The sequence below is a fragment of the Molossus molossus genome, unplaced genomic scaffold (genome assembly GCF_014108415.1).
Source record: "Molossus molossus isolate mMolMol1 unplaced genomic scaffold, mMolMol1.p scaffold_m16_p_1, whole genome shotgun sequence".
NCBI lineage: Eukaryota > Metazoa > Chordata > Mammalia > Chiroptera > Molossidae > Molossus > Molossus molossus.
The window spans coordinates 216,883,793-217,460,508 of record NW_023425344.1 but is presented as its reverse complement, the minus strand read 5'-3'; the positions used below and the strand labels follow the sequence as shown (position 1 = coordinate 217,460,508).

The window sequence follows — 576,716 nt, the reverse complement described above, 5'->3', positions numbered from 1 at the left end:
GTGGGGCCTATAGCTCACCTGTCTTACAATTATGTGTGGCCGAGGGTCTAACTTCTCTCCAAAGGAAAGAACAGAACTGTGAACAAACTGATACCCGGTGCTGGTGGACGTGGCCCACGCACCCCTCCTCGCCTCCCTCCTCGCCTTCCCTCCTCATGTTCTTCCATCTTCCTGTCTAGATTCGGAGAGCGACAAAGTCCTAGGCGACAGCAGAGTCACAAGAAGGAAAAAGCCAATCCATGAATGACCGCATGGAACGAACCATCTCACAGTGTGAACACTTGCTCAGGTCTGGCACTAGAGCAGGAAATAGAATTATTCATCTATTTATTTATTTATCCTCACCCGAGGACATTTTTGCATTTATCTTTAGATGGAGCGGGAGGGAGAGAGGGAGGAAGAGAGAGAGAGAGAGACATCGATGTGAGAGACACATCGACTGGTTGCCACCCAACGACTCCAACTGGGGCGGCGACAAACTGCAACCGAGGTACGTGCCCTTAGCGAGAACTGAACCCGGGTCTCTCTGATCTGTGGGCCGTCGCTCTAACTGCTGAGCCAAACCGGCCAGGGCAGGAAATAGAATTTTAACAGTTTAAATCACTACATTTTTGCATCTGTTTATTACAGCATCCGATCCTATCTGATATACTGCCATCATTTAAAAAACCTAAAACAAGTGTTGGCTTAGCCAGTAAGGGGTAGGTGGTAAAAAAACAGAACAGGCTGGAAAGATGGAGATCTCTATTACACTGTGGCAAGATGTTTCGCTAAACTGCTGTCTGTGAAACCTGGGAGGTAAACCTGTTCCTAAAGAGTCTATAGCACTCAAAAAGAAGAAAAGAGCTGGATTTGTCGTTTTTAAAGCAGATTGATAGAACACATATTAATGATCTTATAAAGTTGGAAAATTGATTATTTTTAAAGATATTTATTTATTGATTTCAGAGAGAATGAGAGGGAAAAGAGCGAGAGAGACAGAGAAAGAGAAACATCGATCTGCTGTTGCACCCACTCATGCACTCGTTGGTTGACCCTTGTGTGTGTCCTGCCCAGGGACCAAACCCACATCCTTGGCATTGGGATGACGCTCCAACCAACTGAACTACCTGGCCAGGGCAAATTGATTATTTTTGGATTCCACACATACGAGATACGATTAAAAAAGGAGTTGAGCAAGAATGTTCCTTTCTCCCTTTTAACAAGAAAACCATCTCTCTGTCAAGCAAGCATTGCCCGTCTGTCTGCGCCCACTGCTTCATGTAGCCTGCAGGCAGCCCTCGTTAACCTGAGAGCAAAAGGCGCTGGCTACGGAAGCAGACAAACACAGCATGTTTAAGAACTAAGTCTAGGAAAGACGAACGTCAGTCTTGGATATGGTTTCGGACACACAGGACTTACCAGAAGCCCGGTAAGTTTTGGAGAGAGTTGTACTTCCAAAGAAACTTCAATCTTGGACTAAATATGCTATGACTTTTAAAAAACCACTTGAACCCCCAAACGGCAAAAGTAAGAAACAGGCTCTGAGGTTGTGCAGCCCCCAAGGAAGACATACCTTCTAAGGTCCAATTCAGATGTGTGTCCTTAGAGGACAGTGGATGAGGAAGGAAACCCCCCGAGAGCCTACCAGGGAAAGTCAAGAATAATGGATAAAGGAATTCCTCTCAGAGAACAGCATTAGGATCTGCTCAAAAACCTTCCCGACTGCCAGGGCAGGGGTCTTCCTAGTGTCTGCCTCCAGGAGTTTGTTACTGCGATGTGTCTCCTACCCGTCCCTTTTCTGAAAGGGGGTTATCCCATCCCCATTCTATCATTGTCCACGGGGTGACTGTGTACATAGGACAGATAATTAGTCTTCTACTGGACCATGAGGAGCCACATCTCCATCAGATGGAAAGGACAATGTGCTCGCCACCTGCCGATGCTGGACTTGGACCTGCTTTGGTGACAGAATGGGACCTGGGCAGTTCCTCTTGGGAAACGGGTGAGTTTGCTGTACATGTTGGGAGGGTGTGCAAGGATATTTGGTGGCTGGAGAGTCTGATGCAGGTGGAGATGACCAGTTTCCATCAAAATCCTCTCTTCCCTCTTTGACAGTGTAGGTGGGCTTTATTTCCCAGCCTTACTTAGAGTGCGATGTGGCCTTGTCACTAAGTGATTCCCTGTGGAATGTGACTAGAAATGACATCTGTCACTTTCTAGACCTGGTCCATAAAACTTACCATTCAAGTGTCTCTATGTTCTCATTAGTCTGGTTGGATGCAGACAGCTGTGAGATCCTAGGGAATGGCAAGGGTCACACACTGGAAGGAGCCCAAGTCCCTAAATGACCACATGGAGGAAAGTATCCCCACTAACTTGAACACCTGCCCAGGGCAAGGAACACTTTGCCATGGTGTTAATCCCTTACATGTTTGGGTCAATTTGTTATAGCAGGTTAGTGTTCCTTAGCTAACACTGGCTTTAAAAAAATGTTTTTATTTTTTATTTTTAGAGAGAGAGGAATGGAGAGAGAGAAAAACATCGATCAGTTGCCTCCTGCACGCCCCCTACTGGGGATCAAGCTTGCAACCCGGGCATGTGCTCTGACCTGAATGGAACCAGGACCTCTCAGTCCATGGGACGACTCTCAATCCACTGAGCCACACCGGCCGGGGAACACTGGCTTTTTGATGAATGTTATTAGCTTAAACTGATACTCTGCTTAATTGTTTGTTTGCTATTTCATGGCCTTCACTTCTTCCATTACAAGTTATCTAACCTAGGGCAAATTGGTAAATGTCTTTGTGCCTTGATTTCCTCATTAGTAAAATTGGGAATATAATAGCACCTCATAGGATCATTGTGAGGAGGCAGTGAATTGATGTATGAAAATACAAGTTTGACTGAAGGACCATGGAGGTGTTCAGCTGCTGCTGTTGTTGTTAGTCCACACTCTTGTGGCATTTGGGCTGCGTCACTCATGCTACCACATACTGAGACTGGGAATGAAGAGCACTCTGAATAAAAGTTGTGCTGTGGCCCTGGCCAGTTTGGCTCAGCGGTTAGAGCGTCGGCCTGCGGTCCGGAGAGACCCGGGTTCGGTTCCCGCTAAGGTCACGTACTTCGGTTGCAGTTTGTCCCCGGCCCTGGTTGGTCGTGCGGGTGGCAGCCACTCGATGTGTCCCTTCACGTCGATGTTTCTCTTTCTCTCTCCCTTCCTCTCTCTCCCTCCCATTCTATCTGTACAAAAAATGGAAAAATATCCTCGCGTGAGGATAAAAAAAACAACAAACAAACAAACAAAAAAAAGCTGTGCTGTGAACCAGGACAAAATGCTGAGTGAGTACCCACACATCAGCTGTTTTTGCTTTGTGAAAATTGGGCACATTCAAAAGTTCAGAGTATTCAGGAACGATGCCAGGCTCACTATGACTCATAGATGATCCCTCTCGAGCTTGTGATGGGATTCACCCTGACCTCACTACACCCGGAAAATGAACTGTTTGGACTCTGCTAACCAACCCAAGGGGTGCGTGGACTTTTGTTTGTGCGAAAGTAAATTTTCTGCCTTATCGGAAGCTGTGTCCTCACACAGAGGGCGGGGCCTCCACAGACCTGTGATCGTGCGCTCACGACGGAGGAGGGAGACCCTTTCTGTGGCCTTGTCCTCCCCCTCCTTTCCCAAGAGGCCTCTGTGTGTTGCCGCCTTCACAGTGCCTGTGTAGAACAGGCCAGCTACGTCCCCAAACACAGACATCCAATGCACGGAGCCTTCTCGGAGGCCCCAAATTCGCTGTTTGACTCCCAAGAAGAGAGAGAGATGGCAGATTTTGGTCAAGTTATACCAGAAATAAAACACTGTTCACCTGAAGCCCAACCTCAGCGGGCATTTAAGTAGCAAAGCTGATGAAGCGTTTCCTAGCTGCACAGTCAAGGGAGCCGGGCCTTGGGCAACGGGAGCCCGTTTGCCGCAGCCTGACCTGGTCGCGGCCCTTGGTTTGTGACAGTGAACCTGGGACGTGGGAGGGTTCTGGAGGTGCAGTTTCTGAAGCTGGGAGCCTGGCTTTTCTTGGGTCACTCTGGTCACAGGGACTTAATTTTCTTTTTTCCTCTTTTTTATTTCTAAGAGAAGCAGTTCACAACTCACCACCTCTGCAGTATACTTTCGTTTTCTGAGCATAATTTCTGCCCTGGGCCTCTGACCGTGATGCTCTCATAAGCATCACAGTGTGGACTGTGGAGGGAACTATCCAGACCACTTGGTCACTGCACCCGAGGTGCGGCCTCTGAGAGCCCAGTGAAGGCACCAGACACGCCTCGCATGGCCGCAGAGAAGAGCTGCGGGGGGTTGGATACCGATGGGTCTGGGTTTTGAGCACTGGGGCATTTAGAAGGAACAGCGTGAATGATTCCACTGGCCCACTCTTGTCTCCTCTTTCCCTAGTATCTTTTATATTTTTGTCTAAAGTTAGAAACCTGGTGATTTATTTCATAGTCCCCTGAGAGTTGTTTTAGGTTCCCTTTTGGCTTACAAAACATGAATCTCGTTCGTTCTCCAGAGACTCTCAGATGTTTTCAGAAAGAACAAAAGAGAATGTACTGAGTAGGTATTTCCGAACGGGCAGAACTGTGTCACAGCCCTCTCTCGGCCTGGGGCTTTGTTTCTATTCTTTTCTGTCCTTTTCCCCTGCAGATTGGACTCCTCCTCTGCTCTGGCCATTAAGGTTGTGACTCAGTCTACCGTGGACCAATCACCATTTAATTAGGTGGGAAAAGTTAGAATTTCAGCTCTGGGTGAAAATATCCTTTTACACTCACTCAGTTGATAGGGCAGCTCGATTTCCCCCCCTTTTCCACAAATTGTGCTAATTTCCTGCATAGGCAGCCTGGGTTTGCAAATTGTGGCTTAAAATGAGTTTCCAAACACAAGTGGTTTTTGACAAACTCTAGGAGGCATGGGTGATAGAAGAAAAAGCCACAGACAAAATCAACTCTGATTCTGAGAATGATGGAATTGGTGCATGAGGTTCATCATGCCCAGATTTCAGCCGAATGGGCTTATTTCACACACATGCACACGCATAAACATACAAACCACGGACACAGTCTAACTCAACGAGCAGTGTGGCTACACTCGAAATGGAAGTGCTGTCCTTTTGTCAGGTCGTGGGAGATTGAGAGTACTTTCTCAGTGCGGGGTAGCAGACCTCAAAGCTACAGCCGGGTAAGGACAGGAGGGGAGAAGAAATGTGGTTGTCCCATGGTAGCCCGTGACAGCTCCAAGGGTTGTTAGGACATCCTGAATCATCTTGGAGGGAGGTGGAGAGAGACTTTTCTTAGGTACACCTGTAAGAAAGCATGAGTGACTCCCTTCCTATCATCATCCTACTGTCCCCCACTTTTAGTCTTAGCCTTTAGTTGAACTTGGGCTACTCTGGAGGATGCTCTTATGTAAGAACTTAAGTGTTTGTGTGTGCCATCCAAAGTTTAGGGAGGCTTTGGGCATATGGAGGAATTCGAGTACATCCCATTTGTTACCAAGTGAAATTTACACATTTAGAGTTACCTGCTGGATGGATTTGATATCGGCCACTGACATCAAGGAAATTCAGTGATGTATTATAATTCCAGCAGAGATAAAATACTTATTTAGTATGTGAACAAAATAGTTCAAAAATACAATAATGTATTAAATATATATAATAAATTTTATTATTATTATTTTTTTCCTTTATTGATTTCTAGAGAGAGTGGAAGAGAGAGGGAGAGAGAGATAGAAACATTGATGAGAGACAACATTGATTGGCCACCTCCTGCATGCCCCCTACTGGGGATCGGTCCTGCGACCTCTTGGTGCATGGGTCAATGAGCAACCACTGAGCCACACCAGCCGGGCTGTATTAAATATTTTTATATGTTCATTCCTAAAGAGATATCTATTAGACCAGCAGTTTGTTCATTTATTCATCAAAGCTTTAACGAGTCAGGAATTATCTCAGCATGGGAGGGCTGGACGATGAAGACATACTCATTCACTTATGTTTTTTTTTTTTATTATTCAGACAGAGCAGGAGGGAGAGAGAAACATCGATGTGAAAGGACACATCGAGTGGCTGCCACCCGCACGACCCAACCAGGGCCGGGGACAAACTGCAACCGAGGTACATGCCCTTAGCGGGAACCGAACCCGGGTCTCTCAGGACCGCAGGCCGATGCTCTAACCGCTGAGCCAAACCGGCCAGGGCTCATTCACTTATTTAATGACTGTCTATTGAGAGTCTATGTTGGGCTCTGTTTTAGAAGCTGGGGACAGAACAGTGAACAAGAAAAAGTCCTTGCCCTTATGGAGTTTACATTTCAGTGGGGGATAAAAACGTAAGCAAATAAATATAAATATGATGCCAGGTAGTGTGAAACGTAATGAAGAAAGATAGAGCAGCATGGGGGGTGAAAGGGCGACTCTGCCATGTGTGTGGATGTGTTGAAGAGCATGGTCCATTGAAGCTGAGGGGACCTGGAGAAATAGTGTCAGGCTGGAGGAACAGCAGATACGAAGTCTCCAGGGAGGAAGGAGTTGAGTGTGTCTGAAGACTAGACAGATGGCTGGTGTGGCCAGGCGGACACACTGGAGAGTGGAGTGAGGAGAGGAGGTTGGAGAGGCAACAGGGAGGAAGTCGTGGAGTGCCCTGCAGACCATGCTAAACCACGGGGTCTGAGTGTGATGGGATTGGAGGATGCGGGGCTGTGGATGGCCCCCCTGCCAGCTCTGTGCAGAACTGACCATTGGGGGCAAGATTAGAAGCAGGAAACCTGGAGGCCTTTATAGTAGTTTGGATGAGAAAGGATGGTGGCTTGGACAAGAGAGAAGGCAATGGAGGAGGGGAGAAGTAGTCAGGTTTGAGATGTACTTTTTTTTTTTTAATTCTCACCTGAGGATATTTTTCCATTTATTTTGAGGCAGAGTGGGAGGAAGAGGCAGAGAGAGAGAGAGAGAGAGAGAGAGAAGGAAAGGGAGGGAGGGGAGGGGAGGGAAGGGAAGGGAAGGGAAGGGAAGGGAAGGGAAGGGAAGGGAAGGGAAGAGAAGAGAAGAGAAGAGAAGAGAAGAGAAGAGAAGAGAAGAGAAGAGAAGAGAAGAGAAGAGAAGAGAAGAGAAGAGAAGAGACATCGACGTGAGAGAGACACATCGACTGGTTGCCTTCCACATGACGGACCAGGGCTGGGACCAAGTTGAAACTGAGGTACGTGCCCCTGACCGGAATCAAACCTGCGACTCTTTGGTCTATGGGCCGATGCTCCAACCACTGAGCCAAACAGGCCAGGGCTGAGATGGACTTTGAATGTTGAGCTGATTTGGCAGTAGGTTTAGATGCAAAGGAAGAAAGAAGTTAAGGAGAATACCAATTTTGTTTGTTCTCAGCAACTGGGTTTGTGTACGTTTGTGGGGAAGATCAGGGGAGGAATAGATTGGGGGAATTAAACATTTCTGCTTTGGTCAGGTTAAGTTTGAGATGCCTACTAGATATCCACATGAACCATTGGATATATGAGTCTGGGTCTCAGAGGTTATGAGGAGCAAAGGTATAACTTTGCGTATGTAAAGCCATGAGACAAGATACAATCAACCAGGGCATGAGTGTAATTAGAGAGGAGGGCCGGGGCTGAGCCAGTGAGGGGAACAATAACCAGGAGAATGTGATGTCTCTGAAACCAAGGAAAGAAAATGTCTCAACGAGAATAATAAACTATAAGAAAAGCCTTCAAGAGACCAAATAAGATGAGGACCGAGAATTGAACACTGGATTTGGCAAGATATGACCCTTTTCCTCAGAAGCTCATAGCACAGTGAGAGTGGAAAATTAAAGAAACAGATAAACTGCTATCCAATGGTGGAAGTTGTGTTCTAGAAATGTTAACAGGTCTCTGGAGATGGGTTGAAGATGGAGCAAGAAGCTTCCCTTGGAGAATCAGGGACAACTACATGGAGGAAATGTATTCTCAGATGCTGGTAGGTGGGGAAAAGGGAAAATTATCAAGATTCATAAAACTTAAAAAAATTTTTTTTAGTGGTTGTTGATTTTTCTATAATCACTCATGCAAAGCTAGTATTTCCTCTCCCGAGTGAATATCCCATTACTATCACTCCATGTGGACATATTTATCAATCATCAACACACATGATAACTATGAGGACAGTATACATACTCCATCACACCCTACACCATTTGGAGGCCACCCTTGGAATTACATTTTTCCTTGTTATAGTCTGTATCTTTTAATTATATTTAATTTCCCTTTATAGCTGTGTGTAAGTATAAAGACCCTATTCTTAATAATAATAGCTACAATGTACCTAACACCTATCATTATAAGGCACTGTTCTAAGAACTACATTAATTTATTTTGTCCTCACAAATAGTCCTGACACCTCCCTTTTATTCCATTTGTGACAATCGAGGCACAGTGAGGTTAAGTAACTTGCTCAGGGCCACACAGTGTTGGCTTCAGAGCTTACCATTTTGAGCGGTATGCTATATTTCTGTCCTTACTATTATATCTCTACCTTCCTGGGGTGGGCATCCATTAGGGAAACATCTTCAAGGGATAGGCTCTCTCTGACCTGAACTATAATTTTCTAAAGATTCAGTAAACTAGTTACATGCAGATTGTCATTTCAGAGTAGTCTGGTAGGACTCAGGGACTGGGGACTGGTTACTTCTCCACATGGAGAAGAGAGCATTCTTTTTCTTTACAATTGCTTGTAGATTCTCATGTGACTGTGTAAGAATGTAGCTTATATATTTAGAGGATGTGGTAAAAGACGCTGGAGTCTTTGTGATGGAGGAGATCCCTCTACTGATGGAAACGCTCACTTCATTACCATCCTCGATGTGTGTGGCTCATGTCTTCTTTTCCTTTATAACCTAATCATCAAGTAGCCAAAATCTTTTTTTAAAAAAAATATTTTTTCTTTATTGATTTTAGAGAGAGAGGAAGGGAGAGGGAGAAAGAGATAGGAACACTGATGAGAGAGAACATCGATTAGCCACCTCCCGCTGGGCATCAGGCCCACAACCTGGGCACGTGCCCTGACCGGGAATCAAACTGGCGACCTCTTGGTGCATGGGTCAATGCTCAACCACTGAGCCACACCGGCCGGGCAAACCAAACTCTTTAAGATGCTCAAATAACAATTAGTGGTGGTTTCGCCTTTGAGCTCTAATTTTTTTTATTGGCTGACCTCATCTGTAAAGATGGTTTTATTCTCTTTCTTTTTGGATACTATCCTGCAATGGGCTCACCCAACAGATGGGGATACAATACCTAATTTTCGAAGGCATTCAAACCTCTTCCTGGAGTAGATTTTGGTTTCCACCTTTGATCTAACACAGGTGTTAGAAATGTTTTTGAAATTAGGTACCAGCCAGTTTTCCTTCCCTGGCTGAATCTAAAACGTTTACAGGTCACCTATCCTAATAACTTTAAGTTGCAGATCCCATAGTTTCATAAGTCATTGTCCCCCCCCCCCCCCCATGGGAAAAGCCTATCTGTTCTTCTCTTTATTATGTTCTCATTAAAACATTCTTCCCGCCCTGGCCGGTTTGGCTCAGCGGTTAGAGCGTCGGCCTGCGGTCCGGAGAGACCCGGGTTCGGTTCCCGCTAAGGGCACGTACCTCGGTTGCAAGTTTGTCCCCGGCCCTGGTTGGTCGTGCGGGTGGCAGCCACTCGATGTGTCTCTTTCACGTTGATGTTTCTCTCTCTCTCTCTCTTCCTCTCTCTCCCTCCCACTCTATCTGTGCAAAAAAATGGAAAAATGTCCTCGGGCGAGGATAAAAAAAAAAATTCTTCCCTAGGCACAGTCATTATATTTTCAGAAAAGCTGAGGGGAGCTAGCTTTTAATTTCTACAAATATAGGGCTGCCGGGAAATGGGCTCCGCGGTGCTCCCCCTGTGTGCTCTGGAACATTGTCATAAACCCTGTAAATGGAGGAGGCGGGGGCCGAGGTGATTGTTTAGCTCTGGAAAAGAAGCTACTTCCTGCAGAAAGAGGATTTCAAATGGCCACATCACAAAGCCAACACTCACACAGGTTTCCTGTGGGCCATTTCCCCTCTGCTGAATCTGACCCAACGCCAAGGCGAAGGAAACTTTCCTCTTATAAAATCCCAAACTCTGATAACTCATCAAGCTGATCCCCGTGTTACAAAAGTTATACAATCAATGCGATTGTGAACTTCTGAAGAATTTCATGAACTTGGTTTTAGGAAATTGAATAAGATTTGTTTTGGAAATGAAGAGAAAAAGTAAGAGTCACATGGAAACATTTAGAAACGGTATCACGCTGATAAGCTACCACACTACACGTGTTAGAACACTTAAAAATATATATACCTGAAAGGATTAAGTTGTGACAACAATATGTTAACTGTCATGCTTTAAAATATTTTATCCCCAGTTTTGTCCTTTTGGGACATACTTTAAAATGTTTCAAATTTTATTTTTACTTTTTAAAACCTATCCAATAAAAATGTTTCTTTTCCTTCAAGATACAGATCTCCTAATAGACATTTAAACCCTTTTAATACTTCCCCTCAACCCACAACCCCAGGAAAATCAGAGTACAGTAGTAGCACCAATTGTTACAGAAAAACGGAAATTCCAATGTTGTTAATCTCAGCATTTGCATTTATGAATGGCATGAGGTGAATATAGAAAAAGTGGCAAGAACACTTTTTTCACCAATTGTGTGGTGAGTGGAGATTTTACTTTTGTAAAAAAAAAAAAGAGCGGTGAGGCAATCCCACTACATTTAAAAATGTTCACAATAAAAAGTTAATGCATCTCAGGCGCCTGTTGAGTAAAATCCCTGGCCCCCAAACCTACAGGACATTTCAGGGAATCTCCCCAGTATCATTCAATCGATTTAAGGGGGGAGGGAGTGTCACAATACAAATGGATGTACACATGTCCTCCTAATAATTCCAGCCAAGTCCTTGGTCGTATGTCACGCTAATCTCCCTGGGTACGGCCATGCCCACACCCCACACCGGCAGTGGAACTCAGCCAGGCCCCTGTGAAGTTGAGGTGTCTCCTCCCGCGTCACTCACCCCGTCGGCAGGACAGACGTCCCCCTTTCTCTTACCTGCGTAGTGGTCAAACACCGTGGGCACGTATTCCTCCGGGAAGGCGTCGTTGGCGTAGCTCATCAGCAGGCAGGTTTTCCCCACGGCCCCGTCCCCCACCACCACGCACTTCAGCATCGTCTTCTCGCTGCCGCCGCAGCCGCAGCGGCTGTCATCTCCCTGCCTGCAGTTCATTCTGGCCGCTCGGGCTGCTGTGCCCGCGGCTGGGACCGGGCTGCCGCCCTGGCTCCCCCCCGAGCCCATGAAGCGGCAGGAAGCCAGCGCGGGCTCCGATCACTCTGCCTGACTTCGGGCGCCCGGGACCGCCCGGACTGGCCCGCGGCAGCTGGCGGACGCCCCCTGGCACACCATGCCGGCGGAGAAGGCAGCGCACCCTCGAGAATGCCTACAAGGGTCTGTCTCCTTCCAGCGTGAGTCCAGAAACCCTCATCGCCACTGAGTTCTGGGGGCTCCCTGGCAGCCTGGGAAGTTCGGCAGCCGGAGGGGTTCACGCTGCTCCCCGCCTCCCCAGCCTGGCCGAAGACACGGGCTGTGGCTGGAGCGTCCCCGCTTTGCACTTCGCAGCGAACATGGAGGAAAGCGGGGCTCCCTCGCGGAGCTCCCCTGCCTGCTCCGGCTCGCCGGGCGTCAGGAAGTCATGGGTTTCCTGCCGCATTCCATATTAGGGCCAGCGGGCCGGGGAGGCTGCAACAATGGGAGCTCTGTGTGCGTGTGTGTACTTCTGGGGAGCGCTGCCAGGACTCGGCGGGAAAACACTGGGGGTCCCACTGCAGACTCAAGCTGTCAGACTTCCTGTTTTGTCCACCGCTGGGGGCTGCTTGCCTGCGCCTGGCTGGGAAGAGGCTGATGAAAGGATGGAAACTGGGGAGGACTGTCTGCCACAGAAACGGGGGACGGTTTCAGCGAGCGGGAGAACCACACCAGCCGTTGTAGGATAACATATGACATCATCCCTCCCTGAGTCACCAGTTAAAAGCTCTGTAAATTAAAAATGGACAGTTCTTCATGTACTTAAAGGAGAAATATTAAGCAATTCCTCCCTGCAATAAAGAAAAAAAAAACAACCTTCCAGAGTTAGTTACACTGTTTCAAAGGGAAATGTAGATCATGAGTGGAGTAAGTGAGATCAGGTTTATAAGTTGCCACAGTTGAGTACAATACTCAAACAAATGTGTATTCCAGACACAAACATTTTTTGGTCGTAGCACATAAGAAACAATCAGATGTGAGACATTTGCATCTTCTTATTAGTGAATAAACACACATGTGCTTGGCTCACCCTTACCCTTGGAAATGAGTGTGTGGGACGGCTTTATTGGTTTGTTTTAGGCCCCCAAACAATGCTTTTACTTGGACGGTTCCCTTTTAGATTTAGCCCCATCCCCTTGGGTCAGCCTGGCTGCCTTCAATTACAAAGGAGCCATTGGCAGCCAATTTATTTGTCTGTTGGATCACTCAAAATGAAGCCCCTTTGAAGCTCTGTGGTTGATTAATATACTTGGTATTAGAAAAGAAGTGGAACTCTGAAAATGATTTTGACAAATGGGCCAAGTCCTTTTTTGAAGGGAAAACTGTTTTTTTTTTTTTTTTTTTTTTTTTGATATTTTTGAACACTATTCAGATTATCCAATTGATTCGAGGAGGTCTTTCTTTCTTTCTTTCTTTCTTTCTTTCTGTGTGGAGAGGGTGGGAGAGAAGTCTTTCTCTCTATATATCCACATATATACACTATTGTGTAATAGATACAGTCCTGGATTTCTTCTGTTTTGGATTATAGTTATATTTGCCATAGAACTTAATGTCCCAGTATCATTACTATAAAGGGTTGGTGTTTCAGTCAGGTTATGGTGTATCTACTAGGATATGTTGCTGTAACCAACAGCTCCCAATGCTCGGTGATATAGAATAACATGTGTATTTCTTGCTTACACATCTGAATTGTATATTTTTGTCACCTTCTGGGATCTAGGCTGGTAGAGAAGCCCCATTGAGAACATAGATGATCATCACTGTGGCAGAGGAAGAAGTTAATGTGGTGAGGTGGCATCAGCTCTTAAAGCTTCCTTCTGGAGGTGACACTCTGTTGTCCACTTGTCAAGCACTGTGCGTACAGGTTTACCTCTGTGTAGACAGATGCCTTTTCCTAAGTTAGTGTCGTAAAGTGTTATACGGGCTAATAGCCCAACCTGACCCCATCTCCGGCCCTCAAACTGGGACTACGGCTCTCTCAGTTCCTGGGCTAGCAGCACCCATGTTCCAGGATGTCTCCCTCCTGACTGCAAACCAGAGAGTTTGTAGGACTCTATCCAGGGGTCAGAGGGCGTTAGAAAACCAGAGATCATTTAGTTGAGGTTGAATTAGTGGTGCAAAAGTTGAATTGTTTATTCTTAGTGGATATAAAGCATTTGAAAGCCCTCTTTACTGCATGTGAAATATATATATATTTGTATTTCCATCTCATCTACCTGAAACATCTGGAATATGTGGTAATAAAATTGCAATTTGAAAACTTATGCTTTTCTTCTAGAAAATAGGCTCACCCTTGCTGGTTTGGCTCAGCGGTTAGAGCATTGGCCCATGGACCAATGAGTCGCTGGTTTGATTCTGGTCAAGGGCACGTATCTTGGTTGTAGTTCATCCGGGCCCTGGTAGGGTCATGCGGGAGGCAACCAGTCGATGTGGCTCTATCACATCAATGTTTCTCTCTGTCTTTGTCTCTCTCTCTCCCCCTCCCTCTTACTCTGTCTGATGATAAATGAAAAAATATCCTCAGGTGAGGAATAAAAAAAAAAAAAAAAGGCTTGAGTGTGAACATGGCTGCCAAATACATCTGTGCAGGTGAAGGAGTGACTGACAGTGTTGAGAGCTCCATCCGGAAGTGAACAAGATCACTTTGAGGGAGTTCTGCCTTTGACCTTGTCCCTGAGATCAGACAATAAATGTGGCTTGGGGGTAGAATGTATTTACACCATCCAAATGCGAGTTCTCAGACATGCTGCCTAGCCTGTATTTCTACATTACAAATATGCCCCCACCCACTGAACAGTTGGTGTAGGAAAAAATTGAGAAGTTGGATTGGGTAAAATTTTGCTATGACTATGTATAACCTTAATCTTGTGTCATCACCACAGGTATTTAAGTTCATGCCCTTTGTTATGTGGACTGCAATTTAAGAGACATTTAGGAGACTTGATGCAACCAGGTTTGGGTCTTTTACCTCTGACTCAAAGGATTGGTACATCTGCCAGGTTGGATTGTATGCAAAGGTGGTCAAGGCTGTAGAGAACATTGGCTATATCTCTCAAACTTGTTTCATCATTTTTACTGTCCCTCCTGCCCACTGAATATTTATAGGGAAAAATGTTTGAGACAAGCTAGTAAAAATGGCAAAAAAGTTAAAATTTTAATAGCCTGTTCATTACATGGATCATGTTGTCCATGTGAGGATACATCTTTTTAAACATTAAAAGATAGACCTGAAGCAGAGTAATAGAATCTTAAAAAAAGACCAAAAAAAGGGGACAATTCAGCATTGTCTTTATAGGTTCATGAGTTTAAAGAAATGTGATTACTTGTCCTAGTAGAATGATCAAAATATACTTTAATTTTAAAGGTTTTTAGGTATGAATTTAGAAGTGGTATGAAGACCGTTTGCTTAAATATTCTTTTCCAGATGTCATGTGAAATGACTGAGTGGTGGTTTCATAGCCATTAATTATTTGGTTTACCTCAAGCCCCAAGTTTACACAAACTTACCGGCATGGTGAAGTGTAGTTAGGAGGCATTTCCTGCTTTTTCTAAGAGATCTTAATTCCTTGGCTCCCCCTGTCCTCTGAGCTTTTGGCTTCACATGAGTTTTGCCAAATACATTTTTGCATACGATCTGACTCCTCTGAAGGCTTCCGGTTTTAGTGTGACTTAAAAAAAAAGAGCCCAGACATTCCTCCTCTATTTTTCTTTCTTTTGTATTTGAAACTTGAAGCTACACAGGGAAAGAATGCAACTGGATCAGATACTCCAATTCTGAATCAGCCTCTGCCTGGAAGACTGCTTTAACTCTGACTTTGAGAATGTGCTGTGGGGGCTAGGATTCTGGATGTCCAGCTCCGTGATTGAGAGTCACCCCCATTCCAGAGTCAGACCTCGAGTGTGTGTGGGAGGAGGGGTTATGGTGTGAGGCAGGAGGGGCTGGGAGTTGTAGGAGCTCTGATCTCAATCTCCCGCTGGGACTAAACATCAGCATCAGTTGGAACACTGCTGAAACTTAACATACTGTCCTAGGACTAGCCTGGACCGGAACCACCCATCCCCAGGGGCAGTGAGTCACTGCTATCAGGGACACTCATTCCTTAAGCTCTTCCTTAGCCTCAGAAATAATTCTATAATTGATGCTGGTGTAATATAGCTCTTCTCACAGTTATGCTAGAAAAATCAAATGAGCATTTGAGAAGCTGAGGTTCTTCTGTGAGGCAGCTGGGTAAGCCGTGGAATCCAGGCTGGTGGATTCTGTTCAGATGCCACCACTCTCCCCGCCATTGCCAGGGTAGGCGTCATCACGGCGCACATTCCGGCCGAATCTGCACATGGCCCGAAACCTTCTCAGACCTGAGCTCCAGGGGTCTGTCACAGACTGATTGGCATGGAAAGTAAAGTGCTTTCTAACACTGCTCAACCTTCACCAGCTGCGGAAAGTAGCTCTTCCTACGTAATCAAGGAGGAAGGAGAAAAGGGAGCTGGATCGTGTAACATTTAACAAACAACTATGGTTATGTTAGGCACTGTGCTAGGAAATTTTGCACACTTACCACATTCAATCCTTTCGATAACCAGAGTGGTAGGTGTCATGCTTTCCGTTGTTCTTAAATGAAAACAGTCTCAGGCCCAAAGTCCCAGAGGTGGTTGGTTAAGTGACGGGGCAGGACTTCAAGTCCAAGTCGGAATCCGAAGGCCATATCACACTTGTTCTTCAAGCCTTTTTATTTATTTTTTATTTTATTATTATTACTTTTTTATCCTCACCCGAGGACATTTTTCCATTTTTTGTACAGATAGAGTGGGAGGGAGAGAGAGGAAGAGAGAGAGAAACATCGACGTGAAAGGGACACATCGAAGTGGCTGCCACCCGCACGACCAACCAGGGCGGGGGACAAACTGCAACCGAAGTACGTGCCCTTAGCAGGAACCGAACCTGGGTCTCTCCGGACCGCAGGCCGATGCTCTAACTGCTGAGCCAAACCGACCAGGGCCTTCAAGCCTTTTTAGCATCATTGCTAATAACCAATTGTTTATATGATTTTGAATGTACAGTATAGATTTGGGGAAGTGGCTGGAAATACAGTTTACCATGGATTTATTAATTTCTGCAACAGATGTTCATTGAGCACTTACCAGGTACTAGGGATATTGTAGTGAACAGATCAGATTAAAAATAAGTTTCCTTGTGGAACTTATAGTCTAGTGGGAGGAGGTAAATAATAAACAATGAACAGAGTAGATATATAAATTATCTTCATAGGTGAGAAGTCATATGGGAAATTAAGAAGACGGTAGCAGGATAAGGATACTGACCAGAGAAGAGGGGAGGGTTCTGAAGGACTGAATGTATAATAGAGGATATCTGAAATGTGGGGGACGAATGTTTTAGACACAGGAACTCGCTAGTCTGAAGGCCCCAGTGTGAGGGTATCTCGAAAATGTTTGGGCTCCAGTGTGCCTGGAACAGAGCGCGCGAGGGACAAGGCGATGGAGGGAGCAGAGCGTCAGGCCGAGGAGACTCAGATGATGATACGGACTATGGCCAAGTGTGATGGGAGGCAGAGGGTTGGAGCAGAGGAGTGATGTGATCGGGTGTATTCTAAAAGGACCACCCTGGCTTCTGTGAAGATCGTGAACTGGGAGTGAGGGGAGGGTGAAGCCAAGGAGCTCAGTTGTCATAATCCAAGTGAAATATGGTGGTGGCGTGGACCAGAGGGGAAGTGGAGAGAAGAGGTCATGTTCTGGGTATACCTAAAGATTGGATGATGCAAGTTATGAGAGAATAAGAGGAGTCATGGATGAATCCTAAAGTTTTTTTTCCTGAGCAACTGGAAAGACAAAACTTCCATTAACCTAGACTGTGAGTGGAATTTGGGGAGAGGGAAGAGCAAGATTGCAGTTTTGGAGAGAGTGGGTCTATTAGGCAAACAGGGACATAAATAGTCCTGAATTTCAGGACAGAGCTGGGTTGGAGATGTAAATCTGCTTCCCTGGAGAAAGGAGAACCCCTTCAGGAAAGAGGAGCAAAGGAAATTGAGGAGGAGCAAGGACAGTGCCTCAAGGAGGAACCTAAGAGTGTGGTGTCCAGGAGGCCGAGTAAAGAAGATGTTTCCCAGGAGACGTAGTGACCAGCTGTGCCAGTTGCTGCTGATGTTCAAGTAAGAGGAGGACTGGCAGCCGACTGTGGGGTTTTGCAACTTGAAGGTCGTGGGTGATCTTGACAAGAGTGGTTTGGGTGGAATTCCTGGGAACCAAAACCTGACGGAGAGGTTTAAGGGTGGAATCAGGAAAATTGGAGATATATTTCTTTTAAAGGCCAGAATGACAGAAAAGCACTCTGAAAAATATCCAGTCCATACCTGTGCATGAATACTTAAAACTGTTTAATAATAGCCCTAATGATCTGTTCTTAGTTTGCTAAGACATAAACATCATTTTTTAGGTTATAGCCTTACCAACATGATTAATCAAGATGGTATTAAAAATAATAACTTCCCTTCTATTTTAAGTATTAATAACCTCATGTTTTAAAGGAGTTACATTTAAGCATTTTTAAATTTATTAAATTTAAAGAAGAGTTATAAGAATAGTATAAAGAGCTCCTATAAACTCTTCATCCAGATTCACCAATTATTTATTTATTTATTTGTTTATTTATTTATTTATTTAATCCTCACCCGAGGACATTTTTCCATTTTTTGTTCAGATAGAGTGGGAGGGAGAGAGAGGAAGAGAGAGAGAGAGAAACATTGATGTGAAAGGGACACATCGAATGGCCACCATCTGCACGACCCAATCAGGGACGGGGACAAACTGCAACCAAAGTACATGCCTTTAGCGGGAACCAAACTCACAGGCCGATGCTCTAACCGCTGAGCCAAACCAGCCGGGGCCAGATTCACCAATGATTAACATTTTGTCACATTTGCTTTATTATGCCTTTTCCCTTTACATACACGTAGTATTTACTGAACCTATGTTGCAGACACTATATTCTATTACTTTTAAATACTTTAGCATGTAGTTCCTAAGAATGAGCTCAGTTATCAAATTCAGGAAATATAACATCTTGATAATTTGCAGTCCATATTCAAATTTCTAAATAGCTGAAATTGAAAAATAAAAAATGACTTAAAAAACCTCCCTCGAACCCCAAATTTCTTCATAACAATTTCCCCCGCAATAGAGGATCCAAGCTAAGAACATGCTTTCATTTTGTTATCATGTCTTTTTATTTTATTGATTTCAGAGAGAGAGGAAGGGAAAGGGAGAGAGAGATAAAAACATCAATGAGAGAGAACATTGGTTGGCCACCTCCTGCATGCCCCCCACTGGAGATCGGGCCCATAGTCTGGGCATGTACCCTGACCAGGAATCGAACCAGCGACATCTAGGTGCATGGGTCGATGCTCAACCACTGAGCCGCACCGGCTGGGCTTGTTATCATGTCTTTTTAAATTTCTTTTCATTTAGACAGTTTCTCAGCCTTTATTTGTCTTTCAAGATGTACATTTTGAATAATATAGACATGTTTTGTGAAATGCTCCTTGCTTTAGATTTCTGTGATGTTCCCTCAGGATCGGATCAGGTGATGCACCTGATTGAACTCTCTCAATCACACCACGGGGCTAAATTGGAAGGGCGGTGGTATGAGATTATTTTCACCACGTGGCTCCAGCCCATTCTTAGGCAAGAAGACAACACCTGGTCTTTGTACCGCCTGCTTTCCCTCACAGCCCAGTTCTAAAGAGAGCTTGCTTGTTTTTTATTCAGTATGCATTCAGTTATTTTACATATATTTCCATTGCCTCATTTCCCCCTTTACATGGATTCTAATATTCTTAACATCCTGAAATTGGGTGCTGGCTTTTCCCCTTGTCTCTTATTCCCTACATTTGTCAATCTTAGAATGCCAAAACAGACCTTAAAATATCAAGAATCTTCCATATAAATATGAAGAAATATGCAACCAAGCTTATTTTCATTTTGTTCTTGAATTAGATGGTTATTCTCTCAGGCCTGCTATCATCAGTTTTAACACAAATTCTCTAACAACTATTGAAAACATGAAAAGACAACATACTTGTGTAAGGCTTTATGCATATTTCATCCGTTTTTATTTTATAAACTTCTAATGAGTCATCCAGTATGAATTTTGGCAGACTCGTGTAAAATGGTACAGCTCTGTGATTTTCCAGACCTTGATAACATTGGGACACATTTTGCCTTGTTTCACATCTGTTCAAAGCTTGCAACAAGTTCACCAAAATTCTTACTGTATAAGGACAGCTCTAAATGAGATTTCAAAGGGAATTCCTTTCAAGCATAAATATTTAAATAAAGCATCTATGCTTAATTCTCTTTCATAAAAATTGGCTTTCTAGTTCTGTTTCCAGTTACTTTACCCTCAAACAAACTCCATTGGGATAAAAACAATAAGGGAAAATTTATTCCATTTAATCATATTGTCTTCATGACTGACCCCCAAGGTAATGGAATGAACTACAAAATAGAAAGTATGTCTTATGCTATTAAGTAGTGTATCAAATTTGGTAGAAATCAATTGCCTTAGTTACTATTAATAAATTAAAAACTAGTGAATATCCCAGTTGAAACAGGAACCTCACCTCATTTGGTCAAGAATTGAAATTGGATACTTAAAAAATATACATTGCTAACATGAGCAACTGATTGTAGTAGGTTAGATGCTTGGAGTGCTCTAAGAACCCTTTCTTTTTTCCCATTGCTCTTTAGATAGAGTGGAAGGGAGGGAGGGAGAGAGGGAGAGAGAAACATTGATGTGAGAGAGACACATCGATTGGTTGCCTCCCTCATGACCCCTACCAGGGCTGGGAATTGAACCTGCAACCCTTCGGTCTATGGGCTGATATTCTAACTGCTGAGCCCAACTGGCCAGGGCTAGAATCCTTTTCAAATACAGTCACAACTGCATAAAATATTTTTCTCATAGCCTTGAATACGTTGTGCCTTATAATGTGTCTTATAATAAAGTATAAGAAATTTTCTCACACAACATTATTTTAGACTATCTTACAGTGTTAAACTTCAGCAAGACACTTTTTCTGTAGGGAAATAGTGAAGGACCCTAATAATTTTACAATGTTCCTATCATTTGCCCTTTATGAAAAGAATATCAACTAATTTGCCCAGCTGGTGTGGCTCAGTGGATTGAGCGTCATCCCATGGACCGAGAGGTCCCGGTTTGATTCCCAGTCAGGGCACATGCCTGGGTTGCAGGCTCCATCCCCAGCAGGGAGCATGCAGGGGGCAGCTGATAGATGTTTCTCTCTCACATCGATGTTTCTATCCCACTCTCCCTTCCTCTCTCTCTAGAAAAATCAATAAAATACATTAAAAAAATTTCAACTAATTCTAAACTGACCTCAAGTATTATTTAAAACTAAGGCACTGAGTGTGTATTCGTTAGATTAAAACTAAGATATCATAACAGAAACTGAGTAACACTGACTTTGAGAGCACACGCTGTGGTCTAAGAAACCTGGGCTGGGGGGCAGTTTGGCTCCATGTACTTATTCAGGACACCATGCTCCTTTTATCTTGTTTCTCCACTGTTTTCTAGGGTATTGCTTATCTTTGCTTGGTTGAAGGTAGGTTTGGGGCATATCCACGTTCCAGTCCTTCAGAAAGGACAGAGAGCATAAAGAAGTGCATATCTGATGTCTTTCAGGTTCAGACCAAGGAATGGCACCCATTTGTCCTGTTCACATTCCTTAGTCACAGGGTCACCAAATGTAAGGGAGGCTGGGAAATGTCGTAGCCGGACAGTCGTGTTCCCAGTAAAAATTGTATTACTATGGAAGAAGGGGTGGATGTCGAGCTCCACAGAGAGGCTGGATAACTTGCCTAAGGTCACACAGCTAGTAAGTGGAAGAGTAAGTGGGATTCAAACCCAGGCAGTCTTGCTCTTTAAAATACTGGCCTTAAATATTGTTTCAGTGTGCAGTGCTGTATAACAATGATCCTAAAATGTTGTTATTTTTATGATCCTGTGGGTTGGCTGGGTGGTTCTTCTGTTCCGTGGAGTCATGTGGCCGTATTCAGCTGGCGGGTTGGTTTGAGACTGGCTTCCACTGGAACTGCAGGCGGGGCACACGATTTTCTTCTTGTGGCTTCTCAGCTAGCTTGGGCTTCCTTATAGCCCTGTATCCTCAAGGAAGCATTCCAGCAAGGAATGTCTAGGAGCCTGGAAATAGAAGTGGCAAGTTCTTGGAAAGCCTGGCATTGGAGCCATGTGTCTTCATTTCTACCGCCTCCTTTTAAGAGAATGGAGCATCTGTGGTCTTCCCTCTTCATTCTGCCCTAAGGGAATATCATGACAGAAAGCAGGCAGGATTAGATTAAGTGGCTAAAAACGAATGTCTGGTTTTGAATGGGTGATACACACCATTGGCTTCCTATGGCACAATGTGTTACATTTTGGGGTGTGTTCAAGGAACGAGGAGGATTAATGAGTGGACATGTGTTAGTTTTGTTTTTAGAGGGCACTGAGGTTGGGAATAACTTCATCTGGGGTACAACCAGGAGATGTTCTCTGAATAAAAGGACCTAGGTTGCCTCTGAATTCAGAGGGAGAATGTGTGAGGAGCCAAGAACCCCTCTAGAGCAAAGTAGAGGGGCCAGAGTTGTTTCAAGTAGGAGTCAGGGATCTGGAAGGCAGTCAACAGTAAGAAGTAACGTTTATTGGGGATGATGGGCAAGGGGATCATTTGGGATTGGAAACATGGAAGAGGAGGAGACTGAGAAGGGCTGAACCTTCAGATGGAAACCTGAGATTAGTCACTCCTGAAATCTTCAAGGGTAGTGAGTGCCTCCCGTTTACCCTCACATCCTTAGAGGCAGATTAGTTTTAGGCATGTGGTAGATACTCACAGATGTTCAAGTAAAGTAATTTTATACTGAAGAAGTGAGAAAATTCCCAACTAATAAAGTCTAGTAGCACTGAGTACTAAAACAAAATGCCAGGAGGCTAATTAGTAGTGAATGCTCAGAATTTGTGATTTTGAAAATTGAGGGGGGAGGGGAGATTTGTTTCTGCCTGTTTTGCGGGAAGGGGTGCTTAAAAGAGCCCTGGTACCTCCTGGGTGTGGTCTCTGATCTGATGGAGAACAGTCTTTATGTGCCCATTCACGGGCTCCTGTAGGACATAATTTGACTCTCAGTAAAAACCAAATTTATGACATAGTGGGGCATTTTAAAGAGGTTTAACTAAATTGTTAGCTAAAACCCCAAGTCTTGAAGGTGAACAATCCCAGTTGTATTGAATTATGCTTTTCAACAACTAGTTCCACGTTTTTAAGTCTCTTTCAATATGGTGATATTGTTCTTAGCATCAAGTCTGTAGTTCTTTTTTGTCCTTAGTTTTGGACGTGCTATCAAATCTAACTTTTAAATTTCCTCCCTTTGCCCAGCTGGTATGGCTCAGTGGTTGAGGGTCGACCCAATTACCAAGAGGTCACCCATTTAATTCCGTCAGGGCACATGCCCAGGTTGTGGGCCTGATCCCCAGTGGGGAGCATGCAGGAGGCGACCAATCGATATTCTCTCTCATTGATGTTTCTATCTCTCTCTCCCTCTCCCTTCCTCTCTCTCTAAAATCAATAAAGAAAAAAAATTAAAAATAAATAAATAAATAAATTTCCTCCTGTTTTTTTTTTTTTTTTTTTTTTGTCACTGAGGTTTATAATTTTAGGCAGAGCAAAGTTCCCTGTAGGTTTTAGTGAGCAGTACGGCTAGCAGCTGTTAGTTGGCTCCGCGTATACTGTCTAGTGTTTAAGATTTGTTGATTGTATCAAAAGTTCTGTCTGGTTGAACAAAATTTGGACACATATACCCAAGAACAATGATGCAGCCCCTGAGTTTTTGTATAAATTGCCTTTGGAGTTCCTATATGCTATGTTGCAAGGGTATATATCAAAATCAGGGTAGAAAAACTTCTCCTTCTGGTTATGAAATAGAAGAATAGGAAAGATATTTGCTCCTATGGTAACAACAACTAAAAACCCAGATAAAATTGAAATTATTCTTGTATATGGGGTAAAGGAAGAGAAGCAAACAAGGGAGCTTTAGAAACTTTCTGGGAAACAGTAAAAACAAAACAAAAATATTACATTCAGTCATCATTGTTTTTTATTCCCAATGTCTGGAATATAATAAAAAATTGAGATATGAAAGAAAGCAGAAATATTTACCCATAATTAAGAAAAAACAGAGCCAGTCTAATATTTGACTTAGTTACTGAAACTAGCAGGCAAAAACATCAAACATCTATTATAAATATGTTAAAATAATTTACAGGAAAGGATGGCTATAATGTGTGAAGAGATGATATTTTAGGAGAGAAACAGAAATTCTAAACAAAACCAAATAAAAACGATCAAATTTAAAAATAAAGTTTCTGTCTGGATCGGGAGGAGAGTGTCAATGGGGGAAAAAGGAGAAACATCTGTAACAAAAATCAATTAATAAAAAATAAAAAAATAAAAATAATGATAAAGTTTATGAAAAACAAAGAAATCAACCAGTATGAGGTTAAATTAGATTGGGCATGCAGAAGAAAAGATCAGTGAATTTAAAATCATATCAATAAAAATTACCCAAATAAAGCAGAGAGATTAAAAAAAGTTTCAGAAGAGTGACTTGTAAGATAATATTAAGCAGTCCACGACAGTGGTGTAATTGGAGTATAAGAGGACTGAAGAGAGAAAATGGGGCCAAGAATTTTCCACATATCATGAGAGTCATCAACTCATGACTCCATAAGGCTTGACAACCCTCAGACAAAACCACACTGACATGATCTGAGTCAAACTGCTGAAAACCAAAGATAAAGAGAAAACCTCAAAGGAACTAGAAAAAACAGCCAATAATAGAGAAAAGTCGAATATTTGAGAGGATAAATAAGATTGGTGAACTCCTAGTAGTGTTGATGAAGAAAAAAATCCTCCATAAATTATTAATAGTGAGTGAAAGACCGGACATAACAGAAGTTAGACATTAGAAGTATAGAAGACCATTACAAACAACTTGCAATGTGATTGAAGTTGTTTTTACAGTGTGATTGAAAAGGACAAATTCCTTGAAAGACATAAGTCATAAAACTTACACAAGAAATAAAAACTATAAATGGCTCTTAAAAAATAAAGAACAAGCCCTGACCTGTTTGGCTCAGCGGTTAGACCGTTGGCCTGCGGGCCAGAGAGACTGGGGTTCGGTTCCCGCTAAGCGTGCGTACCTTGGTTGCAGTTTATCCCAGGCCCTGGTTGGTCGTGTGGGGGGCAGCCACTCAATGATTCCCTTTCACGTCAATGTTTCTCTCTCTCTCTCTCTCTCTCTCCCCCTCTCTCTTCTACCTACTCTATCTGAACAAAAAATGCAAAAATGTCCTTGGGTGGGGATAAATAAATAAATAAATAAATAAATAAATAAAGAACAAAATTGCAACAATTACATGACCTGATTTCAAGGTTAACTATAAAGATACAGTCATCAAAACAGCATGGTATTAAATTAAGGATAGACAAACAGCTCTATGATAAGATCTGTAAAGTCATCATAAGAAAATGAGCAAAGGATGTGAAGAGTCATTTTACTAAGAAGATGTAAAATGTGAATAGCACGTAAAGGTGTTCGCATCCTTCATCATCAGGAGAATGCAATTTAAGTCCACAGTGAGACACCATGTCGCACCTACCGAAATGGCTACATTGAAAAAGGCTGAAACATCAGATGTTGGTGAGGATGTGGAACAACTGTAACTTTCATACTTTGCTCCTGGGAATGTAAAACAGCGCAACTATTTTGGAAAAACAGTTTGACAGGTTTTTAAAAAATAAAGTTAAATGTATAACTATTTTATGATCTAGCAATTCTCCTCCTTGGTATTTAGCCTAGAGATGTGAAAATGTATGTTCACAAAAAGGCTTGTATAAAAATGTTTATACCAGCTGTATTTATAGTAGCCTCAGACTGGGAATAAACCACATGTCCATATATGGGAGAACAGAAAAATATTCATACAATGGAATACTGCATAGCAGTGAGAATGAATGAGCTATTACTAGTTGCACCTGGCTGGTGTGATTCACTGAGCATCCACCCATGCACCAAGAGGTCACCAGTTTGATTCCCGGTTAGGGCATGTGTCCAGGTTGTGGGACCCATCCCTACTGGGGGGCATGCAGAAGGTGGCCAATTGATGTTCTTTTTTATTGATGTTTCTACCTCTTTCTCCCTCTCCCTTCCTCTCTCTCTAAAATCGATAGAGAAAAAATATATTAAAAAACAAAACAAAACTATTACTAGTTGCACCATGGGCAAATCTTAGTAATATATTGTTGGGTGAAAGCAACCAGCCAAAAAAGAGCACAGTGCTGTATTATTTCTTTTATATGAAGTTCAAGAACAGGGAGAACTAATCCACAGTGATAGAAATCAGAATAATTATTACCAAGAGGAGCTGACTAAAAGGGGCAAAGTAAACTTTCTAGGGCGATTGAAATGCTGTATATTTTGATTGGGGTTAATTGTGCTTCTATAATTGTCAAAATTCATCAGAACGTACACTTACTCTCTCTGCATTCACTACGTGTAATGATAATTCAATTAAAAAACAGAATAACAGTAAGGAATTGAATGGCACAAAGAAAAATAAGAAAACTCTTGTAGCCCATGTTCTATAATACAATAGGTAAAATTTCTTCAAATTTAACTTGGACTGATAATTTATTTTATTTAACAAAAATGTATTGACTATGTCCTGTGTATGAAGCATGTTCCAGGAATTGGCAAACAGGGCAAAAAGTAGCCTGGCTCTTGTATGCTTTACATTTTAGCAGAGGTAAAGAATGTGTAGCAAGCCTGGCCGGTGTTGCTCAGTGGTTGAGTGTTGACCCATGCACCAAGAGGTTGCTGGTTCGATTCTCAGTTGGGTCACATGCCCAGGTTGTGGGCCAAACCTCCAGTGGGGAGCATGCAGGAGGCAACCAATCGATGTTCTCTCTCATCGATGTTTCTATCTCTCTCTTCCTCTTCCTTCCTCTCTCTCTCAAATCAATAAGGAAAAAAAAAAGAATATGTAGTGGTGGGATGGAGAGAGAATCAAATTATTTTTATTTATTTATTTATTTTAATCCTCTCCTGAGGACATTTTTCCATTTTTTGTTCAGATAGAGTGGGAGGGAGAGAGAGGAAGAGAAAGAGAGAGAGAGAGAAACATCGATGTGAAAGGGACACATCGAGTGGCTGCCACCCGCACGACCAACCAGGGCCGGGGACAAACTGCAACCGAGGTACGTGCCCTTAGCGGGAATCGAACCCGGGTCTCTCGGGACCGCAGGCCGACACTCTAACCGCTGAGTCACACCGGCCAGGGCGAGAGAATCAAATTATAAACAAACAAAGAAACAAATAACTTCAGATATGTGCCGTGAAGAAAACTGGCTGGTAGAAGGGGCGGGGGGAGGAATATTTTACATCAAGTGGAGAAGGAAGACCTTTTTGAGTAGGTGACGTCTGAGCTGAGTCTGAAATGATAAGGAGGAGCCTCTGTGTGCAGATCTGCAGGAAGAGTATTCCAGGCAAAGGGAGCAGCCAGTGTCCAGGCCCTGAGGGGACAGTAAATGTGGCATGTTAAAGAACTGCAGTACACCCGTGTGACAAGAGTGCAGCGGGAAAGGGAGCAGGCAAGGGTGATCTTCTGTCTGCTCTCAATGCTATGTGGATGTTCATTGGTTGTTTGAAATATAAATATTCCTGGCTAGTGTCCAGATCATTTCATACATACAGAATTTGCATGAGAATTTGCTTTGCAAACTGAAAATAACTAAACACTGGTTATGTTTGCTATTATTTTTAATTATTAAATATCTGTCTTCATCAGTAAACCCTACTTGTAAAACCTCTGTGTTTTTTTTTTTATTGCTTAGTAATCTGTGTTATAGTGGAACAATTAGAAAGCCACAGATAAAGCCAAAAGAATAATAAAAATAAAGCCTTGTGGATATCTTGTTAATAATTCTGGACATAGAAATGTGTATTAACCAACCATGTTGCAGTGTTCTGAAATTGAAACCACTGTTTCCACCTCAATTAGTACTGTATATACCACGGTGGTGTACATTACTTTAAAGGCTAAATAGTGAAGTACTACACAAACATAATAATTCAATCCTGAACCTTGAATATTGAGGTTGTTTTCTACTCTTCATTATAAACAGATGCACATCTTTGTGCTCATCCTACTTATTTTCAGGATAGATTTTGGAGCTCAAGTTTTTTTCGATATGCACTAATTGATTTTCCCAGTGTCTGTACCAAAATAATGAGCTGCTTTAGTGTAACTTTTTCCTTTATGAAAGTTACCTGGAAAAAATGATGGTCTTTCTATTGTTTTGTAGGCACATTCTAAACCGGGAAATGTGTTGTTTTGGATTTTAGAAAATCAAACCCAAGACAAAAGCATTGTTTGTGAAAAAGAAGAAAGGTTATGCTCCAGTGGAAAAGTCACGCTGGGGTTGACCATCATGCTTCCTTCTTCCTGTCTGACCGATGTGATACTGGAATCGTTTCTTGGTTGTATTATGAGGGGAAAGAGTGAGAAGCAGATAGTGGGTAATAGGATGAAAGGAACAGATGGAGACAGAGTCTGGGAACAGGGCAAGGAAAATTGAATGAGTCTGCTGTCTTAGGAAGGAATACTGGCCCCAAAGACATCCACATCCTTGTCTCCTGAATCTGTCAAAATGTTAGTACATATGGCAAAGGGACTTGGCAGATGTGATTAAATTGTGGACCTTGAAATAGGGAAATTATCCTGGATTATCTGGGTGGAGTCAGTGAAATCACAAAGGTCCTTATAAGTGGAAGAAGACAGGAGAGTGGGATTCGGAGAAGGAGACTTGACAAAGAAGTAGAGACCAGAGCCATGCTGGTGCTGGCTGGAAGGGGCAGCCTCTAGAGACTGGGAAGGCAAGGAAACCCAGTCTCCCAAGAGCCTCCAACAGGAACGCAGACCTGCCAACTTCTTGGTTTTAGCCAGGAGATCTATTTTGGGCTTCTTATCTCCAGAACTTTAAGACAGTAAATTTGTTTTGCTTTAAGCCACTAAGATTGTGATAATTAATTATAGCGTCAGAAGGAAAGGAGCACAGATGCCAAAGGTAATGGGGGGGCATTAGGAAGTCATGTGATTTGGAAGGACATAGATGTTAGCACAATGACTCTGACGTCTGAGTGGAGAGACAGTGATGCAGAAGGTAGAGTATGTGCGAAATTACAGGGCGGGGGCAGAGCAAAATAAGGTTGACTCCGTGGGGAGGTCACGACCCCCTGTTCTTCTCAGCTCTACGTGATTTTCCTTCATAGCACTGCTTGAAGTTAAATATATATATTCATGTATTATTTAATTTCTGTGTCTAGATTGCAAACTCTGTGAGAGTTTGAAAGGTGTTTCTGGGATCCTCAGGGACTGTCGCCCCCCTTCCTCGCTTAAGTATCGATGTCTCTCCCTCACTCTTTATCTTCATCTTCACAGACAGAAAAGTCCCTGTTCTCCAAAAGGATTGTTCCCTTCGCCTCCCCTGTGAACGGAAGCTCATTTCCCTTCAGGTCTGGCCTGAGGATTCTTTCCTAAACCATGACATGGTCCAGAAGGCCGGTCTCCACGCGGCCAGGCCTGGCTTCCAGGGGCTGCGGAGGGCCTGGGGCCAGTGCGGACCTCTCACTACACGGAGAGGGAGGCCGTGCAGGGGTGAAGTCAGATGTCGGGGCAGCTTCTGCCAGAGGAAGGGAGATGCAGCCCCGCGGCCGGGAAGCAAGCCAAGCAGCCAGCCACGTCCACGGCCGCTGAATCTCCGAGGGGAACGGAGCTATGGAGCCAGATGTTGCTTCTAGAAAAAACGGCTGTGTGAAACTTGGCCTCTGAATGGTGCATCTGTCCAACTTATCATCTACTTGGTCATAGATAATGCAAACTCTGCGAGGAAGGCCTGGAAGAAACAGAGCGGGGACATCGCTTGGCCATGAAACGAAGTCACGGTATATACGTTTTTGCCAGAGCATTTATTTTGGAGTTTCTCAGGTTTCTCAGTTTTGGTTCCTATTGAAATATCCTTTCTGGGAGGAAGAATGTCTGCTGACAGCTGCGAACCCACACTGCTTGATTCTACTTTTTACGTCCCATAGGGTAGGAGGAGGAGGCTTGGTCACGCCTTCGGGGAGAGAAGAAAATCCCTTGCCTTGCCCCAGATTCTACACTTTTCCAGAATAAACTTTCTGTTACGGTTATGTCGCTGTACCTCCCAGGTCTGCTGGGTGTCATTTGAACGGGTGGTTTACTGCCCAAGGGTGGCCGAGAGATGAATAAGGAGGAGGCTAGCATCTTGCCTGTGTTCCCCATGCTAGGCTGTGCCCCGCACAAGTCTGCCTTCAGCTGGGACGGGTACCCTTTCATAGAGCAAAGGTGCCGTCCGCCTGCCAAGCGCTGTGCCCACAGGGTACCTCTGTGCAGACGGATGCTTTTCCTAAGTGAGTTATACAGTGTTATATGGTCTGATAGTCCAGCATGACCCCACCTCAGGCCTCCAGACAGGTACATACCTGGCCCTCCTCTGAGAAGTAGCACTTAGCTCTGGGAGGGGCTAACTTTATATGAGCAAATAACTGCTTACATGTTATAATGAATACTCCTTCCTAAAAATCTCTCTACCACGCGCGTACTGTCTGAATTTCTTACCAAAGGCTTTGCTCCCTCCAGGAGTCCTCTGAGAGGGTAAGGGACAGTGACCAGTGAGTCACAAATACCTGTGGCCATTAATTAGTAATGTCATTGTCTTTCCCAACTATAGGAACCCAGGGTAGCAGGCTGGCATGAGAGCTCGGGGACGGGGGCAGACAGAAGAGACCGACACAGGGAACAAGTAGAGGTAAGTGCGGAGGACAGCTTTTCCCATCGTCCTGCCTTCACCATGGCCCAGTCCTGGGCTAGCAGTTCACATAACTTCAGGCTTTTGTGGTTTGGCACGTCATGGGCGTTGAGAGAATACTGGAGAAAAGCATTGTCCTTTGGAGTCATTGGAGAGAGAAGCAGAACCAGGATTTGGGTATTATTTGGAAGTGGGCAGGAAAGCTGAGGAAGGAGCCGCAGCTGCACCAGTTCGATACATTGTAAAGCAAACATGGCTACATTGTAATGCAACCATGGCTAGTGTTCGGAATACACTGGAGGCAGGAATGAGGATCGGGAAAGGCTGCAGGGTCACAGGCAGCTCCGTGGGCACATCGTTCGCGTGTCACTCACATTAAACTTGGAGTGTAGTGTTCACACTCAGACTTTCACATAACCGCTCTCTCCAGGCCAGGCTGGAGCACCCCACTTCCTCCACGTTCACAGGCTGATGGGAAGAGCCTCATGTCTGACTGATAGGTTGCTAAGAAGGAGTTGAAAACCTTCAGGTGATTTTCCTGGGAGCTGGTGATCCAGAGAGGCTGGAGCATGGCTTTGGTGTCAGCCAGGACTGGGTTCTTTCTAGTTCTGGCCCAGCCACTTACTAGTTGTATGTGCTTGAGCACTTGACCCAAGCCTCGCTATGCTCATCTGTGAACTGGGCACTACGTCAGAGGTATTGTGAGGATTGCATGGAATCAGGATATCACATGATGTGATACTTCAGTGCTCCACGTAGAATGTCCAGAGGGGTTTATGAATGGTGCCTCTGCTTTGGAAGAATTCCCTATTTTCCCACAAAACAACCTGGTATTCCTGTCAGCAGTTTCTTGGATGTCCAAGGAGGTCAGAACACTTTTATTTTTGAATCTTCTGGCATATAAAGACACAAAATACAAAAGTAGATATATACTTTGCATGATTACATTTAACAAATCAACGATTTTAATTTATTTTTAGAATATATTTTTGATTTTTGTTTTGTTTTTAATTTTTATTTATTTATTTATTTTTTTAAACTTATCTTTATTGTTGAATGTTTTAGAGATGTTCCTCATTGTTCCCCTATTGACCCCCTCCTCCCCACTCTCGCCTTTCCCCACACTGTTGTCTGTGTCCATTGGTTATGCAAATATACATATAAGTTCTTTGGTTTATTTCTTTCTACCCCCCAAACCCTCTTCCCTTTGAGGTTTGTCAGTCTAACAACCAATTTGTACTTGTTTTTTTTTTTTTAAATTTATTTTCGTTACAGATGTTTCTCCTTTTTCCCCCACTGATTCCCCCATCCCCCTCCCTCCCTGCCCTGTCCCCAGCTTTGCTGTCCATGTCCATTGTTCATGCACACATGCATATAAGTTCTGTGGTTTATCTCTCCCCCACCCCCTCCTCTGGGGATTGTCAGTCTGTATTCCACTTCCACGTCTCTGGAACTACACCATTCCTCAGACTGTTATGTTCATTATATTCCACAAATAAGCGAGATCATATGATACTTGTCTTTATTTGGCTTGTTTTGCTTAGGATGACACTTTCCAGGTTCCTCCATGTCGTCTCAAAGGATAAGAGATCTTTCTTTCTTACAGCTGCATAGTACTCCATTGTGTATATGTACCACTGCTTTTTTATCCATTCGTCTACTGATGGACATTTGGGTTGTCTCCAGATTTTAGCTATTGTAAATAGTGCTGCTATGAACATGGGGGTACATATATTCTTTCTGATTGGTGTTTCAGGCTTCTTCGGGTATATTCCTAGAAGTGGGATCGCTGGGTCAAATGGAAGTTCAATTTTTAAATTTTTGAGGTAACACCATATTGTTCTCCATAGTGTCTGCACCAGCAGTGCACTAGAGTCCCCTTTTCTCCACACCCTTGCCAACACTTGTTGTTTGAGGATTTGTTGATGGCGGCCATTCTGACAGGTATGAAGTGATACCTCATTGTTGTTTTAATTTGCATCTCTCTGATGATTAGTAATGATGAGCATTTCTTCATATGTCTCGTAGCCCTTTGTATGTCCTGTTTGGAGAAGTGTCTATTTAGTTCCTCTGCCCATTTTTAAATTGGGTTCTTTGTCTTCCTTTTGTTGAGTTGTATGAGCACTCTCTATATATTGGAAATTAACCCCTTATCTGATATATCATTGGCAATTATGTTCTCCCATACAGTGGGTAGCCTTTCCGTTTTGATGATTGTATCTTTTGCTGTGCAGAAGCTTTTGAGTTTGATGTAGTCCCATGTGTTCATTTTCTCCTTTGTTTCTGTTGCCTTAGGTGATGTGTCAGTGAAAATTCTGCTGCGTATGATGTCTGAAATTTTGTTGCCTACAGATTCTTCTAGGATTTTTATGGATTCATGAGTCACATTTAAGTCTTTTATCCATTTTGAGTTTATTTTTGTATAGGGTATAAGTTGATGGTTCAGTTTCATTTTTCTGCATGTAGCTGTCCAATTTTCCCAACACCATTTATTAAAGAGGCTGTCCTTTCTCCACTGTATGCTCTTGCCACCTTTGACAAATATTAATTGAGTATATTGCCTTGGGTCCATTTCTGGGATCTCTGTTCTGTTCCACTGGTCTATATGCCTGTTCTTGTGCCAGTACCAGGCTGTTTTATTACAGTGTCTTTGTAGTATAACCTGAAATGTGGTAATGTGATCCCTCCAACTTTGTTCTTCTTTTTCAAGATTGCTGTGGCTATTCGGGTCTTTTTTTGGTTTCATATGAACTTTTGGAGTGTTTGTTCTAGTTCTGTGAAGTATGTCGTTGGTATTTTGATGGGGATTGCATTGAATCTATAGATTGCTTTGGGTAGTATGGACATTTTAATGATGTTAATTCTTCCAATCCATGAACAGGGTATGTGCTTCCACTTTTTTATATCTTCCTCTATTTCTTTTTTCAATGTCCCGTAGTTTTCGGCAAATAGGTCCTTTATTTCTTTGGCTAAGTTTATTCCTAGGTATCGTAATTTTTTTGCTGCAATGGTAAATGGGATTGTTTTCTTAGTTTCTTTTTCTGTGAGTTCATCATTGGTGTATAAGAATGCTGTCGATTTCTTGACGTTAATTTTGTATCCTGCTACTTTGCCAAATTCATTTCTTAAGTCTAGTAAATTTTTGATGGAGTCTTTGGGGTTTTCTATGTATAGTATCATGTCATCTGCAAATAATGACAGTTTCACTTCCTCCTTTCCTATTTGGATCCCTTTTATTTTTTCCTCATGTCTGATTGCTGTGGCTAAGACTTCCAGTACTATGTTAAATAAGAGTGGCAAAAGTGGACATCCCTGTCTTGTTCCTCTTCTTAAGGGAAATGTTTTTAGTTTTTGCCCATTGAGTATGATGTTGGCTGTAGGTCTTTCATATATGGCCTTTATTATGTTGAGATATGATCTTTTTATACCCACATTGCTGACTGTTTACATAAAAAATGGATGCTGGATTTTGTCGAAGGCTTTTTCGGCATCTATTGATATGATCATGTGGTTTTTATTCTTCATTTTATTCATGTGGTGTATCACATTTATTGATTAGCTAATATTGTACCAGCCTTGCATCCCTGGGATGAATCCCACTTGGTCATGGTGAATAATTTTTTTGATGTATTGCTGGATCTGATTTGCTAGTATTTTGTTCAGGATTTTGGCGTCTATGTTCATCAGGGATATTGGCCTATAGTTTTCTTTCTTTGTAATGTCTTTTTCTGGTTTTGGAATTAGAATTATGCTGGCTTCATAAAACGAGTTTGGGAGTCTTCCTTCTTCTTGAATTTTTTGAAATAGTTTGAGGAGAATGGGTGTTAGTTCTTCTTTGAATGTTCGGTAAAACTCACCCATGAAGCCATATGGGCCTGGGCTTTTGTTTGCTGGGAGAGTCTTGATTACCTCTTTAATTTCTTCTGTTGTTATTGGTTTGTTCAAGTTTTCTATCTCTTCTCAGACCAGTTTTGGGAGACTACGTGTTTGTAGAAATTTGTCCATTTTGCTCAGATTGTTGAATTTGTTGCCATATAATTGTTCATAGTAGTTGTTAACAATCTTTTGTATTTCTGTGGTGTCAGTTGTTACTTCTCCTCTTTTATTTCTGATTTTGCGTATATGGGTTCTCTCTCTTTGTTACTTGGTGAGTCTAGCTAAGGGTCCATCAATCTTGTTTATCTTTTCGAAAAACCAGCTCTTTGTTTCATTGATCCTTTGAATTGTTTTTTTGGTCTCTATGTCATTTATTTCTGCTCTTATTTTTACTATTTCCTTCCTTCTACTTGCTCTGGGGTTTTCTTTATGTTTTCTCTCTAGTTCTTTAAGTTGTGAAGTTAGATAGTCTATTAGAGATTTTTCTTGTTTCTTGAGGTAGGCCTGTAGTCCTATGAACTTCCCTCTCAGAACTGCTTTTGCTGCATCCCATAGATTTTGTGTTGTTGTGTGTTCATTTTCATTGGTATCTAGCAAGTTTTTAATTTCTTCCTTGATCTTCCTGGTAACTCATTCGTTGTTTAATAACATACTATTTAGCTTCCATGTGTTCAAATGTCTTTGCATGTTCTTGTTGCAATTGATTTTTAGTTTCATGCCATTGTGATCTGAGAAGATGCTTGATATGATTTCAATCTTCTTGAACTTGTAGAGACTTAGTTTATGTCCTAACATGTGGTCTATCTTTGAGAATGTCCCATGTGCACTTGAGAAGAATGTGAATTCTGTAGTTTTGAGGTGTAATTCTCTGTAGATATCTATTAAATCCATATGGTCTAGTGCTTCATTTAGAGTCTCTGTTTCCTTGCTGATTTTTTTTTTTCTAGAGGATCTATCCAGTGATGTCAGCGGGGTGTTGAAGTCCCCTGCTATAATTGTATTGCTGTCGATTTCTCCTTGGAAGTCCTCCAGAAGATTTTTAATATATTTAGGTGCTCCCATATTGGCTGCATATATGTTTATCAAGGTTATATCTTCCTGTTAGATAGATCCTTTCAATATTATGTAGTGGCAGTCTTTGTCTCTAGTTATGGCCTTCATTTTGAAATCTATTTTATCAGATATGAGTATTGTTACCCCAGCTTTTTTTCCCTTTCCGTTTGCTTGGAAGATTTTTTTCCATTCCTTCACTTTCAACCTATCTGAATCTTTTGTTGTGAGGTGGGTCTCTTGTAAACAACATATAGATGAGTCATGCTTTCTTATCCAATCAGCTACTCTGTGTCTTTTTATGGGAGCATTCCATAGATTTATATTTAAGGTGATTATTGATATGTACTTATTTATTGCCATTTTTGTTTAGTGTGGTTATATTTTTCTTCCTATTTCTCCTGCTAATTATAGAAGTCCTTTTAACATTTCTTGCAGTGCTGGTTTGGTGCTAATGTATTCCCTTAGCCTGTTTTTGTCTGGGAAGCTCTTTATTTGTCCTTCTATTTTGAATGATAGCCTTGCTGGGTAGAGTAGTCTTGGATTCAAATCCTTGTTTTTCATGACCTTGATTACCTCATGCCATTCCCTTCTGGCCTGTAGTGTTTCTGTTGAGAAGTCAGCTGAGAGCCCTATGGGGTTTCCTTTGTAGGTAACCTGTTGCTTATCTCTTGCTGCTTTTAGGATTCTCTCTTTGTCTTTAATTTTGGCATTTTGATTACTATGTGTCTTGGTGTGGGCCTGTTTGGGTTCTTCTTACTTAGGGCTCTCTGTGCCTCTTGAACTTGAATGCCTTTTTCCTTCACCAACTTAAGGAAGTTTTCTGTCATTATTTCTTCAAATATCTTCTCTACCCCTTGCTCATTTTCTTCTTCTTTGGGGACTCCTATGATGCGAATATTATTACATTTCCAGTTGTCCCACAGTTCTCTTAAGCTGTTAGCAGAACTAGAATTCAGAGCCATGATCTTGAGGAAGCTCAACAGCATGTGTAAGGACATGAGCACCATGAGTAAAGACATAAAAATGTTTAAAATCTACCAGTTGGAAATTAAAAACCACCAAGAAGAAATGAAGAATGACATATCAGAAATAAAGAACACATTGGAAAGTCTAAATAGCAGAGTAGAGGAAGCTGAGGACCAGATCAGTAAATTAGAAGATAGAGTAGAAAAAATCAGAAAACCAAAAGGAAAAAATAATTAAAAAACAGGATATGTCATTCTTCATTTCTTCTTAGTGGTTTTTAATTTCCAACTGGTAGATTTTAAACATTTTTGTCTTTACTCATGGTGCTCATGTCCTTACACATGTGTTGAGCTTCCTCAAGATCATGGCTCTGAATTCTAGTTCTGTTAACTTGCTTAACTGCACCTCATTTATCTCATCTTTGGTCGAGGGCTCTTGTTCTTTCATTTGGGTTTGTTTCTGTGTTTCACCATTTTGGCTATCACAGTGGGCTTTGGAGCCTGCCAAATTTTCCTTGTGGGTGTTGGTATTCTGCTGTTTGTGGCTCCCTCTCCTGGGTTTGGATAAGCGAGGGAGGACCCATGTTAAACACCACTGAGAAGTCTTACTTTCCTGGTTAGAGTTGCTAGCCCAGGGATGGTACAGTTATCCTCTAGCTTTTTGCCTGGAGGCTATCAGTTGTGGTTACCTGAAGAGCTGTGGCTTCTCAGTTTAATGAAAAACTCCCTCAGGTGCTCAGCATAAGGGGATTTCCTGAGGGTGGGGCAGATGCTGGTTGTTAATGGGCCTCAATTTGCATTTCAATGGCCACTGGGTGGGGTTGAATCTCTGAGGGAGGGGCTGCTGCCTCACCCCAGAGCCCTGGGAAAAAGTAAGATAACCACCGTCCTGAGTGGCCGCAACTCAGCAAAAGCTCTAAGCACCCTCCAAATCCCGAGTGTCCCCACACAGCTCCAGTCCAGTCTGCCCTCCCTCTGCCAGAGCCCAAGGTAAGTGGCTGTGGCTAATTTAGCCTCTGTCCGGGCTCTGCGCTGTGGAGCCACTTGGGAGTGTAACCCGAGGGCGCTGCTCACAGCCAAAGCCGCTGCTCCCAACTAAGTCCGCTGCTTACCGTGGGATCCCTGCCCCCTCTCACATCTCTGCAAGCCTACCGGGGTTGTGTCAGTGTCCCTGGTTATGTGGTCCTCCAGGCTGCTTTTCTATTGCTTTTTCCTGACGATTTGTCTTTATTTTCATTATAATTCCAGTTTGGTCCTGGGAGATGGTCTGCGTAGCTTCCATTCACTCCGCTGCCATTTTGGAATCTTTTTGTGTTTTTTTTTTAGAGAGAGAGAAGGAAAGATAGATGTGAGAGAAACATTGATCAGCTGCCTCCTGCACGCCCCCTACTGGGGATGGAGCCTGAAACCTGGGCATGTACCCTGACCAGGGATTGAACTGGGACATCTCAGTTCATGGGACAAGGCTCAATCTACTGAGCCACACTGGCCAGGCAACAAATTAATGCTTTTAATACACACACACACACACACACACACACACACACACACACACACATCATCCAACATGATTGTGTTATTCATACAATCCTGGTGCCTTACAGGGTGGTCTGGAAAGGACCCAAGTTTAAAGTTGGGTAGAGAATGTCTTTCAGTTCTGTTTGTATCTTTCTATAACTGAATCTTTACCCTTATTTGAAAATAAGGTGAGAAGTATAAATTTGAGGCTTGGGCTAATGGCCCTCCTAGTCCCTTGTGTAAACCCCAACTGTCAGAGAAATCTGGGCTGCATAGACCACTATTCTGTTTCTGCTGGTAGAAACCAGAGTGCCTGCTGTTTTCCTATCAGTGTAACAGACACACGGGGTTCAGGCTGAGCTGGCCTTTGTTTCAGGAAGGCGGTGGCGTGGGACAAGCCCTGGACCAGGAGTGAGGAGCACTACCTGAGGTTTGAACCCATGGAACAGTGTTAGGAGATGTGGGGAGGGGCTTCTCTCCTGCCGGCTTCGGTGCACTGTCATTCACGTGAAAAAGCTAGGATTAAGTCTTCCTAAGGTCTCCACTCTTAAGTTACTGTGACCTTGTGTGCATGGAGTGTGCGTGGAGTTTGCACATGTGCACAGGGCACACTTCAAGGTGGACATGATCTAGCAGAGTAAAAGATCTGATCTCACGATTTTCAGAACTAAGTTAATTATAAAAGGTAATACGTTGGTAGTTAATCACTAAGTTCATTATAACATTTCCTTGAAATAATCAGTTAATGGTTATCTTTAGATCTATTAGTATGTTCACAAGATCTAAAACATTAGGGAAAGTAGTGAATGTAGAGAAAAAGGAGTAAAAAATCAAATGTGGAAAGACTTACGGTTAGAAAGGAAGAGGTCTGGGTAAGAACCGACACGAAGGTCTTCAGATGGAGCTGCAGGACCCCATCAGCTTTCCCATTCAGCCCTTCACTGCATTTCTTTTCTTAATGGGGCTTCTTTTTTAGCTTTATCTTCCTCTCTACCTATCTGTGTCCACTATTCCACTTTTATCTTTTCGTTTTTTATAAGTTTACCGTAATAACTTGACTTAAATATATTATGAAATGATTACCACAACAGTTAATACTCATCACCTAGTATAGATGCCCCCCAAAAGTTTTTCCCTTCTGATGATAACTCTTAGGATCTACTCTTTTACATTTTTTAAATTTATATAATATAAAGTTTTTTTTTATTTTTTATCCTCACCTGAGGACATTTTTCCATTTTTTTTTTTTTTTTTGTACAGATAGAGTGGGAGGGAGAGAGAGGAAGAGACAAAGAGAGAGAGAAACATCGAGTTGAAAGAGACACATTGAGTGGCTGCCACCCGCACAACCCAACTAGGGCCGGGGGCAAACTGCAATCGAGGTACATGCCCTTAGCGGGAACCGAACCCGGGTCTCTCCAGACCGCAGGCCGATGCTCTAACCGCTGAGCCAAACCGGCCAGGGCATAATATAAAGTTTTAAATGGCAGATGCTGGAATATTCTTGGACTAGAAGAAAATCGTATCTTTGAAACAGTTATGACTTCTTATTGTTTCTCTGTGCCAACAGTGATCAGTTGGAAAGTGGAAAAATATTTTCTAGTAAATAACTCACATATTTGAACATGCTTAACTGTTTAGAGGGATGAGAAAAGAATATATAACTTTATTTAAAGAGAAAATTAAAAATCAATATTTAAGGTCTTTTGTGAATGTGATTAATTTTTTAAAAATAGGGGAGATGTGCCCTGGCTGGTTTGACTCAGTGGTTGGAGCATCAGCCTGCAGACCAGAGAGTCCCGGGTTCAGTTCCCGTTAAGGGCACATACCTCGGTTGCAGTTTATCCCTGGCTCCGTTTGGGGTTGTGTGGGTGGCAACCACTCGATGTTTTTCTCTTTCTCTTTCTCCCTCTCTCCCTCCCACTCTATCTGATGATAAATGCAAAAATGTCCTCAGGTGACGATAAAAAAAAAAAAAAAATAGGGGAAATGTGTATTCAGGGGAAAACATTAGAAAGAAAGAAAAAAAACAAAAAAAACCCAAGTATTATGCTGTAATTTTAAAAGTTTGAGAGATAAAGAATATAGTAAAAGGCATTTCATAGAGTTAATTTCTTTAATTCACTTGAATAAAAATGTCTTTTAGCTGGAGGAACAGATTTCTTTATAAAATACTATTCACATAAGTTCTTCAAAGACAGCGAGGCATTTACTGTGATTCCAGATCAAGTCAGATCTTAGGGTAGTGGGTGTGTCAGTGACAGTCCTCTCACTTCACCCTTGAGTTCTATTCCTTTAGAGCCTGAAAATCGTCTGTTCTTTTGAAGTCTCCTGTAAAAATGCAGATATTTCAGGAGGGTACGGTCCTTTTTGTTTTTTGATTTTTTTCTGAGGGCAGGGCAGGGACTGGAGGAGGAGACCGGGGCGTAGACTCTCTGTTTCACCAGTGCAGCCAGAGAGCGGGACCAGGAGCTGTGTGGAAGGCTGAAGGCTCCGAGGCAGAACAGTGACTTGTTAGTTCAGATTCTGAGGGTTATCTTGATCAAAAGGGCAGGGAACTCATTCTTGGAGAGTGAACGCACAGATTCCAGGGAAAGGAGTAGTGACCCGAAGTGCATGGAATACTTGGCATCACCATTCATAGAGGTTTCCTTTGTTCAGAGCTGAATCCAGCCTACTATCTAGGGAAGTCACTGAGTCAATCTGGGGAACTGAAAATTCAGTGTATGCCTTTGTCCGGGGGTCACTGGGTATCTTTCTCCACCTAGTGGCCAGTGCCTCCCAACCACAAAGCTAAAAGACAATCGGTTATTATGGCAAGGAAGCAAGTGAGGTTTTTTGTTCGGGATACCAGGCTATCAAATCCTAGAGAGAAGAAGATATTGAAGCATGTGTTTGGAAAAACCAGTGGGCGTTTTGCTAATTAGGTTGGCTCGCAAGCTTTCATTGTGCAGAGGACCCGCTTTGCATTCTGGTGGAGCGTGAACAGTGAGGGATGCTTGCTGACCCAGTAACACAGATGGAATTAGAGCCCGTGGCCAGTTTCATAATATCAGATATTACACTGTAAAACCCGCCTTTTAAGGATAAATTCAGATAAAAAGAATTTTAAGGATCTTTAATTACTAGTATGAAGTGAATTTTTTTTTATGTGAATTTTGGATCATCAGTCTCAGTTATGCTCTGGATACACTGTATGTGCTCAATAGAAACACATATTGAATTTGATAGATCCTACTGTGCCTCAATTTTTAAATTGCTCTTATTGTTTCTACTTTCCCCGAGTAAAATCATATTTTATCAGAAACAAATACATCTTTTTATAATATGCATGTAATAAGCATTTCCCAGTTATTTTTCTGTTGGTCTTGGCAGATTTGGACACTGTTGAATACTGTCTGCTTCTAGAGGAGTCTTCTCTTCCCCTCTCCTCTGGTCTCCGCGACACCGCTCTCTGCTGCTGGTCACTGACTCCCCTGGGGGGCTGCTTTCTGTGTGCTTTCCGGGTCCCCCTCCCTTGGTGGCCCCAGCACTGCGCGGCCTCAGGGCCTACTCCCGGCCCTTCTTCTTTTCTCCACTCAACTGTCTTCCTCCGCGACCACACATGAGTATTTGAACTCTGATGTAGATACCGGGGGTTCCCAGGTCTCCATCTCCGGCTGTCACCCCTTCGCCCCCGAGCTCCAGGCTAACGTGTCCGTCTGTTGGATGGCCCCATGGCATCCGGCAGGCACTTGGGACCCCGTGAGAGCCGGGCTGACCTCGGCGTGTGCGCCCTCCTGCTGCGTGCGCTCCGGCCTGCATCTCCTATCTGAGCCTGTGAGAGTATCGTTCAGTATTCGGGACCCAGAGGACAATGGCGTTTGACTTCCTACAGCACAGAGTAGATTCTGAAACAGTTACTGTTAAGGAGAACCATGCTCTAACTGGCAATGACCATTTTCTATACCCTATGCGTACCATTTCACACACCGGACCAGGTCATTTCTGAATCCACGCCACACTGCTGACGTTTGAGTGCAGCTCTGGTGAAAAGTCCTGTGCTTGTTGCCGTCACCTCACTTCAAGGACACACCTCCACTTTCCTGCCTCCAGGCCCCGTCTGAGGCTGGGGACGGCTGTCAGCCAGGGAAGGAGCCAGCCAGGCTGTGAGCAGAAGCTGAAGCTCCCAGGAGTGAACCTCGACAAATGAGGAGGGGGCGTTAATAAATGCCCCAAGCTTCAGAGGCACGGCTTTGAGGGCCATTCTGTAAGTGACTCCAGAAGGCCCCCTGCTGGAGGAAGCCCTGGTTGTCCCAGCAACAACGTCTGGTTACTGGGCTTGGTGTTTCTTCCTGCTCACCGCACTGGTCCTGTTCCCTGGGAGCACCTCCTAAACAGGCTGCCTGAACCCAAGTCCTGTCTCAGGCTCTGTTTTTTGGAAGAAGCCAGATTGAGCCACATGGGTCATCCTCACAACAGACCTTCCTTTGAGATAATATGATCCTTAGCCCCATTTTATAGATGAGAAAACAGAGGCACAGAGAAGGTGACTACAGTTGTCCGGGGTTATTCATCCTACTCGTGGAAGAGTTGGGATTGGAGCATAGGGAATCTGACTCCAGAACTTTCTGTCTGCTGAAACTGAGCTCTAAGGGGCAAGTGACAGACTAGCTGGGCAAGGGCAACTGATGGGCTGTGATGGCTGTGTATATCACTGTTTTCCTTCTATGTTGAGAGAGTTTTTTTTCTCAGCTTTTTCCAGTTTGGTGATGAGAATTCTCAGGAGACTTTTTTTTTTTTTTTTTTTTTTTTTTTTTTTTTTTTTATGAATTTTTATTTATTTTTTTGTTACAGATATTTTACCTTTTTACCCCATTGGCACCCCCCACCCCACCCCCTCCACCCTGTCCCCGGCTTAGTTGTCCATGTCCATTGGTCATGCATACATGCATATAAGTTCTGTGGTTTATCTCTTCCCACCCCCCCACCCCCCATTCCCTCTTCTGAGGGATGTCAGTCTGTGCCCTACTTCCATGTGTCTGGGTCTACTGTATTCCTCAGACTGTTATGTTCATTATATTCCGTATATAAGTGAGATCATGTGGTATTTGTCTTTTTCTGCTTGGCTTCTTTCACTTAGGATAATACTTTCCAGGTCCCTCCATGTCGTCTCAAAGGATAAGAGATCTTTCTTTCTTACCGCTGCATAGTACTCCATTGTGTATATGTACCACAGCTTTTTGATCCATTCGTCTACTGGTGGACACTTGGGCTGTTTCCAGATCTTAGCTATTGTAAATAGTGCTGCTATGAACATGGGGGTACATATATTCTTCCTGATTGGTGTTTCAGGCTTCTTAGGGTATATTCCCAGCAGTGGGATCACTGGGTCAAATGGAAGTTCAATTTTTAATTTTTTAAGGTAGCACCATATTGTTTTCCATAGCGGCTGCACCAGTCTGCATTCCCACCAGCAGTGTATTAGAGTTCCCTTTTCTCCACACCCTCGCCAACACTTGTTGTTTGATGATTTGTTGATGGCGGCCATTCTGACAGGTGTGAGGTGATACTTCATTGTTGTTTTAATTTGCATCTCTCGGATGATTAGTGATGTTGAGCATTTCTTCATATGTCTCTTGGCCATTTGTATGTCCTGTTTGGAGAGGTGTCTATTCAGCTCCTCTGCCCATTTTTTAATTGGGTTCTTTGTCTTCCTTTTGTGGAGTTGTGTGAGCTCTCTGTATATATTGGAAATTAACCCCTTATCTGATACATCATTGGCAATGATGTTCTCCCATACAGTGGGTTGCCTTTCCATTTTGATGATCGTTTCTTTTGCTGTGCAGAAGCTTTTTAGTTTGATGTAGTCCCATGTGTTCATTTTCTCCTTTATTTCTGTTGCCTTAGGTGATGTATCAGTGAAAATTCTGCTCCGTATGATGTCCGAAATTTTGTTGCCTACATTTTCTTCTAGAATTTTTATGGATTCACGGGTCACATTTAAGTCTTTTATCCATTTTGAGTTTATTTTTGTGTATGGTGTAAGTTGATGGTCGAGTTTCATTTTTTTGCATGTAGCTGTCCAATTTTCCCAACACCATTTATTAAAGAGGCTGTCTTTACTCCACTGTATGCTCTTGCCACCTTTGTCAAATATTAATTGAGCGTATTGCCTTGGGTCCATTTCTGGGTTTTCAGTTCTGTTCCACTGGTCTATATGCCTGTTCTTGTGCCAGTACCAGGCTGTTTTGGTTACAGTCGCTTTGTAGTATAACCTGATATCTGGTAATGTGATCCCTCCAACTTTGTTCTTCTTTTTCAAGATTGCTGTGGCTATTCGGGGTCTTTTTTGGTTCCATATAAACTTTTGAAGTATTTGTTCTAGTTCTATGAAATATGTCGTTGGTATTTTGATGGGGATTGCATTGAATCTATAGATTGCTTTGGGTAGTATGGACATTTTAATTATGTTAATTCTTCCAATCCATGAACAGGGTATGTTCTTCCACTTTTTTATATCTTCCTCTATTTCTTTTTTCAATGACCTGTAGTTTTCTGCAAATAGGTCCTTTACTTCTTTGGTTAAGTTTATTCCTAGGTATCGTAATTTTTTTGGAGCGATGGTAAATGGGATTGTTTTTTCAGTTTCTCTTTCTGTGAGTTCATCATTGATGTACAAGAATGCCGTCGATTTCTTGACGTTAATTTTGTATCCTGCTACTTTGCCAAATTCATTTATTAAGTCTAATAGATTTTTGATGGAGTCTTTAGGGTTTTCTATGTACAATATCATGTCATCTGCAAATAATGACAGTTTCACTTCCTCCTTTCCAATTTGGATCCCTTTTATTTTTTCTTCATGTCTGATTGCTGTGGCTAAGACTTCCAGTACAATGTTAAACAAGAGTGGCGAAAGTGGACATCCCTGTCTTGTTCCTGTTCTTAATGGAAATGTTTTTAGTTTCTGTCCATTGAGTATGATGTTGGCTATAGGTCTTTCATATATGGCCTTTATTATGTCGAGATATGATCCCTCTATTCCTACATTGCTGAGCGTTTTTATCAGAAATGGATGCTGGATTTTGTCGAATGCTTTTTCAGCATCTATTGATATGATCATGTGGTTTTTATTCTTCATTTTGTTTATGTGGTGTATCACGTTTATTGATTTGCGAATATTGTACCAGCCTTGCATCCCTGGAATGAATCCCACTTGGTCATGGTGAATAATTTTTTTGATGTATTTCTGGATCCGATTTGCTAGTATTTTGTTCAGGATTTTGGCATCTATGTTCATCAGGGATATTGGCCTGTAGTTTTCTTTCTTCGTAGTGTCTTTTTCTGGTTTTGGAATTAGAATTATGCTGGCCTCATAGAACGTGTTTGGAAGTCTTCCTTCTTCTTGAATTTTTTGAAATAGTTTGAGGAGAATGGGTGTTAGTTCTTTTTTGAATGTTCGGTAAAACTCCCCCGTGAAACCATCTGGGCCTGGGCTTTTGTTTGCTGGGAGAGTCTTGATTACCTCTTCAATTTCCTTAGTTGTTATCGGTCTGTTCAAGTTTTCTATCTCTTCCGGGAATAGTTTTGGGAGACTGTGTGTTTCTAGAAATTTGTCCATTTCGCTGAGATTGTCGAATTTGTTGCCATATAGTTGTTCATAGTAGTTGTTAACGATCTTTTGTATTTCCGTGGTGTTGGTTGTTACTTCTCCTCTTTCATTTCTGATTTTGTGTATTTGGGTTCTCTCTCTTTGTTTCTTGGTGAGTCTAGCTAAGGGTCCATCAATCTTGTTTATCTTTTCGAAAAACCAGCTCTTTGTTTCATTGATCCTTTGAATTGTTTTTTTGGTCTCTATGTCATTTATTTCTGCTCTGATCTTTACTATTTCCTTCCTTCTACTTGCTCTGGGGTTTTCTTTTTGTTTGCTTTCTAATTCTTTAAGTTGTGACGGTTAGACAGTCAATTAGAAATTTTTCTTGTTTTTTGAGGTAGGCCTGTAGTGCTATGAACTTCCCTCTCAGAACTGCTTTCGCTGCATCCCATAGATTTTGTGTTGTTGTGTGTTCATTTTCATTGGTTTCCAGGAAGTTTTTGATTTCTTCCTTGATCTCCTCGGTGACCCATTCATTGTTTAATAACATGCTATTTAGCCTCCATGTGTTGAAATGTCTTTGCATGTTCTTGTTGCAGTTGATTTCTAGTTTCATGCCATTGTGATCTGAGAAGATGCTTGATATGATTTCAATCTTCTTGAACTTGTAGAGATTTAGTTTGTGTCCTATCATGTGGTCTATCTTTGAGAATGTCCCATGTGCACTTGAGAAGAATGTGTATTCTGTAGTTTTGGGGTGTAATTCTCTGTAGATATCTATTAAATCCATTTGGTCTAGTGCTTCATTTAGAGTCTCTGTTTCCTTGCTAATTTTTTGCCTAGAGGATCTATCCAGTGCTGTCAACGGGGTGTTGAAGTCCCCAGCTATGATTGTATTGTTGTCGATTTCTCCTTGGAAGTCCTCCAGAAGATTTTTAATATATTTTGGTGCTCCTATATTGGGTGCATATATGTTTATCAAGGTTATATCTTCCTGTTGGATAGATCCTTTCAATATTATGTAGTGGCCGTCTTTGTCTCTAGTTATGGTCTTCATTTGAAATCTATTTTATCAGATATGAGAATTGCTACCCCAGCTTTTTTTTGCTTTCCATTTGCTTGGAAAATTTTTTTCCATCCCTTCACTTTCAACCTATGTGAGTCTTTTGTTGAGAGATGGGTCTCTTGTAAACAACATATAGATGAGTCATGCTTTCTTATCCAATCAGCTACTCTGTGTCTCTTTATGGGAGCATTCAGTCCATTTACGTTTAAGGTGATTATTGATATGTACTTATTTATTGCCATTTTTGTTTAGTGTGGTTCTGTTTTTGTTCCCATTTCTACTGCTAATTACAGCAGTCCTTTTAACATTTCTTGCAGTGCTGGTTTGGTGCTAATGTATTCCCTTAGCTTTTTTTTGTCTGGGAAGCTCTTTATTTGATCTTCTATTTTGAATGATAGCCTTGCTGGGTAGAGTAGTCTTGGATTCAGATTCTTGTTTTTCATGACTTTGATTACTTCATGCCATTCCCTTCTGGCCTGTAGTGTTTCTTGTGAGAAGTCAGCTGAGAGCCTTATGGGGTTCCCTTTGTAGGTAACCTGTTGCTTATCTCTTGCTGCTTTTAGGATTCTCTCTTTGTCTTTAATTTGTGGCATTTTAATTACTATGTGTCTTGGTGTGGGCCTGTTTGGGTTCTTCTTACTTGGGACTCTCTGTGCTTCTTGAACTTGAATGCCTTCTTCCTTCACCAAATTAGGGAAGTTTTCTCTCACTATTTTTTTGAATATATTCTCTATCCCTTGCTCCTTTTCTTCTTCTTCGGGGACTCCTATGATGCGAATATTATTACGTTTCCAGTTGTCCCATAGTTCTCTTAAGCTGTCTTCCTGTTTTTTAATAGTTTTTTCCTTTTGTTTTTCTGATTGGTTGATTTTTTCTACCCTGTCTTCTAATTCGCTGATCCGGTCCTCAGCTTCCCCTACTCTGCTTTTTAAACCTTCCAATGTGTTTTTCATTTCGGATATGTCATTTTTTATCTCTTCTTGTTGGTTTTTAATTTCCATTTGGCTTATTTTCAGTGTCTCTATGTCCTTACTCATGCTGTTCAGCTTCCTCAAGATCATGGCTCTGAATTCTAGCTCTGTTAACATGCCTAATTGCTCCACATTGATCTCATCTTCGGTGGAGGTGGTTTGCTCTTTCATTTGGCTTCTGTTTCTGTGTTTCACCATTTTAGCTATCACTCTGGGCTTTGGAGCCTGTCAAGTTCTCCCTGTGGGTGTTGGTGTTCTGGTGTTTGTGGCTCCCTCTCCTGTGTTTAGATGAGCGAGGGAGGACCCGCGTTGAACACCACTGTCAAGTCTTACTTTCCTGGTTAAAGCTGCCAGCCCAGGAAACGTACTGTTATCCTCTAGCTTTTTGCCTGGAAGCTAGCAGTCTAGGTTAATTGATGAGTTTTGGGTTGTCAGTTGATTGAAAAACTCCCTCTGGTGCTCAGCCAAGGGGCTTTCAGGAGGGTGGGGCAGATGCTGGTTGTTAGTGAGCCTCAATTAACACTTCAATGGCCCACAGGGTGGGGTTGGATCTCCGAGGGAGGAGCTGCTGCCTCTCTCAGAGCCCTGGGAAGAAGCAATGTGGCCACCGTCCTGAGTGGCTGCACTCAGCCAAAGCTCCGAGAGCCCTCCAAACCCCGAGTGTCCCGACACAGTTCCAGTCCAGTCTGCCCTCCCTCTGCCGGAGCCCAAGGTGAGTGGCTGTGGCTGTTTCAGCCTCTGTCCCGGCTGCGCTGCGGGGCCGCCTGGGAGTGTAACCCGCGGGCGCCTCTTACAGCTGAGGCCGCTGCCGAGCTGCCGACCGTGGGCTCCCAGCCCCGTCTCGCGCCTTCGCAAGCCTACCGGGATGGAGTCAGTGTCCCTCGTTGTATGGTCCTCGCAAGCTGCTTTTCTGTTGGTTTTTCCCGTCGATTTGTCTGTGTTATAGTTGTAATTCCAGTTTGGTTCTGGGAGACGGTCTGTGTAGCTCCGTTCACTCCGCCGCCATTTTTCGGTCTCTCAGGAGACTTTTGATTTGATGTTTAGTAGAATGGGAAGATTCACAGTTTTAAAGAACTGTACATCTAAAATGAAAACAAAGTACATGCCTATCTTGACAACTTTAAAGGATATGAATGATTTGCAAGAAGAATATACATGATTTCTGAAACCTTTTGATACTTTGTATACTTGAAGTTAATGCTTGGATGTTTTTAGGAATCTCTCTGCTTTAAAAAAAGACCTTCAGCACAGCTGGTATGGCTCAGTGGTTGAGCATGGACCCATGCACCAAGAGGTCACCGGTTTGATTCCCGGTCAGGGCACATGCCCATGTTGTGGGCCTGATCCCTAGTGGGGCGCACGCAGGAGGCAGCCAATTGATGTTCTCTCTCATCGATGTTTCTATCTCTCTCTCCCTCTTTCTTCCTCTCTCTCTGACATCAATAAAGAAAAAAAATGAAAAACAAAAACAAAAACAAACAAGCATTCATAAAATGAATAATCAGCTTCATCATTAAAAGGTGTTTTTAAATGTAGGTAAAATGTGATCATTTATACTAATATGTAATAAGAATTTTAGAAACATTAGTGGTTCACCCTGTAATCTTAGCATTTCAGACAGAGATATAAAAGATGGGAATTCATTATACATTCATTATACTTTAAAGTAGCAGATGGGTTTGAGATAGTTTCTGAAGTTGGAACTAGAATGAGGAAAGGAACTGTGTGTCGCCCTAGGCGCTTTAGGTACGTGATCTCCTTCTACTGTCTAACAACCCTGCAAATACTGTTGTCACTTTTCTCATTTTACAAATGAGGAACTAAGTTTAAATGATCAGACAAACCCCCTTTAAGTCGTAAGTTATTAAGTGGTTAAGCTGGGATTTAAACCCGGTTGAGTGGCTCTTTAAACCGTACTCTCATTACATTGCCTGGGAAACAGAATATGTGACCAGGGCACATGGATTTTGTAGATGCAGATTTATAGTGAGAAATCAAAATGGATAAGTTTTTCCAGGTTATGCAATTTGACACCGAACCGGAGGATGCGGTATCGGATATGCACAGCACCATTTTGGTGGACCTTGAATTAAAGTAGACAATGACCTCCCTTGGAATACTTACCTGCAAATTTCCTTCAACAGTGTTCTCAGCTTATGGTTGCTTTCAGAGCACAGCATCTGAGTAGAGTAGTGGGACAGAGACCATGTGTCTCTCAAAGCCAAAGATATTTTCTATCTGGTACTTGACAGAGAAAGTTTGCTGACCGTTGTTCTATACTATTTGGTGGCTGGGGTGAGACTTGGAGCATTGGTTTCCTATGGCTTTGTTACCTAAAAAACATTAAAATGTTCATGCAAATACACTGTACACCCAAATACTAATGGGTTTGTACATTTTGTTTATACATGTTACATTTTCTTCTCTACTTTCAAGATAACACCATCTGGAAACGTTTATATTTCAGAGTCAGGTCCAAAAATAGAGACATAGGGATGTGAAAACAATTTATCTTCGGATTGAGTAATTCTTTAAAAGCAATTTGCCTGGTAGGAATCTTATTAACAGAGGTAATCATGTTGTTGTTTTAGGTATTAGTTTTATTGATTTTCTCTTTAACTCATTCATTTTTGCTTTGCCTTTGTTAATTCCTTCCTACTGCTTTTCTTTATTTTGTTAATACATTGTAAAAAATATTTTTTATTGATTTTTAGAGAGAGAGAAACATCAGTGTGAGAGAGAAACACTGATTGGTTGCCTCCTGACACACCCCTAATGGGGATGGAGCCTGAAACCTGGGCAAGTGCTCTGACCAGGAATCAAACTGGCGACCTTTCAGTGCACAGGATGATGCTCAACCAACCAGCCACACCAGCCGGGGTCCTACTGCTTTTCTTTGTTATTACCTTAACAATGTTTTGAGCCCTATGCATCATTTATTTTCAGGTTTTAATGATGTATGTTGAAGTCAGGAGTTTTATTCTGTTCATTGCTTTAGTTGCAGACTATAGGTTTTGATATATAATGTTTTTTATTACCATTGGTTTCTAAAAATTCTGTAATTCCTCTTCACACTACCCATTTGTCTGACAAGATCAGGATTTTTTTTCTGGGTAGAAGAGTATTTATCTTCTACATTTGTAACTAATTGCTAGTTTTCTTTCATTATTATTTGCTAATATTATCTATATTCTTTTTACTTTTTGGGGATTTATTAAGGTTTTCCTTGTAGACTAATATGCAATCAATTTTAATGAATGTTCCAGGGGCACTTGAAGATAAGCTATATTTTCTATTTCCAGACAGAAAACTTGGTAATATATCAATCAGATCTACATTATTGATTCTATTGTTTAGATATTCCATGTTCTTAATTTTGTTCAAATTGATTTTAGACAAAGAGAGATAAATTTAAATCTTCTTTTGTTAGTATCTCATTATATCCTTCTGTAATTTCTGTTTTATGGAATTTTCTACTCTGCTTTTTTGTGGATAGCTATTGAGGGAAAAAAGAGCAGATAATTGAAAAGCAAAAACAAAAAGCAAGCAGCCCCTGATAGCTAACAGTTGGTACCTGGCCTGACTTGTACAGCGAGGCAATGGACTTCTGCTGTTGAACTCACCATTTCACAGAACACCGGCATCAGACACACGCTGACTATGATGGGATAAAGTATGACCGAACAAGACCACTCCATAATCATGTGTGAGCAAAGGCAAAACATGACAACATTGTACATATGTGTCTGCCCCTCCCAGCTAACATGAGTGATTGGTTGCTTCATTACTGCATGTATTAGTCAAGGTTCTCCAGAGAAACAGAAACAATAGGATCTACGTAGATATATAGAAATAAATTTAGTATGAGACATTGGCTTACACGATTATTGAAGCTGAGGAGTCCCTTGACCTGCTGTTAGTAAGCTGGAGGCCCAGGAAAGCCAGTGGTCTAGTTCTGGACCAAATCTGAAGGCTTGAGAACCAGGAGCACGGATGTCAGAGGGCTGGGGACTATGTATTCCCCAGCTCAAACGGAGATCAAGGTCACCCTTCTTCCACCTTTGTGTTCTGTCCTCGTCCTCCATGGATTGGATAATCCCCACCTGCATCGGGTGGTCTTTACTCAGTTCACAATTCAAATGCTAGTCGCTTCTGGAAATACCCTCACTGATACTTATACCAGCTATCTGGGCACCCCTTAGCCCAATCAAGTCAAATAAAATTAGTCATCACAATTAAAGCTTTAGCCCTACTGTGAATTCTCACCTCCTAGATAAACATTAAAATACCTGATCATCAATTGTTTCCACTTGCCTACACTACCTATTCAGAGCTAAACTATACTTCCTTAAACTCATCCTCCCAAATACCTGGCAGGCCTCAATCCTATTAGAAGCCCTGCATGACTTACTGGGATACTTGGGGGGTGGCCTTCCTTGTTTTAACAGTATCACTAAACCCAACATGGTTGGTGGGCATAAAATATGTGTTTTCATTGTGAATTGTATCCTTTAGTAATATGGTACTATTCTTTTTCTCTTTTGCTGCTTGAACTGAATTGTACCTAGTGTAACATTACCTCTGCTTTTTTGGGGGGTGAGGGTTCCTTTATTTTCAATTGCTTAAAATTAGTTTCAGGCATATCTTTTGTATACAGTACAGAACTGGATTCTGTTTTGTGATACTATCTGAAGACCTTTTACTTTTACTAGATTACTTAAGCTTATGTACATGTATTGATAGAAAAGGTGTGTTTGGTCTTAGTTCTGTCATTTCATATTAAGTTTTCTGGTTTATTTACACAAATTTCAAAAACTTTTACAGTATGTACTCCCCTACCCACCCCCCTTTTTTCCAATTATAATCTTTCCTCCTTGATATTTAGGAAGTTTTAATTTTAAGTCCAGGGACTGCCTTTAATCTTATTCCCTCTTATTTAAAACAATAACTATTCCCACGTGAGAAGCAATAGAATCAGTTTCTATTCTCTCCCCCCACCCCTCTAGTCACCTTCTAACGTTAATGAATCTGATTTACCTCTCGGTTTGCTGGAGTTTGTCCTCTACAGGTTTCCCAAAGAAACTGCCATGTGAACAGCATTTCTTGACCTTTCGAATCTGCAGAACTTCAGTGAGTTCTGTTTGCGCATTCTGTATTGGAGAATCGCTTACTTGTTAAAATTTATTTGTAAACTACAATCCATGCTCGTAATGATGTACGGTCACTGATGGATGTGTGCAGTGTGGACCAGCTTGTCACTGATGTGCAGGTCTCAGCCGAGGGTAAACCGTCTAGTTCCAGCTCTCACTCAGCAGTCTATTTAGGACCACCTTTTTTTCCTTTTTTTTTTTTTTTGTATTTTTTTTTTTTTTTTTTGGTGATATCACTTTTTAAAATGGTCCCTGCGCATAGTGATGAAGTGCAGTCTAGTGTTTTTATTTTTTTTAATTTTTTTATTTTTTTTATCCTCACCCGAGGATATTTTTCCATTTTTTGTACAGATAGAGTGGGAGGGAGAGAGAGGAAGGGAGAGAGAGAGAAACATCGACGTGAAGGGACACATCAAGTGGCTGCCACCCGCACAACCCAACCAGGGCTGGGGACAAACTGCAACCGAAGTACGTGCCCTGAGCGGGAACCGAACCCGGGTCTCTCCGGACCGCAGGCCGACGCTCTAACCGCTGAACCAAACTGGCCAGGGCCAGTCTAGTGTTTTTAAGTGCAAGAAAGCTATGAACTTACCTTAGAAAATTCATGTGTTAGACAGGCTTCATTCAGACATAAGTTATATGCAGTTGGCTGTGAGTTCAATGTTATATGACCTTCTAGTCCTGACTTAAAAAAAATATATATATATATTTATCGTTACCTGAGGACATTTTTCCATTTTTTGTTCAGATAGAGTGGGAGGGAGAGAGAGGGAGAGAGAGAGAGAGAGAGAGAAACATCAATGTGAAAGGGACACATCGAGTGGCTGCCACCTGCATGACCCAACCAGGGCCGGGGACAAACAGCAACCGAGATACGTACCCTTAGCGGGAACCGAACCCGGGTCTCTCTGGACCGCAGGCCGACGCACTAACCGCTGAGCCAAACCTGCCAGGGCTAAAAATAATGTTTTTATGTAGTCCTTTTTTTTCCTCTCTTTTATTTTGCATTTTTGATTTTCTCATTTTCGTCCTCTCTGTCCTTACTGTGATTTTTATAGTGTCTCCTCTTCCTTTTATCCCTTATCATGTAGTCTTCATTTCTGAAATGGCTTTGTCTTTTCTTCTGTTTCTTTTCTGAGTTGGTATTTCTCCTTTGTAGTTCCAATTGCTGCACAAAGGTTTAACAGTCTCAGTTGGAATGTTAGGTTGCACTCTGTGTGACTATTTTTCTGGTGTTTTCATCGTCTCTAAGAAGGCTTTCTTGCTCTTTTCATCTTTTTTATTTCCCTTGCAGTATCTGTGTGTGACGATAGAGACTGTGTCTTTGTTGTTACTCATATTTTAGTGAGGTGGGTTTTGCGATGTTTAGCAGGAGCTCCTGGGGAAGCGGGAGGTCGGGGTGGGTTTCTAGGCTTCGCAGCCCTCAGGCCCCCGCTTCTGCTGCCCTCGCAGAAGGTCTACAGTTATGGCCTCCTGTGTGGTCCCCTCTTACTGCTCTCAGCAGCCTTGGGCTCACCTAGATGGCCATCAACCAGAGTAGAGCCTTCCAGGGCAGCCCATGCCGAGGGCATTTTTGTATTTGTGGGCTCTTTCTGAGAGTATTCCTCCCAGGACTTCGCCACACCCCTCATCCCTCCCTCCCGGCTCTGCCCCAGCTCTGGGCAGCCACTATGTGCGGTGTGAAGTCTCCTGATTCTTCTGTCTCATCGTTTCACTGAAAATAAAATGGATGAGTTTAGTTTTCATTTTCCTTGCTGTCCTTTATGGTGGAAAGATTCAGAACTGAGCCGCAGTTGTGTTCTTATCAGACTCACAACTCTAGCGATGGTGCACCAGAATCAGAATCAATACAACACAGTGCTTGTCTGTCCTCAGATCCTGGGGGCCCCAGACTTGATTCCCCATGTCCCAGACCCGCAAGCTTGTTCCCAGACCACAGCTGAGATGATGAATAACAGTGATTTTGAACAAATGTAGGGATAACAATTGAGACTAAAACAGATGACTTTTGATTTTATGTTTGTATCTCTTCTATGCTGAAGATATTACTCCCTAGTGACATTTCTTATTTACTGTATTTAACGAGTAGCACCGGCAACATTTTCACTAAAAAGAATACAGCTAAATGCTGTTTGTGATTCTGTGGCCTTTCTTTTGTCTTTGATATACATTCCAGGAGAAAGATACACTTAAACTATGTTTCCGAGTCCCTTGGAATAATTTTCTTCATATATTTCTACTATCAATTTGATACACTATTAGGTACACTTGTTTCAGTTTGTTGTTTTTAGAGTACGCTTTTTAACGTCTTTTTAAAGTTATGTAAAAACATCTACATGGTTCCAAAATCAAAACAATAACCAAAGTACATTCAGAGATGTAGCGTTCATCCTCTCTGCCTGAGCCCTTTCTCATCCTCCCCTGCAGGTACCACTTTGTTCAATTTTGGTTTATTCCTCAATTGCTACCTTTATTTTTGGTAAATACACATTTCTATCTCTCTACCTTCATTCTTAGATAAAATGTGTCACAAAATAAATATTGTTCTGTGTTTTGATCTTCTACTTGACTTGTAGATGACACCCCCCACAGCAATGGATAGTCTCCCTCTCTCCCTCGCTCTCTTTCCCTGCTTCCTACCTTTTGTAAAATTGAAGTATAACAATAGATATACAGTCAGGTACACAAATCCTAAGTGTTCAACTCATTGAATGTTTTTCATATGTATGCACCTGTGTAACCACTACAAGATGAAGTTATAGAAGTTTATCACCAGCCCAAAAGACTCCCTTTGGTCTCTTCCTGAAGGAAACCACTATTTTCATGGTTTAGTTTTACTTATTCTAGACATTCATAAAAATAGAAACATATTGTATGTAGTCTGTTATGTATGCTTCTAACATGATGTCTGTGAAATTTAACATTTTTTTTTTTATCCTCACCCAAGGATATTTTTCCATTTTTTGTTCAGGTAGAGTGGGAGGGAGAGAGAGGAACAGAGAGAGAGAGAGAGAGAGAGAGAGAGAGAAACATCGATGTGAAAGGGACACATCGAGTGGCTGCCACCCGCACGACCAACCAGGGCTGGGGACAAACTGCAACCGAGGTATGTGCCCTTAGCAAGTAACACCAGCAACATCTTCACTAAAAAGAATACAGCTAAATGCTGTTTGAGATTCTGTGGCCTTTCTTTTGTCTTTCATATACATTCCATTCGGTTTCCTTAGCGGGAACCGAACTTGGGTCTCTCTGGACTGCAGGCTGACACTCTAACTGCTGAGCCAAACTGGCCAGGGCGAAATTTAACATTTTTGAGTATTTAGTAATTTGTGCTTTTTCAGTGCTGTGCAATATTCAGTTGTGTGAATATACTATAGTTTATTCATTCCACTGTTGATGGGAATTTAATTATTTCTAGAGTTTTTTTTGAGTATTTTATTTTCTTACACATGTTCAATTGTTTAAAAAACTGTCCTCTCCATTGAATTGCCTTAACATCTTTGTCAAAAGTCTATATTTCCATGAGGCTATTTCTGGAATCTTTACCTGTCATTTTGGTCTGTCTATCTTTCACCAGCACATTATTATCTTGATTACTAGAGCTTTGCATTGTCTTGAAATGAGGTAACAGGACATCTCTAGCTTGGCTCTTCTTTTTTAAACAGTGTTTGGACTGCCTAAGTTCTTTTGCCTTTCACATAAATGTTAGAAATAGCCTGTTGTTATCTACAAAATATGCCAGGAATTTTACTGGGATTGTGTAGAATCTGCAGGTAAATTTGGAGAAAATTGACAACAATTATTGTCTTCAAATCCATTAACAGTGTATATTTTTCCATGTATTTAGATCTTTTTGAACTAATTTTGATTTCTTTGATCAGAGCTGTATAATTTTCAACCTGAAGTATCTGTACATATAATGTTAGATTTGTATCTGAGGTGCTGTTATAAATGGTACTTTTTTTTTTTTAATGCTTAGGGATTTATTTTTATTGTTTTGTTCAGTAGAGATTTTGCTTTAAAGACTTTTTATTGATATCTATCTATCTATCTATCTATGTATATATAAAATTTTAGAGAGGAAGGTTGGGGGGAGAGAGAAACAACAATGTAAGAGAGAAACATCGATTGGCTGCCTCCTGCATACCCCCTACCAGGGATTGAGCCTACAACCCTGGCATGTGCCCTGATGGGGAATCGAACTGGCAACATTTCAGTGCACTGGATGATACCCAACCAACTGAGCCACACCAGCCAGGACAATAGAATTTAAAAAAAAATTTAATTAAAAAAAATTTTAAGTTACAGTTGACATACTATATTATATTAGTTTCAGATGTATAACACAGTGATTAGACATTTATATAACTTACAAAGTCGTCACTCTGATGACTTTAGTACCTATCTGACACCATACATAGGTACTACAATATTATTAACTTTCCAAAGGTATTGCTTCTTTCAATTTCCAATTGTTAATTGTATGTACAAATGCAAATGATTTTTATATATTGACTTTGTATCTTGTGATCTCACTAAAATTATTAGTTCTAGGGGCTTATTTACTTATTTAATTTATTTTTTTAGGTTTAATTAAGAAATCAGCTCTTGCCCTGGCTGTTTTGGCTCAGCGGTTAGAGCATCAGCCCACGGACCAGAGAGTCCCAGGTTTGGTTCCCGCTAAGGGCATGTACCTCGATTGCAGTTTGTCCCCGGCCCCAGTTGGGGTCATGTGGGTGGCAACTATTCTATGTGTCTCACGTCGATGTTTCTCTCTCTCTTCCTCCCTCTCTCCCTCCTGCTCTATCTGAAGATAAATGCAAAAATGTCCTTGGGTGAGGATAAAAAAAAAATCAGCTCTTTTCTAAACTTATTTTTTATTAATTAATTGTTTTTTGTTACAGATATTTCTTCTTTATCCCCCATTGACACCCTCCTCCTGATTCCTCCCCTGCCCCTGCCAACATTGTTGTCTATGTCCATTGGCTGTGCATATATGCATATAAGTTCTTTGGTTTATCTCTTCCCTCCCCCTCCCCCTCAACCCCCTCCTCTGAGGTTTGTCAATCTGAACCCTACTTCTATGTCTCTGGGTCTATTTTGTTCATCAGCTTATTTTGTTCATTATATTCCGCAAATATGTGAGATCATGTGATATTTGTCTTTCTCTGATTGGCCTATTTCGCTTAGCATAATACTCTCCAGGTCCCTCCATGTTGTCTCAAAGGATACGAGATCTTTCTTTCTTACGGCTGCATAGTACTCCATTGTGTATATGTACCACTGCTTTTTTATCCACTCATCTACTGATGGACACTTGGGCTGTTTCCAGATCTCAGCTATTGTAAATAGTGCTGCTATGAACATGGGGATACATATATTTTTTCTGATGGGTGTTTCAGGCTTCTTAGGATATATTCCTAGAAGTGGGATCACTGGGTCAAATGGCAGTTCCATTTTTAATTTTTTGAAGAAACACCATATTGTTTTCCATAGTGGCTGCACCAGTCTGCATTCCCACCAGCAGTGTACTAGAGTCCTCTAGGGGCTTTTTTTTAGATTTAATGGGATTTTTCTTCATAGACCATCCTGTTGTCTGAGAATAAATGACAATCTGTATGGCTTTTATTTTTCCCTTGTCTTGTCGAATTGACTAGGCATTCTCTCCTTTATGCTCATCCTCTGCATACGGAGTTTAGGAGTTAGTCAATGACTCGAGAGGAATTCATACGCAGACCATGGGGCCAGCTTTCCTCCTTCCTCTGTGATTTTAATCTTCAAGTTGTACCTGCTTTGATTGCCCAAGCTCCAAACTTTTTCTCATAGCTCACTAAGACCTGCATATTTTTGCCGAGTGTCTATTCCTCTGCTTACAGGACACTGTCCAGCAACCTCAGGGAAAGAATCAGATGGTGTGATCAAGCTCACCTCCTGCACCTTTCTTCCTTCATGCACCAAAGCCCCTCCGACCCTGCCTGTACTTACTCTCCTTCAGTGTCTGCAATTATTTACAAATATTTGTCTAGGTTTTGTGATGTTTCCAGTGGCTACAATGTTCACAGCCAAACCCCAAATTATAAATATGCATGCAAGATATCTCGAGCGCTCTAGGTTCTCCTGAAATCTCCCGATAACACGAGTGCTTAACGTCAGTATCCTTATTTGCTTCTATAGTCTGGTCCGGGTATACTGACAACGTCTTAATCTTTTATTGCCCCAGACAATGACTCAAAAAGCATTACTGAGAAAGAGTCTACCCAAAAGTTTCTTATTCCTGTCTCTAGCTGAAATTTCTATTGCCACTTCAAATTTTTACCTTCAACCCTGAGACTCTTGCCATGTTTTACACTTATGCCATCAAATCTCTTCCGTCTGTGGCACCTTCCTCCGAACCAAGCTTCTCTGGGTAGCCGTCCGTGTCGAACACTTTCTGACTGTTTTCACCCCTTCCTTTGATGATTCTCAGCATTTACATTCCCTTCAGACTAGTTTGTACCTTTCTTTCCCATCACAGTGTTATGTCCCACGTCCTGGGCCCCACGCAGAATGCATATTTCTTCAAGGAAAGGACTTTGTCATCTATATATTTTGTGCCTATCTCAGATCTTAACAGAATCTGTTGGTTCACAGCTAGCTACTCTGTAAAATTTCTCACCAGCTAAATCTTAGCTCTATATAATATCACCTTTTAGTTGCTTCATGTATATTTTTCAAGATTTATTTTTTAGATGTTATTGGTGTTCAACCTAAAATTAACTTCTTCAGTAAACAATCTAAAGCATAAAAGCTGCCCCAAGCCCGGCTGGTGTTGCTCAGTGGTTGAGCGTCGACCCATGCACCAAGAGGTCACCAGTTCAATTCCTGGTCAGGGCACATGCCCAGGCTGTGGGCCAGATCCCCAGTGGGGGGCATGCAGGAGATGGCCAATTGATGTTCTCTCTCATCAGTGTTTCCATCTCTCTCTCCCTCTTCCTTCCTCTCTCTCTAAAAATCAATAAAGAAAAAAAAAAAAAGCTGATATTAATTGCCCATGTAGTGCTACAGAACATGACATTTTCTCATGGCCTTTAACTTCAGGGATTTATAATTGCAAAAGTGAAATAGAATATAAAGTAAATTTCAGAAACTCATGATACTGTCTGGGAAACAGAGCTTCAGGTGCAGTATGCATGTCACAAGTTGTAGAAGAGCTAGGCACCTGGGTCATCTGGTGTAATGACTGGGTGATGCTGATGGTCATTCTGCCATGCAAAGCAGCCCTCATTTGTGTTGCATTAATCTTTTGCCATTGCCCTTCTTGTGAGCAGATTAATTGTGGTAAAAAAGTGTGGATGCTTTATAATGAAACTCAATTTATTCTGGAAATGAAGACCATAAATGGATATTTTTCTTCTTGTATTTCCCGATAGAACTTCAAAGTGGGAGACAAAATAAATGTTAGGAATATTTAGAATTTGGTCCTAGAGACTAAAAATGATCACAAACTCTTAGAATTATATTTCTGCTAACGCTGAGGCCTGTTCCTTATTCTCTCCACATTCAGGCTTCCATCCTCTTTTGTCAGAGATTTTATTTATACAAAAAATTAAAGAGGACATATAAATATGAAACATGTACTTTTCATTAATCAAAGTTTTAATTAATCTTCATCATACACCTCAAAAGATACAAATTGCTGGTGAGAATTAGAATTCTATGATACAACTGCTATGAAGTGGGTAGGTAGCCTTATTTTAGATATGTAAATGTTTTTATGGTAATCTTTGTTCTCATGCTAGATGAGCTGTGTGATGGGTAATGATCCTTTCCCAATAAGAATCACTCTGTTTCTTTCTATATAAACCTAATCTTTCCTTCTCTTGGTGGGAATGACAGGAGCATTTGGTTGGAAGTATTAGCCGTATAGAGGGAAAGAAGGTATGTTCAGGAAAACGGAGCTAATGCATTGTGATAATACAGCGAGCACTGCAGTACTGTAAAGGACAGTAGAGATGCTCTAGTCATGATTCCTAAGGCACGGGTGAGGAGCACTGAGATTTAGAGCAGTTGTGGGCTTGCATGACGTCCTGATTAGGAACCTACCCAGGAAAGCTGCTCATTATCCCCTCATGATAGTCACTACCCACACTCAGTACCAGGCTGCTCTTCGATAGTGCGGAGTTCCCCTAACTCCTCAGGGTATAGGGAAAGGGTTGATGGGAGGAATTCCTGCTCCAGGTGTTCTATGACCCAAGAAAATGGGGCATGCATACTTCTAAATATCTTTATGACAGGGTATAGTAGGTCAAATGAACACCTAAGAAGAAGCCTCATTCTCCTGGAGGGTGTCTGCCAGTTCTCCTCCAGCTACCTGTTCTCACACCTGGTGAGCAAGATTCCATTTCTAAACCAGGGCACCGCTGAGCCGAGGTTTCCCCAGAGGTCAAAGTGGAAGTCAAGGCAACACAAATTCTCGCATTGCTGAATTTTGTTGAATTTCGCTGACTGGTGCCAAGTGGTTTGGGCATTGTAAGTAGAGGCAAAGTGGTTAAAAGTTGGGGTGTCTGGTATTTTAAAAATCTGTGAACATTGCAAGAATGACATATGGTTGAAAACACTTAAATATCACCAAAGAAACCTCTTACTCTACCCTCCCTTCTTTGCTCCATGGTGCCCACTGGCATCAGACTGACGAACTTTCAACTTTTTCTATGGGCACACAAACAAAACAGTTGGATTTGATTTTGTTCTTGCAAAAATGAAGCTGTATCCTGCATACCTGATTTTTAAATCCCCAACAGTCTTTCTTGGATTGCACGTCATGTAAATACCCAGCTACATAAGAGTCCATAGTAAGAATATTCTACTATATATTATAACATTTCTGTGCTTAAGAAATGTGTATAATTGCCTCTCTCTTTTTACTTGCAAGTGAATACTAGAATGAATATGTCTATCCATGTGAACATGTGTGAGCATTTCCTTTTGCTAAATCTGTAGAGGTTGACTTTTTGGTCAATGCATTCAGACATCTAAATTTTTCCTAGATGTAGTCAGTTCTTCTCGAGGATTTGACATAGAGGTGAAGACCGAAGCGATGAGCTAGATCTACGTAAAAGGCCTGAGTGTCCTGAGTACTCAAAGTACGCAGGTAGAGAGAAACCGCAACGACTGGCTTCTCCCATCGTTTTGGCATTCACGCCAAGTGGCCTGACCAGAGCTCCTCGAGACCACACTCAGACTTGACGATTTGCTGGAAAGACATATAAGATTCAGAAAAGCTGTTACACTTACAGTTATGGTTCATTTACAGTGAAAGAGTACAGATTAAGATCAGCAAAGGTAAAAGGCAGAAGGGTGAGTCCTGGAGCAGTAAGCTTGAGGTTGTCCTTCCCTAGTGGTCACATGGACACCCTTATTTCTCCCAGCAGTGCTCTGTGACCGCGTGTGCGAGGTGTCGCCAACCAGGGGACTTCCCTGAGCCCGAGTCTTTAGCTTTATGTTTCGGGTCAGTCTCACAGGCACGCAGCACCCAGGTGACTGACCTCAGTGACTCAGTTTCCAATCCCTCTGAGGTCAAACTGGTAGAGCATGACCCAGGACTTCAGGGATGAAAAAAAGAGCATTTTTTATAAGTCACATTGTTAGCATAAACCATCTGGTCAAAGGATACAGCCTGGCCCAGGGCCTCAGGAACACATAAACACTCTTATCCGGCAGGCTATGCTGAGGGCTCAGAGGCTGTCTCCTCGGACCAGGGCCAGTCCTCCTGTGGTCAGGCCTTTGTTTGGAATGCACAGGTCTCGAGCATCCGGGCCCGAGTTAACCCTTTGCTACACAGGCTCCCTGTACTCTACTGGAGTTATTCTGTGATCATAGGTCTTGATCTATGAAGATATTAAAGTTTGAAGAGAGGGAGACATTAAGGCTACTTGGAGAATGTTTGATTTTTATTATAATGTTAGGACTGAGTAATTTCTACTGCTTCATGAAATGGAGCCATAATGTACATGGCTGACATACTTGATCTGAGTTTTAGTCTAAGCAAGTCCTGAATTTGACAATTCAATTAAAAATGGGCAAAAGACCTAAATAGACACTTGTCCAAAGAAGACATATAGATGGTCAATAGACATATAAAAAGATGCTCAGCACCACTAATTATCAGAGAAATGCAAATTAAAACCACAATAAGATATCACTTCACACCTGGCAGAATGACTGTCATCAATAAATCAACAAACAACAAGTATTGTCAAGGATGGGGAGAAAAGGAAACCCTCGTGCACTGTTGGTAAGAGTGCAGATTGGTGCAGCCACTGCGGAAAGCAGTATAGAGTTATCTCAAAACATTAAAAATGGGACTTGCTTATGACCCAGTGATTCCACTTCTTGGAATTTATCTGAAGAAACCCGAGACACTAATTTGAAAAAAATGTATGTACCCCTATGTTCATTGCAGTATTGTTTACAGTAGCCAAGATTTGGAAGCAGCCCAAATGTCTGTCCATCAGTAGTAGACGAGTGGATAAAAATGTTACGATACATTTACACAATGGAATACTACTCTGCCATAAAAAGGAAGAAAATTTTAACCTTTGCAACAGCATGGATGGACCTGGAAAACATTATGCTAAGCAAACTAAGTCATTCAGAGAAAAACAAGTACCATATGATTTCACTCATATGTGGAATTTAATGAACAAACTGAAATACTGAGCAAAACAGAGACAGATTCATAAAGAGCAGGCAGACAGCCCTGTGTGTGTGTGTGTGTGTGTGTGTGTGTGTGTGTGTGCACATGTAGAGGGGGTGAAGGGAGTTGGAAGGATAGAGGGATCGAGCAAAAAATAAAATTGAGCAAAAAATAAAAAAGAGAGAACTTATGGACTTGGACAACAGTGTGGTGATTGTGGGGGTGGGTGGATGTGGAAGAGGGAATAGAGGGGATAAATGGTGATGGGAAAAAAGTTCTGAGTTTGAGTCTGGAGAGACTCATCATTTCGATAAAGATCAAGGATTTGTACATAGGAGCAAAGTAAGACCTTTCCAGGGATGAAAAGGAAGTTTGAGTTTAAGGGAAGGTTTACTTTTGGGATATTGATCTTTGGTCTGGTGCAGAAGTGACATTAACACATGCTCAATATCCAACACCAGTTATTCAAAAAACACAAACATTTGTTGTATACCTTCTACCTGCAGATACCATGATATCCCAGTGGGGACAGAACCAACGACTGGTGAAGATGTTTCAGCTATCCAGTCTGGTACTTTGTTACAACAGCCCTATCAAACTAGTGTGCCTTCAATCTCTGCCTCTTAAGACCTTTCTACCTTTTATCCTTACCTTATATTTTCCTACCCTCCAGTCCCTCTGTGAAGTAAATATATTTGAGTCAAAGCAATAGGTCAATACAATGTCATGTTAAGTAAATAATTGGATAGGTGGCAGGTAGACTGTAGCCTAGGATTCAGTGAAGAAGAGAAATAAAGAATACAATAAGTAGAACAAAGTCCATTATGAAAACACAGAACCATTCACGACTATTGAATGGTTAGGATGATGGAGAGAACTGATTTTGCAATCTTTGTCCTGGGGTAGTTTGACTAAATGACTAAAGCCATCCTCTATTATATTAACACTGCGTTACTGATACATTATGACATGTAGTGATTTTATTTTTGTTATTATGGATCTGAAATAATGTTTTTGATCAGTTTTCCATCTTATAACATTTTATTTTATTTTTTTTTATCCTCACCCGAGGACATTTTTGCATTTATCTTCAGATAGAATGAGAGGGAGAGAAGGAGGAAGAGAGAGAGAGAAACATTGAAGTGAGAGAGACACATCAAGTGGTCGCTACCCACACAACCCCAACCAGGGGGACAAACTGTAACTGAGGTATGTGCCCTTAGCGGGAACCGAACCTGGGACTCTCTGGTCTGCGGGCCGACGCTCTAACTGCTGAGCCAAACCAGGCAGGGCATATTTTATTCTTTCTATAGTTGAATTATAAAGATTTATGATAGTTTGTCTTCTCAACACAAACTCATCTCGGTGCTATTTAAGTCTTTGTCTGCAATCAGTACTTGTCCCTGGCTTACCTTTTGTGTCTGTATACCTGATAACTACATCATCATCCTCCTGTTTTGGGCGTGAGGTGTTCCCAGTTTGATTCCTGGTGTCTGGTAGGCATTCATGTGATGGGGCCCTGCCTCGCTGAGGCAGGATCTTACTGTGTTTTTGCTACCTCTGATTCTGTGAAGCATTGTGACATGTGAAAAATTAAAATGCCCAGCATCTACTTCTTGCAGAACTGCTCTTCCTTTCTCCACCAACCTCCAAGCTTGCATACTGAGGACTGTATGCTCAGGATGAAATATGCTGCCCTCATGCCCTTTCCTGTCTCCCCAGTTAGCTGTGTCCTTGAAGGCGCAGCCTCCGATGCGGTGGAAAGCGATGTAGTCCTGTTTGAGCCATCTGCAGAGTCCTGTTTGAGGCTTCTCAGAATGAATGATTGCCACAGGAGAGGGACTTGCTTAGCTTTCCATCAATGCAGTATCTGAATTTTTGATCCGAAGACCACAGTGGGTATAGTGGACATTATTTTTGCCATCCCATTTGTATTCTTTTTTTTTTTTTTTTCTGGTATCAAATTCAGTTTTTTTCTTTGAGAGAAATACCCCTTCTCTATTTTCCAGGGATAATATGGGGTAGAAATAGGACAACAATTATTTCTCAAGAGCATAGTTTCCCAAAATGATGCCTTCTCAGAAAATTAGATCCATTGAGTAAGTGGCCAAGGTGTAGCTTTGTAGACCCTTATTCTCTCTGTTGGTAGAACCTGACAATAAGTGATGCTGTTCTACCATCCCTGTGCTTTCAAAGAGTCCCCCACCCCCACCCCCTGTTCTAGGGAGGAGGCAGGTGGCTGAGGCAGATCAGAGCACTGTATGTTCCCCTGGTCACAGTTATTCGTTCAAAGATGAGGTGTGACCGAGGCAGAGCCAATGGGACATAATGTTCCCAGGCCGAGAAAGAGATAGATGTTGTTTTTATCTGCATTTGAGCTCAAGAGAATATGATCCTGGAGCTGCTAGGGGCCACCACATGGCGCCAGAGATCCTTTCAATTCAGCTAACACAAGAAAAACTGTTAAAACATGAAGAGGACTTGGTCTTAATGATATTATACAATCCTCTAGCTTAATTTCTGCCTGAATTTTTATGCTAATTTGAGTTGGATTTTTCTTATTTAAAATCAGAAGCATCGGCTGGGACAGTGGCAAAGTGTCTCTCTACCTTGTTTTTGGTCTTGTTCTTGTGCTTCTGGTAGCAAAGCGTGACCCCTAAGTCACCAATTATTTCTCATTCCTACTTTAACAGCCTCACAATTAGTTGAAATTCCTTCCAAATTCTTAGAACACATTAACAGTCCACCTAGTTTTCTCTTTCTGGTCCTTGTAAATACTTGGTGGGAGGCTAAGTGAGAGTTAATGAAGGACTTTAGATGCGTTTTAAACTGGGATGGTGACGCTGATGGCTGAGTTTTATCATATTCTCATTTGACAATCCTTCCCAGTCGTCTCATGTTGATCCCTTATTAATTAGGCTTTTGTTTGTTTGTTTGTTTGGCTGCATGTAATAGAAAAACCAAGTGAGAATAGCTTAATATAATTATGTTCATTTCTTTTATTTTTTTCTCATGTTACGTGGAGTTGGAGGTGGGCAGTGGAGGGATGGCAGGATGTCCTTGGGGACCTATCTTTCTGCTCAGATATCTCAAGCATAGATTCTGTCTTTTTTTCATCCTCACCCAAGGACATTTTTGCATTTATCTTTAGACAGAGCAGGAAGGAGAGAGGGAGGAAGAGAGAGAGAGAAACATTGATGTTAGAGAGACACATCGACTGGTTGCCACCCACAGGACCCCAACAGAAGCCGGGGACAAATTGCAACTGAGGTACGTGCCCTTAGCAGGAACCAAACCGGGGACTCTCTGGTCCGTGGGCTGACGGTCTAATTGCTGAGCCAAACTGGCCAGGGCTAGATTCTCCGTCTTAAGGACTCAGGGCCTTGACACAGAATTCCAGACAGAGAAGAAAAAGACCAAGGAACAAATATCATATGTCAGTTGAACGAATCCTTTAGGAGAGCCTTCTCAGAAGCCTTACTGAGTGACTGCCTTACTTCTCACTGGCTTAAATTGTCACATGGCCACCCCTAGCTGCAGGGGCTGGAAAGTGCATTTTCTTCATTGGGTGCATGGGTACTCTTAGTAATGGTATTCTTTCAGTAAGAAGAAAGGGAGACAGGCAGCTGGCTGTCTCCTCTCTAAGAAGAATAGATATTGATTACTAGGTAACTGGGAGTCTCATCTATGGAACCCTTAATGTAACAACCTTTCTGCTATTAACTGCCCTGTATCCTGTATTTTTTGGTTGTTATAAACATTCTCTGAATTTGTTTTGTTTATTTTTGGCCTTGTTTCTTTCCTACACTGTCCTGTTCTCTGAAGTCTCTAAAGCTCACACACACCCATAGGTTGAAGGATGCTAGTGGATTGCATGTTACTCTTGTTCAGGATGGTGTTTTACGTGTTGAGGCCACGACTAGACCAGTGGTGTGCTGGATGGGGCCAGCTCTACTATGCCCCAAGAGCCAGTTGTTGAGTTTTCAGGAATTTTGCAAGCTGGCTGTTAAACAAAGCCACAATTAAATAGTAAATTATGCAAACTTACAATGACATGAGTTACATGAAAAATATAGGAAAAATACTGGAAACTCATCACTTCTTAATTATTTTACTCTGTAATTATTATCTACGTTCTTGACGTTATTTATGTTTATTTTATCAGCATGGAGAAAATGAAATAATAGTGTGATACTCTGCATCTCTTCCCAATTTTGCATTGAAGGACATTATGTTGGTAGGAGCCATGATGGAAATATTTATACCATACAAATCAATAAACACTACAAATTAAGACTCAAGTTATTATCTTATTGGTTGTCTATCTAGACCTAAAAAAGTGATGGAGAAAATGTTAATAATTCAGATTGACCTGAACTGTGTGGTGTCTTTAGGTGTTTCATTGTGAATAGCACAAAAAATGAGTAAATAATATTTCATTGTTAGGAAATTATCTGGTTCAGCAAAGTTGTTCACATAAATGACGTATGTGAAATTTCAACATTTTGTTTCACATTTGTCAAACTCGCTAACAGTAATCAAAACATCAACTAAAATTCAGATCAGAAGTCCCCAAGAAAGCTAGTTGTTAAACATTCACCGTGGCTGTAACCCAAAGGGGAAGGAAGTCATGTCCTTGACTTCTAGAGTTGGTTTATGTTTGAAAGAAACATCAAAGAACCTGCCTTATTTGTGGTGTGAGAGTCAACACGGCCTCACTAGACCTGGGCTCTACCTCTGCCTGCCTTTTATGCCCATATCGAACCTGCCTTGCACCAGGTTCACTGACTCACTTCTCCAATATTCTTTACTTTGTGTGTGGCTTTCCTAAATCAAGTTATCTTTCTGTAATACTTTAAACACTGTATGGTCGGTAGATTATAATTGACCTCCCATGCAGTGTGCCACACATTCGGTACCTCCCAGCTCCTCTTCTCTTCCACTACTTACTGGGAGGTTCACATTTGCAGACCTTCTCCTTAGCTGCATCTTCAGACACCATAAAGAACAAACAAAGATGCATTATACCCACCATATTAAGCTGTATCCTTATTACAGTGTACCTGGGTGCTCCAGCTCCTCAAAGAGTTATTACTCTAAGGAAAAGTATGTAAACTAAGTTGAAGTTTGTAGTGAGCTCTTCTGAAGGTAAGAGATGCAGCAGGAATCTTTAGAATACTGGGTAGAGAACATTGGGCATATGGTCCACCAGCTCAGTAAGATAATTTTACTGAATCGCTTTTCTTGCCAGCTCATGATATTGTTGGCTACTAAACGGGTGGTGTTTTTCAAGTGAATAGCAGCAAATCTCATGAATTTAGATGCCAGTGGTATGCAATTTGAACAAAGGCTGGTTTGGAGTTACCCATATGCCGTTCCTGAATGACAATGATGTTCTTTTGCGGCACACGCTGTTGGTTGCCTGGCCTTGTCTATTCCATTTCTCTTCTCTGCCTGTCCCTCAACTTGTTAGTGCTGGTACAGCTCTGTTTTTGTTTTATTGTTTTCTTTTACTGTTTAAGAAAAGTGAACTTCTTCCAAGCTCCAAGGGATAAATGGTCAATGGTCTAATTGAGGTGGACTTACTCCCTTTCTCAGTGATTTGGTTAGGAATGGGCAGGGCATGTAACTCAATCTTGGCCTATATCACTGAGAGTAATTTTGCTGAGCAGCTTCTGGGAGAGGTTTTCCTCATTAATGCAAAGAGATGAATGGAGAAAACAGTCCTATTGTTAGCTGGCTGTTGTCATCTACCTGTGTGATATCTGACATGCTCCAGTCCTGCTCATGTGTGCTGACCACATGGAGCAGACAGAAGAAGAGAGCCTGAAGGCTTGAAGGTGTTATCTGAAGCTGAAACAATTGATCCAACGCTGACCCAGAGCTGCCCTATCCTTGGTCTTCTAGTTGTGTGATATCATAAAATTCTTTATTGTTTAGACCTCTCCCAGTTGGATCATTCATACTTGTGGCTAAAAGGGACAAAATGGTTTCAGCTGCTTTCTGGTATAAAGGTAATGATCCTCAAAACCCATTTATTCTTTGATACATTCAGTAAATATTATTGAACATGTATGTGACAAGCATTGCCTAGGTGCTGAGGAGACAGTAGAGAAGGGCACAGGTATGGAGCTGACCTCATGGAATATTGTAAAAACAGAGAGAGCCCTGGCTGGTTTGGCTCAGCTGTTAGAGCTTCAGCCCGAGGACCGAAGGTTGCAGGTTCAATTCCCAGTCAAGGGCATGTACTAGGGTTGCAGGTTCCCATCCCTGGCTCCAGTTGGGGTCGTGCAGGAGGCAACCAATCAATGTGTCTTTCTCCTTCCTTCCTTCCTTCCTTCCTTCCTTCCTTCCTTCCTTCCTTCCTTCCTTCCTTCCTTCCTTTCTTTCTTTCTTTTCTTTCTTTCTTTCTCCCTCCCTTCCACTCTACCTAAAAATCAATGAAAAAATATCCTCATGTGAGGATTAACAAAAACCCAAACAAACAAACAGACAAACCAGAGAGAAACTTAGTGTAGCTGTAGCACCGTGAGGAAAGGGAGAGAACAGTGTGGGATGCAGCCAGGGCAGGGGGCATTCCAAGAGGGAGGAGAATGTGCAGAAGCACAAGATAGTATTGGTTTGGGAAACTAAAAATTAAAAAGGAAACCAACATTAATCAAATATACTTAGTTACTGAGATAAACACAGTGTAGAAAGGACAAATTATCTACTTACTTATAGATTAGTTTTTTAAAAATAATATGGTCCATTGTTCTCTAATCAATGTGGCTTGACATATGGATGGGTTGGCCACATCGTTTGGGGTGGATGGGAGAGATTAATGCTCAGAAATAAGGCTGGGTCAGGGCAAGCATATGCTTAGTCATGTATGCTACATAGGAAGCTTGGATGATGACAAGAGAAATACTTTAGTTTAAATTTAACAAATAATTATTCAGAACCTATTATGTAAGCTCTGGGTGTTAAAAAAAAAAATGAGGCCAGACTTGCTCTGACCTTTGAGATGATCATCTGGTTGGGAAAATGAGACATGCAAACTAATAACCACTGTGCGAGGTGGAACGCGAAGCCAGAGACTTTACAGTCTGGAGACGTGGGAAATGAGGATCTTCCAGGGAAGGTGGACGAAGGGCAAAAGGCACAGACAAAGCTCCCGTGAATACACCTTGAGTGAGTTCACTGTCCGTGAAAAGAAGAGGAAAGACTGAGTTTGTCTCAGAGCGTGTGGTGGGATCAGAAAGGGATGACTTTGTGAACAAATGAAAGTCACAGCAGGAAAATGAACAAATGAAGATCCAGATGTAAAACAGGCACATTCGAGTAAGGTTAACTATGCTACCAAAACATAATTGGTTTTACAGAAGAATTCACCGTAGAATAAATACAAGACGAGAGCATTTTATTTAAAACATTTTCTTTATCCAACTTGACAGCTCTCGCACAAGAGAGGTGTTGGGTGGGCTGCACACGCAGCAGCCTGGCATTTTGATTGCCTGTGGCGATGCTGCTACACCGCGTTTCCTGAGCCTGTACCTGTCAGAATGGAAAGGCAGGTAGGGGCACACACAGAGGAGGACACGATGCAGGTAACAAAAGAGACGAATGGCTTGAGCAGGTAGTTGGGTGGCTGCTTTAGGGGAAGCTGATCACTTGACTTCACAGGATAAAGATATTGTTATAATATTGGTCAAAATCTGCCTGGGGGGAACCAGCTGCTTTTATCTGTACTGCTGTTGGTTGGCAAACCATGAGACTGTGTTTTGTGTTTCTTGGTTTATTAATTCTCCATTAAATCAGGATAATGCTATGAGCATAAAGCAGCAAGGTTTAAATTAGAAAAACAATTGAATTTACTCTGAAATCTCATGGCACTATATCCTAAAGGAGAAGAAAAAAAGCAAAACTGAGTTTGTCAAACCTAGTCATTCTGCTAGAAAAAATTGGGAGATTCGTAATGTGAAGCTAAAATGTTATATTTTGATCATCTGAGATTCAGAACAAATGGGGAAAAAAGAAACTCGAGAGATCTTAATACTCAATAACTTGTCCAGTATTTATTTTTAAATAAATGCAGCATTAAGACTTGCATTGTGAAGGGGTGTGTTTTTTGGGAATTCAGGTCTTGTTTCTCACCTGGCTCCCCATGAGCTTTACAGTCGGAGGTGCACCGTGTCGAAGGCACTGCGCGTCTGTGTGTTTAAAGCTTTGGCTAAATTGGATTTTTTTGTACCGATCTCAGGGGGGATTTGTAGAATCCTTTCCAGATATGATATTCCATTATTGTAAAAGCTTCACTCCTCTTATCTTTGTGGGCAGAGGGTCAGAACAGACTGCACAGGAGGATGAAAATCAGCCAGCCTAGGAGCAGATGAACTGGGATGGATTACACAGAACGTTTTAACAAATGCTGCAGGTCCTGGCTGGCCTTATCTTTTACCTCTGAGATTTTAGAAAATGTTCCAAGAACAGCATTTGGAGGAAAGCAGATATCAGATATAAAATTCCAGCAGCCACGAAGGCTGAATTTACATAAAACATTGATCTGATTTTCAGGAACCACTTAACTTTAAAAAAAAAAAGTAGTAGAAATATTTTTAGCTCTTCCTGCGTGGGTGAAATAGGGCACCTGAAGGCTCTTACCCCTTTGTCTCCGAGGCGCTCCCTTCCCTTCCCCAGCGTCCTGTGTAACCTGCACACGGGAGTCTGGGCTGGGGCCACACTTCTGAGCCGGCACATGCCGGGGCCATCCTGCAGGTGGCGCTCTCAGAGGAATAGCTGCCTCTCATCCCCTCTGAGTAAAACCTAGACCAGTAACTATTTGTTACCGCTGCTTTTGTGGGAAAGTATTAACTCAGCATATTAATAGCATGGTCTGAATACTTTTTTTCTGCAAAATGTTGCAACCTGAGAACTGGATTAGTCCGCCAGTGGCGCTTGAGAATTAGTAAGGGCACCTCTTGTCACCTCCATTAAAAAAGACAGCTGTTTTCTGTGTAATTAAAGTATTAGTAAGTTACAAGTAATTAAGATGTTAGTAAGAGACGGTTTAAAAACAACAAAAAACCCCCCCTCCAAATTACAACGAGCATCTGACTTTTAAAGTAGGTGGAATAATTTAGATAGGCGGGAGAAATCAACCTCCCTTTGGGAGCTGATGGGGGAGAGGGAAAGAACAGAAGAAAATGGACCTCTGTCCTGCCTGGGCACATGAGTCAGGGAACCCAGAGGAGGTGGTCGGTTATTGAGCCCAGCACGCTAACGAATCTGAAAAATCAGCCCTACGCCCCGGCCACGCCACAGGGGCGGAGCGGCCCAGTCTGCTAAGTAAAGGAGGGTGTTGAGTCTCCGGAGGGTCCCTGGAGGGGAGTTGGGGGGCAGAGGGGCGCGCGGTCCTTAGGGAATGTCTAATGTCCAGATATCGTTTGCCACGCAGCACACAGCACTCAACCTTCCTGCCTTGTGTTTGGGTCGAAATCAAAGAAAAGGGGGTGCGTTCTTTCTCTGACACGAGACAGGAAGGGCAGAGTCGTGTTACGAGGAAAGACAAGGGCAACCTTGTCCCCTCTCCCAGTCCTGCCTCACCTAGGGAGGATCCCTGGCAAGGAGGGGCAAGGGAGCCCCCTTCCGGCAGGGGGCAGGAGGAAGTGTCCTCCAGACCTCACAGTGCACCTGAGTCACACCGGGCTGCAGATGCCTGCTTGGTAGGTATTTTCAAAGGGAATTCCAGAAGGTGGTAATGAAGGTTATACTTGGAGAATAATCTTTGGAGTCACCCTGCCCTGGGCTTGAATCTTGGATCAGGAAATATATAAAGTCCACAAGACTGTGGGCACATTTTAAGAGGTTTTGTTTTTGTTTTTTTAAGTTTGACTTCTCACCTAGGAGTTAGGGATGATGATGCTTTTCCCAAGGTGTTGTACTGAATTATATATTTGTCAAGCAAGTGGCACTGAGTCTGATACAGGACAGCTATGCAGTATATGGTACCTCATATGCATGTCAGCAGTTTGCTTTCTATACTTCAACTTTAGGAGGTGCAGGAGGTAGGAACAATCATGGGAGGTGGCTCACCTGTTTCTCTTCTCCTCTCTTTCCTCCCTTTTTATGGTCATTACCCTCTGTATTCCCTGCTCTGCGCTGGCGCTGACCAGAGTGAGAAATGAAGTCGGGAGGTAGTTGCAGGTGGGTAAGGAATCCCTAGCAGAGAGAAAGAAGGAAAGGAAATGCGAGGAGGGACGCTTAGCAGCAAAGGAATTTCCTTGGTCTTCTGGTCAAGGCAGTGCGTCCTGCCCTCATTGGGCTGACAGAGAGGGATGCTCCCTCCACCTGACCCCATCCAGTCCACCCTGCCCTTCAGGGCACCTTCCTGCACCGTTGTCTCAGGCACTACGCATTTCTAACAGATGCCTGCTGGACAGAGGTGTGAGGCAGGACTGGTCCATCCCATCCTTGTTGGGTCTCCGCTGCAGCTGGCTGATCTCAGGCTGGCCCCACTGATTTAACACACAGAGCATGTCGGGGACACGGCTCCCACAGCTGTCCACCCAGGGTGCCCACTCCTGCTCCTGGTGGCCATTTCCTGCCACCTCTGGGTCCTGATCTACCTTCATGGAGGTTTCTCATGGCTTTTGGCCTTCTGAGTTCTGGTAACTTCTTCCTGGTGTTTGGGCATCTCCAGGGCTCCGCTCGAGGATGAGAGAGTCCACACCCCGGGTGTCATCCTTCCCCATCTCCCATTGGGAAGGTTCTTTCGAGCGTCTCTGATTCTGTTAGACGTTAGTCAGCCTGTTAAAACATTTAATTTTGTGATCAGTCTTTTAAATTTGGATGAGTCAGCTCAGTACTGTGGAACCTCGGTGACATTGATTAGGCAGGAAAGGAAGGTGACTGATTTCAGGTGAGGAGAAACTCCATTAGGTGCTCATTCTGTGTATTAGAGAGATATTTTAGAACTTGTGAAACGAATCATTTAAAAAGAAAAAAACACTTGCAAATCATCCCACAATATAATCTGAGAAAATGGCAAAGTGTCAAGCATGTCACTATCTTTATAGGATGGACATTATCCAAAGAATAGAGGTAGAGATAGTGTCTTTTTATTTTAAAATCACAATAAAGTATTCTAGATTCAAGAAAGAATAAAACCCAGTAAGAGCCGTCATCACCACGTGGTGGCAGAGGTGAAGAATGGGGCAATTTGGCTGATTTTGTTTCCTTTCTTGAAGGGAGAATTTGATCACCGAAGGCACCGTGTGAAGGAAAACATTGTAATCGCAAATCACGCTTTTATGAGAAACAGGGAGAAATCTATAAACCAGCTTACTTCAACGTCAGCTTCTCTGTGCTATGAAACTCCAAAATGTAATTACTGGGCCAAGCGAAGACAATGAATTTAAAAAAAAAAAAAGGGCCAAGCAACCGAGACAAGCAACCGAAACACTTCCCAGTGTTTCCTTGGTAATGTATCACCTGCACTGCTTCCACAAAATAAACAATCTTCTGGGTTTTCTGAAGCTTTATTAATATTACAGCAAATTAGCTATCACTGGAGAATGATTATTTCCCCTTAATGAAGAATAATAATTGTTCTGTGCTGGCCGCTCATGGCCACTATTCTCTAAAGAACTGATGATCTCTGTACTCCTGTTACACTTTTTGGTTTATATTTGTGATTTTAATTTTTATCCTATGATATTTTAAAATGAGATTATTAAATATGCCATTCAAATGAATTTCTGAGATGAGAGAACACAACATTAAATGCTAGCTGGGCCATTTACCAGCTGTGTTATTTTGGTGAGATTAATTAACATCTTGTACTTCCATTTCTTCATTTGTAAAATGGGAATAATAACACTTAATGTATGGAGTTTATAGGAGGTGTAAGAGAGATTATGAATGTGAAAGTAGTTTTAAAAAATACATGTTTTTATTAATTTTAGAGAGAGAGGAAATGAGAGGGAGAGAGAGATAGAAGCATTTATGAGTGAGAACATCAACTGGCCGCCTCCTGCATGCTGCCCCCTGGGGATCAGGCCCACAACCTGGGCTCGTGCCCTGACCGGGAATCGAACCGATGACCTCTTGGTGCATGGGTCAAAGCTCAACCACTGAGCCACACTGGCTGGATGATACATGTGTTCTTATCAGTTACTGAATACTCTGGTTTTTAAAACATTTCTATCTGCACTTAATGGAATGTTTAGAAAAAACTCACACAGTGTTAAAAGTACTTGCTTTCAGTTTGAGCTTCCACCCTTGGCTTTCTTTCCTTTTCTGTCTCAGGGGTCTGCCCCGCCTGCAGGGTCTCAGGGAAGAGGAGCTTCTACTCTGCTCCCATCCCCTACGACCCACCCCGCCACGTCAGCCTTTCCTGTGTCTAGATTTGTGAAAACATTCTTCTTTTTTTTTTCTTTTCTTCTCTCTCTATTTTTTTAAAATTTAATTAATTAATGTATTTTTGTTACAGATGTTTCTCCTTTTCCCCTGATTACTCCCCTCCTCCCGGCCTCTCCCCAGCTTTGTTGTCCATGTCCATTGTTCATGCACACATGCATATAAGTTCTGTGGTTTATCTCTCCCCCACCACCTCCCCTTCTGGGGATTGTCAGTCTGTACCCCACTTCCACGATCTGGGACTACCCCATTCCTCAGACAAAACATCTTTCTTAATAAGTGACCTTCGTGCCAATAGTTTATTTACTTTTATAAAATTGATCCAATTTATTTGACTTGATCTCTCATTAAGACTCCAGCTTGGGCTTAAGATGTTCCGTTCACTGATAGTTTTGAAAACTGTCATTTACTGCATCGATGGGTTTCACATTCAAGGTTTATGTGGTTTAAGTGGTCCCCCACGTAGCGTATTTACCCTTATCTGTGATCACTGTATAAAAAAAGCCCCTCAAAACCTCAAGTCTTCCCAGTCGGTGTGGCTCAATGGTTGAGTGTGGACCCATGCACCAAGAGGTCGCCAGTTCGATTCCCGGTCAGGACACATGCCCAGGTTGTGGGCCCAATCCCCAGTGGGGGCATGCAGGAGGTGGCCAATCGATAGTCTCTCTCATCAATGTTTCTCTCTCTCTCTCTCTCACTCACACTCTCTCTCTCAATTCCTCTGTCTCTAAAAATCAATTAAGAAAAAAAAATTGAAAGAAAAAAAAAAGCTCAAGTCAGTCGTCTGCCGAGAAGGTCAAACTTGGTTCCCTTCTTAAATTTGTTTGCAGGACAAATGCCTTTTAGAGATGCCTGTACCAGGACCAGTTGCTTTGCTTTGTTCAACTGTCCTCATGCAAGGTCAGGCAATCTTCAAAGAGCTTGTTCTATGAGTTTTGTTGCTGTGATTTAGATTCGTGAACCTTTAGAAGTTATAACAGTACTCTTTTAAAATGAGAGAAGTTCCATCTATCTGACATAGTTTAAGTCACTCCAGGCCTGAGCACAGCGAGATTCACAATAGCCTAGAGACACTGCCTGGCCTGACAAGTATGTGATCCTGTAAAGCAGTGGTTCTCAGCCTTCCTAACGCTGCGACCCTTCAATACAGTTCCTCATGTTGTGGTGACCCCCAACCATAAAATTATTTTCATTGCTACTTCATAACTGTAATTTTGCTACTGTTATATCTTAGGCGACCCCTGTGAAAGGGTCATTCGACCCCCAAAGGGGTCTCAACCCACAGGTTGAGAACCACTGCAAAGAATGTTACACTTAACTGGAAAATAAAAGATACCACAGCACCACGATGCTCTTTCATAGTTTCCTTTATGTTCAGTATTGTGACTTTGCGGAACAGTGTCACTCTTTGATCTATCTGTAAAAAAAAAAAAAAAAAAAATTGTTTACAGAGAAATGCCTTGTGTTCCTGTTGGAATTTAAGAGGTCCTTATGCTACAAGTCAAGCTGATGAAATATGAGTTCTTTAAATCCATGCCTTAAAGGAAAATGTCTTAAAGAGATCAATTCCTAAGAACGATGCACCTTAAACTGAAACTTGTAATTTATTTTCATAGGAAGACAGCTAGGGGTTGTTTCAACTTTAGATTGTTTCATCCCGAATTTCTAAATATATTCTGTGGTTTTCCTGGCACTGCGTGTTTTTGCCTCCATATAGTCTTCAGTACTTTTTCAAATATGAGTTGGTGGACTACTTACTTTTGTGAAGTCATACCTTTGTGAACTTAACAGTACCTTTCATTCTTCTTAGGTCAAGGGGGTCTAACATTCATTGATATTATGCTAGGTGCATTACCTACATTATTTTATTAATCCATAGGAAATGCATTATTCTTATTATAATACAAATTTTAAAAAAAGAATAAAAAAAAGAGAGGTTTAGCCACTGGTCCCAGCATAACTGTAAACAAATTAGTATATGATAGAACTTGGATTTGAATGTAGACTTTGGACTCTAAAATTTATGAACTTTCTACTATCCCAGTTGTGGTAAGAACGTTTTAAAGAAATCATCAAGCTATAGTCAATTACCACAGTGTGCATAAGTCTAACATGTATATTTCATTATAGCCTGTCAACTTGCAAGTAAAGATCATCTCATGATCTCAGTATGTCTCGAGACCACAGCTGCAGAACCTAAACACGGATGTGGTCTGACATTTGCCTGCGCTGCTGGTCATTTGGCATGGACATGATTCCCCGCATAGGACTTTGGAAGCGGAGATCTCGCTTTAGGTGTTTTTCTCTGCTGACATCTAGTGCAAGGGTATCATTGCTAAAGAATGCAAACTGGAATTTAGAAAACTCTAGGTTACCATGAAATTCGGTCCTGGTGGTGGTGGTGTGACTTTTAATCACCACAGTGTTACCAGACGGGGACCAGGCCAGGAGTAGGTCTCCCTTGGGCCAGCTGGTAGTGTGTGGGTTCTTGACTTCATGCAGGAAAGATTTCACAACTCAAGTCCAGGTAATTTTGAGAGTATGTGTTTAAAGCTGGGGACAGTGAAACAAAAGAAGGGCTTAAGGCAGAAGCAGCACCAGGAGAGAGAATGTCAGAGAAGAAGGGACCTTGGAGTCGGATTCAGGGGGTAAGCCCAGGACAAGCCAGCACTGCCCCATGCTTCCCTGGTTGCAAGTCGCATGGGGTTCCTCAGAGTTTAGGAGAGAGACACAAGGTGTGGGCGTGCTCCAGGGAGAGCACTGTGGGTCCTTTGTCTTGAAGCTTTTTGTCTTTCTCTGGCCTGCCAGAATCCTAGAGGAGGTCTCAAGAGAGGGTTTTAACAAAATATTCATTAGATTTTCAGGGGTGTCCTTTAATATGTTGATTCATCAAAATGTGCATATAAAAGGGTCAGGTTATATTTTTGGTTAGTTTTATTTGTAAATAGTGTCATCAAGAACATCATAGAAGAAGGACAGGGACCAAGACCCGTCTGTCCCAGGATGTTCTGGAATGTGTAAACCAAGTGTCTTTGGTTGGGGAAGATAAAACCGTGTGATTCATTAGCTGGCTGTAAATTGCTCAAATCGTTCAGCCTCCTTTAATTATTTTGTCTCAGTTTCCCTTATTCCACTTGTCAAGGAGTTTCTCTAGCTTCTTTCTATCCTGTCTCAATGGGACTTAAAGAACCTAAAATCAATGTAGTCAGCATGAGATCACGCCAGTGCTCTCGTTATGAGCAGTTTTAGAAGTCAGCACGCAGGACCCGGTTCAGCAGGAGTCCGTACGTCCATCTCTCTTGGAAGCAACAGGAATCGTGCTGAGGAACAATGGCAGGATTAGGACTTTTCATTCCCACTCTCATTTTACATAGAAGATTTAAATGAACAGGGACTTAGGAAATGGAGACTTTCTCGTGGCTCAGAATTAGTAAGATGCTATACAGATAAAATAACCTGGACAGTATGTGGCTCTATGGAATCATTATGCATCTACCTTTGCTTGGATGAAGATGAACTGATCACATAAAGTGCAGTGACTTCCTCTGCAGAGAAATTATGCATGCACCTAGATAGAGGCAGGTCCATCAATCCATTGATCCGTGTGTAACAGAAAAGTTAGCACCTGTAATAGTAAAATGGAGTAAGTAGTACTAATGTCTGGATAAGAGTCATTAGCAGTGACTCAGTAAGGAATTATCCCGGCCTTAGCCTCTTTTGTGCTTATAGCCCCTCATCAGCAGAACAGTGGTGTTCACGTTTCCATAACCCTCAAAGAGTCAGGAATCAGAAGTTCTATTTTATTCTAAAACTTTCTCCACATGTAAACAAAAGGGTAAAGCAGAGGCTCTCTAAGATCCCTGTAACTAGCATAGGATAAATGGAAAGAGTTTTAAGATTTAAAAATCTGACCCTTGCCCAGCTGGTGTAGCTCAAGGACGGTTGAGCATTGACCCATGCACCAAGAGGTCGCTGGTTCGATTCCTGGTCAGGGCACATGCCCAGGTTGTGGGCCTGATCCCCGGGGGGGGGGAGTGGGGGCATGCAGAAGGCGGCCAATCAATGTTCTCTCTCATCAATGATTCTAGCTATCTCTCTTTCTCTTTTCCTCTCTATCTAAAATCAATACAGAAAAAAAAAAATATATATATATTTATAAAAAAAATCTGACCTATGTTTGAATCCTGGCTTTATTTCTTTCTAGTTATGTAAGTCCCCTGTGCCTTGGATTTTGTCTGTAAAATGAGAGTGCAATGTTATTTCATGTGGTTGATGGAAATATTAAATTAGAATAACAAAAAATGGCATAGCACATTGTGGATAAGGAAGGGATTTTTTGGGGCACCCGTTTTATGATTATAAGGACTAATTGAAATACTGAAAGTATTATTCTTGCTCTTGACTTTAACAGCTCAGATGAGACTGGTCACAACATTTACTATCACATGGGCCGATAGCCAAATGCATTGTGACTGCACTGTGACAAGCTGTGGTCCAGAGAGAAGCACGTCATCGGGCTGCTGTGGAAATTCAGTAAGTGAGGCATTCTGAAGTGACTGGCTGACTCCTCCACGCCTGGTCTGTGTAGCGAAGGCGCCTGAGTGCTGGGGCCATGCTGGGCACACACGGGCATGTGGACCCGACGGGGCGCCTGTCCCCAGGACGCTTGGAGTCTAGGGTGGGGATGTCATCATTTTCAAAGAAGCACAGTGAAGAAGCACCCTTATCTCGGGGCTTAATTAATCTGGAGAATTCATCCACATTGGCTTCTAAGAGATACTGCACACGGTAGGCCTCCGGTTACTCAGTGGCGAGTCAGGGAGCGCATGTGAAGTGAAGTCTTTTGATTTAAGGAATTGGGAGGGTCACTCCAGGTCCTGCTCACCCCAGTTTGTCACGAAGAGATCTGTGAGCTGATAGAGGAAAGCAGCCAAGAACTGAGGTCACCTCAGAGGTTTGAGGAGGCCCTCTCCCTCCCCGAGGCCTGCGGTGATCTCTCAGCTCACAGAGACTTGTGTCCTGCTGTGGGTGGTTTGCCTCAAGCATTGACTTTCCAAGGCCCACTGTGGCCCTTTTGCTCACATTAGCAGCCTCATCATCTTAGTAATGCCAAATTAACGTTTCTGAAAGGCCACTTGGATCAACTCACCTTTTTGCTTCAGATGACGCCGCTGTCCCTGACCAATGGGTGGGCTGCTGTTCCCGAGTGCGGAGCGCATTTTTCACTCTGTCAGTCGTGGCCGGGGCTGCGGGACTCTCAGAGGAGCGGTGCGTAGGGAGGCCCTGGGTGCCTGCTGTGGTTCATCAGGCCTCAGTGTAAAGCCTGGATATGATATTTCTCCAGACCCTCTGCTTCGTATGCTCACCAAACCGCCTTCTGTTCATGTACGTGTCTCTTCAGGCACCTGTCCTTGGGGACACGAGGCTGTGAGTAAGTTACAAATGGAATGGTTGCTGGAATGCAATGGTCACCTCATTAAAAATTAGTACATAGACATTTCATCAGTACATTCTATCTCTCGTTGGTCAGACCCATCTGACCAACTTTAGGTGTAATGACAAAACCGGATGTGCAAAGCGGAGGAGAATACACTGCATGGCAGCCTCTCCAAGAACCAGACTAGTTCTTGGAGCTTTACTCTTTAACCTCCCAGTCTTTGGGGGTGGTCACACTGTTTCAGTTCAGATTTGAGAATTAATTTATTGATATGTAATATTGGAAATCACTTCAGATAAAAGCGATATAAAATAAACAATCAAAATATAGAAAATAAAAATGGCTATTGTACTGCCACTGAGTAGTGCCCACTATTTAAATGTCTGTGTACATCCTTCCAAAGAGGGGGAAAGAGTGTGTGGAAGACCTGTATTAGTACACTCACTACTTTGGATTATATTTTTCATACTTTTGTAACCTGTTTGCCCCACAATATTTCTGGAATTTTTTTCTGTTTCTCTGAAAGGTCTTCTACCATATATATTATATATATATATATATTTTATCCTCACCCGAGGACATTTTTCCATTTTTTGTACTGACAGAGTGGGAGGGAGAGAGAGAGAGAGAGAAACATTGACATGAAAGGGACACATTGAGTGGTTGCCACCCGCACGACCCAACCTGGGCCGGGGACAAACTGCAGCCGAGGTACATGCCCTTAGCGGGAACCAAACCCGGGTCTCTCGGAACCTCAGGCCGACGCTCTAACCGCTGAGCCAAACCAGCCAGAGCAACCATATCTTGAATGACTAATGGCATCCTGCTGTCTGAACAAAGCAAACACCTCCTAAACCGATGGGCAGTCAAGAATAGTTCCTGTGATCACATGCAATCATGTAATGAATGATTTTAGCTAAATATTTGCCAACCTCCATGTGATATTTTTGGGGTACCTAGTAGTTTTGGTTGATGCTCTGCCCAAACCCCCTTTAATGGTTGAGTGCATCCATGCCCCAGTGGCTATGTTGGCTATTAATGGCTCACAACTACCCCCTTTCTCAGCTAAAGGGGACCTGTTTGCCAAAAAGATTACAACTCCAACCACTGTTGGAGCTGCAGCCAGACACTGACCAACATGAAGGCACTGAGGACCAGCCCTCTTGATTCCAGGTGGGGGCCAGTGTGCAGGGGCAATTCAGGCCCCAGAGCTACACTCTACCCTTGCTGGACCTTTTCCTCTACCAGAACTGCAGTCCGCGCTCCCCTCATACATTATACTCACTAGAATCCAAGACTCCGGCTCTGTTTCCAGGGAACATGACCTAAGACAACGATGAAAACCTAGATGGCATGTATAAGAAAAAGGGCCTGCATGAAGGACCACTGATTTCTAAAAATTGCATCTTTATTGAGAATAAAATTTACAAACCATACTATCTACCCTTTCAAAGGGGCCAAATCAAGGGTTCTGGAATAGTCACAGATATGTGTGGGTATCATCACGATTTTTGAACATCTCATCACCTCAACAAGAAAACTCTTAACACTTTAGCTATCACCCCTCCGCCACCCATCTTCCCCAGCCCTAAGCAAACACTAATCTACTTTTGGTCTTTGTAGATTTGGCTAGGTTGTGTATTTCATATAAATGAAATAATATGTGGTCATTTGTGACTGGCTTCTTTCACTTAGCATGATGTTGTCAAGGTTTATCTATGTTCACATTAAAATGTCATCAGTTGCCCAACATTTGTCTTAAGAACTATGTTTCCCTCATTCTAATCCAGATCCACACAGTGCATGTACACAGTTAGCATTGCTAGGATTTCTTGGTGAATTGATCTGTTTACTATTATGAAATGTTCCTCAAATATATATTTAAAAGTTATTATTATTAAGTTTTAAAGCTCTTTATTCTGGATACAAGTTCTTTGTCAGAAATATGTATTACAAATATTCGTTTCTGGCATATGGCTTCTTTATTCATTTTTTGATAGTATCGTTTGAAGAGAGGAAGTTTTCGTTTTGATAAATTGTAATTCAACATTATTTTTATTTTATGATTTTTCTTTCTGTATTCTAAGAAATCTTTGTTTATTCCTGTCTCAAAGAGAATCTCCTAGATACTTTAAAATTTTAACAGCTTTATAGTTTTAGCTTCTACCTTTAAATCTGTAATCCATCTCAAATTTTTTTGAGTTAGGGGTTGATGCTTAATATTTTTTCATATGAATAGCTACTTGTTTCCAGCACCATTTGATAAAAAAAAAAACTTTTCTTTGCCTATTGGGTTGCTTTGGCACTTTTGTTGACAATCAAATGACCACAAAATTTGGGTCTGTTTCTGTGTCCTCTGTTCTTTCCGTAATCTCGTTTTATCCTATGCCAGTGTTACAGTCTGGATTACAATACTTGACAGTAAGTTTTAATTTCAGATAGTTTAAGTTCTCCAACTTTATTCTTCCCTTTCAAGATAGCTGTGGATATTTTAGATACTCTGCTCACCGGTTTCTATAAAAAAATCTGCTGGGGTTGTAATTAGAATTGTGTTGAATTGCTGTATCAATTTGTTTATAGTTGACATATTAATATTATTTCCAATACCTGAACATAATATATTGCTCCATTTTGTTAGGTCTTTTTAAATCTCAGCAGTATTTTAAGTTTTCATTGTAGATGTCTCATATGTCTTTTGTTAAAGACATTCCTAATGATGTTTTGATGCTATTGTAAATCATATTTAAAAATCTTTTTCCTCTTAGCGGTTTTCTGCTAGTATATTCACCTTATTTTTGTATATTGACGTTCCACCCAGAGAACTTATTAAAGTTATTTAGGATCATTAGGATTTTCTACTTAAGCAGTCATATAATATGTGAATAGATTGTTTTACTTCCTTCTTCCCAATCTTTCTGATTTGTATTTATTATTTATGCCTCTTTGCACTGGTTAGAACCTTCATACAGTGTTGAATAGATGTGGTGAGAGTAGAAATCCTTGTCTTGTTCTTGATCTTGGGAGAAGAGTTCAATATTTCACAATTTTATATAATGTTAGGGTCTTAGATGCCCCTTATTAGGTTAAAAAATTTCCCTCCCCCTTTTTTATAATTTGCAGAGATTTATTATACATAGCTATTGAATTTAAGTGCTTTTCTGCATTGATTTAAATAATCATGTGTTTCTTCCTCCTTTATTATTATTTTTTAACATGATGAATATTATCAATTGCTTTTTGAATGTGAGGACAAACTTTCATTTCTAGGGTGAACTCCACTTGGTCATGCAGAATTTTCATTTTTATATTTTGCTGGATTTCAGGTGCTAGTTGTTTTTAAAGAAATCTTGTAACCATGTTGATAAAGGATGTTGGTCTTAATAAAGCTAAAGAGAGATTTGAGGGCATATTTTAAGTTTGGAATGCCTATATCTAATGATTTGAAAAGCAGTGAGAAAGGTGTTAAAAATTTGAAAATTTATATGAATTTGTACATAAAGAAAAAAAGGCTTACAAATGCTCTACTGCAAATTGTCACATAGATTAAATTTTCAAAGAATAAAACTAGAGGGCTTTTTTTTTGGTTTTCTTTTATGTAGCTATTTTATGTCCAGATAACAGATTTATTAATAATTTGTTCTCTGTGCTTTTTGAATACCCTTAAATTACTTTGAAAAAAGGATTCCTTTTTTTTATTTTTTTTAATCATCCTCACCCGAGGACATTTTTCCATTTTTTGTTTAGGTAGAGTGGGAGGGAGAGAGAGGAAGAGAGAGAGAGAAACATCGATGTGAAAGGAACACATCGAGTGGCTGCCACCCGCACGACCAACCAGGGCCGGGGACAAACTGCAACCGAGGTACGTGCCCCTAGCGGGAACCGAACCCGGGTCTCTCCGGACCGCAGGCCGATGCTCTAACCGCTGAGCCAAACTGGCCAGGGCAAGGATTCCTTTTTTTAAGTTAAAACATTAATAGTTATGATTACTTATTTAAAAATATTGCATGCAACTGTTTTTTTTTTTTGTGTCTTTGGATTTACGACTTATGTTCTTGTCTTTTCTGACTAGTCTTCCTGATTTTGCCTTTCCCAAATGCAAACCCTGGATTCACAATGATAGAATTATTAAGATGGTCTTTATGTCTAAATGATCTTTGAGTTTCCTGAATGGCCACCAGGAAACAAAGATTTTCTTCTCCTTTACCCTTATAAAGAGAGTATACAGAAATGATCATGCTTGCTTGACATTTTCTACATTTTAATTAATTCAAAACTATTGTGAGAGCTCTTCTGTTTACCAAACATTGGATAAAGGAATGGTACACGAAACCAACAAATGGAGAGAGTTTCAGCCTTCCTAGAGTATTTATGCATGAACAAAATGTGTTAATATGAATAGATCTCAATGATTGTATGTCTTCCATATTAAAAACAAACATCACATTCATGTACAAAGGCTGACAATATCTCCGGAAAGGTTTCGCTTTTAGGTTTTAATACTCTTGTAAATCAGGGACAATGATAACAGTTTATGGGATAAATTAAAGGCCTGGAGGTTTGTCAGTTTTCTCACTCTTCATAATATAATCTTTCTCCCATCATACTCAGTGACTAAATCATTGTACAATTGATTATGTGTTATAGCTCAGCAGAAGGTTCCATTTTCCTCCATTCTGGTATTGTTAATTGTTAGAACAAATTAACCAGAGCCCTTAGAATTTGATTTTATCACCCACAGGGGTTTCTGCCCCTTTACATTTTCCTGAAGTCCTCTGATATAAGAATGAGATCTGGAATGTGTCTTCTGGAAGGAATACCAAGAGAATCTGAGTAAGGACTGCAATGGGTTCTCTCTCTCTCTCTCTGCCCCCTCCTCTTTCCCTGCCCCTCCCTCTCTGCCTCTCCACCTCCCTAAATCTCTCTCCTCCCCACTCTCCTTCCTCGTCCCTTCCCCTCTCCCCACTCTCTCTGACCGTCTAGGGAGGTTCAGTCTTGGAAACCTGTGACCATGTTGTGAGGAAGCCAGGCCACACGTACTCAATGTCTGGCGATATCTCCAGCTGAGATCTCAATCCATGGCCAGCACTAACCACTGGACAGGTGACTGACCAGGCTTTCAGATGACTCCAGTCCCCTTCCTTCAAGTCATCCTAGCTGATGCCCAGGAAAGTCACAAGCTATCTTTACCAAGCCTCGTTTAGATTACAGATCCATGTGCAAATTAAGTGTTGTTTTGAGCCACTACATTTTGGAATAGTTTATTATACTGTCATAATAACTAGAATTGATTTTAGTTCTGGAATATAGTAACTGGAGCAGATAATATAGGGACCTTTATAGGTATCACCGACCTCACCATCACCACAAGGTGCCTGAGTCAAGATTTCCAGAGCTATTTGGTTTTAGAAACAGAAAAACAACACAAAGCAGGTTGCTTCCTTCCCAGATCGCTGGCACAAGAGTCCCAGGTTCCAAGAGCCACTGATTGCCATGAACGTCTTTGCATGTTTTTATTTTTTTATCTTTTTAAAAATTATTATATTTTTATGAAAGAAATATTAGTAGGCTATGCTATTCTTTAGTTATAGTACTTTCAAACTGTTTATCCTTGACAATGATCAGATATGGACCAATTCCATAAATACTGCAAAGTTGAACAACTCATTCCCAAATTGAAGAAAAGGCCAATTGGTTTTCTAAGGAGGATCCAACTAGATTATGGAAATATATGGGATATGCTTCAAACTTTAATAATAATCTTTGCCACTGGAGGTAGAAGTCTACAAAAATGATTTTGGTATTAGAAAAGTATTACCCAGGGTAAGTACCACAAGAAATCTGTGGAGGACCATTTCTACATACTGGAAAAAACAGATTTTTTTCATAAACTAAACATAGCTTAGCCAATCTGACAAAAACAAAGAGGTATAAATATTGTTTAATTTGAATTTAGTCAATTACCCCCTTCCCCAACGGCCTTCTGCTCTGCTCAAAGCCAGAGCAGTGATCTGAGAACTAGAAAAAGCTCCACCTTCTGTCTTTGCCTGCCTTCCTTCCTCCCTCCCTCCCTCCCTCCCTCCCTCCCTCCCTCCCTCCCTCCCTCCCTCCCTCCTTCCTTCCTTCCTTCCTTCCTTCCTTCCTTCCTTCCTTCCTTCCTTCCTTCCTTCCTTCTTTCCTCCCTTCTTTCCTCCCTTCCTCCCTCTCTCTCTCCCTCCCTCCCTCCCTCCCTTCCTTGGCTTCCTCCTTCCCTCCCTATTTTCTCCTTCCCTCTTTTATTTTTAAAAAAATATGTTTTTATTTATTTTAGAGAGAGGAAGGGAGATGGGGGAGAGAGAGAAACATCAATCGGCTGCCTCCTGCACGCTCCCTACTGGGGATCAAGCCCATAACCCAGGCACGTGCCCTGACCAGAATCCAAACAGGGATTTTTTGGTGCACAGGGCGACCTCAACCAACTGAGCCAAACCGGCCAGGGTCCTCCTCCCTGTTAAGTACCAAAATAGCTATTCTAATTCTAGGCTTCATAATCTACCAACTAGGTGAGAGAGAGAAAGCTTCTTCTTCCCAGGAATGCTCGTTCAAGTCTTCCCACACCTCTTTATTTTTAAGTGATGTGGTCATCTTTAAACCAGTCATCATGGACAAAGTGGATAGGGAATGCTGATCGACTTAAGCTAAATAGGCACCTCTCCTAGAATTGGTAGTGAGTGAAGTCAAGACAGTCAACGCCGTAGGACCGAGGCTGGGAGACGGATGCTGCCAAAGGAACTTAGGGCACAACTGAGAGAGGAGAAGGGGCTGCGGGGGAATACCTTTCAGAGGAGTGAATAAACCCACACTGCACGGCTACTGAGTATTTACTCCGCACCTGCACTGTGATGATAAATGCTGCTGCTTGTTTGGCAGCCCCGCTGGCCCTCTTCCCGTTTACAGGTAGACTCTTGGACAAAAGAGAATGCAGACAGGGGAGGAAGGGATGTTCATTTTTCGAGTATGCTAAGGAGGATATATTGCTAGCATTATCCTGAATATTGTTGAGAGAGAATAAACTTGCTTGTAATTTGGAATAGAGGCTTTTGTTTGATTTTTGTTACCATGGGCAGCTAAGTTGTGTTAGGTGTTTGCCACCTTCGGAAGCCACCTACTTCTCCAAGGAGCTTTCTGTTTCCTTCCATACGGATACAGATGAAGGCAGAATGGATTTTGAGCATTCTTGAATGAAATGAGTGGAATTTTTGAATATGACATATGGAAACATTATTTTGAATCTTGTAGGTGGTTCCAGCTTTTAACTCTCTGGTTTTATTTGAGCCTGATTCACCTCATTCCAATAAGACAAAGTGATTTGAAGAGTTATTAATAGATTATAAAGCTCTATTGTGTTAATCAATATAATCTCATTTTCTGGAAATTTTATTCCAAGTACTCCTTTCCTAAATACTAGAATAAAAAATTTCTTAATTTTAAAAATTACATTTTGATCAATTTTTCTTTTTTTTATTGATTAATTTTTGTTACAGATGTTTCTCCTTTTCTCCCCACTGATTCCCCCCTCCTCCCTCCCTGCCCTGTCCCCAGTTTGTTGTCCATGTCCACTGTTCATGCATACATGCATATAAGTTCTGTGGTCCATCTCTCCCCCACCTCCCCCCTCTTTAGGGGATTGTCAGTTTGTACCCCGCTTCCGCGTCTCTGGGACTACCCCATTCCTCAAACTGTTATGTTCATTATATTCCACAAATAAGTGAGATCATATGAAACTTGTCTTTCTCTGTTTGGCTTGTTTCACTTAGGATGATACTTTCAAGGTCCCTCCATGTAGTCTCAAAGGATAAGAAATCTTTCTTTCTTACCGCTGCATAGTACTCCATTGTGTATATGTACCACAGCTTTTTGATCCATTCGTCTACTGATGGACACTTGGGCTGTTTCCAGATCTTAACGATTGTAAATAGTGCTGCTACAAACATGGGGGTACATATATTCTTTCTGATTAGTGTTTTATGCTTCTTAGGGTATATTCCTAGAAGTGGGATCACTGGGTCAAATGGAAGATCAATTTTTAATTTTTTGAGGTGACACCATATTGTTTTCCATAATGGCTGCACCAGTCTGCATTCCCACCAGCAGTGCACTAGAGTCCCCTTTTCTCCACACCCTCGCCAACACTTGTTGTTTGATGATTTGTTGATGGTGACCATTCTGACAGGTGTGAGGTGATACCTCATTGTTGTTTTAATTTGCATCTCTCTGATGATTAGTGATGATGAGCATTTCTTCATATGTTTCTTAGCCATTTGTATGTCCTGTTTGGAGAGGTGTCTATGTAGTTCCTCTGCCCATTTTTTAATTGGATTCTTTGTCTTCCTTTTGTGGAGTTGTATGAGCACTCTATATGTATTGGAAATTAACCCCTTATCTGATATATCATTGGCAATTATGCTCTCCTATACAGTGGGTAGCCTTTCCGTTTTGATGATTGTATCTTTCGCTGTGCAGAAGCTTTTGAGTTTGATGTAGTCCCAAGTGTTCATTTTCTCCTTTGTTTCTATTGCCTTAGGTGATGTGTCAGTAAAAATTCTGCTGCGTATGATGTCTGAAATTTTGTTGCCCACAGTCTCTTCTAGGATTTTTATGGATTCATGAGTTACATTTAAGTCTTTTATCCATTTTGAGTTTATTCTCGTGTAGGGTGTAAGTTGATGGTCTAGTTTCATTTTTCTGCAAGTAGCTGTCCAATGATCAGTTTTTCTATGTTTCGAAAATAAAGCATAAAAGTAAATGTGTCATATAGTATCTATTTTTTTTATACTCATCTGAGGATATTTTTCCATTGCTTTTTAGATAGAGTGGGAGAGAGAGAGAGTGATGAGAGACACATGGATTGGTTGCCTCCCACATGACCCCAACGGAGGCTGGGGATCGAACCTGCAACCAAGACAGGTGCCCTTGACTGGGAATTGAACCCGGGAATCGAACTTGTGACTTTGGTCTGCAGGCCAACACTCTAACTGCCTAGCCAAACCGACCAGGGCCATATAACATCTATTTTATAAGAAGACAAGAGTAATTTTCGTTATATTTATTTCTCTGATTATTAATTATTTTATAAGAAATTTCTGAATCTCTGGTTCAGATTTCACAAAGAAAATTTAAGGGACATCAACAGTAAATCACAAAATAAACAGGAATCTTACTACCAAAGGTTTAATATTTTTGGATTCTTATTATGGGCTGAATCGTGTCCCCTCAAAACTCGCATGTTGAAGCTACAACATCCAGTACCTCAGAATTATGACTGTATTGAGAGAAAGGGCCTTTAAAAGGTGATGAAGTCAAAACGAGAGCCTTCAGGTGGGCGCTCATGCAGTCTCACTGGTGTCTTTATAAAAAGAGGGAATTCGGACACACAGGCCCCAGGGGTGGTGCACACAGAGGAGAGGCCACGTGAAGGTCGTGAGAAGGTGGCCACCTGCAAGCCACGGTGGGAGGCCTCAGGAGAAACCACACCTGCGATCGCCACCTTGATCTTGGACTTCCCGCCTCCAGAACTACGAGCAAAGAAATTGCCTGTGGCATCTTGTTATGGCGACCCTAGGAAAGCAATCTAATCGTCTATAAGTGTGTATCTAAAGCCAGGTTCCTTCCTTGTGAGTTTATTGAGGTCAGGGAACAAGATGGTTCATCCACGCTTCCTCATCACCTACCAGAGTCGGGCCAGCGCAGGCGCTTGGGGAGTGTTCGCTGAACGGAATAAACACGCTGCGTTCTGAGCACCGCAGCGCACCTGGCTTCCACCTGAAGTTTCCACACTGTTTGTCTGCATCTTCCTAGACGAAAACGGCTGCTTTTGTTCTTTCTGGTTATAAAGGCAGATGTAAACACACACACACATATATAAATGTGTAGTGATAGCAAAAATAATCTGGTAATGCATTCAAGTATGAAAAAGAAAGTAAAATCCAGAATCCCACCACCGAAAGTAACCACTGTTCACATTTTGGTGTATATATTTCTGAAGGTTTTATGGGGGGAGGTTGTCATATTAATGTAGTAATTAATTTAGCTCTCCCTAATAAACAAATGGCATGTTTTACATAGCATTTGTGGTTTACACCACTGTGTATCTCTCCCCTCATCATCTGACTCCAGCCCCACTTTCTTAGGGTTTCTTTAACATCCCCAACTTTCCCCAACTGAGGCCTGTTGCCTGAGCTGCTTCCCCTGTCTGGACCACTCTTCCTTCTCCTCTTTCCGGGCTTAGCTTCTTTCCCTCCCCTGGTTTGCAGCTTCAATGTGATTTCCACAGAGAGACTTTTTCTGAGCACTTAATCTAAAGTGTGTCCCCTTTAACTTTTTTCTTTCATTTCAGTCTCTTGATTTTTCCTTTCTTAGAACTTTGACTTGCAGATATTTCACTTGTTCATTGGTTTCCTTGCTTATTGTCCGTGTCTTCTTCTAGAAACCATGGTTGGATCCCAGTGGCAAAGACGCCCAGCCTCTAGGTTGAACTCCCTTCAGAGGCCGAGGCAGTCGGAGGACCAGGGAAGTGTGTCCCCGCGGTGTGGTCTTGCTGCCCCACGGCCGAGGTGCAGTGACTCTGGAATGAGTGCTAGGGGCCTGCCACCTGTTGCCCTGTCGTTTTTATCTCACCTCCTCTCCCCCAGCACCTACTTATTCCCATGCCGGGGCTTCTGCCTCCAGCTGGAGTTTGAATCTCAGTTCCCAGCTAGGACTGCTGGGGCCGTGACTGTAGGCATACCAGCTCCTGTCCCTGAAATTTGACTTGTTCCCAATTCCATCCACAGGCATTGGCTGGGATGCTGCCTCTAATCAGACAGAGTCCTTCTCTGCTCTCTTCTGTCCCTCGCTCCTGTTTCACCTGCCTGACAAAACCTGGTGCCATTATCTAGAGCTACCTGCCACCTTTCACGCCCCGGGGTGACAGTCTGCACTGGAATCAGGGTCTCCCTTTGGGTGTTGGGGTTTGGACTCTGCTCTCCAGTTTCATTGGAGCCAATCTATGGAAGAAGGAGTTTGTAGCCAAAATAGGTCTGGATTTGAGTTCTGGTTCTGACGCTTACTAGCTGTGTGACCTTAGGCAAGTTACTGACTTCTCTGAGGCTCAGTTTCACCATCTGTAATGTGGGCATACATGATATCTATCTTGAGAAATTTTGAGGATTAGTATTTACCTGGGACAAGCAGCTAATGTAGAGCCTGCTGGCTCCAGCCCCTCTGCTCCTGGCTTCTCTCTCCCATCCCATTAGCCCGCGATGCCCATTCTGGCCTCTGTGCACAGAATTGCATGAACTATTTCAGGCTGTTCTTTCTCTCTTCATGTGAGCTGGGCTGACTTCTTTAACTTTCTGAGTTTCTGTTTTCTTTTTGGCCTATATCCTTTAAACAAAAACTCTTTTTTAACTGCCTCTAGTTTACACATCTGAGCCACTTTGATCTATTTCTTTCTAGCATAAGAGCCATTTGTACACTTTTGCAGTTTTTTCAAAGAACCTATAGTTGTCTCCAGAGAAGATGGTGGCCTGGTCTCCCAGAGATGCTGTACAGGGTGGATGGCATTCGTTATGCTCACAAGCCAAAGATGTCCTTACAATAGGGGACATTTCTTGATCAATTTTAAGGCTATAACAGCGTTTTATACTGCAAATGGAATGTAACAGGATGGTCCTTTACGATAAGAATCTTTTTTTGCCATGACTTTTTAAATGCGTGCTTTTTTTTTTCAAGGTTACAATTAGAATTACATGACCATATGACTTCTCTGGAAGCCACAAAGCTACTCTCTGGAGCCCAGCCCCCCTCAGACACCTTGGCATGAATAATTTGAAAAAATGGCTGGGATCCCATATGTTTCTTCACTCCGCCTAGACAGCGCTGACATTTGGGGATTTATTCTTAGAGTTTGCTTCCTCGAACATGTTTGGTTCAATTAGTCTACTGAAACTGAGGTGGCATAAACCAGTTTTTAAAGAAGTGGTACTGTCTTCAGAACAGGATGTTTGAGACACAACAGATGGGCTAGATTACCACTTATCAAATTTAGGGAAAACTGAGGTGGATCCACAGCATCTAACCCAGTTCCTTAAAAAGTAGATGCTCAAGCAGTGCTGCTTAAAAGAAAACAATTAATAAACAGCTAATGGCTGGAACTCTCTTGACATCTTGGGGAAAGGAGAAAATTTAAATGAGTTGGAGGTTATTTCATTTCAGAATGTCAGATGTACTACAGGGTAAACTCTTGCTAATTTTATTTCCTGAGATTAAAAGGTCAGAACTGCTTTTCATGATAGGGGCTACCATTTACTGAGCAGCTCCTGTGATGGCTGTCTCTTGTTTTTGTTTGTCCAGCCTCTCTATTCTTTTTTGGGGAACTGTGCTTGTCTCCGTAGTGAGTGAGATGATCAAACATGGTCATGCCCAGCACGTGCCCCAGGCTGAATCAGTTCCGGTACTACATCCCCTTTGCAACTGTTCTTGGTGCAGCCATAGACACGTAGACATGTGACATCATGTCTTCCATCAGGTCTTCCTCTGGATTGATAGCCAGCTATTGAGAGGAGAGGCTTCTATTTGCACTGGGATTGTGAAACTCAGCATTGGTGAATCTGGGAACGAGCATGGGATAAATGTTTAATGGCTGACTTTAAAAAAATGCATCACAGCCCTGGCCAGTTTGGCTCAGCGGTTGGAGCGTCAGCCCGCGGACTGGAGAGTCCTGGGTTCAGTTCCCGCTAAGGGCACGTACCTCGGTGGCAGTTTGTCCCTGGCCCTGGTTGGGGTCATGTGGGGGGCAACCACTTGATGTGCTTCTCTCACATCAAGGTTTCTCTCTCTCTCTCTCTCTTCTTCCCTCTCTCTCTCCCCTGCTCTATCTGAAGATATATGCAAAAATGTCCTCGGGTGAGGATAAAAAAAAAAATGCATCACAGCCCAGCCGGTGGATTGAGCATCCTCTCATGGACCGAGAGGTCCGGGTTCAATTCCCAGTCAGGGTACATGCCCGGGTTGTGGACTCGATCCCCAGTAGGGGGCGTTCAGTAGGCAGCCAATCGATGGTTCTCTCTCACATGGATGTTTCTATCTCTCTCTTAAAAATAAATAAATAAATAAATAAAATGTATCACATATATACACTTATAAATATACTTAAATTCATTATAAATTCTCATAAAAGATGTGTAGCACACAATTTTTAAGTAATATTAAACTACTCAGCATTCTTTAGTATAAATTCCACATAGCCCATTGATTCTCACAGGATACTTTCACTAATTTTCTTTTAAAGATTAAAAAAATATGTCTTTATTGATTTTAGAGAGAGAGGAAGGGAGAGGGAGAGAGAGAGAGACAAACACTGATGTGAAAGAGAAACATTGATAGGTTGCCTCCTGCATGCCCCCTACTGGGGACGCTGAGCCACACTGACCAGACAGAGCCTTTCACTGGTTTTGTGACTCTTGAGTCTATGGCAAACCTATGGTTACCATTGATGATAACACAGTTCCAACATGAACACTAGTTAATATTTTCATTTATCTTAAAGATAAGAATGAAACAATAAAGATGTACATATGTGCCAATGATATGAGTGACCTGAATTTGATTAATATTTTGAAAACTGGTTGAATATTTCCTCAAATATTTTGTTGCTATTTACAATGTACTAGCTATACACATGAACACTTTTAAGTTTAATTTGAATTATTTAAAATCTGCATTTTCTTCATCACTTTCTTCAGTCTAGATAATCAACAAAACAATAAATCCAACCCTGATTTGTAGCAGTAGCCGGTTTCCATGGCTGACTTCGTTTCCAATGTGACATCGCTGAACACGGGGTTGGAAACGGACGTGCAGTAGCTATCACCAGAGAGAGTGTAGACCATGCAGACGTTATAGGCGTGAACAACCTCAAGAGCACAGATAACAGTAAAATGTGGTAACATAATTAGGAAGTGATAAGTTTGGAGTATTTATTGCTTTCATTTTTAATACAATTTATTTAATTGCAGATGAACATAATTTAATTCTTATTAGTGATGATGTTTAACAATCTACTCACAAGAGCTCTGAAAATCTAAAAGTTGGCTCTTACAGGCTGCTTCTAGCAAACCACTGAACGTGGGGCTCTTGTTGGGTGGACATTTGCCCCACCAGGTGGAGAGGGCCTGTCTGCAGAACCAAGGCTGCTCCCCAGGGAAAGCACTGCTGAGAGAGACCAGCAGAGGGGACTGTGCCTAGGGATGATCTCAATCTTCTTTTTTGCTCCAGATGGACCACTCGCCAGTCCTGAGATGTGGAGGGCTCTGTTTATAATACTATTACTTCCGTTTCTTAAATGCTGCACACTGAAGGTTGTGCCTCCATTTTACAGGTACAGTATTTTGGTTATTAAATGATACCTCATTTATCCTCAGAACAATCCAAAAGATGTCTGGAGACCTGTTTATTTCGTTGACATTTTTCCGATAAACTGTGAGAAGGTAAGTGATTTGCTCCAGGTGGGATTCAAGCCCAGCTCTGTCTGACTGCAAGGCAACTTCCTCAGCCTACGTTCCCAGCAAATGCAGGCTTACTTAGCAGTACATGGACCAGCATCTATAACACGCCTAAGCCTTAGGTCAGAGAAAAATCTGTTTACTGGCTTCCTCTCTACTTCTCAGCTCCCTCTTCAGTCTGCCAGGATGCCTTGAGCCCTCTTTTCTGCGTCTCTCAGGGGCTTCACCACTTAGTCCTTGTGTTCTCTCAAACCTAGAGATGTTAACAGCTTGGGGAAATAAAGAGTGGCTCCTCCCCACTGAAAGAGAGCCAGTTCCAACCTTCTCTCACAGACGAGCACGCTGGGCGTGAAGACCCCAGGCCCCAGGCACGGAGGCGCCTGGAGCCAGTCTCACTGGCCTGCTTTCTAACTGACGCTCGTTCCCCCGGCTGACTGCTGGTAGAAAAATAACTTGAAAATACCATTGTGCCTCCACGGATGAATTCTTCAAATGCCAGAAGGAGGTTATACTTTGGCCATTATTAATGCCCCATGACTCAAAGTTTACGGGGAATGATAATCACCCGAAGAAAGGTGGTTTTATCAACCTTTCTGTCAACACCCACAAAAAACGTGACTGAATTTTAAAAGAATTATCCTGAGTAAGAGAAGGCAGGAAAATAGGAGTATACTCTGAATGATTCCATTCATATACCATTTTAGAAAGTGCAAACTAATCTATGATGACAGGAAGCAGATCAGTGGTTGCCTATGGACTGAGAAGGAGGGATGGATTGTGAAGGGGAATAAGGAACATTCTGGGGCCAGAAGATATGTTCATGACTTGATTGTGGTGATTTTTAACATTAAATATGTCAAAACAAGTCAAATTCTACATTTCATGCCTGAATGGTGTGTCTCAGTGGTTGAGCATCGACCCCATGCACTAAGATGTCACCGGTTTGATTCCCGGTCGGGGCACATGCCCGGGTTGTGGGCCCAAATCCCCAGTGGGGGCATGCAGGAGGTGGCCAGTCGATGTTCCCTCTCATCAATGTTTCCATCTCTCTCTCCCTTCCTCTGTCTCTCTAATATATCAATAAAGAAAAAAGAATTAAAAAAAAATTCTACATTTCATTTTTTACAAATTATTTATTTATTTTTAAAATAAATTTTTAATCTTTCAATTATAGTTGACATGCAATATTGTATTAATTTCAGGTGTACAACATAATGATTAGATATTTATATAACTTATGAATTGATTACTCCAGTAACTCTAGTACCTCTCTGACACCATACATAGTTATTACTATAATAGTGACTCTATTCCCTATGCTCAAATTCCACATTCTAAATATGTGGAGTTTACTGTTTGTCAGTTATATCTCAAGATAGCTTTTTTTTTTTTTTTTTTTCTTCAACAAGTTACCTCATACTTATTCCCTGGACATTTTATGTGGGTGTATGTCTTTTCTTCCGTTTTTATTATTATTATTTTTTTAAATCCTCATCTGAGGATATTTTTTCATTTATCTTCAGATAGAGAGGGAGGGAGAGAGAGAGATCGACTAGTTGCCTCCCACATGACCCCAACCAGGGCCGGGACTGAACTGCAACTGAGGTACGTATGTGCTGTTGACCAGAATCAAACCTGAGACTCTTTGATCTGAGGGCCGATACTCCAACCGCTGAGCCAAACTGGCCAGGGCCAGACTTTTGGTTTTTAATGATCTATTTAAACAACTGACAGTGAACATTAAATAGAAACATCAGAGTCAGTATTAACATGAAATATTAGTAGATGAAAAGAAAAAAAACAAAAAACAATCCTGTACATCACTAAAGAATCATAAAGTCTATAGCCTTTCCCCATGCTTCTACTTACAAGTCAAAGTATATAGTGTAGAAGCCAATGAATATATAATGTTTCTCATTATATATATTTTCTCACTGACCTGTATTTTTAAAGATCTTTTCCAAAGTTCTACATAGTCCTTGAAGTTATCAGTGTTAAAAAAATTCTACTGGTAGGCATATGTGCAATAAAAATACACCCATTTGCTTTGCAATGGACATGTATAAGAAGGTTGCAGCAGTTTTATTCATAGTAGCCCCAAGCTGGCAACTCCCCTACAGCCCATCAATAGTAGAATAGATAAATTATGATGTATTGTCACAATACAATACTATACAGCAAAAGGAATAAATGAGCTATAATTACACTCAACAATGTGGATGATTAAAAAATTTTTATTAAATGTATTGGGGTGACATTGGTTAATAAAAGTAGATAGATTTCAAGCATACAGTTCTATAATACATCATCTGTATACTGCATTGTAAATTGTGAATTTGTCAATTCTAATGGAATTTTGCTTACTGTTACAATAACATACCATGATCTGCCAGCTCATTTATTCATATCTAAATATTTGGATCATTTAGATTTACTAGTAAGAATACATATTTTAAGCCATTGTTATAAACTTATTTTTGCATTATCCCCTGGCCCTATATAATTGATATGCCAATGTGTTGTAGGGAAATGACACCGAACAACACGTCAGAAGCACTGAGTTGGGCCTTGACTTGCCACTAACTGACCAAGGACCATCTAGAAATCACTTAATTTATCTGAGACATTAAAAAAATGTGAGCAATAGAAATAATTGTACCTGTTCTAGTAATCTCACAAGGTGCTATTGAGAATAATAATAAATTTATAATTATGATTATTTTCCGTGAATTCTTTTGGCCATGTGTTCATTGGATTCTCTATAGATCCTATTTTGTATAGGTCTATATTCATACCAAGCAGATTCTGAAGCAAAAATGTGTCCTGATCACATTAATTATGAATAACTTTTCTCATTCCTTCAAATTCTTTATCTACATTATGTCTTTTGTATTGTGCAGGTGATATAGTTTTAGTAATCAAATAGGCTTACCTTGTTATTTAAAATGTCCTCTGCTTGAAAAATAATTAGAAACTTATTTTAAGTAGTTTCAAGTGTTTAACTTGGTAGTATATTTGGAATTTATTGTGGTGTATGATGTAAAGTGTGGATAGAAATTAAAAATTTTAATTGTACACTAAAAATTTCCCCACAGCACTGAATAATTAACAAATCAATTTATTTTGCAGCCTGCAGGATCTGGGCACTGAACAGGAGCTAAAGAAACATATGCAGGGACACCACCTCTGACCTTGGGGCGTTTACACTGTAGGGAGGGAGAGGGGCAGGCAAAACCCATTAGAGATATGATGTAATTTCACTGGGTTTTACTTTCTCTGCCTCCTGGATGACCTCTAGGGCGTGCAAGAGTCATTTTACCATGTTCGTGTCCACGTGCCCACCAAGCTCTGGGAGGTTTTCTATGCTAATTAACATCACACCTCTAGCCACCGGACTCAGCCTTTCCTTCGACACAGCCTATTCTTCCTTTGAGTTATACCCAGGAGCCGGGCAGTTCGACCTGTCGGCTCCTATAAAACAATTGTTTTGTTTTGTTGTTGTTATTTCCCCTGGAAATCCAGGGTTCTGCCCACGTGGCAGCGGAGAGAGGACTTTCTTACTCTGCTTCCTCTCCAGCTTGTCTCCTTCTGTGAGCACGGGGCATTTACTTCTCATCGAGGCTGCAACTAGGAACATGTGAGATAGCGAGTTGCTATTAATTTTCCTTTCACACTGGTGGGAAGTAGTATGGTGCAGTGGGTTAACAGGATGGTTAAGAGGCCAGGCTTGAAGACAGAGCACCTGGGCTCACAATCCTCACGATGTCTCCTACCAGGCTTGCGACCCCCCCGTGCTAGTTTCTTATCTGTGCCTCTGTTTCATTTGTTCGGTGGGAATGATTTAAACACATACTGTAGTGCTTGGCACATAAGTACTCAATAAATATTTGTTGAATTGAATGACATTCAGTTTTACTCTATTAAAATGAAATGATTAAATGAGAAAATGCATGTACTTAGAATAGTGTCTAGCACCTGGTAAGAATACACATAGCCTTTGCTGTAACAATTTTCCTAGTGAAATTCTGTTTTTCTAATATCTAGCTTTTCAAAGTCAAAAGCCAGGAAGAAGTGAGCATGGTGAGGGGCATTGGTGCAATGACAGCAAGACAGTGAGAGTAAATACGAGGTGGGGGAAGGGGGCTTCGCTAATGCTTCGGAAATACCCCTTATGCAGCGTTCTCTTACCTAGTTTATTTAATTCTGGCCTTTTCTCTCCCTGCTGCATCTACCCCCCCCCCCCAACAGAGACATAATTGACATATAACGTTATGCTAGTTTCAGAATACAACGAAATAATTTGATATTTGTATATATTGTGAAATGATCAGCACAGTAAGTCGAAGTAACATTGTCACCACACATAGTTACAATTTTGATTTGTGATGAATTCCCAGAGCATCTTGTACACCAATTGCATACAGAGTCCATCTCCTAAAATACCACGTCAGTTCTTTACTCAAAACCCGTTTCATTGCTACAGAATAAGCCCAAACTCATTAAGTCGGCCTCATGAGTCCTCGATTGTGCCTCCAATGCTATCTCCCATTTCTTTTTGCTGAGTCTGAATTATCTACTTTCTGTCATGTATCATAAGCTTTTCTATTATTCTGATCTTCCTTTCTTTCTAGTTCTCCCACCTAGAAAGCCTCCCTCCTTCTCCCCACCGAGGGCACCAATCAAGGGGGCAAATAGAGACTGAAATCCAGCCCATAATCATCTCACCAGCTGGTGTCCTTTCCTTGGTCCTATGACTGTCCAAAGGAGACGTCTTCTTCCAGTTCTCACAAAGATGCCAAAGTAGCTAGTGTCCCCTCTGGTGAGGCAATGCCATGAGTTCAAGTGTAGCTGTTATTTTTATTTTCACAGTGAGGCAGAGCTCAGGAGAGAAAGGATATGGTGGCACTAGAAGAAGACGTAGAAGGTGCTTCACCAAGTCATGGAGATCTGTGATCTGAAGACTATGATGGGTGATATAGGACACAGGCGAAGGAAGAAAGAGAAAACATGGTAAATATAGTTGACCCTTGAACAATGAGAGGGTTAGGGGTGCTGACCCCCTCATGCAGTTAAAAATCCATGTAAAACTTTTGATTCCCCCAAAACTTAACATTTTGTACATTATATGTATTAGGTATTGTATTCTTATAAAGTACGCTAGAGAAAAGAAAATGTTATTAAGAAAATCACAAGGAAGATAAAACATATTTATAGTATTTAAAAATACTGTAAAAATAATGTAACAGTGGACCCACAGTTCAAAACTGTGTTGTTCAAGGCCACACAAGGAGTGTAGGGGGAAGGATATATGAGGACATGGGGTTACGAGGGGAAATGATGAGAGTCGGGTGGAGAACCTTTTTTCTGCCAAGGGCCATTTGGATATTTATAACATTGTTCTCGGGCCGTACAAAATTATCAACTTAACAATTAGCCTGCTATATTTGGTCAGGCTCATTTGGTGAGGCGTGTGATGTGAGCTGGTATGGATTTCGAGGGCTGGGCTGGATGCTCCCACCCCTGCTAGTGTAGATGAGCATGAGTCAGATAGGAAAGGATAAAAAAGGCTGGCTAAGGGCTTTAGACCTTCACCCGAGGGCAAAGAGGGACTTAGAAGGGTGACATAAATCTATTTTCTAAGAGCTTTAGTAACAGTGCAGGGTGAAGAATGAATTGACGTGGAGCTTGGAGATGAGATTGAGAGGAATATGGCAGGAAAATACAGGTGCAGAGAGACAAGTTAGAGGACTCCTGCAGAAATCTGAGTGGAAGATGAGGTTCTGGCACTGATTATTACTGTGCCACAACCTCGTCTATCCTGAAGATTCAGATTTTGAACTTGCTTCTTTTTAAATACATTTTTTGGTGCGCCACAGAATTTTATTTTTAATTTGTTTTCCTTTATTGATTTTAGAGAAAAGGGAAGAGGGAGAGAGAGATAGAAACATCGATGAGAGGGGACATCGATTGGCCGCCTCCTGCATGCCCCCCACTGGGGATTTGGCCCATAATCTGGGCATGGGTCCTGACCAGGAATCGAACCGATGACCGCTTGGTGCATGGGTTGAAGCTCAACCACTGAGCCACACCAGCTGAACTGAACTTGCTTCTAAGTACAGGAAATGAGGGGAATAATAATTCTCAACCCTGACTGCACAGGAGGGGCCTTGTCCTTGAGCAGTGCCAACAGTGATAGTGAGAAGTAGATACTTTTAATTATTTTTTTTATTTTACGTTTTTTTAAACTTATCTTTATTGTTGAAAGTATTACAGATGTCTCTACTTTTCCCCCTATTCACCCCCTCCTCCTGCTCCTGACCCCTCCTGCCTTCCCCACACTATTGTCTGTGTTCCTTGGTTACACATATATGCATATAAGTTCTTTTGTTTATTTCTTTCCACCCCCTCCCCCTTCCCTTTGAGGTTTGTCAGTCTAACAACCAATTTGTACTTCTTAATCCCTTCACATTTTTCATCCATCTCCCCGACCCCCTCCCATCTGGCAACCAACAAAACGTTCTCTGTATCTGAGCCTGTTTCTGTTCTGCTTGTTCATTTTTGTTTGTAGGTTCAGTTGTTGATAGATATGTATTTATTGCCATTTTATTGTTCATATTTTTTATCTTCTTTTTCTTCAAGAAGACCCTTCAACATTTCAGATAATACTGGTTTGGTGGTCATGAACTCCTTTAGCTTTTTCTTATCTGGGAAACTCTTCATATGTCCATCGATTCTAAAAGATAGCTTTGCAGGATAGAGTCATCTCGGTTGTAGATTCTTGCTTTTCATCACTTTGAGAAGTAGATACTTTAAAGAAATATATGGGAGGTCGGATGAGCTGCACTGGAGCTGAGGATAGTAGAGAAGCGATGACGTTACTGATGGAGGCCACTGGGTGGATGGAGGAGGCGCAGGGAGTGTGGGCTGGCTGTACACCGTGCACGTGGGCTGGAGGTGCTGGGCTGCCGCACACAGAGCTGCTCAGCACACAGGTGTGTGTCTACAGTTGCAGGAAAGGGATCTGAGTTTTGGAATTCAGAGATTTGTGGGTTTCTGTGTATTTGCTTCTCCCCTATCAGGATTAAGGCCAGCAACCCCTGTTTTCAAGCACATTGCTATCTATGCAAGAGAACACATCGGTATTTATAGCAGCAAATGGGATAAAGAAAGAGGACAGACAGCTTCATGACAATTCAGGTCAGGCTTTTCTGGTGAGTACGTCTGTGACAAATTTATGAAAGAAACGTTTAGGATTTCAAAGTTTTCAACTTCAGAAATGTGGATACAAGACTGTCCACCCAGCCCGGCTGGTGTGGCTCAGTGGTTCAGCGTTGAGCCGTGACCAAGAGTTTGCCAGTTAGATTCCTGGTCAGGGCACATGTGCAGGTTGTGGACCTGATCCCCAGTGCGGGGCGTGCAGGAGGAGGACAATCCATGTTCTCTGTCATTGATGTTTCTATCTCTCTCTCCCTCTCCCTTCCTCTCTCTTTAAAGTCAGTAAAGGAAAAAATATAATAATAAAAGAAAAAGACTGTCCACCTGTACTATCTTATTTAATTCTTATGTCAACCATTTGAGGTAGGCACTATCACTATCCTCTTCTTACAGACATAGAAACACAAGCCCAGATAGGTGAACTAAAATGCTGAAGTCACACAATCAGTGTTGGAAACCAGGCAGCCTGAGGGAGGAGAACGTTTCAAGCAGAGGAGTGATGACAGGGTCACATGTCATAGGCAGGGACAGTGAAATAAAAAATGAAATGGCCTCACCCTGGCCAGTTTGGTTCAGTGGTTAGATTGTCGGCCTGTGGACCAGAGGGTCCTGGGTTCGGTTCCCACTAAGGGCACGTGCCTCGGTTGCAGTTTGTCCCCGGCCCATTTGGAGTTGTGTGGGTGGCAGCCACTCGATGTGTCTCTCTCACATAGATGTTTCTCTCTCTCTCTTCTACTTTTTTTCCCTCCAGCTCTATCTCAAGATAAATGTGCCCTGGCCGGTTTGGCTTAGCAGTTAGAGCATCGGCCGGCGGTCCAGAGACACCCGGGTTCGATTCCTGCTAAGGGCACGTACCTAGTTTGTCCCCGGCCCTGGTTGACCGTGTGGGTGGCAACCACTTGATGTGTCCCTTTCACGTCGGTGTTTCTCTCTCTCTCCCTCACTCCCTCTCTCTCCCTCCCACTCTATCTGAACAGGAAATGGGAAAAAAAAAAAAAAAAGATAAATGCAAAAATGTCCTCGGGTGAGGATTAAAAAAAAAAAAAATGAAATGACCTCACTGGATTTGGCAGTTCAAAAAATGGTCTTTGCAAAGGCAATTGTAGGAAAATAGTGGTGTGGAGGCCAATCTGTGGTGGGTCAAGAAATGTGTACGAGGCAAGGAAGGGGAGACACTACAGACTACTCTTCTGAGAAATTGACACGAAGGAGTGGGAGAGAGGAGCAAAAGCTCGAGTGAACAGCACGTTAAAAAAGCATTGACAAAGCTTAGGAAACGTTGAAGAGAGAGAAACCGGCACAGGCAGTCAAGTGGGGCCCCTCCAGAGGCGCGAGAGCATCGGGTCCGGAGCCCTGGTGAAGCGATGGTGAGGACGTTGCTTTTGCTCACCTAGAAGAAAAGGAAGAGAGAATCAAGGCGGGAAGTCTAAGGATTGACAGCATGACTCCTCTGTGAGTCATGTTCTGAGACTCAGAGGTGAGAGGGTGACGTCTGAGGTGAGAAGAGAGAGGAGATGCTTTGGGAAAGCTACTGTAGAGCATGGAAGGGCAGTTGATGAGGGATGTGTTGAAGGGTTGGGCTGCGTTGAGATGGGCAAGTTGAGTTCAGAGGCCTTGAATTGATGGTGCATCAGTCTTGGAGGTTTTGTGATTCTCTTCTGAGATGCTCAGCGGCTACACGTATGGAGAAACTCACAGTTGGATATATTGGGGTTGGGTCATTGCTGGGCAGGTGTGACCAACCTGGGAGTTGAGGATCTTGGCACAGTATCTAAATCTCAGAGATTCCTATAGAGTGCAGCGTTGCTCTAGGTCTGGTGTGTTGCCACAATTTGTAAAACATGCAATGCCTGACTCTGTAATCAGGGGCACTGACCTCTTTTCCCTCAGATTGTTAAATTAAAAAATGACAACAGCCAACACAACAATAACTGTGTGATGTGAATGAATAAAAATTATACAATTTTTTAAGAATATAAAAAAATATGATATATTTTTTGACGTGCTGCAGAATGTTTGTAATTAGTTCATATGCACCATGAGATGAAAAAGGTTGAAAATCACCACTCTAGGACAGTGGTTCTCAACTTTGATGCACACTGAAATCACCTGAAGCGCTTTAAAACTACTGATGTCTAAGTCTTGTGCTCAAAATTCTGATTTACTTGGTCTGGGGTCTATGGCCTGGATGTTAGGATTTTTATAACCTCCCCAGGTGATTTTAACGTGCAAGCAGGAAATTATTATTCTCCTAACTTCCTACACCTAAAGCAAGTTCACACCCTGCATCAGTCAGGATAGACTAGGTTAATGTACAGTAACCAATAAGGCCAGCGTCTCAGTGCCTTGACACAACAGAAGGGTGTTTTCTCTTCTGTAATGTCGACGGCAGGTCTCGGGAACTCGGCTGCACAGCCGTTCTCCTTGTGTTGTTCAGCACTCCGGAGCCACTGAGGCACAGCAAGAGGAGCACCGAGAGCTGGGCCTGGCTCTCACCGGCTTTCCACACCACCTGCCTCCACATTTCATGAACCAGAACTAGTTTATGGCCAGAGCTCATGTCAAGGAGGTAGAAAAGGCAACTGGATATTGGTGAACGTTCGTAATGTCCACCGCCTAGAGCTTTTACTGTAAATGAGAGTAGAAGGGGACAAAAGAGTTTATTTACTTTACAGACACTTCTGTGGTGTTCGTTACATGCCAGGTGTTGTTTTAATGGCTTTCAAATAGGAGCTCATTGAATCCCCATAACAGCCCTATTAAGTAGATAATTTTATCCCTGTTTTATAGAGGGGGGAATTGAGGCTAAATAACTTGCCCTAGGTCATAGAGTTAGTAAGTGGCAGATGCAAGATTAAATTCCAGGCAGTCTGGGTCCAGAGTCCAAGCACTGAACCTCTCTCTCTATACTCCTGCATCTTTATTCTGCTTTCGCTCAACTTAGATTCAGGGAGGGGAGCAGAGCGGAGGAAGGAGGAAGATTATAAGCGTAAGTGTGGGCCGTTGTGCATGCAAAGGAATTGAGTAATGCCTGGGTACTTCACTGCTGGGGCTGGGCCGGGCTCCGGGGGAGGCAGAGAGTGAGACTTGGGGAATGTTCTGAACTGATACTACTGCTAATGAGACCAGCCCTGGAGGCCAGGATGGAGAGCAACTTTTTCTTTCTTCCTTCCTCCCATTTCTCCTCCATCAGTGCCGCCCAAAGCATCCAAAGATTGTACCTTAGACCTTTGCTGAGGTTAGCTCAGAAACAGAGCAGGGACAGCAAGAAAAACCATCCCCCTAGAGAGTTGTGGGTTGGCCATTTTCACATAAGGGATTAAACATTGTCAGACTGGACCTATTTCTAATGCTTTTCTGAGAGTTTACACATAATTACAGCTACTGACAAATAAGCTGTATTTAAAAACTCTCTACGGAGGGGTGCTTGATAAAATAATCCTTCCGCAAACCAACAGTAATTACAAACCATCACTGCCTAATATCTCAGTTTTCTGTCTTCACTTTTGTATTAGTTGCTGTTAAACTGGAACGCACTTGCAGCTCAGCTAGCTTTCATTCACTTCATGCCTGTGACTTGGGGGTCAGTGAACACCTCTGGTTCTCACAGATGACACCACTCTAATTACAGTACCTCAAGCGAGGAGAAAAGGACAAATGATTCTGTTTTAAAAGGCAAGGCTTTGCAATGAAACAAACAAAAAGAAACCCTCTGTGTGACATCGAAGCTTTTAGATTCCTGTCTTTCTCTCACCTGGTAAATCTTGTGGTTTGGTTACAACATATGGATTCTGTCTGCAAAATGCTTTAAAAAACATTTTGCTTTTCTTTATTGATTTGAGAGAGAGAGGAAGGAAGAGGGAGGGAGAGAGAGATAGAACATCAATTGGCCACTTCCTGCATGCCCCTCACTTGGGGATTAGGCCCACAACCCGGGCATGTGCCCTGACTGGGAATTGAACTGGCGACTTCTTGGTGCATAGGTCGACGCTCAACCACTGAGCCACACTGGCTAAGCTGCAAAATGCTTTTGAAATGCTGTATTGGCACCTTTCTGCAATCTGCCAGCATATGCCTTAGGGTCAGTAAGTTCATACACATTGCCGCTCTATGTTCTTAAACTTATTTTGATTATGAGCTGTTGCAAGTTGTCAGGGTTTCTCTTCTCTCGTGCTACAAAATGAATGATGGCAATAGAGATCGCTGGATGTTGCTGGTTATTACTACACTAAGCCAAAATCAGATTGTTTTCTATTATTTACAAGGAGCCCTGGCTACAGGGTCAGGAGACCTGATTCTAGTCTCTTTGCAGCCTTACAAGCACCATGTCATCTTGGAGTAGACATTTCATCTCTCTGAGTCTCTGTTTCTTCCTCTTGGGAATGAAAATTTAAAACAGAGGATTAAGAAAAGTGTGTAAACCAAGGATTTAATTCTTTATAACTATAATTTTGTACAATAATTAAAATAATTTTAAAGTTATAATGCTATGTAGTTCTTAGGGACAAAGAAGAAAGGATACATGTCATTTTAATTAAATTTGCAAATGGAAATGAACGGGAAGTCCTCTGTGTGACTGTCTCAATAGAGTCCAAAGAGTTTCCTCTTTGGGAAGTGTGAGCTAATATACCCACATTGAAGTGATTTAGAACAGAGATATTTATACTAGATGGGACACACTGGGAAGCCGACATCTTATATCCATACCCAGAGGCAAAAGTGGGCAGCTGATGAGGTGTAAAACAACATAAACATTTGAAATCTTTCCTATTAACATTGATGATGGATTTATCAGATTACGTTAGAAGCCTAGGATAGCAATGTATGAATTATCTATGTGTATATTTTTAAAAGATTAGCCTCCCAGTTCACCCGCCGCCCCCCCCCCCCCGCCGTGAATGGCTGATTAGTCTAGGACAGCGATGTTCAACCTTTTTCATCGCATGGTACACATAAACGAATTACTAAAATTCTGCGGCACACCAAAAAAATGTATTTTTTGCAGATCTGAGAAACAATAGGTATAATTTTGATTCATTCATAACAGATGGCTATTGTTGTGTTGCTGCTGTCATTTTTTAATTTGGCAATCTAAGGGAAAAGAGGTCAGTGCCCCTGACTAAATAGTCGGCATTGCATGTTTTAAAAATTCTTGTGGCGCACCAGTGTGCTATGGCACACCAGTTGAAAATTGCTGCTCTAGGACCATGATTTGTCTGTACACTAGCCCAGTCGCTGCGATCACAGGTTATACAAAACTCACCCGAGGTTTTAATTTGCATTTCTCTGATGATAGTGATTTTGAGCATCTTTTCATATATCTATTGGCCATCTGTATGTCCTCTTTGGAGACTGGGTGAGGTTGATGGAGGGATTGAGCAAAACAGAAGAGAGAGAGAGAGAGAGAGAGAGAGAGAGAGAGAGAGAGAGAAACTCATGGACCTGACAACAGTGTGGTGATTGCTAGGAAGGAGAGGAGGTGGAGGGAGGTGGAGGAGGGTGGAGGGGGAATAACTGGTGATGGACAGAGACTTGATTTGGGGTGGTGAACACACAATACAGTGAACAGATGATGTGTTTTAGGATTGTGTACCTGAAACCTGTATAATTTTTTTTGATCAGTGTTACCCCAATAAATTCAATAAAAAGGAAAAAAAAAGACCCCAAAACTCACCTGAGGGGGAAAATCCAACTGTTTAAGGATGCCTTTCCAGTTCCCCTCTGCTTACATACACCCTGTCAACTGCGGGGAAGGAGCTATAACCTCAGCTACATCCTTCACTCCTGCCAGAGGCAGGCGAAACACAAGGATCCATTCTGTGCCCAAGTCCCTTGTTATTCAAAGAAAGACACCCCAATGTATTTAGAAGACATTCTAGCTGTAGGGAAGAAAATTGCACCAGTGCACCACCAGCAGTGCTTTGGGTAGAAAGCTAAAATAGCCCAGTGTTATTCCACAGTCTCTTGATTTTTTTTGCAGAAGGCATCCTAGCAGAGCACACTGCTCTTTGCCTCCAGGCAACCCTCTGGGTATGCTCAGCTGCCCAAGCTGTGGGCAAGCAGGTGGACATCCCAATGCGGAGGGAACAAATGACCCTAAGCTAAAACCTGGATCCTGGTTGTGCATTTATGTCTCTGAGCCACAGGCTAGGGCCCTTACCCTGGGGTGTTCAGGAGAGTGAGTGATGGTAAGAAGGCCAGTGACTGGTAATCTAGGGGGTTCCAAACAAAGTCAGACATCGCCCCTCCCTTCTTCTCCTCAGGCTGTGGTCTGGTGCTGAGCAGGAGATGTTTCCTTTAACCCCAGCCTGGGGATTGCTGGTGCTTCTGGGCCTTTTGGCCTTGATTACCTAGCATACTCTGACCCCAGGGAAAGGGGACTCCCCGTCCAACTTTCCTATTGCTCTCACTGCTCCATACTTCCCCTCCCACCAGCCTCTGACCCTGCTTAGCGCACCTCTTGCCCCCACTCCTTGACCCTGCTTATGCTCGGCCCTTTCTCAACAGTCCAGGTGGAGGATCCGGAGAGGAAGCCTTAGACAGGCGCTTCTCAGATGTGAGCTTGCAACACATTTACCCGGAGGGCTTATTAAAACAGATTGTTGGTCCTTGCCCCTGCTTCCTGGTCCCTTGTCTGGGGTAGAGAGAACCGAATAGCTTGCATTTCTAACAAGTTCTTGGGAGGTGCTACCAGCCGGGACCACTTTGAGAACCACTGTCTCAGATAGAAGACGATGCCATGGCCTGAGCTCCCTCTTTTCTCTCCGTCTCTCCCCGCTGCATTCCCACCGTTGCCATTTGCCCCTCTCCGTAGTAGATTCGGGTTTTGGACTCTGTTTCTAACGGTTGCACTCATGTTCCCGGTGACGAGAGGATAGGGGATTGTTAGAGACGAATCCTGTTGGCACCCCCAGCTCTGCTCAGCTTTGCTCCTGCCGCCTTCACTGGGCTTCCACGGCAAATGCTGCACGCGCCCTCTCGGGTGTGAATTATTCACCCTCTTTCCCGACTCCTGGCATTAACTGTAACCTTTTCAGTAACTTCGCAGCGGTGGCCCGGCCCGCCACTCGCTTCCTGCGCTCCGCAGCGGGGGAAGCTTCCCTGTGCGGCCGCAGCTCCCCAGCTCCAGACCCAGCCTGGGGCGCAGGGGCCATTCTGGCGCCGACCCCATCTGGCTCGGGCTCCGCCGCGTGGGGTGAGGCGGGTGCGGAAGGTTCTCTGCTGAGCGTCTCGAGCCGGAGCCCGAATGGGGGAGGGGGCGTAGCAGCGTCAGGTGGCTGCGTCCCCGCCAGCCGCCCAGTCGGTCCCTGCTCAGCGCTCAGCCTCAGAGGAGCGGGAACACCTCCAACCCGGCAGACGCGTTTGGGGCTCGGGACCCCGGCGAGAGACGCTGAGCTGTGATCCCTCCGGTTGTCCGTTGCTCTCCCTGGCACCCTGCCTGCCTCTCCCACTCCACGGCCCCCTGGACGCGAGCATTTGCCTCGATCTCCCGGGAGAGAGCGCGGACACAAGGCGCACAGCGCGGCAGAAGTTGGTCGGGCAGCCGCGTGGAGCGGCGCGATGGGTGGGCTGGGGCAGGGGAGGGGAAGGCGCGGCGGTGCGGTCTGAGTCTGGGCTAAGAGGGGCTGCAAGAGAGGCGCTTGGGTTGGCTCTTCCGGCTCCCCGGCCCGGGGCTCGGGGCACGGGGAGAAATGCTGAGCCCGCGCCCAGGCGACGGCCGCCGCGGCAGCAGCCTCAGCAGCAGCTTGAGCATCAGCACCGGCGGGACAGCGACAGCGGGGGCGGCGCAGGCGCATTGTGCCCCGCGGAGCCTGCAGTTCCCGAGCCCGGTGTGCGGCACCGCCACAGTCTGGGCAGCGGCGGCCGGGGGAGCGCTACTACCATGAACTGCCTGGTCCTCCTCCCCAGAGCTGCTCATCCAGGTCGGGCTGGAGACACAGTCAGGGGACCCCGCCGCCGCCGCCGCGCCCCCTCTTCTTTCGGCTCCATCTTCTCCTCCACCTCTTTCTCCACCTTCTCTTCCTGCATCCCCCCCTCCCCCGCCGCGGATCCTGGCCGCCGCTCTCCAGACCCAGGATGCCGGGGGGCAAGAGAGGGCTGGTGGCACCGCAGAACACATTTTTGGAGAACATCGTCAGACGCTCCAGTGGTAAGAAGAGTTGCAGTTCCAAACACCCCACTTTTATCCTGCCCGCGCGCGCCCCCCATACTCCCCATCCCATCCCGTCCCTCTCCCAAAGGGGGCAGGAGATGCAGACAGCCCTACCTGGTGGCTTCAGTTACTAGCTGCACCTGACTTGGGGTGGGGATGGGAATGAGGTAGTGGTGGAAAGTTAGTTGCATACCCTCCTCATGGATGCTCACCCCACTTCCACTAGTCCAGACCCAGAAACTGGAGGAAGCTAAGGGAGAGAGAGTAGGGTGTAGGGACGTCTGGAGAATAGTGTTGAGTTTCGGTTTGGTGAGGGATATTTTTCTTGTTCATCCTCTTTCCACAATTTCCCCCCTCAAGTAGGTTGCAGAGACTGAACACATTCTTAGAATTTAGTTATTCTCAGCGCAAGGGTTTGCCTCAAGTTGGGAATGGTCGCAAAAGTGGCTACTTAATAAGATTTAATGTATGGTTGGCTTTTGGGCCCAGTGGGCACCGCAGAAAGGAACCTTGTGTGAGGGAGAGTAATTGAAGTTTAACGTAATGAAGAGAGTACTTGAAAAATGGGAAGACAATTACTATGGTCAAATTACGTTGAAAGTTTCTTTCTTTTTCTTTATTGTGCATTGGCCTGTAATGATTTATATGATATTTGATTTAACTTAAACAGGAGAAATGTAGAAGGAAAGCAATAGCTTCTGTGCTTTTCAAGTAACTAGGGAAAGAATTTTTTTAAAATGTCATTTAACCTTGATACTAATGTGAAGATTTTCTTGCCTTAAAGTGTCTTTAAAATACCATCCATTTATGCATTCATTTTCTCCAAGATGTTCTGAATAGGGATGCTTATATATTTCACATTTTAGGAGTTTGTAAACTTTACATTTTACTGAAATCTCTACATTTTCTACTTGTTTTTAATTCTTTTATATAATTTTCAATTTTGTAAGAAAGATATGTAAAGTATCTTTTAAAGATTTTTCCTTTGGAGGGCTGTTATTTTATTTTGAGATTATTTGCTTGGAGATGTATGAGAGAGACATTTCTGCATATTGATTAGTGTAGAGCTTGGACCAAAGCAATCGAAATACCCTCTGCAGTTCCATAAGTGTTTTTTTATTCATTTGTTGATTCATTGAAACAATATTTTTGGGGGTGCCTTATACAACATTCTGTGCGGTCCTTTACATGAAAAAAATGATTAAGACACCTCTATTCTCAGGAAGTTCCCTGCCTAGTGGGTAAGACCAAAGCATACTCAAATGATAATAAATAATTAAATATAATTATGCTTTCCCTGAATTGGTAGATTATATTATATTAATTTTTATGTTAGTATCTCTTCTAAAACTAGGCTTGCACATATTTCCCCTGGTTTTGGGACTATATATATTTAAATGTATTAAGCTATTTTTCATAAAGCTCTGACATGTGACTTTTTTTCTTCCACTGTGGTGAATAGCTGGTACTATAAGAGTCTAGAGTACAATTTTTGAGTTGGGGAAAAAAAAATCTATTAGATCTGTTTTAACTAAAACAACAACAACCACCGTGTAATATTTTTAGCCATTCCAGTATGATTTTAAATGTTTTTAATTTTTTTAAATTAAATTAAATTTAATTTTTGACATCATCATTTATCTCCTCTATGCCCTTTTCCACCTCCACCCCTCCCCCTCCCCCTCCCTGCAATAAACACACTGTTGTTCATGTTCATGAGGTCTCTCCCCTGCCCCCCTTATACATACATTTATAATGGTAGGCAATTTTAATATTTACCTATTACCTTCTTGTATTCATATTATTCAAGACCTAAAGTATAAGGGGATATTACTGTTAAAACAACTAGTTTCAGAAATTTAAAGGTGATTAGAATCAGTTAAGATACACCAGTCTTATTTCAGCTTTCTCATCCTCTTGAGTTATTTCAACTTCTTGTAATTTGGACCGTGAAAGGACTTTTCAGAATAAAGAATAAAACCCATAGGCTCGCTGTTGCTCGGCAGGGTAACCAGAGAGAAGATGCCAGTTCCTTGACTGAAGTGGACTAATACAGCATCATTGGTTGTGACTTCTCATGAGCCAGTTTTCAGATCACCTCTCATTTCAGATATACCATGAAATTAAGACTTACCTGTGTGGCTTAGAAATATCTGCTTCTGTTGTCTCCATTTTACATCTTCCATCCAAGTTAGTGAATGTTCTACCTTTTCCACATGCCATGTTCATAATGCTCCATTGGTTTAATGTTTCTTTCCATGGGTAACACCTAGTACAATGAAAATTGATCTGTTTTGGCATTTTACATACCACTTCTAATTGCTTATGGCTAACTTAATACCACCACTCCAAAGCTCTGAGCTTTGCTGTATTAGATGCTTAGGTAAGTATATGCGCACGTGTATGTAATATATACTGGAAAGTCTCTGTACTACTTTTAGTGGAAGAACCCTGGAACATGAGAATAATAGCATTAAATTGGTCTATTTATTCATGTGGGAGTATCCCATAGTTGTTGCCATTTCTATATGATTTGGCAGAGAAGTAGATAAATTCATTCTGCGAAATTGTTTAATTGAGATTAACAGAGAAAATTCCTTTCAGAATTCTCACAGACAGATTGAGTTTGTCACAGTGAAGATTTCATTGTTATCTAAATTAACAGCATTGAAAGTGAAGCGTTGGTAGAGCTTGAGTGGAAAGAAAAGGAGGCAGCACTCCCAATATATTTAAGAACTGGAGAGATAGGCTGGGATTGTCCGTTAACATTTACCCCATGAAATTCTTCTCTTTCTGATACAACAACATTTTCTTCTTATAAAAAGATCAGATCTTTTAGTGAGAGTCAGATGAAATAGAAACATATACATAGAGATGCACACACGTAAACATACAGACCAGCATCCCCCTAGATACAAAGAGAGATGCAGAAGAAAACTCTCTCACACACAAAGAGAGATATAGAAAGTAACAGAAATACAGAGAGGAAGGGAGGGAGGGAGGGAGAGAGGGGGAGAGAGAGAGAGAGAGAGAGAGAGAGAGAGAGAGAGAGAGAGAGATTACACATGAAAGGGAAACACAAAGAGAAAACAAAACATCAGGCTTATTTGTCCATGGATATCACTAATGAGCTGAAATCGCAGCCAATTAGTAATCCATCAGAGAACTTCTTGATGATGCATAACCAAAGAGCAAGAAGTGTGGTATATTTGGGTATAGTTTTTAAACGTGAGCAGTTCCTAATAAAATTCCAAACTCCTTAGTTGCAATTTCCCAGAATAATGGTGCTATATTCTGTGCCCTGGAGTAGTACTACAGGCTGCTTGCTGTTATTTTACACCTGAGATGGGAATTTTATTTTTTTTTATTTAGTTGACTCAGCCTATTATGGGAAGGCATTTAATATTATTGCTAGTGATTCCAAGTCTATAAAATAAAATAATGAGGGCCATTGAGTAGGATGGATACACATATACGTTATAGACAAATCCAAAATATTAAAAGTAGGGAATTCTTTCTTTTAGTTTTAAGATAAAAGACAAGATCATTTTAGACAAATAAAGGGAATTATAGCAGTTCTTGGCATGTGATTCTAGTAGGTATAAAGAGCATTTTATTCCTCTAAGAAGTTGTAGTGGTCAAAAGTGTAAATAGCGAGGTTCATAGACATTTTTGGCTGGCAGGAATAAGTTGGTAGATAGAGAAATTTGAAAATTATGTGGTGAATTCATCACACCTGTGCAATGTTTCATAGAGGGTCTCTGGCCCAAAGTGCCTATTGACCGAATCTGTGTCTAGAACATTATTAGGCTACCCTCCCTTATTTAAATTTCAATTATTTATGCAAGCTATTCATCAACATATATTTGGCTGTGAGGAGCATTAGAGTTGTGGGTAAAGGGAAAAATCACTGAAATAAAGTAACAGTTTTTAGGAGTATTAGGTGGAATTTTAGATTTAGATAAACAAAAACAAAATAAAATATTTACATGGCCCTTCAATCTGATTATGTCTTTGGGCAGCACATTTTATCTAAGTGTTGTCTTTGATTCCTTGAGAAATTGGCAGAAATGATTATTTTGGGTGACAGTAACCTAGGTTGCCATTTTGAAAAATGGTAACTTTGAAAATAATGTATTTTTATTAGAAATTAAGTATAGCTCTTTAATATTTTAAACATTATGAAAAACTAGAAATGTTTTTCTCTTTAGAGAAAAAATGGGCCCAGGAAAGAAGAAGATGGAGGAGGTGGTATTTTATGCACCACTTACCTTAAAAGAGAAGTTCAATATACTCAATTTCTACTTTTCTCGAGAGTGCACATGCACTTACTTTGCTCAGTGATTTCTTATAGGAGCAGCCAAAATTATTTTAGTGCTATAATTAATATTTGTAAAAACTGAGATCTTAAAGGAGAACCTGTAGGAGAGGAAATAGAGAAACTAGTGATTGAAAAACAAAACAAAAAAGGAACAGTAACCTTTAAGTATTATCCAATTTAAACGTAATGGTGAAAGAATGAGTATTATGTGTATACATTTCTTGATATTTTTTTCTTGACAGATTTTCTTTAACATTTAAACCACTATTCAGGATATATTGATAAAACCACAGAGTGTTTTAGAAGCATTGGTTTACCCAGGTCTTATAAAGTATCACTTCCACTATTAAAACATCACAGAGGCTGAAATTATACCGACAACTTCCTAAATTATATTTATAAATAAGCCAGAGGATTGTCTCTTGCTTCAGAGCCCACACTGCATTATATAACGAATGCAGCACTTTCCTGACCGGAGAGCTGTTTATCCCAGAACACTCTTGTCTTCATTAAATTGCCCTCTTTCTCTATCTTTTGTTTGATTCCAGAAGTAGGGTGTGTACAAAATTCATGTACCATCTTTAACTGTCCTACTAACAGAACAATATAAAACAATATTTTTTGATAGAAAGGAGCAGCTATGATTACTTGACAGTGACTGATTCTATTTCCAAAAAGAAATCCTTTCGTCAGTATATATCTTTGACGTGCGTTGTTAATAACAGCTGTTTACTAGCCTGGACAAACAATGCTTCACGTTCTCCAGTGTCTGGCCCAGGAGAAGGTTGTACGCATTGTTCTCCAAAGGCCTGTAGTTAGGATTTACCACAAGAGGTCACTATAGGTTGTCACAGGTGAACCATGTAGAAAAATGTTTTTTTCCGTTTTCTTTCTTCCTCAAGTTTGTTAAAAATCAATTGTAGTTAGTTGTTACTCTTGGAAGAAAATGTTTAAAATATAAGACAGAGGAAAGTAAAGCTAAGAAAGGTATTTATTTCTTTTAATCAATATAATCTTATTTTAGTTGATGATGACCGATGACTTGTGACTGAACGGGGTATTAATAAAAATAGTTTATGTAAAGGAATGCATTAAAATACATTTTAGACTAGTAGAACATTTACTTTAGCAGATGGACAAAATTTTATTATAATAAACCATTTCAGTCTGGTGGTAATATATAGAAAATATAAAGAAAATGCTGTATAAATAATGTTCACACCGGAAGGATGAATATATATTTCAATAGAAGTTGACCTCTAGCATATGTCTTGATATAATTTATGTTAAATTGGTGAAGAAATTAGTTCAGTGCTTTGATTTTATTAACAGATAGATAGTTCACAGATTTCTGATTACTTACCTAGGATATGGTCCTAGTATTGTGATATTATCCAAAAGTTAAAATAAAATATAGAGCTAAAACAAATATTCTTTAAAGTTCTCCAAACTTATTAAACTATCCCCCAAAATATGATTGGAGGTAATATTACATTAAGAGGTGTCGTTTCCTATAAATCAGCAAGTCTGAATCTTGGTTTTAGGGTTTTATTTTCTTCTTGGGAGAGTTAGAAACCACATACTTAGACATGCTTTGAAATGTCCTAAACAAAATTAGTTTTCATGGGAAAATTAAAAAATGCCGTGGTGGCAACTATTGTGGAAACTGAGGTTAAGAAAGTAGTCTTGGCCCTGGCCGGTTTGGCTCAGCGGTTAGAGAGTTGGCCTGCGGTCCAGAGAGACCCGGGTTCAGTTCCCTCTAAGGGCACGTACCTCGGTTGCAGTTTGTCCCCAGCCCTGGTTGGGTTGTGTGGGTGGCAACCACTTGATGTGTCCCTTTCATGTCAATGTTTCTCTCTCTCTCTCTTCCTCTCTCTCCTTCCTGCTCTGTCTGAATAAAAAAATGGAAAAATGTCTTTGGGTGAGGATTAAAAAAAAAAAAAAAAAGAAAGTAGTCTTGATATGCTCTAAGAAATAGATATTTATAAAACATTTTTCTTTACAACAGCAGAGTAGAATTTTAAAGGATCCCATCTTGTGTTCTTGTCACACACACGCCAAAAGGAAAGAAAATGATGACTGTGTGAGGTAATGCAGAAAATAATCAGCTTCATTGTAGTCATCATTTCATAATGTACACATACATCAAACCATCAATCTGTACACCTTAAATATATATGCAATTTTTATTTGTCCATTATATCTTAATAAAGTTGAAAAATATGCCCCGTATATTCCACCAAATACTCTTACTTAGTGTGTGGCGTGACTCCTTTCCATCACTGAGGAATGAATAAAGAGAACTACTTAAACATATTTTATATAATGTAGAAGTTAATATCGGAAAGGTTTAGGCTTGAAAATATTTGATTGAAAGAGGCCAGTAATAATATAGTCTCATAAATCAGTGTTTATTATAGACGTTATTTTAGTATTTGATTGCATGCAATTACAGTTAAAATAAAGAGACATTTGTATACATTCTTGATAGTAGTTTTGTGATATAATAAGTTTTCACATGGAAAAGGTAGAAAAATTAAATAAAGAGCAGAGTATTTTAGGTAGAAAGAGTGATTGAAAAGCTATTTGAAAATTTATCAAAATGGATTTCTTTCTTTCTTGGGGTCTGGTTCCATGAGAGAAAAAAGTACTATGTACAGCGAAGTCCTATTGATTTGAAGAGGTAAACGATTCAAGACCTGGTGTCAGTACGCAATCAGAGCAGTTTCTAGAGGTAATGGCATATAACTGGGAAGTCACGAAAATGTTGCTATGTGAACTAAGCTCTGTAAGGACATAGGTCAAACCTTGCACATACTTCATATCCTCCACTGTGGAGAGCACAGAGCACCAAATACTAGTTGAATTAATACTTTCTGATTTTGTCTCCGACATTAAACAAGCCTATAATTGATTTGTTTTTCCAAAACAATGTTGATGAAATTTATTAAGTAAGTTTGTATAAGTAATTGCATAGTTTAAGATACTTAATCAATGCATACATTTGAAAATGGAAATCGCATTGTGTAGGGCCAATCAGATGGGTCTCACGAGGGCATGAGCGGTAAATGTGTAAGTGATCTCGTACTCATCTTCATTCCAACTTGATGTGCAGCTGAAATAGTTTCTGTCACTTTTGTTCAGATTTCCAGGTGCTTGAAAGCTCGACTATTTTATGCAAGAAAGAACTGTTTAGAAATTTGTTGATTCTAATTAAATTATTTTAAAAACAATTTTGCAGTTAGGAATTACTAATGGTAAGTTTTATTCTTGAGAATCTATCCTTTCCAGGTTAAATATCTTCTGAGAGTTTTTCCTTGAGGAGTAGCTTACAGCCCCATCCAGTGGAAGAGGGAAATGGATTTTGGCTATTTAGAGACTGCAGGGCCAGCCTCAGATCACCAAGTTTAACTGAAAATCAAACAACTCACTTGGTTTGAGGGGAAAAGTTAACCTTTATTCTGATCTTTCCTGTAAGTCTTATTTGTCTGCTGGCATTTTTTTTTTTTTATTTGGGGCAAATTAAAACCATGAGTCTATTTTCATATATTTATAGCATTGAGAGAATAGAGGAATTTTTTAATGAAGCTTAAATAGTCCCAGAATAAAGTCCTTTAAAAAAAATCCCATCCTTTTGCTTGATCTTCATACCTTTCCAGTTAGTCATTCATTAATTCAACAGAAATTTATTGAGTGTCTACTGCATTCTAGGCACTGAACTAAGCACTAGGGATGCATAATAAACACAATGATAAGAATGATGTTTCTTTCTTTCTTTCTTTTTTTTTTTTATGGAAGGCAGTGTACACATTGGTTCTGGAGGTTTGTATTAGAGTCCTGGCTCCGATGCTTACTGGCTCTGTGACTTACTTATCTGGACCTAGTTTTCTCCTCTGTAAAATTAAGTAATAATAGTCCCTAGGTCATGGTGTTTGAGTGAGGATTAAGTGAGGTAATTCAGGCAAAGTGCAAAGAACAATGTCTGGCACACAAGAAGCAGTATCAGTATCAGTGCTGTTAGTTATTGTCACCATTTAGATGTTTAAATCTTTGAATGCACCATTTGAAGTTGATGCCTTTTATTCTTGGTCACCATTTCCTTCTGCATGTGTCTATATCATAATGTTGAAGCTTCCCTGAAGGTTATATACAAGTAAGCATTATTGTGAAGGCCTTCCATTTGGCCAAATCTTTCTGGATTTGCAGGATTTGAGACTGTGCTCTCCTACGCTCTCCACATCTACGTTCATCTTTTGGATTTCATGTCTTTGTACTTTCTCCTGCCCTTTTTCCTGGGTTATCTTCATCCCTCTTTTCCTCTCCTCTCCTCCTTTCTGAAGAATAAAGAGTCATCCAGTTGTCTTTCTTACATCGTTACCCTCTGTTTCAGAGCATGCTTGTCCTCTGTGCTTGCTTTATCCTCACTGTGCTCCAGTCCCATGTTTCCAGTTTCTCTTCCGACACTTCTCACAAGTCACCTACAACTCAGCATGGCCAGAACTGAATTTATCATTGGTTTTGGCTTCAAACACACTTAGTTTCTTTGATATTTCCCCATTTCTGTGTAAGGAATTGAGGTATAATTACCAATCACCAATCCTTACGGGTAAGAATTTTGCCATGTACTTCATTTTTTTATTCATTTATTAATTTGTAGACAGAGAGAGGAAGGAGAGAGGGGAGAGAGAGAGAAAGAGAAAGAGAGATTGAGATTTGTTGTTCCACTTATTTATGCATTCATTTGTTGCTTCCCATATGTGCCCTGACTGGGGAACAAATCCACAACCTTGGCCTATCGGGACAATGTTCTTAACCAACTGAGCTACCTGGACAGGGCACCATGTACTTCTTTTGTGCTGTGTGCAGAGTGAGTTAAATCACCCCCATTCACTATACTGACTCCTCTCAGGGCATAAAACTTGACCATAACTGACATCATATGCAACCAGTATCTATAAATATGATGGACCAAAGAAAGACTTACACATGGGAAGACGTTTTCCTATTCATTCCTAAAGCAGTCTCTCTCTGCTCAAGCAACCATAGTCAAGGTAGCTGGTGATCTTTCTGGAACTCTATGGGGCATTTCCAGGCTCAGAAAACAGTGCTCTCAACAGAGCAAAGGCGTTTCCATCTTGATGACACAGACTTCTGTCCTGGCTTGAGCCTTTGCCCACAGTGACAGACTAGGACTTTCCAGGATTATAACTGTTACCTGGCAAGGTTGCCGGGAAAACTCAGCAAGCCACAAATACAGCGGATCTTGCACTGTTCCTCATCATAGTGAGGGCTTAATAAATATTCACCTTTCTCTATTTTCCCTCAATAAGGGAAGGTTAGGCAGGGTTTTTTTTTTTTTTTTTCTTTCCTTTTTTTTTTTTTTTTTTAACCTGAGGAAAGCAAAGTATTAAGAATTTAGATTTCCATAAACTGGTGGATCTGAGCTTAAAAGTATTTGGATTCACTTTACCAAGGGCTTATTTAGTTGGAGAAGAAAAAACAAAACAAAGACAAAAAATACCTCTTGTCTACTCAACCAAAACCTACTTCTTAGAGCCAAAGAAACATCAGTTCTCTTCCCCTCAGTACCTGGGAGGGCTTGGGGAAGCCCAAGAAGGCGGAAATGTCAGTTTCTTTTGTAACTGGTCCAGTGAAATCTGGACAAAGGAAAGAAATGAATTGAAATTGTGATCTGTATCTTTCCCTTGAACAATTAGCTTCTAGTGCATAGATAGTAGAAATTAAAAAAAAAAAAAAAAAAAGGACAATGCTTCAGAAAATTAATTAGATTGTAAATGCATTCAGAAAAGCCTTGCTTGTTTTTCTACCAGGTGTGCAGGTTAGACTAGTCTTTTAATTGAAATTCTTCATTAGTTATCTTGTCATTAGTGTTTGATTGCCTTAAAAGGTTAACTTCAAAGAAAATATATTATTCCTTCGGAACAGACGCAGTTCGTTTGCAAAATCAGGTTTGTTTATTCAAAGGATTGAAGAATGACGCTGAATCATTAAATATGTAATACTTTTCCCCCTGAAAAATACCTTGACTGATTTAGCTTTTATCCAAGATTATGTAATTAGTGAATGTCTTATGGCTTTAGGTATTTTAAGAAATTACATTGTAATAAAACCCAGGAGAAAGATCGTCATTATTTGTATACAGGTAAAGGTTTTTTTGTCACATTTTGAGACTTTGAATCCCTTAAGTCATAGTTTCCTTTTAAATGATTCTGACCAGTGTTCTTTTTAGAAACTCATCTTCTTAGGAACAAAACACCAACTATTAAAAGTAAAAACTTTGAACTGTTGAACAATTTTTCTGTGTGTAGAAATATTTCTATATCAAAATTGCTATTATCCCTACCACTAGAATTTCAGAAATCGGAAGTATCTCATGAGTTTTGAGTCACTTTGCCTAGATGGAAAAATAATGCCATCAAAGAAACACAGAAACTTAAAAGTGTGCCTTTGATCTTGAAGGAGATGAAACATGGAGGCATATTTTTAAATTTGATGACAGATGAACAAATTCGAATAAATTAGCAGATATTTTTTGCATATTTCAAACTCCCACAGTGATGTTCTGCCTAATGTTGCCAATATTATTATATAATAATTAGTCTCATTGTGGAAGGTACAAAGTGTATGTGTTGACACACACACACATTCAAACACACATACATTACATATATTTCCTTGTAGAACATTAGGATAAAGGGATAGTGTAAGGACAGGAAAGATACCAACCTTTTGTTCTGTTATTGATATAGTAGAAGTGGACAATGCACCTACCAGAAGTCAACATTGTGGTGTGGGCATGACATATACATTATTTATGCTTTTGTTTAGCCATTTGAGCCAAGACTTTATTTTACCCAAATAAAATGTGTTATATGTGCTTCAGGAATTATTTTACTGTTACTGTTCTATGAAACTTAACTATATGTATAGATATAGCTCACCCAGGAGACAAGTTTAAAAAATAATATATTCTTCATAATTTAAATTCACAAGTTTCCAAAGTACAGGGAAATCTGCTTAGGAATACCTAATTTTTATATTTTATTTTATATTTTATTTTATTTTTTTAGAGAATTGTCAGTTCTTGGAAGAAAAATACCTAGCGTGCTCCTTTTCTATATTCCTGACAATGTCTAGCATCACTCTAATAATTGCCCTGTGACTAAATAGGAATCAGAATTTTATATTTGACTTGATCATTTAACAAACATTTGCAGGTATACAGTGATGAACAGAAATGTCCCTGACCTCATGGAACTTGGAGTCTGGTAGGAAGACAGGCAGTCGAAAAGTGGGTACCAAATATATACTGACAAATTGTGTAAGCATTTTGAAGGAACAGGGGAGATGCTGTGATGAAGTGTAACTGGGACTACTTTCGACTGGGAGATGGTGCTGGGGAAGGCCTTTCTAACGAAGGAGTGTTAAATTGAGACCTAAAGTCAGAGGTAACTGGATGGCAAGTGGGCAGAAGAAGATTTCAGGCAGTGAGAAAGCATACGAACCGTCCTCAGGAGAGAAAGTGACTGGCTACGTTTGTGATGCTTACAGGCCGGTGCAATGGGATGGTGTTGGGCAAAAACCGAGTGATGTGGGAAGCCAGGGTGGAGAGAGACAGTTAGGGGCCTGGCTACTTAGGGCCAGGCTTTTGCATTATAGTCCTGTGCAGCAGATAGATGGGGCCACAAGGGTTACTTGTGTAAACACAAGTTGGATTGGAGGGAGGAGGAGTGATATTAGGGGACCAGCTAGGAGACAATAGTCCAGGCAGTGGTGGTGGCATGGCCTGGGGTGGTAGCAGCAGACATGAGCCGTGGATGTATCTGCCATGCTTTGTTGGTAGAATTAGTGACTGTTGCTTTAGTGATGTATTGGACGGCATGAATGAGGGAGTATGAGGATGACTTCAGGGTTTTGATTCAAGCATCTGAGTACGGATAGAGGTAGGGAAAATTTCCCTGAGACGGGGAGAACTGAAGACAGTCAGACTGGAGTGACATGCTAGAGGTCACCTGCATCATCACTTTATCATCTAGCTCCCCTTTCATTCCTTTGAAGTAAAGAAGAATGCCACCAATGGGACCTTAGCGTGACTGTATTCGGAGGTGATTTCTGCATTCTATTTACAGAAAAGGGTACCGCAAGCCAGGCAATTAGCTTAGCCAGAATGTTCTTGTGGATTAGAAACATGTAGCTTCTGATAAGAGCCTGATTTGGATGAGAAACAAAGCAAACTGTTAAATAAAACCAAAATCCCAAACCAAAACCTAACTTTGTAATGAGTATTTGACAGTCAGCACTGTCGAAATGCTCTCTTCAGTCAATCTCTTCTAGAAAATGTGAGTGATTACTGCTGCGTGAATTTGATTGTGTTGCTTTTAAGTTTCAAATTTCCCTTCTTGGTCACTGATTTTTGGAACGTGCATTCTTTAGCTCTTTGGATCAGAGGATTGTGGAGGTTGGGGTAACTCAGAGCTGTGAACACCTGCGCTCAAGTCCTTGCTCCCCTGGACAGGTGATCTGGGAGAGCAACTGGAAATAGCCTGGCTCCAGTTTTGGGGGGTCTTCCTGCATTCACCTCTGCAGGAGGAGCTCTGTGCCAGGGCTTTAGGGTGATCAGAACAAGAGTGCTGATTTCTGGCTGGGGTGCTTTCCCAAAAGTAGGACTAAGTGAGTACAGTCAGATGGAAAATCCGGTCGACTTTCCTCAGAAGCAGCACTAAACCTTGGAAAAACTGTAAATTAGTGAAAGTGTTGTTGTCATTGTTTCCGCTTCTATGTGTGAAGTTCTTTCCCTTCACTCCCACTCCATGTCTTCTCTCGTGGTCAGTGCTCTAGAATTCTTCCGTGTGTCTTAGCACTTCTTAAAATATCCGGAAACTTCTCTGTGCCAGTGCTCTGAAATGCATTCCTCTAGGGGCATTTGCATAAAGACAGAGGGCTGGAGGGGGAGGGGGACAGAGAGATTTAACTTCCCTACCCTCACTGTTAATGTCCTTAAAATTTCTGGATCAGAATACACAGTTTTCATAAAAACAAAACAAAAACCCTAAAAAAACGTCCAATCATCTCAGATACAGGTAGTGTTGGAGCCGCTCAGAGGAAAACATTCTTTTCTTGGAATTGCTGTAGAAATGGAAGACACGTTTCACATCCTTTTATATTATTTTCATTGACTGACTATAACCTCTCTTCTTCCAGAAATTTCTATCAGCCAGGATTATTGCATATGATCTTTAGGAATGGGATTCATATGCAGGGGTACCAAGTTGAATGTAGTTATTTTCCTGTTGTCTGAAGAAATAGCACCATAAAAAGGAAGCACTTCCTTAACATTATAGCAAAACAAAAGCTTAGACAGCACTTCAGAAATATAGCATGATGGAATAGAAAGTCTTAGACCGTGAGGCCTGGCTCCGTGATTTTCCCCCACCAGACACCCTTTTCCTGGGCTCACTGAGCCCTGTAACTTCCCTGGCCTGCTTTCTCATCCACACAAAAGAAGGGGGGGATGCGAAGGATGAGTGCATTCCTGAGCTGGGGATCACCTGATGGTCTTGGTAAAATGCAGGTTCTGATTCAGCAGGTCTGGGATGGGGCCCAGATTCTGCGTGGCAAAGACACTCCCAGGTGCTACTGCTCCATACTTGGAGTAGCAAGGTACTAGATTCGAGTTTTCCAAACCTGGCTGAGCACGAGAAGTTCCTCCGTGGCTGTATTTTTGTGTCCCACCCTGAGGGAGTCTGTTCAGTGTGCCTGCATTAGAATTTAGCAATCTGTATTTTTGACACTCATCCTGAGATTGTACCGCAGCTGCCAGCATTTAGGAATTATTGTGGCAGTAAATTAGTGCTTCTCCAGCCTGGCTACACAGAAGTACCACCTGAGAAGATTTAAAAACAAGGCCTGTTGCCTGGATCTCACTCCAGCCCAGTGAAGACAATCTTTGAGGGGTGGGGCCTGGAATGAGTAACTCCCGTGGCCCCCTCCAGTCCTCCTCACATCCACCCCGACTGAGCAGTCAAAGCTGAGAAACACTCATGAATCCTAGTGGGCTGTACTGAATTAGGGGCCTGAGATGTAGTTTTTAATCTTCTACGCACCGAGTGCACAGTGCTTATTTTAATCATGTCTGTTTCTGAGAGGAGACTGGATGGTCTTGAAAGAATACAGGGTGGGGCGAAAGTAGGTTTACAGTTATTCATATGGAAAATAATACAATAGTTAATAAATAATAATACAAGAATAAACTGTTTCATTGTACTCATAACTGTAAACCTACTTTTGCCCCACCCTGTGTAATAAGATGTTTTCAAGACTCAGCCTCTTGAAGAGATCCATCCAAGAATCTGCTCATATGTGGAATTATAGCTTCTTAAATGTTGTGCTGGGCTAGGACCACCTGGTAGGGATGAGGACCTGATTCCTAGGCCCTCTTACAGGCACATCTTGTGTATTAGAACCATTTGGACATGAAATGTTTATAAACATCTTCAAGGAATGGAAAAGTCTGGATCCCAAGAAACGTTCAGTTTTCCATAGCTCTTGATGGGCTAAGACAACCTTTTTCATTTCATGGCACAAATAAACAAAGTACTAAAATTCAGCAGCACTCCAAAAGATATATTATTTGCCGATCTGACACAAAAATATAGTATACTTTTGATTGATTTAATAAAATTATAATGATAATTACCTTCCTTTTTTGCTCCAAAGTGATTTTTTAAAAAGTCAGGTGCCTATGCTTGTCTATAAGGATTTCTGGTACCAAAAATTAACCAATCAGATGTAACCTTATTATGTGACATGACCAATAACAAGCAACTCTATTGTATGACCTATATATTTATGGTTCAAGACAGGGCATTCACACCAGATGGTTATTATTGTCTTGGCTGTTGTCATTTTTTTATTTGACAATCTAAGGAAAAAGAGGTCAGGGCCTCCGACTAAATTGTCAGGTATTGCATATTTTAGGAATTCTTGTGGCATACCGGTTGAAAATCGCTGTGCTAAGAGCTGTGAGAACAAATCAGAACTAGTTTCCTGCCGATTCACTGATAAATGACGTAGTGTATTTGGGCTGCTTTAACAAAATACCATAAGTTGGGAGGTTTCTAAACAACAGAACTTTATTTCTCACAGTTGTAGATGCTGCAAGTCTGAGATCAGGGTGCCAGTATGGTCAGGTTCTGGTGAGAGCCCTCCTCCTCATCGCAGAATACTGACTCCTCATTGTATCCTCACATGATGGCAGCAGAGGAGGGGAAGCAAGCAGTTCTGTGGCTCTTATAAGGGTACTGATCATATCAACAAGGGACTCCACCCTCATGACCTCATCAAATCTTAATCACATCAGGTCTAAAATTATTTGGAGGTGACCTGGTCAGAAGGTCAGGAAAGATTCATTGAGCTCATGACAACTGAACTAAATAAGATCTAAATAAATGGAGGTGCCAACCAGGTGGGGAGGGAAAGGAATTGTGTTTAGGCAGAGAGAATGGTAGGTTAAAAGGCCTTGGGTGGGAGAGAACTTGAAGCTTACAAGAATAAGAAAAATTAGTGTGGCGGTTGTCCTCAGGGCAAGAGCAAAATGAGGAGAGCTGAGGTTTGACATACCTGGAGGGCATTGTGGGCCATGGAAGAAATTTGGGCATCCTGAGAGCCGTGATAAGCTCTTGATGAGTGTTAAAGCAGGGAAGGGACATGATCCCCTTTGGGTTTTTGGAAAGGCCAGCTTGGCTTCAGCGTGGACAATCTATTCAAGGGATCACAGACAGGGTTGGAGAAAAACCATTTAGATAGCTATTGGAGTTGTCGAGGGAAGAGGTGATTGGAGCTTAGAGCTTGGAGCTGGGAGACCATAGTGAGGATCTGAAGAAATGGAAATATTTGAAAGAGTTGTAGGAGATAATAGGATTTGGTAGTGGATTAGTTATAGGGGTAATGAGAAGGAGGTTCAACGATGGCTCCCAGATTTATGGCTCATATAATTACGTGGACAGTGTTTCCTTTCTCTAAGCTAGGAAACACTGGGAAGGCACCTGATTCAGGGTAGTGAAAGTCATGGACATGTCCTGCTGAGGTACATTTAAGATACCTCATTTAAGGGGAGAGGTCAGTTTGGATATCAAGGTCTAGAGTTTATAGAAGAGGTCTGGTTTGCCAATGTAAAATGTTGAGTTACTGAATCTGTGGAGACAGGTGAAAGTGTAAGCGGAGCTGACGTAGAGGAACTCTAAATATACTCACTGGATAAAGAATGTTGAGGCTGCAAAGGAAATGGAGGAGTGTCCAAAGAAATAGGGGAATGCTGTTCTATGAAAGCTAATGATGGAGAAATTTTTAAGGATGGCGTAGTTACCAAGATTCTGAATTGTCAAGTAAAATGGGTAAAAAGCATCATTTGGATTTGGTGATGTGAAGAGGTTATTGGTGATCTTGGATGTCTTGGAGTGGGGAGGGCAGAAGCCAGAGAGGAGTGAGTTGAGTGAATAGGAGCTGAGGAGAGGGAACCAGTGAAAATACACAACTTATATGGCAAGTTTGTCTTGTGAAGGGTTGGAGACAGTGGTGGTAGCCAGAGGGGAATGTGGGCTGAGTGATACTCAGTGAATGTCTCATAGAGAAGGTAGAGGTGAACTGGTTCTGAAAAGTTTTGATAGGCAAAGGGATGGAGGGAGTGTTTCAAGTGGACAGTGGGCATCATGAGTGAGTATATTTGGGGACATAATGAGGAAATGGACCTAACTGCACTAGTATGGACTTTATTTTATTAAAAAATTTTTTTTTTATTCTCATCCGAGGACATTTTTGCATTTATCCTCAGATAGAGTGGGAGGAAGAAAGGGAGAAAGAGAGGGAGAAACATCGATGTGAGAGAGACACATCGAGTGGTTGCCACCCACACGACCACAACCAGGGCTGGGGACAAACTGCAACCAAGGTATGTACCCTCAGTGGGGACCGAACCCGGGACTCTCCAATGCTCTAACTGCTGATCCAAAACGGCCAGGGTACTAGTATGGACTTTAGGAGTAATGGGAAATATGTTTATATAGGCAGGGAGGGTGAGGCTGGATTTCAGAGGGCTTTGTAAATCTGGGGGATTTGATTATGTAACAAGTTAGGAGTCTTGATCTGAATAAAGAGTAATAGGATGGAGGCAGGGCTCCAGGGGGACAAATGAACATTAGTCTGAAGATTAGACTGAAAACCAGGGTGAGTTGAGTCAGGGAGACCCTATCGCTAGATGTATGGACTGTCACAGTTACCTGGTCATGAAGTGGGAGGGCAGGGATTAGAGAGGGTAGGTTGACTGGGATCTGGTCTGGGCTAAGATGGGAAAGAGATTACTTTTTGGTGATCATATTATAAATATTTATAATTGGTGCTATGCATAAAATAAAATACCATGTATTTATAGAGGACTTAATTTTTTGTGAAGCATTTTTGTGGGAATAAGCTCATTTTATTTTCTACTCTAATCACCCTATGTATCAAGGAAGGGTGGTGGTATTACCATTCTTATAGTTAAGGTTCAGTTCAAATGCCACTGTTCCCAAAACTTCTGATCTCTGGTCTTTTGTCTTCCTTGGGTTTTCTTTTAAATTTGAGTTATACTTTATATGAGGTAAAGTATACAGATCTTAAGTGTGCAGTTCAGTTAGTTTTGACAAATGTATGCACCTGTGTAACTCATACCTTTATAAAGAGAGAGGACAATGACCTTCCCCAGAAAGTTTCTTCTGCCTCTTTCCTGTTAGTCGCTCTACCACCCCACAGTTAAATAGGAATAAGAATATGCCACAATTTTTAATCCACTCTCTTGTTGGTGGACATCTGCATTGTTTCCCATTTTTGGCTCCTACGAATAAACTTGATGTGAACATGTTTCTACAAATTTTTTATTAACATATGTTTTCATTTCATTTGAGTAAATGCCTAGGAGTAAAATTTCTGGGTCCCAGTTCACATTTAACTTCACAAGAAATTGTTTTCCATGGTGATCATGCCATTTTGTATTTGTACTAGCATTTTATAAAGTTTGAGTTGTTCCACATTTTCATCAACATTTTGTATTGTTAGTCTTGACCACTCTTGTTGAGCAGTGAAATGGTATGTTATTGTGCTTTTAGTTTAAATTTCCCTGATGCATGGTGATGGTGAGCATCTTCCTGCGCTTATTGACCACTGCGTATTTTCTTCTGTGGAATATCTTCAAGTCATTTACCCATTTTGTTAATTGGGTTATTTGTCCTTTTGTAGGTTTTTTTTTTTTTGTATATTTTGGATAGGAGTTCTTTCTCAAATATCTTTATTATGAATATTTACTCTTAGTTGTGGATTTCCTTTTCATTTTCTTGATAGTGTTTTTTGAATGAGTAGTTGAATTTAATTTTGATGATATCTAATGTATTTATTCACACCTGCTTTTATGATGATTACTATAAAAGTCTTATCTAAGAAATTTTTGTCTTTCTCAAAGTTGCAAAGATTTCCTCTTATGTTTTCTTTTTAGTTTTCATTTTTGTATTTAGGTCAATGACCCATTAAATGTGTGTGTGTGTGTGTGTGTGTGGTATGAGGTAGGGGTTATAGTTACATTTTTGCTAATGTGGATACCCAGTTGTTTTAGCACAGTTCATTGAAAAGCACTTTTGCCCTGGCCGGTTTGGCTCAGCAGTTAGAGCGTCGGCCTGCAGTCCAGAGAGACCTGGGTTCGGTTCCCGCTAAGGGCAACACTACCTTGGCATCTTTGTAAACTATCAGTTGACCGTTTATATGAGGCTTTGTATCTCTTTTCTCTTACTTTTTGTTTTCAGCACTTTTACTGTTATCCTCCTACCACGACTTTGTGTTTATCTTGCTTGAGGTTTACTGAGCAAATATCTGTAGGTTATTTTTTATGGTATTTGGAAAAATTTTAGCCATCATTTATCTAAATAACATTTATGCTTTATTCTGTCATTTTATTCCCCCCCAGACTCAACTACATATATTTTAGACTGCTTGATATTGTCCCACAGGATGTCTTTTTAATCTGTTTCTTTTTCCTTCAGTTTGCAATAACTTTCATTGATATATTTTTAAATTGGTCTTTATTTAGAGTCTAAACTGTTAAACCTATTCAATGAATTTTTTTTTATCCCAGAGATTGTATTGTTTATTTTTATGTTCCCATTATCAATTTCTTTTTCTATTGCTTATTTTCCCCTTGATTGTTGTCACAGTTCCCTGGTTTTTATTATTTACATGTCTAATAAGTTTTAATTGTATGCTGGACATTGGATAGATATTTTTGATTTAATTATTTTACTCTGAAGAGGGATTCATTTTATTTTAGCAGGTAGTTAAATTATTGGTGGGTCGTCTTGATCATGATTTTAGCTGCGTGTGTGTGTGTGTGTGTGTGTGTGTGTGTGTGTGTGAGAGAGAGAGAGAGAGAGAGAGAGAGAGAGAGAGAGAGACTTCTATATTTTTTATCTTACTGCCAGGTCATAGACCTTTATTTTAGGACTTATTTCTTACACCTAAAGAATGGCCTTCTGTGGCTTAAATGGAAATCTTGAAGAATTCACCAAGCTTCTTTAGCTTGATAGGATTTGAACTCTGAAATTTGTCGTGTACCCTTGGGGAGGTGGTGAAATTTCTGCCTGCCTTTTAGCCCGCTAGTGATTTTTAGACTTGATGAGTTCCTTAGTAGTCTTATCTTGTGTATGAACAGATAAGAATTTGAGGCGATTCATATATAGGTTTATGTCTCTTTATATCAAAGCATCTCCCCCTTTAAGCTGCTCTGGCAGCCCCAAATTGAGACCTTTGACTTTTCTGTTTGAATTCTGTCTCCCATGAACTATACAAATTGGGAAGTGCTCACAGGGAAATGGACAGTTAAATGAATCTCTTATTTAAGGTATCTCCTTTTATTCAAGGATTTATATTTTTGAGTTTCTGCCTACCTTTGTTAAAACAGATCCCTCCCTCCATATTTTGTCCTATGCTCCTTGATTTAGCATCTATTCTGCTAAATTGTAATTGGTTGTTATGTAATTGTTTTTCTTAATATGTAAGTTTTTTGAGAGTAAAGGGGATTTTTTTTGATCTTTATTGTAGCCATTGTCTGACCCAGAGTAGTGTCCTTTACTTAGTAGCTACTTAGTAAATGTTGAATCGCATTGTGCTTTTTATGAAGACCACAGATGAGTCAGGATTTAGACTTAAAGTTTTCTATTCATAAATTAATTTATCTTTTTAGTACACTACTCTGAATATCAGTTCAAAGGAGATTATTTTAGGTAGATAGTTTGAGTATTTTGAAGTGTAGTATTCCTTTAAAAATTTGAATTTTTAAAAATACTTATTTTAAAAATAATTTTCATTTTTATATTTTCACATTGTCCTCAATTTAATGTTAACATATTTATCATGTTGTCTAAATATTGCTAAAGTTGTTGACTAAGACTATTGGACTTTATCAAGGTTGATGTCAAAAGATATTATTTTTGTATTAATTTTATATATAAAGAAAACCACTTCTTTATGCAAAATAGACCAGAGATGGTTTTTTATTTAAACTAAAGATAGTTTCCAAATTTTGTGTAGCATGTGTTTGAAAATAATATCTCTGAATAATTTTATTTTAAAAAGAAACTCTTCTATGTTATTTTAAATTAGACTTCTTAAGATCAAGCAAATTTATTCTATCATGTCCAAAATTATATTAATAGAATTTTTGGAGGAGTCATACAAGTTTGCCTCTGTTGTTAAGTCCAATACTTTCAAGTTGTGGAGAAGTGACTGTAGCCCTAATCTTGATAAATTAACCTGTTTGAAGGTATAATTATTATAGTTATTAACATTTATTTAATATTAACCATACTTTGTTTTCATAGTTTAGAGTATACCTGAGCAGAAAGAGGTATTATATAAGCTGGCTTCTGTTCAATGGAGTTTTAGTTTGTATGCAAATCTTGTACTTATTGCAGATCTCATTTGATGATCATGCTAAACTCATTATGTCAATTTCAAGAACAGGTTCTATTATTTGTACCATAGTAAACCATAGTTGCATTTGCCTATTTTTATGAATTTGTTTTTCTGATTACTTGAAAGAAGTCCATTGCTAACTGAAGCTAAACACTTCCTTTTTTTCCTCTTTCTTCTTTAGAATCGAGTTTCTTACTGGGAAACGCCCAGATTGTAGATTGGCCTGTAGTTTATAGTAATGACGGTTTTTGCAAACTCTCTGGGTATCATCGAGCTGACGTCATGCAGAAAAGCAGCACTTGCAGGTAGGTAATTCAACAGCTCAGGAGCCTTTTCTTGAAGTTTAATGCTGAATGTGGTTAAAAGGCTGAAACTGATTTAACCTCACAGGCATATAGTGATTTATAGTAAATATACATTTGGTCTTCAACCCAGGTCCTGGCACAGAGCTCCTAAAAGGCTTGGAATTAGAGCAATAAAGGTGTCTTTTGTTATGTTAATGAAGCGACAATTGGGAAGCCCTGGGATAACCTGAGGATGGGGGCGGGGTGCCAGGAGAACCAACCACATGAATAGAGGCCTGTAACTTTTGGTACCCCCCACCCCCATCATCTGAAGGAGGGGCTGGAGGTTGACTCACATGCCAATGGCCAGTAATGTAATCAAGAAAGACTATGTAATGAGGCCTCCAGGAAAACTCAAAAGGACTCGGTTAGGAGCCCTAACTGGTTGGTGAATATGCAGAGGTGCTGGGGGAGTGGTGTGCTCCTTGCACTCTCCCCTCACCGTGCTTCTTGTATCTCTTCTGACTGTCTCCGAGTTACATCCTTTAAACATAAACAAAAGTATTCTAATAGGTGAAATGTTTGAGTTCTGTATGCAGCTCTAGCAAATTAATCAGATCTAAGGAGGAAGTTTTGGGAACCTCTGATTTACAGTCTGTTCTCAGAAGTACAGGTAATAACCAGGGCTTGTGACTGGAGGCATCTGAAGTGGGGTCGGGGGTGTCCTTTTAAGACTGAACCCTTAGCCTGAGGAATCTGATGCCGTCTCAGGGTAGACAGTGTTATAAGTTGAGTTGAGCCATAGGACCCCTCCAGCTGGTGTCCAGGAATTGCCTGTTGTTGGTATGGGGATCTTTCTACTTCTACCACACTGGAATTGGTACTGTTGCCGGTGGAAACAGGATTCTTCCACAGTCATGAGAAAAGCATTCTGGGGACTCATGCATAGGCGCTTGTGAGCAATTGTGGCAAGGTTTATTGGAGCCAAAACAAAGGACTACCCCCTGGTGCCTGGTTGTCTCATCCATGACAAGGTGGCTCAGCTCCATCTTGCTGAGGGAGAATCATGGGCCTGGTGAGCAAAGGTGCCCACCAGGAGGGTCAGGATCCAGAACTGTAATGCCATCTCCCTGGGCTCTGGTAGTCTAGCATAGTCTCCGCCTCCAGATGTGCGATGGCCCAGTTTGGGTGCTCTGCTTTGTCCTGGGCTTTCGTGGCTGCTACACCCGGGCTAATGTGGCTGCTATGGAGGGAACGTACAAATGAATGAGCCCCAGGACTTGGTTAAGCTTTGATTATATTACTTTGGGTTTGGGAAGAAGTGAACCTTTGAATCTAACCAATCTCTTTCCTGGCTCCTCGTGGGTTTGTGCTGGGCCTTCCCCCTAGGCTGGATCTTTGGGGTTCTGTGTCCCTGATTCTGTCTGATCCATTTTCCAGGTTTTCCCAGGCTATACTCCTCCCCTTTCTGTCACTGTCTTAGCTCCTACTACTTCTCATGGCTCAGCAGAAGAATTTTCCAGGTTGGAAAGCCTTCCTCCCTGCTGGGGGTGGGATGTTAATCCCCTTAGTGGGGCAATGTGGCTATCCTCTGGGTGTCTATGAAACTATAGCTTCCTAGATAATCTGGCTTAATTAGATGTATGGCTCCATTTTACTGCCTTTATTAGTAACTAATTAGCTACCTATGCTAATAGTATCACAACCTATTTACTCACATATAAAAACGCCAGGGTAAGAATAATACTAAAATACTAAGGAGACTAAATTGTCATTAGAAATATACAGTTTAAGAGCCATTGGTGAAAACTTTTGCAAAGAGCAAAATGTTTGCTTATCTGTGAATTTATGAATTCATCCAATAAATATGTTTTGCTAAGCTACCAGGAGGCAGGAGCTGTCCTAGGTGCTGAGTGGTCAGAGGCGCATCCTGTCTCAGGAAAGCAGTGCTAGCTGCCAAACCTGTCTTGAATAGAGGAAGGAAAAGACCCCCAATCAAGTAGGATGTGGTTCATGAACATTTAAAGAACATCCACATCAAGTTCTTATACTCTGTATAAATCATACGTACTTTGTAATGTTGGTACATTGTGCCATTGTTGTTTAGTCTGGCTTATGTAAAATAAAGTCTGGAATTTATATTTATAAGAATTCTTTAAAAATATGCCATATCTGTGAGCTTAAAGAGAGCATTACAAAAAAAAGATCATAAAAAAGAAGAGGAAATTCTATAACTGAAAACTTTTCACAGCATTTCAATAAGTCCAGATGGAATGTTTTTCCCTTGAGCTAATTTTTCTTTAAAGATCTCACTTAACTAAGCACCAAACTTATGTTATTTTAGAACTACAAAGGATCTGAATTATTTTATATTCTAAATCTTTTGTTTTTCAGAGGGGAAAATTGAGATGGAGTTTTATGTTATGGGTCTTGTCCAGGGAAACATTATATTTATTTTCTTTCTACCTATTTATGCTGAGAAACATTATATGCATATACAAATATATTCAGAGGTGGGCAAAAGTAGGCTTACAGTAGCGAGTGATATTCTTTTGAGTTAATAAAGCTATTGTAATAATCATAACCTTCATGTCTTTTTCTAAAAGAACAACCATACACCTACTTTTGCCCATCCCTGTGTATTTGGCATCTTCATAGAAGGCAGGGATTTCCTATTACACCATGAATCTAAACCTGACTATACATAGGAATCCCTTAGAGAGGTTTTGCATAACATAGATTCTCACACCTCACCTCAAACCTGTTGAATCAGCATCACCCAAGGTGGGTGTGTGGGGGTCAGGGATGAATACTTCTATCAGCTCAGATGGGTCTGATGCTTAGCCAAATTTGAGAAAGAATTTGTTTAAACATTTTCTTTCATTTGTCTTTTCCTAAACGATCCTCATTTGTCTCTGCTAAATCATTCTCACATCAAGTCTTCACTCTCAGATTTGAAACTGGTGAACAGACTGATGAAAAACTATGGCCCTTCATTGAAAAACTCTCTTTGGTAGCACTGATGCCTTTTGTGCCCTTTTATCTGTTGGGTAGACATTCGCCCAGAGGCTAGCACTTTTGTCAAGGTGTGTGTTATAACTTCTGGGAAGTTAAGGTTTGTGTTGAGAGTCTCTGCTCCCTTATGTCTCAGGAGGGCTTAGGTTACAAAAAGGTTAGTTTTATGCCAGATCTTCCCTGTGAAAGACTCTATAAAGAGTTCTAGGGAATGCAGACGCTCCCATACCCATTTCCTTTTCTTGGAGTTTGGACATCCCACCATCATGCCCACACCTTTTTCAGATGCCATCTTTCACCTGAAGGTATTTATGATTCTCTCAACAGGATGTGGTTTCCTGCCTCTGACTCCCAATAGTTCATCATGTGGCATCATCATCTGGCCTTAAACCATCTTTCCTTTTTCCTCGGGTTTTCAGTGCTATTGCTTTTATTGTCATATCTGGATCTACCGTGAAGTTCATGCTTCCCATGTATCTATGCTCCCGCCCCCAGCCCGTTTTCTTTGGCAGGTGCAATTTTTTTTTAAATCCTCACCTGAGGCTATTTTTCTGTTTATCTTCAGATAGAGTGGGAAGAAGGGACAGATAGATAGATAGATAGAGAGAGAGAGAGAGAGAGAGAGAGAGACAGACAGACATTGATGTGAGAGAGACACATCGACTGGTTGCCTCCTGCATGACCCCGACCAGGGCCAGGGACTGAACCAAGGTACATACCCGTGCCTGAAATTGAACCTGAGACTCATTGGTCCATGGGCCAATGCTGTAATCGCTGAGCCCAACCAGCCAGGGTGGCAGGTGCAATTTTTCCTATAGACAGTTCATTAAAAAAATTGCTGGCATGTTATATTAGCATCTTCTGTTCCCTAAAAGTTACTTCTTCCTTCTTACCACAGTGCCAGATTATAAATGCATTGAAAGTAAGAATTTCACTTGTTCATTTTTGCATGCACTTCAGGGCACAGCTCAGTGTTTTGTTTCAGTATTTGTTGAATCAGATTGGCTTGTTTTGCAATAAACCCTAACCTAGATCTCACATGCCTCCATATAACATGCTTTTATTTATTGTATTCATCCCAAGTGTTGTGGTATTTAAGGTGGGCGAGAGAGCAGAGAGTTTTGGATTATGTTAGGCTTTTTCATTTTTTGCTGTGAGAAGATGTTTCCCTTCAACCCCTTTTTACTATTTTTAGACACTGCTTTCAAAATGATAATGTTCATAACATAAACAATTATCACTTGATTGCACAAAATGCCCAGTGTGTTTAGGTAATCTAAAAACTGCAGGAAGTTTGATGTCCTCACAGAGCAATGAAGACTAGCATCTGATATATGAGCGAAGGATATATGAGCCCTATCAAGTTTTCTTAGAGGCTTAGTTGGCTTTAATGCACCCCTCTTTTAAACTTCCTCATCCTTGTTTAAAATTAAATGATACCCATCTTGTGTTTACTGTAGCATTTTTAAAAAAGAAGCAAGATCTAAAAGTAATCAAAATGTCCGGTAGTAGATTTGGTAAAAAGTATTATGGCAAAACTCTAACTTTCTAAATCATATGTTGGACAGATAATGACATTGGAAGAAGCTAACAACACATTAGTAAATAAAAGCAAGCAAGCGAGCAACCAACCAACCAACCAACCAACCAACCAAAAACCAGTTTATAAACACTATCTGCAACATGATTCCATTTTTAACATTCAGTGTTTTTTATTCCCTGTGCAAATCTATAAAAACCTTTGAATATAAGACAGAATGAAAGAGAGGAGGAAAGAAGAAAATTATATACACATTTAGAACTGCAATGTTAATAGCTAAAAGTTATTATAGAGTTTTAGAATCACTGAATCCCATTTGAATGTAGAGATAAATCATTTGACAATGAGGGTAGCCTCATAAATAATTCAAAGAATTTTATCGATTATTATTATTAATAATGACTAGTTCTGGAATAAGATGATATAAGAATAAGAAACTATAAATCAGTGAGCATCAGTTTGTATGGAAAAAATATGACACTTTTTAAACTGAAAAAAAAAAAAGAATCATCTTTATATATAACTTGCATTAGGTGTGTTACAGTCAATAGGATTAAAGTAGAAACTGGGTAAAGATTCCATGTTCTATGTTTTATGTTCAAATATGAATATTTTTATGGGAAATTTAAAAAATAGCAATTTTTAATTTTATAATATCAAGAGGCTAAGATTTATTTCTTTTGTTTTCTCGCCCACCCCTTTCTTATTCTTTCCAGCCCTTCCCCCATTAGACCAGGTGCACAAAATCCAATTAAACATACTCTTCAGCATGTCCCAGTATTATCATTGGACTCTCTCTGGGAAGCTCTCTATTTTATTTCTTTTCCCCTTGATCACATCCCCTGTCCTCTTCTATAGTTATTGATTACAGTGTGTTTATTGTATGTCTTTCTAATCTATCTTTCATTTGTTTATTAAATATGTGTATTCTTAAATGCTGCTGCTTTGTGTTTGTTTTTAGGACTCACACAATTCCTACCATGCAATATGATGTATAGTTTCTTACTTTCCCCCTCAACATAATGTTTTTGAGATTTTTTAATGTTGCTGTATGATAATCTATTTCATTATGTCTTACTGTTGTATAGTGCTCCAGTGCCTTCACAGTTTTCACTTTATTTATCTATTTCATTAGTCATGAACTCCAACTTTTTTAAAAAAATATTTTTTCTTTATTGATTTTAGAGAGAGAGGAAGGGAGAGGGAGAGAGAGATGGAAACATTGATGAGAGAGAACATCGATTGGTCACCTCCCGCATGCCTCCCACTGGGGATCAGGCCCACAACCTGGGCATGTGCCCTTACTGGGAATCGAACTGGTGATCTCTTGGTGCATGGGTCGACGCTCAAGCACTGAGCCACACCGACCGGGCCCAACTTTTTTTAAATGCATTTTTTTTTTAAAATTGATTTTTGGGGAGTGAAGAAGGGAGAAGGAGAGAGAGAGAGAGAGAGAGAGAGAGAGAGAGACATTGGTGAGAAAGAACCATCTATTGGTTGCCTCCTGCACTCCCCCAACTGGGGATTGAGCCCGAACCCTGGGCTTGTGCCCTGACCAGGAATCAAACTGGTGACTTCTTGATCCATGGGTTGATACTTAACCACTGGGCCACACTGGCTGGGCATGTACTCTAACTTCTGACATTTTGCTACCTCAAACAACTTGGAGATAAACATCCTTATACACGTCTTCTTGTGGCCCTATGTGAGACGTTGTCTGTCTATACCCAGAAATAGGATTGCTGGGTAGTAGAATATATCTGAAATTTGTACATTAACTGCTCTCAGATTGCTGTTGAGTGGCCTTCTGATATTCTTATGACACTTTAGCATTCCTAGAATTTCAAATCTAGTCCACTTTATTGTCCAGTAATTGCATTCCAAGCCTTTGGATTGTTTGGCTGTTTACTGAAGGACACAAAACATGTTACATGTATAGTGAAGATTGTAGTTTTTGGGGGAATAACTCTTAGAAGCATATGATCTTATCTCATGACCCCAAGGAAACCCTGATATTCAAGATATACTCTCATAGGTTAGGTAGAAACCACGTCAGCATTTTAATCTTTTATTAACTCAAAACTTAAAAAAAACAAACCATTATGTCTTTTTTTTTGGATAGAGGGATGAGAATCATGTAAGTCAGGAGGATTGGAGTAAATAGATGCTTTCAAAATCATTTCCCCCCCCCTGGAAGGGTTCTCTAATAATCCTTTGCCCACTCCATCAAATTAGAGAATGAAACAGAACCATTAAGAGACACTTTGTTGGACGTATTTCTCGAGTAGTTTTATTAACACAAGATTATCGCAGCCAACAAGACCACACTCCACATGATGGATGTCAGTCAGTCTGGTTCCATTTGGCTGTGGGCTCTGCTGTGCACAGTGGCACTGAGGGACAGTAGTGGAGAGCAGAGGTGCCTTCGTGATGTTCCCGCTCTCGGGGTCAGCAGTGTCCACTGCTGTCCCTAGAGTCCCCTAATTGCATGTCACAGGCTTACTCTTTATGACTCTATCCGAATCCATTCAAGCCCATCCAAATGAACGGGTTGTGAAACCTTTTCGTTACAATCTACTGTATAAAGTAATACTTTGATTTATTCCCAAATTACCACTTTTAGGTTTGAAAGCTGTTTTCTTATTTGCTTCTCCATTCTCTTTTTACTCTCCCTCTCAGCTTCCTTTTTGATCCTTGGAGTACAGATCTCAGCCCACCCTCCCAGGAACTCAGTGGTGATTTTTCTGTGTGGCTGGTCCTGGGTTCAGGACACATTTACCAGCTAACTGCACTAAGTCCGTCTGTGTGGTTTCCGTGGTGAAGCATTTGGTAGTCTGGGGACTACAGTCTGTAGATAACATTCTTTTCTAGCGGTAACTGGATGCGGTGTTTTTGTTTGGGAACATTGTTTGACTGTGAGCAGATTGAGGTGGATGGTGGAACTCATGATTAGGTTATACATTTTTGTTTCTTTTTTTTTTTTTTAGTTTGGAAGGTTCCTTAGTCCCTTGAAAGTCTATCAATATTATAGTCATCCTTACTGTGAGGTATCATGCTGAGGCTTGTTTGTGAGATTTTGATGGTGGAGCAAGGCATCCAAGAATAGGAAGTAAATCCTGCTATGAACCAAAGTCACCTATCCCCAGAGGTTTCCTGGGGCAGAATATGCATGAAAGATGTACCGCCAACTGCTTAGGCAAGCTGGGTATGGCTTAGGGCAGGCCCGAGGATAACTTCTCCCTTATTCTCAAGACCAGATCTGACCACCACTTAGTTGTGTGGCAAGAGAAGTGGCCAGATAATCCAGAAGCAGGCCCTGGGTGAATTTATGCTTCAGCCTCATGGCTTAGCAAAGAAAGAAGATACACAAAGTGATGAGTGTCTCCCTTTAAGACTCAGTGACCCTGCCCATTAGCAAGGGTGGCCCAACCCTGTCCTAGGATTGTGGAGAAGCAACCCGCCCATAAGAAACATCCAGTAATCAATGAACCAGTGTGTCACACATTCTAATTTTCAATCTCATGTGTATTATCCTTCTGATCCTCACCCTGTGAGTTATAGTAATATTATTATCATTTTACTGATGAGGAAACCGAGTCAGAGAGGCTCCACCCCTTGCCTGTGAATTGCAGCCCCGAGTGCAGTGATTCTGCTACATCCTGGCTGTTCAGTGTTACAGCAGAGCTAGGAGGCTTCTGGGCACCAGACCTCCCCTCCGATAACACAAACAGTGCCCTTTCGGAAGTCGTTTATACTACCAGTGAAACAATGCAAGAAATAAAAGATTTTTAAAAAAGCATTTAGATTGTAATACTGTGGGTTTTTTTTTTTCTTAAAATGCCTTTATATTTTTAGGATAGGAGATTTTAGCATTGGGAGGGTTAAAATAATGAAGACTATATAGGGTGTCCCAAAAAACATGTATACATGTATATTCTGTTAAGTTTTGAAAATGAAATGTATTTTAACAAACACTGGCTTTATAATTGTTCAAAGTTGGGTATAGTTGTTTTTTTTAGGATACCCTGTATTATAGAATTTTTATAGTTTACTTGAAACATTGCTGGTGTGCAGCTTCTCTTGAGAATTTTAGCTGATTCAAACTTGTGTTGTATATCTTAAGTGGTATTATTGCATCAATTTAAAAAACTGTCTCTTTAAAAAAATTGTAACTTAATTTTCAATCCTATTAGAGTTTATTTTTCCGAATTATTATCCTTGTTGCTTGTTACATTAAAGATGCTTTCTCCCCCGCCCCCCTTTTTTTACATTTTTCTGTTGGCCAGTTGTGTATATTGTGTTTTAGTTTATTGAACTATAGAACCCTGACATTTGTTAAGAGTAGTAAGATGGTTTTTCAATTCTTTTTCTTAAGACCACAGACATTTAGTTAGCTTAATTACCCTTATCTTATTTTATGTTTTTGTCTTTAATGTTTTTGTCTTATTAAAGAGTTTTTAGATTAACATTAGTCAGTTACTATTATCAATCATTTAAAAAACTGGTTGATGGCACCCGTCTGTAAAAAATACTAGTGACAATATTAAATATCATGTTTTATTTTTGGAGGGTGGGACTTTGTGCTTTTTCACTGAGGTATTCTAATTTAATTATAATTAAAGAGATTTTCATAAGACTCACGTGAGCTGAAATCCAGGCTTTAGACAGGAACAGTGGCTAGTCAGTGCCAGTTTACAGACAGGTACTGCAACTTCTTTTTTTTTATCCTCACCCGAGGATATTTTTCCATTTTTTGTTCAGATAGAGGGGGAGGGAGAGAGAGGAAGGGAGAGAGAGAGAGAGACATCGACGTGAAGGGACACATCGAGCGGCTGCCACCCGCACGACCAACCAGGGCCGGGGACAAACTGCAACTGAAGTACGTGCCCTTAGTGGGAACTGAACCTGTGTCTCTCTGGACCGCAGGCTGACGCTCTAACCGCTGAGCCAAACTGGCCAGGGCAGGTACTGTAACTTCATGTGTTAGGTTAGCTGTGAGATTAAGGAGTTAAGAGCCTGTTATTTTATTCAGAGATTCTTGTTTATTTTATTATGATAACAGCTTAAAATATCTTTTTAAACAAAAGGTAGAAATATTGTAATTGCAAAAGCAGGATGCAGATTGCTAGGGCAATCTTTGGTCAATCTCATCCACTTTCTTTCATTTCTTAGTTTCTGGAATTCTAGTTGCATAGGTTAGTGTTACCATAAGGTTGGCCTGAGTTACTCTAATTTCTAGTGATACGGCATTGGTATCAAATCCTGCTAGTCTTGGATGGATCTTGCTGAAAAACTGCTTTTCAAGTTGTAAATTTCATAGATTGATCTATCCAAGGGAAGTTGTTCCATGAGGATAATGTATCTTAACCTTCAGGGACCCTCCCTTGAGTGGTGTCTTTCAAGGTTCTGTGCCTAATTTTATTTATAATTTTGTGTTCCTTTCCTTAAAGAGGCCCCTATGATTGTCTAAGCTTCAGGCCCACCACTCTTGGATTTGCCTCTGGCCAACAGGCTAACTCATTGGAAACGGAAACAAAAGCAATCATAAAGATACACTTCTGTCTTAAAAAACCGATTCAAGGTCTCTAGTAGTAGCTCCCAGATTCCCTCCTGATGGAAGAAATGATCTAGATGATTATAACAAATTGTAGAACTATGTATGTAAAACCAGGCAAATGACTGCTGATTGTGAAAGCATTGGGAATAGAGTTTTAGAGGCTTGTAGTCCTTGACTGAGTTCTGTTTTGTAGATTATCAGCCTTTTGGTGAATTTCTTTTAGAAAGACAGAAAATTTCAAATAATCGGAAACTTTTATGGAATGTAGAAGTTCACTCTTTAATCTGTTTTATATGTTCCTTTAGCCATAGTAATAGTGTATGTCTCCTTCAATTTTCCTCCAGCTATACTTGTATGAATCTTTAAAAATCCTCATAAATAATGAAAATGCCAATATAGTATATATATAATATGAAACCTTCACATTTCATTGTATATAGGAGTATAAAAAAGACCATGCAAGCTGAAACCATGTAATTCTATCTTAATACTCACTAGAAAAAATTATACTTGCTCTGTGACCTTTAACAATGTCAAAACATTACAAACTCTTACTGTTGGTTATAAATACCTGGAAATGAAAGTAATTGTAAAACTAATATTTAGTATATTATGATTCAGAACATTCAAAACCTTAAGAATTAAAGTGTTTCATTTCTTTGTAAAAAACCGTCATGAGTCATTTGAACATTTTTTTGCTTTCTTGTAATATAACTTAGGACATACAGAGAACATTGTTTCCTATATCCTTGCAAATGTTAATAGTACTTTCTAAGTTTGAATCAACTTTAATTCTTTTATTCTCCCATAGTCAGTATTGTGAACTATCTCATAGGGCTCCTTTAATGTGAAATGTTGGTTGTTTGTTTTTAAATTTGCATCACTTTCTCGGGAAACCTTAATCCTTTCTACCAATCACTGTCTTGATTTATAAGTTGTTGATAAGTTCACCTTCACTCAGTTTGTCTGGCTGCATATCTAGAGTCTCTCAATGGCAGTAACGTCAACATTCCCACAGTCTTTTATTTCTTCTATAATCTCATTTATGTTGTACTCAAATTCACGTTCAGCATTATGATTTTCATTTTTTGGATGGATTTGAATCTTTGATGGCTAATTCCTGCTTTCGATTCCCATGATTTGTAAAATGTCATGCGGATTTTTCACTGAGGAACGAGGAGGCAACACAGCTACATGCTTTGCTTCTGTGTGTGAACTGAGTAACAGATACACAGTGACCAATCCTTATGGGCTTTGAAGTGAGGTGATTTGCCACTGATTGTGATGTGTTATCTGTTATTCACCAGCGATTTGTGGACTCAAAAGCTAACAGCAAAGTTTCAACTTTATGCAATAATTCCCAGTTGCTATTCTATGGTAACTGAAATTTGAATGGCGCTGTTGGGAAACTGGTGTTATTTCACTGCACCGTAGTAATGGAAACCTGCATATATGAACTGTGTAAAGCAGGGCCTGCTTCTTGCTCTCTTTCTGTAAGTTTGAAATAATTTCTAAAGCTAGCTTTTAGCAAGAAGTTTAACAATTACGATCAAAACATGGTTTAAATATTCTGGTTCATTTTGTGGGAGCAAGATTGTATTTTGTAACTAAATTTGACTAAATCAGCGAAGACAACTATATGATTCTATGTAGCATTTGAAAAGCAATGCAAAACTGAACTGGATTGTTTTTCCCTCCAGTTTTATGTATGGGGAATTGACTGACAAGAAGACCATTGAGAAAGTCAGGCAGACTTTTGACAACTACGAGTCAAACTGCTTTGAAGTTCTTCTGTACAAGAAAAACAGTAGGTATCTAACTGATCACTAAGGTGTGTCAACTTGTTATTAACATTCTGTGTTGGTAAGTGGTAGCTGAGCTATAGTGTAGAAAGAATATAAAACTTTGTTCCTTCTCTTGCCAGGGACAGGGGGTGCAAGTAAAATTAGACTGTAAAATTAATAATTGATCCTGTCTATGAAAAGCAACCTGTTGAAAAATGAAAGAAAAGCGTGTATATTTTAAATGTGATTTGTGTGTGTGTGTGTGTGTGTGTGTGGTGGCAAAATGTCTTATAATTAACACTCATGCTAACAATTATATAGTTACTTGACAGCAACTAAAAATAACATAAATTTATTCACTTCTTATGGTAAAATAAAAAGGTGATTTGTGTCACTGGATATGTCTGATTACCTTTCTATACATACATAGATAACATGTGAATATATAATATCTACTCGGGGTGAACCTTTACTAATATAGCCTTTTGATGAACTAGGGCTCTTTTGTGTATAACTCGTCAAATAGTCATTACTTTTATTTTTATTTATTTATTTTTATTTTTAAAGTTATTATTATTTAAATTTCAGAACAGGGCCCTTTACATCTGGTATATTTATCTTGAATGTTTATCTCGATTGTTTTGAGCTGTTCTCAGGATGAGATTTGTGAGTGGTCAGTTATCCATTATATAATCACATAAGGCATCATGGTATGGAGGAAGAAACCAACCAAACAAAAAACCAACTAGTATGTTCATCAGCCAGACTCCTTTCTGATTCATTTTCATTAAATAGTTACTTACTTTTATTTCTTTTTGTGGCTTTTGCAAATTGACTTTTCTGTTTTAAAATGAACAGTCACTTCACAAGATGGACTAATTTATTTAGTGTTAATGGTACATGATAGCAAAGCCAATTATTATCTTTAGTGGAAATTGATGCAATTTGCGACATGTTCTAACTTCACCAGGAAATACTTGTTTCATGTTCAGTGCCTGTTGGATCTTGTGGAGCATGATTCATTTTACTGCAAACATTTGTTCTCATGGACTATTTGGAATTGAACTTAGGTTTCTCTCTTGTTTTTTAAATTAAGAGACCATCAGAGGGATAACAACAACCATAGTTATTGTTTCCCAGCAGTGCGCTTGGTAATGGGAGCATCAGTCTTCAGTGGTTTTACCTACGGAATATCTTAACATCTAATCTTTCATTTTAGAATCAAGGCTGAGAGGTGTTTCTCTTTGAAGTAAGTCATACCCAAACATCTGTTGGCTTGCCACCTAGAAAACAATCCGTTCAGAATGACCCGCTCTGTTCTCTGCAAGAGAAAAGTCAGGCTGTAGGTGTTTGTTGTTTTTTCCCACCAGTTCTAAATAAATATTGATAATTTATAGTAGATTCTTATGCCCAAATCCTCTTTCATTTCCATATAGTATTCTTATTCCCTAAATGACTTAGATATATTTCAAGTTTAGCAAACAATTTAAGAATGTTCCATATTACTAAGGTCATTTCACTCTGACATTTAAACAGAATAAACAAATCTTTGCCTGAGTTTAAAACATCAAAACCGAGTCCATAGTTTCTGAATTTCTCAAAAATACTTCAGTGGACATTCTGTTTGTTTACATCCTTTAAATCTGACTTGAATGTTACATTTCCACAAGTTTCCTTTGGAGATGGTGACATAGTTTGCTTTATTTTAATTTATTGAAATAATTATCTGACCTTTATTCAGGCCTCTCTGGTTCTTTTCAGATAAACATCTATGCGTGTTTAGATGTCTGCTTAGAACTAGTAAGCGATAGAGCCCATAGCACTATAAATTAAAACTCTCTCCTTGCTGTGTGGTATCTGCACTGAGTTCTTTTTTTCCCTTAATTTAATATGAAGGGAAGATATTATCTGTGTATTACAATGGAGTTCTATTATACTTAAAAGCAGCTTTAAAATACCTTGTAAATAGTTAGCTGAAGGCTTTTGAACATCAGCTGAAAAGAGTGTATTTGTGTTACTTTTAAAAATGTCAGTAGAAAAAGTCACGCGTCTGTAGACGTTGTTCTGGGAAAGCTGAATGCCGACTCCTCCCATTACTTTCATTAAGGAATTAGGTTAAACACCATTTGCCAGGAGGAGAGCGAGGTATCCCACTTAACACGTGTCACGAGGGCCACTTCCTTTCGCAACCTGTCCTCGAGGCCGACCGCTCTGGTTGGCAGAGGGCGTGTCCGCTGCTGGAAAGAAGCAGGGCTCTGAGACCTGAGCAATGGCACGTTCTGTCTGCACAAAGAGCTGAACTGTGGCCGCTGGGCTCCCTCCCCGTCGTCAGTGCCAGGGCACCGCCTCGAATCTCCAGCAGCTGCTGGCCCCGCTGCTTAAGCCCCAACCTCAGACTCAGACTGTGCATATGGCGCCAGCCGGTCAGCACGCGCTCAGCCTCCCTGGGGAAGCATGACCCTGTGCCTCCACTTGAAACAGTCCACCATGTTTTCCGAAAGCAGTTGAAAAGAACAGCCCTGACTCTATGCCACACTTTGAAATGTTGCTGTTTTCATAGGAAGATGCGAGCTGTAACATCATCTCTGTCCGTTCAGGTTTCTAACGGACCTTGGAAAACAACTTAGGTTTAGTGCCCTTGCCACTCTGTCTACGACCTGGTTCCTCAAGCGCACTGCGTTGGAACAGCCCTAGGCCATGTATCTCTGGCGTCGGGGCTGGTGATTTGTAATACTTTGCACATCGCTCACTGTTCCTGGACGCACTGTGTAAGGTTAGAAGCGGAAAACAAAGAACAAGCCTCTCTGGACGATGGTGTAATTGTTTCTGAGATCACTGGTTCATCCTATAATCATTTTGGAAAGGACCATGTCCTTCCATGGGCCTCCTGCTGTTGTAAAGGACCTGGTCGTCAACACTGAATATTCCCGTGGAAATCTGCTTTCTCTGATTCTCTGATTTTTTGGTCTTGGTGGTTAAGTTACCTTATCTTGTCTAAGTGGCAAATTCCCTTTGTGGTGACATTATTACATGGCTATTTTTGGGCCACAGATATGGAGGCACTTCTTTTTTTTTGGTAGGTGCCCCTAGCAGGAACCGAACCTGGGATTCTCTGGTCCGCGGGCCGATGTGCCAACTGCTGAACCAAACCGGCTAGGGCTGGAGGCACTTCTTCTTTGGTTTTCACTGGTAGCCACTAACAGGTTATCAAGTCTCAGCTAGAGACTAGTTGTACCTGCACAGTTCACTCCCCACACCCCAAACCTGACGGAGGCCTTCATGTCTTTAAGGGAGAATATTTGGAGAGGCTTTGCTGCACTGTGGCTTAGGGTGAATATGATGGAAATGTCTTTTTGACTGTGATGGAACATTCCTTCAGTGTTTTATCGTTTAATGGATAATTACTCCTTTGAAGGCATTTCTCTTGTCTTCAAATATTTATTTGATGTAGTGCCAGTTCCTGATTTGTCCAAAACCTAAGCTTTGAACATTTTGAAACTATCCTCTGGAGTCTGCAGGAGCCATTGTTTGAAGAACCTGGGGACAGAGTCCAGCCTCCTGTTCTGCGGGAGGGAGCGGGGGGTGTGGGGGTGTGGGGGTGTGGGGGTGTGGGGGGAAGCAGTGGCTCATAGAGACGCCTGAGGTTCTCAGGGCTGGGGACATTTTTCCCCCTTTGATGCTGTTTTAAAAGCTTCAGGTAGAGCTCTGTGTCCATCAGGTTTCAAGTGTCTGACGTGGGTGTGTCAAAACCGTAGAGCTATCTTATAAGTCTGTCTGAGCCTCTCAGAGGTTCTTCCCAGAGGAATACTTACCAGAGTATCAGGTATTACTATTGAAGTCAATTGCAAACACTTCTCGAAGGGACAAGGAGAAGCAGCACGTAGGAGTGTCACACTTGGTGAGACTATCCAAGGAAGTAGGCGAGAGCCGCGGGGTGTGGGGAGCCAGGCCTGCAGGTGATGCTGGTGTCGCCTCAGTGGTGAGGCGGCTTTGTGCCCCTGCATTGTGAAGTGCCATCCTGGGCTTTACTTTTAAATTGTGATATTTTGGGTTGAAAAATATGGTTATTAATTTTTGAGCAACTAGTCGTTGATACAAAATTAAAGGTTTTTTGATCTCTTTATGCAATTCAAATACTGTTGTGTTGTGTTGGTGCTAGTTCCTGGCCTAGAAGCTGGCAACTGAAGGAAAAGGAGAGGCAGGAGACGAAGTCATTGTTGTGACTTTGTCACATTCTGTTGTCCTTTCTTTCTCTTTCAGGAACGCCTGTTTGGTTTTACATGCAAATTGCACCCATAAGAAATGAACATGAAAAGGTGGTCTTGTTCCTATGCACTTTCAAGGATATCACGTTGTTCAAACAGCCGATAGAAGATGATTCAACAAAAGGTAATTGTCAAGGGAATTACTACACTTAAGAATTAGGCTGTCATTTTGTTGTTGTTAATCCTCACCAGAGGATCTATTCCCACTGATTTTTAGAGAGAGGGGAATGGAGAGAGAAAGAGAAAGAAACATCGATGTGAGAGAGACACATTAAGTGGTTGCCTCCCGCACAACCCTGACTTGGGCTGGGGTTTTCAACCTGCAACCCAGATATGTGCCCTTGACTGGGAATCAAACCCGTGACCCTTCGGTCCCTGGGCCAACACTCTAACCACTGAGCCAAACTGGCTAGGGCTAGGCTGTCTTTTAAATATATTATTATTATTATTTTAACAAAATTATTGGTTGAATTCAAAACCAAAATTATACTATGTGACCATTATTTTGCTTCACATTCATGCTAGTGTCCAAATCAGTTTTTTAATTGTAGTTTTGAATGGAAATAGAAAGTTAAAATAATAGTTACTTAACAATTGTAATCAGAGGAACTGAGAAAAGTCATAAGGAAGAGATTTCATAGAACATTAATTTAGAATCAATGTAATGGGAGTTTCAACAACTAACGTGGTAAGTTTTAGAAATAAAAAAATATAACTTATGGGATGGATCACAGCTGATTAGTTGTTGATTGGATTTAAAAATTGATTAGCATTTGATTAGTTCATTTTTTGAGGTTACTTTTCACCTTTTAAAAATTTGATTGTTGTAGATTCTCTTGGATAGATGTTGCTGGATTATGTAAAGGACAATTTTGTTATCAAGCCAGTGGCTGAGAAATGAAAACATTCTAATTGGAGTCTTATTGACTATAATATTCAGAGAGACTGCTGTAGAAAATCGTAGTCAGGGGCATGTGCTCTTACTCCTCTCTGCTCTCATTTTACTCTAATTATGTTTAAATTAGAAATTGGTGTCATATAAACGAAGAATTTAACATACCCTTAGAAGAAGTTTTATGAAATATTTTAAATAATTTCTTAGGAGATTAAAAATTAAATGTCTTCCTTCTTACATTTGGCAAACATTGCCTTTCCTTACCTCTAAAAAAATGGCATAAAAATTTTAATCTTTCCAACTGTAATCATAATTATAGAAAAATTGCATTACACTTATTTCCTGAAGGTGAAATCACATATATATTCCTATACCTGTTCAGTTTCTGGTTAGCATCAAATTGCGAGGAAAATTATACATTGTGCAAACCATTTAAAGCATGACATAGATCAGTTACTTGTGACTGTGAAAATCTGTGTATTAAGTCATCTCCTGGAAGAATGACTACAGCGTTCACTTTTGGAACTGTCCTACCCGTTACTCTGCCTTTACTCAGATAACCAGTGTCTAAGAAGTTTAGGATACATTTAAATATTATTTTTCATATACTAGTCTTCTAATAGAATGAACTTCTAATTAATGCTCATTTGTTTGTTTAAAAATTCAAAGTACTCATCCTGTAGCAGCAGAATACATATTCTTCTCAAGCTTAAATGGAACATTCACTAAGTAGATCACATTCTGGCCATAAAACACACCTTGGTAAATTAAAAAGAATAGTCTTGGCCGGTTTGGCTCAGTGGTTGGAGCATCGACCTGTGGACCAGAGAGTCCCGGGTTCGGTTCCCTCTAAAGGCATGCACAAAAAAAAAAAAAAAAAAAAAAAAAAAAAAAAAAATTAAAAGAATAGAAATTTTACAAAGTATGTTCTTAGACAATAGTGTAATTAAGCTAGAAAACAGTAACAAAAAGATAGCTAGAAAAATTCCCAAATGTTTGGAAATTAATACATTTAAAAATAGACCATGGGTCAAAGAAGAAGCCTTAAGGTAAATTAGAAAAATATTTTGAACTAAATGAAAATAAAAATATGTGAGATGCAGCAAAAGCAGTGCTTAGAGGGAAATATATAACATTATATACATATATTAGAAAAGAAAAAAGATATAAAATTAATAACCTTAATTTCTACCTTAGGAAAGTAAGCCAAAGAAGAGCAATTTAAACCAAAGCAAGCTGAAGGCAATAAATAAATCTTAGAGCAGAAATCAATGAAATAGAAAACAGAAAAACATTAGAGAAAATCACTATAACCCAAAGCTGATTTTTTGAAGAGATTATTCAAGTTAATAGCCTCTAGCTAGGCTAACCGAGAAAAATGGAGAAGACACAAATGACCAATATCAGAAATTCAAAAAGGTCCATTACAACACATCCCTGGACATTAAAGCGTTTTTAAAAAAGTGCTTTGAACAACCTACTACCACCAAATTGTTAACTTAGTTAAAATGGGCAAATACTTTGAAGTCACAAACTACCAGAACTCACTAGGGGAAATAACCTGAACTGTCTTATAGCTATTAAATAAATTGAATTAATAATTAATCAACTTCCAAAACAAGAAATCACCTGGTGCAGACGGTTTTATTGTGAAATTCAGTCTCTTTCAGAAAAGACAAGTAGAGAGAACTCTTCTCATTCCATGAGGCCAGCACTGCCGTCATACCAGACTCAGAGAAAGACATTACAAGAAAGCGTGAGCCCTGGTCGGTTTGGCTCAGCAGTTAGAGCGTCAGCCTGTGGTCCACAGAGACCCGGGTTCGGTTCCCGCTAAGGGCGTGTACCTTGGCTGCAGTTTGTCCCCGGCCCTGGTTGGTCGTGCGTGTGGCAGCCACTCGATGTGTCCCTTTCACGTTGATGTTTCTCTCTCTCTATTCCTCTTTCTCCCTCTCACTCTACTGAATAAAAAATAGAAAAATGTCCTCAGGTGAGGATAAAAAAAAAAGTTACAGGCCAGTATTTCTCATGAATATAGATGTAAAAAACTCCTCAACAAAATAGAATCTAACAACTGAAAGAATTACACACAAGAACCAAGTGGGATTTACTCCACATATGCAAAGCTGATTCAACATTTAAAAATCAATCATTATAATTCACTGTATCAACAGGCTAAAGAAGAAACAATATGAACATATTACTTTGCATAGAAAAAGTATTTGACAAAATCCAACACCCGTTTATGATAAAATCTCTTAGTGAAGTAGGAATGGGGAGGAACTTCATCAACTTGATAAGGAACATCTGTGAAACACCTAAAGCTAACTGCTGATACCTGTTGTTTTCTCTCATTTACACTACGTGGTGTCATGGGCAGCTAATGTTGGCCAAAATGAGTACAGTACTTTCTCACAGTTTTGATATGCTGAACTTAATAGTGGTGTGAGTAACTTTGAAGCCTATTTATGGAAAATGAAAGTTGGCAGCATTTGACAGTGACGTTGAGGGATGGATGTTAATATTAAGGGTTGAATTTTATTTTTCAAATTAATGCCTCTCCGTTTTTCTGTCTCCACTTTCATCTCTGCATTTGTGCACCAGAATCATAGAGTTCTTTGTCAGGCACAATCTCTTAAATGCATAATCCACTCTTAGAAAAATAAAAAAAGGCATTTGAATAAACTCCAGACAACTCAGACCACTTGATTTTGGACTAAGTACTTGATAGACATGTAAATTAGAATCTATAGGGAAAATCAGACCCCATTGTGGAAAGGATTAAACTCTCTCTTTCCAGTGCCAAAATTTGTAGAGGAAAAGCTTATTTTGAATAGACTTATTTTGAGACTTCACACCTTTCAAATACACAACAGACTGCTGAAAAAGGTATTGCACAAAGTAACTGTGAATGCTATATATGAGTTACTTTCTATTATTCAAGTGAGCTATACATTTAATATGAAGAATTCAATAGAGATAAAATGTTTCTGCCAGTAAGTAATCATCCTACTATCTCTACAAAACTAGCAGTATACGAAAGCATGCTTTGAAACATAGGCAAAAAATTGTATCTTTCAATCTTTTAAATTTGGTAAAGGGGACCACGTAACTTTTGGGAAATAGCAGATGAGATTTTGTGATAAGACCATAATATCAAAATGATTTGGGGCTAGAGAACTGAAGTCGGACACAATATTTACTTTTCATTCAGCCTTGGGTTACTTAACTAGAATTACTTACCACGAGCCTTTTCATGACTCTTCTAGGAAGATTGTATATTTCTTGTTTATCTGTTTTATTCATTCTTAAAACCCAAAGAACATGTTGAACACACAATACGAGGCAGGCACTATTCTAAGTCCTGGAAATACAGAGTTCCTTCTGTCACATCCTAATAGGAGGGGCAGATAAACACATATGTATAAAATGGAAATTTTCTTCTGGTTGTTGTATTTTGTCAGTAATATAGGAAACATAATTATGAGCTGAGTGTAAAGATGGGGAAGGAGGTGAGGAAGTGTTACAGGTGTGAGGAGAGAGGAGTAGGTGCAAATGGTCATCTATGAGTGTGAAGAAGAGAGTGGACAAGGGCAATCCATTAGGTTTGCTGGCCAGCACAAAGGTCTGCTTGAAGCCAGTGGTCATGAATTTCAGTAGTACAGTGATACCTCGGTTCTCGAACGCCTCGGTTTTCGACCAAATCAGGATTCGAGAAACTTTTGTCTCGGAATCCGAACAAATATTTGGAACTCGAACTTCCGAGTTGAGCCGAATGGCGTTCATTCGGCCCAGCGCGCCTTGCTTGCGTCATCAGTGTGAGTGCAGAGAGAGAGTCACGCTTTGTGGAGTCCGCTTTCCTATTGGGTTTCATTGTTTCGGTTCTCGAACAATTCGGTTCTCGACCATCCTCCTGGAACGAATTATGTTCGAGAACCGAGGTATCACTGTATCTGTGAGCATGATTTTCTGTTTTACTCCACCCATGTTTAGTCAAAGGTGTACAGATGTAGAAGTAGGTAAAGTGTTGAATTTAACCTGAGTTGGAATTTGATCAGGTAAATAAGATGAAAAGAATCGTGGAGTTCAGGGATCAGAGAGAAGGATCAGAAAGATCAGGGAGTTGAGGATGCTTGGCTTGCAAGAGAGTAGGTTGAAAGTGTTTGCAAAATTTTGAAGAAATACTTAGGAAATTAAAGTTCTGCAGAGGATATAGAAAATTGTGTTTGGGGATGCAGAACAGACAAGTGAATCCACACACTGGCAAGCCAGACTGTAACTCTTAATCCTAGAGCAAGGACATTTTACCTTCTTAATGTGAAAAGGGGCCAATGATTGGAGCAAGGGCCCAAGTCCTTTGAGGATGTGCCAAAACTGGTTGGAATTCACATCAGTCTCCTCCTACTTCTGTTGGTATTTTTACCAAGAAACTCAGACAGGTGGTTGAAAGACTTGAGTCAACTGGCTAATTCTGAATTTTATTTCTGAATGGCACCTGGGATAGTAACAATAAAGTGATGGCAGCCAACTGATTTGAGTGTAGCTCTTCCACAAAATGAAATTTATGATCATCAGAACTTCATTCTAGGTTGATTTTTGCCTTTAAAATGAATGGCACTGAATGATGTCAGCAATACCTTTTTAAAAATAATTTTTTAAGTTTATTTTTTATTGTTGACATTATAAAGATACCCCCCTATTCCCCCCATCTCCCCCTCCCTCCACCCAGCACCCGCCCCACCCCAGGCCTTCACCACACTATTGTCTATGTCCTTGAGCATGCATGTAAGGCGGATATTACATTGATATCACTTATATGTGGAATCTAACACACAAAATAAACTGATGAACAAAATAGGTCCAGAGGCATGGATGCACGGAGCAGTACCTTTGATCTAGGCTGCGATGGATGCTAGCAAAAACCACTGTTTTACTCCAGTGGGGAAGGAAACCGGTTTTGATGAAATAGTTAACATGTGTCAGGAACTTTATAGCCTTTATTGCTCATTTCGGTAATTCTGGAAATTACTGTTATTATCTCCATTTTACTGTTGAAGATCCTGACAGGCCAAGTCTGACTGATTGCCAACCCCATGTTATCTATGGCACTGTGCTGCCTCGTCCTTCCCAGTGGGAACTCATAGTTTGGGTTTGATGGTGTTCTCCACATCTCCTTACAAAGTCTTCACCTGAATGGCATTCTCTATTTCCCCCTGCTCTCCTTTTCAACACCACCACCGACAAAAAAGTCGAGAATACTCTGATTCTGACAGAATTGTACTGTTTGGAACCAACAGAATTTACTGAAAATAATACAAGGTGGCAATGTGTTTTTGTTATCTTTTGCTCCTAGTATTGTGGTGTTGGAACTGTTGCTCAGATAATCAGTCAGTGGTACCCAGTACATCATTTATAATTATACAAAGGGGAAAAATTACAGCCAAGAAGTCCATTCTGTTGATTAGCCATATGTATCCTAAAAGAGATGGCTCAAATCTCTGCCCATTTATACTGTATAGTATTTTCAAACAGACTCCCAAACTGCCAAAACACTTACAGTGTGAAATGTCCTGTGCCAAACAGTTATGGCATCTTTGTGCCAATAATTGAGACAAAAAAAATTTCTGTAGGAGGAAAATAATGGCAAAAATAGCAACCGTCCCCTTGTGGGAAGCCAGTGATTTTCTTTAGAAAGGAAACAGCAGATGAAATATGAGTAATTATATCATGTAGTCTCTTTGGCCAAGAGTATAATTGTTTACCTAAGCTTTTTTTCTTATGGATTAAAATCTTGCGTTGCAGTCTAGTAAATTGATTTAACTGCCTCTGTGACTTCTTTTTATTTTTAAGAATAAACAGTCCATGACAAAGAGGTTAATTGCAACCCAATAGAGCTAAACTAATGTTTTATTAAGAAGGAGTTGGCATCCTGAGCTTTTAGGAGAACAAATGTTCTCATAATACCATGAACAACTTACAGAGCAAGTATTAGGCGCTTCGTATTCATCTATCTGTTCACATTACCCTGTATCGACCACATCTAAGTAACATCAGCAAACTGTGCTGAATAATCAGTCACGCAGTTAGGTTTCTGTAAAGGTGAGATCAGAAAATGTATCACTGGGAGAAGTTAGAACTGCTGATGTGTGTTTTTCCCTCTGACCTAGACAGGGTGGCTGCTCGACTTTTCCCAAGTTTGTACAGTGGGGGTTGGTGACAGATCGAATGAATTAAATTAACTAATAGGCAGTTCCAGATGTGTCCAAGAACACAGAGGGATAGGACTAAGGAGATTCACCGTGGCATTGTTAGTGACAGTGAAAAATCTAGAAACCACTTACATGTCCATGAACAGAACATATGCATGATCAGGAAAGAACAAATGTCTAATTTGCTGAGATGATAAAGGTGCAGGCAAGAATCAGTGCCATGCGGGTGGGTGTAGAGGTGGAGGGATGGAAATGAACTTGGAAACTATCATGTTTCTTGTGGCTTCTGTTTTTTCTGTAACTTATTTGAAGAGGTAATCTGCTATAAGGAGAGGTGGCTGGTAGAGGGTCTTGAGAAAAATGCTGACTGTTTAGGACCGAGTGAGGACTACGGGAAAGCCCTAAACCCAGGAAATGGGAGAACACGTGCCATTTGGTACTTTTTAATATTCCATGTGTCATTGAACTTGTTCCTTCAATAAATCCTCAGATATTTTTCAAAATGTTTTCTGGATGAACTTTGTTATACACTAGGCTTGTCTTTTATTTCACCACTCTGATGTACTAAAGGGTACATCACCTGTCTTAGAAAGTGAAACTTCAGTTAGTATATGATTGACTTGGGAGTTTCTAAAAATACTCAATGCAATTATAATATTCAGTTGATGTAAGAAAGAGAAATGATCACAAGAAAGTATCTTAATATATCTTTTGCCAACATATATTTACTACCATCTGAAGACATTCTTATCACTTTTACCCAACAAAGAAAAAACAATTCTATAAAGCAAGGAGGAGCACAGAATTTTGTAGACAGCTAGCCACTTTGGCTACCAAGACTATAAAATAAATATGAGCAAAACAGAAAGGTCACACATAAAAATTTCTTATTATTTTACAGCCACACTTGAAATATGTGATGGTGTCCATAGAGAAGTAAGATACTTTTGATTGATACTTGTCATTAGTTCTGGCTATTATACTATTTCTAAGATAATTTGAATATTATAAAGAATGTCAATTATGTGTGAAAAATTGAGAGTTCTCTTCTTATTTTTAAGGTTGGACAAAATTTGCCCGATTGACACGGGCTTTGACAAATAGCCGAAGTGTTTTGCAGCAGCTCACGCCAATGAATAAAACAGAGGTGGTCCACAAACATTCAAGATTAGCTGAAGTAAGTGGGAGACTAACTTTGCTTTCCAAGGTGGTGATGGTTGTGGTACACCCCCCCCCCAAACAATTCAATATAGATGTTTTTGGCTATTCTTTTGAAACTGCTACCTGATAATTTACGTTTTTTCTTATAGAGTTATAGAAATTTCAGTTATTTCTTTTTATTCCCTCCTACCTTTGAAATTGGAAAGTAGTTCATGACATCCCAGGCTAAGATCCATAGAGTGGGAGGTGTCCTTTGAGCAAGGAGATAGGGAGTTCACGCATTCATCCATTTATGTATCAGCACACACAGATGGAGGGTTTGCTCTGCCCTTGGTACTCTGCGAAGAATGTAGGTATGAGATCAGCAATGGGCTCTATCATCCAGGAGCTAAATATCTAGCACAGAAATCCAGTAACAGAATGTGGTCAATATTATGACAGGGGAAGCGGGAGCATTTACCTAGTCGTGGCCTCTGAAGAGGGCTACCTGAGTGAGCTGGTACCTCGGCTGAGTACATTTGGAAGGAAAAATATAAGAGGCAGGTTATTTCTTACAGGGAGGCCAGCCTATGCAAAGGCCCAGAGATGAGATAGTGTGATGATTCTGAGTGCGACTTCAGTGTGGGTGAAGTCAAATGGGGAGGGAACGGTTAGGTGGTGTGCAGTGAAATGGGTGGTTGGTGTTCCACGTGCCAGGCAAGTGCCATGATTGCATTTGTGCTTCAGAGAAACCTCTTGAAGGGAAATTGGTCCCAATGGTTTCCTTTGTAATCCCATGTTTTTATTGTATTAATTTAAAAATGTTATTCTAAGGAGAAGTCCATCGATTTCACCAGATTGTCAAAAGAGAGCCACAGCCCCAAAATGGTTAAGAACCCTTAGTGGCTCTGTTCTGAATGGGTAGATAGGGAAACCAGTTAAGAGTTACTAGTAGCCATTCAGCTAGGATGACCATGGTGTTAGTCAAGGGAACCAGAAGCAGAAGTGGGCATTTGCAGACACAGCAAGATCAGAGTCAACATGTTTGTTGATAGATTCGAATTGAATGTGAAATAAGGGGATCAGTCCAAGACAACTCTGTGTTTTTATTGTGAACAACTGGGTAGATAGTGAGTGCTGTTGGTTAATAGAATGGCAAATATAAGAGGAGGAAGAGAAGGTTTGGAGGCAATGATAATGAGTTCCATTTTGCACATATTAAGTTGGAAGTTCCTAAAAGGAAATCTGAGTGGAGATTTATGGGTCAGACCTCTGATGGATATCTGAGTTTGAATTGCAGGCCTTGGGGAGAGAGTAATACTTTTATGAAAAGACATATTTTTAAAAGCCCAAACAAGACATTAACATAAATAAATATTAACTAATAATAATAATAATAATCATAATCACAACATCTAAAAAAGATGATATGCAATTGGCACAAGATTTAAAGTAGACGGTTAGATACAACTTGTTTTTTGAATAGTAATTGTTATTAAGTACTACTTAGTTTTGAAGTTACTTTCTTTTCTGCCTTGAGTTGTCTATTTCTTTCTACAAATCAAGCTGAAGTGTAGGAGCTTTTTTCTGTGACTGTTGACTTTTATAGTCATGATTCTTTCTGGGTATTTATTACACCCTATTTAGAGCTTTCCTTTCTTCTTCTTCTTTTAAAAACGTTTTTATTGATTTTTTAGAGAGAGGAAGGGAGAGGGAGATAGAAACATTGATGCATGAGAGAAGCATCAATCAGCTGCTTCCTGCATGCCCCCTACTGGGGATCAAGCCCACAACCTGGGCATGTGCCCTGACCCAGAATCAAACCTGTGACCTCTCAGTGCATGGGACAGTGCTCAATCCACTGAGCCACACCAGCTGGGCTCTTTTTTTTTTTTTCTCCTGTTAACACAATTGGGCAAGAACAAGAGAAAAGGGACCATAAAGAGGAAGTTTGTGTACCTTAACACCCAAATCACTCATTACTGTTTTTTATGCCTCTATATCAAGAGGAAACGTTCTTTTTCCTTGACAGCTCATCATTTTTACTTTTATTTTTGAAGGACTTTTCATTCCTGTTTCTTCTCATCTGAGTTTTTTTTGCTTCGCTTTTTTGATTATTGTTAGTTTCTTCAGCAGTCATCCCTAATTCATAAACCTGATTCAGAAACAAAACTACTTTCTGTCAGGTCTTAGTCTAGATTTCGGAGAACATGCAGAAATAACAAATAATAAGGTTTTCAATCAATACATCTTGTCAGTGGGTGCTCTTAGATCTCCAAAGACTGGCCCAGAACAAACACCATGTTGGCACAAGGATATTGTCTTTCTAGTTGTTCTCACAGTCATATAACTTGCTCAACCCAAATATTTGGATTTGTCATTGAATTTCAGGCTGTTTTACTTTTTCGAAGACATATACCTTTTATCTCAACTCCACTGGGACCCCTACATTTGGAGTTTATCCACAGTTTCAAAGATCCTGGTCTCTGTGTAGGCATTTTATCAATTTTTTATATGCTCTGACATCTGTGGATTAACTTTAGTTTCTCAAGTTTATACTGGGTAGAGGTAAAAACTCACTACTGTCCATGGTCCTGACTCTATAAGCATGAATACTCTCAGATATTTACAGAGAAAGAATGTGTTTGTATTGGTACAAAAATACATCAGAAAACATTATTTTATCTCCTTGCCACCAAAGGCTTATTGCTTATGGGAGTACAAATGAAAATGAAGAGTTGTTACTGAACTGGTTTATAAATAAGCCCCAGTAAGGGAGCTCTAATTAAAGTAGTGCTCTGGACAAGAGAAAGATAAAAACTTAGCATGTGTTCCTTGTGTTGTTGGCATTCTCCTTTTCCTCTTTCTGCTCTTCCTCTTGTAGCATTTTGGGGTCACTTTAGGTATGCAAGTCACTGTCTGAAGAGTGGGGTTATGAATGTCTAAAGAAAGAGAAGATAATGGTTTTACCTTGGACTGTACATTATAATCACCTGGAAAGGTTTTTGAAAGTATAGATTCTCTGAAAACCCACACAAGAGTAATTTAATTATTTTCTGCGGTGGGGTCTAGGTATGAGTATACTGTGTTTTTAAAACTCTTCAGATTATTCCAGTTTGTCGCCAGGTTTAAGAAATACTGAACTCAGGAATGATCCCATTTTCATAATGTAGGAGGCTGCCTTACATAATTCCTGGGTATGGAGCAGGATGGACTTGTCTGTTAGCACAGTATATAGGGCCCACAGCATTTTTAGGGATCTATGAGATGCTTGAATTTCTATTAACAGTGGAAGGAAGAAATGAACTTTTAGGTTAAAAATGGAATATATAATATTAATTAATTTAGTTTTATAAGAATTCAGCTGTAAAATGTAATTTTTATTTTATTTTATTATTTTTTTTATGGAATAAAAGGTCCAGGAAAGCAAAAATGTCTAGGTTGTAATGTACCTTGGCACTGAGTTTACTTTCTAAGTCTAAATCCTTTGTGCTCAAACTATAGATTGTGTAAATATAAGTGGTAAGGTATAAGCATTGGTTATAAAGGAAATTTTCATGTTCAACACAGTGAAGTTGGGATGGATAGACCAGTTGTTGAAAAGTGAAAGTGAAGCCATGGTTGTGTATGATTCTGTATATATAAAGGTCCATCCCAACATGAAACTTAGATTTATGGTAGGATAGTTTCCTGCTAAGTAATTTAAGATCTTATGGGAAAAATATGGCTGGGCACTGATAATGAAGATAAATACATACAGATTTTAATAAATAGTTTTTATAACTCCCAAAGTTGAAATAATATAGTAGACAACTAAGAGAATACCAATGATGTTTTTCATTTCAAAATAGTAATAATGGGTACTATATACTTAGTTTTTGTTATCTAAGTTCTATGTGTGAGAGAAACTTTATGATAACCCTCTCTCAAGTTTAAAAAATGCTCCTGATTTTGCCTTGTGACATATGAGCTACGTGCTAACAGGTCTTTTTGTTTGTATCTATTCTTATATTCAAATGATTTGAACTTTTTGAGTCCTATCTACTGGGTCCCATTTGTCCTAAAGACACTGAGTAATTGGATGCATAAGATGGTAAAACTTTTGGAAACATTATTTGTCAAAGTTCCATTTACAAACTCCTTACTACATAGGTTTACTCAGCCGAACTTCACCAATGGCGTGGAACAGAGCTCTGGCCTGCTTCTTTAACTCCTTTTCACCGTTTCCAAGTTCCAGCTTCTGGAAGACAATGCTAAATCTATTTCTGTTACCGTGCCCAGGGCTGCCCAGACCTCCACTCTTGCTCTGTCCTCTGTTTTTTCTTCGTTTCTTTACTTAGACCTAATCAAAGTAGGTCAAGGTTTGTATACCCTTGCACTGAAAATTTTCCATTTATAAGTCGAAAAGGTTGGAGAAGCAAACTTAAATATTTAGCTTTTTTTCCCTAAAGGAAAATTGCATTTGGATAGGACATGAAGCACAATATTCTTTAAGTCCTGACTAAAGGGAGAAAAGGAAAAGTCAGGCTATAACATTTTTAACCTTGACATTGCTGTGCCAGTCATTAGGACCCTTGCTGAGTCCCACTCAAGAATATCGCTGACAGTGGAGACCTAGGGTTCACTGAGGCCATCAGAATTAAAGTTATGTTCCCCGAGGTGCTCAAGACATGTAAAGAATGAATAACAGCGAGTCACCCAAATGACTGTTGAACGGGTAGTGAGAGACGTGTGGTTTTAGGCATGCTTTCCCAGCGAGTGCTCAGAAGCACTCCCAGACTCCCGGAATTGGATGTCCAGCAGTGCCATGGGTCACTGTTGGTGTTGGAGGAGGTCTTCGAAAGGAAGTGACCACTGGTTGACCTTCAAGCTGGACCTGGGCAATTGGTCCCTTTATCCTGTCCTTGAAATGTATGTGCTGTCCATCCTTCCCACAGTGTGAGCCATTTCCAAGGATGTAGCCTTGAGAGAGCTCTGTGTTAAGACCATCAATGCAGCATATATGACTGAACCCAGTTAAGGCCTGCACGTAAACTTTTAAGATTTTGGTATGTGTGTGTAGAGATCTACCAGCCTTGCAGTCACCCAAGACAAGCCTTGTATGAACGTTCCCTTGCTTATTAAAACTCTCAACTACCACCTGGAGTGGTCTGCGGCCTTATTAGGTCTCTTCTTGCCCCAGTTTGTGAATCAATAGTTGGCCACTGGAGAAAAAGCCGGGCGGCACAGTAGTCAGATCAACTTTGGTAGAGAGATTGAACTTGGAGTGACTTCCTTTGAACAAACTGGTAAAACTCAGGAGAAGAGGGAAATGAAATACATGGCATGACTGGCCTTGAAATCAGAAGTCATGAAAATGGGCTATGGTTTGACTGCCAGTGAGTTTGAATTCATTACTAGCTGTGCAGAGATGTCCATGTTACTAATATATGCATTTTGTCTCTTTTAGGTTCTTCAGCTGGGATCAGATATCCTTCCTCAGTATAAGCAAGAAGCGCCAAAGACGCCACCACACATCATTTTACACTATTGTGCTTTTAAAACTACTTGGGATTGGGTGATTTTAATTCTTACCTTCTACACCGCCATTATGGTTCCTTACAACGTTTCCTTCAAAACGAAGCAGAACAACATAGCCTGGTTGGTGCTGGACAGTGTGGTGGATGTTATTTTTCTGGTTGACATTGTTTTAAATTTTCACACGACCTTTGTGGGCCCTGGTGGAGAGGTTATTTCTGACCCCAAGCTGATAAGGATGAACTATCTGAAAACTTGGTTTGTGATCGATCTGTTGTCTTGTTTACCTTACGACATCATCAATGCCTTTGAAAATGTCGATGAGGTAAGTGTCTTTTTTTTTTTTTTGAGCACTGTGGATCAGTTTTGAGAAAATTGGGATAAAAGGAATTTGCAGATTATCCAAACTTATTTTTAGCCACCAATGAATTTTTATTAGCTTTCCTCACTTGATTTCTGGTTGAAAATACTAATTACGAGGATAATGGCTGAGGTTGGAGGTTGTGGTTGGAAGAATTGGAGGCTGCGATTGGAGGAGGTGGAGCAGAAGAAAAGCAGCAATGTTGGAATCAAATACAATTTATGAACTAGATAGCTGGTTGAAAGATAATTCAATAGATGTGTTTACTTTGGAAAACTCTAGCATTTAAAAAATCCATGCATCTAAAGATCTTTTACTACCATTTATATTAGATATATATGTTAGCAGTGATTGGATTAATATAAGGATAAGAACAATTTTATGGAAAAGCAATTCTTGAACTTTTACCTTTTTGATTTCTTTATAGCTTTTCTGTAAAGTTGTCTAAGTAAATTTGTAGTTGGAGACTGTTTTGGATGTCTTCTGATATCTAATCTAATTGAAGGTTCTGCTAATTCACTGTTATCTGTACAACAAAAATACTTAAAACATATATAATATCTTCTTTTTTTTGTTTTTCTTCACCCGAGGACATTTTTCCATTTTTTTTGTTCAGATAGAGTGGGAGGAAGCGAGAAAGAGAGAGACATCGATGTGAAAGGGACACATCGAGTGGTTGCCACCCACATGACCCAACCAGGGCTGGGGACAAACTGCAACCGAGGTACATGCCCTTAGCAGGAACCGAACCCGGGTCTCTCTGGACCACAGGCTGATGCTCTAACTACTGAGCCAACCGGCCAGGGCCATGTATAATATCTTAAAAGACAACTTCATTCAGAGCTTCTTAGCCTCTAATTTAATAGTGGATAATTTCAACTATCTTGCTACACCAAGCTAATAGGATGCAACCAGTAATCTCAACTAATAATATATAAATGAGCCAATATAGAATATATCTGTTATTAAAATGTGTTCATAATGACAATATTACCAGCTCAATTTCCTAAAGATTCTATCTGTCCTTGTAGACTGTTCAGATGGAAGGTTCACCACTACATTATTGTTGCTGTTTTTGTTATACTATGTGTGTTGGGAGGTAGATCTCGACTTCAGTCACTATTTCCCATAAATTTTCTACATTCAGTCAACTTTAAGTATATTTTAAAAAACTATGTGTCTGAAAGTTACATGTAGACATTATATTTTGATTTTGTACATGTAATTGTTACTTTAAATATTATAGGAAAAAAAGGAATTATAGTAATTTGTTTTCTAATCAGGGAGTTTACCTACATCAAGCTATTAAAGGTAAATTTATTTCTTTCCTATTTACCCTGCGGAAAGGGTTGAAAGAAGTTGATTTTGAAAATGTTAATCATGTGATAAGGAGATAATAAGCAGTATTTATATTTAACTTACTAAATGGATTAATTTATTAAGATTAATACATTAAGATTTCAGTTATTTAGAATATAGGCATAAAGATTTTAATAAAAATAATCAAAGTATTGCCTCAATTCATAGAAAAGAAAATGTATAGATTGCATAATAATAAATGCATTTGGTGGGATAGTAAAGAAAATACAAAGGAAAACGACACTAACATACTATTTAGTTACCACACTGTTAAGATCACAGCTTTGTTAACACACTAGGTTGGTGAGTGCGGTGGCTGAGGAGGTGCCCTGCTCAGATCTCCCTGCAGGAACACCTGACACGTGGAGTAGTTAGTGTCTTCCTGGAAGGGCTCCTGGCTTGGGAAAGCCAATTGTTAGCAGCTCTTTCACACTCAGCCTTCAGTGAGTCATCACACTGTCACAGTGGTTGCTGGAAACTGCCGATAATGGACTATTTACACCCAGAAAGCTGCAAATGCTACAAACAAAGACTTTTTTAAAAACTTGCTGTAGAACCAGTTGTTAATCATTTACCGACACACCCTGAACCCATTGACTGGCAGCTGCTGCATTTTCCGACCCGCTGTGGTTTACACGCTGCAGCCCTATTTCCATAAGGCAAAGAATTTCCTCAATGACTAAGAATGGTGGTAATACTATAATTCATCTATTCCTGATGGATGTAGAACTCCCCTGTTGAGCAACTTTTGCTCTCGACTCTCCATTTTCATAGTGTGGCCTGAGGCCCTTCCTACCCAATCCTTCCTTCCCTCCTTACAGGTGTTGGAACTGCCTGTGGTCTGAAGGCTCCTCCCCATTCCCTACCCAGGCATTTATTTCAGTAAAATTTGTGCACATCTAACCCTGGCTTGGCATCACTTCTAGGGAACCTGAAATGATGAAGTGAAGGCGTATAGGAGTATAAATTGCTAGAATCTCTTTGAAGAATAGTTGGCAATATCTGGTTTTATAAAAGCAGAAGCTAGAGGTAGCCACTTCCAAATTGTTTGGGGGATTCTTTTATTACTTGCTTCCATGTTACCAAACAATAAGATTATGTACCTATCTCTTGGCTTTTCAGTTTCAGGTCTTTCCTTCGACTTCTCACTATGGAATTTCTCCCCTGCCCTCACTATATAAATTCACTATTTCCAACACCTAAATATTAGGTGTTTATATCATTATGACTACAAATATGCTATTTATAGCTGAATTTCAGCTATAACGCTATGATTTCATGCACTTTCCATTTTTCCAAGAATTGATAACTGTCTGGTTTTATCATTTGCTTATCACTAATCTATCAATTGTCTAAATCTCTCCTTAATATATTAATGAAAACAATATTCTATCAATATCATTTTCTTAAACAAATATCTCTTCTTTCTACCTTCCCACCACATTGACAGTTTGCCTAGCTACAATATTCTAGGCTGGAGATAATTTCTCCTCAGATTTTGAAAGTCATAATGCCACTGCAGACTACCGTCCAATAATTCTGTTAAGCAACTTGCCATTATGATTTCCGATCCTTCACATGTGACCTGTCTTCTCTTTCTGGAAGTTTCATGTATCGTCTATGTCCCAGAGTTCTGAAACTTACTCATGCTGTGCCTTAGTGCGGGTCTATTTTCATTAGTTTTCTGGGCAAAAGCATGCGGCTTTTACAATCTGGAAAGAGCATGTCTTGATTTTCCCCTTATGTTCTTCACCTTCCCCCCCCCCCCCTTTCTCTGTTCTTTTGCTGGCCAGCGCTACTTTTATTTGGATATTGTACCTACTGGACTAGTCCTTTAACTTCGTTATTTTTTTCCCCTTTCCTATTTCCTAATATTTTATCTTTTTGCTATACTTTCTGGGAGGTATTCTCAATATTATTTTCTAACTTTTTTTTTTTTTTTAACCCAATAATGCTTTTTTGCTAGAGGTCTATTGTCTCGATACTATTAAAGCTAAATTTAATTTGGTATGTATATTTTTATCCTTTAACTTTTTATCATTCTAGATTATTAGACTGTAGCTGTATTTTTATAGATTTTGAACATCTCGCTAATGGGCAAGTTTAATTTATGTATATTTATTAAGATTCATTACTCTTTGATTTACTTATAGAGCATTTAATTGTCTATTTAAAAATGCCTTTTCTTTGCCTTTCTCTCTGCTTCTGATTTTAGTTTTCTTCTTCTCTGCTATCTTTTGGATTGGTTAAAGTTTTCTTTAATCTTCTGGGTCCCCCCACAGGCTTGAAAGTTTTTCTAACTGATCACTCTTAACATCAGGTTCGGTATGTTAGCATCAATATTTGACTTATTGGTATCTTTACTCTCTTCTCTTAAGTAATTCAAAGACCTCTGTTCACCCTCTCATCTTTCAAATTATTATTGTCTTGTACTTTGGTTCCACATTGTCTTTAACTTTCTATTTTAGTTATTGTATTATTGTTTTATTTAATTTCAGTATTTATTCAGTGTTGTCTATGTGTCTACCAGTTTCTTCACTGATAAGAGTTTATGGATTTTTGGCCTTCTTTTTAGTTAGTTCATGTAGATGTCCTCTTCTGTTATATAACATCCAACTTTCTGGAACATACTTATTGCAGGAAGCCTTCCTACATTATTCCCAAACAATCCTAAAGAATATTTTCACCATATTTCATCTTCACTTATGTACACACATACACATGAACATATTTAAATTATTTTTCTTTTGTTGCTTTATGTGTGTTCTTGAGCACTGTGCCAGTTGTAGGGTGATCTGGGCCTTACGCCTCTCTAGGACATATTTGTTGTGAGCTGCGGGCTGGTCACTCTGCGTCTCAGTCAAAGCTGTAAAAAAAGGGACGGGATGCCTGACTTACCTCACAAGGTAGTTATAAGGAGTAAATGGGAAAAGAGACATGAATGAATTTTGCTTACAGAATTCTCTATCTGGGGGGATATTATTATTTCATTTGTATACGTTTATTTCCTCAGCTTGATTATAAGTTCTGCGATGGTGCAGAATGTGATCCTTTCTTTACTCTGAGCGCGTATTGGTGACTCACTGACTTAAAGCAGTGCAGCATTAGCAAGGTTTTAAGAGATTGTACAATGACGTAAAACAAACTAGAACTTAAAAATGAGGACGTGAGCTAGTAGTGGCTTGGGCATAGGAGAGTAGGAGTCTGAAAACTAGTTTGGTCCTTTATCATGAGGCAGGGCCAGAGTGACTTAGACTTAATAACACTTTGTATTTTCTTTTTTTTTTTTTATCCTCACCAGAGGACATTTTTCCATTTTTTGTTCCGGTAGAGTGGGAGGGAGAGAGAGGAACAGAGAGAGAGAGAGAAACATCGATGTGAAAGGAACACATCGAGTGGTTGCCACCCGCACAACCGACCAGGGCCGGGGACAAACTGCAACCGAGGTACGTGCCCTTAGCAGGAACCGAACCCGGGTCTCTCCGGACCGCAGGCCGATGCTCTAACCGTTGAGCCAAACCGGCCAGGGCACACTTTGTATTTTCAAGATCGTCTCAGTGCCGTGCTCACTGAAGGTAATTTGATTTGCTGGGAATTCATGAACTGGATATGTGATCTAAAAAAAAAAAAAAAAGAAAGAGAGAACTGTGAGGCAGGGAACACAGAGTTTATTAAAGACAAACATTCTGTTTGAAAAGAGGTAAGGCAGATTTCCTAGAAACCATAACAGGGTGTATGTCACTATGCATCCAAACAATAGAAACAAACTGATTTGTAGCGAGCATTTGCCTACCACCCTGGGAGGTCCAGAAAGCTTGATATCTGGGAGATGAGGGAGAGCTGAATTATAGAACATCAGAGAAAGCTGGGGAAGCTGCAGATAAAGCACACTAGTAGTGTACATGGATTTAGGAAACATAATATGGGGAATTCAGAGGACAATGAGTGTTGTCTGTAAGTGGTAAACATGCCAAACTAGGTCAGTACAAGTTGAAACTGGGAAAAAGATAACTCATGCACTGTTTCAAGGAAGCAAAATAAATGGGTCAGCGACTGCTGAGTGGAAATGTATAAAAACATTTTTAATTTTCAGAAAAGTTTATGGAAAATAATTTTTTTAATTGTTTACACTATTACAGATGTCCCCATTTTCCACTCCTCTGCTCACCCCCACCCAACTCTTGCTCTCCCTTCCTCTGACCAACACCACACCGTTGCCTGTGTCTGTGGGTTATGCATATGTGTTCTTTGGCTAATCCCTTCACCTTTCATCCAGTCTGACAGCTGTCAGTCTGTTCCATGCATCCATGCCTTTGTCGGTTTGTTTTGTTCATTAGATTCCACACATATGTGGGACCATAGGGTATCTGTGTTTCTCTGACTGGCTTCTAATACTTTTCTAAAATTTTTTATGAATTATGCTGGTCAAGTGTCCACCTGCATTATTTCATTTTAGCATATATTTTACATTGCACATTTTAATTTCTTACCTAATCATCAATAATAAGAATTGGAAATGAAGAAATTGATTATAGATTTGTAGATTTTAGTGACTTTTGTCAGCCTAGAATCTTTTTTGGTCCCTTTTGTTGAACCTCAGAACCTCTTCCAAACTAGCAGGTCAGAAATAGCTATTTACAATTCGATTACCATTTCTTTTTCATTAAAGTCTATTGATAATTTAAAATAATGTTGGAGTGGTAGAGGTAGGAATTGTGTTATATTTCTTTTTTTACTTTTCCTAGTTTTAATCTTATTAAAACCATAAAAAAACCTGCCAAGTCTACCTTGGAATTGACTGATTTTTCTTATAAGTGTGTTTGCCAAGCTGGTAATAAGTTCTATTTTTAAGGGTCGTTTTAGGTTCACAGCAAAATTATGCATAAGGTACAAAGACTTCCCATAGAGAGATGGCCCCACACATGCATAATCTCCCTCATTATCAACATCCTCCACCAGGGTGGTATGTTTATTACAGCTGAACCTACATTGACACATCGTCACCCAAAGTTCATAGTTTACATTGGGTTCCTTTTGGTGGAGTACATTCTGTAAGGTTTGACAAATGCGTAATGATATGCACCCACCATTGTATAACATACAGAGTACTTTCATTGTCTTAAAAATCATCTGTGTTCTTGTTCTGCCTATCAATTCTTTGTCCCCTGAACCCCTAGAAACACCTGATCCTTTTACTGTCTCCATAGTTTTGCCTTCTCCAGAATGTTATTAGTCGGAATCAAACAGTATATAGCCTTTTCAGATTGGCTTCTTCATTTAGTAATATGCTTCTTCCATCTTTTCATGGCTATTAGTTCATTTTTTTAAAGCACTGCATAATATTGCATTGTCTGGATGTACCACAGTTTGTGCATCCATTTACCTACTTAATGACTTTCAAGTTTTGGCAGCTATGAATAAGCTGCTAGAAACATTTATTTGTGTGTAGGTTTTTGTGTGGGCATAAGTTATCAATTCTTTTGGGTAAACATCAAGAAGCACAATTGTTGGATCATATGGTAAAAACATGTTCAGTTTTGTAAGAAACTGATAAGTATCTTTCAAAGTGGATATACCATTTTGCATTTCACCAGCAATGAATGAGAGTTCCGGTTGATCCATAGCCTCACTAGTGTTTGATGTTGTCAGTGTCTTGGATTTTGGCCATTGTAATAGATGGGTAGTGATATCTCACTGCTGTTTTAATTTGTAATTCTCTAATGATATATAAGGTTGGACATCTTTTCATATGCTTGTCATCTGAACATCTTCTTTGGTCATGTGTCTGTTTAGATCGTATGCTCTTTTTTTAATTGGGTTGTTAATTTTCTTATTGTTAAGTTTTGAGTTCTTTGTATATTTTGTATAATAGTCCTTTATCAGGTATATCCTTTGCAAATACTTTCTTCCAGTATTGGCTTGTCTTTTTATTTTCTTGACAGTGTCTTTCACAAAACAGGGCTTTTAATTTTAATAAAGTTCAATTTATTAATTTTTTTTTATTTCATGAATTGTGCTTTTGGTGTTGTATCTGAAAAGTAATCACCATATTCAGTGTCACCTAGATTTTCTCCAGTGTTGTCTTCTAAAGGTTTTATAGTTTTTGTTTGTTTGCTTTACATTTAGGTTTATGATCCATATTGATTTAATTGTCATGAAGTGACTATATGACTATATTTATCTTTTTTGTATTCAGATGTCCAATTACTCCAGCACCATTTGTTGAAAAGACTCTTTGTTCCATTGTATTGCATTTACTTCTTTGTCAAAGATTAGTTGACCATATTTATATGGGCTCTATATTCTGTTCCACTGACCTATTTGCCCATTCTTTCAATGATACCTTACTGTCTTGATTACTGTAGCTTTATAGTAAGTGTTGAAGTAGTGTCTGTTCTCTGACTCTTTTCTTCTCCTTTAGTATTGTGTTGGCTATTCTAAACAATTTTTGCCTCTCATATAAACTCTAGGATGAGTTTATTGTATATCCACAAAATGACTTGCTGAAGTTTTGATTGGGATTATGTTGTAGTTGTAGATCAAGTTGAGAAGAACTGACATCTTGACAATATTGAGTATTTCTGTCTATGAATGTGGAATATCACTCCATTTATTTAGTTCTTCTTTGATTTCTTCCATCAGAATTTTGTAGTTTTTCTCATACACACCTTGTACATGTTTTACTGGATTTTTATCTAAGTGTCTCCTTCTTCTAGATGACAGGGCATTATCCTTTGGCCACCGTGCTCACCCCTCTTTCTATGAGTTCCTTTCCATGAATATTCTTCTTCTCTAATATAAGTATTCTTTCAGTCAGATAACCTGTCTGCCAGCTTTCTATATGTGTTTAGGGATTGCCTCAGGGTTTATTTAGGTCCCCAACCTGGGACCTTCCACTGTAAGTGTAAAGCATTATGGACAAATGAATACAAAGATGAAAAAGGTACAAGTCACTGAACTCAAATGTACCTACTTTCTAGTCTGAGAGAAAAATGTGCTCACAACATATTCAAGGTTGTGAGTAAAGAGGTTGTAAGTTAAAGAGGAGTCAGAGTGAGGGAGGGCTTGGGGAAAGGATTTGGAGAAGGGGTGAGATCAGCCACAGGTTTCAACATGGAACATGGTAGCAATAGTCTGAGCTGTTAAGTTCTATTCCAGGTGGGGACGGATGGTAGAGAATGTTAATACACAGATTTAAAGATAGACATCTTTGTTCTATTTGAAAATTTTGGTTATGTTTCAGGAATATGTTCTTTTTCATGACTTTTCCACAGAGACAAAGCAATCTGTCTAACTGAGGGAATTAGCTCTGGAAGGGTAGGAAGTAACAATGAGTGAATATAGCATTGAGATTCCTTATTTGATTTTTTTGCTTATGTGAAAAGAGATTTTTATCTGTACTGATCTTCATTCATGATAAATGCTTCCTACTGTTAAGCTTTAGGTAATGATTTTGATGTAGTGGCAAAGAATGTGGAAATATATTGCAATCTGTAAAGTATAACCACTTATTTATTTTTTTTACTCTAACTAATTATAGATACTTGCATAGAAATGACTCTTTACTGTTTTCTGCAGAGTCATTATTCCTATGCTTGAGAATACATCATTTCCTCACTCTTCTTTGAAGGAAGTCTAAACATCCATTCCTACTCCATTTGGTCTTGTTATGACTTTATTTTATTGAATGATTTTTTCTCCAGTTTCATATAACAAATGCTACCTCCCAAGAAATATGTTTATCTTTATATAGGAATTCTTCATCTTGAAGAAATGTTTTTATACATTGTGGATAAAGGATTAACAAAACCATTTTCCTGTCTGCACAAGAATTTTACCTTTGGCCAGCTTTCTTCCTTTTCCCTCCAGACTGTTGATGAAGGAAATTATCTATGTTTCTAGACAATATTACTCATATTTAAAAAAATACCTCTGGTCAGTAAACTGCATATGGGCTGGGAAGAACTTTTAATGAACTATAAATAACCTGATGAAGACATCATGATGTAAGAGTTCCTCAGTGATACAAGTCTGAGCATGCCCCGTGGACCCTGAAAGCTATGCTTGTGTTGTTATTACAGGTGTTGTTAGGTGGAGCATGAGGTATCAAAGCCTGGATCCCTAACACTACCAAGAGAACCTGTTGATAATACAAAGCTCAGTTGAGTTTATTGTTGACCATTAGAAGGGAGAACACTATGTTGCAAAGATTTGGCAGTTTCTCAGAGAAGAAGAGAATTCATTGGGAACTGGAAGTTTGATTTATGATGAATCTTTCAAAGGGAGGGGTTGAGGAATGGGCTATATAGGATTGGGTAAGGTTCAACACTCATGAAATAGTAGCCCAGGATTGGTGGAAACAGCAAGGCGAAGATTTTGAGGCGTGGGATTCAAAGAATCTTTAGCTGTAAACTGTCTGTTGATACTTTCCGTTGAAGAGTTCATGGGTCTTGGGGAAGTTCCTATAATGAAAAATCAAACCATTTTCATGGGCATGATAATGCAGTCCTGGAAAAGTAAAGTCCCACTAAGGACAACAGAGAAATAGCACAAAGCCATGTTAACATAGACAGTAAGGTATGGTTTCAGTTCTGAGTGTATATGCTGAGTGTGGGGTTAGATAGTTTTAGTGTTAAGGCTTTTTAAGTCTAGATGGTTTCAGTATCTGCCAACTGAGTCTCATTTCTTCACTTCTGAGTTGTTCCCTGGAGAAAAGAGCACCAGGAACACAGCTCTGTGGACTTCTTTCTGCACAGACTGTTATGAGGTCAAATCCTGTGGAGGGAGATACCTGATGCTGCCCTACTGATAAACAGTGATTTCTGCCCTATATCCATCTGAGTCTACTGAGAACCAGTAGGCTCTATAAAGGTCTTGTGAGTCTGAATGTTTCCTTGGTCAGCACTGCAGACACAAATATGCACTTCGCAGTTAAACATCTGGTGTGCATTTTTCAGGAAGATTCTAGTTTTCACTGTGATTTGTTTGTGTGTAGTCCTTATGTCAGTAAAAACTGGCCATTTTCAGTTACATTCACATAGAATGAGTTACAAATGGCCATACTAAAAGTTGTTGATTGAGCATTTGCAGATGTTGCAACTGTTTTGGCCATTGTGAATGAAGAGGGCTAGATGGCAGGGGCTTGTACGAAAACTATTTTATAATAATTATATATAGACTAGCAGAATTTTTTTACCCACATATGATCCTGCTAGAGTTTTAGAACCAGTTGTATTTCTTGTGTTCAATATTGACATCAACTAGTTAAGTTTAATAATAGCATATCTAAAGACAGTGTCACCTATATTGGTAAAGAAAGTAATCATATTTATGAAATACAACCTCCATGTATAGAAGTCTGTCAGTGTATAAGATAACGTTATATCACTAGGACTGAGTATTTATGCTGTTCATGTATTTTAAACATACATTAAAAATTTAAAAAGTATATACATAATTTCAAGTAGTAACATGCTCTACAAATAAAAATAATACAGGGCAATAGGGAATAGAAAATGACTGGGATGATCAGGATTGAGCAATGTAGGAAAGTACGTAGTAAGGGCCAAATGCAGCTGTTAGGATAGGAATTTATTTTAGTTGCAAAGAAAAGACTCAAGTGACCTCAGGTGATGGGAGATTTAATATAAGAATGGACTTTTTTTGGAACCCTGAAAAAGAAACAATGGGATCTTATGAACTGGTATATGGTCCTGGACTGTGGTACCTCTGGGAACCTTGGCACAGCAAAGATGTAATATTAGTGAAGTGAGCCTTGGAGGGGGCACTGGGCTGAAGGACTGGGAAAGGAGGGGAAAACATACAAAAATGGGGCTACTCTCTGACCACTTTCTTCACATGTCTCACACACTTGCTTTGCTATGTATATATTTTTTATTATATCCTTAACAGTCTCATTGTCACATATTATCATAAAAATGGTCGGAGAAAGGTCCCTTTTTAGAAAATAAGTTTGGAAGACATGACCATTCACTCTGATCTATTTTTTCGGTCTGTAGGTCTTCACTTGAGTGTCCCACTATTAATGTGATTCACTTAGTCCTGTCAATATGCTTGTCTATTTTCTCTCCTATGACTGAATTCTTCTCTTCTCTTCTCTTCTCTTCTTCATGTCGAGGCGCCATCCTGAATCTGTGTAACTTTCTCTAACACATGGTCCACCATGGCCACGTCCACCTCTGTATAACTCAGCACTCACTGCTTGCTGCATCGTTTCCTCTGCATTTCTCGGACCAGTTATTCGTACTATAAAACAAGGGTCTTTAACCTATTCAAGGATGGAGAGAGTTAGGGGAAGTGTCTGAAGAGGTGACATTTAAGCCCAGACCTGCAAGATAAATAAGAATTAACCACACAGCCCTGGCCAGTTTGGCTCAGCGGTTAGAGCATCGGCCTGCGGTCCAGATAGACCCAGGTTTGGTTCCTGCTAAGGGCACATACCTCAATTGCAGTTTGTCTCCCGGCCCGGGTTGGATTGTGCAGGAGGCAGCCACTCAATGTGTCCCTTTCACATTGATGTTTCTCTTTCTCTCTTCCTCTCTCTCCTTCCCGCTCTATCTGAACAAAAAATGGAAAAATGTCCTCAGGTAAGGATTAAAAAAAAAAACAAAAAAGAATTAACCACACAAAAGGAGGGCTTGGTGGATTAGAGAGAGTGTTTTAAACATCATGTTTGGAGATTCTCCAGGTGAGAAAATATGAAATTTTTGAAGCAAGGAAAGAAGTTTTCTATGACTGGAATACAGAGAACAAAAGACAGATGCACAAGGAGACTGTAGAGGTAGGTAGGTTGTGTTAAGGAGTTTGGGTTATTATAAAGGCAGCAACAAATAATTGAAGGATTTAAAGCATCTACCAACTTAATTTGCTTGTATATTTATCATAATGTTTGAAAAAAATCAAAGCTTTAGGTAATATACTTTTTAGGGTGCATATTTTTTTTAATGAATTTATTTATTTATTTATTTTTTTGTTACAGATATTTTACCTTTGTACCCCATTGGCACCCCCCACCCCACCCCACCTCCGCCCCGTCCCCGGCTTAGTTGTCCATGTCCATTGGTCATGCATACACGCATATAAGTTCTGTGGTTTATCTCTTCCCACCCCCCATCCCCCACCCCCTCTTCTGAGGGATGTCAGTCTGTGCCCTACTTCCATGTTTCTGGGTCTACTGTATTCCTCAGACTGTTATGTTCATTATATTCCGTATGTGAGATCATGTGGTATTTGTCTTTTTCTGTTTGGCTTCTTTCACTTAGGATAATACTTTCCAGGTCCCTCCATGTCATCTCAAAGGATAAGAGATCTTTCTTTCTTACCGCTGCATAGTACTCCATTGTGTATATGTACCACAGCTTTTTTATCCATTCGTCTACTGGTGGACACTTGGGCTGTTTCCAGATCTTAGCTATTGTAAATAGTGCTGCTATGAACATGGGGGTACATATATTCTTCCTGATTGGTGTTTCAGGCTTCTTAGGGTATATTCCCAGCAGTGGGATCACTGGGTCAAATGGAAGTTCAATTTTTAATTTTTTGAGGAAGCACCATATTGTTTTCCATAGCGGCTGCACCAGTCTGCATTCCCACCAGCAGTGTATTAGAGTTCCCTTTTCTCCACACCCTCGCCAGCACTTGTTTGATGATTTGTTGATGGCGGCCATTCTGACAGGTGTAAGGTGATACCTCATTGTAGTTTTAATTTGCATCTCTCTGATGATTAGTGATGTTGAGCATTTCTTCATATGTCTCTTGGCCATTTGTATGTCCTGTTTGGACAGGTGTCCATTCAGCTCCTCTGCCCATTTTTTAATTGGGTTCTTTGTCTTCCTTTTGTTGAGTTGTATGAGCACTCTCTATATATTGGAAATTAACCCCTTATCTGATACATCATTGGCAATGATGTTCTCCCATACAGTGGGTTGCCTTTCCATTTTGATGATTGTTTCTTTTGCTGTGCAGAAGCTTTTGTGTTTGATGTAGTCCCATGTGTTCATTTTCTCCTTTGTTTCTGTTGCCTTAGGTGATGTATCAGTGAAAATTCTGCTCCGTATGCTGTCCGAAATTTTGTTGCCTACATTTTCTTCTAGAATTTTTATGGATTCACGGGTCACATTTAAGTCTTTTATCCATTTTGAGTTTATTTTTGTGTATGGTGTAAGTTGATGGTCTAGTTTCATTTTTTTGCATGTAGCTGTCCAATTTTCCCAACACCATTTATTAAAGAGGCTGTCTTTACTCCACTGTATGCTCTTGCCACCTTTGTCAAATATTAATTGAGCGTATTGCCTTGGGTCCATTTCTGGGTTTTCAGTTCTGTTCCACTGGTCTATATGCCTGTTCTTGTGCCAGTACCAGGCTGTTTTGGTTACAATCACTTTGTAGTATAACCTGATATCTGGTATTGTGATCCCACCTACTTTGTTCTTTTTTTTTTTCAAGATTGCTGTGGCTATTCGGGGTCTTTTTTGTTCCATATGAACTTTTGAAGTATTTGTTCTAGTTCTATGAAATATGTCGTTGGTATTTTGATGGGGATTGCATTGAATCTATAGATTGCTTTGGGTAGTATGGACATTTTAATGATGTTAATTCTTCCAATCCATGAACAGGTTATGTGCTTCCACTTTTTTATATCTTCCTCTATTTCTTTTTTAAATGACCTGTAGTTTTCTGCAAATAGGTCTTTATTTCTTTGGTTAAGTTTATTCCTAGGTATCGTAATTTTTTTGGCGCGATGGTAAATGGGATTGTTTTTTCAGTTTCTCTTTCTGTGAGTTCATCATTGGTGTACAAGAATGCCGTCGATTTCTTGACGTTAATTTTGTATCCTGCTACTTTGCCAAATTCATTTATTAAGTCTAGTAGATTTTTGATGGAGTCTTTAGGGTTTTCTATGTATAATATCATGTCATCTGCAAATAATGACAGTTTCACTTCCTCCTTTCCAATTTGGATCCCTTTGATTTTTTCTTCATGTCTGATTGCTGTGGCTAAGACTTCCAGTACAATGTTAAATAAGAGTGGTGAAAGTGGACATCCCTGTCTTGTTCCTGTTCTTAATGGAAATGGTTTTAGTTTCTGTCCATTGAGTATGATGTTGGCTGTAGGTCTTTCATATATGGCCTTTATTATGTCGAGCTATGATCCTCTATTCCTACATTGATGAGTGTTTTTATCAGAAATGGATGCTGGATTTTGTCGAATGCTTTTTCAGCATCTATTGATATGATCATGTGGTTTTTATTCTTCATTTTGTTTATGTGGTGTATCACGTTTATTGATTTGCGAATATTGCACCAGCCTTGCATCCCTGGAATGAATCCCACTTGGTCATGGTGAATAATTTTTTTGATGTATTTCTGGATCCGATTTGCTAATATTTTGTTCAGGATTTTGGCGTCTATGTTCATCAGGGATATTGGCCTGTAGTTTTCTTTCTTCGTTGTGTCTTTTTCTGGTTTTGGAATTAGAATTATGCTGTCCTCATAGAACGTGTTTGGAGTCTTCCTTCTTCTTGAATTTTTTGAAATAGTTTGAGGAGAATGGGTGTTAGTTCTTTTTTGAATGTTCGGTAAAACTCCCGCGTGAAGCCATCTGGGCCTGGGCTTTTGTTTGCTGGGAGAGTCTTGATTACCTCTTCAATTTCCTTAGTTGTTATTGGTCTATTCAAGTTTTCTATCTCTTCTGGGAATAGTTTTGGGAAACTGTGTGTTTCTAGAAATTTGTCCATTTAGCTTAGATTGTCGAATTTGTTGCCATATAGTTGGTCATAGTTGTTGTTAATGATCTTTTGTATTTTCGTGGTGTTGGTTGTTACTTCTCCTCTTTCATTTCTGATTTTCTGTATTTGGGTTCTCTCTCTTTGTTTCTTGGTGAGTCTAGCTAAGTGTCCATCAATCTTGTTAATCTTTTCGAAAAACCAGCTCTTTGTTTCATTGATCCTTTGAATTGTTTTTTTGGTCTCTATGTCATTTATTTCTGCTCTGATCTTTACTATTTCCTTCCTTCTACTTGCTCTGGGGTTTTCTTTTTGTTTGCTTTCTAATTGTTTGAGTTGTGAGGTTAGACAGTCAATTAGAAATTTTTCTTGTTTTTTGAGGTAGGCCTGTAGTGCTATGAACTTCCCTCTCAGAACTGCTTTCTTTTTTATTTTTATTTTTTTTATTTTTTATTATGAATTTTTATTTATTTTTTTGTTACAGATATTTTGCCTTTTTACCCCATTGGCACCCCCCACCCCCCTCCCCCTCCACCCTGTCCCCGGCTTAGTTGTCCATGTCCATTGGTCATGCATACATGCATATAAGTTCTGTGGTTTATCTCTTCCCACCCCCCCACCCCCCCATCCCCTCTTCTGAGGGATGTCAGTCTGTACCCTACTTCCATGTGTCTGGGTCTACTGTATTCCTCAGACTGTTATGTTCATTATATTCCGTATATAAGTGAGATCATGTGGTATTTGTCTTTTTCTGCTTGGCTTCTTTCACTTAGGATAATACTTTCCAGGTCCCTCCATGTCGTCTCAAAGGATAAGAGATCTTTCTTTCTTACCACTGCATAGTACTCCATTGTGTATATGTACCACAGCTTTTTGATCCATTTGTCTACTGGTGGACACTTGGGCTGTTTCCAGATCTTAGCTATTGTAAATAGTGCTGCTATGAACATGGGGGTACATATATTCTTCCTGATTGGTGTTTCAGGCTTCTTAGGGTATATTCCCAGCAGTGGGATCACTGGGTCAAATGGAAGTTCAATTTTTAATTTTTTGAGGTAGCACCATATTGTTTTCCATAGCGGCTGCACCAGTCTGCATTCCCACCAGCAGTGTATTAGAGTTCCCTTTTCTCCACACCCTCGCCAACACTTGTTGTTTGATGATTTGTTGATGGCGGCCATTCTGACAGGTGTGAGGTGATACCTCATTGTTGTTTTAATTTGCATCTCTCGGATGATTAGTGATGTTGAGCATTTCTTCATATGTCTCTTGGCCATTTGTATGTCCTGTTTGGAGAGGTGTCTATTCAGCTCCTCTGCCCATTTTTTAATTGGGTTCTTTGTCTTCCTTTTGTGGAGTTGTATGAGCTCTCTGTATATATTGGAAATTAACCCCTTATCTGATACATCATTGGCAATGATGTTCTCCCATACAGTGGGTTGCCTTTCCATTTTGATGATCGTTTCTTTTGCTGTGCAGAAGCTTTTTAGTTTGATGTAGTCCCATGTGTTCATTTTCTCCTTTATTTCTGTTGCCTTAGGTGATGTATCAGTGAAAATTCTGCTCCGTATGCTGTCCGAAATTTTGTTGCCTACATTTTCTTCTAGAATTTTTATGGATTCACGGGTCACATTTAAGTCTTTTATCCATTTTGAGTTTATTTTTGTGTATGGTGTAAGTTGATGGTCGAGTTTCATTTTTTTGCATGTAGCTGTCCAATTTTCCCAACACCATTTATTAAAGAGGCTGTCTTTACTCCACTGTATGCTCTTGCCACCTTTGTCAAATATTAATTGAGCGTATTGCCTTGGGTCCATTTCTGGGTTTTCAGTTCTGTTCCACTGGTCTATATGCCTGTTCTTGTGCCAGTACCAGGCTGTTTTGGTAACAGTCGCTTTGTAGTATAACCTGATATCTGGTAATGTGATCCCTCCAACTTTGTTCTTCTTTTTCAAGATTGCTGTGGCTATTCGGGGTCTTTTTTGGTTCCATATGAACTTTTGAAGTATTTGTTCTAGTTCTATGAAATATGTCGTTGGTATTTTGATGGGGATTGCATTGAATCTATAGATTGCTTTGGGTAGTATGGACATTTTAATGATGTTAATTCTTCCAATCCATGAACAGGGTATGTTCTTCCACTTTTTTATATCTTCCTCTATTTCTTTTTTCAATGACCTGTAGTTTTCTGCAAATAGGTCCTTTACTTCTTTGGTTAAGTTTATTCCTAGGTATCGTAATTTTTTTGGAGCGATGGTAAATGGGATTGTTTTTTCAGTTTCTCTTTCTGTGAGTTCATCATTGATGTACAAGAATGCCGTCGATTTCTTGACGTTAATTTTGTATCCTGCTACTTTGCCAAATTCATTTATTAAGTCTAATAGATTTTTGATGGAGTCTTTAGGGTTTTCTAGGTACAATATCATGTCATCTGCAAATAATGACAGTTTCACTTCCTCCTTTCCAATTTGGATCCCTTTTATTTTTTCTTCATGTCTGATTTTGTGGCTAAGACTTCCAGTACAATGTTAAACAAGAGTGGCGAAAGTGGACATCCCTGTCTTGTTCTTGTTCTTAATGGAAATGTTTTTAGTTTCTGTCCATTGAGTATGATGTTGGCTGTAGGTCTTTCATATATGGCCTTTATTATGTCGAGATATGATCCCTCTATTCCTACATTGCTGAGCGTTTTTATCAGAAATGGATGCTGGATTTTGTCGAATGCTTTTTCAGCATCTATTGATATGATCATGTGGTTTTTATTCTTCATTTTGTTTATGTGGTGTATCACGTTTATTGATTTGCGAATATTGTACCAGCCTTGCATCCCTGGAATGAATCCCACTTGGTCATGGTGAATAATTTTTTTGATGTATTTCTGGATCCGATTTGCTAGTATTTTGTTCAGGATTTTGGCGTCTATGTTCATCAGGGATATTGGCCTGTAGTTTTCTTTCTTCGTAGTGTCTTTTTCTGGTTTTGGAATTAGAATTATGCTGGCCTCATAGAACGTGTTTGGAAGTCTTCCTTCTTCTTGAATTTTTTGAAATAGTTTGAGGAGAATGGGTGTTAGTTCTTTTTTGAATGTTCGGTAAAACTCCCCCGTGAAACCATCTGGGCCTGGGCTTTTGTTTGCTGGGAGAGTCTTGATTACCTCTTCAATTTCCTTAGTTGTTATTGGTCTGTTCAAGTTTTCTATCTCTTCCGGGAATAGTTTTGGGAGACTGTGTGTTTCTAGAAATTTGTCCATTTCGCTGAGATTCTCAGAACTGCTTTCACTGCATCCCATAGATTTTGTGTTGTTGTGTGATCATTTTCATTGGTTTCCAGGAAGTTTTTAATTTCTTCCTTGATCTCCTCAGTGACCCATTCATTGTTTAATAACATGCTATTTAGCCTCCATGTGTTGAAATGTCTTTGCATGTTCTTGTTGCAATTGCTTTCTAGTTTCATGCCCTTGTGATCTGAGAAGATGCTTGATATGATTTCAATCTTCTTGAACTTGTAGAGATTTAGTTTGTGTCCTATCATGTGGTTTATCTTTGAGAATGTCCCATGTGCACTTGAGAAGAATGTGTATTCTGTAGTTTTGGGGTGTAATTCTCTGTAGATATCTATTAAATCCATTTGGTCTAGTGCTTCATTTAGAGTCTCTGTTTCCTTGCTAATTTTTGCCTAGAGGATCTATCCAGTGCTGTCAACGGGGTGTTGAAGTCCCCTGCTATGATTGTATTGTTGTCGATTTCTCCTTGGAAGTCCTCCAGAAGATTTTTAATATATTTTGGTGCTCCTATATTGGGTGCATATATGTTTATCAAGGTTATATCTTCCTGTTGGATAGATCCTTTCAATATTATGTAGTGGCCGTCTTTGTCTCTAGTTATGGTCTTCATTTTGAAATCTATTTGATCAGATACGAGAATTGCTACCCCAGCTTTTTTTTCCTTTCCATTTGCTTTGAAAATTTTTTTCCATCCCTTCACTTTCTACCTATGTGAGTCTTTTGTTGAGAGGTGGGTCTCTTGAAAACAACATATAGATGAGTCATGCTTTCTTATCCAATCAGCTACTCTGTGTCTTTTTATGGGAGCATTCAATCCATTTACGTTTAAGGTGATTATTGATATGTACTTATTTATTGCCATTTTTGTTTAGTGTGGTTCTATTTTTCTTCCCATTTCTACTGCTAATTACAGCAGTCCTTTTAACATTTCTTGCAGTGCTGGTTTGGTGCTAATGTATTCCCTTAGCCTTTTTTTGTCTGGGAAGCTCTTTATTTGATCTTCTATTTTGAATGATAGCCTTGCTGGGTAGAGTAGTCTTGGATTCAGCTTCTTGTCTTTCATGACTTTGATTACTTCATGCCATTCTCTTCTGGCCTGTAGTGTTTCTTGTGAGAAGTCAGCTGAGAGCCTTATGGGGTTCCCTTTGTAGGTAACCTGTTGCTTATCTCTTGCTGCTTTTAGGATTCTCTCTTTGTCTTTAATTTGTGGCATTTTAATTACTATGTGTCTTGGTGTGGGCCTGTTTGGGTTCTTCTTACTTGGGACTCTCTGTGCTTCTTGAACTTGAATGCCTTCTTCCTTCACCAAATTAGGGAAGTTTTCTCTCACTATTGTTTTGAATATATTCTGTATCCCTTGCTCATTTTCTTCTTCTTTGGTGACTCCTATGATGTGAATATTATTACGTTTCCAGTTGTCCCATAGTTCTCTTAAGCTGTCTTCCTATTTTTTAATAGTTTTTCCTTTTGTTTTTCTGATTGGTTGATTTTTTTCTACCCTGTCTTCTAATTCACTGATCCGGTCCTCAGCTTCCTCTACTCTGCTTTTTAAACCTTCCAATGTGGTTTTCATTTCTGATATGTCATTTTTTATCTCTTCTTGTTGGTTTTTAATTTCCAATTGGCTTATTTTCAGTGTCTCTATGTCCTTACTCATTCTGTTCAGCTTCCTCAAGATCATGGCTCTGAATTCTGTTAACAGGCCTAATTGCTCCACATTGATCTCATCTTCGGTGGAGGTCTCTTGCTCTTTCATTTGGCTTCTGTTTCTGTGTTTCACCATTTTGGCTATCACTGTGGTCTTTGGAGCCTGTCAAGTTTTCCCTGTGGGTGTTGGTGTTCTGTTGTTTGTGGCTCCCTCTCCTGTGTTTAGATGAGCTAGGGAGGACCCACCTTGAACTCCACTGTCAAGTCTTACTTTCCTGGTTAAAGTTGCCAGCCCAGAAAAGGTACTGTTATCCTCTAGCTTTTTGCCTGGAGGCTAGCAGTCTAGGTTACTTGATGAGTTTTGGGTTGTCAGTTGATTGAAAAGCTCCCTCAGGTGCTTAGCACAAGGGGATTTCCCGAGGGTGGGGCAGATGCTGGTTGTTAGTGAGCCTCAATTAGCACTTCAATGGCCCACAGGGTGGGGTTGGATCTCGAGGGAGGGGCTGCTGCCTCTCTCAGAGCCCTGGGAAGGAGCAATGTGGCCCCCGTCCTGAGTGGCTGCACTCAGCCAAAGCTCTGAGCGCCCTCCAGATCCCGAGTGTCCCGACACAGTTCCAGTCCTGTCTGCCCTCCCTCTGCCAGAGCCCAAGGTGAGTGGCTGTGGCTGTTTCAGCCTCTGTCCCGGCTGCGCTGTGGGGCCGCCTGGGAGTGTAACCCGAGGGCGCTGCTCCCAGCTGAGGCCGCTGCCGAGCTGCCGACCGTGGGCTCCCAGCCCCGTCTCGCGCCTTCGCAAGCCTACCGGGATGGAGTCAGTGTCCCTCGTTGTATGGTCCTCCAAGCTGCTTTTCTGTTGGTTTTTCCCGTCGATTTGTCTGTGTTATAGTTGTAATTCCAGTTTGGTTCTGGGAGACGGTCTGTGTAGCTCTGTTCACTCCGCCGCCATTTTTCCTCCCCTAGGGTGCATATTTTGATCATGCCTTATATTTACTGTGGATCCAATGGATAGTAAAGAGAAAGTCTTTTCCAAAACAAGAACCATTAAAAAATTTAGTACATTATGGATATAGCTGAATATCAGTGTCTGTTCTTCATCTATCTGTTTATCTGCCGATGCCACCATGTTTTGAAAGAATATAAATTGGCCAAAATAAGTTACTTAAATGGAAGTCCTGTGCTGATGCATGTTAACTAATGCATAGAGTAATGGGGATTATTTATTTCCTCATGAATCTTTGGCAACATGAATTAGAGAAGTGAATTCTGAATAGGAAGGAAGCAATAGGATTTTTTTTATCTGGGTTAGAAGTTCAGGTAACAAATGTAGTTTGCAATTTTCTTCCAGTCTTTAAAATGTGCTCTACAAAAGGAAATAGAAATGGACTATGTAGTTATCCATGTATAAAATCTATTTAGACTAAGAACCCAATGGTTATGAAATGGAGTTTATTATTGTTTAGTGGTTTTTATCCAGTTGCCTGATGTGGTGCCACCTGTAAAGATAAAGTAACTATTAATTATTAATTATAACATTAGTGCCAGGAGAGTCAGAAATTATTATCAAAGATTAATGTGTTCATTTTTTTTCCAGTAAATATTTGGTGCCTACATGTCAGGGAGTGCTAGAAAGTGTTTCAAAGAATGTTCAAAAGAATGAACATGATATGAGCACATGATCGCAAACAGACAAATGTCGTGAAGGGAGTGTGCATACTTCTTTGAGACTATAATGAAATGACCTGACCTACACTGGAGTGGAAAATTTCTCTGAGGAAACAGTGACTGAGCTGAGATCTAAAGTATGAATAGAACTAAAAAAGCTAATAACAGGGGCACTAAAGAGTTGTAAAACATTCCCTTTAGAAAAGATAACAAGTGCATGGACCTCGTGTTTGAGGGAGCATGACATACTAGAAAAATTGAAAGTTGAATGGAGAGTGAGCTTAAGAATGTTGAAAGACGAGGTTCAAGTGGTGAGCAGGGGCCAGACCATTACAAGTCTGTGTGAATCAAAACAGATTTGAAACAATGGAAAGACAGGGGATGATTTGTGTGCTTGTTCACAATGCTAGATCCCCAATATTTAGAATAAACTCAATAGATGTTTGGTGAGTGAGTGGATGAATGAAATTATGTAAGGCACTTTTTAATTTATTTTTTGCATTTAAAGAGTAACTTAGGAAAAAAAAAAAATAAATCCTTCTTGGGCCATTTCTTTATATTTCTGAATGTACCATGACATCTCAAAAGCTTATTGTCCATCCTTATATTAAACGTCCATCCTTATATAAAATCTATCATCACTTGAGATCACTTGAATCTTTTTTCTTTGCAACTAAAAAAAAAATTCTAATCTAACAGCTGCATTTCACCCTCACTGCATGCTTTCCCACATTGCTTATTCCTGATCATCCCAGCCATTATCTATTCCCCATTGCCCTGTATTATTTTTATTTGTAGAGCATATTACTATTTGAAGTTATGAAGTTATGTTTATATTTAAAAATTTTTTAATGTATGTTTAAAGTACATGAATAGCAGAAATGCTCAGAGCAGATATTAATGTACTTATGGAATCCTACCTTACACTTCAGGTACAGCGAGTTGCAGAGGGTGGTCAGACAGTGAAGTGGTGAGGAGCGACGGGGCCAGAGCCAGAACCTGCATCTGAATCGTGGCTCCTCCTTTTACCAGCTGCACGAACTTAGTCAGATTACTTAGCCTTTCTGAGCTATGTTTTAATGATACCTACCATATAGGATTGTTTTGAAGATTCATTTTCAAAATACATATAAAGCTCTTAGAACAGTACCTGACATGTAGTAAGTGTTCAGTGTTATTATCACTATGCCTGTCTTCTGAGCAGCAGAGAATGATCTTGTTTTCTGGTTGGTATACTGTGTGGAAGGAAGTATATGGTACAGGTTTGTTGAAGTCTTTATTGCATCCTTCTACCCCTGTAGGTCCACCTAGAATTCTACCCCATCTCCTTTGCTTTTTTTTTTTCCATTTTCTTCCACATTGCCTAATGGTGTATATTTTTGAGCTCCTTTTTTTTTAGAAGTCCTCTTCTGAATATATTTTATGTGTCTCCTATAGCTGTGATCTGGTCTGTGGAGAAAGTAAAAAGAATTTATGTTTCATACTTGATGCCGTACTTTTATTTATGCAACTCAAAGTTACATTTACTGTTTTGTTGTCTATATTTACTGTTAAATTACATTTAGTTTATTACTAACTAAAACTTCCCAAGTTTACCTCATCCATATTTGCTTGCGTTGCAAAATTTTTTCCTTCATTTATTAAATGTTTTGATGGCTTAACATATGATCATATGCCATGCTTTGTAATGGACACTAGATATATTCTTCAAGGGGTTTAAAATTTCCTGGGAACAGAGACTTGTGCATGGAAACAGAGACTTGTAATAAAGTGTTATTGTGATAGTTGTTATAATAAAGATGTGCAAAGATGTATGATAACAAAGGAAGGACACCTAACTCTCACAGTTGGAGGAGGGTGAGAGTATGACAATGAAGGTGGTTGGGGGTGATGGGAAGAAGTCAGAGTAATGCACATGGAGGAGGGAATGTTTGTCATAAACGATAAGTAAGACCCTAGCCACCAAGAGTGTGGGAGGGGCCAACTCTTTCAGAAGAGGGCACACTTGTGATGTAACATGAGCCAGCATGGACACTCAGGAACTACACATTGCTGAGCGTGATAGGAGCCTAGACAGCATGAGGAGGAGTTGGTGGGAGAGATGCTGATTAGGTAAGCAGGTACCGGGTCCTGAACGGCTTTCCATGTCACAGTAGAGAGTTAATATTTAATTCTATAGCACTAAAGATTTTAGATTAGGGCAGGACATGATTAGATCGATGTCATTTTAAAGAACACCAGGCAGAGTTGGTTAACTATAGGATTGGCCTGTCTTGGATCCTGCTTCGGGTTTTCCTAAATTCTTTCAAACAAGCAGCATCTGGTCTCAGCTAGCCCCATACCTCTCATTAAGTAATACACAGAAACAAACACAGGGAGGCAGCCAAAATGAGGAGACAAAGAAACAGGTCCCAAATGAAAGAACAGAATAAAACCCCAGGAAAAGAACTAAGCGAAATGGAGATAAGCAACCTAACAGATGCTGAGTTCAAAACACTGCTTATAAGGATGCTCAATGGACTTAGTGAGAACCTCAGCAAACTTAGTGAGGGCCTCAAGAGCATAAAATCGGACCAGTCAGAAATGAAGGAGGCACTAACTGAAATAAAGAATAATTTACATAGATTCAATAGTAGAGTAGGTAAAGCCAAGAAGCAAATCATCGATTTGGAATATAAGGAAGCAAAAAACACCCAATCAGAATAGCAAAAAGAAAAAAGAATCCAAAAAAATGAGGATAGTGGAAGGAGCCTCTGGGACAACTTCAAGCATACCAACATTCAAATCTTGGGGATGCCAGAAGGAGAAGAGAGAGAACAAGAAATTGAAAACCTATTTGAAACAGTAGTGGCAGAAAACTTCCCTAACTTGGTGAAGAAAACAGACATACAAGTCCAGGAAGCACAGATGAACCCCAAGAGGCCCACACCAAGACACATCATCATCAAAATGCAAAAGATTCAAGACAAAGAGAGAATCTTAAAAGCAGCAAGAGAAAAGCAGTTAGTTACCTACAAGGGAGTTCCCAAAGGACTGTCAGCTGATTTCTCCAAAGAAACTTTGCAGGCCAGAAGGGAGTGGCAAGAAATATTCAGGGTGATGAAATGCAAGAACCTACAACCAAGATTACTCTATCCTGCAAAGCTGTCATTTAGAACTGATGGCCATATAGCGTTTCCCAGACAATGAAAAACTAAAGGAGTTCATCACCACCAAACTGTTATTATATGAAATGTTGAAGGGTCTTGAAGAAAAAGATAAAAAATATGAACAAACAAAATGGCAATGAATAAATATCTATCGACAATTGAATCTACAAATAAAATGAACAAGCAGAACAGAAACATTCCCATAGACACAGAGAATATTTTGTTGGTTGCCAGATGGAAGGGGGGTTGGGGGAATGGGTGAAAAAGGTGAAGGGATTAAGAAGTACAACTAGGTTGCTAGACTGAGAAACCTCAAAGAGAAGGGGGGTTGGGGGGTGGGAAGAAATAAACCAAAGAACTTATATGCATAACCAATGGACACGGAGGACAGTGTGGGAAAAGGCAGGAGGGGAGCGGGAGGAGGGAGGAGGGGGTCAATGGGGGAAAAATGAGGAACATCTGTAATACATTTAACAATAAAAATAAAACAAAAGAACACCAGGCAGGTCACCCGTATAATATGATCTGTGAATTAAAGGAAATGAGAATAGAGGGTGCATGACCAATGGAGAGGCTATTCCTTGTCACATAAGTAAGAAAAAAACATGAAATCCTGATATGAGGCATGGCCTTAGACCTAGGGAATAAGGGGCATTTTTGAGAGGGTTGCAAAGTAGGTATTGAGCACGTGGCACTTTGAGTGTGAGAACCTCAGGACTTGATGACCAGCCGCATGTGGCGGGCAGCGGAGGAGCTAAGGCTCAGCCCCCAGTCTGAGGGACTGAGCAGAAATTGGTGTTATTCACAGGAGGAGCAGATGGAGAATTGATTCAGCAGAGGGGACGGGTTCCCTTAGGGACCTATCACCATGGAACACCTATGGGATATATAAACGGAATGCAGAGTAGGCATTTGGCTTCTGTATCAGGAACACATTAGAGAATTTTGTGCTAGGAAGTGAACCTGTTCATCCCTCTGTAGAAGTCAGTTGAAGCGCTGATATGCATGAAATCAACCGGGAAAGTGCTGAGGGTTAGCATGAAGAGAATCCAGCACGTACTAGAAACGTGGAGAAGGGTAGCCCCAGAAAATGATTTTGAAGGAGTTGTCATTTAGAGAGTTGGCTAAAACCCAGGAGAAAGTGGTGGCATAGAACCCATATCAGAGCTTACAAAATATTTTGTAAAATTTAAGTGGTGTTGGACATGGTTAGAGAAAATGTGCTTTTTAAAATTTATTTATTTATTTTTATTAAGTGGAGTCCAGAGCAGGTGCCCCTCAGGGCGGACTGCCTTCTTTTGGAGAAAACTGCCTGCATGAGGTCAGGAGAGAGTGTCCTTGCATCTCTGGGGCCTAGTTCTTGGAGGCCTCGTACTTCACATTCCAGTTGTGACTGCTTTTAGTTTGAACGGGGACAAAGATTCTCCTCCGTTTTTTCCCTTCTCTTTCTTTTTAGAGGAAAGGATTTAGGTAGAAATGAGTTTTCTTTGCAATATTTAAACAGAGGTACCATATTTTCTTTAAACATTGTAGTTAACTAGAGAACAACATCTACAGCAACCATTTCTATTTTTTAATTTAACCCTGAGTTTTTCATGCATTTTTGACTATGGGTTTCATTAGCGCAGAAGCAAGACGTATGCATCTTAATGTCCTCAGGGTCCAACTCAGACTCCTGGCTTAGGAAGTTCTCAGCAAATATTTATTTTTTGTCTTTCTTGTTTATGGTTCCATAGCTTCATTTTTTTTTTTTTTTTTTTTTTTTTTTTTTAGGGCTTCCAAGTTCTTTAGAATCTTCTTACTTCTCAACATCTCATGTCATTGAATTATGCCAATTCATCTTCTGAATTTTATTAACACTACTCTTTTGATCTGTCTAAAGTTCAATATCTTTTTTCTTCGCAAGTGTTCAAGTGAAATGAGAATTTATTGTAAGGCTTCATTTATGCCACAACATTTGAGAGTGGACATTGAAGGAGCCAGGCTTAAGGACACCCAGGTGAAACAAAGCTGCCAGGGGGCTTCGGCTACTCTTCACTCCCATACGGTCTCCGAGTTCTACTTCTCTTTGTTTTCTTTCTTTCAAGTTTTTAGTTTGAAAAAATTTTAAATATATAGAGTATAGTAAAACCAAATGCATTTTTAGCCTTTTTACTTTAACTGTCAAGAACTTTACGCTGCCGTAATTTAGTTTTATTAATGTTCCATCTGTTCCATTACCCAAACCAGTTCCTTCGTGTTCGTCAGAATTAAGCTCAGAGTAAGTTGTGATAGATTCCTTGCATCCCTTCTGGGAGACAGAATTAGCCCCGAGGACATCATGGACTCCAGAGACTTGGAGGTGGTGATCAGACGAGAGGCTTCCTGGATCACTGTTCTCTCTTCCCTCCTTGTCTCAGGAAGGCATTTATTTGTTTATTTAATTCAAGATGGGAAACTTCTTTTTTAAAGAAATTTTTAATTGAGTTTTTTAGAGTGAGAACAGAGAGAGAGATAGAAACATCGATCAGCTGCCTCCTGCAAGCCCCCTACTGGGAATCGAGCCTGCAACCTGGGCAGGTATCCTGCCCAGGAATTTAACCAGGACCTCTCAGTCCGTGGGACGACGCTCAATCCACTGAGCCACACTGGCGAGGCAGGAATGTATTTATCTTATCTTCCCAGGTGGCTTATTATATGCTTCCAATAAAGTAACTATGGGACCTTCATTGATTGAAGAAAGTCTGTGCTACATTTCCTTTTGGATAATGTTATATTTGGAATTTTAAGCTTCTCAACAAAATATGATTTGTTTTGCTGCTCTTCCCTTCTGCTATTCTTTCCTATGACTATTGCTGGGAGATGATAGGATTTGGTAGGTTATGTACCCATTCAAGGTTTAACTCTTCACTTTCTCAGAGCTCTACAAATGGGTGCTTTTCAAGACTGTGGTGGGAAATAGCGGAACCAACAATGGTGTTTGCCTGTTCTCCCCATACACAGAATAGTCCCTGATTGCTTGCCTGTAAGATCCGGGTTCCCTTTCAGACATTTTGCTGTTTATAACTATTATAAAGGAAGAAATAAAAATAAGTCTTTTTTAAAAAAAGCTTAATAGGAGAAGAAACAGAGTCTGAACTCATCACCCTATTTCTATACTCTGTGTACATTGCAGTTGAGTGTTTTTCTCTGTGCTATTTATACTGCACTTATGAAAATAAATCGGGTCTTCCTTAGCTAGGGACATGCTTTGTGTAATAATTCACAAATACTTTATTTCTGAGTGGGGAGGAAATCAATGCATTAAAAACAGTTGCTTTATAATTTCAGCTTTGTTGTTGACAGAGTCAGAGCTATCTTATGATTATGCTCTCAGTATGATCAAGTTTATGAAGGTGAGCCACTGTTTCCTTTTCTGAAAGTGGGTGTCATTTCTTTTCTTTCACTCAGGGAATCAGCAGTCTCTTCAGTTCTTTAAAAGTGGTGCGTCTCTTGCGACTGGGCCGTGTTGCTAGGAAACTGGACCATTACCTGGAGTATGGAGCAGCGGTCCTCGTGCTCCTGGTATGTGTGTTTGGACTAGTTGCCCACTGGCTGGCCTGCATATGGTACAGCATTGGGGACTACGAGGTCATTGACGAAGTCACGAACACCATCCAGATAGACAGCTGGCTCTACCAGCTGGCCTTGAGCATTGGGACTCCCTATCGATACAACAGCAGCGCAGGGATCTGGGAAGGAGGACCCAGCAAGGATTCACTGTACGTGTCCTCTCTCTACTTTACCATGACAAGCCTTACAACCATCGGATTTGGAAACATAGCTCCTACCACAGATGTGGAAAAGATGTTTTCGGTGGCCATGATGATGGTTGGCTGTAAGTATCTGGCTTTCTTTAAAAGAATTAAAAATATATATATATTGTTATTGGCAGTTTTCCAGGCTCCAAGCGCAGGCAGGATTAAAATTAAACTGCTTTGTTTTCAGAAAGACGTTTTAATCCATATCATTTGCATTGGTTTAATTTTTATCCATTATTAGAAAATAAAAAATGCAAAATAATATATCTTACTTTTTAGAATACATTGACACCTTCAAGCAGCGTGGACAGAGCGATACAGACATTAAAGTGGAAGCTGTGATTTAATTCTGTTCATATGTTGTACGCAGCAGAGTTCTTTCCAAGGGAGACCAGCATCTAGACAGGCAGCATCTGGCACATTCTGTAGGTCTTGTTGGCAACACATAAAATTCCCGAAAAGTAGACAGGATCTGTTGTGCGATACATAGTTTAGAAAATGTTTTATCTACTAACAGAATTACTGAATTAAAGTTGATTTCAGGATACAGTTTTATGCAGGTTTTACAATGAAGACTAGTGCAAAAGGTTTACAAATCTAATTTCCACTACAAACGCTCGAGGTTGGATATGTGCCTGTTTGAGAGAATGTAAGGATTGTAAATATATACCTATTCAGCAAGGATAAGAGTAGCTAGGATTTAGCATGCGGTCCTGGTACTAAATGCCTTGAGGGTGTTCTTGGGAGTAGAATGCTCTCCAAAGGAGCCAAAGACCATGTATTCTACACTCAAAGAGAATGGATAACACCAGAAGACCAGAACACTAAGGAAATACATACCAAAGAAGCTATTGTAAAAGAGGATCATAGATAGTAGTCTCCACTGTTCACACCTTCAAGTTGACTTAGATGATTTATCCAAGTCTCGTTTTGATACCTAAAGTAACCTTAAGACCATTGTGCTGGAGTTTCACTTAGTGTTATTGGCAGCTGTTAAGTGTTTGGATCATGGTCATTGGCTTTTGGTCTAAGCCATCCTTTTTAACATTCCACATTGTGGAGTTTTACATTTTGATATTGATGGGAAAGATGTTAGAATCCAGGAGTGTCGGCTGGCCCATGAAGGGTCAATATCTTGGGTTTAGACCCAAGATAGTAGTTTTCAGAGTTCCGGATGTCTGAGAGCTATTGGAGTGCCTGTGTTAGTAGTTATTTAGCTTATGTGCCTCTATCCCTTTTGTACAGGTGCAGAAACAAGAACTCACAGGTTCTATTTGCTGGTTAAAGGTAGAGGGAGAGTGCGGATTCCAAGTGTTGTTTGCTCCAGAGGTTTTTAGGAGAAAAAATGTTCTTACATACAAAGAGATCCTGATGATTAATTAAACTGTTTACCTACATACCAAAATGGTAAGATGTATTGGCAAAAAGGTGCTTTATAAATTCAGAAGACAACATGTTGTCGGATGTAGTATTTATCGCTAGACTACTTTTAATATGTATATAATTTATTTTGCCTTACACATGAGCATAGATGGATTTTTAATAATTTATTTCAAGCAATTATATAGTCACTGTAAGTTGCAAAGACAGTACAGAAAGGGCTTTTGTGTTCTTCACCTGGTTTCCTCCAATAGTTACATCTAAATCTCTCCTCCCAGACCCACGCTGGCATGGTGTGACGGGTGCGTGTAGTTCTGCAGTGGTCAATCACATGGACACATTCCTGTCACTACCACTGAAATCAAGACGTAGAATAGTTCCATCACCACAAAGCTGTCCCTCAGGTTCCGATCTAGAGTCACACCCGCCCCTTCCCCCAAGCAGCCGCAGCCCCTGGCAACTATTGATCTTGTTCTTCATCGCTACACTACAATATTTTGATTTGGGGAATGTTATATAAATGGAATCATACAAAATGTGACCTTTTAAAATTGGCTTTTTCCAGTCAGCATAATCCCCTTGAGATCCATCTAAGATGCTGAGTATATCAATAGTTTGTTCCTTGTTATTTTTGAGTAGTATTTCATGGTTTGGATATACCACTCATCTATTCAGGGACATTTTGGTTGTTCTCAGTTTTGGGCTATTACAAATAAAGCTGCTATGCGCATTGGTGTACAGTTTTCTGTTTGGACATGAGTTCTCAGTTCTCTGGGATAAATACCCAGGAATGTGATTGCTAGGACATATGCTACGTGCATATTCAATGTTTATTTTAAGAAATTGGCAAACTATTTTGCAGAGTTACATGTAACTATGTAACTATACTAGCATAGTTACATTTTTCACAAGAGAATAATAGGAAAATAAAGTCTACGTAGAGCTGAAGGGCACCATTATTCATTTTGTTTCTCTGGCCCCAAACCTGGGAATCATCCTAGATATCTGTTTTTCTCAGGTGTTTCATCTATTCATAACAAGCTCTGTTGGCTTTTCCTTCAGAATACATTTGATTATTTCTCCCCACTCCCATAACTTACCACCTAAGACCAAGTCACCACCATCACCTGGATGTTTTCAGTAATCACCTACATGTCCCTCTGTTTTTACTCTTGTGCTACAATCTCTATCTTGAGCGGCCCTTTTAAAGTGAATTAGATCCCATCATTCCTCTGCTCAAAGCCCTCCCGTGTTTTCCAGTGCACATAAAGTGAAATTGAGATTCCCTGTTCCTTCTTTTTTTTTTAAAAATGTTTTCTTTATTGAGTTTGAGAGAGAGAGGAAGGGAGAGGGAGAGAGAGATAGAAACACTGATGAGAGAGAACATGGACTGGCCACCTCCTGCGTGCCCCCCACTGGGGATTGGGCCCACAACCCGGGCATGTGCCCTGACCAAGAATCGAACCAGTGACCTCTTGGTGCATGGGTTGATGCTCAAGCAGTGAGCCTCACCGGCCGGGTCCCTGTCCCTTCTATTAAAGCCTGCATGGTCTGACCCTGGCTGGCCTCGCCCCCTTCACTTTCTCCCATTCCCACCCTTGCCCATTCTACTCCACCCAAGAGAGCTGTCTTGCTGCCTGTACACATCAAACTGAGTCCTGTCTCATGGTCTTTGCATCTGTTTTCCCCACTGGTTATAACACTCCTCCCCTGTATCATGTCCTGAATTCATACAGGTCTACACTCAAATTTTCTCTTTAGAAATTTCTCCCAGTGCTACTCTACTATGAAAACCACCCCAATGCCAACCATCCTTGTTCTCTACCCTTTAACCTTTAAAAAAATGTTTTTATTGATTTTAGAGAAAGAAGAAGGGGGAGTGAGAGAGAAATATCCATTGGCTGCCTCCACCCCCTCACCCCCACTGGGGATAAAGCCCACAAACCGGGCTTGTGCCCAGACCTGGAATCAAACCAGCAACCTTTTGGACCAATACTCAAACAACTGAGCCGCAACGGCCAGGGCAACCCTGCCCCCCCTTTAACCTTTTCTGCTTCATTGTACCGACCACGTTGATTCTCTTTTTCCTTTTTGTCAGTATGTAAGCTCCATGAGAGCAGGGCCTTTCTCTACCTATATTTTGCTTTTGTACACCCAACTGGTACACAGTTTTAAATACCATGCTCAGCTAGATTTGTTGTATAAATGAATAAAAGTGAAGATGTCTCTGATGGTCATAGTGAAGTTCTCCTGTCCGTGAATCCACTCCAGGTAGGTCTCTGATGAAGAGACATGCCAGGAAAAGGCAGTCTTTGAATTTTGGCCCCGATTCCTTTGTGAAGGCCTGTGAGCTCCTCTGTGTTGTCAGCCTGTGGAGAGTAGTGGCCCCTGTAGCCAGACTGCCCCTTCCCTAAGCCTCTCACTAGGTCTGGTGATAAGTTCTAAGAGGCTGGTCGGTAGAAGCACCAACAACTCTTTCACCACTTTTTACCATTTACGTCCTGGATCTACCTACATTGGCCATTTTCCCATGGATTCAGTGGAGTTTTCAAAATTTCATTTGACTCAGACTTGGTTCCATTCCTTCTCAATGTCACGTGTGGCCAATTATATTGCTCTATGTAAGTTTTCTTCTTGTTTCTTCGATTCCTATCTTGATTTCAAGATGAAGATCTGGTTTTAAAGTTGGTCCTTTTTATTTTCTGAGTTTTCGCTATTTCCTTAACATCTGAGCAGTTGCTTTCTGTTTATAAACCAATTTCTGACATCTTTTGCCTGTTGATTTAGGTTTTCTTTTTATGTCTCAATAAATTTCAGTCTCTATAGCCAGAGTGTTCCTAGGAGATGCCTTTTAATTTCCTTCTTTGACCAGGGTTGTTAGCAATTTTATGGCATGTTTCCTTTGCGACAGCCTACGAGGATAATAGAAAACTGCCAAGACCCATGAAGTGTTACAGTAACTACCCACAATTCCAAAATTTATTAGATACACAGATTATCAACCAAATGTGCTGTTGCAGATGTTTGCAATCTTAGTATAATTTTAGGTTGATGCTCCCAGTTGTGCTAGGATTCTAGTGCACCATTAGCTGGCTGTTTGAGAAGCACCACTTGTAACCTTATAACGTAGTAACTGAGAAAAACAATGTTTTATCGAAAGGTTGTTGGAGATACCAACCATCTTTATTCTGTTGAGAAAAACGATCACTGCTTGTAAATGATAACCTCTGTTTCTGAAGAAAGTTGTCTGAAGTTTTGTGCCTTCCAGAGCTATTTAGAAATTTCACGGGCAGCACTTTCATTCCTAGGTCCTTTCCGACAAACCTTCAAGTAGAACGTATGACTGTGCCTCCCTTCAGTTCTGGTCACCGTGTGTTTCCTTTGGACCCCTTCTTCGTCAGCAGGATGCCAGGCTGTTTCCCTTACCTGCTACCCAGGAATCTTTTGGGCGAAATCCTTTGTTCCTACATTTGCCCAAGGTGGAGGGTCCTCCTGCTCAGGTTCCAGAACTGGAAGGCTGTCGAGATCTTCTCAGTATGTGTCTGCGCCATGTGTTCTTGACCTCAGGTTGACCTTCCCGCAGCCTTCGCATGCTCTGTGCTCGGCTGAGTGCACGGCTCCGGCCGCAGCCACTGCTGTGCGGGACGCCAGCCCCCTTTCCCTGTGTCTGTCCCTTGCGACTGAGCCCAGCCCCTCTGCCGATGGTCACGGAATTCACTACCAAGGGGCTCTTGTGAAAGAGGATATTTTCGCAGTTTAGTTCTGCAGAATTTGTGGAAAACAGAATTTTGTTTCTTAAAGATCAAGATGTGGGTAATCTCTTTGCTAATGTGCTCAGTAAATACTTAATGATGCCTTTCTGAAATGTTTTTTAATCAATTTCATTTATATAATCTCATTATTGAGCCCCTAATAATTTTCTTTTTTTCTAATGATTAGCAGTCTGACTAATTTTGCTTCTATTCAGAGAGAACCGTATTGCTCTGATGATTTGTTTTGGTGACTATACAAGAGAGGAGTATGGCATTTTATTTATTTATTTATTTTTAAATATGTTTTTTTTTAAATTGATTTTTTTAGAGAAGCAGGAAGAGAGAGAGAGATGAAAACATTAATGTGAGAGAGAAACATCAATTGGCTGCCTCCTGCACAGCCCCTACTGGGCATGGGCCCTTACCGGGAATCAAACCCGGACCTCTTAATCCATGGGACGACGCTCAGTCCACTGAGCTACACTGGCTGGCCAAGGAATTTTACTTTTTAATTTTAAAAAAATTGTTGACAGTATTACAGATGTCCCCCATTTCCCACCCTCTGCCTCCTTCCACCCAGCCCCTGCTGTATGCCAGGTCTTCCCTACACTGTCGTCTGTGTCCATGGGTTATGCACATAAGCATATATGTTCTTGGGTTAATCTCTTCCCATCTCCTCCACCCTCCTCCCCTGTGAGATCTGCCAGTCTGTTCCATACATCCATACCCCTGGGCTTATTTTGTTTGTCAGTTTATTTGTTCATTAGATTCCACATGTAAGTGAGATCATGTGATATTTGTTTTTCTTTGACTGACTTATTTTGCTTAGCGTAATAATCTCTAGGTACATCTATGCTGTTGCAAAGGATGGGAGCTCTTTCTTTTTTACAGTCACACAGTCCATTGTGTACATGTACCACAGCTTTTTTATCTTCTCCCCTACTGATGGGCACTTGGACTGTTTCCAGATGGTAGCTATTGTAATTAGTGCTGCTATAAACATAGGGGTGCATTTATTCTTTCTGATTTGTGTTTTGGGATTCTTAGGATTTATTCCCAGAAGTGGGATTGCTGGGTCAAATGGAAGTTTTATTTTTAATTTTTTGAGGAAACTCCATACTGTTTTTCACATTGGCTGCACCAGTCTGCATTCCCACCAGCAGTGTACTAGGGTAAAGAAATCATTAAACAAAATGAAAAGGTAATTCACTGTATGGGAGAACATATTTGGCAATGACACATCTGATAAAAGGTTAATATCCAAAATATATAAAGAACTTACCCAACTCAACATCAGGAAGACAAACAATCCAGTTAAAACATGGGCACAGGACCTGAACAGATACTTCTCTAAAGAGAACATACAAATGGCCAAGAGACTTATGAAAAAATGTTCAACATCACTAATCATCAGAGAGATGCAAATTAAAACTATAATGAGGTATCATCTCACACCTGCCAGAATGGCTACCATCAATAAATCAACAAACAAGTGCTGGTGTGGATGTGGAGAAATAAGTATGAAATTTTTTGATATGGTTATCCTTTTGTCTTAATGTATTTTATGAATCCTCTTTTAAAGATTTATTAAGAAAATAATGCTTACTTAGTTCCTTCTTCATTACTAAATAATTAAATAAATGTATTTTAGTTTAATTCAACCTTTATAGAAAACTATATTTTTGTATTTTTCATAACAATTTTATAAAGAAGAAACATAGAATAAAAATATGTTCTGAATAACTTTAGGGCATAATACTTTGTGTTCAACCATAAATCTCTCTCTCTCTCCATATATATGTGAATATGCATATATTTATATAAATTTCTCTCTATATAGTTTATTTGCTTTGTTTTATTTTAATACACTCTTAAATATTAAATAAATGAGTAAACATGTAGACAGCATATTTCAAAGGACTTGGGGTATTTACAGGGTGGAGCAAAAGTAGGTTTACAGTTGGTCACCTGGAAAATAATACAATAATGAATAAATAATAATACAAGAATAAACTGTTTTGCATACTCACAACTGTAAACTCACTTTTGTCCCAACCTATGCTTTATTTGCAGTTGGCCCTTGTTTATCGCAGTTAATCAGTTCCAGACTCTACCGCGATAAATGAGTTTCCACGAAGTAGGATCGTTGTTTACTATGCACAGTACAGTGTTTGAAACAAACGCGACAGGGAAGCTGGGAAAGCCCAGGCGCGAAGGGGCGAGGGACGACCGTAAAGGCATGTTTGCTCTTCCCATTGCTGCCTGCGCGGTTAGCTGTCGGCAGCCTGACGATGTGGCACTTGGCAACGGGAAGCTGTGCTGCTGGGATGCCGTGCAAATGGAGTTTTTAAAAGAAAAACAAAGCAGCCCTGGCCAGTTTGGCTCAGCTGTTGAGCACTGATCTGCAGACCAGAGAGTCCCAGGTTCAGTTCCCGTTAGGAGCATGTACTACAAAAAAAAAAAAAAAGTGAAACAAAGCATAATAAAAACTGTAAATATGAAAATTGCCGAAGTTTCATTGGTAGTCAGGAAACCCAGTCATCATAACACTAACCTGCAATCTTCACATTGGATGTAATTGATGATAGCTCAGACCGTGTGAGAAGTTCCCGTGATTGACTGGTACAGTTTATAAGGCAGAAGGCAAATGGTTTAGTACCTTTAGAAGTATAGCAGGACCATCAGCCAGTGGGATGCATGTGAAGGGAAACTTGAATCTCCACATAGGTGGTTAAGTGCCACCGGGGAGCACTTAGTTACACACTGGTCACTTAGCATCATGTGGGGGACACTCATGCCATGCATCACATTCTCCACTTGATGAGCACATTTAGCATCCTCTGTGGAGTTCAGGTAAGAGCCAAGCTGCGAATATGGGCATTTCCCGTACCCTTTTCCATAGGAAAAGGAAATGAAGAGAAGCTGTTGAGACCCAGAGATTGGGAGAATATAGAATAAGTGGAGAACTAGGGTCTGTGTGACTTTGGAGAGTCTTTGAATCTCTCTAGGTTTTTTTTTTTTTTTTCAATTGTGAAATGTAGAAGTTGAAATAAATGACTTTTAAGGCCCCTTTCAGTGCTAATAGTCGAAATATCTAAGATTCTGTTATTGATCTGCTGCCGCTGTCCATAGAATTGGGCAGGTGGTATTGGAGATGAGGTTAATGTGGAAAAGAGAGATGTGTCGCTTGAAGGTTTCAGGGCGTTCCACAGTATTGTGTACCTTGCATTATGGAGAGGAAGGTGTGTGTTGTATGGAATATGTTCAGTAAAGAGTTAAGAGGGGAGACTTTGTGATAGTATAGAGAAAAAATATGGTTTTGGAAAGAAAAGTGTTTTTTTTTTTTTTTTCTTGGTACGTGCCCCTAGTGGGAACTGAACCCGGGAGTCTCTGGTCCACAGGCTGATGCTCCAACTACTGAGCCAAACCGGCTAGGGTGAAAAGTGTTTTTTGTTTTTTTTAATATAGAAATTAGGCAGCTAGGAAAACTGAAAGGCATTTGCCTGGAGGGCAGAGAGGTGGGTTAGGGAGAAGTCTGCACCCCTGCCAGTGGGACCTGGCGGGGGGGGAGGGGGTGTTTGCCCAGGTGGATGTCCAGGCAGGTTTAAAAGTGAGTTGTTACCTTTTTCCAATACTAAGAAAGCTCCTCTACAAATCTTAACGTGAGGTTGCAGGTGACTCAGACGCAATATTAAGGTCTATGTTAAACTTTTCCTTGCCCTTGCTGTTGTGGTGTAGGTAGGAAGTGGAGTGTGAACATGCTGATTTTCATTGCTGGTTTTGGTTTTAGCCAGATGGAGTGCGCTTTAAGCTTAATGTTTATTTTGGAAACTAGGTCAGTTCTTTGTGTCTGCTTTACCCCTGCCTGTAAAAAAGATTTTTCCTTCTTTTTGATGAGCTGAGTATCCTGTGAGGAAACACATTTTGTGGAGCTCAAAGTTAGGGTTCTAGGTACTTTTTCTCATAGTCTAGTAGTTTCAGATATATAGTCCAATAGTTAAAAAAAAAAAAAAAAAGACCAAGCGATGCACATTTTAGTTCCTGTTTCTTACGCAAAGTAGAACTTGTATCTTTTTCAGGAATGTTCTTTTATGCTCATGTTTCTTTTTATGTATAGTCAAATTTTCACAAGGCCTCTCAGATTCTGTTAAGGTTGAGTTTTCCTGAAAAACAACAAGAAATTTTGTCAGTGACCTGTGAACTAGCCTGACCTTTTTGCTTGATCTCTGGAACTATCTGTGTTCCTGTATCACTCAAAATTATTTAATTCATCGGCATTGTTCTAAGTGTTGTGGGAGGTGTTGGCATTAGGGAGACAAACTAGATAGTTCTTGACCCTCGATAAGTTAGTAGTGGATATGGGGAGTGTCAGCCAAAAAAATCATGAATCGTCTTTCTTTTTCTTCCATTCTCTCCATCCCCATCTCTCATCCCCTCCCATCTCTCTTTACACTGTAAGCTAAGAGCTAAGACTATGAACAGGTGAATAGAGAAGTTGGGCTGAACTGTAAGGCTGCAGGCAGAAGAGTCGGTTAGAAGGCAGTAATGCAGGAAGACATAAATAAGATGGTAGGAATATGGAAAATGGTATGGTTTTAGAATTGGCAATATTTTTTTTTCTGTTAAAAGCCAGATATTAATTCTCTTAGGCTTTGTGGGCCCTGAGGTCTCCATTACAGCTACTCACCTCTACTGTGGTGGTGCTGAGACAGCCACAGACATAAATGAACGAGCATGTTGTGTTCCAATAAAACTTTAAACAGGGGCGGCCAGTTTGTGAAAAGACCATGGATTTTAGAATGAGACAAACCTAGGTCCATTTTTTTTCATTACTTATTAAGAATTTAAGCCATTGTCTATAAAAGAAAGATAATCCCTGCATTGCAGAATTATTTGGAATACTCAAAAAGAGATGTAAGTAAAGTTCCTGAAACATTTTTAAAGGTGCTATTGGTGAATAATTGAAGGTGTTGGAAAAGGTAGAAGGGAGAGCTCAAAAGCCTTGTAGATTTCTGGCTAATTCAGCTGAGTGGATGACAAAGTTCTTTACTAAGACAGAAAAGAAGGAGCAGATGTTCCTGGGGGAAGAGAGTGGTTCTTTTGGGGCATGTTGAGTGTGGGGGTGCTGCAGGTCATTCAGTTGAGGATCTTTATAGGTTTGGCAGTTACAGGTGTGGTTGGGATTCCAGAGATGTGAGGCACGGAGAGATGTCTTTGGGAATCACAGAGCAGGGGAAGTAACTGATGTCAAAACAGTGCAGGATGGAGTCGGAATGAAGTTGGCCAAAGGTGGACCCTTGAGAAAGGAGAGACCCAAGAGAGGTAAAAAGGGGGCATGGCTCTCAAGAAGGGCTTGTTGCTGATAAAGGATGAGAGAACTTCAAGAACGAAGGGGAAACAGCAAGACAAATGGGACAATGAGTTAGGAGAGACCTGGCCGGCATTAGGTGTTGGTTGGTGACTTTCGACGAGGAGTTTCATTGGATAGTTGAGGGGGGGTCTGTCTTTATGGAATCTAAAACTTTTTTCTATATGAAGCAAAATAACTGTATCAGTAACCATTAACCTAGTGAAGGTAGATTATACTTATGTAGTATTTTTCACTGCCAATTTGCTTTTTTTCTGAATCAACATTCAAATTTAGTAAAGTATATTTAAGTTAAATTATTAGATGTATTTCATGTACATGAAGTTTTCCTTTGATGTTACAAAGTAGAAAACAAAATTGACTTGAGGGAAGTATTTTTATGAAATCCCACCTTCTAAGAGCAGGTATTTCACTCAGAAGAATTTTATTTACTGATCACTACAAGGTTATTTGGCAATCTTCCAAAAATTTAGTTTTGATTCCTACGAAGGCATATATTGCCGGGGATAGGTTGTTGCCTGGAAGGTGAAGTGGTGGTATGCTGGAGAGAAACACTGGGGGTTCACACACTCCTTACATATGTGGTATTAAGGATCATTGGACATATGGTTTTAATTTTGATCAAAATAAAATACTTAGAAAATTTTTTTCACAGATTGAAAGCCTAACAAATCCATAAATTAATTATTTAGTACATGTTAAAATAATGTTATACCCAAAGGCCTTTCTGCAGAGATTTAAGAATTGCTGTGGTATGCTCAGAGAGGGGATATTTTTTGGATCAGTTTCTAAGCCAGTTCTCAGTGACTACTTCTTTCCTAGTTATTTAATATTTACACACATTGTGATGACTGAGTTAGGTCTTCTTGGGGGTACAGGTCCTGGGCACAGAGTCCTGGCTTTGGGCCATGTGTGTAGGTAAGAATATTTCTAGAGGATAAAACTATATCAAGTTGACTCACTGAAAATATGAGAGGCTTTAAAAAAAATTCTCTGTGAAGCTAACTCTGGAACTACCTTTTTGAGCCTGTCTTCTTTAAAGCTGAATTTCTGTTTAACAACTCCGAAAAGTCTTAATTCCTGAGAGTCTAATTTGGAGCCTTACTGATTTAAAATGAATGCAAGGGAAAGACACGTTCATGCCTCTCGCTAGACTTCCACAAAGGAGACAGGTTGACTCTTTTAATGAGACTTTGGGGTGGGAGCCATGGACCTTGGGAACTTTTCTTACTGCCTATGAGTTTGCCTGTCAACTTCTATAGAAAAGGCCTCAAAGAACCCCCACAGTAGGTGTGATTCCCCAACTCTTATCCCTTAGCAAGGCCTACCTAGAGAATAACATCACTTCCCCGGACTTCATACACACACCAACACTCAAGACTCCATCATTCCTTGTCCTTTTGCTGCACCGTGCTCTAAAATTCCAGGTCTGGACACACCTGCATCTTTCGCTCCTGTTCCAAGGTCGCTATCTGGAGCCCACCGCACAGCCATGCGAACAGGCGCCACCAAATGCACGGTCCACAGTCTCATCACTCTTCACTTCTTTTAGGTCAGCTCCCGCTCATGTTTGTTGAGCAGCTATTCTTATCTAACTCCCACATGTTTCTCTTCCCACGTCTCCTAAACCTATGCCCACCCTTCCTCAGCTCAGCAGATGGCCTTCCTTTCATTCCTCTGAAAAGGAAAGGATAGCTGTAGCAGAAATGCATCCCTCTCATTCCTGACTCTCCTCTGACAAAGGCGGGCTTGTGGTGGGGCGAGGGGATCGCCAAACCACACACAGCATCCAGGCCAAAGCAGTGGCTTTTCTTTTAAGTCAGGTGGGAAGACTTTTGAAGGTTTGGGTCCAAGAGTTGCATGCTTTGTCTTATGTTTGATAAAGATCAATCTGGCTGCTGTGTGGAATTTAGACTGTAACTGGTCAGGGATGGAAGAGGGCAGACGGGTTAATAGTCAAGGTGAGAGATGACGGCAGCAGCCGTTAGAATTGGTTAGATTCTGGACAAATAGTTAGGACCAACAAAATATGAGCGTATGAGAGAAAACAAAGGTCAGGATTTACTTTAAGGCTTCAGTGCAAGCCACTGGTGTGCTGAGTTGAGGATGGTCGTTAGCCATGTGGAGTGGGCAGTTACCACATCCGAGACTGTAGTTCTGTGGAGTGGTCCAGGGTGAAGACAGATTTGCTTTGCAAGTTGATGTTTGCCCTTCTCTCTTCTGTGTTGTCCATTTCTTGCTCTACTGGCTCTTTCTTATCATCCTATAAACATGCTCATGTCTCTTTGTTAGCATTGATATTGAGAAAGGAAGGAAGCAGAGGGAATTGATCATTGTTGGGTCTAATGGGCTGGGGAGTATGGGAAGGAAAGCACATGTGCAGTAACAGTCAAAGTGGTGCAGGAAGAGGTTCTCGACCACAGAGGCCTGCAGTCTAGCCTGGAGAAACGATGGACTGGCGAGGGGGTGGACCCATCAGAAGCCGGCGAAAGCTTGGGAAGTTGATTGGTTATTTGGAAAAAGCTCCTGGTCAAAAGCCCAGGGAAACAATGAAGATCTTTCCGTCTCTCTCTCTGACCCATGTTCGCCCTGTTCGCATGCATTCTCTCACCTGGGAACACGCGTGACCATGTGGGTCTAGTAGCCACCTGGGCCCACAGCAGACCACACAGGCTCCAAAGGATTAAGCTTTAAATGAAACAGAAACTCTGGACACTGGCCTTTGTTTTGGCCTCAATGAAGACATGATGGGACTTTTTCCATGGAGGGATGGAGGGAAATGGGACATTGAAAACCCAGGGGCAGCCTTCCCCAATAAATCTCGCTACACCACCATCTCCCATGTATGGGTCCTTGGAATGCTTTCCTCAGGATCCCACGGAAGAACCTGATTTCCATCAGCAACATCTTCAACCCTAAAAAAAGAAAAAACAAAACAAAAAAACCCAACAACGATAAATGAACAAAACACTTAACTATGCACTCTCTTTACCTGTTACCTATTTATCTATTTACTAGTTCTTCCCCTTTTAAATACACTTCCTAAAAGATGTCTTTACCTTCTTATCTCTGTTTTCTACTTATTGAAAGTGGACTTCTTCCCATCTACCACCTCTCAAAGCACGTTTGCGAAATTTCACAGACAGGCTTCCATCCATATAGAAACGAGTCCTTTGGCCTCTTTGATGTTGATCTCGCCCTGGTCCCCCTCCCACTGCTCGGGCTATTTCTTCTCTGTTCACTTTGCAGGATCATTATACTCTGTCTCTTACATTTTGAAAACTGTGATATCAGGAACAAATTATTGTAAGATCAGGTCCCTTGAGAGGCTGAGCAGTGTCCTTCTACAGGAGTGATTTCGGGGGAGCCAGGAAACTTCCAGGTATCTCCCTGGTCACGTTGTCTGAGAATCCCTGCTTCATGTGTTTGTTCTTCCCTCCCAAAGGCCCCTGTGAAACTGCCCCTTGAGCCTGTGGAATGTGTAAGTCTCTCGCTCCTGTCAGCATAGCAGCACAGACTGAGTTTCAAACCAGCTCAGTGTCACAACGAAGAGAAGGGATGCTGAGATTTCAGAGGAGGGTGGAGAAATGTTCAGAGCATGGGGTGCTTGCAGGCAGGGGCGGGGAGGAATAAGATGAAGGCTGCCAGAAGGGAAGAGACCCTTCAAGGACTCTTTTTTCTTTTTCCTTCCTCACTCTGTGGTGGGAAAAAGAACCAGGGATGGATCGTTCATGCCCCTTCCTCTGGTTTCCTGCCATAAGCACTTTCTCCGCCAGTCTGTCTGAAGTGTCCCTGTCCTCTGTATCTCATTGACTCTTTATTGGCCTGTAATTATATTCTTTCATTTATTTTCTTTATGTATGTGCGGCTTGTCTCTCCAACTAGGGAGCGACAAAGGCAGGGGAGCTTGTTTATCTGGTTCAACTCTGTATCCCTGGGGTAACAGGAGCGTGGTAGGTACCCCATGAATTCTTATTGAACAGATGAATGCATTTTGATGCCTCATATTTGAAAATTTATAAATTCAGAGCCAAGCAACAACCGCACTAGTTTTCCAGACCTAAGTATTTTAGTGGTGGGTTTAAATAGATACACAGTGAAAGTTAGACATGTGAATATGCGGCCGACTTAATTTTTCTCTAGCAGAGCTCACTTAGTTTATCTTTTCCAACTTTCCACATGCCCTTTCTGCCCTGTGGCACACCGGTCACTGTGCCTGTCCCGCACCAGAGCTGTGGCTAGGAAGCAGGATGCGCTTCTCCGTGGCTTTCGGGTTTCCTGTCACCCTGCGTCAGGTTTCTGTTTTCATCTATATTTCCTTTGACTCTTCACACCTTGGTGTTTTTTTTTTTATCCTCACCCGAGGACATTTTTCCATTTTTTGTACAGATAGAGTGGGAGGGAGAGAGAGGAAGGGAGAGAGAGAGAGAAACATCGACGTGAAGGGACACATCGAGTGGCTGCCACCCGCACGACCAACCAGGGCCAGGGACAAACTGCAACCGAGGTACATGCCCTTAGCGGGAACCGAACCCGGGTCTCTCCGGACTGCAGGCCGATGCTCTAACCGCTGAGCCAAACTGGCCAGGGCTTCACACCTTTGCTTTAGTGACACCCCCCTCCAATGTTTTCTGGGAAAAGAACTAAAATTTTAACTGTAAAGCAAAACACAGTAAGTACAACAACAAAAAGTCATTTGCTATTTCAGGGGCCTGGCACTCGCAAAGGAAATCTATACTTTAAAAAAAAAAAAAATTAATTAATTAATTTTTGTTACAGATGTTTCTCCTTTTTCCTGTAATGCCACTCTCTTCCCGATCCCACCCCCCCCACAGTGTTTTTTTTTTTTTATTAATCAATTAATTTATTTTTGTTACAGATGTTTCTCCTTTTCCCCCCACTGATTCCCCTCTCCCCCTCCCTCCCTGCCCTGTCCCCAGCTTTGTTGTCCAAGTCCATTGTTCATGCATACATGCATATGAGTTCTGTGGTTTATCTCTCCCCCATCACCTCCTCTTCTGGGGATTGTTAGTCTGTACCCCACTTCCATGTCTCTGGGACTACACCATTCCTCAGACTGTTATGTTCATTATATTCCACAAATCAGTGAGATCATATGATACTTGTCTTTCTCTGCTTGGCTTGTTTCGCTTAGGATAATACTTTCCATGTCCCTCCATGTCGTCTCAAAGGATAAGAGCTCTTTCTTTCTTACCGCTGCATAGTATTCCATTGTGTATATGTACCACAGCTTTTCTATCCATTCGTCTACTGATGGACATTTGGGCTGTTTCCAGATCTTAGCTATTGTAAATAGTGCTGCTACGAACATGGGGGTACATATATTCTTTCTGATTGGTGTTTCAGGCTTCTTAGGGTATATTCCTAGAAGTAGGATCACTAGGACAAATGGAAGTTCAATTTTAATTTTTTGAGGTAACACCATATTGTTTTCCATAGTGGCTGCTCCAGTCTGCATTCCCACCAGCAGTGTACTAGGGTCCCCTTTTCTCCACACCCTCGCCAACACTTGTTGTTTGATGATTTGTTGATGGCGGCCATTCTGACAGGTGTGACATGGTACCTCATTGTTGTTTTAATTTGCATCTCTCTGATGATTAGTGATGTTGAGCATTTCTTCATATGTCTCTTGGCCATTTGTATGTCCTGTTTGGAGAGGTGTCTATGTAGTTCCTCTGCCCATTGTTTAATTGGGCTCTTTGTTTTCCTTTTGTGGAGTTGTATGAGTACTCTATATATTGGAAATTAACCCCTTATCTGATATATCATTGGCAATTATGCTTTCCCATACAGTGGGTTGCCTTTCCATTTTGATGATTGTATCTTTTGCTGTGCAGAAGCTTTTGTGTTTGATGTCGTCCCATGTGTTCATTTTCTCCTTTGTTTCTGTTGCCTTAGATGATGTATCAGTGAAAATTCTGCTGCTCATGATGTCTGAAATTTTGTTGCCTACAGTTTCTTCTAGGATTTTTATGGATTCATGAGTCACATTTAAGTCTTTTATCCATTTTGAGTTTATTCTTGTGTATGGTGTAAGTTGATGGCCTTGTTTCTTTTCGTTCTTTTTTTTTTTTTTTTTTGCATGTTGCTGTCTAATTTTCCCAACACCATTTATTAAAAAGGCTGTCTTTACTCCACTGTATGCTCTTACCACCTTTGTCAAATATTAATTGAGCATATTGCCTTGGGTCCATTTCTGGGTTATCTGTTGTGTTCCACTGGTCTATATGCCTGTTCTTGTGCCAGTACCAGGCTGTTCTGTGTACAGTGGCTTTGTAGTATAACCTGAAATGTGGTAATGTGATCCCTCCGACTTTGTTCTTCTTTCTCAAGATTGCTGTGGCTATTCGAGGTCTTTTTTGGTTCCATATGAACTTTTGAAGTATTTGTTCTAGTTCTGTGAAGTATGTCATTGGTATTTTGATGGGGATTGCATTGAATGTATAGATTGCTTTGGGTAATATGGACATTTTAATGATGTTAATTCTTCTAATCCATGAACAAGGTATGTGCTTCCACTTTTTTATATCTTCTTGTATTTCTTTTTTCAGTGACTTGTAGTTTTCTGCAAATAGGTCCTTTATTTCTTTGGTTAAGTTTATTCCTAGGTATCTTAATTTTTTTGCCACGATGGTAAATGGGATTGTTTTCTTAGTTTCTCTTTCTGTGAGGTCATCATTGGTGTATAAGAATGCCATCGATTTCTTAACGTTAATTTTGTATCCTACTTATTTGCCAAATTCATTTATTAAGTCTAGGAAATTTTTGATGGAGTCTTTGGGGTTTTCTACGTATAGTATCATGTCATCTGCGAATAATGACAGTTTCACTTCCTCCTTTCCAATTTGGATTCCTTTTATTTTTTCTCCAGTCTGATTACTGTGGCTAAGACTTCCAGTACTATGTTAAATAAGTGGCAAAAGTGGGCATCCTTGTCTTGTTCCTCTTCTTAAGGGAAATGCTTTTACTTTTTGCCCATTGAGTATGATGTTGGCTGTAGGTCTTTCATATATGGCCTTTATTATGTGGAGATATATTCTCTCTATTCCCAGATTGCTGAGTGTTTTTTATCAGAAATGGGTGCTGGATTTTGTCAAATGCTTTTTCAGCATCTATTGATATGATCATATGATTTTTATCTTTCATTTTGTTTATGTGGTGAATCACATTTATTGATTTGCGAATATTGTACCAGTCTTGCATCCCTGGGATGAATCCCACTTGGTCATGGTGAATAATTTTTTTGATGTATTGCTGGATTCGATTTGGTAGTATTTTGTTCAGAATTTTGGCATCTATGTTCATCAGGGATATTGGTCTGTAGTTTTTTTTTCTTTGTAGTGTCTTTTTCTGGTTTTGGAATCAAAATTATGCTGGCTTCATAAAATGAGTTTGGAAGTCTTCCTTATTCTTGAATTTTTTGAAATAGTTTGAGGAGAATGGGTATTAGTTCTTCTTTGAATGTTTGGTAAAACTCCCCCGTGAAGCCATCTGGGCCTGGGCTTTTGTTTGCCGGGAGAGTCTTGATTACCTCTTCAATTTCCTTAGTTGTTATTGGTCTGTTTAAGTTTTCTATCTCTTCCCAGTTCAGTTTTGGGAGACTATGTGTTTCTAGAAATTTGATCATTTCACTTAGATTGTCAAATTTGTTGTCATCTAATTGTTCATAATATTTGTTCACAATCCTTTGTATTTCTGTGGTTATTTCTCCTCTTTCATTTCTGATTTTGTGTATATGGGTTCTCTCTGTTTGTTTCTTGGTGAGTCTAGCGAAGGGTCCATCAATCTTGTTTATCTTTTCAAAGAACCAGCTCTTTGTTTCATTGATCCTGTGAATTATTTTTTTGATCTTCGTGTCATTTATTTCTGCTCTCATCTTTTCTATTTCCTTCCTTCATTATATTTTTGGGTATGGGCTTAAGAAAAGTCTAATGTGAACTCAAAGCTATGCCACTTTCTTTCCCCCACATCTCACTTTAAAAAAAATTTTTATTGTTGAGAATATTACTGGTGTTCCCATTTCCTCCTTTGTTCCCCTCACCCTTTTTTTGTAGTTGTTCTCAGCTGAATCGACACTGCCCTTGTAGAGGGATTGCCTCTGTTTCAGTGTGAAGACAGCAGAGGGACCATTAGACTAGGAATTACAGGAACCGCAATACTATGTGTGTGAGTGTATGTGCATGCGTGTGTGTGAGTGGCTGTGCACACGTGTGTGCGAGAGCTTGTATTTTTCTCATCTTCAATCATGAGCGAGTAGTGGCATACATGAATAAATTTGCCAAACTCCCAATCTTGTTTTGTTCACTGACTATAGAACAAAATCCCCTGGGAAATTAAATGGTTTGGAAACTGTACTATAGAATTTGATGACAAAGTTTGGATGTTCTATTTTATAGAGGTAACATAAGGTTAGGACTGTTTCAGTTTAGATCAGAAATAAAAATACCCTTTTTGTTGTTAACTGCTAAAAAAACAAAACTATATAAGTGTATTTTAGAGAAATATTCCTCTGGAAACAAGAGAGTCTGTTCACTCAACGGGAAATTTCAGTGGCTTCTAATGTTTGATGAGAGCCTTCCTATAGCTGTGTGACTTTAACTGCTAACTTAATCTTTAGAGAGAAATTTACAGAGGAAAAAAGGTGATTGTAGTGGGATTTGGTTAACATGACAACACCAGAGAAGACAGCTGAGATAAAGAGGAAGAAACCCAGAGTCCACAGAGGAAGAGAAGGAAATACCAAATATTTTCTGAATTTCTGTTTTTCCTGGTTTCTTTTTAAGGTAATCTGTGTGGTAATTCAGGTTATCTGCCTGTTTTTTTTTTTTTAAATTTAAATTTATATCAAAGTAACACATACATATAGTTTAAAGAGCAAATAGTGCTAAAAGATTTATTTTAAAAAGTGGTTCACAGTTTTCCATGCCTTTTTTCCATTTCTTAATGACTACTTTAAAATATTTTCATTTTCTTGGTGATATTTATCTTTATTCCCTCTAAATTACATGATTATTGGATAAGATTTTTTGTTTTGTCATTATCTATTGACTTCCTTCTTTGGAAGATGAGAATATAGTTCTCTTTCCTGCCCCTCCCTGTCCTGTAACTACCACTATATGCATGTATATACATTTTTCAATTTTCTATCTTCTCCATATATGTAGATCATCATCTTGACTGAATCAATACTCTGCTCTCATTATCACGACTCTGCAGGCACAATTCATACCTGAGTCACCTGTACACTATCATTATTTTTTCTCGGCAACATTTGGTTTTTCCTAGGAAAGTATTGTCATTAAAATGGTCCTCCTGTTTTACATGTGCCTCCCTTTGTTTCATTTTCAAACTCTCTTCTCTTTTCTCACTTTCATTGTAAGTTGCTCATGTTGGATAGTGATCACATTCTCATCTTTGGAGGCATTTTCTTGGAGGTTTCTGACCCTCTCTAGTCTGAACTAACCCCCCCACCCTGACCCACCGCTCTCAGCCCAATAACTTCCTTCATACGTGGTCTTCAGGAACTCCGTTGCTTTACTCTTTGTCAACCTGTTTCTTATGAATGTTTTGAAGAAGCAACTCTTACAATAGTAACCTCCAGAAAAAGGATGCATATAAGATAATTTTTTTTGAGATGGTACATGTTTAAAATATCTTTTATCTACCCTTACACTTAATTGATAGTTCATCTGGGTAGAGATTTAAAAGTTAGAATGATTTTTATGACAGAACTTTGAAGCATTCCTCCTTTTCCTTTGAGTGTTGAATGGAATTATTCGTGTGTTTTTATTTTAAAATCTTAATTTTAAAAACTGAGATGTAATAGACATGTAACATTACATTAGTTTCAGGTATACAGCATAACGATTTGATATTTGTATACACTGCAAAATTATCACTATAATAAATCTAATCAACATCTATCACCTTAAATAGTTCCAAAACTAATTTTTTTCTTGTGATGATAACTTTTAAGATCTACTTTCTTAGCAACTTTCAAATGTACAATACAGTATTGTTAACTATAGTTACCATGCTCTAACAGCATTCCCATAACTTACTTGTTTTATAACCTTTTGACTCCCCTCACCCATTTTCCATCCCCCACTTCAGCCTCTGGCAACCACCAACCTGTTCTCTGTATCTATGAACTTGGTTTTTATTTGCTTGTTATTTTAAAAAGTTCCACATGTAGGTAAGATCACGGTAGTTTCCTTCCTCTGCCTGACTTATTTCATTTAGCACAATGCCCTTGCAGTCCATCTGTGCTGTTACAAATGGCAACATTTTATTCTTTTTTTCTGGCTGAATAATACTCTAGTCTATTGTATAAATATATCATCTTTTCTTAATTCATCTGTGGATGGTCACTTAGGTTGTTTCTATATTTTGGCTATTATAAACAATGCTGCAATGGACATGGGTTTATATATATCTTTTCAAGGTAGGGTTTTTGTTTTTTTCAGATAAATACTCAGAAGTGGAATTGCTGGATTATATGGTAGTTATATTTTTAGTTTTATGAGGACCCTTCATACTGTTTTCCCTAGTGGCTGAACAAATTTGCATTCCCACCAACATTGCACAAGTGGTCCCCTTTCTCCACATCTTCACCAACACTTGTCTGTTTATTTATTGATAATAGCCATTCTAACAGGTGTGAGGGGATATCTCATTGTGGCTTTGATTTGCATCTTCCTGATGGTTAGTGATGGTGAGCACCTTTTCATGTATCTGTTGGCCATCTGTAATGTCCTCTTTGGAAAGACTGCCCATTTTTAATTAGATTGTTTGTTTGTTTTTCTTTTAAGTTGAATATGTTCATTATATATTTTGGGTATTAATGTTTTATTAGATATATGGATTACAAATATTTTCTTACATTCAGTAGGTTGTCTTTTAATTTTGTTAATGGTTTCCTTTGGTGTGAGAAGCTTTTTAATTTGATATAGTCCCACTTGTTTAATTTTGCTTTTATTTCTTTTGCTTTAGTGTCAAATTCATTCAAGTCTTGATTCTTACAAATAATAGGTTTTTCTCTCTATTTCCTTTATGCAAAAATTAATTTAGAATCTTCTTTTGGTAAGCAGTGTTATAAAATACTATGGGTGATGTCTTTTTGTATGGGTCTGTTTTCATCCACTCCTCCAGATTCTCAAGAGGCATGTTTCATCATTTGGAAATAACTATTCTTCACTCCTGAAAAACATTCTTGAGTTATTTTATTGATAATCTCCCCCCCCCATCCTTTTCTTTTCATTATTGAAACTTCTATTATTTGGCAATTGGATCTCTTGCCTTGATTTTCTAACTTCTTTTTAATCCTCTTTCTACAATGCTCTATGTTCTTTTTTTCTTTTTTTTTCACTCTATGGTCTAGAAGTTTTCCTTAAGCTCAGTTTCTAATTCTTCTTTGAGTTTTTGTTTTTCTTACCCATGTCAATTTCCAAGAGCTCTGGAGTTTTCTTTGTGTTCCTTCTGATCACATTCTGTTTTTGTTTCATGAGTTCAAACTCTGTTTTCTCTCTGCAGATGTATGCTAGTTCATGTACAGTTTTCATATCCCCACATAGTCTCCGGTTCCTTCAAGTGGATTTCTGGTTTGTTGGTTTTGGTCCCTGTTTCTCATGTTGGAAGCTTTATGCAGTTGTCTGGGAATCCTGGCTGTCTTTTTATGGCTGGAGTTGTGATGATGGTGCTCATGTAGGGAGATCTGCTTGGGTTATTTTGTGGGGAGTATTTAACATCACAACTTTTATGTTATTTCCTTGGTTCTGCCAATTTCCCCAGAGAGAAATTTTTCCAATTTCAAGGCTGGAGAACATAAGCCTTGCCTCCAGCTTCCTGGATGTTGAATGGAGAAATAGAGCCGGGGGTTGACATTCAGTGTGGAAACTTTCACACGATCCCCCTGATGAGTATGGTACCCCCACTTTCTGCTGCTCTCTCAGTCCAGAGGTGCTCTCTAGTCTTCCGCTGAGGTGTGAAAAGGGAAATTGCCTGGGTCTGTAGCATTTGAGAGGGCATCTGGGAGATGGATATTTATCTGCTTCTTAAATAGACTTTCAGCCATTCGTGTGGTCTCAGTTCCTCCTTTGCCCCCTTCGTTTTCAGCAGTCTCTGATGGTGGCAAGTTCAGAGGTCCCACAGTGCAACACAGGTTGATGCTTGGCTTTCCCTTCGCTGGTTTAAGTTAGTTACTGTTTGTCCCGTGCTTTTCAGCTTTCAAAATTTTGTCGTTGTGTGTTTTCCTACTCTTTTGTCTTTGTGGATTTATGGTTTGAATACATCTATTTACTGTTACTTCGTGGAGTTGGGAGAGGAGGCAGAGGCAACCACATGGCCAATCTTTCATCTTTGACTGAGCCCCTCTGCCTCTGTGCATGGTTCTGTAAGTTCTGTTGGCTTTTGCTTCTTTTTCCTTTGTTTAGTATCCAGATTTATACACCCTTGCTCTACAACTTCCCATTGCTGTTTACCAGTTATCTCAAGCTACTTGGATGGTGGGGACTAACCCATCCTTGCTAAAGCCGTCAGTAGGCCCTTGCTCCTGTATCTGTCTACTGCACCTGCAAGTCTCCTCCCTGTCTGCTTAGCCTCTCAGCTATGCTGTGTGGTCCCTGATCTTTGAAGTCCTGTGCTGCTATAAAGCCTCTGCTCAATCATTCTCTCTGGCATCCTTCCCCTCTGTACTTATCAGAGTCACGCTATTTTTTTTTTTACACTTGTGTCACTCCTCAAGCCCATCTCCAGCAGAGTGCCTTCCCTGATTCCCTGTCTCTACAGACCAACACTGTAAAGATGGTCACATATGCCGTCATTAACTAGATTGAGTCCGGGGGTGTCTAACCTTTTCACATAGGTTTATACTTTAGAGTTAAAGGATGGTTTGAAATCTACCAGCATCATGGATGAAGCCAGATCTAAATATCTTCAATTTCTTAAAATCAAACTTCTATTATACTCTCAGGACTAGAATTGGTGGGCAAAAAAAAGAGTGTGAGGAGAACTACTCTAAGTACTGTGGGCTAAATTTAAAGCGATCAGGGCTAACATTCCTCTTCTGCCTTTAATAAGCAGCATTTTATAGTCTACAGTGAATTCAGCACAGTGATGCTTGGATTTTGTTGATAAACTTGTTATAGGTGTTTTTCAGCGTGTGTTGGGGCTGAAATGCCGGCAGCTGAAACACTTTGCTGAGGCAGCGTGTGTAAGACGGGAACATATGTGCCTTGGATGAAAGCTGTTTTGCAGCGAAATCACTTGTGCTCCTCTGAAGCCGTGTCTTGTGAACATTGTTATGTCAGCATTGCCTTTCAAGTCTTTGGCTTGCGTCTCAAGTAAATAGGTTGTAGAGTAAGGGCCTACTGGGTGAGCCAGAGTGAAATGCAATGTCTCACTGTTGTGCTATGTGGAACTTTTCAGTTGTCAGATAAAACTTTGACTACACAAATTTAAAGCGGCGGAAGACTGACTAAAATAAGTCATTATTATTAGTGGTAAAACATAAGCTTTATAAGTATCATGATTAAAGGCTGTGTCCCTGTTAGAAGTTGAGTAACCAGAGTTTCTGGAACAAAGGGAAGAAGGAAATAAATGACGTGGGATGAGGTCAGAAAGTAAGAGGATCTTGTCATTGAGGGCTCTGGGGACCATGTTATTCTGTGGATGGGAATCTGTAGAGGGTTCTGAGGAGAAAATGACATGATCTGTCATGTCAACAGGGTCACTGTGGGCCCTATTGCTGACAGTAAACTCTAGGATGACAAGGGAGGGAAGAGATAATTCAGGGAAGCTCTTAAACAGTCTTAGAGAAAAACGACGATGGCTTGGACCAGAGCAGAAGCAACAGAGATCGTGGGCAGCGGTGAGCTTCTAGTTATAGTTTCAAGATGGAACAAACATTATTTACTGACATATCCAATGTGGGTGTTAAAGGAATAGAGAAATTAAGGATGACTGCAAGTTATTTATTTATTTATTGGTCTCTGAATCTTTAGGGATAGAGATGAAAATAGGGACATAAGAGGGTTATTTGGAAGGGGAGGGATGTGGCAGAATTAGGAGTTGAATTTGGATAAGTCATGTTAAGTTTGAGATGCTTATTAGACATATAAGTGCAAATGTCTAATAGGCAGTTGGATAGACAAGTCTGGATTTTCGGGAGAGATTCCGCTGGAAACATACACTGGATAATTGTTTGCATAGAGCTGATATTTAAAAATAAGGTTGAGATTGGTTGAACCTTCCAGAAGATTGAGTGTAGGTGAGGAAGAGGTCTAAGAACTAAGCCCTGGTGCTAGGCCGGTGGGGCTCAGTGGACTGAGCATCGTCCCGCGGACTGAGGGGTTCTGGTTTGATTCCTGGTCAGGGCACATGCCTGGGTTGTGGGCTCGATCCCCAGTGGAGGGGGGTGCAGGAGGCAGCCGATCGATGTTTTTCTCTCATATTGATGTTTCTATCTCTCTCTCCCTTCCCCTTTCTCTAAAAATAATAATAATAATAATAAAATATTTAAAGAACTAAGCCCTGGGACATTCCAGTGTTTAGTAGTCAGTAAGACAAGGTGAAACCAGCGAAGAGTCTGAGAAGGAGCACTTAGTGAGGTAGGAAGAAAGCTAGCAGCGAAGTGTCTTGTGGGCCAGGTGAGGAAGGTGTACAAGGAGAGGTGAGTGAGCAGCTATGACAAGGGCCACAGGTCCAGCTGGATGAGACCTGCGAATCAGTCATTGGATGTTGCAGTCTGGGGTGGTCACTGATGTCTTTGAGCAGATTTAATGGAATCATGGGGACACAAGTGGTTGCCTCTTTAAACCTCATTTTCTCATTTCTAAAATGGGTATTATTACCCATGTCATAGGGTTGTGGTGAGAACTAAACTAATTGAATCATACAAAGTATTCAGAACAGTGCCTAGCATGTTGTAAATGGTAAATATTTATTTTTGTTGCTTATAAACACCTCTATTCAGGTGGACATTAATTGCCAGACATGATCCTTTTGGGAGGTTATGAATTAATTAAGAATCCTCCTAACAGAGTGAGCATTCACTGCATATACCTTTCTGCCAGGCTATCATTGAAGACCTTGTCCAGTATCTCAACAAAATATGGGTAAATCTGCACGGTGTGATAACTATCAAGCAAGAAATGACATGACTTCCTCCTCAAGATCACAAAGATAATGCCAGGTTTACCAGTTTCCTCTTGGAATGCACCAATTTTGTTATTCTTATTTACAAATTTCAGTTGGGTTTGCCTTATTATCTGGTATTTTGCCAACTCTATCTTCCTTCAACATAGGTATCGAGGGCACAGTTATTTCTTTGGCAGGTCCTCCAGTGTCTTGGGATAAGATGTGATGAAATCAGAACACATGAACTCTTTTAGAGCTATTAATGTCTTTTAAAAAATCCTTTTGTCTCCTATTGGGTTTATGTCCTCTCTCAGCAATGCTCATTATAATCTGTATTCTAGTCTCAATGTCATTCTGCTAGAAGTAGAGGACAGGCTGAACAGGAGTTGAGGACATGTGTATCCTGTGTGTCATCCATCAACACAGACCCACAGCCCAAGAAGCCAGTGCTGTGGAAGGAATTGTGTCTTTCCAAAATGCGTATGTTGAAGCCCTAAGCCCCACACAGCTATGTTGAAGACAGGGCGTTTGAGGAGATGAATAAGGTTAAATGAAGTTGTAAGAGTGGAGCCTCGATCTGATAGCACTGGTGCCCTTTTAGAAGAGGAAGGGACAACAGGGCTCTCTCTCCACCATGTGAAGACGCGGCAGAAGGCGACCTTCTGCAAGCCAGGAAGAAGGTTCTCACCAGAACCCCATCATGCCGGAACCCCGCTTATAGCCTCCAGAACTGTGAGAAAATAAGCTTTTGTTGTTTGAAGCACGGAGTGTATGGTATATAGTTATGGCAACCCAGTAAGTCACTAGGGCTCTGCTTTCTTTCTATTATTTTTGTCCTTAACATTTTTCCAAACATTAGTTTTTTGGGGAACTTTAGATATCATAGCCATCTAGTTAACCATCTGCATAGGAAAAAAAAAATCACCATTTAGGCTTTGAAATACTGTCAGATTCTTTAATTGTATTCAACATAGTACGTGTGCAGAAGAACATCTGAAAGTTTTATAAATTCAACAGAGCAGCTATGAAGATGCGCTCCTAGTTTATCAAGCTCCTTAGCATTGAATTACTTTATTTATTTTTTTATTATTATTATTTTTTATCCTCACCCGAGGACATTTTTCCATTTTTTATACAGATAGAGTGGGAGGGAGAGAGAGGAAGAGATAGAGAGAGAGAAACATCGATGTGAAAGGGACACATCGAGTGGCTGCCACCGCACGACCAACCAGGGCCGGGGACAAACTGCAACCGAAGTACGTGCCCTTAGCGGGAACCGAACCCGGGTCTCTCCGGACCGCAGGCTGACACTCTAACCACTGAGCCAAACCGGCCAGGGCAGCATTGCATTACTTTAAATTCCCATATATCTTTTGCCTTCTTTGCATTTTTTTCTTTCCCCTCTCCCCTTTATTTTTTTTTGTACTAACAACGAGCATTATTTCCTGCCTGAAATATCTTTAAATGTTTACTGTAAGGTATTTCTGACACATGAAACATTCATTCAGTATTGATCAGTATGGAGCCTTTGTAATTTTAAAGCTTTTGCAAACCTATGGTGACAAGAAGAGAGCTTACTCTTCCTCTGGTTTATACATTAACGACAACAAAATGCCAGGACCTATGAGGTCTTTTCTCTGATTGTTCCAGATTTTATTGTTTTAAGGTGGGCATTTCTTTCTTCTTTAATATTGTGTCAGAAAGCACTAAATCATGAAGCTATTATTTTTAGTCTTTAGAAATCCATAATTGAAAATCTAATTTCAGATTTTAGAATTATGTCCACAAGCATTGATTAGAGGCTACACTGTGGTCACGCGGTCCAGACTGTGGATCCTCCCTGTCTTATAGGCACAAAAGAGAAAGGCTACTCTTTGGGAATTTAATAGTTTAAAGACACCAGATGTATGTGCCAGGAGCAGTAGAAGGGGCTTGGTTAATACTTTAATTTCTCTATATTGCACCTGTGAAATGCAGAAGGCATATGCATCTATATTACTTATATCTATACTTATATCTCTCTATAACATTACCTAACTTATTTTATATATATTTTAGGCTGACCCAAATCTGATGTTGAAGAATATTCATTGTGGTACTCATATGTACTGTTGGAGAATTTTCTAAGAGGAGGAGGAAACCTTTGGAAGAAGTTAAATATGCAAGCCACACTTTACAAAAGAAAACCCATATGGTTTAATGCCATACATTAGTTTGTTTTAAAATTTTTGTGCTTTATTTTCAATTTAAAATGAATATGTGCTTTAATTCGTTTTGAAGTGAGCTAGAGAGGCATATGTCTCCTAGTAAACACAGAGTCATTTATGTGGTACTGTCTCCCACAGTCTTGGTGATAGGGCTGAACTCCAGTTAGCCAACAACACGTGGTCCAGAGATCCAGGCCAGCCGGTCCCCAGTGTGTTGAGAATGTGGTTTGGTTTTTATCTGATTACACTTTGGTTAACTGAAAAAGAAAGAATTTCTAGGTTTTTATTCATCTGTTAATCACTCAGTCAAACACGTTTTGACATGTTTTATATTAACGTATATTTACTATATAATAGAAATTTATTGTGTCCTCAGTGCTTGGTTTTATCTCTGCCTGGCTATCTAACTATCAAGATAGGTACAGATATAAATAGAGGTGTCTAGGCCTAGGGATACAAAATCAAGTAAAATCCTTTTCCTGCTCCCTATACCTCAGGGATATCAAAGGAAAACTACCTTATGTAGTTGAATCTGGAAGAAGTAAAACTTAGATACTTGAATGTACTTACATAAGGTGAAACCCAGCGTGTACATCTTCTGCATCATTATATCCTGGAATAAGCCAGAATATATAGATGGTTATAGATATAATCATATATTCCTATGTATGTCACAGAATTGCTATGAGGTCAAATAAAAGAACACATGATGGGCATATTTGAAGCTTTTAAGGACAAAAAAATTGTTGTTGTTGTTCTTAGAATGCTCAAATTCCCTCCCCTGTGTGTCTGTCCCTGTTAAAATGGGACAATTTAAGGTGTGTTTTATTCACCACATGTTGCCCCTGAAGCCTGGTAGGTGAAAGGACCTGTCCTTGTCTGTTCTGAAATCAGGTCATCACCAGCCTGACGACCCAGAGACAGGTCAGTTCTGGTTCATTCGAGGCCTGAGAGCAGCCAGTGTGATGAGTGGAGGGCTGTTTCAGTGAGCCTCTCTGGCATTAGGCTTTCTCCAGGATGGCTGGCTGCTCTTCATCTGGCCAGAGATGTACACTCCTAGAGAACCATTCATGGACACGAGAAGTTGTGCTGCTTAGCCAAGATTGCCCAGCATGTTGATGAGTCAACACTCGATCAGACTGGGCTGAGTCATCTCCAGACCTTTCTTAATCACACTCCACTTCTACCTGAGATCTAAGCATTTTCTTCTTGTGACTACCAGCCACTGCACATTCAGTTAGGGTTTTGAGATTCTACTTTCCTATATTTTAAAGAACAAGCTTAATTTATCTTCCACATATTTCATGAAGTGACAGGTTTTGAAGCTCCTGTTTTTGCTTTGCTTCAGATTAATAATTTTTGGTAGCGAAAGAATGAATACAAGGTCCCGTGTCCCTGCAACTGTGTGCTTAATTACAGAGCACGCTGAGCCACATTTGACCATTTTTTTTTGTTTTGTTTCTGAACCAATGTTAGCTTCTCCAGTCTACCATGAAAGATGTTTTTCAGCTCCACAAGGAAGGATAAAAATAAAATAAATGTTTTGAAAAGTGCTTGGAGATAGCTAGAGAGGCACACAAAAGCACACAGGCATTGGTAGGGATGACAAATTAATTGTGTGTCCTTTAAGTGGTAACACAGAACAATTAATGCACTTAGTTACTTTATTGAAATAAACTTTCCAGTTTGCACATTGTGTGTGTGTGTGTGTGTGTGTGTGTGTGTGTGTACATGCAATGAGAATGTTTCATAAATTTAAAAATTAATGCATGAACTCTGATTTAGGAACTTTGGGTAATGTATCTCTTTCTGTATTTTTAATTTAATTTTTGTTTTCAGACAGTATTTTTGTTTCTTATTGCATAAATCTAGAACTGAGTTCCTGATAAGTTATTACAAGTATTTGGGGAAGCAAAATTATTTTTAAATGTCTAATAGCTTTGAATAATTTATTGCTATTTCAGAGTTCATGATTTAATGAATCTTGTTTTCAAGATTATGATTTTTTTTTTATTTATCCTCACCCGAGGACATTTATTTCCATTTTTTGCACAGATAGAGTGGGAGGGAGAGAGAGGAAGAGAGAGAGAAACATCAACGTGAAAGGGACACATGACCAACCAGGGCCGGGGACAAACTGCAACCGAGGTACATGCCCTTAGCGGGAACCGAACCCGGGTCTCTCTGGACTGCAGGCCGACGCTCTAACCGCTGAGCCAAACCGGCCAGGGCCAAGATTATGATTTTTATTTCTTGGTGGAAACAAACCCTAAATAAGTTTATTTTATAGGATTGTTTAAAAAAACTCAGAACTGCAATGAATTCAGTTGTTTAATAGTTGAACTGGAGGCCTGAAGATTTCTGAGGGGATACCTTGGAACTGGGGTCACTTTAGAACTGGTAAGGTAGGTGAAAAGACAAGATATCACCCTGTCACACGAGAGTTTCTGCAGCTTATTGTATGTCTAGCACTTAGCACACTTGGTACATTGGAATAAATGGATGAACAAGTTGACCCCATTCCTCTATCCCTGCCCTAAGTTGTGGGGTTCTGTTTTTCCCATTTTCTTTATTGCACTCAGAATAAGTTTTCCAGAATTCACTAGAGGAGTTTCCAGAGTTGATGTAAAATATTCGCTGGGGGCTTCTGCCCTGTTGCTGCTACGCACACACATCAGTATCCTGGCCCCTCTCCGGTCATCTGCCTTCTCTTCCCCGTTTTCCACCATTCTTCCTCGGCCTCTGGCTCCCCTGTGCCGCTAACTCCGTGGGGGATGATGTTCTAAAGTGACGGTCAGGCACCAGTCCCTGTTCACCCACTGCATTGGCACAGTGATCAGAAACATTGCCAACCCTTTATGGAAATGGGCGAGCTCTCCGAAAGCCGTCACGCAATGTATAAATGCAAGGTATAAGTAATAGTTTTATATAGTAGTTTATTGATTTGTCAGCGTAATTGATATCACCTTGCCAAAATTGGACAAGCTCAGATACCCTGGGACGCTGGCTGTCTGGAATGCCTTCCCAAGCCTTCTCTGACCTCTCTTTGTGTCCTTGGTTTGGCTCTATTTAAATTTAATCATGTTCAGTAGACTATTTGAACCTTTGTATCCCAAGACGCAGAAAATGACTTGTCTTCTCACAGTGTCCTTAGATAACATGTGATGAGCAGGTAGATGATAACAATAGTAAAGATTTATTTACTTCTGTGATGGGCAGGGATGATTCTATACATTATCCCATTTTACAACAAACAGCTGTTTTTTCTAGGAAGTCAGGTATAAAGCTAAGTGCTTTCCATAGTTTGACTTATTTTGTCCTTATGATAACCGTATGAGTTAAGTTATGTACAGTGGAGAGGAAATCGAGCACAGAGAGGTTAGGTAAGTTGCTGTTAAGACCAGGAATCATTACTCCCAGCTGGGAGGACCTGGCCCTGGGGGAGGCGGTCTTCCCTCAGTCTAGAATGTCCTTTCGTGTGCTTTCGTTTATTGCTGTGGATCCCGAATGCTTTTCTAACTTTACAAAATGTGTATAAAAAGCATAGAACAGTTATATTATTATTAAAATACCATCTCCAGGGAAGTAGATGTAATATTTGTTTTCTAATACAAAAATAGCTTTATTTTTTCTGACTATAAAAATAATTTATATTTATGAAGAAAAATGTAACAATGCAGAAAATGCAAATGAGAAATTATAATCACCCGAAGCCCCATGGCCTAGTGGTATTTGGGTGAATATGCTCTCTGACATTTCTCTGTGTACGTGTATGCATATATGTGTATGTATGTGTGTGTATCATATGTGTGTGTGTGTGTGTGTGTGTGTATATATATACATATATACATATATACACTATACTATACATGTTGTTTTGTGACCTATTCCTATGCACACAATGTGTTGGGGACATCTTTTCTGTTGTAGTAACTATAAGTATATACCATGCTTTTGAGTGGCTACCTGGTGCTGCCTTATATGGCTACACCATACTTTATTTAAGCAATCCCATATTACTAGACATTTAAATTGCTTCCAGTATTTACATCATAAACAATACCATAATGAATAGGACTTCCACAAATCTTTTGGTGGGCGGACAGTTACTGTCTGGGAGCAGACTCTGGAAGTGGGATTGTCGACGCAGAGGGCGCCCACATTTTTATTTAGGTGGACAGTGCCAAACCCGAAAGGGAGTGACAACTCAACACTCCTCCAATGTGTTTGCAGTGCGCCCATTTCTTTCATTTCAATGTTGAGTTTGTCAGTTTTAAAATATATTTTCCTGTCTGATAGTTGAAAACATTTTTCTGGTTTTGATTTCTAATGCTCAGTGATTAATGGGGCTGGATGTATTTGTTATGTTTATTGACCATTTGTATATGTTTTACAAATTACCTGTTAATGTCCTCTATTCATTGTTTTAATTAGTGTGTGGCTTCTTTTCAGCCTTGTTTTAGTAGCTTTTAACTTATTTATCTATTATTTGACATAACAGGAATTTTAAATTTTCATGTGATCAAACAAGTATCTGTTTTATGGGCTCTTCTGGCTTTTGAAACATTTTTAGTAAAACCTTCTTTACCCCACCATTGTAGGAATGCCTTGTTCTTAACAGGACACAGAACGGGGCCATGTAACTGCCACCTATGTGTCAATCACTTTAGTTTACTAATATTTCACAAACACATTCTTATTTAATTTAGTTCACAATTTAGCATTATTAATAATATTTCTCAGATGAGGAAAATGATACAAAGGGAATAAATAACTTACCCCAAATCATACACATAATAAGGATTAGAATATAGGATAGTCAGAGGCCAAAGCCATGCTTTCTGCCGAGGCACTAACTGTGATCTCGCAGGAGGTGGGAAAGAAGAGGAACAGCAAGGCTAAGTGGCCGGTCTCTTACTGAAAAGTATTCCACTCTTTCGATAGAAAGATTAGGAGGTGATCCTTGACTGTTAATATGATACTTCTTGTTAGTAATCAGATTCCAGTTCAGTCTTTTGAAAGGAATTTCAGTGGAAAAGCAGCTAGATGTTAAAAGAAAAGAGACATAGGAATGTTAAGGTATTAAGAATAATGTGGGAGATGCTTTGGATTTTAAGAATTAAGAGACTGATTGATGTTCAAGTAGTTAAATGAATTTGTGAAAATGGGTCAGTGAGTGAGCTTGGTCCATTTTCAGGCAGTCACATTGAGCAAATTCTTCCCTCATCTCATTTCCAGTAAACAGAGTAAGTATTAAGCAGGGTTTTACATGTACAATTAGAAAGGATTTTATGCTTGGAATTATACTGGATTTTGATGCAGATGAAGTATTCATCGAATACTTTCAGTTTCAGGTCAGAATACTGTTAGATTAAAGGGGTATATGATTTCAGTTGATATCGCATCATTAACTATAAGCACTTGTGTGGATGAACTGATATTTTTGGCAAGCACTGTATTTGAGACAATGTGAAAAGTAAGTTTTTCCCTTTTGTCCCCCTCTAAGGACACATTTAAGTAGGGAGCAGTAAGCATGTGATTCCTGGTTTTGTAGTGAGATGACCAGAGCTCAGTCTCAAGCCACATGATCTCACTTACATGTGGAATCTAATGAACATCATAAACCAACGAACAAAACAGAAACAGTGGCATGGATACATAGAACAGACTGACAGCTGTTCAAAGGGAGGGAGGAGAGGGAGCTGGATGAAAGAAGGTGAAGGGATTAGCCAAAGAACATATATGCATAACCCACAGACGCAGGCAGCAGTGGGTGATGGACAGAGGGAAGAGGGGGCCTAGGTTGAGGTGGCAAAGGAGGGAAAAATGGGGACATCTGTAATAGTGTCAACAATAAAAATAAATTTAAAATAAGACAAAAATGTTTGGAAATTCAATGCAGAACAAAATAAGCTGTACAACCATGTAAAGCTACGTAACGGGAATAAAGCAGATCTTACACTAACTATAGAAAACTCTCATTGCTTTCGACTCTGTCCTCTCTCACAGCAGGTTAAACGTATTTTAAACTGTGGTGCAAGCTCCAATTTTTGTTAGTTTGTATTCCTATTTCCTTGCTTTGAATCCTCAAACCCTAATTTCTTGCATTTCTAGAAAATGAACCTCGTTATCTCCGACATGCATTGCTTCTAGATCTTGCAGGACTCTCTCCGAGTGATTGAGTTGATAGAAAATTGCCTCCCTGTACCACGTGGGCCCTGCTATTTTTACTTCTGGACCGTTTCCCTTATAGTTGAAGTAAATCAATCACTCGCTGGCATGGAGAGCCATAAGGCTGAGAAGGCTGTTATTTCTGAGTCTCAGCACTTATTTGGCCCATGCTACAAGGACAGAATATTGGCATGGCCCTCTGTTGGGTCGTGGTCCTCTCCTCTATAATCAAAACTTTCAGTTGTGGAGCCTTTCTGTGTTCTCAGATCCCATTAGGAGTGTTTTCTGGCCCGCAGGTTTTCAGAACAGAATCCAGGGTTTATACGGCAGTGGGGAAAGATTTTTTCTTATCAAAAAGGCAGACGAGGCACCTCAGTGGTACAACAAACTTAATTGTTTTAGTGTTCTAATAAAAAGCTTTCCCTGAAGTTAATTACTTCTCACTTCAGGGTTGTTCTTTGTAATAAAATGAAGCAGTGACCCTAAGAAGAGGTTGATTTTTTTTGACGTGTTATAAAGAACACCGTGAAGGAACTTGGATGCTCAAGAAATTTTTTGACCTTCTTTTCAGCTGTGTTTTCCATTCAGTAATATTCTCCCAATTAGCCAATTATTCTAGGTATGGTTGTTAAGAATATGAACATCAGCCACACTTGGATTCAAATCCTGGCTATGCCACTCACTATGTGGGTGACTTTGGGAAAATTGCTTGTTTCTAAACCACAGTTTTCTTATCGATCAAGTGGGAGTTATGATACCTTTTTCTCATTAAAATCCACATTTGAGATTAAATGAGGTAATAGACATAAAATACTTCCATTGTCACTGACATCAAATAAGTGTTCAATGAAAAAGAATTTAATAGTATTATTAGGCACTGATTGTTACCAAACTGTTGGCACTTTTATAAATAGCTAACCTTTACGAGTTATTTTTATAATAACATTTCTTCCCATTTACTTATACTTTTATTTCAACATAAATTGAGGGCCTGCTCCATGTTCAACATTGGGATACAAAGAAGAATAATATATGGCTCTTGAGAGCTTAAAAGCTCAGGAGATAATTGTACCTTTACTTTTACTTCCTTCACTTATTTGAATAACATGTGTGACTTTTCATGGTATTTGTAACCCTTTAAAAAAGTCTACTGGGAAAGAGTATAAGCATACTACCTGAAAGAATTCCATTTCTTGTTTTGGTGTTTCTTCAGCAGATTTCTTCTACAAATGACTGTAGTTTTGGAAACTTACAAGCCTTAAATACTCCATTTAGTGTGGTATACACTAAAACATAGTTCTCACTTTCAAGAAATACGAGAGAAGGACTTAGAAGACTTTGCAAATTGATGTAGTGAGTTGATGGCATTAATATAATGCAGAGAAAATAGAGAAGCACAATTAGTTATACCCAAGTAATTTGTAGGAACAAGACTTTGGGCCAGTTAACAAAGTCACAGAGCCAACTAGATGAAAAGATTATGTTTCATATACTGCTTGTTTAGAGCAGGGAAGTCTCTGGTTGAGACTTCTGGTATATTGACCTGATTCCATAAACATTTAATGAATGTTTGTTCTGTGCCAGGCACTGGATCAGCTCTGAAAATACAAAGGTGAATATGACAAAGACCCCATATTCAAGGAATATAAAATCCAAAATCTAATGGGAATTTGACTGATAAGTTATGCTTGAAAACTCACTTTTTGTCTATTCTCACTGCTCTAATGGCAACATATGAGTATTTGAAATGTGAATATTCTCCTGAGTACTTTTATCAGATGTGTTTGCTTTTTGTAACATCTCATATAGCAATACAACATAGAGTCAATCGCCAGGTTCTGAGGGGCACTAAGTATTTCTACACATAACTACTATGTTAGGAGAGTGTATTATTGTGATAGATGAGTATTTAAAATTGTTCCTGCCCTGGCTGGTTTGGCTCAGCGGTTGGAGCATCAACCTGCGGACCAGAGAGTCCCAGGTTCGGTTCCCCTAGGGGTATGTACAAAAAAAAAAATTGTTCCTAATTCTTTAGGTAGTAAGAGAAGAGAACATAAAACATTAAAAACCCCACCCAGCTTCACGATAATTTCTAACAAATACTTTTGTTTGTTTGTTTCAGTGTAATAATACTTTATACTCAGGCTAGAAAATAAAACAGAGAAAGTTTGGGTAAATACATGGTATTGATCTTTTTTAGACTGCAAACTTTAAAAATGTTATTTTATTAATTTCAAGTCAGTTTCTAGCCTAGTACCCACAGATTAGAGTAAGAATATAAGATATCATTTTTCTAAAGAAGAGTTAAGAGCACTGGGACTGGGTGGGCTCTTATTATGACAGATGGATTCTTTGTCTACATACTTCCTTAAGTATGGTGGTGCTGAAAAATGGGCTATGAATTTGCACTACTGTTCTTCCTCTTCATAGCTTATTTTCTGAAAATTAGAACTGTTGATAATGAGTAATGTTTATAACCTGTTCCTTCTCCTTCCTTTCTCTCCGATGTTTACTCAGCACTTATTGAACACAAGACACAGTACTAGTGGGGACAGTGAGGCATGCAGAGAACTAATGTTACTTTTGAGGGCAAAGTAGTAAGTATAATAGTGTAGGTGCCCTAGTATTGTGCAGTAATAATTCTGCTTCTGCACTTCCTGGTTGGGTCACCTTGGACCCGTTATTGATCTTTCTAAGGTTTTGTTTCTTAAACAACAGGTAACACCTATCTAATGGGTTGGTGTGAGGCTTAAAGACGTGTTTATTCGTCCATTCAGCAAATATTTGTTGAGCACCTACTATGTGTCAGATACTGTTATGGGCACTTGGAATACAACAGTGAACTAAGAAGGATTCCTGTTCTCATGGAGCTTACATTCTAAAAAGGGGAGATAGGCAATAAATAACAGACATAATTAATAGGGGAATGAATAGATATTAGCAGATGATAATAGTTAACAGGTGGAAAAAAAGATAAGTAGAACAAGATCTGGGCATTTAGGTGTGTGGGGATAGGGAGAGAGCCAGGTATGTTCATTGAGAAGGTGAGGATGGGAGAAAGACTTGAAGGCAATGGGAGTTACCTTGTGCATATCTTGTGAAAGTGTCTTCCAGACACGAGCCCTTTGGCGGGACTGTTCCTGCTGTGCTAATATCTGAGGAATGGTGAGGAGGAAGCCAAGGTGGCTGAGGAAGTGTAAGTAACATGGCTCACAACTTCCTGACAGTGACAGACCCTATTGAATTATATTATTAAATCAGGAGAGGCTGAATGAGCTGAGGTAGGAATCCAACTGTTTTTGTGGAACCAGTGGCATTTAAGATGTATCTGAAGGGACAGACAGGATGTAGACAGTGCCTTCTAATTAGCCTAACTTGTGTTATTTATTCCTTGCACTAAGAGGAGGCTAGGACTTTATCCCAAATTGTGTTGTTATCATAGCGGCATGATCTAACCCAACCTCTTGCTTTATTGCTAAAGGTTGGACATTGCAAGATTACTCCCCCACCTCTGTCCTGCACTTCCCTTATATATCTTCGAAAAAACTTCTACAAGAAACGTGCAAGTGTACATGTAAAATATATATCAATGTGAGAAGAGGGAGAGAAATGAAGAGATTTCCTTCTCTTCCAATGAAATGACAGTTCTGGTCACCTATATTATAAAGCTATAGTGCAACTCCCTCTTTTTATGAAGTTTTATATAAAATCATGATCCGAATGATCTGTTTTTAGCTATCTCTCTGATAGAGGCAAGTTTTACTTAATTTATTCAGTGATTGGAGTTCTGTGGTGATACAGAATTCTTGTAGCATTCTCTACTTCTAGTCTCTCTCTCTCTCTCTCTCTCTCTCTCTCTCTCTCTCTCTCTCTCTCTCTCCTCTCATCTCTTTCCATTGAAAGGGGTGCTTTGGAGCCTCCAGAAATTAGGCCAGTGTGAATGATGACTCACCATGACTAACTCAATAGAGATGGTGATTAAAGATGTCTATTTTTGTAGAAGGAATATGGTTAACATCAGAAGCTCTTTATGTATCATTAGCAAATTTAATTTTTTTTATAATAACCTTTGATATATTTTTCTATTTTAAGAAAACACATTAGAGTGGTATTTATCTACTCTGAAAAACTCTCTCTGCTTATATCCATTAGCAGGATTTTTGTGAATGTGTTCTTTCGTTGATAACTCTCCCAGACTTAAGGATGAGGTGAGAATTAATTCTTGATTTTTATACACAGAGTGAGGGATTTTAGTTGGGGAGGTTTGAAGCTAAAATTGTTGTTCCTCTCTCTAAGACTTTAAGAGCATATTATGGGAAAAAAGCCAAAAGCAATTTTTTTTTTTTAAACCTCAGGGATGTATTACTGTTCTACAGTTACTTGAAAGATGAAAAAAATTCTATGACAAACTATGTTATTTTAGGTAATGATTATGAATCATTAAGAAACCAATGCTTCTTCCAGTATGCATTAAAAACCATTTTGCATTCAGTTTTATAGTGTTCTTACTCTTTAACTTCTCCTGAGAACTGTAATTATTCTAGGTGGTTATATAAATTGAATTTAGAGAGTTCCTATTAATTAGATAAACCATTGCTTTATTACCTGTATTTTTGAATCAGCGGCCCACCACTGTTCTCCAAATATACAAGTTTTAAAATTTACTTTGATGTGTGGTCTATTCTTGATTTATGTCTCTATTGATTACTCATGGCTCATTTTATCTCCTAGGCCAAGAAGATACATTAGATTTATCCTGGGGCTTTATTTGTCTTGACAAATCACTGTCCCAGCTCCTCCCCTCATACATTTTTATTCCCTGGGAAGAAAATATGTAGTTAAGTACCAATTTAGAATTTTTAAGGTAGTTCTACACAATTTAAGGGAAGAAAAATTTACCATTTTTTGCTCTCGGTAGTAATTTATATTTCCAGCCATTGCCATCAGGGTTTTAGTCTTAAATAGACAGATATATCAATCTGTGACACTTAAAGGGAAGCATACCTTGATATGTATAAATTACTTTAATTAAAAAATATAGTTGAAGCTTTCTATTCACTCATTTTTCTACTCAAAATGGCTTATAAAAACGATTGCTCTTTTATTTAACTATGATATATGTGTACATGGAAGTTTGCTTTCAGCCAGTTATTTAAAATAAATCAAGTTATAAGAGAAACTAAAAGATAATAGAGCAAGATAAGAGGATGGGAGACCAGATTCTGATTTAATTCAGCAAATATTCTAAGGACTATAATGCAAAGAGCTGTAAGATTTGATTGTTGTCACCATTCAAATTTTAATTTATTATAAATTATAAAAATTGTTAATACTAAATTTAATGAGTGTTTATTATGTTAAGGACATTTTATTTTTATTTATTTATTTATTTATTTATTTATTTATTTATTTATTTATTTATTGTTGAAAGTATTACAGATGTCCCCCTTTTTTCCCCATTGACCCCACTCCTTCCCGCTCCCACCCACTTTGTGCCTTCCCCAGCCTAATGTCCATGCCAATTCCTTGTGCATATACGCCTACAAGTTCTTTGGTTTATCTCTTCACACTTCTCCCACCTCCATCCCTCTGAAGTTTGTCCGTCTGTTCCCTGCTTCCATGACTCTGGATCTCTTTTGGTCAACAGTTTATTTTGTTCATTATGTTCCACAAATAAGTGAGATTATGTGGTACTTGTCTTTCTCTGACTGGCTTATTTCAATCAGCATAATACTCCCCAGGACCCTCCATGTCATCACAAAGGTTAAGAGATCTTTCTTTCTTACAGCTGCATATTGTTTCATTGTGTACATGTACCACAGCTTTTTTATCCACTAATCTACTGATGGACGCTTGAGCTGTTTCCAGATCTTAGCTATTGTAAACAGTGCTGATATGAACATAGGGGTGCATATATTCTTTCTGAACGGTGTTTTGGGCTTCTTAGGATATATTCCTAGAAGTAGAATCACTGGGTCAAATGGAAAATCAATTTTTAATTTTTTGAAGAAACACCACATTGTTTTCCATAATGGCTGCAGCAGTCTGCATTCCCACCAGCAGTGTACTAGAGTCCCCTTATCCAATGTATCTTTGGCAAATATACAGAGAGTGGGTTCCTTTTTCATTTTGATGCTGGTTTCCTTTGCTGTGCAGAAGCTTTTTAGTTTGATGTAGTCCCATTTATTAATTTTTTTCCTTTCTTTCTCTTGCCCTAGGTGATGTAGCAGTAAAAATTCCGCTACGTATGATGTCTGAGATTTTTCTGTCTACATTTTCTTCTAGGGTTTTTATAGTTTCACAGATTACATTTAATTTTTTTAAATCAATTTTAAGTTTATTCTTGTGTGTGGAATAAGTTGGTGGTCTACTTTCATTTTTTTTTGCATATAGCTGTCTAATTTTCGCAGAACCATTTATTGAAGAGACTGTCTTTTCTCCATTGTATGCTCTTGCCTCCTTTGTTGAATATTAATTGTGCGTACTACCTTGAGTTGATATTTTGGTTCTCTGTTCTGTTCCATTGATCTATATATCTGTTCTTGTGCCAGTACCAGGTTGTTTTGATTACAATGGCTTTGTAGTATAACTTGGTATCAGGTATTGTGATCCCTCCCACTATGTTCTTCTTTTTCTAAAGAGCTGTGGCTATTTGGGGTCTTTTATGGTTCTGTAGGAACTTTTGTAGTATTTGTTCTATCTAGATCTGTGAAATATGCCATTGGTACTTTAATAGGGATTGCATTGAATCTGTAGATTGCTTTTAATGATGTTGATTTTTCTGATCCATGAACATGGTATATGTTTCCACATTTTTATATCTTTCTCTATTTCTTTTTTCAATAGCCTGTAGATTTCTTAGAATAGGTCTTTTACCTCCTTGGTTAAGTTTATTCCTAGGTATTTTATTTTTTTATTGCTATGGTAAATGGGATTTTTTTGGTACCACTTTCTGAGCATTCATTATTGGTGTATGAGAATGCCTTCAATTTGTGGATGTTATTTTGTATCCTGCTACTTTGCCAAATTCATTTATTAAATCTAGTAGATTTTTGATAAAGTCTTTAGGGTTTTCTATGTACATGTTGTCAGCAAATAATGACCGTTTCACTTTCTCCTTTCCAAATTGTAGCGCTTTTATTTTCTTCTTCTTTTCTAATTGCTGTGGCTAAGACCTCCAGTACTATGTCAAATAAGACTGATGAAAGTGGGCATTCCTCTCTTGTTCCTGTTCTTAAGAAAAATGCTTTTAGTTTTTGCCTATTGAGTATGATGTTGGCTGTAGGTTTTTCATATATGGACTTTATTATGTCGAGATATGATCCCTTTCTTCCCACATCACTGAACATTTTTATCAGAAATGAGTGCTGGAATTTGTCAAATGCTTTTTCAGCACCTATTGATATGATCATATGATTTCTATCTTTAATTTTGTTTGTGTGGTATATCACATTTATCGATTTGCAAATATTGTACCAGTCTTGATGAATACCCCTTGGTCATGATGAATAATGTTTTTGATGTATTGCTGGATTTGATTTGCTAATATTTTGTTAAGGACTTTGGCATCTGTGTTCATCAGGGATGTTGGCCTGTAGTTTTCTTTCTTTGCAGTGTCTTTATCTGGTTTTGGAATTAGGATTATGCTGGCCTCATGAAATAAATTTGTAAGTCTTCCTTCTTGAAATTTTTGGAATAGTTTGAGGATCATGGGTGTTAGTTCTTCTTTTAATGTTCAGTAAAACTCCCCCATAAGGGTGTCTGGCTCAAGCTTTTGTTTGCTGGGAATTTCTTGATTCTGTCTTTAATTTCCTTAGTTGATATTGGTCTGTTCAAGTTTTCTATCTCTTCCCCGTTCAGTTTTGGGAGGTTGTGTGATTTTAGAAATTTGTCTATTTTGCCTGGGTTGTCCAATTTGTTGGTGTACAATTGTTCATGGTATTTTTTAACAATTCTTTGTAAAACTGTAGTGTCAGTTGTTACTTCTCCTCTTTCATTTCTCATTTTGTTTATTTGGGTCCTCTCTCTTTGTTTCTTAGTGAGTTTGGCTAAGGGTTCATCAATCTTGTTTATCTTTTTAAAGAACCAGCTGTTTGTTTCATTGACCTTTTGAGGTTTTTTTTTGTCTTTATTTTGTTTATTTATTTATTTTTTTATCATCCTCACCAGAGGATATCCTTCCATTTTTTGTTCAGGTAGAGTGAGGGGGGGAGAGAGGAACAGAGAGAGAGAGAGAAACATCGACGTGAAAGGGACACATCGAGTGGCTGCCACCCACACAACCAACCAGGGCCGGGGACAAACTGCAACCGAGGCATGCGCCCCTAGCGGGAACTGAACCCGGGTCTCTCTGGACGGCAGGCCGATGCTCCAACCGCTGAGCCAAACTGGCCAGGGCTATTTTGTTTATTTTTGCTCTGATCTTTACTATTTGTTTTCTTCTGCTTGCTCTGGAGTTTTCTTTTTGTTTCCTTTCTAGTTCTTTAAGTTGTGAGGTTAGAGAGTCAATTAGAAATTTTGGCATTTTAATTATTATGTGTCTTGGTGGGCCTCTTTGGGTTCTTCTTACTTGGGGCTCTCTGTGCTTCTTGAACTTGTATTATGCCTTTTTCTTTCACCCAGTTAGGGAAGATTTCTGTCACTATTTATTCAAATATATTCTCTAACCATTGTTCATTTTCTTCTTCTGTAACTCCTATGATGTGGATTTTGTTATGTTTCATATTGTCCCACAGTTCTCTTAAGCTGTCTTTCTGTTTATTTTATTTTATTTTATTTTATTTTATTTTATTTTATTTTATTTTATTTTATTTTATTATTGTTTTTTCTTTTTGGTTCTCTGATTGGGTGACTTTTTGAGCCCTGTCTTTTAATTTGCTGACCCAATCCTCAGCATCCTCTACTCTGCTGGTTATTCCTTTCCATGTGTGTGTTTGTTTTTTTAATTAATTAATTTAGTTTTGTTACAAATGTTTCTCCTGCCCCCCCCCCACTGATTCCCCCCTCCCCTCAATGTGTTTTTTATTTCTGTTATGTCATTCCTCATTTCCACTTGTGTTTTTCATTTCCAATTGATTGATTTTAATTCTTTCTATATCTTCACTCATGCTTTTGAGTTTCCTCATAATCATTACTTCAAACTCTACCTCTGATAACTTACTTAATTACATTTCATTTATCCATTCTTTTGTAGAATTCTCTTGTTCTTTCATTTGGAATTTGTTTATTTATTTCACTATTTTAGCTGTCTCAGTGGGGTTTGGAGCCTGTCAAATTTTCCCTGTGCATGTCTGTGTTATGCTGATTGGAGCTCTCTCTACTGGGTTTGGATGAGTGTGGAAGGGCCCAATGTGAAACACCAATGTCTAGTCTTACTTTCCTGTGTACAGTCACAGGCCAAGCAAAGATTCAATTATCCTAGAACGTTTGCCTGCAGTGCTATTAGTCCCAGTTACTTAATGAGCCTCAGGTTGTAGCCTTCAGCTGAATGAAAAATCCCTCAGGTAGACAAGGAAAAGGATTTCCAGTGGATGGGGCAATCGTTTTCCCCCTGGGTTAAAGTTGCTTTGATAAGATTGTGGTTCCTACAATGTAGTTTATTGGCTCGGAGCAGGGGTCCAGGCCTTTGCCTTCACACCTCAGTTCCCAGAGCCATAAGGTGTTAAATTCCTGAGGGAGGGGCAGTTGCTTTCCCCCCTGCCTAAAATTTCTCTGATTGGGGTACTTGACAGAGGTGGCTACTGAAGCCATGGGGGAGGGGCTCAGTATAAGAACTCAGGCTTCAGCCTTCAAAGCTCAGTCTTCAGAGCCAGGACTCCCAACACTGAATGCCAGGTCCAAATTTCAAATCTTTCAGAGGCTTCTTTCTGGTTCTTTTCTGGCTGGTAATCTCTAGCTGTTAATGAGCCTCAGGTTGCATTTCTCTGGCAGTGTGGTGTTAAATTCCTTAGGGAGGTGCAGTTGCTTCTTCCCTGGGCTCTGGGAAAGGGCTCTTTAAGTAATATGACTATTGTCCTATGAAGGAGTGATTTAGCATATAACTCCTGATGGACTCCTTTCCAGCTCTCTCCCCAGTTCTATGAACCCTCAACTCTCTTCATACAGTTCCAGTCCAGTGCAGTTCAGTCTGCCCTCACTCTGTGGGAGCCCAAGGTGAGTGGCTGTAGCTGTGCTTTAGTTCGCTGGCCCTTCAGGGAAGTGCTGGTGTTCCTGTATCTCTCCCTGCTAGACAAAGCATCTGCTCTGGTGATTTTGTCAGCCAGGTGTTATGTGGGTACCTGTCCCTGTTCTGCCACTCTGTGCTGGGGAGCCGGCTTGGGGTTTTAACCCCCAACTTCTCAGAGTGAACTTTTCACAGCTAAGACAGCCTTCAGCTGCTGCCCATGGGCACCCAGCCAGCCATCTGTGTCTCCACAGGTCCTACCACTCTCAATTGGGGGTCCTCTTTATATCTCTGGATATAAGGATTCTTTCAGCTGCTCTTCAGTTGTTTTTTCCTGATGACTTGTCTTTATTTTCCTGATGACTTGTCTAGTTTGGTCCTGGGAGATGGTCTGTGTAGTAGCTTCCATTTACTCCACTGCCATTTTTCTCCAACATAGCATAGATTTTGATCTATGATGGCAAATCAATAGTTATTGACTATCCGACCTCGGTTAGGACATTTTATTTTATTTATTTATTTTACATGTACTATCTCATTTGATATAACTACTCTCAGAAATAACCAGGCTTTGGTAAAAATGATTTTTAGTTATATATATATCTTTCAGTATATCTTTTCCCCACAGCTTCATTGAGATATAATTGACATATAATATTGTATGAATTTAAGGTATGCAATGTTGATGAATTGAAATATGTATATATTGTGAAATAAACAGAAGAGTGTCTCAATCACATATTTCTTGAGTTTTTAAAACTTATCTAGTTAAAAGCCTTTATCTACTAACTTAAAATGCTTATTTTTTCATATACAAAATTTTTACATGTAATGAGTCCAATTCTCTATTTTTTATTCTGTTTTATTGATCAAGATGTCTTTTTCTGAGCTAATGCCATGTTATATTTATTTATACATCTTTGTAATAGATTTTGATGCTTGGTAGGGTACAATTCCAGGCTTTTGCTATTCCTGAACATTAACTCTTCTATACGAATTTCAGAATTACCTTGTCAAACTCCATAAAAACATTCTTTTGGACTCTAGATTACAGTTGAGATTATAGATTAAATTGGCATCATTAGCATATTTATAGCATCAACATTTCCCCTCCCTATATAGAGTATATCCAAATTTATTCAGGTATTCTTGTATGTCCTTCACTCTACAAATATTTTTTTGAACACATGTTATTTTTAGGGCACTGTTCTAGGTGTTGTGTGTATAACATAGTTTAAAATGCCTCTACTCTTACATTGCTTACATTCCAGTGGGGGAAGACAAAAAACAAACAAGATTCAAATATATAATGTGTTCCATTATGATAGTGCCCATAAGAAAAAAAATGTAGGTTATAGGGAGAGAGAACAATAAAAATGTGTGCGTGTGGGTGAGTTAGCTTGCATGCACCTGTTTGCTTTGGAGAATCTTCACAGGTAAAGTAACCTTTGAACACGAGAGAAAGTGAGCTATGTTGTAGCTTGAGAAAGAGCTGCTTTCCATAGGAAACAACAAATGCAAATCTGGGAGGTAGAAGGCTGCCTGATGTGTTTAAAAACCTAGTGCAGAGCCCAGAGTGGGTAGAGCACAGGCAGGGAGGGGGAGCGACATTTTGTAGTGTCTCCATAAAAACATCTTAAATATTTCCTATTCGGTTTATTTTCAGGTATTTTACAGTCTTTGCTCTGAATATCTTTTTTATGTTCTTTGTAAAATTACCTTTTTAATTGGTTATTGCTGGTATACAGGAGATTTATTGATTCTTGTGTGTTGATTTTATATCCTGTCACATTTCTGAACGTTGTCCAAGTATTTTAACAGTTGATTCTATTAGTTTTTCTACTAAGTGACAACCTGCCTAATGACTATCTCCTCCACCCTAGCCTATATGCTTTATTTATGTTTCCTTAGTATACGTAGTAAAATATGTAGTAGTAGCTATAAAAGTGAGCATTTTTCCTTTATCTAATTTAAATAAAATGCTTCAAATTTCACAATAAAGCCTGCTATTTGCTATTTCTTTCTTTAATGAAGCAGGAAAAATTTTCTTTTATTTAAAATTTGATAAGAGACTTTTAAAAGTGAAAACTGCAACAACTATTAAAAAGCTCGTGTGTGTGTGTGTGTGTGTGTGTGTGAAGTTAAAGTAGTGGGTTGCATTGATAGCTGTCCTTATATAGAACTCTTTTCTAATTCTCAGCATACATTGATTAAACAAATGGTAAATGTCTGTAGTTACAGGCAATGTTCTAGGCACTTGATTTGCATCAATGAGCAAAACACCCCTAAATTCCTGACTTTATGGAGCTTACATGCTAGTGATAGGAGGCAGACTATAAAAAATAAATATAATAAATAGAAAAACTTTATTTTTAGTTAGAACATATAAGTGTGATAGAAAACAAACAGAATAGGTAAGGGGAATCAGGGTCTGTACTGTGAGTTAAATGGGCTGATGATGGGGTTCTGAGCAGAGGAGTGGCGTGTGGCTCTGTAGGCTCCCTGGACTAACAGGCTGTAAGGGGGGTTGAGCAAGAGGAGAAGCAGGAAACATGCGAAGAGCTCATTGTGCCAGTACAGGAGGGAGATGATGAGATAGATCTGCTGAATGGTTGTGGATGTGATGAAAATTTACTTCTATTCTGAAATAGAGCTAACTGGGTTTTCTTGATTTTTAATTGCATATAGGGTTTGAGAAGAAGAGAGAGAGGTTAAAGTTTTTTGGCTTGAGCCAACTGGTTATGGTGCTTCTTCCTCTTAGTAATTAGCTTCTAGATTTGATTTGCTAATAATTTATTTAGAATTTTTGTAATGATACTCTAAATTGTGCTGGGATTGTCTGTTCTTCCATAAGCCTTATGGTTGTATTAGCCTGAGTAGCTTTTTGTATATTTGGGAGTAGCTTGTATAAAATGAGTTTCCTTTTACTTAAAACATTGGTAAGCTTGTTCAAAAATCATTTGGATTTGTGCTTTTTTGGGGGGAAGTGGAGGGATGTGTCAGGGGTCTCAAAGACCATCCCCAAGTTTGGTGATTTGCTAGAAGAACTCATTATTCAGTGTTTAGTTGTACTCATGGCTAAGATTCATTATAGCAAGAAGTACAAAATAAAACCAACAAAGGGCAAAGGTGTGTGGGTCAGAGTCTGGAGGAAACCAGGCACAAGCTTCCCAGAGTCCTCTCCTGGTGGAATCACAGGGGCCACATCAAGCTTAATTCCTCCAGCACCAAGTAGACACAGATGTAAGTATGATCTACCTGGGAAGCCCATCAGAGACTCAACACCCAGGGATTTCACTGGGGGCTGGTTACACAAGAACCCTCCATATAGCATGCTCCAAAATACAGACTCCCAGAAAGAATGCAGGTGTATAGCATAAGCTATACTGTTTATACCAAGTTTAGGCACAATGACCACTCATTTAAATGAAGTTTAGTATCAGTGTAGGGAACTGTTTACCAGCCAAGTTCACAGATGCTAGCCAAGAGCAAACCTTGCAAATTTATTGTTCTAAGGATAGCAGTCTCAGGTCTACTATGTCAACTCTTTTCTGAACAGAGGAAGTGGATATTATAGAGATAGCAGGTAGATCATATTGATTACTGTTCAATTTCTTCTGTATTTTGTTTTGATGGATTCATATTTTTAACTTCTTCATGAGATAATTTGGGTAATTTTTTTTTCTCAGAAAACTTGTCATTTTAACTACACTTTAATTTTATTGACAGTTCATAAAGATTGTCTTATAACTTTAATATTATTTTCTAGGATTGGTTCCCTTTTGTGTTCCTAATATTTATTTGTGCCCTGGTCTCATTTTTCTAGATTATACTTGCCAAATGTTAGTCTTTTTAAATTTTTTTGATCAAGGTAATTGTAGATTACAATGCATTTTTAAGAGATAAGACAAACAGATCCCACGTACCTTTTACACAGTTTCCCCAGTGGTAACATTTTGCATAACTGTCATAAAACATCACTACCAGTAATATTGACATCGCTGCAATCCACTGATTTTACTCAGGTTTCCCCAGTTTTACTTGTAGTAGTGTGTGTGTGTGTGTGTGTGTGTGTGTGTGTATGCATATTTAGTTCTATACAATTTTATCACATGGCTAGATTTGTGTTTATATAGCTGAAGTCAAGATACTAATTAGTTCCACCACCATAATAATCTCTCCTGTTGTTATTTTATTTTTTTTAAAATACTTTTTTCTTTATTGATTTTAGAGAGAGAGGAAGGGAGAGGGATAGAGATAGAAACATCGATGAGAGAGAACATCGATTGGCCGCCTCCTGCATGTTCTCCACTGAGGATTTGGCCCACAACCTGGGTATGTGCCCTGACTGGGAATCAAACTAGCGACCTATTGGTGTATGGTTTGACGTTCAACCACTGAGCCATACTGGCTGGGTTTTTTTAAACACACCCACCTCCTTCCTGCACATACACCCTTCCCCATTTATAACTCCTGGCAATCACTAGATGGTTTTCCATTTCTAAGAATTTTTCATTTCAAAAATGTTATATAAGTGAAAACGTACATTATATGACCTTTTGGCATTGACGTTTTTCACTCAACATAATTCCCTGTAAATTCATTCAAACTGTTGTGTGTATCAATATTTTCTTTCTTTTTATTACTGTGTGGTATTCTACGGTATGTATATAAGTAGATATCTGGGCAATTTAAAATTTTTGGCTATTGTGAATAAATGGTTTCCCCTTACTAGCATTTCAAATTGTCACTATTTATTATTTTATCCATTCTGATAGATGTGTGGTGATACTGTAGTTTCAATTTTTTCCCCCCAACAATTAATAAGGTTTAGCATCTTTTCATGTGCTTATTTACTCTTTGGTTATTTAAAAATAATATTATATTTCATTGATAATTTTATTTTTTACTTCATTTATTTAAATTCTATTTAGTTTTTTATTTTCTTAGACTTTATTTTTTATCTTTATTTGAATAAGTAATTCTTTATTAGTATTTTTATTTTCTAGTAAGAATGTCTATTGCTGAAAACTTCCTTTGAGAATCCCCCACACGTTTTAATATACAATGTACATGCACTCATTCTCTCTCTTTTTTAATCCTCACCTGAGGATATTTTTCATTAACATTTTAGATAGAGTGGGAAGGAGGGAGGGAGGGAGGGAGGGAGGGAGGGAGGGAGAGAGGGAGGGAGAGAGAGAGAGAGAAACACATGTGAGGGAGACACATCATTTGGTTGTCTCCTGCATGACTCTGACCAGGGCTGGGAATCTAATCTGCAATCCAGGTCCATGTCTTTGCCTGGGAACTGAACCCGCAACCCTTCGGTCTGTGGGCCAACATTCCCACTGCTGAGCCAAGCTGGCCAGGGCCATATAGTGCACTCTTTTTGTTAAATGTCCTGTTTCCAATTTCTGTTTTACTTTAATTGTTAATACGTGAGATATTAAAAATTACTTTATTTCCAAGTTTAAAGTTTTGCATTGCTTTTTAATGTCATGTTAGTTAATTTTATTTCATCCTGCCTACTGAATGGGGCTCTCATGAGATAAGCTCTTTTGGAATATGATGTATTTGTCTACTATATGGTCAGGCTGTCTCTATAATGTTTGAAAACAATGTACATCTATCTATCTATCTATCTATCTATCTATCTATCTATCTATCATCTATCTATCTATCATCTATCTATATCTATCATCTATCTATCTATCTGTCTGTTTATCTTTCTATCTATTTATAGATGCATACATACATATATACATACAAAACTCTTGGAATATATGATATATATATTACATATTATATATTAAACTTATTAATCACATCTTTAATGTCCTTAAATATTTTGATCTATTAGCTAGACACATTGCAATCTATGTATGTTTGCAGATTTATCAATTTCTCCTTGTATCTGAATTAGATTTTTCTTACCAATTACATTGCTTGCTTCATCAGGGTTTTCTCTGTTGATTGTTACTGTTATCAACATGAAATATTCCTTTTGGCTCTTGTTCTTGCTTTTCCTATTGCTACTGCTGTTTCTCCTCCTGTCTCTCCTTCACATCACCATTGCATAGCTTCTTTTCATGAACTTTTTCGGTATCTCCTTTTCCACCTCCAATTTTTACATTCATGTGAAATTTTGTTCAAGATCATTTTTATTTCCTTTCGACAGAATTTAGAAAAACTTATATTTTAAAAGTTGAATTAATAGTTAGACTTAATTTGAATTTTGTCAGTAGGAATTATTTTTGTTTATCATGCTTTCTACTCTCCCATTTCCTGAAATTTGCTGAATTGATTATTTTGCTGTGTCTGTTGGAGTTTTAGTTATTCCCCTTTGATTATTTGAAAATTAAACTTTTCTCTGGTTGGCATCATAAATTTTTAAAGCTTATACGTGCCCTTATTTTTTCCAGTTTTACTGAGAAATGATTGACATACATCTCTGTATAAGTTTAAGGTATACAATATGATGGTTTGATTTATATATATTTTAAAATGGTTATCACAACAGATTCAGTTAATGTCCATCATCTTATATAGATACAATAAAAAGAAAAGGAAAATTTCTCCTTAGATGAGAAATCTTAGGATCTACTCTCTTAACAACTTCTCTGTATCCCACACAGCAGTGTTAACTTAGTCACCATTACATTACATACCTAGTACTTATTTATCTTATAACTAGAAGTTTATATCTTTTGACCACTTTCCTCTAATTATCCTTCCTCACCTCTGGAAACCACAAATCTGATCTTTTTTCTGTGGGGTTGGTGTTTGTCATTTTTTTTTTTCATAGATTCCACATATAAGTGAGATTATACAGTATTTATCTTTCTCTTTCTGACTTATTTCACTTAGCATAATGTCTCAAGGTCCATCCATGTTATCACAAATGGTAGGATTTCTTCATTTTTTATGGCTGAATAATATTCCATTGTACTTATTCTACAACTACTTTATCCATCCATCTCTCATGATTGTTTCCATTGTAAATAATGCTGCAATGAACGATATTCGTTTTGAATATCGTTTTACATATATATTTCAAGAGTGAAATTGCTGGATCATACGGTAGTTCTTTTTAAAAATTTGTTGAAGAACCTCCATACCATTTCTCCTACTGTCTGCCCTGATGTTTTAAAACTTGTCTTTATTGTTGAATATATTACAGATGCTTCTCATTTTTTCCCCATTGATCCCCTCTTCCCCACTCCCTCTGCCCTCCTGCCTTTCCCCTCACTGTTGTCTGTGTCCATTGGTTATACATATATGCATATAAGTTCTTTGGTTTATTTCTTCCCACTCCCTAACTCTCCTCCTAACCCCCCTTCCCTTTGAGGATTGTCAGTCTAGCAATGAAATTGTACTTCTTTTTTTCTATCCTCACCAGAGGACATTTTTCAATATTTTGTTCAGATAGAGTGGGAGGGACGGAGGGAGGAAGGGAGGGAGGGAGAGAGAGAGAGAGAGAGAGAGAGAGAGAGAGAGAGAAACATCGACTTGAAAGGGACACGGGGACAAACTGCAACCGAGATATGTGCCCTTAGCTGGAACCGAACCCGGGTCTCTCCAGACCGTAGGCTGACGCTCTAACCGCTGAGCCAAATTGGTCAGGGCCGAGGTTGTACTTCTTAATCCCTTCACTTTTTTCACCCATTCCCCTAACCCCCTCCCATCTGGCAACCAACAAAATGTTCTCTGTATTTATGAAAATGTTTCTGTTCTGCTTGTTCATTTTGTTTGTAGATTCAATTGTCGATAGATATTTATTCATTGCCATTTTGTTTGTTCATATTTTTTATCTTTTTCTTCAAGAAGACCCTTCAACATTTCATATAATAACGGTTTGGTGGTGATAAACTCCTTTAGCTTTTCCTTGTCTGGGAAACTCTTTATGTGGCCATTGAGTCTAAATGACAGCTTTGCAGGATAGAGTAATCTTGGTTGTATGTTCTTGCTTTTCATCACTCTGATATTTCTTGCCACTCCCCTCTGGCCTGCAAAGTTTCTTTGGAGAAATCAGCTGACAGTCTTATGGGGGCTCCCTTGTAGGTAACTATCTGCTTTTCTTTTGCTGCTTTTAAGATTCTCTCTTTGTCTTGAACCTTTTGCATTTTGATGATGATGTGTCTTGGTGTGGGCCTCTTGGGTTAATCTGTGCTTCCTGGACTGTATGTCTGTTTTCTTCACCAAGTTAGGGAAGTTTTCTGCCACTATTGTTTCAAATAGGTTTTCAATTTCTTGTTCTCTCTCATCTCCTTCTGGCACCCCCAAGATGTGAATGTTGGCACACTTGAAGTTGTCCCAGAGGCTCCTTCCACTATCCTCGTTTTTTTTTATTCTTTTTTCTTTTTGCTATTCTGATTGGGTGTTTTTTGCTTCCTTATATTCCAAATCGATGATTTGCTTCTTGGCTTTACCTACTCTACTATTGAATCTGTGTAAATTATTCTTTATTTCAGTTAGTGCCTCCTTCATTTCTGACTGTGCATCCTTCATTTCTGACTGGTCCTTTTTTATGCTCTTGAGGCCCTCACTAAGTTCTCTGAGGTTCTCACTAAGTCCATTGAGCATCCTTATAAGCAGTGTTTTGAACTCAGCATCTGTGAGGTTGCTTATCTCTATTTCGCTTAGTTCTTTTCTTGGGGTTTTGTTCTGTTCTTTCATTTGGGAACTGTTTTTTTGTCTCCTCATTTTGGCTGCCTCCTTGTGTTTGTTTCTATGTTTTACTTAATGAGAGGTATGGGGCTAGCTGAGACCAGATGCTGCTTGTTTGAAAGAATTTAGGAAAACCTGAAGCAGGATCCAAGACAGGCCAATCCTATTGTAAAGCAACTGGCAACAGCTTGGGTGGGCCTGAAAGTTGGGTGGGGCGGGGCCTCAGGGAGTCACCAGGGCGGGGCTACCAGTGTGAGCCAAGGTGCTGGAGTCCCAGATATGGCGACTGTCTGCTGCCCCAGGGAAGGGCTCACAAAAGGAACAAAGGCCTCTGACAGCACGTTTGTCCCGGCGAAAGCCCCCTCTCCAGACCTTGCTCCAGTGCCAAACATCTCAGTTCTTCCCTGTATGTTTCTGGTGCCCTCGAGCTGCCTCCCCTCCAAGCTTAGAGGGAGCAAGTTTGTGTAAGTTCGTGTACAGGCCCTTCAAGAGGAGCTGCCTGGGGCTCCAGCCACCGCAGGCTACCTGAGCCTCAGTTCCCGCTGGTTTTTCCAGCCAGAAGTTATGGGGACTTCTCTACCTGGCACTGGGACCCTGAGCAGGGCACCTGGTGTGGGACAAGGGGAGGACCTTCCCAGCCGCGGTATCCTCTTGATTTTTATCTGCCACATGTGGGTGTCACGCCTTCACCCCTCCTACCAGTCTTGTTGTGGCTTCTTCTTTAATTCCGTAGTTGTAGGACTTCCATTCAGCTTGATTTCAGGTGGCTTTGAATGATATTTGTTCTGTAGTTTAGTCGTAACTTTAATGTGGTTGTGGGAGGACGTGATACCCTGTTTACCTACCCGCCATCTTGACCGGAAATTCCTGTCTGCACCAATTTACAATCCCAGCAACAGTGCACAAGTTTCTCTTAGCTTCACACCTGCACTAGCATTTGCTGTCTTATCTTTTTTTATGATGGCTTTCTAACAGGCTTGTGGTGATATCTCATTGTGGTTTTAATTTGCATTTCCCTAATGACTAATGATGCTGAGAACCTTTCCATGTACCTGTTTGCCACTGGTGTATCTTTGGGAAAATGTGACCTCTTTTTAAAATAGTTTTATTTTAGTATATTGTCATACATACAATAAACTACATGTATTTAAAATGTAAGATTTTGTATTTTGACATGTATTTCAAATATATACACCTGATTTACATATAAATACATATTTAAAAATACATATTTGATTTATGTAAAAATATATTTCTGATAGGGATCAGAGTTGATTATATGTTATTCCACCCTGTCCAAGAAAACTCGAGCTTTTTTTCAATGCTGGCCTCTCCTTTACTTACCTCCTGTCCACTATCATGTCGTCATCATGTTGAATCTATTCCACACTGTTTTTCATTTTTATTTATTTTTTTAATTAATTAATTTATTTTTGTTACATATGTTTCTTCTTTTTCTCCCACTGATTCCCCCCCCCTCCCCAGCCTTGTTGTCCATGTCCATTGTTCATGCATACATGCATATAAGTTCTGTGATTTATATCTCCCCCACTTGTCAGTCTGTACCCCACTTCCACGTCTCTGGGACTACTCCATTCATCAGACTGTTATGTTCATTATATTCCACATATAAGTGAGATCATATGATACTTGTTTTTCTCTGTTTGGCTTGTTTTGCTTAGGATGATACTTTCCAGGTCCCTCCATATCGTCTCGAAGGATAAGAGATCTTTCTTTCTTACAGCTGCACACTGTTGTCATTATTAACAGTCAGTCCTTATTTACAGCCAGATGTTGGAGCTTTGTTTTCCTTTTTTTTTTTTTTTTATCCTTACCCGAGGACATTTTCCCCTTTTTTTGTTCAGGTAGAGTGGGAGGGAGAGAGAGGAACAGAGAGAGAGAGAGAAACATCGATGTGAAAAGAACACATTGAGTGGCTGCCACCCGCACGACCAACCAGGGCCGGGGACAAACTGCAACCGAGGTACGTGCCCTTAGCGGGAACCGAACCCGGGTCTCTCAGGACCGCAGGTCGACGCTCTAACCGCTGAGCCAAACCGGCCAGGGCTGTTTTCCTTCTTTATTTGGATGCTGTCTCCCACTGAGCAGGGGTTCCTAATAGTTTCCCTGAATCTGAGGTTTGCTCAGGGTTCTTTGTCTTAGTTTCAACAATCTCTTTTGTAATTTCTAGGAATTTGGGGTGGAGAAGAGAGACCTTAGCATGTTCTAAGGCTGCTACCTTGACCAAGAACTCCTGAAACATGTTCGCACAATTAGGAGGCATGTGTGTGAACAGGAGGCAGGCAGGTGTTTGGGAGGCAGGCTTGTATGTCATGTCTCTGCTCCCCTGAATGCTAACTGAGTAGTCACCTCACTGAGCTTCAGTTTTTCAAGCTGTAAAATGATCATCAGAGCAATCTTGTGATGATGAAAAAAAATGAAGGACAATGAACAACCTTGTATTACTACATATATTTTTTTGTCTTTCTTAAAATTAAATTTATTTTTTTCAACCTGCATTTATCCTCCCTACATAGGTGATACCTAATAAAAACTGGTATCTTTAAGATGAAATATGATACTTTTACACAACTAAGCTGTAAATACATGGAATCTATTATCCCCAAGAGTTTGTTTATTTTGTATGCATAACTAGGTTTGAAAATCATTTATATAAGAACTTGCATGATAGATTCATAATGAATTATTGAGGATACTCTGGGGAAGCCTGGAATATATTCCCAATACTTTGAAGACAGCTTTAGTGATAGATGAGCTTCATCTGGCAGAATGCCCTCATGTGGATCTAACAGCAGGAGAGCATTGGCTATTAGTTGATCACTGAGTCACTTATAATGTGTCAGATGCTGGTGTGCTTTGTGCCCATCACTTGCCACTCTGGCCCGGTAACCCAAACTTGGGAACTGCTTCCTGCTTTATAGAAAATATATGAATGAGCAGGGAATGACAAAAAGATGTGGCTTAGTGTCAAGATCCTACTTGCTTTTAATTTCCAATACTTGTTACTCCTTGTCCAGGTGTTGACTCTCAGTTTTCCAACCCTGTCGGCATTCCTGGATACCAGCTACTTGGTTTCCTGTCCTGGATGCTGATCTCCTTGGATTTCAGGCCCTCTGTTACACACAAAGCTTGGCAGTTGCTCTTCAAGACACATGATATTGTCAACATGACCATCATGTGGGAGAAAATAAAAATGCATGATAAAATAGGCAAAAGTCAGTGTGGTGCTATGAAGACAAATTGTGGCAGACTTACTTCATTTTCTTCTTTGATGAAGTGATGGGCCTCATAAACAATGGGGAGTAATGGATAAGATCTGTGTTGCTTCCGTGTAATCACTTTGAAACACTCCAGGTATGACTGGGACATATTTTATGTTGCCATATAGATAAGAAACACAGAGTCTTTGTCACTGGGACTGATTAATAGCTCTGTTTCCCTGAGATTCTGCATCCAAGCCAACATGCTGGGTAAGTTGTGCTAACAAAAATCGGGGGAGCAGAATGAAATAAAGAATCAAAGAGCGAAAGACTGGGAGAGGTTTCTTACATGTGGGGACTTGTAGTCAGAATTATAGGAAGGAGTTTGGGTTAGGAGTTGGGTTAGGAAAAAACTTTGGGGCTTGAAAATGCAAACTATATCTTACCAAGAATCCACAATGAATTGAGGTGGTGTTGTAAATTATTCAGTGAAGGACACGATTTTTGTTTTTGAGACACCTGAGATAAGGTGTTTGATAATGCTTTGAAGTGGGTTGGATTCTAATTCCCTCTTATGTTCAGTAAAATGTCTATAAACATGTACTTTCATGGGGAAAGTGGAATGAGAGAGAATATTAATTCTCAGAAAATGAGACAAGAAAAAATAAGTCTTGATATTAAAGGGAAACAACAACAACAAACTCTCTAATTTGTATCCTACATGTGGTGAGGGAGTACCATGACTTTTACATGTGAAGGGTGGTCCATTCACTTAATCTTTATGAATTTAACAAATTCAGTTGGAAAGCAAAGGGAAAAAGCTCAGCTGTGTTCTGTTTATTGTTAAACACAGAGATAAATGGGTTTTATGTTTTCAGTATCCAACCATTTTTTTTATACAGAAAAGATGGATTATTCTCATTCTTTATGGAAACGGTGAACAGTGTTGACCCAAGTGAAATATAGATTGTGTGAAAAAGAAAGTGGTTTTATTTTAGAACGAACTTCTGTGTTTCTTCTACATCGCAGCTCAGTCACTACTTCCTTAGAGAAGTGTCCTTTGACCCGTGAGACTAGATCAGCTCAGCCTTTGATAAACTCGCAGCACCATGGGTGTGTGTATCCGTCTGTGTGGAACACTCATCTTCACACGAAGGTTATATTTGTGACTTTAAAACATTTGGAAAGCCTCACCGAACACAGGAAATATGCAAGTTCTGCTGCACCATTTCCTACCCAAAGTCTAGCAGGGTGTCTGACACCCACTAGACGTCCAATAAACAAATGAGACAATAATGAATGGGTGTAGTCAAGGTATTAAAGTACTGAAAAACAACTGAAAACAAAAAAATCCCCAAACTCTTACAATGGATAAAGTGGTAGTCATTGCCCGTGAAAGGGGTTTTCACGTAGAAGTTTTACAGTAGGTGTGTCACCTTTGGGAACAAGGAAGGCAGGTCTCCAAACGCAAGGAAGAGGCGCAGCGGTGGATGGTAGTCAACGCTGGCACGTTCTGGGTGGGTGGCAGATGGATGTGACGTGGGCTTGGATCCAGCTCCAGTCTCAGCCCAATTCCAATAACTATTACTGAACATGTTTCTCTTTTATTGTGCCATTGAAAGCCTATTTAAAAGCACTCCGTGGGTCCTTTAGCTATAGCAAGTGACAGTGATCAAAGCCCTGAGAACTAGACATCAATGGCTCACCTTGGAAGGCTGGCTGCAGTAACACCTCTTCACTCCTCTGTGCTGACAGTTGGTTTACTGAGCCAGAAGTTTGGATTCATTTACTGGAGGGCAGGAAAGGTAACAGGGATTTCACAGTAATTAAACACATTTAGCAGAATTGTCTAACCTTTGACGACCTCACAATTTCATGGTTTCCTTTTCACTGGGAAAGTCCAGGACTTGTATCTCACATCTGTCATCTTTTGTTGTTGTTCCCCCAAAGTAAAGGAGAAGGGAGGAAAGGAGACTTAGCAAGGAAGGAAAGAATAAGATGGAAAGAATCCAAACATTAATCTTGTAGTCACTGTGAAAGCAAGTCCAAGATGATGGTGATTTCCATGGGAGACGTGTATCTCTCCGGCTACGGCTCCTTCTCTGTGCCTCCTTCTTTTCCATATTCGTTAATAATTGTGTTATTAGGGTTAGTATGCAGATGTTACCAACTATTTTCCCTTTTGTTTGAATCTCAAACAAAACAATAGAGGTTCAATTGTATTTCAAAAGTATCTGATGAACTGGTGAGGTTTTGAGATTTGGAGATAGGATAAAAAGGGAAGTTGTGGCTACTTATTTGTACTTCTTTGGAAAGGAGATAGATTTTTTTTTCCCCCTTAGCCCAGTATAGGTACAATTCCATCCGAACCTTGATGACTTTTCAATGACTCCTCCAGCTATTTGATTCTGTGAATGATGCTAAAGAAATAAACTGCTCCTCAGAAATACATCCAGAGCAGTGGTTGGTAAATTTTGAATTTTATGAATAAATGTTCTTTACTTTGTAATCTAAGCTACTGTAGTTCCATTTTCTTTTAAATGTTCTTTCCCCCTAAAAAGCAAAGATTGAACATGTAAGCTAATAATTACTGTTGGTTTTCAGCAGCCAGACATAATCAAATTTCAGATGCAAGACCTCCCTTTGGTCAGGGGAAATGAGTGAGAAAAGTTGGAATTCAGCACTTTTTATTTTATCAAAGTCTGGACTAGTGATTATCATTAGCAGCCACATAAGCCACACTGTATCATCTGTGAAAAATATAAAAAATTATAAACATATCTAACGGAAAAATGTTTTTCTGCCTGAGAGGGGGGCTTAATTTCTGTAGAGTTTGTATGTGTGTGTGCTTGTGAGTGGGAGATGACTCACAGCAGCCTCTCAGGATCAGGGAAAGGGTGGTCACTGATGGTACCATAGAGGGGCAGGGGAGAGGTGTGGTGTGTGTGTGTGTGTGTGTGTGTGTGTGTGTGTGTGTGTGTGTGTGATTTTGCAGCAGATGAGAGGATCTCTGGTTGGATGGGAAGAACCAAACAACACACCCTGCAGTCTACTTGGCTCCGCTGCTTCTAACTAGGTTTTGTTTGCTTTTGCTTCTGTAATGATAGCATCAAAGAGAGAGAATGTGGCTGAATTCAGGGTGGAGACCCGTCACTTGTGTAAAATAGCAGATTCATGCCAATAAAGGGAAAATATAGTGATTAAGAGTAAATATTCTGGTAGCTTCATTCTTGATGTTTAGAGAGTTTACTTAGACTGAAATTATTTACCTGTCAGTGTGGGAACAATGACCTGTTGACTTACCTGCTCTTAATGATGATGATGTGTGTTTCTGAGGGGGTTGCATTTGTGACAAATTCATGAAGGAGTAGTCTTAGAGTATTTTTATAGGACTGCCATCATTTTTGACATATTGAAAAACCATACTCTCTTAATGACACATAAACATTGCAATTCCTTAAACTGATGTAAGAATGACGGTGGTTGTTTTTTTTTTCATTTAAGAAAATAGCCTATGATCTCTTCACAATCAATATTTTCTGAATAATAGACAGATACGATTTAATAAAATTATTTACAAATGTCATCAGATCAACTCTTTAGTATTAAACTGTTTCCAATGTCATTAGTAATTGTACGTTCTGTATAACTCCGATAGCCCCAAGAATGGAACTGACTGTCCGGTTATCCATCCATCCATTATTTTTCTAGCTGCCTCCTCAGGCTATATGAATGATTCACTCCAGATTCATCTTTGTCATTGTAGAACAATCTTTTAACTTATTTATTACAAACCCCTGGCTCATTCCCTGTGGCTTCCAGATTATTTTTTCTGAGCTCACAGTGACTCAGCATTCTCCACAGACTCATGGAGGGCTAGACCAGAAGAGGACAGTACGTGTTGTCTGACTGAACTTCCTCAGGAACCTGAGGTCCAGAGACGCAAAGTTCTAAGGGGATGATACCCAGACTTCTTCTATGTTCACTTGTGCTGCCTACCTTTCCAGCCCCATCTTCCCTTCCCAGGCTCAGAAGAACACCCCCTTTGTTTCTAAAAGGGCAGATTCTGGGTTGTGTCTTATTCCTTCCCTCACCTAATATAAGAAAAGAGGAAACTAGTTTCCATAACAAACACTTGGCACATTCTCATCCTGAGAAGATTTTTAGCAAAATGGAAATGGGAATGGACTCAGACTTGATAGCATAGAACTGAGTGTATGGGTGGGTCTGAGGTTCTATCTTGTGACAGGAACTCAGGTGGAGTGAAGAAGAGAGGACTGTGCCTTTATTTGGAGAGCATTCACTGGAGTGCTATATTCTGCTCCTCCTCACAACCATTTATTGTACCCTAATAATGGGCCTGATGTTTTTAATTTTCATAATTTGTAAGAAAATATTAGCCAATTTTTACAAATGCATTGTACCAGTCTTATGAAATAGGTATGATTATCTACATTTTTTTTTTTTTCACTTGGGGAAATTGAACCAAAGAAAAATTAAGTGACTTCTCCGAAGTCCTACGGCTAACGGGTGGCACAGCCAGGATTTAAGCCATGGTTTTCTGACTACAGAATTGGGCTCTTCAAAAATATGTGACACTACCCCTGTCAGACCCAACCTGTGCTGGTGTTAGGGTGGTAATTAAGCTATAGTCGCCAAGAGAGGGGGGAGAAAAATGCAAGTAAAAAAGGAAGTACTATGAAACTTTATATTGGTCTGTTAGCAAGATGCAGTGTGCAAGCTGAAGAACTTCTGTAGGTCGGCTGTGCAGCATTATGCCTGATGGTAAAGACATTATGTTGTATAATTAAAAATATGTTAAGCCATTGATATCATTTTAAGTGTTCTTACCACAATAAAATAAAAATTGTATATGTATTATAAGATAAACATCTACTACATATTTAAAAAATATGTATTTGATGAGGGCAGAAATTAAAAGTATTTTTTGTTTGTTAAAATTATTTTTATTGTGGGCTATATTATACACTAAAGGGAGTGTTTATCACATATACATAGAGCATCAAAACAGTAAAATGTACTTACTACCCAGGTTAAAGGAAAAAGAAAAACGTGACCAGTGCTTCAGATGTCACTGTGACCTTTGCAAGCCTGTACCCTCCCCTCGACCTTAGAGGTCACTGTCCCGGTTGCGTTACCATACCAAGGAGTGTGGCCACAAGCAGTACGTTGCTTAGTTTTGCCTGTTTTTGCACTTTGTATAAATGGATTGTTATACTATATGCATTCTTCTTTGACTTGCTTATTTGTCTCATCATTATATGTTTTCGATGCTATATGACACTAGTTCATTCTTTACCGCTGCTGAATAGTGTTCTATTGTATGACTGCTGCAATTTGTTTTTACCAATATAATGTGTGGAACATATGATGATGATCTCTGGTTTTATTTTCTGTACAAACAATGCTTCGATATACATTTTGCACATGTCTCTTGGTGCTCAAGTGAAAAAAGTATATATGTCCCTAGGGGTAGAATGGCGACGCCATGGATATGCTCTCGGTCAACTTCACAAGTCGACGTGAAACTTTATTTCATACTGTTCCACCAGCAGTAAGTGTGAGGTCTTCATCCACGTCACCACCAGACAGATGACAAATGTGGACATTGTGTTTTCAGGTTACATTTTCCTGATTACTAAAAAAAAATTTAAAAAGATAAAAATCATTTCATGTCTTCTGCAACAGACCTTTTCAGGTTTATTTTCATCAGATTGTTTGTCTTTTTAATTTATTCATGAGTTCTTTCTTTCTTTCTATATTCTGGAGATAGCCTTTGTTGTTTCTAGGTGCTGTGAATATCTTCTCCCAGAGTATCACATGTTTTTTTTTATTATTTTATGATATGTTATGAATAGATCTGTATTTAATGTGGTCAAATCAATCTTTCAGAGTTTATGCATTTGCCATCTTGTTTGAGCTCATAGAAATAGTCTCCTATATTTTCTTCTGAATGTTTAAATTTCTTTTTTTACTTTTATTTAAATCCTAGACAGATCTGGAAATTTATCTTTATTAGGATGTGATGTAGGAGTTTATTTTCATTTTCCATATCTGCATATAAATTATTTCAGCACCATTTGTTGAATTGTTCTCCCCCTCCCAAAATATCTGCACTATTACCTGCTTCATAGGTCAAGCTTTCATAGATGCCTGGATTTGATGGAGTTGTCTGTTTTTCCATGTATCTATACCACACTATTTATTTATCAAATATGTATATAGTGCTTACTGTGTGCAAGGCCCTGTTCCAAGAGCTTTATTTGAAGATTTTTTTCCTTTATTGATTTTAGACAGAGAGGAAGGGGGAGAGAGAGAGAGAGAGAGAGAGAGAGAGATGGAAACATCGATGAGAGAGAACATCGATTGGCTGCCTCCTGCATGTCCCCCCACTGGGGATTGGGCCCACAACCTGGGCAGGTGCCCTGACCAGGAATCGAACTGGCAACCTCTTGGTGCATGGATCGATGCTCAACCACTGAGCCACACCGGCTGGGCCCAAGTGCTTTATAAAGGTTAACCCATTTGATCTTTACAGGGAAGGTACTCTTACTACCCTCATTTTATTGATGAGGCAACTGAGCACAAAGGGATATGCTAACTTATCCAAGGTCACACATTCAGAAAGTGGCAGACCCAGCGCTCACGCACAGGCCGTCTGGCTTGAACACCATGCTCCCTCTCCAGTACTCGTAGCCTCTTAGTGCTAGAGGTTTATAATTCATGTCAAGGCAAACCTTCCAGACTGGTACTGTTTCTTGCAGAGGGTATGACACTTCTTGGTGTGTTTTCGTCCATGTAAATCTTAGATCAGCAAATATACTTATACATGCACACAAGAATACCAACAAACTTAGTATTTTGATTTTATGCTGAAACTATAGATCAGTTAATAGAGAACTGGCTCAGCAGTTAGAGCATCAGCCCGAGGACTGAAGGGTTGCAGGTTTGATTCTGGTCAAGGGCACATACCTGGTTTGTAGCTTTGATCCCCAGCCCCGGTTGGGGTTCTGCAGGAGGCAACCAATTGATGTGTTTCTTTCACATCACTCTCTCTCTCTCTCTCTCTCTCTCTCTCTCTCTCTCTCTCTCTCTCTCTCTCTCCCTCTTTCTCCCTCTCTCCTTTTCTCCCTTCCACTCTCTCTAAAACCCATTGGGAAAATCCTTGGGTGAGGATTAACAAAATAAGAAAAATAGAGAATTGGTATAATATATATAATACTTTATAATATATATTATATTGTATGATTTTTTTGTGTGTGAGTGTCATGAGGGCAAAGATTTGCATTTACCTCTAACAGTGATTTTGAAATAGAAGTCTATTTTGTCTATTATTAATACCAGATTCATTTGAATGGCATTTGTCTGGCATATAATTTCTAGCTTTTAATTTTCAACCTTTCAATGTTCTATACTCTTATGCAGTTCTTATAAACAGCTCACAGTTGTATTTTTAAAAAATTCTCTTTGACAATCTTGTTTTTATTAAAACAATTTCTTTATTATTTTAAAAAATATTTTAAATTGATTTTTTAGAGAGGGAGGGAAGGAAAGGGAGAGAGATAGAAACATCGATGGGAGAGTGAAATGTCAATCAGCTGCCTTCTGCACACCCCCTACCCAGGATCAAGCTCACAACCTGGGCATGTGCCCTGACCGGAATCGAAATGGCAACCTTTCTGTGCACGTGAGGATGCCCTGCCAACTGAGCCTCACTGGTCAGGGCAACAATCTTGTTTTTAACTAAAGATTTTAGTTCATTTACATTAGTTTTAATTACCAATACTTTAAAATTCACATCTATACTCTTTGTGCTTTCAGTTTTGTATTGTTCTGTTTTTCTTCTTGTCGGCTTTACTTTGGATTGAGTTCTTCCCCCTCTCCTGTTTTGGAAGTTACCTCCATGTCTATTTTTATAGTGATTTTCTTAGCTATCTTAATGTATATGTTTAACAAAATCCACTGGTAATTAGTATCTTTACTCTCTTCCGTGAAATATTAGGGATTTATAAGCACACCCACTCGTTTCCTTCTGAACGTTTTACCATTGTTCTAGTCTTTTAGTTCTACTTAGTTTTTAATTCCAGAAATTATATATTATAGTGACTAAAGCGTACATCATAGTGAATATTTTTTGTCTTATTTTCTAAAGTGCAATTTTAGAATTTAACCCTTTATTGTATTATTTAATATATTACATTATATTCTCCAGTCTGTGTCACAAACATATCCTACACATTTAAGACCATGTATCTGATGTTTTTATTTTATTTTATTTATTTTATTTTTAAATCCACAGTGCCTGGGAGCGTTCCAAATCCTTAGCAGGTGCTTAATAAATACTTGTTGGCCCTGGCCGGTTTGGCTCAGCGGTTAGAGCATCGGCCTGCGGTCCTGAGAGGCCCGGGTTCGGTTTCCGCTAAGGGCACGTACCTCGGTTACAGTTTGTCCCCGGCCCTGGTTGGTCATGCGGGTGGCAGCCACTCGATGTGTCCCTTTCACATCGATGTTTCTCTCTCTCTCTCTTCCTCTCTCTCCCTCCCGCTCTACCTGAACAAAAAACAAAAAAATGTCCTCGGGTGAGGATTAAAAATAAATAAATAAATAAATAAATAAATACTTGTTGACTCAGCATTCGATTATACTCATGAGTTTTCATTAAGTGAGAGATTTTAGCATCCAAGTTAAAACACTTAGACATCTTTTTTTCTGTGGTGGTTAGTATTGGTTTTCCATGCTCAATTTCCAAGGCACTAATTCCAGTGAAACTTCCAGGTCAAGTTGGTGTGGGAGGTCGTGGATAGGGAGAGAGAGAGAGAAACAATGGGGAAGACAAAGAGTTACTCATTCTTTGACAATGTGAAAAACAGTACAACCAATAAGGTTCCGTTTTTCATTTGCTGCTCTTCTCCTTAGCTATGGTCTTTACTTTTTAACTTCTTGACCTCTATAAGTTCTCATAATATTTTCATGCTGTAGATGAGGCATGATCCGTTTATCCCTTGGCCTTGTTATGGGTCAAACGAGGCCACGTAGATGCCAGACAACACGCAGACCTCTTTGCTCTTCTGTCTGTGCTGTCCTTTTCCGGGATCCCAGCGTCTTTCAGATAAACAACTTCAGTCTTATCTTCTCTACTTGGTTCATCGAGAAAAACATTGCTTTCCCACTAATAAAAGTACTTTTCCTGCCTTACAATATGTGATTGAAGAATAGGTTAAAAATAAACCTGAATTTTACTTAAGATAATGTCATAAAGGACTCCAGATCAGACGTCTGTTACTCATTCTTTATAACCGCTGGCTGGAAGCCATGCTAATCAGGAGTTATTGCTATTTACTTCCCAGACTGCCTGCTCAGAGGACTCATGCATTGTCTTCAGTCATTTTCACTTTGCTTGTGATGTCAACAAAGCATAAGTAAAATTTGAAACATTGTTTGTTATTGGGAATGGGGGACCACTACCATAAAGCAGTTTAGTGGTCAGAATTTGTCAGTTTTCACCACTGCCCTTCCATGGCTGAAGCTCATTTGGAATTCTTATTTTTCAGTAGTTGTCTTCTAAAGAGAGGCAGGGTGCTTTTCATGTGTATTCCTCAGATGTGGCTGTATGATATTACATAATTTTCAATGAATTTTTAAAACTTCCATTGAGATTATTTATTGTGTTGTTACATACAATCGTTGGGCCCTAAATGATGGCTTCCTATGACTTCACGTAGGTCTTTGTTTCTGAAAAATCACTGAATTCTGATCAGAATGCCTATAAAGAAAAGGGAACTCACTTCGCAGTCCGTAAGTCAAGTAGCAGGTTACTGTGTAAATTCTGTTGATGACTGGACAACATGTGCCATGTGGACCACAAAACTGATCTCTAAATCTACCTCATCGAGACCTGGATCCACTCTTTCCTTTTCCTTTACGGATACTCCCTGTGGTAGGAGGAAGGTGGAAGGAACATTCTCTCACCACCTCCAGTTTTCACTGGCAAATGTAAAATGAAGAGTTGAAGCAGCTGTACCAATAGTGGGCCACCATCTTGGACTCCTTCCTCCTCCTCAAAGCATTTTTTTCCCTCAGTTATTTGTAATTTACCATCAAAGGTGAATCATACTTTCACTCTATTAATATAGAGGTTTAAAAAAATTTTTTTTCTTTATTGATTTTTAGAGGGAGAGGAAGGGAGAGGGAGAGAGAGATGGAAACATCAATGAGAGAGAACATCGACTGGTTGCCTCCTGCATGCCCCCCACTGGGGATCGGGCCCACAACCTGGGCATGTGCCCTGACTGGGAATTGAACTGACGACCTCTTGGTGCAGGGGTCGATGCCCAACCACTGAGCCACACTGGCTGGGCTAATATAGAGGTTTTTAAATGCGGTCAAACAATGTAATTTTGGTTAATTCATAGCTTATAGCTGCAGTACCTACTGACATTACAGATGGAAAGAAGGATTTGCTTGGGGCTACTGATGACTATTGCTTCTGCCCTTTTCCACCTGGCCTGAGTGTTGCCATCAGGGAAAGCAATATTCTTGGGCCTGTTGCTGTAGGTTCTCGGTTTCTGAACATACCTCTGGACTAATAGATTGAAGACACAGCAGAGGTTTCCATAACTTCTGTCCACTGGAAAAGCTTATGGTGTGAAGGTGATTTCTTCCTTCTGTGCCTCCAACCATGGTCACTACTTTCCCTACTGTAAGAGTAAAGTGAGTCTTTATGTAAATAGAGTTAGTGTTATACCTGCTAGGAATTCACAGAAAGGAGGGTGCAATGTAGGCTATTCATGCTTGATAAAAAATAAATGTCCCTGTTCCTCAGTAATGCTCATGAATCTTTCCAAGGTTACTCTTTGGAGAATAAGTTCCAGCACCAGATTTTTATGAGAAAAAAGTGTTAAGTCTTCTGGTGGTCTTAAGTTTCACTGTCTTTTTGTTATATCTCTGAACTACGAAAACTGTGACTGTTGACTCTGCATATGATATATTTCAGTTTGTTTTTTGCCCCTGTCCTGACTTGGAAAATAATTTGCTGTATTCAAATCCTGATGCTGAATGAATTATTGTTAACTAATGAGTTCCTCAATTTGTATTGATAACATAAGAATTAACTTTATGGGATATTAGTTTATCAGAATCTTTCTACAATTTCCTAGGAGCCTGAAAAATATAAAACAACACAGGAAATTTAGAGTTAATATTAATACTCTAAAATATCTCAAAATAGAGGTAGAAACCCTCCCATCTTACATTTCCAAAGCTTAAAAGCTTATTTAAGATTTAATTGAGCTCATGGGAAATTTATGCTATTTGTAATTTTATCAACTGAGTCTAAAACTAAAGAAAGGCCGAATGTCAAGCTTTCTTCCATTATTAAGTTCTGTGTTCTGAATTTAAGCTTTTATGCTTTGTTTCTGCATTATCATTAGATTACAGGCTTCGTTATCTATATATTTCAAGCTGTAAAAGGGAGGGAAATGTTTTTACTCAGAATGTTAGAAATTAAATCAAGAGTAGTTATCTTTTGAAATACCTGAAAAGTTTATTGAACCTTGATGAGTTTAATTTTAGAGCATTTAATGAAAATCAAAGGTGGGTTCATTTAGTCAAGGCCATCAGATGGAGGAAACTGTTCATTCTGTACAGAGACCTAAGGTGAGAATGGAGAATGACATAATTAACCTCTGGCTTCTAGTTCAGCAAATGGTCAGACAGAAGCTATCTAGCTTTAGTGGGATGTTAACCAATGCTAGATAGCTTTTGCTTTGATACAGTGGAAATAACTTACCTTGACTTCTAGGTATTCTAAGGATGTAGTTTGAATATTCAGATAAAAGTAAAGATAGAATAATTTGATGCAATAAGAAACTTAGATTGATTCAATGGTGCTCTTGTTGGTAATGGAGAGAATTTGTTGGACACAAAAGCATTTGTAAATAAATAAGAGGACAATGAAGGGGAACACTTGAATCACTTAGTTGATGCCATTTTTGTCACTTACCAGTCTGAACTTTTTTCTCCCCAATTCTGTACCTCCCAGGATATATATTTCTTCTCTTTAGTACTTAGAGTCTGTGTACATGTACAGGGTAGGCAAAAGTAGGTTTATAGTTGTGAGTACATGAAACGGAGTTTATTCTTATATTCTTATTTATTATTATATTATTTTCCATATGAACAACAGTAAACCTACTCCCCTCTCCCCCCGTATGTTTTATGGTGTGTGTGTGTTATGTGTGTGTGTGTGTGTGTGTTCAGAGTACAGGGTTATAGCACTAGAGGTGTAATGTTCAATTTCAAGTCTTAAGACTCCTATTGATTTGATGACTGGTTGATCCATGATATTTTTATGACATTCAACTACTAATTTTTTTGCTAACCTTCTAATGCCTTTCTGAACAACTATCTTCAATACTCATGAATAATTAGTTTATCTCCTATGTAGTTACATATTCAGCTGAGATCCACCGGCAGTAGGCAGGATAATTTATTACCACACAGAATTATTATTGTGCGGAATTTAGTACTTAATGAGCCAATTTTGTCTCATATCCAAAACGGTGTAGGTGCTGATATAGTTTGAGAGTCATAATCTGCCCTGGCCTCTTGCCATGTGGAGATTTGGTCTGAAGAATCTGAGAGGCTGAGTGGTGGGACCTGGGCCAGCACTAAAAACCCAGCCCTGCCCTATCAGTTAATGTGATCATTGGCTGCTCTCTAGACTACTGCATCATCTTCCCCCTGCCTCTGGTATCTGACTCTTAGTTCATGATTTTCCTTTCCTTTTCTTCCTGTCACTGGGCTGTGCTGTTCCTGACATCCCACTCCTCAACAATTGAGCTTCCTTTGACGCAATCTCTAGACCTTTCCAGGCTGGGTCACCGGCCCCTGTGTGCTGTTCTGCTAGAATGTAAGATCCACAGGGGAGGGTATGTGTTTATTTTGTTCAGTGCTATACCTTCAGTGCCTAGAACAGTGCAGGACAGTGTTAGGCTCTCAATAAGCACATGTTGAATGAAATTTACTGATCTTTGTCTCTGATTTGTTTTCCTCTAACTCTCTGACATATGCATTTTCATGAGTAGCCTTTGTCATCAGGTATCTGACTTGGGTAACCTAGGGATTGACACAGGAACTCCAGACAAAACCCACTCTGTCTTAGAGCTCATGCCCAGCTAGCCCCTGTTAGCCCATGGCTGTCCCCTGCACAACATGCCCAAGCACATTAATGTCCTAAGGTGTTATCACTCCTTAGAGTAATTGCAGCTGGCACATAAAGGTAAATGAAAGTCTGCAAGCGACTTTGTCCTCTCCTAAACTAGATGTTTTCAAGACTAAAGTTCTTAAGTTTTATCAAGAGCGATGTCAGGAAATTCTTAGATAAGGAGACTTATTTCTGTATTCTGTCTAACTGAGTTGAGGTCAGTGATCTTTTATGTGGTATAAAAAATAACCTTTGGGAAAAGGGACACAGATCCAAATGGATTATGCACATGGGTGACAGGCATTCTGCAATCTAGGACATCTACAAGTAATGTTACTATTGTGTATGTCAAGATTACAGAAACACTTGCTTTTAATATCTAGTGACACCATTTCTGCCACTAAGGATCTAAAGGTTCTGAGGGGAACCTTAAAATTATATGTCTGAGTCTTATATAAATGTGTATCAAATAAGTTTCCAACTTAAAACCATAGAAATATAGATCTTAGAGCTGAAAGGCACCACACGACATCAGCTATCTGATGCCGCCTACAGGAGGGTGAGGTGAAATGTGAATTTCACACAGAGCATCCATATGAGACCCAGAGGTTGAATGACTTTCCTGCTGAGGGTGACATAGCAAAGCTTTGGAAGGAAACAAATTCTATCTATTGAATTGTAATTCAAAAGGGAATATATGTTCTCATAATTTCTGCTTGAGTTTTTCTTTCATAGAAAAGCTTCTAAAGCAATCTACAATGTCATACGCTCATCTTTTTATAATATGTACAGGACTCTGTACTTTCAACTGAATGGGATTAAAGAATAAAATCAAAGGTTCTTCCTATTCTTTGAGGCAGAGGGTTTATGTTCTTGGTAAGACAAAGCACAATAAAAACTGGGTGGGACGCCCTGGCCGGTTTGGCTCAGCAGTTAGAGCGTCGGCCTGCGGTCCAGAGAGACCCGGGTTCGGTTCCCGCTAAGGGCACGTACTTCGGTTGCAGTTTGTCCCCGGCCCTGGTTGGTTGTGCGGGTGGCAGCCACTCCATGTGTCCCTTCACATCGATGTTTCTCTCTCTCTCTCTCTCTCTCTCTCTCTTCCTCTCTCTCCCTCCCACTCTATCTGAACAAAAAATGGAAAAATGTCCTCGGGTGAGGATAAAAAAACAAAACAAAACAAAACAAAAAACTGGGTGGGGCAAAAGAGGGTTTACAGTTGTGAGTATGCGAAACGCAGAGTTTATTCTTTGCTATTATCGATGTTATTGTATTGTATTCTTTTCTCTATGAACAACTGTAAATCTACTCTTGCCTTACCTGTGTTTTATCTTGCTTTTTTCTTATACATCTGTGCTTTGTCTTCCTACATCTGGAAATACTCATCATCTAGCCTCCAAACACGAACCTGAATTGTATGAGCCACACAACTTCTGATCTGACTCTTGATTAGTCCTCACTGTGATTATACTCTGTGGCAGGACCAGAATATCTAGCTAATGGTATTTTGCTTCTGTCCCAACCGAAGCTGATTTGGCTTGTATTACTTTCCTGCCATTGCTGAAAGACCACAGAAGCTGAGTTGTATAGTTCCGAAGTCCACCTGAAGTCCAGCTTGGCATGCAATGTTTTCTGAAGCTTATGTAGTCGTAATAGTAAAATAAAAATCTCATTTAAATAAGAATGCATAGTCCAGCCAGTGTGGCTCAGTGGTTGAGCATTGACCTATGCAACAAGAGGTCGCTGGTTCGATTCCTGGTCAGGACACATGCCCATGTTGTGGGCCAAATCCCCAGTGGGGGACATGCAGGAGGCAGCCAATTGATGTTCTCTCTCATCAATGTTTCTGTCTCTCTCTCACTCTCACTTTCTCTCTCTCTAAAATCAATAAAGGAAAAAAAAAGATAACATAATAGCTTATATAAGGGAAATTAGAAGCAAGATGGTTAATTATGTATTCTACCTTAAAATGTCTTTCCTGTCATTATCAGAGATAGAGGATTAGGTAAAACAAATGCATTTTGTTTTGTATTTTCTTATGGCTAGAAACATTATTTTAATACTCTTGAAAATGCAACTTCCCATATCATCACACTATCAATTCTACTCCTATCTAAATATTCTATTATTCAACTATCTCATCTAACAGTCTTAACTGTTCTGGTTTTGGCTCCTCCCTTATTTTTATTTATATTTATACACAAATGTAGTATAGTTTATATGTTTTGTGCCTTTTAAAAAATGCTTCATAAACTTAAACCTATCCTATTCCATACTTTGAAAGGAAATACACATCCGACCATGTGTGTATGTTAGCATAATGCTCATGTTGACAGGAACCATATTTTTTCTCAAAAGCATGATTGATGAAGCCAGTTTTGCAAAGAGCTCATGACCAATTTCTTTCAAGGTTCAATTCAAATTTGACAGGATGAAGAATTTCATGTAGCAAATGGGAAATGTTCTTTTACATTTTCAGCTGGTATGACAATCATTTTGGGCTTTTAAACACATCCCCGCCCCAGTCCTGGTTCAAGCCATGCCAGACTGGTTGTGTCCTCAGAGCCTGCACCCTGAAGGGTCCTCCTTTGTGTTAGTTTTACGTGCAGACCACATGGCATAATACAACAATCAAAGCATGAAATTTTACATGCTACAAGTATTATAGTTTCTGACTAAACTGCTTCATGCTTGGTTATTATCTTTTGGGTTGATGGATTTCCAGAGGAAACCAGCTGTGCAATTTGAGATGTTTTGGTACATCTGTACCAAAATTGCAGTGTGAAGATGCCCAGAAGAGTGATATTCTTGTGTGTGTATGTGTGTGTTTTCTCTGCAGGTGCTAAATTTTCAAGGAGAGAAGTGTTCAGCTTGAGCAAACATGACTAATAATTGTGAGATGTTTATTTACAAACAGACAACTGTTGGCAGCACAGAATCCAAAGCAGAAATAATGACATCAGAGAAGTGCCGTGGGGTTTGGGGCTTCATATTTTCCTTGCAGGCCTAACCCTTTCCTCTAACATTCTTTCTTTTTGAAATTTTAACATTTTGTTTATTTGTAAAAGAACACTCAACAATACACTTTATTTCCATGGGATGATAAATAATCATTCTGAAACACAAAATGATACTTGGGTAATGATATTCACCATCCTATCAATGAGCTTCTCTTCTTATTCCCATAACATTTCAAAGTACTTACTTGTTCAACTTCCTGCTACCTGTACTGCAGTCTAACTCCCCTGAAGGCACAGGCTATGCTATTTCATCATTGTCTCCCTACTGTCTGCTATTATGTGTTTGGAAAATGTATAATGAATGAATCATACCATTTTTAGTATTTATTAAGTATATTTTTGTACTTTAAGTACTTAAAAGTTTTGTCCTCAAGTGTGCTATGTAGGATAATCCTACATTAGCCAGTCCTCACCTAATCCAATCATGTGAAAAATATGTTTTCCTAAAGGATTTGATAAAATCCAACACCCATTTATGGTAAAAACTCTCAGCAAAGAGGGAACAGAGGGACTATACCTCAACATAATAATGGTCATATATGACAAACCCATAGCTTACATCATATTCAATGGGAAAAAACTAAAAGCATTTCCCTTAAGATCAGGAACAAGACAGGGATGTCTGATTTCATCACACTTATTCAACATAGTACCTGAAGTCCTAGCCACAGTAATCAGACAAGGAGAAGAAATAAAAGGCATTCAAATTGAAAAGGAAGAAGTAAAACTGTCATTATTTGCAGATGACATGATACTGTATATAGAGAATTCTAAAAATTCCACCAAAAAACTGCTAGAACTGATAAATGAATTTAGTAAAGTAGCAGGATACAAAATAAATGTACAGAAATAAGTTACATTTTTATACACCAATAATGAACTATCAGAAAGGGAACCTGAGAAAACAATCTCTGTCAGAATGGTATCATCAATAAGTCAACGAACAAGTGTTGGTGAGGATGTGGAGAAAAGGGAACTCTTGTGCACTGTTGGTGGGAAGGCAGATTGGTGCATCCACTATGGAAAACATTATGAAGTTTCCTCAAAAAATTAAAAATGAAACTGCCTTATGACTCAATAAAAGGTGTTGAGTATATTCCACTTCTGAGAATATATCCTAAGAATCTGGAAACATCATTCAGAAAGAATATATGCACCCCTATGTTCATAGCAGCATTATTTACAATAGACAAGATCTGGAAACAACTGAAGTGTCCATCAGTAGATGAGTGGATAAAAAAGCTGTGCTACAATTACACAATGGAATATTATGCACCTGTAAAAAAGAAGGAAGTCTTACCTTTTTTGACAGTGTGGATAGATCTGGACAGTATTATGCTAAGTGAAATAAGTCAGTCAGAAAAAGACAAATACCATATGATTTTACTTACATGTGGAATCTAATAAACAAAATAGAAAGAGACTCATAGATACAGAGAATAGACTGACAGCTGTCAGGGGGGAAGGGTTTGGGGGGGCTGCATGAAAAGGTAAAGGGATTAAGCCAAAAAAAAAAAAAAAAACCCCAACCCCCCAAATCCAAAACCCACCAAGAAAACAAAACTAATAGACACAGACAATAGTATGGTGATTACCAGAGGGAAAGGAGGGGTTGGGGAGGAAGAAGAGGGTAAAGGGGGGATAAATAATGATGGAAGGAGACTTGACTTTGGGTGGAGAACACACAATATAATATACAGATGACATATTATAGAATTGTACACTTGAAACTTATATACTTTTATTAACCAGTGTCACTTTGATAAATTCAATAAAAATGTTTTCCCATAATTTTTTTTAAATATTATAATTCTTTAAGCATTATTTATGAACTTGGTCAATATTGAAAACTGATAATCTCAGTTATAAGTCTTTATCTTTTCATCATTATCTTGGAAAATAAGCCTTTATCTTTTTGTTTTGTTTTGATTTTTTTTCCCATTTTTTATTTATTAATTTGTTTTTTTACAGATATTTCTCATTTTCCCCCCATTGATAACCCCCCCATCCCCAGCTTTGTTGTCTGTGTTCATTGGTCATGCATACTTGCATGTAAGTTCTGTGGTTTATCTCTTCCCCCACAAAACCCCCCTCCTCTGAGGCTTGTCAGCCTGTACCTCACCTCAATGTCTGGGTTAATTTTGTTCAGAAGTTTGTTTAGTTCATTATATTCCACAAATAAGTGAGATCATGTGATATTTGTCTTTCTCTGCTTGGCTTATTTCGCTTAGCATAATACTGCCTAGGTCCTTTCATGCCATCTCAAAGGATAAGAGATGTTTCTTTCTTAGAGCTGTATAGTATTCCATTGTATACATGTACCACAGCTTTTTAATCCACTCATCTACTGATGGACACTTGGGTTGTTTCCAGATCTTAGCTATTGTAAATAGTGCTGCTATGAACATAGGGGTACATGTATTCTTTCTGATTGGTGTTTCAGGTTTCTTAGGGTATATTCCTAGAAGACAGTCTCTTCAATAAATATTGTTGGGAAAATTGAACAGCTACCTGCAAGAAAATGAAGCTAGAACACCAGCTTACACCATACACAAGAATAAACTCAAAATGGATAAAAGACTTAAATGTAACTTGTGAATTCATAAAAATTCTAGAAGAAAATGTAGGCAACAAAATCTCAGACATCATACACAGCATAATTTTCACTGACACAACACCTAAGGCAACAGAAATAAAGGAAAAAATGAACACATGGGACTACATCAAACTTTAAAGCTTCTGCACAGCAAAATGAAACAACCATCAAAACGGAAAGGGATCCCACTATATGGGAGACCATACTTGCCAATGATGCATCAGATAAGGGGTTAATTTCCAAAATATATAGAGTGCTCATACAACTCAACAAAAGGAAGACAAAGAACCCAATTAAAAAATGGGCAGAGGACCTAAATAGACACCTCTCCAAACAGGACATACAAATGGCTAAGAGACATATGAAGAAATGCTCAACATCACTAATCATCAGAAAGATGCAAATTAAAACAATTATGAGGTATCACCTCACACCTGTCAGAATGGCTGCCATGAACAAATCATCAAACAAGTGTTGGCAAGGGTGTGGAGAAAAGGGGACTCTAGTACACTGCTGGTGGGAATGCAGACTGGTGCAGCCACTGTGGAAAACACTATGGTGTTACCTCAAAAAGTTAAAAATTGAACTTCCATTTGACCCAGTGATCCCACTTCTAAGCCTTTAGCTTTTCATCATTGTCTTGGAAAATACTTTTCCTTTACATTCTCCTATAACATTATATACTTACTATGTTCCCAGAGTATAATTAATCTTGTTTTACAACTGAAAAGAACTTTAGATAACATGTGATCCAAAGGAAAGATAATGTCCAGAGAGATGACATGAGTTGTCTAGCACCATATTGGTTGGTTTTAGTTTTAATTGTGAGTTCTTTGGTTATATAATTCAATTTGGGAGTATTTCAAGAATCTTTTCCTGAGAATTAAGATAAAGCCTGGAAATATAATTACCATTATTATCCACTTCATTCTTCAAGAATTGGTCGGTACTTTCATTCGTTAAAGTAGAATACTTGTTTCTTAGGGACTTGAGTTTTTTTTTAATACTGGCATGCTATCAAGTTATATAAATAATTCATATATTAATTATGTGCCTTTGTTTTCAATGATTTAATAAAAGCATCTAGTTTGTGTCTAAATTCAGCTATTTCATACTGATGTGATATAATTTTGTGTTGCAGAATTCAAATACAAATTTCTGGACTTTGAACCTGCACTGATTCAAGCTTTCATTTTAGTGTTTTCATCATCAGTTTTTCAGTTACTAACTTATTATCTAGGCTTCTATTTCCCTGTGTTTGTCATTCGCCTTTTTAAAAATAGCCAGTGTATTTGTGGCATATTTATATCCACTACATATACACACTTCAACGTTGGTTAAATGGGCAAGCCTAGAGGAGCAATTTTCATTGCTAAGTCAATTGTTTGGAATGCAAATCACAGAGCAGGGAAATCAGGTCTTAACGGTGGATTATATGCACACGGAATGATACTACTATTACATTATCAACACATCAAGGCTAAATAGGATTTTGTGAGTTTTTGTTCAGTTTTATTATAATTTCAATCTGAAGCTTTTTAAAACTTCTAACACGAAACTTGAAGAAAACATGCCCTTTCTGCAGTGCTAATGGTTCTCTAAAGTAGCAAAAAGAGCTGAGGCTATCAGGCTAGATACTTTTGGGACTAAAACTTTTAAATTTCTGTGTCTGAATAAGAAAACACACCTGGCTGTGTTTCTATATTCAGATATTCTGAATGGGGAGCAAAGGACATTTGCCCTCCTAGCTTAAAGGTACACTCACGCTCCTCCTGCTTTATTCTTTCTACCTGTTAAGAGCTATTTATCAGGCTGGTGGTGGTGGTGGTGGTGGTGGTGGTGGTGGTGGTGGTGGTGTTGGTGATGGTGATGATGGTGGTGATTGCTATAATACCTGCCCATGGTGGAAAAAAACAACAGCAGGGTCTGAAGTGATGAGTTTCCCTCCATCATCAGTATTATTAATAGCTCCTTGTGCATTCTAACAGAAATTTTATGCATTTACAAGTGTATATTTCATTTAGCCTATGTGAATCTCTGTTTTCTCTCTGCAAATGTCATTTATAGGTTGAGTCTTAGTGAACATTGGATTGCCAGCATCCCAGTTTTAAAGTGCCCTAAAATTTTGATATAAAAATTTACATTCCATCAGTAGCAGTAGCAGCAGGGGGTACGTAAGGGACTAATTCATGTACTGTCCTTTTAAACGGGGCTGCTAAATTTTCTTAGACACATCCTAGGTAATCGAATTCTCCTGAAGTTTGAAATATGTCCAATTCTTACACAAAAAGTTGTCTTGATTGGATCAATTAGTTAAATGGACAATGAGGACATCGGGAGTGAACTATACTGCAGGGAGCAGAATGGAAGCGTCTGCTTCTTATCTCCCAGATTGATGACTGCAGCTATTTTGGAAGAGTGAGTACTAATTAACTCATTAAACTGCTCCCACTGTGATTCCTCAATGTAATTTCAGGCTAAACTGATGTTTAGAGACTTAAAACCTAACCAAGAGACTTACCATTGTAAGTTCACATCCCTGTAAGATAAAAGTTTCAGGGATGTTAGAAAAATTTCTCAAGCCTTATAGTAGAAAGGAAGTAATAGAAAGCTAAAGGCTCTTGTTGTGCAGAAGCTACTTAAAAACATTGGCTTAGTTTCCCAAATGCTAATGAAGTTGACCAAATAGAGCGAAAGTCGTATGTTTTATTAATAACAGCCTTGATTGGTTGTGAATTTGCATCTGTGTCTAATTCTGCTGCTCTGAGTTCTGCTGCTCATTTAAAATCTACCCAGGAGGCTTGTTTACCATGTACAGTATTATAAAAATAAAAGAAATTTAGTAAGTTGCATTAAAAAAGAAAAGGCAAGAAATGAACATTCCAAACTCTATGTGAAGCAACAAGCAGGTGAATCAGAGTGGTGGCGTTACTGTCCCAGGGAGTACATCACACGATGGCTTAGAGGCTTGTGGCCGCACTCTACAGTCCACTTTAGAAATGGCAGCGGTCCAGTTACGTGGCACATGTATACACCAAGCATGAATCTAATTGGCAACGAGCACATCCAGGACTCATTTTTCATCATCTTCTGAAACTAGGTCCATGTTTCTGAGATGGTTTCAAATGAACAGATACTGCAATACATTTATACAGACCGTTCATTACTGAAAAAAGAGAAAAAATAAAAATTGGGCACAAAGAGAAAGTTGCCACTCAGAGGATGAAATTCTGCACAATCCTCTCATCTTTGCCTACAATCCACTTTCTTTTATCTCCGATTCGTGTCCATCCACATATCATCATTCTATTTTCACTGTAAACGTTTATGACTGTGAGTAGTTTCTGGATTATAGTTGGTACTCAATCATTTTTGAGTGAGGATCTGTTTCTGGCTGTAGAATTGCCACAGTCTCCTACCTGGGGGCCCATGGAGATCAGCTTCTATTCCACCAGCTTTGAAGATAAGATCCTTCTTTTTACTTTCTTACATTGTAAAAGGACGATTAAAATTCAGTGTAGGGTTTTCTTTTTTGAAAATGTTCTCATAACTTCTTTTGAGATATTTTTCCCCTTTAATTTTTGGAATTCGGAGTGTTTTGTATAAGTGTACAATTTTTTAGAAAAAGATAAAAATTTATAAGTGTAATATTGCACCACTAATGAACTGTTTTTCAAGTGTCACAGTCTTTCCCACAGAAAACATAATTACATGTAAAATTAGCTTCTAATAAAGAAACTGTTACCATGACCTTGATTATGAAAGCATACGTAGGAATTGAGATAAAATGCTTTGTTCAGTGTCTCTCCTATATCACCACCAAAAACTTCTCTGAATATAAATCTAGATCAATAAATGTCTGATAGAAAAGATTCTAAATGAAGCAGCTATATGATGAACATTGCTTATTGTGCCTGATTAAATGTTGTTTAATAAAAATGTTCTTGTGTCGCAGAAAGTGGACACAATGTCCTGGCCTGGATCTGCGAATTTAAACATTATATGAGCTATATTATGACGAGAAGACATGGATGACATTTGCTTTTGAATAGTACTAAAAGCAGAATTATAAAAATAGATGTTTCCAACTATATAAAAAAGAAACAAATTCTCTGGAAAAAGTTCAACACCTCTGATACTGAACAAAAATGCAAGCTAAAAAAGTAAATTCCTTTTGTCAAAATTCCACATTGTCAAAGGTGCAGTAATTGTAATGTCTAACACTTGGTAGAAGCAGAATGAGATAACTGTATAACATTACAGATAGCAATATGGATTGCAGGAAGGTTTTTAACCTCAAATTTCATGTCTTTAATAGATATTCAACTTTTCTGTTTATTCTTGTGGCTGTTGGATCAATGGTGTCATTTCAGCAATTTATCCATTCCACCTAAGTCATTGAAATTATTGACATATTCCCATATAACAATATACAAAGAGCTGACAAAGTTTCACTGTTTTTTATATTACAGAATTATAGCTTAATTTCTTGAGCACTTTGTATGTTGCAGCCTTTGTGCTAACCATGTCATTCAATTCTCCCAAAAAGTTTACTATTGTTATTATTTTTAGCTGAGGCAACAGAAACTCAGAAAGATTAAATAAACTTTCTAAGGTTACAAACTACTGTGTAGTGCTTTGGGGACTTAAATCCAGAGCCATCAGATCCAGAAATCCCATGCTCTTAATCTTACTAGCCATTTAAGAGGAAAGAAACACATTTATACACAAGGTACTCTGTTGCTTTTATTAAGAGCTTTTTTGTGAAGTTCAATTCTTCTATGGTAATAAACACACAAGTAAAGCCTTCAACAAAATCCTCATGTCTTCAGGAATGAAATTCTCCAAGGCAAACTTTAATCTATGCTCTATTCTTTCTTCTGTGGGAGGATTTTTTAGTTTAAATGCAAATTGTTTTTTTTTTCTTCATCATTAGCCTCAGGAGTTTCTCAGGCCTCAGGCATCCTGCATGCTTAAGAGTTAGTGGGTATGAGCCCCGTAAACACCCTGTTATGCTTGAAGCCTGGGTACATAGTGAAAGGTAGAGAGCTGGAACCGGATCAGCCCTCGGAGCGTGAACCATCAGCAGACCTATGCGCGTGCGGAAATCACCGTGTGTGTAAGCTGCAGACTGGGTTGCAGAGTCAGTGGGCTCCTCGCCTTCACAGTTCCTTCTACACCCTGTCCCCCGATCCTTTTATTTGGGGGAAAGTATTGAGGAGGACTTTGGGCATTTGTGATAAATGGATATAGCATTTTATTACTTCTTAGTACTCCAAATCTTCTCAGAAGAGCAAAAATAAGAGTTTGATTTTTTAAATTATTATTTTATTTATTTATTATTATTCTTTAAATCCTCACCCAAGGACATTTTTGCATTTATCTTCAGATTAGAGTGGGAGAGAGGGAGGGGGAACGACAGAGAGAGAAACATCGATGTGAGAGAGACACATTGAGTGGCTGCCACCCACACACCCCACCAGGGCCAGGGACAGACTGCAACCGGGGTACGAACCCTTAGTGGGAACTGAACCCAGGACTCTCGGGCCCGCCAGCCAACGCTCTAACCGCTGAGCCAAACCGGCCAGGGCAGAATTTGATTTCTTTAAGTGCCTCAAAACTATAGTTAATGATATTCAAAGAGCTTTAGGTTATTAAACAATTGAAATTCCCCAAAGTAATATTTGTGATTTAGTCAATTGGTCAGGTCGTTTTTATCGAGTACCTAAGGATGTATAACATATTGATACGTGCTTGCATCTCTGATTTGTGTGTAGTTCTCGTTTTCAGATAAATCATACGAGTTTGCCTAATGACTGAAACAATTACGAAAGGCATTTATTTCACTTAACAAGAGCCACATTCTAGACCCATAAATGGGTAAAACATAAAGGGCTGGCCGATCCACATCCACCGTGTAGTTGTGAACTAGATTGTTAAGCAATTGAGTTTTCCAATTTTTTGCCCCCTCAGAAAAGCCTACCAAGACTCAGTTCTTAAAGTTGCAAGGTGATCGTTGCAAGGCGGCAGTAGGGCTGTTGTAGTAACTCAGCTGAGAGACGAGTGCCTAAATTGAGGCAGAAGAAATGTGGGCGGGGAGGAGAGACAGATTTCTCACCCCTCGGGAGAGTAAGGCCCAAACCCACTCGTCCAGAGGATCAGTGTGAATGTGAAAGCACTTGTGAACTGTGAAAGCTGGAGACTTCGGTGGCACGCTTCTCCTTCACAGTGCTAATGACAGCTGTCAGCCTCAGTCACCCAACCTCTTCATGTAAATATTCAGTTTTAACCTACTGTCAGCTTTATGGACTACCTGCCAGGAGCCCTGAAGATCTTTTTCATCACATGCTGATTATAGTTGACATTTCTGCCACGGTGATGTGCCCAGTGGAATGAACTCGGTACGGCTTTATTCCATGCACGTCAGACCTCGGCAGTAATGTTTTATTGAAAAGGTGAACATTTGGTACCAAGTGCTATTAGGAAAGAATAAAACCTGGTAATGTGGGAGATAGAGAAGAAATAAGTTATACATCATGTACAGTTTCATGGGATACACAGTGTTTCATGAGGTACACAATCTTGCAAATTAGGAAGATGAGGATAGTTTTATCAAATCAAGAATTAAAACCTTTGAAACTTATTACATCAATGCCATTTCTGTTGACTAACAGGTTGGTGTTGGCGCCATTCATTATAGGCATGAACTAAGCTTTACTTTCTAGCTAACTCCTACTGAATAGGCTGAGGGTGGAACGTTTCTGTAGCCAGAATACTCAACATTTCTATGAATCATGCTTTTCAGGAACCACAAGTGGAGTAATATATTCTGCTCTTTAAGTTTCCACATGACCGATTTTTTTCAACATATATCATTCCATGGGTTTGTTCCTCTAATTTGATAATAAATGTGATTGTCTTATACATGATAATATCTTGGTAATCATTCATTCTAGGATCCAATTATTTAAACCCAGGATGGGATGTTATCTTTAAAAGAAGTCAGTAAAGTGCCCTAGCATATATAAATCCATGCTTAGAGCGCATGCTTAACTTCAGTTAATATATTGCTGCAAGCAATGTACAGGTTTCTCCTAGAAAATGCACAGTTCATGGAAAATGTTATCTTGTCTACAATAAATTTACACTTTACGTAGAGGAGTAAAGGTATACAACTGTGAGGTGACTTACAAAAAAGAATTGAGAAGGTACAGATCAATATAAAGGAAGGAAGTCCATCCCTTCTTGTTCCTGTTCTTAAGGGAAATGCTTTAGGTTGTTGCCCAATGAATGTGATATTGGCTGTAGGTTTGTCATAAATGGCCTTATTATGTTGAGATATCCTTCTATTCACACTTTGTTGAGAGTTTTTATCAGAAGTGGGGTGCTGGATTTTGTCAAATGCTTTTTCAGCATCTACTGATATGATCATATGATTTTTATCTTTCATTTTGTTTATGTGGTGTATCACATTTATTGATTTGCAAATATTATACCAGCCTTGCATCCCTGGGATGAATCCCACTTGGTCATGGTGTATACTTTAAAAAATATACTGCTGGATTCAATTTGCTAAGATTCTATTGAGGATTTTGGCATATATGTTCATCAGGGATATTGGCCTATAATTTTTTTTTCTTTGTAGTGTCTTTATCTGGTTTTGGGATTAGGATTATGCTGGTATCATAAAAAGAGCTTGGAAGTTAGTCTGCCTCTTGAATTTTTTGGAATTGTTTAAGGAGAATAGGTATTAGTTCTTCACTGAATGTTTGGTAAAACTCCCCTGTGTAGCCATCTGGACCAGGGCCTTTGTTTGCTGGGATTTTATTGATCACTTCTTCTATTTCCTTAATTGTTCTTGGTCTGTTCAGGTTTTGTGACTCTTCCAAGTTGAGTTTTTGAATACTATATGATTCCAAAAATTTGTCCATTTTGCCTAGGTTGTTGAATTTGTTAGCATATAATTGTTCATAGTATTTTCTTACAATCCTTTTTATTTCTGTGGTGTTGTTACTTTACCTCCTTCATTTCTGATTTTATTAATTTGGGTTCCCTCTCGTTGTTACTTGGTGAGTCTGACTAAAGGCTGATCAATCTTGTTTATCTTTTCAAAGTCCACTTTCACCACTCTTATTTAACATAGTACTGAAAGTCTTAGCCACAACAATCAGACAAGAAGAAAAAATAAAAGGAATTCAAATTGGAAAGGAAGAATGAAGCTGTCATTATTCAAAGATGACATGATATTGTACATAGAAAACCCTAAAGATTCCATCAAAAAAGTACTAGAATTAAGAAATGAATTTGGCAAAGTAGCAGGATACAAAATCAACATCCAGAAATCGTTGTCATTTTTATACAACAATAATGAACACACAGAAAGAAAACTAAAAAAATAATCCTAGTTACTATTGCAACAAACAAATTAAGATACTGAGGAATAAACTTAACCAAAGAAGTGAAGGACCTGTTCACAGAAAATTATAGGACATTGAAAAAAGAAATAGAGGAAGATATAAAAAAGTAGAAACATATACCTTATTCATGGACTGAAAGAATTAACATCATTAAAATGACCAGCCTACCCAAAGCAATCTATAGATTCAATGCAATCCTCATTAAAATACCAACAACATATTTCAGAATGAGAACAAATACTCCAAAAGTTTATATAGAACCAAAAAAGACTGCAAATAGCCACAGAAATCTTGAAAAAGGACAACAAAGTAGGAGGGATCACAATACCAGATACCAGGATAGACTACAAAGCCATTGTAATCAAAACAGCCTGGTGCTGACACAAGAACAGGCATATAGATCAATGGAACAGAACAGAGAACCTGGAAATGGACCCAAGACATTGTGCTCAATTAATATTTGACAAAGGTGGCGAGAGCATACAATGGCATAAAGACAGTCTCTTTGATAAATGGTGTTGGAAAAATTGGACAGCTATATGCAAATAAATGAAACTAGACCACCAACTTACACCATATACAAGAATAAACTCAAAATGGATAAAAGACTTTAATATGACTGGCGAATCCATAAAAATGTAGGCTACAAAATCTCAGACATCACACACAGCAGAATTTTCACTGATATAACGCCTCAGGCAAGAGAAACAAAAGAACAAATTAATAAATGGGACTACATCAAACTAAAAAGCTTCTGCACAGCAACAGGAACAAGCATCAAAAAAGAAAGGGAACCCATTATATGAGAGAACATAATTGCCAATGATACATCAGATAAGGGGTTAATTTCCAAAATATATAGAGTACTCATACAACTCAACAAAAGGAAGACAAAGAATCCAATTTAAAAATGGGCAGAGGACCTAAATAGACACCTCTCCAAACAGTACATACAAATGACCAAGAGACATATGAAAAAATGCTCAATGTCACTAATCATCAGAGAGATGCAAATTAAAATGACTATGAGGTGTCACTTCACATCTGCCAGAATGGCTGCTATCAACAAACCATCAAACAACAAATGCTGTTGAGAGTGTGGAGAAAAGGGGACTCTAGTACACTGCTGGTGGGAATGTAGACTGGTGCAGCCGCTATGGAAAACAATATGGTGTTTTCTCAAAAAATTAAAAATGGAACTTCCATTTGACCCAGTGATCCCACTTCTAGAAATATACCCCAAGAAGCCTGAAACACTGATCAGAAAGAATATATGCACCCCTGTGTTCATAGCAACCTATTTACAATTGCTAAGATCTGGAAACAGCCCAAGTGCCCATCAATGATGAGTGGATAAAAAAGCTGTGGTACATACACACTATGCCGCTGTAAGAAAGATCTCTTCTCCTTTGAGACGACATGGAGGGATCTGGAGAGTATTATGCTAAGCATAATAAGCCAATCAGAGAAAGACAAGGATCACATGATCTCCCTTGTATGTGGAATATAATGAACAAAATAAGCTGATGAACAAAATAGACCCAGAGACATAGAAGTAGGGTATACACTGACAAACCTCAGAGGAGGGGGATGGGGGAAGAGATAAACCAAAGAACTTACGCCTATAAGCATAACCGATGGACATGGACAACGATATGGTGAAAGTGGGGCAGGAGCAGGGAGGAGGGTATTAATTGGGGATTAAAAAGGAGAAACATCTGTAACAAAAATAAATTAGTTTTTTAAAAATTAAGGAAGTACAGACTGGGTATGCAGAGTGCCCAGATATGGCCAGGCCCTCCAGGACTCCAGGAATGTGTGAAGGTTCAGATCCTATGTCCTGCAGATTCTTTCTCAGGTTTTTGGTTTATCCGCCAGTCCCTGCTCTATTTCTCATTGTTCTTATTTCCAGAGATGGTGACCAACCTGGTAGTTTATTTACCTGTCTTTTTAAACACACACACATCACACACATTTTTATTGATTCTTAGAGAGAGAAGGGAAGGGTGAGGGGGAGAGAGAGAGAGAGAGAAACATTGATGTGAGGGGGCTATGGGGTGTCGAACCTGCAACCTGGGCATGTGCCCTGACTGGGAATCAAACCGGCGACCCCTCAGTACATAGGATGATGCCCAACCAACTGAGCCCCACCGGCCAGGGCTATTGACCTGTCTTTAATCTCTTTTGCACTCCAGAACAATTTGTCTAAAACCACAAGAGTAAGCTTTTTCAAATAGCATTTTGCCCCGTATTCGACAAACACTGAAAAGGGTCATAAGACCTTCAAAGCATAGTGGCAGGGAATGCAGGGAGTCTGAGCCTAAAGGTCCAGCCAGCCTCGACCAGGGAAAGCGCTGAGCCGAGCCAACTCCCGGGTCCTGTCCTTCTCCTTGCTCTCTGCCAGTGCCTAGAACAGTGATTTTCAACCTTTTTCCTCTCATGGCACACATAACCAATTACTAAAATTCTGCGGCACACCAAAAATTTTTTTTTTTTTGCCAGTCTGACAAAAAATATGTATAATTTTGATTCATTCACACCAGATGGGTATTGTTGTGTTGACTGTTGTCATTTTTTAAAAAATGTGACAGTCTAATGGAGAAGAGGTCAGTGACTTTGACTTAGTAGTCAGGTAGTGCACGTTTTAAAATTTCTTGTGGCGCACCGGTTGACAATTGCTGGCCTAGCTAGTTTTTTGATCAAATTCGCTTGGCCTCACCACCTGGCACTCTTACGCTTGTTCTCCCTTCAGGGAGGCGTTTCCTGTCATGACTAGTTCCTTCTGTACCCCAGTCAGGGACACTGCTGGATGTAGCATCACTAGTGTTTAGATTTGCGCAAATGGGCTTCTCAGTTGCTGGCCTGCATTAGCACTGTGGGATTGTAGCAACAGCCCCCAGCATGTCCTGACGCCTGGGCCTCCTCCCTCCCACCTGCTGTGTTTTTCGTGGAGCAATGCAAGGTGTTCCTAGGTTCTTAATGAACAAAAGGGGTTCCACGAACAAACGAGTGTGAAGAGTGGTGTCTGGTGCAAGTCTCATCAGATATGCGAATATGCACTGTGATATGCTAATGTGAATCGGGACTCTTTAAGGGGGAGAATATAAAACTTATTTGATTGAGAAACTCCTTTTTTTTTTTAGACAAACATCTGTTACCATCACAAAGAATTAATTATAGTGTTTCAAGAGAGTACAGTTTACACGTTTTGGAATTTTGGACTGCACCCTCAAATCAAATTCCTGGCACCTCGATCACTTCATCTTGCCTTCTCGAGAACATACTTGTGTCTTACTCATAATTTTCAAAATTCATTGTCCATTTTAAATTCTCAGGGTCATCTAAATTAGTCTGCATACAGTCTCAGTAAAAAGTTAAATTCAATTGAAAAGATTAGTGGTTTCAGCGTCTCGAGCCTTGATTTTATGCTTTATGCCCATGCAGATGAATGTACAAAGGAACCTTGGGAAGAGTAATATTCCAGACAGAGGAAGTGACATGATTCCTTTTAGGCATCACATCAGGCTGTTTGACTGTATAGTCACTTGCAACATGAGATGCCAGGACACATAAACAGGAAAACCATTTGAGTTCAGATGTTAGTAAAAGTCCTGTAATTAGGACAAAATTCTTTAGGGAGTGAGCGCCAATGCAAATGATATCAGAAGCCCACGCACCTTGTCTCTTGTAGCAGGGGAAGTGCCATAGACAGAATTAACTGGAATACTGGCGGAATGACCCAGTGTCCCTGGTTTACCTGGGACAGCACTTCTTACACCTGTCGTGTCAAAGTAACTAACGAGTATTCTCTTTTACTTTCAGAAAAGTGCTGGTTTGAATGATTCATTGTATAGGCAGTAAGATAAGGAAGTGACAGGAACTAACAGAGGAGTAATGTGTCCTAACAGTGATCAGATAGGACTATTTAAAAGAAAAAGAGTAATGAAAATTGTCCAGGGAAACATTAAGTCAGAGATGATGAGGCCAACCTGAGTTTTTAATGCAGAACAGTTTCAGTAGGTGAGTTAGGTTAACCTGTTTAGTTTTGTCCTTATTGACACCTTCAGAACATTTTGCCAAATGTATTGTTATTTAATTATCAGGCTTCTTATTGTGTTGATATTTTGTCAGATTTCTGAGATATTATTTACAACATTTTTAAAGAAACAGGTACAAATTCATACTCATTCCTGAGCATGGAATTTTATAACCAAATTGGTTCAAATAGTGATTAAAAATAAAAATACGTATATAAAATTGCATATCTCCGTATGTTCCTTACACACAGTAAACACTTAATAAATGTGTGCTCAATATGTTAATGAATACCCTGACTGTTGGCCAATGCAAAAAAGGCTGAATTATAATTATAAAATTTCTACAACATCATTCTTAGCATTTTGACAGTGTGCATACAACTTAATATGCACTCTATGCTCACACAAACTATTTGTTTTATTTTATTTATTTTTAATCATCACCTGAGGATATTTTTATTGATGTTAGAGAGAGAGGAGAGAGAGAAATACCAAGGTGAGAGAGAAACATCAGTTGTTTGTCTTCTCTGTGCACCCTGACTGGGGATCGAACCTGTGACCTTTTAGTTATGGGATGATGCTCCAACTCACTCACCAGCTAGGGCTCCTACAAATTATCTGTATTATTTTACCAAACAAGGAACAGACTCTAGACCAGCTATTATAATTTTTTTTCATGTCAGTCTGAAACTTTTGTTGATCACCCACTTTGTTGAAGAACGTTCTACTTATTCTTGGGGATTATGAAGGAAATAGATGATACTGGCCCTGCCTTAAAGAGCTTAAAGAGAAAACTTATTCAAAGATGTTATTGCCTTTCTTATCCTTGATGAACAGTTTGCTATACATGACATGACATTTTAATAGGTAATAAGATCTTTCATGCCCATAGCAGGCAGCTGGAGAGATACAGTCATACTAATGCTCTGTGGTTCTACATAGTTATAAAATCTTCACATCCTCTTGTTTATAGATAGCCAGGAGAAATTAACTTCTTAAAATTCATTCATTGGCCAGAACTCTCACTTGATTGGAAAAGAAGTTGAGGTTGTCGTTTCTTCCTTCCAATGGCTAACAGTCCAGGCAGGGAAGTGGTCAATTACCTTACAGAAAAAATACAAAGTACTGAGTCGGGCACATAGAAACTTTCCCCATTGAATAGCTCTTGCAGGTTCTCTCAGAGTGCTTTTACCTTACAGGCTGTGGGTACACACAAAACATTTTTTAAAGGAGGAATATAGAAATCACAAAATAATAGTATTGTAGGAAATTTTGCCTGGTGGCCATATGTAGGCTGTATTATAACGAGACCGGAGCGAGGGAGAACAGTTAGGAAGCTGTGTGGTAACCGAGCCACAGGATGCTAAGACAGGATTCCGAGCCGTGAATGGGAAGGAGGCTGAGTGTGAGATATTCTGAAGGCAGAATGCAAAGCTCTCAGTAAGTGGTTTTGTATAGAAATAGGAGCCAGCAATGGACCTGAGGAGAGCAGAAGCTCCTGACCAAAATGTGTGCCTGGTAAGACCATTCTGAGTTTCTCCTTGAAAAGGTGAAACTTTCTTACATCTCCAATGTGTAAAGTTTCTGTAGATTATGTCTATTGTGGAAATCCAGCTCCAAAAGGGAAGCCTACATCCAACCCCTCAAAATGCTGCTTATCTGGTTTGGAAATTTGATGTTTAATGTAGTTTCCAGATTCAAAGGAAAACAAGAGAATAGTGACAAGCAGATGGATGTCTGTGTCTGAACAGCTTCCTCCAAGATTGCTGATAAAAGACATTTATTTGTTATTGAGTTCAGAGGGCTGACCTTAATGTTAGAGAAGCTAGAAGGCGGAGCCCGGCCGAAGGTGGAACAAGCCTGTACAAAGTGAAGGCAGAGCATCTCTCCAGATCGTGATGCAAGGCCAGTGGGTGCCGCAACGGCTTCATGTACAGTTTGAGGATGGTGATGGGGAGATTGTAAATGTTAGGTTTCTGTTACTCTTGTTTTCTGGGAATTTGCCTTCTAAAATTCAGTGGTTGGAAATTTCATTCCATTTCTAAGTATATATACAATTCTCTTGAATTTCTAATTCTCTCAAAATAAAAAATAATGCCTAATTAATATTGATGTGTATCATAGTGTATAATAATCTATCAGTGTATCATAGTGAATACGCATAAGCAAAGTAAACTAAAAATGTCCTTTTATGCTACAGAGATAGAGGTACATTTTCTTTTCTACTGCATTAAATGGCTGCTTTGGTAATGTGGCTATCATAGCAGATTTAAGGCCCCCTTTTCTGCACCCAACCAAGCACGTCCCCATTTAGTAGTGGGCCCAGGACATCTCTGGATGCATATCATTTAAGGGGTGCATTCTATTTCCACTTGGTCTACATTCTGGGCCTAGGGAATACTTAATTCTTTGAGGTCTGCTGTTCATACTTAAGAACGTTTGGTCACACCAGTGATATGGGATAGAATGATTATTTGCAACATCAATCTTAAAGCTCATACAGATGTTAGGTCGTATAGTTGTTGAGACTGAATTTCTGGTCCGAATGTGTTTCTTTATATTTACAATGACAATAAAATAGTAACTCTTTAGGAACGTTTATAAATCTACCTTTCTAAAAATGCAAGTAACTTTCTTTTTAGAAAAGTGGTTCATGTTTATTGCAAAAAATCAAATATTGCAGAAAAATGTAAAGAATATAAAAATCACCACAAGTCCTATTGCCTTAATATAAATGTTAACATTTTGTAAACATCCTTCTAGTCATGTTTCTATGTATACCAATATATCACCCCCCCCACCCCACACACATTCACTGATACATATACTATTAAAAAGAGTGGAATTAAGTAATGTGTTATTTTTTCTAACAAATATGTGCCATTAATCTTCTCAGATACATACCCAGAGGCCCCATCATCATCCCAATGGTTTCAATTGTATTGTTTGCTGACATTTGTATTATATAATCTTCATTTTTTAACATTTTACTTTTATTCTCATTATAAACAATGTTTCCGTAAACATTTTAGTGTACTCATTTTATAATACTACAGTATAACTTTCAAGAAATGGAATAATTGGGCTAAATGATACAATTTGAATTTTTGATCCATACTTGGTACAGGCAATTTTTTTTTTTATTATTTTCTGAAAAAGTCTTTTTCTATAATATTCCAGTATCATTTATATTTATTTTTATAAACTATTCAGTTTCAATGATGGATGTTCCCAGGTTGCAATATTCTTAGAATTGAAGAGCAGGTATTTTTTACTGTATCTATAGCTTTTGTAATTTTGCACCTCTTAATAAAAAGTTCCCCCTCCATCTCTTCAAACTACCAAGTCAGATACCTTGATGATGTTCTCAGTCAGATTAGATCTGGGACGGTTTTGATGTACTCTCTGTCTACTTTGGCACATAAGGAGAATCTTTTAAATTTAATTCAACCTCTGTTGTTTTATGTGTTCAGTAGTTGTGTGGTTAGAACCATGCTTTCCATAAACAGATTTGAACAAGTTTGAAAGGTACTTCTTTTAAGAACTTAATTATAGTTATAGCAAGATATGTGAACACATACAAAGAAATTTAAAAATATAAAGCAAGACATATAATTAGTATTTTAACGAGAGATGTGTTGATAGGTTCTGTATGAGAAGAGGAGAAATTCCTTGACCTGTAATAATCAGAGAAGGTTTTATGAAGGAAATAATAAGCCCTGAAGAGTGACTTGGATTTAGGAAGGGAGGGCTTTCATAGGGGAGAGATGTAACAGTTATCAGTTATCTATTGCTGTGTAAGAAATGACTCCAAAACGTAGTGAAGTAGTACCACCGTGATTTATTATTTCTCGTGACCCTACTGATCATATGGGCAATTGGTTCTTCTGCTCCTCTTTCTTGGGCTCCCTCTGGGAGCTACATTTAGTTGGCACCTCAGCTGGAGACTTGGTTCTGCTGGCACCACAAGGATGGCAAGGCCTCTCTGTCCACACTGTCTTGTTGTCGCTCAGTACAACCCAGGCTTCTTCAGGAATGGTGGACTCAAGGCTGTGTTACGAGACAGTGAAAGTCAAACATGAATGTTCCATTAAGGTCTAGCTTTGGAGCTTGCGCCATATTATCTCTGCCTCACTCTGTTGAAAGAGATGTAGTCAAAGCCAGTGCAGATAAAAATAAATAAATTTTGGTGGAAGAAGCAGTAAAGTCTTCTTGCAAAAATATGGGCATATCAATACAGGAATATTTTGTGGCCATATTTTTAGACTCACCACAAGGGAACTGCATGAACAAATATTTGGAAGCAATAACAAATTATATTGAGAGTCAACAAGAAGATAGGTTATGATGCCATGTTTCAGGGGATACAAGAAGCTCTTGGCTATTCTCAGGTACTGTTCTTAGGATCACCAACAGTTTATTTAGGTTGTTAGCAGTGAAACGTCAGTTTTTGGATCTTGGATAAATAACACATGTGTCTTGACACAACAGTGTTTCAATCCTATTTCAAGTTATTATATTCTGTGCTTCCATATTAATGTAAGCATAATAGTAACACTATATAAATACATAGAAAGAGTAAGTGATTTAAGGTTATTATCTATTTATTGATTCTTTTCATATTCTGGTGCTAAAGATTAGAGAAATGATTGCAGGTATCACTTAAAAGTAAGGAATACTGAAAAGTAATTAACATATGTGTGGAGTACAAATAAATAGAAAAAACTTATACATTTAAAAAATTCCATTTTTCACTATAGGGAAACAATGTTGGACTAACTGTGCTTTCTCACTTTTATTGCTGTAGCTGATAAAGCTAGACTTACAATTAGGTAAAGCAGGTAGCTCTGTGCATTTTATAATTTGAAGGACATAGGAAAATCTCTGCATCAAATCACTGGGCTGCTACAGTATCTAAATCTCACCATTGTAGTTTCCTTATTTTGTATTTAAAGATTTTTACATAAAGAGATACAATATAAGAACTTATAAATATCTTATGTCATGATCACCTTTTCATGATATCATGTCATAATTGAACTTTGTGTGTGTGCGTGTGTGCGTGTGTGTGTGTGTGTGTGTGTGTGTACAGATGGATGAATGGAGATGGTAGGAAGAAAATGTGCCTTCTCCTAACTTAAGAGAGGGAAAAATACTAGAAACAAAATAGAAGCAATGAAAGCATATTGCCAGTTACATAACTTGTGAAATTTTATACTTTCAGTTGTTCCTTGAAACTATAAAAATATCATTTTTTTTATATAGAAGATAAAAACAAACAAAATTTTCTTAATTGCAAAAAACTGTGGCCCATCATGCTATATTTCCCAAGCTGGAGTTCTGCCCCTGCGTTTGTGCCGACCCTTGCCCACTTTTGTGTCACCCAATACAAAGATATCTTTTTTTTTTAGTTTTATATTCAGCGAAAGTTTGAGTCTTTTTTTGTAACTATGATATCAAAATAAAAGTATCTCCTTTTCCTGCTGGCATATGTGAGTGACTGTGCATCACCAGCAATCTCTGTCTATGTGCCTGTTTATTTCCCAAACCTTCATGTTTATCTTTCCTCTGCTTCTTCCTAATTTGGTTTTAGCTTTCTTGAGAAACATGGAAAAGAGTGACCAATGTCCCTAGCTTGGCATATCTAGGAGTGCCCTAACTTAAAATTGTGTTCAGTACCTAAGACAGTTTCCTCCAAAATAATTGTGTGTGTGTGTGTGTGTGTGTGTGTGTGTGTGTGTGTGTGACTAGGGTAGCCTTTGTATCAGCTGCTGGGTTCATCTAAAGTTAACATACAATTTTCATCTTTGGTTGCCTCTGGTTGCCTGATAGTTGATATATTTGGGGAGCTATTGTTTGACTGATAATAAGTGAGTCTGAAATGATGATGTCAGTATTCCTTGAGCACCAATAATTATTTTTCCTTTTATTTTAAAGGCTTGTTCTATATTGCCCAGTAAGTCCTTATCAAAATTACAAAAAACTTCTATAGCTATTTAAGCAATGTGAGTGTACTAGTTTTATTAGAATCAAATGAATTGTGCTGGGTTATAGAGAATAAAGAAAATTGATTTACTTACATAAAGATAGAATAACTATCTTAAAAGGATAAAGTGGAGATAAAGCTATATTAATCCCTTAATTCTTTGTTTTTACTAATACTTTAATTTCTCAGAGTTCTTTTGAAAGAACACCCTTCCTACATCTTTCCATTTTTCCCTTTTTTTCCTGACATCTTTGATCATATATTAGTAATTGATTGACATAGGTTCATGATTAATTTTTTAAATTAAGTGACTCTTTAGGGTATGTAGGAAATGATATCAATAGGCACTGCCACTGAATTATTGAGACTATTTTAATGGAGTTGTTATGGTGATCATGGGATCAGCTCTAAACTGGGACAATCTGTCCCATTTATGCTATAATTTGGTAAGTTTCGGAATGTGTCCATTCTGTGTTCCAACTTATCTAGTTGACAGTTAATTCAAATAATGATTCAATCAACTTGTATTATCTGGAATCCCCCCTTCAAAATTCCAACATCCCTGAGAGGGATGGTACATTAGATCATTTTCAATAGTTCACACTTGACATAAAGTAAATAATGAGATTAGATCTAACAGGATAATTGGCATTGTTCAGGTACTAAATGGAATGAGGCATAGCTTAAGTGAGATGGGAAGAGAAGAAATGTCTGGCTCATACACAGATGCCTGGAAGGTGTCTACATGTATGGGTCATTACAAAAGATCATTCAGGGGAACCAGGAGCCATTATAAAATAATAGGAAGGAGCCCTGGCCGGTTTGGCTCAGCAGTTAGAGCGTCGGCCTGCGGTCCGGGGAGACCCGTGTTCGGTTCCCGCTAAGGGCATGTACCTCGGTTGCAGTTTGTCCCCGGCCCTGGTTGGGTCGTGCGGGTGGCAGCCACTCGATGTGTCCCTTTCACATCGATGTTTCTCTCTCTCTCTCTCTGTTCCTCTCTCTCCCTCCCACTCTATCTGAACAAAAAACGAAAAAATGTCCTCGGGTGAGGATAATAATAATAATAATAATAATAGGAAGGAGAGTAAGACTTGAACCTGGGAGCTTCTGAAGATCAGCTTCTTCATTTCGTTCTGGAGCCTCTTGAATGTTTTAAGAAGCTGTACGCTCTATGTACAGTCACAGATGGGCAGAACATTCTCCTTCCACACCTGAAGTATCATTGTTAAAGTTGGACTTTCCTGCATATAAATAACAAGGGGAATGATGATTGAACCACCTATGTGGCTTTAAAGGTCACCAGAAATGCATTCTCATGTTTCTATTTTAAATGGCTTAGTCTAGGGCCAATGATTACTTGCCAAGATTTTAAAAAGAAAAACAATTAGGAAAAGTAAATGTCAGATGCCATCATGAACAGGTATAAAAAGTCTAAAAACTGCAAATTGTTAACAAGGAGCTGCATGGATGCAGCTTGACCCCAGGAGCAGACAAATGAGGTGACTGGAGAACAGAATTTCTTCGGGGAGCTGCACAGCATCCTCTGAGCTGTTGGCATGGGCAACTGTGGGCGTGGAGGTTGAGCTACAACTAGCGAGCTGAACATGGATTTTTGTCTGACTCTGCAAGTTGTTTAACCATGAGAAATAAACTATAGTTTAGATACTTGGAATGGCTATAAGTTTAGGTCTGAACTTTTATAAATGATGAGAAGAAAAAGATCATTAGCTTTCTTTAGAAGATTGTGATTTGGGTGAATTCAACACTAATAGTCTTCTGTAGAAAGCAGTGGATACTACTTGAGAGCAGACATTGTTGTCTTTTTTTTTTTTAATCATTGTATCACTGATGGCTGGCATATAATAGGTATTCAGTAAATATCTACTGAATGCAACAACGTTTGAATGAATAATGAAATCTCTGATTTATGTTATAGCATCATTCAATATTTTAACCTATATCTCTTTTTGAAAACATTAAACATTAACTCATGACTTTATTGATTATATGATAAAAATAATAGGTATTTTTGAGTTTTAAAGTATAAAATATATTAAATATTTAGAAAAGAATTTTTCAAAATGTGCTGTCAGGCTCTGATGTGCGTGATGAGAAGCTCATTACCCTCTTCCCTCAGGTTTCCTACCCAGTTGAGAAACAATCTGTCTTTATTAGGGTTTATTATTATAGTTGCATAACTCATCAAACTCAGTGGCTTGAAACAAGAACAGCCATTTATTCTACTCATGAATCTGCAATTTATGCAGGGCCAGGAGGCATGATCTACTTCTAGCCCGTGTGCTGTCAGCTGAGTTGGCTTGAATGGGTCTGAAGAATCCACTTCTGAATCGGCTCAGCCGCTTCCAAGGCTGCAGAGCTGATGCTGTCCGGCAGTTCGCTGTGCACACGTCATGGATTGGGGGGACATTTCCCTTCATATCTTACCTGCCATTATTAAATACGGATATAAATAGAAAGAGAAGTGATGGTTGAACCACCTAAGTAGCCTTAGTGCTACCTTAGTGTCTTCTCATATCAATATTTTAAACGGTTCAGTCTAAGGCCAGTGCTCAGCTGGGAGCTCAGCCGAGGCCGTTGGCCAGGGGCCTTGATTCCTTCCATGTGGACTCTCCAGGAGAATGCGCGGGCTTCCGCACAAAGAGCAGTGTCCTAACAGTGAGGGTTACAAGGTTCTAGTTTCTTAGGGCCTGGGCCCAGATATCGGCATTTGATCACATTACTCTATTCTATTGTTAAAACAGGCACAGAGCACACCTAGATTCAAGGGGAAAGGATATACACCCTGCTTCTCGGTGGAAGGGGTATCAGAAAGTTTGTGGCCATTTGAAGTCGACCATAATTACCTTCTAAATAATCCCTGTGTGGTGAATTAAAAAAGTACGACTTTTTAAATGTCATTTACCAAGACTTTAAATATGATAAGCTTGTAAAATTAGCTTGTTTTAAGTTGTCTTAAGCCTGAAAGTTCGCAGGAGGGCGTATAACAAGGAGGCTTATCAAATTTTAACAAATTAGCTTAATTATTATTATTAAAGTAGGGAAATTGATTATATGACATCCCTTTCAAAGGGTAAAATTATATAATAAGCCTCTATAAAACTGGCCAGGCCGAGCATGGACATCCATATTTAATAAATGACAATAGGCCTTCCCAATTTATTTATTATCTTCATATAGTCAGGACATGTGTCACGTTGGCTTCTAAATATTTTATCCTTCTATCTGCATTAATAATGTATATGTCATCTATGTTTTTGTGTCAGCAGTAGTGAGACTTCGACTTGCAAAAAGAATGTGTCTGAAAAAACTGTTTTCTAGGTTTTTAGTGTGTGGATTTATTGGAAAAAAATATTTGAATACCTACTATATTTCAGGAACTGGTCTGTGTTCTGGAAATACAGCAGTTAGCAAAAAGGACAGGGCTCACCCTTGCACTCATGGAATTTGCATTTCTAAACAAATGCTAAATTGATGTGCTATGTAAATTAAAGTAATGAAAATAAGATTAAGAACATAGGCATAGTAAGGAGAGTGATATGGGAGGAAGAGGATGTTTAGGCAGGTGGTCTGGGAAGGGCTCTGTGCTGAGTTGGACGTGGAGCAGAGGCCTGGACAAGGAGAGGGCATAGGCCAGGTGAGGATCTCACAGAAGGGTGTTTCAGGCAGAGGAACAGCTAGTGGAGGTGCCCTGAAGAGCGAATGCATTCAGAATGCTTGAGTAGCACCAAGAAGCTAGCGTGACTGGAGGAAAGAGAGCAAGGGATGGATGGTAGAAATTGTGATCAGTGGGGGAAGCAGTGCTCTGATTATGTGTCCTTGAACCATGGCTGGTTGGATTTAAGTCTGTGTATGATCTCATATATATAATTCTCTCCACTGCATGAAAAATTGTTTGGAAGCTACTTCCATGGTGATGATGATAATGATGATGGCATAACAATTCATAGATAGGTACTCTCCACTAGACTTTCTTAACTTGGTTTATATGATTTATCTCATTTAACACATCTCCTTTGTGAAGAATCTAGTACAATTTTAAAGTTATAAATGAGGGCGTAGAAGTCTAGAGAGATTTAGTACTGGCCCAAAGACACAAAGCTAGTAAGTGGAAAAACACATTAAAGACTATGCTAGGATGCTGGTAGAGGTGGGAAGTGATTGAATTGAGGCTATAATCTGAAGGTAGAGCCAAGAGGAATTGGTGAATTAAATGTAGGAGATGAATTGAAGAGTGAGGTGAAGAATGACTGGGTAGTTTTTGGTCTGAGAAACTATGTGTGGCTTTGCAATTTACTGAGATACAAAAGTGCATTTGGCTGTTGGAGAAAGGATGTTGTAAATTAAGAGCTCTTTTTTGGACACGTTTGATTTGAATGTCCATTAGGCATCCAAGAAATTGTGTGTGCCTATAATTCAGAGCAAAGATATACAAAGTTAAAAAATTAAAAAAATACATATACATATATTTGAATCTCTTACCTTAAATTATGACTGTGTTCTGTCCTCTCCAGGGTAGGACACCATACTCACATGCAGATGGGAGTCAGAAGTGGGTGCCTTTGTAACTATGCCAAACTTATTGAGATGTTGATTACATTCTTCATTTATGAATGCTGCAAACTTTTAATACATTGGCAGTTTTCTTTATATTTTAGTACTTAAACTTTTCATTTGAGCAGAATGTATGCATATTTAATGTATCCAGAAAGATGAAATGTGTGGCAATTTGTTATACTAAAAAGCAGTAGTAAGGCACTTTGGCAAATATAGCATATCCCAAGCATCTTAGGAAGCCAAACAAGTTAAATGTGTCAAAATAATAGGTAGTTCTGTGATATTTATTGATAACTTAAAATAGTGGGCACTATTAAAACACATGATTGTAGCATTATTTCATTAATCCTGAAAATGCTTATTATTTTAAAAATGTAAATTCTCCTTATTTCTCTTTTCTGAAAATGTGAAATTCCATATTTGTTAAAAGATTTTTTCTATCATTAATTTATTCACATTATTTCTGTTTGTTTTTATTAATACCACAATGGTGGAATAGAGATGTTAAATCTATTACCTCTTTTTTTTAGAAAGATATAAATATTCAAATGCTTAAAGACCAGTTGAGAAATGTCAGCACTATATTCTTCTTACTCAGTTTTAACAAAACATCATCTATCTTGAAAATTATCTGCACTGGCATCAAAATTCCTAAATAACAGCAAAGAACTCCTGACTAAATACTGATAAAATTATAGCTTCCTGTTGTGAAATATAATTTGTTGTACTCAGAAAACAATTGTTCTTAACACACACACACACACACAACACGCACATGATTTTCTAAAATATGTTAAGGATCCTGTTATTTCACTTGCTTAATTTTATATCATTTCCATCAAAAGGGATTTTGATTGATGAAATGGCAAAATGAAACAACCCATACTTTGTTTAGAGGAGTCATTTTTTTCAAATGCTTGGAGGATGTAGAATGGACATAATTGTCTTATATTCCACTCAATTTTCAAATGCTTATGGAATGTACATGGTTACTAAACATTGTACTGAACACTACGGTAAATAAAGTACTGTCCTCTTTCCAAAGAGGTTAGTGTTAACAAGGGGAGGAAATCAAAGGGATGGAATGGAGCGGGGTGGTGTGTATCTAGGGGTGTGTTCAGTGTGGGCTGAACTCAACTGCTTTTCAAAGCTTTTACAAGATCAGGTAAGCATTTGTAGCCTGACCAGATATGGAGAGAACAAGGTTGATAAATTATCGGTTGAGGGAGGAGGTCGTAGTCAGGGGCATTATAAAAACCTCTTCCATTTGTAGGCTCCTGTAGATAAATAGCACTGGTCTAGACGCAAGCTGGCTTTACTTTTAATTAACATGATGGAATAAAAAATTTACAACACTGGTATACTGACATGCGTTTAATAACCTGAATTTTCAAGCACTCCCAAAGTTTTATTTTAGCTCTTAATTCCAACTGTGTTTCTATTCAGAACCTTCTAAAAATGAAACATTTTAATTTGTCTTTAGTCCCTATGTTTCTTATGTTCTGTCAACAATATTTATAAATAGGGAAGCATTCCAAAAGCTGGAAGGAGCCGGCAGTGGGAAAGAACATATATTTCTAAACTGGACCGTCAGTCCCTGGAAAATCCAAATTGATTAGGCTTCATTGAGAAGGACAAGACTGGAGGATAACTTAGTCGTAAGGCTAGAATTTCGTATGCAAATTATAGTTTCTGATCATTTAATTCTTCATGAAATCTGTTAGACACTCTCACGTTTCACCACTTTGGCTGGTGTGTTGCATGTTCATGAACTCATGTTTCTCTTACTGAAAGTAACATTTACTGATTAAGCACCAAATTCCAGGCGCTCTTCTCAGGGTTAGGTTAACGTGTCTAAACCTCTAAAGTTCATAAAGACATCTCTGTCACATTATTCATTGATTGGGTCAATATTTAGATTATTGTTTTTCACTTGGAATATTTGTTTCATTTTTCATCATTTCTTCTCTTTCAGCTCTTCTTTATGCAACTATTTTTGGAAATGTTACCACAATTTTCCAGCAAATGTATGCCAACACCAACCGATACCATGAGATGCTGAATAACGTACGAGACTTTCTGAAACTCTATCAGGTCCCCAAAGGCCTTAGTGAACGAGTCATGGATTACATCGTCTCAACCTGGTCCATGTCCAAAGGCATTGACACAGAGAAGGTATGGGTTATTATTATTGTTATTTACTTTCTATTTCAATAGAATCCTCAAATGCCTGTCGTTTTTTTTTCCCCACTCACGTGTTGCTTGTATAATTGCTTCATAAATGTTACTGTTTCATAAGTAACATATCAATCAATCACATTATTGAGTGCTTAGAAGGTAAAGCACTCGACCATTAATCATCAATTAGCACTAGTCATCAGACTCAATTTAGAAATTGTGGTTCCTGAAAACAGCTAATTACTGTATTTCCATAAAACACTCTTATTTCCTCTCAGAGTAATTTGCTGTATTCCTCTAAAACTTTAAAAGTGGTGCCCTTTCTTCTGGTAAATTTTATTTTAAAAAAAATTAATTTATTATTTTGTTGAGAGTATTACAGATGTTCCCATTTCCCCCCTTTGCTGGCCTCCACCATCTCTCCCCCTCCCCAGGTCCATGGCTGTGCATATGTGCATCTAAGTTCTTTGATTAATCTCTTCCCACCTTCCCTCTGAGATCTGTCACTCCGCTTCATGGATCCATGTCTGTGGTCCTGTTTTTTATTTTTCCTTTGACTTTTTGATCATTCAAAGTTCAGAAAGCAACTTCCTTACTTATAAACCAAAAAATTAGGTGTTTGCTATCCTCCACTTAAATCTCTCCCCTTTGTCTCACATCTTTATAAAGCAACTTATAATTCTGTGTTTTTCCACACACAGATCTATAGAATGGATACCATCCTCCCCATTCATTTGATATCTCTAATTTCTTGCTTGTATTTTCATGGAAGCTTTAAAAATTTTTCCCATCTATCTCTTCTTGGGGGCAAAGAAGTAACCAAAGACTTCCTTACAATAAAGAAAACCAATTTAAAAAATATTCTCACTTTCTACACCCAGCTGATTCACATCAAACTAGAGGATGGCGAATAGGGCTTGCACACACAACTTTTAGAGAAAACCGACTGTGAGCTATTTTACTTTGTGAGCATTAGTGGAGATTTTATTTTTAGGTACTGACTTTTGACAGATGATAATGATACAGCACATTACCTTCCTTGCCATTTCCCACAAATTTGATTTGTTCTCTTAATCATATGAGGTTGACTTGTAGCTTTTCTGTAAGACCTGCTCAACAAGACCTTTCAAAGTCAAAGGAAAGAGCAAATGAATAAAGTAGATGTTTAGGGGATGTTCACTAAACAACAAGCAGTGGTTTTTTAAGCCAGAGCAGGCATTGTTAGGAACAGATGGTCAAAGGGATGTGTAGGGAATAAACATGGAATGTGACAACTGAGGGAGTACAGGTGCTATATTCAAGGGTAACTACTTGAAAAAGGGAGAAATGTGTTCCCCTTAAACATTTTACCAAATGCAGTATAAATTTTCTAGTTAAATGACCACTTAAAGCAGAAAGTGTGACCACAGAGTAGAGAAGGATATATTACATTTCTGTGGAATTTGATTAATGTATAAATGATTCAATGTATGGTTAGTAGGGCGGGTATCCAAAGAAGAAACAGTGTCTTCCTCCGGTGCGGGTGTGAGTCATTAAGATGTCAAATGCAGGATGCCCTTTGAGGTCCTCATTCAGTAAAACTGAGATTGAGAGACCACTCTCTACCTTGTCCATCACCATCTCAGGGAGAAGCTTTCTTTCTAGAAAATTTGGTGGGGTCACCCGGTACATGACAGAAACATCAGTGAAATGATGGAATAATGGCCTTTTACATTAGAAAAGAGCCTGACACATAGCCTATGTTACTCCTGGAGGACCCGTTCAGCTGCCTGCATTGTTAAGGGCAAGGATATTGGGATAGCACATGGTATGTAGCAGGAAATGATTTATGGGTTCCTATTATTTATCCCGTTTTTTTGGTTTGTTTGTTCATAATTTGTGGTCAAAGAAATGTATGGCTGATTAGTAGAGTATCCACTGGAATAATAGGAAAAATAGACGGAGAAGCTAATATTAAAGGTGAAATAAAGTTTTAATTCAAATGAAAATATTTTTAAAGAAAGAAGTATAAATAATAAAATGAATTAACTTTTAGACAAGAAAAAAATGGTTTTGCCTCCTAACTGAATAGGGAATCTTTGGGTTGTCTTTGACTAATAAAAGAAGCAGATTTAAATAACTAGTTGATATGAAAGTTTTGTTTTCCATGTGTAGAACATATCTAAATTTAATTTAATGTAGCAGCAAATTCTCCAAACCTATATTAATCTCTCCCAGCCTATTATGAAAATCTCCACCCAGATGCATACAAACTAACTGTAATAGCACTGTAAGTAAGGAGAAACGCCAGAGTCTTGGCCTGGAAGGTGGTATAGGAGATTTCTGCTAATTTCATAGGCAACGAGAGTGCCTATGAATTTCAAAATGTATTCTAAGACTACACACCATATGCTATACCAAACAAAAAGAAAACAAAAATTGGCATCCAGATCTCCAGTTTAGTAATGAACCTACCAACCAGGGGGAGACCCACATGCCTGGTAGGCCTTCAGTTACACAACTTTAACATACTATAGTAAAGTATTGAAGTACAGACACAAGAGGGAGTAACCAAAACAAAGAAATGAAATAGATATCTCAGAACTAGACTTTACTATAGATAAGAACCAAATATAACTTAAAGGACACATTGCAAAGATGGAATTGATATATTATTGAATATAACTATAAAATGAGCTAAAAATCGAAGAAAATAAGGAGTCTTTCTGATCTAACATAAATATGGGAAGGATTGAGAGTTAAATGTGAAAAATAGAAATCATAAATGATTGGAAGGAAATATGTAGATAATTTATATTTGTACTTATTGAAACAATGGGATATACAACAAAGTAAGTAATAAATAGATTTGGCTAGAAAATGTAAAACTTCTCATACCAAAAACTGTGAAAATGAAAATGAGAGCATTTGCAATAAATATCATAAGTGAAAGGTTAATTATCTTGATATGTAAAGATTATCTTATAAATCAAAAAGAAGAATCAAGGACAAAAATGAGCTGAGTACATAGGTAATTTATAGAAAACAAAATACAAATTACTAATAAACATACAAGAATATCTTATTTTCACTTGTAATAAATTAATATTGAAACAGCAAGAGACCATTTTTAATATGTCAAATGGATAAAGAGAATACTTAATCCACCAAAATATACATGCTCATCTTGGACCTGTTCCATGAACTATAGACTTTCTAATCCAATTGCCTACTCATGTCCTATGAAATTGTCCAGAAATGAACTCCTAATCAACTCCCTTAAACCTGCTTCACTGATATTCTTCCCCAATGCAGTTACTTAGGATGAAAACCCCCCCAATAAGACCTCCACCAAATTTTGTTGGCTCCGCCTCCAGTTCTTACCACCTTTCTTGCTATTACCTTGTCTAAGTCGCTATCATGTTCTGTCTGGGTTATTGTATAGCCAAACAACCGTGCTTTAACCTTTGTTTTCTTGTAGTGTATTCTCAGCACAGCAGCCAATGAGCTTATATGGCTTTCGTAATGAAGCTTTCTCTCTCTCTCTCTCTCTCTTTCTCCCTATCATCTATCTATCTATCTATCTATCTATCTATCTATCTATCTATCTATCTATCTATTTATCTATCTATCTATCATCTATTCATTTATCTATATATGTAACTATTATATATTCATCTTCACTGTAGGAGTTTTTAATAATAACAAAATTGAGCCTGTTAAAAATACAAGGGTAGATCAAAAAGCTGTGGTACATATACACAATGGAGTACTACGCAGCGGTAAGAAAGAAAGATCTCTTATCCTTTGAGACGACATGGAGGGACCTGGAAAGTATCATCCTAAGTGAAACAAGCCAAACAGAAAAAGACAAGTTTCATATGATCTCACTTATTTGTAGAATATAATGAACATAGCAGTTTGAGGAATGGGGTAGTCCCAGAGACGCGGAAGCGGGGTACAGACTGACAATCCCCTAAAGAGGGGGGAGGTGGGGGAGAGATAAACCACAGAACTTATATGCATGTATGCATGAACAGTGGACATGGACAACAATCTGGGGAAAGGGCAGGGAGGGAGGGGGAGGGGGGAATCAGTGGGGGGAAAAGGAGAAACATCTATAACAAAAATTAATCAATTAAAAAAAATACAAGGGTAGAAAAAAGAAAATGAAAGGCTGATGACAGTAATGACATAAATTCTGTAATTGTAGCCACAAAATCTTAGAAATATGAATATACTTGATGATGTAACTTTAGCAAACAGCTTCTCAATTTTAACAACTACCTTATATTCAATGTTAGAGACCTCTTTTACATTTCTTATTTCTCAATAAGCCAAATACTTGTTTTACTCTGTTTCTTGTCTCACTTTTTGTTTGTTTCTTTCAAACATTTTATTGATGGTGGTTGTTGCTATATTTAACTATAAGTATACAGTGAAAAAGATTGAAATATAATGTATTGAAGCTGGATGTCTTTGTTCTGATGCTTCTCTTGTTAGTTCTATAAGAGCTGTATTTTTTAGTTACAGAGTACAATAGAACTTAATGATGCATTGCAACTAATTACAGAAAAAACTTCACCCCAATTACTGAGATTTCCTTCTATTGTTTCTACATAGTTTTATAGATTTTTAAAATCCAGCTTTAACCTGCAAGCAAATTAATCACTGTTATTTAATTCAGTCTTAATTTGCCTTATGTGAATAGTGCTTTCTCTGATACAAACTGTGGCGTTAGGATCAGTACTGATGCTGAGATTGTAGCATTTTTATCATGAAAGGTAGCCTTAGGTCATGTTTACACACACACAGACACACACACACACACACACACACACACACACACACCGGTATCTAGATTAATTTTATTTGGTTGAAAGTATTTTATTGAATACTAATTACAATAGTTGCTTTAGATTCTTTTAAAATTTAATAACCAAAATCCATCCTCTGGGCTTTGCTACTTGCTAACACTCTGTGCACTTAAAAGACCAGAGAAATGGGTGGAATGAGTAAGGATTTAAAAGGGAAAGGGGAGATTATAGAAAAAATAGAAAGGATGATGGTTAAAGCTAAAAAAAATACAACCTACAGTTTGAAATGACTTTACTGGGAAATAATTCAAGTGAAGTAGATGACTGGGGACTTTATTTTCAGCTTGTGGGACAGTATGAAAAAAGTACAACTTGTATAACATGTAGACCACATATTTCTCATCATACTGGATTGTTTTACAGTTTTTTTGTTTTATAGAATGAAGTTTAAAATTAACCTTTTTATTATTTTCTAATTTTCCAATGTCTTACTTTTTTTTAAACACATGGCTTGGAAAAATCAGTAGAGAAAGCTTTTCGGTCTTCATTTCTTGTTTTAATGTGTTTTGTAATAAGCATAAAATATCACTAGGATGATCCCATTATATGAAAAGTTATGGCAGAATTATGCAAAATAACCAGGCACAAAATTATGCCTGTAGAATTTAAAGAAATTGAGATTTTGAATATTTAAAAATCTTGGGTTATTTTTAAACCTAATCTATCAAATACTTCTTCCAAATATAGTGGGCAATATATTTTTTCTACAAGAAGTAACTTCCTTTTAATCACTTTAATATATATTTTTAATTTAGAAAGCATATCTAAATATTTCTTTGTATTCCTAAATGTGAAAAACAGGGATGACATTCGTACACACACACGGCATCATTTTCTTGGTTCAATATGTAAATACTTTGAGAGGTTCCTCTAGCAATGCACAGCGGAGCCCAAAAGTGAAGGCTGCAGCCTTCCAAAAGGAACTCCACAGACAAATAGGCTCAGTGTGCCATGTGAATAGATACGCGTGAATATAGTGAAAGGAAACTGAATTGGTCTTAAGCTGCATTAAAGCACTTTTGTCTTGGGATCAAGAGAGGTAATAATCACCCCAATACAGTCCATGCTAATCAGATTACAGGTAAAATGATGTGTTCAGCTTTCAGTTGGATATTTTAAAAGAAATATCAAATGGCCACACACTTACCAGACGATAATCATGAATGTATATAGTTATGGGAGTCGTGTTGTAAGTCACATAGTTAAAGGAAATATGAATATTTAGTTTGGCTAATTGAAGACTTGGGGAGAGTTATGACAAGTGACTTAAATATTTGCAACAACATGGCTGGATCTTGAGATTATCATTTTAAGAGAAATAGGTCAGTCAGAAAAAGCTAAGAACCATATGATTTCACTGATAGATGAGATATAAAACTGAAACTCACAGACACAGACAACAATATAGGGGTTACTAGAGGGACGGGAGTTGGGGGATAGTAAAGGGTAAATAGGGCCAAATATACGGTGACGAAAAATGATTCGACTTTGGGTGGTGGACACACATGCAATATATAGATTGTGAGTCATGGAAATGTACACTTGAAACTTATATAATCTTACTAACCAATGTCATCCCAATGCATTTAATTAATTAAAAACATTAAAGTGAAAAAAATATTTGAAGTATTAAAAAATGCAATGATCTGTCGGGAGGAGCTGAACTACCTGCCAGTAAGGGTGCAGGGAGAACGTGGCGCAGGTCCTAAGATTACATGGTGATTGTGCGTGGACCCTTTAGAGTACTGCTACATGTCAGAGGTTGTTTACAATTCAAACGCATATATTTAAGCAGGTCCTGTATAAAAACATACGAGGAGGAGACTTGACTTTGTGTGGTGAACACACAATACAATATATAAATAATGTATTATACAATTGCACAGTTGAAACCTATCTAATTTTATTAAGCAATATCACCACAATAAATTCAGTAAAAATTAAAAAAGTATAGAATGTAATTCTGTAGTAATTCAATAATTATTTCCCCTGAATTTTTATTACTATACCTTAATACTGTAGTTTTACAAATGAAAGTAACTATTTATTCCAAGGTGATAGAATAAATACCATCTTAAAAAAATGATGAGGACCCAGAATCCCGGCGAGGGCTAAGCCAGGCCAGGCCCACGGGACAACTGGCTTGTTTTTTCTGTAGTGTTGAAGTAGACTGGTTGGGCACGAGAGACCATGCTAGCCTGTCACTTCCAAGAACGATATTCCTCAGCCTTTGCTGTGAAAGCATCATGCTCCAAATATCAGAATACTGTGACTTTCTGTCTGTACCTAAACATGGCAAGGGAACCTAACTATTGGTATGTCCACATGCTTCCCAGTCGTTACCTACTGAAACAACACAGAGTGAGCATTCAGACTTACTTCTGCATTTCTCTTTTCTAGCTGACCTTTAGACCTTTATGAAAAAGTAGACTTTATCTGAAAATTCAATTTCATTTTTTCTTTCATGTATCAGAAGTTAAATAAACTAAGGCTCAAGGGTTTATTAGAAATATTCCAAGTATATGAGAACTTTAATATTTTCTGGAATAGGAATTTGGAACATGCAAATATATGTACGTATATAAGTTTGTCATGACTTTTGGCATGGTTTAAGAGTGTTCCAATTCAAGCTTTATATTATTTGTTAGCTAATATAATTATTAGTAGACTTTTTGGGTGTTAGGTAGTAGGTGGTATTAGTTTTCTCTCGTAAGGATGAGGAAACATTATATAACTAAGTTAAATCCTGAATGACTCAAACCTCTCTTTAGGAACCAAACTAAGTGCATTCTTTTTATGTACCATGTTGTTATTACTTTAGTGCAGTAGTATGGGGTAGTTTGTATTTCATTTTCTCAGCACTCTGCCACTGTCCCCTGAGGAAGGGACAAAGGAATCTTTTGATAGTTATAGTCCAGGAGTAAGAAGTAGGAGTTGTCCATATGGGGCCATGGATGACTCGCTCAGTAGCCTGGCTTTACCTAGACCATGAGGAGTGGGTTCCATGCTATGATGTTCACAGCTGTGATGGAGATACCACCACCAACCTTACTTACTTAGCTGGAGGGTGAAAGTGCCCACATAATGCCTGCATAAGATAAGCAGTAATAAATATTAGCAAGTAATTTAGTCTAGTGGTTATAATTGATTTCTTCCGTTACCAGTTATAAACCAGAAGAACTAGGTCATGCCTAGCACCATTTTTAATCAGTGTTTGCCTAATATTTGGTGCGTACCATTGTCTTTAAATATAGATGAAAATGGAACCTCAGTTGGGGAGAGTTTTGGTGAATGAAATATTTTTATACACATACACACTGAATGCAAAGACACAAATATAATGTAGACTTGGGGGGCAATGTAAACCCTGAATGGATCCTTATGCTGCAGACAGTGTCATAATATGAGGAGGTGTTTGTATCTAACCTATAATTTTGTTCTGAGCTGCCTAGATTGATCCATTTTCAAGCTCTCACTACAGTAAATCTGCACAAATGTCTATTGAAACGCCTACTTGAGTGAGATTCTAGTGCTTCCTACACAGCTTTTGCAGTTTAGTAGAAAAAGGCAGGATTATGCAGATGGTTAGATTTTACATACTGAACTTTTAAAGAAAGATGTGTATCTGTCTGATTTATGTTGTTGGTAGTATTGGACTGTGTTTGTTATATTTTATTTTGCTTCCAGAGCGTTGTGAGTTTCTACTCCCGACCCAGCCTCCCATCTCTTGTACAGTTTTTAAGTTAATGCCTGAGAGACGCCTGTCCCTTGACTCAGGATGATTGCTTTTGACTTGGGATTCATTTATATTGAAGCGCCACTTTTAGCTCCTTTACCAGTAGTGCCAAATAACCATAGGCATCCCTGTGTGGCAGAGCAGTAGGCAGCAAGAGGGTGGAGAAAATAGAGCAAAATAGGTTAAAATAAAAATAAAAATTGTTATGTAAGAAAGAGATAGTTCCCCTCCCATTGCCTCAGATGGCACTTCATGCCCCGCTTCTGGGCTGGTCCTGGAGTCCAGGAGGGGGACACGTGGTGGCGTGACCTGGAGGCTTTCTCTCAGTTTTGCTTTTTATGAGTCTTGATCTCTCTTGAGACCTTCAAACATTCTTTCTTTTCCTTGTATTAGCATCCTTCTTCACTGCTTTACGTCTTGAACTGTCCTGAGGAGTCTGCACTTCCCTAATTTCTGCTGGGGTGTGTCTGAGATACAGAAACATCAATTAAGGAAGGATCTATATTGTGATAGAATTTGTATATAGAAAAATAGCCATCTTTTAAAGTTTGCATCCACATCAGAGGGAACTGTGGTTTTGTAGGGTATTGCAGTGATTTCTATGGAGTGCTAAATTAAACACAACCCTTGCTCTGTGCTGCTCAGAGTCTAATGGGAAAGGAAAGAGTTAACTGCAGAAATAAACATATAATTCCAAATTATGATAATACTTGAATATAAGTACAGGGAATCATGTGAGATTATCTTTTAAAAGGAGAGGTGGTGAAACTAATTTAGGTTGGAAGGATGTAGGTTGAAGAAAGCAATAGAGAAAACAATAGAATTGGGACATAAAAGCTTATTAGAAATAGAAACTCTACGTATTTTATAATAAAACTCAAATGACCTCTGTGCTTATAGTCAGCTAACTGGGTTGAAGATGGGAAAGAATAAAAAGAGAAAAAGCAAACATCTAGTTAGTCCATTAACTACTAATAAGTCATTAATTAACTGCATATGGCCTATACATTCCACGTGTGATAGAATAATTTCAACTGACTGCTTGCTCATGTTGGTTAAAAATCTTACAGTAGCCCTGGCCGGTTTGGCTCAGCGGTTGGAGCGTCGGCCTGCGGTCCGGAGAGACCCGGGTTCGGTTCCCGCTAAGGGCACGTACCTCGGCTGCAGTTTGTCCCCGGCCCTGGTTGGTCGTGCGGGTGGCGACCACTCGATGTGTCCCTTCACATCGATGTTTCTCTCTCTCTCTCTTCCTCTCTCTCCCTCCCGCTCTATCTGAACAAAAAATGGAAAAATGTCCTCGGGTGAGGATAAAAAAATAAATAAATAAATCTTACAGTAAAAACCATACCAACACATAAATCAATGTTAGGACATATTGAATCTATTGGTACTCTAATCCTGATTAAGCTAATCAGCATATATATTTAAAACTGGGTCTGCTGCCTTTGTGGGCAAGTATAAGACAATATGTTCATGACCAGAATATAGCTTTACATATTCAGTATCATCATTTTTACTAAGGATGAATAAATTTTAGAAGAGTAGTTATATGAGCATTGTTCTAAATACATTTGTTCTAAAAACATTTCTAAATACAATGTTCTAAAAACATATTTAATATAAATTCATTACATAAAGTTAGAAATAAGAACTGAAAAAAGAAGAAAATATAATAAATCACCAACAATCCCACAACCCACAGAAATATAGCTTGCCACATTTATTCTGTGTGATTTTGTGAACATATATTTATGTTATAAATATATATACTATGTAAACATTTATATTCTGTTTAAAGGATATGCCATATTTATAATCTCCTGTTATTGGATATTTAGGTTGTCTAAGATAAACACTGAGAATGGCATTTCCCAGGTCAAAGGGCATGCACATTTTATAGCTTATATTTTTATAGTTTATTTATTTTAAAAGAACAACGAGCTATAACCAACATAAGGTTACATGTGTCCTTTTTCAGAATAACATTGTTAATATTAAACATCATCTTTTAATCTTTATGAATTTAGTAAATAGCCTTAGTATGTTTAATTTTTACTCTTTCTAACACATAAGTACTATAATCATTCCCAATTTACTAATATGGAAATTAGTCTGTAAGAGAGTAAATGACTAGCCTTAGGTCACCCACAACAAAACCTGGCTTTGGACCTGGTCTGCATTACAGAGGCAGTGATCTTACCCTCTCGGCTCCTTGTTGCATATTTGTTGTCTTGTGGACAAGTATCGCCTTACCACACCTTAATCATTCCTGTCTTTCACATATTCATTTTTCCAAATAAAGTTTCTTCACTCTTCCCAATCATCATCTTCCTATACATTGGCAATTAATCCAATTAGCTTTTAGAATAGAAAATGTTTTCTCTATTGATTTTAGAGAGAGAGAAAGGGAGAGGGAGAGAGAGATAGAAACATCAATGAGCGAGAACATCGATTGGCCGCCTCCTGCATGTCCCCCTACTGGGGATTGGGCCCACAGCCTGGGCATGTGCCCTGACTGGGAATCGAACCAGTGACCTCTTGGTGCACGGGTCGATGCTCAATTACTGAGCCCCACCATCCGGGCAATCGCATTAGCTTTTGACTGGAATTGCATTATTGTAATCTCAGAGTTAACATATAGCAGAGGCCATCTGAAACTTACATAGGTTGGCTGCTCAGATGAGGTATGGTGGGCTCATGTAAAGTAATTCTAGATCTTGGGCATAGCTCTTCTGATGCAGAGTTAGAGGTTCCACTCCTAAAAGCCAATGAGAATATCAAAGGAGTCCATAGCTTGGGTACAAACCAGAGGAGGTATATTGGAGAAAATGCTAGACCAGCAGTAAGGAGACATGAGTTCTAGTCTCCCAGTTTAGTTGCCATATTCCAGGTGGGTGACCAATCACTTAAACTCACTCAGTTTCAAGATTTATATTCTTTTATGATCTTTTCATTTCTTTCTTTCTTTTTTTATCCCCACCTAAGGACATTTTTACATTTTTATTTTCAGATAGAGTGGGAGGGAGAGAGGGGGGAAGAGAGAGAGAGAAACATTGATGTGAGAGAGACACATCAACTGGTTGTCACCCACATGACCCCAACCGGAGCTGGGGACAAACCACAACTGAGGTATGTGCCCTTAGTGGGAACTGAACCCGAGACACTCTGGTCTGCAGGCCATTGCTATAACCACTGAGCCAAACTGGCCAGGGCGTGATCTTTCCATTTCTAAGATTAATATTTAAATGTATATTTGGTAAGATTTTTGTGAGAAGTATTAGTATTATCCTTTTAGTACCCAGGAAAAGTCAGAACACAGAGTCTGAATTAATAGTTTAGTATGGTAACCCTTGTATTAAACTTTATCTTGATAACAAATGAGAAATTAATGGAAAGTAGCCTTCCCAGGGGGAACCAGTCATTGTTAGAAGAGTAGCAACTCAGCACAGCCACCAAGTTACACCCAATTGTTTCAGTTAAGACCCCTCTTGTCTAATGGTACAATGTAAAATTCCAGTACATCCAAAGAGACTTACTTGTTTAATCTGACAGTTATTACTTGGCTTCAGAGTGCCTTCTAAAGCAGTAAAACCAATGGTCTCACAATGTTAACATGCTTTTAATGATTCACACATTTCAGTAAATCACAAAGCGTAGTACAGTTGGAAGTAATTCATTCATTCAACCATTCTCAAGATAGTTGAGAACCATTCTTCCATATGGTAAGGAAGCAAATAAAACCAAAACCCCAAGCCAACATCCTCTTTACTGTTCATGATAACACTTTATTATCATTTAAATCTTCTGTTAGAAGAGTCTTGATTTAATAATGGCTAATTAACTTCGTAACAAATATTGTGTGGTTACAGGAAAATGGAAAATTGTTTTTAAAAGGAGGTAAAATTCTCTATGTTGAGAGCTGAGGCCTAACAGAAAGTTTAGTCAAGAATTCATAAATATTTAGATAGATATTGATGCGTAGATTGGAGTTTATAGATCTGTTTCTTGTTCCAGTATTTAATAATAAATGGTGATTAAGTCCCTACTTATACTCAAGACACTGTTCCAGTCTCTGGGATGACAGTGATGAATCAGACAGTTCCCATCACACATGACTTGCAATCTAGCAAGATTAATACAGTCAATTTCTCCTTTCTTTGATTTGTTGATACTGTTTTATGATTATTGCAAGAGGTACTTGGCTTCCAGGCCTGAGAGTCCTGGAAGAATGCAGACCAAGAATCAGAGGGTAACAGAGCCCACATTTACTGAATGTTATGGCAGAGTCAACGTTTGACCCTGATTCCTAGAGTTCTGACTCCAACATCCATGCTCTTTGCGTCAGTCACTTATTCCAGACCTACTGTGTTCCAGATGCTGTACCAGACACTGGAGATGAAGCTGTGAACAAGGTCGGCAGGGTCCTTGCCTCATGAAACTTACAATCCAGTCGGGTAGACAGAGAGACATAATTGCATAAAAAATAAATATTTTCCAATTCCCTAATAAAAATATAAAAAATTATGAAGTGTTAGCACTCAAGTAAAAGAGGATTTTCTTTTAAAGGAAAAAAAACAACAACACTTTGATTTTCTTCCTTAACCTACAGAAGGGTGGGTGATTATCACCTACATTGACAATAAGTAAATGCATTATTCCTAAACAGTCTGTGCTTTGAGATATAGTAAAGTCTCTGTATCTTTATAAAATGGATAACTATGTGATCTATGATTACTACTTTGTTAAGTACTCTGAAGCCAAATAACAGCATGATTGTGACAATCTCTTATTTCTGTTTTTATTAACCCATGAGAGGTATATTATTCTACTAAATTGAATTGGTATAATTATAACTAAGAACAGTGAAACTTGGATTCTTTTTTGGTACGTGCCCCTAGTGGAAACTGAACCCAGATCTCTCTGGTCCACAGGCCGACGCTCCAACCGCTGAGCCAAACCGGCCAGGGCAAAATTTGGTATTTTAGTAAGCTTATGTTGCCTAACTTGGGATGTATATTAATATTAGGTTTTTTTCAATATTGAAAAAGTTCTTATATGTTTATTCTTGGAGTTAGAAAACACTGCTTTCATTTATACAGGTACTTAATATGTAATATTTAAAAAAATTATACAAATTTTATATTCTTAAATTTCCTTAAGAACTTAAGTTTCCTTAAGAACAATATTTAATGAGCAGATTTCAGAAAGCCATAGGATCTTACTTAAGCCATAATAAGAAAGTAAGGAATGAATATGTATATTAATAGTGGTCCTGCCATCACATATATTATTTATATGGGACACTTATGTACAACAAAAAGATCTGATTCTGTAATCTAAATTTGGTGGAACACTAGAGATAATATATATATATATATATATTTAATATTAAATTTATCTTTAGTTGGTTTTAAGAAAGTTCTTGTGATGAAATCTGCTCATAAACCCACAGAGGAAGAGTTTCATTTACTTGGCATTTTGAGAGCTGTTGTAAAAGGTTCAAAAATAAGGCAAAACAAAACAAACAAGCAAACAAACAAAATAATCCAACTAATTTTTCTTGAGACTTTATTTTTAAAGTATTTTATAGGCAATTCAAAAGAGCTGATAGAAAAACCCAAATCTCAATGTTATGACCTTTACTTTCTACCTAATAAAATGTGTGACCTGAGATTATTATTTAATCATAACATGCCACCTTTCTCTATTGGCTGTCGTACATAAGAATGCTAGCGTCCAAGCATGAGTTATTTCACAGAAGTACACTTTCAAGTTGATTAAGACTTGTATTTTTTAAGAAGGATCTTGTGAAAAGCCTTTCAAATGATATTGCATATTTTTGTTAAAGCTTATGTAAGAATATTGTACATTACATTAATTAGGACAATATTTTCATCACAAAGTAGCACTACATCTCCTCACAAAATTAAAGATGTACTTGTTTAATCCCATTATTCCAATCCAATGACAGAACAAGAGAGTTCGATCATTATAGATAGAAGGATGATCGCTTAGAATAGTATACCAAATATAACTTATCCTTATGTTTGTTCATATTTGTATCGACTTTCAAACAACAGACCTCATAAAATTAAAATCAATGTAAAATGAGACAACAGGCACGCGCAGACTCTTACACATACACATACAGGTAAAGGACTATACACAACAGAGGTGTGTGTAGTCACCTGGCGTGTCACTGTTACTGAACTTGGTCATAGCGAGCTTTTGACTTTCCTAGTAACTGAATTAAAAAGAGAAATGCTGTCTATTAAAGGAAGCAAACACATTCATCTAGAAAGTTATATGTTTTCCTCTAGCTTTGAATTAAAATAGGACTTTGTCATGTAAGACTTTCTGTTTGCAGGCAGTAGAGCATATTGGCAAAGATCAGGGATCAGCAACCCTTTTGTACACAGGGACAGACAGTATATAGTTTAGATTTTGTAGGCTATCTAGTCTTTGTTTCAGCTTCTCAACTTTGCCACTGTAGCATGAAAAGAGCCATAGATAATATGTAAATAAACATAGCTATTTCCCAATGAAACTGTATTTATGGACACATTAATTTGAATTTCATGTAGTTTCACGTCATAAAATATTATTTTTCTTTAATGTTATTTAGCTATTAAAAATGTAAAACCATTCTTGGCTCACTGGCCATACAAACACAAATAGTGAGCCAGATTTGGCCTTCAGAGGTGAGTTTGCTGACTTCTGCTTATGATTATTGGATCTCTGGTAAGATTGTCAGATTTCTATCCTATTTAAATGATAATGTCTCCACCCTTAATGTCCGTAGGTACTATTCTTGATTTAGTTTTCTTCACAGAATTTTTCATAATCAGAAGTATTATATACATAGTTCACTTCTTTATTTGTTGATTGTGTCCTATCAGAATATACATTTTGTATAGACAGGGAGTTTTGGCTCTTTTGTTCACTGTTGAATAATTAGCACCTAAAATAGTTATTTGTACATGGTAGATGATCAATAAATATTTATTTTATCAATGGATATAATTCTGGATTTCATAAAAAATATAAATTTGGGAGCCATTATTATATATAAAAGGCCATAAAGACCTAGTTGTAATTACTCAAAATGACCTTATAGCTAGGAAAGAGAACAGAGCATAAGATCAAGCTTTGAGAAACTGCTACATTTAGATGAAGTAGATGAGAATGGCCAGAAAGGACACTGAGTAGTGGCTGATTAAATCAGATGAAAATCAGAAATATTTGGTGTAATGGAATCCAAGAGAGAAAATGACTATCTTGAAGTCTTCTAAAAGATAAATAAAAATTAAGTGGGAAGAATTCCATTTGGAGTTTTCAACATGGAGCTTACTGGTGAAATTGATAAAAACTGATTTATTAGAGTAGTGGAGACAGGTGCAATAGAATGAGGAGGAGTAATGTATAATGATTACAACAGTGTGATTTTGGCATAGGGATAACCAAATCAACATGATAATGATACAAGTTAGTAAGTTTAAATTAACTTGAACATATGGGGATTCTTTGTATATGACAGGGATAGGCCAATATATCTCAGTGGGAAAGGCAAGACCATTCAATAAATGTTATTGAGATTAACGGTTCCCCATGTAAAAGAAAAAATTCAATTTGACCTCTCCTTTACACCATATCCATTAATTCAGAACTTTAAGACTTAAATATAAAAAGTGACATCATTTTTTCTACAGAAATAGAAAAAATATTATATCCTAAAATTCATAAGAAACTACAAAGGACCTCAATAGCCAAAACAATCTTGAGAAAGAAGAACAAAACTGGAAGCATCACATTTCCTGATTACAAAATATATCGCAAATCTACAATAATTAAAACAGTATGGTACCAGCATAAAAACTGACATATAGACCAGACTGGAGAGCCCAGATATGAACTCAAACATACACAGTCAACTAATCTTTGACAAGGATGCAAAGAATTAACAATGGGGAAAGAACTGTCTCTTCAACAATGATGTTGACAAAGCTGAATATTCACATGCAAAATAATGAATTGGATCCTTACCTTACACAGTATACAAAAATCAATTCAAAATGGATTAAAGACTTCAACATAAGACCTGAAAGTATAAATCTCCTAGAAGAAACCACAGTTGAAATCTTCATGACATTGGTCTTAGCGGTGATCTCTTGGATCTGACACCAACTGTATGGGCAGCAAAAGCAAAAATAGACACATGGAACTACATGAAACTGAAAAGTTACCGCACAGCAAAATGAACAATTAACAGAGTGTAAAAGGCAGCCTACAGAATGGGAAATATATTTACCAACCCTATATCTGATAAGGGGTTAATAGACAACATATGTAAGGAATTCATACAACTCAACAGTAAAAAAACAATAACTCGCCCTAGCCAGATGGTTCAGTTGGTTGGAGTGTCATCCCTTACACTAGCATATGGGAGGCAACTGATCAATGTTTCTATCTTTCTCTTCCTTTAAAATAAATAGAAATATATCCTTGAATGAGGATTAAAAATAATAATAACCCAATTAAACAATGGGCAAGGGCTTAAATAGACATTTCTCCATGGAAAACATACAAATGGCCAACAGACAGATGAAAAGAAGCTCTACATCACTAATCATCAGGAAAATGTAAATCAAAATTGCATTTCCCTGATATCACTTGTACCTATTAGGCTGGCTGTTACCAGAAAATCAAAAGACAACAAGTGTTGCCTGGCTAGTGTGGCTTAGTGGATTGGGCATCACCCCATGGACTAAGAGGTCCCAGTTTGATTCCTGGTCAGGGTACATGCCCAGGTTGTGGGCTCAATCCCCAGTAGGGAGTGTGCAGGAAGCAGTCAACCAATGTATCTCTTTCACATTAATGTTTCTGTCTCTTTCCCTTCCTCTTCCTCTCTCTCTTAAAAATCAATACAAACATTTTTTAAAAATTTAAAAGACAAGTGGTGCAACTATGAAGAACAGTATGGAGGTTATTCAAAAATTAAAAATATTGTACCATATTATCTAGCAATCCCATTCTGGATATTTACTCAAAATAAATGAAATCAGGATCTCAAAGAGATATTTGTACTCCCATGTTCATTTCAGCATTATTCACAATAATCAAGATGTGGAAATAACCTAAATGTCTATAAAAAATTAATAGATAAAGAAAATGTGGTATAAACAAGTGGATAAAAAAAGCTGTGGTACATATACACTATGGAATACTATGCAGCTGTAGAGAAAGAAAGATCTCTTACCCTTTAAGATAACATGGAGAGACTTGGAGAGTATTATGCTGAATGAAATAAGCCAATCAGAGAAAGATAAGTACCATATGATTTCACTCATATGCAGAATCTAATGTACAAAATAAACTAACAAACAAAATAGAAACAGACTCATAGATTCATAGCACAGACTGATAGTTGCCAGAGTGGATGAGGTTTAGGGAGCTAAGTGAAAAAGATGAAAGAATTGAGAAGTACAGATTGGTAGTTACAAAATAGTCACAGAAATGTAAAGTACAGCATAGGAAATACAGTCAATAACATTGTAATAACTATGTATGGTACCAGTTGGGTACTGGAAATATCAGGGGAACACTTTGTAAATATATGATTGTCTAACCACTGTGCTACACACCAGAAACTAATACAAAATAATAATGAATATCAAGTGTAATAGAAAAACTTAAAAAAATCACAATAAAAAAGAAAAGTTCAAATTGTATTGTTTATTGAAGAAATTGCACTTAACTGTAGTAAGAGAAGAAGATGACTTTGAAAAAAGAAATCTGGTAAGATACAGAAGAATCCTTCCCTTACACAACCTCTCCTTACTCACCTCCTCCTTCTCCCCATCCCCCTGGAGGATCACCTACTCTTGCTGGTTAGAAAGAATACATCACAAATAATCATAAACAGAAGAAAAGGATTCCTGTAAAGATAACTGAGAATAAATTTTAAAAAGAATAAAACTTCAACATGAAAGCACAATAAGCTATGATGATACAGAAGAAAACTATTGTAACACTCAAATTAAAGAAATATAGTGAAACAATCAATGTAAGATAGAAAAGTACTTCATGAGTCAGAAATCTGAAAATTTACAGTATAGAAAGAAAAATATAGGGAGCTGATCAGTTCGAAAAATGAATGAAAGAAGAAAGATAAAATAATCTTATAAAGACTTAATTATAAGATGCCCAATTCAGTCTTCTATTATTTAATAATGATTATAAAAAGATATATAGAGAATTAAATGAAGAGAGCAAAAAAACAACAACAATGAAACTGAAATAAACAGGTATAAAGAGTACAAACATGTAATAGGGAACACAGGCATGAAGATACATATAATTGGTGCCTATCAAACCATGAAATAAAACAAAAGGAAGATAACTAATGTTTAAAGTTCAGGAAAACATGCCTGAAACAAACAAAAAACCCAAATTATATACCTGGCCCACTTAATACTGGGGAAAATGGACTCGTTATTATAAACTCCAAGGTATTGCCTAACCCGTGTGGCTCAGTGGTTGAACGTTGACCCATGCACCAGGAGGTCACTGGTTCGATTCCAAGGCAGGGCACATGCCCAGGTTGTGGGCCCAATCCACAGTGGGGGGCGTGCAGGAGGTGGCCAATCAATGTTCTCTCTCTTCGATGTTTCTATCTCTCCCTCTCTCTTCCTCTCTCTCTAAAAATCAATAAAGAAAAAAATATATAAATAAATAAATAATCTCCAAGGTATTGTCTATAAGTGGGAATGTGTAAATGTCAGGGAAATATAGTAGAAATGCTAGGTATTGAGTGTTCATTGTAAGTTTATATTCATTTATATTCATTATTTTAAAATGAAAGCTGTGTGATATTATCTAGCCAAAGAGGGATAAATCAGATTTAGTAGATAATACGAAGAATACTGGGAAGTATTTACAATGATGAACCACAGTACTCTATACTAGACATTCAAAAAGTGAAGACAGGAGGGGTTAAATGAATATTGAGACAGTATTGGGAGTGGCCAGTGGTTTGGGGACTCTAATCCAGTTAAGAAACTACGTTGGACAGAGCGTGCAACAATTTGACTATCGTAGAGGTGTGTAGAGGTACTTGATTCCACAGTGACTAGATTATCCATGCCACCAGTCTCTTAATGTTCTCTTAAGGAGCTGAATGACAATCTATAACTTATATCAGGGAAATGTACGAGCTTTCTGATTTAGTCAGAAACTTTTGATAAGGGTAAGTTAAATGCAGAAAATGATTATATTTATTATGGCAGTGAGTGGGAGAAGATCAGGGTTAGCTTGAGGAGCAGAAATACCATCAACAGACTAGAAAATTCAGGGTGAAAGACAGGAGGTCACATTGTTATACATTGTTGAGAGTGTCAGGTAGATCGGGTTTTACAAAAGGGACCAGGGTCCCAATCTGAGGATCTTTCAGGAGTTGTTTCCAAAGGGGTCGTGTGGAATTGTGAGAACCATACTGAACAGCACTCTGAATGATACCTAGATTCTATTTTTAAGTGTGCCACCAACTATAACAAATTGTACTGAGAAAAATTTCTGTTTTCTCTATATTCAGAAGCAATGCTGTGTTAAGAAGGAGCAAGAGGGCTTTAAAGTCACCCAGACCTGCATCTGATACTAACCTTTGTAAAATGGAAACAACAATACCTGCATTTTATAGTTTTTGTAGAATTAATTTTTATTTTCCATTTCATTCAAAATCTGAACAAATTGAGTCTAAGAAAAAAAACAAACAAACATTGAAATTCCTGCTGAGCTGTATTTGAACCTTAGGAAAGGGAATTTAGTGAAATGCTAGATCCTATGATTTCACAAATAGGCATAAGGCTGCTGACCATCCTAGGAAAGGTAGTCTTTAAGTCACAGGTAATTGGCCTTTCTCAGTATGTTTTGCTTATATCTCATTGATAAAATAATACAGTGTTGTTGTTGTTAAAATACCTTACAAGTTCAATAGACTAGAGGCTTCTGAAGGCAGTGGCTATATCCAAAAGATATAGCCTGTTTCTGGCATTTATAGGTGAACAATGCATCAATGAACAAATGAAACAGTAAACAGTGATGGAACTGTTGGCGAGTGCTTTGAAAACCTCTGTGAACTTGGGGAAGAGTTATATTCTTTCCTTTAATACTGCTGCTGCAGTTTGTTAGATTAGGTAACATTTGCAAACCTAATATAAGTAAAGGATTTTTTTTTTAAAGGAGAAATAATAGTGTAGTTTGTTTAGTTAAAAAACATCACCAAGGGCCAAACAAACTCTTTCTCTAAATGAAAAATTCAGTACAGTTTTGAAGTGTTCTGGGCATTTAAGATGAAACTGGAATATTTTATAGAGAGCTCTGTTATAAATTAGAAGTTTCAAATTGATTTTCCAGAGCAGAGGTTTTTGGGCCGAAGCCCTTGGCTTGGTGCTAGAGGCTCATGCCTCGGGTCAGAGGTTTGGCATTCAGTCTACTTGGGAGCTGAGGGACAAACCACAGTTGTCCCTGGTGAGACTCAGCTAACCTTCCTATCAAGCTGGCACATGTAAACCCAAGGCACACAGAAGTTCTCCTATTGAAGGGCTTTCTCAAGAGTTTTTGGCTTTATGTAAAATAACACAATGAAAGTGTGTTAATGGCACCAAATGTCAGTACTTGATGTTCTGGGAGCTCTGGTTATTTGGAGAGCTATTGTTCCTCTCAAAAGGGAGGGACAGAACTTACAGCCTTTGCTAATGCAAAATTTTAGCCTTTAAAAATTCTTTTATTTTGAGATAATTGTAGATTTACATGCAGTCATAAGAACGAATACAGAGAGATTCTATACATCCTTCACCCAGGTTCCCTCACAACTAGGAACTTAACATTGACATAGATTTCGCCAGTTTAACACTGATTTCTCTTCTCTCTCTCTCTCTGTTTGGTTCTATGCCAAACAGATTTATTACAAGCGTAGGTTCATATAACCACCCCCAGTGAAGTTACAGAGCGATTCCATCACCAGGATCTCCTGTGTTCCCATCTCCTCCACAGCGACCTCCCTCTTCATCCACCTTCCTAAATCCTGGCGACCACTCATTCATTCTCTCTCGCTTTAATTTGTCATTTCAAGAATGTTATATAAATGCAATCATGCATCCTGGCCAGTTTGGCTCAGTGGTTACAGCGTTGGCCCACGGACCAGAGAGTCCCAGGTTCGGTGTCCACTAAGGGCACATACCCCAGTTGCAGTTTGTCCCCAGCCCCAGTTGGGGGTCATGCAGGTGGAAATCAGTTGATGTGTCTCTCTCACATCCATGTTTCCCCCCCACCCCAATCTGAAAATAAATGCAAAAATGTCCTCAGGTGAGGATTAAAAAGAAATCATGCAAAATTTTGAGATTAGCTTTTTTTCACAGAGCATAATTTCCCAGAGAGTCATCCAAATTATTGCCTGTAACAAGTTTGTTCCTTTTTATTGCTGAGTAGTATGCCATGTCATAGATGTACTATAGTTTGTTAAACCATTCACCCACCGAAGGAAATTTATGTTGTTTCCAGTTTGTGGCTATTACAGATAGAGTAGCTGTAAGCATTCAGGTGTAGGTTTCTGCATGAACATAAATTTTCATTTCTTGGGATAAATGCCCCAAAATGCCATCACCGGGTCATCTAGTGAGCACATGTTTAGTTTTGTAAGGAACTGACATACCCTTTTTCCAGAGTGGATGTACAATTTACACATGCAGTATATGAGCAGTCTAATTTCTCTGCATCCTCACATGGTTTAGGGTTAGCACTCTGTTTTATTTTAGGTGTGCAATGATATCACATTGTGAATTTAATTGGGATTACCCCAAGGGTTAATAATGAACATATTTTCATGTGCTTATTGTTTATCTTGTGTATTCTTTTCAGTGAGACAGCCTTCCATGTCTTTTGCCCACTTTGTTATTGGATTTTTAATGTGGCATTTTAAGAGTTCTTATATATTTTAGATATTCATCTCTTGTTGGATATGTGATTTGCCAGTTGTTGTTTTTTTTTCAGTTTTGTAGTTTATCTTTCCATTCTCTTCTAGTTTTATAATCTTATACACTATGTTTAAATTAATGACATATTTTGAGTTAAATTTTGTATAAGGTGTGAGGTTTAGGTTGAAGTTTTTTATATTTTATTTTTTTGCCAAAGAATGTTCAATTTCTCCAGCACCATTTGTTGAAAGGCTACCTTTCCTCCTCCAATACTATACTGTCTTGGTTATTATAGCTGTACATTAATTTAGGTGTTCTTCGATTTCTTTCATCAGCATTTTATAATTTTCCAGATACAGGTACTGTCTATGTTCTGTTAGATTTATACCTGAGTATTTCATTTTATGGATTATAAATGATATTGTGCTTTTAATTTTGGTTTCCATATGTTCATCAGTACATTTTAGGTTTTTGAATATTTCTTTGGCATTAGGCTTTCATTTATTGCTTTTCCTTACAATTAGCATTTTCACCTCCAGCGAAAGTTCCATCAACCTGCTGCCTTTGATTTGCCATGGGCAGAAAGCAGTTATATTCGCTGGATCTTGCAGCATTCAGTGACATCTGAGTGTCTGCTACATGGACGTCGTATATGCTCTGTGACAGTCTTTTCTCCTATTCATGGACATGTTTACTTGCTCTGCTATTCATGGCTATTTTCTGGGTGATAAGAATTGCAATAGGTTTGATTTATGAATAGTGTTGTTAACATGTCTAGTTTCTCAGTTATGAAGACATTGGTGACAAATTTTATTGTAGGTAACATACAGATCAAAATACATTTATGGCTAATTTCCCCCAATGCTTTAAATAATGTTAATGCACTATGCTATATCAAAAGGATGATAATTTGTTTTCTAGGATATTGTAGAGTACTAATGAGCTTTAAAGATATTTATTAAACTTAAAAGATATATATATATATATATATATAAAATTTTTCCTTATGCTACTAAATGAGTTCCTGCAAATAAGAAAACAGCTTATTTTTGTCCTAAAATTGTTGAAACATTTTACTCACCATCACAGCATATATCCTATTTAAGTAAGCAATTAAACAACTAGCAATATTCACTGTTCTGTTTTGGGGGGCTTATAAATAGCATTGATACAAACTTAATCAAGATAGTAGGCACATTTTTTAAAAAGTTGTCTGCCTTTTTCCTATTGGTTTGTAGGAGTTTTTTTTTATATACTTGGATATGACTCATTTGTAGGATATGTATTACAATTATCTTTTTTTCAGTCAAAGGCTTTTCTTTTAATTTTCTTATCTTTTAATACTACATTTATTTTACATGTTAATTTTTATTATAGTTATTATAGTCTATATGTTGTTTCTTATATTTTACTTATGCATGAGTTGCTGCCATAGAAAACTTGAGGATGCACACTTGTACATATAAATATTCAAATGACATGTTTAGTTTTGTAAGGAACTGACATACCCTTTTTCCAGAGTGGATGTACAATTTACATATGCAGTATATGAGCAGTCTAATTTCTCTGCATCCTCACATGGTTTAGGGTTAGCACTCTGTTTTATTTTAGGTGTGCAATGATATCACATTGTGAATTTAACTGGGATTACCCTTTTGTCTATTCCTCGGGTCCCAGAGACCTCAATTCCTCAGGCACTTTGCTAACAGTGAAGGCTTTAATTTACCAGAAAGCTCAGTCTAGTATTGCTGTCTTATTTCAACTATAAGTAACAACAGCAGGCTTTACTTATAAGAACGTATTGATTGGGGTCTAGTCTGATAAATAGCAGCATAGTGGGAAAGTGAGTTGACGAGCATGGTGCTCTTTGAAAGGTTTCTGATCTCATAGAACATCTTACACATACACACACTAATATGTATATACACACACTGTATCTGTAATCATTATATCAGTGTTAAGAGTTGTGAAAAATGTTTCAATGTGATCTCAGTTGTTCAAATGTTGGTATTTCATTTTATCTCATATGGTTTTTTTTCCACTTTCCAATTTTTTAATCTTTTCAAAACAGTGTAACTTTCTAGTTGTTATTTTTCATATACTTGATTTTTATCTATCTGTATATACACATATATACATATATACACACACATATATACATGTATATGTGTGTGTGTATATATGTATATATCCTTTTTATCATCAAATCTCAAAAAAATTCTTTTTGGAATCAGATGTAATATAAATAAACATATCCAACCCACATATTCTTGGCTTTATTTACTACTCTGTGAGTACTTTTGACTACCTTATTTTTTACATTGGTGTGTGTGTGTGTGTGTAGGTATATTAAATTGCACAGATAGTTTGAAAAACAGATGATGTACATCTTTCAGAGTTTTAGTTTGCTCTCTTTATTGAAAGAATAGTAGATTGAAATATAAACTTTTATCATCACAATCATTCTTGTTGCTAAAAAGCAGTCCATTGTGTGAATATACCACAATGTATTTATTCTAGTGTTTAAGGGTCTTTGAGTAATTTTCAGTTTGGAGCTATTATGAATAGTGCTGCTACAAACACTCTATTTTATGGTTTGGTTCATATATAGACATTTCTGGTGGACATATACCTAGAAGTGAAATTTTTGGGTCTTCGGGTCCATATACATGTTTAGCTTTTGTTAATATAGCCAGGTAATGGAAGTACCAATTCACTTCCACCCGCAGTATATTTGAAGAACTCATTCTTCTAAAGAAGCTGGGAACCTCTTTTGTCTTAAGTGACTATGAAAAGATCACAGCCAGATTGCTTTCAATATTTTTTCCACTCTGGATATTTAATTAAATATATTTTAAAATATATTTTCAATTTTCAAAAATATTTTCTAATACATTGAAAAGCAGTCTTATTTTGTCAATTATATGCACATTAAAAAGTACATATATGAGATTAAGAATAGAGAAAAATAGAAAATCCAAATTTCATCAGAGCCCTAACTTTGGTAAGTTATTGGCCCCAAACATCTACAGCTTAACTTAACAAGTTAAAAAATGCTAACAATTGTTATTCTTTTCATTAATTACACTACTGCAAAACCAAGACCATGAAAAAGTTGACACAATTTTTTCTTTGTATTTTTTAAACAAAAAATTTAAGCCTCACTTTGGTACATGAAATCTGTTCACAGGCAATTTATCTCTAAAGTGAAACCCATGAATTTTAACCTATACTCTCTCACTGGTTATAACAATCTTCTGTTGTTAAATATGACCTTTCCATTTTAAATAATGGAAGTTAATTTGCTTTGGTTTTATTTCATTACGTTGTTCCCGAGTTAATTCCTTGGAGGTTTCGATAACCCCAGAAGTTGGCAGACTCACATCCAGACAGCTGCTCTCCCTTGGTGCACATGGCTGCCTGGCTAAGGCTCTGGTTTTGTTTTCTTAATCCTCACTTCACTGGAGGATATTTTCCCATTTATCTCCAGATAGAGTGGGAAGGAGGGAGGGAGAGAAAGAGGGAGAAACATCTATGTGAGAAAGACACATTGATTGGTTGCCTCCCACATGACCCCGACCAGGGCCGGGGACCAACTGCAACCCAGGTACATGCCCTTGGCTAGAATCAAACCTGTGACTCTTTGGTTTGTGAGCTGACGCTCTAACCACTGAGCAAAACCTGCCAGGGAGTTGGTTTTTTTTGAAATATGTTTTTATTGATTTTTTAGAGAGAGAGGAAGGGAGAGAGAGAGATAGAAACACCAATGTAAAAGAGAAACATTGATTGCCTGCCTCCTACATGCCCCCTACTGGACATGGAGCCTGCAACCCAGGCATGTGCCCTGATTGGGAATTAAATCAGGACCTCTCAGTTCATAGAATGATGCTCAATCCACTGAGCCACACTGGCTGGACTGGCCAGAGCTTTTTTTTTTTTGCATGTACCTGTCAAATTTTCCTAGACCATCAATTTACACCATACACAAGAATAAACTCAAAATAGATAAAAGACTTAAATGTAACTCGTGAAACCATAAAAATTCTAGAAGAAAATGTAGGCAGAAAAAACTCAGACATCATATGTAGTGGAATTTTCACTGATACATTGCCTAGAGCAAGAGAAACAAAGGAAAAAATTAATAAATGGGACTATATCAAACTAAAAAGCTTCTGCACCACAGAACAAGCATCAAAATGAAAAGGGAACTCAATGTCTGGGAGAACATATTTGCCAATGATACACTGGATAAGGGGTAAATATCCAAAAATATAGAGTACTCATATACTCAACAAAGGGAAGACAAACAATCCAATTAGAAAATGAGCAGAGGACCTGAATAAATATGTCTCCAAACAGGACATACAAATGGCCAGGAGATATATGAAAAAATGCTCAACATCTCTAATCATCAGAGACATGCAAATTAAAATGGCTATGAGATATCACCTCACCCCTGCCAGAGTGGCTACCATCAACAAATCATCAAACAACAAGTGCTGGCAAGGGTGTGGAGAAAAGGGGACTCTAGCACACTGCTGGTGGAAATGCAGACTGGTGCAGCCACTATGGAAAACAACATGGTGCTTCCTCAAAAAATTAAAAATTAAATTGACATTTAACCTAGTGACTCCACTTCTAGGAATATATCTTAAGAAGCCTGCAATACCAATCAGAATGAATAGATGCACCTCTGTGTTCATAACAGTACTAGTTACAATAGCTAAGATCTGGAAACAACCCAAGTGTTCATCAATAGATGAGTGGATAATAAAGCTGCGATACATTTACACAAAGGAACACTATGCAGCTCTCAGAAAGAAAGATATCTTACCCTTTGAGATGACATGGAGGGACCTGGAGAGTATTATGCTGAGCAAAATAAGCCCATCAGAGAAAGATATGATCTCACTTATTTATGGAACAACATGAACAAAATAAGCTGTCAGTCAAAATAAATCCAGAGTCATGGAAGTGGAGGACAGACTGATGAATCTCAAAGGGTGGGAAGAGATAAACCAAAGAACTTATATGCATATATGCACAATCAGTGGACCTGGACATTGGGTTGAGGAAAGCAGAAGGGGGGTAGAAGCAGGGAGGAAGGGGTCAATGAGGGGAAAATCCGGGGACATCTGAATACTTTCAACAGTAAAAAACAAATAAATTTTAAAAAAATACGGTGAGCTTTCTTTTCTTCTCGTAAAATGAATGAGAATTGCATGTCTATTGAGAACTTTACTGCATTTGTTGGCAGTCTTTGAGCACCTCATTCCCAGGAAGGATTGTAAAAATGTTTGATGTTTAAATGTCACTTGCCTGACTCTTCCCATGGATTTTCACTTGCTTAGTACCAATTTGTTAGATTGGTGAGGAGAGATTAATTAGCAGTGCATAACTTAATTGCATCAAAAGAAGTGGTAATTTTGAAGCATGTCAGTGATAGCTTCAATGTCTAGCAAAATGTTATTAATGCATTTATTCCTTTGTTCAAAGAAAGAAAACAGGGGAATCTTCTTCACTTTTCAATTATTACTAAAAATAGCTGACACTTTATTACTTGCAATAGAGGATTTTATAGGTAATCAATAAAATAATTTACTTTAGAGCAGTAACGGACCTCAAGAGGGAGCCTTGTTTAGTTTACTACTTTCAGGCACACAAAATAAAATTATTTCTACTATCCCCATTTTTACGTTAGAAATATATTATAGATTGATTAAAAGTGACCAGTCTGTGGTCATTGAACTAGGGTGTAGTAGTAGGAGACTACCTCAGCTAAGACTAACGCTCTCCAGACTTCTGTGTCATTACACTACATACATCGGTTTCTGTTTCTTTATAAAATTGTCTTTTCTCTTTCAAATGCAAATGGGAGATTTTGGGGGGGATAACTAGAAACACATAAAATACTCTCCTACATTACTGCTATAAGTGTAATTTGGTATACCTTTTCTGAAAGGCAATTAGTCAAGGGACTTAAAAATGATTTTATATTTTACCCATTAATTTTACTTCTACAAAAATCTGTCCTTAAACAGTTAGCTATAGGTATAGGATATTGTTATAAATTGATTTATGAAAGGAAAAACTAAAAAATCTCAATATTCAATTATAATGCAGCAGTTAAACTAATTGTGTTCAATTATATAATGGACTATCGTGCAGTGATTCAAATTATATTTTTAAATCAGTATTTCATGGCATGGGAAATGATTATAATATGATACTGGGTGATTATAGCAGGAAATAAACCCTTAGAGAGTCAAGATTTACGAAAATGTATAAATGTGTATAAATAATGGAGAAATTTTATTTTTTTCTTCATTTATTTTTTTTATTTTCTACATGGTATATAATGATTGTTAAAATACATTTCTAAGTATAGTCAAAAAATGAATGAGAGATTAAAGCCTTCTTCCTTTGAGGATCTTGATTAAACTCTTTGGCCTCTATTTAAACTAGTAAGGCTCACTCTTCTAAGCTTTTTCAAAATTACTAATACCATAATGGACGAAAGTGATGGGGGAGGGAATTAGGGGACTGACATTTACCGTATGTTCACTCTATGCTAATATCTAGCTTAGGTCCTTTTCATAAATATACTTAACATTATATTTCAAATAAGATGACTTCCTTTTGGCAAATAGTAATGGGATAAATAATTTATCAATGAATCCTTACATCTTTACCAACATAGTAGAACATATAATCTATTTATTGGAGCTAAAATTAAAGTGTTTAGGAATGCAAACAAATTCGCAAAGAAATCTGAGCAGTTTTGTGGTGGTGGTGACATTAGTGATTTCCTAGTAAATAAACTATATTTTGATTAATTGGACTCTAAATTATTTTCAGAAATCAGCATTTATATTTTTGTACTATGCAAAGAACCAGAAAACACTAGAAAGTGCCAAATGTTATATTTTATTCCTGGCCGAGCTTCATTGAGGAGCATGGCTTAAGAACTGGAAATCAATGGATTTGGGTTTTGCTAGTAAATTATTAAGAGGTTTTGAGCAAACCACATAAACTTTGTGTTGTACATTTTCCTCATCTGTAAAATGGGGCATTGGGCTAGGAACAGTGGTTTTTCAAGCTATTCCTGACTGGGAGCTCCAGGGAGGCAGGCACTACGAGAGTTTTTGCTCATGGATCTGGATGACCTGCAGAGTAGCCAGCATGTAACCAACACACAGGAGCACTCGCTAGCTCTGAGTGAGAGGAATGACGGACTGTGCTCCTGTGGAGCCCTCCTGGGAGTCTGCCTTCCCATCAGAGCTTCACCCAGCATAACTGTCTGCAGCAGCTTTATATATTGGACAGAAAGTAATATTTCATTAAAATGACAAAGAGTGTCTTCCCTGCTGAAAATAAAAATGTAACATCTTTAGGCTAAAGTCTGTTCAACGTGGTGATGATTCAATATTACTATTGTGTGCTGTTATTTAAAAAAAAAATACGGATCACAACACCTCTCACTCTAATTTTCCCTTCTATACATTTTCAAATTCTATAACAGAGCTGTGCTTCAACTGAACTTACGGCCATGAGAGGGATGGGCTGTGCTTTGTGGATGAATCAAAGGTGACTAGGTAGAGAAGGGGATGGTGGGATATGCCAGGAGAAGCAACAGCATGTGCAAAGGCAGAGTCATGAGAGAGAGGCAGGTTCAGAGAGGTGAGAAATATTGTGTGCTTGAATGCAGGGTTGCAGCAAGGTAGTAACAGATGTGGCTGGAGGAGGCTCCCCTCATAAAGAGCCTTGTATGCTTGGTTAGGACTTCGGCTTTACCTGGGGAAGCACGCCATTGGATACTTTAAGAAAGCGAGATAACATAATATTTTTGTGGTACTAAGTGTTCTCTAGTGGCAGTGTGGAGGTTAGATCTTTGGAGCCTGAGGGATGTCTGTTAACATACCTCTTGATCTTGGATGTAATGGAACTGGTATAAATAATTTCAAAAGAGTTTTCTTTTCATCATGGCATTCTTTTCCCACCCCAGAATTCATTTGCAGAATTCTAAAAATGATTCCTTGTATAGAGCCATAGCTCTTCCAAAGAGAAATCTTATTGTCATAGTTAAGAATCTACTTTCACTTACAAGTATCTAATACGAAGAGGGGATAAATAATCAACTCTGGAGACAAATAAAAGTCACTTTAACTTGAATATTTTCTACTGAAATACAATTTCATTTGTTTACAACTATGAGATACCCATTAGGGAACTTACAAGAGATTGGCCATGACATTCACGGCCAAATACATTGAAATTAAGGTTAAAGGACCAGGTTTTAGTGTCACCTTGAATGATAATTTTATCACTTAAAACTAAAAGTTTACTACCTAAGACATTTATTAGTGCCTTCATTTACATAAAAAATAATACTATACTCATGTTGGGATGACAGACACACCATGTAAGGCACATCATCTAGGGATGAAGACAGAGCTGGGTGTGGCTTTGGTCTATTTTAACATTAAATTTTAACTTGTCAATATATCTGGGCTTTAGTATATATACCATGAATCAAAATGATAAGTCAGTGTCATAAGTGAAGTAAAACAAAAAAGGAAAGATGTACTTAAAATAATAGAAATCCTCTTTTGATACACCACTAAACACAGAATGCTGCTAATATTGAAAGATTTCATTTGCAGCATGAATCCTAAAAGAAATAATTAAAACATAAAATGGCTATTACCCAGATGAATCTAAAACAATGAAAATCCAGTAAGGTAAATGGGATAGAAATAGAATGACCCATTTTTCCATCAAGCTATTCAGTGTAATGTTAATGTGTGTGTATTTTTAAATTATTTTTACTTTTTTGCTTTCCTAGCATTAATTTTACTTTCAACTTGAGAAAAATATTAACATTAGCTAGTGCTTGAAATATCTTTAGGTTCATGCTGAAATATTTTCTTAATTGTGCCTAGAATCTCATCAAACAGCGAAGATACAGAATTTAGACAGAGGTAGAAAATAAAAAATAGAAAATTGCTTTTGTAAGGAGCTAAAGTGACAATAAACTTTGTAGGAATACTCATTTTCAATCAGGATAATAAAAACCAGCATTTCTTTAGCCCTGGCCATGTGCAAGTTTGAACTGGGCTAAACTTCAGCCCTTTCTTTTCATTCCTGTAATGAGCCTTAAAATAAACAGTGTCACAAATGAGTTTAGAGAGATTAAATACCTTAGGTTATGGAGGTAGTAAGTGATAGATTTGCACCCAGACCTATGTTCTCTTGAGTATCATCTTTTATGCTACATCTAAGGCACAAGCCATGACTTCTAAACAGCACATGTCCCATGTCACCTGGCCGTGCCCTGTCATTTTTTTCTCATTGTATTATAATTGTCTTTTTGCACACCTAACTCCCCCTACTACATGGCTATTTCCTCCAACGCAAATACAGTATCTTTTAAAAATTTATTTATTTATGATCATTTATTTATTTAACCTTTCTTTTAATTTATTTTTGTTACAGATGTTTTTTCTTTTTCCCCCATTGTCACCCTCCTCCCCACTCCCCCCCGCCCCCCCAGCATTGTTGTCTATGTCCATTGGTTATGCATATATGCAAATAAGTTCTTTGGTTTATCTCCTGTCCTCTACCCCGCCGAGGTTTGTCAGTCTGATCCCTACTTCTATGTCTCTGGGTCTATTTTGTTCATCAGCTTATTTTGTTCATTAAATACAGTATCTTATTTATCTCTTTAGTTCTAGGGGCTTCATGCAGTGGCATACCCCATAGTAGAAACTCAGTGAGTGTCTATTGGATGACTAGTGTTGTCAGAGGTCACTAAATATTAGTATATTAAAGAAAACATTACATTATTATTTTTTAAAATATGTTTTTATTGATGTTTTAGAGAGAGAGGAAGAAAGAGAGAAACATCAATGTGAGAAAGAAAATAGATCAGCTGCCTCCTGCACACCCCCTACCAGGGATGGAGCCTGAAAGCGAGGCATGTGCCCTGAGGGGGAATCTAACCAGGACCTCTCAGTCACGGGACAATTCTCAATCCACTGAGCCACATCGGCTGGGCAGAAAACATCATATTATTATGGAAAACAAGTGATGTGAAAAGAAAGTGCCAGTTGCTTCTGGAGTTATTATCATTATTCAGTATAACTTAATGGAGGAAAAATCAACTTAGACTTCAGTTTGAGGGATTGGAAGCCTAGCAAATACAAGCATGCCTGATTATAAAGAGTAGTTTACCAAGGGGATTGGGAGCAGGTTCTAAGTGAGTTTGCACATGCGTCTTTAAAGTTGGTGGTACTGATTTCTGTTATAACAACTTGCTCAATGAAGCTCTGATTAAATATGATGATAGCATCCATTTTAATCTGGGTCTTTCATTGCCCTGTCTGAAAGCTATCGGCAATAAAAGCTCTCTTACCCTGGCTGTCCTAAGGGATGCCTAGAGCTTGAATTCTGCTGGTGGCCTAGCAGTCTTTAGGAATCAAAGACCAGAACGCAAGGGCTGCCAGCAAAATGATGTGCCCACTTTGCTGGCATTGGCATGTGCAGTTGCCTAAGCTTGCCTCCGGAAGGCTGGTGAATATGCTTTTTACTTCCTGGACATAAATTCATCTGTAAAATTTTTAAAAATTCAGAGTGGAAAAATACAAACGAAAAGTGGAGTTCTATCAGCCAGTGACAACGTGTGCAGTTGCAAGGGTGCTTTTGTTTTCTCATAACTGGTTTTTATAAATACACCTCCAAGGCACAATAAAGTACATTATCCTAAATTTTAATTTAGTTATAAAAAATTCTAAAATAGAGACTGGTTTTAAAATGACTGTTAACGCCCTATTTTAGTTGGCTCACAGGTGAAGTTACATCACGTTTTTTTCTGAGCCTCTTCCTGACCAAATTCAGACCGTGTTCCTTCTATGGGGAGAGCTGTACCCCTCTCACAGCCTCACCACGGGGTTGTAATAGTCCACGTGCTCATCTGCGCATCTCACTGGACTATTTGGTCCTTGAGAGCAGAGCTGTGTCTTATAGTTTTTCCTTTTAGTATGGTACAGTGTGTCACAGACTGTCACTGGTCAAGAAATATTTGTTGGATGACTTGTTCTCTGGAATAGCCCCTTTCTCTTTTCTTCTTACTTATACATCTTTCACTTTCTCCAGGTTCTCTCCATCTGCCCCAAGGACATGAGAGCTGACATCTGTGTTCATCTAAACCGGAAGGTTTTCAATGAACATCCCGCCTTTCGACTGGCCAGCGATGGGTGTCTGCGCGCCTTGGCGGTAGAATTCCAAACGATTCACTGCGCGCCGGGCGACCTCATTTACCACGCGGGGGAGAGTGTGGACGCCCTCTGCTTTGTGGTGTCGGGATCCTTGGAAGTCATCCAGGATGATGAGGTGGTGGCTATTTTAGGTACTGTGAACTTTCCTAATGTAGTAGCACATGCAACGGTTTGAGAGATTTTGCTTCTTGGGTTTCTTAAGAGAAATTTCCTTTGCTTGCTGACTTTGGAAACTGGGTCACTAATGAGATGATGAATCTTGGTGAAAACTAGTCATGCTGGTTCAGCAAGGAACATTAGTATTGGTCACAGACTACTGGGCTGCATGAGGGTCTGACTAAACTTTTTTTTTTTTTTTTTTTGTGGTAACAAAAGGATAGTACCCTTTAGACTAGAGCTGATCGTAGCCTGATGGTGGCTGTACCTCCACGGGGGTGAGTGTGAAAATGGGTCGTGGAATGACTGTTAGGTTAGTACTCTAGCATGTTAGTTTCAGAGGGGCCGTAGAACCTGTCCGATTCAACATTTTCCTTTAGAGATAAGCAAAGTGAGGCCAAAAACGTTTGGTGACTTGTCCAGCTAGTATATGATTTAGGGCTTGAGTACAGATCATCTTACTCTAAATCATTTTACCTCATCACAGTGGACCCAAGTAGTGAGCCGAACAGGATGAGGCAGTAAATGCCTTTAGGCCATTATATCGGAGTAATCACAATGCAAGTAGATTTAGGCATTTAAAGTGGGTTCTGTCCATTCATAAACCAGGAAAATTGTTTGACTAGTAATAAATTCACTCTACAATTCAGAGACCTGGTAATTAATTGTACTAACAAAAAAGGCAGTGCCAGTCCATGTAAATGACAATTTTTTTTAAATTACAGGTTTGGGGACAGTGGAATGTATATATATTGGTAGAACAAATGCTAAATGATATTTTAGATGAATTTTTTTTTCTCAAATATCAGCTGCAAGTTCATGAAGTCCACATATCTATAAAAGGAAGCAATAATGAAGTCAGAGGAGACTCATCTCTGGTTTTTTTCCTCAAGTAAAATAAGTTAGAATTGCAGGATGTCAACTCCATTTTGATCACATTTTTCCTGACTTGTGTCTCATGAAAAATGAGCTCAATTTTAAACTACTGGATTTTTTTTAGCTTCCGAGGTCAACCTACCATAGCTTGAATGCCACTTATTCTCGTAAGTACAAGATTGAATGATGTATTTTAGCAACTGCAAAAGCAAAACCCAGCACAAAAATGAAGAACTGATCTCAAAAAGCACAATTACCTGACAGAGACAGAACTAAGAACTGAGAAACAATGACCCCTCCTAGGAAAACAGGTCCTGTTAAATTTGTCCGAGTTAGAGAAAATGGTTCAGGGTTGCAAATGACTGAACACTACTGTTTGTAAACCTTTTATTAATTGTTTAGTCAGCAGTGTGTGTGCGTGTGTGTGTAAAGCTACTTAGTGCTTGTTCTGTTTTGTTTCCTGGAGCATAAAGGAGTTGCGTACAGTCCTTCATAATAAGTGTGCATTTCGTCAGAATGACGCTTTGTGGTAAAGGAAACATATACATACTACAGTCATTCTTGTTTGCTTAAAGGAAAGGGTAACACACAAGCCCCGAACAGCCGTGTTTCCTTTTCCTGCACATTCATGTCAGTGGTGGGTGGGAGAACAGACATCAATGATATTGCAGGAGAGTGAGGACCGTTAGAATAAATGACCTCAGCTGTGCCCAAATTGCCGTTTGCTTTGCCCATATTCTTCATTTCAGCCTCACCTTGGTAACTTCTTTTCTGAAAAGAAGGATGGAGAAAGCCCCGAGTGCAGTGCCGGGTCTGCCAAGCTGCAATCATTTGCTCAGTGAGACAGACAAAATGCATTTTCGTTTCCTTTTAAAATAAAATGGTAGCTGGTTTTGCCCAGTGACACAATAAAAATGAACACAGGGCCTCTGGGTATTGGACCAATCTCATCATATCTGTCACATTTTATTTCCTTGAGTGTGTGCTTTTTGTTTATCCTCCTCCAAAATCCTGGGATTCAGAGACGTTTTCATCTCTGGGCTTAATGAGTCAAATTATATGTACACCTCCCTGGCAAACTTGCATTTGTTTTTTCCAAGGGCCTCTTAACAAAGATTAACTCAGCCAGAAAGCAGTCAGAAGGTCTTTGTTTAAAAAGAAAGTGTTTTGACCTAGAAGTGATCTCCCCAGGGCAGAAGTAGGCAGGAGAGGTGGGGAGGCAGGATGCTGGCAGCTGCTGTGAGCAGGCGGTGGGGTTGCCTAGGTCCAGGAGACCCAGCAAAGCCCCTGTCCTCTGCCGGGGACAGTCTGTGAAGAGACAGGTGTGGAGACAAGCTTCGGGACCTCCTCCCTATGTTGAGCCTTCCCCAGTCTAGGTTTAGAGGAGAGGCCATCTGAGGGGATTGCACGCTAGGATTGAGGACCCCTGGTGCCTTTCTGCGGGAGAGCCGGTGAGATGCTGTAAGAGAGAGGTGGCTGCCCTCCATGCCCCACACAGGGAGTCTGCCCTGCCCAGACCCACCCTTGTGCTCACACCGTCTGTCTGCAGCCCCCACTTCCAGGCAGCTGAAACCGGGTACACACTGCTGCCTGTGCTCCGCAGGAGGGGCCTGGAACCTGCCAGAAAGGCCTTCCCTCACCCAGCCAGGGTCTTGACTTGGAGATCATCACACTGGCTCTATTTTGTGACTTCTCAGTGTGATTTAATTGAGAATGCATATTTTTAGACTTTTCTAAATAAAAAAAAAATTTACGATTAAAAATGAGGGGAGGGCTTTCTTTAATGCTCAAGATTGCTTAATGTTCTGAGAAAGGGAGAGGAAAATAGTTGCTCCTGAAATTTGGATGACTGACCATTTCTTTCTAGCTCCTCTTGTTTTTCTTCTTCTCCTTCCCTGCCCTCCCCTCCTCTCTTGTCCCCTCCGCTCTGCCTCCTCCTCTTCCCCCTTCTAATTTTTTGGTAGCTTACTTTTGGAATAATTATAAACTTAGTGAAATGTTCCAAAAATGATTAGGGTGCAAAGTTTGAGAAATATCTTTATGTTTTCTACCTTATTGAGTAAGTTGATTAGGTCTTCTATGTCTTTACTGATCTATCCTCTTCTTGATCTATCCTGGAATGGAGAGTGGTTTATTAAAGTATCTTATTATTAATGTGCTTTATCGATGTCTCCTTGCACCTCCTGCAATTTGTGCTGTGTTATTTGGTTTTGAACATTGAAATATCTCCCTTTTCATCTTGTGTAATGTCTTTTTTTTTTTTTTTTTTGCCTGGTAAGGGTTAAACAGAAACAGCATCCCTCATATTTGAGTACACTTGGAAAAATGAGAATTTGTCTAAGTTGGTCTGATAGGAGAAATACAGAGGTCTGGTTCTTTCTTAACACTGATTCATGTGCTGGTTGAAAGGTAGAGAAGGAAAATTATTTTAAAATTAATTAAAATCTTTGAATCCAAAAACAGGTGCAGTTTCATTCTTTTGGATTCTTGCCTCCAAACAGTCTTTTGGTAGGTACATAATTTTTTAATGTGTCAAAAGACCTAAGGTGTTTAATGAATGAGTTCTGAAGCATAACTAATTAATGAAAAGATTAAAAATGTAGTCAACAAATACCTCCTTTTTTTTTTAACACTGAAGGATGGCTTCAAGATGTTTTTCAAAATAGGGCATATGAAAAAAAATTGCAGTTCATGTCTTTTTTCAACATGAAGTTCTTTCCGTTCTTACACCTCCACTTTTTTTTGGCCTTCCACTTTTTAGAAAACACAAAGAATTCTAAATTAAGTCTATGATGCATGCATAATATTTTATATTCTTTAATATATTCTTGCTTTTTAGTTCCTAGCCTATAATTACTTAATGTGAACAGATTTATTGGTATGGCTAAAATTAGCCAGGTTACTTCTAAGTGACTCATCCAAGTATATTGTACCTTTTAGAGACTATAAAAATGGTATTTCCCCATTAACAATAGACTCGGCTTCTAAGATATTTGTTTTGCTGCATTCACAATTTGTCTTTTCTGTGTTTACTGATTATAAGAATAATATGATTGGAGTCATTAATCTAAGACAATCTGTATCTAAGTATTTTCATTGTTAACTTCAAATTTCCAAGAGAACTAAGCTTGTTTATGTACAGTTTGAACAGAAGGGTTTGATTTTGTTATGGGGTTAGGGGAAGAAGCAAAAATGAGGAAGGAAAAGACAGAATTAAAGGAACTTAATAGTGTAAAAAAAGTAATTTCTAGTACCTGGGTTAAGATTTCAAGTAGAATCAGTCCATATCATAAATATTTGTGCATTATCAAGGAAAACATATAAATTATGGGTCTCAGAATTAAAAGTCTGTTTTTTAGTTTTATTGCCAAAAGAAAAAAATCTGAATGTGAATGAATAATATTTTGCTATTTTGAGAACCTGTGAAAATGTGAATTTTATTCTGTGCTTAAGATTTCTTCCTATATACTTGCTATTAGAAGTTAGGTACTTCACACTTTAAATCCTTAAAAGGGCTTTTCCCAAGCCCCAGAAGATTTTCTTTTGCATCCACATTTCTGTGTTTTGGGATGCTGAACTATGAATCAGGTAGGTTTGCTCTACCAATTATGATGATGGACGTAGTTAATTCAGACACTTTTATTAAGGGCAAACTAGTATTTGGTTTTAAACATGCAGGCTTGTCGTGTTTTAAACTTTCCAAGTTGTGATTATAATGTTATTTACCCATGATTCAAATGGTACACTTTAGAGTTCCTCAGTTCTGTAGATTTCTGGATAAAATATGAATCTTTGCAGTCTTGTAGGTTAGACTCAACTTCAAACCCTGTCCTTACCATCCTTCCAAACGAAATCTGTGTATTCTATCTCCTTGGAATCTCTTTATCCTACTTTTAATATCCCTCTCCATGACCACTGCTCTTCAAATGTTGGCCCTGGGCAGAAAGGCCTGACTGCTTGCAATCTGCATCAGTGTCCACCTCCAATTTATGTTTTGCTGCCACTGCAATAATCTTCCTAAAATGTTACTTATCGTGTCTGTTTCCCTGGTTGGATTGATGTTTTAGCAATTTGGATGTAAAATATAACTACTAGCGTGGCCTGTGAGGCCATTTAGGTCTTATCTCTGATTCTCTTTGCAGCCCAACTGTGCTATTCCTACTCCTCTGGTTGTACCATATAGCATCGCAGGAAGCTTCCCGAGTACCACCGCATCTCTTACCAATGAGCTTTGGCCTACATGCATACTCTTCCTTATTTAGAACACCTTTTCTACTCTTTCTGGTTGTCAGTCTCTTGCTTGGTTGCCTCCCTGGGGATCAAACCCACAACCTGATTTTGTGCCCTAACCAGGAATCACATCCATGAGCTTCCAGTGCCCAGGATGATGCTCCAACCAACCGAGCCACAGCAGCCAGGGATGAATACGACATTCTTGATTCACATTTCTTTCCTGCAGTATCTTACACAGGTCACTCCTACTCCACTCAAACCAACAGACATACTAGAGAGCTTTTCTTTTCTGTTGTATCTTTCCCTTTGCTGTCCTCTTGTCACTGCCTTAACTCCTGAGAGGTGGTTGTGGAGACAGGTGGAATGCTATGTTTGTAAACTGCGGAATTCCACATTATTTTTCACAGTGAGGTAAATAACCTCCCACAAGTGTTCCCCTTTCCAGTCTTCATGCTATTGTTGGTTCTGTTCTTAAAGCATGGACAGGTCATGAATCACTTTACTTAAAAATTTTTTAATAGTTCCCCCTTTAAACTAGGATTAAGCAGACTATGCAGACTCTGTTGGTTGGCATTCACAGTTCTCCCTCTTGGGTCTGGTGTTTTCTCTCTAGACTTGGCTCTCTCTCTGTCTCATAGATTTCCAGGATAGTGGGTTACCGTTATTCATCATTCCCTGGGCAAATCGTGCTCATGCAATTTTTTTGTTGTTGTTATTGTTAATCCTCATCCGATGTTTTTCCATCTATTTTTAGAGAGAGTAGAAAGGAGGGAGAGAGGAGAGAGAGAGAGAGTGAGAGAGAGTTCGATGTGAGATAGACACATCAATTAGTTGCTTCCTGCACACACCCAGACGGGGCTGGGGATTGAACCTGCAACCCAGGTATGTGCCCTTGACCAGGAATTGAACCTGTGACAATTCAGTGTGTGGGTCAACACTCTAACCCCTTGAGCCACACTGGCCAGGGTGTGCTCATACTATTTTGTCAGCCACAAATACTGCCCTTCCCCTTGAGGCACAGCTATGATTAAACTCAAACACTACCTTCTTTGTAAGGTTTCACCTGAATCCCCTAGGTCCAAAACAATGTGTGTGTGTGTGTGTGTGTGTGTGTGTGTGTGCTTTACCTATTCTGGTCCTATAGAACCTTTCCCCCCACGTTTTGTACATTTATTTTTTTGCATGTCTCTTTTACTTACAAAATTAAAGACTCCTAAGAGCAGGATTTTATTTCTTGCATGTCTCTGTGCCCACACAGCACAAAGCACATGTTCCAGCTTAACGTTAGCATTAGGTCGCTGGATGCATTAATCAAACAGGGTGAGTAGGGCAGCCACCATTTCTCCCATACGTGAAACTTACAGGCCTTCATTACAATATGAACATTATTATAGGCATCGACTCCAAATGCCTTCTTAGGAAAAGAAAGCAAAAGAGTTTCAAGATATAACTGTTTTACAAGTTGGTCTTTTTCCTGGATTTTTAAGTAATATGCTATATAACTTTTTACATTTGGGCACATGTTTGGGTTTCTATATTTAACCAATTTGTTCTTAACACTAATAGTATATTACAATATATTCTACCTTCTTAAAGGCAGTTACCATCATCCCTTAGCACTATAAGGATACTCTTTATTTTTTTCACAACTACTTAATGAGAGCTAGTTGGCTTATTCTTTGTGTGTGTAAATAAAAATCTATAAGCTATATCAGTGATTTTTTTTGTAGTAGATAAAAATCATTTACTTATTTAAGTGTGTCTACAAGTTTGGATTCAATATAATTTTCAACAGAATGACTTTGGACATCAATCACTGGAGATAGGCAGGCTTCAATTCTAAATGTTTTAAAAGATGCTATTTTAATACACCTATATAATTTTTAAATTTTAATACTCATCTTGTTATTTCTGTTCTTTTCCTTGAAAATATTACTTTATGACACTTGCTGGTTATAAATACTCAGACCTCTTAAAATCATATAATTTAAAAACTCATAGTGTTGTTCATTTATAAATGAATATATTTTGTGCACGTGTGTTCATAATAATGTTTATGAGTCTACTGCAATAATCAGTTATAGTGAAGGGCTGCCTAATAAATTAAATGGATTAAGTCCATTCAAGAGAGTAATGATCAAAATAGAACTATTACTATATCCCACATACACTCACAGGAAAACATCTAAGTAAACTTCAAATGCTGTATTTTTAGAGATTTGATTTGTTGGCAATACCAACAAATGCTGTACCCAATGATAAATAACTGAGATAATTTTTATGCATTTATTTTATCCATGTCATTAACTCACCAAATAATGTGTTCCACATTTTTAAAGACACTCTGACTGTAAAACCAGCACCTCAGGAGACCATAATCCCCAATTTCCTATTTTAGAAATCTTTCACATTTGCTTCTATTTTACAATCCTGTTTTCTGTGGTTTAGAAGTTAAACACTTCATAAGACTTAATGAAAAGAACTGAGAAAATATAAATAGACCAAACAACAACTTTCATGTTGAGTGTGAGCTTTTCTACTAATTTTAGGGTTTTGGGGGAAAGTTAGTTTTCTCAAGCTCTAAAGTGTCTAGAGCTAAGACTACTTGCACTCAGTAGAAATGACCCAAAAACTAAAATCAGATAGTCTGTACTCATTAAGATGATCAGGAGTTCCCAGCCCTGGAAGTGTGCAACATCTTTGTAATGAGGAAAAGGGTACTGCTCTACTGGATGTTCCATGAATGATCCCATACCTCCACAATCATGTGGTTTCTGCAGATCACTCAGTGTAAATGTGCATACTAATTCTTGAAGAATTGTGAATGAGTAACTATCAGGTGATAGAGAAAACTAGATAAACACATTTTGAAATGGTTAATTAATGTCCAAGTGATATATTATGTATTGTAATGGAAATTCTATGTTATGAAAACATTTAGTATCGCTTATCATATAATGCCAGTTCTGATGTAGGGAGCAGAATTATCCAAATTTGTTAAGTTTGCTATGCCCCTGTAAACTTTTGTTAGGGGTGAGAATAGGGGATAAGTTTTACTTCAGTTGAGTCAATTAACTTTCCTGTTACTTTTCAACCTTGTAATGGGATTTGGAATTGAGGCCCTAGATTTTCAAGTTTTGTGTGTTTTTGACAATGAGACACTGAAGAAATATGATCTTGAAAATATAATTTGATGATTTTGAGTTGACTTACTATAGAATGATAGATGATGAGAAATCTTTAGTGTTAGTCTGTCTATCCTGTTCCCTTTAGAGGCAAAGGAACAGATGATGATTCAGACAGCTCAGTGACCTGATCCAAGCCACACTTCATGGCAGTGCCTCAGTTCTAACTCTAATCTTGTATTTCCCAATTTGTTCTGTTTTTGTTTTTTTCTCTCCCCTTCTTACATATATATATATATATATTTTTTTTTTTTCAATAAATATTTGTTGAGCTCATGAACCATTCTAGGCATTGAGATTAATGAAAGTGGTCAAAACAGATAAAATTCCCTGCTCTCATGAGTTTATATTGTAGTTTAATTTTGTTCTTTCTGCATCATAGGCTTTTTATTTCTCCAAGATACTAAAAATATAAATTATTCAAATTTAAATTTTTTGATAGAAATATGATAAGGATTTTAATTTCATCAGTTACGTAAAATAAAATATGTAACAGACATTTGAATGCTTTCACTAAAGATAGCAAGGGAAAATTTATTTATATATTGAGTATATTCTTCTTGTTGATGATACACTTATCATCAATGAATATTTATTTACTATTCCATAGATTGATGTACATATTTTATTAATTTCATTTTATTAAAAAGTGTAAGAAAAGACATCTGTGAAAATAGTTTGCTATTTTCAAATTAAGCAGATTCATTAGAGGAAAATTCGGACACATAAATTAGAAAGAAGAAAAACAATAAACACATCATTCGAAGCCAATTGCTGTAATTATTTAAATGCATTCTCTTTTAGTCTTTTTCCTTTTTGATTTTTAACACAATTTATTATCAATTGACAAATTAATAGTAACATAATATACTATATAGAACAACACAGAATAATAAAATACAATATACTTTGCTTCTATTAAGATTATTTTTATTTAAGGAAAATAGGAGGTAGACAATTTGTTAACAATTTATTTAGTCTTGTAATTTTGCTTTCATTTTTATGTACTCTATTATATCTGTGACCATAATTATATCTTTTTGGTATCTTTATTTTTAAATTTATCATTATAAGGTAAGCATTTTTACATGTTATTTTAAAAACTAGTTTTAATTCTGTATGAATTGATGATAGGTAGATATATAATTTTCCATTGTTGTTGGATATTTATTTGTACTAATCTGGGATTGTGCTTAATAATACTACAGTGAATATTACATGTCTTGGTTCTAATTCTTTTGATTGATTCCCAGAGGTAGAATTACTAAGTCCAAGGCATTGATTATTATTATAATCACTATACATAAAAATCAAATAGTTGAAAACTAATGAGCCCTTATGAATGGGTCAGAGGTTGTATTATGAGTGATAATTTGAGAACTGGTCAAAGAAATGAAACAGAGAGAAATGTAACCCCTTATCTATCTCTTCAAGACCACCCAACTCAGAAAGAGGAACAATGACCATAGATGAAAAGAAACAAGAGGTAGATCAAAGCAGCCCTTTCAAAGCCCTGCTATTTTTCATAGCTCCACAGACCATGATAATATAAGTTGTTGATCTCTTCTGTTAAAAAAACAATGCATCCATTCATTATCCCATAAAGCGGAGAGATCCTACCATTTTAATGCGTTTGCTTTGTGTGCACATGTGCATGATTCTGGCAGGTGGGACGAGGTGCATAAAATGAGGCCACACTATGTATATGATTTAATATCTTGCTTTTATTATTTTACATAACGTGAATATTTTTCTATCACTTGTTTTCAATGTGTTTAGTGGCTGCATAATATTCCATAATTTATTCATTTATATTTGTCTTATTTCTTTTTGAATATTATATTACTTCAATGAACATTTAAAAAATATATTTTTTCATTATTGATTTTAGAGAGAGAGAGGAAGGGAGAGAGAGCAAGAGATAGAAACATTGATTGGCCCCCCCACTGGGGATCGGGCCCACAATCTGGGCATGTGCCCTGACCGGGAATCAAACCAGCCACCTCTTGGTGCATGGGTTGACTCTCAACCACTGAGCCACACTGGCCGGGTTCAGCAAACATTTTAATTAGTAAATTGGTACTTCTAATGATGTAATTAGGATGAATACATATACTTGGAATTACTAATTTAAAGAGAATGCCATTTCTGAAATGCATCTGTGTAAGTGGAGATAGGGTTTATCTTTCACATTTCTATGGCTAAAGGCTCCCTCGGGTTATTACAGTGCTCCGCAGCCTTACACACCTTATTTGGCTCCCAAATCTCTAACGGTTCTCAGACAGATGTCTGGCTCTCCCACAGGCATTTGAGCTGGCAGTGACACTAACTAAAAGGAAGTTTCGAGGGTCCCGAAACAAATGAGCTCACTCAAGATTAATTAAATATCCATTAGGATTATTTCATGCTGACCATACGATTCCATGGTGGTTTCAATCATCTCCTTAATGATAATATGCATGTTTTCTCTTTCTATCTCAGAGTGCCTTGTGGTTGTCTGAGGATTTCCAAACTGCTTGTGTGGGCAAAGAATCTAATCTCTCTCACTCCACCTTTCTCCTCTCTCCCCTCCCATTCTCTTCTCCCCTCCCCTCCCCTCCCCTCCCTTGTCCCCCCCCCCCCCCCTCACACATAGGCGCGCGCGCGCGCGCGCACACACACACACACACACACACACACACACTTCTCTGGTTACATGTTACTTTCTCTCTGGTGGTCTGGTTGGCCTGAAGTGCTATAACATGTCTTTCTTCTTTCATTCCTGTCAGTTCTGACTTTAATCTTCATGACAGAGCAGGTATTTGCTGAGCTCCCGGTAAGGGTGCAGAGCCAGTGTTCGGCAGGCTGCGTGTGGGAAGATTTTCCCACCTGCATGGGCCAGGGGCTCTTGCAGAGCTGCCTCAACAGGAAGGGCAACTAAGCACTCCTGGCTGTGGTGGTGAACTGCTGAGCTGAGGTCATCAATGGGAATGCACTCTGAAGTTAATGGTAGATTTGTAGAATTTTAAAAAGACATCCACATTTGACTGCGGTGGCACTCTTTATGGAACTGGTCATGGCATAACAGATCAGGGTCTCTACGTTTTACCCAACTCCGCTCCTTGGGCTCTGTGCTTGTGGATGGGGAGCTCTGAGGCTGTGCCCTGAGGGTGTGCATAAGGTTTGTGGAGGGGGAGGAGCTTCCTTGGAGAATAAGTCATGGTGAGTTTTAGTCGCCCTGGAGCACAAGACTTAGTTGCTGAATAATGTGTGTTTAATATATGTTGAACCAGTTGCAGATTTATAAAGGCTGTAACAGTAGATCTTGTATATTGCATTTTACTGTCATCTCTGCCAGAAGGAGCAGAGGAAGGGATAAAACTAAGAAATCTCTTCTGCTCCTTTTGGTCAGAATGGGATAAGTTAAGGTGGCAGAAGATAATGAAACTATTTGTTAAAATGAGGTTTTTGGCTTCTCCATCTGATTTCATTTATTCATATCACTCCAGGTTTCCATCAAGAACTGAATGCAGGGTGAATACTTGACATGTTATATAAAAGTGTTGTGAATTGTTACATGCGTACAGATGGGGGTCATACACTCAGGCGTGGAATTGTGCTAGGAGATCAATACCATAATGAAATGGAATGAAACTAGTGGTAGGATAGGAACTATTGTAGAAGCTTGAACATATACATATCTTATCCTATTTTCCAGGGAAAGGAGATGTATTTGGAGACATCTTCTGGAAGGAAACCACCCTTGCTCATGCGTGTGCCAATGTCCGGGCACTGACATACTGTGATCTCCACATCATCAAGCGAGAAGCCTTGCTCAAAGTCCTGGACTTTTACACGGCTTTTGCAAACTCGTTTTCAAGGAATCTCACTCTTACTTGCAATCTAAGGAAACGGGTATGTTGTCTGGATCCACTTCCCCTAATTAGTATCCAGAGGGTTACTGTGTCGTGCTCTGTTTGTGGAAGATTGGAAAAATCATTTAATTTTTCAGGAGTACATTTCCAGTAATGTAAAGTGACATAATTTTCTTTCCCTGTCTTTATATTTTGTTTATCTTTTAAAGGAGTAAAGCCCTTGAGTACATGGATAAATATTTGAATCATTACAATTTAAGATGCAAAATGAAAAGCAGACTTGAGGAAAAACAAACAAGCTGTACTATAATATAATTAGTTCTTGGGATTTATAACCCTGCCATAAAATTAATATTAGTGTCTCTCTATTATGTGCATTTTTTAAAAGTTGGTAAGGTTAATCAAACTGGTTCCCTAGTTTATATGCCTGATTCACTTTAAATGTATTTTTAATTGATGAGAGAGGGAGAGAGGGGAAGAAACATTGCTTTGCTGTTCCACTTATTTATGCATTGATTGGTTGATTCTTGTATGTACCCTGACTGGAGATTGAACCCACAACCTTGGTGTTATCCGGACAAGGCTCTAACCAATTGAGCTACCCAGCCAGGGCCTGATTCACTTTGAAACCTCCTTCTCATTTAATAATCAATTTACAAAGATTATTTCTCATTCATTCTTTCCAAGCACACTATCTCAAAAAACAATTAGCCACACTGACATATCCTACGATAGGTATAGCAATCCTTCACTTTGCATTGGTGCTACAAACATCATCTTCCTTGCCATTTTCTTTTTTATTGATGATGTGACACAGATTTAATTTGCATAAAGAAATCTCCCATCTCTGATTTATAGATCCTTGGACATTGGGTAGGGCTCTCTTATTGCCAAGAATGAAATACACATTTGGATAACTGCACAGAAGGAATTTCATGTAAAATGATTGCCTGTCTACTATGGTAAAGTATTTTGAAACAACAAGCCTTCCCATCTACTACCCCATTAACCAGAACTTTCTCTGTAGTTTACATGGAAGAAAAAAAAATCAAGCCAAGAGAGAAATTAACATCTCTACTCTAGGAACAGAGAAATGACCATAAGCAAATGAAGTAATTCCCTCCTCAGGGTTCTAAAGGAGGGTAAGCCTGCAGGAGTCACATTTGTACCAGCTGTGCCACAATATTTGTTCTGTATTTGAATAGCATTTTCAGTCTACATTTTTGTTAACAAAAGTGATTGAACATCCATAGCCTTGCAAGGCAAAATGTAAAGAGCTGTCGAGAGTATAAAGACTAAACACAGTGCTATGTCAAGTGTGAAGATTATGTGAAACGCGAATTTGTGAAACATATTTATACGAGTAATTGCAAGTTAAGGTAGGAAGAATGTGGACGAGACTGCCAAATATAAACTAAATATTGCTTATCCACTAGGGAGCTCTGAATCCCTTTTTATATTAAGCAAAACTATGTCTCCTTTGGTTTATGTTCTACCTTCTCCAGTGACAAATTCTTTTTCTACAAGGCAGTTTGTTAGATACTTGAAGCCCGTATATTCTAAGTCTTTTACAATCTAGATTTTGCCAGTTTGGGGGTCTTTTCACTTATTGCAAGATCACCAAAACCCGTCCGTGCTGTTCCAGTACTCAGTGCGGATCTTATTTGTCACTGTTCTCCTCAGAGCATATTGTTTACACAGAATCTCCTCTCATGTTTATACTATTCCTGTGAAAAAGGAGCAGTTAGTTCCTTTTCAAAACACACAAGGAAACTCATACCCAGAGGGATTAAAATCGAATTATCAACTGATATATTTGCAATGCAAGGTCTCAAAGACAGATGATTAAGAACTCACCAGTAGAAAATAAATGTTGGTTCTTCAAAGTGAATTAATCACACAGCTCTATGGCCTCTTTTTCTCTCTTATACATCTGAGCACGTGCACATCACACACATTCACACACACATTCACACATACACACACACACACACACACACGTTGTAAGAGTTGAGTGCACATACTAGCATGGCTACCTCTGATAGCAAGAGAAACTAGAGACAACATGCACATAGTTTTTTTAAGGGGACCTGAGAAAATACACTCCAGTGATTCATGAGAATAGCTATCGTATTGAGAGCCTCTTTTACAGCTATGCACTTCAACATATTTTGTATGTTATAACTAATCTTATTAAATGTCAACCACCCACAGACAACAACCCCCTGTGTAATCTCTATTTCATCGACGAGGAGGCTTAGTTCTGAGATTGGGACAGCTAGTTGCCAGATAAATTATGGGTCAGGGCCTGGATTTGAATCCATCCCCGTCTGATTCTAAAACCCTTATTCTGTCACCTATACCAAGCTTTGGCCTGTCCAAGCAATTAACACCCTCCCCCCACAACAATATCCCACAAACACTGTCAGCAATTTACAGTTTCTAATTCACTCAATCACATCAACTTCATTCCCACATGAGCTATTAATAAAAAATTATTGGTTCTTATTGCTATTATTGTAAGCATTCTTGCAATAGACATTGGTTGTGGATGGTATAATGACAACGATGTCTTTAGTGTGCTGCTGATATCTCATAGCTGTAATAACCATAATTAAGGGTGTGCTCCCAATAAGGTGCAGGATCAGATTTGGAACCCTGATTTTGAGCCATCATCAGAGATTACAGCTCTGGCCACACGGGCAGATCCGTGGCAACATGAGTGGTTGGTATAGTGTGTAGTTCTCAGTGGCTGCCACAGGGAGGAAAGTCACAGCCCTTTAGCTGTTTGCCCTCATCCCCACTAGGGAAAAACAGATTTTTGTTATGCAAATATAGCTCTCACTAAACATCCTTAAGCCCCTTTATATAAAATTCTAGAACTAAAACTGGTCATTTCATCCAAAAAGTAGAGCAGGGATTGGCAAACTTTTTCTGTCTACGACCAGAAACTTGCTATTGTAGGGCCGAGGGCTGTACAAGCTGTGTCTCTGCTCCACCCGGCCCTGCGGTGTGGACATGGCTGTCTCAGCCAGCCTGCCGGAACAAAGGCTTCAGCGGCAGGAATATATTTCTTGCAGTTTAACCCACGTACGATACCTTTTCTCGGAATGCCAAAACCGTGTTTCTGAACTTGAGAACCAGCCCTCATGTCTGGGTCTGAGAAGGCAAGCGGCACACCCAGCACTGGGGATGTCTCAATTTTAAAGGATTCTAATCAGACTTTTAAAGTAACCTCTGCATTTCTGCACATTCTGCGTAGTTGTTACACAGTGATGTTTACCATCTGTCCACAGGAGCAACACAGTGGGCGTGACTGCTGTGCTTGGACACACCTGCTTATGAGGTGGCCCTGGGGCTGGCTTCTGGGAACTTGAATTTCAGGAGGGTTCCCGACAGTGACAGGAGTGGCTCACTGGCCCACACTATTTATTTGAACAGTGTGGTTTATGCTGAACATTGACCTTACTTCCAGGCGTCTGGAATTTGGTATGTGCCAGGCAGACGATACCTATTTGACCAACCTCCCATAAAAAAGCCGGCCACCCTGTTCTCAGTGATCGTCTCTGGTGGCAACTCTCATAGGTGTTGTCACAACTTTGCTGAGGAATTAGGGAGAGGATGTTGGAGACTTGTGCTAGCTTTCCCTGGACTTCGCCTATGCACCGCTTGCCTTTGCTAAGTGTGCTTTGTATCTCCATGCTGTGGTAAGTCAAAACCATGACTATATGCTACATTCTGTGGGTCCTCTTAGCGTGTCATCCAGCCTGGGGGTGGTCTTAAGGACCACTAAGGACCATTAAAAGGTTGATGAGAAATCTGTCTTCTTGAGGTCCTCAAATCTGCAGATATCATGGCAACTTCACTGTAACATTTTCCCCATAAAAGATTCTGAAACCTACTGATATTATGTTTTATGAGTATAGAAGAATGAAGTATTTAAAAATTGGTGGGTATATTTGTCCATAAAGCTGTCAGGAATATTCCATTTCCTTGAAACCTAAAATAAATGCTGCATTAGCACTTCCAGCAACATTGAATATGGCTGGGAATTTTTCTTTATTTGATTTCTCAGTGTTTTCTTCACTTTCAAGACGGCAAGGACATATTTTCCTCCATATTGACTGCTTAAATAGGATGAGTGAGGACTTTTATTTGTTATTTTCTGTACCTCTTCTGGTGAGACACTTTGATAGAGTATAGCACAGAAAGTATTGGCTGGCTCGGTATATATTCAGCAGATACCCATCACGCCCCTACGAGGGAACTATGGGGTAATGGAGGTAAAAGGGCAAGGGCTTGCTCCTCAGGAGCCTGCAACCTCGTGAGATTCAGATGAATAAACCATAACAGAGCCAGACAAGTGCTATGAGAGGGCTCCCCTCAGGGCAACAAGGGGCACAGTGGAGATGAATCTAATTCATCCCAGGAGACAGGGAGAGATTCAAACAGAGAAATATTCTAGAGCAAGAAGCCCAACTTATTTTCTTTAAAGATGAGAAAACTGAAACCCAGAGAATTACAAGATTTGCTCAAATTCACTTAGCTAATTAGCAGCAGAGGTGGGGGTTGGAATCCAAATCTTTTGAATCCCATGCCGGCTGTATTTCTGCTCTGTAGCCTAGATTAGAAGCTTGGTGGAGCAGAATGTGAGTAAAATGCAATGCTGGATTGTGTACATTTTTGATAGGGAAGAAGGAAGGTATTTGACATGTGTTTGTATGTGATTTTAGTGTTTTTCACACTAAAAACAAGCTATCGGCGTGTTCAGAGTCAGAACAGGACTCCCCTGCTCAGCACGAGCCAATCAGTATGGAGTGGCCACAGCAGGGATGTCACTTGCATTGTGAAGGGTGTTGTTTCAGTAAAAGCATGTAACTTACACATCAGTATTGTTCAAGTGTTGTTACTGACTATGGTAAAATCTCGCTTTGCTCATACGACTGTGTTCTGAGATACTCTTTGCTATCTCACCAATACTTTTAAGAAGTATATTGGCTGCTACACCACCTAGTATAAGCATATATAAAAAGAAAATCCTCACATTAAACAAAACTCCTACTTTTTTCATCTTTTTATGTTGTTATTTTTAAGAGGTTAGCACTTTCACATTAGAACTGATGAAAAATATATTGACAAGTTTATTGTCAAATATGGCAATTAAGAGTAATAAACATTTGTTGATTTAAACAAAAGGGAAAAATAAAGGAAGGAAGGAAGGAAGAAAAGCAAGTGTCTCCATGTAGAACTGGGAAAATCCGAGACCTGGTTGACAACAGGAAACAGGCATGGGATGAACTGGTGGTGGGAACAAATCTTTGTTAGAAATTAGAACTAAGATTATGATATGACCAATCCCCAAAACTTAAATAAATATATCAATAACTGAAATTTGAAAAGAAAAAAATAAGAAAGATGGAACAATCTCAATACAGGCTAAAATGTATAATAAAATGGACTTCCCTTTTAGAGACCATATCCATTATAGTAGTGGGTATAAACCTCTTCTGTGGTCATGGCTGGAGAATTGTTGCATCTTTTCATTCCATGGTTCTGCCAAATTTGTTGCTGATATGATCAAAATTTCCTAGCTAAACGGCTCCAGAGAAAATGTTCTAGTACATCTACTATTATCACGGAGTGGAGCCCGGTGGGCATTGAGCAAAAGTGATGCCAAACTGGCACTTGCCCTCTGATCATGGTCTCAAAGAAAGGCCTCCACTGTGGCCTCTGAGACCCATTCTGCTTCTGGTTTATACTCCTTTTCACTGAACATCTTTATACGCCTTAGTTTAAAACATGGGCTAAATTGGGATCCTTCAACACATTCATTTAACTCTTATATGAGTCTGCTCAGAGTGCCCTAAAAAACAAGACTGAGTGGTTAAACAGAAATTCATTTTCTCACAGTCTGCAGGGTAGAAGTTCCAAACCAAGGTGCAGCAGGGTTGATGTCTGGTGGGAACTCTTCTTGGTTTGCAGATGATTGCCTTCTCACTGCGAGCTCACACGGCCTTTCCTCTGTGCATGCGCACGGGGAACGGGAAGGAGCTTTCTGGTGTCTTTTCCTTTAAGGACACTAATCTTTTTGGATCTTTGCTTCCTTAAGGGACCCGTCTCCAAATATAGCTGCACTGGGGGGGGTGGGGGGGGGTTAGGATTTCAACATATGGATTTGGTGGGGGAGGACAAGAACATTCAGTCAATAACAACCCCATTTGTTGTTTGTTTGGTTTAAAATTTAAAATCAAAACTGCTGACATGGGTCTGCCCTATTGGGGATGTGTAACTTCTGGGCAATGCATAAGTATCAATACGAGCAAAATGTTCGTGCACTCCTACAGTGGTTTAAGAAAAGCTCCCCATTTCAACTTAAAAACATTTCCCCCAGAATGATGAATACACATTGGAAATTGGGAAAACAGAACAGAGGGGTCCTTGCAGCATCCCTTTTACCCCCTAAAGCCAGAGTCCTTTCCCACAGATGGCTACTGTTCTTAAGTAGAGAGCGGCTGAACCCAGCCGGCAATTTTATAGATAAATGTAGCGCCAATCCTGTATTTTAGTGTTCCAGGAGTAAGAAATAGTGGTTTAGGCTGACTCTTGCATTAGAACAGACTAGAACTCAGTAACTGCTTTTCTTTCCAGAGAGCATTCTTATCGTGGTGAATCCAGCAGCACAAAATGTCTCTTTTATTCTGTGAGCAATGGAGCATCTCTGTAGCAATTACCTTTTGTGGACGGACAACACGCTGGGATTGGTTATGAAACAGGCCGAGAGGACTTGTGTGGTGTGCAGATGATGCAGACAGCGTGTTTCAGTATAGACATCTGTGAAGAAATGGTCCAGCCATGTGATCATGGGAGTTCCAGCTTCACTAGCTCCTTTTCTTGCCCCTGACACACACACTCATATATCAGTTAAGCAATCCATAATTTTCTAATCCCATGAAAAAGACCTCACTTAAAACATTGTCCGCGCCCTGGCCAGTTTGGCTCAGCGGTTAGAGTGTCCACCTGCGGTCCAGAGAGACCCGGGTTCGGTTCCCACTAAGGGCACGTACCTTGGTTGCAGTTTGTCCCCGGCCCTGGTTGGTCATGCGGGTGGCAGCCACTCGATGTGTCCCTTTCACATCGATGTTTCCCTCTCTCTCCCTCCCACTCTGTCTGTACAAAAAATGGAAAAATGTCATTGAATGAGGATAAAAAAACAAAAACAAACAAAAAAACCATTGTCCGCCGTTGGGACAAATGATCATATGGTGTCCATAAAAGTCAAGTAGTGCATGGTGTCTGTGCTTACCTCTCTTCATAGCATTGACTGTGCTGCCATGGTTTCCTATTTACATTTTTGTTTTTTCACCTAGAGCTCCGTGAAGTAGGTATTTCCCGTAATCCTGTTATTGCCAATAAGCAGACTAGAGAGCTTGCTCTAATTGAATGAGTATATCAGTGAATGAATGAAATGTGAACACATGTGCCTCCCAGCACAGCTTGTATCACCACTGACTAGAATAATCAATGTCCTCCAGAAAAACAAACGATACCCTTGACAACTTTGGCAAAGAACCTTATGAAACAGGATTATGAAAATGACCACTGCTGATGCGTGTTAAATCACAATTAGAGCTAACTTCTCGTTGCAGTTTCTAACCTGCGGATTCTGCCACCTGGGAGCCGCTTGTCAGGTGCTTTCAGAAAAGCACAGCAGTTTGGACCTTACCGGGGAGGGAATTAAGCTCACCTGATGCCAGGGGTGGTGATTCCTAGAATAATGCCCGTATCTCATTCTAAAGGACGTACCACCCTGGAATCTGAGCAGAGACTAGTTGTGGCTCTCGTTACCTCAACTGATGGTCAGGATTGCGAATTCACTGTGAACTACCTGGCGGGAGCTCTGTTCACGTGCCAGAGCTGACAGACCTTTGAACCCTCAAAATTGAGCCAAATCCTAAACTGATGTAGCTCCCTGGCTAGCAGTCTACACAACACGGGCCTTCTCTCATTTGAACTTCAAATGAGACCGTGAGGAGTGAGCCGAGATGCGGGGACTTGCTCGTGGCCACACAGCTCAGAGCTGCTCCGAGGTTCCAGCCTTGGCTGCACAGCTCTAAGGTGGCTGTCATTCCACCCATGGTGGTCGAGAGAGGCTGTCTTTCATCAATTCCAGGAGTTTGTCCTGAGCATTTAAATGAAGCAGAGACCTAATTATGCAGCTTTTTGAGCCCTTAAGCTGCTTCTATTTAGGGAATTGGTTGGTCTGCTTCCAGATGGACTAGCAGCTTTTCCACATTTAGTTACCAGGACATAGGTTCACGGAGCTCTCGCTTGTCAATGATGCCTCCAAACAGTTATTTAAGGACAGCGTTTCCCAAATTTCAAAGTGGGGACTGGATTCAATGGTTTACCAACATACTCGACAGTAAATTGCATTTCTCGTTGTTTGTGCCTCTTTTCAAATCTAGAGTTTATTCTGATTGCAATAAAAGATGCATTTTAGTAGTAAACAAGAAGGAAATAAATAAGCATTAAGTAGACAGAAGAGTATTTCTCTAACATAATATAAGTAGATGTTTTGTAAGTTATTTTTAGGGGGAGCCCTCAACGTATCAACAATCCACTTTCAAGTGAACTGCTTCGGTATTTGTTTCATTTTAGGGCTGAAGTGTGCCTTACAATGGTGCCTTCCTAGGGGCATCAGAACCGGCCTGTTCATTCCCATTGTGTCTGCCACTTCTTGATTCAAATTAGTGTTTGACGAGGGACCAGTGGAATCATGGTGCTCTGTCACACCGTCTTCATTTAAAGGACATACCCCTTTTGAATGAAGAAGCAAGGGTTCCTATTAAGAGTGAAATGCATGTATGATTTTCTTCCCTAATGCCTTCTGGTATTAATTTTAATTAGGAATATTATGTACTTTTTAAATATACTAATTTCTTATGTCTCTTTTTACTTCTCTCTTCTGGAAAAAGAAGTGGATATTATCTGTGGTTGAAAAAATGTGTTATATGGATTATTTTAAACGTGTATCTGTTTACGGACTTTTATTTTAGTGTATTTTTAGGCAGAGTTCGTTTGGGCAGTTCCTTCCTCTCTAACCTCCAAAACAACATCTACATTTGATAATATAGTTTGTCATTGTAGGGAATTCTTCCCTTCACTTTAAAAAAAAAAAAAAAAGGAAAGAAACCAGAGCCCTGGCCGGTTTGGCTCAGCGGTTAGAGCGTCGGCCTGTGGTCCAGAGACCCGGGTTCGGTTCCCGCTAAGGGCCCGTACCTCGGTTGCAGTTTGTCTCCGGTCCTGGCTGGTTGTGTGGGTGGTGGCCACTCAAGGTGTTCCTTTCACGTCGATCTCTCTCTCTCTCTCTCTTTCTTCCTCTCTCTCCCTCCCACTCTATCTGAACAAAAAAAATGGAGAAATGTCCTCGGGTGAGGATTAAATAAATAAATAAATAAAGATAAAAGAAAAGAAACCAGATACATTTTTTTTTCTTTATTGATTTCAGAGAGAGAGAAAGGGAGAGGGAGAGAGAGATAGAAACATCAATGAGAGAACATTAATTGGCCACCTTTTGCATGCCCCCCACCGGGGATTTGGCCCACAACCTGGGCATGTGCTCTGACTGGGAATCGAACCGGCAACATCTTGGTGCATGGATTGACCCTCAACCACTGAGCCACACCGGCTGGGCCCCTTCACTTTTTGAGCTGAATCCACTGACTCAGCTTTTTCTGTCCTCTGAGGTACCTGAGAAAATCTACAGCTCAATAGACATGTATTCAAACGGCTCCCACACTGCTTTGGAAGAATAGCCGGGTGACACTTGACCATGGGGCATATTTTGAGAAACATTTGGTTACTCAGAGGAGGAGTTTCAAGATGTTTACAGTGAATTCAGTATTACTGTGAATTCATTGAATTCAGACTACTGCGAAAAGTAAGATAAATATTGTAATAATATATATAAATTTATATAGAATAGAAGGCATTTAGACATTCTACATTTGCAAATGAGAAAATAGAGACTGCTCTGTGGTTAGATTGAATTCTTTTTTAAAATATGGTTGTATTGATTTTTTTAGAGAGAGAGGAAGTGAGAGAGAGATAGAAACATTGATGAGAGAGAACATTCATTGGCTGCCTCCTGCATGCCCCCCACTGGGGATTTGGCCTATAACCTGGGCATGTGCCCTGACCAGGAATCGAACTGGCGACCTCTTGTTGCATGGTTGATGCTCAACCACTGAGCCACACCAACCAGGCTAGATTGAATTCTTAATAGTTGACTATTATGACCAAAATTACATCTGTCTTCCTGGAATGTCCATTTTCCCCCTCAGCTGGGAGGAGCATTTCATAGATATTGACATTCCAGTCAAGTGATCTTTTCCCAAAGGAATTAAATCAAGCCATTCTAATAAATAGCCAGAGACATGCAGATGACCCAGCAGGGCTACAGCAATTTCACCCAGAGAAAGTCATTCATTTTCTTTCTCTTCTTTCTGAGTCAGGTTACACCTGATTCCCCAACATTTTTAGAAGTCGGCATTTGATTTCACTGGGGTTTGTTCTATGTCCACACTTTTATCCTCTGGGCAGTGGTGTCATTGGTAGAAGTTCAGCAGAGGTGCTGTCCCTTAGGACGCCAACAATCACAATGGAAACGGCAGAGGAAAGACTCGCACTGCTAACTCTGCACAGAAGCAGCAGCCACGTTTCCCTAATGGCAGCACACAGCGGTCATGCGGGGCGTTGGGCCCTGGCAGGAGTTTGCTTCCCTCCTTGAACAGGTGCCTTAGCAACTGCCTTAGCAATGTTGTGGGTGGCATCGTAATTCCAGCACCTGAAATGTCACACAGGTCCTTTGAAATGTTCCTGTGACAGGAAGATCCATGCACCCCTTGGAGTGAGAAAACAGTTTCCTAATGCTCGGAAATTCAGAAACCAGGATGTGGAATGACCTGCTTAGCCATTGTAGAGTGTGCTGTTACCTAAGGAAGGGTCTGCTGTGCCAGCAGAAAGCAAGCAGGAGAGGTCAGCTGGGTGTATGACTCAGTCCGATGAGGCTGACCGCCTGCTTGTGAATATTAACGTTTCTGCACCTGGCAGCCACCAGGTGGCTTGTTACTGAATGAAATCACCCACCCACCCGGAGGACGTTCCCTGTAGGCCGTTGGGATGGAGAAGGGAGGAGGGGAGCAGAGAAGATGCCTGATGGGCCTCATCCCCTTTATTCTAATGCAGCTGACTTCTCCAGAGTATTTGCAAAGCAGGTCCTAATGCAGACGTTTGTTCTCCTGAGAAACATATGCAAGTAGAGGTGGGTTCGGTAGCTCTGCCAAGATGAAAAGTCTCTGTTGTTGGGTTCCTGTGCCATTCTATTTAGTACATTTCTTTGGAGAGGTGTTTTTAATTGTGAACCAGCAATTACGCGAAGTTTGGCAACATTAATGAAGCTCGAACAATGCTGAGAGAGAGAGAGAGAGAGAGAGAGAGAGAGAGAGAACGTCAAAAATTTAAAAATCAACCTGAATGAGTCTGTCACAGAATAGACTTGTAACAAAATAATTATATGGAAATGTATCTGATATTTGAAGAGTAAGCCAGCTTTATACCACACAGAATAAGAGACTTGAATTTCCAGCTTTTGAGAAAAAACTTTATGAAACAAACATCACTCTTTTTCAGACTACATAGTTACCTCTGTATTTTCCATGGTAACATATCCATATCCTAGGAATAAATTCATAATTGATGTCATAGAATTTCAAAGTATTCAAGTATTTTCATGTTGTTCAGGTCCTCTTCAGAAAAACCTATCCAACTTTGAAACCTGCTACTCTATTCTAGATTTCATATAGTGGAAGTACTCAGTGCTCAGGTGTTCTCTGGTTTGTCAAAAATGCAGCTGATTAATTTTGGTTAAAGAAGACCAGAGATGCATTTACTGTATCACCAAAATAAAGTCAAACTTATAAAAGTGATTGTAATAAAGACAAAGTATAGCCATTCATACAGAAAAAAAAAAAAGGTTATTTACATGGAAAACAAGGACAAAGGTGTTTTTTTATTGAGTTATAAAAAGGCTTTTGTTCTAAAAACTAAAAATTTGAAATCACATTTTAATAATATGGGACAATAAAATATCAAGATAGAAAATGATCGTGAACTTGAAAAAATACACGGTGTCCCCTAAAAATGTATACAGGGTATCAGTAGATTCTATTACATTTTGAAAATGAAATGTGTTTTAATAAATATTGGCTTTATAATTACACTTTTTCATGTATACATTTTTTGGGACAGCCTATATATCATAAAGGAAAATTATATGTGCCAGTCAAATTGCTATTATATAAAAGAAGCGAGTCTCCTTATCCTGTGACTTCAGCTCCTCTTCAAAGATCAGCTTGGCCCCCCTTCTCCATTCGCCTCCCCATGTGCCAGTCCATGGGGTCTCTCCTTCCCTAGTACTCCTGTAGCATCCACCACTGTTTTATTTATTCCATTGTTACTGTGTGTTGCTCTTCAGGGTTATGTGTATTCAGTAGATGCCCTGTCCCCATATGCTGAGCTTTGAGCTCTTAGAGACAGAGAAATGTCTATTCTCTCATCCACTCAAATGCGCTCTGCAGCCCAGCCCTCCACAGACATTTGTTGACTGAGTGACTGAGGAATAATGTTTCAGAGTTCATTAACTTCAATGTGTGCTTCTTCCCTTTGTGGTAGTAGATCTTGATACCCCTGGGGGAATACGTAGGAAAGAAGAAAAAAGAGGTATCTGAAAATCACTGGGATCCTTTTGAATGTATTTTTAATAAGAATTTGCAGATTACATTTTTGAGGAATTAGAAAATTCTTTGGGAAATTAAAGATGAAAAAATGTAGACTTTCCATTGATTGTGAACAAATAACATTTTAATTGGTTAAAAATTGCTCCAAAATAATGAGAAATTGTAATATTTGGGATTCTCTAGAAGGCATCTGAATTCTTTCTTTTCCAGCATTAAGCATTCAATTTAGATGAATCTTCAGTTGTTGATTTGGTGGAGGCAAAAAAAGGACACTTATCCCAAACACAGGGCTCCTTCTCTCTTAACCAACTATAGACAGGAGAAGCGGACCATCACTTCCACCCAAGTCAGAAATACAAAGCAATTCTGGTTATACCCATGGTCAAGGAGTGTCTGGTACTCTTTCCTAGGGGATGTTCCAAGATCTCTCTTCATTAGGACTAGAGGTCCAGTCTGGATTCAAGTGTATGACCTTGGACATGTACACTTACTCACTATGTATTATGAGATTAGTACTAGTCAATGAATACATATGGGAATGCCTCTTCAAGCACTAAGCACTTTTCTAAATACAGAATGCCTACGAGTGAAAGGTGGATATGTTCCCTGTCCTCATGGAGTTTGGGGTCTAGTAACTATCTCTCATAAAGAAGTTGTGAGTATTAAGTGCATTAGAGACTACTCCACGTGAGGTTTTAGTGAAGGTTAGGAGTGATGATGACAATGATGGTGACGAAAAAGATGTGTTTCATAACAAAATTATCTCCTAAAATTCTAGCGGAAAGAGAAGGTCAGGCTGGAATCTGTCATTCGCTGTTGACAATAAAGCAAGGAAAGTGTTAACAAGGCACTCAGATATGACCTCTTTTGAAGCTAGAACCCCGCCCCCCCACAAGCCAAATGTAATATGTAGGGGCAAGGAGTCTATACGCAGTAATGGAATGTGCTGAGAACAGTGAAAATAAACCCTCCCACACTTGCCCAGAATAATGTTGAGTTTTCCCAAAGGAAATGCCTACTTTCTTCTGTAAGCACAAAGCAACATCTACCTCCACCTCTTTCTAAACTCCACACATTCAGCATAACCTCTACCGGGGTGAAATCTCAAGTGTGATCCCTAACATTGGATACAATGATTTGGCTAATGATACATATTAAGAGAACAGGCAGGGGTTGTGATATCAAATCCAGCTCTTGGCACTTCTAATGCATGGATTGCAGGTTAATGAACAAACTTCCATGCTCTGTTTTGCTGTGTGTGTGTAAGATTAGCATTAGCCAATTTAACTTGATCTAAAACTTGCATTTTAACTATAGGTTCTAAATGCATCCTAAATTATATCTATCAAGCTTGGCTATCTGAGCACTCTACTGTCTATTGGAATACTGTCCTCTTAACCATGCCCTTGTGGCTACTAAAACAGAGTTATTATGTAAATGTGTTCTTCTTAATGTGAGACACTCAGGGGAAGCATTGGGAAAAATGGAAAAGAGCTTTTCCAATCTGTGTTTGGTGTTAACCCAGTAGTTTTGTAAAACAAGAGCTAAGTTTATTCATTTATTTGTAACCTCAAGCTAAATTTAAATTGCACTTTTAAAAGTAAAAGCCAACTGCATTTTGCTTTCATAAAATTTTTATTTCACCTATCCTTAACATTATGGTATTTTTGAAGGACTTGCTTTTTTTTTTAAAAAAAATGCTATTTGCATCTATTCATTTATACTCATGAAAGAACATAATAAAGAGAGGCCACTAGTAAGGGAAGAAATATTGCTTTGACAAGCTCATTCCACTAGTCAAATTTGTCAAAGAAAATGTGAACTAATATCTTACCTTTTTATAATATTCCCTGTAAGAAAAAGTCACTCATTTTATTCATGTTTGACATTTCGCAGTAAAGGTAAAATTCATTTTTAATGAAAAATATTCCACAGGGTTATTAATTAAAAGAAATGCAGAAAGAGAGTACTGTCATTTAAAAAGAGCAACTCATGAATTAGAGAAAGTCTCCAGTTGAAAATACAGCTCAGTGAAGTTCTCTCCAGGTTGGTGGCTGGCCGGGCAGTGGGAATGACCCTCACCTGCATCGTGGATCCTGGATGCAGAGGACCCATGTCATGAGTATGAGATGCTTTTGTATCAGAGCTTTGGTAAACTTAGAGAAGTAGCTCCTTGAGTTTATTGTTTAACTTGTTTATTATACTTCTTATTTTTGGTTCATTGTTCTCATCAGATTGTAAACTCTTGAGGTCAAAGACTGAATAATGCATTCATAGCGTCTGGAGTAATACTTTGTACTGTAATGTTAAAAAAATATTTGCAAGTAAGTGAATCAATGTTTAAGTCTCTCCTGTTTGGAAGAAGACTGAATATAGTTATTATTACATGGATTTATATTCCCCTAACATAGATACTATCTTTAAGAAAAGATTAAAGTAGCTAGATTGTTTAACTTGTTGAAGAGAAGCTAATGCTATTAAAATCAGCAGAGCCAGGTCATGAGAAAATGGTAATGTAGATTTTCCCTTTGATGATTTCATCCTTCCCTCCCACCTCCTAGAACTTCTAGGCTTGCCTTGATCTCCACTCCCTCTACTTTATTCTCCACTTAGCTTTTTGGTGCTCAGAAACACCCATTCTTCTGTTGCCCCTGACATCTATCTTTTGGGGCATGGTAGAGGTTTGAGGAATCCCAGATATATAACCCCTATGTCTAGCCCATATTTGGAACCAATGGAGAGATCAAAGTATGACTATCATTACTGATAAAGGTGATTGGAGATTATGGCCATAGGGCTCTATCAAGTGGACCTCCTAGTGTGTAACCCTGACTCAGGCAGCTTTACCATCCAGGCACTGGTCTGTCTGGGTAACCACAGCTCTCCCCGATGAGGACAGAGCGTGCTGAGATAAACTCATTCCGCAGTAGACAGGCCCAAATGCTTCGTCTCTGCAGGAAGATGGCTTCCAAAGGGGAGAGAAAGTGGTTAGGCTCCATTTCTTCTTCCAACCTCGTTAATCAGAGAGGTCACTCCTTTTCTGGAGAGAAGGATGTGAAAGAGGGAGGAAAATGTAAGAAATATTAATTAGTCTTGTAGAAGTCACTCCTTTGGATACATAATGAGGAGAGAGTATCTCCCCGAATGGAATCACAGTACTTATGAATGATTTATAACATAAAAGTATTACATCATATGCATCAAAATATATAAAATTTATAACATATACAACATTCTATACATTTATAACATTTACAAAATACTTTTGTAGTATAAATAGAACACACGTATACATATGTGACCTACCACTTTAAGAGATTACCCAACCCCCACCAGTGGAATTACAGGCAAAATGACCTGAAGAATGGCAGGTAGCCCGAAGAAGGTGCCATGGGGCCACGAACATTTCAGGGGATGGCTCAGGTCAGACCATGAGGAAAAGTGAGGCTCATGGATTAAGTTCATCAGAGCCACTTGGGTGCTTTTTCAGGTTACAGATTCCCGGGCCCCACTTCAGATACTGAACCACAGTTACCAGGTGTAACGCGTAAGGACTTACTCCAGGTGATTCACACACATACCATGGTTGGAAAGCCACTGGCAAAGCAGCGACTGCCTGACCTTAAGGTAGTGCGGAGGACTGAGACCAGCTGTTGTGACCCCTAACTCCCCATTGAAAGGAGACAGAGAAAATGCCTAAGCTACAAGGTGAGTCATTTAGGTTATGAATGAAGATTCTTCTGACTTAGGGTGACCAGGGAAATGGCCACTCTGAATGGGAACTGTGAATAGTTACAAGTGTGCAGCATGTTCCTGGCACTTAACTCATATGAGGACATACGGTCCATGGGGGACTCAGGGCGCCTGCTATCCATCCAGTCCGTCTGTCGTGTGGACCTCCAGGTGAGACCCTAGCGGTTCACCAGCTCTCAGCCCCCACTCAGCCTTTCTCCTGGGGGTCTCTCTGGCCCCTTGCCTCTAACCGAAGCCCCTCTTCCAAGGATTATTTAAGTAAAATGAATAAAACATATGATTGGTTCTCTGGAAGTTTTAAATCATATAGCATACAGGTATTACATTTATGCTTGTTAAGAGAGTGGATGAAGTTGGTGCTCATGGACATTTTATACAATGTTAGATATTCTGAGAAAATATTGCTTTTGATGGAAGGTCAAACTCAACATTGATTTTGAAGTTGCCTTTTCTACTTGATAACCTCTTTTTTTTTTAATGTTTTTATTGATTTTTGAGAGGGAGAGAGAGAAACATCCATCTGCTGCCTCCTGCATGCCCCCTACTTGGGATCAAGCCCGCAACCTGGGCATGGGCCCTGCCTGACCGGGAATTGAACCAGGACCTCTCAGTCCATGGGACAATGCTCAATCCACTGAGCCACACTGGCCAGGTTAGATGATAACCTCTTAAAGTGTGAGGACAGTTATTCTTTTTTTTTTTTACTTTTTATTTTATTATTAAAATTCTTTTTTTCTTTATTGATGTTAGCAAGAGAGAGGAAGGAAGAGGGAGAGATAGAAACATCGATGTGAGAGAACATCTATTGGTCGCATCCTGCATGCCCCCCACTGGGGATCTGACCCACAACCTGGGCATGTGTCCTGACCGGGAATCGAACCGGCGACTCTTGGTGCATGGGTCAATGCTCAGCCACTGAGCCACACCAGCCGGGCCAGTTTGTTACTCTGGAAAAGCAGCATTGCTGCTGTGCTGCCTGGGAGAACACAGGCCTGACGATGGGGGAACTAATGACTCTCCACCTCATGAACTTGTGATCTACATAGAAAGACTGAGTAACCAGCCAGTAAAATGATGTGCTGCACTAGATAACTTTTGTATATTAAAAGCCTGGAGATTTGACCTGTACTCTTGTTGGAAACTCGTGTCGTATGTAATATGAGTATCCTGTAGGGAAGCGAGTGGTAAAGAGCTTCCTCTGCTAGGCTCCCGGTGGGAACAAAGGCTACACTGCAGAACTCTGCCGCTGTTTCCTTGGCAGGACGTACCCTTCCATTCTCCCTCGGTACCTACCCAGTTCCCCCACTTCTTTCTTCCTTACGCCTGCTGCCTAACAATCTTTTGGATAAAAGGTGCTCTGAAAGCTATGATGATTTACTTAATTGTCTTCAAAGATTCTGATTTTCTGGCCCTTAGTGATAGGCATGTGGTGTGGAAAGAAAGTCCCTGCTGTGTTAGCCGTTTCAAATCAGAGATTTTCTCCACGGCCTTTGGATGATTAGTTTGATAAGTGATCCATCATGATTTCTGACCATATGTGAAGTGTGATGCCAGTTGCTAAGGGGCTCGACTTTCATTTAATTGTTCTACTTGCTATTTTAGACTATATAAACTCATGTGATTATAACTTCCTTTCCTGAAGATGTGGTCAAGATATGAAAAAGCTCTTTTTGTCAATGTTTAATATCCCAGACCATAAATTTTCAGTATTTTCTTTACTTGATTTGATGTCAGAGAGTGCCTGTGTCAGTATCTGAGACTATTTATGATAATAGGGAAAATACTTAGACAAGGAATTTTTAAAAATTGTATTTTAATCATAGTTAATATGTCTTACTTACCTTGGGTGATCACCTTAATCTCTTGTGCTTAAATTTTATCATCTTTAAAATTAAAATAATTTTATCTTCTGACCCTGTCATAGCTCTTAGAGTTTAAAAATCTATTTAAAATGCAATATCTTATGTGTTCTTCAGGGAACATATAATTGTCTTCATCTTATAATTGAGAAAACCGAGTTCTATAAATGCGAAGTAACTTGCCAAGATCCCTCAATAGTAAATGGCAAAATAATAGTTCTGGAACGAAAACAGAAGTCTTCAGTAAGTTTTCTAATTTTTCCCTTCTATAAATATGTCCTCCAGAGCTTAAGGAATTACTGGGAGGATAAGCGAAGTAGTAGCAGAAGGATTTTAAAACAATCAATAGTCATATAAGAGTAACTTAATATTTAATAAAGAAGGACTGTATTTTTTTTTTAATAAGACCCTTCAATATTATTTTTCTCTTTAGTTCCCTGAAGTTAGAAGAATTCAAAGCTGATATGGGAAAAATAAATTAGTATGGAGTCAAATCTTTGGATGGCAGTTCAAAAACTTAACTTGATTCTTTATTTCATGTGTTCACTAGCCATTTAAACTGGACTGAGGCTGTTTCTTGGCTCTGGTACTGGGTAAAGACTGCCCTGACGACACCTAACACAGCCTGCTTCCTCTTTGTTGCTAAGGCAGCTTTCCTGTCACTCAGCAAGTTTCTAGTGACTTCCACAGCCAGCTCAGGTGCAACATCAGCATTGTTAAATGAATGCCTGTTGTTGCTCACCCTGAAGCCACGTAGAATTGTCCGAGTGAAAAAACATTTTCTCTGCAGATTGAGCCCTGCCATTCAAAGCATCCACCCTTGTGACTTTCGATTTTGGCCTCATGTTTGGAGCACTCTGTTTTCTCTGACTACAGTGTTTTCATGCATGTATCCTGTTCTTTGTGTGTGGCCATCACAGGGGCGTCTCATTGCTTCTTAGCTTCTCTGGAGGTGATTTTCCACTGCACTCCCCAATATGTGACTTTCATGTGTACTATATAGCAGGTGTACGTCTCAACTATACCCTCCAAATTTGGTGAAAACTAGTCTATTTTTGCATAATGCGGTGGTAGACAGATATATTAATTTTGTTTATGCAGATGAAAAAATAAATAAAATAGGGAGCAAGTTTGGAAGCTGGAAGTTCACCTTAAGTTATGTTGTGTGTCAGCTACCATTGTGGCTTCATACAGAAATATAGAGCTTTCTACCTTTCGTCTTTTAAAGACAAAGAGACTGCCCGGCTGGCACAGCTCAGTGGTTGAGCGTTGACCCATGCATCAAAAGGTCGCTGGTTCAATTCCCAGTCAGGGCACATGCCCAGGTTATGGGCAAAACCCCCAGTGGGGAGCATGCAGGAGGTGGCCAATCGATGTTCTCTCTCATTGATGTTTCTCTCTCTCTCTCTCTCTCTCTCTCTCTCTCTCTAATATCAATAAAGGAAAAAGAAAATAAAAAAATAAAGGCAAAGAGACTGCTATTGTTGGAAAGTTTGTGTTGCCCCCACAATTCATATTTTGAAATTCGAGTCCCCCAAGGTGATGGTATTCGGAGGTGGGGCCTTTGGACGGTAATTCAGTTGTAAGAGCGGAGACCTCGTGAACGGGATTCGTGTCCTTATAAAAGAGGCCCAGAGAGCTCCCTAACCCCCTTCCACCATGTGAGGCCACAGAGAGCAGGTGCTGTCTAGGCATCAGAAAATGGGTCCCTACCTGACACTGAATCTGTTGGTACCTTGTTCTTCGACTCCTCAGCTTTCAGAACTGTGAGAAATAGATTTCTCTTGTTTATAAGCCACCATTTTATGAGATTTTTTTTTTGTTATAACAGCCCAGACAGACTAATAGAAATCCATATCCAAGCAACACATATTTATTGAGTGACTACTATGTGACAAATAATTGCAATGGAATAAAAAATAATGAAGTGAAAATCCTTTTATTGAGCATCAATTTTGGTCTTGCAATTGAATTGCTCAGATTGGGGATGGAGTTGAGTGGCACCCCCCTGAAGATTTTGGTCGGTGTGAACACGGGTGCTCAAGGGCCATTTCTCACTGCAGCGCCGAGGCCCGGCAGGTTGGTGCGGAGAGCGGGTTTGTTTCTATATAGCTGAAGCAGGGCGGCGTGGAGTGCTTCCAATCACTGGTTCTCACCCGGCTGCAATTTAGAATCACTCAGGGAATTTGACAAAAGTATGATGCTGGGCCTCACCCCTAGAAATTCTCATTTAAACTGGTTTGGGACAAGGTAGATATCTTCATTTTTTCCCCCTGAGTGATTAAATAGTCTCCAAGTGATTATAATGTGCAGCCAGAGTTGAAAACCAGGGTGTTAAATCAGTGATTCTAAGACTGTGTACAAGAACCACGTGGGAATATTGGTTAAAATTCAATTCTGTGGGACCTGCCTTAAAGATGCTGATTTCATTGTTCTGAAGTGGGATCCAGGAACCTACCCTAAAAGATTATAATTAGGGTGCTTCTTGGAAGACACCGAGAAACAGCACTTGTGAGCTTTGAGTGTTGGTGATCTGGTTGGCTGGCTTGTGGGAACCAGACCAGGGCTTTTAGTTCACTGTAAGTGATTTTACAACTCAACTTTCTCAGAAAGCCAAGGAAAACAATGTAGCAATTTCTTACTTCTTATTTTAAAAAAAGCAAAACATCTTGCCCTTCTCCCTCATCTATAAAATTATGTGTGTGCTAATGCAAGAACTTGTCACGTTTTGGATATAGACTCAGTCTCTAAAATCTATGAGATTCTGCTTTTGGTTTTATGAAAATTTAATTGAACTATTTTTATTCACTTTATTTAGGATGTTACTTATTAAATATAATTATGTTAACTTATTTATATTGATGTCTGATAATAAAACCTACAAGACATGAAGACCTTTCAAAATCTAAAAGAATTTGAATCACACACTGTAGGGTACTTGTAACTCTTTTACTAACAACATTGGTTATCCTGAAACTTCTAAAATAGGTTGTATGCTTTTTCCTGGCACCCGTTCCTAGATGTTATTTTATTTAATTCTAACAGACCCTTGAAGAAGATATTACTGTTCTGTTTTGTTATCTGAAAACTGAGACCCATACAGCCTAAGACTAAGTGGATCCCAAAGGTTGTAACCCTAATAAGCAGCAAAGGTGACATTAAAACCCCATGGTCTCACTTTGAGGTTTCTTCGTATTCTAAACTGTCTCTAGCTACAGAAAAGTCACAGATGATTTTTGCAGAACTAACCATTTACAGTGCATTTCAGCTGTCATATTTTTAATGATGAAAATAAATAAATAAAAGATACATTTAAAAAATAAAAAACATTATTTTCCAAAAAAAAGAGCTTTTCATTAAAAAAAATGCTGTTGTTTTCTTTGCACAGATATTCATTAAAACACAAATATACAGGCTATTGTCAACTAAAAGCAGAAAACAAAATGGTATTATTTCATATTGCCGGGGAAGAAGGAATAGATTAAATAATGGCATTTATAAAAGATAATATCAAATTCTATTAGGTGAAAGTTTATTTATCTCTCTCTCTCTGGTGATACATTTTAAACAGTCATTCTAAGTAAACTTCAACCTTCGCTCATGTGGGTTGATCCTCCTCTCCAAGCCTTCCATTGTCATGGGGTGGTGGGAGGGGCTAAAGGTCAGGTCTTAGAAGGTTCCAGAAGAGATGCAAAACCTTTTACAAACTAAAATCTGGGAAACTCGGTCTTAATTTCAACTGAAAATTGGCTTGGTAGGCTCAGTTCATTAAAAGAATGAGCCACGGTGTGTGAGGTCACTGTCTACAGGCAGCCCCTGTTGCAGAGTTGGAAGGTCACCCTACCTGCTCCATGAGCTGTCCATGGAATCCTCACTCCCATTCTAATCTAGCCTATTGAAGAGCAGGTCCCTGTATTGTTAACCAAACTCTCATCTGAAAACATAAACAGTCCTTTCTCTCCTGCATCTGAAGCACAAGTTCCTTAGAAAAGTTCTGAAGGAATAGGTGCGAACCACTCATCTATCACTGCACCTGTTTTGCTGAGAAAATCCCATTATAAATCTTCTTCATGTAGCATTCAGTACAGTTTAAGGTTGTAATGTTTGCCCTAAAAATGTGAGAGGGATGTTGTTTACATTTATGACTATTTTCCTACTCAAAGAAATCAAGGCATATGTTTAAGTGACTTCTACTTAAAAATAAAACACGTCTGGAAATTAGCAGATCAAGTTTTGATAAGTAAGTAATGAAAGCCAGAAATGAGACAATTAAAAGTGTCCCATGAGTTCTCTGTTTTAAATTGCTGTACAGAGCTCATCAGTCTGTATTACCCTGAAGAGACAAAGAGAAGGCTTTACATGTGGATATTAATTTCATTCTTACTAACTATTATCCAGAAGAAATTCCTTGACACTAAACAATCAGCTGTGTGGTGTAGAACTGGCTAAACTTCATTTCTACCTCTATATTAAAATCTTTTATTTTATGCATAGATTGTCAAAATATATGAATAGTAAGATAAGCTTAATAAAAATAAACAAAGGAAGGAAATCGGAATGAGGTTGAAACATAGGAACATTATCCTTTTGGGATAATGTCATGTTAAATGTCATGTTATTCTCTGAGCTAGCTTTGCAGCCCAGGAAGGCTTTTTCAGGGTGGGGTGAAAGCAAAGGGTATACTTAGAAAATGGTGGGGGAACAAAATAAGGGGTTGGTGAACAAGAGGAGAGCAATGGATGAAATGATTAAATAGTAGCTAGAACCTAAGCAAAAGATAATGACACACACACACACACACACACACACACACACAAGGGTGGACAATGAACAGATGGAGTGTAATGACGATGAGGGTAGCTTTATGCAGTCAAATACATCCTGACAATACCCATACACACACCTCTGTATATTGTGGCCACACGGTTGTGAAAAAACAACATTGATATCTTAGTTCATGTAATGATTCTATCACAGACTGACTTCTACTTGATCTTTCTTCTGTTGGTTTAACCAGACCTCACACTCATTTAAATGATCTGTAGCTTAACTATTTATATGGTCTGTTTTTCTGTCAAGAGAAATAATTCTTGCTGATTCAGATATTAAAATATCCCCCCCTACCCCTCCAAAACACCATCTTTCTTTCCTAAAAGGTTTATATTTGATTATGTTTTATGTTTATGGCCTACCTATAAAATACCATTGAATTGCTGTTGTAAATCAAAGATAATGTTCTCCTGGCAATCCTTGAGCTAAGCAGCACACTTTCCCTTCAGTACACTCCCTGCAGGTTTATGTGACAAGAAGTAAACCCTCAAATCCCATGCCCTGGGTTGTTTTCCAGTTGTACTGTTTGCACAGAACTTTCTTGGATATTTCCAATCTGCACCAAGTGTGTGATCAAAGCCAGCAGGCCTTTGGGATTTATTGTTTCCATGGGTCACAGAACTCCCTGTCAAAATTTCTCTGTTAAGATGGCAAATGATGACATTCAGTAGACAATAATTTAGATATTCTGTAACACATTGACAAATAATTTCTTTTTTTCAAGTGATTGAAGTGTTACTTTAGTACTGCCCTCAAAACTTTGCTGCTAAGAACTCCTGTGTGCCTTGGCCCCCACAAAAAAAATCCTTGACATAAATAGTTTTATCATTTTGACTAAAGGTTCTAAGCCTGAGGCTCAAATGCAAACTTCAATGAAATTTATTAAACGTTTGAAACAAGACTACAAATTCTCCATGTCTTAGATAATGTGTATTCTTGAGAGAACTTTATAAGTTTTATCAGATTCCCAAAAAAGTGTGTGACTCCACAAAAGATTGAAGACTTTTTGATCCAGTTAATAAGAAATGCCATAATCCACTTTCTTTCACTTGGCACCACAGTATAATATGTATTGGAGGGGATATTTACTATTGACATTATTAATTCCCACAGATTAAGGATGACCCTGAAATATCTACATTGCCCCTTAAAAACTGCTTACAGATAAAGTTACCACACAGCTGTGTACATTCTTCTTGAACCTTTTTATTGCTCCTGGTTGCTACTCCCTCTGCCTGGCAACCTCACATCCTCCCTACTTCTCTTTCTGTTGAAGTCCTTTAAGACACAACTAAAATAGCACCATCTCTAAAAACTCTTCCAGAACCCCTCAGCCAGCTTCCCTCTTTGACAATGCCCTTTTTGAGTGAGAATTCCTTCTATTAAAGAGTCTCTTATCGTTGGGTTTGGATGGAGGTTCTATGTGGCTGTCCATCCCTAACTGGACTGCAGACCACTGTGAGAGAGGCCATGCGTTAGTCACCACTGCTCCCTCCATCGGGTACAGTGCGTCGCCCTCAGCAGATACTGAAGAAACGCTTCCAGCTTAGCTGTTGATGAATGTTGACCTCATACCTGATCTCCTAAGGATGACTGTAGGATCTGATAGGGAGAGGAACAGAAACTATACATTGTCCATGGATACTTATTTGGCAGGAGTAAATCACAGTGGACAAGGTAAATTAAAGAAACCACAGTATGATATAGTAAGTTCTCACTTAATGTCATGGATGGGTTCTGTGACATTAAGCAAAACGACATACAAAGAAGCCGATTTTACCATTGTTTAATTGATGTAAACAGAGTTAAGTTCCTATGGCATCTCATCAACATTCTAATGAAATGGCATTGACTAAAACAATGTTATTTGAGGACCTGCTGTATTTTAAAATATTTTCTCTTTTCTTTTTTTTAATGAAGTGATACACTTTCTGGTAGTGATGCTGAGTCTCACTCGGTCATGTGAGCTCTTTGTGGCACCATGAAAGCTTAACTGTCCTGGGTTCTTAAATATTTTGTTATAGATGCAAGTGTACTCAGTAACTCTTAGCAAGTGATAGCTGGTAATAATGAACATTTCGGTTCGCAGCTCCCACTTTTAAAAACTATTTCAGTGGTGCTCGACAGGGGTTCCTTTTACTCCCCCTTTCTTCGAATCTATTTTCAGGAAGCCTGACTTCTTAGCAATTAAGAATGTCATCTTTTTTCACTTACCTCTCAACATATGGAATCACTTTCATTCAATAAAGTTGAATAGATTTATTTTAATAATAGCTCATATGTATATAATACTGTACAGATTACAGATGTACTTTGATATGCAGCATCCAAGTTGACCCTCAGTCCAACCTGGAGAAGTGGATGGAGTGAAATTTACTTTCCTCATCGTCATAGATGAATGAACAAACTCAGAGGCTAGTAAGTGATTCGGTGGGGCATGGAGCCGGGCATTCTCATTCTAACTGCAGAGGCAGTCAGCCTTCATTCTACTACTTTGTGCTGCCTCTAAGTGCCAAAGATAATCTGCTTATACACTCAACAGACACACCTCATGCATTTTTTATGTGCCAGACTCAGTATGCTCTAGGTACCCAGCATACATCAGTGAACAAAAAAATATATATATAATATAATATCTTTGTTGAAATTAAATTAATGCTGGGAAACCAACAAATGAATAAATGATGGTGATGTTCATCGTGGAGTAAGGTGAAGCAGGGAAAGGGGCTGGAGCATTTTCAGAGGGTTGCCATTGTATATAGGATAATTTAGACCTCATCAAAAAAGTGACGCATGAAAAAGACCTAAGAAAGAGAAAAGAGCAAGTCTTATGGATATGCAGGGGGTGTAAGCGGAGGAAAAAGCAAGTGCAAAGCCCTGAAGCAGCCATTTTCTTGGATGCTTGAGGGACAGAGAAGAGGTCAGTGAGGCTAGACTCTGGTGAGCAACGGAAAGGATAGTGGGAGATCAGGTTGAGGGAGTGGAGCCTTGACGTCCACTGTGAGCACTTTGGTTTCTACTCTGAATAAGATGGGGAGCTGTTGGAGAGTCTTGAATAAGAGAGCAGTATGACATGACACAATTTATTTTTTTTTTAATTTTATTTTTGTTACAGATGTTTCTCCTTTTTTACGCCATTGACACCCTCCTCCTCATTCCCCCCACTTCGTCCCCGGCTTTGTTGTCCATGTCTATTGGTTATGCGTACATGCATATAAGTTCTGTGGTTATCTCTTCCCTCCCCCACCACCCCCTCTTCTGAGGGTTGTCAGTCTGTACCCTACTTCCATGTCTCTGGGACTACCCTATTCCTCAGACTCTTATGTTTGTTATATTCCACAAATAAGTGAGATCATGTGGTATTTGTCTTTTTCTGCTTGCCTTGTTTCGCTTAGGATAATATTTTCCAGGTCCCTCCATGTCGTCTCAAAGGATAAGAGATCTTTCTTTCTTACAGCTGCATAGTACTCCATTGTGTATATGTACCACAGCTTTTTTATCCATTTGTCTACTGATGGACACTTGGGCTGTTTCCAGATCTTAGCTATTGTAAATAGTGCTACTATCAACATGGGGGTACATATATTCTTTCTGATTGGTGTTTCAGGCTTCTTAGGGTATATTCCTAGAAGTGGGATCACTGGGTCAAATGGAAGTTCAAATTTTAATGTTTTGAGGTAACACCATAGTGTTTTCCATAGTGGCTGCACCAGTCTGCGTTCCCACCAGCTGTGTACTAATGACACACAATTTAAAAGCTTCCCTCTTGCTTCCATCTTATATATTGGGAATAGATTATGGGTGTTGGGGGAAGTTGTAGAAAGGTAGAATAAGAGAGGCCAGTGAGGAGGCTGTTGCAACAACCCAAGCATTGGTGGTTGCATTAATTTTCCAGTGCTGTCTAAAAGCATCAAAAACTGGGTGGCTTATAACAGAAATTTACTGCCTCACAAGAGGCCCAGTGTCTGAAATCAGGGTGTCCAGAGGGTCATACTGTCTCTGATAGTTCTAGGGGAGAATCTTTTTTTGCCTCTTCTATCTTCTGTTGTTTGCCTGTAATCTTTGTCATTCCTTGGCTTGTAGAGACATCACTGCAGTCACCTGGCTGTCTTCTCCCTGTTACAGTTCACGTCATTTCATTGTGCATGTCTGTCTTGGTCCAAATTTTTTTTTTTTTAAGTATACCAGTCATATTGGATTAGGGTTTATTCTAATGACCTCACTTTAACATGATTACTTCTGTAAAGACTTTGTTTCTAAATGAAGTTACATTCTGAGGTACTAGGAGATAGGACTTAAACATATCTTTTGTGAAAGACACAATTTAAGCCCTAACAGTTGCTTAGACCAGAGTGGTATCAGAAGAAATAGTGAGCAACAATATTTACTGACTACTTGGAGATATATAGTATAGTATAGTGACTAATGTAAGTTCTAATTGGCAGCTATAATTATTTTTGTTATTAAAATTATCATCTTGATCAGGTGATAATCATGATCCGGTGACAATACTTGTGTGAATGATAACAATCCCATATTTCCTTGGGTGATGCATGAGGAAAGCAGTATCAGTGAAACTGAGGAGCCTCAGGCATCAATCCCTCTCTTCACTTTAGAGCATCTCTAGGGTCATTCATGCTCCTGACTAGTCTTGCTTCACTGTGCTCTGCTGCCTGCTTTCCCGGTGGCAGGGTCACTATCACTCCTGAGCCCGTCCAAGTCACTTCCTGTAGCTCCATCATACTCATCGCCCCTTTATGTCACCAACATTGATTTGATATCAACTCTTTCTTTGGACCCTACAAGTTCTTGTGCTACAAAGTCCTTCTCCCACTTTCCAAACTGAACATCATTAAACTTCATTTCCCGAAGGACTTCTACTAATGGGGTCTCAGGTGTAGGATTGGATAGCAGCTCTAAACCTGTTGACATGACATCTTCCTCAGTCTGAAGGCATATACATATAGCCTGGTCTGCCCCAAGGACTTATCTACAGGTTTTAAATTTTTTTTATTTCAAGTGAACACCTAACATAAGACCTTAGCCTGGCATATGCTGATACATACAATATATCAGATCTGGCTTGAAAACACTGTCCTGTAATATATCAGAATACTGTGTTTGTCTATGTTAAGTTGTAACAATAGGCTCATTATTCATACTCACTTGTAAGTATAAATATTGATGATACGTATTTGCTTTAATTTAGGTGACTGTGCTATGCAGTTGTTAAAAGATGACCAAGTCATGTTTCCCACCTTAGAGTACTTTTAAGTTTAATAAGGTAGAGATGCTAATAGGTCATTTCAATATACTGTCTTAAATTCTCTGAGAGATTTCAGGGTGTTCTGGGAGCCCACGTGTGGACATTTATAAGCAGGATACGGGGGGGGTGGTATCATGCCAGGAGAGGAAGGGGATGGGGACGCAGGGCAGGAGGAGGGATGTTCTGGAAAAGAATGGTGCTTAGGCCAAAACCCTAAGGACACCATCAAACAACACGGTCAAGGGCATTTGCGAAGACAGACAGACTTCAAAAGTCATGGAGGAAGAAAATATTATGACTTGAACTAGAAACTATAAGCAATTTTGATATTAATGGCACACAAAACACAATATATGATAGTTCCAGGCCTGAGGATGATAAAGGTGATGGTCAGGACAGGAAGAAAGCACTCATGTGCCTTGAAAAGAGCTCAAACTAGAACCATTGGAGGGTCTTTAGCAGTGGAATGGCATGGTCAGATTTTCAATGTAGAAATTTCTCTCTGGAGGATGTATGAATGATAATTTTATGAATCATGACTGGGGAGTGGGGAAGAAAGAGAAGTCTAGGATGTCTCAGACTTCTGATTGAATAAATGGAGCTATTAGCCTAGAAAAAAATAGAAGTAGGAGCAATTCTGAGTATAAGCACAGAGTATAAAGATAATGGTTTTAGTATTAAGTGTCATTGGAATATACAGATAGTTGTCTAATATGTGGATAGCTATGTCTGGACTGTGTTGGTTATGCTTAGTGTCTTGCAGTGGAATATTTCACTTAGGAAAAGCACATAATGTTACAAGAGCACTGGGCCAAGGACTGAACTCTGGGGAGCTTCAGTGTTTGAAGGGATTACAGAAGGAAAAACCTGTGAATGAGATATAAAGGGAGAACAAAAGGGTATCATAGATGCTAAGGAAGTAGATCTACTATAAGAATAGAGTGATCGACAGGGTAAAATGCAGAAAAGAAGCCAAGTAAAGTATGGACTAAAGAATAGCCACTGGATTTGTCTATGTGGGGATTGGTAGTAGTGACCAGAAAGAAAATTGTTTTAGTCTAGGGGTGGTGGAACAAAAGTGATGTTGTGTGGGTTGATGACTGAATAAGAAGTATGCAAGTAGTGTCTATATATACTATTCGTTTAAGAAAATTGTATCAGACTTGGACCCAGCTGGAGAAAATAGCAAACTCTTATTGTATAATTCAAGGGAGGCTACATAAGGCTTATGTATAAAGTGTGGGCAACCCTATGGTTTCTCTGCATAAGGGATAGGGCTACCCATGGGCTAGTTACAGAATACCATTACTATCTATTGGCCTAAAGAGATAAGAAGGAGAGAGAGGAGGATGAGGAGGAGAGGGCAAAGGAGGCACAACAAAAAAGGAGAGGGGCTGGGGAGAAAGATAGCAAGAGAAACTATCAAGAAGGCTGCCTGACATGAGCTGTGGCCTGCAGTCGGGGAGTGAAGCCAGCCCATGGCAACACCTCAAAGAGGAGCTGAGATAATAAAGACTCTGATCCTCACTCTCCTTCCTCCCTTATACCTCCTCTTGTGTTTCCTATGGGCAGAACCCAACGGGAACAAGGCAGCAAGTAAGCCCATTAACATACACATATCGGCCAGTATCCCAGGGAACAGAATAGGGTAGAAAGGGTAGGAAGTGGATCTGGAGGGGTAAATGGAATATGTTCAGTACAAAATTAGTTTGAGTAGAGAAGGAAGAAGGTAAGATATTAAAGTAGCTGAAAAGTCCAAGGAAGGGTTGAATTTTGTGAATCTTTTTTTTTCACCTCCACCAGGATGGAGAGATGAGCTAAAGTAAGGATTTAATAGAAAAGTTAAAGCTATTAGAGGATATAAAGATCATTGATGGGGGAAAGCCATTCAGGTGCTCAGATAAATAGTCAACGTGTTTATAGAAGCAAGAACATTTCATTCTCTCAGATTGGAAAGCATAGTAATATTGAATGTCTAGGTGGGGAGCGGGACAGAAGCAGAAATCAAGAAGTTGAGTGAGCTGATCACTTGCCTCACTTTTCTCTATGAAGAAGGCATGATCGTCTGCTGAGAGCGAGAAGGTGGGGTATGGGTGGGATTTGAGGAAGGTCATATTTCTTTGAAATAGTCCCTTAGAGGAGGAGTTTGGGGGGAAGGCAGAAGAAGAAATTGATGAAGAACAAGATATATTCACTGAAAGCCCAGATGATGTTGTAGATCTTGAACTATTATTTGTACCCTGTGTATACAATGGGGTTTTCTCATTCAGTGGTGTGCACACAGCACCTGACTATGTAAGTCAAGATGGCCAGTTGAAGGGATGATTCAGGATTCTGATTTTATGAAATTAGCTCAGTAGTGAGGCAGAACCACAGAAAATGAAGCCATTAGTGATCATCCCTCAAAATCCATCATGTACCACTGAGATAATTTTATTATGTTTCTCTTCTTTTGGTTGCTATTTTTTTTAAAAGTGTATTTGCAACATACTTAAACCCTTGATAATGGTATTCTTAGAATAGTTCATAATGTTGAGATAAAATTCCCACAGACATTCTAATTACCATGTTCATGTTCAGTACAACATATTTCTTCTGAAGGTTAAAACAGTGTCACACCTCTGACAGTTTTATTTGTCAATTATACACCAGTGAAGCTGAAAAAAGCTTTCTGGAGGTTTCTACGCTTTGTTTTCTTAAGGAGTCGCTTCCTTACTTTATGAGTGTCAGAAACTCTGGGATCCAATGGAGAAAACGAGAAAACCCCGGGAGGCAGGCTAATTAATGCTGCAGCTCCTTCTGCAGCTTGGATAGAAAGCACCGGACCTGGAGTCCTTTAACCCGGTTTCAGATCCTGACCCACTCTTTCCTAGCTGTGTGACCTTGGACAAGTCACATTACCAGCTCAGAGCCCAAGTGTCCTCACAGGCAAAGCTGAATCAAGTCCCTGACCAGTCAGGTTCCCATGGTTGCCTGTTATTACAGCGTAAATACAATCCTGACACACACAGGTGCCCAGTAATGTTCGCTGAAGTTGCTCTGGTGGGTTTTGTGCTGGGTTTATAGAATCCCTAAAACAAAACAAAACAAACAAACAAAAAAACAGTGTCACATAAGGCATATAAATACAATCAAACTTTGAATTTTAGTAAAAATTTTACTACATTTATATACCCACATTCCATGTGCAACCATCAATGCTGTTTGCTAAAGGCATGTAGCTTATAGCTAACAAATTAATATTGTATTTCAAAAGGAAGACAACCATATTGAATTATTGCAATGATATTTTCTCTTTATTTCTTTTTTTTATCAATATGATTAGTTTTGGTCAGTAATAATACTTAAAATTCTTGAAATTTTATTTTTTTTACAAATAAAGTAAGTGGGGAAAAAATGACATTGTTAAAAGAGTGTCACCTATTATCGCCATCCCCCAACCCTCACAAATCGATACTTATTTTTTAGAATATAGTTAAGGATCACCCAATTGGAAATTGTGCCTTTGTAATTTTACTTTACTTGCTACCTATCAAGGAAACTACATATGCGTGTCCTTGAGTTGAGGATGAAATCTGTCTACCAATAAAGGCAGATTTTAATAGTACATAATATCATCCCAGTAGAAATGAAGATTTCTGTGAGTCTATTATATTCTCAGATCCATTTAACAAATAAACACTCCCATGTTGTTGTTCTTGATGAGATGTGGAAAGAGGTTTCTTGATTCTGTCAATATTAAACAAGATAAAGCAATTAGGAGAGTTTTCTTTCCATATAGTGAAGAGTAATAAAAGGAAAAGAAAAAGAAGGGATGTGAGTCATGTAATTTGGTTACTATGACATTGATTGTAGTAATTGATCCATTGTGGACATTACTGCTGTAAAGTTATTGATTTTGCTCTCTTGCAACCATTTCCCCATAACTATCAAAGGAGATACAATTATCTTATCTATAGGAATCACTACTTCTGAGGAAATGCTTGAAATTAAATAAATATACTTTAGCAACTACTTTATTTTGGCTTTAGTAAAATGAGGATCAGAAGATAATACTTTATCCACATGTCTTTTCTTGCGTACAATCCATTATCTAAACTACATTTTCTTTTTAAACTATAAAAGTAAGTGCCTAGAAAAACAATATATTCTTACAAAGTCTGAAAAGAAAAAATAAAGACCTGATTTGCATAGAGTGTAGTTATTTAAATTTACTCTTTGATTTCAGTTCAATAAAATAATACTTCTATGATGTTAAGAGTAAATCTAACTGGAAATTCACAGAAAGTTCTTCGGTTTAATTTCTAAAATATATAAAGCACTTATACAACTCAACACCAGGAAGACAAACAATCCAATTAAAAAGTGGGCGAAGACCTGAATAGACACGTCTTTAAAGAGGAGGGATAACCAACAGACACATGAAGAAATGCTCAAGGTCTTTAATTATCAGAGAGATGCAAATAAAAACTGCAATGAAGTGTCACCTTACACCTCCAGAATGGCTACTGTTAATAAATCAACAAACAACAATTGCTGGTGAGGATGTGGGAAATATTGAATCCTGGTTCACTGCTGGTGGGAATGCATACTGGAGCAGCCACTGTGGAAAACAGTATGGAATTTCCTCAAAATTTAAAACATGGAACTGCCTTTTGACCCAGCGATCCCACCTCTGGGAATATATCCTAAGAATCCTGAAACACCATCAGAAACAATATGTGCATCCTTATGTTCGTAGCAGCATTACTTACAATAACTAAGATCTGGAAATATCCCAAGTGCCCTTCAGTGTCTTTGTAAAGGAACTTGCAGCTACTAAAGTCAATAACTCTCAAATTTTAGTAATTTAACAGAGTAACTTTTAAATTCTCATTTATATATCAATCCAAAATAAGTGTTTTGTGGGAATTCTTCTACTGAGTGTTTCAGATACCTAGAATCCTTCAATTTTTTGACTTCATCATTGCCTAAATGCACTGTTCCTTCTTTTTCTGATGACAACAAAAGAGTGGATCCTGCAGGGAAATTATACCAGGCTAGGTCTGGACATAATGCACATCATTTCTGCTCACATTTTCTTAGCTAGGGTTCAGTCGTATGACAACTCCTATCTCTAACGGAGGCCAAGAAAATGTCATCTAGCCTTGTGCAAGGGAAGCAGAAGAAACAGTTTGGTGATAAATTAGTAATCTGCCATAGAGATTGACTGTGTGTCTTACCCTTCTTCCCACACTTAGGACACAGAGTGGACAACAGCAAGTCTCATGTAGGCACTGTTTCCAGCTCAGAGTTCAGGATCTCCAGCAATGTGCGCTCCCCTTCCTCAGGTCTGAAAGTCAAGAGTTTGTTTTGAGACATGTTAAGGTTGAGATGCCTATTGGCTATGTTAAAAGTGGGGATGTTGAGTAAGCAATTGGATATACAACATGTGGTGTCCAATTTGCCTAAGACAGTTGTCTTGGAACCATTATGAAAACCATCTTCTGTATCTAAAATGTGCTTAGTTTAGGTGATACATGATATGGATATTAGGAAACAGACTATGACTGTGTAAACATTTTTGTCATTCTTTGGGATATACCTGCTACTTATAATAATGGAATCCCAGCTACTCTGACACAGAAATTAGGAAGAGGAAGAGGAAACAGATAAGGTGACTAACGCTGCCCACTGGCCAGTGACTAGGAAGTGAACCAGGAGAGTATGGAGGTTACATAATCTGGAGAAAAAGAAGAAATAGTGACTGCTCTCATGGAACTCAGTCTTTTGAGGAGAAATAGATGTTTTAAAAAGTAAATGAAAAATTACCTTTTTAGATTAACCTTTTATCTTCTAGTACCATGGACCTTTGATTTCAAGAATTTAGAACAACTCTAGGTTCTTTAGATGTATCATGCACTTAGTTTTCTTTACCTTCCTACCAGCTGTGTCTGTGTTCGCAGCTCTTTACAGCCCTTATGCTTTGGATGAAATCCTACTTGTGATTCAGGATCCTGCTCAAAGGTTTGTAAGCTTTCCCCAAATTTCTACACCAGGCAAAGTGATTGCTTTCACATAATTGACTATCATTAGTCACTCCTTCCTTCCAGAGACATTTCATTTTCCTATACCTTTACTACTACAGCCTCTCTTATGGGATGTGATAGGAACAAGAAATAGTGCTAACTAACACCAATCAAGGGAATGCAAATGATGTGCCAGCACTCTTCACAATTCTTTAGATACAGCAATGTGTTTATTACTAACAACTTCCATAAGGAAAGTACTATTACTATCTTTACAAATGATGAAAGTGAGACACAAAAAGGTTAAAGAACTCACCCTGAATCACATAGGTAATGAAGTTATGAACCACAGTTTAAACTAAGCCAATATGGCCCCAGAGCTAATACTCTTACTAATGCATTTTATTTAGCTTAAAATTTAGTAGCCTAATAAAAACATGTTGTTTAGATGTTTTATTTTAATTTAAAACTTTAATATTATACATTCAATTACTAATGTTTTGAGGCATCAATAATCTTTTTTATATAAAATGTACCAAATAGAGCCTCTGAAATTTCCAATTTTGGTTTCTTTAAGTAGAGTAAGAGGCTCTACTGATAAACATATATAAAACTAACTGTTAATAAGCAAGCAATTCAAATGACGGAAGTAGGGGTTCACAGGTTGACCAGTCTAGAGTTTCTGGTATGCTGTGGGCATCAGTCATTGTGTTTTACAGAGAATGGGAGGTGATGGTCAAGCTAGTCATGTTGATTAAGTGAAGGTTAAAGAGGCTCTAGTCCATTTAGTATTATGTGCACTCCTCTAACTCTGCATATTGTGTTGGACATTAGCTGTTGATATACCTTGATTCTTTACCAGACTGTAAGCAGCAAACTTATTGTACTTGTCATTGTATCCGCTGTATCTACATGCCTATAGAGAGGGGTTCCTATAAATCTTTGATGAATTATAATACCCTGAATTACCCCACTGCATTGTAGTAACATACCAATGAAAGGGTCTACCCCTGCTACATCTTGGAGGATGAGACAAGGTCTTGTTTGTTAAGTAAAATTTAATTGAGATATAGCTCATACATAGAAAAGTATATAAGCCATAGTGTACTGCTTGATGGATTTTTACAAACTGAGCACATTCATGTAACCAGCACCTAGCATGAGAACAGCATAGGAAACATAACAGAAGCCCATTCCTCCCAACCCCCAAGATTTAACTACTGTTCTGACTTTTAACACTCTAGATTAAGTTTGCCTCTTATTTGGATTTTTAGAGTTAAATAAGTGAAATTATACATTATGTATTTACTTGTATCTGGCTTCTTTCACTCAACATTATTGTGTAGGAGTAACTCATGTTGCCTATAGTTGTAATTCAGTAATATTAATTGTAGCATTTTCTACTGAATGAATGTACTTCAACATATCTATTCTCCTTTGATGGACATTTGGGCTTCCATTCTATTATGAACAGTGTTACTACAGCATCCTGTTGTTAGATGTCTTTTTATTTCAGTACAAACATTTTTTTTTCTGGAGGGGCTATATACCTAGCAGTGAAACTCCTGAGTCTTGTTTGTCTTTAGCTTTAGTAGGTACTCATCAAACAGATTTCTAAATGGTTGTATGAATGCATACACTCACCAGCAGCTTAGGAGAAGTCAGTTTTTCTGCATTCTCATTAATAGTTGTTGTTTTCTTTTCTATTTTAGCTTTTCTGGTGAGTGTGTAAGGGTAATACAATGTGGTTTTAAATTGTACTCCCTTTATGCCTACTTAAGATGAGTACTGTTCCATATATTTTATGGCTACTTATATCATTTGAGTGGTAAAATGCTCATTTTTTTCTATTGGACTTGTCTGTCTTTGTTCTTAAGGATTTGTAACAGTTCTTTATATATTTTGGATATGAGTCCTCTACTGGGTATTTATTTGTATTGCATTTATCTCCTTTCACTGTGACTTGTCTTGATTCTCTTCATGGTATTGCTCAAAGAACAAAAAGTTTTAATTTTAATATAGTTTCACTATCTCTTTTTTCCCCTGTATGGTTACCACTTTTTATTTGCTGTTTAAGAAGTCTTTTCCTGTCCCAAAGTATTGAAGATATTTTTCTTATACTTTCTTTTAATAGGATGATGTTTTGTACCTTCCACATTTGGACCTACAATCCATTTAGAGTTGATTTTTGTGATTAGTGTGAGATACAGGTCAAGATATATGAACGAGGATAACAAACCTGCCAGTGCCTTCATCTTGGACTTCCCAGCTTCCATAACTGAGAAATAAATTTCTGTTGTTGTTGTTCAGATAGAGTGGGAGAGAGAGAGAGAGAGAGAGAGAGAGAGAGAGAAACATCGACGTGAAAGGGACACATCTAGTGGCTGCCACCTGCACGACCCAACCAGGGCCGTGGACAAACTGCAACCGAGGTACGTGCCCTTAGCGGGAACCAAACCCGGGTCTCTCTGGACCACAGGCCGATGCTCTAACTGCTGAGTCAAACTGGCCAGGGCAATTTCTGTTGTTATTAAGCCACCCAGTTTATGATATTCAGTTATAGCAACCTGAATGGATTAATACTACACTATCTTTATTATTTAATTTTTAAGAGTAAAATATGGACAGTGTAAGTCTTTCAGATTTTTTTTGTTATTGTTCTCAATTAGTATTGCTTTAGCTGTTCTACTTTTATTTTATTTTCCACATAAATTGTAGAATGAGTTTGTTAACTTCTTCAAAAGATTCTGCTAGGATTTAGATTTAGATTATAATAAATGAATCGGGGAATAGTTTCTTCCATCTTAACATTAGTCAGTCTTCCAAGCAATAAACATGGTATATCCCTGCATTTATTTAAGTAATTTATTTCTGTGTTCTCTGTGCACAGTATATGGCTGGAGCTCATCTGACCTTCAAAAATATGAACTCTCATATTCCCTCTCCTTCCACTCCATGTCCTCAATTAACTATTTCCCCTTTTATACCATGTGATCCTCAACTAAAAATAGTCAGTTCTGTCCTCAGAGATTATTTTTTTCCTTCAGAGCCCAAACTCTCTGAAGCATCACCTAGGTTAAGGTAATTTATGCTTTCCAAGAAAACAGGACAAAATCTCTTCTCAAGTTACCTATATTCTGTTATTTGTGTTAGTAGGAGACAGTGCCTCCAATCACAGTAACATGTGGAAAACGAGGTTCTTCCCCACAAGGCTAACACAGTGATAAGTAGAATATGGCCATGAGAGATCTATCTTAACTAAATAAAGATACTTCCAAATAGAATAAGTCACAGATACACATATTTTATTTAATAAATATTAATTAGATTTGGTGCCTATTATAAGAATAAATTTAGATAGAAAGCAAATGCAGTATTCATGTATACTTTTCAGAATCTGTGCTCCAATATGGTGCAGAGCTGAGATCTCTTTAATCAGACTTTTCATCGATGACAGCTCAGACTCGCCTTCCGAGGCCTCTGCTGGCTTTACTGTGTGTATATGCACATGCATGTTCGTGGGCAAGTGTACTGGCATATCTCCATCATTAAAACAGCTCTACTGTTTTTTAAGAATTGTAGGTTCCAACTCTTGGCAATCAGCTGCACTAAAGAGACAGCCACATAGCTTCAAATACTCGACTTTGACCAGAGTAACTAATTGCAGTTCAGCACAGTAGGGACAGAGTTATTAGCTACTACACAATTGTAGACGCTACAGTTCATGATTGGCCAGCAGTGTTTAGAAGCAGAAGAAGCCTTGGTAGTTAGCAGCAAATTTCCATTATCTCTCAGCACAGCATGTGTGCAGTTGCCTCCAGAAGAAGCAGAATCAAAGCACAAATAAAAGCAGCACATGTATCCTAGATCTGTAGTTGTTACTGAGGGTCGTGAAAGCCTCGGGAGGGTTTGATGCAGGGAATTTCTGACACCTATGAAATGATTCAAATGTGTTAGCATCTGGCAAGGAGCTATGTTAAGAATGAGATCAAGCGTATGAAGCAGATATTATTATTTCAAAGTGTTTGTTTGCTTGCTTGCTTATTTGTTTAGCATCAGGTACTGATCTCTTAGGTCATATATTTGAAGAATGTTAATATTGGGGGGGGGGCAAGTCCAACACCGTCATTACTATTTAAATGAAAGAACTAAAGTCCAAAAAGATTATGTGACTTGCACACAAGGAAACATAGCTGATTAGAGCCCTGGCTATGACTGGAACCCCAATCTCCAAATGACCCATCGTCCCTCTTTCTGCTAGATCCTCTAAACATCAAGTTGCCTGCAAAGGAATTTTTCAAGTTGGAATTGGCATTTATCACCAATTCTGTTTCTAGTAGCCTTTTACTAAATTAAACATCAAATAGTGTATATAGTACACTACTTTCTAATCTTTGAAAGGCAAGGACTAAATGTCTCCTTTGCATTATCTAAGTGTATTGAACAAATTCTTCAACTGAAATAGAGTAGAGATGATACCAACAGACAGGGCAAAGTCACTTGCATATCCAATTTTGCTTCTATGGAAAGTTCAAATATCCAAGTGGTGAGTGAAAGAGGAGGGATTTGTGCACCAGGGTGAACATATGCTATATTTATGCCACTGGTTAGACGTGGCTCTTGATGTTGATTTTACATGGAATAGCTACATCATCCTGATAAAACAGAGAATCATTTTCCTCAAATGGATTTTTAAGCACACCTGATGTAGAAGGGCTACGTGGCTTTGCCAAGTTTATACAGGTAGTCAGTGTCAGAAATAGTATTCAGATCCTTGCTTCCTGAGTCTCTAAGACTTTACAAAAAAAATTTTCACTGCACAGTTTTAATCTAGAATTAAGAGATATGCATGAGGGAAATGGAGAGGGGATTTAGAAGTCAGCAAAAGTAAGTTCTAGGTCCAGCTGTGAATGACTGGCTGTGCATCCAAGTGCATACTCACTTTAACTCTTCTGAGTTTCATTTGTCAAATTCCACAAAATTAAGACATACCCAAGAATTTATTCCATTTTATATAAATTTGATTCTAACTGTAAAAGATTGAATGGGCAATCTATTATCTAGGACTAGATATACATTTCTAGATCTGTCTGAAGATAACATTCCAATGTCTGCTCAGACTGTACTTCCCAGTGTTGAAGAATTTGTACGTGCTCTTGAGTAAAAGCTGTATTACTTTTTAGAAATCAAATGCAAAAATTAATACATATTTAAATATGCTAGAGTTGATTTGGGAAACAAAAGCTGTAGACATTGCTTTCATTAAGAAAACAAAATCTTTAGAAGTATTGTAACTGCCCTACCTCAGTAACGTTCCCCAGAGGCACACCAATAATTTTACAAGGCAAAAGGTAAGGCCATATATTAGCTGTGTTCCTTCGTCTTCAGGGACAGTATCAAATGAGATCTAGCAGGTAATATAGTTGCAAGTGCATTGCAAATTACAAAACAAAATTACACATAGCATTAGGAATGCTGGCATAGGATGGTGGAAAGAACATTGGAATGGGCATTAAGAAATAGATTTCAGTCCCAGCATGGCCATTTACTAGTTAAGTGAGCTTAGGCAAGTCACATAACTTCTCTGACCCTCATCTGTCAAATAGGGATTATCATAATTGCCCTGCTTGATTGATAGAGTTGCGGGGAGAAAATGAGGTACCGTATGCTAAAGGGTTGTAAAATGTATCACATTGGCCAAATGTTAAATAATGTTATTTTCTACTTACATACTGAAGAGTCCCATTACATATTCCTACATATACATCGCTTTCTGTGTGTTAGACTTCCAGCCTAGAGTCAGGACTTTTGGCTTATTCCATTATTAAAGTGATTTGACCTCCATTATCATTTCATGTCCTTCTTCCAGGCCTTTGACCCCTTAAATACTTGGCATCTCTCTTAAATTTAGATCAGGAATTTGTCTGAGTCCAGGAGACCCAGGTTGGAAATGCTGCTTTGTTATTCATTGGCTGTGTAGACTAGGGGAAGGTTTTAAAAATCTCTCTAAGCCTCAATATTTTCATCTGCGAAATAGATTATTGTGCAAATTAAATGAGCAAATAATCCATGGGAAATACTTAGTACAAGTCCCCTAATCCTGGTATTTTTATTGCAATGATTCCAAGATGGAAACACGTGGAAGCAATTGCTACTGTGACCAGAGTAATTATGTTCTCAAAGACTGTAGTTTCAGGCAGTACTGGGGGCTGTGGTCTTATATGTCCAACAAAGTATAATGGTGATAGTTTTCTTAATCAGTTTTGTTACTTTGAACTTCAGTGTGCTAAAAATTCTATGCTAAGAATTTAGGAATAAAAGAATTTAATTCTTCTAAATTTTCAAATTCTGACAGATGGTAATTGCAGTGCTACTAGATATTACCTTAAATACCAATCATGAGGTTCTGCCACCATTTATTTTAAAATATGTGGTATTGACTTACAAAAGTGGAAATAAATAAGGAAATTTATATTTCAGACTTGGAAGGGTGGAGACAAATAATTTTCAGTGGCAAAATATTTGCTAAAGTTGCTGTCCCATTATTAGTCATTCATTATTTTTCACTTCTGCCCATCCCTGGAAGCTAGTAATATACTTTCTAACTAAATTAGCCTGTTCTAGACATTTTACATAAGTGAAATCATACAACATGTGACCTTTGTGTCAGGCTTAGCATAATGTTTTCAAGGTTCATTCATGTTATGGCATGAATCAGAACTTCATTCCTCTTAATGGCTGAATAATATTTCATTATATGAATAGATCACATTTGTTGATTCATCAGTTAATGGATATTTGGGTTGTTTCTACTTTTAGACTATCATGAATAATGCTGGTATGAACATTCACATACAAGTTTTTATGTAACTGTATGTTTTTACTTCTCTTAAATATATATCAGGGAATGGAATTGCTGAGTCATTTGGTTACTCTGTTTAACTTTTTGAGAAACTGCCCAGCTGTTTTCTACATGAGACTATAACATTTTATATTTTAATTGTTTCTCTTTTGTCTTTTAAATGTTGAGTTGTAATAATTCTACACCTGTTCTGGATGCTAGACCCATATCAGCTATATAATTGGCAAATATCTTCCCTCATTCTGTTGATTCTCTTTTTACTTTCTTGATAGTATCCTTTTCTGAAGCAAAAATGTTTTGAATTTTGATGAAGCCCCATTTATTTATTGAATGTGTTTAATGTGTCTTATGATTTAGATATCTAAGAAATCTTTGCCTAATTCAAGGTCACTAAAATTTATGCCTTTATTTTCTTCTAAGAATTTTACAGTTTTAGCTCTTAGGTCTTTGATCAATTTTGAGTTAAATTTTGTATATGGTGTGAGGCTGGTCTCCATATTCATTTTTGTCTCTGGATATTCAGTTCTTTGAGCACCATTTGTTGAAAAGATTCATCTTTTCTCCTTGAATGCCTTGGCACCCTTGTCAAAAAGCAATTGTCCATAGATGCATGGATTTATTTTCGGCTTTTAGTTATATTCCATCAATGTATGTGCCTGTTTTTATGCTAGTACCACACTGTCTTAATTTCTGTAACTTTATAAGAAGTTTAAAAACTGGGAAGTATGAGTCCTCTAATTACATTCTTGCTTTTTATTATTGTTTTGGCTATTTTTTATCCCTTGCATTTTTAACTGATTTTAGGGTCATTTTGTACATTGAATCTACAGATAAATTGGGGGATTATTGTCCTGTTAATATTAAGTGTTCCAATCTATAAACTTGAGATGTCTTTCTATTTATTTAGGTCTTCTTTATTAATTTATTTCAATAATGTTTTGTAGTTTTTATGTATAAGTCCCACATTTCTTTTGTTAAATATTTTCTTAAGTATTTTACTCCCTTTGATATTATTGTCAATAAAATTTTTTTAGTTTTATTTTCAGATGGTTTATTGCTAGTGCATAGAAATACAACTAATTTTTAAAGATTTTTAATTGATTATTAGAGAGAGAGGAAGGGAGAGGCAGAGAGAGAATTTGATGTGAGAGTGAAACATTGATCAGCTGCCTCCTGTAAACACCCCACTGGGGATTGAGCCCACAACCCAGGCATGTGACCTGACTGGGAATGGAACCAGCAACCTCTTGATGCATGGGTCGATACTCAACCACTGAGCAACACCAGCTGGGCAGGCACAACTAATTTTTATATTAATTATATAGTCTGCAGCCTTACTGAACTCCTTCATTAATTCTAATGGCTTGTTTGCTATATATGTGTGTATGGTTGCCTTAGGATATTTTATATACATGAACATGACATCTCTAAATATAGATAGTTTTAATTCTTTTTCATTTGGATGTCTTATTTCATTTTCTTGACAATTTCCTTGGTTAGAACCTTTAATACAATGTTGAATAGATGCAGTGAGATGGTACATGCTCTTCCCTGATCTTAATGAGAGAGCTTTCAGTATTTTACCATTAAGTATTATGTTAGAGGCCCTGGATTTTTCTTCTGTGTGTGGTCCTGCAAATTATGCAGCTGGTCCTGCCTTGTAAAGAAGAGCATAGTTGAGCTGAGAATTAAAGGATTAGTAACAGTTCTCCAGCAGGTAAGAAGAGAGAACAACATGTGCAGTATCACAAATAGATTCTGGACCTCAAAGTTGTTAGTGGTGAAACAGCACCAAGATGTTACTAGCGATTGGACCTTGGTTCATCAACTTTGGTACTTGAGTTTTGGCTTAGAATCAATTCAGAACCAAGATTCAAATACAAGCAAAAGTTTACTTAGAAAGTCACAGAGGTACAAGTGAGCTGTACAAGAAGTGAGCCAGCTGGGTTGCGTGGGCTCAGGAAACAAGATACAGAGGCACAAGAAGAGCCCTTGGAGCTTAGGAAAAAGAAAAGCAGAGAGAACACACCCGAGGAAAGGAATGGGGAAAGGTGCAGGCATGATCCAATGGGAAACAAAGAGTGCCAGGTTCTCCTTCTTGAGTGTTTTTATCCAGGATCTTGTGGGAGGTCCCAGGGGAGGATCTCAACGGAATATTTATCAGCTTTCCAGCTGTGTCCTTTCAGGGTCATGGGCTCTACTGATGGGTCAGCACCAGAACAGGAAATCATTAGTCACTGCTGCTGGTCCTGATGTCAGTCATGGTGTTACCTCACTCGGCCTTGCTGCTTTTCTTGGCCTGGAGTTGAAACACAACTGAGGCATAGATGTTATCTCTAGTTTGACCAAAACTCTGTATCTGTGGTCAGTAAACCTGAGGCTTTGTTCCTAAGATTATTTGATGTGAATCAGAACCTCATTTTCTTGAAGGCTCAATGCTTAAGGGAATGGTCATGCAAGGACTTGTATGGGAGACCTATGAGCTATTCTCCAGCTTCCTTGTTCCTCCTCTAAGGGGGTCTACCACATGACTAGTGACATGCCAAGGGGTAAAGGTCAGGGGAGAGTCCGAACTGCATGACCTGACCAGCAATATAAAAAGTTAGGGGGTCTAAACCACAGGACCAGCAATATGCTGGGGAAAGAAAGGTCACCCTGGGTGGGGGTGGGGCAGAGTCCCACCTTACTATTGTTCATTGCTGGGCACATGGGGCTTTCCATCCTGGTGGCATTCCATACCTGGCCTAGCATTCTTGCTCCGCTCATGCCTGTCTAACTGCCTGCTACCAGGGACTCAACATGGCTGGTGTGTGGTTGGTCAAATGACAAGTGAAGGAAACAGAGTTTGAGAGATGGGTTCAACTGGACCACAGTAGGCTTACTGACTCTATGAAAGAGTTTTAATTTTATTCTGTGATTTGTTTAAGCCTGGGACACTATTATATTTGATATGCAATAGCAAAGAATGGAATGAAGGGAACTGAGAGTAGAAATTGAGGCTGGGAGGGCAATTCATGGATTAATGCAATATTTGAGACAGTAAATCTAATCTAGCCAGCTTTACCTTAGAATAGTTATATTTTTTATTTTGAAGAATTTATCTTCCTTCTTTTATTATTTGTTAAATGAAAAACTTTAGTAATGGAAATATATATAATGATCAACTTTATTTCAGAGTTATGCTAACATCAGTAATGGAATTTGTAATCTATGTTTTGTTTCTTCTAAAAAATATATTTTCATATTTATAATAGCCTGGAGAATTCAGATTAATGAGCTTTTATATAGTGAAGAGAAATAGGGTCTAGAACATTTCATTAGTAAATTCATGAACTGTATCAATAATTCTAAAATGTTCTGCGTTTACATCTTACTAATCACCTTTATCCACATTAGCAAAATAAAAAATATTATTCTCTCTCTTCCTTCTTTTCTTCCTTTTTTGTGGGAGAAAAAATACTTTTCCTTCTACCCTTCTTGACTGAAAACAAGACAGATTAACAGAGAAAAACAAAAGTTTAATAACAAGTATATTTGCTGTATACATGCACACCTCTTTAAATAACATGTTCAACTAACAACAAAAGAAGATGTTGGAGGAAGTGAGGAGGGCAGTTACTGGAGGGTGGGGAGACCTATAAAAGCACAGTAAACAATGGTAAGGTTGTTATGTAGAGTTAAGTCATTTCCCCTCATTGACAAAGAGTTTCTAGACATTTTGAATCATCCTTCTCTTCTTGTACAGAGGGGGAGACACTCTTACAAAAAGACATTACCCTTGTAAATCTCTCTTACAAAAGGATAACTTCTACTCAGCTTTCAGAGCTTCTCCTGTGCCTGACGTTTCTTAAAAACAAAAACAACCAGCTCTCCTGCCAGTGTGGTTTAGTGGTGGAGCATTGACCCATGCACCAAGAGGTCGCTGGTTTGATTCCTTGTCAGGGCACATGCCCAGGTTGTGGGCTGGATTCCCTGGGGGGGGGGGGGAGTATGCAGGAGGCAGCCAATTGATGTTCTCTTTCATCGATGTTTCTATGTCTTGCTTCCTCTCCCTTCCTCTCTCTTTAAAATCAATAAAGAAAAAAGATTAAAACAAAACAAAAACAACCAGCTCAAGCCCAGGCCTGCATGAATCCGTAGTTAGAGCCCTTGCATAAAGGGTATCAAGTTCAATTCCCAGGCACGTACCTGGGTTGCAGGTTTGGCCTAGGTCAGATCATGTGCAGAAGGTAACCAGTGTCTCTCTCACATCAATAATTCTCTCTTTCTCTCTCTTTCTCCCCCGTTCCCACCTTCCTTCCACTCTCTCTAAAATTCAATGGAGAAAATATCCTCAGGTGAGAATTAAGAAAAACAATCCCCTCCATAAAATAATCCTTATGCCAAAGAGACATATTTGGGGGTGATACATTTTGCCCCTTACTTCTTTCTCTCCCTTCCTCCTTCCTTTGTTCTCTTCCTCCTTCCTTCCTTCCCTTTCTCCTTCCTTTGTTCCCTTTCTCCTTTCCTTCCTTCCCTTCCTCCTCTCCTTCCCTCCCTCCCTCCCTCCCTCCCTCCCTCCCTCCTTCCTTCCTTCCTTCCTTCCTTCCTTCCTTCCTTCCTTCCTTCTATCCTTCCCTCTCTTGCTCTACTTACCTCCCTTTCTTTCCCTTTTTTACATCAATCAATTAATTTATTCATTTCTCAAAGTTTATTTAGGACCTAAATAGCTGAACTAGATCATAACACATCCTTTTTGTTACTGATGTTACCAGAGTCAAACACTAAACATGAAGAATTGCAGTGGAGCTTTGGCCGGTTTCGCTCAGCGGTTAGAGCGTCGGCCTGCAGATTAGAGAGTCCTGGATTCGGTTCCCGCTAGGGGAATGTACATTGGTTGCAGTTTGTCCCCGCCCTGGTTGGGGTCATGTAGGTGGCAACCACTCAATATTGTCTCTCTCACATCGATGTTTCTCTCTCTCTCTTCCCCCCTCTCTCCCTTCCACTCTATCTGAAGATAAATGCAAAAATGTCCTCAGGTGAAGATAAAAAAAAGAATTGCACTGGAGAAATTAGAGTCACTTTTTTTGCAAAGCACCGAGCAAGGCAGATGGGAAAGCTATGGCTCCAAAGTCAAACTCCCTGATCCTGGGTTTGACCATTTTTAAGGAATTAGGGGGAACAGGTGGACAGAAGCACTGGCTGGGCAAATTTGAATTGGAGGACCTTGGAGCTTGTCCATTTATGGTAAGGGGCTCCAGCAATGGAGATTCCTGGACAATGGACCCTTTGCTTCTGAAAGGGTTCTGGTGTTCATGGTCTGGTTATGTCCCAATCCTTTGGTTCGGTTTATGTTGCGGGGAGGGGGTAAGACTTTGGTTCCAGATGCAGCTGGAGGTTAAAGTTCCCTCCTCTGCAAGTGCGTTGGCTGCATGACTTGTGATTTTGTGTCTGAAAAGTAACTCAGTATCTTGTTAAACAGGATAGGACTGTTTTGAGCTGGTTTTGCAGTTACACTTGCCCTTGGAGAGCTTATAAATGCATGAGTGACTGAAGTGAAGCAAGGCCCCCATATTTCAAAACAGCGTGATGCTTCATTCCTACACTTTATCCCATATCTAAATGTGCTGAATGGCCACCAGCCACAGCTCCATCACTATGGCCTTTGTTAGGAAGAGCTTATAGCCTCTGATATGGATATGACAGTGTGTTTAATACATATAATGCTTTGTTGTATTAGTTCAGGTTGGAATGGATTGAAAGGTCTAGACTTAGAATTAGTGACTAAGTTTATAGAAAGAGTAAAAAGAACCAAAGAACCAACCCAACTAGACCCCATAAGAGTCAGATGAGTGGGAGTGGTCAGATGACATGGGTACCTATACATTCCTAGTCAATTCCCTAGATTCACAGATCTGGAAAATGATGGGCCATTTGAGAGAAAAACGCCACTGCTATCCTCCTTCAAATGATAAAACACTGAATCTATGTCATTAAACAAATGATGCTAACCCTTTTTTTCCTTGCCTTTATTGGATTTCAAAGTTCAGTACATATTCACATTGTTCCATTTTGATACCACTCTTATGATCAAATGTCCTACTTTTGAAATGGAAAGCTCAGTTGGCCATGTTCCCTGTTAAGTTTAAGAAGCTTTTATCATTTAAATAAATTAAACCTTCCAGCATGGGCTTCACAAAACATAATGAAGCATGGAGAAGAAAAGCTTAAATGAAATAAACCTCTGTGATCATAGACACAGTACAAGCTGTCGTGCATCCTACTGATAGATGTGTGGCAGGAATCAGCTGATTTCTGATTTTTCTTTTAAAATTTTATCCTTAATTTTTTGTCATGTTCATCAGCAGTTTGATTTGCCACTGGGCAAAAAAAAAAAAAAAAAAAAAGACACAGAGTACATCTAGTACAAGGGGCTGTAGGTTATTAACAGTTAGAGAAAACCCCAAATTTATATTTTTAAAAGCTGATTTCTTTTAATACGACACTGATAATCACGTATATACATTTTTTCTTTTGCATGGTTTAATTCATTTATGTTACTCTCCTATGTACTTCATTCAAATCTTTAACATTTTCTAAAATGACTGTTTTTGAGGGGTGTTTTTGTTGTTTTCTAGAGATAAATCATCACCGTTTCCATGTAATGATTGTGTAAAATTAATCTATATAGTTAATGTACTGAATTAACAGGGAACATTTAACTTCTATATGATACATTGTACATATAAGAATCAATCTGGGAAGGGGGGTATTAGTGGGGGAAAAGGAGAAACATCTTAACAAAACTAAATTAATTAATTAAATTTAAAAAAAGAATTATTGTAAAAAAAAGAATCAATCGGATTATGAAAACTCTTATTAATGGGGTTGCAGGTTTTTCTAACTTTCAAAGAGCAGCATGCAGATTTTTAAAAATAAAAACATGCTATTCTTCAAAAGTTTAACTAAATGTATCAATCTTCCATTCTGTTATTAAGTTGAACCATTTTATTATATGCATAATTAAAAAGTTAAAAGTCAAAAGCACCTCTTAAAAGGAAAGATTCTGCAGGACATATTTGAGAGTACTCATGCTTGTAATGGTAATGTAGAATAATTGCCATGCTACTTTTATGATGAAATGTAGGTCCTTAGTAATAAAAATACATTGTTATTCAAATTTAGAGTTAAGGGTCATAAAGTTATCTTCAAAACTATGAGAATTTATAGAGAAGGCCTATTAATTTTAATGTTTTTGAAATACAGAGAGTTACTTTAGGCATCCCTGCTGTTTTATTTTCTTATTTGTGACATAATGCATTCTTTATAACAAGACAGAACACAAAGCTATCATACTTTACATGTAAGACATGTATCAAGATGTGCACCTTAGTAGATTTTTAGTCGTTAAAGCTTGTAAACATAATAAAATCCTCTTTTTTTGTTGTTGTTTCTTTGTTTTCAATTTTAGTGCTTATATTCTCTTACCTCACATTAAGAAAATTTTGCAATGTCATCAGCTGGAAAATAACTTCTTAATGGATGTTATTACCTCCTTACAATGAAATTGTTCTGAGTCAAGATCTTTAAAGACTGATTTGTGGTTGAAGATCTTAACCTGATTCTACTTAGTGAGGACTTATTAACTATTTATTTGTGCCTGGCTATGGCCAAGGTGAGTTTGCTTCCAAATGAGGAAATAGGAATAGACATTAATGATCAATTATAATAATATATATAGCATCAATTCATTGTTTAGAGAGTGCAAAATAATAGAAGAAGTAGCAAACAGTCTTCCTGTTTGAAATATTTTTGATTCATAGACCTATCACAAACATAGATTTGCTGAATGTATGAAAAGGTTATTGAGTTAATAAATAACATTTATTTATTGAGATCTTTCAATGTAACAGACACTGTTGCAGACACTAGAGATACACAGTTGACAAAACAAAAATCCCAGTCCCTATAAACAAATGAATCTAGGTATTAGTGTTATTGGTGGGGTGCCCTGTGCATTCTCACCTGTCACCAGTGGAAGTGGAGTTATTGTGATGTCACAAGGAAAGGAATTTCCTGAGACTTGCATGGGAGGATGAGTGATCTTTATTCCTGTGGAAATAAACCTCTGGGTTTCCAATGTCCCATTTCCTTCATTCCCACCATGGAAAGTCAAATCTTGTCTTCAGCAGGGCTAGAATTAAGGCCTCTGCCCAGAGTCTCTGCTCTATATTAAAAGTCCAGCCTGGTCTAGCATCTGGCTAGCTTAGCTTGAGTTCTCAGCTGTAGTTCATTGCATATGGGGTCCACATGGCCACAGGCCTTGCAGCTGCTTAAGTTTACATGGCAGGTGGGGTCGAAGAGCAAGAGAGTGCAACAGTAAACAAGAAGCAAGAGAGAGAGAGAGAGAGAGAGAGAGAGAGAGAGAACTGCCTTGTCTGGGTAACATAACCAGGAGCTTGACCAGTTGACTCTTCAAGAGTTTGTGCACTTGCAGTAGCTCCAACCCCTAGACAATTATCCTTTTTCCAGGTTAGACTGACAGCAAGCACCTTCCCTACGTCACCCCAAATTCACTGCACATGTGTCCATCTGCTTCTTTGTTGGACCCCTTCACCTGTAATCTTCTGGGAATAGACTGGTGGTTCTCTGGGGAGTGTAAAGTTGCAGCTTCCTGGTGAAGCTGCCCAGATGACCATGCTTATAATGTCTGGCTCCCCTTTGCTCTCTTTATTATTAATATTAATAACTAGATAATTATGATAACAGGGGGATCAAAGATAGCATGAGTACAGGGAAAGGCACATTCTTTGACCTTTCCCACTCGCTGCCTTTCCTAAAGGTGATACATTTAATATATATATATAAAAGCAAGTTAAAAGAAAATACAAGGGCTCCCTTGAAGGGAACAAAAAGCTGCAAAATGTGGCATGTATTTTTATAGCTGGTAGAGTAAGCAAGCCTACTGGCTTTGCCTTTGAAATGAGTTTCGAGACTGCTTCCTTTAAGGCTTTACTCAGCTTTTTTGTCAAGGCTATCAATTACTCAACAAGCACAGGAATAGTTGTCCATGGCAAATGCTTTCTGATGGGTTCCCTGTTGAGTACGAAACTGCTTTATCACTTTCTACTTCATCCGTTTAACTATAGGCGTTTTCACAAGGTCCAGGGGGAAGTGTCAAAGTTACCCTGAGGAGTGGCAGTGAAGTGTAAACTATTTTGGAATCTGACTTCTTGAATTTGTATCCTGGTCACTTACTAGTTGTATGACCTAAGGCAAACCACATAAACTTTCCTGCCTTAGTTTGCTCTTCTGTAACATGAGAATCATAAGACTTATCTCACAGAGTAGTTATTACTGTTAAGTTAGATAATACATGTATGGATATAATCTCTTTGCTATATGTAAACTTCTTATAACTATTTTTCATTTAGTCATAATTTCTCTTCTGCAGTCAAAAGATATAAGATAAATTTAGTCTTATTCAGCCAATTTTATCCAATCTAATAATTTTTAAAAATGTAATTAATTTATTTTTGTTACCAATGTTTCTCCTTTTTTCCCCATTGACATCCTCCTCCCATTCCAGCCCCACCACAGCATTGTTGTCTATGTCATTGGTTATGTGTATATACATAAGTTCTTTGGTTTACCTCTTCCCTCCACCCCACCCTTCCTCTAGGTTTGTCAGTCTGATCCTTACTTCTATGTCTCTAGGTCTATTTTGTTCATAACCTTATTTTGTTCATTATATTCCACACATAAGTGAGATCATGTGGTACTTGTCTTTCTCTGACTGGTATATTTCGCTTAGCGTAAATCTCTCCAGGTCCTTCCATGTCGTCTCAAAGGATAAGAGATCTTTCTTTCTTACATCTGCATAGTACTCCATTGTGTATATGTACCACTGCTTTTTTTGTTTTTCCTATCCTCACCCAAGAACATTTTTCTATTTTTTGTTCAGATAGAGTGGGAGGGAGGGGAGAGGAGAGAGAGAGGGAGAGGGAGAGAGAGAGAGAGAGAGAGAGAAACCTCGACGTGAAAAGGGACACATCAAGTGAATGCCACCTGCACGACCAACCAGGGCCGGGGACAAACTGCAACCGAGGTATGCACCCTCAGCGGGGACCAAACCCGAGTCTCTCTGGAGCGTGGGCTGATGCTCTAACCACTGAGCCAAACCAGCCAGGGCTGTACCATGGCTTTTTTATCCACTCATCTACTGATGGGCACTTGGGCTGTTTCCAGATCTTAGCAATTGTAAATGGTGCTGCTATGAACATAGTGGTACATATATTTGTTCTAATTGGTGTTTCAGGCTTCTTAGGATATATTCCTAGAAGTGGAATCACTGGGTCAAATGGCAGTTCCATTTTTAATTTTTTAAGGAAACACCATATTGTTTTTAATAGTGGCTGCACCAGTCTGCATTCCCACCAGCAGTGTACTAGAGTCCACTTTTCTCCACACCTTTGCCAGCACTTGTTGTTTGATGATTTGTTGATGGTGGCCATCCTGGCAGGTGTGAGGTGATACCTCATAGTTGTTTTAATTTGCATCTCTCTGATGATTAGAGATATTGAGCATTTTTTCATGTCTCTTGGTCATTTGTATGTCCTGTTTGGAGAGGTGTATATTTAGATCTTCTGCCCATTTTTTAATTGGGTTCTTTGTCTTCCTTTTGTTGAGTTGTATTAGTTATCTGCACATTTTAGAAATTGACCCCATATCTGATGTATTGGCAATTATGCTTTCCCATATAGTGGGTTCCCTTTTTTTTTTTTTTATCCTCACACGAGGACATTTTCATTTATCTTCAGACAGAGTGAGAAGGAGAGAGGGAGAGAGAACGAAACATCGATATGAGAGAGACACATCAAATGGTTGCCCCCCACATGACCCAAACCAGGGCAGGGGGAAAACTAACTGAGGTATGTGCCTTTAGCAGGAACTGAACTTGGGACTCTCTGGTCTGTGGGGCGATGCTCTAATGATTGAGACAAACCGGCCAGAGCTTCCCTTTCCATTATGATGCTTGTTTCTTTTGCTGTGAAGAAGATTTTTAGTTTGATGTAGTCTCATGTGTTCATTTTTTTATTTGTTTCTCTTGCCTTAGGCATTGTATGAATGAAAATTCTGCTGCATGTGATGTCTGAAATTTTGTTGCCTACATTTTCTTCTAGGATTTTTATGGATTCACGACTCACATTTAAGTCTTTTATTGATTGTGAGTTTATTCTTGTGTATGGTATAAGTTGGTGGTCTACTTTCATTTTTTTGCATGTAGCTGTCCAATTTCCCAGCACCATATATAAAATAGGTTGTCTTTATTCCATTGTATGCTCTTGCCACCTTTGTCAAATATTAATTGAGCATAATGTCTTGGGTTAATGTATGGGTTCTCTGTTCTGTTCCATTCATCTCTATGCCTGTTCTTGTGCCAGTACCAGGCTGTTTTGATTGCAGTGGCTTTGTAATGTAACCTGATATCTGGCATTGTGATTCCTCCTATTTTGTTCTTCTTTTTCAAGATTGTGGTGGCTATTCAGGGTCTTTTTTAGTTCCATATAAACTTTTGGAGTATGTGTCTAGTTCTGTGAAATATGTCGGTATTTTAATGGGGATTGCACTGAATCTATAGATTTCTTTGGGTAGTGTGGAGATTTTAATGATGTTAATTCTTCCAATCCATGAACAAGGTATATGCTTCCACTTTTTAATACTTACTCTATTTCTTTTTTCAATATTCTGTACTTCTCTGTGAATAGGTCCTTTCCTTCTTTGGTTAAGTTTATTCCTAGGTATCTTAATTTTTTTGTTGCAATGGTAAATGGGATTGTTTTGTTTTGTTTGTTTCTCTTTATTTTTTAAAAAAATATTTTTCTTTATTGATTTTAGAGAGGGAGAGGGAGAGAGAGATAGAAACATTGATGAGAGAGAACATTGATTGGCTGCCTCTTGCATGCCCCACACTGGGAATCAGGCCCATAACCTGGGCATGTGCCTGACTGGGAATTGAAGTGATGACCTCTTAGTGCATGGGTTGATGCTCAACCACTGAGCCATACCAACTGGGCTAGTTTCTCTTTCTGTGTGTTCATTATTGGTGTATAAAAATGCCAATGACTTCTGGATGCTGATTTTGCATCTTGCTACTTTGCCAAATTCCTTCATGAAATCTAGTAGTTTTTTGATGGAGTCTTTAGGGTTTTCTATGTACAATATCATGTCATCTGTGAATAATGACAGTTTCACTTTTTCCTTTCCAATTTGGATCCTTTTTATTATTTCTTCTTGTTTGATTGCTGTGGCTAAGATTTCCAGTACTATGTTAAATAAGCATTGTGAAAGTAGACATCCCTGTCTTGTTCCTGTTCTTAAGGAAAATGTTTTTAGTGTTTGCCATTGAGCATGATGTTAACTGTATGTTTGTCATAAATGGACTTTATTATGTTGAGATATGATCCTTCTAGTCCCACTTTGCTGAGAGCTTTTATCAGAAATGGATACTGGATTTTGTCAAATGCTTTTTCAGAATCTATTGATATGATCACATGATTTTTATCTTTCATTTTGTTTATATGGTGTATCACATTTATCAATGTATGAATATTGTACAAACCTTGCATCCCTGGGATTAATTCTACTTGGTTGTGGTATATAATTTTTTAAATATATTGCTGGATTCGATTTGCTAAGATTTTGTTTAGGATTTTGTCATCTACGTTTATCAGGAATATTGGCCTGTAATTTTCTTTCTTTGTAGTGTCTCTATCTGATTTTTGGATTAGGATTATGCTGGCCTCATAAAAAGAGCATGGAAGTCTTCCTTCCTCTTGAATTTTTTGGAACAGATGAGGAGAATAAATGATAGTTCTTCTTTGAATGTTTGGTAAAATTTCCCTGTGTAGCCATCCGGAACAAGGCTGTTCTTTGGTGGGATTTTATTGATTACTTCTTCTATTTCCTTAATTGTTATTGGTCTGTTTAGGTTTTCTGACTCTTTCCAGTTGAGCTTTGGAATAGTATATGATGCTAACAATTTGTCTATTTTGCCTAGGTTGTCAAATTTGTTGCCATATAATTGTTCATAGTATTTTCTTACAATCCTTTGTATTTCTGTGGTGTCCATTGTTACTTCACCTTTTTCATTTCTGATTTTTCAAATTTGGGTTCACTCTCTTTGTTTCTTGGTGAGTCTGGCTAAAGGTTGATCGATCTTGTTTACCTTTTCAAAGAACCGGCTCTTGGTTTCATTGATCTTTTGTATTGTTTTTTTTTTTTTAGTCTCTATGTCATTTATTTCTGATTTTTATTATTTCCTTTCTTCTGCTAACTCTGGGTTGTTATTATTTGTTGTTGTTGTTCTCTTTCTAAATTTTTAAGTTGTTGGGTTAGATAGTTTATTAGAACATTTTCTTCTTTCTTGGCGTAGGCCTGTATTGCTATGAATTTCCTTCTCAGGGCTGCTTTTGCTGTGTCCCATAGATTTTGTATTGTTGTATGTTCATTTTCATGAATTTTAAAATTTACTTCTTGATCTCATTGGTAGCCATTTGTTGTTTAATAACATGCTCTTTAGCCTCCATGTGTTTGAATGTTTTTGAGTGTTTAATTGTAATTGATTTCTAGTTTCATGCCATTGTGATCAGAGAAGATGCTTGATATGACCTCAATCTTCTTGAATTTCTGAAGACTTACTTTTTGTCCTAACATGTGGTCTATCTTTGAGAATGCCCCATGTGCACTTGAGAAGAATGTATATTCTACAGCTTTGAGGTGAAATGTTCTATAAATATCAATTAAGTCCAACTGATCTAGTTTGTCATTTAAGGACTCTGTTTCCTTGTTAATTTTTTGTCTAGAAAATCTATACAGTGGTGTCAGTGGGGTATTAAAGTTACCTACTATGATTGTATTGCTATTCTCTCCCTTGAAGTCCTCCAGAAGCTTTTAAATATATTTTTGTGCTCCTATATTTGGTGCATATATGTTTACCAGGGTTATATCTTCTTGTTGGATTGATCCTTTTAACATTTTGTAATGATCTTCTTTGTCTCTTATTATGGCCCTCGTTTTGAAGTCTATCTTATCAGATATCCGTATTGCTACACCAGCTTTTCTCTCATTTCCATTTGCCTAAAAAAATTTTTTCCATTCCTTCACTTTCATCCTGTGTGAGTCTTTTATTGTGAGGTGGGCCTTTTGTAGACAGCATATATATGGATCATGTTTTCTTATCCTATTAGCTACCCTATGTTTTTTTATTGGATCATTTAAGCCATTTACATTTAAGGTTATTATTGATAAATACTTATTAGTTGCCATTTTTATTTTATGCCTGGGTTCCTCTCTCTATTTCTTTTTCTTCTTACAACAGTCCTGTTAGCATTTTTTTTCAGTGCTGGTTTGGTGGTGGTAAATTCTTTTAGTTTTTTTTTGGTCTGTGAAGCTCTTTATTTCAACTTCAATTTTTTTTTTTTTTTAATATTATCCTCTTCTTATTGATTTTAGAGAGAGAGGAAGGGAGAGAGATAGAAACATTAATGAGACAGAACAACGATCAGCTGCCTCTCACATGCCCCCCACTGAGTACTTGGCCCACCACCTGGGCATGCTCCCTGATGGGGAATCAAACAAGCGACCTCCAGGTGCATGGGTCAATGCTCAACCAGTGAGCCACACTGGCTGGGCTTACCTTCAATTTTGATTGAGAGCCTTGCTGGATAGAGTAGTTTGGATTCAGACCCTTGCCTTTCATTACTTTGCATACTTCATGCCACTCTCTTCTGGCCTGCAGTGTTTCTATTGAGAAATTAGCTGACAGTCTAATGGGAACTCTCTTTTAGGTAACTTTCTGCCTCTCTCTTGCTTCTTTGTCTTTAATGACTGCCATTTTAATTATGATGTATCTAATTATGATGTGTCTTTTTGGGTTCATCTTGCTTGGGACTCTCTGTGTTTCCTGGACTTGTGTGACTTTTTCCTTCACCAAATTAGGGAAATTTTCTGTCATTATTTCTTCAAAGAGGTTCTCTATTTCTTTCCCCAATTATTCTTCTTCTGGTACTCCTATTATGCAAATGTCATTATGTTTTGTTTGTCCCAAAGCTCCCTTAAACTCTCCTCCTGCTTTTTTTTTTTTTAATCCTCATCCGAGGACATTTTTCCATTTTTTGTACAGAGTAGGAGGGAGAGAGAGGAAGAGAGAGAGAGGGAAACATCGATGTGAAAGGGACACATCGAGTGGCTGCCACCCGCACAACCAACCAGGGCTGGGGACAAACTGCAACCGAGGTACGTGCCCTTAGTGGGAACTGAACCCGGGTCCCTCCGGACCGCAGGTGGACGCTCCAACCTCTGAGCCAAACAGACAACCTCTGAGTCAACCTCTGAGCTTTTTAATTTTTTTCCCCCATTTGCTGCTTTATTTGGGTGTTTTTTCCTACTTGTCTTCTAACTTGCTGATTTGGTCTTCAGCTTCTTCTAATCTACTATTGAGACCTTCTAAGATATTTTTCATGTCAGCTATGTCATTCTTTATTTCTACTTGATTTTTATTCATAGCTTCTACCTCTTTTTTTTTTTTTTAATGCTGATGTAGTTCCCACTGAGCTCTTTATGATTCTCATTAAGTTGCTTGTAGTTCCCCCTACATTGTTTGAGCAGCCTGAAAGTCATTGCTTTTAATTCTTTATCTGACAAATCGCTTGCTTCCATTTCACGTAGTTTCTTTTCTGGTGATTCCTTCTTTTCTTTTATTTGAATATTGTTTCTTTGTCTCAGCATTTTAACAGTCTGGTAGTTCAGGGCCCAGTGAGGGATGTTGGGATGTATAGGCAGGTTGGTGTGCATCAAATAAGGCTGCTGTGCCTCCCAGACTGTTTTGGTATATGGTGCCTCTTGCCTGCTGTGAGTCCTGGAGGATTGACACCTGGCAGCTGGTATTAGTCTGTCGTGGTAAACACTGCTGGGGTGCATGGGTCCACCTGGTGTTCTTCTGGGGTGCTTGGGTCCAGCTAGTGAGCTGCTTGGGTGTGCTGCTGCCTGGTGGGGCTCAGTTCCTGATCAGTCGATGCTGATGCTGCTGGGGGTGAGTGTCATCTCCTGGTTTGTGCTGCTGCTGCTGCCAGAGGGTGCTCTTAGCTCCCAATCTTCTGCTGCTGTTGAGGGCTGAGGATGCTCAACTCCCGGGACTTTGCTGCTGCTGGGGGAGGGGCTCCACTCCAAATTTGCTGCTGCAGTTGTCAGGGGTGGGTCTTGACAGCCAGAGCCTTGGATGCTGCTTGGGTTGGGGCACTGCTCCTGATCAGCCTCTGCTGATGCTGCTGGGGACGGGTTAGCTGTTGATCTGCACTGCTGCCGCCTGGGGATGGATGTCTGCTCAGGAGCCTCAGCTGCTATTGGGGGTGGGGCTCCATGCCCACTAGTCACTGCTACTGTCGGGAAAGGTGCCGGGCTCCCAAGCTGGTCCTACTGCTGCTGGGAGTGATGCTCAGCTCCGATCAGGCTGCTGTTGTGGGGGATGCTGCAGGCTCCTGGCTGGTTGTTGCTTCCCTGAGCAGGTATCTTGACAGTGCCACTACTGTGCATTGGTCCATGTTGACACAGCAGGGTCCACTGGTCCCACGGTGTAAGGCGCACTAGTGGACTCAGATTGATAGGCCCTGGGTGCTTCCACTGCCTCCTCCCAGAGAAGACCAGGGATCTTCCAAAATGTCGGGGCTTTCCAGCCACACAGGGAGAAGTGCCCTGATAAGCTGCTAACTGCAGTAGTTGGCTGCTCCTTGTCCACAGCACAGGAACCCTCTGCCCCACGTTTCTGCACTGCTTGGTTGCTTGTCCACACTCAACATCCACTCACACTCACATTCACTCAAACTCACACACTCACCCTCACTCCAGTCCTGCCTGCCACCATTTTTCCAATAATGTTTTTTAAAAGTTAATTTTGCCTTAAAAACCTGGTTATGGTAAGTAGTTGATCAAATCCAAGTGTTATTGTTTTCAGTTAAGCTCCAGTTAAAATTCTGTAGCTTGGGTAGGAATTGCCTCAGGACCCTCTCTCTCTTCCTGGCCCTTCCTCTGAACCTGCTCCTCCTTTCGTTGGGCTCCAGATCGCCTGCGAGTCTGTTGCTGAGATGTGTGTGTGTGTGTGTGTGTGTGTGTATGTGTGTGTTTGTGTATGGGGGGCTTGTCACTTTGGTGCCTAGGGCTTGTCTGTGAGATCTGGAAGGCTTCTGGCTAATCAAAAGTGTTCTTTTGAGCTGGCCAGACCAACTCTAAGGCACTATTTATTGTGGGACATGTTTAATAGTATGAAAGTCCCTCAGGAGTGTCCTACTGGGTGTAATAACTTCTTGCACCTCATCCAGGTACCTTTACCTCATTGGGCTTTTGGGGGACTAAAATCACAAATGGCTACCTTCAGTGGCCTGCTGGGCCCATGGTGGCCCTAGCCATGCCCATCTAGGCTACACAGGAAGGAAAGGGTAGGAACAAAGAGGGAAACCCTTGCCCTCCAAAGAGGGTATTTGCTTTTTCCACCAGGCTTTGTTGGCTCCAGAGAGTAGATGTGTGGTTTCTGTTGTTCTACGAACCCTAGATGAGAAGTCAGGACCTGTCTCTGTGTTCTAAGTGCCACCAAACATAGCTCAAGGGAACTATGTCTAATCTCACCTCATCCCCTGTGCTCCGGAGTGGGGGGTGGAGGGGGCAGACCAATGTCTAACACTCGTAGGATTCTGTCTCCTAATATTCCAAACCTCTATCTTTATCTTTTCAGTTCCTTTTACATCTTCTTGATGGCAAAATATGCCAACCCAGTTCTATTGCATTGGTCTCTTGGTGAAGACTGACAATGTTACTTGAGAAAAATGTGCCTCATCTTCCCCAATTGTTGCTGGGGGTGGAGTCCTTGTGATATCCTAAGAAAAGAAATTTTCTGAGACTCACATGGAAGAATGAGTGATTTTTATTTGTGTGGAATTACACCCCTGGGTTTCCAAAGTCCCATTTCCCTTAGTCCAGTCATAGAGGAGTAGCTGGGGTTTCAGCAGGGCTGAAACCACAGCCAGTGTCCAGAGTTTCTGTTCCATGTTATGGCTGGGTCCAGTACCGCACTAGGTTAGCTGCCCTCCATTAGTCCATTGTGTGGGGGGGTCTGCATGGCCGTGGGCCACACGGTGAAATGCCTGGAATCCTAGGGTGAGCCATGAGCCAAGCATGCCAAGAGAAACCAAGAGAGTGAACTTTTGTTCAGGGAATTAAGTATCCCAAAGCTTCCCACACTTGCAGTCACCACGCCCATCTCTGTCCCCAGCTGTGATTGACAGGCGAGTATCATCCCCCATCTCGTTTATCATGGTTAGTCAGTTTCAGACTCTACCACAATAAATGAATTTCCACAAAGTAGGATTCTTTATTTATATACAGTCGTCCCTTGCCACTTCGCACTTCGACTTTCACGGCTCCACTCAATCGCAGTTTTTTCAAATATGGTATAGTGGTGAGGGAAGACCATGTCATCCCAACTTTACTGGGATGGGTCAGTCTTCCCTTTGTCCAGTCCCCTCCCCAGTGTTTTGCAGGGAACATACCTATCATGTCTGGCCTGGTCTTCTCTTGGTTTCTTTCCCATTATTAATAACTAGCTAATATAAAGGTATCAACAGCACTCCCTGTGTAGTTTGGCATTCGGAGTCTTTGTTCTTAGCTTAATAGTAGAACTCCAAGCATCTTTGTTTGATTTTGGTTGCTGGGGAGGGGCCAGCTGGTAGAGAAGCAGAAAGTTGTTTTTTGTTTGTTTGTTTTTTTATTGTTGACAGTATTGCACATATCTCCTATTTTCTCCCTTTTTGCCCTTCTCCACCCAACCCCCGCCCCACCTCATAGTGTTACCTGTGTCCATGGGTTATGCACATGTTTTTTGGTTAATCTCTTCCTGTCCCCTCCATATTACACTCTTAACTTACTAAGCAGCCCCAACTTGGTAAGCACACAATAATTGTAAGCAGTTATTAGCCATTATATTGAAATTTTAACATATAAAGCTTCTGGCCTAAGATGCCTACAAATGTGCAGTCTTCAGGGATCCCAAATCTTTTCTAAACTGTGAGCTTCTCATGGCAGTCCACATGGCCATTGCAGAGACAGTAATGTCCTTGTCTATCACATACCAATAAGGTTGCCCCCTTTAGCAAATAAAAATAGAGGACACTCAGTTAAATTTAAATTTCAGGTAAACAATAAGTACTTTTTACAATATAAACATGTCCCATCCAGATAAATGATGTACACTTTTTTTTCGTAGTATAAATATGTCTTAACTATCACAAGGATATCCTGCATTTCGTCTGACATCCCTATGTGCCAAGCACCCACCCTCCTTGACTGATGGTTTGAAATAGATTCTTTTTTCCCAGATGGGAAGGCTACTCCCACTTGCCACATTGCACCAAGGCTGTGTCTATCAAAAGCTAAGTAACAACCTTTAAAAAATTAAACGAAAATGGTAAGAATTGAGCATGAAGGAGAATGTGGCCAATTATTTACATTAGTCCCCTCATGTCAGTTCATAGCACCAAACTGAGTGCTTTTTCAGTGACAGGGGATGAAACGGGAATAAACTATCTGTGTTTCTATGTTTGGATCTGTCTGGTCCCAAAGAGTCTTAGTACCTTGAAGTCTTAGAACAAGCTCTGTTTACTTTGTAAGTATAAGGAATATATCAACCCTTTGAAAGAACTTCTAATTAAACTGTTGGAGCTTTGATGTCAGACTTGGAGATTAGTATTCCATCTTTTTTAAAGATCCAATATCTTGTGCCTCTGGAATGGGAAAAATATGCTGGTCTCTACAGACAGTTATTACATTTAGAAAATATTCATTTTAAATTTCAAATTATTACCACATGATAAGGTGCTTTTAGTGCATCAATCTCAACTTTTAAAATGTGCTCTCAGAGAACTGCCCTATCCCTGACTTTTGTGTTAACAGTGACCATCACTGGTATTGGTTTCTGTGTAAAATCAGTGGTTGCGCGTTCCTCCTGGAAGCAGCTGAGACTTCAAGAGGGGATGAAAATCGTTTCTAATACAAAATATTTTACAAGAGTTCAAGGGAGAGAACCAACGTATTTTGAGTGTCTATTATATGGGACTCTGTACTTCTCATGTATTTCTAATCTAACCAACAACTTGCTGAGACAGGGTGCTGGAGGTGAGTACTTTTGCTGTTATCATAAATTTGTCCGATTCTGAAGCACCTCATTGCACTTCCTTTTCAATTTTCCTTACAGCTTTCACCTGCAGCTACTTTGTTTTTCAGAAGGCCTCCAAGCAAAACCTAATGCTACTGAATCCACTTCTAACTCTGATAATATAGGTGGTAATTTCTTATATAGTTAACATTTCTTATTTTTCTTGATGGAAGTATAAATTTCCAATACTATTTTCAAAATACATTTTTTATACAAGTATGCTTATTTATCTGTACATACTCGCCTAACATCACATGGACTATGTATTTAATGTTATGTTTAAAATGTAAAGAAAATTGGAATCTGAAGAGGCCAACCCACCACTCAGTGAAAGTATTACACGGACAACATCCTTACTTCTGTTTGAATATTTTAGTGCTGTGAGGTTCATGAGTTTTCAAATTATTCAATTAATAGACAGAAGCTTGAAATTAAGTGTATATATTGAAGTGGTATTTACTTTCTAGAAACTTTTATTTATAGATTCTAGTTCTGTCCTCTGGAGCCATGTGAATAAATTTAATCTTTCCTCATACCCAACCCAGGTGCTTTGTTGGTAAACTAACTTTTCAGTTCTTTTATACCTGGACATCTTACTATTTGACCTGTAAACAGAGGACGGTATTAAAATGGCTTTGAAATATATATATATATATATTTATATATCTCAAAACAGTGACATGTTACAAATACATTTAAGAGATAAATATATATTTCTTTACCCCTATATGTATACACACACATACATATACTAACATATTTAGTATAACATATACTGATATGTTTTCTATTAAATAGGAGAATGAACTAGAAAGCAAATGCCTCTATTCAGTTGTCTTTTCACTACATTCCCCTTAGAACTAAGTAAGCTAAGTAATCCTAGTCCATGGGGCTCTGTTGAGTTTTAAGTACACTCCATGTGTTAAATAGTATTGGAAATTTTTTTCCCTTCAGAAATGATCTTGTCCTATGTTCGAGGGTTTCCTCTGTAAAACCAAGTACATTTGGTATGTTGTCACTCAATTATAAATTGATCTGTTTTTATCGTGTTTCCATGTCTCTTCCACCGCAGATCATTTTCCGTAAAATCAGCGACGTGAAGAAAGAGGAGGAGGAACGCCTCAGGCAGAAGAACGAGGTCACGCTCAGCATCCCAGTGGACCACCCGGTCAGAAAGCTCTTCCAGAAGTTCAAGCAGCAGAAGGAGCTGCGGAATCAGGGGTCAACGCAGAGCGACCCTGAGCGGAACCAGCTGCAGGTAGAGAGCCGCTCCTTGCAGAATGGAGCGTCCATTACCGGCACCAGCGTGGTCACCGTGTCGCAGATCACACCCATTCAGACGTCTCTGGCCTACGTGAAGACCAGTGAGTCCCTCAAGCAGAACAACCGCGATGCCATGGAACTCAAGCCCAGTGGCGGGGCTGACCCCAAATGTCTGAAAGTCAACAGCCCGATAAGAATGAAGAATGGAAATGGGAAAGGGTGGCTGCGACTCAAGAATAGTATGGGAGTCCAAGAGGAGAAGAAGGAAGACTGGAATAATGTCACGAAAGCTGAGTCCATGGGGCTGTTGTCAGAGGACCCCAAGGGCAGCGACTCAGAAAACAGTGTGACCAAAAACCCATTAAGGAAGACAGATTCTTGTGACAGTGGGATTACAAAAAGTGACCTTCGTTTGGATAAGGCCGATGAGGTGCGCAGTCCGCTAGAACACAGCCCCATTCAGGCTGATGCCAAGCACCCCTTTTATCCCATCCCCGAGCAAGCCTTACAGACCACGCTGCAGGAAGTCAAACATGAACTCAAGGAGGACATTCAGCTGCTAAGTTGCAGAATGACTGCCCTGGAGAAGCAGGTGGCAGAAATTTTAAAAATACTCTCAGAAAAAAGCGTACCCCAGACCTCTTCTCCCAAATCCCAAATGCCGCTCCAAGTACCTCCCCAAATACCATGTCAGGATATTTTTAGTGTATCCAGGCCTGAGTCACCTGAAACTGATAAAGATGAAATTCATTTTTAATACACACACACACACACACACACACACTCACTCACACTTATATATATTTGTTAATATCTTAAAAACAGTATATACATCTATATACAGAAGTGTGTATATACATATATATTTTCACTTGCTTTCCATATGATGAACACAATATGGATTTTGATATGTACATATTGCATGTCCAGCTGGATTCTGGCCTGCCAAAGATGATTATTCAAAACATAGATAGCGCTTGTATATTATGCAGTTGACTGCATGCACACTTTACTTTTATTTATAATCTCTATTCTATAATTTTTAAAACGGATGAATTTTGTTCATCACGGCAATGTAATATTGAAGAATCAGGGTCCAACCTGCCAATGTCGCCATGACAAACTTGATCTCAGGCTGAGTAGGTCGCGCTATCATTTCCTCGCTGTTCTGTTGAATTAAAATGATAGATTAATGCCAAGGAAGAGTTCAACCTTATAAACTCTTAGTACCATTTTATGATCTCTTTCCTTAGGATATTTTTCTGTAACCTAGCGTTCGGTTATTTTTCCCAACAGGCAGTGTTTTCTCCATTTAAACGACCGTTTTGTTGCCGAAGTGAGCGAGCAGTGTGGGGTATGGAAAAATGATTGCTATGGGTTTTGTGCATGAATTGCATTTTTGCTCAACTATACCTCTTCTTTTTCAACATTATACTTAGATAGAAATCATGAACTCCAATGTAAGGACCCCCCTCTCCCCTCCATCTTGGAGAGCAGCTGCTATCTTGCCAGCTGATTTTATCAACTCCATAAATACTGAACTATTAATATAGTGTATATTATTATAGAAATACTGCACCACAGGGTAAAAGGGCCTTTTAACGATTCATGTTAGGGATGCTGATTTTCCGAAGGTGATGAATGTTCTAAATGTGTGTTTCTAAACCTGGTTCAAGGGTGAAGTTAAAAGGCTCTTAGCAAAGAAACAAACAAGAAACAGTTAAGTAATTATATCAAAATTTTAACTATAATGATATAAAATAAAAAAGAATGTAAACAGTCAAGTTTTTGTAATATCTATAACTTAGGGAAAATGAAATGCAGGTACGAAATTGCTCACACACGATTCTCACTGTGTGTAGCAATAACACATGAAATGTGGTTAAAAAGACAACTAAGAAGTAGATGTTAAGTTGCTCAACTCAGATAACTGCTTTTCTATAATTTTATTCTGGTTACAATTTTCTAAAGCCTTTTTGCACACAGTTCTACTGCTGGACTTCTGCTGAGTTGATACAATAGCTAGACTACCGAGGCTCAGGCAGATCCACTTATGAAAGGGGGGTACTGGAGGCTGAATTTCAGAGTCTTTTGGGTCACAAACCCTCTTAGAAAGTGCCTATTATCAACTAAAAAAAGTCACAAAGAGTTGTGTATAGCTAGTCTTGTAAATGATATGTATTGGGAATCAAATACATGTTCATTTCTAAGAACACAGAAAAATCTATTTCTTTTGACTAAAGGATATTTTGTAAAGTTGATTCGTGAGACATACTCTCAAATGGATGCATGCATGACATTTAACAGTGGGAGCAGGGCAGTTAATGTTCGCATCAAGTTGAAAACATATACCAGTTGAATTTGTACATTATCAGACCATCTGTACACATAGGTTAACAAGGTACACAAGATGATAGCAAAATCAAAAAAGATATTTTGATCTACTGTACCCATTTTTACAAGCTTTTCTAACCTTCTCCCTGCATCCCTAAACAAAACACTAGAACCAAAAGAAAGACAAGTCATCACCATCAGACTGGAGAAGTACAAAACAAAGTAATTTATAAAGATAGCTGCTATTTTAGAGTTTGTATTAGAACTTTCTCACATGCCCACAAGATGTGCCTCTTTCATTCAGGAGTCTCAGAACAGATGGTATGTGCCATGAGTTTCACTGTCCTCCCTGTGTGCCCACACCTTTCATTGCCCACGATGGAAGTTTCCAGGGCAGTATGCCTCCATGCTATGCTACAATATCTACCTACCATGGTGTAAGGTGTCAGCCTTAAAATTGGGATTTTGTTGCTTTCATGGTGAGGAGGGTACTTTTTTCTTGACCTCTGACATTTTATTAAATTTCAGGGTATTTTTCTATTTAGCTAAGTGAGAGACAAGCTTGGCTAAGCTTTTAAAGGTGGATGAGTGGTTCCAACAATCGGAGTACAGAAATGTTCGGTTTAACTTCAGCCATGTGCTTAAAAAACAACAGTTGCTGTAAAGGTGGAAGTGAATGACTGTGGGGCAGCGGGCAGTGCAATGCCGCGATCCACACCTTGGCGTTAGTGGGGCATCTACTTGCTCTGTTCTGGTACTGACTCAGAATTTCCCCAACCTGACCAGTAATGTTGTTGTTCACATGTATGGGAAAGAAACATGTGGTTTTGAACTACTGCAAGTTGTCACAAAGAGGGGAAAGGTATCAGCTGCTTAATTATGGTACAGTATTCTTTTCCAGCCACCTCTGTTCCAGTTTGCATGATGATGTTTCCAGCAGGAATGCATGTGTTCAGCAAACACTGTACATAGAGTAGCCTTTTAGGTTCCCAGAGTCCACAATTCTTAGCAGTTGGACTTACTCAGATTTGAATGAGGGGTGAGCACTGGCTTTAATATGTGCAATAATGATGCAATCACGTTCTGTGTTGCCTCAACCGGCATAGACTGTCAATTCTCTTTGAGGGGACCAGATGACTGCATGTTTTATTCTTACACTGTATAGATGCTCTTGGTGCATTCAGAATAAAGTTTTATACTTCTGGACAATGTACTAATAGGAGTAAATAAATAGGTATTTCAAATCCAAACATTTCCAAAGCAACTTACACACCTTCAGTATTTCTCTATAAGATCAGATGCTGTACCCTGGACAGGTGGTTTTAACACAATAGTGAAAGTCAAACAGAAATGGAAATGTGAACTGTGCAATATAACGGCAAGTTTTATTCGCCTGTTTTAGGATATTTTTGCACTAAATGTGCTCTAGTAGATAAAGGAGCTTATAATAAAAGGCAAATAGGCACACAAAAGGCAGATGACAATACCAAAGTTGATAGTGTCCCACAATGACATAAGTAGTACTTAACGGTGATTTAGGCGTAGATGTTGAATAGAGACACATACTTCATTATTAAAATGGAAGAAGTTTATTATGGATAGTGGTTTCATCTCACATTAAATATAGAAATACAAATGTCCCAAGTATTTATGTAGATCAGGCAAGAGAATTAGAAAATCTTGGGTTTTAAATTGCTCCTAAGAACACATATATACTCCTGGGGTACCCAGCACTTTGATAGGAATATGAATTATGATCACTAACTAAAGTGTTATTTTGAAATGTAATCTTATTGGAACCCAAAGGCAAATCATGGTTTCCCTTAAATTTAAGGAGGCTGTGAGATCTGGTCCATATGTTGTTCTATTTAAATAACTAAAGTATTTTAGAAAACCCTGTTTTTTAAATTAGTCTTCAGAGCAATGACTGTTTTTGAAGTGTGCACTGGCTGGTACTGGTGAAATTATTTGTCATATTGCTAATAATTCTACTTGTATAATTTTTACCTTTTAAGCTATTTTATCTATTTCTTTTCCAAAATTTTATGTAGGTAATGAGAAAATTTGTCTAGAATGTACATATATACATGGACAACTTTATGAATATTTTGTAATGATGTGAATGTTGTATTTTAATATTTTGTTATGTATAAGAGTATTTCTTCTGTGGTCTTGATGGAAAGGGATAGAAGAAAGATCAGTCTTTTGGAAAACACCGTAGAATGACTATCTGAGCTCCGTCTCGGATTCTAAATCTAGCTTTGCCATAAATGCAGTGTAACTTTGGGCAACATACCATTTTGTCTTGTTTTGGTATGTCTGGGGCTTCAGTTTCTCCTCTAATAAATAACAAAATGAAGAGCTGCTCCTTTCTTATATCAAGGTAATGTTAAGTGATGAAAATCATCTTCTTCTCAAATGAAAATCACATTAGGACACATTATCATTTTGCCTTTCTTTCATAGGAGATTAGCCAACATGTGCTTTCCAGATACTCTAGATTTTAGAGGGGACTTCTTTGGTCAGAGGTTGGTTGGGAAAGGCATGGGGGCTAAATAATCATTAGTCAGTGGCATGTGAGCAAAAGACTTGAAAATTACCTGGGAATTTATAACCACAAATCAAATAAACATGCTAAGAATTAAGCCCTTTTGAGGGAAGAGATGGGAAGATATATATAAGTATAATTTATTTTTTTCTTACTCTACATGGTCATAGTGCTCAAAAGAAAATTTCAATTTTGTGAGAAAAGTAAACAAATTTGTGAGTATTGAAAGTATAGGGCAGTTCATCTTTCAACTTTTTGTATAAAAATAATCATGACTTGGTCAAGATATGTGGTTCCACAATGGCTGGTGTTCTTATAACCGAATTCTTAATATTTAAAGAATCTTTTCCAATGACCAATCACTTTTTCAATGTGTACCTTCAACTGAAAAAAAAAAGTTAAGAAAAAGGTTTAAAAACAAGACAAAACAAAACGTTTGAATTACATTTATAAACCACTCAAGTTATTGTGTCCTAAGTGAGATGTTTGAATTTTAAAATTTAGAATATGTGATTAATAATATTGGGAGCTCCAGGAAGCCACTTTTAGCATGTAAACATTTTATTTTTTAAAATGAGATTTATTTTGTTAACATTTGCTCATTCTGCAGACATCCTTGTGTCCTCAGGGATACACTCAAACCTGCAGTCACTTCATTTACTGTGACCCTTTGGGTAAAGAACACATAGAAACAAAGGAGAAAATTTTATGCACCAGAAGAGAAAGTTAGATCTCTTTTGGGATTTTGTAATCTTTCCATCAAGCCAGAATTTAAATACTGTTATACAGATTAGGATTTAGATATTATTTTGAAAGCAAACACCATTTCTCAAGTTAAAGAACAGTTAGTTATAAATGCCTGATACATTCAAGAAGTATTAAAGGAGGGTTAAGGGACTGGTCATTGTTGACCATGACTTTTTACTATCTATTGTGATCCTTTTGATTCATTTGCTAAATGGTCAGTAACCTTTATATTTGTATCCACTGTGATAGGCCCATGGCATTCCAACTCACAGTTGCATTGCATATGTATTCTACACATATGTAAATAAATATTTTCAATCAACTTGCTCTCAGTGTAAACTTTGTACTTGCAGCTTACATGTTGTTAGCAGCTTAGATAATAAAAACTCTTACAACTATGGCATGACATTTAATGTTTTTTAGAGGGTTGATACAGATCAATTTGATGTTATAGAAAATATTCATCTTGGTCCAGGAAAACAAACCAAGGGGAGATGCGTGGGGGCATCAGAACAAAAACAGCCAGATTTTAAATAGGTTCTGGGGCCAGGCTAATATGAGCACCCAAGAGTCCAAATCAAGATTTGCATCTCCAATTTGGAACAGATATACAAAGAGGATGATAACAGAGGTGGCAATTTAGACCCATGGAAAAGTAAGCACAGTCATTGGTAATTCTTATTTTTGCAATCAAATCAACTCTGGTAAGTTTATATAGACTTTTTTTTTTAATTGTTTTACCTTAGTTTTACTGGTGTACCCTGCTTTAGATTACTTTTATTGACTGCTCTGTGTAAGTATGGGCAGACTTCTCAATGAAAAGTGTTGGCTAAGCCTGCATCTGCCATTAGGCATAAAAAATGAAGTATGAATGGGGCAACAACAAGGGCATTTGAACAGAACGAAATGACAACATCCACATTTCTGTCGTTATAACTTATTTTCTGGCATATCACCAGACAAAACAGAAGGAAAATTCAGATGCATTCCTGTGTCAGAGTCTTTAAACATTAAATCATGTGAATTACTAAATGCAATCATGGAACATGAACATACCTATGTTGCATACATTCCTTAGTATCAGTTTTTCTCATTCTTCAGTAAAAGAGAGCTTAAGTGAGATGTTTCTAGTACCCATAAATAAATGAATTCTGAAAAATGTAGTTTTAACAATGTGGCTACAGAATCATCCTCATTAAGAAACATATTCAGGTTTTCATACCTCTTTCCTGTGAGATTTATTTTGTCAATGAAATGTATTTCTCAAAATTTATCTATTTTCACAAAACCATCACCTACAAGCTTAATACTTGTTAATATTTGTATTCTTCTTCTTTTTTTTTTTTTTTTTTTTTTGGCATTTGCCATTTACCTCCTCCCCACCCCACCTCTAGAAAGGAGTCTATTAACTTTTCACAAATTTATAGGTGTTTTATCTTCTGGATTTTACCCACCTTTTCTCATTTAGAATATTTCTAGAACTAGAGATTTAGATGCTAAAAATAATGACTTTGTTAACAATTCTGTTCCTGAAAAATGTGAGTTATTTAGTATGTTTAACATTTAAAAATCAATAGGCTTTTTTTATATTAGGATACAATGCTTACTCTGAATTTCAGTGGTTTTATTTGACAAAATTTAAAAGTAAAACATTTTCTTTGACTCTAGGTTATTTTCTACATTGGGAATAATAAAGATAAACATTTATAAAATATCAATTTAATCTTCATTTTATTTTTAGGATCAAGAAATTTAATTTTTAATTCTCATAATTTTGAAAATATGTGGTAATGTTTCCAAATGTTATAGTAAAAATCTGTTAGGAGCCATAAAAGTATGTGAAATGAGAAGTGCCAAAAAATTCTTCATGAAGGAAATAACTAACAGAATTATGATGCCTAATTATATCAAACTTCAGTTTGTTAAACAGTGCCCATGTTAATTATTATTAATAAATTTCATCTTCAGAGCATTGTATGTCAAAGAATTGGTTCTCAGCCATTTAGTGAGGGCAGGTAATATTGCTTACCCAAGTCCAAAGGCCACTAAAACAGTTTGGAGTTCTGTTTTCATTGTTCTTCCTTGGAAAACACTCGAGGGTATACACAAACACGTAAGCAATCAAATCATCTTCAATGCAGAGCAAGGCAGCTAACTTGTTCATTCTTTGGAGAGTATTTAAATTAATAAAATAGCATGATAGAGTTTGGGAATGTTTCATTGAGAAAATAGTTAAACATCTATGTTGACATACTTGTTTAGATCGTACTAGAATTTGTAGTTGGTCCTACATTCTAATTACAATTCTGAGTCCTGTCATGTAGGGAAGGTGGATAAGAGCTAGAATTTTTTAATGCCTAGTATATGCCAGATGTTTTAAGAAGTATTGATCTGTATTCTGACTTGAGATTTTCAACCTCTTGATTTTTATAGTGACACCAATGAGTTTGCATGCTTTATGAGAGTCAGGACCATTGAGGATTTGGACAGGGAACCAGGAAGATAATGAAGTCTGAGTGGAATCTATCTGCTGTTTTACCTTCAGGCTTTGAAGTTAAGTTAATTAAGCTTATATTTATTGAGTGCTCACTGTCTATTTACACTATGCTAAACACTTTATTTAGATTTTCAAATTTAATTATTGCAACAGCCCTGTGAAAGAACAAGTCACGGAACTTGCCAGGATAGCACAGTTATTGAGTAGTTGAAATTCAAACACAGTCAGGCAAACCCTGGGGAGAAAACTTCACCTGACAGAGGATTGGCACTGCAAGGCTGTCTCCTCCAAATGCAGTTTCCATGGCTTTCAAGACATATACTTTTTAAGGTGCTGAATTTAAAATAATTTTAAAAAATTTTACTGTATAATGTAAATGTAAATGTTTGCTTTTTTCATCATGGGTTAGAGTAAATGACAGGTTGAAATTATAACTGTTACAAACACAAGGTACCCCATCCAATAGTGGGATTTTCCATCACTTCTCCCAACGATTGAAAGGCATTAGTGGAGGTCAATTGCCAAATGTGGTTATTAGTAAGAGGCAAGTTGTAGTCACTGGTATTAGCATTTCATTTTCCAATTAAATTTGAACCTTAAAAAGTAATGCATAGTAGTCAAGGGAAGCAAGATATGTTCAAGATTCCACCCCCCTATAATTTTTTTTCACTTTTAATATTGGGATCTAGACTCCAGAAAGGTTTTATTTTTAAATTTTATTTTTTGACCCACTGAGTTTTAAGTAGATTAACACAGTCTTGGCCAAACCACTATTAAATGCATTATCGAAATGAACTATTTCTATTTTGAATGGCAATCTGTGTTATTTCCAAATTTAATGGACTTGTGAATATTTACTTCAGAGAGTTTAAATAATTTTCTCTAATAAAAAATGGTAATTTTCTGAAAGTGATTTATTTGTTCTACCCTTTTGAGAATTTTTTAAGCTAATGTCTATAGATAAAAAGAAAAATAAGGTATCACAATATTACATTCTGGAATCCACAGCCCAAACCATCTTGTCTTCACTTTGATAACAGAGCCAGAGGTAACCACGGAAAAGCCCATTCTACTTCTCTCTTAACAACGGTGACGACTTCAGTGACACCGTCCACAGTTTTCTAGGGTTAGCTCACTTTAATCTCTGGCTTTTATCTTATTATTTAAATGAAGTAATGACTTGTATTATATCTAATGGCACTTGGTCAAAGAACAATTGACCAAAATGTGCAAGTTTTGGCCTGGGTTCTGAGAAAAAGGAAAGAAAGGGGTAGGGATAGCAGTTGCTTTCTCTTTTTTCCCCCCAATTATAGTTTACTTTTAATATTATTTAGTATTGGCTTCAGGTGTACAGCATAGTGATTGAACAATCATATAGTTCACAAAGTTTTCTCCCTCGATACTTCCAGCACCCATCTGGCACCATACAAGTTAGAGCAGTATTGTTGACTATGTCGCCTGTGTACTTTACAGCCCCACGACTATTGTAATGTGGTTTTTTGTGTGTGATAATTTCTAATGGTTTTTATTTATTTATTTGGAAATAACATATTATTATAACTCTTGTTAAGATTTTAATGCAACATTAGGAAGCATTTTGAAAGCTTGTCAGCTTGTCAAATGTTGGAGCTTATATACAAGTTTAGAACCAAGTTTAGAACATCTAGTGTTGACCTAGAAGCCCAGGCCCATAAGCACTTGGCTGGCTGGACTATATCTTCAAGGAGTAAAGGCAAAAGGATTTGACCAGCCTCTCCTTCATGCAGAATCACTGACTATGGAATGAAAAATCCACACGAGGCTAAACTACTCACATTGATACCTGAATAAACCAGTTTGAGTATTCATAGTAATTAATTTAATTAATTTATTGTCAAATATTTTATCCTCTTTCTCTGTAAATCATCTTTGATAAAATGAAGTTTAAACTCTTCTATCCATGGTCTGACTCTCTATTGAGTTACGGAAGTTGAACTTTGTGATTAAAGCAACATAAAGCTTATTGTTGATCACGGTGCTGTTGGTCTCATGGATCTCATTTGTTCCTTGACTTTTTCCAACCAAAATATGATGGGAAAGATTCCTGATGAGGCCGAGATTGAGCAGACAAGAAGAACAGCTAGCAAAGTATGCAAAATCACAATAAAGATTCATTTTGAATTCCATGTCAAAGAAGGTTTGATAGACTTGAGACTTTAATATTGGTACATCATGTCACACCCATGAATTGTTAGTTTATACAAAAGCCAGATGTACTTTCATTTAAAATCAAGATTAAGATTATTTAACATATTCCATAGTTAGAAAATAATGGTAAGGATTGTCTTTTTAATCTCCGTGTGAATGTTTTCATGTTGCGATTCTGGGGATTCTTCTTCAGAGGGGTGTTAAGTGACATGTTTGTGTGCCTCTCGTTTGGTTGGCAGTACTGGCATCTTCCACTGAGCAGTCATCTTCCACCATAGAACCCATTCACCCTTAAAGCAAGAACACACGTCATCCTGGGAACAATGTGATTGTTACCACATTGAATCTGGAAAACAATTTAGAACCATTTCTACACTGAAACATCCATTGTAGTTGACTAAAAAAAAAATGACTCCTAAAAGTGCTTGATACTCAGACAGCAAAGCTTAAATGTGTGTATTTATATATATCGAAAACTATACATTTCTTTTTATTCTACATTCTAGTGACTTTGGTTACACTCATTAACATCATTTGGTATAGCATAACAAAATTCCTCACTATAACACTAATGTTAGTATGGGAATTACTTTTTTGCAAATTCATAAATGTTTTTCAGCACTGCAACCATATTGGTGGGAGTTTGGGATATTAAAGATACCTATCTGTGATGGTTAATTTATGTCAGACACTTAATTCACGTATTGGCTAAGGAAGCAATGCAAATCTTCATCTGCTGTTTTTAAATACTATTCTGCTAAGCAGTACTTGTTTGCTCTTTTCAAAATCTAACTCACCCTTAGCAGGACATTTTTTTCTACTTAAACGATGTATTGCAATGTGTAACATAGACATTTTGTATGTATGTACTATTGACCAATTACCCCATCGCTGACAGAATGTATGGAAATATTTGACTTTGGAACTTATTTGTGATAAATCTGGAATATTTGTGATAAAAATTTGATTGCTTCTGGGAAGTTTGTGGTGATTATCACTTTATTTTAAAATTGTTCTCCAGAAATAGTAATTTTAAAAAGTGAATTGGCAGATGGAACTTTTTAATTCAAAAAGAATTCTGAGGTTTAGCACAATGAACTGTATTTCATCAGGGAGAATTAACTTTCCCCCTCCCCACATTTTATTTAAACGTGAATTTTTTTATGACACAGAATAAAATGTGCATAATATGGAATTTGTTTGAACTGAGTCTTTGTTGAAAGTGATTATTTTGAATGTGGTTTATTAAATGAAAAAGTTCCCAACTACAAAAACATAAACCAGTGTGTTCAGAGAAGTCAGTATTTTGCTCTATTAGCTCTGATAATGTTATTTTAAACTTCTATAATACTCTATCTTTGATAAATTACACTGTGACATTACAAGTAATAAATTTAAGAAGTACCATATTGGAGATTAAAATTTTATTTATTATTATTTTTATTTAATTAATTTATTTTTGTTACAGATGTTTTTCCTTTTCCCCCCACTGATTCCCCCCTCCACCTCCCTCACTGCCCTGTCCCCAGCTTTGTTGTCCATGTCCACTGTTCATGCATACATGCATATAAGTTCTGTGGTTTATCTCTCCCCCACCACCCCCTATTCTGAGGATTGTCAGTCTGTACCCCACTTCCACGTCTCAGGGACTACCCCATTCCTCAGACTGTTATGTTCATTATATTCCACAAATAAGTGAGATCATATGATACTTGTCTTTCTCTGTTTGGCTTGTTTCACTTAGGATGACACTTTCCAGGTCCCTCCATGTCGTCTCAAGGGATAAGAGATCTTTCTTTCTTACCGCTGCATAGTACTCCATTGTGTATATGTACCACTGCTTTTTTATCCATTTGTCTACTGATGGACACTTGGGCTGTTTCCAGATCTTAGCTATTGTAAATAGTGTTGCTAAAAACATAGGGGTACATATATTCTTTCTGATTGGTGTTTCAGGCTTCTTAGGGTATATTCCTAGAAGTGGGATCACTGGGTCAAATGGAAGTTCAAATTTTAATGTTTTGAGGTAATAGTGGCTGCACCAGTCTGCATTCCCACCAGCAGTGTACTCGAGTCCCCTTTTCTCCACACCCTTGTCAACACTTGTTGTTTGATGATTTGTTGATGGCGACCAATCTGACAGGTGTGAGGTGATACCTCATTGTTGTTTTCATTTGCATCTCTCAGATGATTAGTGCTATTGAGCATTTCTTCATATGTCTCTAAGCCATTTGTATGTCCTGTTTGGAGAGGTGTCTATTTAGGCCCTCTGCCCATTTTTAAATTGGGTTCTTTGTCTTCCTTTTGTTGAGTTGTATGAGCACTCTATATATATTGGAAATCAACCATTTATCTGATATATCATGGGCAATTATGCTCTCACATACAGTGGGTTGCCTTTCCAGTTTGATGTTTGTATCTTTTGCTGTGCATAAGCTTTTGAGTTTGATGTAGTCCCATGTGTTCATTTTCTCCTTTGTTTCTATTGACTTAGGTGATGTATCAGTGAAAATTCTGCTGCGTATGATGTCTGAAATTTTGTAGCCTACAGTTTCTTCTAGGATTTTTATGGATTCAAGAGTCACATTTAAGTCTTTTATCCATTTTGCGTTTATTCTTCTGTAGCGTGTAAGTTGATGGTCTAGTTTCATTTTTTTGCATGTAGCTGTCCAATTTTCCCAACACCATTTATTAAAGAGGCTGTCTTTACTCCACTGTGTGCTCTTGCCACCTTTGTCAAATATTAATTGATCATATTGCCTTGGGTCTATTTCTGGGTTCTCTGTTCTGTTCCACTGGTCTATATGCCTGTTCTTGTGCCAGTACCAGGCTGTTTTGATTACAGTGGCTTTGTAGTATAACCTGAAATCTGGTCATGTGATCCCTCTGACTTTGTTCTTCTTTTTCAAGATTGCTGTGGCTATTTGAGGTCTTTTTTGGTTCCATATGAACTTTTGAAGTATTTGTTCTTGTTCTGTGAAGTATGCTGTTGGTATTTTGATGGGGATTGCATTGAAAATATAGATTGCTTTTGGTAGTATGGACATTTTAATGATGTTAATTCTTCCAATCCATGAACTTTTTTATGTCTTCCTCTATTTCTTTTTACAATGACATGTAGTTTTCTGTGAATAGGTCCTTTATTTTTTTTTTGTTAAGTTTATTCCTAGGTATCTTAACTTTTTGCCGCAATAGTAAATGGGATTGGTTTCTTAGTTTCTCTATCTGTGAGTTCATCATTGGTGTATGAGAATGCCATCAATTTCTTGACCTTAATTTTGTACCCTACTACTTTGCCAAAATTCATTTATTAAGGATAGTAAATTTTTGATGGAGTCTTTGGGGTTTTCTACATATAGTATCATGTCATCTGAGAATAATGACAGTTTCACTTCCTCCTTTCCAATTTGGATCCCTTTTATTTTTTCTTCCTGTCTGATTGCTGTGGCTAAGACTTCCAGTACTATGTTAAGTAAGAGTGGTGAAAGTAGGAATCCTTGTCTTGTTCCTGTTCTTAAGGAAATTGCTTTTAGTTTCTGCCCATTGAGAATGATGTTGGCTGTAGGTCTTTCATATATGGCCTTTATTATGTCGAGATATGATCCCTCTATACCCACATTGCTAAGCTTTTATATAAAAAATGGATGCTGCTTTTTGTCTAAGGCTTTTTCAGCATCTATTGATATGATCATGTGCTTTTTATTCTTCATTTTATTTATGCGGTGTATCACATTTATTGATTTGCAAATATTGTACCAGCCTTGCATCCCTGGGGTGAATCCCACTTGGTCATGGTGAATAATTTTTTTGATGTATTGCTGGATCTGATTTGCTAGTATTTTATTCAGGATTTTGGTCTCTATGTTCATCAGGGATATTGGCCTGTAGTTTTCTTTCTTTGTAATGTCTTTTTCTGGTTTTGGAATTAGAATTATGCTGGCTTCATAAAATGAGTTTGGAATTCTTCCTTCTTCTTGACTTTTTTGAAATAGTTTGAGAAGAATGAGTGCTAGTTCTTCTTTGAATGTTCAGTAAAACTCCCTGTGAAGCCATCTGGGCCTGGGCTTTTGTTTGCTGGGAGAGTCTTGATTACATCTTCAATTTCCTTAGTTGTTATTGGTCTGTTAATGTTTTCTATCTCTTCCTGGTCCAGTTTGGGAGACTATGTGTTTCTAGCAATTTGTCCATTTTGCTTAGATTGTCGAATTTGTTGCCATATAATTGTTCATAGTAGTTGTTTACAATCTTTTGTATTTCTGTGGTGTCAGTTGTTACTTCTCCTCTTTCATTTCTGATTTTGTGTATTTGGGTTCTCCCTTTTTATTTCTTGGTGAGTCTATCTAAGGGTCCATCAATCTTGTTTATCTTTTCAAAAAACCATCTCTTTGTTTCATTGATCTTTTGAATTGTGTTTTTTGGACTCTATGTCATTTATTTCTGCTCTGTTCTTTACTATTTCCTTCCTTCTAGTTACTGTGGGGTTTTCTTTTTGTTTGCTTTCTAGTTCTTTAAGTTGTGGGGTTAGATAGTCTATTAGAGATTTTTCTTGTTTCTTGAGGTAGGCCTGTAGTGCTATGAACTTCCCTCTCAGAACTGCTTTTGCTGCATCCCATAGATTTTGTGTTGTTGTGTGTGTATTGTCATTGGTTTCCAGGAAGTTTTAAATTTCTTCCTTGATCTCCTCGGTAACCCATTTGTTGTTTAATAACATACTATTTAGCTTCCATGTGTTCAAATGTCTTTGCATGTTCTTGTTGCAATTGATTTCTAGTTTCATGCCATTGTGATCTGTGAAGATGCTTGATATGATTTCAGTTTTCTTGAACTTGTAGAGACTTAGTTTGTGTCCTAATAGGTGGTCTATCTTTGAGAATGTCCCATGTGCATTTGAGAAGAATGTGAATACTGTTGTTTTGGGTGTAATTCTCTGTAGATATCTATTAAATGCATTTGGTCTAGTGCTTCATTTAGAGTCTCTGTTTCCTTGCTAATTTTTTGTCTAGAGTGTCTATCCAGTGATGTCAGCGGGGTGTTGAAGTCCCCTGCTATGATTGTATTGCTATTAATTTCTTTTTTGAAGTCTTCCAGATTTTTAATATATTTTGGTGCTCCTATATTGGGTGCATATATGTTTATCAAGGTTATATCTTCCTGTTGGATAGATCCTTTCAATATTATGTAGTGGCCTTCTTTGACTCTAGTTATGGCCTTCATTTTGAAATCTATTTTTATCAGATATGAGTATTGCTACCCCAGCTTTTTTTTGCTTTCCGTTTGCTAGGAAGACTTTTTTTCTATCCCTTTACGTACTTTTAACCTATGTGAGTCTTTGTTGTGAGGTGGGTCTCTTGTAAACAACATGTAGATGAGTCATGCTTTCTTATCTAATCAGCTACTCTGTGTCTTGTTATCGGAGTATTCAATCCATTTACATTTAAGGTGAATATTGATATGTATTTATTTATTGCCATTTTGTTTAGTGTTGTTATATTTTTCTTTCTATTTCTCCTGATAATTACAGCAGTTTTTTTGTTTTTGTTTTTTTGTTTTTTTAACATTTCTTGCAGTGCTGGTTTGGTGCTAATGTATTCCCTTAGCCTTTTTTTGTCTGGGAAGCTCTTTATTTGACCTTGTATTTTGAATGATAGCCTTTCTGGGTAGAGTAGTCTTGGATTCAGATCCTTGTTTTTCATGACCTGGAGTATCTCATGCCATTCCCTTCTGGCCTGTAATGTTTCTGCTGAGAAGTCAGCTGAGAGCCTTATGGGGGTTCCTTTGTAGGTAATCTGTTGCTTATCTCTTGCTGCTTTTAGGATTCTCTCTTTGTCTTTAATTTTTGGCATTTTGATTACTATGTGTCTTGGTGTGGGCCTGTTTGGGTTCTTCTTACTTGGGGCTCTCTGTGCTGCATCTTGAACTTGAATTCCTTCTTCCTTCACCAAATTAGGGAAGTTTTCTCTCACTATTTCTTCAAATATATTCTCTACCCCTTGCTCATTTTCTTCTTCTTCGGGGACTCCTATGATGTGAATGTTATTATGTTTTTAGTTGTCCCACAGTTCTTTTAAGCTGTCTTCCTGTTTTTTGTTTTTTCCTTTTTGTTTTCTGCTTGGTTCATTTTTTCTACCCTATCTTCTAATTCACTGATCCAGTCCTCAGCTTCCTCTATTCTGCTATTTAGACGTTCCAATGGGTTCTTTATTTCTGGTATGTCATTCTTCATTTTTTTTCTTGGTTGTTTTTAATTTCCAACTGGTCGATTTTCAACATTGCTATGTCTTTAGTCATGGTGCTCATGTCCTTACACATGCTGTTGAGCTTCTTCAAGATCATGGCTCTGAATTCTAGTTCTGTTAACTTGCTTAACTGCACCTCATTTATCTCATCTTCGGTAGGGGTCTCTTGTTCTCTCATTTGGCTTTTGTTTCTGTGTTTCACCATTTTGGCTATCACAGTGGGCTTTGGAGCCTGCCAAATTTTCCCTGTGGGTGTTGGTGTTCTGCTGTTTGTGGCTCCCTCTCCTGGGTTTGGGTGAGCCAGGGAGAACCCACATTACACACCACTGTCAAGTCTTACTTTCCTGGTTAAAGTTGCTAGCCCAGGGAATGGTACAGTTATCCTCTAGCTTTTTGCCTGGAGGCTATCAGTAGGGGTTACCTGATGAACCTTGGCTTCTCAGTTGAATGAAAAACTCCCTCAGGTGTTCAGGGTAAGGGGATTTCCTGAGGGTGGGGTAGATGCTGGTTGTTAATGGGCCTCAATTAGCATTTAAATAGCCACCAGGTGGGGTTGAATCTCAGAGGGAGGGACCGCTGCCTCTCCCCAGAGCTTTGGGAAGGAGTAAGATGACCACCGTCCTGCGTGGCCGTGGCCGCAACTCAGCAAAAGCTCTGAGCCCCCTCCAAATCCCGAGTGTCCCCACACAGTTCCAGTCCAGTCTGCACTCCCTCTGCTGGAGCTCAAGGTAAGTGGCTGTGACTATTTTAGTTTCTGTTCCGGTTCTGTACTGTAAAGCCACTTGGGAGTTTAACTCGAGAGTGCTGCTCCCAGCTAAGGCCACTGCTCCCAGCTAAGGCCACTGCCAACCGTCGGCTCCCAGCCCCCTCTTGCGCCTCCACAATCCTACCAGGAGTGAGTCAGTGTCCCTGGTTATGTGGTTCTCAAAGCTGCTTTTCTGTTCCTTTTTCCTGACGATTTGTCTTTATTTTCGTTGTAATTCCAGTTTGGTCCTGAGAGATGGTCTGTGTAGCTTCCATTCACTCTGCCGCCATTTTTCTGTACTGGAGGTTAAAATTTTAAATGCCAGGAGTAAATATGTTTGAAGTAGAAGATATCCGTCTTCCATGAAAGATAATGATAAAGTCTACACAGAATTTTGGAAAAATTTTTATTTTACCACTGGACTTCTGTTAATGTTTCTTAATTCTATCAACCTATCAAAAATGTTAGATGCATAAGGGCAGAATATACATGAAACAATAGAATAATTTCATTTTTTTAAAGAAAAAATTTAGAAGTGGTTTTGTCAGTAAGCCTTGAGGCATTAAAAGGCAAGAGCTGAATGAATATGTAGTCTAGTAGACTGTTATATGAGAACTGCGTTTTTTTTCTAATTAAAGAAACACTAGTTTAACAGATGAATTTGGGATATCATTGAAGAGTTACTCATATCTACTGCTTTTCTGTATAATATAACATTGTGGTTGGAGAATAACTAAATAAAGCTTTGTCTTTGTCATAGGTATTTTAGGGTGTATTTACACAAGATAGGGATTCTAGAGTCAGCTCTCGTTTGTACAGCAGTCAAAGATATGATGATCACACACAACTAAATGGATCATCAAAGTGGTGGCATATTTTCTACAACAATATTCAGGGATTAACACTCCACTCTTTGACCTTTTTTCTTTCCCTACACACGTGCACACACCTACACATACTCTTAACAATAAATTATACTCTTTTCTTGTAAATTCTATGCTAATACATAAGTTGAGAAACATACCAATTTTTAAAGCACAATAAAACATATTATTGCTTTGTAGGAGTAAATACTCAAGTGCCAGATACCATTAAGAGGAAACAAAACAGAAATTTCTGCCTATGGAATATTTTCTCCTAAGAGTGTGATGAAGGGTAGATCATGCTTGAACCTTCCACCCCTCAATCTATTTGTGTCAGTATGGCTCTACTCCCAGCCAGCAAGGAGAGTCTTGCTTTCTGTAAGATTGTTGAAACCAATTGTATATAGCTTACCTATATCACATCAGATCCGTTTTGTTTAATCTAGGCAAATACACATAATGTGCTTTAATTGGAATAAATAAACATGTGCCCAATGTGAACAACCTGGAACAGATATTTTACAGCTGGAAGGGACTATGGAAATGAATCAGCACCACACCTACTTTGAGAAACAAAGAAACCAGGAATTGGAGAGGGTGAGCAATTCTCCAAAGTTTTATATATAGTTAGTGAAAGAGCTGGATTTCAAATGTAGCTGTCTTGATTGCAAGTCCAATGTTTTTGCCACTGTATCACCTTGCTGTCTGAGTTTTCCACAGTGTAACATGTGTGTGCATGCACACACACAGGCACACACACATTTCCGCAAATGCTGCTGCCAATGTTGCTGGCCTCATCTCTGAGTGATGCTGAAAGGACCGTTATGTGTCTAACTATGCTATTTACATTAAGGTTTGTGTCCTTTATTTTATTTTTCTTAAATTAAAGAATGATATCGTACAAAATGTGTACTCTCCCTTTGATATTAAGATTGTTACTTAGTATCCTACAATCATGATATGTAAAAACTAAATAGCTCATCCATTTGTTGTATCTAGCGAAGGCTACCCAATCGGGAATGAGTTCAAAAAGACTGAAAAAAGACTGGCTGGATGCTGACCCCCCAGATCACTGTGTGAAGAGCAGAGACTGGAACTTCTGGGACTCTTGTCTCCTGTGGGTCCATGTGGATGCATCAAACACTACTTTTCATCTTGCCTAATTCTACTATCTTCTGGTGCCCAAACTTAAGTTTTTAAGTGTGTGTGTGTGTGTGATATCCTTTTGTTTCTTAAAATTCACTGGAAACTCTTCTTATGAAAAGGGAAAATAGATGTCTGTGATCATGGTTATAAATAACAGTGTCCAAAAGTGTAAGTGCCTAGTTAATTTAGAAATGTTAGCATCTTCTCACCTGGAGTCATTCAGCTCGTTAATGAATATTGCTTCCATGTGTGATATGGTATCCATACTGATCAAATTCAGTTGCACCCAAGTTGCGGCCATTAGGGCTGTCTTTCACAACTTTAAATATCCTGTTCTAAGACAAACAAGACTCTTAAAATTTTTTATGCTCATGACTTTTGAGTTATATAGGTGACTAATCTGCAAGAGTTTCAGGAACTATACCCAGGTTTAGAGCGATGGAGGAATTTCAGCTCTCTCGCGCTGTCTTTAAATTTCCTTGCTCTCCACTCTTAAACCCTTCCCTCGAATCTCAACAACTCAGGCCAGGAGAGAAGGGAGCAGGTTTCCAGGACCCGGTTCTTCGACTGCTATACGCACTAGCACCGTCTTCCATTTCCTGTAGTTTTCCACTGGGCTTGAAGCAGGGAGAAGAGAAGAAGCACTTTGAGCTAGTGGCTGTGTGCCTCCCTGCCTGTCTTAGGAAACAGAGAAAGACTAAGCAGGTCAGCCAGCAATCCCCATTAAGCCCTCTGAAAGGTAGACTCTGAGGGGAGGGAGGGCTTTGTCTCTCGGCACATCAGCAGCAACCAGGCCAGGTCTGAGCTGGTGGGGCTTCAGGAGCGTCTCTCCTCGTTCCTCTGCTGGGGGGACTTGATTCTTTCTGGGGCTGGAATAGCTTGAGACCAGATCAAAGGAGGTGATAGCTGTGAAAGTGCTTTAAAAAGCATAATGGGTTATACAAAATGTGAGGTTCTCTTTGTTTGTCATTGATTTTCCCTGTAGTCAAGGGTACAGTCCAGAACTGATTGAGAAGAATCCACCGATAACATGCATTGACACCAGCTTCTAGTGAAATTCCAGGTTTTTCTCACTTACGTAGAGAGACTATCGGACAAGATCAAAATATGTTCTGGACACAAAATGTTTTTTTAAAAAACTCATTAACTTGTCGGCAATATCATAACTATAGCCCTACCTTTATTTATCCAAAATTCTCAAGAAAGCAGTACTATTTGACATTTTCTCTTCCAGAGATGGTTATCAATATCTTATAAAATCTCTATTACACAAGTTAAGAATTAAATACTGTTTCAGAGTTTTTCCTGATTTATGATTCAGAACTATAAGATGAATTTCCAAAGTTAATGTTGAAACAGTAGACAGGCTCTGAGATGATCAGTTATTTTAGGACTCTCACCCAATTTATTTAGCCACAAGTGAGGAAATAATGCTGGATTTGCCCACTGAAAGCGTTTATACCAAACATAACCCAGAGACTAAAAGTCAATACCAACAACTTCATCCTCTCCACCGGCCCTCCCTTCCACAATTTGACAGGATGTCTGTACCTTTCATAGAATTGCATCTGTTGAGTTTTTGCTACTGCTGTTGATGTTATCTTACTTGAATTAACTTTGATATAGAACCAAGAATTGCACTATTTTGAATATTATATATGGATGGATAGATAGATAAATAGAATCATCTACTACCTTTGAGAAGCATCCCAGTTACTTTCACATATAATGCTCTCAGCGACCCCCTTACAGAGACAAGGCTGTAGGCCTGGGTGACCGAGAGCCTTTTCCAAGCTCATATAGATAGAAAGTATCAGAAAAAGTTTTCAAACCCAGACCTCTGACTCCATATCAAGTTTTTATTTGCTTCAAAGTGACTCTTGGACAAGCATTAAATAACCAGTTTTCATATTGGAACTTGTAGAAATAAATTAAATTTTAAAATTATTTTGGGGAGGACTTTTTAGTGGTTCAGAGTCTTTACAGAAAGTTTTGATCTGATTTTTCAGGGTTTGGCCTTGTTCTCTTTCTAAGGCAGAAACAAACACTAAGGTTTACCTTCACGTGTGGTCTGTCTATTCACAAATATGAAAAATATTGCAAGTTCACGGCATCACCTTGATCTATGTAGAAAGCCCCCCAGGAGCACTGAGATTAGTGCAGGATGCTCTGGTGATGTAAACATGAGCTACTTAAGGAGAGGACTATGTTTTGTTCTTCTGTTATAGCTCCCTGCAGTGCTGAGAAGTGTGCACTGTACCCAGTACAGTCACTACAATTAAGACTTGCAAGAATGCTTGGAGCAGTTTCAGATCTGCTCCTTTTAGACTCACCTCTGTTTTAAAAAGTTTTAACACATGCAGGAAAGATATACCTACCACCTGTGCTCTCATTGCATTCAAGATAAGTGAGCCATCACAAATCAGTTTTAACTGTCTGAGTATGTGTATTTTAAGGTCTGAAATTCCGTATGCTGCCTTAATATCTTTGTGCCTCAGGGCCCCAAAGATCTCTCTCTGTGAATTCCCCTATTCCTGCCAAACATGCAAACCATATTCCCCCATCCGCCCCAAGCAGGAAAGCCGCCCCCCCCCCCCAGCTAATTCTCTATTAGCCAGAATAGCTGCATTCCACCTCGTCCTCAGCCTAACAAGATTTCACTTCCCTGAGAGCCCACCAGTTTTTTCAAACAAGCCAATCACATCCTCACGTGAGAACCAAAGGTCATCTCACCCTATGGATACTAACAAGCCTCCCCAGCCCACCCCGCCCTTGCTTTCTGTTCCCGAATGCAACTCCAGCTTGGCTCTGCAGGGTACTTGATGTCCTCCCACTCCCCCAGCTGTGGGTATAGGTGACTAGTGAATTCCTGTCTTCTGGATACTGTCTTTTGACATGCAAACATTTCATAACAAAGGCAACTTGTTTAGCATGAAGGTCAGCCATGTAATAAAAATCAGCCTCCTTTAATCTGGTTTGAATACTTAGAACAAACTCCTTTTCCTCATTCAGTGTTGATACTGGAGTTTGTTGATGCACTAAAACTGGATACTTTTCTTCCTGCAAATGTCTTCACTTTCCAAAACTCTCACTTGACATTTTTTAGGTATCGACAGATTTATAGTTACCTGGATCATTCAATGGTGAGAAAAATTATGCTTTTTCAAAGTTCTTATACAATGTATTCTAAAGAGTTTGGATTGATAGTTTAGACCATTCATTCTCCAACTGGGGGCAATTTTGCTCCCAAGGGAAATTTGTCAATTTGGGGGGATATTTTTGGTTGTTTAACTGGGGTAGGAGTGCTATGGGTGTTTACTATGTAAAGACCAGGGATGCTGCTAGACATGCTTAGGATTAATGCCCCCCCCCCCCCCACACCACAATAAGGAATTATCCCACCCAATATGCCCACAGGGCTGAGGTTGTGTGACATTGTGAGTTATAACAACAACAAAAAAGATGTTTGGTCTTCACCCCCATTTCTGGCACAGAGCTTCTAAAACTTTTGGAATTTCCTAAGTGATGAGAGTGACAAAGGTGTCTTTTCTTATGTTGATGAGGTGACTTTTGGGCCACACGGAAGGATGGCAGCTGTTGCCACTGGAATACCTACCTGACTAGTGAGTGGGAACATACAGACCCACCACGGCCTCAGGGGAGGGGAGAGGGGGGAGGGGCGGGAGATTGAGTTCAAGTAACAATGGCCAGTGATTCAATGACTGCTTCAGCTATGCCTAGGGAATGAAGCCCATATAAAACCCAGAGGACTGGTTCCAAGGCCTCCCGGTTGGCTTGGCGAGCACGTGAAGACTGGAGGTGAGTGTTGTGCCTGGAGTGGGCGTGGGAGCTCTGTGCCCTTCCCCTTAACTTGCCTTATGTATCTCTTCCCTCTGGCTGTCCTGCAGTTATAACCTTTTATAATAAACAGGTAATCTAAGAAGTAACATATTCCTGAGTTCTGTGAGCTGCTCTAGCAAATTCATTGAACTCAAGCAGGGCCTACGGAAACCTCTGATTTATAGCCAGTTACAAAAACCATACTATGAATAATTTGACCCAAAATAGGGTCAGACATTGGTTCATTCAGAAACCAGCCCTAAGAACATTCCTAAAAATAGTCTGGGGACTAGGAGATGACTGATCCAAGATTTCCAACGCTTTCAGTCTGTATATATAATCTACACCCAACAGCCCTTCCCCATCTGCCTGAACAGAGCAAACTGACACTCTGCCAGGACGGAGTGGCAATTCTCAGTCGAGTGCTATAACTTTCAGCTCAGTGTATCTGTTGCAGAATATTTGTATCTTTTGTTTTATTTTTAAGTTTTCATGTATTTATTATAATAGCTTCTTTCCATTGAAATGTGTAAAAGAAAAGAAATGATGAATTTCTAACTTTATTTTGGAAGAATTTCTCATCCTTTAAATAACTCTTCAATAGCTCTCAAATTATAAATTAGCCTTTTTTCTTATAGTACCCAGGACATTATAGCTTAAAGTGCAGAGGGTAGAATAAATGTTAGCAAAAAGGTCTTCTCTGGACTCGTTACAATAACCAGAAAAGAAGGCACTACGTCTTAATTCTGCTGGAATTTCTCACCTGCATTGCCCTCTTTCTCTTCTAAATTGTACTCAGCTCTGATGAACTCTTAAACACGCTTTGGAAGAAGGATCTGGGTTTAGAGGCAGAGAGAGAACCTTGCCAATGTGCATCAGTGAAAAAAATTATTGAGACCCCTGCCCACATTCATGCATCCATAACCATTGTTGCCATTCCGACTGAAATGATGGCTCCTGCATCCTGACCACACGTATACATCACATCCAAGTGAGTAGAAGAAGCTTAATAAATAACCTTAACTGAATTGGCACCACTCATCTCTGTGTGAATGAGATGATTCCTAGAAATATTTCTTGACTCCAGCAATTCAGCCTCCTTTAGCCCTGCTCGTGATTCAGTTTGTTTGCAAATTAGTTTTGTCTGCTGTCAGAACATTGCTGCCCGTGCAGCTCTATTGGAGAACCTGTCACTGGAGAAACTTTATTGCCTCTTCACAAACAACTTTTTGGAAGTATAATTTAAGTAGCATAAAATTCGCTCATTATAAGTTATGATTCAATGATTTTAGTAAATTTATATAGCTGTACAGGCATCACCATGATCCAGATTTAAGACATTTCCATCATCTCAAAAACATTCCTTGTGCCTATTTGCAGACAGTACTCCCTACCCCCTGAGCATCCGTAGTTGCTGAGCTGCTGTTTCAATGGATCTGTCTGTACTAGACATTTTATTTAAATAGAATCATGCAATATACAGGCTTATTGTCTAACTTATTGCACTGGCAAATGATTGTGAGCTTAATTGGTGTTGTTGCATGTGTCAGTACTTTGCTTTTATTACTGAATAGTATTTCAATGCAGTTATATACCATTTGTTTGTCCTTTCACCAGTTTATAGGCATATGCATTGTTTTCGTTTTTTGGTTCTTATGAAGAATGCTTCTCTAAACATTTCATACTAGTCTTCGTGTGGACATGACATTTTCATTTGTTGTGAGTAGATGTTTAGGAGTGGAATTACTGGATCATATGATAGCTGCACATTTAACTTAAAAAATACCAAATTATTTTTTTAAGTTATTATGTCAATTTACATCCTCATCACTCACCAGAAATGTATATGATGGTTTCAGTTTCTCCACATCCATGCCAACACCTAGGATCATTCGTTTTTTTAAGTATAGCTATTCTTTTTTTTTTGATCCTCACCCGAGGACATTTTTTGATATTTTGTTCAGATAGAGTGGGAGGGGGAGAGAGAGAGAGAGAAACATCGACGTGAAAGGGACACATCGAGTGGTTGCCATCCACATGACCCAACCAGGGCTGGAGACAAACTGCAACCAAGGTACGTGCCCTTAGTGGGAACCAAACCTGGGTCTCTCCGGACCGCAGGCTGATGCTCTAACCGCTGAGCCAAACAGGCCAGGGCAGTATAGCTATTCTAATAGGTCTGTAACAGTATCTTTGTGGTTTAAATATGCATTTCTCTAATGACTAATAAAATTAAGCATCTTTAATGTGGCCTTTATTTACTTTGGCGAAATACTATTTGAATATACTGCATTAAGGAAATACACATTCAAATCTTTTACCCAACTTTTGCCTTTTGGTGCCACTAATTTCTAGCTCCATAGGATGACAATTGATTTATGAGCCATAAGAGTATGTCCTTTTCAGTCCGGCAGGTGTGGCTCATTGGATTGAGCATTATCCCATGGACTGAGAAGTCCTGGTTCAATTCCTGGCCACGGCACATGCCCGGGGTGTGGGCTCAATCCCCAGTGGGGGCTCAATCCCCAGTGGGGGCTCAATCCCCAGTGGGGGCCCAATCCCCAGTGGGGGCCCTGCAGGAAGCAGCCTATCGATGTCTCTCTCTCGCATAGATGTTTCTATCTCTCTTCCCCTTCCTCTCTCTCTAAGATATCAATAAAAACATTTTTAAAAAATAATATATACTTTTCAGATATTTTAGTGAATTAAATAGGTAAGAGACACTAGTACTTTTGGGAGGTATTAAGGTAGTTACAAAGCTACCTTAGTGCTTAATATGTTTGAATATTCCAAGGAACCTACTTAAATGCGGCCTAGAAGGTGCTAAAATAACCAATTCTGGGCCAAATATTTTAATCTCAAAAGATCTTATTTATCTTAAAAGCTTATTTTGAAAAGTAATGCAGGAGAAATTTATATGAATGAACTCTAGATTAAATTATAAGAAACCTCAAAGGTAAAGCAACTTAAAAATTAAAGATGGAATGGTTCAGACATTGGAATATTATCTCATACAGACACTGTATTGTTATTCAGCACTAAAAATAAATGAACTACCAAGCCTTAAAAAGACATGAATGAAACTTAGATACATATTGCTAAGGGAGCGAAGCCAAGGCTAACTACTGTATGATTCCAACTATATGACATTCCGCAACAGGCATAATTATGTAGATAATAAAAAGATCAGTAGCTACCAGGGATTGGGGGGGGGGGAAAGAGGGATAAACAGGTGAAGCACAGTGGGTTTTTAGGGCAATGGAAATTCTGTATAGGATACTGTAATGGTAGATATGTTCCATAATACATTTGTCTAAACCCACAGAAGGTACAATACCAGGAGTGAACTCGAGTGTGAATTATAGACTTCGGGTGATAATGATGTGTCAAGGTAGGTTCATCAATAGAAATAAATGTACCATCCTGGTGGGGAATGATGACATTGGGGAGGCTATGCAAGTGTGGGGGTAGGAGTATATGAGAAATCTTTGTAATTTCTGCTCAGTTTTGTTGTGAACCTAAAATTGCTCTAAAAAGAGTCTATCAAAAATTAAAGACGCATATCTCAGCAAAAGGTGTTCCTTGCAATCCAAGCAACTTACTACATGAACCAACTCCCATTTACTTTTCACACTCAATCAGACAAATTCTTTATTTTGTGGAGAAGTCATTTACATGGTTCTATTCACTAATTCTTTAGCAGCCTGGAGTTTTTTTTTAGAGATGCGTGCCACTAACCTCTGTACTTGTTACTCACTATTTATATCACCTTTCAAGTTGCAAAATTCATGTTTGGAGGCCTGTGCATTTTATTGGTGTGTTTTTGTTTGTTTTTTAGTTAAGGTAAAATAAAAAGATTCTTCTTTCTTTGTAAATTAGGTGGTATGGCTGAATAACAATGCCAAGCAACAATATTCTATTTAGAACACTCATAGTTTGGTTCTCAAGTGTAAGAAATGCAATAATACAGAATTTACTAATGTACCTTTGTTGGTTTCTATTGCAAACGCATTCCTGGAATGTTAGAATGCAGATCTTTTTCTTTAGACTTGTTAGCTGTGGCTCATTTTCCCAGAATGCCCCAGTGAGAAGCGGCTTGGACTTTCAGAGCAGAGCAGACCTGCTGGCAGTTAGGATGCAGCATGCTCCACCCAGGGCTTGGGCCCTTTCCCGTGACATCTCAGCCAAGCGCAGCTTCGAAAGAAGACACCTATTGAAAAGTGTTTCTCAGCCTCTGTGTGGCCTCTCAATATATTTGTTCTGTGCTCGTGCAGTGCCGATGAGGCTCCCACTGATTTTCAAAAATAAATTCCGTTCCCAGTGGGCTGAGTCTGTGAGCGGATTCTGAGGGCTAAGACCACATCTCCTGGACACCCTGTTTCTCCAGGACCTGAAGGAGAGCCATGCATATGGAATACATTCAGTAATTATATGCTGACGAAACCAACATTGAATGCTATCTTAACATTGTTAAATGTTAACATTGTGAATGTTGAATGAATGAATATCCGAGGACCTCACTGGCTCACTCCTAGAGAGACTATCTTATAGCTGGTATATTCAGGTTTCTTGAAATTTGTTCCTTTTGGTGCAGTATGATTAAAATGAAGAAATCAACATTGCATATTCTGGTATGGGGCTAATAACATTATAAAAATATATAATAACCAGTACATAACTCTGCCATTTGAATTCTCCCATATTTATTAAAAATAGGTTATACTTTACAAACATGAACTAGATTTCTTCTATGTAAGGTCGCTGTGCCTAGAAAGGGAGCACTCCAGATGTAAATCATAGCGAGAGCTTGCCTTCAGAGGAGCCTAGAATTCAGGGCAGGCGGCAGAGAGGTAAACACGTAATACAAGGTACTGAGTATGAGCGGAAGGAACGGGGTAGGAAGCAGAGAAAACGCTGATTTTGGAAAGAATCCTCCTGAAACTTCCCCACAGGGACCTGGGGGGTAGGGCCCAGTTTGTACCCCCAGGAGTGCAGAGCGGTGATCAGGAAAGCAGTGAGCTGCAGATACTGCCCCGGGTCCCCGTGGTGTGGCTCCTTGTCGGAGTACACCAGCCCAGTCCCAGGCGGCTGAAGGGGGCTAGAATGACATATACTCTCGAGACCCGTCACATAAATTTTTCTAAGCATAGGTGTATTAATTTACCATATTACCGGTTTTTCCCCAGAATCTATCAATAGTTGGTTTAAGACGAAGTGTATACAAACCATATTATTTTAGTGGATAGAAATTAGATAGAAAATGTGAGTTCTATAGACATAAAAATGTGCCGTTTTATTTTCTGACTTTTGGGAGTGTTGTGCTACTCCAGGATTTCCCCACTATTGTGGATGACACCCCCTCCCATCTTTATTGTCTTTTAGTGAATGAAATTCACCAATATTTAGTATGACTCTTTCAAGAATAAAGCTGCAAAGGCTGTTGACTCCTTTTCAATTCAAACTGCACATTGAATTCTTAACAATACGTCCCAACCCTTATTATTTAGTCTTCTAAAAATTAAATGATAATTTAATATATTTTTAAATTAAAGTGTTTATTTTGAAATAAATAATAGATTCATAGGCAGTTGTTATGTAGTGCAGAGAGGTCCTGTGTATCCGTCACTCAGTTTTCTCCAAGGATTACATCTTACTTAATTATAATGTAATATTAAAACTAGGAATTTGACATAGTTATAATCAGTTTATAATTCCAAGTCATTTTATCTTGCGAGTGGTTTCATGTAACCATCCCTGCAATAAAACTACAAAACCATTCATCCCCACAGCATCTCCCTGACAGTACTCCCCTATAGGCACGCTCTCCTCCCCGCCACGCCAGACCAGCCCCAGTTCCTGGCGACCTCTACTTTGCTTTCCATTCTTACAATTTTCAAAGTGTTTTGTGAATGAAATCATATAGTATGGAAACCTTATGAGATTGGCATTTCTCATTCAGTAATACTCTAGAGATCTAGCCAACGTGCTGTATGTATTCATAGCTTATCCCTTTTTATTTTCTGCACAGTGTTCCATAGCAGGAGTGAATCACAGTTTGTTTCATCATTGAGGGGCACTTTAGTTGCTTCCACTTTTAGGCTCTTATACCAATCAGGCTGCTATGAACAACTGTGTAGAGATTTTTGTGGGAACCCTATTGGTTTCATTTGAGATAAATGAAATTCAGGAGTATAAATTGCTGAGTCATATGGTAGGTGTATGTTTTGACTTGAGTTGTTCTAATATGTATGTAATGATACTTCCTGGTGGCCTATGTTTGCATCTCCCTAATCTATAGTGATGTTGAACATCCTTTCATGTGCTTATTTGTCACCAGTGTATGCTTCTCAGGGAAATGTCTTTTCATGTATTTGTCATTTTTTAAATTGAATTGTTTGTCTTTCTAATGCTGTGTTCAGAGAATTAATTGTATGTTCTAAATGTGAGTCCTTTGTTAGATGTGTGTTTTGCAAATAGTTTCTCTTAGTCTATAATATGTCTTTCACCCTTTTAACAGAGTCTTTTGCAAAACAAACGTATTTAATTGTGATTAAGTTCAATTTATAGATCTTATTTTTAAGAATAAACACCTTTATTACATGAGGTAAAATAGGAGGGATAGATTATTTTAGATAATGCTTTTGGGAACGTGTCTTAGAACTCCCCAGGAAGTTTTAGGCCCTGAAGATTTTCTTCTGTCTTCCAAAAGTTTTAGATTTTTGTGTTTTACACTTAAATCTACGGTTCTATGAGTTAATTTTTATAGAAGGTGTGAGATTTAGGTTGAGGTGTACTTTTTTGCCTACAGATGTCCAATTATTTCAGATCCATTTGTGGGCAAGTTTATCCTTCTCCAGTGAATTGTATTTATATCTTTATAAAAAGTCAGTTGGCTATACTAATCTAATCCATTTATTTATGTGTCTGTTTGTCTACTAATACCACATGATCTTGATTACTAGAGCTATATAAGAAGTCTTAAAATTTATTCTTATTTTTTAAAATTATTCTTAGCTCTTCTAGCTCCTTTGCCTTCACATACATATTTTGGAAAAATATTGTCTATATAAAAAAATCTCATTGAGATTTTGATAGAAATTGCATTCAACTTGTATATAAATAGAAAATTAGCATATTTACTATGCTGAGTCTCCCAATCCATGACTATAGTATATATGTCCATTTATTTAGAGATTTTTAAAATGTCTTTAGTTATCATTTAGCAGTTTTCAGCACAAGTCTTATGTAAGTTTTTTTATGTATTTATATTTAGTGATTATAAGTGATATTATATTCTTAATTTTATTTCTACAAGTTTACTGACATTGTATAAAACTATATATTTTTTGGCATGTTTCCCTTGTATTCTGTGACCTTGCTGAACTTACTAGTCCTAGGAGTGTTTTTATAGCATTCTTAGGATTTTCTGTGTAGACTACCATCTTATCTATAAAGGACAGTTTTACTTCTTCCTTTATTTCTTTTCTTGCCTTATTGCACTCATTGAAACAGTTGATGAGGAATGAGAAAAGACTCGGGTGGTTAACACCATCCTCAGGGAACAATGGGAAGTATAACTTGGCAGAAACAAAGGGTACAGCTAGGTTATCAAACTCTTATATTAAACCCCTGATACATCCGGCCAGTGTGGCTCAGTGGTTAAGCATCAACCCTGCACCAAGAGGTTGCCAGTTCGATTCCCAGTCAGGGCACATGCCCAGGTTGTGGGCCCGATCCCCAGTGGGGGGCATGCAGGAGGCGGCCAATTGATATTCTCTCTTTGATGTTTCTATCTCTTTTTCCCTCTCACTTCCTTTCTCTCTAAAATCAATAAAGGGAAAAAAAAATGACTCTGATATAAGTGGAGAAAGGGACTGGAGAGGTGTTTTATAGTCACAGTGAAAAAGACCCCAAGTGCCAGAGTGGATGCTAGATTCATATTTAAAAGAAAATTAAGAAAGTAACATGACACATGATACAAAACCTACAAACCAAAACTTCATAGTTTCTTTCTTTCTTTCTTTTTTTTTTTTTTTTTACCTTTTCTTAGAATTGGAAGGTGTCACCCATGTTTCTCATTTTGAACTTTATTACAATTTTATTCTCATTTTGGAGTCTACATTCTAAGATTTTTTGAAAAGTCAGATAACAGAAAGTTTTTGTTCTGGTACTGGATTCAAAGATTTTGTTTATAAAGCAAAAACAAATATGCTTTGTTATTTTAAATTATATTTACCTTTAAACTTTTTATTTTCTCATCTTTGTTCAACAATAAATTTATATATTTTTATAAATTCTCCTTGCCCAGCTGTGCCTGGCCAGGTAGCTCAGTTGGTTAGAGCATCATCCCGATACACCAAGGTTGTGGGTTCGATCCCCAGTCAAGGGCACATACAAGAATCAACCAATGAATGCATAAATAAGGGGAACAACAAACTAATCTCTCTCTATCTCTCTCTCTCTCTCTCTCTCTCTCTCTCTCTCTCTCTCTCTCTCTCTGTTTCTTTGTCTCTCCCTCTCCCTCTCCCCTCTGTCTCTCAAATCAATTTTAAAATATTTAAGAAGTAAATTATCTTTGCCCAGAGTTATCAAAACTTTTCTCTATAGAATAAAAATCTTTTAGAGGATCTTTAAAGAAGATTCTTCAAATAAAAGATAAGTGACCAAGTAAAATATTTCTAAATAACATAAATATTGACACATTTTAGTAATCCCTCCTTTTTACTCACTAAAATTACAGTTGGTACAATAAAGCAAAAAAAGGGGCTAATTTTAGTGTATTTATTAAAGAGCTATGTAGGTAGAAGTTTTTGTTCAATATTAAAAAATTTAAGCAGACAATAGAGAAGCTGAAAAATGAGGTTGGAATGGGTGACTGAAGCATTGTCCTGTGAAATAATGTCATGGATACTTCCTTCACATGGAGACTCGCCTCATTTCCTAAGGGATTTTGTTGTCATGACAACAAGTTTTACAAGAGCATTTTCAGCTTCCATAGTTAGAATTACACAAAAAGAGTTTGATACAATGAACTCAGGTGAGCTTTAGTTATTATATTTGGATAAAAGCCCCCTGCTTTATCACAGTCAGATCCTTGAATATATTAAAAATGTCACACTTCTTTCTTTTTCAAAGGAAGTTTATTGTACTATAAAGTTTTTTTTAATCTTGAGAAAATGAATGTAAGAGCTCTAAAATTTTCTCAGTTTAAATACTAGTAGATTGAAAGGTAATTTATGATGAGTAAGACTCGATGACACCAAACAAATGAAGGACTTTGAAGTTATATTCTATTTCTTATAGAGATGACTTATGAAGAGGAAGAGGAAGCCAAATATAGTTAGAGGCATAGTTTGCACATAAAAATACTGTTAGGAATAGAATGGTAATCTGCGTTAGTTATATTTTATCTTATGTGAAAATCTCATTAATGTGAAAAAGTCCTCTGGTTTTCCTGTTTGTCTCCTGCAAATAGCTTCAAGATGAATGGAAACTCTTTCATTTAAATCGAAATGTATACTGCTATAGTATTGTTTTGTAGCTATGTGTTGATTATCATCTTCCAAATAATCAACACGAAATCTTGGAATGTTCACAGTCATCATTTCTGAACAGAGAGATGAGGTGACAAATCAATACTTTGTGCTTTAAAACTGCTTAATAGTCAAACTTCTTGAATGATTACAAGTTGTTGCTCTACCACAGCAGCTTAACTGGATCCAAATTTTAGTGCTTCCTCCAATCTCCATGTCACTTTAAGAATGATTTTTCTGACCCCAGATATAAGACTTTATTTTACCTTACTAAAATGCAAATATTCTGAGAGGACTTATATTTTGCATGACCAACATTACCTATCAATTAGAATATCATGTACAATATATAATACATTGCAGCTCTTCAGGACACTGCGTAGCATAGTGTCTACTCTTCCCCTGGGGTAAGCCTTGCTGAGTTTTAGCCATAACTCTATAACTTAGAAGATTATAACCTTAGGCAAGTTTTTTCACCTCTCTGCATCTTGTTTCCTCTTATCCAGGGAATCATGTTCCTTTTAATTTTGTCATTTATCATTCCAAGGTAAGACTTTAATTCTCATTGTCAAAGGTGCCTACTGGAGCCCAATTCATTTCATCTGCATTCGAGGAAGCAGATCTAGGGAAAGAAGGGAAAAGGAGGATACCCCAACTTTTGAAGGAGACTGCACAGAAAAACTACACAGTACTTCTGATCACATCTCATTGGCCAAGACTTAGTTCCAGATCTCATTTAGCCTTCAAGAATGACTGGAGCATGTTGAGTTTTCGCAGGGTGGCAAGTAGCTGGTGGTAAGTCATTTATCTTTGCTGTTATAATGATCATCATCATTATTATGTCAGTTATTCTCATAGTGATTGTAAGGATGAGGGAGAAAATGAGAAACTGGCAAAGAAGACAGAAGAAAAAAGACGACGAAGGGAATGCAATGGCCTGGAGTCCACGGAGTCTCAAGACAGCAACTCGGTGACTAGCGTCACGACAGTCCTAGAGAAAGAAGACAGAGTAAATGCCAATAGATTTGCAAAGTATAGCATCTGAGACAACAGGTCTGGTAGAGGAGTAATGGCAGAACCCAGGCTACAAGGGGCAAAAAAGTAAGGTGGAAGTAAGACAGGAGAAGCAGGGCAATTTATCCTGACTTAAACATTGGTACTAAAGGGAAAAAAAGATGATTAAATTAAGAAGCCTAAGCTGGCAGTAGAAGGGAAAGAAACATATTTAAGATTGGTTTGGCTATTTTTGTATGTTATGAAATGGTGAACATGTTGAGAGGCTATTTTATACAGAGAGCCTTTTTCGAGACTTTCTAGGAAAGCATTTTACAAGTGAACCTGGTTATACACACAGATTTGGGTGTGTTTGTTTAGTGAGTCATAGCTGTAGCATCAAGTGAAAGGCATGGATACTGTCTATAAGTGAGCCTTGTGGTAATCTTTTGAAGTTTTTGTAAGGGTAAGTTAAATCTTTATTTTCAATAAAAAGTAGATGATAATCTAGCAGTGTTTTGTGTTTTAATGTTCAGTGTTTCCATATTTATTTATTTATTTTTTATTTTTATTTTTTTATCCTCACCCGAGGATATTTTTCCATTTTTTGTACATATAGAGTGGGAGGGAGAGAGAGGAAGGGAGAGAGAGAGAAACATCGACGTGAAGGGACACATCGAGTGGCTGCCACCCGCACAACCAACCAGGGCCGGGGACAAACTGCAACCGAAGTACGTGCCCTTAGTGGGAACCGAACCCGGGTCTCTCCAGACTGCAGGCCGACGCTCTAACCGCTGAGCCAAACTGGCCAGGGCCATATTTATTTTTTATTCATCAACTAATAAGTGTTTATTGGTTCTTCACTCTGTGTCAGCATTGCTGGGTGCAGTGGAAAACACAGGAAATAAAGGATGTCTCTTTCGTTGTGTGCATGAGACAGGTGAAACCTGGGTAAACACACTTTTTAAAACCCCAGGGGAAATTTATCTTTTTTTTTAAAGCATAATTTGCGTTGCTATCTATTTATTCATTTTGGTAGGAGGTTCAGATAGTTTGCTTAAAGACTTTAAATTGTTTCAGTGATGTTTTATATTTTTCCCTGATTAATTTATGCCAAAAAAAATTTAAGAGTGCTGCAAATAGATACACACTGTATCTAGATACTTCTGTGATGTGACTCATTTGGGAAATATCCTATCAGAATTATAGAAATGTCATGAAAATTATATCTTTTACTTTCAAATAACTATCTTGGTTGCAAATCACTGCTAAAACACTTAAAATAGATTACACACTAGGCTTCCTTTTTAAAATATGACTTCATAATTCTTATTATTTACCTGCAAATAGTTTAAGGCTGAATTGCAGAGCTACAGATATTGAATTATCCTCATTGACAATGTCTTGCTGCATGTTGACAAGCAGAAGAGAAGTGTTGTGGTCCTGTCTTTGCAGGTAGGACTGATGGTGATTACCATTTGTGTGTGAGGATGTGGCTCAGACGGTCAATACCAAGTGGCAGGTCTCACCATACTCTACCCATGTGCCATTGATCTTGGATTTGTGGTTGAAACCATTGTCCATTATAATTTTACATCAGATAAGTTATATACACACTTTTGTGGTTGAGAGTTTCTGATATCTCTTTTTCAGAATCTGTATTCTCAATATTTATGCCGAAGAAGCCAGGTTGTAACCAAAACAGTCTGTGGCTAAATATTCCTTACATCTTAATGAGCAATGAGGCTAGAGAAACCCTGAAGATGCAGGCTTTATTCACAACACAATTGCTCACCATCACAATTCCTATAGGCTTACTCGAGGCCAAAAAGTAAGGCCATGCGCCACCTCTGTCAGTTCAGTTGCCTACGTGTGCAACTTCTTGACCAGACCTGAGCTCAGAAACAACTGTTATGCAAGCAAAGCAAGTTTTTGCTTCTCCCAGGAGCTCCTCCTTCTCTTCATATTCCCTCTCTTTTTCTATCCTTAGCCAAAGGCTTAGTTTCCATGTAGAAATTCACATCATTATGCACAAATATATGCCTTCTCAACAGAGAATATCTTCTAATCCTCTCCTGAAAACTAAACCAAACCACATCAAACCAAGCAAAACAAAACCTATGCTTATTATCACCACACTGTAGTTTTCCATACACACACACACACACACACGCACACACACACATTCCACATATATATGCAGTGTTCTACATGTTTGTTGCTATGTTTTAAAAAAATATATATGAACTACAATATTTCTTCTTAAGCTCAATTTACCAAATCTCTGTGCATCCATAAAGAGACATCTGAATATCTTTTCATCTCTTTCCCAAATATTTTATTCTGTGAATTTTTAGGCACTTTCTTCATTGATGACCTATGCATGCTTCAAAGTAGTCATTTTAGAAGATGTGGTCAATAATTTTGTCCATTTCTCTCAAATTTCACTTGAAACCTTTCTACATTGGACATCTTTCTCTTCAAGTTCCTCAATTCCTCTCCTGGACTTTAGTATGGCAAGCTTCTCCTATTTTCTGAACCCATCATTCTTTTTTCCTCCTTAGTTGAACTCTTACAGTCTGATGATAACTCTCTAAGATCATTCTCGATTTTTGTAAGAGAAATTTTGGAAGCTCTAGTCTAATGTCCTGAAGAGACAGATGCTCACCTAATATTCTTCCTTGACCCTGTATCCTATTTCATGTTTCCAGACCAGGAACCTCCTTGTACTAACTTTCTCCTTCTTTAAACCTGTGTCCTGGGCTTGATTCCCCTGCCTTCATCCCTGCCTTGATCTTGGCCCTTTCCTCCCAGTGATGAATTCCTGCCCTCAAACTCCAAGCTACTACAATGGTCCTGCTATCTTCTGACAAATTTCCCAGTGTTCCATTACCCAGCCCCAAACCCCATAATGCTCTGTGCATTTAAGAGATACCCATTCATTCAGATACCAAAGCTAATATCTTGTTACTTTTAATTCTACTTGCTCCTTCACTTAACCTATTCAGTCCGTTGAATTCTGTGTATTCTTTCTTCACCATGTCTTGAAGCTATTGCTAACTTGATCCATGACTATTACTCTGACTTAGGCTCCCACTGTCTCTTATATAAAGTATTACAATACAATTGGTCTTATTAGCACTGATATTCTCTTGCTCAATGGGTCTAAGTCTATTCTTCTGTGAAAACATTCATGGCCTTCACTTTAGTCATTTTTCCTTTGCTGTCTATCAACTCCTCTGTGAGAGTAGGACTCACATTGTATCAAAGAGTGTTTATATGTATGGCTGGTACTATTCTAAGAACTTTACAAATATTAACTCATTTAATGCTTATAACCAGGAGAGGCAGCGGGAGGAGAGTGTGATGGAGGAGGCAAGTGTAGGATCGTTTCAGCTTGCTCAGTGGAAAGCAACGGATCATGAATTATGAACTCTGCATGGGTCCTTCTGGCACGAGAATGCCACTACTAATTGGACACTAGCATCATATGAGTTCTATGTAATTTAGTAGGATACATCTCCTATTGAGTTGGCTTAATGTCAAGATATTGGAAGAAATGAAAAGAATGTAAGAAAATACAAAAGAAAAGATAATTCTAAGGGAAAAATTATTTAATAACCTCAAAATTTCTCTCATATTTACTCATGATTAAAATATGACAACACTGAAACTAGAACAAAGTTTTAATTAAATTATTTATTCAGATATGTTCTAAATGTGGATTAATATGTAAAACTCTTCATTGTCACCAAGAGAAAAACTTGACTTTAAAAATAGCAACAACTTTAAAAAAATGTGCTGTACTCTGGGTGGAAAATGTCATTCTTGCTGTGTTTTTAATAACTGTAAATATGATCTCCATGGCATATTATTCACCAGGACTATGCTATTTTACATTTTGTCACATACTTCTTTACCTCCTATTGATTTGTTCAATTTGTTAAAAAATTAGGATTAGGGTGGCATTTTCTATAAATTAAGTCAATAACAAAGACTTGAGACCCCTTCTAAATGTTGGATGGGAATTAAGAAAGAGCCTTTGTAAGATAGCTTCTATCATCTCTCTTCTTTCTCTACTCACGTCTGAAAGCATGGAGCCTAGAATTGTAGAAGGTGAAAGAAGGGGACAAATAAATGAAAATTTTGCCCTATTCAACTATGGCCATGACTTCTATTTAAACTTTTTTTTCCCCTAGAGTATCACACACTCCTATACACAAATGCACATGTAAAATGTAAAATGAAATACTTTTGGATTATCCTAGAAACCATGCTTGTCTATGACCTAACTAACACTGGATGTATTTACAAATACCTATCAATAAATAAAGCAACAAAAGAAATGAAAAACTCTAGAATCCTGTACATACTCTATTTATATGTCCTTTGTGTGGTAGGTGTGCCGAACATTTTTATGTTCTTGGTCAAGGCTGATAATTAACTTTTAGCAAAAGAAACAAGTTGTTTTTCAAAGATTACTTCTTATGAGGTATTAAGTACATAGTCTGCTACCAAAAAAATGAAAAGACATCGATCTGAGATGGAGATAAAAGGGGTGGAGATAAAAATCAGAGATGACATCAATCATTTGGATCCTTAGGTACCATTCATTCAGCAATCAGACGGGTTTGAACAAGTAGGCAGCTCTTTACCTCTTCCTCCCGGTTTCAGAGTATATTTGAACCACACTGGATGGTCTTCACAAAGCAGCTGTGCAAACTGCCCTCGATCCAGAAAGCTGGCCAGGCTTTGTTCCTTGCATTGGTGGTGTGTGAGTGGGTTGGGGGTGTGGAGGGATTTAGCAAACAAACAAATGAAAAAAACTCATGGACACAGACAACAAATGGTGTGATGATTGGTGGGGTGGGGTAAGGGAAGGTGGAGGAGGGTAAAGTGGGGATAAATGGTGATGTATAGAGACTTGACTTGGTATGGTGAACACACAATACAGTGTACAGATGATGTGTTGTGGAATTGTGCACCTAAAACCTATACAATTTTTTAAACCAGTGTCACCTCAATAAATTCAATAAAATGCTTTTAAAAATGAATGCGGTGAGTGAAGATTTTTACTTTAAGAAATCTTGGATCTTTCCTATACAAAAAAATCAAATTTTTGATCAATTGAGACAGGTTAACTATTCAAAGTGATAACTTACTCATGGCATGTGCAGAACTATGCTTCCGAGGGCCCTTTCCAGGCTGGTTCAATTTTAATCCTCTGGAGTGAGTACCTGACACATTGTGCAAACCATAACCTCAGAACATGTCTTATTTTAGTCAGTGGTGTAATTAGGGTATCCCTGGAGCAGATCATTTTTTTAATACCCTCGTTCTTTGTAGGACAAAAATATTTGTAGTAATAATAGTGTAATAATTAGAAATAGTAATTGTTTTTAGACTTTTTCTTTCATTTTATAACAATTAGCAATTAAAGTGAAAAAAATTTAAGGAATTATTCAAATTCAGTAAAATATTTTCCTTATGAAATAAAATTTGCACTTACCAAAGAAAAATACTGGATCTTATTGTTCACACTTTTACTCTTTTAAATTGTAAACACAAATAAAGACAAATTATATACATAAATTAATATGAATATATAATTATATAATATGGATCAATCTATGCCATTCAAACACAATAGTAACTGCAGAATTTGCTTAGACTTAGACGAACAAAATTTTTTTTGAGAGGAGTATTTACCACTGATGTAGTTAATTAAGGATTGCCAACTAATGGTGCTAATGAATGTAGATTCGCTCTTTGTTGGTTTTATTATTCTTTTTCAATTATGTAGAGTCAAAGCGACCCATTATCTCCTTATTGCTGCCGGAGGACCGACCTCTCCCACCACTAGCCCTGGTACCACTCTTCTTGTCAAGGATTCTCCGATGCCCTTCCGCGTAACTGAAAGTACTTTAGCTCAAATGAGTAGTTTTTGAGGAATAGCAGTGAGTTCTGCACTCCCCAACTCCTCCTAGCGCCCACACACATCTCTTTCAAATGGTAATGTAAGTGATCTTCATGAGATCAGAAATTTTACTCTAAATGTTTCTTTTCCTGAAACTCCCCATGAGAACTAGAGTTCTGTTTGATCTAACAGCTAGCCTGAGGATAACAGCTAATACTGGCCTTGATGTGATTTCTCCCCAAGTTCCTTCTGGAAGTCAGTTTAGCCCAGTTCTTTATACATCAAACCTCAGGATCGAGACACCTAGAATTTCCTCTCTCGCTCCTAGCTCAACTAGAGGTCCGTTTTTCTTGGTCTACATTACATGCATTAAAATTATGCATAGATGAAAGTGTAATGGTCTAATACTCATTTTAAAGCTGTAACCTCCAGTGAAAGGGAACAGAAAATAGACTAAAGAAAGGAACATGCATGAATATAATGTTAATAACATTCTTGTTGTTCAGGGCACAGTGAGCAAATAAAAGTAAGTGTAATCATTCAGAAAGACAAAGGATATTGAAATGACTCATTGGCAAAATGGTCTAAGTCAATGTTGCTGAAGAAGTAGACTCCTTTGCTAACTCTATGTCTTGGCAGTGGGACTTTTTATTTGCTGAGTCTCGAAGATCTGTATTTACAGAAATTGTTATTGTTAAGCAAGGGATCTAATAATACAAAGAGCCAGAAAACTGTCATTACTGCATATTTTTCATTTATTTCCTACTGGCTATAAACAGCATGTAGCTGTGTGAGAGTCTTCTTGGACTTCTTTCAAAAGATATATATAAAAAGAGGAGGGGGAGTGGCGGCTGGATACACCTCTGTAAACTCAGTAGCTTTGAAATCCCATTGTGTGAGTTCCAGAAGTATTAGGACCTCAAGGCCAATTTTAATCAATTTGCTTTTTTTACGTACATATTTGTGGCAAAAGGAACATGAATTTTCAATTGGAAAAGCACAACCTAATGTGTGATAATGGATCTCTATAACTACAGAAGAGAAAATCATACTCATGCAAATAATGTCCATAAAATTATTTTACCTCAGTGTATGTAATTTAGGAAAAAAACAGTTCTTTGAATTCAGGAACTTCAGTTAATCACCAAACCCCTATATTTAACTCTACTAAATAGAATGGTCTTGAAAATGGGGTCAACATAGTTTTCTTACATGTATGGAGGGTATATAAGATCTCTCTCCATTATGCACCTTGTTATATCATGTATAGTAAGTTCTCTCTTAACATGAATAGGTTCTGCAACTTTAGGCAAAACTACATATAACAAAACCAGTTTTGCCATAGGCTAATTGATATAAACAAGAGTTAAGTTTATATGGCATCTCATCAACATAAAATGATGTTGAACAAAACAATGTTATTCAAGCACCTGCTTTAAACAAATATTACATACATGAATCATATATCTAAAAAACACAGATAAGTCACTTAATAATCATCCATTTTGAAGTTTAGGGTTTATTTATAGTTTATACATACATTAATATATACAATTTGTTTTTCAAGCCTACAGCTTGGTCACCTCTCCCAGTTTCCTGGTTTTCCCTACCTGCAGGGATCACTTGACCTTAGTATACAGCACTGATAGGACTAACCCTGGCTTCCAGCAAGAGGGACAGAATTTCAAGGAAAATGCTTTGTAGTTCAACATTGTGTCAATGTGACTTGTCTCTAATCTGGATTTGAGATTGAGACTTCATGACTGGCTGGATCTTCATACTTCTCTTTGTACCTAAATCTCAAGATCATTCATGGGTTTAGATTATGCTCCATGGAGAAAAGTTCTTGGTTCAACCGACCAACCCAGACCTTGATGCATAAAGGACCATTTCCTGAATCCATAGCCCTGAACATTTTCTTCTGCTTCTTTAGTCCCCAAATCTGGTTCTCAACTATTGATTTGCCTTTTCTCCTCTGGTCTATCTTTTGAATTATCTTGCATCCAAGTTTGTCTTATATAAAATAAGCTCATAAATTCTTTGCTATTCAAGTTTCCAAAATGTTAAAACTTCTACCTTGGTTGACCTCTGCATTTGGTGTCTTCTGGTTCTTTTCTTGCTTATCACTTGCCCCAGTCTTAACTCTTCCTCTATGCTGTACAGATTTGCCTTCCTGGAAAATCTCACTAAGAGTCTGGTATCCAACAATTGAGAACGTATTTCTAGACCCTTAATTTTACCTTGATCATCTGCTTCTCAGTTCTTCCCTCGTCTAATTGATCTATTTCCTCTGGTCTTACCATTCTAGCCTGTTTCTTTGCTCTGGTCATTTTAGCCTGGCTCTTTGTTCTGAATTTTTTACCTTGTCACTGACATTCCTAAAGTCAATGTTTATTGTATTTTGATTAGGGTGAAGGAGCCTTCATCAAGCTATGTGACACAGAGTATATCATAAAGCTTGAATTTGGTACCATAGAAACTCACTAGAAATTTCACCTAAATGTTTTTATTTAATTTATTTAAAAATGAAGCTTTGTGCATCTTTTTTTTTTTACTGTTGACAGTTTTACAGATGTCCACCATTTCGCCCTCTTTGCCCACCTCCACCCAGGCCCCCCTTCTCCCCAAGCCTTCACCACATTGTTGTTTGTTTCTATGGGCTATGAATATGTATTCTTTAGCTAACCTCTTTTCTTTCTTTTATTCAGTCCCTCCAACCCCCCACCCCTCTGACATTTGTCATTCTGTTCCATGTATTCATGCCTCTGCTTGTATTTTGCTCATCAGTTTACTTTGTTCATTAGATTCCACATATTAGTGAGATCATATGGTATTTTTGTTTTTCTGACTGGCTTATTTTGCTTAGCATAATAATCTGCAGGTCCACCCATGATATCACAAAGGGTAAGAGTTCCTTCTTTTTTACAGTTGTGTAGTATTCCATTGTGTAAATGTACCACAGCTTTTTTATCCACTCATCTACTGATGGACACTTGAGCTGTTTCCAGATCTTGGCTATTATAAATAGTGCTGCTATGAAATAGGATGCATATATTTTTTTCTGATTGGTGTTTTAGGATTCTTAGGCTATACTCCTAGAAGTGGGATCACTAGGTCAAAAGGCAGTTCTGTTTTTAAGTTTTTGAGGAAACTCAATTGAACAATGTATAGTGATGCACCTATCACAGGGCCTGGCATACCTGCTGCTGCTGCTCGGGATTTGATCAGAGAAGCAAAGCTATCAGGAATGAGATAAAATAAGGGATTTACTACAGGGACTTGACATTGTACAAGTGTGGGGGTTGGTGAAACAATATATGTATGGTTTATGCTTTTTCATCTGGTTCTAGGGCTGAAGTGAGCAGGAAAAAGAGATAATGTGAAGTGGAGGAGAGCAAGGGCAAACTAGAACCCAGGAGGATAAAGTGGAACCCATCAGGATAAGCTGGAAATTAAACGGATCTGTCCCACCTCCAATCCCATAACTTTGATGAGGTGGGTAACCTGCAGGAAAAGCTGACACTTTCTTTTAGCATCCTAAAAATGCACCCGGCTCACAGGTTGGAGAAGTGCAGGGAGCAGATCAGACAGAAGCTAACAAGGTAAACCAGCTTATCTGCAATAACATATAAGAACTGCACTAGCATCAGACACTACACTGACCTACTAAACTCAGCAACACTCCTGATTCACTTCTGGAGTCCACTTCCCACCCCTACCCCAAATTTCTGTTGTGGTTAGCCCTAATCCAGAATCATACAGAGATGTCTGGGAAACATGCTTCAAGCTTCACTAAGCTGATGTAGTACAGAGACACCAACCCCCTTTCTTCCCACCTGAGCTTCAAGTCTATAGCTAAAAAGGTGTATTGAAAAATGACATATAAATTCTTTAGGTCTTGTTTAAATGACCTAATTAAATTCACCATCTCTGATTCCATCAGCAAGGTCAGTTTATTCCATGTGTCAGGAAATTGGACATCTGGTCAACTTTATTTTAGTCTTTGTTCTTTAAGCTGGATAAAGATTTCAATTCTCTTTGCCACAGTTATTGTATGTCTAGGATTAACACTACCTTTGAGTCTATAGTTACAGCAATTTTGTACTTCTTTCAATTATAATGGGAAGATAATTGGTTTATGACATAGGAGGCCTTTTTAAGCTCCTTGGGTGAGTAGGGGGATCATGCCACCAAACTTCATAAAACTGTTCATTTAATATTTTACTCATCCAGGTCCACTGCTGATAATCCTGATAGGAGCACCATGCATTGTTCCTCCAAGGGCAAGGTTATTTTAGTTTTAGAAAGGTTTCCAAAGCTTTTTAAACTTGTTTGAGCTCTGAAGGTCTGCAAGAGCAATGCATTTTTTCACCACGTTAAATAATACATTCAAGTGTAAGTGGTTTTCAAAGTGAGAAACTAAAGAAAAGGGCACTGGATGAAGCAGCTCTTGCTGTGTCTCCAAGGTGACTGTTTGTTACATAGCAATAGGCCTGCCCCTGACAAGGCTGGTAACAGTGACCTTGGTGGAGAGGAGTGGTGTAATCAATAGAGCCTCCTTTAAAGCTGTCACTCATGCTAGATCTGACTAAATTCCTCAAAATGTTGAGTTCAGGTTTGGGGAGAAACAATTTGTTTCTGTGGCAGAAAAGGAAGTAGCCCACTGACTGTATCAACCTCCAAATTTAAAATCAAAGATGATCATAATATATCATCATTATCTTTGATTTTAAATTTGGAGGTTGATACAGATTATTATGCTAAGTGAAATAAGCCAATTAGAGAAAGACAAATATGACATGATCTCACTATTTGTAGAATATAATGAACAAAATAAGCTGATAAACAAAATAGACCCAGAGACATGGAAGTAGGGAACAGACTGACAAACCTCAGAGGGAGGAGGGTGACCAGGTAGACGGAAAGAGATAAACCAAAGAACTTTTATGCCCTATGCATAACCAATGGACACAGACAATAATACTGTGAAGGGAGGGCAGGGAAGAGGGTGTCAATGGTGGGGAAAGAAGGGACATCTGTAACAACAAAAAAATTTAATTAAAAACATCAAAGATCTATTAATTTCTTGAAAACGAATCTCCTAAGAACTCAGATTTGCAAATGCAGAAGAAAGAGGAGTCCGGAAAACATATCCTGACAACCTCTAAACAACAGGAGGATAGAATCTTTAAATCCTACTTCAGCCACTTGAGTGTCTCAGAATCCATTTCCCTAAAAAAAAAAAAAAAAAAAATTGAGCATTTCTTGAAATATTTTAGAAATGTTCAGGGGTGGGGAACCTTTTTTTCTGCCAAGGGCCATTGGGGTATTTATAATATGCTTCTTGGGCCAGACAAAATTACCAGCTTAAAAATTAGCCTGCTGCATTTGGTCAGGTTAATTTGGTGAGGTGTGTGATGTTAGCTGGTACTGATTTCAAGGGATTATATGGCCTGTGGGCTGAATATACCTCACCCATGGAAGAATTTACCCCTCAGTTCTGTGAATATTACATCTGAGTTTAAGCACCACATGGAAATGATTCTAATTGAGTCATTGTATTACTCGTTTCTACTAATTTAATTTATTTATTGTACTACATTTTCTTTTATTTCTAGTTTTGGCTGATTTTATGTCTAGTTTCTATATCTTCTAGCAACAAGTCTATATTGTGTCATCTAATCACTTATTAAAAATAGAAAATATATTAGTACTTAATTATGGTCAAATGCAAGCCCGATGAAGACCTTTAGCAGTAGTCTAGAGGGAAATGAGAGAACCTGAAGCATGGCCATGGGACCAGAGAGGAGGAGATGGCATTGAAATTTCCTGACTTTGGAGATTGGGGAGTGCAGAGAAAAAGCCAATTTGGAGGTTTCTAGCTTGGCCCATTGGGTAGATGGTAATGCAATGATCTGAGAAACGAAAATGCAGGAAGAGAAGCAGGTGGGAGATGAAAAGATCAGTTTGTAACTAATATCTGGAACTAACTGCCACATCACTGGGTACATCTGTGGAAGTTCTTAGTGGCTTTCCCATCAGTATCCATTCTTCTGAGCATCAACAAAAACACTCCTAACTTCTCACCATCTGCATTGAGTGAGGGGAACTGCAGCTGCTTTTCATGTCTCCACAGTTGGAAAGCCCTGTGATACTGTCAGCATTTCAGTGGTTGGTTGGCAGTGGTTCAATTTGTGGGTGGATTTTATTGCTGATAATAATAGTGGAGTTGGCTGTTTTCAGGGCTAGTGCTTTGTCCACTGCTTGGCATAGGAAGCAAAATGGAAAGAGCATCTGGGGGAGCATCTTAAAATCTTGTCCTTTTAAAATGTTAACTAATAAACTTCAATTTGATGCTTTACCACAGCCAGTGGGATTATGGATAATAAAAACGGGAAATGTGTGGTTGATGTGCTGGAAGCAATGATAGAATTTGCTTTTTATGCACCTTTAGAAAATGCATAAATGTTCCAGGTCAAGCGGCACAGTAGCTGTCACAAATTGTTGGCATCTTGTCACTCTTGCATGGAATTGTGTGTCCAGACTCTGCATTGCATTAGGCTGCTCCTTTTTAGAATAAAATAGATTCAGTTCCCTCAATAATGAACTAAATTCACCCGGGTATTTTAATGCTAGTTTTAAGCCCAACCTCTTGCTTTTTATGCCCAAACTTAATAAACTCAAATGCACCGATGCATTCAGTGACAATTGAGATATTCTTTGTGTTATTGTGTAATGAGTAGAAAATGGGGTTTCATGAAGATTGACTTATTGTGTAGATGTGTTATAATGTACATTAAATTATTTTTCCTGTGTACACAGTAAAGTATAACTTTTAGTAGACTGGCCCTGTCTGCACACTTACTTTTGTATTATTCAGAATACCTGCCTACAGAGAGTATGCATTCAGCATGTGTTGTAGATGTTGCTCCCTAGTTGAAGAAAAATGAAGTGAGAAAGAGAATCAGGCTTTCCAATACATCGATTTGGAAAAATTAAATGGAGTTATATCTTTAAAAATATCTGAACTTGTCATCTTTCAAAATCTTAAATCAACTCCCCAGTTCTTGCCAAAATTCTTGGTATAAATAAAATTTTGACTTATCTTCAATGTTCTCTTCACTCTGGCGTGCGTGCATCCCTTTGCATCTCTGGAGAGCCACTGCGCCTTTACTTCTTGTTTCAAGTGTTCTCCCTCATCCATCCCTTCCTTTCAGAGCCCTCACACCAGGCAGGTCTTTATCATCTTTGGGACCACTGACAGGCATTTTTTTTTTTTTTTTTAATTCTCACCTGAGGACATTTTTGCACTTATCTTCAGATAGAGCGGAAGGGAGAGAGGGAGGAAGAGAGAGAGAGAAACATCGATGTGAGAGAGACACATTGAGTGGTTGCCACCCAAATGACCCCAACCAGGACTGGGGACAAACTGCAACCGAGGTACGTGCCCTTAGCGGGAACCAAACCCGGGACTCTCTGGTCCACAGGCCAATGCTCTAACCACTGAGCCAAACTGACCAGGGCCTGACAGGCTTTTTAATAGGACTTCCAGTAGTCTATCCATTCCCCAGCATCTTATATCAGATTAATTTTTTAAAAATTCCTTCATATCGTTTCTCTTTCCAAGAGCCATAGGTGGGTTCCTATTTTTTAGTATGCAGATATAAAATGGAACTTTTTAGTGCTCAGGGATTTTCACAATTCAGAACCATCTCCCTAATTCAATATTTGAACTACTCATGCCTTGCAAATTGGTATTTTAAGTTTTCATCAACATACCTCCTTTTCCTTTCCCCATGGTGCTCACTTGCCTAAAAGTCCCTCCAGTGCCTCTGCCTATCTAACCTGTACCCACCCATCAATATCCTGCTTCTAGTCTCATCTGCTCGGTGCCGTTTCCCTCGGACATTCTCCGACTTAATCATCTATACCGTGTAGTTCTGTGCCTAATTAAATATTATTTTAACATATAGCACTCTGAAGCAGAAATGAATTTTCATTGTTTAAAAACTTTTAATTATGGAAAAACATTTCAATACTTGAAAAAGCAGACAATGTGGTAAAGTAAGCATCTGTATGTCCATCACCTGTCTTCAACAATGTTTGATCTATGCTCCACCTATTTTCTCTCCCATAATATTTTGGATTAAATCTCAGGAATCGTGTTATTTTATTTGTAAATATTCATAATGTAAAACAAGCTGTTTATTTTAATTTGATTTTTGTATTAAATATATTGGGGTGACATTGGTTAATAAAATTATGTATATAGTTTTCAAGTGTACATTTCTGTGACACATGATCTGTATATTGCATTGTGTGCCCACCATCTTCCGTCACCATATATTTGGACACCTTTACCCTTTGCTACCCCAACCCCATTCCCTCTGGTAACCACCATTCCATGTCTGTGTCTTTGAGTTTCAATTTTATATCCCACATATGAGTAAAATCATATGGTTCTTAGCTTTTTCTGACTGACTGACTTCCCTTAGCATGATATTCTCAAAGTCTGTGTTGTTCCAAATGGCAATATTTCATTTTTCTTATGGCCGAGTAGTATTCCATTGTATATATGTACCACATCTTCTTTACGCAAAATTACTTTGGTTGTTTCCTTGTCTTGGCCACCATGAACAATGCTGCAATGAACACAGAAGTGCACATATCTTTGCAGATAAATATTTTGAAATTTTTTGGATACCCAGAAGAGGGATTACTGGGTCATATGGTAACACTATTCCTAATTTTTTGAGGAACCGCCATACTGTTTTCCATAGTGGCTGTACCAGTTTACATTCCCACCAGGAGTGAATGAGGATTCTTTTTTCTTCACAACTTCTCCAAAACGTGTTATTAGTTGTCTTGTTGATAATAGCCATTCTGACAGGTGTGAGGTGGTATCTCATTGTAGTTTTGATTTGCATTTTCCTAATAGCTAGTAAAGTTGAGCGTCTTTTCATATATCTGTTGGCTATTTGCAGGTGTTCTTGGGAGAAGTGTCTGTTCAGGTCCCATGCCCACTTTAATTTGATTATTTGCTTGGTGTTACGTTGTGTGAGTTCTTCATATATTTTAAATATTAAACCCTTGTCGGAGCTGTTGCAAATATTATCTCCCATTCAACTGGCTGCCTTTTTATTTTGGTGGTGGTTTCTTTTGCTGTTCAGAAGCTTTATAGGTTGATATAGTTCCACTAATTTATCTTTGCCTTTATTTCCTTTGCTTTTGGGATCAAACTCATAAAATCTTCTCTAAGACCAAAGTTCATAAGTTTAGTAGCAATGTTTTCTTCTATGTAAGTTTTTGGTTTAGATTTTATATTTAGGTCTTTCATCCATTTTGAATTAATTTTTGTACATAGGGACAAATTATAATTATGTTTTATTCTTTTGCATGCAGCTTTTCAATTTTTTCAGCACCACTTACTGAAGAGATTTTCTTTTCTCCTTTGTGTGTTTTTGGCTCATTTTTTATAAACTATTTGCGCATATATATGTGATTTTCATTCTAGTCTCTCAATTCTGTTCCATTGGTCTGCATGTCTGTTTTCTGTCAATACCATGCTGTTTTGATTATAGTTGCTCTGTAGTAAAATTTGAATTCAGGTAGTGTGATACCTCTGGCATTTTCTGTTTTCTCAGGATTGCTTTGACTATTCGAGATATTTTGTGATTTCATACAAATCTGATTATTTTTGTTCTATTTCTTTTTAAAATGCCATTGAGATTTTTATGAGGATTGCATTAAATCTGTATATTGCTTTGGGTAATATAGACATTTTAACTATGTTGATTCTTCCAATCCATGAACCTGAAATACCTTTCCTTTTCATTGTGTATTTTTAAAGCACCTTTAATAATGCTTTGTAGATTTCAGTATATAGGTCCTTCATATTCTTTAAGTTTATTCCTAGGTATTTTGTTGTTGTTACAATTGAAAAAGAAACTATTTTTTATTTCTTTTTCTGAAATTTTATTGTTAGTATATGGGAATGTAGTGGATTTTTGTACATAGATTTTGTATCCTACATCTCTACTGTATTTGTTTATTGTTTCTAATTTTTTTTTTTTTTTTTTTTGGTGGAGTCTTTAGGGTTCTCTACATAGAGAATCAAGTCATCTGCAAAAAGTGACTTTTACTTTTTCATTCCCAATCTGAATGCCTTTTATTTATTTTTCTTGCCTGATTGCTCTGGCTAGGACTCCCAGTACTATGTTGAATAAGAGTAGTGAGAGTGGGCATTCATCCTTGTCTTGTTTCTAATTTTAGAGGAAAAACTTTTAGTTTTTCACCACTGAGTATGGTATTAGCTGAGGGTTTGTCATATATGATTTTTATTATGTTGAGGTAAATTCCTTCTATACCCATTTTATTGAGTGTTTGAATCATAAATGGATATAGTATCTTATCAAATGCTTTTTCTGCATCCATTGATAAAATCATATGATTTTTATCATTTGTCTTGTTGATGTGGTATATTACACTGATCGACGTGTATATGTTGAACCATTCTTGTGCCCCTGGAATGAACCCCTCTTGATCATGATGTATTATATTTTAATGTTTATTGTATTTGATTTGCTAGTATTTTGTTTAGGATTTTTTCATCTTTATTCACCAGAGATATTGGTCTGTTGTTTGATTTTCGTGTGTGTTATCCTTGCTAGGTTTTGGTATTAGGGTTATGTTGGCTTCATAAAAAGTGTTAGGAAATATTGCCTCTTCTTCAGTTTTTTGGATGAGTTTGAGAAGGATAGGCATCAACTCTTCTTTGAATGTTTGATAGAATTCAGTAGTGAAACCATCTACTGGAATATTTAGGCCCCCTACTATGATTGTGTTTTTGTCAGTTTCTCCCTTTAGTTCTGTTAGAAGTTGCTTTATATATTTTGGTGCTCCTTGTTTGGAGATTATATATAAATATATATATATATATATATATATATATATATATATATATATATATATTTATGTCTCCTTGACGTAGTGTCCCCTTTATCATTATAAAATGTCTATCTTTGTCTCTTGTTACCCTTATTATCTTGAAATCTATTTTGCCAGATATAAGTATGGTATACCTGGTTTTCTGTGAATGTTATTTGCTTGGAGAATCATTTTCCACTCTTTCACTTTGAATTTATCTTGGTCTTTGCAGCTTAGATATGTCTCTTAAAGGGTTTTATTTTTTTGATCCAATATGCTACTCTATGCCTTTTTACTGGTAAATTCGGTTCATTTACATTTAGGGTAATTATTGATGTAGGAAAATTTTCTATAGCCATTTTATCTTTTGTTTTCTGGTAGCTCTGTTCATCCATTGGTTCTGTTCATTTGTGTTTCTGTCTGTTGTTTCTGTTTGGTGGTGTTTTATATCTTTTCCTCTATTTCCTCTTTTTTGAAGTTATGTGTCTCCATTGTGTGTGTGTGTGTTTGTGTGTGCGTGTGTGTGTGTTTAACATAAAGTTTATGAAAAAGAAAGTTTCACATATACAGTCGTACTTTTTCTTTTGAATGCTTCTGATCTTCATCCTCCTTTACAAATTCAAACCTTTATATCTACCCCTTTTATGTTTTTCTTGTCATAAATTGTTCCTATTTACACTATTTGGTTTGTTGGTAATCTTACTCATAGTTTTGTGACCTTTTTTTCTTTGTTTCAGGTAGAATAACCCCCTTGAGTATTTCCTCCAACGAAGGCCTTCTGGTGATAAATTCTTTCAGCTTCTCTACATCTGAAAAAGTCTTTATTTTTTCTTTATATCCAAAAGATAACTTTGCTGAATATATTATTCTTGATTGGTAATTTCTCTCTTTCAATAGTTTGACTATCTGGTTCCTCTCTCTTCTAGACTGTAGAGTTTCTTCTGAGAATTCCAATGATAACCTAATAGGTTTTTCTTTATAGTTTACTTTTTTCTTTTTCCTGGCTGCCTCAAGAAATCTTTCTTTGTCATTAATTTTTTGACTGTTTTAATACAATGTGCCTTGGAGAAGGCCTTTTTGGATTGAAGTAATCAGGTGTTCTGTTTGCTTCTTGAATTCAAGGACCTAGCTTTTTTCATAGGTTTGAGAAATTGTTGTCAACTATTTGTTTGAATAGGCTCTTCATTCTTTTCTCCTTTTCTTCTTTTGGTATGCCTATTATTTTTTTATTGTTCTTTCTGGTGGAGTCAGATAGTTCTTTTAGAGTTATTTCTTTTTTCTTTCTTTGTTTTTAATGCTCAAGTCTTTCTCTTCTCCCCTCTACATTATTTCTAGAGTTCTATCTTTGATATCACTAATTCTTTTCTCCATTTGGTCAGCTCTATTTCCTAAGTTCACAACTTTATTTTTTATCTCTTTTATTTAGTTCTTCATCTTCAGACTTTCTATTTGGTTCTTTTTTAAAGTTTTAACCTGGTAAAGTAGTTATTATTTTAGTTGATTTGTTTTCTGAGTTCATTGAACTTCCTATCTGTGTTTTCTTGCATTTCATTGAGTTTTTATCAAAGTTGAAATCTTGAATTCTTTGTCATTTAAATCACATATTTTCATGTCTTTATGTTTATATTCTGAAGATTTTTTAAATTTTTCTTTATGAGCTGCCTTGTTACCTTGGTTATTCATGGTATTTAATGGATTCCTTTTTGTCTAGGCATCTATGTATGAATGGCATTTCTCTAGTAGATAAATAAGAAGTCTTTCTATTGTTTTCAGTAGGTGGCACTGAATCACAACTTTTTTTTTTAGCTTTCTTGCACTCTGGCTTTTCAGGTCTCCTCTGGGTGATAGAGATCTGAACATTTTTTCCCCCAATTTTTATTAATTTATTTTTGTTACAGATGTTTCTCCTTTTCCCCCCTGTAGACACCCTCCTCCCGATCCTGCCCTCCTCCCCCCAAAATTGCCTTTGTTCTCTGGGAAGTTGGGTGCTTCCCCTGTGATCTGTTTGCCCTGGTCCCAGGGACCAGCCCCTCAGGGGAATGTGGCTAGTGATGGGCTCCGAATCCATGAAATCCCAGTGCTGTCCTCTGAAGCCAGATGCCACTGGCAATGCAGCCTCAGTGTGTGGGCCTGGGGTGAACTAGAAGAACCTGACTGCCTCTTTTTTTTGCTTTGCCTTCCCAGAAATGGCTACCACAGGACTTCTGCAGCATATTCCCAGCACCTCCACACAGTCCTGTGATGAGTTGCAGAGTGTACACTTTGCTCAGGGAGAAAGGGTTTCTGTAGTACTTGTTCTCCGGTTTGCAGATAATGTGCTCAGCAACCCAACTCAAAGGTTGAGAGATGGAGAGCTTTTAGAGATTAATAGAAGGTGTTCAGGCTTCATGGCTTTGTTTCTCTGTCTAGAATGCTGATTCCAGACAACTGTGACTGCACCACTGTATTTTGTTGCTGCCCAGGTCACTGGGCTCAGCTGTGACTTGTACTTCCCATTCCTGCAAGAATGCTCACTAAATCTCTTTGCCTCTCCTGGCTGAAGGGAGTGCTATCCACAACTTGATTCCTCTCTTCTCCAGGCTGAGCCCCTGCAGTGAGCTCTAGGCTGGAAGGCTGAGTCTGTGGCTCCTTTGAGCTCGTCTCCCTTCTGCCTCCCTGGTTCACTTCTACTTGCCCATTTAGATGCTTCAATGCATGGATCTCTGAGACATGTTTATGTGTTGAGCAGGAAATTCTTTAATTGCATTATAACTATTCAAATTGTTGAAACTTCAAGGGAAGAGACCAAGGGGATCTCTCACAAGGCCATTCTACTGATGTCACTCTTCTAAAATAAGCTTTTTGACAGCACTACTTACATGTTTTTAATTTCCATAGACACCTGAGTGAATCCTGCAATAGTCAGAAGGCATGTGTTTAATTCAAACATTTATTTCTATATCCATGTTCATAACCATATCTATAACCATATCCAAATCTGTATCTGTATATATCTGTATCTATTAATATATTTCTATATATCAATACGTTTATCACTATCTATCATCTATCTATCTATCTATCTATCTATCTATCTATCTATCAATCATCTATATACTTGAAGGGGTTCACAATCAAAACATTTGTTAACAAATTCAACCTGTTATGGAATGAGAAGAAATCACGTTCTACTATTCAGTTAGCACAAGCATACTTAGATATTAAAATTATATCTGTTCCATATTAGGTTTCTCATATTAGTTTGCTTTCTCATTAAGGAAGCAAACTAAATTAAGGAATTAAGAGAAAACCTTTAACTAAGAGTCTACTCTGCTTCTGGTAGTTCCTAGCTTCCTCTCTTCTTACATTATGTAAATTATACAGATTCTCTCTGCATGTTCTACGCTATATTTGTGCCATATAAATCTATCCCGGGATGCTCGGTAATTTTATCAACAGCCTTGCTAGTGTTCTTAACTGATATATCAGTAAATACTCCAAGTTCACTTTTACACTCTTAATCAACCAGAATACTAAGAAAGCTTCAGGTCTCTGCAAAAAGCCTTACAGTGGTTACATTACAGCCGCTGAGTACTCTGGGAATGACTGCTCTTCATGTATGTCACCAGAATCAAGGTCGATTTGACCTGTATGAGGTCTTTGGCCAGTTACTCTTTTGTTCTACCCGTCTGTTTCCTGTAACTGTATTTCCTTTTCTAAGTGGCAGATAAGAGATTCTTCTTTAGGTTAGATGAATAACCCTGATTAGACTCTCAGCTGACACCATTGTCCCCATTTACTGAAAGGTAGAAAAGTGAACATCATGACTGTTTTAGCTCAGAGTATTTCTGTTAACACACTGATATGTAGACTTCTGTTAGGGAAGCATTTTAGATGGTATTATATCCTCAACTCCTTCTCTGGCAGCAAGCATATTTTATACTTCAATCCAAAGAACATTTCGGAGTACCTACCATAAGCCAGATATTTTATTAGATGCTGGGTAATGTGGGTTTTAAAAGGGCACTTTTCCTGTTATTGATGGCCTTACAGAAAATGGGGGCTGGGGATCGGTTTAATATGGTATCAATCAGACCATGTTTCTTAAATTTATCTTCATCCTACCATCCTGTGTGACTACCATTCCTAGGTTCTTCTGGCCTCTCTGGTCATCCCTCCTTTGTTCCATTGCAGGCTCCTCTCTTTCTGCCAGTTTTTAAAAAGGTGGTATGCTCCAGCATTCTGCATTTTGTCTTCTTCTCTCTTTATTCTACATATTCTCCCAGAGTGGACTCATGTACTACATCCCAGAGATTGATAGGTACTTCTAATTAAAATACCTCCCCTGCTTTCCAAGCCTGTAGTTTCCAATTTACTAGATATCCTTTTTCTCCCCACTAAATCTTTTACTCTTCTTCCTTTGGTACCTTGTATTTCTAGCAAAGCTGGCTGTGAGCCCAGATGCCCCTCCACCCCCCTCTCACGTCCCTACATGCAGCTAGTGGTAAAGTCCTGCCAATTCCTTTCTCTTCTTTATTTCCCAAACCCTTCTCCTGGTTTCCATCAATACTTCACCAGCTTTGGCTCTTCTCCTTCCTGAGATATTACCAAAATCTATGAGATCTTCCTGTCTCCTCTTGCATTTTCCAATTTATTCTTTACCCCAGAAAAATCTTTATAAAATATTTCATAAGACATAAAGCCTCAAAGTAAAATACAATATTCCTCTGATTAAAAACTTTTAATGATTCTCTATCGCCCATATGAAAAACTGAAATTCCCTCTTTGTGTCAGGCTTTCCAAATTTTGACTCGGTTTACTTCTACAGCCTTACTTCACGATTTTACCTATCCCTACTCTCACCTCGCAAACCCAACAACATATGCGCATGAACTCGTTTCCAAATCACACGCCACTACTTCCATATCTTTCTTCATGCCAGGGAATCCATTCTTCTACTTTCCCAAGAGAACACATCATTTACTTAGACAGTTGATTTATTTTTAATTTTTTAATTTGAAGTATTTTTTTTTTCTGCTTAGGTAAATTTGACCCCTCACCTATCTGTACCTTCACTGTGCTGTGTACATAATTTCATAAAGCACTCATGCTACACTGTTGAATTATCTGCACATTTATCTTCTTCTACTAAAATATAAATGGATTGAGGACAAGAACAGAGTTAAATTCACCTGTGAGTTCCCAGTGCCTAACAGAGCACCTGGTCTATAGAAAACACTAACTGTATGTTTATTGACAGATGGAATGGAAGAATGATGGAAAAGTCATATTTATTTAATGTTGCTCAGTTACATATCTATATTTTTATAAACTTTTTCTTTGTGGGCATAAATATCTGATTCTTTGAAGAATCTGTACTAGTTAATCCTCAAAGATACTAATATTGTGATATGAATTTGATAATTAATTTTACTCTTTTAGATGTGGTATAGCCCATGTTAAATATTAGTTATTTTGAGTCAAAGGTTCTGAAAAAAATATAGTTCAGCCCTGGCCAGTTTGGCTCAGCGGTTAGAGCGTCGGCCTGCAGCCCAGAGAGACTGGGTTCGGTTCCCGCTAAGGGCACGTACTTCGGTTGCAGTTTGTCCCCGGCCCTGGTTGGTCGTGCGGGTAGCAGCCACTCGATGTGTCCCTTCACGTCGATGTTTCTCTCTCTCTCCCTTCCTCTCTCTCCCTCCCATTCTCTGTACAAAAAATGGAAAAATATCCTCGGGTGAGGATAAAAAAAAAAAAAAAATATATATATATATATATATATATATATATATATATATATTTCAAACTTCTTTTGGGTCTTACCTCCGAGTGTGGAAGACACAAGGATTTTTTGACTGCCCAGCATCTGAGTCTCCTACCTATGTTTTTATTTTATTTTTCAACTGCAGTTTATATTCAATATTATTTATATTTGTGTTAGATTCAGGTGTACAGCACAGTGGTTAGACAATCATATACTTTACTAAGTGTTCCTCCTGATATTCCAAGTATCCCCCGATACCTGACGTAGTTATTACAATATTATTGACTATTTATACTGTGCTGCAATTTACATCCCTGAGACTATTTTGTAACTATCAATCTGTACTTCTTAATCCCTTCGCCTTTTTCACCCAACTCCCCAGACCCTCTCCCCTCTGGCAATCATCAGTCTGTTCTCTGTATCTATGAGTGTATTTCAATTTTGTTTTTTCATTTATTTTGTTCTTCAGATTCCACATATAATTGAAATGATATGGCATTTGTCTTTCTTTATCTGACTTACTTTACTTGGCATAATACCCTCTAGGTCCATCCATACTGTCACAAATGGTAAGATTTCATTCTTTGTTATGGCCCAGTAATGCTATAAGTCTTGGTGGGAGGCAAAGCCTGAATTCTACTAAAGTTCCAGAAAGCCCAGTTAATTCAGATTCAAGATTCTCTCATGAATGAGAGCTAGGCTTGGCCAACAAGATTGAAATCCTCTTGTTATTCTAAATTTGGAGTGACACAAAAATCAGAGATGGGGCTTCATGCATTTGTGCAGCCAACCACACCCTTTCCCAGGTTGGTAGCAGCAGCCAAGTTCATTTCCTCTCCATTGGCAGAGAAAAATGTGACTTCACATAACAGTCCCCATGGTCCTGACACCAACCTTGTATTTCCTTCTTCCTGCTCTTTCACCAAGCCTTGTGCTCTAGCCTTCCGGGGAATCTCCAGGTTACACCAATCTTTTTGATAAAATCCTCCAGCTTTAATTGGCCACTCACTTTCTGTTTCTTTCTACTAACAAAATTGACTAATAACTATTGATAAATTTTACTTATGCAAAATTGTTTAAGTGAAAGGCTACATGCTAGTATGCCTCTAATTTAAAAATGGATGCATTTAGTTCACTAAATATACTGGGCACAGCTCTCCCAAGCAATGAATACAAAAGCAAAACGTTCTAACACAACACCAGGGAGCAGACTCTGTGGGTAAATGACACAAGTAATTTATGGACAATAACCATTGCTTTGCCTTCAGATATTTCTTTATTCCTTTTGCCTGCCTTTCCCCAGGTGCTATCTGAAAGGGGACTGGTAGGCGGCTAATGAAGGTGTTCTCTGTGGAATTATAATAGGCAGCCTCAAGAATAAGGAATAGAGCAATTGTCTGCAATCATAACCAGATGTTGCAAAGCTCTATAAGCCTTAATGGCTGTTGTTTCAATACAGCTTTTTAGGAGAAAAAAAAATCAATAACACTAAAATACATTATCTATGGGAAGCATTTACTGGCCATTTTTCATGAGAAAATTACTGTACAGAGACTTAATTGTGTTCTCTGGATATAGTTGGAAAGTTAAAAAGCTAAAGGATTGTGTTTATACTTGCATATTTGGCTCTTGTGAAAAGTTTTATGAATTATCGTTAGGATATCTATAGAGCACTTACGATTGAAAACTATGTGTGCTATTGGACGTAAAGCAACTTAAATATATGAAAGAAAAACTACATCCTGTTCAGCTGCAAACATGTAGTAAATGGAACAGATGTGGGGCCTCAAGATTTGAATATGTCAAAACGATATTTCTCCTCTCTTTTAAATTGGACCTCTAGTGACCACAACAGTGAGCAATCTGTGCACAAAGCCATCCAGATTTTTTCCTCCCACCCAGACACCAGATTACTGGACAGGCCAGGCTGTAAACTGACCAGGAGATGCTGGCATCATAGCCTTGTTTTGTCCGTGAAACCTGGCAGTCTCTACCAGTGTTTCTCAGAGTGGCCCTTGGACCACATGTGTCAGAGTAGCTCTGAGTGCTTATTGAAAGTGCAGATTCCTTGGGCTTACCCTACACACTTGAATTAGAACTTCTGTGGGTATAGTCTGTACATCTGTCTATGATGCTTCCTGGGTGATCTATACACTGTTTACACACCAATCACTGATAACATCACTCTCCACTTAAATATCCTCCTCACAACCAGAATTAATTCTGGTCAAAATGTAATGTATTTATATGAAGAGCCTTTACTCTCTCCCCTGCCTCTTCCCAAATACCTCCCTTCCTGATTCATTTGGCAGGTATCTCCTAACCACTCCCCTACCCGTTTTTACAGAACCTATTATCTGGTGCTTTTTCCTAATGCCTTCTGCTTTCTGTGATCCCAGACACTCAGAATTTGGCCAGACACTCAGAATTTGGCCATCGTATTTCTTAAACTTTACCCTGTCATTAAAACCACTGTTTTATCCCTATAGCCAACTCATCTAAAGCATTTAGGAACTACTGACAAGCTACTCTGTACTAATACGAACAGGCTGGAGAGAATTCCCCAAATAATCCTTTCTTGCGTACTTAACAGAACCTCCCCTGTGCAAAAGCACCTAGTTATCTGTCTCTTCCAAGGGAGTCAATTAAATAAGATTTTGCAGCTAGTACATTTTTTATAAATGAATATTTGTTAAAAGGATGATGGGAATTTCAATTCAGGTTGCAGGGAGTGTGATACCATGATGGTAGGTCTGTGAGAGAAATGAAGCCTCTAGTTCATGAACAGGAAGGCTCGTCGGTGGCAAGGTAAATGATTTAACACAAGGAAAGTCAGAATGTGCTGTACTGCATTCTGCAAAGAAGCCCAGTAAAACAGAGACATCTACTGCCTGAGTGAGGGGGTGGGGAGCATACTGTGTGGTATGTGAGTAGTGTCTCAGGGCAGGATAATTTTCATGCATAGTCAACCCTTGAACAACTTGGGGGTTATGGGGGCTGAACCCCCCCATACACACAAAAATCACATATAACTTTTGACTCCTCAAAAACTTAACTACTAAGAGCCTTCTGTTGACCAGAGCCTTATCGATAACATAAACAGTTGATTAACACAGTTAACACATATTTTTGTGTAATATATGTTTTATATTGTAGTCTTACAATAAAGTAAGCTAGAGAAAATAAAATGTTATTAAGAAAATCGTAAGGAAGAGAAAATACATTTATAGTACTGTACTGTACTGTATTTGTTTTTAAACTGCACATAGGTGGGGTTGTAGAGTTCCGTTACATACTGTGGGACTTTGAACGAGTCATTTACTTTCCAGAGTCTCGAACTTTCTTATCTGTAAAATAAGGACAACACCCCTAATCTGAGAGAGATGTCATAAGAAGTTACAAGTAGATAAAAACTCCTTACAGAGGCATTTATCCTTAAGGACTTACATGCTCAATACATGGGGCTATTATCCCAAATGGCAAAATCAAGGCGAGGGAGCTTGGATCTGCTCCCTCTCCTCTGCCCAGTGCACCTGCTCCACCCACGGTTCTCTTTGCCAGTCCCGGACCTTGCAGAGCACACTCCGCTCCAAAGGCTTCATCCCTGCCATCCCTCCTGCTATGCGGATTCTCTCCCCCCAGGTCCTCACATAGAGCCTCCTTCCTCATACCCTGAGGTCTCTGCTCATCTGCTCAACATCCCTTATCAGAATTGCCTTTCTAAATCCTCTGTGTAAATATTAAAACCATTCTCTTCAAACTTTATCTTCCCCTTACACAGATTTTTCTCCATAAAATTTATTACCCCAACATTCAATATATTTTTGTTGTTGTCTGACTACCTGCAGTAGAATTTAAGCTTCTGGAGGGTAAGGGTTTCGTCTGCTTTATTTCCTGTGAACTTCCAGAGCTTAGAACAGTGCCTGGCGCACATATGCTCAACACATATTTGTTACAGGAAAGAACAAACACCCCAAGCTTGAGGGCAGGGCCTTCATTCTTTTATTCTCTGACGGCCTCACTAAAGCTTTGTTTTGCATTGAGTAGACATTTCATAAGCATTTGCTCAGGTGCACAGTTAAATTACTTTTTACAAATGGCAGTGTTTATCTGATACCTACAGATCACCTGACTGCATTTTTATTGTTTAGAAAATAAATCCAAAATTGTGTTTAACTATATTGAAATGATAGGTTGCTTGGTCAATTTGATGGGGAGAATTGCAAAATGGGAAGGACCTGAACCTGAAAATCTAGATGTCTAACCTGGAGATGGGAAGGAGGGAGTTGGCACTGAAATGGAAAGAGAATTGACTACAGCTTTCTGTGAGTGTGTGGAAGGGGAGGCTAACTCTGCTTTCAAGTCCAGCTTACATTAAATATATTTATAGTTTGAGTGTGATAGTAAGCCTCATCATTCAATAAATCTTAAAACTGTTTTCTCTGTAAGTCCTGCCCATGCAGACCTTGGTTCTCTTACCTTATACCTCTCAGGAATTAGTGAAAATGCAGCTCCAATTTTCCATCTTTCAGTTATTTACCGAAAGCACCCATATGGTAATTGTCTTATTATTGATATTGCCCAAGTAAGATTTTCAGGAAATGGAAAAAAGATGTTTGCGTTTCCTTGGAAATGTGAAGCATGACATTCTAGGTTATAGAAGGAACCAAAGGCCATTGCTTTGATTTCTTTCTGCCACGGATAAAGAACATCATGATTGTTTTGTTGCTTCAGTGTAGAAAAAAATGTTACCCATAGGCAAGAAACTATAGGAGAAAAATCAAGAGAAACACTAGTTATTTTACAGATAAAAAAACAAAGGTAAACCACAGTTGGAGAACCTGTTCTTATCCAGGGAACGCTGCATGTTAAGTGGTGAAGTCTGTTAATTCAATAACAAGACTTAGGGGGAGAAAAGTCTACTATCTTTTTTATCCTGTTATTTTTAATTAAATTTATTGGGGTGACATTGGTTAATAAAATTATATAGATTTCAAGTGTACACTTCTATGACCCATTATCTGTACATTGTATTGTGTGTTTACCACCCAAAGTCAAGTCTCCAACCCCCACTTTCCCTCTAGTGATCACCACACTGTTGTCTGTGTCTATGAGGATTTTTGTTTGTTTGTTTTGCTTAATTCTTTCAACTTTTTCACTGACCCCGCAAACATCCCTCTCTTCTGATAGCTGTCAATCTGCTCTCTGTATCTATGAATCTGTTTCTATTTTGTTTATTTTGTTCATTAGATTCTACATATGAGTGAAATCACATGGTATTTGTCTTCCCCTAACTGGCTAATTTTACTAAATATAATATCTCCAGGTTTATTCTTGCTGTCACAGAAGGTAAGAACTTCTTATTTTGTATGGCCGAGTACTATCCCATTATGTAAATGTACCACAGCTTTTTTATCCATTCATCTGCTTCCAAATTTTGACTATTATAAATAATGCCGCAATGAGTATAGGGGTACATATATTTTTTTGAATTAGTGTTTTGAGATTCTTTGCGAAATGGAATTACTGGGTCACATGGCAGTTCCATTTTTAATTTTTTGAGGAATCTTCCTAATGTTTTCCACAGTGGAAGCACCAGTCTGCATTCTTACCATATCTTTGCCAACACTTGTTGTTTGTTGATGATAGTCATCCTGATAGGTGTGAGGCAATATCTCACTGTAGTTTTAATTTGTATTTCTCTGATTATTAGTGACATTGAGCATCTTTTTAGATGTCTGTTGGCCATCGGTTTGTCCTCTTTGGAGAAGTGTCTATTCAGGTCTTTTGCCCATTTTTCAATTGGATTGTTTGGGGGTTTTTGTTTGTTTGATTTTGGTTGTATTTTTGTTTGTTTGTTTTGTTTTTGGTGTTGAGTTGTATAAATTCTTTACAAATTTGGATACTAACTTCTTATTAGATGTATCACTGGCAAATATTTTCTAAGAAGATGCTTGATATGATTTCAGTCTTAAATTTTGAGACTTGTTTTGTGTTCTAACATGTGATCTATCCTAGAAAATGTTCCATGTGCACTTGAAAAGAATGTATATTCTGCTGCTTTGGGATGAAATGCTCTGAAGATATCAATTAAAGCCATCAGATCTAGTGTGTTGTTTGAGGCTGCTGCTTCTTTGTTGACTTTCTGTCTGGAAGATCTCTCCACTGATGCCTGCTAGGTGTTAAAATCCCCTACTATGATTATATTACTATCAGTGTCTCCCTTTGTATGCATCAAGATTTGCTTTATATATTTTGATGCTCCGTTGTTGGATGCATAAATGTTTACAAGGGTTATATCCTCTTGTTAGATTGCTCCCTTTATCATTATGTAGTATCCTTTGTCTGTTACTATAGCCTTTGTTTTAAAGTCTATTTATCTGATATAAATATTGTTACCCCAGCTTTTTAAAATTTCCATTTGCATGGAATATTTTTTTTTCATCCCATTACTTGTAGTCTGTATATATTTTTCATTCTGTGGCGGGTTTCTTGTAGACAGTATTTATATGGGTCTTGTTTTTCTTATTCAAATAGCTATCCTATATCTTTTTATTGGAGCATTATTTATGCCATTTACATTTAAAGTGATTACTGATAGGTATGTGTTTATTGCCACTTTATTCTTTATAACTATGTTCCTCTGTTGTACTTTTTCCTTCTTCTTCTTAAAGAAGACCTTTCAATATTTCTTGTAATACTGGATTTTTGGTGATAAACTCCTTTAGTTTTTTCTTGTCTGGGAAGTTCTTTGTTTCCCTTCAATTTTAAATGCTAGCCTTGCTGGGTAAAGTTGTCTTGGTTGTAGGTCCTTGCTTTTCATCACTTTGAATATTTCATGCTAATTCCTTCTGGCCTGAAATATTTCTGTTGAGTAATCAGCTGATAGTCTTTTTTTTTTTTTTTTTTTGGTACATGCCCCTAGCAGGAACTGAACCCGGGACTCTCTGGTCCACAGGCCAATGCTCCAACCGCTGAGCCAAACTGGCCAGGGCTTAGCTGATATTCTTATGGGAGCTCCCTTGTAGGCAACTAACTGTCCTTCTCTTGTTGCTTTTAAGATTCTCTCTTTATCTTTAACCGTTGTCACTTTAATTATGATCTGTCTTGATGTAGGCCTGATTGGGTTCATCTTGTTTGGGACTCTCTGAACTTCCTGGATTTGTGTCTTTTTCTTCCCAGGTTAGGGAAATTTTCAGATATTGTTTCTTCAAATAGATTCTCAATCCCTTATTGTCTCTCTTCTCTTTTTGATACCCCTATGATGTGGATGTTGTTATACTTCATATTTTCCCAAAGGTCTGATAAACTATCTTCATTTTTTTAAATTATTTTTTATTTTTGTTGCTCTGATTGGGTGTTTTTTCTACCTTGTCTTCCAAATTGCTGATTCAGTCCTCTGCTTCATCTAACCTGCTGTTTAGTCCTTCTAATGTATTCTTCATTTCAGTTATTATATTCTGCATTTCTGACTTTTTTTTATGTTTCTATGTCATTTTTCATGCTGTTTGAGCTCTCAGTAAGTTCTTTGAGCATCCTTATAACCATTGTTTTAAACTCTATATCTGATCATTGTTTGCCTTCATTTCACTTACCTTTTTTTGGAGAGTTCTCCTGTTTTTTCTTTAGGACATGTTTCTTTGTCTACCCACTTTGGTTGCATCTCTGTGCTTATTTCTATGTATTAGATGGATCTTCTAGGTCTTCCTGTCTTGTTAGGCTGGCCTTATGTAGTATGTGCCCTGTGGAACCCTTGATCACCTGAGCTAGGTGTTCCAGAAATGTCCCTTGTGTGGGTTATGTGAGCCCTCTTGTTGTAATTGAGTCTTGATTGTTGTAGCCCCATTCATGGGTGGTTTCGGCCCTCAGGCCTGCCTCTACCTCCAGCTGCCTGTTAGTTTCAGTCATTGAAAGAGCCTGTGGCCACACTCAGATTGTGTGAGGTAGGTTCTCAGTGAGTCACCAGGTAGGGGCAAATAGTGTTTACCAGATTGATAGTTTCAAATTCTGTGCCAGTGCTGGGTCTGAGACCACTCAGCAAAAGTCCCAGGGTATACCAAGTCTAGCTGCCCACTACTGGTTGCCTGCACATATTTGTGGTTGGGTGGGGTCTCAGAGAGTCATCAGGGTGAAGCCAACAGAGGTTATGAAACCCAAGCAGACCAAGATTTGGCTGTGTGAAGGGTAAGGCTGTGCACAGGTCAGTAGGAGCCTTTGCAGCTGAGATATCCTTCTGGAATCTCAGCCACCACCCGTGGGAGGTGGGCCAGCCCTTTTTTGCAGCTCCATCTTTCCTACCAGTGTCTATGTGGCTTCTTCTGTAAATCCTTGGTTATAAGACCTCTGTTCAGCTAGTCCAGTTGATTATCTAGGTTAATTGTTCTATATTTTAGTTGTAATTCCAGTTTGGTCCAAGAAGAAGATGAGTATACCTTTCACCTACACTGCCACCATTTTGGATCACCTTTACTAGATTTTAGATTTAAATAGATCACCTTCTCAGTTTATTTAGCATTTCATATATTTTTGAGATTTGGATTTTCAAAAATACATTTGCAAACAATTTATTTGTTTATATTAAACTTGCTTTTCTGATCCCTGACAATTTTTCTCATAACTATTTGGGTTTAGTAACATTTGTTTCAGGATTATATTCCTTTTTCCTGAAGAATTTGGAATGAACCAATCATACATGGATAACCTGGTGAAAAGTGATATGCATGCACCATATCAGTTACCTGGCCTTACTCACCGCAGTTCAAATATCTGACTCTTTGAAGAATTTCTGCCAGTTTACCTTCCTTAAAGTTACTGATAATGTCATATGAATTTGGTAACTAATTTTAGTGTTTCAGATGTAAGATAGCCTATGTTTAAAATTAGCCATTTTGAGTCAAAATGCTCTGAAGGAAACATAATTCAAATTTCAGATTGGGTTTTACCACTAAGTGTAGTGGACAAAAGGACTTTTTTACTGTCCAGCACCTAAATCCCCTTATGTATTCTCTTTGCCATCTCTTCTCACTATGTCTTTAACTCTGCATAAAGAAAAAATTTTACTCTAAAATAGAGAAAAAATTGTTACTGAAGTGTGCATAGTTTTAAGTCCTAAATTGAATATGAAATAGGAAATTTGATTTTGTTTCCCCATAACACAGTTAACCATGTCTTATAAACTCAGCAAGGACATGTAATAAAAACAAGATAGCAAAAAATCTGCAAAGAATGCAGACACCTGTAATCTTCAAAATTTTCACAAAAGTATTCTAGATCATGTTAGTAATATTTCTAATTCTTATTACAATTAAAGTGAATTTACTCCATATAAACCTATCAAATAATTAAATGGTGATAATAGTTTAAATTTCTCTAAGACTTTATTATTGTCAAAGTATTTTTTATGATATTAAACTAATTTAATCTTTACAGCACAAAAACTAGGTAAGACAGGGTAGATATTATTTTCTTTTGAGGTATGTTAAAATTGAGCTGATAAATAGCTAGGCGTAGGTCTGATAGCTAGTAAATGGCAAAGCCAGAACTGAAATCTCCGTGGTCTTCCTACTTCAATGGGCAGTGTGCCAAAAAACTAAATGAAGTAAACTGTCTCTTAATTTTTATAGAGGCATTCAGAATAAGATGATCACTAATGTAAAAAAGATACAAGTGTATTTCAGAAATGGATCTTTCTAATCTATTCTAACTTATATGAAGTATCTTATAAGAGTGTAAATAGTTTTTTTTTTTTTTAATTAAAATACAGCTTAAATAATAAAACAATAATGTTAGGCAAATTCTTTTCAAATCTCAGCACAAAATGCTTTCAAATTTAGAAATTGGAAATCAGATAAAAGTATAATGACTACAAGGTACATAGTGAATTAATGTTAAGGAGTTGAAAAATTGTAATAGGATAGATAGATAACCTTAAATGGAAAAAAAGTAAGATAAACAAGAAAGAAAACACTTTATTAGATTCTTTAATTTATTTACTTATTTTTCAATGGTAAATACTATTGAATACTATAAATACCATAAAATACTATTTTCAACTCATAATTATCAACCATTTAGATTCTGATATTCTGATGAGGTTCTGCAGATAATTCTAAAAGTGCATTTGGTCAGCAAAAGCTATCTTACTTTTTCACAGAATTTAATTATTACAGTGTCAAGAATTAGGACTCCATTTCTAACAGACTAAATATATGAGAAAGGGCAAAACTAATTACTTGGCATGGATTCTTAGCATTTAGAACAAGTTGCAATATGAAAAAATTAGAAAATTTTCAAGAGGATGAGTGTGGCCCTGGCCGGTGTGGCTCAGTTGGTTGAGCATCATCCCATGCACCGAAAGGTCGCAGTTCAATTCTGGTCAGGGCACATTCCCAAGTTGTGGGTTTGATCCCCAGTCAGGTATGTACAGGAGGCAACTGATCGGTATTTCTCTGTCACATCAATGTTTCTTTCTCCTCTCCCTTTCTTTCTCTCTAAAATCAGTTAAAAGAATGTGTGTATGTTTGTGGTTTTTTTTTTTTTTTAAAGAAAAAGGATGGGTGTGATTGTCTTATGACACTTGGCATAGTAGGGGTGGGGGTTAAAAGGAAAAACTTTGGATAGCATTTAGGAACATGGGAAAACATATGATACACTATCACATGGGATATTAGACATAACAGGTTGACAACACTCCAGAGCATAGCAGGACGGTCAGCCCTGATTCCGTGGCCTCCATGCCCTCCTCTCTGCTGTATCGCCCCTGACAGACAGGAGTGTGTTTCTGAGTGTCATTTGTCTGCCTTTCTCTTTACTACTCTTTTCAATACCATTTTCTCTTCTCTAATAATTATTTTGAGGCCAATCAGTTACTTGAATTAAAGGGTTATGAATCTTACACTATTATCTAGGAGAAATCTTAATAACAAAATGCAGCTTCTGAGAAGGAAAATGAATCTTTACTTATTACTCTTCAGTCCTAGGCTATCCCATTAAGCATTTAGAATATTATTCAAAATTAATCAAAAGACAAGCAAACATTTGTCTTTTGATTAATAAAAAACTCCATTATAACTTTTTTGAATTTAAATATCCAACAATTTAAAATTTCAGTCACTTGAAATACCCTAAATATGAGTCAGCCTGAAGCTAGCAATTCCTGGAAAGCTTGAACAAAATCCTTATATTTCTAAATTATGATATATTTTAGTACTTCTTAGTTTAAGCAGGAAAAACTATCAACATGCTAGATGACTTGCCTAAAGCCACTTGTATCTTTTCATTGGAGCTTTGAGCTCGTAAAACAAAAGAATATAAAAAATATGGATTAAAAATGTGCTAGTATTTTCTGAGAACACTAGCAGGAAAAGAGCAGCAGTTGATAGAAGATTTCATGAAGCCTCCATTCAAAAAGTTTCATAATCAGATCAAAAACACCAAAGCACCTTCTTAATATAAGAAAGCACATACATGTGCCAATCAAATAAATAGCATGATTTTGGTATCAACTTCCAATTCTTTCTGTCTAAATATATTTCAGTGTGTTTAAGGGAAGTATGTTTCCAAATTTCATCAGTTATGTCTTCTTTCACGGTTCTGATTTTGTATTCCAGTGTTTCAAATTGACCTTCATCTCAATTGCCCCTTGATATCTGAGGGAGATTTGTTCCAGGATGCACCTCCCCCATAGGTACCGAAATCTATGGATGCTTAAGTCCTTTGTATAAAACGGTATAGTATTTGCATAAAAATTATGCACATTCTCTCATATACTCTAAGTCATCTCTAGATTACTTATAATAAATACATCACAAAATGGAAAAGCTCTATAAATAGTTGTTATACTCTATTATTTAAGGAACAATGACAACAACAAAAGCCTGTGCATGTTCAGTACAGATGCAATCATTACAGGCCTGACTCCATATAGTACACATCAGTAACAGTGTAACATTTCCCCTCAAATATTTTTGATTTGTGATTAGTTGAATCAACACATGTGGAACCCGCAGATACAGAGAACTGACTGTCCTTGGATAGCAATTTCAAGGAAATTCTGCCTCACTCTGCATCTTCGTAAAGTTCACAGTTTAAGTGTGTTATCTGTTTAATTCTTATTTTGCTTTTTATTTGCCCTGCACAGTTCAGATAAAAATTACAAAGAAAATGTGTAACTTTATTCCTTTATGGTGTATTATTTGTAAAAATGTCTACAAAGTTCCTATCCCAGGCACTATATGTAGACTGGCATGCCTTTCAGTGAAAAGAGCCTGTTTAACCTCCTCCGCCTCACCCCACCCTAGGGCGAGAATCACGGACACCTCATTATCTCCCACGCTGCACTCTAAACACCCCTGCTGGCAGGATCAGCCTGGGGTGCACCACTTAATTGATTCCCGTGTCATGAATGTGCTTTCTGTCCATCTTGAAGAGCATCTTCCCATCGTCTCTTGATAACTAATTCACACCAAGATGTTAGGAAGGTATTGTCTTTTTTAAGCAAGGCATTTTTTAGTCTAAAGAACTAGAAAATGAAACTTTGGGCATTGTGGCATGGTGAGAAAATATTTATGAACAAAAGAAATAAATAAAAGCATCACCACATGTATGTAACTATCCATTCTTTCTCTGAATATCATCTTATAAAATCTTCCTGGTTTCTATGCCTTGCCTGACTGTGACGAGGACGGTGAAGAGGGGTATGATAGTCATTGGTCTCTTCCAAACATTCATGTTCTTTTATTTCTAGACACAGAACAAAATTAAACTGTCTCTTTTCCTTTCTAGTTAGGAGGGATCATGTGACTTGCTTTGGCCCATAAACTATGAGCACAAGAGTCAGGAGTCATTTGTAAGCAGCACGTCAGTCACCATGCTCTCTTTTGTCCACCTTTGCAATCTTGGGAGCAGAGACAGAGCCCTCTTAGCCTGGGTGTCTGAGTGGGGATGACAGAACAAGGTTCCCTCCCCGGGACTCATGATAAACAAGTAGCATGAGCAAGAACTATGCCTTTGTTGTTTTAAGTCAGTGATTTTCAACCTTTTTTTTTTTAAACTATGGCACACATAAAATAATTACTGAAAATCTGTGTCATACCAAAAAAGCTATTATGTTTTTTGCTACTCTGACCAAAAAAATATGTATAATTTTGATTCATTAACAGTGGATGGCTATTGTTGTGTTGGTTATTATTTTTTCATTTGGCAGTCAAAGAAAAAAGAGGTCAGTGTCCCTGACTAAATAGCTGGGTATTTCATGTTTTAAAAAGTCTCATGGCACACCAGTTGGAAATGATATTCTGAAGTGGTTTGTCAGATAACAAAGGCTATCCTGTCCTAACTGGTGTGCAAATTATGTTGAATAAAATGTGAAATTGCTTCAAACAGTTTAAAACCCACATAAATATAAGCTCTTATTTCTAAGAGATGCCTCTGGTGATTCATAAGACAGGTTCTAAGTTTATTTGGTTGATCGTAAGCAATTTGAGTTTTTAAGTTCAATCTTGATATTTATAGTTTATAAATCAACAAGGGTTTTGCTAGTAAACAAACTGTTCTTTGTTTGTTTCTGGAAGCTGCCTAGGTAGCTTCCTTTGAAAGTGAGTATGTTATTACAGAGAAGCAGGGCAAGCCATTTGGTGGACGGAGGTAGTTCTAGGATAAGGGTCATTCTGATTTTTCGGGTCGGAGTTCCACTGAGATTCATGAATGGAGTAAGAATTTGCAGAGAGCTTTCAGGCTGTCCCAGGGACCCAAATCAATTCTGTGTGTCCACCTCATTGCCCTTAAGCTTTTTGCTTGTTACTCAATGTATGTCCTGATATTAGGTTGCCACAGAGTTAGTGTGCAAAGCGGTTTCAGTGAATGGTAGGACTGTGGTTCTGAGCTATATTTAAAGTCACAGGTAAAAGCTTTTTGGAGGTCTAGAATAGGTAGGAGTTACATAACAATATAATAATTGAGGATATAATCATTTAAAAAACCCTAAAATACATGTGAAAAGGATAAAAGACTATACAATGTTTTTCCATTATGTGCTTCTGAAAGGCTAGTATTTTCTCCTTTTTTCTCCCTTCGTTAATCTTCCATGTAATTGAATTCCACCTTCTGCTCCATTAACCTTCAAAGAAGCTATGTACCAGGTGCTCCGAAGCACGCTCAGGTACTGTCAGGGCCCTACAAAGATGCATTAACAATTAACCATTCATCAATGCATGGAACATTTTTTAAAAGGACTGTTAGTAATTAGTGATGTTAATGTGCAATGTATGAGGAAAATAACAGTTGTAGCTCTTACTGACACCTTGAAAATTAGCAATATGTATTGATCTGACCTTACAAAGTGAACTTCTAATCTAGTTAGAGCAAACATTTTTATTCAGTTTATAATGTAATCCTACCATTACTTGCGACTTTAAGCTATGGGACTTCTTATATCCTAATGTGAAGTGGTACCTAAACCAGAAGTGGACCTTTTTTTTAAAAGCAATCCCTAATATATAGATGTTTCCATTTCTGTAGCCGCTGACATAGGTAGAATAAGGTAGTCAAGGAACGTCTTCACATTCTGCTCAGAAGAGCTGTCACTATTTTTCCCTTTAAAAAAAAAAGATACTTTGTATGCTCTGCTTTATTTGCAAAAAAAAAAAAAAGGCCTTCAGTTTGTTTTTTTCTCCAAAGGAGATTAGCAGAGGCCATGTGATGTAGAGTGCCCTATTTCAGGGCTTTTTAAGGACAGTATTCTGATCTCTTCAGCTTAACAAGCAGCTTTTTTTTAAGCTTGAGCAAGCAATAAAAGCACTCCTTCACGGGGCCAGTGGACGAGCTCGGCTGTCTTCACCTCGGAGGCATTCTGCTTCACCTGGAGTACAGTGCAAAACCCAGACAATAAGCCTCTTGGGCGGAATTAGGGACAACATACACATGAGATGCTCAGCTAATAAAATCAGTAGGAGAAAATATTTACACATTTTAATATGCTTAGTATTTTCATTTCATTTTGTTTCTCACACTGCCCTCATGGGGGTGGAAGGTATCTGCTCAAACAGGACCATCTGTTTGGAAAACTTATTTAAATTAAAGGTAAAATGCATAGTGAGTGTGTGTGTGTGTGTGTGTGTGTGTGTGTGTGTGTACACAGGCTCAGGAAGAATGGTGCAATTTTATTTTCTCTTGTAAAGTTTAAATTCCTAAACGTTTCTGATCCAGCAAGCTGATAATTTTTGACTCCAAACTTCCAGTCGACTGACCTTCCAGACGTATCCTTTGTGCATCTTTAATCTTTAAGCAGCTTGCATTTTGCTTAGCTAATCATCCCAGTTTTTTCCTTTTCTCCATTTTGCTGAACAAAAAATTGGGCTGTGGCCAACCTCGATGATTCAGGGAAGTCAGGGAGAGATGCTCTCCTCATAAAATAATCATTCTAGTTCTTCCGAGAAATCACGGGTGGTTCCTTTTAGTATGTGTCCAAGTTGGTATTGTCTTGCTGTCAAATTTCAAAGTTATCTGTACTTTGAGATGGAAAAGCATCTGAGTTGGGTACACAGACAGCTAGTTTCACTAAGAAAGGGAAGTGAAGCACATCACCACGGCAGAAGCCTACGAACATCACAAGGAAGGAATTACAATAATCTCCTAATAGTATCTCAGCTAAAGAGGCTGCAGCTATGGACAAGTCTCATCACAGATCATCGGTGCTATTTCATTTGCCAATTCACTGATCCCCCCCCCCCCGAAAATGTTATTTCCCTACTCCAATAAAGAGAATGTTGTACACTTTATACACCAAAGTATCAAGGTGAATAATAAGATTTGAAATAGGTTCACTAAATTGCAATTTTAAAAATGACCAAGTCATTATTATAATACCAAATTGCAAATGCAACCTAAAAGTCTCCTTAAAGGTAATGTAAGATGTATTGTAGTTTTACTGGTTCTTGACATAGTAAATTGGTATGAGAAACATGTCAGTTTAAGTGCATTATTTGGTTAGAGTAATTAAGTATCTGCTGTGTGTAAGACAATCTACAAGCTACTGTATGCATCAGTATGCACAAATGAAAACCCATAGAAACAATATAGATGTTAGATAGGTTTACCAGGGCCTTCATAACAGCATCGATTCAATAATAGTATTAATTCAAATGAACAATCAAAATTTACTTTTTAAATAATTCTTGAAAGCAGAACCAGAAAATAATCTTAGAAGATAAGAGCTCTGGCTGGTGTGGTTCAGTTGGTTGGAGTATCATCTCATATACCAAAAAGTTGCCAGGGTTTGATCCCCTGTTGGGGCGCTTGTGGAAGGCAACCAGTCGATGTTCTCTCTCGCAGTGGTGTCTCTCTCTCTCTCCCCCTACCCCCTCTCTAGAATTAATGAGCATATCCTCCAATGAGGATTTAAAGAAAAGAGAGAGAGGTTTAAGAAACTCTGTAAATTAAATCTACAAAAGTTAATTTATTGGTTTAGAAAAATATTGCTGATCATGGTTGAATTTATTCACAACTTACAAGCACTGTACAAACACTATGAGCACCTGTTATTTACATTAGTGGATAATTATTGTTACCTGTAGATATTAGTTGTGCATATACCCTCTGAGCCTCATTTTCCTGACGTGTAAAGTGGGGGAAGTAATAATCTCTCTATTCTACAGAATTAATGTGAGGACTGACTGAAGTGATGTACATAAAGCAGTAAGTCAGGTGTCCTGGTCATAGAAAGTTCTTTCGAAAAATAGAATCATATAATTTCTCTCCCAAGTCTTCCTGGTTTTACCAAGAATAAATCCAAACACTCTCTCAAGGGCCCAAACATGTGACACTTGCCTACAACTTTGTCCTCATCTTATACCATCTCCCCTTTGCTTGGTGTGAGCCAGCCACACATGCTGGTCTTCTTCTGGCAACTTGAACACACCAAAGAAATTCTCAATTTAGGACCTTTGCACCTCTTGCTGCCTCTTCTTGGACTGGCCATCCTCTAGGCCTTTGAGGGGTGCCCCCTTCACCACTCAGGTCTCAAGTCAGTGGCTCTCTCCTCCAAGAGGTCTTCCATGACCAGAGGTTAAAAGCTGTCTAGCCCCTCATCCAGCCTCATCCTTTCCAGCCACATTAACCTGTTTACTTCTTTCACAGACTTCAGCCACTGTTAAAGGTAACTTTCAGAAAAAGGTAAATTCACAATCCTCATGCACAAATAAAAACAAACATTTTAGAGATCCAATTCTACTCCTTAACGAACACCCATGCAGATGTTATAACCAGTTAAAAAGACATTCTGTAGATCAAACAAATTTATATATCAGGAACATTGAAAAGAATGGTCACCAATTAAAAAATGGGCAAAGGAACTAAATAGATACGTCTCCAAACAGGACATACAAATGACTAAGTGACGTATGAAGAAATGCTCATCACTAATCATCAGAGAGATGCAAATTAAAACAACAATGAGGTATCACCTCACACCTGTCAGAATGGCCGCCATCAACAAATCATCAAACAACAGGTGTTGGTGAGGATGTGGATAAAAGGGGACTCTAGTGCACTGTTGGTGGGAATGCAGACTGGTGCAGCCACTATGGAAAACAATATGGTGTTACCTCAAAAAATTAAAAATTGCTGCTACAAACATGGGGGTATATATATTCTTTCTGATTGGTGTTTCAGGCTTCTTAGGGTATATTCCTAGAAGTGGAGTCACTGGGTCAAATAGAAATTCAATTTTTAATTTTTTGAGATAGCACCATATTGTTTGTAGCAGCACTATTTACAATAGCTAAGATCTGGAAACAGCCCAAGTGTCCATCAGTAGACGAATGGATAAAATAGCTGTGGTACATATACACAATGGAGTACTACGCAGCTGTAAGAAAGAAAGATCTCTTATCTTTTGAGACGACATGGAGGGACCTGGAAAGTATCATCCTAACTGAAACAAGCCAAACAGAGAAAGATAAGTATCATATGCTCTCACTTATTTGTGGAATATAATGAACAAAACAGTCTTTGGAATGGGGTAGTCCCAGAGACGTGGAAGTGGGGTACAGACTGACAATCCCCAGAAGAGGGGGTGGAGTGGAGAGATAAACCACAGAACTTATATGCATGTATGCATGAACAATGGACATGGACAACAAAGCTGGGGACAGGGTGGGGAGGGGGGAATCAGTGGGGGAAAAAAGAGAAACATCTGTAACAAAAAATAAATTAATTTTAAAAAAAGAAAAGAATGTTCAAATGGAGATGAAACTGGCTTTTTTCAGGGGAGTATTGGGGAGAGTTGGGGAAGAGAGGTCAACTGCAACTGTACTAGACTGGACAGAATTTGCAAGTGTTTAAGAATGTTTTGCATTGTCATCAATTGTCTACAACTTACAGAACTATAAAATTGCTCAAAAACAACAAGTGACTAAAACCATATAACCTAGAGAAATATTCTCTCAATGATGCATTGTTTTCCACTGAAGCACAACTTTTTCTATACTCTATATTAATTCATTTATTTGTCATTTTCTATTGAACCACTTACCCATCTACCAAAGTACGCCCCCAGTGCAAGCTTTCTGAGGGAAGGGGCTTTGGTTTGTGCACGGATGAATCCCAAATACCTGGGACCATGCCTGATACATCAGTAATCATGTTATAAAAATAACTGAAGTATAAAGAAAATGGTTGTTACATGGTAGCTGTCACTGCTTTATATGTACCATTTTCATCATTCTTGATATTTGTACTGTCTTGTCCACATTTTTATCCTCCTTTTCCTCCCATGCTGATTCCAATGTTTTTAGAAATGCAGAATGTAGAGCTGAGGGGAAACTCAGAAATCAATCAAATCCAAACCCCTTGTTTTATGGACCACAAAATTGAGGTCTAGAATGATTTGCCAAATGTTGGTAGGAGAGCCAGGGCTAGACCCTGCTCTTCTGATATTTAGCCCAAGGTTCTTTCCCTAAACAAGAGTTTCTTAAATGTGAATAGTGTAGTAATTCATTTTCATAAAAGTAAAAATCCAAGATCTCAGAGGAGCACTGATTTAAGAGTTCAAAGTATATTGAAATATTTTTCAATATTCAATATCACCCTAAAAGACAAGTTTTTATTAAAACTGATAGAATATTAACAAATTACCATAAAAATGAAAACTAATTTTAAAAAATCCTCTTCTCATAAACCCTTGAGAATGTACGGCTAATGGTTTAAGAAACACGGTCCCAAGTCCTGGCCCTCCAGGCAACCTGACGTCAGAGCGTCGCACCTTTTCCACCATCACTGCTTGCACATTGATTTAATCCCACAAGTGTCTATAGTGCTTGGTTATTAAACATAAGGTACCGCGAGGCAACAGATATAAAATGAAGCAGGTATCGTCATTATATTGAAGGCTTTTTAGTCTAATGAAAGCACTAAGACAAATATACCATAATTCGAACACCAGACCAATCATGTGTATTTGTCATGGTTCTCCAGAGAACTGGCTCCTGCAATTCTGGGGACTGAGAAGCCCCACTATCTGCATCTGGTAAGCATGTGACTCAGGAGAGCCAATCATGGGAGTTCTGTTACAAAAGATGGAAGGCTCAACACGTCTCACTTCAAGTCTGTAGGCTAAAAAAGACCAATGGCCCAGCTCAGCAACCAGGCAGAAAAAGGTCCCCCTTACTCATGGGAGGGTCAAACTTCTTGTTCTAGTCAGGCCTTCAACTGATTGCCTCTCACATCAGGCAGATAATCTACTCAGTCTACTGAGTTAAATGTAAATCCAAAAACATCCTCACCGACACCCAGAATATTGTTTGGCCAAATATCTGCACATCCCATGGCTCAGCCTAATTGACACATGAAATGTACTGATACAATATGTAAACAGGCATAAAAAGTAAAATTTAATTGCTGTAATAATTTAAATGTCTTGAAAGAAGAGTTCACTTCAGAAAAAGGCTATTGAATTCCCTCATCTATTCTTCCATTCTATTGTTTGTTTGTTTGTTTCCATTCTATTGTTCTCTTTATTGGAGCAGATATTTATTGAGAGTTTGCATGGGAGAGATGCTGTTTTAAAGGCTGGGATTTCAACACTAAGCCCCAGCCCATTAAGATATACGTTCTGCAAATGTGGACAGCACCTAGGCCGTGGAATCGTGTGCATTCCTCCCTGCTCTCCTGCTTAGACCTTGGCCACGGTGTCGCACTTCCCACACTACCCACAGCTTCCTACCTGTCACCACTCTCATGCTTGCCAGTGCTACTGGAAGATTAGTTCACCTATTTCCAGCACACTCATTAAGAAGTCTGGTGATCATTGGCCTAGTCTGTGGTCCAGCTAAGCCTTTTAATCATCTCCTCTTCTTTCTGTTGTGCCTGCTGGGCCATGCCCACTTCTATCTGTCGAACTTCACTGCACCTGGACTAAAAGGGACCTTCACAGTCGCTGTGGAAGCCACCTCGCACAGGGCCTGTGGGCTCCTCAGTGCCCCCTGCACACTCTGTACTGTTTTATAGCTATGTCTGTTTAGCACAGGCTCACAAGCATGATCACATTTTCATATCTCAGCAGTCTTCAAGGATGGCAGTTATTGTGACCTGCATTTTACAGATGAGAAAATGGAAACTTTAAAGGATTTTTAAAAAATCTTCAAGAGCACACTTTTTGTAATTGATGGACCCAGGTTTTGAAGTCATATAGCCTCCTTCTGGATTCCAAAAATTTCCATCTGTGTTATTCTGTCTGTCATTATCCTCATCCCAGGACACATTCTAGCTCCCATTCTTTTTCCTGGGCTCTTGCTTCCTTTCCTGTTCCCACGTCTGCCTCCATCCTCTTTTCTGCTAACTGGTTCCTGACTCCCAACCTGATCAGCTGGAGAAAAGGGTGAAGTTAAATCCGAAGTTAATCAAACACACACACATCTATTTGTTCAGTATACCTTTCAGTAAGGCCTGCCAAATATCAGCCTACATCTCTCTTTTCATGCCAACTTGTGGAAAAGCAGCCAATTTCTGCTTTAAAAAAAAATCACATCTCTCTCCCCCAAGCCCTGATTGTAGTCTATTCTTCTCACTCTGCCAGAATTATGCCTTCCCATCGCCACGAGGTCCACACTGCCAAACAGAATGGCCTTCCTGAGCCCTTGTTCTATATGACCCCTATGTTTTATTTGGTACTGTGGACCACGGAGTCATTTGGAATATGTCCACATAGGTCGAATCTCTAAATAGAGCAGTAGTTCTTTACTGGGCAAAGATGGGGGAGGGCAATTTTGTCCCCAGCTGACATTTAGCAGACATTCTTATTGACTCAATGAGGGAATGCTACTGCCCCAAGTGGTCGGAGGCTAGAGATGCAGCTAAATATCCTACAACGTACAGATAGCACCCCCCCCCAACTCCCCAGAAAAAAAATTATCCAGCCCAAATGTTAATAGTGCCAAGGTTGAAATCTTTAGACAGAGCCAAATAGAAGAGAATTGTTGGCATTTTTTGCGGCTCAAACTCCAAGTAGACCCACGTGGTTTAAATGGTCATAATTGGGTTACAGAAAGGTTCATTGCGCCTCTTCACTTTGACATCTGGCACCCAGGAGTTTGACAGAATGGTATAGGCACAGAGAGAGAGCACACTGTGACCAGGCTCTGGGTGTGTGTCAGAATATAACACCAGGTACCAAATACCAGCTACGAATTGCTAAAAGCTTTGCAGTACGGATGCTTTTCAAAATGCACCCATTTGCCCCGATATTCAGGTTGGCAGTGGTGTTTCTATTAGCAGTGCTCAAAATCTAGTTTTATGAAACTAATGACAGGGAATTTTCCACAAAGAGATTGTTCTCCCATTTCTCCTCATGTCTGGCTTGGTTTGTAAGAACAGAATCCAGTTTTCTCGTCATCACTGCTCAGGCGTAGGGGGTTTTTAGAAGGAATTGGTTGGAGACTTATGAAAACAAGATTTATTATGTTGTGGAATATCTGAAAAAATACTCGATAAAGTAGAGAAAACTTAAACTTAATTCTTGTTACAAAAATTGCACATGTCCTATTCAGATATTTTTTAATAAGATATAATCTCTCCATTTTGATTCTAGAAATTAACATCAGCAAATCTATACCCTGAACCCCAAGGTCTTCCTCAATTCCAGTAACTTTTGCATTAGGAAAGGTCCCTACTACCTTCAAGTTGAATTTCACACTAATTTTGTTTAGAAACCCCCGTTTTATTCAAACCTAAATAATTATAGTTTTAAAAATATTCAGCGTGTTCTCAAGAGTCTCTCTGAACTATAAGATTTATACAATAGAAAAACTACTGAAAATGTAAATTCTATGCAATGGAGCCCAATAATTTTAATTATTTTACATAGGCAATACTGTAGTGTTAACTTTTTATAATACTGCCTACAATTTAAAAAAACAAAAAACAAAAACTGTGCACAAAGTGGAAAAAATTTAAGCTTTAGTGAAGGAAAAAATATATATGTTTACAGGCTCCTATCCACAGATCTGATGCTCCATGAAATTGTGCCTTTTAGTCAAGTAGAAAAAGCTTGCCAAATGTCAAAATATGTTAACAACACTTTTCTTCACCTGGTCCATGGCCTTCTGACAAACCCTGCAGCACACAGAGCATTTAACAATCTCCATTTTTATTACAGCTTCACTAACAATTAGAATCACTTCTACAAAGTTGATTTATGTGTGATCATATTTAATACTAAAAATGCCTCATCAAAATACCCTACTTCCACAAATGTCCTGAGGACATCAATTTCTTTTTTGCTCTGTGTTGTGGAAACTTCTTATTCCCTTAAAATCTTATTGTTCAACCCAGTTTATTATTTCTTAACTCCCTATTGCTATTGTTTTCTTTTTTTCATCTCAAATCCTCTCCCTCCCATGAAGTTCATTTTATCCCAGCTGTGGAATACCACAGGGGTTAAGAGCATACAGACATTTCTGGATCTTAGTCCACACTTTGAGACTTGTTGGTACTTGAGGCTCGTTAGATTCAGGCAAGATGGGTTGCTGCTTCTTAAAGCATTGCATGCATGTTTCAAACTAAAAGAAAAGACCAGAAGTTAAAGTCCTAGCCAGGTGTTATCTCAGAAAAGATGCTTTCTTCAGGGACATCTGCTTATATTTCATTGGCTAGAATATATGAGAGGAAACAGATGGACTGAGAAAGAAGGAGTTTGTAAGATACCCACCGAGTCTTCCTTCACTGTCATGGGAAGTGTAGGAGGTGTGGGGGAGTTCCATCAATGCAGAAGGCTTGATATGGGACTTTATTCATTTTTTAACTTTCAGTATATTCTCATGTATTTAAACTTACACACTCTTGATTGCGTGTATTTATGGGTTAAATTATCTAATTATAATAAAATGCAAACTCACATAAAAGACATCTTAAAATTATTGTTATAAGAAAATTATATCAAGATACTAATAATAATTAAAACACAAACTACAAGAGAAGGTTATAATCACACACATTCTGTAATTAAAATGATCACATTCCAAACAAATTATACTAGAAGTCAGGCAAAATATGTTGAAATTATCTGAAAGACTTAAGAATGAACCTCCCTTAAGTGTGTATGCAATCTTGAAATACTAGCATGAAACCATTATGGTTTGTCTGAAAACGCCCAGAATTTAAAACATATCAGCACCAAGCACACAGAACATGGAAACAAACCTCTTCAACTACTTTTTTTTTTTAGCAATGTTTAAATTGATGGAATTTTTCACCTATTAAATTTTTTCATACATTTTATGAATATTTAGAACTTCCTTTTGAAGTTTTCTTACCTAATAGAAAATAGGCAAAGAGACATGAATAGAGAAACACTTATTTCTTTTCCACAGCAATGTTGGCTGAAATGATATATGGAAAATAATATGGTGATAAACTAAAGTGCATTTCTCTGTCAGCAAGAACTATTAAAAAACTCATGAGGGAAATCATTGCTGCTGCAGAGTTGGATAAGATGGTATTTGAATAAATGATCCAGTGTGTGAGAATGGCCATAAAGTTAGATAAAAGTTAAAATACTTTAGTATCTCTCAGCTTAAAACTTTTTTTAGATTTTTCCCCCCATAACCCAATTCTTTCTTTGTTGTTGTTATTGTTTTACATTTGGCTTAACTTTTTTTTTTTTTTTTAATCTTCATTGTTGTATTATAGATGTTCCCTCCTTATCCCCACCCCCGACTGATCCCTCCTCCCCCTATCACTCCCATCCTGCTTTCCCCACACTATGGTCTGTGTTCATTGGTTATGCATATATGCAAAAAAGTCCTTTGGCTAATCTCTTCCCACCCTGATCCCCATCCAGCTTCTCTCTGTAGTTTGTCAGTCTGTTACCTCCTTCCATGCCTCTAGACCTATTTTGATCATCAGCTTATTTTGGTCATTATATTTCATAAATAAGTGAGATTATGTGGTACTTGTCTCTGACTGGCTTATTTCACTTAGCATAATACTCTCCAGGTCCCTGCATGTTGCCTCAAAGGGTAAGAGATCTTTCTTTCTTATAGCTGCATAGTACTCCATTGTGTACATGTACCACAGCTTTTTTATCCACTCTTCTACTGATGGACACTTGGGCTGTTTCCAGATCTTAGCTATTTTAAATAGCGCTATGAACATAGGGGTGTATATGTTCTTTCTGATTGGTGTTTCAGACTTCTTAAGATATATTCTGAGAAGTGGGATTACTGGGTCAATTGGCAGTTCCATTTTTAATTTTTTGAGGAAACACCATATTGTTTCCCATAGTAGCTGCACCAGTCTGCATTCCCACCAGCAGTTACTAGAGACCCCTTTTCTCCACATCCTCATCAGCCATTGTTTGATGATTTGTTGATGGCAGCCATTCTGGCAGGTATAAGGTGATACCTCATAGTCATTTTAATTTGCATGTCTCTAATAATTAGTGATACTGAGCATTTTTTCATGTCTCTTGGTCATTTGTATGTCCTGTTTGGAGATGTGTCTAGTTAGGTCCTCTGTCCATTTTTAATTGGACTGTTTGTCTTACTTTTGTTGAGTTGTATGAGTACTTTATATATTTTTGGATATTAAACCCTTATCCAGTGTATCATTGGCAAATATGTTTTTCCAAAGAGTGGGTTCCTTTTTCATTTTGATGCTGGTTTCTTTTGTTGTGCACAAGTTTTTAGTTTGATGTAGTCCCATTTATTAATTTTTTCTTTTGTTTTTCTTGCCCTGCAATGTATCAGTGACAATTCTGCTAAATGTAATGTTTGAGGTTTTCCTGCCTACATTTATTTTCTTCTAGAATTTTTATATTTTCATGAGTGACATTTAAGTCTTTTATCCATCTTGAGTTTATTCTTGTGCATGGTGTAAGTTGATGGTCTAGTTTCATTAAAAAAAAAAATTTTTTTTTTTTTGCATGTAGATGTCTAATTTTCCCAACACCATTTATTGAAGAGACTGTCTTTATTCCATTGTAGGTTCTTGCATCCTTTGTCAAATATTAATTGAGCATAATGTTTGGGTCAATATCTGGGTTCTCTGTTCTGTTCCACTGAGCTAAGTGCCTGTTCTTGTGCCAGTACCAGGCTGTTTTGATTACAATGGCTTTGTAGTATAACTTGATATCTGGTATTGTGATCCCTCCAACTTTGTTCTTTTTTTTTTTCTTTCAAGATTTCTGTGGTTATTTGGGGTCTTTTTTGGTTCCCTATAAACTTTTAGAATATTTGTTCTAGATCTGTGAAATATGCCATTGGTACTTTAATAGAGATTGCATTGAATCTTTAGATTGCTTTGGGGAGTATGGACATTTTAATAAGGCTAATCCATGAACAAGGTATATGCTTCCACTTTTTTACATCTTCCTCTATTTCCATTTTCAATATCTTGTAGTTTTCCGAGAACAGGTCTTTTACTTCCTTGTTTAAGTTTATTCCTAAATATCTTAATTATTTTGTTGAAATGGTAATTGGGATTTTTTTTTTAGTTCCTCTTTCAGAGTGTTCATTGTTGGTGCATAAGAATACCATCAATTTCTGGATGTTAATTTTGTATCCTGCTACTTTGCCAAATTTATTTATTAAATCTAGTAGTTTCTGATAGAGTCTTTGGGGTTTTCTGTGTACAATATCATGTCATCTGTAAATAATGGCAATTTCACTTTCTCCTTTTCAGTTGGATGCCTTTTATTTTTGCTTCTTGTCTGATCATTGTGGCAAAGACTTCTGGTACTATGTTGGATAAAAGTGACAAAAGTGGACATCCCTGTCTTATTCCTTTTCTTAAGGGAAATGCTTTTAGTTTTTGCTCATGGAGTATGATGTTGGCTGTAGGTTTTTTATATAAGGCTTTTATTATGTTGATAGATGATCCCTCTATTCCTGCTTTGCTGAGTATTTTATCAGAAATGGGTGCTGGATTTTATCAAATACATTTTCAGCATTTATTGATGTGATCATATGATTTTCTCTTTCATTTTGTTTATGTGGTGTATTACATTTATTGATTTTCAAATATTGTACCAGCCTTGTGTCCCTGGGATGAATCCCACTTGTTTGTGGTGAGTACTTTTTAAAATATATTTCTGGATCTTATTTGCTAATTTTTTGTTGAGGATTTTGGCATCTATGTTCATAATGGATATTGAACTGTAATTTTCTTTCTTTGTGGTGTCTTTATCTGGTTTTGGAATTAGGGTTATGCTGGCTTTATGAAAAGAGTTTGGAAGTCTTCCTTCCTCTTGAATTTTTTGGAATAGTTTGAGAAGAATAGGTGTTGGTCCTTCCTGGAATGTTTGTTAAAACTCCCATGTGAAGCCATCCAGACTCAAACTTTTTTTTTGCTGGGAGTTTATTGATTACTGCTTCAATTTCCTTAATTGTTATTGGTCTGTTCAGGTTTGCTGACTCTTCCTGAGTTTTGGAAGACTGTAGGGTTCTATAAATTTGTCCATTCCACCTAGGTTGCCCAATTTCTTGGCATATGATTATTCATAGTGTTTTCTAACAATCCTTTGCATGGTGTCAGTTGTCGCTTCTCCTTCATTTCTGATTTTGTTTTTTGGGTCTTCTTTCTTTGTTTCTTGGTGAGTCTGGCTAAGGGTCCATCACTCTTGTTTATCTTTTCAAAGAACCAGCTCTTGGTTTCATTGATCTTTATATTGTTTTGTTTTTTTATTGTCTCTGTCATTTATTTCTCCTCTGACCTTTATTATTTCTTTCCTTCTACTTACTCTGGGTTTTTCTTTTTGTTCAGTTTCTAGTTCTTAAGTTATAAGGTTAGATATTCTATTAGAAATTTTTCCCATTTCTTGGGATAAGACTGTAATGCTATGAACTTCCCTCTCAGGATTGCTTTCGCTATGTCTTATAGAATTTGTCTTGTTGTATGTTCATTTTCATTGATTTTTAGGAGGTTTTTTGTTTTTTTTTTTTCATTTCTTCCTTGATCTCCTTGGTAACCCATTCATTGTTTAATAACAGGCTATCTAGCCACCATGTGTTTAAATGTTTTTTAGTGTTTTTATTGGAATTATATTCTAGTTTCATGTCATTGTGGTCTGAGAAGATGCTTGATATGATTTCAATCTACTTGAACTTGTAGAAACTTAGTTTGTGTTCTAACATGTGGTCTATCTTTGAGAGTGTCCCATGTCCCATTCTTGAGAAGAATGTATATTTTGTAGTTTTGGGGTGTAATTCTCTGTAAAGATCAATTAAATCAATATGCTATAGTGCATCGTTTAGGATCTCTGTTTTCCTATTAATTTTTTGTCTAGAGGATCTATCTAATGATGTCATTAGGGTGTTAAAGTCTCCTTCTATGATTGTATTGCTGTCAATCTCTCTCATGATGTCCTCCAGAAGTTTCAAAATATATTTTGGGTCTCCTATATTTTGTGTGCATATGTTTACCAAGATTATATCTTCTTGTTTGATTGGTCCTTTCAATATTATGTAGTGGTCTTCTTTGTCTCTTGTTATGGCCTTCATTCTAAAGTCTACTTTACCAGATATGTACATTGCTACCCCAGGTTTTTTTTGTTTCCAATTGTTTGGAAAACATTTTTTTCCATCCCTTCACTTTCATCTTGTTTGAGTCTTTTGTTCTGAAGTGGGTCTCTTGTGGATAGCATATATATGGGTCACACTTTCTTTCTTTCTTTCTTTTGTACGTGCTCTTAGCAGGAACCAAACCTGGGACTCTCTGGTCCACAGGCCGATGCTCCAACCACTGAGCCAAACCAGCCAGCCCTTTTTTTTTTTTTTGGTGTCATGCTTTCTTATACATTCAGCTACTCTGCAATTTTTTATTGGAGCATTTAATCCATTTACATTTAAGGTTATTATTGATATGTACTTATTTAATGCCATTTTCATTTATTATGCCTAAGTTTCTCTCTATTTCTTCTGTTTCTTATAGTAGTTCTTTTTACATTTCTTGCAATGCTTGTTTGGTGATGATATATTCTTTTGCCTTTTTTTTTTTTTTTTTTTTTTGTCTATGAGGTTCTTTATTTCACCTTCTATTTTGAATGATAGCCTTGCTGGAGACAGTAGTCTTGGTTTCAGGTCCTTGTGTTTTGTTATCTTGAATACTTCATGCCATTTCCTTCTGGCCTATAGTGTTTCTGTTGAGAAATCAGCTGACAGCCTTATGTGGGCTTCTTTGTAGGTAACCTGTTGCTTTCTCTTGCTGCCTTTAAGATTCTCTCTTTGTCTTTAATTTTTGGCATTTTAATTATGATGTGCTTTGTGTGGGCCCCTTTGGGTTTTTCTTGTTTAGGATTCTCTATGCTTCCTGAACTAGTATGCCTTTTTTCTTCACCAAGTAAAAGAAGTTGACTGCCACTATTTCTTTAAACAGATTCTCTAACCAGTGCTCACTTTCTTCTTTTAGTACTCCTATGGTGTGGATGTTTTATGTTGTCCCACAGCTCTCTTAAACTGTCCTCCTGTTTTTTTAATTGTTTTTTCTTTTTGGTTCTCTGAGTGATTTTTTTCTATCTTGTTTTCTAAGTCACTGATCTGATCCTCAGCTTTTTCTAATCTGCTGGTTATTCCTTCCATTGTGTTCTTTATTTCTGCTATGTCATTCTTCATTTCCAATTGGTCATTTTTTATTGTTACTATATCTTTGCTCATGCTGTTGAGCATCCTTGTAATCATTACTCTGAATTATATATCTGATCATTTGTTTATCTCTATTTCATTTAGCCCTTATTCTGGAAAATTCTCTTGTTCTTTCTTCTGGGGCTTGTTTCTTTGTTTCACCATTTTGGCCATCTCAGCAGGGATTGGATCCTTCCAAAATCTACCTGTGAATATCAATGTTACACAGATTGTGGCTCCCTCTAAGAGGTTTGGATGTGCATGGAAGGGATCAACCTGAACACCAATGTCTCATCTTATTCTCCTGGGTAGAGTCCCAGGGCAGGCAAAAATACAAATATCCCAGAGATCCACCTCTGCCTGTGGGCTGATTGCTAATCTCAGTCACTTAATGAGCCTCAGATTGTAGTCTTCAACTGGATGTTATTCCCCCCCTTCCACCATTCCCCCCACCCCCACCCCAAGCCAGCAGAGTGAGAGGATTTCCAGCAGGTGGGGCAATTGCTTCCCCCAGGGTTAAAGCTGCTTTGAGGGGAAAACTCAGCCTGAGAAAGATGGTTTCTGCAATGTGGGTTAATGACTTAGCACAGAGACCTAGACAGCTGCCTTCACATCTTGGTCTCCAGAACCATGAATCCCAGTGACCATGAGGCAGGCCCAAGGCTCAAAGCACCCAGAGATTTGTCTGTGCCTGCAAGCTGGCTGATTGTTTCTGACAGTTAAGGAGCCTCAGGCAGCTCTTTTCCTGAGGTGCTAACTTTTTCTGGTGTGCAGGACCAAATGCCAGTGGGTAGGGCAATTGCTCCCCGCCCTGGGCTATTGCTGCTGTGATGGAAAACTCTTCCTGTGAAGAATGGTTTCTGCAGCATGTTTTAATGGCTCAGCACAGGAGCCCAGGCAGCCACCTTCGCACCTCAGACCCCAGAGGCATGAAATCCAACAATTGTGGGCCTGGCCCAAGGCTCAAAGCATCCAGAGACTCATCTCTGCATGTAGGCTGTCTGGTAGTCTTTGACAGTTGATGAACCACAGGTTGCAGCCTCTGTGCTATGTGCAAAGTCCTGCTGGTGGGCAGAGTTGAATTCCAACTGGTGGGGCAGTTGCTCCCTCCCCAATCCCCACGGGGCTAAAACCTCTTTGATGGGAAGAGTCTGCCCAAGAAAAATGGTTTCTGTAGTGTGGGAAAATGACTCAGCATAGGGCTCCTGATGGCCTCCTTTTCAAGCTCTTTCCCCAGCCCCCAAAACCCCTAAGTCTCCTCACACAGCTCCAGTCCAGTCTGCCCTCCCTCTGCCAGACCCAGGGTGAGTGGCTTTAGCTGAAATTTAGTGCGCTGGCCCTTCAGGCAAGTCCAGTGTTCCTAGTGCCTCTTCCTGCCAGACAGGACCTCTGCTCTGGTGTTTTTCACAGCCAGGTGTTATGTGAGCACCTTTCTCTGTTTTGCCTCTCTGTGCTGGGGAGCCCAGCTTGGGGTTAAGCCCAGACTTCTCAGGGGGACCTTCTCACAGCTAAGAGAGCCCTGAGCTCCTGCCCATGGGAGCCCAGCCATCCCTCTTACACCTCTGTACTTCCTACCAGAATCAATTTGAGCCCCTCTTTATGTTCCTGGTTATAAGGATTCTCTCCAGCTGATCTTCAGTTGTTTTTTCTGGAGGGGTTTTCTTTATTTTAGTTGTAATTCCAGTTTGGTCCCGGGGACTTCGGTGTAGCTTCCATTCACTCCACCCCCATTTTTCTGATCCTTCTCAATTCCTATTTATTAATTTAGCTGCCAAACCTTTATTCATTTGCTCATTTATTCATCTACCTAACACATATTTTCTATGGGTCTACTGAGTCAGCTCTACATTCTTTATCAATAATTATTACACAAATACTTGCAACTTTATAAACCACTAAAAGAATTAACTCAACATTACAATGACTTAATATATTCAAAGTTTATTTCTTGTTCACATTAGATTTTCAATAGGTCTAATGGCTTCTTCCCAAGAAAGCTATCTTCCAAGTAATGATGTAGAAGTCCAGTGAGCTTTCACTCATGTGCTCCATCATCTCAGCACAGGCTGCCAGGTCACTGTAGCACAATTTCCAACCTTTTTTGTCTCATGGCACCCACAAAATAATTACTAACATTCTGTGGCACACCAAATAATATATTTTTTTGTGAATCTGACCAAAAATATAGGTATGATTTGATTCATTCAAACCAGATGGTTAATGTCGTGTTAGCTATTGTCGTTTTTTAAAATTTGACAATCTAAGGGAAAAGAGGTCAGTGCCCTTGACTAAATAGTCAGGTATCACGTGTTTTAAAAATTCTTGCAACACACTGGTGGAAAATCACTTCTGTAACAGGAAAAGACAGAATGAGTTTTCGTGCAAGGGCTTTTTACAGCCGTAGGCAGGAAATGACTCGGGTCACTTCACTTACATTCCATTGGCTGGAATTACTTGATGGCTCCATTAATGGCAAGACTGTAGGGAATACAGTTTCCTGTGTGTCCAGGAAATAGAAGAGAAATGAATACCAATGATCACTAGTAATATTTTTGACATTTAAGCAACATAAATTTTAATGAAAGGCATGTGTAACAGTAAGCATTATGGAACAGTTTCTTTGATAAAACAAGAAAAAGATTCCAGAGCAAGATTATGAGAAAATGTTATGTGTGAAATTAATTTACTGTATATTCTTCAGACAATAAATTTTAGCAACGAGGTTGAAATACAAATCCTAGTTTTTGGAATAATTATATTTTCCATGGAGTTGTCCCAGCACCTCTGTGAAATATCAATTGACCATATTTGTATGAGTTTCTTTTTGGACTGTCTGTGTTATGCCATTGATTCGTGTGTTGATTTTTGCACCAGTAACTGATGATTTCAACAGGGAACAAAAGAAAACAAACCATAGAAGCAGGAACCATATAAAATATTTCAGTAATCCAGGTGAGAAATGATCGTGACTTGAAACAGATGGTAGCATCAAAGTTGAAAATAATTTGTCAGATTCTGAAAATCTTAAGAAAAAGAGCACGAGATTTGCTTAAAGGTGCAATATGAAGTGTGAGGGAATGTGTGAGAAAAAGGGTGTAGTCAAGAATTTAAACCTAAATAATTAGAAGAAAGCTTTTTCCATTTTCTAAGACTTGAAACTCAAGAGGAGAGGCAGTTTTGAGATCAATAAAAAGACATGTTAAACTGAGGGCATGTTAAGTTTGATAGTCCTAATAGGTTGGAGTGGAGTGGAGAGGTCAAGAAGCCAATTTGTGTGTGTGTGTGTGTGTGTGTGTGTGTGTGTGTGTGTGTATTTGAGACTGAAATTCAGGGTAGGGTAGAAATTGTTGCTGGAAATATATATCTGGGAATCCTCACCACGTTGATACTATTAAAATCCATAGAACTAAAAAGAGTAATATAAAATATTTGTACAAAAGAGATGTGTGAGACTAAGAGCTAAGCACACAAATGTTTACAGGTCTGGGAGCTGGGTAAGTATCAGGAAAAATGACTAATAAATCATAGGAATTATATGGAAAAGCAAAGACAGTGGTATTCTGGAGACCAAATAAAAAATCAGCCATTGATGGGCTATGAAGTTATTTCTAGTCTTATATCATTAGACTGTTTCATTTCCTTTGGGGTATACACCCAGAAGGGGAATTGCTAGATCTTATGGTAGATCTATTTTTAATTTTTAAAGAGTCTGCATACTGTTTTCCATAGTGGTTGTACTAATTTACATTCCTACCAACAGTGTATATATACACACACACATAATAGAATATTATTCATTCATGAAAAAGGAGGATATCCTGCCACTTGGGACAACATAGATGGACCTTGAGCACATTAAACAAGTATTGCATGATATCACGTATATGTAGAATCTAAAAAAGTCAAACTTGTAAATAAATGAACAACAACAACAACAACAGAGAGTAGAATGGTAGTTATCAGGGAGAGGTGTTGGGAGATAAAATTGATGGTTTTTAAGGCTACATAGTTGTAATGAGTAGTAAATAATCCATAAATATTTAATGTAAAGTATGTTGAATATAGAAATAATAGTGTACTATAAGTATATAATGTAATAAATATCCTTACAATGCAGCCATATTACAATATATAAATGTGTCAAAGTAAAATGCCATGTATCTTCAATTTACACAATGTTACATGTCAAATTTATTCAATTAAAAAAAGAATTTGCCACTGTATCTATCAACGTTGTTGATAGGCTGAGGAAGATGAGGGCTGCGAAGCCATAGTAAAATTGACATAAAGTATTTTGGAGGTTGTTGGTGTTGATGATAGTCTACTTGGGGTTGGTTCAAGGAACAATGGGAGAAGATGTAATTGACAGAGTAATTTCGGAGTTTTGTTGTAACAGGAATCACAGAAATGTGTAGTAGCTCGGGTAGAATGTGGAGTCAAGGCAGTTTTCTACCAAGCTGGGATAGACTAGAGTGTGTTTATATAATTTTGGGAATGATCAACCATAGAGGTAAAAACTGGTGATGCAGGTGAAAAGCGACAATTGCAAGAGAATATGAAACTGAGTGCTCAGGTGGAGGAGTTGACCAGAGCCCTCACAGAAGAAGAAAGGGCATAGTGCTTGTGAGTGGGCTGAGGGATTTGTCAGTGGTAGCATGTTGACATTCTCTTCTGGTTGCTTTTATTTTCTCGGTAAAATAACAAAGGATTTACACCAACTGAGCTTGAAATAGGGAGCAAAGGTGTTGAAAGTCCAGGAAAAAAGGCGAATATATGAAATCACCTATTAGGAGAGTGAGGGAAAGAATTGACAAAGGGGTTTGGGAAGATTTCTGGGTGTGACTAAAGGCTTAGTGGACCATTTAGCTCAGTAGTGTGATTGCTCCTATTATGTTCATCTACTCAAGTGCGGGTGTAGAGTGAGTGAAGAATTGGATTTAACCAACTATGACAACTATGATGGCAATAAGGAGAGCTAACAGAGTGCAGGGGTGATTAGAAAGATATACTACATTATATAGCTGACCAAAGGACAAACTAAAGACACAGGGTTAATGAATGAAAGTGTCATAGAATTTCTAAAGATGTAGACTGGTAATTTGAAAAATATTTCATTCTGGATTATGAAGGCAGTGGGTCATGGTCAGCCTTTTTAAAACTAAACCGAGTACAGTGGGAGAGAAGGGAAAACGAAACACCAGATTGAAACATCATATTAATAGATGTACATGCATACTGGCTGCAATATAAAATGCATTCTTTAATGTGGGTCCTGGCCAAAACTCTTTGTAATCTCTCCATTTAAGGGAGGTGCTTGGTAAAGGCCTGGGTCGTTAGGCTCATCTGTTACAACAAATACAGCTTCATTGCAACAACTTATAACACATCTGTTTGGGAAACAAAACAATCAACTTTTCAACTCTATTAGGCTCCAAATTATGGGGCTCTAATTCCATTTAGATTGCAGGCAGGGGCAGAGAACCTCTCTTCTAGCATATTTCTTTCTTTCTTAGTTTTCTGAACAGTGAGGTCTAGTTTAAACTCATAGTTCTCTATCAAGACATTCTTGCAGAAAATAACAAGAAATCATCAATACACACCAAAAAAATCTGGATTTCCTGCCATTTCCACTAACACCACAGCTTTAATGGGAACATGGCTTGTGTTTCAAGGTACAGCAGGCAAAAAAATCGGCCCAGTGTTCCACCACCACAAGCAAAATTCACCAGTTCCCAGTCTAGAGCACTGTGTCCTCCCTCCCAAGGCCCTGCTGAGTTAATTCCATATCATAGCCTCCTTCTTCCCCTTACCACATTTTGTTTCAGGCAGGGATAGTAATTAGCTGAATGCAGCAGAGATTAAAAATAATAGTTATTTTTTAAAATGGGAATTTTACTTTACTCTTCATGAAACAGAATAGCCCAGGGCTGTTAAAGCAACTCCTCGGTGCCGCCAACATCCCCAAATCTATCTTTCTAGCCAGCCCTTTGGTTATGTATCTGTTTTCTACCAGCTTTATGCCTATTCTTCTTTACTCAGCTCTGGACTACTGGCACTGGGATTCTGCAAACTGTTTCCCAGCTCTTTTGGCAGCCAGTTTCTTGTTAAATTCTGCCAAAAGGAGTCACTGATGTGAGATTTTAGAGTGGAAGAAAGGAAGAACAATTCTGACTCTGGCCCTGGAAGCATCAGTAGTTGCTCTGGTAGCTGGTGATTGTAAGAGCAGTGACCAGATGGTTGTGCATTTCCTCCAGCAGGCCAGCTCTGGCAGGGGTACCTCTCTTTGGAAGTTCTAACCCCTGCATGCTAGACCGTGCATGCAAATGGACTTCATTACACAGTGATAGCAGTTTTGTTTTTTTTAAATTTCAGGATGATATCTTTTCTTCCTTCTGCTCCTCCAGGCCTTTCCACGCATTTTAACTGTTTTTCTATTGAATGCTCTCTGCTTGAAATACCTAATATGTTTTTATTTCCCTGTGTAGATCCTGATTGACACTTGGTACCAGTGGAAGTATCTCGGGGAAAAAGATGATAAAAGATGAGAATATGAATGGACTTGAACAAAGTGATGAACTGATTATCAGTGTAAAATATGATGCTGATATCCTCTGGTGCGGTTAATTTCCACAATTACTGTAAGTATCATCTGTCGAAATCTGGGAGAGAATGCCTATGGAAGACAGGGCTTGGGAAACCAAGTGGACACTGAACCAGACCATCACGGTGGTCATAACAGCACAGGATGGTCTTGGCTAGTTCTGACTGCATCAGAGAGCTTGCATAAAGAAAATCACAAACTCAAGGCTTAAACTTTTTAGCATCAGTAAGACTGAGAGCTGAAATTCTAAAATACTCAGAATTTGTTTTTATAGTTTGCAAAATACCACAGAAGTAGCATTCATACACTTTCCAAGTCTCTCATGTGAAAGTGAAGTCCTTAAGTGGGATGGAGGGAGACCCTTAGAATTGGAATGGAGCCATTGGTAAAATCTGAGAACCACAAACACCAATTTGCTGAGCTTGCCAGTAGAAGAAACTCTTCCTCCTCTATTAATGTCACTTGAAGCGGATACCTGTAAAAGAAGGCTCATTTTCCCCTAGCTCCACTCCGCTACCCCTACTTGCTTCAAGGCCCATCACTAGAGCCACAGTACAGAAAGCTCTAGAAGAAAACATAACTTTAACCAGGATAGAGTTGACCTTAAACTCAATGCTAGAAAAATATTAATTTAAAACAGTGGAAACTTGGAAAATGTGTGTTAAAATGCATTCTAAGGTCTTCGTGAGGGTTTGTGGAGATCAGCTGTTAAATGGGGTTTGACTGGACTCTATCTCACAGTGGACCCAATGGACCTAATCATTTTGTGGTTATTTCCTCAGTTTCTAAATGCAGAATTGGAATAAATACACTTGGGAAATGGCAACATTATCATTGTACAGGAACTTCCTCTCTTTATCAGCATGTAAACCAGAGTCGAGGCTTTATGTATGGGGGCACTAGAGAGAGTAATGCCCTCATCAAAGACTTGAGAGTTTAGGGGTGATGATTCCTATCACATTCTCACTTAACTGCCCTGTTTGCCAGTGGGTTACAGAGAATGAGAACAGAGCATCATAAATCCAATTAGGTGCTGATTTCGCTTCACAGCTGCTGCTCCAGATGTGGTACAGTTTATTGAAGCAAATTAACACAGCCCTTGACAGCTGATATGCATACTTATCAGTTAAATGCTTTTTCTCCATTATAGTATCGAGGACCAGCGGAAGCTGTTTCCCCCCCAAGGGTGAAGGCCTTATCAACTCCCCTCCTCTCAGTGATAACGGAGTGGGAACAACCTAGATCCACCTGATATCCACAGAGCATTCACTGTGCTGACTCAGCCTGAGGAGCAGTTCATGACAAGTCTCCTAGAAGTCTCAGTAAGACAAATGGGTGCCAGAGTGTTGGAAAGGAACACCATGAAAATGCAGGGGTCTGTCTCTTAAGAAAAGTTTCAAAGGGTTCAGGTGTCTGGGATTTGTCGGAAAACCCCTTCCAAAGTGAAGGACAAGTTTCCTATCATTAAGAAAGAGGCCCAACCATCATCTGCATTTTTTAAACAATATATGAGTCTGCTGTACTCATTTGCTGAGTAACTGACAATTGGGCAAGACTGGGAGCAAAGAAAGGTCTGCAACAGGACCAAGTCGTACTGCAAACTACTCTAGCAATTAGGCACTGACCCAGCTGATGTAACGGTGGTGAAGTCTGCGCAAACAGGGATGCTGTGCAGACCTCTGGCTCCTGCTTGCTACTGGGCCCAGAGAAAGACTTTGTGTCTGACCATGGGGTACCTACCAGATGATCACAGAATCTGAGCTACCCATCCATCATGATCTGAATGATATCTAATTCAACAAAACATGAAGAATGTGGAAATCAACACTCTGTTATTAAGCGGAAGTGGTATATACATTCTAAATCAATGGCTAGAGTACGGTACTTTTTTTAAAAAATTTATTTATTTTTATTAATTAATTTTAGTTACAGATGTTCCTCCTTTTTCGCCCACTGATTCCCCCCTCCCCATCCCTCCCTGCCCTGTCCCCAGCTTTGTTGTCTATGTCCACAGTTCATGCATACATGAATATAAGTTCTGTGGTTTATCTCTCCCCCACCACCCCCTCTTCTGGGGATTGTCAGTCTGTACCCCACTTTCATGTCTCTGGGACTACCCCATTCCTCAGACTGTTATGTTCATTATATTCCACAAATAAGTGAGATCATATGATACTTGTCTTTCTCTGTTTGGCTTGTTTCACTTAGGATGATACTTTCCAGGTCCCTCCGTGTCATCTCAAAGGATAAGAGATCTTTCTTTCTTACAGCTGCGTAGTACTCCATTGTGTATATATACCACTGCTTTTTTATCCATTCGTCTACTGATGGACACTTGGGCTGTTTCCAGATCTTAGCTATTGTAAATAGTGCTGCTACAAACATGGAGGTACATATATTCTTTCTGATTGGTATATCAGGCTTCTTAGGGTATATTCCTAGAAGTGGGATCACAGGGTGAAATGGCAGTTCAATTTGAAATTTTTTGAGGTAATACCATATTGTTTTCCTTAGTGGCTGCACCAGTCTGCATTCCCACCAGCAGTGTACTAGAGTCCCCTTTTCTCCACACCCATGCCAACACTTGTTGTTTGATGATTTGTTGATGGCGACCATTCTGACAGGTGTGAGGTGATACCTCATTGTTGTTTTAATTTGCATCTCTTTGGTGATTAGTGATGATGAGCATTTCTTCATATGTCTCTGTTTGGAGAGGTGTCTATTTAGTTCCTCTGCCCATTTTTAAATTGGGTTCTTTGTCTTCCTTTTGTGGAGTTGTATGAGCACTCTATATATGTAGGAAATTAACCCCTTATCTGATATATCATTGGCAATTATGCTCTCCCATACAGTGGGTAGCCTTTCCGTTTTGATGATTGTATCTTTCACTGTGCAGAAGTTTTGAGTTTGATGTAGTCCCATGTGTTCATTTTCTCCTTTGATTCTATTGACTTAGGTGATGTATCAGTGAAAATTCTGCTGTGTATGATGTCTGAAATTTTGTTGCCTACAGTTTCTTCTAAGATTTTTATGGATTCATGAGTCACATTTAATTCTTTTATCCATTTTGAGTTTATTCTTGTGTAGGGTGTAAGTTGATGGTCTAGTTTCATATTTCTGCATGTAGCTGTCCAATTTTCCCAGCACCACTTATTAAAGAGGCTGTCCTTACTCCATTGTATGCTCTTGCCACCTTTGTCAAATATTAATTGAGCATATTGCCTTGGGTCCATTTCTGGGTTCTCTGTTCTGTTCCACTGGTCTATATGCCTATTCTTGTGCCAGTACCAGGCTGTTTTGATTACAGTGGCTTTGTAGTATAACCTGAAATCTGATAATTGTGATCCCTCTGACTTTGTTCTTCCTTTTCAAGATTGCTGTGGCTATTCGAGGTCTTTTTTGGTTCCATATGAACTTTTGAAGTATTTGTTCTAATTCTGTGAAGTATGCCGTTGGTATTTTGATGGGGATTGCATTGAATGTATAGATTGCTTTGGGTAATATGGACATTTTAATGATGTTTATTCTTCCAATCCATGAACAGGGTATGTGCTTCCACTTTTTTATATCCTCCTCTATTTTTTTTTTTTTTCAATGACCTGTAGTTTTCTGCGAATAGGTCCTTTATTTCTTTGGTTAAGTTTATTCCTAGGTATCTTAATTTTTTTGCTGCAATGGTAAATAGGATTGTTTTCTTAGTTTCTCTTTCTGTAAGTTCATCATTGGTGTATAAGAATGCCATTGGTTTCTTGACATTAATTTTGTATCCTGCTACTTTGCCAAATTCATTTATTAAGTCTAGTAAATTTTTGATGGAGTCTTTGGGGTTTTCTATGTATAGTATCGTGTCATCTGCAAATAATGACAGTTTCACTTCCTCCTTTCCAATTTGGATCCCTTTTATTTTTTCTTCCCATCTGATTACTGTGGCTAAGACTTCCAGTACTATGTTAAATAAGAGTGGCAAAAGTGGGCATCCTTGTCTTGTTCCTCTTCTTAAGGGAAATGCTTTTAGTTTTTGCCCATTGAGTATGATGTTGGCTATAGGTCTTTTATATATGGCCTTTATTATGTCTAGATATGATCCCTCTATTCCCACATTGCTGAGCGTTTTTATCAGAAATGGATGCTGGATTTTGTCGAAGGCTTTTTCGGCATCTATTGATATGATCATGTGCTTTTTATTCTTCATTTTATTTATGTGGTGTATCCCGTTTATTGATTTGCGAATATTGTAATAGCCTTGCATCCCTGGGATGAATCCCACTTGGTCATGGTGGATAATTTTTTTGGTGTATTGCTGGATCCGATTTGCTAGTATTTTTTTCAGGATTTTGGCATCTATGTTCATCAGGGATATTGGCCTGTAGTTTTCGTTCTTTGTAGTGTCTTTTTCTGGTTTTGGAATTAGAATTACGCTGGCTTCATAAAACGAGATGGGAAGTCTTCCTTCTTCTTGAATTTTTTGGAATAGTTTGAGGAAAATGGGTATTAGTTCTTCTTTGCATGTTCGGTAAAACTCTCCCATGAAGCCATCCAGGCCTGGGCTTTTGTTTGCTGCGAGAGTCTTGATTACATCTTCAATTTCTTCTGTTGTTATTTGTCTGTTAAAGTTTTCTATCTCTTCCTGGTCCAGTTTTGGGAGACTATGTGTTTCTAGAAATGAGTATGGTACTTTTTAATCCCATAAAATACTACATGTTAAAGAATCAAAGAACAGGAATGAAAGAGGTTCTTCTCATTACTACTTTTGACAATCTGCTGCTTAAAGTGTTTCTCCCTGTCCCTTAAAATTTGAACTCTACTGATCTGATTCAGAGGTCTTAGTTTCTAAGAAAGTGTATACCAGTTTGTATTAAATGCTTCAAGGCTCTCAATTAGACCCTACAAAAGCTTAGTGGGGTAAGTAAAATGTTCCCTATTTAAAATGGAATTCAGTTATATGCCAGAGGTCACTCAGCTGATGGTAGGAGGCAGCGCTAGGACCTGAATGCACATTATTTTGCTTCCGAAGCCGGTGCTGGTGCCCACTAAGTCATTTGAGCCTCAAAGATAACTAAAATATTGCAACTCAATGTTCTCAATATAAGAACACGGAATACTCAAACCCAACACAATGGGAAACCATGTCTTGCTGACAACAAGCCCATTTATTCCAGTTCCTATTGCTGTGTAATAGCCACCCCAAAACAATGAGAGCTTTTAGTTTTGATCATGAATCTTCAATTTGGGAAGAGCTCAGTGAAAACAGCACTGCTTCACTAATATCAGCTTGAAGACTGAGGGCTAGAATCATCTGAAGGCTTGTTCACTCACCTGTCTGGCAGTTGATGCTGACTATATTCCCTTCTATGACAGCTGGGGCCACACCTATGCATGGCCTTTCCATGGGGCCTGGGCCACCTGACAACATGATGGCTTGTTCCCAAAGGGTAAGCAGAATAAAGAAGAGAGAGACAGATGAAAGTCATATAGCCTTTGATGACACAACCTCAGAAGTCACATAGAGTTACTTCTCCTGTGTTCCATTTGTTCCACAAAGGCTGGCCCAGGTTCAAGAGGAAGGGAAATAGACTCTGCCTCTTGGTGGGAGAGTAGCATGTTTCTAGAAGAGCATGTGAGGCCAGAAATATTGCCAATGGCTACTTTTAGAAAATAGACTCTGCCATACCATTACTAAGACTAATTGAGTAGTAGAACTAAAACATATTGGTATATTCATACGCAGTCATGGTTAATTCAGGAACTATGATGGTATTACATCTGTAGATGAGATCCATGGTGAATTCAGCTACAGGAAGTGAAGAAGATAAGTGAATTGCTTATAACCTAGAGAAGAGTTTAATTTTTATTTTTTAGATATAAAAAATTCCTTCATGCCTCACCACCATCCTAAATAAATAAATAGAGTCCACTCTATCTAATTTATCATGTCCATTGAGTATAGGCCTCAAGAGTGTTTGAATGTAGCAATGAATCTTTACTGGCTTCTTTGAGTGGGATAATAACAAATGCCACAAGGATAATTTTTATGAGAAAATAGCAATACTTGTTCCCACTCTGTCATAATTTCAAAATAAAACCATATTAATTACCAGCCCATTTTATAAAGACAGAAGAAAATACAAGGAAGTCATGTTATATACAGAGGGTGAAAAATCAGTCTTACCATCATCCTTATTTCCTTCTAGAAGTTGAATCTGAGACGTAATAGTTTGATATATGACACGTTACATGAGCACTGACACACTAAACAAGGAATAGGAATGAAACAGCATCAAAATCGGTGAATGACACTCAATGTTTACCTGAGTAATTCCTAAACCTAGTAAAACCAAGTCTCCCCTTAGGCCGCACTACTTCATTGACTCTTGGCATCCTGCCCCATGCAATGACTTAACCTCTCCCAGCTCCATACCTCTCTTAAGTATCATGGGTGGTCCATAGGAAGGAGGGTGGGATAGAAGGACACTTCATGTGTTTATACATGGTTCTCCTATGTCCTACTTCCTACTTGGGGGAACCCTCATTTCCACACCAACATTGTTGTCTCCCCATGCTCCCCAAACTGCAAGACCCCTCACATAGGCTGTGCTGTGTGATATATGAAACAAAGGAGAACAGACCTCTGCTGACCCCCCACACATGGCCACTCTACCTCTCACCAGAATCCCATGAAACCAGTTTATTCAGTTTTCTCCTCCATTCACCCTGTACACATCCAAAAGGTTGGACTAGAAATTGATGACAGAGACCAATGTTTCTAGACTGTTCCATAGGCACCCCACAGGCATCACGCACATTTTTAGGTGTGCCCAGATGAGTCTGAATCCCACTTAAGGCTCAGTATTGGGGCTCTATTACAATACTTCAATTCTGTAAACTCTTTAAGACTTTCCAATGTTCCCTAAATGCAATGCTGGGTCATGGCTGATGATGAAGTTTGGTGAGACAGGCATGACTCATGGAATGAATGAAGAGTCTGAGTTGCGGACTCAGGAGTTATTCTGGAAAAAACAAAAAGTTAGAAACCAGGATAAGCCAAAGATGGGCTCTCAGAGAATCCAGCTTGAAGCCTAATCAGATATGTAGGAACCAGTCACTGAGTAATACTTCCATTCTCCCTTCAGCCCTTTACTTTCATTATGGAAAAGCTTGATAGGGACAGAAGTAGACTTTATGAGTACAAAGATTAAACATTTCTAAAACATGAATTTTATTATTCTGGCCTTGATTTACATCTTTTAGTAGCTCCCCATTGTCTTCTGGATACACGCATGAAGTCCTAAACACAGCCATACAAGGGCCTCCCTAATCAAGTTCTTGACTGCTTATTCAGCCTCATCTCCTGTATTAGTTTGCCAGGACTGCCTGGCAAGGCTGGGTACCAAAGCTGATGGCTTAAATAATAGATATTTATTTTCTCACAGTTCTGCAGGCCAGAGTCCAAGATCAGAGTGTTGCTTTGATTGGTTCCTTCTGAGGACTCTCTTCTTGGCTTGTAGATGACCCTGTTCTCCTAGCGCCTTCACATGGTCTTTCTTCTTTGTGTGTCTGTGTCCTAACTTCCTTTAAGGACATTCGTTGTATTAATTATGGCCCAAGCTAATTATCTCATTTAACATTGATTATCTTTTTAAAGATCCTGTGTTCAAATACAGTCCCAATCTGAGATGCTGCTGGTGGTTAGGACTTCAACGTATGAGTTTTGGGAGGACAAAATTTACCCCATAATACCTCCTATTAACTCTCCCCTCACCTTTTTCTTCAACACACAGACACACAACACAATTCTTTAGTTATACCTAATGTTTTTTGGATTTTTTTTACACATGTTGTTACTATGTTGGAATGCTCAAATATCCTTTAAGCTCAGCTTCCTCACAAGCCTTCATTGCATTCCATTCCTTACAGTATGTTCCCAAAGAGCTTTCTGTAAAATTCTATCATGTTACCTATCGTTCAGAATTATACTAGTCCCTTTCCTTATCTTTCTTCCACTAGCATATCAAAGGCATATGTGACCTCTATCTGCACACAGTAGATGTCCCACACATTTTTAATACACTAATGAAGCATTTATTATTGTTTTATTTCTAATAACTAGGTGACAGTAATCATTAAGTTAAGGAGAGGGGCTATAAGCTTAATTTCCCCCATGGCCAGGATGAGTGCTACAAAGAAAAGAGGTAAAAGGCTGCTATTAGATTCAGAGTCTTGTTCATCAGGGTAGGGTAGGGGCAAAGCGTCACAGAGGAGGTTGAAGCAGCATAGACCAAGTCTGGGTCCTAATGCTGGGTCTACTCTCTGGCTCTGCTTACTCTGTGCCTGGAGGTAAATCATTTGACTTTTCTGAACTTCTATTTCCTCCTCTATATAAGTGTTATTATAAATGTCTATTTTGAATTGACATTGTGAGAATTCAATGAGATAATGTACACATGTATAGAAGATAATCATTATTCATACTTTAAAAAGATATTGAGCCCTGGCCAGTGTGGTTTAGGTTGGAGTGTGCTCCCATATAACAAAAGACTGCAGGTTCCGTTCCCAGTCAGGGCACATACCTAGGTTGTGGGTTTAATCAATCCCCGGTCGGGGCACATAGGGAAGGAAAACATTCAACATTCTCTTTCACATCGATCTTTCTCTCTTTCTCTCTCTCTCCCTTCCCCTCTCTCTAAAATCAGTAATCATATCCTTGGGTGAGGATTAAGGAAAAAAAAAAGTATATTGATAAAAGAAGTCTTAATAATATGGAAACATGCTAATATTTAAAGTGAACACAATTGAACAATTTTATGAAATTAAGTCTATGATATTTTCAATTATGTAACAAAAATAACACATATGTACACAAAAATACAGACATTTAGAAGAAAGACTGAGAGCAAATATACCTTTATGTTAGTTGGATCTTTCAGGAAGCAGATCTCATGATGGGATGAGGAATGTAAGGTCTTTGTGGGGAAGTCTTTGTTGGAGGAAGGATACCTGTGAAAGATTACAGGGGTTGGAAGTCAGATTGGGCAGACATTATCTCAGAGCACTGTGCAGATCTGCTACCTGAGATGAAGGAGTGGAGAGAGCAGGCCTCACACAGCAGATCTGATGGTCTCTCAGCCCAGCAGGGAGCTCCCGAGCAAAGACTGGCCGCTAGAGGGGGCCCATGAGGCGCAGAGTCTGCTGGGAACCGGCACTTCCATCATGCTCGGGTTTGTCAGGGAAAAGCATGGCTTCGGTGCCAAAGTGCGAAGCCTTCCAACGTGTTAATGGCTGGAGACTATCAGCTAATTATCCTCCTCACCACTGAACTGACAGCTCTTCCTTGAAAGGGAATCAAGTGGCCTATCGCCATGGCCGCACACCTAGTACTCTCTAATAAACACGGTAAGAACTGTTTATTTCTTTCTCATAATTTTGTATATTTTAGAAATTTCTTATACCTTATCATTCATTTTCTTTTTTCAGAAACACATTTTCAATTATGCTCAGAAAGAAAAAAACACCTTTAAATTTCTTTTATAAAACAATAAGATATTCTTAAATGCTAAAACAGTAGCAGTTTTTTTTTTATTTTTATTTTTATTTTTTTTTATCCTCACCCGAGGATATTTTTCCATTTATTATACAGATAAAGTGGGAGGGAGAGAGAGGAAGGGGGAGAGAGAGAGAGAGAGAGAGAGAGAGAGAGAGAGAGAAACATCGACGTGAAGGGACACATCGAGTGGCTGCCACCCGCACGACCAACCAGGGCCGGGGACAAACTGCAACCGAAGTACGTGCCCTTAGCGGGAACCGAACCCGGGTCTCTCCGGACTGCAGGCCGACGCTCTAACCGCTGAGCCAAACCGGCCAGGGCCATTAGCCGTTTTAATAGTAATATGTGTAATAACGAATATTTTGTTAAATGTATACTATATGCCAGTCAATATACAAAGTGCCTAACCTGTACTTTACTATTTCGTTTTTGCAGTTGTGTTGATTTTCCCATTTTGTCTATCAGCCTTCTTAGAAGAAAGCAATAGAACTGACTTGGGTTAACGTGGAGAAGAAATGTGTGGGGTAGCCATGGAGAAGCTAAGAGTCTGCAGGAAAGCTAATGGATGGGGTCGGACCCAGGACCCAGGGGTGGGAGCAGTGTGGCCAGGCCAGATGTTGCCTATAACTCCACTGCTTCTGGATGCTGGGTTCTCAGCATGATCCATGTCTCATGTCTCCTTACATGTGTGCTCTCCTTCCTCCAGAGGCAACGTCTCAGCAGGAAGAACTGCTGGCTGAGACGAGGTCACGTGCTGGAGCCCTGACCCACAGGGTAGGGGGTTGAGAGCATGTCTGGCCTCTTTGTCCTCCATGATGGGAAGACTTGGATTCCTCAGAAGGAATGTTGTGTGATGGTAGGAGGGAAGAAGAGAGAGAGGGAGGAAGAGAAAGAGCACAAATGAGAGAGAAAAGAAGAAGAGAAGAAAAAAACAGGAGGAAAAAAATCCTCTATTTTGATTTTATAGATGACGGTAACAGAAATTAAATAACTTCCTCTCAGACTTACAGATGATCAATAGTAGAGTCGAGATTCAATACCAGGCAGCCCGATTTCCGATGTTGTGCTTTAAATCATGCTACTGTTCTTGCACTGCAGACTGATAGACCAGAAGCATAGACAAGAGTACACTAAATATAAGTTTCTGCTTTTCCAAGGTCACTTTACTTCCTAGACTCTGTAGCATCCCAGACTGAGTGCGTAATTGCATTCTGGCTTGCTTTGAGCACTATCTCTTTTCCTTGAAAAAAGCGTGTACTATTTGAGAAAACGAAGCACCCTGCACACATAATGCAAGCCAGGGAGGAAAAAAAAAAGCTGATCTGAACTGTAGACAGGAATATTTAAGGTAAAGCACACTTGCTGATAAGTAGCTTTTCTCAGGTCTAGCTCATGGCCCTTCTTGCTGTCCTCCCAGTCAAGTAGGAGCAGACACTAGCCAAGACTGTTGTTTTAATACCTCAACTCTGTTCCTTGCATGCATCAGCTACATAAAACAAAAAGCCTCTGCTTTTCCTTATGGGAGTATGCCTTTCCTTGGGATTTTCCGCCCTTAGAGATACAATAATCTACCTTCCTAAATGTTTAAACTAAAGATTCCATTTTTAAAATGAGATATGTCACTAAGACAGTGACTTTCATGGGTTAACAAAAATATTCCTCATCTCTTTTCCTTACTCAATGTATTGCTTCCTATAGATTTTTTTTTTTAAATTCAAGGTCCTCTCTGTCACTTTCTATGTCTCAGTTGCCTCCACTTTCACAAAAAGACACCTACACCATTGCTATCCCGTGTAGCTCACGTTCTGTTCACCACAATTAAGTTCCAGAAAGACTCATTTTATTCCTCAGGTGATCAAAAACTTGAAGATACCAAAATGCAGGATCTAAACAATTATCCCAGGAACTGGGGTGACAAATGCCTTGGAGAGGTGAGCCATAGGGTCGCTGCTTTGGATCCAGGAGAGCTGGGTTTGAACCCCGGCACCATCATTTGTTAACTGTGTGACCTTGAGCAAGTCATGTATCTTCTCTGAGCCTTGATTTCCTTGCAAATAAGAATACTAAACTCTGTGCACCTGAGTGGATATGAAATTTAGGCAGAATGATGTGTGTGGTTGAATTTGGAATTGGTATATAAATAATGCTACTTTCATTGCTATTGGTAGTCTAGAAGGAGTCTTTAAAGCTAGAAGAGTAGCTTTCAAAGTAAGTCCCAAGTGGCCTTTCTGTCTTGCAACAAACATTAAATTTTCTCTTTTTTTTTAATTTTAATTTTTTATTTATTAATTTGTTTTTGTTACAGATGTTTCTCATTTTTCCGCCATTGACACCTTCCTCCCTTTTCTCCCCCCATCCCCAGCTTTGTTGTCTATGTTCATTGGTCATGCATACATGTATGTAAGTTCTGTGGTTTATCCCCCCCCCCAAACGCCCCTTCTCCAAGGCTTGTCAGTCTGTACCCCACCTCTATGTCTTTGGGTTAATTTTGTTCAGCAGTTTGTTTAGTTCATTATAGTCCACAAATAAGTGAGATCATGTGATATTTTTCTTTATCTGCTTGGCTTGTTTTGCTTAGCATAATACTCTCCAGGAGCTTCCATGCCATCTCAAAGAATAAGAGATCTTTCTTTCTTACAGCTGCATAGTATTCCATTGTGTATATGTACCACAGCTTTTTAATCCACTCATCTACTGATGGACGCTTGGGTTGTTACCAGATCTTAGCTATTGTAAATAATTGCTGCTATGAACATAGGGGTACATGTATTCTTTCTGATTGGTGTTTCAGGTTACTTAGGGTATATTCCTAAAAGTGGGATCACTGGGTCAAATGGCAGTTCAATTTTTAACTTCTTGAGGTAACACCATAGTGTTTTCTACCGTGGTTGCACCAGTCTGCATTCCCACCAGCAGTGTACTAGAGTCCCCTTTTCTCCACACCCTCACCAACACTTGTTGTTTGATGATTTGTTGATGGCCATTCTGACAGGTGTGAGGTGATACCTCATAGTTGTTTTAATTTGTATCTCTCTGATGATTAGTGATGTTGAGCATTTCTTCATGTGTCTCTTAGCCATTTGTATGTCCTGTTTGGAGAGGTGTCTATTCAGCTCCTCTGCCCATTTTTTAATTGGGTTCTTTGTCTTCCTTTTGTTGAGTTGTATGAGCACTCTATATATTTTGGAAATTAACCCCTTATCTGATGCATCATTGGTGATTATGGTCTCCCATATAGTGGGATTCCTTTTCGTTTTGATGCTGATTTCTTTCGCTGTGCAGAAACTTTTAAGTTTGATGTAGTCCCAGGTGTTCATTTTTTCCTTTGTTTCTGTTGCCTTAGGTGATGTATCAGTGAAAATTCTGCTGCGTATGATGTCTGAGATTTTGTTGCCTACATTTTCTTCTAGAATTTTTATGGATTCGCAAGTTACATGTAAGTCTTTTATCCATTTTGAGTTTATTCTCATGTATGGTTTAAGTTGGTGTTCTAGCTTCATTTTTTTGTAAGTAGCTGTCCAATTTTCCCAACACCATTTATTGAAGAAACTGTCTTGACTCCACTGTATGCTCTTGACAACTTTGTCAAACATTAATTGAGCATATTGCCTTGGGTCTATTTCTGGGTTCTCTGTTCTGTTCCACTGGTCTATATGCCTGTTCTTGTGCCAGTACCAGGCTGTTTTGATCACAGTGGCTTTGTACTATAATCTGAAATCTGGTAATGTGATCCCTCCTACTTTGTTCTTCTTTTTCAAGATTGCTGTGGTTATTCGAGGTCTTTTTTGGTTCCATGTGAACTTTTGAAGTATTTGTTCTAGTTCTGTGAAGTATGTCGTCGGTATTTTGATGGGGATTGCATCGAATCTATAGATTGCTTTGGGTAGTATGGACATTTTAATGATGTTAATTCTTCCAATCCATGAACAAGGTATGTGCTTCCACTTTTTTATATCTTCCTCTATTTCTTTTTTCAATGACCTGTAGTTTTCTGCGAATAGGTCCTTTATTTCTTTGGTTAAGTTTATTCCTAGGTATCTTAATTTTTTTGACACAATGGTAAATGGGATTGTTTTCTTAGTTTCTCTTTCTGTGAGTTCATCATTGGTGTATAAGAATGCCATTGATTTCTTGATGTTAATTTTGTATCCTGTTACTTTGCCAAATTCATTTATTAAGTCTAGTAGATTTTTGATGGAGTCTTTAGGGTTTTCTATGTGCAATATCATGTCATCTGCAAATAATGACAGTTTCACTTCCTGCTTTCCAATTTAGATCCCCTTTATTTTTTCTTCATGTCTAATTATTGTGCCTAAGACTTCGAGTACTATGTTAAATAAGAGTGGTGAAAGTGGGCATCCCTGTCTTGTTCCCGTTCTTAAGGGGAACGCTATTAATTTTTGCCAATTGAGTGTGATGTTGGCTGTAGGTTTTTATATATGGCTTTTATTATGTTGAAATATGATCCCTCTATTTCCACATTGCTGAGCATTTTGATCAAAAATGGGTACTGGATTTTGTTGAATGCTTTTTCAGCATCAATTGATATGATCATATGGTTTTTATCTTTCCTTTTGTTTATGAGGTGTATCACATTTATTGATTTGTGAATATTGTACCATCTTTGCATGCCTGGGATGAAACCCACTTGGTCATGATGAATAATTTTTTTGATGTATTGCTAGATCCGATTTGCTAATATTGTGTTAAGGATTTTGGCATCTGTGTTCATCAGGAATATTGGCCTGTAGTTTTCTTTCTTTGTAATGTCTTTATCCATTTTTTAGAATTAGGATTATGCTGGCCTCCTAAAATGATTCTGGAAGTGTTCCATCTTCTTGGATTTTTTGGAATAGTTTGAGGAGAATGGGTATAAGATCTTCTTTGAATGATCGGGAAAACTCCCCGGTGAAGCTATCTGGACCTGGGCTTTTGTTTGCTGGGAGTTTCTTGATTACATCTTCAATTTCCTTTGTTGTTATTTGTCTATTTAAGTTTTCTATCTCTTCCTGGTTCAGTTTTGGGAGGCTGTGTGTTTCTAGAAATTTGTCCATTTCTCCTAGATTGTCCAATTTGTTGGCGTATAATTGTTCATAGTATGCTTCAATGATCCTTTGTATTTCTGTGGTGTCAGTTGTTACTCTCCTCTTTCATTTCTGATTTTGTTTATTTGGTTTCTCTCTTTTTGTTTCTTGGTGAGTCTGGCTAAAGGTCCATCGATGTTGTTTATCTTTTCAAAGAACCAGCTTTTTGTTTCATTGATCTTTTGAATTGTTTTTTGAGTCTCTATGTCATTTATTTCTGCTCTGACCTTTACTATTTCCTTCCTCCTACTTGCTCTGAGTTTTTCTTTTTGTTTGCTTTCTAGATCTTTAAGTTGTGAGGTTAGATAGTCTATTACAGATTTTTCTTGTTTCTTGAGGTGGGCCTGTAGTGCTATAAACTTCCCTCTCAGGACAACTTTTGCTGGGTCCCATTGATTTTGTGTTGTTGTTTGTTTGTTTTCATTGGTTTCCAGGAATTTTTTAATTTCTTCTTTGATCTCATTAGTAACCCATTTGTTGTTTAATAACATACTATTTATCCTCCTGTGTTTGAATGTTTTTGTGTGTTTTTATTGTAATTGAGTTCTAGTTTCATGCCATTGTGATCTGAGAAGATGCTTGATATGATTTCAATTTTCTTGAATTTGTAGAGACTTGCTTTGTGTCCTAACATGTGGTCTATCTTTGATAATGACCCATGTGCACTTGAGAAGAATGTATATTCTGCAGCTTTGGGGTGAAATGTTCTGTAAATATCAAGTCCAACTGATCTAGTTTGTCTTATAAGGACTCTATGTCCCTGTTAATTTTTCGTCTAGAAGATCTATCCAGTGGTGTCAGTGGCATGTTAAAGTCACCCACTCTGATCGTGTTGCTATTGATCTCTCCCTTGAAGTCCTCCAGAAGTTTTTTAATATATTTTGGTGCTCCCGTATTTGGTGCGTATATGTTTACCAGGGTTATATCCTCTTGTTGGATTGTTTCTTTTAATATTATGTAGTGACCTTCTTTGTCTCTTATTATGGCCCTTGTTTTGAAGTCTATCTTGTCAGATATGAGTATTGCTATGCTAGCTTTTTTTCATTTCCATTTGCTTGGAAATTTTTTTTTCCATCCCTTCACTTTCATCCTATGTGAGTCTTTTGTTTTGAGGTGGGTCTCTTGTAGACAGCACACATATGGGTCTAAATTTTCTTATGTCAGACCTAAAACAGACCTCCCCAGGCAGTGGCCTCTCATAGACAGTTCTAGGCCAGGGCAGGGGTATCCCTGGCTGTTAGAAAGATGATCCCCAGCTGGTACCTGGCCAACACACCCATGGACCTCAACTCCAGCAAAACAGTGGGCTGCTCGCCCACCCTGGGGCTGAGGAATTGTCAGTTCACACCATTTCCCGGAGCACTGCTCCACATCTGTGCCAGGGTAGGTGGTGGGGAGGAGAATGCTGCCTAGCGCTGTATGTTCTCACATTCTAGTCTCACATTCTTTACTTTTACTTAATACACTCATCACAAATCATAATCATACTTATTTATATGGAGAAAAGTTTAATGCTAGTCTCTATTTCTATATTTTAAGTTCTTGGAAAGTATGGAAATGTCTATTTTTAACACTTTGGTGTTCTCAACACCAAAGTATGTGTCATAAAGTAGTCACATGAGAATAATTTACTGAATACATTTATCAACAATAAATAAAATATTCTTGGGAAATTTAGTAATTAAACCTAGTACCGCAGTGACTGTCATCTTGCATGGCAATATTTTCTTTTCCTTTCAATATCTGGTAAAAGTGAGATCATAGGAGAGGCAGTTAAGAATTGATATGAATACAAAGTCCAATGAAAACCTTGTATTTTCTCTATTACATATTCAATCAATTATTTGAGTAGCTAATATTGACTGAGGTAATGTATGAAAAAGACATTATGATTTTTTTTCTCTTGTTTGTGTTCCTTTTTAATTTTGAAAGCATAATACAGCAATGAAGTGTTCAATCTTTGATTTACTCTCCAGAGATCCATTGGGAATGCTGTCCTTTTAAACAAGACCCAGAATCTCAGGAACACTGCTCTGGAAATCCATGGCTAACATTCACCTCTTTGGTGGGGAAGGAAACCAGCACAGTCAGTCGGGGGCTGGTGATGGGGTGCGCATAGACATTTCCTACATCACTTTCCTTTTCCCATGTACACACAGTTCATGCAGCTAACAACAGATATGCATTTTGGAGAATTATTTTCTGCAAAATATTTCCAGACAGTATCTACAATTTACCTTATCAGGCAAGAAATATACATATATTTTTCTTTTTTGATTGTTAAAATTTAGTCTGGCATTGATTGGAAGGAAAAATGAATTTTAGTAGCTCTGAGATACATTGTTCCCCAACCATCCCTATTAAAACTCCATAAAAAATACAGAATTTGGGTTGTTGCATGAATTGGATTAATCACATGATCATGGCACAGTGTTGGCAGGCCTCCAGCAAGGCCCAAACTAATGGTGTACAGCTGTCACAGTGTTCCAGGGGGGCTAATAAGAAAAGCTCTAGGATGTCTGTTAAAGCAACTGGAATGCAAAATAAGAAAACCGAGTTGAGCATTCTGTCAGAGATAAGGACCTGATTTAATAGAAAAGCTGGGGCTTGCCTCCCACTCAGCCAAGGCATCTACTGAGAGGAAGCATTACAGAAGTAACGCCTGGACACGGCCTGGGCTTCTGCCAAAATGCTGAGGGATGCGAGGAGAGGGGAGACCGAGCAGCAAGTCACAGAAGATTTTTACCGCAAATATAGTTAATATCTCTGCCCATTTGCAGAAAGGCATGCTTATTTTAAAAATGCTACCTGGATTTTTAAGGGCCCTGAAATTATCTTCCACATATGGTAAAGCTGAAGCTATTCTTTTTTAAAAAAATCCTGTTTTTATTGATTTTGTAGAGAGGAAGGGGAGGGGGGAGAGAAACATCAATTGGTTGCCTCTTGCTGTGCCCCAACTGGGGATGGAACATGTAACCTAGGTATGAACCCTGACTGGGAATCAAACCTACAACCAACTGAGCCATGCAGCCAGGGCCTGAAGCTATTCTTTACATGTTTATCGAGCAAATGGAGTGTGCTGGATACCAGGCTAGACTTTGGAGACCAAGATTTCCTGGCCTCAAGAAACTCACAGGGTAATTAAAGAGAATGTGAACAGACTACACAGAGTGGAAAGGGAGCTAGACTAGACCAAGTACTTGACAGAGGGAAGAGTTGTGTCTTCATCTTTGAATACCTCTAGCTCTTAGCCCAATGCCTGGCATGTACTCAGTTCTTAATGAATAGAACTGAAATAGTAAGAGCTTCATAATACAGGAGCTAAGAGGAAGGGCTGCTTATCTATTCTAAGTGGCGAGGATAAAGAAAAAGTCAGAGACAGCTTTCCAGAGGAAGTAACATTTGGACAGAAGTCACATTTGTTAATTATAGGTAGGAGCTAAACAATCAAAGAAAGAGATCAAGAACATTCTAGGCAGAGGGAAGACTTTGTCCAAGAGAGGGCAGTGATTGAGAGTGGGCGATTTCCTAGAATTGCAAATACTGTACTTTGTTATGTCTGCAGTGCAAGGTGGGTGGTAGGGAATAATCGGACATGGGGCTGGACAGGTTGGACAGGGACCAGCTCTTGGAGAAGCTCTTGCTAATGATTTTGGATTTTAACTTCAAGACACCTGAAAAACCACCGAAGCATTTTAAGCAGGAAATGGACATGACTGAATTTACAGTGTTAAAAGATCACTATGATAGTTTTTTGGAGGATTACTTGGGGGGGGGGCAATAAAATTGTAGGGAGAGTATGACCAGGGCATTTTGAAATGATCTACACAAAAACTGATGGGGACTGAATGTAAGGTGGTGGCTGTGAGGATGGAGATATATGGACTAATTTGACAGATATATTGGGGGTAGAATTGGCAAACCTGGTGATTATAAGCAGAGGCAAGATAGAAAAAGGCATTAAGAAAAATCTTTAGGGTTCTGCCTTGGGCACCTGGGAGAAGGGTAACACCACTCATTGAGGTGGTGAAAACTGAAAGAGAGAGGTTTGGCCGAGGTGGATAATAATGGGCAATCTTATTTATCTGAGGAGCTTGAAGGTCTGGGGCAATTCAAGCTAAGCTATCCAATAGGCTGTTGCATGTCTAGGTCTGCAGATTATAGCTCATAAGAGAGCTCTGGACTGATGATGTAACTTTGAGAGTCATTGGCTCTTAACTTGTCGTTGTAGCCTAGAGACTAGATGAGGACATGCAGAAGAGCAGGAGCATGGGGGAGAGCCTGAAACAGAGCCTTATGTGATCAGCAGAGGGAAGAGAAAGTTTCTCTGAGTAGCTTGTCTGAAAGAAAAAAACAACAAAAAACTAAATAAATTGAGAAAGAAATAAGAAAAAATGTGTGTGTCTGGAGTAGATGTATACCCATTAAAGGAGCAGCACAACAGCAACAACAAAGGGTGGGCAGCATCTTGACTCTAAGGATGGGGCAGCATCTTGACTAGGGATTTTGCTTAATTTTAATGTATTGTCTCCAACATCCAGCATTCCCTCACCATTGATCACACATCATAATTGTACCGTCTTCTTTTTTCTAGTGTAAATGGCATCAGAATGTACCTGTTCAATGATAAGAGCATGACAGGAGAGCCCCTAGAGAAAAATATTTTCCATTTGGAAATCAGAGACAATTGGACTCATTTCTATCTTTCCCGATATAGCTGCTGCTACTTATTTGGGGATGTGTTGTTGTGGTGAATGGGGTGGAGTGGATGGAGTCTAAGAGGAGGAAATTGTAAAAGATGCCATTAAATATGAAAAGACTTAAACTTTACATACCTTGAAAAAGCGTATTCCTTGCAAAGGCTGTATTGAGATTTGCTTCAACTATGCCTGGGGTGGTGATGGGCATTGCGTAATCAATCAGGTTTCTGTCATCACCTCAGACACTGGAGGGTTTTATGGCTTTCCTTTCAATATATTTTCTGAAACTGTTTTTATAATGCTCTTTCTCTAATTAATTTGGGTATTTGCTATATAAAGTCTACTTTACTTGTCAGCCCTGGCACTTAATTTGATGCCTATGTTCCCATATTCAGGGATATTGGCAATCATCTTTAAAATGGAAATCACAAAAATGAATTTAGAATATCTACCTATCAACTGTATGCACCTGAGGAGGCTAAGCTGGCATAACTCCAATGTTGATTAAAAATTCTATGATTCCTGGCTGATTTATTAATACGTTAAGTGCTTATTATAGATGTTTCTAGATGTAAACATTTAAATATTCACTTTACCTACAATAAAAGAAAGTATAGATAATGCACTAAGATTAGAATAGTGAGGTCTTAAAACAAGAAAGAAACCTACAAATCTTCCTCTAAAGAATATAATCAAATAAAAGCAAAAATAAAAGGTGAAAAACAGTAGTTTTAAATAAAGCTACTGTTTTTATTTAATCTCCTTTTTCAAAAAAGTAAACCACATTTTAAGAAATTCTTTACACTTATTATTTTGTTGCCTCACTACCAGCCTTTTCAAGGCCAGAGTTATTATCTCCATTTTAGAGATGAGTATGCTGAAGGGACAGTAAGTGACTTCACAGGCTCAGAGCTAAACAAGAAATCAGACTGCGAACCTAGGTTATCCATAGTCACCTGCCAGAAATCATTCTTCATTCCATGGAAATGGAGAACTGGTGATTTGCAATTCTGTTATTGAAAAAGTAATTGGGAAATCATGCCCTTCCAAAGCGCATTAAAAACCTCTGAATTACCAAACTTAAGGAACAAATTTTGTCCAAATAAAGACACATTTAGATATGCGTGTGTGTGGTGTTCATTAATTAAAAATTTATTAAAAATAAGTATATTTTACAGGTGAAATTCACTACTCAAAAGAATATTTACTAAATAGTGTAACAGGAGTCCTAGTTTACTTTTTTTCCTTTCAATGTGGTGAACCAAATTCAGTCCCTTTTCTCATTCTTACTGGCTTTATGGACTTATTAGATTTGAATATTCCAGAATAGACAGTTCATTGAGTTCATAATAATCTAACTTCCACTGGAACATGTTTTAATACACATTTTTTCTGTCACTGACAAAATGTTTTTCTACCTAGATGTGAAGATTTTCTTTAACTCTATATGTAATTCATATGTAAAACATATATGTGCATGTTTTACATATTTATACATGAATTTATATATAGATAACTAAAGAAATTAATAAGTATATTCACACAAACACACATATATATGAGAGCGAAAGAGAAGACAGATTTAGAATAGAAGACGCTGAAACAGTCTGTCTTTTATTCTGAAGAGTTTCTTATTCTTCTAACCCTTCAGCTAGATCTATTCTGGACCAATACTAAACAGAAATAAATCCAATCAGATTCCATATTATATTAAAGATTAAGGTGTTTATTCATTTCCATGTGAAATGAGATACATGATATATTTTACAGCAGGCTTTGTAACAATCCTTTGTAATAGTTTAATATTTAATGCATACTGTTAGCTTAATAATTGTGAATTTTACTAAGCTTACTGTTCATTTAAAAATCAACCAACATTTTTGCTCATTGGATTCATGGTTGACCAACTGTTTTCACATCAACCTGTCTTCTATGCCAGTCTATAATCCAAGAAAAATGTTTTAAATTTAATTAAACACATTTGTGTTATTGTGCTATTGCAATGTTTAGGCTAAATTAGTGAGTCAAGCATAACATATATAATGGTAGGAATGTTTATATGTTAAAATATTTTATTTAACATATTTTATATTGACATTTTATCAATCCTGTCTTTTCAGAAGTATAATTTAAATTTTTCTTTAAGATAATATAATTAATCTTATTGTAAGACATGGACTTTGTGTATTTTAATTTCTGGAAATTTGGAGACCACTGTTATGCCAGCTCATGATTATTCTTATAATTCGGAATTTTTCTGGACATCCTTATTTTTTTTTAATTTGAATTATAGAATCACCTCTTCAATCTTCTCTTCCACCCAAAATGCATGCTAGTATTTTTACAGTCAATTTCATTGAAATATAATTTACATAAAGCACACTTGTTTTAAGTGAATAGTTTGGTGAGTTTTGATACATCTATATAACTACACTTCCTTCACTGCACAACGTGCCCTAAGAGGTCTTTGCTCAATTTTCCTTTCCTGGCCCCAAGCAACCAATGACCTGCTTCTATCACTACAGATGAGAATTTCATATCAATGGAATCCTACTATATGGACCCTTGTGTCTAGATTATTTTATTCACTATAATGTTAATTGTAGTCACACATATTCTTGTACATAGAGTAGTTTCTTTCTTTCTATTGTTGAATATCATTCCATTGTGTAGGACTACCATTTTTATCCATTCTGAAAGCACAGGGCATTTTTGTTTTCCTGATCTTCAGAGTGAGAATGTGGTGGAGTTCTTGGAGGTAAAACTCATGAAAGTATAAGGACCCACTTAAAACTGGGCCCCCTTGGAAATTTTAACTTCAAGCTACTCTGTGTTGAGTGTCCAGCAATTTACCAACTGCAGTTTAAAGTGTTCCCACTAAAAGAAAAAAAGAAGTGTTCCCACTGATACCGGCTCCAGCTGTGATCCTCTGTATCTGCCTGTCCCCAAATTTCAGAGGAGCAGTTTGTCTTGTGACCTCAGTTTTCTGATGGATCTAAGAGTTGTTGATCTTTAGACTGTTAGGTGTTTTCTCACGAGATGGGAAGGATTATTTCGAAGGTCTTTACATGTCAGCTTCAAAACTGAAGGTTCTTGTTACCCATTTTTTAATTTAGTAATTTGCCTCATTAATGAGTTATAAGAGTTCTCTACATATTGCGGATAAAGGTCTTTTGTCGGGTATATGGACTTCAACTAGTTTTTTCTTAGTTTCCTTTTTCAATTGTTCACTGCTGGTATATACAAAAAGAAGCAACCCCAAACCTTTTTTTTTCTTTATTGATTAGAGGGAGAGAGAGAGATAGAAACATTGATGAGAGAGAACATTGATCAGCCACCTCCTGCATGCCCTCCACTGGGGATCAGGACCACAACCTGGGCATGTGCCCTGACCGGGAATCAAACCACAACCTCTTGGTGCATGGGTCAACACTCAACCACTGAGCTACACCGGCCAGACCAAAGCTTGATTTTTATATATTGATCTTGTACCCTGAAAACTTACCAAATTAAATTATTAGTTCTAATAGCATTTACCCCTTTGGATTTTTAGATGCACATCATGTTGTCTACAAATACTGTTCTACTTATTTTTGTGCTATTGTTAGGTCTTTTCTTTTTTTTAACTTTAATTTAGCAACTTCTGTGTATAGTGTTGAAGTGAAGGGAGCACATGTGCCTGCTCATTCTTAAACTAAATGAAGTTTTTTCTTTCATCCTTAAGAACAAAGTTTGCACAAATATCCTTTATCAAGTAGAGCATTCCCTTCTAGTCCTAGTTTTCAGGGAGTATGGGTTTCAGTTTGACAAATATTACCTTTGCAACTATGGAATTGGTAAAACATTTCCTTTTCTCTGTGAATATGGTGACTTACATTGATTGATTTTTTTTTAAATGTTAAGCTAATTTTGCAATAAATACAACTTGATTATAATGAATTACCTTTTTCTTTGTTGTTGTTAATCCTCACCTGAGGATATTTTTCCACTGATATTTAGAGAGAGTGGAAGGGAGGGAGGGAGAGAGAAATATCAATGCAAGAGAGACACATCTATTTGTTGTCTCCTGCATGACCCTGACAGAGGCCTGGGATCAAACCTGCAACCCAGGACCAGGAATCGAACCCACGACCCTTTGGTCTGTGGGCTGACGCTCTCATCACTGAGCCAAACTTGCCAGGAAAAATTATCCGTTTTATATAGTGCTGGGTTCAATTTGTTAAGGAATTTTGCTATATTTATCAGCAATATTTATTTATAACTTTTTCTTTTAATGTATTTGTCTGGTTTTGACAGCCCAGTAATGCTTACCTCAGTAAATTTGTTGAAATTGTTCCTTATACCTCCAAATGCTGAGTTTATATAAAATTGACATTATTTATTCTTAAATGTTGATAGAATTCAACAGTAAAATAATGTTGTCTTAGAGTTTTCTTGTGAACACTGTTGCATTATAAATTTAATTTCTTTAATAATTATTGGGTTATTATTTTCTATTTCTTCTGTTGTCAATTTTAATAAATTGTGTTATTTGAAGATTTTATAAATTTCATCCAAATTGACAAATTTATTGGCAAAATTGAGCTAAATTGTCATTATTATCTTTTTATTATCTGTAGTATCTATAGAGATATTCATTCTTTTATTCCTAATATTGCTGATATTTGTCATTTATGTGTCTCTTCATTCCTCCTCTCCCTCCCATTCCTCCTTTCCTCTCTTCTTTTTTTTTTTTATCCTCACCCGAGGACATTTTTACATTTTTTGTTCAGATAGAGTAGGAGGGAGAGAGAGAGAGAGAGAGAGAGAGAGAGAAACATTGACATGAAAGGGACACATCAAGTGGCTGCCACCCACATGACCAACCAGGGCCGGGGACAAACTGTAACCGAGGTACGCACCCTTAGCAGGAACCAAACCCCGGTCTCTCTGGACCGCAGGCCAGCGCTCTATCCTCTGAGCCAAACTGGCCAGGGCCCTCCTCTCCTCCTCCTCCTCCTCCTCCTCCTCCTCCTCCTCCTCCTCCTCCTCCTCCTCCTTCTCCTCCTCCTCCTCCCTCTTTCTTTCTGTGTTCCTTTTTACTCAATCTATTAATATTTCAAAAGACTGTTTTGATTTTATTGCTTTATTTTCTCATTTGTTCATTCCTTTCTAGTCTCGTTCCTTCTGCTTATTTTTGGTTTAATATTCTCTTCTTTTTCAAAGATTTTAGGGTGGAATTTTAAATCATAGATTTAAGCCTTTTCTCTTTTCTAATGTAAGTTTTTTTTAAGTTACATATTTTCCTCTTATTCCTGCTTTAGGTGCATTTCACAAATTTTGATTTGATGTATTTTTATTATCATTCTTCCCAAAATATATTTTGAATTACTTTATTACTTACCAGTTGATCCATAGGCTTTTAAAAAATTTGTCATATATTGTCTAAGTATTAGCAGATTTTTGAGAATTATTATTATTTATTATTATTATTTCTTTATTGATTTTTAGAGAAAGAGGAAGGGAGAGGGAGAGATAGAAACATAATGAGAGAGAACATCGATTGGCTGCCTCCTGCATGCCCCCTACTGGGGATCAGGCCCACAACCTGGGCATGCACCCTCACTGGGAATCAAACTAGTGACCTCTTGATGCATGGGTCAACGCTCAATCACAGCGACACCGGCCGGGCTTGAGAATTATTTTGCTATTTATTTCTATTTTAAATATTTTGTAATCAGAATACATACTCCATATTATTTTATTTTATTTTTTTTATAATTATGGGATATTTTATTTATTTATTTATTTATTTATTTATTTATTTATTTATTTATTATTTTTTATTGATTAATTTTTGTTACAGATGATTCTCCTTTTTTCCCCCACTGATTCCCCTCTCCCTCTCCCCTCCCTGCCCTTTCCTTATTTATTTTAAACTAATGAGTCTTTAAACACACCAGGTTGTACACATTAAATATCTACAACTGTTGCATGTCAATCATATTTCAATGAAATAGCTATGCACAGCAAAATCTCTATATTGGTGGATTTTTCTGTTTGCATTTGAAAAGATTATGTATTCTGCAGGTGATGAGTGGATTGCCTCATAGATATCAATGAATTCAAAAATTTTAACATGTTAATATGGTTTTTCTCTTTATCACTTGTTTGGTAAATTGATAATAATACCTGTTGGTGTGCTCTTTAAAATATGTTTTTCTTACTTGGAGCACATCAAGCTTCTTGGATACTAGAATTAATCAAATTTGAAAAATTTCAACCATTTAAAAAAATACTTTTCTTTTTCTGCTTGACACTTTCTCCTTTGGGACTCTAATTAACCTTTATATATTATTTATATAGTCCCACAGGTCACTGAAGAACTAATTTTTCCCCATATTTTCACTTCCTGGGCTTCTATTCTATATCAGTTATTCCAAAATGTCTAGAAGCCTAAAGCCCCTCTATTACTCTTTTATTTCTATATATTTAAATTTTAAACTATTACTTTCCAAAAATGTGTTTAATTTTTAATTCATATTGGCAGGTAAAAATATGAAAGGAGGAAAAAACAATATTGTGAAACCTGGAAACAGGATTTCTGTTTATTAATAAACATAGTCATTTATTTCTTCAGAAATATTTTTGTATTTTGTATTCAAGCCAGCTACCTTTCATTAACCATTATAAATGAACAAACAAATATTGCCAAATATTTGAGGAAAATAAACAGAACACAAGAAGGCTGATGTGAAGTAACAGAACAAATACCCCTGAAAAATTAGAGATAACTACGAGAAAGAAAAATAATTTTAATGGGTATGATCAAAGAGATTTAAAAGGATACTGCATTCTTAAAGAAAAAGCTGATTGATCTGAAAACAAAGATATCAAAAAATCAAACAACAAAGAGTTTTGAAATTAAAATATTTGAAAAACAAAAACGTTCAACAGATGGGATTAAAAGCACAGATGAACTGCTCTAGAGGGTATTTCAGTATCCTAGTTCAGCTAACCACCTTGCAAATATGGCAGAAAGGTCACAGCAGGACCGAAATTAAGTGATCCAGTCAGCTCAATGTAAATTTATTCTCATGTTTATTACTGTGAAAATAACCACAAAATTTCTTTGGTTGTTCAAAGCATATTTTGGCAAAGAAAGGACAACACATTGCAAAGTGTTATGATTAACCAGATTTACTCCTTAAATGCATGCATGTTCTATATTTCCTAGCTGTGCGTTCTTTTATTTATTTATTTATTTATTTTTTATCCTCACCCGAGGATATTTTTTCCATTTTTTGTACAGATAGAGTGGGAAGGAGAGAGAGGAAGGGAGAGAGAGTGAGAAACATCGACATGAAGAGACACATTGAGTGGCTGCCACCCGCACAACCAACCAGGGCCGGGGACAAACTGCAACCGAAGTACGTGCCCTTAGCGGGAACCGAACCCGGGTCTCTCCGGACCGCAGGCCGACGCTCTAACCGCTGAGCCAAACTGGCCAGGGCTAGCTGTGCATTCTTTGAGCCATTTCCATTCCATTGTCCTAGTCAGAAAGGAGAAGTCTTTCAAAGTTTAACTCACACCAGGAAAATATTAGAATTCCTTTATTTAAGACAAACCTTACCTTGATCAGTCTTGCTACATTATGAGTCAGAGTTCTAGTTAATTTTTATTTAATTGTGCTTTTAGAAGTAAAACTGAATAGCAGAACTGGAAATTTTGCTTGTACGTGATACAATTATAAAATTAGAGTCAGTCCATTCATAAATAATTATTTAAAGGTTGACAATAGAAGCAATAAATGAATTTGATTGCCTGAGCCAGATTAATGAGCGTGGAAAGTTTGTTTCTCATAAAATTAAATTATATAAACAAAACACTGATGAATGGTTAACACCAAGCCAATGTTTACACTAAATCAAATCAGTTGTGCTACTATAGACACAAGCTAATAAGCTAAACCAGACTTTGTTTCTTTAGGGTGGTTAGCATGAGAATGTCTATCATGTTAAGTATGACTGATAATTACTTTTTATGAATCATAGTAATGAGCTTAAGTCATCAAAATGTCTCAGATAATCATCATTAGCATCCAGCATTTTGTATGTGCAAGATGCTTAGCAGTCAAAATGTTTTTTCTTCAAATTACTGCTCCAAGCATTCAGTGTCTCAATCCAATCTTAGTTATTGCTGGTTCCTAACATACAAAGAAGTTATTTTTCACGAGTTTGTTTATAAGTCAAGGGTTTGAACGTGTCACTGCTTAAACTGGTGCCTTTGTTCAAGAGTTTTCTCGACACCATTATGTAAATAATATGGCTGAAAACTAAAAATATTATTTTCTGTCTCTTTGGGATATTGAAAACTCTGGTAAGAATGACAGCCATGTATGGAATCCCTTATTTCTATTGATTCTAATTATAGAATTGCCTTTATTCTAAAATATGTCCTAATTTGGCTATCTCAATAATGGAATAACTGACATCGGTGGTAAGGCTGGACACATCTTTTGGCAACAACAATCCTTAATCATTGTTCTTAAATCATGTACATAGGTATTTGGAATGTCAGGAATTAGAAGAAACTTGTTTTTTTACTTTAATTTCATGGAAAAGGGAAGTCCAAAGACATGAGCCATGAAGAGAGAAGTTATAAACCAGGTAGCTGCAGGGAGTAATTTCATCAAGCCACAACCTAAATTCTAGTTTTCTCTGCAAGAGGACTGCTTGCTGGCCAAGATCCTTCCTTTCAGTCCTTTCTACAAAACTTCATCACTATACCCCGCACTTCCTCATATTTTCCTTGTCGTCAATCCCGTCTCAATTCCCATCCCTGGCAACCATGTTAAATGAGATTAAATAAGTAAAAACTATCACAAGGTCAGCAAAGTTAAGTTTATAAATTAAATTTATTTATGTCATTCTGAAGCAAAAATCTGAAGCATAATTTTCCTCCTCAAGTCTTTTCCTTCTCTACTTTGCTTTGTTCTCCAAATCTTTTAAATGCCGTGAACACTGAGCTGATCCTCACTTTCTCTTTTCTTCCTATTCCCTCCACTTCTCTCATGGGGTACATTTATCTGTGTAGAGTCTCTCTCTATTACATGGTATAACCAAAGAGCTTATACGACCTCAGGTGTTTCATAGTTACCACATATTGTGTTGACCAGTCACAACAGAGGGGTCTGAGCAATCAAGGGCCTCCACCTGGGAATAGTCAGCAGGCAGATTAAGAAACCTAAGGAGCTTAAATTGAAATCTGTGCTGGGATAAAGCATAGAGTGAGAGGGCCTATAGTGAGTTCTGGCTGTTAGGGAGACAGGTCCAGATTTCTACGTTTTAAATGGGTGAGTTGGCAGATCTGTGTCATTTCAAATAACTCGAGTACTTTATGCAAAATACCAAACTAGGTACCGTGAAGGATAAGAGAGAGAAAAAGTGTATGAATTCTTTATTAATAAAGAATCTGTCGGCTAAATGTCTCAATGTTTCAATAAGAAAATGTCAAACAAAATGCTACCAATTTTCTATGGTTTTAATAGGAACCAAATGTTATCTGAATTATAACTGTTTTACAATATAAATTTCCACTGATCACAGAATGAGAAAAAATACACATAAATTTAAGGCAGTAGGTTTGATTATAAGGAGTTTGTCATGAAACAGAAGATGGTGGCCTTTTTTTTTTTTCTTTCTTTGAAATAGCAGTGGCTTTGTTTTCATTATAGAAATTGGAAAATACTACTTCATAGTCACTTTGAGTCCTATTGTTACTTTTGTTAGCTAATTATTGATGGGAACGAAGCAAAGGGGGGGACATTGTTGAGCATGGACATCTGGGAAGCATAAGCCTGTTTACTTAACCAGGAAGCTACAGCTTCACATCCCCCAAGGGAACCACTGGTCCATTCTCTGCAGGTCACTGGGGAAGGGGTAAAACAAAGGGGGAGGGGTTGGACCCTAGAGGCCTGCCAGTCTAACCCGGGAAAAAGACCACTGGCCATCAGAAGCCTGCTAAAGTCTGGGAAACTGGTTAGTTATTTTTTAATAAGCTTCTGGTTCTTCCCAAGGCTGAGAATGCATAATTCCAAGTTAGCAAAGTAGCGCGCGCTCGCTCTCTCTCTTGCTTGGGCCCCTCACTCGCCCTGCCCCGTTAATTAGTTCGTGTTCTCTCCAGCCCACGAACACGTGACCATGTAGCGAGGGCATCCAAAGACTATGATGTAGAAACTCGGGGCACTGGCTTCTGCCTTGGTCTTGCAGAAGAGGAGACTGGACTTTTTCCACTGTGGGAAGAAGGGAGATGGGACATTGGGAAGCCAGGAGGAGGAACTCTTTTCATATTAGGTCACAGATAAATGACCTTGCTACATGTCAATCTCCCTGTGTGGATCCTTGAAATGCTTTTCTCATGATCCCATAGAAGAATCTCATTTCCACCCACAACATTATGTTTTAGATAATAATAACTATAATTATCTTTCTCATCACCATTTATATTTATAGAAATATTTTGTTAGTGTATTTCAATGGTGACAAATGTCCTGGAGCATTGAAATGCATGAGTCAACTATGTCATCTTTCTTTAATATTTTTAACTTTTAAAGCATGATTATATCACAAAACAATAAACTATGGAGGGTAATAATTGTATATAAATAAATATTCATATACAATTATATGAATTATAATGAGTATTATAACATAAAATGATCAGACAATATAGTGCACATTTATGATGTACAATTATCATACTCAAAATGAAAAAATAGATCATCATAGTCTATGTAAATGGAATATTTTATTTATTTTACATAAACAAATTGTAGATTAATTAATCATGATTTCCCCCATCCCCCCACCTTCTCTCTCTCACACACAGAATCTTGCAAGCAAAAAATTTCAAGAGCTTGTGACTACAAGCAATTTGTTGTCATTTCATTTGTTAGGTAGACATGTCTAGTTCTCTTATAATCTGTACATTTTTATATATAGGTTTCATGTCATTATATTTATGTTACTTTCCAGCAGGTAGATGTTGAAATCTAATGGACAAACACTCCTGTCTTTGCAATGGAGTGGCCAATTAGATTAAAATTTATGCTTAGTTATACTTTTACTTGCACATTGAATTATGAATTTTAAAAAATAGCTAGAAATAAAAATGATTTAGTTTTAGCATAATATTCTAATGGCATATATTTAGATCAATATGAAGAAATCATAGACTTTGGTCTGATTATCTATGTTTCTTGATAAATCCAAGTAATCCCAAACAATGTTTATCTAAATTCTGACCCTCTCCTAAAATGCCAACCTCCAGTTTATTCTGAGTCAAAACATCAAAATAGAGAGTAAAACAGATAGCCATAATGAGGCACAGCACATAGTGCTATTGTGGTTTTAAGGATGATTGGAACACAGTTTCTATTTATTGGAGACCTATTATTAATCATCAGTGAAATGAAAATTAGAACCACAGCGAGATATCACCTCCTCACACCTGTCAGAATGGCCAACATCAATAAATCAGCAAACAACAAGTGTTGACAAGGATGTGAAGAAAAGGGAACCTGCATGGACTAATGATGGGAATACAGATTGGTGTGGCCTCTGTGGAAAGCAGTATGGAGTTACCTCAAAAGTTAAAAATGGAACTGCCTATGACCCAACAATTCCACTTCTGGGAATACGTTCAAAGAAACCTGAAACACGAATTTAAAAGAATATATACACCCCCTATGTTCATTGCAGCATTATTTATAATAGCTAAAATTGGAAGCAGCCCAAGTACCCATCAGCAGATGAATGGATAAAAATGTGGTGGTACATTTACACAATGGAATACTACTCAGCCATAAAAAAGAAGGAAATCTTATTTTTTGTGACAGTGTGGATAGACCTGGAGAGTATTATGCTAAGTGAAATAAACCACTCAGAGAAGACAGATAAATACCATATGATTTCACTTATATGTGGAACATAATGAACAAAATAAACTGGAAAACAAAATAGAAACAGACTCATGGAGACAGAGAACAGATTGACAGCTATCAGTGAAGAGGGGGCTGGAGGGGCTAGGTTAAAAAGGTGAAAGGATTAAGCAAATAAAACCAAAAGACACAGACAATAGCACAGTGATTACTAAAGGGAAAGGAGGGTGAGGAGGGAGAAGAGAGTAAAGGAGGAATAAATGGTGATGGGAGGAGACTTGACTTGGGGTGGTGAACACACAATACAATAAACAGATGATGTACTATAGAATTGCACATCTGAAACCTACATAAATTCAACAAAAATAAAAAAGAGACCTAGTATTCTACTACTTACCCTAAAATTTTTTAGATCAAAACTCTGGATCAGAGTCAGATAAAGAGGCTAAAGGAAGAAAAGAAGAGTGATCGGTTAAGAATGGCATTATGTCAGATGCAGTGCAGAAAAAGAACTATCAGAAGAACACACATGTCTGAGAAAGAATGAGTTATAGTGACTGGGCTAAGCAGTTATCTGAGAACCAAACAAATGATAAGAAAACAAACAAAGCTAGCTACAAAACTGGCTCAAGTGACAATATCAAGATAAGATACCCAAATAAAACAGTTGTTCTCACTTGGATTAAGTGATTTTTATTGCTATTACTTAGAAACTATATTTTCCAATATGGTAGCTATGATCCTCATATGATCATTTAAATTTAAATTTAATTATATTTTAAAATCCAGTTCTTCAATTGCCCTAGCCACATTATAAGTGCTGAACAACCGCATGGGCCTAGTAGCGCCTTTATTGGGCAGCACAAGTGTAAAACATTTGCATCATTGCAGAAACTTCTACTAGATAGTATTAGCTTAGGAATATGAATTAATCTGATCATTAAAGCTAGTATCTATAAAGAAAATAAATCTATTAACTCAGTCCTCTTCTTATAAATATATGGAGCAACTGTATTCAGACACTGCCCAATAGGCAACACAAGAGTGCAACCCCTGAGAGCTGAGGAACTGAAGGGGAGACCCGTAATCAGACCAGCTACCTATACCTGCCTGCTTAACATTCTGACCACAGCACAGTGAGCCAGAGTCCAAATAGAGCATGGCAGTTATGCTGGGCTGAGGAGTCAGATGTCAGGGCCTCCTGGCAGCTTAGATCATTGGAATATCTGGGGAAAGACACTGCACAGAGGGTTTTCTGGTGGGTTCTTGGCAACAGGGTAAACTGTGCATGGGCAGGGCAAGACCAACATGAGGCTTACCCGATTGCAGCTGCTATGGGATTGAGCCCAGTCATATTGTAGAAAACTTGTAAACGTTTTAACATGGTGGGCAATTCACCTGAGACCTCAGAAAACCCCAACCTTAAAAATTCTCAGATATCTTCACTAATAAAATACAAGACTGAGCATATACAAGTTCAAGGTGTTCAGCTGGTAATCAAACAGTAAACTTGAATCAATGACACGATCCACAGGAAGGTCACAGAAGTCAGAGCTTCTAAATCGTTTACCCTGTCCAGTATAAAGTAGAATATTATGAAACAGAAAACTGGGACTTCTACTCAAGCAAACAGAAAGTAGTCAACAGAAACTGACATACAGTGATCCAGATGTTAGATTAATGAGACAAAGACTTTAAAGCAGTTATTACAAATAAATATGTTCAAAGAATTAAAGGCAAATATGTTCAAAAAAATTAAGGGGATGGTCTTAATGCATATATTTGTGTAAATTTAGAAATTAGAATGGACTAAAATAAAATTTTTTGAAAGGACAAAGTTCACTTTAACCATAAAACTGTGATAATCAATTTAGCTATTGATGTAAGAGTAGACATATAAATCAATGAAGTAGAATAGGTTGTTCAGAAATTGACCTACATATACAGTGGTCTAAACCAGTGCTGCTCAAAGTATGGTCTGTGGATGATAAAGACCACCAATACTGTCACAGGTAAGTACTATAATTGAGTGTAAACATTTAGACATCTGTATAGTAATTTGACATTACTGTAATATCCAAGAGCATGATCAGTGGATTTGTCTTTTAACAGGACTTAGATAAGTTTAGTTGTTGAATTCATGGTTTGAATTTTATATGGTACAAACTTCATACTACTATATCATGTAAGTCAATATTGTGAGATTTAATGTTTTACAGTTAGTCTGTCATCTGTAATTCAAAAGCCATAATAATCCTAGAAGAAATCGTGGGCAGCAAAATCTCAGACATCTCATGGAACAGAATTTTAACTAATATATCACCTAGGGCAAGAGAAACAAAGGAAAAAATAAATAAATGGAACTACATTAAACTAAAAAGCTTCTGCACAACAAAAGAAACCAGCATCAAAATGAAAAGGGAACCCACCGTGTAGGAGAACATATTTGCCAATGATACATCAAATAAGGGGTTAATTTCCAAAATATATAAAATATTTATTCAACAAAGGGAATACACTCCAATTAAAAGATGGACAGAGTGCCTGCATAGACACTTCTCCATACAAATGGCCAAGACATATGAAAAAATGTTCAATGTCACAAATCATCAGAGAGATGCAAATTTAAATGACAATGAGGTATCACCTCACACCTGCCAGAACGGCAGCCATTAACAATTCTTCAAACAACAAGTGTCGGCGAGGGTGTGGAGTAAAAGAGGACTCTAGTACACTGCTGGTGGGAATGCAGACTGGTGCAGCCGCTATGGAAAGCAGTATGGAGTTTCCTCAAAAATTGAAAATGAAACTGCCATTTGACCCAGTGATCCCCCTTCTAGGAATATACCCTAAAGAATATACCAATCAGAAAGAATATATACACTCCTATTTCCATAGCAGCACTATTTACAATAGCTAAGATCTGGAAACAACCCAAGTGTCCATCAGTAGATGAATGCACTAAAAAAACTGTGGTACATTTACTGGAACACTATGCAGCTATAAGAAAGGAAGATCGCTTACCTTTTGAGATGACATGGACAAACGTGGAGAGTATTATGCTAAGTGAAATAAGCCAGTCAGAAAAAGACAAATATCACATTATCTGACTTATTTGTGGAATATAAAGAACAAAGTAAACTGATGAACAAAATAGATCCAGAGACGTGGAAGCAGGGAACAGACTGGCAAACCTCCGAGGGGAGGGGGTGGGGAAGAGATAAACCAAAGGACTTATACGCATATATCCATAACCAAGGACACTGACAATGTGGGGTAAAGGAAGGAGGGGCAGGAGCAGGGAAAAGGGGGTCAATGGGGGAAAAAGGGGGAGATCTGTAATACTTTCAACAATAAGAAATATTTTTAAAAATGCAAAAGATAAGAATCTGAGAATATATAATCATTTATTTATTATAACAATATTTCATAATCATTTTAATTTTTTAATCAGTCACTTTTTTATGGTAAATTTAGTACTTATTACTACTAACTAAATTAAAGAAGTATATTTTCAATTATTTACTTTAAAGCAATTTATACATGGAGACAAAAGCTTCATTGGGCACTTTGTCAAGTAAAGACGCCCCTTTTCTAAAGTGCAACAGTAATGAAACAAATGATTAAAATGGAAGTGATTCTGAAGAGTAAAGACAAAGGTAGTTCATTCAGGTTATACTGAACTCAGTTTTGTAAACACACTTGATGATGAAGTGCGAAAACTGCATTATACTATTTGCAGAGATCTACTGGCTAATGAAGCAATGAAACCATCAAAATTTAAATGGAATTTTCATGCAAACCATTACATATAAAGTCACACAAATAATAATTTGAAAGAAAGAATAATGAATTATAAAGTCATCAGAAGATGTTTAATATGTTACATATAATATTAATAATCTAAAATGAACTTTCAATAAAAAATAGTTTTATCATTTTTAAATTTTATGTCTTTTCTGATTATATTTTTGAAATAGAATTCTATGTCTATTAAATCTAATAAAATCGGGATTTTATATATCATATTTTATTTTTATATTACTACATTTTTATTTCATTCTACAGGTGTATTGGTCTATAATGGATGTAAATCACAAACAAACAAATATTTTAAAACATGCACAGATAATTTAAGAATATTTTCTCTTGGAAGCCTGTATATTAGCTTAGTGTTTCTCAGAACTTATTATGCATAAGAAATACCTTGGGATCTTGTTAAAATGCACATTCTGATTCAGTAAATCCGTAAGACCTGGTAGTCTGCATTTCTAAATATTTCCTAGAAGATGCTAATGGTGCTGGTCCGTGTATTACACTTTGAATATAAGGCCATTATATTCCTCTTATATACTATGTCACTACTAATGCTGAGAAGTTTGGGTACGCCCCCAAAAAGAGTAGAACAGGAAGCCATTAGATACAATGTAAGTTTTAATGTCTTAATTTGACTTGATGTAGTAATGTTACCAGAAGATATTTGGAAGGCAGACATCCAGAAGGAAATGCTTTTACACTCTTTCTTTGGGCAATAGAGGTATGCCCTGTGCAGACGTGCTGATGCACTTTCCCCTGTGAATCTCTGACGCAAGGCCGGCCTTCCTTGCTCTAGAGAGAGAGGAGTCCCCGCATCCCTGGAGACTGGTGGCTTCTTCCTCCCATAAATACCTCCCTCAAGGGTGCAATGTTTTTGTGGTACATAAACTAAACGGTTCAAATGTTGAAACTAAACAACAATTTTAAAAAGGGTGGCAGGCTGTATTTCTTGTTAGCAAAACTAAGCTTAACATAAGCAGCAGGTCCATGGCCTGAATAACACCTTCTCTGATCTTCACTATTATGATATGTGCCATCCACAGAAAAAGTCAAGGGGCCAGGTTCCAGGAATGGGAATGTGGCGTGTACATAGGTTGGCAGAAACAGGAATGCCAGACATGAAATCTAGGACATACAAAATCATGCAGCTATATGAAGACACTGGATAGTCATCAAAAGCAGGCAGAAACTGGAGGGGACACTTCCCTTGAGAGACAGAAAAGATGAGAGCTGGTTATAGCTGTCAATTTAAAGCTTTTTGGCTTTTCTCACAAGTTCCAGAATCAGAGAAAAGCAAGGGGAATGGAGTAAGGGAAGAATCTTACTTCAGAGAACATATCCCTTTTTAAAAACAAACAAAAAAAACCCAACTTATTTATAAAGTTTTGAAATAAACTATTTTATACATATAAAAGAGTGTATATAACATACATGGTACAAAAATGTAAAAACTGAATATTCATAAACCTATCTAAAAAATGGCATTCTGTTGTGACGTTTTCATTGCCATCTCCGAAGACATCTTCAGAGAAAAGGAAAATTACCTCAGACCAACTCCTGTCCACGGAAGGTGACCTCAATTACCCCAGGAAGCGCTCAGCTTAACCTAAAAATAATACGGCAAGCTCCTCGCACCGCTGCCTAAAGCAGAACCGTGGGGAGAACCAGCCTGGAAAAATGGGTCCCTGGAAGCTGCAGAAGGCCCCGAGGCGCTGTCCCACCATCTTTCAGATCCTAAACAACTTGGTAGAAAAGAAATTTCAGGTGAGACTCAGCAGCAAGTGTCCCTTGATAATGATCCTGCTGAAAGAAGCTGGGATGAAACCCTGGGTTAATGGCTTTAACATTCACTCTGGAAAAATGCTGTTTTTATTGCTTGCCCAACCAATGCCATATCCTCTTTTCTATCAACTGAGAAAGAAAACACGTCAGAATTTAATAAAAGTGTATCTTTTTGTACCTATTTACAATTCTAAACCAAATAAAACAAAACAAAAACAAGCCAACTCTGGCAGGTGGTATGTAAGCCCTTCAGAGACATTAACATCAAAGTCCTCACAAACCAACTTTCAAAAGAAAAGTCTGTTTCGGTAACCCACATAGGATTTCATTACTGGGCCCCAATTCAAACATGTTTCAGACAACAAGAACATTTGTGCTGCTGCTTTCTCTGTAGTGCTTGACTGCAATGTGAGATCTGTCAAAGCTTCTTGAATATTCAGACTGCAAGTTTCCACTGAATAATTAATGCTATCTAAGCGTGGCTTCTTTCCTCTCCAGTAATTCTTTTAAGTCTATTTTTTGGGGGGTAGGCAGTCTGAAGGACTCTTCACAGTGCCTATCTTTGAGGAAGCTGGAAGGTAAGATAATGGTAATGATCATACAATGAAAGGTTGTCTTGGACTTCAAGGAAGTAACCAGTAGACATTGAGATATTCTCAGAATGTGTAAATATTAGACACTGAGCTTAACTGTTTATACAAACTTAAGCACCAAGAAGATTGCTTCCATATCTTACTCCTGTTATTTATTTACGTTTGTTTCTTTTTTATGTATGTTTGTATTAAATTTATTGGGATTATATTAGTTAATGAGATTATATAGGTTTCAAGAGTGCAAATCTTTCATACATCATCTGTATACTGTGTTGTGAGTTCACCACCCAAAGTTTATCTTACTCCTTATAACAAATAATTTCATATCTTTATCTGAACAGAAAGACAACGTAATGTGAGAATTGCAGAAGAAAGTGCTCCGGGTCGGGGTTTAGAAGGTGAGGATCTGTGGCTAGAGCAGTTTTCTTCAGTGCAGAATAGAACAGATGCTTCCTGCCTGTGTGATTCCAAGGTTCTGCTCCTCGGCTCCTAGACCACGTGGTGCGTGGAAGGGCTTCGACCACTGCAAAAACACTGCACGTGTGGACTGCTAGAGACTCCGCCTTTCTGTTTTTATGCCTTAATTTTCATCCTCATCAGTTAAAGTAATTCTCATTGTACTAAATTGACTGTTGCGCCTTGAGGACATTTTTTTTTTTTAATCCTCACCCAAGTACATTTTTTGATATTTTGTTCAGATAGAGTGGGAGGGAGAGAGAGAGAGAAACATCGACAAGAAAGGGACACATTGAGTGGCTGCCACCTGCACGACCCAACCAGGATCAGGGACAAACTGCAACCGAGGTACACGCCCTTAGCAGGAACCAAACCCGGGTCTCTCCAGACCGCAGGCCAACGCTCTAACCGCTGAGCCAAACCAGCCAGGGCAGGAGCAAGAATTTATATTACATTTTTATAGATAGAAAAATGTTTATGCATTCATATGTATGGGTGTTCACACACACAAACACACTGCATATAACCTGGTGGAGTTAGTGTAGTGGACGATTCTCCAGACAGAGAACAATAGGAGATAGACAGACAGACAGACAGACACATGAGACTGAGAAGTCTGCAAGTTGGAGATCCAGGAAAGCTGGTGGGGTAATTGCCGTCTCAGTTCAAAGGCCCGACAACCAAAAGAGCTAATGCTATACGTTCTGGTCCAAAGACGGGAAGACGCATGTCCCAGACCAAGCTGGCAGGCAGGGGAACACATCCTTTCTTCTGCTTTTTGTTCTTTTCAGACTCTCAGCAGACTGGATGATGCCCACTCAGACTGGGGAGTTAAATCTACTTTACTGAATCCATCAATTCAAATGCTGGAAACGTCCTCACAGACACACCCAGAAATAGTGTTTAATCTGGTCACCCCATGGCCCAGGTGAGTCCATACATAAAATCAGTCAGCACAGATGAAAACCCCAATTAGTTATCAGGATTTTCTCTTCTCCCCATTTGCTCATTCCCTAGTCTTTGGGGACTTTAACAATCAGGTCTCTTTACCTAAACTTCATTTGGCCTCATTCCCAATTCTTGCTGCCTACTTCTAAATGGGCTAGGCTCCACTCAGCCTATGTGACTCAGTGGTTGAGCATCAACCCATGGATCAAGAGGTCGCTGGTTCGATTCCCAGTCAGGGCACATGCCCAGGTTGTGGGCCTGATCCCCAGTGGGGGGCATGCAGGAGGCATCCAATTGATGTTCTCTCTCATCGATGTTTTTGTCTCTATCCCCCTCTCCCTCCCTCTCTCTCTAAAATCAATAAAGAAAAAAAATTTTAATGGGTTGGGCTTAAACTGACTGTACCTGAAATGGCTGTACTTCCCAGTCACAGACCGTTGTAGGCTTTCTTCTCATCTATCTCAAGATCTTCTGCATCTCTCAACACTCTCTCTACATTGCCAGGGCAAACTATGTAGACCACTCATGTGCTTCTTCTCACTGTTCTTAGATCCTCTCTCTCACAACTCTGTTCTCTCCTCCAGGCTTCCCTGGCTGTCATGGACATTCTCTCGTATCCTCACATCTAAAAAACATCCCCTTTGATTCTGCTTCACATTCAATGTACTCTCTCATCCTGAATCCCAAATGTCACCAAAAGTCATCTTTGTTCACTGTTTTTCCTTACGCAGTTTTTCGCTCCCCAAGCCACACAAATGTGGATTTGGCCAGTGTATTGCCTTTGAATCTGCTCTGCCGATGCTCACCAATGCTCATGAGTCACCAGGACCAGTCCCTCCTTTCTGTGATTCCATCTCACTGGGCTCCCCCACAGCTGGGCCTGCCTTTCTGGGCTCACTGTGTGTGTGCTTTTGATGGCTGCCCTTCTTAACTATTAAATACTGGTATTATCTCACAAGATTCTCTCCCTAATGCTTGCTAACACTTCTTTCTCTGGGCATCGTCACGTACTCTCACAAACCCACCACTTAAATTCTATGCAGAGCCCTGGCTGGCTTGGCTCAGCAGTTAGAGTGTCGGCCTGTGGTCCAGAGAGACCCGGGTTCAGTTCCCGCTAAGGGCATGTACCTCGGTTGCAGTTTGTCCCCGGCCCTGGTTGGGTCGTGCAGGTGGCAGCTACTTGATGAGTCCCTTCCACATCGATGTTTCTCTCTCTCTCTCTCTCTCTCTCTCTCTCTCTCTCTTTCTTCCTCTCTCTCCCTCCCACTCTATCTGAACAAAAAATGTAAAAATGTGCTCGGGTAAGGATAAAAAAAAAATTCTATGCAGAGAACTACCAGAGCTACAGCTCTTGACATGAGATCAGAATTTCCAATAGTTTTCAGGACATCTCCACATCTGGCCTAAGACTCAAACTACTGACAAACAATACTAATTCTATTTCTTCAGTGTTCCTGACACCTCTTTCTTCCCTCACTCCTACCGCCGCTGCACTCGTTGGAGGCCCGTCATTTCTTGCCTGGACTATTGCAATAGCTTCTGGACAGGTCTATCTCTCTGTCCCCAATATAGATTATTTTCCTAACGCTCCATTGTGACAAACACTGGTACTATTTCCCTCCTGCTCAAACACAGCCAATGTTTCTTGATTTCCTACAAAAATTAAGTACACATCAGTTAGCAGGTTATTTGAGAACATTCACTTTATTTTTATTTCCCAGTAAAATATCCCCTGCCTCTACCCCCACCCTCACACCAGAATACTATTTGTCATTCTCCACATTTTTTAGTCTCTGGACCTTTTGTTGCTTCTACTGGTACTTCTGTCAGAATGTGCCACCTTAATTTATTATATAAATCCACATCTAGGTCCAACTACGATGCTCTTAAATGGTCCCCTAATTGTGCCAGTTGGGTTTTCTTTCTCTCTGTTTAGTGCTCAGGACATTTCATCAAGTAGACATAACTGTAACTTGAATTTTATTGTGTATATTTCTGTTAAAGTGAGCATCTTAAAGAGATGAATCGTATTCATCATTACATTCCTCCACAGTACACATATTTTGTACAATACAGAATCTTGATAAATACATTTGGTTTTGAAATATCCTTCATGGAAAGATTTTTTTTTTAATCTTCACCCGAGGATTTTTTCCCATTGACTTTCAGATAGAGTGAGAGAAACGGAGAGAGACACACTGACTGGTTGCCTCCTGCAGGACCCCAACCAGGGCCAGGGATCGAACCACAAGTGAGTACGTGTCCCCAACCTGAATCAAACTGCAACACCCTGGTCCATGGGATGATGCTCCAACCTCTGAGCCAAAATAATTTCGCCATCCCTGAGCACCACCACTAAATGGCCTTGCTGAGCAGCTAACAGTCTGTTCACCTTCGTGTAGAAATGCCAAATGCTGGATTCAAACTCTTTTTGGTTATGACCCATCAAAATTTCCTTAACTTTATATAGTTCTTTAGTTTTTAGGTGCATATTAGCATTGCCACTAATGTTATTTTAGTAATTGGTGAATCGATATTTGTTGAGCAAATGTCAAATGAATATATTGGCACAGAGGTTCACTTCATTGTTTTGAGAATGTAAAAATATCGCCTAAGGGAGGATTAAAAGGAAATTTTTCAGCCCAAGTTCTAGAGGGGGCAGCTCTTCTTTACACCTGACTGATAAAATGCTGTTGGGCTGGCTTCCAAGAACTGTTTTTCTTGTCCCATGAGGCAGCTGCTCTCCAGAGAATGGCTTCATTTTCTCACAGCTGTCGTCTCTTAACTTTATTTTTAAAAATCAGATCTGTGGAAAAAAACACCTGCTTTTCTGCAGGTGCATGGGGACAGGCTTTAGTTGGAACCAGCAGGAGTGGCTTCCCTTGTGCCATCATGCCACACAGCTTAGCCAAGGCGGCAGAGTGGCGCCCTCACCACTCAGCTACCAGGTCACCCAGAGTGTGCGTTTCCGAGCCAGTCCATTGGAAGGTCTCTGTTTGTGACATCTCACACCAGCCTAATTACCAGGTTGGAAAGGCACATTCGGTACTTTGAGTTTCTGGTTAAGTCCAAGTTGTTTTTCTTCCAGCCACATACTGCTCAACAGCAAGGAGACATTTCATTAGCAGTAAGAATGACTTTCATTTTTTGTCTGTTTTCAGCTTCTTAAAAATTCTTCTTTGAGCAAAAATGCTAGCAAAACTTGATTTTCACTTCAATTCATTGTCACTTTGATTTATCTCTCTAAGAAGCCAGTGAATGGGAACAGAGCACGCAATGTGAATGACATCCCACTTCTTCTCCTTTTTTTTTTAAAGAACACTCTCATTTTGGCATCAAAGAATCTTCTTCTCTGATAAGCCAAAGCATAGGTCTACCTGGGTAAATCTAAAATCACCAAAGCCATTCATGACTAGAGGATTTTAACAATTTTACTATTAAGAGATTTTTTTTCCCCTATCAAGAGTTGATGTAAATATATATGTATATATGTGTGTGTGTATATATATGTATATGTGTATACACATATGTTTTTTATATGTGGGTATATCATTATAAACATATATTCACACACTAAAACAGTCACACTATCTCACACTAAAACAAATTTCAAATAAACTAAAATAAGGCAAAAATATGTGTCTGATCCACCCAATTTTTAATTACTCTCACAACTCTAAGGTCTTGGACATTTTATTGTTCTCTCAGAATCAGCTGCTTTATCCATAAGAGAAGGATGGTTTTACTTACTGCATGGCACTTTTATGGCATGATGTGGTAACATGTAAAGCATTAAGATCAGGCTTAACCCTGGCCGATTTGGCTCAGTGGTTGGAGCGTCGGCCCGCAGACTGCAGAGTCCCAGGTTTGGTTCCCCCTAAGGGCACGCATGTACCTCAGTTACAATTCGTCTCCGGCCCTGTTGGGGTCATATGGGTGGCAGCCACTCGATGTCTCTCTTTCTCTTTCTCCCTCTTTCTCTCCTGCTCTATCTGAAGATAAATGCAAAAAAAAAAAAAAAAAAGAATCAGGCTTAGATCACTAGGGTAGCCAGAAAATGATAATGATTATGATTAATCAAAATGTTGTCATGTAAATTGGAAAATTCATGTGCAACATACATGCATTGTGGATGGAGTCTCCATCCTGGCCCCAAGCTCCCTTTCCCTGTGCGGGCTCCTCAGTCTCTGAGATTGCTTGACCAACAGCAGAGTAGCAGCCCTGCTCTGAGCATTAGAATGATCAGTGCTCAAGGCTGTAAAAGAGTTTAAAGGTTGTCTAGCCCAAGTGCCCACCCACCCGCTTCTATAGAGCATCAAGTAAACTCTTCTCAGTTGAAGAGCTGTCATCCAATCAATATAGTTTGGCTTTACTTTGTAAGAGATCATTAGGAAACCCAAGATTTAGTACTGATTTTTTATTTTATAACATCTCTTTGCCAACAGCTAGTCCTATTAACTACACCTCTAAAACACCTCAATAACTGGTACCTTTATCATCACTTCTACGGCTACCACCCTAGACAGAGCCACAACCATCTCTCCTGCAAGAGATCCCTAATTATTCTTTCAGCTTCTAATTTTGCTAATTTATAGTCCATTTACCACACAGCAGCCAGAGTGATATTTAAAATAATAATAATAATAATTCAGAATATGGCCGAATCTTAATTGCAATCTCGTAATAAATTCTCAGGGTACTTAGACTAAAATACGTACCTTGCTCATTCATTTGATCTAAACACACGTCTTCTCACCGCTCTTCTGAAAGACCTACTTTATTTCTGACTGACTTTTCTTCACCGATCAATTTAATTTCCCTTCACAATTCTGGTCTCTACCATATTACCCTGTTTTCCATTTTTCATCCTGTTTGTATCTTTTTATCTATCTTTCTCCCTTGCAGAATGTAAGCTCTTGTCCCCCAAATGTGACCTCAGAATTTGTAGCAGTACCTGGAACATGCAGTACTTAAATGTGTGCTCAGCTAATGGATAGATAAATGCTCTACATTTGAATTGCAAATACTTCCTTAAGTCTCTCAGGGATAAATAGTCTATTCCATCCATCCAAGAGTCTCCAGCACCCAGAACTGTGGGCTGTGGGTCCTCTTCTGATGAAATATCTTCTGCGGGTGACAAACAGTGTGAATGAGTAAACAAATAAGGCAACTGTCAGATGGTGAGAAGTATTACGGAGGGCATAGTTGTATTATTTTCCTGGAGCTGCTGTAACCAAATACCAAAAACGGGGTGGCTAAAAACAACAGAAAGGTATGGTCTGACACTTCCTTAGCCCGGAAGCCTCAAGTTCAGGTGTTGGCAGGGCCGTACGCCCTCTGAAGGATCGGTTTCAGTTCTCTCTCCTGGTTTCTGGCAGCTCCTTGCCTGTCAGCGTGACTCCTGTGTTTACATGGTGCTCCCCTCGTGTGCTCATTATAGTTACCCTTCCCAATGCCCTGTTCTCTCGTCTCCGTTAATCTGCAAACATCTCAAGGTCAAAGATCATGTTGATACCGCTCAATTCTGTATCCTTCTTAACAATGGTAATAGCAACAACACTTTTAGAATTGAGTTTAGGCATTTTAGAATAGAAGGCATTGTTTGTGTTCTTTCCTTGGCTTTACCATGCCATAACAGTCTCACGTGGTTGTCTTTCGCACCTACGTCAGTGAAGCAAGTGATTATAAAGCAAATGCCATGTTCTTCACAGTGCTCGTTCTAGTACCTCTGTCTTCCCACACTCCTCTTTAATGAACTTCATGTTTTCATGGGATGAATACAGAGCTAGAAGTAAATGGGCTCATTTTATTAAAGACGATAGTCAGGAGTGGTTAGAATGAACTTGTTATTCTTCGTAGATGGATAAATATTGGGAAATGCTGTGTATTTCTGTTGTTAACTGACCCCAGAGAAAGCTGGAAATAAATTGTTCATTAAGGGAAATAACATTTTATGACACATAAATTTGCTTTAAAGTTATCTTAGTATATAAATTTTGATATTAGGAATAGTCACAGTGGGATACACAGAAGAGACCTATCAAACGGATTCATAATGTAGAGATAGATAAAAACCTCTCAAAAGGACATGCTGTACCTTTGACCTTTCTTTCACCTCTCTAACGAACCTGATAATGGGGTTCTGCCGTGTTGTTAATTCGAGTTATGTTGAAGTCATCAGCTGGCTGTGTTTTCCCATGTTTCAGGGCACTCAGTCTGTGATTGCTGGCTTTCGGGTTTATAACTCTTTGGAATGAACTTCCCAGGGAAGGCAGGCTGAGAGGATGGGACAGAAGGGACATTTAGGCTCAGAAACTCAGCTTTAAATGTCTGACAATAAAGTTCCAGGGGCAACTCTATTTTCTCAAGCTCTCCTGTGACAATCTTTACGGGACAAGCACTTCAGCCACCGAGCTACGCTGTGCTGTGGAGTGACTGTTCCTGCACGTGCTCACTGAGGTACTGAAACTCCGCAACTCAAGCAGCATCGCCGGCTGATGGCTCTACCAGGTGTCCACAAGCCAGGAAACAGAGAGCATTGCTCTATGTGCGTGTGCACGCACAGACTGAAGACGCCCTTCATGACATTCTATATGTTTGATTATGTCTTCCAGACTTTATGGACCCTCTGTTTTCTTTTGTAATTTTGCTGGGTCGTCCAGGAAGTTGCAGAGGTATAGTTTCTTCTTAAGGAAAATTGACCTTTTTTGGTACAATTTCATTTTTTAAAGAGTTTCTGTAGTGTCTATTGAATCTTAAACTTACACTAGCTTTCTTGAGGGCAATTTGACAATGTATATCAAAAGACTTAGCGTGTTGCCTCTCCTGTGAATTAATAGTTCTGTCTTTATAAGTACCATATGCTTTCTCTCATATGTGGAATTTAATGAACAAACTGAACTAACAAGCAAAATAGAGACAGACTCATAGATAGAGAGCAGGCAGACAGTTTTGAGGAGGTAGGATTGAGCAAAAAAGAGAGCGAACTCCTGGACGCGGACAACAGTGTGGCGATCGCGGAGGTGGGGGTGGGGTGGGGGGTGGGGATGGAAAAGGGCACGGAGGGATAATTGGTGGTGAAAAAATAAAATAAATAAAAAATAATAATTCTGTCTTTAGAAATGTATCTTAAAGACACAATCATGGGATGTGATCAAAGTCTCAGCTATATATATATTAATCAAAGTTCTGCTTATAAGAGGTACCAGTTTGAAATATCATAGGTCATATTTAGCTGCAAGACACAGAAGACCATGTGAAGAGTATGGAGATAGTATATGCTTCGTTTGTTTCTGTGCTCTCATCGAGGAACTAGTCTCTTTCTATCCTTCTTCTCTGCTTTCCTCATTTGACTGTGTTTTCTCGGCCTTATTTTTCTTGGCCATGAAGTTACGGCCACAGGTTAAAGCAACATGGGGGAAAGATGAAGCAAATAGCAAATGCTGTTCATTGATCGTGGGGAGGGGCCATAGTTCCCAGAAGTTTCCCTGTCTCAGCAGATTTGGCCTTACCTCTTATTTGCCAGAAATGGGTCACATGGCAAATTCTAACTGCAAGGGGCACGTGGGAAAACAGACACAGTTTCTAGGACTGATTTGAAAAACTCATGAATCAGTACCTAGGCGCTAAGCACACTACAACCGAATCAGGGTTAAATTAGCAGGAAAAGAAGAAAGAGTGGCTGTTGGGTGGGCACTCATAATGTTTGCCAGTCACGTGTCTGATAATTATATAGAGAAACAAACTTAAAATTAGGTTATAAACCATATTTATTACCATGGAGAGTGTTATATTAAATTATACTTATTATAACTCTCTGTACTTTGAAAGATTATATTAAAAACACTTTCTTGGACTCGTATCATAGAAGAAAGAGCGGCTTTGCCCTGAAGTGTTCTAGTGATTGTGCTGGGTAGAGGGAATGGTTAAGATTCAGAATGAGGTTGCAGTGCCAGTGATCAAGTGATACTGGACTCCTGCCCATATTTCAGCCATTCTTCTACACACGTCTTCCGAGGAACACATTTGTTATCTAGAAGGAACCTGAAATCTCAGTGAGCTGGTGCCCTAGGACAGAGACCTAAAGGATGTCTTCTAAACCCAGTGCCCACTGAACCCCACTTCCCTCCCACTGACTCTCACTTCTTTCCATCCCCAAGCCCAATCTGCATCTTGGGACCTTCTAGGTGTTGGTGGCCGAACAGAAGAGAGAGGGGGATGGATTGGGTCTCACAGAAAGCCTGGATTCAACTACAGCTCTACTTCCTGTTTTCACGAGGGGAAAGAAAACCACATCCAGTATTTCATGTTTTAAAATACAGTGATTCCGACTAGAAAAAAAATGCCCTAGCAACATTCCAGACTATAGCTTATAATATTAATACTCTGTTCCAGATAGTGAAAAGGGGAAGGAGGGAGGAGAGGAATAAATGTTTCCCTTCCTTGGCCCACAGAGTGATTTACATTTCATCTGAACCCTCTAAATGTCCTACAGTGAACATATGTTAATTCTCTAATAAGAAAAATTGTATAATAACATGACATTTTTGATACAAGATGCATAATTAATGAGATGTTATTTCCTGAAAAAATGAATGTTTGATTTTTACTCATTGTGTTTCCTTGGTCATCATTTTTATTGCAGTAAATAATATGCAATGATAGATAGATAGATATAGTGATGGATTTTATCATTGGTATTTACAAAAAACAAAGGGAAATAAATGGAATTTTTATAGTTAAAAGGACTAGAATCAGGAAAAGCATTAAAAACAAAGGAAATAAAATATGATGAAAAGTAATGTTAGATTTGAAATGAGCTTAGAAGTAATCTAGTTATTACAATATTTCACTATTAAAAAGTAATTATCTTGAATGCTTTTGATAACATAGTATTTACTGTTATTTATATTAATTAGTATAACTATATGGCCATTATTTATTGATTACCAGTCATTTCTTGGGTTGCAACAAAACCTTTTGAATTATGAGGATGCCTCTTCTCCACCTCACAGTCTAAACTTACAAATTCCTCCCAAAATGTATCTGGTGAGATGAATGCTGATGGATTATGTTTTTGCTAAAAGCTTTACATTATTTATTTTTTCTCAAAATATCAATTTTTTTTAAAGGGATGGGCAAGAGTAGATTTACAGTTGTGAAATTCTTTTGAGTTAAAGCTGTTGTTAATAGTCACAACCTACATGTCTTTTTCCATATGAACAACTGTACACCGACTTGTGCCCACCCCTATAGATGACTCTAATGTAGTATTCAAACCCCCACATTTTTTTTCATTCTTTTTATTTTATTAATTAATTTATTTTTATTACAGATATTTCTCCTTTATCCCCCGGCAACCATCCTCCCTATCCCGCCCTCGCCAACCCCCAGCCAAGCGTTGTTGTCTATGTTCATTGGTTATGTATACATGCATACAAGTTCTTTGGTTTATCTCATCCCTCCCCCATGCCCCCCACCTCTGAGGTTTGTCAGTCTGAACTGTACTCTTTTCTATATCTCTGGGTCTATATTGTTTATGAGATTTTTTTGTTCAATACATTCCACAAATAAGTGAGATCATGTGGTATTTGTCTTTCTCTGATTGGCATATTTTGCTTAGCATAATACTCTCCAGGTCCCTCCATGTCGTCTCAAAGCATAAGAGATCTTTCTTTTTAACAGCTGAATAATATTCCATTGTATATATGTACCACAGCTTTTTTATTCACTCATCTATTGATGGACACTTGGGCTGTTTCCAGATCTTAGCAATTATAAATAGTGCTACTATGAACATAGGGATACAGATATTCTTTCTAATTGGTGTTTCAGGCTCCTTAGGATATATTCCTAGAAGTCAGATCACTGGGACAAATGGCAGATCAATTTTTAATTTTTTGAGGAAACACCACATTGTTTTTTATAATGACTGCACCAGTCTGCATTCCCATCAGCAGTGTAATAGAGAACCCTTTTCTCCACACCCTTGCCAACACTTGTTTGGACTCCTGCCCCATATTTCAGCCATTCTTCTACACACATCTTCCAAGGAACACATTTGTTATCTAGAAGGAACCTGAAATCTCAGTGGGCTGGTGCCCTAGGACAGAGACCTAAAGGATATCTGATGATGTTTGATGATTTGTTAATGGCAGCCATTCTGACAAGTGTGAGGTGGTACCTCATTGTTTTAATTTGCATCTCTCTGATGATTAGTGATGTACAGCATTTCTTCATATGTCTCTCAGCCATTTGTATGTCCTGTTTGGAGAGGTGTCTATTTAGGTCCTCTGCCCATTTTTTAATTGGGTTCTTTTTGTCTTTTTTTTGTTGAGTTGTTTAAGTACTCTATATATTTTGAAAATTAACTCTTTATCTGATGTATCATTGGCAATTATGCTCTCCCATATAGTGGGTTCCCTTTCCATTTTGATGGTTGTTTCTTTTGCTGTGCAAAAGCTTTTTAGTTTGATGTAGTCCCATGTATTGATTTTTTCCTTTGTTTCTCTTGCCTTAGGTATTGTATCAGTGAAAATTCTACTGCTTGTGATGCCTGAAATTTTGATGCTTACTTTTTCTTCTAGGATTTTTATGGATTCATGAGACACATTTAAGTCTTTTATCCATTTTGAGTTTATTCTTGTGTATGGTGTAAGTTGGTGGTCTAGTTTCATTTTTTTGCATGTAGCTGTCCAATTTTCCCAACATCATTTATTAAAGAGGCTGTCTTTACTCCATTGTATGCTCTTGCCACTTTTGTCAAATATTAATTGAACATAATGTCTTGGGTCAATTTCCGGGTTCTCTGTTCTGTTCCATTGATCTATATTCTTGTTCTCGTGCCAGTATCAGGCTGTTTTGATTACAATGGCTTTGTAGTATAACCTGATATCCGGTATTGTGAACCCTCTTGCTTTGTCCTTTTTCAATATTTCTGTGGCTATGTGTGGTCTTTTTTGGTTCCACACACACTTTTGAAGTATTTGTTCTAGTTCTGTGAAATATGTTGTTGGTATTTTAATGGGGATTGCATTGAATCTATAGTTTGCTTTGGGTGGAATGGACATTTTAATGATGTTAATTCTTCTATTCCATGAACAAGGTATGTGTTTCCACTTTTTTGTATCTTCCTCTATTTCTTTTTCCAATGTCCTCTAGTTTTCTGCAAATAGGTCCTTTACTTCTTTGGTTAAATTCATTCCTACGTGTCTTATTTTTTTTTTGCTGCCATGGTAAATGGGATTGTTTTTATAGTTTCTCTTTCTGTGAGTTCATTATTGGTGTATAAGAATGCCATCAATTTCTTGATGTTAATTTTGTATCCTGCTACTTTACCAAATTTATTTATTAAATCTAGTAGATTTTTGATGGAGTCTTTAGTATTTTCTATGCACAATATCTTGTCATCTGCGAATAATGACAGTTTCACTTCCTTCTTTCCAATTTGGATCCCTTTTATTTTTTTCTTCATGTCTAACTGCTGTGGCTAAGACCTCCAGTACCATGTTAAATAAGAGTGGCAAAAGTGAGCATCCCTGTCTTGTTCTTGTTCTTAAGGGAAATGTTTTTAGTTTTTGCCCATTGAGTATGATGGGGCTGTAGGTTTTTCATATATGGCCTTTATTATGTCGATATATGATCCCTCTATTCTCATATTGCTGAGTGTTTTTATCAGAAATGGGTGATGGATTTTGTTGAATGCTTTTTCAGTGTCTATTGATGTGATCATATGGTTTTTATCTTTAATTTAGTTTATGTGGGGTATCACATTTATTGATTTTTGAGGCCTTGCATTCCTAGGATGAATGTCACTTAGTCATGGTGAATAATTTTTTTAATATATTGCTGGATCTGATTTGCTAATATTTTGTTAAGGATTTTAGTATCTATGTTCATCAGGGATATTGGCCTGTAGTTTTTTTTCTTTGTAGTGTCTTTTTCTGGTTTTGGGATTAGAATTATGCTGGCCTCATAAAACAAGTTTGGAAGTCTTCCTTTTTCTTTAATTTTTTGGGATAGTTTGAGGAGAATGGGTGTTAGTTCTTCTTTGAATGTTTGGTAAAACTCCCCTGGGAAGCCATTCAGGCCTGGGCTTTTGTTTGTTGGGAGAGTCTTGATTACATCTTCAATTTCCTTAGTTGTTATTGGTCTGTTCAAGTTTTGTATCTCTTCCTGGCTCAGTTTTAGGAGACTATATGTTTCTAGAAATGTGTCCATTTCACCTAGATTGTCCAATTTGTTGCCATATAATTGTTCATAGTATTTAGTTAACCAATCTTTTGTATTTCTGTGATGTCAGTAGTTACTTCTCCTCTTTTGTTTCTGATTTTGTGCATTTGAGTTCTCTCTCTTTGTTTCTTGGTGAGTCTAGGTAAGAGTTCATCAATCTTGTTTATCTTTTCAAAGATCCGGCTTTCTGTCTCATTGCTGTTTTGAATTTTTTTTTTTTGTCTCTATGTCGTTTATTTCTGCTCTGATCTTTACTGTTTCTTTTTTTGTACTTACTCTGTTTTTTTTTTTTCTTTCTTTCTTTTTATCCTCACCCGCGGACATTTTTGCATGTATCTTCAGATAGAGCAGGATGGAGAAAAGGGAGGAAGAAAGAGAAATATCGTTATATGAGAGACACATTGACTGGTTGCCACTCACACAACCCAACTGGGGCCAGAGACAAACTGCAACTGAGGTACGTGCCCTTAGCAGGAACCAAATCCGTGTCTCTCTGGTCTGTGGGCCGGCACTCTAACCACTGAGCAACTGGCCAGGGCAGGTTTTTCTTTTTGTTTGCTTTCTAGTTCTTTAAGTTGTGAGGTTAGATAGTCTATTAGAGATTTTTCTTGTTTCTTGAGGTAGGCCTATAGTGCTATGAACTTCCCTCTCAGAAGTGCTTTTGCTGAATCCCATAGATTTTGTGTTGTTGTGTGTATATTTTCATTGGTTTCCAGGAAGTTTTTAGTTTCTTCCTTGATCTCCTTGGTAACCCATTCATTGTTTAATAATGTGCTATTTGGCCTCCATATATTCACATGTCTTTGCATGTTTTTGTTGTCACTGATTTCTAGTTTCATGCCATTGTGATCTGAGAAGAAGCTTAATTTGATTTCAATCTTTTTTGAACTTGTAGAGACTTAGTTTATGTCCTAACATGTGATCTATCTTTTAGAATGTCCTATGTGCACTTGAGAAGAATGTGAATTCTGCAGTTTAGAGGTATAAATCTCTGTTGATATCTATTAAATCCATTTGATCTAGTGAATCATTTAGAGTCTCTGTTTCCTTGTTAATTTTTTGTCTGGAGAATCTATCTAGTGATGTCAGCAGGGTGTTGAAGTCCCCTGCTATGATTGTATTGCTGTCAATTTCTCCTTTGAAGTCCTCCAGAAGATTTTTAATATATTTTGGTGCTCCTATATTGGGTGCATATATGTTTACCAAGGTTATATCTTCCTGTTAGACAGATCTTTTCAATATTATGTAATGACCTTCTTTGTCTCTAATTATGGCCTTCATTTTGAAATCTATTTTATCAGATATAAGTATTGCTACCCCAGCTTTTCTTTTCTTTCTGTTTGCTTGGAAGATTTTTTCTATCCCTTCACTTTCAACCTATGTGAGTCTTTTGTTGTGAGGTGGGTCTCTTGTAAACAACATATAGATGAGTCATGCTTTATTATCCAATCAACTACTCTGTGTCTTTTGATTGGAGTGTTCAATCCATTTACATTTGAGGTTATTATTGATATGTGCTTATTTATTGCCATTTTTGTTTATTGTGGTTATATTTTTCTTCTTTTTTCTTCTACTTATTATAGCAGTCCTTTTAACATTTCTTAGAGTGTGGGACCCCCACATTTTCAATGTTAGGTGCAATTCTTATATTTCCTACCTACTCATGACCAGATACTTATCTTGATTTTCTTTTTTTATCCTCACTTGTGGACATTTATGCATTTATTTTCAGATAATGTGGGAGGGAGAGAGGGAGAAAGAGAGAGAAAGTAATATTGATGTGAGAGAGACACATTGACTGGTTGCCACCCACACGACCCCAGAAAGAGCCGGGGACAAACCACAACCTAGGTATGTGCCTGTATTGGGAACCGAACCCAGGACTCTCTGGTCTGTGGGTCAGTGCTCTAATTGCTGAGCCAAACTTGCCAGGGATTGACTTTATTCTTATAGAAATAATTTATTTTCTCTTTGTGTGTCTTAAAAGTTCTGCCCCCCCCCCCCTTTTAATGTTGGCGTTCCTATTTCTCCAAGTTAACAATTTTCTTCTTATTCTCTTTCTTGATGACTTTAGTTTCCACTTTATTATATTATTTGCTATATTGTTGAATAGCTATATCATAATATAGAACAAAAGTGCTGTAGTTAAAGTTTTTCTTTCTATAGAATTCCGACTTATTCAGAAAGCCCTTAGGTTACAGAGCTACTCCTATTATGTTGCATCTTCTCTCAAAATGTAGATGGTAGTCTCCATGTTTAATAAAAATCTGTGACAGCCCTGGCCAGTTTGGCTCAGCGGTTAGAGCGTCGGCCTGCGGTCCTGAGAGACCCGGGTTCGGTTCCCGCTAAGGGTACGTACCTCGGTTGCAGTTTGTCCCCGGCCCTGGTTGGGTCGTGTGGGTGGCAGCCACTCGATGTGTCCCTTTCACATCGATGTTTCTCTCTATCTCTTCCTCTCTCTCCCTCCCACTGTATCTGAGCAACAACAACAACAAAAAATGGAAAAAAAAAAAAAAAATCTGTGACATCCAGTGCTCAATAGAGTGTTCTAAAAGTAAGGTTTGTTTCTACAAAGGCTATGCAAGGAAGCAAGCTATATTCTTAATCTATACTATATATTATATATTATATTTATATCTATTTACATATAAAATAACCAGAAATATAAGAATTCATATATGATCACCAGAATTTATACTGCATCTAGCAGAATAGAACTTTTATTTTCTTGAACTTTTAGGAAAGCCCACTCTTCCTCAGTATAAGCCAGACCATGACTGCTGCTGTTGTCTTTTTCATCAGCTAACTTCAGAACTAGTCCACAGTTCTTCCAGAAATGGGCTTCTTATTCCTGCTGATTCTTTGTTGGAAGTATTAAAAAAGATTTGAATATAAAAAACGAATTTCAGGAAAGATTGTTAAGCAAAGAATTATTCCAAAACGATGGAAATAATAAGGAAGTTTGAGTCACATCAGAGTACAGAATTGATCTTGCCAAACTAATGTCTGTGCATCTTGTGCAATTACAGTTCCTTCATATCAATAGGATCATTTTTGGAATATGCTAAGAGGGAATGCTAATCTATGCTCTTCCTTATAATGGTGTATTTGCTCTCAAAAGACAAATACATAATTACATATTGGCATTTTTTCATGCATCATCACACAAATATAGGCACTCTGTCTGGTTTTAATTAGTAATTCAGATAAGATACAAATTGACCCTAAAGAATCTTTTGGATTTTCTGTGTTGTTGATTTGCCATGTATGATTGCAGACTCTAAATCACCCACGACTTCTCTTGATAGATTTTATCACAGTTGTAAAAGAGTGTAGCATTTGTTTGCTCCAATAAACATTTTACACTCAGCCTCTTTCCACCTAGCAAACATTTTTAATTCTAAATAGGCACACAATGTGAATTTTGGATAGATCTCCTTCCTTTGAAAGAAACCAGTAAGGAAATAAGATACCTATATGAATATTACATAGCAAATGAGAAACACATGAGCTTGGAAAGTGCATAAACAGCACTGCTTGTGTAATTGTCATAAAGACAATGTGTACAGAGCAGTATCTTGTTTGTGAAATCACTCACACCTGAGTCATGCTTCACAACTTTCACTTTCTAGATACATGACCTCGTGCAATTTATTCAGCCTTTGCTTCAGTCCCCTTGTCTCTGAAATGGGGGTGTTAATTTCTATCTTTTAGTATTGTGATGAGAATTACCTAGAAACATATATATGAAGTACTTATCTTGATGCCTGACATACATATTTTTATCTTTATCGTTAGTGTCAAATATAGTTTCTCTCCTACTCAAAATTCTACTGGAAGTTCTGGCCAAAGAAATTAGGCAAGTAAGAGAATGAAAGACATCCAAATTGGAAAGGAAGAAGTAAAATAATTTCTGTTCCCAGATAACAGGATTTTATATGTAGAAACCCAAAACAATCCACAAAAGTTAGAGCTATTGACTAAATTCAGAAAAGTTGTAAGATATAAAATCAACAGGCAAAAATCACTAACATACATATTCCTGAATATATTAAAGAAGAAATACATTAATGGACAGACATCCCACATTTATGGATTGGAAAACAATATTGTTGCCCTGGCCAGTTTGGCTCAGCAGTTAGAGCATCGGCCTGTGGACTGGAGAGACCTGGGTTTGGTTCCCACTAAGGGCATGTACCTCAGTTGCAATTTGTCCCCAGCCCCAGTTGGGGTCATGTGGGTGGCAGTCACTCGATGTGTCTCTCTCACATTGATGTTTCTCCCTCTGTTCCTCCCTCTCTTCCTCCCGCTTTATCTAAAAATAAGTGCAAAAATGTTCTCGTGTGAGGATAAAAAAAAGAAAAAGAAAACTTAATATTGTGAAGATGACAATGCTATCCAAAAAGATCTATAGATTCTATATAATTTCTATCAAAATCTCAATAATGCTTTTGTATACATAGAAAAATCTATCCTTACATTCATATGGAATTTCAAAGGACCCCGAATTGCCAAAACAATCTTGAAAAAAAATGAGCAGAAAGACTCACACTTCTTGATTTCAGAACTTACTACAAACCTGCAATAGTCAAAACAGAGCAATACTAGCATGTATTACTAAATGGACATATAGATGTATGGTATCAAATAGAGAGTCCAGAAACAGACTGTTTTAGAAACGGCAACTGGATTTTGATAAAGGTACCAAGATCATGAATAGGGAAAGCACAGTTTTTATGCAACAAATGGTGCTGAAAAAAATGCATATCCAAGTGCAAAAAAATAAATTTACACCATAACCTTATATTATGTTACAAAAATTAACTCAAAATACTTAAAAGAGATTAGAACTAACACTATAATACTTTCAGAAGAAAACAGAGAAAAATATTTCTGACACTTGATTTGGCAGTGATTTGAGTACACCACCAAAGTACAGGCAACAAAAACTGAGAACGTGGATAAAATAACTATCAACATGTGATGTATGGGACATAACTTTGTCCTCTAAATGTACGACTAGTAAATTTCACTCTGAATGTGCAAGTGGCAGATAAGTGTGGAATATTTTTGTTTATGTTTTGCAATTTTTTGTCCTTACATAGAACTAGAGCTCATTCATGGTAATAGCACTGCATTAAATAATATTGAAATTAAACTTTCCATCATATTCCTATTAAAGGTGACAGTTCTAGTCAATTCTTTGTTTTTATAAAACATGCAGTTTTTATAAGGATGAGCTTAACTTCAACCATTATAACACTGCTAACATAACTGCTGCTAATAATCGTAATGGAAACTGCTATAATCTTTCATAATGATTACAGTTAACATGCTGAACCACAATCATCTGCTAGATTATGAGTAATAAAAATTAGATCGTAGGTGTAGCTATTATTATAATTTTGCTTTAGGGAGAATCCATTTTTATAATATACAAAGTTTATTTGAATGTGAACTTGCACTGACAACGCACGAGGCTATGGGTTTAAAATGCTAAACTCTCAAGGACCTTCAGGAGTACGGGAGTGGGCAAAAGTAGGTTTATAGTTGTAATACAAATAAATAATACAATCATTGATACATAATAATGCAAGAATAAACTCTGTATTTTGCATACTCACAACAGTAAACTTACTTCTGCCCAACCTTGTATTGTAAATTCTCGAGCATTCTTTTGTTGTTGTTAATCCTCACCTGAGGATATGTTTTCCATTGATTTTTTTGATGTGAGAGAGACACACTGATTGGTTGTCTCCTGCACACACACCCTCTGGGGCCAGGAATCAAGCCTGCAACTCAGATACAAGTCCTTTACCAGGAATGGAACCTGCCACCCTTCAGTGCGTGGGCCGATGCTCTAACCATTGAGCAACGCCAACCAGAGCTCTGGAGCATTCTTAAATATAAGATTTTACTTTTCAATATGTGAAAGTAAACGTCTTATGACAGCATTGTTCTTCAGAAAGATTTAAATTAGAACAGTGGACTTCTTGCCAAGATTTTAGTCTGGTTCACAGTCTAAGACTTGGCTTCAGAAAGTGTGCTGAGAGAAAGACGTGGAAAACAGGTTTCATGAAGTCTTGAAACTGACATTCACTGTACCTGTCAGGACCTTCCATCTCTCTCTGGGGACTCAGCATGCATCAAGTCCGAGTTCGCCTTGTCAGTACTGGAAAAACACTATTCCACTTCTTATTTATTTTGTTCTGAATGTCAGAAAGTGAGTTAAGTGGTGTATTCTAGGCTTTAAGCATGAAAGTAGCTACAGGAGGGAATTACCAACATAAAATTTCTTTTCTATGTAGCAAATCCAGATTCCTTTCAGTCTGTATTTAAACTAGTGATAGCATAGTTAACTGATGACAATTCTTTAAATGACTGCAAGTAGCTAGATTTTTTTTCAAGTTGTAATTCACTTAAATGCATTGTAACTACGGCAATGATACCAGTTAAAGACAGTAACACAATAACATAATAAATTGTATTTACAACTACTTCAAAGCTCTAACTAGAACTAAAATGATGGAATATAAAACCCAAATTTACTCTTGGCAGCTTTCCTTAACTTTGCAGAACAGAACTCTGAGCTCTCACCTAAAGGGTAAACCACCTGAAGTGAGTGACATGCTTTTAATTAGATCTAGTCACAGAGGGCTGGGGTGGGGTGGGGGTGGGGATAGAGAAGAAAAGCTTCATCCCTGCTTATCTCCCACTATAGTTCTCCAGACAACACCTAGAAAATAGTCCAAACTTTCTCCTTGTGTGAAAATAGTGCATGGTCTTAACACGATTTCTACTCAATTCAACACTCATTGAGTACTATTGTATGTTAGGCACAATGCCAAAACCTGGGCCCCAAACATGAATATGGCACAGTTCTTGGGTTTAAAGAATTCAGTCAGTTATTGAAGCTGAAACCTTCAGCAGTAACTGTAAAGCAAAGTGACGACCGTGTTTTAAAAAGCAAATATGTGTATTTATGTTATCCCAAATGACCTTCATTTAGTTATTTTTTCCTTTTTCATAATTGTTTTTATGTTCATGGGAGGGTGTATGGGCTGTGGTAGAGAAAATGATTGTTAAAGGCCAGCTCATACACAGCTAGCAATATCTCCTTTGTCAATAACAAACTAGGTCATTTAAGTTCCTGATCAATTATGCAAAAAGGAAATTGATAGAAAGTGGTATGAGGGATAGATGTGAATAATACAAAGTAACTCAAGGAAATAAAAAGTGAGCAGATTATTCAGACTTCGAATGGCATGGCTAGCAAAGATGGCTTTGGTCTCTCGCCATTGCCTTTTGAGCTAGAGAGAACAAGATAATTTTAGCACTGGAAATATAAATTGCTTATATAAGGATTTTTCCTTTTCATCTTCTGATTGGATGAAAGAAAACCACAACTCAAAGCCAGTTTGAGAGTATCAGATTCCCTGTTATCTTTTATCTTGCCATGTTTGACTTGCACTAGCCATCGCTCTTCCAAACTTTTGATTCAGACCATTTTTCTGGACTCTTCTCAGGGAAAAGGCTGAGTGAAAAGAAAAAAAAGGTAGGTCTGCTTTAAAAAAAGTAGCAATCAGTATTATAAAAGCACAAATATTACCCCAGATACAGGCTCAGGTGCTGACACTCACTCACATCAGCCATCCCTCTGCTCCGCCACAGCAAACATGAGAGCTAGTCTTACTGACCAGGAAACATCTCCTGTGAAAGAATCAATCTTGCTGATTTGTTCTCTTATTAAGTAGTATTAGACATTGTGGAAAAGATGCTAAAAAGAACAGTCTTATCCTGCTCAAGTACTCTCTAATTTAACCACTCTGTCTCAGCCTCGTAGCTGTTAGGAAGAACGGACTAAATGGTCATGGTAGCTCTGGGATGGGCACTGCAAGGAGCTCCAAGGCTTTGATTCTTCTCTCAGTCTCTGCACTATTTGATTCTGACCCTCTCTCTTCTTAACTTCAAACTCTAGGCTCTGCATAGTAATGACCCTCATTTGTACTTTGTGTGGTCCCCCCAGGGTCTGCGTCTCATTTCTCCCTAATGGCCCCACACAGTTCTTCCAAAAGTTAATGGCACAGGGGCTTTTCTTGTCCACACTTGCAAATAAAACATGCTTGAAGGGTTTTGCCCACACCTTTCATTTCTACCTTAATCCCCATTCCTCGCCTGGTTTTCCTTACATCCGTATGCCCGAATTCCCACTCTTTCTCTAGCCCCTTGGACTCCTGGAGAAGAGCTGCCTGACTGGTTTTCTTCTTTTCTCAGGACACGCTGCCTTGTGCAGTTCTCAAGGTTCCACACTCGGCAGCCAGAGGCACTGAAATGCATAACTCGAGGCTTGCCCGTGATTCCCAAGGCCCAGGTTCCCCTTCACTGGGAGGTAGAGGGAGAAACAGGAGAAATGGAAATGAGCAGAAGAGGAAATTTTTATAATGTATTATTTCCTGAAGATTTGGATTTGCATCTACTAAGTCTTGTTAATTGGTTAGACAAATCCTAAAGTAGGGGACAAAACTCTTGCATGGTTAATAGTACCTTATTCCCTGGACAAGCACTGGCTCTTCATACGGTCAAGGGTCTGGTGGCTCAATACAGAGACGCAATTACTACACTGAAGCAAAGTCGATGACGATCTGATGATTAATCCAATCATCACAATTCCTTTCATAATTATATTTACTTTCTAAAAAACTACCTAAAGAAAATAGTTTATTGGAAAAATAGCAGAAATGATAAAAGGTAGTGAGGATCAAAGCAAAGGTTAATTTTCTATGGAAATGTACCTGGTGCATAAACCAAAATATAAGATTCTTCTTCCTCCTTGTTGAGCAAGGGTAGTTGATTTTATCACATCACTATAGAAGTCATCACATCTCAGGTGGATTTGATTTCTTTTCCCTTATGGTTTGTCTTCCAGGTTCTGCTTTCTTTGTGGCCAATGCTGGATATTGGCCTACGGTTGGACCGTGGGTTTGGCAATTGTAATAGGATAAGACAAGCCAGGAGACCCAGACTCTATGATGTATCTCTCTACCATGGCTCCGTACTAGGCCAACTTAACTAAACTAAACCATGTTTCTTAGAAATCCTCAGCATGATTGTGAATTTGCACAACTCACAGGGGATAGTTCACATGATATGTGGAAGTCACAAATGGGGCAGCTCTGCAAGCTGGTGCAGGGTACCAGGCAATTTGGTTCATGCACAGATGCACCTACAACTATGTGGTGAAGACATCATACCTATGGCATTGAGCTTGGGTACCGTAAGAGACAGGCGAGTTTCAGTTTGTCTTCCTAAGTTCCAGTGGCCATTCTGGTCTTCTTCCATCCTTGCAGGTTGCAGTTTGTCCTTACTGTCACCCACATCCGGTTTTCCTACGGCCCATCGGGCTAACATAGTGACTTGAAGCTCAACATTAGACACAGAAACCACAGCTTTTATATGCTGCTCCCACCGCTCCTAAAACTGCATAACATCCAACCCCTAAAATAAATTCTTTATTCTCTATCACTCTAGCAGTTCTGCTTCTATGATATAACCCTGATCGGTGTGACTCTCTAATTGGGCAAAATTAAGTGTGATTTAACTTCTATAATAAGGATGCAGACTTGTTCTATATGTATCTGAATTCCTCTGTGAGAATCAATAGGGAAATCTTATATGAAAAAATTTTGAACAGTATAGAGCATACAGATGAAAGATACTATATGTGTGTGTGAGAAGACATGCATGTACATATTTTTACATACAAATTGGTGTATTATCAGTGAACTTTGCTTTATCTAAGAATAAAATAACTATTACTGTAATTGAAGCCTTTTAAAGGCACAAATTAATTTGAAGACTTGCAAATCCCTTGAGCACTTTACTTGACATGTGCAAATAATACTGAAGTTAGTTAAAGAAGATGATGAAAGGGTATGGCAGTGTCTGGGAATACAAAAGATTACTCAATTGACAGAATATGTTTTTATTCTATATCAAATTTCACTCTGCAAACGAATTGCATTTAGGATTTTATTTATGACATTAAAAGTCAGCCATTATTCTTGAGTTTTTCCCCATGACTTTCTGGAAGACAAGATCCTCAGCTTATCTGATCTCTCATCTGTCCTGAATGGAAGAAATGAGATCTTTGACTTGTTAAAACTCAGAATAAGCACAGATAGAAGGTCCTTTCCTCCTGGCACATGATTTACACTAAGTAATGTTTAGTTAAATAAATTAATTAACTAATTAACCAATCGGTCAGTGAGGTCCATTTTCCCATTGTGTAAAGAGAAAGCATGTAACTTCTGATAAATTCCCCTCTGATGTTCTAGTTTGAAACTTTGTCTCTTTACAAACTTATTTTACTTAACCTGGTCTCGGGGTAGAAAATAAAGATAACTGGGCCAAGTAGTATTCTGATGAACAAAGCAGGCCCTAAGGCTAAGAGAAGCGGGAAAGAGCAATCTATTGCCTTTATGTTTTATGCCTTTTGTAATTAATTACACCTACTAAGATTCATCAATGGCTTCTGTGAGATAATATTAAATACTGAGATGAGAGGCAGACTATCTAACCTTGTGCATCTATCTGATGAGCTGAAGAATTTGAGTAGGAGCTAGGAGTATTTTAGAGGCAGGTGATTTTTGAATGAGAAAGATAAAGATCTTCCCAAATGTCAATTCCTCTGAGTATAATTACCTAAATTTTTCTTATTTCACATAGTGTGAGAAAGTAAGAGTCATGGAAGACTTCAGTTGCCCCTTAATTAAACATGTAGGCAGCTTTGCTTCTGACCAATGGCATTAGGCTACCAACTGGAAATGAAAGTCTGTGCTCATTAAGAGGAAAATGTCCAAGACAGGAACTTTCATTTTAAATTCCTACTCTTCCTGTTGTAATAGCAGTGTGGTTGTAATGGATGACGGGTAGTGAAATTAAGTTGAAATATACAGGTAACCCAAGAATTTTATGTGATGACATGTCCTTTAAAGACTCTCCTTAAGGACTGAGCAGTGTTTCAACTACTTAAGGGTTTTATTTTCATATAAAAGGCTGAAACGGGTCAGCTTTTTAAGTAAAAGTGATTGGAGGAAAAAAAAATTTTTGTTGTGATGACCTAGAGTTGTTACAGACATTGTATTTGCATGTTGCTGTTTTGTATTCTCAATTAGGCAGAGAGAAGATGGAGAGGCCGGGAATTCCACAGTCGTCAGGACCTTATTCACAGCCTGTTCGTGTTGTGCCGCTACAAACACCCCTTTTCACGTGTGACCATGACCATGGTGCTCCAATGATATATTTGTGCTGAGTGATAGATATAACAAAATATCGTCCATTTCGGGTCCTTTCTGGGGGCAAAGCAGTCAGTTGTGTAATAGGAAAGCTGTTAGAGCAGAAGGTCAGGTTACTCATTCAAAGGTCATACCACTTAGTGTAACTGATTTCCAATATCCCTTGCTTTAATAGGCAATGATCAGAAATGGGGACTCACTGAGGAGAACAGAGAGACTTCATGTACAGGAAGCTGGATATTTAGAGTCTGGTCTAAGCCATCATTTTAGGAGAGCAGGAGGGTCAAAGAGGAGATGGTTAGGATAGCCGTAGTGCCATGGAATGTGGCGCTTAAAGATTCATGAGACAGCTCTTCCAAGGTATACTGTGGTACTTTCATCCCCAGGTGAGACGTGGATTCCTAAAAAATTTCTATAAGAGACATAGACTTCATGGTTAAAGAACTTACGACCTTATTTTAGAAGTATGATTTTTTTTTTAAAGCCAAAGTCATTGTGATAGTTTTAAAACATAGCCCCAGATTTATTGAGAAGGAGGGTGTCTGTCTCTGCCTCTCTCCTTGAATATGGAAGAACTTGTGAGAACAAGGGAAACGGCGGTCACAAAGGGGGTGAAGCGATCTCCTTGCTCACCGGAGCACTCCGGCAAGCCCGCGGCTGCCCTGGCGTGAGGGAGCACAAGGAGCCTGTTCGGGAGTCACGGGCACTCGCCTCAAGGCTGCGCGCAAGAGGCCCAGAGGCTGCCCGCTACTCCTGCCCCTTTCTTTTTAAAATTATTTTTATTAATTTATTTTTGTTACAGATGTTTCTCCTTTTCTCACCATTGACACCCTCCTCCTGATCCCTGCCCCCGCCCCGTCTCCAGCTTTGTTGTCTATGTCCATTGGGTACGCATACATGCATGTAAGATCTGTGGTTTATCTCTTCCTGCCCCTGCTTCTGAGGTTTGTCAGCCTGTACCCTACTTCATGTCTCTGGGTCTATTTTGTTCATCAGTTTGTTTTGTTCATTATATTCTACAAATAAATGAGATCATGTGATATTTGTCTTTCTCTGATTGGCTTGTTTCACTTAGGATAATACTCTCCAGGTCCCTCCATGTTGTCTCAAAGGATAAGAGATCTTCCTTTCTTACAGCTGCATAGTACTCCATTGTGCATATGTACCACAGCTTTTTTATCCACTCATCTATTGATGGACACCTGGGCTGTTTCCAGATCTTAGCGATTGTAAATAGTGCTGCTATGAACATAGGGGTACATATATTCTTCCTGATTGGTGTTTCAGGCTTCTTAGGCATATTCCTGGAAGTGGGATTGCTGGGTCAAATGTCCAGCCCACTTGTTTTCCAGCTCCAGCCACCATCAAGTGCAGCCTCATGAAAGACCCCCAGGCAGAACGATACTCCCATGACTTTTGGGAACTCCTAACCCACAAAAACTGAGAGACATAACAAAATAATTACTGTATTTTGCTATTGAATTGCGAGTTACTTTTTATGCAGCAGCAGCAGATAACTAGAAGAAACTCTGGTATCTGGAAGTGCAGTATGTCCATCACACAAACCCTCAACAGCTGACCTTGGCTTTGGGCACTGGTGGTGGGCAGGAGGGAGTGAACTTGAGGAGACTGTTAATGGAAGCTGGACAGGCCTCAAGGAGTTTGCTAGTGATGATTTAAAGGACATGGAGAAAAACGTTATTTAAAGCTGGAGGGAAGGAGATTCATTTCGTGTAGTGGCAGAATGTTTAGCAAAACTCTCGGTTGAGTAATACTGAAAATAGAAAATGTACCTCAGGAACTGCTGGATCTGGCTAAGATTTGGGGGCAGAATATCGGAAGTATAAGCTCTTTGAGCGATGTAGAATAAGTTATATAGACAGATGAGCCACAACAAGGAATTGCTTGGTCTTCAAGCAAAATTTGGAGGGAATAGAAAGCATCCAGGCTTGCTGTGTTTCAAAACTGAGTAACTTCTCATTCCCAGTCTCTCCAGATGGGAAACACAAAATAAAATCATACAATATTCAGATTAAGAAATGGCTTCAGGACAAAGGCCAAATCCAGGTGGGCCTATAAGAGTCCCTGTTAAGACCTCAGGCAAATGTGACTTTGCGCTGCATAGATCCTTTCAAATGACAAGAAAGCCACGAGCAGTTTCAAGAGCAAGGCTGGCGGACACCTCCCTCCCGCCAGCGCTGCACGCGGTCCCCGAGAACCTTACGGGTGTTTTCCTAGAGGAGACTCACAGGGAGCTCAAGGTAGAAAAGCGTTTGTTTCTAAAAGATTTGTGGGCTTGATGTCTGTCTGATGGCATCAGTTAAAAATTGGTACACAGAAAGCCCCTGTCATTTGAAAAGTAATTGTGTCAGTGTAGACAGAATGGGCCGAAGATGATACAAAGGCAAAGTTGCATGTGGATCTTTGAATTTCCACACGCAGGAGACTTGTGAGAACATGATTGGCCGGCACGTATAGCCCCCTTTCTAACGGGAAAGGAAGGATAACTCAAGTGACAGGACCATGATCTCACAAAAGGGCAGCGAGAGCTCCGGAGAACCGATCCCCAGGGCAGGCCTGGCTCCTCATTAAGGAAATGTGTCTGGCTGGGTTTCAACATCGCTTAGTAGCAGTGACCTTCGTGCTCCTATTTCCAGCCGTTTTTGAGTGACTGTGCCTATAACATGTATCCTGTGCCTACCCCACAGCTGTTTACTGGATGTGTAAGAGGCAAATAACTTTTCATCTCATTTCACGCATGTCAAAATTCAGACGGGCCACAGCTCAGGAGACGGGTCCAGGAAACAATTCCGGGACCTTCCACTCTGTAATGAGATGCTGGTCCTGAGCCGGATGCGGTAATGACATCACACTTAAGTGTGACTGTATTTGGAATGTGGGAATCATGCAAATAATTTTGGCCAGAGTGTAGAATGTGGAGACTTTAAAATACAGCCCCATATTATTTGTCATTCCTCCCACTGAGAAGTGGGTTCTGTAATCCATCCCTTTAAATCTTGGAAGCAATGCGATTAAGGCAGAAGTTATGTGACTAAGGAGCTCGGCCATGACAGGCTTGTTCACCCTACTCCTATGCTGGAGCCCTGGAGTCACGAGAACTGCGCGGAAGCCCGAATTCCCTCACACAACAGGCAAAATGGAGACAGTCTGGGGCGACATCATGACAGAGAGAGGAAGAGAGAGACCTTACCAGTCCCTACCATTCCATCTCTCCTCTGTTCTCGATCTAATAATTGTCTTACTTCATGAGAGACCCTGAACCATGGTGACTATTCAGTCCAGTCCCTCCCAAAGTTCTAACCCTAGGGACCATGAGAAATGACAACAACATGATTGTTGATGTTTTAAACCACCAAGTCTTGGGGCAAATTGTTACATGACAACAAATAACCAGAATGGTCATGGATAGATCCAATAATGCCCTTTTCATTTGCTGCCCACTAAAATGCAGAAGTAATAACAGCCCATTCATAAATGTCTTAAATTAGAATCCTAATTATTATTCGATTTTTTTTTTCCATTTGTCATATATTTCTCACTGAAACTGTGTGGAATCTCCCCTCTACTGTGTTTCAACGCTACGCTGTAAATCCTTTTTGCACCTTTGTAGAAATATGCAAACCACAGATATATTGTCATGTATGTAATTCTCCATGAACACACTTTAGGACATTTCTTTCTGACTTCCTCATTTGGAGATGTTAATATCTAACTCAGTGTCCAGGTTCCAGGTCTCAGAGAGAGTAATGTAGCGGGTTTTAATAGAAAAGACATTAAAATATTTATAAGCAGTATCCCAATAAGTGTGCACTGAATTTCAAGTATACTGGAACTGAAGTCTTAGAAAGTGAGAAATAGTCATACAGAAGTGGTTTTTTGCATGGGTTAGACATTTTCAAAAGAGAAATCCAAGACTACAAAGAAATTGATGAATCATGACTAATAATAAAATTTTCAAAGTCTATCTGTGTGGAAAAGTAGAACATCCAAACCTCAATAGCTTCAAACAGCTCCTATTTATCCACTCACTTACCTGGATCAAAACAGGGAACAGAGATCAGATGCAGAGAAAGGAGGTGCAGTTCCGGAGGGGGTGTGGGGGGCCATACTCTCCAGGGGGGTGTAGGGCATGCAAGCTTCCAGGCTAATACGGTGCAGTAATTGTGGTTCCTAAATTGTGTCTGCCCCATTCTGACATGGGGTGATATCAGGGGATGTGGGTCCATCTCCCTGAGGGACTGATGAGATAAGATAACACTCCTGCCGGCACTACTTTAGCAGGAACTATGAAAACTCACTGTGCTGAACACAACAGAAAAGTATCCCCAGCAGCAGTGGAAAGAGTGATTTGGCTGAGGGTGTAGTTCACAGTTAGAGGGTGGTTGTGACATCTGTGAGGTTACTATGAAGCAAGGGGACGAAGGAGAATTTCTGACACATTCACACCTTAGCTGTCGGCCGCTGGGCAAAATGAGTATTTGGTGTGAGCTGACCTGAGGCGGAGCCCTACAGCTGTACCAGTGAATCCAATGGGACTGAAACAGAAATGGGGGAGGAGAGCGAGGACGGGAGGAAGAGGAGAGGAAGAAACTATGTTTGCTAGAGGAGAAGGATTACTTATAACCCTTTGACTTTCTTGCCTGTTTAGGAAACTCTATGACACTAACATAGAGAGAAAATGAATGTTTTTCTCTTTTCCTTTAGTTAAACTTGGGGAATGGACAGAAAATTCATGGAAATAACAAAGAGAAAAAAATTAGGAATTCATGCATGTACATCACGGGTCCTTGAACATCAAACTTCACTGTGGTCCCTTAGCAACCTGACTGAAAGCCAGCAAGGAGACTTACTTTATTACCTGATGGGTAATTTATTTAAGTCCCCCTTACTCTTTTTTCTACTAATATTTTACTGTGCCTTAGATGTACACAGCAGTTTATATTCACAGAGCTCAAAACAGTATACAAGTCAACTCATTTATCTTCAGTCCCGGAAATTTTATATCTATGTGAAACTTTCCTAGTCAGATCCTATAAATTCAAAGATATACATTTGGGTGCATTTACCCAAGGGGCTTTTCGAAGATTGGCACTGTCAGGGACTATTTTTAGAATAGAGGGAATGCAGCATTTCTGAAAATAAGGACTCCATTGACTAGAGAGCCCCGCGTTGCTGAAAGCAGGCTTTGGAGCAGAAGTCATCAGCAGGAATTCGATAATCCCTGAAAGAAAAGGCCACGGTGGCATGGCAACTGACCGCTCTCAGTGAGGCAGGCTCCGAAGTTAAAGGTGTACTCTGCACTATTTTTCTGTACTGATGGTACAAGGGAATTGGTCTGCCACTTTTAGGATGGCCTCTAAATCTAGTCTTATATGATAACCAGACTGCAATTAGCAAGAAGGAAGCTAGATGTGCTGGGAAGAGTTTGGACCTTAGTGAGAATCCAAGTTTTGACTCTTACCAGCCCTTTTTATTTAAAAAGGGGGGAGAGGGGGCACAGGACAGGGAAGCATGCATCTCGGAGTGATGCCAAAGGAACTGAATTGCTAGAGCATAAGGTGAGAGTGGAGAGGATGAGGAAGATGAAGACGGAAAGATGAGCAGTGGTCAGTGATCTACGGCATGGTAACAATGCTGGATTTTATTCTGAAAATAAGGGATGTTAATGAAGTTTTCAGCCAGAAAGTGCTGGTTTATCCACTGGAAACAGAGACTAGAGTAATCCTGAGAGACAATGAACTGATGCCCCTGCTCAGCCTCATGTTCATCCTCACACTGCCCCCTGCAGAACACACACACATGTCCTGCTTCTATCCATCATGTTTCTTCTTTTGGCTACAGAGGTTCAGTGCATAAAGTTTTCTTCATTAATATCATTTTGCATTCCTTCATCTCCCAGATTTTCCTTCTTTGAATACAAGCCAGTCTTGGGGTCTTGACTTGCGTGTTGCCTTGCTCTGCTGTGGGCCTGGTGCCATGCTCCCCTCACATCAGTCACTTCACAGGACAGCCAGGTGTCCCACCACCATCTGCATCCCTGTCACCCAGGGTCCAGCTGTCTGACTAGACCAGTCTCCAATGAGCAAACCTATTTCCTTCTTGGTCACACTGATGGAATTTCTGAAGGGCAATGGAGATTACCGCCATAGACAGCAGAACCTCTATGCAGACGAGTGAACTGCAGAAATGCATCCCTACTCCGTCAATGAGCCCTTATAGGAGCGGTTAACCTGGACGCAGAGGGTTGACCTGAAATCTGTAGAACACTCTCCGAGCTTTCGGACCTAGGTGGGTAACCTTCAGTGTGCCTCAGTGTCACTGGATTGAAGGATTGACGCTTCTCGTTAGGAAGTTTATTTCATTTCCTATTACTTCTAGCTTCATTCTCAAAGCAACAATTTCAAGTGGAGTATATTGAAATAGACCAGTTTCTTTACATCATCTCTGCATTCAATTTTTAAAATTATTTTATAAACTATTAGAAATGTTTTATGTTTCTTGAACTAGGCCTGTCGTGCTATGACCTTCCTTCTCAGGACTGTTGGTTATTTTCAATAAAACTGCGTTACCTTGAAAGAGGAGCTTGAGACAGGGACTAATTTGTCTTTCATATTAGGCACAATGGTGGCTTGGTGAATAAGTCCCGTAAAGATTTCATACGAGTATTGAAAAACAGTTTTATCATGTTTATAATCTCAATATTTCAGTTACAATAAACTTATATGGATACTTATCAAAAGATTCTTATTGTTCAGCATTGTAAAGGAACTTATCACTTTTACTAGTTGAATGTACCTTTCCTGAAGTCATGCAGAATTGAGTGCTGCAAAAAGAATGTTAAATATTTAAAATTAAATGTCTTTGTCCTGTGCAGAAAATATAGACTATGCCTTTTAATTTAGTAAATACTTTTAGAAGATAGAGATGTTTTGCCAGTGTACTTAATTTTCAATCATCATTTTTAATTGCTAATTTTTTCTATGTATATTGGAAGTTGTTCACCAGCTACTATTTTTATTTGAAGTGTGATATCCCTTCTCTTCCCAATTTCTCTTGTAAAATAAATTTTAAAAAAAGGCCTGGCCGGTTTGGCTTAGTAGTTGAGCAACGACCCATGCACCAAGAGGTCACCAGTTTGACTCCTGGTCAGGGAACATGCCCAGGTTGTGGGCCAAACCCCCAGTGGGGGACGTGCAGAAGGTGGCCAATCAGTGTTCTCTTTCATCGGTGTTTCAGTCTCTCTCTCTCTCTCTCTCTCCCTTAAAATAAAGAAAAAAAAATTTTTTTTAAAGGAGTGGGTTTCTGCTAATGAACTGAGCAGACATCTAACATTTTATATGCCTTTTGTATTGTGCAACTTAAAATTGGGATACTTGGTCATTTGTTTCATTATGTAACTGGTAAAATAGCAATGCATATTAATGTCTGTTCAACCATGTATTTATACTGTCTGGGAAAGTGTGGTTACATTTCTGTGGAAAACAAAATTTGTCGTTGTTTACCAGCTTATAAAATCCTAGTGCGAGAGCATAAACATCTAAATAAATAATGAAATGCAAAAAGTAAAAAAGAAAAAGCTACTCTTTGCACTTCCTAGAACAAAGCACCTAAGTTTATTCAGGAATTTTATTTTAATCTTCCATCCAGGGCTTGACCCCAAGAACATGTCCACACTGAGGCAAAGGTTTTTATCTCCTTGTCTTATTATACCTTATCTATCCTGTCTGCTATACTCTGAATACTCAGCTCACTGATACTGATAAAATAATAATTTATAGGGTTTTAAAATTTATTTTTCTTTTTCTGTTTCCTTTTGGAAAGTTTTTTTATTTATTTTGTTGTTGTTTTGTTTTTGCCTTTTTGTCTATGTCTCAAGTTCACTAATCTTTTCTTCTGATATGTTTAATTTTCTTTTTTAAAAATCAATTAATTAATTAATTTTGTTACAGATGTTTCTCCTTAATCCCCCACTGATTCCCCCCTCCCTCTCCCTCCCTGCCCTGTCTCCAACTTTGTTGTCCAAGTCCATTGTTCATGCATACATGCATATAAGTTCTGTGGTTTATCTCTCCCCCACCACCCCCTCCTCTGGGGATTGTCAATCTGTACCCCACTTCCAGGTCTCCGGGACTACCCCATTCCTCAGACTTTTATGTTCATTATATTCCACAAATAAGTGAGATCATGTGATATTTGTCTTTCTCTGCTTGGCTTGCTTCGCTTAGGATAATATTCTCCAGGTCCCCACATGTCATCTCAAAGGATAAGAGATCTTTCTTTCTTACAGCTGCATAGTACTCCATTGTGTATATGTACCACAGCCTTTCTACCCATTGTCTACTGATGGACATTTGAGCTGTTTCCAGATCTTAGCTATTGTATATAGTGCTGCTATAAACATGGGGGTACATATATTCTTTCTGATTGGTGTTTCAGACTTCTTAGGGTATATTTCTAGAAGTGGGATCACTGGGTCAAATGGCCATTCAATTTTTAATTTTTTGAGGTAACATCATATTGTTTTCCATAGTGGCTGCACCAGTCTGCATTCTCACCAGCAGTGTACTAGAGTCCCCTTTTCTCTTTTCTTCTGATATGTTTAATTTGCTTTTAATCTGCCCATTGTATTTTTTATTGCATATATTATAGTTTTCATCTCTAGAAGTTTTAACAATAAGTATTGTTGCTCATTGCCACGGTTTGAATTACTTTTATAATAAAGAGATAGTTCTCTGTAAATGTCTGATTTTTAATAGGGTAAATGTTTACATTTATATAGTCACCTACTAAATACTCAGGAGCTTACTCAAGTAATACAGAAATATCCAGAAGAGGCTGGCACCTACAGTGTAATGCCCAGTAAACATAACCCCCACATTTTATATCACACAGAACATGTTTATGCCTTGTAAGTGATGCTCTTCTTCAAGGAATTCAGGCTTCTGTTATATTTCAAGGTTTCCACAGGCTCCTGAATTTGTATATTATAATTTTTGTGTGCCTGACTATTAGCTTACTGGTCATCACATCTTCCCTGTGAATGTGTGTGAGTCTTATCATTTTGCAAGTAGACATTCTTATTTGGTCTATCAATTCTGAGCAATAGAATTTTCAATAACAAGTCTACTTGGATCCATACAGTTAATACTTTACCTAACGGACTATGTTGTAACATGGAACTTTATAAAGACAATATATGTTATTAGTTAAAAACAACTAAGCCAGTGACCGAATCAGCCACGAACACGTATAGATGTAGAGTGTTTCAGGTGGGGTGGCACATGTTCCGCTTTGGCTGAAAGCAAACCTCCTTCTCTTTGATCCCACTCTGCCAGGTTTCCCCCCATTCTTCCCTGGAAGTGTTCTAATCAATGTCACGATTGCGCTGTACATTGTAAAATCCAGTGGTCACTTCCATGTTTTATTTTACTTAGCAAATCAGCTAATGACTCATTTTCTCTAGAACACCTTGTTTGCTTGGCTACCAAGATACCATTCTCCTGATTTTCCTTTAGCAAGTTACTCATTATTCTCCTTTGTTGAATCATCCTATGTTCCAAACCTCTAAATGTTATATAGTGTCCTGGGCTTAGTCCTCGGACATGTGCTTATCTCTTTCTCCACTCAACCCCCAGGTGATCTCAAGTATCACCGTTTTATTAATCTTTGGACACTAACTTCTAATTTATATGTCTAGCCCTCCAAGCTGGTATACTCAACTGCCTACTTAAAATTGACATATGGAACGACATCTCAAACTTAAGATTTGCAAAATTGCATTCTTCATTGCCCCCACTTTCGGAACCTGTTACTTTCACATTGACCTTCCTCTTAGTATCTGGCAACTCCGTTCTAATTGCTCAAGTCAGAGCCGTGGCACCATCTTTGACACATCTGGTTCATTTTTCACACACCTGGTTCATCAGCAAATCCAGGCAGTTCTATTTTCTCACTGTCTCCACCTGCTTCCATCCTGATCCACGTCATGGCCACATCTCACCTGTACCATTGCAGTTCCCTTTGCTCACACTACTGGCCCTCTACAGTCTATTTCTCAACAGCTTCTACATGATTACTTTCAAAATGTGAACAAATTTGTGTCTCTTCTGCTTAAAATAAGGCTGTGCCTCCCATCTCACTCATACTAAGATATAGTCTCCACTTTAACTTTCAAAGGACTACAGGATATGACCGAATGTTATAAAGGCTACCACCTTTTCTTTCTCTCTATTCCATCTATAACAGTCTCCTCATTTTCTTCAAATATTGAAAGCACACTCCTGCCTTTGGATCCCTGACCACTGGAACTTGCTCCTCCTTCTACCTGGAATACTCTCCTCAGAGAGGGCTGGCTTGCTTATTATTCCCTCTAGGTCTCAGCTCAAATGTCACTTTATCAGAGAGTCTCTCTGACCATCTGATATGAAAGCACACTCTCCACCACAGTCCCTGCCATCTCCCCCTTTTTTAAAATTAATTATTATACTATATTTTTCTTCACAGCACATGTTAAATACCATTAATTGTCTGGCTCCGGCACTGGATTGTTCCAAGCGAGAAGAGATGTTATTTGTAGATATATGTCTAGTAATGGCACACAGTAGACATTCAGAAGGTATTTGTTGAATGAATAAATGAGTGAGAGAAACTCTATAGTTACATACATTTCTGACCTATGATGTTAAACGCCGTAGCTGCTACTATGTGAGCACTGGCGACCCGGGTAACTGGCTCTGTTGGATGCAGCAGCATTCTGGGGCTCTCTCAAATATCTTGAAAGATATCAATTAATTATTCCTTATGGGTACATGTCTTTTATTGTTTGTTAGAGCACCAAAGGATAGAAAACAATACAAAGAATCATCATTTCATAGGACTTTCTTCTCATGATTTGAAGGAAAGGAAAAAGCTTCTTCCAACTGAGTAAAGCTTAATCTTTACGTTTCCAAGGGGCAAAGAAAAATATTATTTCCAGCTATTTGCTAATGATTTTATTAGAGCAAAATGGTCCTATTCATTCCAAAAGAGCTATGCACTTGGCACATGATGAAAGTATTCTCTCAAAGACACAAAAACCGTACATTTTCCTGATTTGGTTTCAAGCTGAAAAGATGTTTTCATTTTTTGGTTTTGTTTTTTTGCTGTAGAGAACACAACCATATCAACCTAATTCTATTCCTTTTATCTTCAAAAATATTCTTTCAATTTAGGTCTTATAATTTATAAGTAATTGTTTGAATATTTGCTATTGTTTTGTGGTTATTGGAAATCTTTTCCCTCAATTTCAACAAAATAAATTTTTACCAAGGCAATATTTTAACAGTGTCAGAGTTCTCTGGGCTTGGAATGATATGAGTTCTTGTGTTGTAATAAATTATTTTTGCTGTATCTCACAAATAGATACCTCAGTAATGGCCACCATAAAGGAAGACAGATTTAACTACCTGTTCACATACTTTTTCACATGCTACAAGAGAATTTTTAGAGTAAAAAATATTTTTCTTTTTATACATGTATTTATAGATATGCCTACTTTTGTAGGAAATGTTTATGATAAAAGAGATAATCTTAGAACACACACACAGTTGAATAAGATGCTTATTAAAGTTAAAATTTAGTTAACTGTAAGGTATCATTTGTAGTCTTGTAATTATAATATAAATAAATGCTATTTTAATATGGATGATTTTACTTTAAGAAACCCTATTTTCATCCAACAATTAATATTACCTGCATCTAAATATTATAAGGAAGCTAGCATAAGGTATCATTGTTTCTATTTTTCTTAGAAGAAAACAGTTTCATCTAGGAAAAATGATTCTCCCACGGTTATAGAATTAATCCCTGCTCTTCATCAGCAGTTGCAGAATGTGCTCCTCTGGTGCAAATGCAGACGAAGTAAGCAACGGGAGCCCCGTTAGACAAGAACATAACAGTAGATGTAAGGATCTCTCTCATGGATCTCAGGCCACTTCTTAGGCTTCAGCTGTGCAACATCATGATCCTTTGCTTTGGTGAAAGTAGGAAAAGCATTTACAAGACCTCTGGACTTTGCCTTAGTCAGACAATGAAATACATCAGGTGAAAAACCAAGAGAGAATTGTTGAGCTTCGTCATATGAATGTTTGCCTCTCTCTGGGGTTCACTGTGTTTTCTCCAGGGAAGGAAACAATTCCAGTTAGTGAAACCCCTTCCCTCTGCTCTAGATCATAGACAGGGAATCACGGACGGGTGGCCCATGAGCCAATGCTGGCCTCCAGGTGTGTGTGCGCTGTGTGTCATGGTCCCAGCACTCACTGACATTATACTCACTGCTCTACAAATGTGCGTGCCTGTCTGGCCCGGAAGACCCAAAGCCTTCACCATGGCTACACTCTGCTTTTCCTCGCTGGGATGCAGATCATCATCCCTTAGCCATATTTCACCTATGACTAGAGTCAATGCCAGACTGTGGACTGTTCATCAATGAGGGGACTCGGCTGCCACTTTCTGTAAATGTCAGCGAGAATGCCTCCCTCGAGCCTTACAGGAAGCTCTTTTTGAACAAAATTTATTTTAGGAATGCAACACAGTGTTTTTCTTTTTCTTTTTTTTTTCTAAAAGTAAAGTTTGAATTTCCATTTTATTTAGAAGCCCTGGGGACATTATGGCTGAGAAAATGCATTCTTCAGCAAAGGGACTCGATCACATTGTCCTTACAGATGACACAGGCATTTTGCTAGAGTAAGAATAATAATAGGAGACCTGTCATTCCTGTTCAGGTGTCTGAGAAGTTAGTGGAAGGCATGACTAATGCTGGCTCAGGCTTTCGACTCGAGCAAGAGGAGCAACAAGACTCCTTTCTCAGTAGCAGGTACCATCTGATTTACTGCGTAATTCTGGGCAAAGTCACTAGTCAAGGTCACACTCTCAGTCTTTCCTCAGGACATGTGTAATATGTAGAAATTTTAGCATCTCTTTTAGATCTATTGACAGTAATCATTTTCTACTGCATCCAAGTCTCACAAAATACAAAATGAGTCCTGGACGGCGCTCTGCTGTATCTAACTTACTTTTCAGTAAACAGCCACTCAGAATAAGCCTTGAGCCTGCACTGTGTTCTAGAGGTTGCCTTGATATCAGGATGGATCTGCTGGAAGGAAACACAGGGGCTGTTTTTTGTTTTATTTTTAATTGGTTATCAGGCAGGGGAAAAAAATCAGGCAAGATTACCACAGAGACGCAAGCATGATTGATGTCTCAGTGGGCACCTTATTTACATGCTTTTAAAAATTAAGTTCCAAAGTTTGACAATATGCATCATTGCTCATTGCCACCGTGTGAGTTTGCTTTCATAATAATAGAGCTTTCAAAATAAATATGATTTTTACAGTGAAAACTTCTTTGTTTATTCATATTCTCCCACCTCAGACTCAGGAGCCTACCTGAGTAATGTGGAAATATGAAAAAAGGCTGTCCCACCCCGGCCGGTGTGGCTCAGTGGTTGAGCATCGAGCCATGCACCAAGAGGTCACCGGTTTGATTCCCAGTCAGGGCACATGCCCAGGTTGTGGGCCCGATACCCAGTGGGGGGCATGCAGGAGGCAGCCAATTGATGTTTTTGCTCATCGATGTTTCCATCTCTCTCTCCCTCTCCCTTCCTCTCTCTCTAAAACTAAATAAAGAAACAAGAACTTTTTTAAAGGAAGAAAGGCTGTCCCATGAAGAAGAATGCTGAGTAAAAATCATGCCCACATCTTATTTATATCACCACCTTGTACATGATGCTGTTTTCCAGGAATTGCGTCTTCTCTTACATTTCAAGGTTTTCATAGGCTCATGAGTTTGTATATTCCATTTCTTATGCCTGAGTACTAACTTTACCTACCTTCCCTGTGAAAGAATGTGAGTCTCATCATTTTATATTTGGACATGCTTATTTTGTCTGTCAATTCTGAGCAACAGGATAATCAATGATCATTTTATTTGGGTCTATACAGTTAAGACTTTACTTAAAGGACTGTGTTTCAACTGAGGACTTTATAATTTATTTTTTAATGTGTCTTTGTTACAGATGCTTCTCATTTTTCCCCCATGGCACCCTCCTCCCCTTCCCCCCTGCCCCATCCCCAGCTTGGTTGTCTATGTTCATTTGTCATGCATACATGCATGTAAGTTCTGTGGTTTATCTCTTCCCCCACAAATCCTCCCCCTCCTCTGAGGCTTGTCAGTCTGTACCCCACCTCTATGTCTCTGGGTTAATTTTGTTCAGCAGTTTGTTTAGTTTATTATATTCCACAAATAAGTGAGATCATGTGATATTTGTCTTTCTCTGCTTGGCTTTTTTGCTTAGCATAATACTCTCCAGGTCCTTCCATGTCATCTCAAAGGGTAAGAGATCTTTCTTTCTTACAGCTGCATAGTGTTCCATTGCGTACATGTAAGAACCCAAGTGTTCAACTGAGGACTTTATAAAGACAGCTAGTGTTTTAGTTAAGAACAACTAAACTCATGAGAGAATCCACTGTAAACACAAACAGAGACCACAAGCACATTCTGGATGTACGTTTTGCATGTACACACACTGCAATTACAATGAAGAGCGGTGAGGGATCTCTGAGTGAACCACGATCCCTCTCCACCACTGCACTGATGAGTCCTGCATGCCGACTGGGGTGGGAAATTACTTTTCTCTTTATAATCCTTATTCTGTATCTATTTCTCTTTCACTGTATCCATGAAAGTCCAAATTAGATTCATAACTTCCTTGCATTAGAAAGTACATATCAACTATAAGATCTGTTAGTTTCTGTTACAAGTGCTTAAAGTTTAGACTTTCCAAGGACAAATTATTTTAGAAGATCAATTTCAGTTTTTGTTTGATGAAACACAGACTTGAACAAATGCACTGACTTGAGGTTAAAGGGTTCTTTTCTACTTGCTGCTACATGTCGTTTTTTTCTTTTTTTCTGTCATGCACTAGAAGGGATTCATAATCCTCCTTGGTTCTTGACAGAAAAAGAAAAAATACTGGTTTCAGAGTTTTAAAAAAAAGAGTTTCCCAATTGAGCATTTTTTTTCTTATTAATTACTTTATTTTTATTACAGATGTTTTGCCTTTTCCCCACCTAGACACCTTCCTCCCAATCCTCCTCCCTTCCCCCACAGTATGGTTGTCTATGTCCATTGGTTATGTATACATGCATATAAGTTCTTTAGTTTATCGCATCTCTCCCCAAGCCCCCTCCTATGAGGTTTAACTGTCTGAACCATACTCTTTTCTATGCCTCTGGGTCTATTTTGTTCATCAGTTTATTTTGTTCATTATATTCCACAAATATGTGGGATTGTGTGGTATTTGTCTTTCTACGATTAGCTTATTTCTCTTAGCATAATACTCTCCAAGTCCCTCCATATTGTCTCAAAGGGTAAGAGATCTTTCTTTCTTGCAGCTGCGTAGTATTCAATTGTACATATGTACCCCAACTTTTTTATTCACGCATCTACTGATGAACACTTGGGCTGTTTCCAGATCTTAGCAATTGTAAATAGTGCTGCTATAAACATAAGGATACATATATTTTTTCTGATTGGTGTTTCGGGCTTCTTAGGATATATTCCTAGATGTGGGATCACTGGGTCAATGGCAATTCAATTTTTAAATTTTTGAGGAAAATTTTTTGTTTTCCATAGTGACTGCACCAGTCTGCATTCCCACCAGCAGTATACTAGAGTCCCCTTTTCTCCACACCCTCACCAGGACTTGTTTGATGATTTGTTGATGGCAGCCATTCTGACAGGTGTGAGGTGATACCACATTGTTGTTTTAATTTGCATCTCTCTGATGATTAGTGATGTTGAGCATTTTTTTATATGTCTCTTGGCCATTTGTATGTCCTGTTTGGAGAGGTGTTTATTTAGGTCCTCTGCCCATTTATCAATTGGGTTCTTTTGTCTTCCTTTTGTTGAGTCGTATGAGTACTCTACATATTTTGGAAATTAACCCCCTTATCTGATGTATCATTGGCGATTATGCTCTCTCATATAGTGGATTCCCTTTGATTTTGATGCTTATTTCTTTTGCTGTGAGAAGCTTTTTAGTTTGATGTAGTCCCTTGTATTAATTTTTTTCCTTTGTTTCTCTTGCCCTAGGCAATGTACCAGTGAAAATTCTGCTGCATGTGATGTCTCAGATTTTGTTGCCTACATTTTCTTCTAGGATTTTTATGGATTCACAAGTCACATTCAAGTCTTTTATCCATTTTGAGTTTATTCTCGTGTAGGGTGTAAGTTGATGGTCTAGTTTTATTCTTTTGCATCTAGCTGTCCATTTTTCCCAGCACTATTTATTAAAGAAGCAGTCTTTACTCCACTGTATGCTCTTGCCTTCTTTGTCAAATATCAATTGAGCATAATGCCAATTGAGCATTTTTTAAAAAGTTATTTTCTTTACAATCATTTCATCTATTTCTTAATTATGTCTTATATCACCTTTACCTCATCCAACAGTGCTAGATGCTGAAATGTAAGACTGTTCACATTTGTACCTCCACAGTGTTTTACTACTCAGGTATTTTGTTACTGGAATGAAAACTTCTCTTCCCAGTGGTTGTAGCTTCTTTAAAAATTTAAGGCCTTAGCACAACTTAAGAGAGATGCCAGTCCAGCCTGGAAATCTCTGATATTTTGGGAGTAGGAGTTCTGAAAAATAAAAAAATTTTAACAAGACAATTAGACAAAATATTACACTTTCTCTTCCGGTGTCTTTCTAATTTCTCTTCTACTCTTATCACTTTGGAAACCCAGATAACAAAAGAGACAGGAGTATTTTACTTACCAAACCTAAGAACTTTCACATCCAGCGAGTCTTGTGGTCTGAGAATTATAAATCCTGTCTCTCACAGTTTGTATATTAGAGAGAAGAAGCCTGCCTTCTTCACCTGTGCCTATACATTTACATGCCCACAACGGACTCCAAGAGCATACAACTTCAGACCCACAGCGAAGCATTCTGAAGCGATGAGCTGAAAACTGAAGACCGGTGTGTCCCTATTTTATAAATATGGGGCCGCTAAGCTTTGAGGAGAGAATGAAACACCAAGCCCCTAATAGAAAATGAAGATGGCAGATACAAAGGTTTCTACTCTATTGTTTTATTTCTCTCACTCTAGTCTACTTTTTTCTTACTGTTGACATTATTACAGATGTCTCCCATTTCCCCTCTTATTGTCCCTCTCCACCAAGCTCCTGCCCCAGCCCAACCCTTCCCCACACTATTGTCTGTGTCCATGGGCTATGCATGTATGCATCAAATTTTTTTTGGTGAATCTCTTCTCATCCTTTCCAGCCCCCTCCACTCTGAGATCTGTCACTGTTCCATGCATCCATGTTTCAGGATCTATTTTGCTTGTCAGTTTATTTCATTCATTAAATTCTACTTATAAGTGAGATTATGTGACATTTGTCTTTCTCTATCTGGCTTATTTTGCTTGGTATAATACTCTCCAGGTCCATCCATGCTGTCACAAAGAATAAGAGGTCCTTCTCATTTACAGCTGTATAATATTCCACTGTGTAAATGTACCACGAGTTTTTATCCATCCCTCTACTGCTGGGCACTTGGGTTGTTTGCAGATCTTAGCTGTTATAAATAGCACTGTTATGAACATAGGGGTACATATATTGTTTCTGATTGGCATTTAAAGAATCTTAGGATTAATTCCCAGAAGTGGGATTGCTGGGTCAAAGGCAATTCTATTTTTAATTTTTTGAGGAAATCCCATGCTGTTTTCCACAGTGGCTGCACCAGACTGCATTCCTACTAACAGTGTACTAGGGTAAGCTTCCCTTTTCTCCATAATGTCATCAGCATTTGTTGTTTGATTTATTGATGGTAGCCATTCTGACAGGTGCAAGGTGATACCTCATTGTAGTTTTAATTTGCAACTCTCTGATGATTTGTGACACTGAGCATTTTTTCATATGTCTATTGGCCAGCTATATGTCCTCTTTTGAGAAGTGTCTATTCAGATCCTTTGCCCATTTTTTAATTGGATTGTTTGTCTTCCTAGTGTTGAGTTGTACGAGTGCTTTGTATATTTTGGAAATTAACCTCTTGTCAGATGTATCACTGGCAAATATGTTCTCCCATACAATGAGTTCCATTGGTGTTTTTGTTTGTTTGCTTGTTTGTTTTCTTTTGCTGTGCAGAAGTTTTTTTGTTTGATGTAGTCCCATTTGTTTATTTGTTTTCTTTGTTTCTCTTGCCCAAGGAAATGTATCAGTGAAAATACTACCATTAATCTTCCCATCTGATTTGAACAAGCCTTTGTTTCTTTGCAGCACTCATTGCACTTTGTGGCTCTCATACTTTCAAACATGGTCCAGTTAAAGCCTTCCTCAAGGAAGCAATCCCTACTGCATGGGTGATATCAAGTAGGACAAAGCTGCAAGAATCGCAAGCATTTGTCTGAAAGCAAAATCTGTTTACCTAGCAAGCTAATCTTTGAAAAACTTTCCTGCTCTGAATTCAATAGGATTGAAATGGCCCATCTGCACACCAAGACTAGGCTGTACTTAGGGCTGTTTCAACTCTTTTCCAGAAAGTTAACATGTCAGAAAACCCCATACGACACCTCTTACAAGAACCTCTGTATCTCAGTCATCTGCCACTGGAAAGATTCAAGCACACAAGGCTCCATGCAGACTTATAATTTGTATTCTTTGCAATGAGTCACCTGTTTTTGGTCCTACAGGCATTTTCTTTGTGCACTAACCATGGCTGTCCATTGAAGTTCCTGTGTTGGAACTGACTACAGTCTTGAGGCAAACTTAACTTCCCCAAAATCCAAGGTATGACAAGTAGTGACAGAAGAGTTCCAAGTAATAATGTAGACCTTTGGTCACAAGGCCACATAACACATGTTTTACAGAGGAATTGTCAGGGTGCTAGTCGTGGCTGGTGTCTAGCTCTGGACAGGGAAAAAGATGTCTCCATAGCATCAACTCTTAATGAGTAGGATAGACTGCCTCACTGTAACACAAACTATTTGACTTACTTTCATAATTTCATAGGGCAAAGAAGGTGCCAAAGACTAAAAACTTTTGCTGAAATAGAACCTATATTCTAACTTCATGAACATGAATGCTGTCAAAACAAGGCCCACCTCCTTTAATAATCAGTTTCATAAGCAGGGTTGAGGTTATTTGGTAAGTCTAGAACTAAATTAAAAATTCTCAGGCATATTCAGAATATATTCTGAGGGATTTACTTCCAAGAGAGTTACGTAGGGTACTGACCTTTTTCTTTCAGAAACCCTGAACTGGCACTAAAACCTCTGTGTCTAAATCTGATTTACTGCTTCCTGGTGAACCTTGCCCTGTAATTTTCAACTACTCATTTTAGCTTTGACTTTGATCTTGTAGTGTAAACCCAGACAGCTGAATTTTGTTTCTTTTTTAATTTTATTTTTTGCAATGCAAGTGCTCGACTTAAGCTTTGATTGCCCAGCTATCCCTGCAAAGATGGCTGCCTTGGATAAACACCAGCCACGGGACTAGATAAAGGGGCAGGCTGCCTCCCATCCCTGTCCCCAAGCTCCTTTGTCTTAGAGATCTTTGTTGATTTTGATAACTGACCATTTGGGCTGCTTGGTTTTCTTTTCCCATATGTGAAATGTCTGCTTTTACATTTTAAATCCACCAAAAAAAGAGTTAGCCGGTTAACCTCTAGGCCCCCAATAAAAGCAGATCCCAGGCCTGCACACAGCACCACCTCCCTTCAATACCCTGGGTGTCCTTGAGTGTGTCCTGTAATTTCCAGGACTTTTTTCTTCTTTAAAAAATTTTACTAATGGAAAAAAAAAAAAAAAACCCTGGCCAGTTTGGCTCAGCGGTTAGAGCGTCGGCCTGCGGTCCGGAGAGACCCGGGTTCAGTTCCCGCTAAGGGCACGTACTTCGGTTGCAGTTTGTCCCCGGCCCTGGTTGGTCGTGCGGGTGGCAGCCACTCGATGTGTCCCTTAACGTCGATGTTTCTCTCTCTCTCCCTTCCTCTCTCTCCCTCCCACTCTATCTGTACAAAAAATGGAAAAATATCCTCGGGTGAGGATAAAAAAAAATTTTACTAATGGTTATTGCTGAGAGCTTCTTGCAATCACAATAAAAATCACAAGGGCCAGCCCAGACACAACATTGGTTACTGATAGGCTGAGATCTGCTCAAAACAGACCTCATTCTTCCATCATTTGAGAACTCGTAAACCCCCCTGCTTTAATTTCTAGCCACCTTGCTTCTACTTAGGCCTAGTACCAACAGGTATTAAGAGGTAAATTAGCCCTGGCCTGTTTGGCTCAGCGGTTAGAGCGTCAGCCCACGGACCAGAGAGTTCCGGGTTCAGTTCCCACTAAGGGCATGTACCTTGGTTGCGGTTAGTCCCCAGCCCCAGTTGGGGTTGTGTGGGTGGCAACCAGTCGATGTGTCTCTCTCACATCGATGTTTCTCTCTCTCTCTTCCTCCCTCTTTCCCTCCCTCTCTATCTGAAGATAAATGCAAAAGTGTCCTCGGGTGAGGATTAAAAAAAAAAAAAGCGGTACATTAGCCCGGCCAGTGTAGCTCAGCCAGTGTAGCTCAGTGGCTGAGCATCGACCCATGCACCAAGAGGTCACCAATTCAATTCCTGGGCAGGGCACATGCTCAGGTTGTGGGTCAAACCCCTAGTGGGGGCTTACAGGGGGTGGCCAGTTGATGTTCTCTCTCATTGATGTTTCTATCTATCTCTCCCTTCCTCTCTCTCTAAAAATATCAATAAAGAAAAAAAATTTTTGTAAAAGAAGTACATTAACTGAGAATAGCATCTCTTTACTTCCTTATATGAACACCCCTTTCCAAGGCCACTGTCTTAAGAAGTGTCTCTGATCCTCTCAGAGGTTAGAGGAAGTTAGTAGAAAAGGAATCTGAATGTGTGAAACAGGCATTTATTGTTATCAGTATATCCTTCAACCATCCACAGCAGTGAAGTCACCTGAACTACCCCACAAAGTTCCCAGTTCTGTACTTGAAGGAGGAAATCCTCAGTCAAGCTGACCAAACAATTCATTGGACCCCAAAATTTACTTGAACTTTCGAATGGGCTTATCTATTTACAAAAACAATCCTAAACCAGTTAAGAGAAGGAACATACACTTCACAATAGGACACTGCACTTTCCTACTTGAATGAAGAGATGTGGAGGATGAAGTTGTGGCCTTGAGGATTCTCGAGGTTCTTTGTCGGGTGTGGGAGCTCTGGAAGCAGAGAGGAATCACGTGTCTGATCAATGGGGCCTAGAAGCGGTAAGAGAATCCTCCAGCTGCAGCCGAAAGGCAAATGTCCAGGCGTCTGTGCTGGAACATAGCGACCAGCCGGGACAAGCTTCTCCAGCGAACAAGGGGGCTCCGCGTCTCTGTAAACAACCTGCTGCTCGAAGGAACCACATCCCCAAGTCTGAAGCCACGGACATCCGCTGAGCCTCGCCAGTTGGCACTGGTCAGTATTCAAACATATTTTGAAGAGTTGTTCTTGCACATATTTGTACTTTTTGAGAATACTTTTCAACGCCCTAATTTAGGGTATTTGGGTTTAGAGTTATAATCACATTAATAGAGTTAAAGCAGGAATAAAGTAGATTGGTAGCATGAAACCTATGAGAGTGTTGTGAAACAATTTCATCCGGACATAGTATGAAGGCCAACGACACTATTAGTGTTACTGTTCTTAAAACAACGTAGAAGTCGAGTGCTCTGTAAAGTGCAATTGGTTGAGCTGTCCTTTTTTGGGGGAACATGACACCTTTATA

At 38.8% G+C, this 576,716-nt stretch overlaps 2 protein-coding genes across 4 annotated transcripts in view; one reads left to right on the top strand and one right to left on the bottom strand.

Moving 5' to 3' along the window:
* RHOJ (ras homolog family member J) overlaps nt 1–11,712 on the bottom strand; it is an 89,568-nt gene extending 77,856 nt beyond the window's left edge. The window contains exon 1 of the mRNA XM_036265930.1: nt 11,123–11,712. Coding sequence (XP_036121823.1) covers nt 11,123–11,366 — 244 coding nt within the window. The 5' untranslated portion in view covers nt 11,367–11,712. The remainder of the gene's footprint in view (nt 1–11,122) is intronic.
* A 99,101-nt stretch (nt 11,713–110,813) lies between these two features.
* KCNH5 (potassium voltage-gated channel subfamily H member 5) lies at nt 110,814–401,323 on the top strand. 3 transcript variants are annotated; one of them, XM_036271993.1, is made up of 12 exons: nt 110,814–110,906; nt 132,422–132,545; nt 144,337–144,443; nt 148,681–148,809; nt 156,848–156,963; nt 162,376–162,768; nt 191,075–191,501; nt 291,337–291,536; nt 325,256–325,508; nt 337,525–337,721; nt 400,368–400,649; nt 400,704–401,323. In XM_036271993.1, exons 1-12 carry the CDS (start codon nt 110,834–110,836, stop codon nt 401,313–401,315), a joined length of 2,913 nt encoding a protein of 970 aa, XP_036127886.1. In that variant the 5' UTR covers nt 110,814–110,833; the 3' UTR covers nt 401,316–401,323. The 3 variants fall into 3 exon arrangements, with proteins under 3 accessions (XP_036127886.1, XP_036127879.1, XP_036127888.1); XM_036271986.1 differs by having other exon boundaries at nt 400,368–401,323; XM_036271995.1 differs by lacking the exon at nt 337,525–337,721 and having other exon boundaries at nt 400,368–401,256.
* Nucleotides 401,324–576,716: the final 175,393 nt, after the last annotated feature.

Coding starts and splice junctions, on each gene's coding strand:
- KCNH5 (XM_036271986.1), top strand. CDS start 110,834: ATGCCGGGGGGCAAGAGAGGGCTGGTGGCACCGCAGAACACATTTTTG. Junction 110,907..132,421: donor CATCGTCAGACGCTCCAGTG/GTAAGAAGAGTT, acceptor TTTCTTCTTTAG/AATCGAGTTTCTTACTGGGA. Junction 325,509..337,524: donor TGAGGTGGTGGCTATTTTAG/GTACTGTGAACT, acceptor CCTATTTTCCAG/GGAAAGGAGATGTATTTGGA.